Source organism: Capricornis sumatraensis, chromosome 3 (assembly GCF_032405125.1).
Source record: "Capricornis sumatraensis isolate serow.1 chromosome 3, serow.2, whole genome shotgun sequence".
Lineage (NCBI taxonomy): Eukaryota > Metazoa > Chordata > Mammalia > Artiodactyla > Bovidae > Capricornis > Capricornis sumatraensis.
The window spans coordinates 158,029,649-158,606,364 of NC_091071.1; the positions used below are offsets into that span (position 1 = coordinate 158,029,649).

At 38.8% G+C, this 576,716-nt stretch overlaps 1 protein-coding gene across 1 annotated transcript; it reads left to right on the forward strand.

Moving 5' to 3' along the window:
• Positions 1-125,069: 125,069 nt before the first annotated feature.
• On the forward strand, positions 125,070-421,184 carry NYAP2 (neuronal tyrosine-phosphorylated phosphoinositide-3-kinase adaptor 2). Its single transcript, XM_068966983.1, has 6 exons — positions 125,070-125,290; positions 244,016-244,317; positions 303,986-305,077; positions 345,383-345,592; positions 370,633-370,736; positions 420,957-421,184. Exons 1-6 carry the CDS (start codon positions 125,070-125,072, stop codon positions 421,182-421,184), a joined length of 2,157 nt encoding a protein of 718 aa, XP_068823084.1.
• Positions 421,185-576,716: the final 155,532 nt, after the last annotated feature.

The following is a 576,716-nucleotide window of genomic DNA, read 5'->3' on the forward strand; positions in this document are numbered from 1 at the left end:
TCACTGTGAAGACATGTTGAAAACAGGAAGCCAGACTCCAGAGGAAACTAATCTCTCTCCATTTCCTTTATTTCTCCTAAATGGCTTTTTGTTTTATTTTGCTTTGTTAGAGTGGCACTGTTATGTGAAGCCTAAATGAAGCTGGGTGCAATTCTTTTAAGATGTTTCGCTACAGAAAAGGAGAGAGAGTCGTTTGAGAGAAGTGAACAAATGATCGCCTGCCAACATTTTTCCATGAAGCCTAGTTGACATTTTGGTTAAGACTATTCTTTACTGAGACAGGCTGTGTCTCGCACTCCTAGGCATTTAGCATCTTTGTTTCCCACCTATTAAATACCAAGAGCATGCTATAGTTATCATAAGAGTCGGTTGCACACATTTTCAAAGAGTTTTTTGAGGAGACAGAATGGCCTCCAATCAAGAAAGGCCACTTGGTGAGTGAGACGAGCACTGACATACATATAATATCATGTGTAAAGTGTGAACAGCCCTTGGAAAAGACCTTGATGTGGAAAAGATTGAAGGCAAAAGGAGAAGGGGGTGGCAGAGGATGAGATGGTTAGATAGCATCCCTGACCTAATGGACTTGAATTTGAACAAACTCCAGGAGATAGGGAAAGACAGGGAAGTCTGGTGTGCTGCAGTCCATGGGGTTGCAGAGCTGGACACGACTTAGCAAATGAACAACAGCAGCAGCATTGTGTAAAATGCTTAGCCAGTGGGAGCTGCTATGCAGCATAGGGAGCTCAGTGTGATACTCTGTGATGACCTGCTGCTGCTGTGCCGCTTCAGTCGTGTCCGACTCTGTGCGGCCCCATAGACGGCAGCCCACCAGGCTCCCCCGTCCCTGGGATTCTCCAGGCAAGAACACTGGAGTGGGTTGCCATTTCCTTCTCCAATGCATGAAAGGGAAAAGTGAAAGGGAAGTTGCTCAGTTGTGTCCGACTCTTAGCGATCCCATGGACTGCAGCCTACCAGGCTAGACGGGTGGAATGGGAGGTTGGGAGGGAGGCTCAAGAGGAAACACACACACACGCACACATAGCTAATTTATTCCATTGTACAGCAGAAACGAACACAACATTGTAAAGCAATTTTACTCCAGTTAAAAAATAAATAAATAAAAGAAAAGCCAGTTGGGAGTGCCTCAAACTATGTGAGGTCATCTCGAAACTTTGTTTTATCAGAAGGTTTTAATTAATATCACTGACAAACACGGGGATTTGCAGGCATGGGAGGGCTTGAAGTAACACATGCAAAGAGGCTAGACACCACTTAGTAGGTACTTTATAAACGCAGCACATTATTGTGAGGAAATATAGAAGATATAATGATTAATGAAGACTCACTCTTGTGCTCAAAGAAAAAATAACTGGAGAAAACTTATATGTAAGCATGCACCTTAGTGACAAAACCCGTGAGCCCAATGGTCAGGGATATGGGGGCTGGGAAAGAACTGAATTTAAATTGCGTGAGGGCTATCAAGCTTCCCTGGTAGCTCAGCTGGTAAATCCGCCTGCAATGCGGGAGACCTGGATTCAATCCCTGGGTTGGGAAGATCCCCCAGAAAAGGGAATGGCTACCCATTACAGTATTCTGGCCTAGAGAATCCCATAAACTGTATAGTCCATGGGGTCCCGAAGAGTCGGACATGACTGAGCGACCTTTACTTTCACTTGTCTAGCTTCTAGATCTTAAATGAGCACTCATGCTACCGTGGAGTGAAAGTGTGGTTCTAATCCGGTAAAGTGTGAGAAGTGTTAGTTGCTGAGTCGTGTCCAAGTCTTTGCAGCCCTGTGAACTGTAGCCCGCCAGGCTCCTCTCTCCGTGGGATTGTCTGGCAAGAATACTGGCATGGGTGGCCACTTCCTCTTCCAGGGGCTTTTCCCAACTCAGAGATTGAACTGAGTTTCCTGCATTATAGGTGGATTCTTTACGGTGTGAACCACCCAGGAAGCTCTCCTGGTACCAACTACATACTGGGTTGGCCAAAAAGTTCATTTGTAACATTTTACAGAAAACCTCAAGTGAACTTTTTGGCCAACCTAATAATTTCCATCCAAAATTTGAGGTGAAAACAGAGATGAACGGATTAGTTTATCGTAAACATCAGCCTAGGATTCAGCTAATACTTAAGTATAGCCAGAGAGGAAAATTCAAAATTGCCTTAGGAAATTAATGTTAAATCTTTTTAAATCTCCATTAACAGGAAAAGTTTTTGCCTTTGAATAAAATAGACAATGACTTTATTGCACTTCACATTCTTATGAATATTTTCTTTCAATACCTACTTAATCCCTAATGTTTCACGTGCTAGTGTTTTTAATACAATTTTTATTCCCAGACTCATATGTACCCTTGGCTTATCTAATAACATTTCACATTCTTTCTGTTATTTTTTTCTCTGTATGTTTTACTTATGATTGTGACTCCTACTTCTATTGCTATTTGCAAGATATTTTAGTGTTTACTTTTATTCTTTTACATAAACCCACCCATTTAGTGCTTAACCATATTAACTGAATGCATACTACGAGAAGCTATAATATTTATTTATTGCTTTGAGGAACTAGGATGTCTAATAAAAGGTTATTTCAGTATAAGTTATAAATGTAACATAAAAAGAAATAAGAAAGTACAGGTTGGTGAAATTCTCAAATTATTGTAAATATACCCTGTTCTAGAGTCAATTGAGTCTCTGGGCATTTTAAAAACTGAAGTTTGCCATTTTAATTGCTTTCAATTGGGGAATATTCAATCCCATAGCATGTTTGATAAAGTAAGTTGAAACAATTCCCTGAGATAGTCTGGTTTTTCTTCTACTCTTGTTACCAGAAGAAAAAAGGCAACAACAACAACAACAAAAAGACAGCAAATAATCCAGTTTTAAATTATATGTAATATGTAACACTTCAACCTTATCTTAGACTTAGTAACCTAGAATATTTCAAGTTTATAAACTATACAATGAAAAAAAATGGATGGAGGTTTCAAAGAAATCTGACTTAATGATGTAGCTGGCAGCGAGCTGTTCCCTGCAGTTCCTTTTCAGAATAAAGTACTGATTTGACAGTGGTTGGTTACCCAGAGTATCTTGGCATCCAAGAAATACAGAATCTCATTGCAGTGAAATCTGATCTCTCAGGACCCAATTCTCTTTGCAAATCCAAGGGAACCATATGGCCATTAACATCTGGGGTTGTGGAATCTGCTGGCACTGGGTTCAGATCCCTATGAGTACCAAGTACTTGTCTGAAGGCCAAGTTCTTTGTCTTCTTCAGTAGCATATTTTGACATCCAAGAATGATCGTCTTCTCACTGAGCTTAGTGCATCCTCAGATTCCTTTTAACATAGCACTCCAGCAGAATTAGATGGCTGAATATTACTGCCAAAATATAGTAAATAGGTATATTATCTGTTAGTCACCAAAACATTTCCTCTACCCTATCTTCCATTCCTATATTAACAGCCACTACAATATCAGGATAACACATGCCCATCTCTCTCCCACCATGTGCCAGACATGATCTGAGTCTTTCAGGTGTATAAGTGTGTGTGCTCAGTTATGTCCAGGCTCCTCTATCCATGGGATTTTCCAGGGAAGAATGTTGGAGTGGGTTGCCATTTCCTCCTTCAGGGGATTTTCCCGACCCAGAGATTGAACCTGTGCCTCCTGCATTCCAGGCAGATTCTTTACCACGGATCCATTGGGAAAGTCTAGTTCTTCTGGCATAATATGCCAATTCATTAACTCCTTTGGGGAAAGTTGAATGCTTGGTTCTGAGATCTGATAACCATAAAATCTAAATTATTCACAAATAACGATTAGTTAGACAGTATGAGTGAATAACTTAAAATGAACAACTAAAGCATAGCAAAAAATTCTCTTATTAGAGTGGAGTTAAAAGAGAAAAAAGAAATATAGTTGTAAATAGCAGGCATCTTTTATAACTTTACGTACTCAGCTGGTGCAGTGAACCCCACCTACTCTCCCACACACATTTTGGATAAAATGCGATAACAACAATAAACCTGCATCTATATGTGATACCATCACATTTACTATCACTTTATCTCTAATATCATGTTATATCTCTTATCCCTTATATGCATGCTCAGTCACTCAGTCATGTCTGACTCTTTTCAACCCCATGGTCTGTAGCCTACAGGGCTCCTCCATCCATAGAATTTTCCAGGCAAGAATACTGGAGTGGGTTGCCATTTCCTACTCCAGGGGATCTTCCCGACATAGGGATTGAACCCTAGTCTCCTGCATCTCCTGCATTGGCAGGCAGGTTCTTTATATATCTCATGTGATCTATCTTAGTTTTTGTCTCTATCTATATCTATGGCTAAGCATTTGCCTATATTTTTAGCCTTAATCCATATCTGAATCTGGAGCTATAATTTGTAGTAGAAAACTGTCCTCTCTACTAGATGATTGTACTCCCCTGGTTAGAAAAATTATCTTCAAGCAGAGTCAAGGACATTTGCAGTAAGCAGTCTTTGAACATGTAGATACAAGTTTCAGAAGATGTGGGAAGTCTCTACTTTAGCGACCATACTCAGCAATCAAGTGAGAAAAATCTCATGGTTGTTGGTCTAAGAGATCATATTGATTTTTCAATGATTTGAACGTTACTAGTTAATCTAGTTGTGCTCATACATGGCCAAAGGCAACAATGAAATGGAAAACAATAATAATCACATTACAGCTGCACTAATGGCTAACACAGATTTCTCTTAAGAGTGTTTTCTTAACAACTATAACAGACGTGTATAATTCCAACTGGATTAGCCAATGGAATTCTGCCAGTTTTTAAGAATTAGAAAGTCATGCCCAGAAAGAAGGTATTTTATTTTATTTTGGGGAAGGATTTCCTCAACAAGAACACATGGAAAACTAGCAGAGTTTGTGCATGACCCTCACTCATCAGCCCAGGTCTGACAGTATTATGCCACTTCCGTGCCTCCCTACCTTCTGACTTTTGTGTGTTTTCCAAGTGGAAAAACCCCATTTCTGACAACTCTTTGGAAGCAGAGTTATCGTAAAACCAACAGAACAACTTCATGATCTGCTGTGGTCCATTGACTAATTGTGCTGAAACTGGGACACAGCTTTTGGGCCAGGCGTCACAAAGACATGGAGATATAGAAAGAGCTACCTACAATCTTGAAAATCTCTTAAGTGATGTGCCTGAGGCCCTTCTCCTAACTGAGTACTGAAAGTTGTCAAATCTGACTTGTAGTTCCTATGATTCATCCTGGGGAAAGCCATCATTCATGTTTCATTTTTTTCAGCAGATGAGAAGTTCAAAACTGTTGATTTAACATGTGGATGTTCACATCAGCTGAATTATCCTCTAATGGCACTTTTCATAAAATATTTTTTAAATCTTTATCAGTCATGATTTTTTTAACATTTAATATAAAACTCATTTTTAATATTACTCCTGTGATCTGTATTAACATTTGCTGTGAACATTGGGTAAAAATTTATTGGGGCTTGACACTGACATTTTTTAGTGAAATATTTGTCAGGAGGGAGAGTTTTAGCAGTTGATTAGTGAATGAACCTGAAAACATTTTGCATTTGTTTCCACTTGCCCACAGGATAAAGTCACCCCAACCCCTTCCTACATGTCAGGGCGTTCACAATCTGGACTCAAGTTCTCTCTGCTTCTTGCCTCCCACCACTCCCTGCCTCTCCTTCTGTTAAATTTCAAACTGAACTTGTAATTTATGGCTCCAAAACCTGCCTATACTTGCCCAGGCTAATCCCTGTGCCTGAAGTTTCTTTCTTATCTGTGTTTTAAACTTTATTTTCTATTGGAGTAAAATTGATTTACAGTGTTGTGCTAGTTTCAAGTGTATAGTATACTGATTAGTTAAATACATACATCTGTAAAGACACTTGCCCCTTGGAAGGAAAGCTATGACAAAGCTTGTTGTTCAGTTGCTCAGTTGTATCTGACTCTTTGCGATCCCATGGACTACAGTACTCTGGGTTTCCTGTCCTTTGCTGTCTCCTGGAGTTTGCTGAAACTCATGTCCATTGAGCCAAGAGAATGCACTTGTCACAGCAAGCACCCTCTTCCAACAACACAAGAGGCAACCCTACACATGGACATCACTGGATGGTCAATACCAAAATTAGATTGATTATATTCTTTCCAGTTGAAGATGGAGAAGTTCTATACAGTCAGCAAAAACAAGACCAGGAGCTGACTGTGGCTCAGATCATGAGCTCCTTACTGTAAAATTCAGATTTAAATTGAATATAGTAGGGAATGCAACTAGGCCATTCAAGTATGACAAACTAGGTAGCATATTAGAAAGCAGAGTTCTCACTTTGCTAACAAAGTTCCATGTAGTCAAAGCTATGGTTTTTCCAGTAGTCATGTATAGATATAAAAGTTGGACCATAAAGAAGGCTGACTACTGAAGAATTGATACTTTCAAATTGTAATGTTGGAGAAGACTCTAGAGAGTCCCTTGGACTGCACAGAGATCAAATCACTCAATCCTGAAGGAAATCAGTCCTGAATATTCATTGGAAGGACTGATGCTGAAGCTGAAGCTCCAGTACTTTGGCCACCTGATGCGAAGAGCTGACTCGTTGGAAAAGACCCTGATTCTGGAAAAGATTGAAGGCAAAAGGAGAAGGGGCAGAGGATGAGATATTTAGATAGCATCACTGGCTCAATGGACATGAATTTGAGCCAACTCCAGGAGGCACTGAAGGACAGGGAAGCCTGGTGTACTGTAGTCTGTGGAGTTGCAAAGAGTCAGACAAGACTTAGCAAATAAACAGCAACAAAAGTTCTTTCTCAGATTCTTTTCTCATATAGTTTATTACAGAATATTAACTAGAGTTCCCTGTGCTACACAGCAGGTGCTTGTTGGTTATCTATTTTACATATAGTAGTGTATATACTGAGAAGGCGACAGCACCCCACTCTAGTACTCTTGCCTGGAAAATCCCATGGATGGAGGAGACTGGTGGGCTGCAGTCCATGGGGTCGTGAACAGTCGGACACGACTGAGCAACTTCACTTTCACTTTTCACTTTCATGCATTGGAGAAAGAAATGGCAATCCACTCCAGTATTCTTGCCTGGAGAATCCCAGGGATGGGGGAGCCTGGTGGGCTGCTGTCTATGGGGTCACACAGAGTTGGACACGACTGAAGCGACTTAGCAGCAGCAGCAGTGTATGTATATGTTAATCCCAAACTCCTAATTTAAGTCTCTCCCTTTGGCCAAGCACAATTTTGTTTTCTAAGTCTGTGAGTCTGTTTCTGTTTTGTAAATAAGTTCATTTGTATCATTTTTAGAGTTCATGTGTAAGTGATTTCATATGATATTTGTCTTTCTCTGACTTCACTTAGCATGATTAGAAAACATAGCTCTCCTAAAGCTATGCTCAAACATCACCTCCTCCGAAAAATCTGACATCTTCCATCTTTCATCATCCTCTTTCCTCTCCTCAACTTCCTAAAAACTCTTACTACTCCTTTCTAGTATGTTCTTTTAAACACTCTATTAACCTGACTGTCTCTGCCACTAAATTATGACCTTGTGAAAGATGGGTCCTTAAGACATATCTTAATATCTCCAAACAACAAGCATAGTATCTGACACATGTGGCCATTCTTAGTAGATAACCAAATGTGTGTCAATTATGTAAGGAACCATAAAGATGTGCAAAAAGCTTTATCAGACTCACATTGGCTGCAACAGAGCTAAGAGAAATAGGACCAGGTGTTTATTAAATTTTTAATATGTGGCTGACATTGCATTAAGTGCTTCACATATGAAGCAAAATAACATTCTGAAATATTAATCTTTGCACTTTGCTTTTTAATGTTTCTTGTACTTGACTCTTCCTCTAGTTGGGTCAGTGGCATCCATTTTGCTTTACAGAGACTTAGAATCATTTCACAAGGGAAAAATGAAGGAGGAAACTATATTTGAATGTTAAAACTTTGTAAACAGACTCTTGGGTTCCATAACAGGGATAACATCTTGAAAGCCAAAATTTTCCATTTGAAATAAAATGATTTTTTTAAGGGAAGGAAAAGCTATTGGGATAGCACCAAAGGAAGCAGGGCATTGTGTTTATGTCACAATAGATTTAGAAAGAGAAGGTGAGAAGGCCCAGCCTAGTCCGCTGTCAGAGAGATAAGATGGGAATTAACTTGACTGGTGCCAGAGATGACAAGAAAAGCAAGAAAGGTTTTGACCTTGGTGGATGTCAATGAATTAGAATCTGAGGGACCCACAAAAGGAGGTTTAGGCCAGCACTGTTGTCTTTTGAGCTTTTCTCTCCCCTGGGAGGGTTACATCACTGCATCTTAGGATTGGACCATCCCATTAGGGTTCAGGTAAACGCTTCCCTTAGTCTATCTTTTCCTCATTGCCATCCGATGAGTCCTCCCCCCATTCACAATTCTCTAAATACAGCTATCTCTTATGGATCCCCAGCAGAAGTGATTTTCTTCTGCCATGTGGAAAGAAGTCTGTGACCTGGACTTTTCCAAAGTACTCATCCAAACTTTTTAGCAAAGAGGTGCCCATTTTTAAAGTCTTGACTCTAGTCCTAAAATGGAGGATGAGGTCTCTGAAATCTAGAAAGGCACTTGTAATGTGACCAGGAAATCTAGACATATGTGCTTGTGTAGGACTAGACAGTGGTTAAGACATATCCAAGAAGAGTTTTATTTAATTGGCACAATAGTAATATGTTATAGAAATTACCATCTGAATTTTAAAGGTAAGTAAACTGAGGCCTTATGGCAGAAAGTGAAGAAGAACTAAAGAGCCTCTTGATGAAAGGTGAAAGAGAAGAGTGAAAAAGTTGGTTTAAAACTCAACATTCAGAAAACTAAGATCATGGCATACAGTCCCATCACTTCATGACAAATAGATGGGGAACCAGTGGAAACAGTGGCTGACTTAATTTTTTTAGGCTCCAAAATCACTGCAGATGGTGATTGCAGCCATGAAATTAAAAGATACTTACTCCTTGGAAGGAAAGTTATGACCAACTTAGATAGCATATTAAAAAGCAGAGACATTACTTTGTCAACAAAGATCTGGCTAGTCAAGGCTATGATTTTTCCAGTAGTCATATATGGATATAAGAGTTGGACTATAAAGAAAGCTGAGTGCCAAAGAATTGATGCTTTTGAACTGTGGTGTTGGAGAAGACTCTTGAGGGTCCCTTGGACTGCAAGGAGATCCAACCAGTCCATTCTAAAGGAAATCAGTCCTGGGTGTTCATTGGAAGGACTGATGTTGAGGCTGAAGCTCCAATAATTTGGCCACCTGATGCAAAGAGCTGACTCATTGGAAAAGACCCTGATGGTGGGAATGATTGAAGGCAGGAGGAGAAGGGGACGACAAAGAATGAGATGGTTAGATGGCATCACTGACTCAATGGACATGAGCTTGGGTATACTCCAGGAGCTGGTGATGGACAGGGAGGCTTGGCATGCTATGGTTCATGGGGTCGCAAAGAGTTGGACACGACTGAGTGATTCAACTGAACTGAACTGAAACCGAGGCCTAAAGAGTTTAATAATTTGTCCAAGATCATACCATTTGAAGTGTCAAAATAAGACCACAAACTTAAGCAGACATGACTCCACTATACTGTGTTGTTTGATCTTTATTTTTTAAAAAAAGCTAGAGTGTGAATATGTTTGTGTGTGTGTGAGTGTATGCTTGTGTATGTATGTATGCTAGTGTGAGGCTGATGTTCATTCCAACTGTGGGCATTGACATATTTCTTCATGCCTGTCTTTTCCACACTGAGAACTTTTTAAAAAATACAGTGAGTCCACAGCCAACCTTCCTTCATTTATTCCCTCTCTTTTCTCTTCATTTCTCTCTTTCTCTTTTCTCTCCCCATTTTCTAGGGTCACAGTTCATTGCTAAGCCAAGGAGAAGAGTGTATTTAGAGCAATACTAATGATTCTGGCCACTAACAGGGAATCTGATCTTCTGGGCTCTTTTCCCGGATCTCCTACTGTGTGATTTTAAACTTGATGAAGCTCCTGTTTATCCAACTGTAAAATACAGGTAATACATTCCTACCTCATGAGGGCTGAGGAACAATACTGTCATGTAGAGTGCTTTATGATCCATAGACAAAAGGTAGAATCAATGGCAACTTATATGGAAAGTGTTTTAAAACTCACCTTGCCCCTTCTTTCTCTTGGCATCACTACTATGCTAGAGGTGAAGCTGTAAAATGACTCCTTCTTTGGAGACGCACAGAATATTCAAGAAGCTTATCATTATTATGTAAAATGTTTTTCTTCAATGCAAGGAGACAATATATTCTAATAAAAATGTATATGTGATATTAAGAACAGAAATTCTGAAGGCTTAAGTTACCTCTGAGTGTCCACAAATTAATATTTTTAATTAGTTTTGGCTACAAAAGACACAAATCCAATCTCAACCAATTTAGTGACCCTTAAGAAATCCTGGGCCATGCCACTTAATCTCTCAAAGTCAAAATAAAATATGGATCAAATAAATATGTCTGTTCTTTTTAGATGTACTTGAGTTGTTTCCTTCATTTGAATAATAAGCTAGAAAAAAAGAATCAAGATAAAAAGGGTATTTTTCTAGATGGAGGATGAATGGATGACAGCTTTCCCAAAGTGCTGACTTCTGTCATTCTCATGTTAAGTGACAAGCACCATATGAATGATTCCACTTGGTTGATTCTGGAGAGTTCCACAGTGAACAGATTGTCAGAGCTGTAGTTGGGCTAGCCTGCCACTGCAGCGCACCACAGTGTCGGCATGAAGAAGAGTGCACTTGTTTATTCCTAAAAATGCAACTGGCTTGCCAGAAATTTCCTTTTAGCAATTTTAAAGCTAGCACACTTGAACATTAATGAAAACCATTGCTTTTCATTCTGTCTTGGTCAAAGAAGGCTGCAGGGTATGAATACATATTTTTGAAATCTAATTTGGGGCAGAGAGAAGGAAAACATTATAGAAGAATTTCCCATTCATGAAAAAAAAATAAAATAAATATGACTAATAAACTATTCTTCAAACTATTTATGCCCCTGAATCAACTCATCATCATCATATCAGACTCAGAACTCCTGGTAACAGAGGCTTGAAGCTTGGTACTTGTTATGGGTCATTCTTTTGTTACACATAAATGCCAACTTGTGTACCATGGGTTTTACACATACTGAAGTCATCAAATTCATCTCTTACTATCCACATCCTCTACCCTATCACAAAATCTACTAATATCACAGACTTTTAACTGGTTCCCAGATTCTATTCTTTCTCTGTGCTGAAGCATTCTATGCATGCTACTAGACTAAACTTTATAAAAATTGCTCTCATTCCTAACAGTCAAGTTCCCATTTTTCTCCCAAATAAAGATTACTATCCTTAGTGTAGAACCCCAATCCCTCCTCAATCTAATACCACCTAATTTCCAGCAGTCTTTAGTTCAGGAACGTTCTACTGCCACAAAGTGAGGTTAACTCCTCCATGCAACCCTGTGCTTTAGTCACTTTCTTCTATCCTTCTGTTACCATCTTTTGGAATGTTAGTGTATCTGCTCTTTGTGTCTAGATCCTACTTTGTCCTTAAAACCTAAGCCCTAGGGCATTCTATTCAACAGTGACTTGATGAATGTCTCCTGTTTTCCAGGTTCTGTTCCAAGTGCTCCAACATGGTCCTTTAATTATTTTTCCAGGTGGAAATAATACTTCTTTAAAATCTCATGTCATGCTTTCTGTACTTCTCTTTGCTTTGTGATGCAGTTAAGAGAAGAGACGTTACACTGTCCTGAAAGGGTTGGCACCTTTCTAATGATGGTCTGTGAGGGTTTAAAGTCTCCATAAGGCCCAAGTCCAACTCTTTGTGACCCATTGGACTATATCCCGCCATGCTTTTCTGTCCATGGAATTTCTCAGGCAAGTATGCTGGAGTGGGTTGATATTTCTCTCCCCAGGGGATCTTCTCAACCCAGGGATCCAACCCACATCTCCTGTGTCTCCTGCATTGCAGGCAGATTCCTTATCTGCTGAGCCATCAGTGAAGCCCCAAAGAGAATCTAGCACATAGTAATCAAAGGCTTCATAAAGATTTTTTAATTAAAAAAAAAAAAGACACAATATTGTCTGTGAGACATGGGAAAATCTAGAACAAATATTTGAAGTAGTAAGGTGTAAAATTATGAATGCAGCTGATTTTTATTTTAAAAATAAACTTCAACTTCAATGAAGACTCCTAAATTGTTGGATTTGTTTTAAATTTATATGTTGAAAATAAGGCAAGTTTCTTCAATCTTCTGAAAACCAAAGTGAATTTGGCATGTCTGTGTGTGAATACCTTTATCTTAATACACATACACAACATAAATCAGACTTATATTTCAGAAAACTTATATGCAAATTTATACTTCAGTAGATAAGAAATGAGTAGTTTTTCATCCTGTTTTTATCCATTTAACTTTTACATAAAGCATATTTAAATGAATATGTGTTTTCAGTGAAATTAATATACTAATGTTATACTTGGGGTATAGTAAGACTTTGTATCTCTATGAGGAAATTGAAGATTTTCTTCAGATGATGTGGACTTGAATTTTATAAGAGCTGTAGGGTTTTGATACACAGAGTATAATCTTTGAGCAGGAAGCTTTGGCTTCAGTCTGTGTCTAACATCATTAGCAATTATTTATGACCCAGCAATCCCACTTCTGGGCATATAACCAGAGAAAATCATAATTCAAAAAGATACATGCACCCAAATGTTCATTGCAGCACTGTTTGCAATGGGCAAATATGTGAAAGTGACCTAAATATTCATCAACAGAGAAATGGATAAAGAAGATATGGTACATATATACAATGAAATATTTCTCAGCCATAGAAAAAGAATAGAATAATGCCATTTGCAGCAATGTCAATGGACCAAGAGATTGACATACAGAGTGAAGTAAATTAGAGAAAGACAAATATCATATGATATTTATAATGAATGGAATATAAAAAAATAGTACAAATGAACTTATTTGCACAACAGAAATAGAGTCACATGTGTAGAAAACAAATTTATGGTTACCAACAGGGGAAAGAGGGGGGATAAATTGGGAGATTGAGATTGACATATACACACTACTGTATATAAAATAGGTAAGTAATAACTACTAATTAGTAAGTAAATAAATAAAAACTACTGTAGAGCACAGGCAACTCTTACTTAGTAGTCTTTAGTGACCTATATGAAAAAAGAATCTAAAAAAGAGTGGATATATGTATACATATAACTGATTTACTTTGCTGCACAGCAGAAACTAACAAAACTTTGTAAATTAACTAGGTTCCAATAAAAATTCATTGAAAAGAAAAGAAATGCAATTGCATAAATGCCACCCCTGCCACATGGAATTTATCTCTCTGAGGATGGAACCCAGAGACCTGGATTTTAAACAACCTTCCAAGTGATTCTGATACTTGCTAAAACTTGAAAAGGAGGGAGAATTAATTCAGAAGTCCTTTGCATGACTGAAATTAAACATGTAGATTAAAGGAGGTGACAATGTGCATTAAACCAGGAATTATCAGAGTTTTAGGAAAAGAGAACCAAGTGTTATTTTATACAAATAGGATTCAGTTACAATTGCATACATTGCTCAGGACTTGGTCTCATAAAGCCACCTGATGTCATTTTGCCGAGAGAAAAGATGAAAGCTGTGTCGGAAAGGAATTTTAAAGAACTAGTGTGTTTGTTATTTCTCATTTGAAGAAGATTAAAAAAAAATTCTACATTTCTCCTTAGCAACTTTTTGCTCACCCTATGCATATGTCAACAGAACCAAGCCAAGTTAAAAGCATGGCATCCTAAGCCACTCCATTAGCTGCATAGAGAAGATTAAAAAGTAACTAGAAACACAGGCTGGCTTATTTTCCTAACCCTTGAAGTAATTCAGCTGTCCTGAAGACATTTTTTCTCATTGCTCATCTTGAACTAGCTTTCTGTTGTAACCTTCTCTGTTTAAGATATTTGGAGAAAGTCTTATTGTTGATAATATTTTAATTAGATGTTCCATTTGGGGAGGGGATTAGTTATGTATTCAGAGGTATGAAAGTTCCTTATGGAGAAACTTCTTTACACATGAAAGCAGATCCCGTTGAGCTTGTGACATGTTTGGGTGGGTGAAATTAAAAACTCTCTTGATGCCTTTTCTTTACATTTTTTTTCTCAAGTTCACACTGATCCACTTGCTCAGAGAGTTGAATAACTAAAGAAAAAGATGTAGTAATATTTCAGAGTTCCAGGCTAAATTCCAGTACAAAATAGAGAAGGGCAACAGGCAACACAGAAAATGAATCCACAAAATATAATAAAACAAAAAATAGAAAAACAAAACCAATAAAACATCCAAATTTAATTTCTTCCCTCCCTCTTTCCTTCCTTCCATAATTCTCCCTCTCTCCTTCCTTTCTTTGTTTCCTTCCTTCCTCTCTCCCTCTCTTCGTTCTTATCTTATAGCTCTTTCTCTTTCTTTTTTTTCTTTCTGTCTTGGTGAGATTGTATAAGCAATCATTTTGAAAAGAATTTAAAACAGAATAAAAGCAAACTGGGTGTAAATAAAAAGAAACATTAATAAATTAGTGTTTCTGTCCTGCCTGGATTTTGATTTTTATCATGCAGATGGAAAAGATCCGTATAATATCACCCTGAGATTATTCTTAAAAGTGGCCATAAAATTACTATCAGAAAAGGCAGTTAATACCCTTTTATTCTTACCAATCTTTGGTTGGGTTCAGTTTTTGTCTAGATTTTGAGTCTTAATTTTCTGTTGGTCAGTTTTGTATTTTGCTGTATTTATGTCTTAGTCTCAAATGCATGTGAATTTCTATTACAAATTTAATCAACCATGGAAGAAAAAAAACAAGAGAAGTTAGTGGCTTGGTGTATTGCAGCACTGGAAAATGCCCTGGGGCTCAGGCAATGAGCATGTTTTCATAATTCTCAAGAAATGAACAAAATCCTCTACTAATAGTACACAATATTTCTTTCTATAATAGGTTAGTAATGACGAAGTGATTTGCACAGTATCTTACTCAGCTACTAAAATGTTTATATTTTTCAGATCATTGGGTATAATGGCAAGAGCAGTTTGAGTTCTTTGGATGGAAGAGTTACTAGTAATTTGAAAAAGGTAATGGATATTTTAATCACTTGGATTTCTACAGCAAATTGTGACAAGTTCATCTTCTTCTTTGCTGTACAAAGACCTTATAATCAGTGTTAAAGACGTATAAGTGCCTTTGCTTTTTATTTTGTATAACGTTTTACAGCAGTGTTTTTGCAAGGATTTTTTTTATCACTTGTGATAGAACATCCCATCATAATTTATTTTTCTCAGGGAAATAAAAGGTTTATCTTTAGTTCAAGCATTCACCATTGCACTCAAATCAGTGTTTTAATTCAGTCTATAGTTATCAAGCAAGAATTTTTAAAACCTTCACGTTAGGGTAGGTCCTTGACCCCTTTACTAAAATTGACAAAAAGATTCTTAGTAATCAAGCTAAGCACATTTAACCTTTAAAGAACATGCAAAATAACTTTCAAATGAAGGTTTTCCTTTCAATGTAAGAGCTGAAAGAGAAAATACATGATTTTTTAAAAAAAATCTCTTATATGATGAGCATGAAATTTTAATAACATCTCTATAGGATTATATCAGTAAAGGAGTCTAAAGATTATACAGTATTTTCAATGGAATGATACTGGTTAATGACTTTGCATTGAATTCGTTTGAACACATATAGACATAGTGTTTCCAAAATCAAATAATTAAAGGGATGTTGAAGTGAGTGTTGGAGTGGCAACTCTCAAAACCCTTCCAAATTTCCAACTTCCAATATTAAATGGCATAATTAAATACACATGTTAACTATTCATAAAGGAGGTGGAAACAGTGTAAAGAAAACTAGAGTGGGAGAAACGTCGGTGTTCTAGCACTGGGTCTGCTGCTAAATGCAATGTTACATGGACTGGGGCAGTTTTAAAATTCACACCAAGTCTTTACGTTCCTCCTATTGAGAAGTGGGGTTTATGTCCCCATACGTGGACTTGAGACTGGTCTTAGTGATTGTGTTTTAACAGAAAGATTGCAGTGGATGTAATACTATACAACATTCAAGGCTAGATCAGAAGAGCCCAGGCAGCTACTACTGATTCTTTTCAGGGAGTAGGAGGAAATAGTTGTTTTACAATGTTGTGCTGGTTTCTACTGCGCAGCAAAGTAAATCAGCTATGAAAGTGAAAGTCGCTCAATCGTGTCTAACTCTATGCGACTCCATGGACTATACAGTCCATGGAATTCTCCAGGCTAGAATACTGAAGCGGGTAGCCTTTCCCTTCTCAGGGGGATCTTCCCAACCCAGGGGTTGAACCCAGGTCTCCCACATTGCAGGCGGTTTCTTTACCGGCTGAGCCACAAGGGAAGCCCAAGAATACTGGAGTGGGTATCCTATCCTTTCTCCAACAGATCTTCCTGAGCCAGGAGTTAAACCGGGGTCTCCTGCATTGCAGGCAGATTCTTTACCAACTGAGCTACGAGGGAAGCATATATGTATACATCAGCTATAGGTATACATCAGCTATAGGTATACATATACCTCCTCCCTCTTAGACCTCTCTCCCAGACTTCCCTCCTGCTCCCCGATCTCAGCCATCTATGTCATTTCAGCAACAGCCTGAGCTCCCTGTGCTGAGCAGTAGATTCCCACTAGCGGTCTATTTACACATGGTAGTGTATATATGTCAATCCCAATCTCCCAATTCATCCCCTTCTTTCCCCTCCCCATGTCCATACATAGATTCTTTACCTCTGCATCTCTATTCCTGCCCTATAAACAGTTCATCCATACCATTTTTCTAGATTCCACATGTATATGTTAATAAATGCTATTTGTTTTCCTCTTTCTGACTTAGTTCATTCTGTATGACAGACTCTGCTGTGCTGTGCTTAGTCGTTCAGACATGTCTGACTCTGCGACCCCATGAACTGTAGCCCGCCAAGCTCCTCTGTACCTGGGGATTCTCCAGGCAAGAATATTGGAGTGGGTTGCTATGCCCTCCCCAGGGGATCTTCTCAACCCAGGGACTGAACCCAGGTACCTTGCGTTGCAGGTGGATTCTTTACAGTCTGAGTCACCAGGGAAACTGGAGTGGGTAGCCTATGCCTTCTCCAGGGGATCTTTCTGACCCAGGAACTGAACCAGGGTCTCCTGCACTGCAAGTAGATACTTTGCTAGGTGAGCTACCAGGGAAGCCCGTTACAGACTCTAGGTCTATCTGTATCTCTACAAAGCAGTTTCATTCCTTTTTATGGTTGAGTAACAGTCCACGGCATGTATGTACCACGTCTTTATCCATTCTGCCACTGATTCTTTAGCAGTCATGAAAGGGCTCAAACTTCTTGAGACTACCAGGCTCCAGGGGCTGAATATAGGTGCCTAGATGACAACTCCAGCTGAGCTCACAGGCAGTAGCTAACACTAGCTGCTCCTCATTTGATTATACCACCTTGGGTATTCCCCTCCATTGAGCCTGTGAATGACTGCAACTTCATAAGAGGTGCTAAACAAGGGCTGCCCAGCTATGCCTTTTCCAAGGTTGTGACCCGTAAAAGTCATGAACAGAGTAAAAGGATTAAGTTGCTACATTTTGAGTTTTTTTGGTATGTACATTTTATTTCTTTATTTAATTATTTTATGATTTTATTTATTTCTTAAAGACTTCATCTTTTAGAGCAGTTTTAGGTTTAAAACAACTTGAAAGGAAGGTCTAGAGATTTCCCATCTACCTCCTATCCTTGCCCATTACAGAGAATACCCTCCTACCCTTGGTGGTACAGGTGTGCCGGCAGTGACTGGCTGGCTCTCAGAAGAGATGTAACTTCTTTGAAATTTTCTCATGCATGAAACAAAGTGCTTAGGCTACTCTGAGCGAGGCAGACTCTGATCCTTATGGAGAGAAATAAGCAAAAACCAACTGCTCTCTAGGAGAAGGCCAGGAAACACTGAAGACCCTGCGTTGATGCAAAGCGAAGGTCGAATAGGACAAAGAGCTGGCAGGAGACTCTTCTGCTGGTGACCCCCCAGGGTTGCAAAGTAGAGTTTTGTGTCCATAGAATGCAAGGGTGAGAGAGCTGAGAAAGGCTCACCCTTCAGGCTCAGTCCAAGACTGAGGCTGGTTCAGGAAGACCAAGATTCTTTGTTGAACCCCCTACCCTCCATCATCTTTCCCCACTATCTCCATTAGAAGACTGGGATAGATAAAGAAGCAGAAGAAATCTACTGCTGATGAAGGACCAATGAGACAGAGAGAGGTGCATCCTATCTTTGACACAGGTGTGTGGGAAGTGTTGAAATCTGAGACTGAAGGAAGAACACTGAGAAAGCTATTGCACTGGTTCCATAGGAAACACGAGGAAAGAGCAGCCTACCACTGGAGGAACTGGAAGTTTCTGTTGCACTGATGATCAAAGCACAAAAACCAACCAACACAGTGCAATTCCTGAGTAGACTCAAATTCCATACTAACTTGCCCGACCGAAGCAGAAGCATGTGGATTTCTGGCCGTAAGTATGCCTTATTTAAGCCTCTACAAGTCATCTCTACCTTTCCACTACAAATCATAGGCAAATAATTGGAATAGATACAACTACTGAAGAGATATGGATAGCAGATATCCAGTCATGAAGATGTGCTCAACATTTAGGTCTATCAAAACCACATTCGCAACTACTACATATTTAGTATAATGACTAAAATGAAAAACAATACCAAGTGCTGATGGAAATGCAGAGCAACTGAAACTCGCAATGTTGCTGATAGGAATGCAAAAAGGTTCAGGTACTTTGGAAAATGATTTGGCCTTTTCTTATAAAGTTTAAAATACACTTACCTTCTAACCCAGAAATCTAACCCCTAGACTTTAAACTAAGCAAAATTAAAATGTATGTCTATACTGGTACTTGAAAGTGACTTTATAAACTTTATTTGTAACATTCTCCAAGTCAGAAACAACCCAAATATCCATCACCTGGTGAATTAATAAACAATAAAATGCTACTCACTGATAAAAAGCAATGAAGAACTTCTACATGAACCAATATAAATAAATCTGAAAAGTATAATGCTAGGTAGGTGTAAGAACCAGAAGTGACTCATCTTGTTTGAATCCATTTACACAATGTTTTAGAAAAATGAAAACTATGCGGGAAAGAAATAAAATAACAGGTTGCCTCCACCTGAGGTTGGGTAGTAAGGATTGAATGCCAAGGGCATGAGAAAATTCTTGGAGACAATGGGAATATTCTATGTTTTGATTATGGTATTTGCGAGTATATTTGTGTATATATTTATCAAAATACCTATTACCTTAAAAAGGGTAAATTGTAACATATGTATATTTTACCACAATACCTGAGTTTTAAAAAATTACAGAAAAGATAATTTAGAGTCTTTGGAGAACAGTAATAAGAAAGAATAATACAATGAATCCTATTCAAGATTTATTTACTGTTGAGGTTTTTAAGATGCATTACTTATAGCTTTTTCCCTTGCAGTTTGTGGTTTCTATTTTTCCACAATTACTAAACTATTGAGTTTGATTGCAGCACATTATTGTTTGGTTTTCTTGAATATTTTCTCCTTTTAGAGAGCCTAATTAATGTCACTGTATTCCACTGAAGAAGCTATGCTGATCAGAAATTGTTTTCACTTCTCTCCTTCCCTAGAGGAAAGCTTCTTATGTAAGCGGTTTTCTCCCTAAGCCTGAAGTTGTGTGAATCACTTCCTGTTTTACAGGCATTAATGAAGTGTGTAGGCTAGTGCTGATAAGAACAGTGTATTGAATTAATTTATACTTTGAATGTCAATTTTGTAAGATACCGCATTGTACCCTCGATCATCTATTTTATAGTTTGTAGTATTATTATTTCCTAAAAACAGAGTACTTCTGAATATGCTTATGATTCATCAAAATATCTATTTGTCAAGCTGCAGAAGCCCCTAAAGCAACATGAGCACTGGTCAACCTTCCTGTTTACATTACACAGACGTCAGGACAAATGGCTTTGCGGTGTTGTCTTTTTCCAAAATTCACTGTCACTGACATCCAAACCAATACTTTTCTCTTTATCTATGTAGTCCTCTGATTTCTTAACTCAGTATTAGGGTTTTCAATCTCTTATTTTAATCTCCATCTTTGATTTGGCCATGTATTCCAGCAACAATTTGAGGAGGCCTCACCTTGACCTGCTCCTAATGTTTATATATTTCTTAATGCTTATATATTATACTTTTGACTCTAGTGGCTTCCAAGCCTGGAGTAGAAATGTTTCTCCTCTCCTTCTGCCAAAACCTTGAACTCACTAGAGCACTTTCCCAGGTTGCTTCCCATCCTCAAAATACTGAAACAGAAGATCTGAGTGTGGTTTGTGGACACCTGCTGGTTGACAAGACACTTTCTGGGGTTCCTAGAGGTCAAAACAGTTTTCATAACAGTAGGATTCTACTTACCTTTCCCACTGTATTAATATTTGCAAGGATGGTGCAAAAGCAACAGTGGGCAAGACTACTGGTGACTTTGTACAAATTAAGGCAATGGTACCATACTCTATCAATAACAATACTTAAATTGTTCACCATCACACAAATACACACACACATACATACAAATTCCTGACTTTCTTCTTAAATTGAAGAAAGTATGGAAAACTACTAGGCCATTCAGATATGACCTAAATCAAATCCCTTATGATTATATAGTGGAAGTGACATAGATTCAAGGGATTAGATCTGATAGATGGAGTGCTTGAAGAACTATGAATGAAGGTTTGTAACATTGTACAGGAGGCAATCAAAACCATGCCCAAGAAAAAAGAAATCTAAAATGGTTATCTGAAAAGGCCTTACAAATAGTTGAGAAAAGAAGATATGTGAATGACAAAGGAGAAAAGGAAAGATATACCCATCTGAATGCAGAGTTTCAAAGAATAGCAAGGAGAGATAAGAAAGCCTTCCTAAGTGAATAATGCAAAGAAATAGAGGAAAATCATAGATTGGGAAAGACTAGAGATCTCGTCAAGAAAATTAGAGATACCAAGGGAACATTCCAGTGTGCAAAGATGGGCATAATAAAGTACAGAAATGGTATGGACCTAACAGAAGCAGATGATATTAAGAAGAGGTGGCAAGAATACACAGAGGAACTATACAAAAAACATCTTAGTGACCTGGATAACCACGATGGTGTGATCACTCACCTAGAGCCAGATATCCTGGAGTGAGAAGTCAGTGGGCCTTAGGAAGCATGACGACGAACAAAGCTAGTGGAGGTGATGGAATTCCAGCTAAGATATTTCAAATCCTAGGGATGATGCCATGAAAGTGCTTCACTCAATATGCCAGCAAATTTGGAAAACTCAGCAGTAGCCACAGGGCTGGAAAAGTCAGTCTTCATTCCAATAAGAAAGAGGGCAATACCAAAGAATGTTCAAGCTTCAGCACAATTGCACTCATACCACATGCTAGCAAAGTTGCACTCTAAATCCTTCAAGCTAGACTTCGAAAGCACATAAATTGAGAACTTACAGATGTCCAAGCTGGATTTAGAAAAGGCAGAGGAACGAGAGATCAAATTGTCACATCCATTGGACCATAGAAAAAGCAAGAGAATTCCAGAAAACTAATCTACTTCTGCTTCATTGACTAAGCCTTTGACTGTGTGGATCACAACATACTGTGAAAAATTCTTCAGGAGATGGGAATACCAGAATATCTTACCTGCCACCTGAGAAACGTGTATGCAGATCAAGAAGCAACAGTGAGAACTGGAAATGGAACAATGGACTGGCTCCAAATTGGGAAAGGAGTACATCAAGGCTGTATATAGTCACCCTGCTTATTCAACTTATATGCAAAGTACATCATTACAAATGCTGGGCTGGATGAAGCACAAGCTGGAATCAAGATTGTTGGAAGAAATATCAATAACTTCAAATATGGAGATGACATCACCCTTATGGCTGAAAGTGAAGAGGAACTAAAGAACTTCTTGATGAAGGTGAAAGAGGAGTGAAAATGTTGGCTTAAAATTCAACATTCAAAAAACGAAAATCAGAGCATCCAGTCCCATCACTTCATGGCAAATAAATGGGGAAACAATGGAAGCAGTGACAGTCTTCATTTTCTTTGGCTCCAAAATCACTGCAGATGGTGACTGCAGCCATGAAGTTAAAAGATGCTTGCCCCTTGGAAGTAAAACCATGACAGACAGCACATTAAAAAGCAGAGGCATTACTTTGCCGACAAAGGTCTGTTTAGTCAAAGCTATGGTTTTTCCAGTAGTCATGTATGAATGTGAGAATTGGACCATAAAGAAGGCTGAGCACTGAAGAATTGATGCCTTTGAACTGTGGTGTTGGAAAAGACTCTTGAGAGTCCCTTGGACTGCAAGGAGATCAAACCAGTCAGTCCTAAAGGAAAAAAACCCTACATATTCATTGGAAGGACTGATGCTAAAACTGAAGCTCCAATAATTTGGCCACCTGATGCAAAGTGTCAATTCACTGGAAAAGACTCTGATACTGCAAAAGGTAGAAAACAGGAGAAGGGGATGATAGAGGAAGAAATGGTTGGATGGATGTTTTCACCAACTCAATGGACATAAGTTTGAGCAAGCTCCTTGAAATAGTGAAGGTTAGGGAAGCCTGTCGTGCTGCAGTCCATGGGATTGCAAAGAGTTGGACATGACTGAGTGACTGAACAACATCACCAATACACACAAAAGGCCAATTTCATTTAAGAATGTACTTGATAAATCAGTATAAGGTATTAATTTCAATTTTTTTTTTAATTTTTGACATTTAATAAATATTTTTTAATATTCTAATCTCTACCACAAAACAGGAAATACATAAAGCATCCTTTCTTCATGTGAAGTTTGATGTTTTGAATAAAGGGATTAATATGATTGTATTAGTTGTGAACTGAGCTAATTTTATTTCTTTTTCCAATTTTACTTGGAAAACTGACAAACAGTGGTAATCAGACTTGGGTCTGTGGCAGACGTTTTCTCAAAAATGAATAAATTGAGCCCGCCTTCAGAGCAAATAACTGACAGTGTATGTCAGTGATAAAATCTGAGCTTTCTAGAAAAAATGGAAAATTTGTATCTGCCACTGTGAACTTGACCATTTACCAATATTTAAAAACTTGTGAAATCTTGTTGGTTATGATGTTAACAATTATGATATTTTTGACATTGTATATTAACATATGTGAGCATTTGAAGGATTTTCACAACTAAATGAACTAATATTTTCCAACTGACCTATGTATGTTGTTACAAAAATCATGTATGGATAAAACATCTATTCAAAATACAAAATATACTAGATTTGTATGGATTTCAGTGTAACAGAGCACAAGATCACTGATGTGACTTTAGAATCCATGTTGTGAAAAATATACTTTTAGAAATACCTCTTGTCAGGTTTGAACATAGTATAGTATAGAAGATGAACATCCATAGTTTTCTGAAAGCCATTGAAATATTTATTCTTTTCTCAACTACAGATTTAATATAGTACAGATATGAGAACAGAGCTGTCTTCTATGAAGCAAGATATTACAGAGATTTATAGGAATGTGAAACAATGTAATTTTTCTCAGTAGTTTTTGTTTTAGATATATTTTTTCTAAAAGTATATTACCTCCATTAGCATGAAATATGCTTACTATTATTTTAAGTGAATTGCCACCAAAATATTTTATAATAACTCAATTTTAATTTCTCATATAGCAAATATTAATATTGTTATGCTTTATCTCATCTCTTTGGTCAGTGAGCAGATCCCAAAGGTCTTGTGCTTCATCTGGACGGAGGAGCACAGAGCAACAGACAAGAGATTCAAGGCATGGGTGAGAAGAGAGATGTTCTCTGGTGGTACTCGTGCTAACCTGGTTTCTGCAGTTACTGGCAGAAAGGAAGTGGTCAAGGGTCCTGGTGACAGCTACACTGAAATCTGATACATTGCATAAGATGGGTCTGATACATTGGACCACACACAACTGGTAAAACTCCACAAAGAACCATTATACCTATAATGCATTTTGTGTGCCATCTCTTCGTGGTTGCATATACTCCATTCATACATAAATCCTGGATCCCACTGAAAAACCAAGCATGCCAAAGAAAGGGCTACTTCTCTATAGGGAAGGACCTCAGCTTGCAAATGTCAGGCATTTCAGGTATAATCACATGCATATTGGCTTCTATAAATAATCAGGTAAGTCTAGAGATGAGCTGGTTTCTCAAATTCTCCCGTTTTGTTGTTATTTTTATTGAACTTATTTCAACCAGGATGTTATGTTAAACTCCTGTCCTTCCTAAATAAAATTTACATTTTCACTTTTTTTAAGCATAAAGAAATGATCTTTCACTAATGAAATCAGTGTATGGAATGAATCCCTAAATGTGTAGCTTCCAACCGTGTTGGCCTAGTGTCCCCTTGAAGCATCTGACAGACTAAGCTGTTCTTCCCATCTGGCCTTTGCATCACTAACAGCACCTCCTTCTTTCCAAATTCTTCCCGCTAAATGTATATCCTTCCAGGGAAAACTAAAAATAAATCAGTAAATGTGATTCAATATGGTACGATACCTGTGAGTAACAGAATAATATTTAATTTAAGATGATTCATTTACATAAACAATACCGTCAAAAGGAAAAAAGTGTCAAAAAGAAATACCCAATGAGTTTCTACTCACTCTACTTTTCTAAGCCAAAGAATTGGCTTTTGAGAGAAGGTGAAGTGAAAGTGTTAGTTTCTCAGTCATATCTGACTCTTTGTGACCCCATGGACTGCAGCCTGCTGGATTTCTCTGTCCATGGAATTCTCCAGGCAAGAAAACTGGCATGGGTGGGCCATTCCCTTCTCCAGGGGATCTTCCTGAACCAGGGAGTGAACCTGGGTCTCCTGCATTGCAGGCAGATTCTTTACCATATAAGTCAGGGGGAATATATATATAGATATTATATCCTAAAGATACTACTGACAAGGATGGAATGAACTCTAAGAACGATTTTTCTCAATTTTTCTGCCTAACTTTAAAAGTGTTATTTAATTAACCATGCTGCCTTACTCAAAGATTTTAAGAAAGTATTTGGGACAATTTTCCACTATACTAGCACTCTCCATTGCCCTCAGGATCTTCTTGTTTCCTCTTTCCTGACCACTTTAATTAAAACCAACTCTTAAAATAATTTTATTCTCACCAAACCAAAGTCAGGAACCAGAGCTTCTCTCTTTCCACTAGTTTTCCTTCCAACCATTCCCCTGTTGGAGAAGGCAATGACAACCCATTCCAGGACTCTTGCCTGGAAAATCCCATGGACAGAGGAGCCTGGTAAGCTGCAGTCCATGGGGTCACGAAGAGTCAGACATGACTGGGCGACTTCACCTTCACTTTTCACTTTCATACATTGGAGAAGGAAATGGCAACCCACTCCAGTGTTCTTGCCTGGAGAATCCCAGGGACGGGGGAGCTGCTCTCTATGGGGTCGCACAGAGTCGGACACGACTGAAGTGACTTAGCAGCAGCAGCAGCAGCATTCCCCTGTATTTCACAGTATAATAATTGTCCATAAGAAATAAATTAACATCATAGGAGTCTGCGGAGATAGAAAGAACTTAGTGCGTAATTACAAGGAAATATGACTTGATATCAAAGGTATATTTGATTTTAGTTTTTTAAGGAACCTCTTTACTGTTCTCCATAGTGACTGTATCAATTTACATTCCTACCAACAGTGCAACAGGGCTTCTTTTTCTCCACACCTTCTTCATCATTTATTGTTTGCAGATTTTTTGAAGACAGCCATTCTGACAGGTGAGAGGTGATACCTCATTGTAGCTTTGATGTTTATTTCTCTAATAATGAGCAACGTTGAGCATCTTTTCACTGTTTGTTGGCCATTTGTAGATCTTCTTTGGAGAAATGTCGGTTTTGGTCTTCTGCCCATTTTATGATTTGTTGTTTTTTTTTTTTTTTTGGTTTTGAGCTGCATGAGGGAGGGGATATACGTATACATGTAAGCTAATTCACATTGTTGTAAAGCAGAAGCTAACACAACATTAGAAAGTAATTATACTCCAATTCAAAAAAAAGTTATATTTGAAGTTTCAGATTTCTATATCATTTTATGCTACATATATTAAATTGCCTTGTTACTAATAACAGTAATAATGATAATGATAAATGATGTCTTTAGACCATAAGCAGACTTTTAGGATTTTAATGTCTGTTTTATCATAAGTGATTTAAGTGCCTGAATGCTATGCATAAATAAAATAGGTAAAATGTTGAAGTTATAGTTAATTCACGAGTAATGACAATTTGGGTGAACAAAACAAAGTCACCTTTTTTGTTCCTATTTTCGTTGGCAACTGATGTTCTCAATGATTCTGTTCAAAGACTATTTCCAGCAGCTAAAAATAAGATCTTTGAATTAATCTGCTAAGCCAGACTGAGCTAAGACTAGGGATGTAGGACAGGGTATGCATTCTGAGGTAGAGTAGTCTTAGAGAGGAGCCTGGACAGCATTGTAAAAATGGAACCTGGGCCTGGCACGAGAGAATCAGTCCTATGTGTCAGTACAAAAAGTAGGTTCATAGTGGGATGGGATCCAGACCCTTAGGTAAGACTCAGAGGTGAAGTGGGTTTGCAACATTCAGGTAATATTACAATGTGAATATGATATTACAGAACATATTGGAAACTTAGAAAAAAATTAAATCCTAAAGAATATTCCTCCACCTTCAAAGTATTTTATTCTTGTTGGGTGAGATCATCTAGAGGACATGACTGCTGACTGACTTGGAAGTTGGATCCAGGCAACTGGAGGCTTCTCACCCACTTCCCCTATTCTTGGGGTGTAGGTTCTGCTTGCTATTCCCACACTAGCAGTTGTTTCTAGACATAATTAACCTTGAGAGGGTAGAGGCTGTTGAGACCATCCAGACTGAATACATGGCTGAGCCCTGTTAAGGGCTCTCTATGGACTTTTAAGATGCTGGTGATGGATGAGAAGATCTACTCATCTTGTGGCCATCCGAGACAAGCCTTATATATAAGTTCCCTTGCTTGTTAACTCTCTCACTTACCAATCTGAAGTCTGTCTCTTGTTTTCCAGTCTCTCCTTGCCCTCTATGATTGGAGGTTGGTTTTGAATTTTGTCTGGGGATTCCTGAGGTTGCAAATTAACAGTTATTAAGTTAGCATTTTACTGTATTGATGCTTTCAATTTGTGATGTTGGAGAAGAATCTTGAGAGTCCCGTGGACAACCAGTAGGCCAAACCAGTCAATCCTAAAGGAAATCAACCCTGAACATTCGTTGGAAGGACTGTTGTGGAAGCTGAAGCTCCAGTACTTTGGCCACCTGATGTGAAGAGCCAACTCATTGGAAAAGATCCTGAAGCTGGGAAAGACTGAAGGCAAAAGAATAAGGGGCAGCAGAGGATGAAATAGTTAGGTCACATCAGTGACTCAGTGGACATGAATCTGAATAAACTTGGGGAGATAGTGGAGGACAGAGGGGCCTGGCATGTTCAGTCCATGGGTCACAAAGAGTCGGACATAAACACTGTAGAGCACTTTGCTGGAAATTTATTTATAATATGTGCTTAATGATTTTTAAATAAATGGATAAAATAATAAATCTCCTCTTATGAAACAAGACTGATATGGTTAGCCAAATGATGGCTCCAAAAGATATCCATGTCCTTATGCCTAGAACCCATGAATGTATCTTATTTGGCCAAAGGGACTTTGCAGGCTTGATGAAGTTAAGGATCTACAAATGGGGAATTATTTAGAATTACACAAATGGGTCCAAGATATCATCACCAGAATTCTTATATGAGGAAGGCAGAGAGAGATCTGACTACAGAAGAGGCAGAGGAACTATGAAAGTGGTTGGATGATGCCAGGAAGTACATGTGGCCTCTAGAAGCTGGAAAAGAGAAGGATTCTCTCCTGAAGCCTCTTGAAGGAACCAGCCCTGGTGAAACTGATTTTGGACTTCTGGCAGAGAATTAAGTTTGTTATTTGGAGCCCTCAAGTTTGTGAGAAGCTATTATAGCAGCCATAGGAAACAAATACATCTGGTAAAATAATATGTTTATGAATAGAGAAATGAGATGGCTTTCTAAATCCTGTCAGTGGCATCTTATTTTAGGGCTTAGGGAAAGACTAAATCTGTGCATGTGTAAATAAGTGCATTGATATATAATAAAGCACATACTGAACTTTAACATTTTGTTTTCAGTTTCTAAGAACTCCTGACATTATTGCTTGGACATGTGATCTTTCCTCATCTTTTCTCTTCTGCTTTTAACCAAAGAGAGAGGTACGAGTCTTTTCTGTAAAAGAATGTGATTAAGAAAACTCAAAGATGTAATATCACTGTAGTAATTTTTAGAGAATTCAAAACACATCATGGACCAGGTCAAACATTAAAGGAGCAGATTGGTATTGAAAGAGCAATCCAAGAAGATTGAAAAAAGATGCTAGAGACATGTTAAAAGAGCATATCAGAATTTTGTGCATCATGGCTAGGACTAGAGATACTGTCCTAACAAGAGAATAAAATGTGGAAAGAATAGGGCAAATAGTACATGCATATGTGTGCTCAGCAGCTCAGTCATGTCTGATTCTCTGGGACCCTATGGACTGTAGACCACTAGGCTCTTCTGTCCATGGGATTTTCCAAGCAAGAATACTGGAGTAGGTTGCCATACCCTTCTCCAGGGAATCTTCCCGACCCTGGGATGGAATCTGCATTTCCCGCATCTCTTGCATTGGCAGGCAGATTCTTTATGAATGAGTTACAGGGAAGCCTGTAAATAGTACAGAACTTCCAATTTTAGAGGCACAACATTTTGCTTATGGTTGATTTCTGGCACTTAACTTACTTTCTTAGGAAAAGTCATTCAAACATGCTTGGGGCAAGGAAAATAAAAAATATTTTGCTTTGCCTTCTTCTACATTCAGAAAAGGACCTAGTCACTCTAATTTAGATTGTAAACCTTTTTGGATCATTCTTCCTCTCTCTCTGTACCACCAGCTCTGTGCTGTGCTTAGTCGCTCAGTTGTGTCTGACTCTTTGTGACCCCATGGACCATAGCTCACCAGGCTCCTCTGTCCATGGGGATTCTCCAGGCAAGAATACTGGAGTGGGTTGCCATGCCCCCCTCCAGGGGATCCTCCCAACCCAGGGATTGAACCCAGGTCTGCCGCGTTACAGGTAAACTCTTCACCATCTGAGCCATCAGGGAAGCCCAAGAATACTGGAGTGGGTAGCCTATCCCTTCTCCAGGGGATTTTCCCAACTCAGAAATCAAATAAGGGTCTCCTCCTTTGCAGGTGGATTCTTTACTAGCTGAGCTACCAGGGAAGCCTGCTACCATCCTACCCTTCTTTATTTCCAATATGCTATGTATTCACTCAGTCTGCCATTAACACCTTTGAGCTAGATTATGTGGTGGGTATGAATGTTATAATCCCTCTCTGAGCAGTATAAAAACCCAGCCAATCACACAAATAACCGTGATATAAACAGAAGAATATGAAGGGAACTCAGAGTGAGGCAGATATGAATAGAAACCTAGAGAAGTGTTTTTTTTTTTTTTTAAATCTAACTGAAGAAATCAGAAAAGAATTTGGGTTTTTAGAAGAAGTAGACTTGCACTGAGCTTTGAATCCAGTGGATGCTAAAGGAGGAGAAAGATGTTTCAAATACGGCAAAACCAATACGATATTGTAAAGTAATTAGCCTCCAATTAAAATAAATAAATTTATATTAAAAAAATAAAGGAGGGGAAAGATGTTTCAAATGAGAAAAAAGGAGATAAGAAGCAGAGTTGGGACAATGCCTAAAATGTGGAAGAGGAGCAGAAGAAGGTAAACCCAAGGGGATGTGTTTGCCCAGAGGTGTGTATTTCACTAAGGAGTTTCAACCTCATACTGAAGGCAAGAAGGATGTTAAGCAGGACTTTATGAAGAAGAAACAAATAAAGTCACGTAAGATGGATTGACAAGGGGAGTGTGGCAGAGGGCCCTGTTGAAAAGTCATTGTAAGAAATTAGATAAAAGAAAGAAATATTGGATTTGGATAATGTCTGAGAAATTAGGAAGAAAAGGGTATCAAATTATAATAATGATGTAAAATTATTAAAACAATGTTACTGCAGTCAAACTTGAAGTGGAGAAAGAAATTTAAGCTTAATAATACATAATTTGAATAAATAACACCTTATTTTAGATGAGTGTGCTGTAATAACAATAGCTAAACTTTAGGATTTGCTATTTTCTTGCTGTGCGTGTGTGTTCAGTTGCTCAGTCTTGTCTGACTCTGCAAACCTATGGACTGTAGTCTGCCAGGCTCCTCTGTCCATGGGATTTCCCTAGCAAGAATAATGGAGTGGGTTGCCAGTTCCCTTCTCCAGGGGGTCTTCCTGACCCAAGGATAGAACCCATGTCTCTTACATTGCAGGTGGATTCTTACATTGCAGGTGGCACACTGAGCCACCTGGAGAAGGGGAGGACAAAGGCAGGGAGGATCGATATGGTCTAAGCAATCAAAGTGGAATTAAGTGCTTAGGTAAGGAAAGCATTCTAAAGGAGATCAGCCCTCGGTGTTCCTTGGAAGGAATGATGCTAAAGCTGAAGCTTCAGTAATTTGGCCACCTCATGCAAAGAGTTGACTCATTGGAAAAGACTCTGATGCTGGGAGGGATTGGGGGCAGGAGGAGAAGGGGACGACAGGATGAGATGGCTGGATGGCATCACCGACTCGATGGACGTGAGTTTGAGTGAACTCCAGGAGTTGGTGATGGACAGGGAGGCCTGACATGCTGCGATTCATGGGGTTGCAAAGAGTCGGACACTACTGAGCGAGTGAACTGAATTGAACTGAACTGAAGGAAAGCAGAAATTTGATTCTGGAAAAAAATGAGGAATGAAGGAAGGGTAGAAAATACATACAGCTCATATTTATGTGACACTGTTTTAGATAGCTTTTACATAATTGAGTTCTTTGAGGGGAGCAATAGAAAATAAGTGATGAGATGGTTAGGGTCCTATTGAGAGGTTTGCTTGCCAACTTAGAGGGTTTCAAGCAGGCAGGAACTTTCCCAAAGAGTAGCATGGTGCATAGACACAGATGGTTCCCAACTGATGATGGTTCAACTGACTACATTACGATGGTGTGATACCCATTCAGTAGAAACCCGACTTCAAATTTGAAACTGTACTCTTTTCCTGAGGCTGGGATATGTGGTAGGTTCCCCTCTTGTGAGCAGCTGAAGCTCCTAGTCAGGCAAGTGATCATGAGAGTGAACAATGGATAAACTTACCACCATTCTGCACTCATCCAACCATTCTGTTTCTCACTTTCAGTGCAGCATTTCAAAAAATTGCAAGATTGGCAACACCTTATAAAATGGGGTTTGTGTTAGATGATTTTGCCCAAGCATAGGCTAGTGTTAGGTATTCTGAGCACATTTATCAAAGGCTAAGCAGAGCTACATTTGGTAGGTTAGGTGTATTTACTGCATTTTTGACTAAAGATATTTTCAACTGATGATGGATTTATCAGGATGCAACACCATCATAAATCGAGGAAGAGCTGTGTGTATTGCAGCGGCAATGATTCTCATGCTCAAATTTGTTGAAGACAAGAGCAAAGCAGCACTGGAGACGTATAACAGGACAGTGACATTTAGGATGACCACCCACTTCTCTCAGTTTAGCTCTTAAAAATCTGGCAAATCAACTCACTTCTCCCCATGTCCACTACTCTCTCCTTAGTCCCAGGTACCTTTAATGAAGTCCCTGCTATTTAAATAGCACCCCTCCCCCCAAATTACTAACCTGCTCTTCCCTTTCCTTGCCATCCTCATGCAGCCAGAGGGAATTTTCAAAATCATCCCCCATCCCGAGGTGCCATCATGCTGCTCTTAGGTTGAAGGCAAGAATTCTCCCCTTGAATGATAAGGTCAGGCACACCCAGCTCTCTGTCAGCCCTTCAGCCTCCCCGTGACCATGCTCCTGAGGACTGGCTGAGTAATCAGGGCACATCGGTCCTCTTTTTCCCTGCTGCTTTCTTCTACCAGATCTTTGCTTATCTGTACCCTCCGTCAGGGAGGTTCCCCTTCTCCTCACCAACATAACACCTTGTCTTCCTATTGCTCTCAACGCAAACAGTACTCATCAACAAGCGCTCCCTGACCTGCAGGCCCAGGTCAAATCTCCCTGGGCATCTCCATTGAGGCACCCCTTGCTTCCAACCTGACTCCCATAAAACTACAGAGCTTCTCTTGTCTGACACTAGTCAACTGGCAACGTTATAGTTTGTGTGTGTTCTCTGATTGATTCTTTTTTGTCAATTTGCTTTCAAGATTATTTAGGACAGAAATTCTATCTCATTTAGCTCTCTATTGTACTAAAGACCCTAACAGAGAGCATGCAGTGGGTGCCAGAAAATAGTGATAATAAATGAATCAAATAAATATAAATAAATGAATTAAATTTAAATAAATAAATCTAAATAAAAATTTCAAATGAATGAAAGACAAATAAATAAATGAACTAAATAAGTTTGACTAAATGAATTAAATTTAAATAAATGAATTAATTAGTGAAAATAAATAAGTGAATATGTAAATGTAAATAAATGATTTTAAAAATGACTTAGAAAAGAAGCAGATAGATTAGACTGTTATGCAATACTTCAGGTATAAGGTAGCTGCAGATGAGAGTAGGGTATGAAATACAGAGGTATTTTAACACATCTTGTATAACTTGTTGCAGACATTGAAAATAATCTGTGGACACTAATTGAAATATTTTGATTCCATATGTTGTCGTTCAGTCACTAAATCGTGTCCGACTGTTTGTGACCCCATGGACCACAGCACACCAGGCCTCCCTGTCCCTCACCACCTCCCAGAATTTGCTCAAACTCATGTCCACTGATCTGGTGGTGCCATCCAACTATCTCTTCCTCTGTTGCCCCCTACCCCTCCTGCCCTCAATCTCTCCCAGCAGCAAGGTCTTTCCCAATGAGTCAGCTCTTCACATCAGGTGACCAAAATATTGGATATTCAGCTTCAGCTCAGTCCTTCCAATGAATATTCAGGTTGATTCTACATTTCCACATAATAATAGCAATTTTAAGGTCAGTGACCTTTTCAAATATTTTTAGGCATAGCTTAAATTAAAAGAAAGAAGAGTGTAATATTATCATGGAGTACTTATGTGGCATCATTATTGTGAGAGGGAGAAACCTGATGCATTAACCTCAAAAAGCAGAAAGAGGGGATTTATACAGGCTGTGATTAGGGAAGGATGATGCAAGTCATTCTGACTTGCCTGTAACTGCTGTAGAGGACTTTACCTGGTTGAGTTTCTAGAAAAAAAAGACTCATCACAGGCAATTTAATCAGGTCTTAGGATGGTTATCAAATATATTATTTCAAGGATCTCTAGAGTGATAAAAAATCAGCACTGACAAGTCATTCCCTAAAGGACCATGGTGTGAAATGATAATAAATGGAAGGAGAAGTTACTATAATGACCAAAAATTAAGTCCTGAGCTTAATTGGTGAACAATTTGTTGAGAAATAGGTCAGTAGATCTTTGTCACAATCCAGGCTTCTTTGTAACTTAAAAGAAAAGGTCAAATTAATTTTAAAACCACCAAAATCAATCATGGCCTTAGATTTCCTACATCATAGAACCAAGGATTAGGTATATCAAACTAGACATTAACTTCAGTGGCTCAATCATATGCAGACTACTTAAAGACTAACGTCAGATAACGAAAAATGCAGACTTAAATCTGACAGTTATAGCCAGCAGCATATAATTTGCTTATTATTTTCAGAAAAGCAATTAGGTGAAGATGATATAATTATCTATATAGGGAGAAGAATGTGCCTAGAAAAAATTGTAATATAATGATCTCGTTATCCCATCTATGTTAAGGCCATCTGATGATCGATCACATAGGTTTAGAACCACTCAGTTTTCATATATAACACCAGGCAAACAAATTTAACGAGCACATATTTTGGTTCGGTGACAGGGAATTGATTTATAAGACGCTACCAGGCATGGCTGGTACAGGAAGGTCCTCCCATTTTCATTTATAAAGTGGTCATTTCATAGTGTTCTTCATAAGGGCTCACGTTTGGCCCATTTAATCATATTACATTAAGAGTGATAGAACATGCTTCCAAATCCAAAAAATTGCTTTAAAAGAGCATTTCATAAATGATCATCATAATTTCATTACTTTCCAAATGTAGAAAATGATACACTGAGTCTTTAAAAGCTTTGGTCAAGTTCGGGTAATAAAATAACCTCATTCCTACCAAAGGGAAGCTAATTCTCCTAAAACTTATGGGTACCTCATCATCTCTTCCGGTTAACATTATCTACTGCTGTGCTATGGGCCATATCTAGTTCTCTAGATTATTTCACTTTTATCTGGCCAAGCTGTTTTCATAAGTTTTGGGAAGAGATCATTTCATCAAAACTTCAGTTTTTAAATACACTGAAAACTAATACAATAAGATAAAGATTAACACTGACTTAATTCTCCATTCCCCAAAAGAAAAATGTACATTTCTACACAATTTGATTTATGCCATAATATGGTCAATTAAGAATCTAGCCCATGGCTAGTGAACAGAGTCCAAAATATACACTTGGATCAGGTTTCTTTTTCCTGCATTAATATGCTATTTATTGGGGAATTATAATGAATGATAATTAATATCTTATGTACAGCTGAGAAATATATGATATATAAATATATGTGTATATATACATATATAATTTTTGTAACTAAACTTACATGTTTCATAATTACCCTTATAATTTTTGCTCTGTAAATCTTACTTTCATTAGGAAGATGGAAGTTTTGGATTCATGCCCAAGTCTCCCTATTGTCATGCAAATTATGCCTCTTAATCTGAATTTAGTTGGGTCTGCCTTAGTTGTTATAATAGTTAAGATTTCCACATTGTGCTCAGTGCTTTAAATAATTAATAACATTTAATCCTTCAGAGAACTTGTCCAAGGTTTACAACTAGCAAATGGTGGAGATAGGGTTGGAACCCAGGTCTCCTTTACTCCACGGCCCATCTTCCAAATCTTTCTTTTGCTTCCATGTTGAGATGTGTTATAGCAGAGCTTCTCTAATGGGGTTATGAATCACTGGAAATCTTGTTAAAATTCAAATTCTGATTTGGCAAGTCTTGAGGAGAGCCCAAGAGCCTGCATCTCTAACCAGTTCCCAAGTGAAACATATGCTGCTGGTTTATGAAACCCACCTTTCACAAGTGGGTTTCTATCCCTTAACCTAGAGAAGATTGGGCTTCTTTGGTGGCTCGATGGCTCAGTGGTAAAGAATCTGCCTGCCAATGCTGAAGACTCGGGGTTTACCCCTGGGTCAGGAAGATCCCCCAGAGACGGAAATGGCAACCAACTCCAGTATTCTCGTCTGAGAAATTCCAGGGACAGAAGAACCTGGCAGGGCTACAGTCTATGGCGTTGCAAAAGGGTGCAACTTAATGACTAAACAACAAGAGAAGAGCGTCTTTGTTTACTTTTATCTGCATGCCAGGATATGCATGGTGGTTTCCCAGTAACGCATTATCAAGCAGTCTCTAGGTGAGCAGGCCTTACAGAGAGATGAGAATCAAGCTCTGCCATTTCTCTGTGGGTTCTTGGCATTTGATTTCTCAGAGCTGATTTCTTCATGAATCACTAAAAAATGGATAGGTAGGAATAAGTCATCACCATATAAATTTTACTGAGTGATTATTTCAAGCCTTGAACCAACCTGACTGCTTTTTGGTTCCACTATTTCGACCTCAAAAGAATTTTATGAAGTAAATTCAGGCATTGCAAGACTAAGTTCTATAAATGTTTATGGTTCTAAATGATACTGTGAACTTAAAGAGCTAATTTTGTCTGAAATAACTCAGCAGAATTTATGGATATAAGAGCAAGATGGCATCAGATAAGTTATAGAAGACACATGTCAAGTCATGGCCTCAAATCTTATTTCCTTACTTTAGGCAATTGTGTAAATTATCAGAACCTCAGTGTCCTTATCAGTAGAGATGGGAGAGCATTATCTACCTTAAAGTATATTTGCAATACTTAAATGGGATAGTTTATGCCGAGAATCTAGTGTTTTGCTTGACAGAAACTCAAATAGCAGTCACTGTGTTCACCATAACATCAGTGAGAGAATTAAAATATTATGATTATTTCCTGTCTTATTTCACTGAATGTATGAAAATGCAATGATGTGCATGTGATCTCTATCAACTTTCTCCCTCAAAATCTGAAATATCAGGATCTTAGGTCTTAGTTTTCCCATGAGAATTATAGTCCTATCCTTTTTTAAAAATAATTTTCCACTTCCAGGTGATTTGTTTTCTTAGAACTTTCACAATTGGCAAGAACTATTTTCATCCAACCTATGCAAGTTACAAGCTCAATTTTTTAAAATGCTTAATTTCAATTGAATTGTAGTAATAGAAATAGAAACATAGCTAGCTATTAAAAAGATTGAAGTGAATTAACTGTGAAGCTATCTCTTCAGAAGCAAATTATGGCACTTACTTGGATGAATGGATCATTGACTTTGGATATTAAAGTGACCTATTTGTTTAAATGTATTAAAACCTAATTACCAAAATAGCCATGCATAATGTTAACAGATAGTTGGAACTATAGTTCTCGGTAATTGAAAACACAAAATTTCCAAACTGGTTTCTGAGGAAGTGGAATAAAAATATTCCAGAGAGTTGTCATGACAGGAAATAACCATTCCATTCAGTCCTATTTTCATTCGTCCCATACCCACTGAGTACCTCCACAAAGCCAGGTTCCTGACAAGGGCATGGGATAGAAAAATGAATAAGATGTGCAAAATCTTAAGGAACTTACTATTTTAACCTGACAGATATATTAGCAGAAAATTTGAATATAACTTGCATCATGAGAGAGGACATATTGCAAGGCCAACAACTAGATTACCTGGGGACATTTGCAACCACATCATCTTCATGAGCATAAAACATAGACTAGAGACAGTGTACTCATTATGTAAACAAAACTTTAAGATAAATCTTCTTGCCTGTCCCCACTTTCCTTTCCTTTCAAATGTATTGCTCCCTGGAGCTCCCCATACAGAAACTCTGGGACCACTCCAACAGGTATTATGACACTATAAAAAGTCCATTCTTCTGCCTGAAGCCTTGGGAGAAAAGCTAAACTTAAAGTAAGATTTAAAGAAGTTTTCAGGCAAAAAAATTAGGAGTAGGGCATTCCACACAGGAAAAATTGACAGAGATTTTAAACCAGGCAACATCATCAATCACGGCCAGGTGTCTGGACAATTTTCTCCTCCTCTCTTTCTTTGCCTGCAAAATAACAACAATCATCCTTATATCTTTGAAATGGTGTGCAGATGACATGCTTGGCAAATTGAATGAGCTCAATAAATGCTAATTCTGATATTCTTGCCTGTCTGGAAGGATGTCAGATGCAAACTTATGTGAGTAAGAAAGTAAGTGGTGTGTTATTTGGCTGTGCCAAGTCTTGGTTGTTTCATGCGGAATCCAGTTCCCTGACGAGGAATTGAACCCAGGCCCCCTGAATTGGGAGTGTAGAGTCTTAGCCACTGGACTACCAGGGAAGTCCCAGGAAAGTTCTGAGTTGGTGGAAAACAGAGTAGGTATGGCAGAGGAGGGGATGAGGCATCTTTCCCTGAGACTGGAAGCAGGTCATGCAAACTTTGATGTCATGGTGAAATCTATCTATCCCTTCAGCACAAGGAAGCAATGGAAATTGTGCTTTTTTGCTTATTTTTTAAAAGCAGAACAATTAGATAATCAGATTTAAAAGCCTAGAAAAATCATCCTGGCAGCAGCATGGAGAATAAATAGAACCAGAAAGATGAAATCAGAGACAACAAAGGCTCCTGCAACAGTTCAATAAAGAGAGAACAACAATTAATTAAAATGGCAATGGACGTATGTCAGAGGCCATAACAATATTGTAATTATCCTCCAATTAAAATAAATAAATGTTTTAAAAAGGCAATGGTAAGGTAGAGGAAAGAAATGAGAGATCTGGAAATCTTATCTGGTGGATAAATTGATAGGGCTGTAGTCAATTGAAAATGGGAATGTCATGGAAGTAGGAGAAATCAAGAGTTTGAGAAAAACTAGTGGGTGGGGTTAGTAGTAGTGTTAGTGCCAAAACCTCCCTGTTTTTTAAGCAAAAGCACTTCGTTACTGAGTCCATTTTATTCTGGGGCATTTCTTGGCCTTTTCCATGGCCTGAAGTTTTCATGGATGGATTGGGAAGGGAAAAGGAAGGAGAGTGCATGGTTGAGCGGGTTTGGGGATGTCTCACTTCTGTTTCTCATCTCCTGTCCCATTTGCTGACTGATTTCCCTGGTGGTGCTGGCGGAGGTTGGGAGAGGCTGAGCTTCAGTAGTGCAGGGACACTGGCTCTGGGGCGGCTGACTGTTGGATGATAATCACTACTTCCTGCAGAGATGAAACAGTTCTTTAGTTCTTCCAGGAATGTATCAGAGATTGTGAAGAGGTGATGACCTCCAAAGAGGAGAACTATGCATATGATTCTTCTACTCAATTTTTCTGTCTTTAAATTTGGGAAAAATTGACTCCAAAAGAGCTTTTAAGTCAATGAACTGCTTATATGTTCACTTGAGGTGGATCTTAAGGTTAACTTAGAGTTCAGGATAATTTGTAAATACATTTTGAACATGATTTATCCTGAGGACAACTAAAAACTTTATTTAGAATCTATATTAATTGGTTTATATTATAAAATCTCCAACTGATTATAATTGTTTCTGACAGTTTTTGTCCAAAGTAAAATTCTCAATGCTACTTTTAGTCTGTAGTGATTTTTTAAAAAATGTTGCCTGATTCTTAAATATAAAATTTCAGAAAGAAAACTCTGACAAATGTCCAACTATCCAGCTAGTTAGCTAGCTAAAGAATTAACCTAAGAATAGGAATATAAGTTAGGATGTTTGAAACCTAGATCTTCTGGAGAGGTGCTTAGTGGCAGACTCACTAGAAAGTCATACTATCTAGCAAGAGCTTGACTTTTAATTTAATTTTAGAAACAGAATGATTTAGGTGAATCTAGCCAAAACTCTCGTGAGATGGATGTTGAGTCAACCAAGTATCTTGCACATTAGGTTTTTGAGATTTGCCAGATGTATGAAGGCCCAGGGAAAAAAAGACATAGATGAAGCTACTACATGTGAAAAAATATTTTTAAATTAGTCTTTGAACTCACAGAGAGTACAAAAATGACAAGAGGAAACTTATTGTAATTATGTTGAAAAGTTTATCCTTTTAAAATGTTGAGCAGAAGCAACTTAACACCAAAATTTCTGTACCATATTCCCTCCATAGGGTCAGCAGGATCAACTAATTTAATTTATTATTTGGGGGCATGTTTGTTGGTTATGTTGCAAATATAGCATAGCAAAAGTGGAGGTACAAACTAAAGTCAAGGTTTCTAAATTTTTGTCCTCTGTAAATAACTTGCTAAGACTTACAATGTCAGGAAGATAAAATCATTACACTGTAAATGTATTGCAGGTGTTTACATGGGACCAAATTCATCCTTTGATTGGCTGAAGGAGCTAGAAGTTTGCAATTGTCTATCTAAACTTTTCTAAATTAAATAATTTAGCCACCAAATCTATGCAATTTAGCCATCAAAATCTAACAAAGTCTTTCCATATATAAAATAAGCTAATGTGGAATTTTCCTAGGGAACCACCTTCCTTGTCTAACCAGATGCCTTCAGAGGCCTCAAATGCACTCATCTCTAATCCCAGACCTTACTGAAAACACTTTCTTACCACATCAAACCCAAGTGCCTTGAAATCAGGCTCTAACAAATCCTGCCAATGCAGATGTCTAACTGTATCCCATATAGCCTTCCAGGCTAGTTCTGCCTGTATTCATACTTACCAGTAAACTAGCATGTTCCTTCTCATCTCCTGTTTTTCTTCATGATATTACTCATATCTGAAATAATGTTCCATATCTGAGTCCTTCTGTGTAAAATCTATTCAGTTCTTAAAATTGCATTAAATCCTACCTCCTTATGGACACTTCCAGGACTTATTTATATCCTTGTGCTTTTAATCCTATTCTATTATTTATACTTATGATTATGTTCTGCCTATAATATTCACTGTTGTTTCATATGTATTTCTATTAGACGAGAAAACTCTTTGCATTTTTAGTGTGGAGTTTTTGTTTTACGTTTATGTTTCCTGTAAGGCTTTTGTGGTTATTGTTCAGTCACCCAGTCGTGTCTGACTCTTTGCAACCCCATGGACTGCAGCATGCCAGGCCTTTCTGTCTCTCACCATTCCCAGAATTTGTCCAAGTTCATGTCCATTGCATCAGTGATGCTATCCAGCCATCTCATCCTCTGATGCCCTCTTCTCCTTCTGCAATGCTTAAACTTGACAGGGCCTTGATAATGACTTAATTGAGTAATTAGAAGAAAATTGTTAAATTTTTCATATCTATTGGGTATGCTACTAAATATATTGATCATATTGGGATATTTATATTTTAATTATTTAATAGATTCTTACATAAGTATCTATTTATTTGTTATTCAGTCCAACTGACTTGCTATTTTTAAATCAAGTATTTTTTACATCAAACCATAATGCATTACTATCACAGGCAAATGATGTTTAATAAACATTTGGGGTGCTACACTTGGAATAAGTACACTGGTCTACTGCAAAATATCTTGAATTTTATATTAATAATACAGTGTCAATTCATTAATTATAAATGCACAGACATTTGGTGGTGAAAAGAAAACAAGATGTCAAGGGCAAATGAAGAATTCATTGGTGAAGTACTATCTCACACAGGAACTTCTATTTGTTTAATGCGCTGTGTAACTTTAATAGTACTCAACACGTCAGTGGTCTATAGAGGTTCTAGCAATGAGTGGATTGCTTTTTCTTTGTTTGCTTTACAACTGAAGGATGTTTGCAGTATTAAAAAGCACACACACACACATCCATACTCACCCACCATAACAAAAACCCTGCCCCAAGGATACCATATGGCAAGGGCCCTTCACCTGAAACCCAAACAAAGCCCATGGCAACAGATTCCATGTTTGTTTTTGGCAGAGAATTTGGGTTGACATCAATTATACTTTTGAACCTGGACTGAATTCAATGTAAGTTTGTCATCTGGCACTTTAGGAAAATGAATTAAACTAAACCTATGTTTCATTATCATTGACTTTACCAGTCAAAGGACTTTGTGCATACCTTTGACATTTTAATTGGAGAACTAGGAGGGATTTTTCAAAGCTCCTCTTGGACAGGTAAGCAAAATGCATATAGTTTGCCAAGTATATGATTTGAATAGCTCAAACAGTTTTGCCAAGAGATCAATGCCACATAATGGAAGATCAGCAAACAAAAAACATAGCAGTAAAAGCTTCAGTTAATTATTTTGAATTATAGATATTTTTGTTGCTGTTTTTTATTTTGTTTTGCTTTAAATCAGATCCAAAAATATTTTAGGAAACAGTTGGAGAAGTTAAGCCACAGGCTATTTTAAAACAGAAATTAAATTTTAGAATATTATGGTAAATCGGTTCTCAACTAAGTATCAACTTTCAGCTTAAAAGATGATTTTAGCTACATTTTTAAGTGTTACATAACTCTTCATATGTTTATATTACTCTGCTGTGCTGTGTCATGCTTAGTCACTCAGTCGTGTCTGACTGTGACCCCATGGACTGTAGCCCGCCAGGCCCCTCTGTCCATGGAATTCTCCTGGCAAAAATACTGGAATGTATTCATTCCCTTCTCCAGGGGATCTTCCCAACCCAGGGATCGAACACAGGTCTCCTGCATTGCAGGCAGATTCTTTACCAGCTGAGCTACCAGGGAAGCCCTATATTAACAGCATACATTTTTAAACTAATGATAGAAAAACAAAGGTGTTTTTATGAATCCTAAACAGATAAGATTTCTTTCAAATATTTACTTATTTGCCACAATTGCACTCAATTTTCCTATTTACTCTCTCTTCCTCTAGCTAAATTTTCATCTATATTTTAAATTCCTATTGTGAAAGGAAATAAAAGTCTTTGAAAAGTTATATCCTGAAAAATATATGCATTTCCTACCTCAAAAATACAGTGAACATACATTTAGAAATTGGATTTTAATAAACACTATAGAATCACATCAGCCATTAAAACATACATTGTGGGTTTCAAACAATTTATTTGCTAACACAATGTATTTTCTTCTCCCACCCTAACTAAACTTTCTAGAATAGATTTTTCTAGAAATGAATATTTTCTAAGAAAGCTTTATTTTGAATTTTGGTTTTGGGGAGTTTTAGGACTGAAAATGTTTTAAATAAGATGGAAGATGATACTGAAAATTGTGAATTGATCAGGTTCTTGTGAAAGCATATACAATTTCTAGTGTAGTCATTAGTAGCAAAAAACATAGTGTTAAAGATGTATAGAACAGATTTTATTTCCAAAATGCCATGTTTGTCACTACATGGCACAGAATTTTTGGCTGATTGTTAATTTTGCTGATGAAGAAGGAATAAGCATTGGTTGTTCAACTTCTAGATCTATGCTTCCAAAATGGAGCCTCTAGTTTAAATGGCTATTTAAATTTAGATTTAATTTAATTTAATAAAGTGACAATTAAGCACTGGAAAGCTGAAAGTGAAAGTCGCTCAGTGGTGTCCGACTCTTTGCGACCTCATGGATTATACAGTCCATGGAATTCTCCAGGCCAGAATACTGGAGTGGGTAGCCTTTCCCTTCTCCAGGGGATCTTCCCAACCCAGGGACCAAACACAGGTCTCCTGCTTTGCAGGCAGATTCTTTACCAGCTGAGCCACAGGGAAGCCCAAGAATACTGGAGTGGGTAGCCTATCCCTTCTCCGGCAGATCTTCCTGACCCAGGAATCGAGCAAGACTCTCCTGCATTGCAGGCAGATTCTTGGTGGCTAGTTCAATTTTCAGCTGAACTATGTATATAGTACATTTCCATCAGTGTAGAATGTTTTATTTGTCGGTATTGTTCTATAGTCTGTGCTGGTATTAGTGACCACTCACTGCTCAAAACATACTTATCATTTACCTTAGTCAACATCTTCTAAGAAGAAGAGTGTAAAATAGTATCTGTGGTTGAGAAGTAAACTCTGCTGAATAAACTCTATGCTAAGTAGTTGAGTGATTTCCCACAAAGACTCATGGAAGATCAAGGGATAGAGTAAATTGATTCTATATTCACTAGAGCCATATTATACCCATATATCTACTCTATATTCTGTCTGTGCCTACCTGTTCTAGTCTATCTATCATCTTACATGATTACATAGAATAATGTGTGGGTGTGCTCAGTCGCTTCAGTTGTGCTTGACTCTTTGTGACCCCATAGATTGTAGCCCACCAGGCTCCGCTGTCCATGAGATTTGCCAGGCTAGAATACTGGAGTGGGTTCCCATACCCTCCTTCAGGGGATCTCTCTGACCCAGGGATTGAACCCATGTCTCTTATGTCTCCTGCAGTGACAAGTGGGTTCTTTTCCACTAGTGCCACCTGGGAAGCCCTTGTGCTAGCTTATGAGAGTCAATTTTTGGCGTCTCCTCCCACATCTGCATTTAGTGACATTGTGTTGATGGCTGGAAATCATTTGTGATGAGAATATTTACATTGTGGAAATTAGCAAATGCTACAAATCAAAGTGGCTCTGCTTTTGAGATCTGTGGGTTAAGCATATCACTGACTTTGAAACCGTTCCTACAAGCAATATCCCATTTTCCTGCAATGCTTCTCAACTCTATCTACTAAGGACTTGGAATCCAGCAGTTTTGGCAAAAATCCTGAGTGGAAAATAACATAAAGACCACAGGCAGGAAATACCGGGCCATAAAAATTACGATTAGGACTCTCTTAGCAAATGATTTGATGAATGAGGATATACAACTTCATTTCTTTTAATACAAGAATTGAAGTGTAAAGTTTCATGTTGACTTCCACGACAAAGATTTTATCAAAATATAGCATACAAGGACACCTGGTCACCTTCGTATTTATTTTTTACCTGTGCAGCCATTCTCTGTGTAAATACTTCAATATTGACACAAACTCACAGTAGCTGATTCTGTCTGCCAAACACTAACAAAATTCTTAAGACAGACTTCATCTTTATTCTTTCTTGAACCAGATCTGTGAGAGCAGGAGGCAAAACTGAGCTTGAGTTATGCATGCTGCTGTGCTGTGCTTAGTCGCTCAGGTGTTTCCAACTCTGTGACCCCATGGACTGTGGCCCTCCAGGCTCCTCTGTCCATGGGGATTCTCCAGGCAAGAATACTGGAGTGGATTGCCATGCCTTCCCAACCCAGGAACTGGACCCAGGTCTCCCGCATTGCAAGCAACCTTTACCATCTAAGCCACCAGGGAAGCCCTGAGGTATGCACATTTTCTCTGAACTGTCAACATACAGATATACTTCATTAAACAGAATACTTCTTTTTGCAATAAAGGAAAATATGTAAGCTATGTTTTCATAACCCCAGGCTTCCATTGTCTTCCGCATCTGTAGCTTATGTACTAGGGATGTCTAAAATGAATAAAGAAAAAACTACAACAAAGCCGAACTCCCAAAGTTTCTGTTTATTACAAAACTTGCACAGCTAATGATATTCATCAGCAAGAGAGCCACTACCATGTTGCTACATCAGGTCTCCTCTATGCTGAAGCACAGGGAAGTGTGACTTGTAGAGTCAGCAACTGATGTCATTAGATGTTCACACATTGCTGCTGATTGGAGTCATTAGAGGGAAGAGTCTTGTAACCTGGTGACTCTGAAGCTTTCGTGGGATGTTTGAAGTCTTGAATCTCCTTAAGATGACTTATTAATGCTGTCCAAGGAGGCCAGATCACATGCTGGTACGTCAGAGCCCACTGGCCCATGTTAACAGTAAAATTCAAAATAAATCACATTAACATGGGAAATAAAAAACAGACCTAAGTTTTACATTATATTGTTCTGAATAGAAATCATGTGTTTAGATTTATATTATTCTAACATTTTATGTATTTAAATGCTTGTTTCCCTATACCATCTCAATATAATGTTTTGCTTGTTCTGTCTTTGGACTCAAGGACAAATTTTTCGGTCAAAGAAATTATAGTAATAAGTAAGAGCTGTCCTAGATGTAGCACTCTTCATTTGCAAGAGGAACAGGGAGCAGGGAAATTTACTTACAAAACTATTCAAGCTAATAGATAGATGAAAACCTTCTAAATGATAGATTAGATTCAAAATTATCTGAATTAGGTGGGTTCAAAATTATCAGCAGTTGCTCCATGGACTGGTTGATTTCACACTGGTGAAAATCTTACCAAGTGTAAACATGAATTCCAATTACTCAGTTTGAGCCTTGACCTTGTTTTAAAACATTGCATATAATACTGAAATCGAAAGACAAGAACAAACTTTAGAGAATTTATTCTTTAGGAGTAAATGCAGCAGTATCTCATGATGTGTAGATAATGATCTCAATTAAAATATTGTTTGAAGTGACCAAACCTGAAAATACTCCGAATGCTCTTTAATAAAGGAAGTTTGACTGCATTTTTAACAACTCCACTTTATGAAATATCATTTAGCTATCAAAAAGAATGAATTAGACCTATGCTATTGTTCTGGACAGATAGCAATGGTGTCATTAAATGAGAAAAGCAAGCTGCTTATGAAAGTATATTGGACAACTTCAATTACATAAAAGAAAGACAACAAAATAAGCAAATGTTAGTTCTTTCAACCATCTTCCATCTAGAAGACGTATCTACTCATCTATGTTGTCCATTATCTATAAAATATTCATTAGGCACGTGGATTACTCCCTGAAAGTTGATTCCATGCACTTATCCATACAATTCTGTTCCTACCTTTACTTACTAAGGGTCAGCTATGTTTGTTACCAAATTCCTTTGTGCCACATGCTATTGTCAGTGCAATTTTGACATCTAATAAAGTGTTACAGAAAGTGATTATAAATAACTGTGATAAAAATAATTGTTGCTTCATCCAAAAAAAATTAACTTTGAAAAGACTCCATAAATGAAATTCACTGGAAACATATATTGATCATTCCAGCATGGGAAAGAACATTGAAAAGATCAGAGAAGAAAATTACAAAAATACAGGAAAGTTCTACACTAAATTGATTAGTAAATGTCTTCAAAATCTTGATCTACTTGAAAGAAACTGAAGCTGGAAATCTTGGTTTGATTTATACAGGAAACTTAAAAGTCAGCTGGCTTATACTCCAAGAAATACAGATGATGTGTTTAAATGTATTGTTGCTGTTTAGTTGCTAAGTCGTGTCTGATTCTTTCCCAAATTCCATGGACTGTAGCCAGTCAGGCCCCTCTGTCTGGGGGATTTCCTAGGCAAGAATTCTGGAGTGGGTTGCTATTTCCTTCTCCAGGAGATCTTCCTGACCCAGGGACGGAACCCAGGTATCCTTCATTGGCTGCATTGGCAGGCAGATTCTTTAACACTGAGCCACGAGGGAAGCCCATTTAAATTAAATGTATATGACTAAATTAATAGAACATTCAGATTATGGTGTATCAGTTTTATGCTCCATTTACTGAGCACTGAATTATGATTCAGATAGATCTTTGATCGTGTATATTGGTACACACTGTTAACCATCCAAAGATACAAAAGGATACAGTTGGTCCTTGTAATCCCTGGGGCATTGTTTCCAGGACCCCCAAATCTGCAGATGCTCAAAGGCCTTTCATAAAATGGCACAGTACAATCAGTTCTCCTTATCCAGGGTTGTGGAAACTGTGGATACAGAGGGCCAACTGTATATGTCAATTTGTTAACATTGGGCACCTTGAATAGGAACCTGGAGAGTGGGGGAAAAAAGGAGAGAAAAAGACAAGAAAAAGCGCTGTCTCAGAACAGCAGTGCATGCATAATATTATATGTATAGAATAACATTCTACCTGGAGTATTGCCATATGCACGTAAAAATAGGATTTGTATGCAGGCACGATTGAGGCACACCTTAAATAAAGACACTGATTTCATTAGGTGATAGAGCTATAGGTAGTTTTTGTTCTGGCTTTTAGTTATTTTGAGTTAGCATGGTAGCTTTGAAGGTAAAGAATCTGCCTGCAATGCAGGAGACCTGGGTTCAAACCTAGGATCAGAAAGATCTCCTGGGTAAGGGAATGGCAACCCACTCCGGTATTCTTGCCTGGAGAATTCCATGGATGAGAAGACTGGTGGGGTATAGTACACACGGTCACAAAGAGCTGGACGTGACTGAGTGACTAACACTTTCACTTCACTTCAGTTATTCTAATGTGGTCTTTGCACTAAAGTAAAAGAAGTTAATATTTTTTCAAAAAATGAAAATGAGAAAATGTGAACTTTTGTGGGTTTACTTCATTAGTTACTTTGGAGAGTCTATAGTTTTCTATATGTTACTAATTGTAGTTTGAGAAAAATTGCATCACCACTTTTAAGACACATAACCTAGGGACCTGGAAAGAGAGAGCTTATTTTAAAATTTCTTAAAGGAAGACATTAAATGGCATGGCAATTAAAAAATGCTACTGAACAGAGAATATAAACTATTTCTACTATTTCTAACTTCTTACTTTAGTACCAATGAATCAGTGGCCCCTCAAAGGGACAGTGTCAAATTCCGCAGTGATAATTGAGAGCTGAATTAAGTAAATGAGTCAGTATATATGCTTTTTACCCTTCATTCAAAACTAAAGGGAGGAAATGAATAATTTAGCTTCCAAAACCTAAAACTTGAGAGTAGATTTTAAGGCTGAAAAGTTTTCCCTGTGACACATGTTTACTAAATTTGTTTCATGAATCCTGAAAGAATTTCAAATATAGTTTTGATCAAAACAAAAGTATGTTTGCTGTTAATCTATTAAAATGTATAAGGAATTATTCACATAGAAAAGCTTCTGTCATCTAATATTTCCTATTGAAAAATAACTTCCATATGGTTCTTAATTGAACCTTTGCTAGATATTAAGATAAATATTTCTATTTCTTTGCTCCTAACCCCTCTGACTCTTAAAAAACAAACAACAAAATTAGAACAACCCTCTACTCATTACTTTGTTAGGAGTCTTCATCCATTCACCATGAAAGTCAACAATTTTATAACTTTATAATATGACTTTCAGTCTTTCACAATTGAATGTGATACTAAGCTGAGGATTTATCAGAGATGCACTTAACCAGGTGAGGAAATTGTGCTTCTCATCTGTTGAGTAATTTTATCAAAGAAGGGTGTTGGATTTTGTCAAATACTCTTTCTGTGTCTATTGAGGCACAGAAGGGTGTTTGCCCTTTATTGTATTGATATGCTGTAATATATAAAAGATTTTCTGGTATTACTCCAATTTTGCTTTTCTGGATGAGCTCTATGTGGTAACAAAGTATAATCCTTTTTATATGTCACTGAATTCAGTTTGGGCTTCCCAGGCGGTGCTAGTGGAAAAGAACCGGTCTGCCAATGCAGGAGACTTAAGAGATGGGGGTTCAATCCTTGGGTCAGGAAGATCTCCTGGAGGAGGGCCTGACCACCCACTCCAGCATTCTTGCCTGGAGAATCCCATGGACAAACAAGCTTGGTGGGCTACAGTAGGGTTGCAAGCAGTCAGACACTACTCATGCAACTTAGAATGCATAACATGGATTCATTCAATTTGAAATTGATATTTTATTCAGGACATTTGAGCCTATAAGTTTGAAATTTTTTCTCCTTGTGATGCCTTAATCTGGTTTTGGTATCCATCGAATACTGGCACTCTGCCCCCCTTTCCTTCTTCTCTTCCTCCTCCTCCTCCTTGTGCTTCTGTTTCTTCTTGTTTTGCATGTGTGTGTGTGTTGGAGCGGAGAAGGCAATGGCACCCCACCCCAGTACTCTTGCCTGGAAAATCCCATGGATGGAGGAGCCTGGTGGGCTGCAGTCCATGGGGTCGCTAAGAGTCGGACACGACTGAGCAACTTCACTCTCACTTTTCACTTTCATGCGTTGGAGAAGGAAATGGCAACCCACTCCAGTGTTCTTTCCTGGAGAATCCCACGGATGGGGGGCCTGGCGGGCTGCTGTCTATGGGGTCACACAGAGTCAGACATGATTGAAGCGACTTAGCAGCAGCAGCAATGTGTTGGAGGGGGGATACAGTGGGAATGTTTCAATAAATCTTCTTGAAATGCTGGGTAAAACTCAGTAATGAAACCATCTGAATCTGGGCTTTTCTTTGTGGGAAGATTTTTGCATTAAAAAATGTAATTGCTTTGCTTGCTATAGACTTATTCAGAATTTAAATTCTTTTTTATTTAGTTTGGGTAGTCTGTATCTTTGGTCAGTTGTGATGCCCCCTCTTTTTTTCCTGATTTTAGTAATTTTCTCCTATCCCTTATTCAATCTAGCTAAAAGATTGCCAATTTTGTCAATCATTTTGAAGACACAACTGTGGCTTTGTTTTTCGACCATCCATTTTATAATACTTATATTTACTCTAGCCTTTGTCATTATTTCCCTCCTGCCACTTTATATTGAGTTTACTTCTCTTTTTCTAGTTATTTTCTTTTTCTGCTACTATGTTGCTTCAGTCGTGTCCAACTGTGTGACCCCATAGATGGCAGCCTACTAGGCTCCTCTGTCCACGGGTTTTCCAGGCAAGAGTACTAGAGTGCGGGTTAAAAGGCTAGTTTATTCATTTTACGTTGTTCTTTTTACATGTACGTTTCTATAGCTGCAAATTTCCCACACAGGACTGCTTTTGCTACATCCTAAAAGATTTTCTGTTTTGTCAATACTTTTGTTTTTATTCATCTCCATGTATTTTTCTCATTTCCCTTGGGCATTCTTCTTTCACCTATTAATGATTTAGGAGTGTGTCATGTAATTTCCACACGTTTTTGAGTTTCCTAAATTTCCCTTCTATTGCTGATTTCTAATTTCATTCTTTACAGTCAGAAGACATGCTTTGCATGGTTTAATTTTTTAACTTATTGATATGTATTTTATGGCCTAAAATAAGGTCTCTACCAGAGAATGCTCCATAAAAAAAAATGTATTTTCTGTATTATAGATATATGTTAGGTCTAGTTGGCTTATAGCATTGCTGAAGTCTTCTGTATCCTTGTTCATCTTTGGCCTCTTTTTTTGGTCTCTTTCTTCTGGAATCTCTGATGTGCTTTAAATCCAATCCAGTGAATTTTACAGTTCAGATATTTTATTTCTTTCAGTTCTGGAATTTTTATTTAGTTTGTTTTAGGGTCTATTTCTTTGCTAGGATTATCTATTTATTTATTATGACCATCTTTTACTTTAAAGCTAGGAACATATTTACAGTAGGTTCTTTTGAGTCCTTTTTGTAAATTAAGTTCAACATCTGAGTCATCCACACATCAGCTTCTATTGTCTTTTATTGTTTTTCCCAAGTCATATCTTTCTATTTCTTTTCATATATAATATTTTAAAATTTTGATTTAAGCATCATAGCTGATGTGTTATAGAAACTTAGTAATGTCTTCTCTTTGACAAGTGTTTTATTTTTGACCTAACGGGCAGTTCATTTACTTGACATAAGCTCTGTATTCTGGCTTCTCTGCCCTGGACAGAAGCTGAAATATCTATTTAAATTTTTTGAGCTGTATAACTGTGGCTTTTTTGAGCTTCCTTTTTCCCTGGCCACTTCTTTTGTTTCCTATACCTCCTGATAATGTAAATTGTGTATTTGAAGAATTTATCAGGTGCTCTTTGCTGTATACTGTTTGGTCTTTTGAGTACTCTACCGACACTTCAGGAAATGTTCTTCCTTTCACTATGACTATAGTTTTCAAAGGAGGCTGTGACCTTTTTATAAATTTAGACACATATTTCAATCACTATGTACTGCATAAGAAATGGATATCCGGGAGAAATGGAAAAATTGAAAAAAAAATCAGTAGTTTTTTTTAAGCTTGAAAAGCTGGACACCCAAGAACTGTAGGCAACTATGCTTTCACAGTATAAAGAAAGCAATCCTAATGAAACAAAGGTGGCCCACAGAGAGGAGCAGAAATGATAGACAAAGAGAGCTCAAACATGCTCCTGGCAATATTCAATTCCCTTGTCATTTCTTTAAGAGCAGGAACTTAGTCTGGTTTATCATTATATTCTCACTGCTTTGAACAGTGTCTGACAAAACATAAGATTTTGTGGAATGAATGAATATGGCTTTATCTTAAAAATAGCGTATGTAAGGTATCTTTCATGTTTCTAATGGCTTTATGCACTGCCTTCTTCAAAACATAGATATATCTTACAGGGAAAGTAAGCAATTTATATCTTAACCACACTTTATCTTGTATTAAAATATAATACAGCAGATAACCAGCCATTAGAAGACTTGCCTTTAAGTAATAACTATTTAGTCCCATTACTTCAAGTATTAGTAAATCTTCATTACATACAGAATAACACCCAAAATTTGTTCTTAGGTAAATGATAGAAGGCTTTTTTTTTGCTTCATTTTGCATTTTTTGGTGGCATTGGTATTGTTTCGATAAAATATGTCCAGGAAGATGCCATTCAGCATATCTCTTATTGCTAGGTAAAATATAACCAGGTTTCTTGACAAGGTTCCTCAAACCTATGGTTTGCTGACCACTGCAAAGCCTTAGCATACAGATCTAATTTCTATATTATCAGACTTATGTCAAGAATATGTCCAATCCTCCAGTTTCTATGAAGAAAATCTTCTTTCTCTGATTTGAGATAGTAAACTAATTTTGAACACTTTATCCTATCTTATCCAGGGACAGAAAAACCATCTCTGAACAGATGACAGGTATTTTTCTCCTACACAGTATGTTCTACACTCATTGTTGATGCTGCAGAAATTGGTTTGGTACAAGAATGAAATGAACTGTGACTTCTCTATATCCCCTTCCTCTGACACTCCCTCTCTGGTCCAGACATGTTTCATGGAACGGAGTCTTCAGCCTAGACACTTGCCCAGGTCACTGCCTGCTACTGTTCCAGGAAGAAGAAAGAAAAAAGATGCCACATTTCTGACACGTATGGATTTACTTTAGATTAGCTATTATCTTAACTGAAAAACATGAGCCAATGGGTTAGCACCCACCATCAGAATTTCTCACTTCATGCTTTGACCAAGAGGAAAGAACCTAGATACACGTATGGAAAATCTCTCTTCTTGGAAGCTTTCTCACAAAAAATGTCCTCTGTTGCTGTTGTTCAGTCGCTAAGTCTTGTCCAACTACTTGTGACCTCATGGACTGCAGCATGCCAGGCTCCTCTGTCCTCCACTACCTGCTGGAGTTTGCTCAAATTCATATCCGCTGAGTTGGTGATGCTATCTAACCATCCCATCCTCTGGAGAGGAAGAGTTTAGCCCACCAGGCTGTGACCCCCTTGTTTTACCTAAGGGATGGCACAGTCTCTTTGATTCATTTCCACTTTTAGTTGCTTGATCGCACTCCCCAGTCTACAAAACCACAATCCCAAACTCTGGTCTCATAGGCTATGAATGCTCATCTCTCATATGTAACTACCAACATTCCCATTTCTCAAGCATTTATTTTGCTTCTAGAATCTGCCAAATTGCTTGGAAGAAACTTCCTTGATCTTTGATTTGGACAGAATCCACTTCCCAGAAGCCCCTTTACTGCACTTCAGCCCTGCTCCCAAACATGGAACTTGCGAGTCTTATCTTTACAAATTTGGATCTTGTCAATTCTTTGGAAGAACTTCTTTCTCTTTTCTTCCAGGAGTGATCGGTTTATGTTCTAACATAATTGTGCTGTGTTACTGTGAGTGATCTGCGAAAATCAGTGTCATCCTCATCATTATCATTAAACTATGCAGGACTTAATTCCTACGTTCAAGAATCTCAACTAACACTCAACAAAAAATACTGACGAAATAAAGCTTTATGTAATCAATTGATAATTTATGTTATATAAAGCCTATGTTCTGAGTAATTCAGAAGAATGTGAGTTTATGAAAGTTTTAATCAAAGCAGAGTATATGAAGGAACTGAGCCTTTAAAATGACCTCCGGTAAAGATTTTTGACTTTTAAATATAGAATGGCATCAGACAAATGATCACATAACAGTGAGCCAGCAAAACTTTTGAACCTGGAGCTAACTTGCCTATGCAATAATTAAGGGAGATTATCCAGCAATGCTGCTGGACATTAATTTGAAGAGTCCAACTCTGAAATCAGGGAGGTCAGCCAGGGGCTTGTTATAGTAATCCAGAAAAAAATTTATTAGTGTTGCGCTTTGAAAATGACAATGTAAATATATAAAGGATTATGCAAATAATGAAGTAATTTAAAGGAAAATTAACTAAGTCTTAGTGACTGAATGGAGTATAGAAAATGAAGGAAAATGATGTTTCAAAACGACTCTTCTTTCCATGTCCTGGCTATTATAAAAAGTGCTGCGATGAACATTGGGGTACATGTGTTTCTTTCAATTCTGGTTTCCTCGGTGTGTATGCCCAGCAGTGGGATCGCTGGGTCATAAGGTAGTTCTATTTGCAATTTTTTAAGGAATCTCCACACTGTTCTCCATAGTGGCTGTACTAGTTTGCATTCCCACCAACAGTGTAGGAGGGTTCCCTTTTCTCCACACCCTCTCCAGCATTTATTGCTTGCAGATTTTTGGATCGCAGCCATTCTGACTGGTGTGAAGTGGTACCTCATTGTGGTTTTGATTTGCATTTCTCTGATAATGAGTGATGTTGAGCATCTTTTCATGTGTTTGTTAGCCATCCGTATGTCTTCTTTGGAGAAATGTCTATTTAGTTCTTTGGCCCATTTTTTGATTGGGTCGTTTATTTTTCTGGAATTGAGCTGCATAAGTTGCTTGTATATTTTTGAGATTAGTTGTTTGTCAGTTGCTTCATTTGCTATTATTTTCTCCCATTCAGATGTCCATCAGCAGAGGAATGGATAAGAAAGCTTTGGTACATGTACACAATGGAGTATTACTCAGCCGTTAAAAAGAATTCATTTGAATCAGTTCTGATGAGATGGATGAAACTGGAGCCAATTATACAGAGTGAAGTGAGCCAGAAAGAAAAGCACCAATACAGTATACTAACACATATACATGGAATTTAGAAAGATAGCAATGACGACCCTGTATGCAAGACAGGAAAAAAGACACAGCTGTGTATAACGGACTTTTGGACTCAGAGGGAGAGGGAGAGGGTGGGATGATTTGGGAGAATGGCATTCTATCATGTATACTATCATGTAAGAATTGAATCGCCAGTCTATGTCTGACGCAGGATACAGCACGCTTGGGGCTGGTGCATGGGGATGACCCACAGAGATGTTATGGGGAGAGAGGTGGGAGGGGGGTTCATTGTTTGGGAACACATGTAAGAATTAAAAATTTTAAAATTAAATAAAAAAAATTAATTTAAAAGTAAAAAAAAATGACTCTTCTTATAGCTCAGGAAATTGAGAAAATGGTGATAGCTTCTGACAAAACACAGATAGGATGGGAATTTCTTTGGGGGATGGGCATGTTTGGAGAGTTCAGTTGTGGACATAATGCTTTTATGAAATCTGAATACAAGTGTCTTACTGGCATTTGGAATCTTGGCACTTGAATAAGAGAACTTGATTGGGATAAGGATTTGATTGGTATTTATGAAATAATTAGGTAAATCCATGAGAAAGATGAGTGTTTCAATGATGAACTTTAGACTAGCAGAGACTAAATAATGAATCTTAAAGAATATCTATGCTAAGAGGGTAGGAGAGGAAAGACAAGTAAGAAAGAAAAGAGATTTGATGATTCAGGTAGTTACCACTAATGGGCCAATGTATTATCAATTGCCAAGACATAAATGATGAATAAAGTTTTCATAATTCTTAACAATTCCTGCCTACTGTAGTCCATAATACTATATTGCATATTTGAAAGTTGCTAAGAGAGAAGATCTTGAAAGTTCTTATCATAAGGAAAAAAAATTGTTATCTATGTATGGTGACAGGCATGGTGGTGATCATTTTGCAATATATGCAAATATTGAATTATTTATGTTATCCATCTGAAACTAATATAAAGTTATGTGTCAATTATACTCCAATTAAAAATAAATAAAGTGAAATGATCCCTGCTGCTTTCAGAAAAAGATTAATCTTAAGATTGAAAGTCTGGGCTTTCATGTGACCTAAGGAGCACTCTTTTCAATCATGAAGGTATAGACTGAGCTGTCTCTTTGATCACCCTGTTTTCTTTATTGAACATTTGAAGTATAATCTGGATTAATTTACAGCCTCGAATTGGACTTGAGTTGGCTTAACTTCAGAATTTCTTTCAAGCTGGAAATAACTACTACTTAAAATGAACTTCCTTATCCATGTATACACTATTGATACCATGTAGAAAATAGATAACTAATGGGAACCTACTCTATGGCTCAGGGACCTCTACTTGTGCTTTGGGATGACCTAAATGGGAAGGGAATCCAAAAAAAGAGAGGATATGTGTATATGTGGTCGCACAGAGTCGGACATGACTGACGCGACTTAGCAGCAGCAGCAGCAGCACCAAGTCACGTTCGACTCTTGTGACCCCATGGACTGTAGCCCACCAGGCTCCTCTGTCCTTAGGATTTCCCAGGCAAGAATACTAGAGTGTGTTGCAATTTCCTTCTCTAGGAGATCTTCCCAATCCAGATATCGAACTCATATCTCCTGCAATGCAGGCATATTCTTTACTGCTGAACCACCAGGGATGTCCCATGTATATGTATAGCTGATTCAGTTTGCTATACAATAGAAACTTTTCTGGTTGCTCAGGCAGTAAAGAATTTGCCTGCATGCAGGAGACTCGGGTTCAATTCCTGGGTCAGGAAGATCCCCTGAAGAAGGAAATGGTAACCCACTCAAGTATTCTTGCCTGGAGGGGAAGAATCCATGGACAGAGGAGCCTAGCAGTCTACAGTCCATGGGATCGCAAAGAGCTGGACAGAACTGATCGACTAACACTTTCATGGAAACTAATGCAACATTGTAAAGTAACTATACTCCAATAAAAATTAATTTTAAAAAAAATGTTTAAAAATGAACTTAAAGAATCAGTTTCCCTTGTTTAAAAAGTATCTTGGGGTTTGCCTTAGAACCAGACAAAGTCCAGAAGGGAATCTGGAGCAGGGAGCTGGTCTGGGTAAATGACAGCCATGATTTAGCTTCACAAAGTTCTGTCTTCAAGCTGTGGTAGCCAAGAGCCATATGAACCTGGCATCTTTTTATTTCTCTTCAAAATTACTGTATACTTTTAAGTTACTTCGGTTTGATTTTGCTTTGTTATTGATTTACATATACTCTTTTCACAACCTAGGATTTTTTCTTTTTTTTTTTTTTTTGCATTTGGGAAAGGATGAAAGCAAGTGAATGATAAAACACATGCATTTTCTCTGACTTACTTAGGAATAATATAATATGTTCGAAAGCATCTTTTATGTAGTTATAATGGGTTAAAAGAAAAAAGATTTGTGGCACAGTGATTCATTGAAAACAACTCAGTCACACTCTGCTAATGTAATGAGTTTCAGCACAGTCTGTTTGACAACTATTTTGGGGGAAGGATGAAGGAAAAAGAAACAACTTCAATAGCCCACATGCACAGACAGAGCTAAAGGGGTACCCATCCAAGGCAGAGAATGGTGAGAACAACTATGTGTTTGGTCTGCATTTTGGATAATTGAATGCAGCTGGATAATTAAAAAGGTTGTGTTTCATGAAAGCCTGTGTGTTAGGTAATATCTGACTCAGACTCTTAAAAGCTCAGCATTCAAAGCCCATTTTTTCCCTTTTATGTCAGCTAGGGGAAATGAGTAAACTGAATTTTGTAAACAGTCAAATGGAATCGATCAATAGAGGAGCAAGCATGCTGGTTGTGATTATTATTATTTGAAAATAAGACCTCAGATACAAACAATTTTAAAATTCACCTTTATTGAGATATAATTTACCTATAGTACACGTGTCTTCATCCATTGAAAGCTCATAGTTTAATGACTTTTAGTACATTCATAGAATTGTAGCACCACAATTAATTTGGGGTACATTTTCATCACCTCTAAAAGAAATCCCATGCTCTGTAGTCATAATCTCCTTTAAACCACATTTATCTCTGCACATGTGGGAATGCCACTCATACATAACACATACATAACAAATGAGAATGTAAACTGGTATAGCTACTATGAAGAACAGTATGGAGCTTTCTTAATAGTATGGAGCCTACTATATGACATAGTAACCCCACTCCTGGGCATTTACTTGAGTTCAATCACTTAGTCCTGTCTGACTATTTTCAACCCCATGGACTGCAGCAACCCAGGCTTCCCTGTCCATCACCAACTCCTGGAGATTGCTCAAACTCATATCCATTAAGTCAGTGATGCCATCCAACCATCTCATCCTCTGCCTTCCCCTTATCTTCCTGCCTGGAATCTTTCCCAGCATCAGGGTCTTTTCTAATGAGTCAATTCTTCACATCAGGTGGCCAAAGTATTAGAGCTTCAGCTTTATCATCAGTCCTTCCAATAAATACTCAGGACTTATTTCATTTAGGGTTGACTGTTTTGATTTCCTTGCAGTCCAAGGGACTCTCAAGAGTCTTCTTCAGTGCCACAGTTCAAAAGCATCAATTCTTTGGCACTCAGCCTTTGTTATGGTCCAACTCTCACATGCATACATGACTACTGGAGAAACCATAGCTTTGACTATAGGGATCTTTGTTGGCAAAGTAATGTCTCTGCTTTTTAATATGCTGTCTAGGCTGGTCATAGCTTTCCTTCCAAGGAACAAGCATCTTTTAATTTTATGGCTGCAGTCACCATCTGCAGTGACTTTGGAGCCCAAGAAAATAAAAACTATCTCACTGTTCCCATGTTTCCCCATCTATTTGCCAAGAAGTGATGGGACCAGATGTCATGATCTTCGTTTTCCAAACGTTGAGCTTTAAGCCAACATTTTCAGTCTCCTCTTTCACTTCATCAAGAGGCTCTTTAGTTCCTCTCGCTTTCTGCCATAAGGGTGGTGTCATCTGCTTATCTGAGGTTATTGATATTTCTCTCAGCAATCTTTATTCCAGCTAGTGCCTCATCTAACCTGGCATTTCACATGATGTACTCTGCATATAAGCTAAATAAGCAGGATGACAATATACAGCCTTGAGATACTCCTTTCCCAATTTGGAACCAGTCCATTGCTCCATCTCCAGTTCTGACTGTTGCTTCTTGACCTGTATACAGGTTTCTCAGGAGGCAAGTAATTTGGTATTACCATCCCTAAGAATTTTCCACAGTTTGTTGTGATCCACACAGTTAAAGGCTTTAGTGTAGTCAATGAAGCAGAAGTAGATGTTTTCTGGAATTCTTTTGCTTTTTCTGTGATTCAATGGATGTTGGCAATTTGATCTCTGGTTCCTCTACCTTTTCTAAATCCAACTTGAGCATTCAGAAGTTCTCAGTTCACATACTGTTGAAGCCTTGCTTCAAAAATTTTGAGCATTACTTTGCTAGCGGGTGAGATAAGTGCATGTATTCTTGGGCATTTACCTGAAGAAAGCCATAATTGAAAATGATACAAGCACTGCAGTGTTCATTGCAGCTGATTTACAATAGCCAGGCTATAGACACAGCCTAGATGTCCATCAGCTGATGAATGGAAATAAAAGATATGGCACATGTATACAATGAAATATTATTCAGCCATAAAAGTGGATTAAATTATGTCATTGCAGAGATGTGGATGGACCTAGAGACTGTCATACAGAGTGAAGTAAGTCAGAAACAGAATAACTAGTATCATATATTAGCATTTATATATATAATCTAGACAACTAGATATATAATCTAGAAATTGAATGGGGAAACAATGGAAACAATGACAGACTGTATTTACTTGGGCACCAAAATCACTGCAGATGGTGACTGCAGCCATGAAATTAAAAGATGCTTGCTCTTTGGAAGAAAATCTATGACCAACTTAGACAGCATATTAAAAAGCAGAGATGTTACTTTGCCAACAAAGATCCCTGTAGTAAAGCCATGGTTTTTCCAGTAGTCATGTATGGATGTGAAAGTTGGACTATAAAGAAGGCTGAGTACCAATAAATTGATGCTTTTGAACTGTGGTGTTGGAGAAGACTCTTGAGAGTCCCTTGACAGCAAGGAGATCAAAACAGTCAATCCTAAAGGAAATCAGTCCTGAATATTCTTTGGAAGGACTGATGCTGAAGCTGAAACCCCAATACTTTGGCCACCTGATATGAAGAACTGATTCATTAGAAAATACCTTGATGATGGGAAAGATTGAAGGCGGGAGGATAAGGGGATGACAGAGGATGAGATGGTTGGATGGCATCACTGACTCAATGGATGAGTTTAAGCAATCTCCAGGAGTTGGTGATGGACAGGGAAGCCTGAGTTGCTGCAGTCCATGGGGTTGCAAAGAGTCAGACGTGACTGAGTGACTGAACTGAACTGAGAAAATGAATAAAGTATAGGTGAACTTATTTGCAAAATAGAAATAGAGCCAGAGATGAATGAGAACAAACATATGGGCTTCTGTGGGATAAGGAGGCAGGTTGGGATGGATTGGGAAATTGTAATTGATATATGTGCACTACTATATATAAAATAGATAACTAATGAAAGATGACTGGATAGAACAGGGGACTCTGCTCAATGCTCTGTGGTAACCTAAATGGGAAGGAAATCCAAGGAAGAGGTGATATATGTATGCATGTGGCTGATTCAATTTGTTGCCTAGTAGAAATTAACACAACATTGTAAAGCAACTACATCCCCCCCAAAAAAAAACTCTAAAAAAATGTCTTCTTTAAAGCTCTCCAAATTAGGTAATGAAGTTAACTGCTAAATGGCACAAAAGTCTTAAGTGTGTTGCTAATTGAATGTCGTTGCCCATAATCAAAAGAATACTTTTTCTCTTGTGTACACAATGACACTTTTTCCTTTGAAGAGGAACTGTTTTCATTACTCTCTCCCTAGAATGATTAACTTCTCTGGGCAGGACTGAACCTGGGTTGCTGAATTATGAAATTATGTCATAGGCAATCTCATCAGTACCCTGGGGGAAGCTCAGAGGTTGAAGCCGAAAGATCACAGGAAAATTTTAGCAGAAACAGATCTCCTTTATACAGTCAAAGATTCATCCTGGAATTGATTGCTGTCTGTTACTCCAAGACCCCTGATGGTTAGGTCTTTTGCAGGTGCTTCAGTACCTTTTTAACATCCCACGGCTGCCTGAGCAGTGACCTGCACGCACACTGATGCTCAATAAAGCTTACCACCTGACTGACAAGTCTATCCCTGGATGCCCAGACTGAGAGACCTGCAAAGTGTTTTAGTTTGTAGCTGCCACAGTGATCAAAGCATAGCAGAAGGGAAGCTCTTTCTTTGAGGTCAGCTTTCAGATACTATAAATTAGTCATAGATTACAATAGGAAAGGGCTAGAAGAGAGTTGTGTAATGAGAAAGTGGGGAAGTTGCAGGGAACCTATATATTACTCATGACTGTATCTTCTTGATCATATATTTTATCCAACAGATTAAATGAGTGGAAAGTGCCAACAGGACATCCCTGGCAGTTCAATGGTTAAGACTCCACACTTCCACTGCAGGGAGCATGGGTGTCATCCCTCATCCTCATTGGGGAACTAAGATCTCACATGCTGGACACTGTGGCAAAAAAAAAAAAAAAAAAGAGGGGGAAAAAAATAAAGTGCTAACACACTGGAGTACATTATCACCCATGACCATAGATGTTGGACTAGACTTCTAATAATTAATAAAGGGATTTAGATGAAATTCATTTTGTGGCCAACACTAGGAAATTAAACATTCTTTGTAGTGTATAATCATTTTGTTCTTCATATTATTCTCGGTAACTGTAATTAAACCATTGTTAAGTATCAGAAGCACCCAAGGAAAGACGAACTGATAATGTGGTTGGGAAATGACATAAGACAGATGGAAAATGAAGCTTAGCAGATAAGAAGTAATAATTCCACCTTTATTTTTTATTACTATTTTATATGGGCAAAAAATTCACCTCATCTCTTGTATCATATCCTCTCTGAGTCCTAATGGTGATCAAAATTCTGATTGATAAAACAGCCAGCCAAGTGAACTTTGTTCCTTAGATTTCTATGAAAATAATAAAACATTATGCATTTCATTTTTAAACTGGTTTGATTGCCAGAATGCCATATATAAATTTAGGAGTGAAAAGTTCACATGAATAATACTTGGAAAATGTTGTACAAAAGAAAATAATTCAGATTTGATTTTTTTCTCTTTCCTTTTAGAAATGTATTTTCTATAATTTCTTGATGATAGAATTTTAATTAAAGATACCACATCATTCATTGTTTCTATGATTATGTTAACAGCAAAGCCAAGTTTAAGAAATTGCAATATTTTCTTAAGAATCAGACAACACTTTACATTGTTTCCTTTTATTTTTTCATATATTTTACTCGAATTTGTCAGTTCTAATATTTTTGAGCTTGCCTCCTATCTCTCTTTGTGGTAAACTTCATTGCATATTAAAGCTTGAAATTTGTAAGTCATAATTACAAGGTGTTTTCTGGAGGGCAGCAGTATATAAGCTCCTCAATTAAATCTGTCCCATATCATGGTCCTCTCAAAAATGGAATATTTCTGGATGACTTGGGTGAACATTCTGAGTTGCACACTGGTAGACTTGTCAAAATGAATTACTTGGGTATCATTAAAAAAAAAAAAGAGTGCCTGTATCTCAACAAAAAGCCCAAAAAATAAGTAACAAGGGCAAAACTTAAAAAAAAAAAAAACAACTGTAAGAAATAAGATATTTTTTACTTTCTAAATTTAATCTAGAGGTTGAATTATGAAAGTCCACAATACTTTTTTTTCCTAATTTTCTTAGCATTTATAGCATTTCTAATTATGTACTCCATGAAGACAGATACCACATTCATCCTAGTTATCAGTCCTTCACCCTTTCTCGATATGTATATGTAAAGCACCTAGAATAGTGCAGGGCACACAAATAACATCTAAGAATATGTGAATATGCAAATGAAACTGCCTTTATATCTTGCTGTGACATATTTAATGTATGGAAAGGCCAAATGATATCCTACCAGATGGTAAACTTCTAAGAATTAGGGAGACTTAATTCACTGGGTGTGTTCAGTGCTTAAATCATGTGAACGCTTAATAAATAAGTAAATATTGACAACAGCAGGTTGTAAGCCTCAGGGAAATGGTGAACGGTTGTCAGTAAAATAGATAATGGTCATATATTTAATCAGTTTACAAGTGGTTTAACTGAAGTGCTCCATTTATTCATTGAGCAGAAGTACCTCTAGAATTTAATACATGGATGGTATCCTGCTCAGCACTGTTAATATTAGTTTAAAGCCTTATTAAGCAACCTTTTGACTTTCTATTTAGGAATTGTGTTGTTGTGGTTTGGTCACTAAGTCGTGTTCACCTCTTTGTGACTACATGGACGGCAGCATGCCAGGCTTCCTTGTCCTTCACTATCTCTCCGAGTTTGCTCAGATTCATGTTCATTGAGTCTGTGATGCTATCTAACCATCTCATCCTCTGTCACCCTCTTTCCCTCCTGCCCTCCATCTTTCCCAGCATCAGAGTCTTTTCCATGAATCAACTCTTCGCATCAAATGGCCAAAGTAATAGAGCTTCAGCATCAGTCCTTCCAGTGAATCTTCAGGGTTGATTTCCTTTGGGATTGACTGGTTTGATCTCCTTGCAGTCCAAGGGACTCTAAAAAAGTCTTCAGCATCACAGTTCAAAAGCATCAATTCTTTAGTGCTCAGCCTTCTTTGTGATCCAGTTGTCACATCTGTGGGCTTCTTGGTGGCTCAGATGAACAGGTGTCCACCTGCAAACCAACAGACTCAGGTCTGATCTGTGGTTTTGGAAGATCCCCTGGAGAAGGCAACCCACTCCAGTATTCAGGCATGGAAAATCCCATGGAGATAGGAGCCAGGTGGGCTACAGTCCATGGGGTCACAAAGAGTTGGATGTGATTGAGTGACCAACACTTTCACTTTCACACATCTATACCTGACTACTGGAAAAGCCTTCACTTTAATTATATGGACCTTTGTCAGCTAAGTGATGGCTCTGCTTTTTAATAAGCTGTCTAGGTTTGTCATAGCTTTCCTTCCAAGGAGCAAATGTGTTTTAATTTCATGGCTGTGGTCACTGCCTGTAGTGATTTTGGAGCCCAAGAAAATAAAATAAAATCTGTCACTGCTTCCACTTTTTCCCCTTCTATTTAGCAATAAAGTAACCAAACATGTTGTTCATACAAATAAGCTTTTTGAAAAAGTTTGAAAGCTTTTTGTAATCTCTTGAGGAGAACATATCTCTTTTTTACACCAACGGTATTCAGAGTTTGCCAACATATAAAAAAGGAATTGTTACTCAAGAAATCTGTATGCAGGTTAGGAAGCAACAGTTAGAACTGGACATGGAACAACAGACTGGTTCCAAAGAGGAAAAGGAGTACATCAAGGCTGTGTATTGTCACCCTGCTTATTTAACTTCTATGCAGAGTACATCATGAGAAACGTTGGACTGGAAGAAACACAAGCTGGAATCAAGACTGATGGGAGAAATCTCAATCACCTCAGATATGCAGATGACACCACCCTTATGGCAGAAAGTGAAGAGAAGCTAAAGAGCCTCTTGATGAAAGTGAAAGAGGAGAGTGAAAAATTTGGCTTATAGCTCAACATTCAGAAAACGAAGATCATGGCATCCAGTCCCATCACTTCATGGCAAATAGATGGGGAAACAGTGTCAGCCTTTTTTTTTTTTTTGGCTCCAAAATCATTGCAGATGGTGACTGCAGCCATGAAATTAAAAGATACTTACTCCTTAGAAGAAAAGTTATGACCAACCTAGATAGTATATTCAAAAGCAGAGACATTACTTTGCCAACAAAGGTCCATCTAGTCAAGGCTATGGTTTTTCCAGTGATCATGTATGGATGTGAGAGTTGGACTGTGAAGAAGGCTGAGAGCTGAAGAATTGATGCTTTTGAACTGTGGTGTTGGAGAAGACTCTTGAGGGTCCCTTGGACTGCAAGGAGATCCAACCAGTCCATTTTGAAGGAGATCAGCCCTGGGATTTCTTTGGAAGGAATGATGCTAAAGCTGAAACTCCAGTATTTTGGCCACCTCATGCAAAGAGTTGACTCATTGGAAAAGACTCTGATGCTGGGAGGGATTGGGGGCAGGAGGAGAAGGGGCCGACAGAGGATGAGATGGCTGGATGGCATCACGGACTCGATGGATGTGAGTCTGAGTGAACTCCGGGAGCTGGTGATTGACAGGGAGACCTGGTGTGCTGCGATTCATGGGGTCGCAAAGAGTCGGACACGACTGAGCGACTGAACTGAACTGACTCAGGTTTTGACTCTGATTAACTGCAAAATTGTGTCGTTAGCACTAATATCATGTTAACTATATTTACTAAAGTAGAAAAGTGTATATCTAAAATAATTTAAGATATTTTTTAATCTCACGGTTCAAGTTCTAACATGGACTCTTGTTATTTATCGCTAAAAATAACTAGAAAATTAAGTAAATATATTAGATAAATATAATATATATTATAATCAAGCAAAACTTTAAAAAACATATTTGAAAAGAAGGGCTTAAAAAAGCCTGATTAATTAATTATAACATGACCAGAAACTTAGAGAAAATAGATAATGTTATTTTGAACATTAAAATTAATTCTATTTTCAGCATATAGTTCATTTTATGCGATATTATTTTGGGGGACTGTGAACTTTATTTTAATGATAACAAATTTCTTCTCAGAGATGATGGAGAAATCAACAGCAAAACTTATATATCCATTCATATTTTGTGGAATTTCTCCTTGCATACCTGTTTACTACAACAGAAAAATATAGCTTCTATTGAAATGATTTAAAAGACATAAATATTGAAATTGGATTGAGTTTTATTTAACACGTGAGTCCAGTTCTCAGTATTGACCTAAATTGATCATGCTAACGTCCAATTTAAAATTCTGTGTTGTCCCAACTGTACTCAGTTGCCTACAGAGTAAACTTCAAACCCTTTCCAAGGCATTCAAGATACATTGTTCTGTCTTCAAATATTATATTTTACCATTTCCACCTGTCATTACTACCAGTATATTTTATTCCAATCACACTAGTCAATTTGCAATTTCCCAGCATCAAAAATTGGAGAAGGAAATGGCAACCCACTCCAGTGTTCTTGCCTGGAGAATCCCAGGGACGGGGGAGCCTGGTGGGCTGCCGTCCATAGGTTGGACACGACTGAAGTGACTTAGCAGCAGCAGCAGCATCAGAAAACGACTCACTCTGAAACGCCTTTGCATACAAAATTTTCTCCCTTTGATAAACTTCCCATTCTCCAAGAATCAAATTCTTATTTAAAAACTGAATTTAAATATCATTTCTTCTTTGAGTTCTTTCATACCAGCCAGTTCACTCTCTTCTGTGCGCTATGGCCCATTTAACACTTCTCATTTTGGTTTAAAATAAATGATACTTTGTCCCTAACAAAGTGTGAGATCTCTAAAATCAAGAATTGTGTCAGAGTTTTAAAAAAAAATATTCTGATGCCAAGCACAATGGCCGAGTTCTTCATTCAATGCTAGATATTATAATTATCAACCATCTAGTGACCTTCTGGCAAAGAACTCAGACTTTTCTTGCCATTCCTAACACTGACCTCAAGGGGCCAATAAAATAAAAATAAAATGTTTGGTTATCCCGAACCAAACAGTTTTGATATTCTGACTAAATTTCTTAGTCTTCCTAAAATATAATGGTGATGGTGGTTGGTTTAGCAGCCAAGTCTATATTTTGGGAGCCCCAGAATATAATAGTAAGTATGTCTTGTCCTATTTTCTCCAATTTGTTTTATTCTACCCTCAGTTGTGCCTTTTGTGGTGGAAAACCCTCAGAACTGCTCTATCACCAGTTGTCACAAACAGGGGACTAACTTTAGCGTCATTATAGTAACACACAGGGTTTTTGTTTACCATCACAAGTAGCTGATGTCTGACAGAAACATATTAATTAAATTACTAATGATATTAAAGTTGAATGGTTTGAATTCATAAGTGAGGTTAAAAAAATAAAATGAAAAGGATTTGAAGAGAGAATTCCCTGGTTTCCCAGTGGTTAGAACACCAAGATCCCACTGCTGGGAGCCAAATTCAATCCCTGGTCAGGGAACTAACACTTTGCAAGCCATGTGGCTCACCTCCCACTGCTCCCAGATGATTTGAAGAGATTAGAAATATGGCCAGAAAAGGAAAGAAAGGCTCATATTGGAAACACACAAGATAATACTTGTGGAGAAATTGAGCAGAAACTCAGCTGCTCCTTATGGGTTAACTGGAGTGTAAGTTTCCAGCTCTTAGAGGTGCTATGTAAATACCAAGACACATTATTATTGTTCAGTCACTAAGTCACGTCTGACTCTTTGTGACCTCCATGGACTGTAGCATGCTAAGTTCCTCTGCCCTGCAATATCTCCAGGAGTTTGCTCAAATTCATGTCCATTAAGTCGATGATGTTATCTAACCATCTCACAATAAGACGTGAGTTATCAACAACGGAGTGTTTTCTCACATGCTGTTTTTTTTGTTTTTTTTAATATGGAAGTCTCAACATGTAATACATCCTCATGAGAGCTTTCTTTGTTTGAAGTCAGTGGTACTAAAATGGTACTAACTGTGGTTTACAGACTGGGAAAACTTTGAACTTAAAGAAGAGCTATCAATTTGTTCAAGGTCACTGGAAAAGCTATTGATTCCTATTCTTAACAGATAATTACTAAGACTGAGTTTAAATATATCCACTAATTGCAATTGCACATTTGCCTAGATTTCTTCTTCCACTTACTTAACATTCTGTTTAAATACTAGAGATATCTTTTTTCCTAAGATCTAATTAAATTTTAACATCACTTTAGCTTAATCTACTCCCTCCAACCTGTTGCTGCGCTTTCCCAAACTGGTAGTTTATCTCACATAGACTTGTAAACAAAGGAATTGAAAAGAACGCTGGGGTTGAAGTATTGGCCCAGAGGATGGATCCTGTTCTCATTCAGAAAAATGTGCTAATTATTCCTTGTTGGAAAACAGCACCCTGTCACCTCATACCAGTTAAGACCCTTAGACTATTTGTTTCTACTGTTGTTGTTAAGTTATTAAATCATATCTGACTCTTTGTGACCCCATGGACTGTAGCCGGCCAGGTTCCTCTCCATGGGATTTCCCAGACAAGAGTACTGGACTGGGTTGCCATTTCCGTCTCCAGGGGATCTTCCTGATCCAGGGATTGAAATTCCACGTTCTGCTTGGCAGGTGGGTTCTTTATCACTGAGCCATCTGAGAAGCCCCTTGGACTATTTGGAAATGCTTACATCCAATGGGTAATGTGTAGAAAGACACTGTGGGCCTGAGTGAACTCTCTCTCTCCCTCACACACACACCGACAGTAACTGGCATTCTTGGATAAAGATTGCCTCTGGGAAGAACATATAGAAATGAATCCCAGGGGCTGGGCCAAACTGAAAGGACACTGGGGAATGGTCCAGGAACAAACCAAGCCAGAGAGACAAGAACTTAGCTGTGAGCTTACCCCAAGGTTGGAAAGTAGGAAGCACAGGATTCTTCCTTAAGAGAAAGGGGCAAGCAATGAGTAGACCTCCGAGTCCTTGAAGCAGAGAGAACTACTGGGAACTGAGCAGAGCAGATGAAGCTGAGCCAAGCACGAAGCTTCACAATAAGCCAGAGCAGGGGCAGAGGGGAGGAGGGCACCTAGTGGAAAGAAGAGGACAAAATTCTCTCTGAAAATTCCCAGTTGGTATAATTTCCCAAAGGAAAATATCCTATGTGTTAGATATCATGAAGAAAGGGATTTGATTTCATCATGAGTAGTAATTTTTTTCTTTTCAGAACTTCCCACATCCCTCAGAGGTGCCACTTTGATCTTGCCTCATCTCTCAAGTTATAGCACACCACCATTCTCTCATTATTCTGTATCATATCTTTCATAGAACTTTATTTTCCTTATAGTACTTGCAAGTATTTGTATTGTTCATTTATTTATTTTTGCCTTCCCCAATTACAATAGAATATAATTCCTTCAAAAGTAGAAGACAGCCATTTTGTTCACTGCTGTATTACCGGTGACTAGCACAAGAGCTGGTGTGTTATATGCATTATAATTATAATTCATATGCATCATTATATTTTATATATGAAGATGCATAAAATATATCATCATTATTCCCCCTTCTGAGTATGTAGCATTCTAAGGGAAGAAAGCATCATCTTACCTATAATCAACTCACAAAATAGTTCAGTTCTTTTCTCTTTTCTTTGTTTTATCTCTGAGCGGCAGTATCATTTTTCACATGCAAGAATTTTTAAGACACCAGAGGAAGCATTTATATTTCCATATTTTTGTTTCTTTTGGTTCAAGAAAACATTACGGCAGCTTGATTGATGAGGCAAAAGCTAGAATCTGAGGCAGAATGAAACGATATGCCAGGTATCCATTTTGGCTGTTAAGTGTATTTAAAAATATTATAAAACTCCCACTGCCCTTATACAGTAGGACAGAAGGCAGAGTCTGGGAAAGTCTTCCTAAGATGCATGGGTTACTCAAGGTATATCGTCCCAAGCCAGCTTGCCTCATCTTTCTTCCCTCACAACACCAAGGAGGGAACTGTCAAAGCATAAATGATGGCCAACATACTCTGGCATATTTAGAGCAGAGGAAATCTCTCCACTGTTGATTATATTACTTCTTACCATTTTTCCCCCAGGTGTGTTTTTTTGTTTGTTTTGAAATTATAAAACATAGAATTCCAAGGTAACTATTTTAAAACATTGGCTGTAGACATCTTTTGTCTTGTACTGGTTTTTGAATCCATCTACGCTGTGGGGTTAATATAAGAGAATTTGACAAAAGACATTCACTCAGTCATTCAACATCTGTTACTTTCTGAGTACCAGGCACTGTTCTAGACATTGAGGATACAGTAAAGTCATGTTGCAAAAATAAAACAGAAATTCAAGAAAAAAGGGAGAACCGTTAAAAGTATGGAAGACCTCAATAGGTAGGATGAGGGGTGGAGAGGGAGGAAGGTCCAAGGCGGAGGGGATATATGTATATGTATGCTGATTCATTTTGTTGTCAAACAGAAACTAACAGAACACTGTAAGGCAACTATACCTCAAAAAAAAAAAAAAAAAAGTATGGGAATCTTCCCTGAAGGGTTAACACGTTGAATGTGATTGCCAGGTCAAAATCTGTAGGCAGGATTTTAAGCAGGTATGAGTGAAAACCAATAGTAGAATGAGGTACAAAATATAGGAAAAGCCACTGTACTTTATGTTATTGCTCAAATCTTTTCAGCTTTTTTTTTCAATTAAACCTTTCCCTTTACTTCTTGCTAACAGTTTGATGATATATTTATAAAATATATTTTTGCAGGAGTACTATTAACAAGTATTACAGTGTAGATTCAAAGGAAATAAAAACCTTAACAATAAAATAAGAGATTTTGAAAAATCATCAAGCCAAACTCCTTTTTACATCTTTCCAGCAATTAAATCAATACCTTTGAGTAAGTTAATTTTTAAGATCTCTCTAGGGATTCTCAAGGATATACCATTGTCTCTTGGTTGGATGAGAGATTTGTGAAAATGAAAGTAGCTCAGTTGTGTCTTGACTCTTTGCCACCCCATGGACTATACAGTTCATACAATTCTCCAGGCTAGAATACTGGAGTGTGTAGCCTTTCCCTTTTCCCAGGGGGATCTTCCCAACCCTGGTCTCCTGCATTGCAGGCAGATTCTTTACCAGCTGAGCCACAAGGGAAGCTCGAGAGTATTTACAAGGAACATTATTCCATTAGAAAATGTTTTTTTAATAATAGAAGGACATTAACTCATCTCTGCCTAAATTGCTTCCTTCCAAAAACAGCATAAGAAAAAGTTTGTTCATCTGAATGTGGTACAAATGGACACCCCACCAAAAGCTGGACTAAGGATTTGGGGCTTCTGAGCTCCCCACTTTGTCCACTTCAAATGAGGAAGTTTCATTATTTCTTTGAGTGTGTTTCACGTTTGGTTGATACTGTCAGGTGTGTGGCAGTGGATATGGTGGGTGGAAAACTAATGTTAACTCCTAACGATGCACTCAGTTACTTCATCCCGGTTTTACAAATGAGGAATCAAGGTTCAGAGTGCTATATCTCCGGTGTCACTCAGCTAGTAAGTGCTAGAGGCCAGACTGCAAGGGACCAGAATATATTATTCCGCAGTCTTTACTCCCAGACTATACTCCCTCTGTTAAGTTGCCATTTTTATTCTCGAGTGAGAAAGAACTTGCAAAATATTTTATGTGAAAATTGGAACATTTAAAAAGTACTTTAAAAATTCCTCTGAGCAGAGTTCAGGGCATTGACATCCCGAGGCTAGACTGGGAAACTTGAAGCTTTATCTCTCCTCACAAGCCTCCTCTTCCCCATTTCATATCTTGCTCGTTAGTCTTTCCTCTATCCAACTCTGAAAAGAGCTGATGTGGGCAGTTGGGATATATTCGCGTCACTTGATGTTCCTCATAACTATATTTGATGTCAGTCTTGTCTTAAAAAAGAATAAAAGTTCTACATCTTTCAAAGAAATTCCAGGTGACATTAGAATTGGTAGAGTAACTGCTAAGTTGGAGGACTTCTTTTAGTATAATGTCAAAATATAATGTATCCAAACAGATTATTATTATTATAATTACCAATATGACATTATATTAAGGTTACTTCCCTGGTGGCTCAGACGGTAAAGCGTCTTACTTATAACGCGGGAGACCTGGGTTCGATCCCTGGGTCGGGAAGATCCTCTGGAGAAGGAAATGGCAACCCACTCCAGTACTCTTGCCTGGAAAATCCAATGGACGGAGAAGCGTGATGGGCTACAGTCCATGGGGTCGCAAAGAGTCGGACACGACTGACTGAGCGACTTCACTTTCACTTTCATACAACAAAATAATTTTATAAACATTATTTCATTATCAAATGATTCTAGGATATTACAATCACTTGACTTTACTTATAATACTAAAGCATAGGGGAAATAATTTATTTAAATAAAAAGAAGCAAAACCAAAATCCTAAATCAATGTGACTTAAATCCAGGCTATGTTCTTAAATCTTCAGTCATCCAACATTAATTGTGCAGACGTGCTCTGAACATCCACCATGTCGAAAGTCCTGGGAAATTATAGTGAAATATGCTACTTCCACCCAGAGTTCACAATCTAGAGGGAGATGCTGTCATATAATCCCAAGGTTGGGAAGATCCCCTGGAGAAAGGAATGGCAACCCACTCCAGCATTCTTGCCTGGAGAATTCCATGGACAGTGGAATCTGCAAGGTACAGTCCATGGGGTTGCAAAGGGTTGGACACGTCTGAGCAACTAAACACACATACACACTGTCATATAAATATAATTATTCTATATGTGTATAATCATACAATATTATCCATATTACAGTGATAGCATATGGACACCATTGTCTTTCACATATAGACTTCCCAGATACTATATTTTGTCTGGGAAATTGAGAATTTAGACCTTGGATATTTTAGAAAAATGGAATCAAAGATTTCTCCAATTTCCAATATATTTTGTTAAATATTTTATCAATATTTGGACAGAACTAAAAAGATTGATAAAAAAGAAAGACTATTTCTCCTTAATTGCATGTGTGTGAGAGGTGATGCTAGTGGTAAAGAACCCACCTGCCAGTGCAGGAGATGTAAGAGACAGGTGTTCGACCCCTGGGTTAGGAAGATTCCCTGGAGAAGGTAATGGTAACCTACTCCAGTATTCCTATCTGGAGAATCTCATAGACAGAGGAGCATGGGGGTGCTACAGTCCATAGGGTCTCAAAGAATCAGACATGACTGAAGCGACTTAGCACGCACGCATGCACACTAGAAAGAGACAGGGAGAAAGACGCTGAAATTAGTATCCAAACAATATCACGGACTAAATCTGGCCTAGCTTGGGGAATGAGCCCTTTTGGAAGGATCTGTATTAGTAGATATTTCATTCTGTCTTCAATGGGCAACCAGTGAATTAAAGTTAATGTTTTTTTTTTTTTTTTTTTTTAATATACCATGTTTCTGGTTATTGGCAGTTTGCTAAGATAATTCAGGAAAATCTGAGGCTTGATTTTTTTCTGAGATTCAAAGTTTTGCTTTGGTAATTGCTGCACTACTAAAATTCCCTATATTAAGAATTTCAGGGTTACACAATATTTTCTTTATATCTGTCCTCACTGAAAAACAGTTGAAATGTAGTGATTTTAATATTCTTCACTGGTCACAGAATTCATATGTCCTAGCAATACCAAGGCTATTTAATTCATGATATTTCACAGACTTCTTTTTAAATTTCCAAAGAACTTAGAAAACATCACACTCAGCCTCTTTATTTTTCAGATCAGAGAACTGGACCCCAATGAATCAAAATGAATTGTCACAGACATTGGTGACAAATCCAGAAATATAGCTTTATCCTCTTCCAGTTTAATATTCTTTTCACTACAAATGCTGCCTCATTTGTAGCCTTTCAAGGATAATTTTGAATTATTTGCTTATGTTTTGAATTTTTGGATTCATTGTCAGGGTCTAAAATAATGTGCGAGATAAAAGCCTAACCAAACCTTCCATAATAAAGCAACTGAATTTATTTTGAAATGCCATTCAGGAAAGCCAAGTTCCAAAGAGGTTTCAAGACTATCGCATTCCAAGATATTTTTAGATGAGAAGAAAATAGAATCTTGGAAACATGGACCTTCTTTTTAAACAGCTTGGTACCAGTCTTCTAAGAAACCAATGTAGGTTGTTAAGCTGATTCTCCAAGGACATATTAAGAGGACAGGTTTTTCCTTTCTTCATGACCTTTAGAGTAATCTTTTCCCTCTACTTATGTCCCAGAAATGCTAGATTGGAGCTGTCTTCTACCTGACATTTTTTAAAATGAAAAATAAATAGGAAAACATGAGATTTCTAGACACTATGAAATTTTGTATCAAAGGGAAAAATTGCCAGTTTTATTTCCTTATAAAGTTATCAAAACATTATTATAAAATTTTATAAGAACTCGATTTAATGATCACTGAAATACGTATACTAGCTGCATCTATATTTTGTTGCTGTTGTTCAGTTGCTAAGTTATGTCTGACTCTTTGTGACTGCATGGACTGCAGCATACTGGTCTTCCCTGTCCTCCACTGTCTCCTGGAGTTTGCTCAAGTTCATGTCCATGGAGTGGGTGATGCTATCTAACCATCTCATCTTCTGCCACCCCCTTCTCTTTTTGCCTTCAGTTTTTCCCAGCACCTAATTCCCTACGAATGCCTTTATTTTATTTATTCTATTACTAAACATGTAGCACATGCTTGTACTGAGTCTGTTGGACGTGTCCGACTCTTTGCAACCCATGGACTGTAGCCTGTCAGACTCCTCTGTCCATGGTATTTTCCAGGCAAGAATACTGGAGTGGGTTACCATTTAGAAAATCACCTGTAAGCCTTTCACCCGGAGAGGGCTTCTTTTATTCTTTCGGTGTGATTTCAGAGCATCTGTCCAAGTTTCTCTGTTTCTCTCTCTCTCTTTCTTAACAAAGTCTCCATCTTATACAATTTCACATTGTTTTCTTGACCATTTATTTATTTATTTATTTTTGCTTCTTCTTAAATATCATTCAAATCCATTATTCTAATTTTGGTATATTCCTCCTATTTTAATCCCAATTTTGTATATATGTATTTCTCATCTTTGCAGTGTTATTGGAATTTCCACAAGTTTCTTTGGTTGATTGTTTACATTGTGTGTGTTTATAAAGTTCTCTCCTCCCTTGAAAAGAACCAGCACTTATTTGACCTAACATATTACTTTTTAATATATGTTCTATTTCTCCATTTTTCCTCATTTTAAATTTCTTTTCATAGGGCTTGCTTCTTGAAATTGTCAATATTTGGAGACATTTTTACAAAGGATCTGATTTATTTGACTCTTAGGGGGATGCAGCTGTAACTCACAGAGATTTATAAGATATGCTTTTAAGTAGTTTACACTGAGAATGATATTTTTACTTTATATCAAACCTGAAAAAAATCCAGTGGAAATTTAACACTGGTCTTTTTATTTGAATGTTGCTATTATTTATAGAATTACTACTATAACCTTATATATTTGATAGAAACTATATACCTTGTCTTTTCAAGATATAATTTCAGTAGGTAGCCTGTGTTTTCCACCATCTTAAAATAGTTTTATACCAAATAATTCATGCTTAAACACTTTGCATGCTAAAATGTATTAATTCTGCAAGACTTGCCTGGTATTTTACACTTCAAAATATTGCACCTAAAGCAGAAATTGATGCAGATAAAAAACTCAGAGTGAAGCAAAAAAAAATAGTTGGCCTGTTTCAGCTTATGTTAAAAAGATTATATTTGCTAATAAACAATGCCTCAGACTGAAAGAAATATTCTTTCTTCTTATTTTCTCACTATCATTTCTTTTTAACTTCATGTAAATAACTGTTACATGAAGTTAAAAAAAAATGATAGTGAGGAAAGCTGAGCACAGAAGGATTGATGCTTTTGAACTGTGGTGTTGGAGAAGACTCTTGAGAGTCCCCTGGACTGCAAAGAGATCCAACCAGTCCATCCTAAAGGAGATCAGTCCCGGGTGTTCATTGGAAGGACTGATGCTGAAGCTGAAATTCCAGTACTTTGGCCACCTGATGCAAACAGCTGACTCATTTGAAAAGACCTTGATGCTGGGAAAGATTGAAGGCAGGATGAGAAGGGGATTACAGAGGATGAGATGGTTGGATGGCATCACTGACTCAATGGATATGAGTTTGGGTAAACTCCAGGAGTTGGTGATGGACAGGGAGGCCTAGCATGCTGCAGTTCATGGGATTGCAAAGAGTCAGACACAACTGAGCGACTGAACTGAACTGAACAATTATTTTTGTTATTAGTCTTTAAATTTTACTTCTTTAGGCTACCAGGGAAATTAAGGGCAATAAGAAAACAATGTCTTTCTTAATGAGAGTGAGTAAATTTACAGGAAACTTTCATTATGAAGTCTATTTTCTGCCTTCCATTTGAAGCTAATAGCCATGTTCTAGCACTCAAGGAAAAGTAGTAGTTCTTAGGTTCAATTGCACTTATCCTCTGTTGTTTATTTTGTAATATTTTTTCTTTTTATTCAGACCATTTTTAAAGCCTTTATTGACTTTATTGCAATAGTGCTTCTGTTTTATGTTCTGAGTTTTTGGCCACCAGGCATGTGGGACCTTAGCTCCCCTACCAAGGACTGAACCAGCATTGGAAGGCAAAGTCCTAACCATTGGACCACCAGGGAAGTACTGACTCACCCCCAACTTAGTGGAACAAAATGTAACTGAAATCCCATGAGGGGCATAATATGTAACTTTTGAATCCTCGTCATTTGCTAAATTCATTTGATGTGGTTTAAGAGAACCTGTGCCACTCCAGTACTCTTGCCTAGAAAATCCCTCAGACAGAGGAGCCTGGTGGGCCGCAGTCCATGGGGTTGCTGAGGGTCGGACACAACTGAGCGACTTCACTTTCACTTTTCACTTTCATGCATTGGAGAAGGAAATAGCAACCCACTCCAGTGTTCTTGCCTGGAGAATCCCAGGGACGGGGGAGCCTGGTGGGCTGCCGTCTATGGGGTCGCACAGAGTTGAACACGACTGAAGCGGCTTAGCAGCAGCAGCAGGAGTGCTTCATATGTTATTCTCTTTTCTGATGTTTCCAAGTAAGGATGTTTCTACTGTCAAGTCATGTGAGTTTGAAGGAAATTTTTCTTATCAGTGTATCTGCTGTGTGAAAGAAGGATGTCCCTAACTTCCACAGTGCCTAATTGTGATTGAACTTCACTGAGAGCAAACCCACAATTACCTGGGAAGGTTTATTTCAGCACCTTGGAGGCTGTCTCAAGTTCTTGTTCTGGAACTACTCGAATGCTGTTAGTCTCCATATACCCCTCACATGAGGGACCCTTGATATGCTGCCTCTCCTTGCTTGGTAGAAAACTATATAAAACCATGAACCTTGGACGATCCCTCCTGTCTGCTACTTAAATAAAACACAATCTTGCATTAAAATTTACATCCCCAAAGAATCACTTCATACAATATTTCAGATTCATGGCATATTTAAACATACTCTGCAACCATTTGAAACTTTCAATACCAGACCACATTTTGTTTATATAAGTTTATAAGCAAAAGTGACCTTGGTGAAGTCACTCAACAGAGTTGTTTTTCAGCTTGTTGACAGTTTCAAGCCCATAATAATCTACATTATATTACTGACCTCTGCATTACAATATAGTACCTGTACTTCTATGCATTTAATATCTTAGTAAAAATTGACTGGTTTCTTTTACTTATATACATGTATATAAAATCATATTTTATGCACTTCTTTAAATCGAAACTACCATTATTTGACATATAGTTGTTAATGGTACAGCTAAAGACATTCGTGTGTGTACTCAGTCACTTCAGTCATGCCCAACTCTTTGAGACCCTATGGACTGCAGCCTGGCAGGCTCCTCTGTCCAGGGGATTTCCCAAGCAAGAATACTGGAGTGGGTTGTCATGCTCTCCTCCAGGGCATCTTCCTGACCCAGGGATTGAACCCACATCTCCTGTGTCTCCTGCATTGCAGATGGATTCTTTACCCACTGAGCTACCAAAGGCAAGGAAACCACAAAAATACTATGAAAATTTCACTCATATTTAGTGCCCACTAAAGACTCTGAGTGCAGAGTTCCAAAGAATAGCAAGAAGAGACAATAAAGCTTTCTTCAGAGATCAATGCAAAGAAATAGAGGAAAACAATGGAATGGGAAAGACTAGAGATCGCCTCAAGAAAATTGGAGATACCAAGGGAATATTTCATGCAAAGATGGGCTCAATAAAGGACAGAAATGGTATGAACCTATCAGAAGCAGAAGATATTAAGAAAAGGTGGCAAGAATACACAGAAGAATTATATGAAAAAGATCTTCATGTAAAGATAATCATGATGGTGTGATCACTCATCTAGAGCCAGACATCCTGGAATGTGAAGTCAAGTGGGCCTTAGAAAGCATCACTATGAACAAAGCTAGTGGAGGTGATGTGGAGGTGATGGAATCCCAGTTGAGTTATTTCAAATACTGAAAGATGACTCTGTGAAAGTGCTGCACTCAATATGCCAGCAAATTTGGAAAACTCAGCAGTGGCCACAGGACTGGAAAAGGTCAGTTTTCATTCCAATTCTAAACAAAGGCAATGCCAAAGAATGCTCAAACTACTGCACAATTGCACTTATCTCACACGCTAGTAAAGTAATGCTCAAAATTCTCCAAGCCAGGCTTCAGCAATATGTGAACCGTGAACTTCCAGATGTTCAAGCTGGTTTTAGAAAAGGCAGAGGAACCAGAGATCAAATTGCCAACATCCTCTGGATCATGGAAAAAGCAAGAGAGTTCCAGAAAGAACATCTATTTCTGCTTTATTGACTATGCCAAAGCCTTTGACTGTGTGGATCACAATAAACTATGGACAATTCTGAAAGAGATGGGAATACCAGACCACCTGACCTGCCTCTTGAGAAATCTGTATGCAGGTCAGGAAGCAATAGTCAGAACTGGACATGGAACAACAGACTGGGTCCAAATAGGAAAAGGAGTACGTCAAGGCTGTATATTGTCACCCTGCTTATTTAACTTCTATTGCAGAGTACATCATGAGAAACGCTGGACTGGAAGAAACAGAAGCTGGAATCAAGATTGCTGGGAGAAATATCAGTCACCTCAGATATGCAGATGACACCACCCTTATGGCAGAAAGTGAAGAGGAACTAAAAAGCCTCTTGATGAAAGTGAAAGAGGAGAGTGAAAAAGTTGGCTTAAAGCTCAACATTCAGAAAACGAAGATCATGGCATCTGGTCCCATCACTTTATGGGAAATAGATGGGGAAACAGTGGAAATAGTGTCAGACTTTATTTTTTGGGCTCCAAAATCACTGCAGATGTTGACTGCAACCATGAAATTAAAAGACACTTACTCCTTGGAAGAAAAGTTATGACCAACCTAGATAACATATTCAAAAGCAGAGATGTTACTTTGCCGACTAAGATCTGTCTAGTCAAGGCTATGGTTTTTCCAGTAGTCATGTATGGATGTGAGAGTTGGACTGTGAAGAAGGCTGAGAGCCTAAGAATTGATGCTTTTGAACTGTGGTGTTGGAGAAGACTCCTGAGAGTCCCTTGGACTGCAAGGAGATCCAACCAGTCCATCCTAAAGGAAACCAACTCTGAACAATTCATTGGAAGGACTGATGCTGAAGCTGAAGCTGCAATACTTGGATCACCTGATGCAAAGAACTAATTTGAAAAAATCCTGATGCTGGGCAAGATTGAAGGCAGGAGAAGAAAGGGACAACAGAGGATGAGATGGTTGGATAGCATCACTAACTCGATGGACATGAGTTTGAGCAAAGAGCTGGTGATGGACAGGGAAGCCTGGTGTGCTGCAGTCCATAGAGTCGCAAAGATTCAGACACACCTGAGTGACTGAACTGAACTGAACTGGTAATAATGACCCTTAGGAGGATTAAGAGAACGTGTCAACAAGTAGCACTTGCTTTCACTCTCTTATTTGGTGCAGCCACTTGTATATGTGGGGGAGAGAGCAGTGAAATAAGCCTTGACACCATAGTTTCTATCATAGAGAACATAAAGATGTGTAATGAACCACAGTTTCTTTGTGTTACAAGAAGAGAATGGCATTGAAAATAAATCTTCAGGGGCATATTTGTTTTGGTGTTCCCTTTGTTTCCCCTCTTCTAAATATCTTTTGGGATACCACACCTCAATTCCTAATCCATATAGAACAGAAGGGCTAAGCCCTCCTCCAGCTTCAGGAATGACCATCTGTCTTGGACAATCACAGTATCCCATACTCAGAGTCCACAGCATGCTCTCTGTGCTAGAGTAGTCTATGCTGGTCTAGAGACAGACTCACCTGGAATTTTCCTGTGGTAACAAGAAAAAGCAGGATCTTGGGACTTCCCTGGTGGTGCAGTGGATAAAAATCCGCCTGCCAATGCTGGGAACACAGGTTTGATGCCTAGTTGGGGAAGATCCCACATGCCACAGAGCTGCAAAGCCCACGGACCACGACTACTGCAGCCTGCACTCTAGAGCCTCTGCTCCACAACAAGAGAAGCCACCACCACGCGAAGATGGGGCAGTGTAAGGAAGAGAAGACTGGGCACCATAAGGAAGAGTAGACTGGGCACCGTAAGGAAGAGTAGACTGGGCACCGTGAGGAAGAGAAGACGGGACACCGTGAGGAAGAGAAGACGGGGCACAGTGAGGAAGAGAAGATGGGGCACCGTGAGGAGGAGAAGACTGGGCACCGTAAGGAACAGAAGATGGGGCACCGTGAGGAAGAGAAGACGGGGCACCGTGAGGAGGAGAAGACGGGGCACCGTGAGGAGGAGAAGACGGGGCACCGTGAGGAGGAGAAGACGGGGCACCGTGAGGAGGAGAAGACGGGGCACCGTGAGGAGGAGAAGACGGGGCACCGTGAGGAGGAGAAGACGGGGCACCGTGAGGAGGAGAAGACGGGGCACCGTGAGGAGGAGAAGACGGGGCACCGTGAGGAGGAGAAGACGGGGCACCGTGAGGAGGAGAAGACGGGGCACCGTGAGGAGGAGAAGACGGGGCACCGTGAGGAGGAGAAGACGGGGCAGCGTGAGGAAGAGAAGACGGGGCAGCGTGAGGAAGAGAAGACGGGGCACCGTGAGGAGGAGAAGACGGGGCACCGTGAGGAAGAGTAGACGGGGCACCGTGAGGAGGAGAAGATGGGGCACCATGAGGAAGAGTAGACTGGGCACCGTGAGGAAGAGTAGATCTTGCTCGCACAACGAGAGAAAGCCTGTGAGCATCGGTGAAGTGCAGCCAAAAATACAAATGGATAATTTTTCTTTAAAAAGGAGGACCTCTTTCCTTGAAGGCTGCCGGAACAGGAAGCAGTCATAGTCTTGTCACTGTGGCTCTCCCAGATCACCACGCTGAGAGGAGTGTCCGAAAACAAATCGAACATGGGAAACAGCGTGACTGAGAGCCGGAACAATTGATTCCCGATAAGTCCTTCTATCTCTGAGGCTTGTACCACTGTCCTCATCAGCTATGGAAACCCCAAATTCCTTCTTTTGCTTACACTGCTTTGAGTCGGATTTTTGTCACTTGCAAACCAAGTAATCCTAAGTAATTTAGAAACATTGATAAAAGTTGCAAAAGCTTCTTGTCTCCTTAGTAGCCCTTCCACTGTCTCCACACAGGCCTCAGTAATTCACTGGCTTGAGCTGTTCTGTCACCCTCTTCCTCATGCATCCATTATTCTTTTTTGTTTGTTTTTCATTTATTAATCCATCAGCTTATCTTTTTTAAAGCCATACTATGTTTTGGGCCCTGAGAATTTATGTTAGTAAGACACATGTATGGCACCCCGAAGTTCAAATTTTAATGGGAAAAGAGAAATATACATATGATGTGGCTGAGAAAGTGCTGAGGATAAACAGTGTACACAAAGAATGTGCAAGAGTGAGACTCAGACAAGGCTTTGTAGAGGTGGACATTACGGGGTGAGAGGGCAATAAGTCTCCTGGTGAAGAAGGAGCTTCAGGGTGGTTTAGAGGAAGCAGGCCGCAGATACAGTGGGAAGAAGAGAGACAGGATGTGCGAATGATGCTCTGAGAAGCAAGGAGTAGTTCAGGCGGACTGTACTCTGGGAGGTATGGTGGGTGATGCCTAGATAAGCAATTGGGCAGACCTGGTCTTTGCTTTCTCAGAACAAACTGTGCCAATGTCCACCTTTGTGCCTTAGATCTCTTCATTTTTTCCAAGTTTCTTTCTTTTTTTTTTTTTTCCCTTTTTTTTTTATTAAATTTTAAAATCTTTAATTCTTACATGTGTTCCCAAACATGAAACCCCCTCCCACCTCCCTCCCCATAACATCTCTGTGGGTGATCCCCATGCACCAGCCCCAAGCATGCTGTATCCTGCGTCAGACATAGACTGGCGATTCAATTCTTACATGATAGTATACATGATAGAATGCCATTCTCCCAAATCATCCCGCCCTCTCCCTCTCTCTCTGAGTCCAAAAGTCCGTTATACACAGCTGTGTCTTTTTTCCTGTCTTGCATACAGGGTCGTCATTGCCATCTTTCTAAATTCCATATATATGTGTTAGTATACTGTATTGGTGCTTTTCTTTCTGGCTTACTTCACTCTGTATAATCGGCTCCAGTTTCATCCATCTCATCAGAACTGATTCAAATGAATTCTTTTTAACGGCTGAGTAATACTCCATTGTGTACATGTACCAAAGCTTTCTTATCCATTCATCTGCTGATGGACATCTAGGTTGTTTCCATGTCCTGGCTATTATAAACAGTGCTGCGATGAACATTGGGGTACATGTGTCTCTTTCAATTCTGGTTTCCTAGGTGTGTATACCCAGCAGTGGGATTGCTGGGTCATAAGGTAGTTCTATTTGCAATTTTTTAAGGAATCTCCACACTGTTCTCCATAGTGGCTGTACTAGTTTGCATTCCCACCAACAGTGTAGGAGGGTTCCCTTTTCTCCACACCCTCTCCAGCATTTATTGCTTGCAGATTTTTGGATCGCAGCCATTCTGACTGGTGTGAAGTGGTACCTCATTGTGGTTTTGATTTGCATTTCTCTGATAATGAGTGATGTTGAGCATCTTTTCATGTGTTTGTTAGCCATCCGTATGTCTTCTTTGGAGAAATGTCTATTTAGTTCTTTGGCCCATTTTTTGATTGGGTCGTTTATTTTTCTGGAATTGAGCTGCATAAGTTGCTTGTATATTTTTGAGATTAGTTGTTTGTCAGTTGCTTCATTTGCTATTATTTTCTCCCATTCAGAAGGCTGTCTTTTCACCTTGCGTATATTTTCCTTTGTTGTGCAGAAGCTTTTAATTTTAATTAGATCCCATTTGTTTATTTTTGCTTTTATTTCCAGAATTCTGGGAGGTGGATCATAGAGGATCCTGCTGTGATTTATGTCTGAGAGTGTTTTGCCTATGTTCTCCTCTAGGAGTTTTATAGTTTCTGGTCTTACATTTAGATCTTTAATCCATTTTGAGTTTACTTTTGTGTGCGGTGTTAGAAAGTGATCTAGTTTCATTCTTTTACAAGTGGTTGACCAGTTTTCCCAGCACCACTTGTTAAAGAGATTGTCTTTACTCCATTGTATATTCTTGCCTCCTTTGTCAAAGATAAGGTGTCCATATGTGTGTGGATTTATCTCTGGGCTTTCTATTTTGTTCCATTGATCTATATGTCTGTCTTTGTGCCAGTACCATACTGTTTTGATGACTGTGGCTTTGTAGTAGAGCCTGAAGTCAGGCAAGTTGATTCCTCCAGTTCCATTCTTCTTTCTCAAGATTGCTTTGGCTATTCGAGGTTTTTTGTATTTCCATACAAATCTTGAAATTATTTGTTCTAGTTCTGTGAAAAATATGGCTGGTAGCTTGATAGGGATTGCGTTGAATTTGTAAATTGCTTTGGGTAGTATACTCATTTTCACTATATTGATTCTTCCAACCCATGAACATGGTATATTTCTCCATCTATTAGTGTCCTCTTTGATTTCTTTCATCAGTGTTTTATAGTTTTCTATATATAGGTCTTTAGTTTCTTTGGGTAGATATATTCCTAAGTATTTTATTCTTTTTGTTGCAATGGTGAATGGAATTGTTTCCTTAATTTCTTTTTCTACTTTCTCATTATTAGTGTATAGGAATGCAAGGGATTTCTGTGTGTTGATTTTATATCCTGCAACTTTACTATATTCATTGATGAGCTCTAGTAATTTTCTGGTGGAGTCTTTAGGGCTTTCCATGTAGAGGATCATGTCATCTGCAAACAGTGAGAGTTTTACTTCTTCTTTTCCAATTTGGATTCCTTTTATTTCTTTTTCTGCTCTGATTGCTGTGGCCAAAACTTCCAGAACTATGTTGAATAGTAGCGGTGAAAGTGGACACCCTTGTCTTGTTCCTGATTTTAGGGGAAATGCTTTCAATTTTTCACCATTAAGGATAATGTTTGCTGTGGGTTTGTCATATATAGCTTTTATTATGTTGAGGTATGTTCCTTCTATTCCTGCTTTCTGGAGAGTTTTTATCATAAATGGATGTTGAATTTTGTCAAAGGCCTTCTCTGCATCTATTGAGATAATCATATGGTTTTTATTTTTCAATTTGTTAATGTGGTGAATTACATTGATTGATTTGCGGATATTGAAGAATCCTTGCATCCCTGGGATAAAGCCCACTTGGTCATGGTGTATGATCTTTTTAATATGTTGTTGGATTCTGATTGCTAGAATTTTGTTGAGGATTTTTGCATCTATGTTCATCAGTGATATTGGCCTGTAGTTTTCTTTTTTTGTGACATCTTTGTCAGGTTTTGGTATTAGGGTGATGGTGGCCTCATAGAATGAGTTTGGAAGTTTACCTTCCTCTGCAATTTTCTGGAAGAGTTTGAGTAGGATAGGTGTTAGCTCTTCTCGAAATTTTTGGTAGAATTCAGCTGTGAAGCCGTCTGGACCTGGGCTTTTGTTTGCTGGAAGATTTCTGATTACAGTTTCAATTTCTTAACCTGTTCTTCACACGGCTACTTTATATTTTCTGTTCAAGATGTACCTTTGATACTGCTTAAACCAATCATGAGTTCTTTCATCATACCCTTTTCTCTCCCAGATGAATTCCTTCCTGGCTGCTCATCTAGGTTGAGGAAGGTGCCCACTTACCACCGGGGGGGAGGTACCTGCTAATAATCGATAAGTCAGTTTTTGCTACAGGTGCCTTCAGACCAGAAGTGAAATTGACACACTCAAAAATGGACTTCCTGCAGTCAGGCTTCGAAATAAACTGGCAACACGTAAGGGAGCCTTTGTAAACCTGGAAACCAGAAAGGAGCAGAAGAGTTTCACTTTTAAACTGACACAGATACAGAAATGTTCTTCTGTCGGAGAGGCAGTATTAGAGAATAATTGAAATGCTTAAGTATTATATTATAGTTACATGTACATGCGTTTTTCATATGCATGTATTTAAGCAATGCTTTATACATCCTTACATATCTGTGTAGCAGTATATACACAAACTATTCATGATTTAGTAGATTTCCAAGGGTTGTTTTTGGCTATATACATCTGTTACTTGTTTTTATTGTGTAGGCAACTGCCCAGTGTAATCAAGGGATACAAGATCATTCTATTGTTAAGTGTCAATGGGATAGGAATTTGTTATTGTATAACCCAGTGCTAATATAATATTCTTCAATTAAGGAATTATTTTACGTTTGTGATGTCCCATGTGATATCCATGTGACTGTTCATGTGTCTATCCATGTGACTATATCTATCCATGTGACTATATCTATGCATGTGACTACTCAATACTTAAGATATGACTAATGTGATTGAGGGACTGGATTTTCACTTTTCATTAATTTTAATGATTTCTTTATGAATCATAAAAGGGCTTCCTGGGTGGCTCAGACAGTAAAGAATCTGGCTGCAATGCAGGAGACATTAAGATTTCTTTCTTTCTTTCTTTTATTTTTTTGATCCCTCGGTTAGGAAGATCCCCTGAAGAAGGGAATGGACAGCAAGGAAGGGTAGGAGAAATAGGAGACTGGGACTGATATATATACACTATTGATACTATGTATAAAATAGATAACTGATGAGAACCTCCTGTATAGCACAGGGCACCCTACTCATTGCTCTGTGGTGACCTAAGTGGGAAGGAAATCCAAAAAAGAAGAGATATATGTGTATAGCTGATTCACTGTGCTGTAAATTGGAAACTAACACACCATTGTAAAGCAACTATTCCTCCAACAAGAATAAATAATAATAATAATAATGATGATAAAAGACTCAGGTTCCCTAAGCTCAGGGTTCCTCTTCTGGACACAACCCACTGTGAGAGTAGGTATCGCTTGACCCTCTTCACATCCTCTTGAGAGGATTGGGGGCCCAGGAATCCAGAGCACATGCTGATACTCTGATTGTCGCTATGGTTTTAAGAACTAAATCATCCTTTGTTACTTACTCAGGAATCTCATGCTACCTGCTAGCATCCATAAAACTGTGGCAGGCTAACTGACTGACTTGCAATCGTGTGATGTCTCACAGATCTTGACTGTCTTACAACAAGAAGATTAAAGATAGGGTTGAGTCCAGGTGTACATCCAGGCTCCAGAATTGCTTCTCTGGGATTCTTCTTGCTTATCCTCTTCTCTGCATTGGCTTCAAACTCAGTCCGGTAGTGAAATGACAGCAGAATTGTTGTAAATTGGTCCTATATGTGGGGGGCAAAAAAAGAGACCAGACCACTCCATCTTGGTAGGTAGCAGGATTACCAAGCAAGGAAAACTACATATGAGACTTCTCTTGGGTGATCACACGAGGCATAGATATCTGCACCCATCTGCCAGAATCTTAGAAGCTTACACAGAAGACATAAAAGGATCCGGTCACATTTTCAGTCCAGATCGTCTCAACAACACCTTTACCTCTCAAAGCCGCATTCTTGAAGGAGCTTCTTGTGTGGAAATGGTGGACAGAAGGTACATTCTGAGAGCAGGGAACAGCATGAGAAATCTCTAATTGCCTAGGTCCAGCTTGCAGGTCAGCCCACAGTCACATCTTTTTAATGACCTCCTCCAACAAGAAGTTCCAGAAGAAGCATCCAAACATGACATTGTTTAACAAAAAAAAAAAAAAGGGGGTGATGAATTTCAGTGTAATTTTCAAGAACAAGGAAACTTTCCCATAAGGCACTGCTCATAATCCGTTGACCAGTCCTGGGTTACATGCCCATTCATAAACAAATGAACAGAAAACAGTGATAAGACATCTCATCAGCCATCACTGAGGGCCGTATGGTCTCTCCTATAAACCATGGTAACGGCAGAGGGAAGACGAGGCAGTATGAACCGAGCTTGTCCCAAAAGGGGTCTGCATGGCTGGTTTGGGAACAGAGAAGACAGAATGCTGTATAAGAATCAATTGCTTCCACATGGATGTTTAGTGGTGTGTGTGTGTGTGTGTGTGTGTGTGTGTGTGTGTTTACTCAGTCATGTCCGACTCTTTGCAATCCTGTGGACTGTAGCCCACCTGGCTCCTCTGTCAGTGGGATTCTCCAGGCAAGAATACTGAAGGGGGTTGCCATTTCCTACTCCAGGGGTTGATAGTGGTAGAGATGGACAAAGAGGATTATTAAGATGGCATACCATGAATTACATGTATGGATGTGAGAGTTGGACTGTGAAGAAAGCTGAGCACAGAAGAATTGATGCTTTTAAACTGTGGTATTGGAGAAGACTCTTGAGAGTCCCTTGGACTGCAAGGAAATCCAACCAGTACATCCTAAAGGAGACCAGTCCTGGGTGTTCATTGGAAGGACTGATGCTGAAGCTGAAACTCCAATACTTTGGCCACTTCATGCGAAAGTTGACTCATTGGAAAAGACCCTGATGCTGGGAGGGATTGGGGGCAGGAGGAGAAGGGGACAACAGAGGATGAGATACTTGGATGGCATCATGGACTCTATGGACATGAGTATGGGTAAACTCCAGGAGTTGGTAAGGGACAGGGAGGCATGGCATGCTGCGATTCATGGGGTCGCAAAGAGTTGTACATGACTGAGCGACTGAACTGAACTGGACTGAACCATGACTTAAGTCTGACTCTCTCCCTCTCTTCACATTGGTGATGAGACAGTAAGTATAAATTGCTGTTGTCCTCAATTACTAGTACATAGTTTTTGAACTACCATTCCTCCCCACAGAGTATAGGCTATATAAAATATTAGAGGTGACACTGATGCTTTGTTGAAATGGTAAAGTAGATAAAAATAAATCTCCCCCCAAATTACATAATTGTGAAAAATAAAATCCCTGAGAAAACATTTTTTACCAAGTGAGACAAATGTGTAAGCACTTAGCTAATTTTTGCAGGTCAACAAAATAGGGAGTGAATGAATGAGGGGCTAAGAAAATAAGAGGTAAAAATTCTTAAAAAGTTTCTAGGTGATTAGAAAGCATAGTCTGACCTGCTCATAAGCTCCCTCTCCTTTCTGTTTACAAAACCAGGAAGCTGCAGATAGATTTTACCTTACTGTCCTGCTTCTTCCCTCAGATTTCCCAAAGAAATTTGTCTCCATAAGGTTTAAGTAGAGATACTCTGTGATGGATAAATGATACGTGTCAACATGACTGGGTTGCAGGGGCGCAGACAGTTGGTCAAATATCATTCTGTGGATGTCTGTGAGGATGCTTCCAGATGAGATTAACATTTGGATCCATAGACTGAGTAAAAAGCAAAGGGTCCTCCTTAGAGTGGGTGAGACTCGTCCAATCAGGCAATGACCTGAGTAGAAGAAAAATGTCAAATAATTCCCACTGCCTGACCATTGAGCTGGAACATAGGCCTTTGCCAGCCTTCAGAGTCCCATGGAATCATCAGCTCATATTGGCTCTCGAGCCAGCTGGCTTTGGGGCTGGATTTTACACCAGTTTTCCTGGTTCTCCAGCCTTGGACTTGGGCTGGAGCCATATGTCAGGTCTGCTGAGGCTCTAGCTGGCTGAGTGCAGATCTCGGGACTTCTCAGGCTCTGTAATCATGTGAACCAGTTTCTTGTAATAAATCTTTTCATGTGTGTGTATATGTGGATGGCTTCCCAGGTGGTGCTAGTGGTAAAGAACCCACTTAGCAATACAGGAGACGTGAGACACGGATTTGATCCCTGGGTGGATGGGTGCACATACTGTTGGTTCTGTTTCTCTGAAGAATCATAGTAGTCACTCCTCAGGCAGTTTTATTTGGTCACATGTGCCTGGGCACACACGTTCACTGTCATTTGGACAGCAGGATAATTTAGGCATCTATTATCATTCAGTGCCAATAACCAGATGTGGTTCTTTTGATTTATAAAGTGTTCATTTCTTAGTCATGTCTAATTCTTTGTGACCCCATGGACTGTAGCCTGCCAGGCTCCTCTGTCCATGGAACCCTCCAGGCAGGAATATTGGAGTGGGTAGCCATTCCCTTCTCCAGGGGATCTTCCTAACTCAGGGATCAAAAAAAAAAAAAAAAAACACTTAAGGTCTTTACGTCTGTGTCTCTGCTTCTGTTTTGCAAATAAGATCATCTATACCATTTTTTCTAGATTCCACATATATGTGTTAATAATTTGTTTCTTCTCTGACTTACTTCACTCTGCATGACAGCTTCTAGGTCCATCCATGTCTCTACAAATGACCCAGTTTCATTCCTTTTTTGTGGAAGCTGAGTCTTGATAATGGGCAGTAGCACTCTTATTCTTTGATCATGAAGGAGACATTATTGTTTATTATACTACACACTAAAGAAGCTTGCTATTGACTTTGGAAGGACACACTGTCTCTATCTTCCAAGGTTATGTAAACACCTTTGAAAAGATACTTATCATGCAAACAGCTTTGAAAAGCTAGACTGGAAGAAAGAAACACAATGCTTCTGCTCACAAGATGTACAGAAACATAAGAGATCTATCAGGAATTGTTCTCCCAAAGAAGACACAAAAGGTCTCAGTATTGCTTAGGCCAATTTTGGCTGGTGCTTTCTATTCCAGGCTAGCTACCAAAATCATCCTTATTGTTACATAGGAGATGGATACACACACTGGGAAAAATATATTCCCGAGTGTCTGGTCCAAAAGGACTGGGTGTGCTGTGTGAATGAGAACTCTGTACCTTACTGTTCAATAGCGAAGGCAAACATTTTCTTCCATGATGATTCTCAATATGTTTTGCCCACCAAGCTTACACTGACAGTTGGCTGAAATTCAGCATTTTTTTTTTTCTCAAATCAGATCTTAGGCTACTAATGAAAAGGGCATGAAGTAAGCTGAAAAAAGGCTGATTTTTTTTTTTCCAGTCCTCAGGGATATATCTATAATGATCAGAATTTAAGGGGTGGTGATGAACATGAAGACACCAGAGGAAAACAAGAGAGATTCTGTGTTTTCAATGTAATTGCTAGTTTGGGAGTGTTCATCTCCCAAAGTGTCTATAATCAATAATGTGTGTTTACATCCATGAAGTTGCCTTTTAAAAATGTTTTCCCTTGGAGTTGGACTTTTATTTTCCAGAGGAAATTAATGAAAGCTTTGAACAACTTAATTCCTGTGTAAAAGTTAAGTTCTCAGCCTCTGTGATTACTTGAGCCAGTTTCTTAAAATAAATCTCTCATTATAAGTACACACACAGGAAAAAGCTAGTCAAGAGACTGTAGCTATGAATGAAGACAAAATTATTAACTTTGGAAAATATTTTATGAAAACTCCAGCTACATTATTCAAAATAGTTCTGTATTTTTTTCTTGGTTAAGTTAAAAGGTCCTTGTGAGTTTTGTTACTGAAAATGGGTTACTTACTTTTAGGAATAAAAACTGTTAAATATGATCAACTTATTAATATTTAATGGTGCTTACACTTAAGTAAAATGAAAAGAATGTGGGGATTTGAATAACATAGAGCTAGACATATGTGTGATGTTTTAGATTTTTCTAGTAAGAAGAGCTTATACTTGAAGTGAAGTAGTCGCTCAGTTGTGTCTGACTCTTTGCCTCCCCATGGACTATACAGTCCATGGAATTCTCTAGGCCAGAATACTAGACTGGGTAGTCTTTCCCTTCTTCAGGGAATCTTCCCAACCCAGGGATCAAACCCAGGTCTCCCGCATCGCAGGCAGATTCTTTACTAGTTGAACCACAAGGCAAGTTCAAGAATACTGGAGTGGATAGCCTCTCCCTTCTCCAGCAGATCCTCCTGACCCAGGAATCAAACCAGGGTCTCCTGCATTGCAGGCTGATTCTTTACCAACTGAGCTATCAGGGAAGCCCAAGCTTGTACATGGCTAAACAAAAATTTGAAATAGGGAAAAATTAAATTAATATTCAGGCTATTTTTCTTAAGATGATCCCAACTTTTTCAGATGCTTCTAAGTCAAAGGCAAATGGGATGGGGTGGGAAAAGCTTTTTAGGCTAATTTTATCAGTTCATTCAACTAGCACTTTAAAAAAATAGTTGACTTTCTTTAATTCTCTGCAGTGAATGAAACAAAGAAGTCTGTGTTCTCATGGAACTTACATTCTATAGATGAATATCCAAGCATTCAAATCCAAACTTTTTTGTTATGCATTCACTTAAAAGAAAAATGACTTCAGTGACTTGGTATGAGAAACATGGTGGCAATAACTTGAAACATGAGATATTAGATTTCTGCTTTCTTTCCTCTACTTCTTTTAACTACCTGACATAAAAAACAGCCCAAGACATAAACAATTCTCTAATGAGCAACATTAAATTTTCTCTTCTCCACCCCTAAATTTGTACTTGTTAACTTTCGTCCCAGATTCATGTCAAGTTGTGAAAAAAGACACTTGATTTCTTGATCTTTGCCTTAGCAATGAGTAAACTAGTCATTCTGGCATTAACCAGCTGGAATCCTTCTTCTTTAAATGTCCCGCCTGTGATAGCAAAGAACACATGACTTTGGTAAACTTGGGAAATGTAGCAGAGTTGAGGTTGAGAATCCCATAAGGGCTCTCTCTGCTATTGTGAGCATGTGTGCTAAGTCGCTTCAGCTGTGTTCAACTCTTTGTGACTCTTCAGACCATAGCCTGCCAGACTCCTCTGTCTGTGGAATTTTCCTAGCAAGAATACTGGAGTGGGTTGCCATGTAATCCTCCAGGGAATCTTCTCTACCCAGGGATGGGACCTGTGTCTCCTGCATTTTGGGCAGATTCTTTACCACTGAACCACTGGGGAAGCCGCAACTCTAGTATTAGGGAAGGACAAACAGAGGTGTAAGTGGCATGCTTGTGCATGAAGAGAGTAAAGAGCGCTCTCCAGTTTCTGGAGGGATTTTCATGTTCCCCATGGGCTTTGAGGTTAGAACATCTGTGTCATTAAAAAGAGCTTTATATTTTGTCATCTCCCCAAAGAGGCTGATGAAGGGATTTCCAAGAGTGAGAGGGAGTTAGGAGAAGGAACCAGGTCTCCATAGTCTCATCCATCCATGAATGCTGTGCAGAAACCTATTTGGACACCAAAAGCCATCTCACTTCTCAAAATAGAGCATTAGGCAATATCAGATATGACCAGAGAGCCACTACCAAGACCTGAGTAGCTAGGCCAGACAACATCCGAGACCAAAGCTTAGCAATGGACCTAATGAGAACTCTACTAATGGACCCAGCCAATGAAGAGCAATATGGAGCCAAACAAGAACCCTCTCCACTCTGAGATACAGTCACATGGGCAGCCTAGTTCCTCCCTTACCTCTTGGGTAAGGGTCATATTTGGCTTACATGCAACTAGAAGCTGGATCAGAAGAATGGGAAGAGAAAATCTTTGCCAGTGAATAGGAACACTGAAGTGGGAATTGTATTCTGGCCAGAGACAGAGAGAAAACTTAATTTGACCCTCAAACTGCTTGATTTGATAGAGTTCATCTAGAGTAAATCGTCATTAGACATTCTCGTTGGTAAATCGAGGTAGAGTGTTATGCTACAGTAATTCTAATAAACCACACCCAATACAACAACATGCATCTATTTTTCTCACTCATGGTCCTGTTGGTCACCTAGAAGGGTTGCATGTCTGCTGGGATTTTTTGGATTGGTTCTGCCCCGTGTGAGAATAGGTAATGGGTCCCCCAGGTATGGTTTTCTCACAGCCATCCTAAGATTGCACAAGACAAGCCAAAACACATGTGCACATTTCAAGTTTCTGCCTGCATCACATCTGGTCACTATCCAAAGTTCAGAGTAGATGACATGGCCAAACCCAAAGCTTTTGAGATAAGGAAGTAGCCTGCTTCAAGGAAGAGTGAGGAGTGAGTACTTGCTGAACAATAACCCAATCTATGACAAGTGGAGATCATTCAAAACCAAGAAAGGCCTGTTTAATTATCAAATACAACTGTTTTATTTGTGACTGGCTTATAAACCTGCTTTGTTTTTAAAGTTTTGATATTTATAATCATTTGCTGCACTGTGCTTTACTTGGTAGGTTGGTGCTTCTCTATTTTCAACTTTCGGGGAAAGATGTTTTTGTATATTACAGATTCACTGGAGTGTTGCTTTATCTTAATTAGGAGGAATGTAGCTGTCAATGGTGCTGGGAAAAAGGCTAATGAAAATACTGACAGATCATTCACCATTGCCCTGCTGATGAGTGGCATAATACAGGCTTTTCTTCTAATTTTCTTTTTAATTTTAAGGGTACATCTGCACTTCAAATCTTTTTCATTGTTGTGATGGTTTGAGAATTGGATTGTTACACAAATAATATCTGAAGTGTCTTTAAAAGTCTCTCTCTTTTTTTTTTTTTTTTCTAATGCTCTTCCCCAGATAGTAGCCAAAACTTTAAGATACATTCTTCCTTTGGTTGTTTTGTTTCTTTCCCTTTTTATTTGAAAATCTCTCAGTTTACTCATAGTAAGAGGAATTTGACTGATGAGGACATACAGGTTAGAACTATTTGCTAACTGGATTTCTACTATCCAGGGCAGTGCAGGGACCATTCACACACAACGTTTAGAAAGCATTTCAGTAAAGCCTGGTGTTTAAAACCTCTGATGAAGGCACCATTGACATGCAGAGCTCTCAGTCACATCCACCATTGCTGGGTCAGATCCCAGAGGTCGTCAGAAAGCACTGTGAGAAGGATGCATCCATCTCTTCTCTCTCCACATGTGCTGGCAGTGGAGGCAAGGATCCAGGATGCTTGAAATGGAGCTTCACAAAGTTTCCCAGGGATCTGAAAGCAGGAATCTCTTGGTATCACGTCAGAAACCAAAGCACACATGTTTTTGGAAATGGTTTTGTTGCTAAATGTTTATTTTAAAAAAGAAACAGTGGGTAAGACTATGGATCTAGGCTTATTCATATTTTTATTCTCATTCTTCTCTGTTTACATAATGGTAATGGTATGATGCTTTACAATTGAGTTCCTTGTCTGTCGGGACTGCCGACAGCAATTCTTCAGGGTTGTTTGCAATTTCAACAGCTACACATGAAATATTTTACACAGGTCTTGGCACATTGAACATATTCAGTATATTATAACTATTATTGATAGGTGAACATTTCCCCCATTAATTTAGTGATAAATCTCTCTCCAAACTCTGATCTATTAGCATTGCGTTTGCAAGATCAGACACTTGGGGATTTTGATGGGCAAGACTTGTGAAAACGCATCATTAAGCATTTTTATGATATGTTTGAATTGTAACAGAGCCAATTCTATCCTTGAGTAGAGACAACCTTGCTCTCCCCTTGAAAGTGATTTTGCCATACATATTTATTTGAGCTCCATCCTGTCTACAGGGCTCTGTTTCTTTAATGGAATGTGTGACTGAAGGCAAGCAGGCTTCTGTCCAGTACATTAGACCAGAGATGCTCTGGCTGTGAACTCACAGTCATACCTCACCTTTCTGGCAGCTACTAGTATCCCTCATCTGTAAGGTATGGATGTGAGTCACCAGGATTAAAAACATAGTCCCTACATCTACCTATCATCTCTCCAAGTTCCCAAAAGGGAGAAACAGGAATCAATGCTAGCATGTGAATTTTCTCTGAGAGAAAACTAGATTGATCTGAAATTGTTGAAGGAAAGGTTATCAGTAAAGGTGCATAAATGAGAATTTAAAGCTCCCATTGCCTACAGCAGTGGCTCTTGCAGAGCAGAATATCCAAGGAAAATAAACACTGCATTAACCCAAAGCTTTCCTGTTCGTTTCTTCATTTAATCATCAGATATTCTCAAAGCTTTCAAAATGCTTATGTTCACTTTGAAACTCCAAGATGGGATCTCTAACATTCACATGATCCCTTTATTAAAAGGTATCTTTCCAACATCAGTGTCACTCTTAGGGAAACACTGAATATGATTACAGGTTATATTCCCAGAAAATGCTGATACTCTGACCCCTCCCTCCCTCTTTAACTATATACCTAGATATCACTGTTCTCAGCTCCGTAACTCCCTGTGCTGCCCTATTCCCAGGCAGGCTGAAAGTGAAATGTTAGCTCAGTTGTGTCCGAATTTTTGCGAGCCCATGGACTGTAGCCTGCCAGGCTCCTCTGTCCATGGAATCCTCTAGGCAGGAATGCTGTCATAGCTTTGTGCTTTCATGTACATGACTGCTTCTGCTGGAGAGGGCATTTTAGGAGCAGTTAACACGATGGCACCTTCTATCATCGAAGTTTCCCCTCCTGCTTTAGATTCTCTGTGAAGTTTCATGATCATCCCACGTGGTCTTGTACCCTGCAGTGCACCCTAAGATAACCCTATGATGGTCTCTTTACAAGCTTGGTCTGTCTTGGTCTCTGTCATTTATTCTGACTTTGATCTCACTCTGGATTCCCAGCCCTAAGCTTAGCAGTGAGCATAGTGTTAGCATTCATTAAATAGTCTGTGTATGATTGAATACATTAGTGGATGAAATTAACAAAATAATGTAATCCAAAATATTTTTATTCTAATGTAATCATTGGATAGTAGAGATTGATGGCAGAAATTGAGGATCCATCATTCAAATCCCTGTCTTCCTCTGTTCTAGCTGAAACTTTAAACCTAAAAATCTAGATTCTTCATCTTTAAAAGCTGATATAAGTCCCTCTGCTCATCAGACTACTGTAAGGATAATATGAGGCAAGATTTAGAAGGGGTTTAGCATCTTGGTTCCCCAAACTGTGCACCAAGGTACCCTGAGTATTGTCACAACCCATTGGAGAGATTTTGAGTTTTCAAGGGAATATAGACACTCTATAAACTCCTGGCTTTATAATTTCAACATGAAATTTCACTACATTCCATTTGATGGTGTCTTTTCATTGCAAAGCTGAGTTTGGGGGATGGTTATGACAGAAAGCAAGCCTCATGCAAAAATCAATGTGTAACAGAAAATGAGGGTGATGGTGCCCATATAGGTTTCAAATTTTGAGAAAGTATGTATTGCCCAATATTTTTTTATATACCTGTGGATATGTTAGAATTAAACAAAAATATAATTTTTTGTTCAGATGTAATAAATGTAATTCAGATGTAATAAATGGAAGTGTTAGGTATTTCTTTTGGCCTATAGGTGTCATGAAAAAGCTATTAAGGAGTCAATGAACTGAGAGAGTGTGGGCGCCTTTAGTTAGCTCAGTGGCAATGGTGACAACCCAATGAACGCTAGCTTTTTTGTAGGGGCAGTATATTGAAAAATTAATTTGTGTTTTGTACTTTCTGTACTTTTTTTCCTTTTATCTCATTTGCTCTTCCAACAGTGCGTCTCAGTACCTGGTTTTTTATTACTACAGGGAAGCTGCATGACAGAGCAAATGCTCTTACGCAGAGTAGTTACCTGCATGGCTTTGAAGGTCCAAGCTTATTATGCCAGTTTTCGAGAGAGGAGAGAGATGTGTGCTTTATGGGAAGAACACAGGAGGAGGGTTACTGCAATTAGAGAATAGAGATGACAATCTGCGGGTCCCTTGAGTTGTAATGGCCTACACTGCTCGCTTGCAGGATTCCAGTTAAGCTGGTATGAGAAGTATCTTTCTAAACCTATTAAAGGCCAACTGGTGTTTACCGAGTTAAACAAAACTCAACTACTGCCTCAGGAGAGTAAACTATGAGTGACTGAGCCACCCTAGAAAGTTATGTTCTCTGCATACCTGAATACTCATTTCCAACAGAGACCTTTGCAAATCTTTAACAAATAATAAATGCCATTTTTGTTTGTTGTTTTTAGTCACTAAGTCGTATCTGATTCTTTTGAGACCCTATGGATTGTAGTCCACCAGAACCCTCTGTCTATGAGATTTCCCAGGCAAGAATACTGGATGGGTTACCATTTCCTTCTCCAAGTGATCTTCCCAACCCAGGGATCGAACCCATGTTGCCTGCATTGGCAGGTGGATTATTTACCATTGAGCCACCTGGGAAGTCCTAAATACCATTTACTAAGCTCATTTTTTTTTTCTTTTTAATTCTAGACAGTTGAATAAGTTCTTCACATGCACTGTTTCATTTAACACTAACAAAACTATGAATTAAGGTAACATTATTAGGCTCATTTTAAGAACAATGAGACTAGAACTCAGAAAAGCTATGTGACTTGGCTCAAGTCAGCCAGTTCATTAGTGGCAGAGCATGGATGTAAATTCCAAAGCCCATTCTCATGCTGAACATGGGCAGGGAATCTTGTTGCGAGTGGTGGAAACCTAATTTGAACTGGTTCAAGTTTAACACATGCACACAACTTTGTGTTTCAACAAAGTCTGGAGATAGAATATATATTAAGGCTGGACCCAAGTAGTCTGGACCCAAGTTGGCAACCTGCGTGCCAGCTGTGGCTTTGTGCTCTGTATTTCTTTGTGCTGGCTTCACTCTGAGAAAGTTATGCTCACAGGAGGCAAGGTGGTCACAACCACCCTGAGAGGACTTCCACCAGACTAACACAGGCCAGGAATTCCAAAAGAAGCCTCAGAATGAGTCTTATTGTCCTTTGGGCTTTGTCATAAGCCCAACCCTGAGACTTCCTCTGGGAAATGAAATATTCCAATTGGTTGTTTCTGGATCACCTGCCCATCTCTGGAGGGGGGTTGGATTCTGGTTCACCTGAACCACATGGGCCAGAGTGAGAAAAAAGAGTAGTTTCTTAGAAGAAGATCTAATTTTATTGATTGCAAAATGAAAGTGATGCTGGCAGGCCAAATATTACATTTAAAAGTATCTACATTTTTTTTAAAACTAGAGAAGACTTTGAGATATTACGCCTATTTTAGAGGTTAGTAAAGTCTACTCGGATCTCTGTAATTCCCTGGATTTGGCAAAGCTGCAGCTGTGGGTTTCTCACTGTGGCTGACACTTTATGATGTGCATGCTTTTTCGTTCTCTCACAATGGAAAAACATGCTAGAAGTGTCACAAACGAAAAGCACCCTTTACTGGTGCTCAGGGTTTTCCCAGGGAAGCCAAAACCACACCTTCATCTTGGGTCCCAGTCAGTTCCCAGGATGGAGGTGAAGCATCCTTAGGCAACAGGTGGGTGTCTCCCTGCCTGTGGTCTGGGTGCTGTCTTGGCTGGGCTGCTTTGAAGCACTCATTATAACTCCTTTGCGTGGTAACTAACTCCACTAGGATTCAGTTGCCATGCAACTGCATGGTATTTCTCCATAATACTGCCTTTCCTATGATTACAGAGTGAGGAGCTTTTATAGTCATAATAATACCTTACACTTGTGCCAGGCCTTTTACATAAGAGGATCCCAATAGGGTGAATAAAGGCACTCTTTATGTAAGTCCTTTCACCAAGCACTAAAAATACCCATGCTTCCAATTTAGCTATGTGGCGGCCATCCTCTCCCAGTTAAAGTATACAATAGCTTATTTTGGCAGGAGGTGATACACATGATTATGCATCAGATTTAAAATGCTAAAGACGTTTAAATGGACATCATAGAAACATCTCCATTAGAGATTTGCGGCAGGACATCAGGGATGCTCATGGACTGGCAGGCACTTCGGAGGTGTCTCTATTTTGAGTTCCTGGAAGAGATTTGATTGTTTTTGACTTTTACAGAGAACAGGGGAGCTATTGAAAAACGCATGGGGTCAGGTTCTACTGAGTGACTCAGCTCCCAGAACTGAAATAGGTACTTAAGAGGAACTGTCAGTGCGGCCTCACTGAAGTGGTATTTACCATTTGCCTGAGAAAAATCACTTTGTGTTGCTGATGTCCTACTTTCACCCAGTGAGTAGTTACTCACCTGGCAGGACTCTGCACATTATTTTTAATCCTTTAATAAGAAGCTTTTAGAAGTTTAGGTGTTATTATCAAAGAAACAATATTCTCTCTGAAAAGAAACAAGTTGCAGCATTCCCTGAAAAACACACCTATTAACCTTTCATTTCCATGACATTGTTCACTTTTACTATGCTATTAATTAATTTTTAATTGGAGGATCATTGCTTTATAATACTGTGTTGGTTTCTGCCATACATCATCAGGAATCGGCCATACATATACATATGTCCCTTCCCTTGAACCTCCCTCCTACCTCCCACGTCATCTCACCACTCTAGGTTGTCACAGAGCACCAGAGCACCATACAGCAAATTCCCACTGGCTATCTGTTTTACACATAGTAATGAATACGTTTCAATGCTACTCTGTCAACTTGTCCCACCCTCTCCTTCCCATTGCTTCCGCAAGTCTGTCCTCTACATCTGTGTCTCCATTGCTGCTTTGCGAACGGTTCACCAATACCATTTTTCTAGATTCCATATATATGCATTAGTAAACGACATTTGTTTTTCTCTTTCTTATTTACTTCACTCTGTATAATAGGCCCTAGGTTCATCCACTTCCCTGCTGCTGCTGCTGCAGCTAAGTTGCTTCAGTTGTGTCCGACTCTGTGTGACCCCATAGACGGCAGCCCACCAGGCTCCCCCGTCCCTGGGATTTTCCAGGCAAGAACACTGGAGTGGGTTGCTATTTCCTTCTCCAATGCATGAAAGTAAAACGTGAAAGGGAAGTCGCTCAGTCGTGTCCGACTCTGTGCGACCCCATGGACTGCAGCCCACCAGGCTCCTCCGCCCATGGGATTTTCCAGGCAAGAGTACTGGGGTGGGATGCCATTGCCTTCTCCCCATCCACCTCCCTAGAACTGCTCAAATATGTTCCTAACGTTAATATGACCCTTCTCCTTTTAATAGATTCCTTCAAATATATGGGGACACATGGCTGCCCTGGTTAAAACATGTTTTCCAGTCTTCCTTCTTCTAGCTAAGTATGGCTATGAATCTAAATTCTGACTTGTGGGATGTGAGTGGAAGTGATTTATACAGCCTTCAGGTCATGCCCTTAAAGGGACTAGATATAGCCTCTGCTTCCCCCTTCTCCTTCCCTGGTACTTCAAAAATGGATAATCCTCTTAGGTCTTGAAGTCTTGTGAGCTATGAGTCTTAGGAGCTGTTGGCAGCCGTGTCTCCAGCTATGTAGAGAAATCCAGTCCATAGTGGAAGAAACTCATGCTAAGATGAAAGCCATAGTATTTTCCCAACAACTCTCCTCTTTTTCCCAGGTTAAGTCTGTTTTCTGTGTGTGTGTGTGTGTGTGTGTGTCACAAGCAAAAATTATGGTTCATAATTCAAGATAGACTCAAACAAAAATAGTTGACCTGGTAATTATATTCTCATGGAATTGCCCCATCATCCAAAAGCAGCACTTTTTAACAATGTGAAAAAATTATAAGTCCTCTGATATGACTTGAAATGAAAATGTGTGAGGAGACTCAATTAAATATTGAGAACCAAATGATTGCATTGATTGCATCCAAGTTCACTCATAGAAAAAGGCATAAATGAGTTCAGGAGATATACAGTGTTTATACTTACTAAAAACATTTTGTATATATGTATAATATTTTGAATTTATATAAAAAATCTCTCAATCAATAAAGTGCTTTTTTTAGGTACTGTAAATAATTGACTGCATGCTATTGTTTGTTACCAATTTCAATTTTAGGATCTGAGTTTAAAGTGAATACCACAGTTTATAATGGGTTTAAGACCCAGCATTCTTTGCAGTGTAATATCTCCATCAAAACACACAAATTTAAAAGGCTGAAAGACAAATTCAAGACAATCTGAGTAGCTTTAAGTAACTTTTTTAGATGATTTTAAATGATTCCACATCTATTTCTTTAAAAAAGTGCTAAGTGTGTGTTAGTCACTCAGTCATGTCTGACTCTGCAACCCCATGGACTGTAGCCTGCCAGGTTTCTCTGTCCATGGGATTCTCCAGCCAAGAATACTGGAATAGGTCTTCCTGACCCAAGGATCAAACTCAGGTCTCCTGCACTGCAGGCAGATTTTTTTTTTACCATCTGAACCACCAGGGAAGCCCTAAAAAGTGCTAAAGATCATTTAACTTTTCAATAAGGATCCAGATTAAAGTAGGCTGTTTGCATTCAGTGTCTTATATTGGGTTTTGCTCTCTATAGCATCCCTTCACTTCTGTGTTTTCTCTTAATGAGGATAAAAATTTAATGATTATAGACAATTAAAAAGTTAATGATTAAAGTTTCAGGTACTTTAAACAAGAATCTCTAAAATAAAATATGTTACTATTAATAAAAATAGCTTGTAATTATACTCGACATTCATTACCTTTCTGCTGCTGACCCAGTCATACTATTTTCCCTAATTCTACTAAAAAATTAAATTTAGAGCATGTGCTACAAACCAATTTATGTCAAATTTTGTCAGTAGTATAATTTTACATTAACATTCAAAGAATTTAAAATTATGGTGATACATTGACTTTAAGAATTATATATATATGTGTATACATATATATACATATATATTAGGAGATATTATATGTGTGAGTATATAGGTAATATTTACATAGTGTTTTTAAGATTTACTAAAATTGTATATTTTCAAGGTGTATGTTGATATTTTTATGACTTTTGTTTCCCTTCTATTGTCTTTAATAGGGCAGAAAGGATTTAAAAATCCATGATGCTATATCACTAAGTAGGAATTCAAGGAGTAAGAATTTCACAAAATGTATTTCTCCTTCATACAGGTTATATACATTTTGCAGTAAGCTGTTCAATTCATGATATTCCAGATGAATGAACCTAGGAACACACCTGAACACAAAATATTATTTCTTATATAAAGAGCTAGAAGTTTGGTCACATTTACTTCAGATTCTGTCCATGTAGGTCTTCTCCCTGGGGAAAAGAATACCAACTAGGTCTTAGAATATTAGATTCTTTTTATTAATTATTTTGATTATTTCCCAACTTTATTGATATACAATTGAGAAATAAAAATTGTGTATTTAGGCAGTACAACATGGTTTTTAAGGTATATAATGTAATGATTTAATATATATGTACACACACTGTGAAATGATCACCAAAGTAAAGGTAATTAACACATCCATCACCTCACATAGTTATTTTCGATTTACATGGTGAGAACACTTAAGATCCATTCTTAGAAAATTTCAAGTGTTTAACTATAGCCACCATGCTATTCATTAGATCCCTAGAATTTATTCATTTTATATTAATAACTGGAAGTTTGTGCCCTTTGACCAATATCTCCTCATCTCTCCCCCGTCCCCAGCCCCGGCTCCTGGCAATCACCATTCTACCTTCTGCTTCTATGAGTTTGAGGTTTTTAGATTCCCTGTGTCAGTGAAATAATATACAGTATCTATTTCTTTGTATCTGGTTTATTTTACTTAGTGCAATATCCTCTAGGTTCATCCATGCTGTTGCAAATGGCATGATTTTCTTTCTTGCAAATTATATTTTTTGTCCATTCATCCCTCAAACACTTGGTTATTGTGAATAATGCTTCAATGAACATGAAAGTACAGGTATCTCTTCTGGATATTGGTTTTATTTACTTTAGATAAATACTCAGAAGTGGAATTTCTGGGTCATGTGATAATTCTAATTTCAATTTTTGATGAAACTCCATGCTGTTTCCATAATGACTGTGCCAGAATATTGGATTCTAATGATGAACTTATCATTGATGAAATTTGAACAAATCTCAAAATTTGCTGGTTTCACATCCTTCATTTATAAAATAAATCCATTGGAAAAATTAATTTTATGGATCTATTTTATATTATGTGATTTTATTTAATGTTTTTATAATAGCATTCCTATAATTTTGATATGGTTGTATTTTGTTTGTGTAGACAAGGTAATTTCTATCTCATTTAATTATTGGAGAATAAAACACAGTTTATTGAACTGACTCTTGCAAACAAGTCATGTTCAACTCTTTGCAACCCCTTGAACTGCAGCATGCCAGGTCTCCCTGTCTCTCACCATCTCCCTGAAGTTTGCCCAAGTTCATGTTCATTGGTAATGCCATCCAGCCTTATCATCCTCTGATACCCTCTTCTTCTGCCCATTATCTTTCCCAGCATCAGGGACTTTTCTAACTTTTCTAATCAGTCAGCTGTTTGCATCAGATGACCAAAATACTGGAGCTTCAGCTTCAGCATCAGTCTTTCCAATGAGTATTCAGGGTTGATTTCCCTTAAAATTGACTGGTTTGTTTACTGGTTTGTTGCTGATAAGATTCAGTGTTTATTTTTTTGCCCCTACTGTTTGCAATTATGCTTGATAGCCATATGAAATAAAATAAAACAACAATAATAATTAATGATAGTAATAAAAAGACAACAAAGTAGAAGTTAGAAACTGTCCATTGCCTCTACTCTATAAAGCCATTTTTCAATACGTACTATTTATTGGATACCTGTTGAAGATAGCCCCTGGGCTCAGAGGCTGCTAGGTATCTATGTCATCAAAAGTTTTTACTTCCAAAATCAACTCTATCCATTTCCTGAGCTCTGGTATTTGCCCTGATTTTCTACATTTCCTTCAGATATTATTGCTAATCTCATAAACTTTAGATTAATTGTGACTTAAACTGGGAAAGTATCTGATTTACTTTAATTCTTGACTTTTTCCCCTAAAGCATGGTTTTCTATATACATTTTCATTATTTGAAATTCTACTTTACATGCATTTTCTCAGACACAAGAAATGAGAAAAAAAATTGAAATTTGAAGAAATTCATAAAACATGAAGTTTTGGTAGCTATAAAGTGGTGAACTGAGTCACCTTCATTTTTCATTTCTCTCTTTTTGTCAGGGTTATTTTCTGGGTACTTCCATGAGCACTAGTCAGAAAATTTAGAAGAATATAAATACAATTTTACTTTTCTTGCCACAGGTCAGTTTACAATGAGAAAATATTAAGTTAGTCAATACTCCAGGTTAGATTTCACCTGTATGTAAACACAAATTCCTCAGATAGATCTTTAGTAAAAGGTAGAGCTGAAGTGAAGAAAAGAATTTCAGAAACTGTTGTGATTTAGTTGGGAACATTGTTTGGAGAAGGGACACTTCTCAGGGCTCACAGATGACTCATGCAGACACAGATTTGGGCTCACCTGTCCCCATAGGCCAACAGTCGCCTTCCCTACTCTTGTTACCGAAGCTTGAAACAGCTCCAATCAGAATAGAACTTGATTCAGTGGTTAGAAACAAGACTGAAACTGAAGGGGCCTGAGAAGATACTTAAGTGCCCTGAAATGGGAATCACTAGACTACTTAACAAGTATTTATTAAGGCCCTTGTCTTTGCCAAGAAGCTTTCTGAACACTTGGGGTAGAAAATAAAAAAGAAACTCAGATTTCCTGCTCTCCTAGAATTTTATCATCACAGAAACTGAATCAATGGACATGAGTTTGGGTAAGCTCCGAGAGTTGGTGATGGACAGGGAAGACTGGCATGCTGCAGTCTATAGGGTCGCAAAGAGTCGGACACAACTGAGCAACTAAACGGAACTGAACTGAAAGACAAACAATAAACAAGCGAAGAAATAACTATACTGTCAAGATAGTAACATATAATAAAAATACACCAAAGAAAAGAAAACTGAGTAATAAGAGTTAACATTTTGTGTTTTACAAATAGTAACTCGCTTAATTATCACAATTCTGTCAGGTAGGTCCTATTACAATTATTCCGATGCTAAGTTGAACAACAGAGAAGTTAAATTATTGTTCAAACTCACATAGTTAACTAAGATTTAAACTGAGCTGTAAACCCAGGTGGATGTAGCTCCGAAATCAATGAGATAGTGTGATGATAACTGAGGACACTCAGGACAGAGGCTGGTGGGAGTATTAAAGGGCAGGAGGCATAGAGACAGGGGAAGAGCTTTTCCAGTGGAGGGAGGCATGAGGGCCGTTGTGCTGTGTGTGTGCTCATTTGCTCAGTCGTGTCCGACTCTTTGTGGCCCCAAAGGGATCTTTGTCTGCCAGGCTCCTCTGTCCATGAGATTCTCTAGGCAAGAATACTGGAGTGGGTTGCCATTTCCTCCTCCAGGGGGTCTTCCAGATACAAGGATTGAATCCGTGTCTCTTACATCTCCTGATTTCGCAGGAGGATTCTTTTCCAATGCACCACCTGTGAGGTCAGCACATGAGCAAACCTGAACTAGTAGCAGATCGTCTCTTGAGCACAGTTTCTAAGAATCATGTAGAGGGTGTTAGGCAGTTGTCTGAGAGTGTAGAATGATATTAGCTTGAGGAAAGGTGAAAGGGATTCCTGGGATCTCAGAAAAAGCCCTCACAGTTTTACCCAAGGCCTGCCCAATACATCTCAGATCCGAGTTAATAGTTCAGCATCTACTTCACCTATCCACAAAGGCTTTTTTATTCCTAGATTGTATTTAAAATATGCTATCTTATTCTTGCTAATTTTGAGAGAAAAGAGCTAAAGAAAAAAAGTCTTATCAATGAAAATAGAATATTGTGGGCTAGAAAGAGAACTACCTAGTCCTGGAAACCCAAAGAAGCAACTTTGTGTTTTGAGGCAAGCTGTTCACCAGTCTTTCTTCAATTTCCTAGGGCTTCTCAGGTGGCTCAGTCGTAAAGAATATGCCTGCCATTGTAGGAGACCCAAGAAGAGAAGTGGGTTCAATCCCTGAGTCCAGAAAATCCCCTGAAGTAGGAAATGGCAGCTGACTCCAGTACTCTTGCCCATAAAGTTCCATGGAGAGAGGAATCTGGAGGGCTTCAGTCCATGGGTCAGAGGCGACTGAGCGCACATGCCTGCTTTAGTTTCCTGATCAGTTTCATGAAGGGGTTAGATGGAGTCATTTCCAAGGTCCTCTTTTGTATTTAAATTTGCCCTTAGATTAATGGCCAGCCACCCAGAGAGAGAACTATATAGCTCAATTGCGTTGAAACCTCATCCACCAGCACCTCAGATTTAATTCATAGTTAATCTAGAGTTAGAAAAAGATCAGATGTTTAGAAATAATAATCTTGAATTTATTTTTTGTTACTATGTTTCAAGGGAGTGTTGGTACCTCATGTCTTACCTTGGTAATACATTTCCTGGAGCCTCAAATTTCATCTGCCATAGTGGAAGTCACTCAGTTGTGTCTGACTCTTTGTGATCCCGTGAACTATACAGTCCATGGAATTCTCCAGGCCAGAAGACTGGAGTGGGTAACCTTTACCTTCTCCAGGGGATCTTCGACCCCTGGAGATCCAGGATCCAGAGGACCCAGGGATCGAACCCAGGTCTCCCACATGGCAGGTGGATTCTTTACCAGCTGAACCACAAATACTCTCAAATAATTTTATTTGGATTAACTAAATGAAGCTGAGCACCGAAGAATTGATGCTTTTGAACTGTGGTGTTGGAGAAGACTCTTGAGAGTCACTTGGACTGCAAGGAGATCCAACCAGTCCATCCTAAAGGAGATCAGTCCTGGATGTTCTTTGGAAGGACTGATGCTAAAGCTGAAACTCCAGTACTTTGGCCATCTCATGTTAAGAGTTGCCTCATTGGAAAAGACTTTGATGCTGGGAGGAATTGGGGGCAGGAGGAGAAGGGGACAACAGAGGATGAGATGGCTGGATGGCATCACCGACTCAATGGACATGAGTTTTAGTAAACTTCGGGAGTTGGTGATGGACAGGGAGGCCTGGTGTGCTGCGATTCACGGGGTCGCAAAGAGTCGGACACGACTGAGTGACTGAACTGAAATGAAGTAAGGAAGTCGACTTGGGGGGAAATAACGTTGTACACTGCAGCTTGCACTTGTTTCTTCCTCTGTTCCAATTACTGATGGGTATTTTCAAGTACTTATTAACTCTGTGTGAGTTTAAATAAGACTAATATACCCCCATTCAGGAAGACAGGCTACAGCATTTTTTTTTTGGGGCAGAAGCTGAGAAAATGGGCAGGACCTGGTTTAGCTTTGATTAAGGTAGTCACAGAAACCAACCTGGCCATGGTCCCCAAAGGCACAATCTTCTAAACCCCATTTTAAAAATTTCCATTATACACGTTATGTTTCCACCTGCAGTTCCCTGTTTCTTTATAACTTTTCCCCAAATCTTATCTGGCCAATACATTACTCACACATACTTTTGAATTTTTATCTCTTTTTTGCAGATATTGCCAAACTCCATGATGCATTGGTGACATTTTCATTTCACAAATCCTCCTGATTCAGTCTTCTCATTTTAAAAATAAATGGAAACCCATGGATTCCAAAGGTTCTTCTTTCTGGGGGAATTTTGTGAAGACAAAATTTTATGTTTTTTCCCCAAATTACTATGTAAAATTATTATTAAAAATTATATGTGTTTATTTGAGAAAATAAAGCAACACATATAACTTTTTTTTTTTTTAAGAAACACACACACACACACACACACACTTTGCCAATTGGACATAAACACAATTGTGCAATTTTTTTTTTTCTGAACTAGGATTTCCGTCTTCATATAATAATTGTGCAACCTTAGACAAATCATTTAAATTCTGCCTTACTATTCTAGTTTGTAAAATGCATATTAGAGTACCTACCTTAGAAGATTCGTGTGATGATTGAATGAAAGAATTAAGCAGAACACATAACAAACATTATGCATGAGGAGGGCCTGGCAACCCACTCCAGTATTCTTGCCTGGAGAATCCCCCTGGACAGAGGAGCCTGGCAGGCTACAGTCCCTGGGGTCATAAAGAGTCGGATATGACTGAGGGACTAAACACAGCATAGCACATGTGTTTGCTGTTACTGTTACTACTGTGAGCATTATGTTTTTGTATGAGTCTTATTTTATGTATGCATATATCATCATACTATAGTATGTTATATCCTGTGTAATATATTCAATGAATTTTAGTTCAGCGCCTCCTATATGTAAGCCTTTGCTCAGATGCATAGATGAGCAAGCCCCTGAAGTTACCTGTTCTCATGAAACTTGTGTTCTAGTAAGGAGAAACTGATAATACTAAACCAGGGGTTAAAAATACTTGTGTGTGTGTGTGTGTGTGTGTGTGTGTGTGTGTGTGAATAAACAAGATAATATAAAATGGTGATAAGTATTTGCTGAGAAAGCAGTCTAGTTGGTGTAATAATGAGTGACAGTTGTTTTTCTATTTTTGATTGAAGAGATGAACAAGATGAGATAGAGGTCTGGTTCTGAGGCCTGGGGCATCCCAGCATTTAGAACTCCAGGAGAGAGCCAACAAAGAAGACGAACAAGTCATTGAAACAAGAGAGAAAACAGAATGACATGGACAATAAGATAAAACCGTACCTCGACAAGGATGATAAAGAAATGGCCACTGGATTTGAAACCATGAGCTAGTGGGCGCTAGACATGATACTGGTTGTCTTTGCAAGTACTGCTTGCTCTTGCTGTGACTATGTCCATTACCAAGAGCAGTAGGCATCTATTGGCGCTAGATACAGTTTTTTGCTGGGACTTTTACAGTCATTAATTAATTTAATCATCATCATAAATTTATGACTTTGCATTAATATTATTGTCATTTCTTTAGGTCAGGAAACTGAGGCAGGGTGAAGTTATGTAGCTTGATCTTGTCAGGCTGTTAGGATAAAGAGATGAGTGGTAGTCCAGCCCAGAAATTCCTTTCCAGAGCTAATGCTCTTGCCCTTCTTACTATGCCAATATTTACATAAGTGAATCTAGATCTATATAATAAATTTAATACTTTACATCATAATTTATTTTTTGATCTCCTATTGTTTCAATCCCCTATTTGAAGTTTTCAAATTTTTGCTCTTGCAAACCTTAAATGACAGAAACACAGTTTTGTACACTTCTCATATCATTAAAGTAAAATTATTGGTTCAAAGACTGTGCTCATTAAAAAAATATTGTAATCTATCAATTTTCCCTTCATTTGGTTGCATGCATTCATATAACTGTCCTTTCTCCATGTGTTTACCATCAAGATAAATTATGGAAAAAAAGACCCATTTCTTATTTTAATTTGAGTTTTATTATAACTGAGGCTAAACATCTTTTTCCATATTTATTTCCTATTTCAAATTTTTATTTTGTGAATGACCCATTCCTATCTTTCGCTCTTGTTTATTACTGTGGTGTTTATTTCTTTTTTAATGCATTTTTCTTTTTTTTTTTTTGCTTTTACTAATATAAAAGGATTATGTACCTGCCAAGCTTTCACTTGAATTGCCAAAAATTTCCTAATTTTTCACTTAAATGACAACTTTAAAATCTCTTTCCATTTATGTATCTTACATTTTTATGTGTTCAGGTTTCTTGACTGTCACTTAATTTCTTCCAGCTTTGATACTATCTTTAGATTATCATCTCCACTCCAAAATTATATTAAAATTTCAGTAAATAAATGCTTTCATATGTAAATATTTCAAAGGAAGTTCTATAGCTGCACTGTCTAACATGGTAGCCACTACCCATAAGTAGATTTTAAATTTAAATAAATTAAATTTAACATGTATTTTCTCAATGTCACTAACCACAGTTCAAGTTCTCAGTAGCCATGTGTAGCTAATGGCTATCATTTTTGGCAGTGTATCCTAAGAGTTTGTATTGGATAATGCTTTGCAACATTGATATGCCTACCAATCACCTAGCCTGTCTTAAAATGCAGCTCCTGACTCAGATGGGCTAGGAAGAGACCTGAGTTTTCCCATACTTAGTGAGCACCCACATGATGCTAACACTGCAGGTCCTTGGACCACACTTACATTAGCAAAAATCTAGATTTATTTCACAAGGAATTATAAAAATGCTTTGTGTGTGTATGTATGCATTCCTTTGCTTACTTAATTGTATTGCTTATGGATATGAAATGCCATATTTATCACATGCTAAATACAGATATATGCTTTTCCTGGACTTTCTAATCTCTTCTATTGATTCACAGTCAATTTCCATCCAATATTACAATAAAATGAATGTAGCTTTGCAGAATGTTTTAATATTTGGTCAAGCAAATATCTATCAAAATATGTATCGGCTTTCGAAATTCCACCATACATCACATTTCATTCAAATTGATACTGCATTTATTTTGAAGTCAATTTAGTAAGAAGTAATTATTGACAAAATCGATTCTTTCTGTTCCAGAAGGAATATCTTTATTTTCACATGTCTTCAATGTCTGTGTTATGTATTGAATGTCTGTGGTACCCCAGAATTCATGTTGAGACTAACCCTTAAAGTGATGGAATTTGAAAGTGGGAGGTTATTAGGTTTAGATGAAGTCAAGAGGGTGGGGACCCCATAACGAGATTAATGTCCTTTAAAGGAAGGGGAAGATAGATCAGAGCTCTCACTTTCTCTTTCGTATAAGGACACAGCAAGAAGGTGGCTCTCTTCAAGTCAGAGAAAGGATCCACACTATAAACCGAATCTACTAGCACCTTGATCTTGGACTTCTCAGCCTCTGAAATAGTGAGGTATAAATCGCTACGAGTCGGACACAACTGAGCAGCTTCACTTTGACTTTTCACTTTCATGCATTGGAGAAGGAAATGGTAACCCGCTCCAGTTTTCTTGCCTGGAGAATCCCAGGGACGGAAGAGCCTGGTGGGCTGCCGTCTACGGGGTCGCACAGAGTCAGACACGACTGAAGCAACTTAGCAGCAAGTGTCTATTGTGTAAACCAACCAATACTATGGAATCCATGTTATTTTGTTATAGCAACCTAAGTTGACTGAGAGACTCTCAGAAAAACTTTGTTTTCTCGAAATACTGTCGTTGTATTTGTATTTTTAGTTGCCCTTTCTATGATCCTATCTCATTATTTCCAGCCAGTTTCAAACTGGCTATATTTGATTTTTCAGGTAGAAAATATGAAGCCTCTTTGGAAAGATTTTTTTTTCCCTTCTTAAAAATTTGCATTTTAAACTAATTCTATTTTGAAATTTTGACTTAGAATTTTTTAAAAAGAGAATTTCATGTTCAGTACATGGGTGCTTTTGAATTTGCTATTTGTACAAGCCGTGTCATCAGGTAAGATCTGGAGCCATGCACTCTTTCAATAAATCCTTGCTACTGTCCAGACGCAATCCATGTCCTAGGGTCCTAAGAATAGAAGGAAGGGTTCCATTCATTCAGTAATCTCAGATTAGCACACATGGAGAATGAAATAGACATGTTTGGCAGAGTATGGAAAATCATATGGCTTTGCTTTTTATTGGTGGAATATTTATTGGTGGAGAATTTCCTAACAGAGAATAAGCATCAAGTTTGGATTATGGTAATTCAGGACAGGCTACCAGGGTATGATAAACCTGATTTTTGAAATGAATAAAAATTATCCATGCAAAGAAGGGAGGTGGTTGGAGTGGGAGTGTCTTTTTTGGTACAATATGTAGATTCATTCTTAACAATTAAAAAATAATAATAATTGAGTGACTCAGTGGTAAAAGAGTCCACCTGCAATGCAGGAGACTTGCAGGAGATGCAGGTTCAATCTCTAGACTGGGAAGGTCCCTTGGAGAAAGAAATGGCAACCCATTCTAGTATTCTTGGCTGGAAAATCCCATGGACAGAGAACCCTGGTGGGCTATAGTCCATGGGGTCTCAAAGAGTCAGTCACAATTAAGTAACTAAACAGCAACAACAAAGATAGATACATTTTTTATAGATGTAAAATCTTCTGAAATATTTACTGGAAAATATCTGCTGGACAAAAGTGAGGGAATGTCTGGATGAATTCATAAGTTCCCTGCCATGGAAACTCCCATTTATTGACAATGCCTTAACAGTACAAATGTAACGTGTTATTAGACAGTAAAATTTTTCTCCTAGTTGCTCAGTATTCTGGATCCCTGAGCACCATATTGTTATCCACTACCCCATTTTTCCCAGATCATATGCATGACTTCTGTTGACATCTATATTGCTGTATAGGCAAAAATCATGAGGAACATATGGTTCTCATTCTACCAAGACTTTCATTTCATGCTGTTACCAGAATGCTTAGAAATCCTGATTGGATGGGAAGGAGATTAGCTTTTTCCCTAGTGGAATAATTTCATTATAACAGAGGTGTCATCTCCTTAAGCTAAATGTGGAGAGAATAATAGAAAAATTACAGATCATGGAAAAAATAGAAAGGCTTTATTATAAATTATGACATGACTTCAGAGAGTGCCTCTTGATATATTTAAATAAGCCCCTTAAAATTTAGGTAGCTAGATCGCTCAGTTTCAATTCTCACTTTTCTCATTTGCATCACTTTTATACAAAAAGCTCTCTCCACCATCTGGCTGATTTATAGACTAAGAAAGCACTCTCAGGGCTCCGACTCTCCTGGTCTATCTGAGTGCATAGAAGGGGCCTATTTAACCCCAACAGCATCAACTCTGTTAGACAGCATAGCACAACAGAAAGAGCCAAGCCACCCTGACTTAAGAATTTTAAAAGAAATAAATCATAAGGCATTTCAGGGACTGGTTTCCTATTGACATCAGTACAATATATGCAGTTTATGAAGATGTTCAAGAAATAAACCAACACATAATTGCAGTTCAAGTTCTTTTGCCTCTATACTTATATTTTAAGGATTTTTAAATTTAATTTTGTCCAATGCATTTTTCTCCAGATATTATCAAAGTGAATAGAAATGAGTTTTACATTTGGTTCTATGATTGATTATTTGAAAGTAGAGACACTTTTCTGTTTCCTTTAATGAGACCTGAAGTAGTAGTTCTTGGGACCTTGTAGGTACCAACTCTCAAAAGTACCAAAAATGCCAATACATCAATATGTCTCCAGAGGAAAAAAGAAATGCCCAGTCAACAGACTCTGCAGCCTGAAGTGAGGAGAGAATGAGATTGGGAAGATGGGGTTGATATAATGTGTTGTTTCTCAAGCCCTATTCTATGAAATTGCGGGGGGTGGGGGGGGGAAGGAAGGAAGAAAGGAAAGATAAGAGGAAAGAAGGGAAACTGCAATAATCACAAATTTTCCTAAAGCTGAAAACATTAAATTTTAAGAACCACACATTATCATAAATATGTTCTCCTTATTCTGGGGGGATAAAAAATCCCTTTAGCTCTTGAAATTTTTGTAGTAAAAATGTCGCTTCTTTTTATAGTTCACTACCATATGTCAGTGTCTCCTTTATTTGAAATGATCCTGGTGCATGAAAGCAAGGTGACTGAGAACCACTCTGTGGCCAAAGATGCATAACTAGCCCAGTGATCTTAGTTCCCTGTCCCAGCAAGCCAATGTAGGTGAGGCCTAAAACAGGTCAGTGTAGTTATCCAGGGGGTAACTTTCTCATATGCAGAAATGGACTTTACACAAGTGCCTATTCAAGCTCTTTATAGTTGAAAAATATAACCTCCCAAATCTGATTAAAATTATCAGTCATAATAAAATATTTCCACTTCCCAAGATGTCTGTCATATAATTTCTTTATAAAGAATCTTTTCTACTTTCAGTCTTGTGCTGAAAGACAACTTCTTTAGAGACAGTTGACTATTATTAATGATACACAACTAAGCCTCTTGATCATAGTGTGCTGGTTGTTATTCAGTTCATAAGCAGTACTTGAGACAATGTGCTAAGTTTTTAGAATTTTAATGAGATGGGGGTAGGAGGGGGAGAGAGAGAGATAAGGAGAGAGATGACCTCTTCTCTTTCCCAATTATATTTCCCTTCCTGTTTTTCATCTGTCTAATCTTTCTTTCTTTTTTTTTTAAATTTATTTATTTATTTATTTATTTTTTATTTTTTTTTAATTTTAAAATCTTTAATTCTTACATGTGTTCCCAAACATGAACCCCCCTCCCACCTCCCTCCCCATAACATCTCAGCGGGTCATCCCCATGCACCAACCCCAAGCATGCTGTATCCTGCGTCAGACATGGACTGGCGATTCAATTCTTACATGATAGTATACATGATAGAATGCCATTCTCCAAAATCATCCCACCCTCTCCCTTTCCCTCTGAGTCCAAAAGTCCATTATACACAGCTGTGTCTTTTTTCCTGTCTTGCATACAGGGTCGTCATTGCCATCTTTCTAAATTCCATATATACGTGTTAGTATACTGTATTGGTGTTTTTCTTTCTGGCTTACTTCACTCTGTATAATCGGCTCCAGTTTCATCCCTCTCATCAGAAATTAAACATATGTGCTGTTCTGAACAAAAAGTAGATGCATGAAGACCGGAAAATAAATGACTGCTGAGATTCACTTTCGGAATGCACTTTAGGACATGTGAAAACTGAAAGTCTTATATAGAAATGTAGTGTGCTGATTTCATTTTCCAGCAGATACTCACAAGTTTAAAATTGTGAAATAATACCACAGTCCCTGATAGCATTTAAAAAGTAAGAAGGTGAACTTAAGTTTATTACTTTTTTGTGGCAAGTTGATATATGAAAAATTACATTCAAAACACATTTTTCTAAGAAATTAGTTATGAATTTAGATATTTAGGTTAACCCTTGGGAAAAATCAGCTCTTGAGTGAAGGTAATTTACAATAAGAATTATTAGAAAAGAACCTGAAGAGAAAAAAAATCTAGAAGTCACTATTGAATAATAAGCTCATTTTCTCCCTTAAAATTTATATTTTAGCTGGAATGAAGCAGAAACTTTTTGCCTACTGTTACTTTTACCGTAGTAGGAACTTATATGTTAAAGCATTTACATTTTACTTTGTTACAGTTTTTACTCTGAGGAAAAGCACGTTAGATAAAAATTTAGAACTTGATATATCTACATATATATATGTAGATATATGTGTGTTTGTGTGTGTATCTGTGTCTGTTTATATAGATTGTATTATATAACATGATATATATGTATATATTCAGTAAGATATTAAGACATGTGTTAGGGGAGTTGTCAGCATATGTAGAAAACAGGATTATTTTACATAATTTCCACAGTGATTCTATAGGAGTTAATGACACACATGCCATGGTTAATTCCCATCTTATTTTTGTTAAAAAGTAAATAAATAACGTGCACTCCAAGTGAGATCTTTATTCCACATAGCATGTGCTGTGCATGTTCTTTCTAACTGGGCTAGTTTTTTTTCTCATGCCATGGGAGCAGGTGGCATGAAGCTGTTTTGATGAGGTTAAAAGGCTCCTCCCCTCTTCCCCCAAGCAGCAGCCTGAAGAACGTCAGCAGTAATTGTGTGCCTGGCTCCGCTGTGCAGAGAGAGGGTGGAGGCAAAACTGATATCAAATAAGGGTATCAAACTGAGATCTGAATGTTCCGTTTAAGTTGTTGCTCATTTTCATTAGCCATGCCAGGGGTGCGAAGCTTATGACTTAAACATCCTTGGGAGTAAGAACATTTATTTTTGATGGATTTATATTTCTCTTCTCCATAAAGACTGAATTAGTGTTGTAGTGGCTATAAATGAAGGGGTTTCTTTATCCTCTTCTGATTTTATTATTTACTAATCAGACTTCAGCTCAGATAGATGAAAGAGAGAGGCTCTGTTGCCTAGATGTGAGGCCTTTAATGAGGATGAGAGACCCCAGGGAGCCGAAATCTGAAGTAGAACGATGCTGCTTTTGGGTTTCTTGTCATTTCTTCAGTTGCTTCGCCTCCCTTTTCCAATGGGCCTAGTGAGCAGGAACTATCCAAGGTGCTAGAACGCTGGCAGCTTTGCCGTTCAATGCAGACGGATTGCAGAAACAGAGAAGAAAGATTACTGCTTATTTCAGAAGGTAGGTTCTTTGTTTCAGAATCCCTGATTAATCAGCAGCAGCATCAACAGACTAAGGCAGCTGGAGAGGAGAGAGAGAGAAGCAGAAAGGGAGGGAGTCAGGGGCAGGGAGGGAGGGGAGAGAGAGAATGAGAGAGAGAGCTGGTTGTCACGGGGGAGGGACGATGCCACAAGCTAGGCTGCTCCAAACCTTCTGTATGTAAGTGGCAATGAGAAAGAGCATCTTTTTGGCTGAAAGGAGACATGTAGAAAGGATGTTTCTGATTTTTTGTTTTCATTTATTTTTGCCTTCACAGAATATAATCAAATGAGGCACCTTAGCCAGCCTGGGTGATTGCTTCGAGTCTTATAATCATCTGTGTAGCAAAGTGGGTAAAATTATTCAATTTCTTCCCTGCTGGACCTGGAAGGCGAGAGGCTGTGTGTTCATCCCCACCCATTAGCTATGCCCTCTTTTCTCTGAATGTCGATTTAAGGAAGCAAGCACCTGTCTTCTGCCACTGAATCTTCCCAGCAAACTTTAAAGGCCATTTTATCTGATAGAAAGAACATCAAGAATGCTCTGATCTCTAGTGATGAAGAATCTGGGAGTGGACACTTTTCCCATCCAGATACAATGCACTTTAATTGAAGAAAAACTGAGCTGAACTACAAGTCTATTTCTTATGGTGCTGGATGACTCCTACAGAACTGCCCTGAGATCAGCCACGAGAGAGGGCTCTGACAGATACAAGTCACCTTCTGAATATTGCACTTAGCTGTCCCTGGGGACTTAAAATTTTGGTATGTATCTCATTTTTCAGATTCTCTAAGCATGCTAATTGAATCCAGCACTAAATAGATCAAGCAATCTGGTTATAAGATGGAATGGATTTTAGCTGGGGATACTTAATGCTGAAGTTTGCATGTCTTATTAGCTGGAGCAGAAAGAAAACCACAGCAAAGGCATCCAAGGCTTTAATGAGCCTCAAGCTATTCTGTACCCTCTTAGCCACTTAGTCATATTACCGCAGAAATGGTTAAACCAGATCTTCATTGGTAAAATAAGCCATGTTGAATTATTAAAAGCATTGAAAATATTTTCCAGGGTATTAATTGGCATTCATGTGGTGCATGCTAGCTATTTATCTGCTATTCCATACCATAAATATTTTACAACAATGTCTTAGCACATTTGTTTCAGCCCAGTTTTGTGTTCTCAAGAAAGAAAAAAGAAAGAAAAGGCACAGTACCAAAACGTAAAAATCTGAACTATCAGATTAGAGCAAAGCTGAAACTGCTTTTTCCTAACTGATAAGACATAAATTTCTTTGAGAAATATATATTTTAGTATCAATCAATACCAGGAAGATTTCACTATTCTCATCACAATAAATATTTGAGAACTTTAGGTGGACCCGTTTTACTTGGGACACACACTTATTTTGTTGGGGTGTCCCCGTTCTAATTTTTCCAACTATTGGCAAATTTTAAATACAAGAAATGCAGGTACTCCCTATCTGGAAGAACTAGTACATGAAAGAATGTTGTTCATTGTCATTAAGAAATCTTAAAGTTGTTTCAGTACCAAGAACTGGAATGTTGTTCTAAAAATAGTCCAAAAATAAGATAACTCAACAGAAGAGCTTCCACTATGTAGTTCTCGTCATTTTAGCATGCAACAATTTATAACTGAGTAGTGTGGATTAATGACTGTAGAACATGAGGAAATTAACTTCTCTCTTAATATTTCAAACTTCAGACAATGCTTCAACTTATTTTGTAGATAGTCAAGTGGTAAACAAATTAACATGAGAAAATGTGAGCCACAAATGACAAAATTATTTCATTTTTCTGTGGAAAATGCAACATATGTTTGCCAACTCAGCAAAGGAGGGGACTCTGTGAAGGACAGTACCGATTTAGCAAATCAGTGAAAGCAGATCTGAGGGGGAAAAAAATACTACAACTTCACAAGGAACTGCAGAGAAGCCCAAGGACGTGGAGCATTCGTAAAGTTTAGAAAGAGAAGTGTAAAAATCCTGGAGACAGGAAGATTGGCTATTGTTTTTTTTTTTTTTTTTAATAAATCGTAGCCTTCCAACCCAATTAAATGATTTCTATTGTTGCTCCAGTCAGCAATTTATTATACTGACTATATCTAGTTTGCAAATACTGCCTTGTAAGCATCTGGAAACATCTGGCCAAAGGCTCCAAAAAGTACCTCAGCCATTGACATTTTGAGTGAGTCCCTAGTATTAGTGACATGTGCAGTCATTTCAGAACATAGGCAAATAGTCCCATGACAACCTGAAAGTTGGGGTGGGAGTGGATATCTGATTTATAATGCTTCTATGTTAACGTGATCAATGGCCATGTTAACCATTTTGGGAAGAGAGATAGTAGAGAAAAACTCACTACAAAGTAATCTGCTTTCTGAGGGAAAAAAAAAAAAAGCAATCACTGTCTGTATAGTCACTTCAGCAAGCTCTCTTGATTTTAACTCTAACATTTCCCATTTTGGGCAGAACAGCTGCATTTTGATGACAGTGGAATGAAAAATTAAGCATGACCATTCGTGGGGTGGGAGAGCAGGATTTCAAGCATAATCAAAGTGAAATTATAGGACGTATTTTTACACATTATAAGATTTGATCAAAAAAATAATTTTGATATGGTTTGCATGGGTTGTGGAGTGGAACCAGGCAATCTCGTCTGTTGATTTGGTCCTCTGTGAAGTCAGCAAATTTGATATTAATTTGCATATGTATTTTACATATGTATATGAAGCCTGATTATTTAAATACCTATTTTTTCAAATTGATGTGAGTACATGCAAAAAATGTAAAAGATCTTTTTCTCCTGATGAACAAAAAAATATAGTCAAAATTGCCATGAGAAACTTTATCTGGATGAATAGATACTACTGGACAAAATAAGATTCTCTGTCTCAGAGAAGATGCAGTGATTGGTGTGGGAGGGAAAAATCAAATTGTAATAAGCCAAAATCAAATAGCTTCCTCACAGTGCTGAGACAGGTATGGTTTGAAAACCTAAGAAATGAATAAGGGGTGGGGACTAGAAAAGTTTCCCATATGCATATAAAGTGAAAAACATTAACATGAAATCAGGGCAAAGTGTCTCACGTTTCCACCATGAAACTTACCCCCTTCTATGTATTTTGTTTTTCTCAAATAACATTATAATAATAGCACAAAATAAACTGTATCTTATTCTGGCTATAACATTATCATGTGGAGTTAACTGTGACCTCAAATTTAAGACATTTCTTACAGAACTTTAAGATTGGGGAGCAGCTGCCTCCCACATATATGTTTTTGATTCTACTACCCCTCAGTGTATGCGGAAAATATCTGGATAGGTAGAGTTTTCACAACTTTATACCTTGGAAAACCAAGGTTTTAGATGGAGCACAGCTCCGTTTCAGAAATTCTGAGTAAACACCACAAGAAAGGAAAAAAGAAGCAGTGCTCCTAAGGGCCAGAGGGCTAATTCACTGAGAGGATGCTGGTATGCTAGAACTCTGCTTTGGGTAAATGGTAATAAGTGGCTCATAGGAAGATTCTGCCAGAGAAGCCAGTGTACACGTCCACTGGAGCCATTTCTTATGGAGTCAGAGTGGTTGATGTCAAAATGCATGAAATTACAGTGCAAAAGGAATCTGTTCTGACTTTTAAGAAAAGAAAAATTATTTCACGTGTATGAGAAGATGGCATACCTGATATTTATCTGACTCTTTTGGTATATCTTTAAAAAAAAAGAAAAAACAGCCTATAGTTAATCAAAAGCCCTCTAGACTATGGGGAACCCAACCTTGACACCCTTTTTTAGAGCCACATTAAATATCCTGCAGCCATATAAGATTTGTTTCTTGATTTACAAAGGGAATAACCCATGTGAATGGATTAATATGATCTTAGCCAAAGTTTTTGCATGTACTTGCTTCTCAAAAATATGCTTCCATTTTTTTGGCTTGAACACTTAAATTCATATAGTGTCTCATCTTATTGGGTTCCTGGGATGCAAGCAGTGGCTACAGAAAGAGAAAGAAACATTTTAAAATGTTTCCATGTACTGTGTTTGAATAGCTGTATGTATATTTTCTGCTCTATATATGTATGTAATGGATAGTTTCATTTCAGTGAAGATATTTGTAAAGAAATGTAATGTCACTTTCAGTTCTAGGCTCAGCATTAGTAAAGTTCAGTGATGATGTTAAAAAAAATAAAGAAATGATTACTTTGATTAAAAGATAAAATTTTTAATGTCATAAATATGACCAGATTCCCACCTGGTGCCTCTTAGCTGAGTAAAGTGAAATTTCAAATTCTGATAAGTATCACAATATTTTACAAAGTAATCTTTACGAAGGGTGTGGTCAATAGGAAATAACAAAAGTTTAAGAATAAAATAAAAGAAAGCTGAGTAATTAACCATTCAGTTGTATTTGATCCAACTTCTGTAGCTCTTTATTAGAATAGGCTGATTCTAAATAGTGATTCAAAAATTGAATGAAAAGAGTGCCTTATAAATGCAGAATACAGCAGTACAAGAAAGGCATAAAGTGAATACTTGAAGTTATCTGTCATTTGTATGGGAATTCTGATCTCCATTATTTTAGATGCTTTCCCAGAAGAGTCCCTGACACAAATTTTAAATATTGACCACAACTTCCAAGAAAAAGAACATATACAAAAAAATCTTGAGCTATTCGAATCAATGTTCTGCATTCCAAAGAAAATGTATCTGCTTTGTGGGTGGAGACCATGGATGCCAGCTTTCAACCACTGCGGAGGGGGGTGGGATGCTAAAATTTCTAATTGGTTTTGAGCAAAAATGGCTGAAGACACATATCTCAAATAAAGGAGATGCCTGGAGAAATGCAAACTTTCCATTCAATTTCACAGGCTCTGTTAAAATATACTAGGCAATGATTTTGACCTACTGACTGACGTAGACTCCTTAATTAATTAATTGCAGTATGGCTAAAGATGCTACCTGAAGGAAGTTGCCTGTTTGCTTCTTAATTATTTTCTTTTATGATGCCAACTTTAGGAATTAGGTGCTCAAAACAAGCCTTCATAAAATGTTCACATATAGGATTGTCCTTCAAGGGCTAGAACTGAACTTGATTTAAATCCAACAATCAAAACACAGTCAAATTTTTAGTGATAGAAATATATTTGATTAAATATCTGTCTTAGCCATGAATACACATTTCTGAAAGGCTGATTTAAGTTCACACTTGTCTGTGGGTTCTCCCTGCATGGGCATGGTAGCAGTTATAAAGAGGTAGACACTTAATATGATTCACTTTTCTTAGGGGAGGCCATGAATCTGTTCATCCATAGTCCAGTTTTCTGAGAAATACCGTTGGGCTTGGATGGGTGGAGTCCAAGTGTTTGTGAGATGGGATACATGTCTTGGTTCATATTCCCCAAAGCCTTTATTTTCTAGATGTGAAAAATGGGTGTGCGTGCATGCTCAGCTGTGTCGGACTCTTTGTGAACCTATGGACTCTAGTCTGCCAAGCTCCTCAGTCCATGGAATTTTCCTGGCAATAACACTGGAGTGGGTTGTCATTTCCTTCTCCAGGGATTTTACCTGTGCTTCCAGTACCTCCGGCATTGCAGGTGGATTCTTTACCTGCTGAGCCATCAGGGAAGGGGCAGAAGGGATAAGTACTTTTAAATGCTTTTGGTTAGTGAGCAAATCTATTAACCCTTTTCATGGCCTCTATTTGCATACCTTTGATTAAGGAAGCTGAACATTAAGCATTCTATTCTGTTTCCAGTAAAACTATATTTATAGAGGAATTATTACAAAACCTTATCTTCACCACAGTTGAAAATTGTGAAAATCATCTAATGTTAATGACTAATAAATTTGGTCCCATATTGAGCATGCATTTTCTAACTGAATCCTCACAATAGCTTAAGGAGGTAAATAACGGTTTTTAAAATGTGGAGACTGAAACTTAAAGAGGTTAATTAACTTGCACAAAGTCATAGATCTAGGGGTGCTTTAGTTTAGGACTTTTAGGCTGTTGTGGTCAACTACTCCACTATATGTCCTTCAAGACTGCCACCGTTTCCCTCTACATTACAAACTACCTTTTACATGTGGACAAAAAGGCAAAAGGGCTTCCCAGGTGGCCCTACTGGCAAATAATTCACTTTCTAATACAGGAGACACAAGAGACATGGGTTCGATCCCTGAGTCAGCAAGATCCCCTGGAGAAGGAAATGGCAACTCATTCCAGTATTTTTGCTTGGAAAATTCCATGGGCAGAAGAGCCTGATGGGCTATAGTCCATGGAGCCTCAACGAGTCAGACATGATAGAATACTTAGCACTAAAAAGGGGAAAAAAAGTGTGATACTTAAATAGTGATACAGCCCGTCTATTTTTTTTTTTTTTACTTTTACTTTTGAAGACTACATATAACCATTGAAAAGTGTTCATCATCAAAAATGCTGACCATCACCGTGACAAACTCGGGAATGCCAACACTGCCCATGAATTAGTGCCCGTGTCACACTGCATTGCAATTATTTACTTATTGTGCTCTTTCACTGCTGAATGAATGTCTAGAGGGATACAATTTTGCCTTTATCACTGCCTAATGCATAATATCGGAGAAGGCGATGGCACCCCACTCCAGTACTCTTGCCTGGAGCATCCCAGGGACAGGGGAGCCTGGTGGGCTGCAGTCCATGGGGTCACAAAGAGTCGGACACGACTGAGCGACTTCACTTTGACTTTTCACTTTCATGCATTGGAGAAGGAAATGGCAACCCACTCCAGTGTTCTTGCCTGGAGAATCTGAGGGACAGGGGAGCCTGGTGGGCTGCCATCTATGGTGTCACACAGAGTCAGACATGAATGAAGTGACTTAGCAGCAGCAGCAGCAGCAGCAGCAGCAATGCATAATATGGAGTTTCCTAGGTGGCGCTGGTGGTAAAGAACTTGCCTGCCAATGCAGGAGATGCAAGAGATGTGGATTTGGGTCAAGAAGATCCCCTGGAGGAGGGCATGGCAACCCACTCTAGTATTCTCGCCTGGAGAATCCCATGGATAGGGGAGCCTGGTGGGCTACAGTCCATAGGGTCGCACAGAGTTGGGACACGGCTGAAGCAATGTAGCACGCAGCACAGCATATAACATGTGCTCAAGAAATACTTGAATAAATGAATGATTGTCGAAGCAAATATCCTCTAGAATTGGATGACTAAAGCATGTTCACCAACATCCAGTTCTCATTGCTCTGAAGTGTTACTAGATTTCACAGTTGATTTTCATCCCCCAAATTTTCATCTCAATTAAAAAAAAAACCTTAAAATAGAACTCTCCATAGTATACATATTTTATGATGCTATTATTTAATATTTTCTCAAAATAAACAAATTTGAACTCTAACCAAGTTGAAAGTCCACTTAGGGAGATAATTAATTTTCAGAGGTGCACAATTAATCTGGTTAATGTTTAGAATATACAAACTCCATAAAGAATCACAAGTGTCATCTGGATGGAGAGGAAAACTTAAGGGAAGAAATAAAAATCTTTGGATAATGCCTTACACAATGGGAAATGGACAATTTTGCTCCAGGGCAGAGTAGGAGTGATCATCTTCCACCCTGATCTTCCACCTTCCAACACATTCTCTCTAGAATCCTTGTAATACTGCCTTGGCTTGCTTAACTATGGTAGAAATAATTGCCATGAAGTTATGCAGATCTTTTTTTATCGAAGCACACCCGGTGCTGAAACCCTTGGTAGAAGTGAATTCCCAATAATACTAATGCTTTAGCTCTTTGAGTATCATGTGCATCCCCTCCCCCCCAAATTACAATCTTTCATAGCAGAATGTTTTTATTCCTGTGTATGTTCACCACTTCTGATAGGATGATAATGAAATACAATTTGTCACATTAGGTGGTTGCAATTAGAAGTCCATTTCATTTACCAACCCATTACGGCTTAAAACCAAATTAAACATAAGAAAACAACATAACGGAAAACCGTGAGTGAAAGAGCAATCCATCGACCCTCTGGTTTCAGCAATTTCTTACATGTTGAAGAATAAACACTTAAATTTAGAGTGGGCTTCAAGTAATGTATGGATTGACTGGCAGCTGAAATGCTAATAAACTCTGATAAGAAGTGAAGTTTCCATAGCTACGATCCAGGTTATGGAACATGATTATTCTTGTAAAAAAATCAGAATGGAAATAATTTGAAGTGGTAAAAATGAAGGTCTAGGACTTCTACCTTAAAAAGCTCAGCTGATATTAAAAAAATTTTTTTCTGAGACTGTTGAAGACAGTAAAAGATGTAAAGGTGATTTATAATTTTTAAATTTGCCAACATATTCTTTGCTAATTGATTTTGCTTTACCATGATGAATATGTGACTGAGGACAGTAAGCATTATTAAGCTATAAGTGTAAAATATTTATTCTGTGTGTAATTAATTAAAATTCAGTTCTATTTTGATGGATACAAACACAATTTCTCTGTCCTCTGGCTTCATTTATTTCTGTGATTCTTTGGATACTTCTACTTCAAGCCGTGCTGATTTCTATAGCCTGCTGGTTATCTGTCTACCCATTCATCTATATATATGTGTACTTTTTACATGATTGTTACTGTCAATAATATCAACAAGCTTTATTATGTATACACTTATTATTGTTGAACTCTATGTGAAATTCTCTATAGTCGTCACCTCCCATAATCTTCATGTCAGTAGGAGCTCAGCATTATTATTTCCATCATTTTATAGGTGAGCTTGTAAAGTCCTATGTTTTTGTTTTGATTTGATTTTGGCTTTCAGATTTCCTTTCTGTGGCTCAGGTTTTTTAATCCTTCAAGTAGTAAGGATAATCAAAATTGTCATTGCTTGAATGACCAGAGTGGTAAGTATTAACATGGTTCTGGTGATCTATGATTTTTGAGTTATAATATGAAGCCATTTTGGAGAACAAGGGAGGACCCCAAAGAGATTATTTCTAAGCCAACTTATATTAGAAAAGTGCATTTCCTTGATAACTGCTCTGTTTTGCGTGAATTGTTCAGATTCATAAATCTTAACTTTAAATTGCAAGGAAAACATACAATAAGAAAGTTCATTCCAAATTATTACATTATTTTATTTGAAACTGAACAGAAAAGTTGTTATGGTGTTCAAAAAAGAAATAGAGCTTGGCTCTAATGTATCTTATTAGCATATGAACACATTTTTGAGAAACAAAATCGTGGTTGTTTACACGGGGTGGTGTATGCGTGCTCAGTCGTGTCTGATGCTCTGCTACCCCATGGAATGTAGCTCACCAGGCTGTTCTGTCCATTGGATTTCCCTGGCAAGAATACCAGAGTAGGTTGCCGTTTCCTTCTCTAAGGGATCTTCCCAACCCATGGATCAAACCTGCATCTCCTGCATTGGCAGGAGGATTCTTCACCACTTGTGCTACCAGATAAGCCCATAACCTATGTTATTCCCCCTCCCCCCAAATGTTTACACCTTCACATCACCCTTCAGTGCAAGAGCTTTGACCATTGATTTGTTCATTTTGCCGCTTTGAGGAAGTGTTTGCTACCCAGGCAAAATTCATTTAACATTTACTTTTAACGTGCAACTGTGCTTTCTAATGAGACATTTTCTCCAAGTAGATTCTACCATAGACTCTGGAGTTTGGGGCTGATGAGATGTTAGGAGAATAAGCAACACCTTGCTTTTACCCGCATCTCTGATGAAGGTGAAATGTGCTCTCATCCCACAGGAAGTGTTCCTTTTCACATGAAATCCTCCAAGATGATGAGCTCCAATCCCGAGGAAGACTCTTTGGACACGTTTCTCCAGTACATTGAGGATATGGGGATGAAGGCCTATGATGGCTTGGTTATTCAGAACGCATCAGACATTGCTCGAGAGAACGATCGCTTGAGAAACGAGACAAACCTGGCCTACTTGAAAGAGAAGAACGAAAAACGCCGAAGACAGGAAGAAGCAATAAAACGGTAAGTATAAACGAAAGTGTCCTGAGTGTTGTTCACTCCAGGGAGTCTGTGAGTCCTGCGAAGACTGTGATGTTGTCACCTGCTTAAGAAGCGGTTTGCCAAAGTTAGACTTGAAAAGACAAAGTGAAAATGTCTCCTCAACAGAAAACAACCCACCTTAGGGACAGGACTCTTGCCCTAGTTAACAAAAGTTGTTTACTTCTGTATTATGATTATGGAGGTGCAGATGGGATGAAGAAAAAATTCAGTTTCCTTTAAGTAAAAGTTCGTTGTGGTCTCTATGCAGAGTTCTGTGGCTATTACATCTCTTGCCTGGTACTAAGTGCCCCAGGGTTGTTCAAAAGAAGTGACTTTCATGCTTCAAAACCTACCTGATACATGCAAATGAGCCTCAATTGCAGCCTCCAAACTGAGGCTATATTTTCCAGTGTATTGACATCAAAAGAAGGATACACAATTTTTGATTTTTCCAAAAAAATGTTCAGCATTTTCTGAGTGTATATATTGTAGGGGTACCGGTAGAAATGTGTGTTTGATGGAGTCCTATTTTTTCAATGAAGTACATTTATTAAGGGCAAAAAGACAGAATTCAGGAAATTAATCCATCAATTGCCTGGATAACTGAATGGTAATAGTAAGCTGTCTTGATAGTTGGTGGATTTTTCATCTAATCTGAAATTAATCCTTTTGCTTACTGTCTGTGAACACTATAATATGAAGGAAAAGAAAATATTCTTTTAAGGTGGACTATTCATTCTTATGGGCCTCCCTGGTGGCTTAGGTGGTAAAGAATCTGCCTGCAATGCAAGAAACAGGGTTCAATCCCAGGGTCAGGAAAATCCCCTGGAGAAGGAAATGTCTACCCGCTTCATTACTCTTGCCTGGAGAATTCCATGGACAGAGGAGCCTGGCAGGCTACAGTCCATGGTGTCACAAAGAGTTGGACATGACTGAGTGACAAACACATACACACACACACATTCATTCTTATAATGAAGCAAAGTAAGGATGCACTACTCCAATCATTTAATGATTGATGATGAAGAAGAGGGAGAGAAACAAGGAGAGAGATTTGGAATTAAAAGTATAGAAAGAACTTTTGTAGAGGATCATTGTGAAAGAGTGCAATCTTTTTTCTCTGGACTATTAAAATGGAAATCCATTGTATTACCAAACATACAAATATTTATAAAATTGCTTCATAAACATGTTAATAATTGCATACACTTTTTGTAAGATGTCATTTATTTCTACCCAGTTTTAGTTTGGAGAAGACAATGGCACCCTACTCTAGTACTCTTGCCTGGAAAATCGAATGGACGGAGGAGCCTGGTAGGCTGCGGTCCATGGGGTTGCTAAGAGTCGGACACGACTGAGCAATTTCACTTTGACTTTTCACTTTCATGCATTGGAGAAGGAAATGGCAACCCACTCCAGTGTTCTTGCCTGGAGAATCTGAGGGACGGGGGAGCCTGGTGGGCTGCCGTCTATGGGGTTGCATAGAGTTGGACACAACTGAAGTGACTCAGCAGCACCAGCAGCAGTTTTAGTTGACATCACAGTTTCCTTTCTTACAATAAATTTTTTTCTGTAAATTACCTCTGATAAACTTCTATATGTATATGAACATTTTAAATTATTTCTGTGAGTCTAACATTTCTGAAACTCAAACAAAAAAGAAAACTCATGATTTCTAAAATAACTTCATATATAAAATCTAAAGTTTCCCAATCTTGCCATTAAAACTCATAAATTCATTATTTTCTCTAAGCATAGGGACAAAATTATTTGTTAAATTGTTCTATTAGACTATACAGAGCACCCACAGTGTGCTTATCACAGTACTATTAGATTCTGTGTTTCATCAACAACCTTCAGAAAGTTTCTATCTAAAGATCTATCGATGTTAAGACAACAAAAATGACTCATTCTTAGGTGGTAAAGTGTTCAAAGAGGCATAATTCCAAGAAGTCTATAGTTCAGGGAACAGGGACAGGAATTTAGGTAAGTGACTGTGCAGTTCTTAGAACAGAATCTTAAGCCAAATTATTGCTCAATAATTACTGGGTCGAAAACTTCGTATGGGTTTTTCCATTATGTCTTACGGAAAAAAAAACCTGAATGCAGTTTTTGGGCCATCCCAATAACTTGCTGTCAAATATATTCATTTTTTGGTAAAATATTTATTGGAATTTTACTGAATGCCAGGAAATGTTCTAGGCTTTTATGTGTGTGTGCTAAGTCGCTTCAGTCATTTCTGACTCTTTGTGACCCCACCGACTATAGCCCACCAGGCTCCTCTGTCCATGGGATTCTCCAGGCAAAAATACTGGAGTGGGTTGCCGTGCCCTTCTCCAGGGGGTCTTCCCAACCCAGCAATCAAACCTGCATCTCTTACGTCTCCTGAATTGACAGGCAGATTCTTTACTACAGGCGCCACCTGGGAAGCCCTAAGCTTTTATGAAATATCAATAAACAGAACAAAGTTCCTGGTTATAAAGGACTGCATTCTGAAAGAAGGGTAAAGGAGAGGCAACATGAAAGATATGTTTAAATAAATGTATACGACAGGTAGTAACAGTTTTCACACTGTAAAACAAGCCACGATGAGGAAGATAAGAATAGACTCCAGGGAAGAACTCAGATCCTGCAACATCTGAGCAGGAGTATGAGACACTGGGAGCCTGTTGCTGGAGACATGAACCACGTACAGCTGTCTATGGGAAGAGGATTCTGGGCAGAGAAGACGAAGTTTGGTGTGTTCCAAGGGTAAGGTGTCCTGTTGTGACCGAGCAAATACTGAGGTTGGGGGGGGCAGTGGTATAAGTTAAGACTGGTAGTAGACCATCAGGTAATACAAAGCCTTATAAACACTCATGTTTTACTCTGATGGAAGAAAGATTACAGATTTTTGAGCATAGGTATGATGTGCGCTAACTGATCATCCCACAGTGATTACTATGGTTTCCTTTGGTTGAATAGATGGATGGGATATAACGATGCAGGGAATTCAGAGAGAAAGCTTTTGCTGTGATTCATGTTAGAGATGGTGGTAGTTTGGAGTAGGGTGATATTAGCAGAGGTGGTATCAAATACTAAGACTATGGGCTCTTCAAAATTTTCTAACTGATGAGATGTAGAAATAGAATAAAAGACAGGAGCTGAAGATGGTTCTCAAGTCTGTTTTGCTGTTGTTCTGGAGTCTGTTGTTCTGTGTTGGTTTTTTTATCTGAGACAACTAGAAGAATGATGCTTACACTTAATGAAATGCTAAAGATTTGAAGAGAAGTAAGTTTAGGTTGAATGGTGGGGGAATGGGAGTTCAGCTTTCATCGCCAGTGTTGGGAGTCCTTTTAGATATTCAAATGGAGAATTCTGGATGGGCAATTGGATCCAGGATTCATGGAGATCAAAGTTGGGGATGTTAATATGAGAGTCATAGATATTACTGTCAAGAGTCTAGTTAAGAATCCCTAGGACCTAAAATTAGATAGAATAAAAGCACCCAGGACAGTTCCTTGGGGCATATGATTGCTTACATAACAGGAACAGTAGAAGAATCCAGTAAGAAGAGGTAGTGAGATAAGAGAACCGCCAAAGTGGGTGTTGCATCAGAGTGAAATGACAAAAGGGATTAAAGAAGAGAGATTTTACTGGTGGGTCAAATATATTGAAGCCTGAGGATTGAATGATGCTTTTTACCACATTGGTGTTGACAAGAAAAGTTTTGCTGGTGGTCTGGGGACAAAACCCAGTGGTGTTAGGTTCATGAGAGGATGGAAAAAGAGGAATTGAAACAAGGAAGAAAATGTGTGTGTGTTAATCGCTCACCCATGTCCAACTTTGCAACCCCACGGACTATAGTCCTCCAGGCTCCTCTGTCCATGGGATTCTCCAAGCAAGAATACTGGAGTGGGTTGCCAGTTCCTTCTTCAGGGGATTTGCCTGACCCAGGGATCGAACCCAGGTCACCAACACTTAAGGAAGAAAATGATAGAAAATTACTGTAGGGATTTTTGAAGTTAAATAAAATTCACACATACAGAGTAGTTGAAGGAGGAAGAGAAGTTTATGGTGTTCTGTTTTCCTGGTTTTCTTCCTTTAAGAAGAGAGAAATTTGGCTTATTTGAAATGCTGATATAAATGATTACAATAGAAAGGGAAATGTTAATGACTTAGGAGAGGGATGAAAAAAATTACTGTGATTATGTCCTTGAGTAGGTGGGAAGGGATGGGATCTCAAGTGTTTCAGATTGGAGCACAGACTGCTCAGCCACAATGTATGGGTGACTGAACGATGAATGAACGGATGACTACTCCTGCGTGAAGCAGCCCCAAACCTGGCTCCTCAAACACCACTTTATTATTGTACCGTAGCTGTTACACGTGCTGGGAATAGAAAGATGTAGTATGTCTCTCGCTAGCAGTAACTCTTACCTATTCTCTCTTACACTCTTTAATCAAATATTTTTCTGGAATTCAAATTTAAAATGTAAATATTTTTGGAAGGAGCAAAACACTAGTAAAATCTCCTAAATTTGGAAACTTTTCAGATGATTTTCTTTTTTCGTTTGTTTTGTTTTTTGTTTGAGTACAGTTGATTTACAATGTTTCAGGTCCTCAGCAAAGTGATTAAGATATATATGCATGCATACTAAGTCCCTTCAGTCATGTCTGACCCTTTGAGACCCCATGGACTGTAGCCTGCTAGGCTCCTCTGTCAATGGGACTCTCCAGGCAAGAATACTGGAGTGGGTTGCGAGGGCATGAGAAGGCGTGCAAGGGTGTGCAAAGATCTTCCTGACCCAGGGATTGAACTTGCATCTCTCTTATGTCTCCTGCATTGGCAGGAAAGTTCTTTACCACTAGTGCCACATGTGAAGCCCCTTATATACCTATATTAGGGGTATAATATAATATTATATATAAATATATAATATTTGTATATTACATATATATGTATAATATTCAGGGTTTTTTTTCTATTTTAAGTTATCACAAGATATTGAGTGTATAGTGATATACTGTGATATATAGTAGGTCCTTGTTATTTATCTATTTTTGTTATATATATATGTGTTCAGATTCTCTTCTTTATAGGTTATCACAAGATATTGAGTATAGAGAATAATGATATGCTATGATATACAGTAGGTTCTTGTTGTTTATCTATTTTATATAAAATAGTGTATACATTTTAATCCCAAATTCCTAATCCAAAATCCCCTCCTTTCCCTTTTGATAACTATAAGTTTGTTTTATATGTATGTGAATTTATTTCTGTTTTAAAAATTAAGTTCATTGGTATCACATTTTATATTCCATATATAAGCATTGTCATATAACATCTGTCTTTTTCTGTCTGATTTACTTAGTATGATAGTCTCTAGGTCCATCTATGTTGCTCAGATGGCTTTGTTTTATAAAAGCAGGGCTCATGAGCAGTGTGCAGGAGATTTGGCTTCAGTCCCTGGGTCGGGAAGATTTCCTGGAGAAGGAAATGAGTACCCACTCCAGTATTCTTGCCTGGAGAATTCCATAGACAGAGGGGCCTGGCGGGCTACAGTCCATGGGGTAGCAAAGAGTTGGACACAACTGAGTGACGAACACACATACATGTGCAGTGTGAGGACATACGTAGAAGTTTCTGGATGATGTAAAGGGAGGAAGAATCAGGAAAGGAGCCAGGAAAGTCATGACCGGGCAGGAGGAGGAGGTTCAAGGCCTCCCTGTCTTTGGGATAGGGCTCTCAAATTATTCCATCTCAGTACCTGCTGAAATGTTAAAATTCAATTTATATTGTTCATATGGGGACCAGTGTTCTGGGATTCTGACAATTAAAGGATATAGTAAATTTTAAATATTATATAGAGTATTCTCATAGTGCATTTTTACAGTTGCTTCAACTTTGCTAATAGCAAATTCATTTTTAAAATTTTTGAAAACTCCTCAGCAAGATTCTGGCCACACAGGCACTTTGAGGTTGCAGAGATGGTGACCAAGGCAGAATATCCACATCTAAACTTCAGACATATTGTAATACTTTTAACATGCAATTTATGTCATTATACATAAAATTCAACATGATATTAATGAACACAGTCTAATCAATTAAAATTCTTTGTCATATCTGCTGAATGCTCGCTTTAATATATACTACTATTTAATGAAAATGCTGAAAATCTAAAGATGGGGCATGTTTGACCTTGAAAAGGCATTGATGATAATTCTCTGTGAAATATGCCAGTTGCAATTTCAGAAATGTGCAGACTGCCAGGGATTGCTTAAAAAATGGAAATAGGATTTCATGTGATTGACCTTCTAGATCACATATGTGCTGAAATGCCTTTTGTGTTGAAGCTGGGAAGCTTAAAACACTGAGCTCTTAGGAAAAAATCTTCTCATCACATTCTCAGTATTCCAAGTCACTTGGGCTTTCTGAGCCCAATTACTTATTTTTAAACTAAGTTGAGCCCATTTTTTGCTACTAACTTCCTTATATTTTCACTTCCATTTCCCAAATGGGATTTCACTGAAAAGTCTTATTGGATAGAAAATTTTAAATAAATAAAAAGTGATACTCAGTACTTAATAGCTCCAAATAACATTTGGTGGGAAAAAGAGAGAAAGACTCAAAAGGCGAAAAGTTAATGGATAATGAAAAAATATTTCAGTAGCTCATCATTTCTGCTATGATAAAATTCTAATGGTTTTCTGCAGGCATTGTTAAATGAGATTTCTTTTTTATTAAAAAAAAAAACTATCAGAAAACAAACATGCACAACCTATCATTTTAAACTAGTAAGATCACTTGAGATAGGTTAGAAAACCCTAGTTTGCTACACGTGTGGATAAAGAAGGATGTTTAAGACACAAGGATAATAGATATATTGAACCACTGACACACATAGGCACTAGTTACTAAGGGGAGGCAACTGACAAATGAGAACAAGCTGGTTACAGACAACATGTAAGGCAGTACTTATGTGTACCTATTAATGTAAGATCTCCTTTGAAGATTCACTCTTTATCAGTAACATCAAGAAGAGCAATCAAAAGATCATCTGGTAAACCCAGTGATGCATGCTTAGGCTTGAGGCTTCTCTCTTCATGTGAATTTTTTCTATCTGGATTCTGGAATTCATTCTTGCATTGTCTCATTTTACTATTAGTAAAATGATTAGTATTTTGAAAACAATATAAGACATATCCTTTATTTTAAAAAAGCTACTGGAAAAATGTGTTCCCAGTACATATCTTTCTGAGTACGTTTTCTATTAAAGAAAAGGGTCGAATATTTTTTTCTAATAAAACAAATGCTACATTAGTGAAATTCCCTCTAACATTGCAAGTCTGGAAGACAGCTCTCGATTTTAGCAAAGTGGTTCTGACACAAAGGACTACTTAGGCTGATTAGGAATGTCTCTATTCCCTATGGATGCCCTCAAGGGATCTATATGAGGTTATATTTCCTCTTTAAAAGTGACAGTCAAAAACAGAATTAGATTAATTACAGCTCCTTTAAAAAAATACATGCAATTGTATATTAAGATATATACTTGGAAGCCATTTATATTTGAAGATTTCAGTATCTCTGTTAGTCAAAAGAAACAAAGGGCCAGGACAGTTCATCCTTTAGACAATAGAGAAAAAAATAACTAAAAATAAAATTAAAGAAAATATTTGCTTCCTATTTATTAAAGCATTTCTACTTAGAAAGCAAATGACTGTGATACCAAAATTTAGAATTGGTTGCTGTTTGAAATGATTACCCAAAGACATAATTACATTGAGAGCTCTTATTAGAGAAATGTTAGCAGTTACATAAATCCTCTTTAGATTGTTATGGCTTCTGGAATCATACTCATGATTTGTGGCAGAAGACTTTATGGAAATAGGGAGCATTTACTGAAGAGCATTTGAGTGAAAGAAATATCCCTTCAGTGCAATGTGAATAGTCATGGATAGGTAATCCTATTAGATTTGACTTAATTGCAGGTATGTGGAAAAATGAAATGCCCCATTTATGCATGAAAATGGATGTTCACTTTGTTCAGGTGAAGTGGGGACAGTTAAATGAACCAGAGTTCAGAAACCCTACCATCTCAACTTTTAGGAATACTCTACTGCTAGCCTTAGAAATGACTCTACAGCCAGCTCTACCTCCAATGCTTAGAGCGTAGGAAACAAACCCCCAAAACCTTCAGCCATATTCATCTATCTAGAACAAAACCCAAATCTGCAGCATGTCAGGGTTGTGCTGGAATGAATCAGCTGATCTGATGTGATGTGAATTTCTGACCTAATTTTGCTGTAGGACTCAGGGCTTAGGCAGAGAAAACAAGGTTAATGTGTTGATAAGGGGGTGAGATTAAACAGCAGACAGTATCTTAATAACCCTCTCTAATTTCAGCTTCCTCTTGTGTTTGTGATTAATTCCAATCACTTTTCTATTAATCATTTCAGAGGACCACAAGCTGCTTTACTTTTTTTTTTTAATTGTTGTTAAAATTGTGCATCCAGATTTCTTTCTTCAAAGTTTAAACAAGATATCTAGACACTGGAGTAATTTTTTATTATACAAATTTATGTGGATATTTTTAATTCATAGGACCCTACGATTAGAAGAGAGAATTTAGTAATTTGCCTTGTCCATCCCTCACTGCTCTTTATTGAGCCAGAAGCCAAATCTACAAGGGTGATCCTAAATAAATTGATTTATTAAAAATGTTCTATATTTCCAGTGCTGGAAGGGAAAGTTAATATTAATAAGCATGTATTTAAGGACACCACTTATGCTCATTAATATTAACTTTCCCCATTTACCCTAAGGACTACATTTGTCCATTTTGTTTGTTGTATTGGTTCACTTTATAAGTAAGAATGGTGTCTGACTGCTGGCCTCCTGTTTTCAGTAAGGGTCATCGCAGTCCTAAGAGGATTTATACTAACATCAGTATTCATCTTTTTAGAATTCATATTACATCTATATATTTGTAATAGAGTTGATTGTAGGTTTTTATTTCTATCACCTGTGGGGGCACTTAGAGGTCACATTAAGAGGGACCTTTAATGGCTCAGGTTAAGGTAAGACTTTATTCTTCTTATGTACCTTTTGGAGAGTATTTATCCCTCTGGTTGTTGCAATTTTAATTACATCTGGGATCTAGCATTGACTTTACATTTTAAGAAGCTCTGTTCTATATCTGAAATAAATAGACAGATGTTGGCAAGAGGAGGGGCTTTTTAGAACACAATCCCATATGCGACTGTCAGTCAGCCTGAGAATTAAGCTCTTATGCGGAGGATACCACGGCAAAGAATGGACCTTTCAAATATCCAAACCTACGGCTACCTGAATCATTGAAAAGAAACCCATTGGAAAGTATAAGGTAATTTTTTTTTTTTCAAAAGCAGTGTTAAATATTTAGAGATGGTTATAGATTAATGGGGCAATAGTTTTTAGTTTAAGCCTGTTTATTTATACTCTTTAGGCTATCAGAGGATATTCTCAGTCTTTAGGTAAACATAGCCTTTGGAAAAGGTTCAAAAATCCAGACAAGGAAAAGAAATTATTATGGAGCTAGGGTATGAGTCAGGGGACTTTCATAACTACTAAAAATGCAATATAGCTTAGAGAACATGTCTAATGTAACAAATGAAACAGCTAGAGCATAGGCTGAGAATGTTAATAAAATAGCTCCAAGGCTTCTGTCCAACTTTGACATAGCCTGAAAGAAAACATCTTCATTATAAATGTATGGGTCACCTTGAAATTAATTTTAATCATGCACTGATAGAAGGAAAATCAAGCTCCTCTCCCAAAATGAATCTCTGCTTGAAACACATGCCTCTGGAGAAAAGTTATTCTGAATAACAGTCATATTTGGAAGTACAGGACAGAATATTCATAGCCATGCTACAATATGAATAGAACTAGCCTGCCAGGAAGCAGAGGGAACAATATTTTTTAAGAAAAGCACTTTCATTAAGAGGCACAAGGAAGCTGTTTTAAAAATAAAAACACCAGCATTTAAAATCCATTATTTTAATTAGTAAATTGCATTTTAGTCTCTGATTCGGGACTAAGTATACCACTCAGCATATCCTGATGTTTGAATAAAAAATGAAGTGGCTCAGCAGCGAAGAAGAGCTTTACCAAGAAGACTTGATAATTTTCTATCAGGGTGGCATTTATATGTGTTGTGCAGTATTTTGTTTCTATATAAAGTTTTTTATTAAGCATTTACTGAATGTCTATCACAACTCAGGTATAGTTCTAGGTGCTTGGGATAAAGCAATGAACAAATAGTTTAAAAAAAAAAAAAAAAAAGCTTGTCCTCATAGGATTTACAGTCTGGTATGTGCTGGGTGAGGTAGACTGACAATAAACAAGTAGAGAGTAAGCTAAAATTTGATGAGTTATGTGGAAAAAAATGAAATAAGGACATTGAAGCCAAGAATGTGGATGAAGAGTGCAGTGGTACATAAATGGGTCAGGAAAAGGCTCACTATGGATGTCACACTATGGATGTCACACTCTGGATGTCACTGTCCATGAAGGTCACTGTCACTCAGTTGAGATGAGAGGAGGATTTGTTGCAGGGTTTGGGAAGAAAGAATGCCATAATCTGACTCCCAAATAGAGAGGAGGATCATTCTGGCTGCTCTATGGGGCAGGAGCATCAGTTGGGAGGCTGTAAAAACCATCATGAGGAGGACAGATGGTGGCGTGGACCAGAGCAGCAGCGCTGGACAGGGGGAAGAAGTAGTGGAACTGGAGGTGCATTTTGAGGGAAGAGTTGATGAAATTTGGCGACGTCGATTGGCTGGGGGGTGTGAAAGCAAAATAAAGGATGACATTCCCATTAGCTGGCATGGCGAAGACAGCAGAAAAGGGGTTTTGGTGAGAAAGGTTTGGGGCATATTGAGATTTCTCAGGCTTGTAATGGTTTGTTGGTATCTATGAGAATTTCATGTTTCCTTTTTCATGTTTTGTGGGTACGGGATTAAAAAATTGCATAGAAATTTGAAATACTTTTATAAAACTCAAAGTTGTACACACACATATTTAGGAAAGATTTGAAGAAAGGTATTTTTTTAGTGTTTATTCAGCAAAGGGCAATTAACCAGAGCAAATGAACAATTGCCTGAAGGTTTCTGCCTTTGTGCAGATTTAGTGGAGTAAGTGATCTCGATTCCTAGAGCTACGTGAGCCACACTCTTGGATGCTTTCCAGTTAAGACAGAAAGAAAGACCCTCATCCTGTAATCTTAGAAGCAGAATGAAAGGCAGGTGTAGACAGGCAGAATGCTTGACTTTGTTAAAAAGTAAGAATGCTCTAACAATGGGTAGCTTTGGCTGTTTATTTACGGCCTTTTTGTGATGATGGAGATATAGATAAGTAGTTTGTTAACTGATACACATGGGACCTTTTCCCTGTCCTGAGGTATTTCAATAAACCAGGGTTATCATCCTGTTGTAAAATGTAAATTCAGAGTAAAGTTTTATGTGTGTTGGTGGACAGGAAGTAACGGTGTGTGTCTTGGGCTACAGGAGAGGATAACTAAGTAGTGGGAAAATCCTGGTGCCCAGACAGAAGGTAGAATTGGTTTCTTCTGCTTTCTAACTAAGGTGAGACCCATAAAGGGGTCCTTAATCCTTAAAGTGACACTAATTCACTTGTTAATTAGAAATAATAATATTCCTTTTCTTGTATTGTTAAGAGAAATAAAGGTATAACTCACATGGATCAACCAATGAAGTAGTCAATGTATCATAACTGCTTAGAATTGGTAGCTGCCACTATTGTTAGTATTATTATTAGCATCACTATTATTGCTTTCACAGTCAACATTATGACTTCATCTTCATCATATAATATAGCTACATTAATAATGACATACTGCACCAATTAAAAAAAAAATCTGTCTCCATTTAGGTAGAAAGCAACACAAGGAAAGGAATTGGATTGTTTGCTTTGAGTGATTGCAAATGACACCAACACCCAGCCTCAAACGTGAATTTCTTTCTTTTGTTTCATCTTCTCCATGTACACATATTTTTGTTCCTTCTCCTAAAATAGTTAAAATTATATGAGGGCTGAAAGATTTTAGCACATAAATAGATTCAAAAGGATACACTAATTGGTAGTTTTAGTCTTAATTATTAAACTCGTTTTCAAGAGCAGAGAAGCTGTCTCTTGTGTGTAGTAAGTTTTGAAATATTTGTCATATAAGATTGTATCAAACTCAGTCCATTCACTGATGATCTATTTCCTATAGGAATAGTAAATAAACTAGCATAGTATGTGATATTTGAAATGTAAATCATTAATGAATTTCCAGATATTTACAGGGAACTACCCTGAAAGGTTTCCCTCTTGGCATATGAGCTGCTAAATTTTGACTTTTTTCATGGAAATACATGCTTTCTGTGAAGAAACTGCTTATAACACTTGGGCTAAAGCTAAACAGAGAAAGGAATAATGACTCATGAAGATAAAATAGCAACTTAATGTCTACAAGAGATACAAGCTAAAATATTTTTTAAAAAATACTTTGTTATTTGCTTTCTCTTCTGGAGAGCAACATGCTTTCAACATGGCAGTGTAAATACTGCTAAAAGATTTCAGCTTCCTATTATTTTGAGACTTACTTGGGAGACTAATCACATGAAAGCCTCCACCTGCCCTTCACACCAGGAAAGAACTCTTCTTCCTTTTAAACCCCTTGATGCAGTAATTGTAACTCTGACCTTCCCAGCTCTTTTTTAAAGAGAGCCAGAATTGCATGCAGACGCTTGAGCCTTTGAGAACTTTCCTAGAGGGATTCTTAACCTCCTAGGATGCTTGTTTTTAGATTGTTGCACCCTGGAGGCTCAGACAGTAAAGAATCTGCCAGCTATGCGAAAGACCTGGGTTCGACCCCTGGGCTGGGAAGACCCCCTGGAGGAGGGCATGGCAACCCACTCCAGTATTCTTGCCTAAAGAATCCCATGGACACAGGAGCCTGGTGGGCTACAGTCCATGGGGTTGCAAAGAATCAGACATGACGGAGCAACTAAGCACACACACACACATATAATTGAAACAAACTTTAAAAATGCTCTGAAGCCGGTTACAATACACAATTGAAATAGTATTTGTTTTGGAGATAAATGACAAAACAGGACTACATATCATTTGTTGAGCAAGTTATTTTATAGATCATTTTTAAGGAAACATTGTTCTTTCGGCAGCTGGCATTTTATTTTGTTTAGGGAGAGATGGCATTTTGTGATTTACACACAAAAAATGAAAAGAGTAATGGAGAATTTTTTTGAAAAGACAATGCGGAGACATGTTTGTAGCAATGAGAGGATGAACAGACTCTTCTCTCAAGAGAAGGGGGATGACTTCCTCTTTACCCTCCTCCCCTACCAAGTATGAAATTATATTGTAGGGAATGTTTGATCACAGTGAAACTAGAATCTGAAATAATTTACTTTTCTGTTATCTTTAAAGCATTTTAGAAAAAACTCACTATAATTGATAAACATTATTCCCTTCTGCCTTCTGGCCTCTGGATAATGAAGCAAAAGGTTAAGAGGTGGGTAATTTATGCCTTTTCTCATGATTTTTACAGAGCTCTTTTTGAAGGCGCAAAACCTCAGAAAATTCCAACTCTTAGCAGATCAGTACAAATAATATCATTTTAGAAAGAAATCTCATGCACTTTGCAACTCTTGTTAGTACAGACATATTCATTTCTAGAAATTAGTTCTTTCAAATGTCAAATTTCACTTAGAGTATGTCTTTTTGATAGAGTTTTATTTTTATTTTACCTTAATGTCTTTTTAGGATTTTAATTGCTTTCCTTAGTTCCTGTGTTTTATAATACACTTCAGTTCCAATCTGGTGTGTGTGTGTGTGTGTGTGTGTGTGTGTGTGTGTGTGTGTGTGTGTGTGCTTTGTTCAGTTTGTGCATAATTGTTTTTAAAAAGCCTAGGTATTTCAAATAAAAATAGAGGAGAGAAATACATTTTCAAAACATGGTACATGGTTCAACAGATTAAATGGAATAAAGAGTGATGGGGGAGGGGGATAGAAAATGACTGCCTAGTAAAAGGCTTTTTAGCAAATCATACTGAATCTCATTAATAAAGAATACGTCCACTAGAACCGTACAATCAATCTGCCGTGTGCATTAGTGATGTCTAGCCCAATTCAGGTAGATAAATTGTTCCCTAAGTGTTGGTCGCCTGCCACTCAAATCACAATACCGATAATACATGCCATGCTGAATTTCCCCTGACTCATGATGAATTTTTTCACAGGTTAGACTGGGCTAAACAGGTGAAAGAGAAGAATGATATGTGTCTGTATGAACACCACCATCAGCAGCCAAAACGATAGATAACTGGACCGTGGAATAAGAGAATAGGACACTCAACCAATCTACCAAAAATAAACTGACAGGGAGAAATCCAATGCAACATCATTGCCAAAAATGTCAGCTAAAAATATAACCGGAAAAGTGTACAGTCAATACAGAGCTTGCAAAGCCAGATGAGAGCATTATTGTAAAAAGACCCATCATGGAAAAACAGGCATAATACAAGGAAGATAAAAGGGAATAGGAAACACAGTAACTAGACACTTCCATGAAATTTTTTTAATGAATACTTTAATTACAGCATCTAGTCTAGTTTCTACCCATGAACAATTCTATTTACTGATGAATACCATAACTAACCTACTTCCCCATAGCTAGGTGTCAGAGCATTCATTATTATAAACAGATACTTTTAAAACATCTTTTAAAATTTTATATGGGGATATAGTTAATTTACAATGTTGTATTAATTTCAAGTAGCAAAGTGATTCAGTTATATAGATACATACATCTATTCTTTTTCACCTTCTTACCCCATATAAGTTATTATAGAATATTTAGTAGAGTTCCCTGTGCTATACAGTAGGACTTTGCTGATTATCTGTTTTACACATGGTAGTGTGTCTATCAAACAGATACATTTTGAAGACATGGTATATGTCTTTGTGAGACTCTGGTTTGAATTGATAACATGTAATTTTTCTGAAGAAGTCCATCGGTTTTACATACAACCTGCAAACAAAAGCATCCGCTTTCTCACCTATAGTGGAAGGGAAAGTCTTCTATCACTCCTTACAAGATTAAAAAATCTCTAAGGAGATATCGTGCATGTAAGAGAGCATTTTAAAATGAGGAGGGAACACTAAGCCTGTGCTGTCCCATGATTGCATTAAAGTGGAAGAATGAAAGATTAGGCTGGTATTGGGTTTAAGAAGAATGCTGCTTGTGGATTTGTCATTAATGCCATGACCCTATCTGCCCAAGCCTTCCATTTCAATGTGACTTGGAGTTCTAAAAAGAAGTCAGCTTAAAGGTGTCAACACAATCCCCTGTGTAACTTGCCTTCAGCAAAGAACCTCTATCTTTAATTTAACACAGTTGGCAATCTTGGTTTGAGACAGACTGTGATTTAGTTAACATGAAAACAGGATCATCTCTGTCACCCCGGGGTTGAATAAGGAGCTCAGCCCAGGCTTGATGGCATGTATGAACTATTGTAGAAATGATAACCTGGGAACAAAATGAAATGGGCTCAATGAACGTGTGAAAGAATGGATGTAGCCACCCTCTTCTGGCCTGATCTCTTCTAAAGATGTGCTTTAATAATGTGTGTGTGTGTTATGTTACCTCGGTCACACAGATAAAACTCATCTTAATGAACCAGCTCAGAATAATCAATCTGATGCACTAAAAATTATCTCCATGTGCCAACTAGCAGCTCTTGTTCGGTCCTGATAAAGTGAAAGTCTTAGTTGCTCAGTCATGTCTGATTCTTTGCAACCCCATGGACTGTAGCCAGGCGCCTCTGTCCTTGGGATTCTCCAGGTAAGAATACTGGAGCGGGTAGCCATTCCCTCCTCCAGGGGATCTTCCCACCCCAGGGGCTGAATCCAGATCTCCTGGACTGAGGGTGAATTCTTTACTGTCTGAGCCCCTTGTTCTATTAGGTCCTGATCACGATGCAGCATATCCTGGGAGTCAAGAATGAGCATGTAATGGAAACACGTTCAACTCCTGGAGTAGTCAAGTTAGTCAATGAAAATCTTATCCTTTAACTAATCATGAAGGCCAGGGAAGCCTGGCGTGCTGCAGTCCATGGGGTCACAAACAGTCAGACCTGACAGGGCAACTGAACAGCAACAAAAATCTTCACTTTAGAAAATTTTCTAAAAAAGATAATTTATTTTCTTCATTCATGATCCATGTAGTTAAAGGATAATATTTTTATTGATTTGGAGACATTTTATTCCTCACGTGGACCATGAGATTCCCAAGATACTTGATGAAATGCAATTTCATATATTTAAGATCAGACCTGAAAATAAACTTTTCATTATTTTTTTATATTTGTGTCTGAACTTTGGAAGAAAAAAAGCATTTCCCTTACTCCTTCTAAATTCAATCAGATAGATTTTTAAAAATGAATGAAGAAAATGTTACTTTATATTCAAAATGATAGTGGGACAATGAAATAAAGTTTCATCAAGTTATTTTTTTTCCTCAGGTACAAGGATGTCAAATTTATCAAAAGCCCTATTTATATACTTTCTATATATGATCTCCAGCCTCAATTTCTATTATTTAGCCCTAATTATCATCTCTAAGCAAAATAAATAGCCACATAAATAATACAACCCCCACATATAAAATGTATGAAGAATGCTTTATTGTCCGTGGCTTATATGTCCTCCTAAAATCAAAGCATCAGATGGAAATAAATTGCATTAAAAATAAGGAGAAAAATGAAATTCCCGAAGAGATCAGGGTAATCTTAGCCTGGTCACTAGAATGCCAGACCATATTTCTTTCTTCTCTAGTCTCTAAATTTATAGGTAAGTTTGCAAAATACTTGTTAAGAGTAGTCATTAAAAGAGTCCTTGTAGTTTTGCAAAATAACCCAAAAATAATTTGAAGACTCAAAGTTGTATGCCTAAACTGGCACTTAATCACTACAGTAACTGTGTTTTTCTAGAAACCAAATTTTTAGCAACCTTGACTATAGACATTGATTTTTTTAAGGGATAGAGCTTTAATAAAAAGGAGACAGAAACACATCAGGTGCCTGGCAAATGTGTGTCTTTGGAGTGACCATGTCCTTTCCTACTGTGGAGTCAGTCAGACACGGCTCTGACACAGCTATAAGACAAGGAAGTTCGTGCATTCATACAAAAAGTCACCTATATGGTTTATTTCAAACTAGTTAACTTGGCATATCAGAATTTCTATTTTTATTTTCATTTTCTGTGTGGGCGTGTGTGTTTGAGCCATTGATGTTTTGATGGATTATACACAAAGCATTTCTCACCAGGAATTTATCCAACAAGTCAAGGCACTTTGGTTATTAAATTGAGGTCTTATGTTAGAGGCCATTAAGCAAATTATTTAGTGCACTCTGCTTTCGCAGGCAAGGGCACAAGTACAGTATTTTATAACTGGTTAATTTCCTGCTGCAATTAAATTCTTGACACACACTTGGAATGAGAAACAATAGAAAAGGGAAATTTAAAGATGGCTTTCTATTGTCAAGTTTCTGTTGGAAAATGGGCCTTTAAAAACAGGTTGATCTAATACATTTAAGCATTCACATCTTTTGTCCTATGGCAGATTGGAAAGTTCCAGTGGTATACAAGCAGAGATAAATGTTTGGGGTTTTAGATTTATTTTATTTTTAGATTTTATACAAGCAGTATGAGTTGCATTCTAATAGATTTTAACAGCTATTGTAACAAACTAGACAAATACGTTTTAATAATGAAATTGGACTAATGCAATATCCATGTTATATAAATGTCTAATTTTCAGTTTGATGGTGGATTAAGAGACAATGAAACTATTAGTGTGTGTGGAGTATGTGAGAGAACACTAACATTTAAATTCAAGCTTAAATTCATTATAGTGAGAAAATCCAAATGAAGAAAAATGAGGTAGCTTTTCAGACATAAATTCTTAAAAACTGAAATCAAAATAAAATAACTGAAATCAATAAAATTTTAGTTTTGAAATAAAATTAGTTTCATGTTATCTCTATCTCTTTTTTCTTTTCTTTTTTTACTTCTTCAGTATTTTCATCTGAACCCACAGTATAGTATAGCAGGTGATTTACAGCATCAGATTTCTTTTCAGGCTATACTTTGTTCCTAACTCCTTCTGGATGTGTGATCATGTGCAAAGTACTCAAACTCTCTGGGCTGCAGATTTTTCTATGATAAAGTAGTGATGATGATAGCATCTACAACTCATGTTGTTATAAGAAACCAATGACATCAGGCATGCAAAAGGCTAAAAACAGGACTTGTAACACTAAATGAACATTAGCTCTTATAAATGAAATGTTCCCAGCATGAAGACAGGCCCTTGGCTTCATTTTACTGTATCTTCAACATCTGGAAAAGTATATGCTTAATAAATATATTTTAATGATTTATTGAATATTAATTTGTATTATGAAAACTTGTTCATGACTTAGCAGCAGCAGCAGCAGCATTCATGATTTAATAGGAAGTTAGTGATATGGTGGCTCAGACAGTAAAGCGTCTGCCCGGAGACCCGGGTTCGATCCCTGGGTGGGAGAGATCCCCTGGAGAAGGAAATGGCAACCCACTCCAGTACTCTTGCCTGGAAAATTCCATGGACAGAGGAGCCTTGTAGGCTACAGTCCATGGGGTCGCAAGCAGTCGGACATGACTGAGCAATTCACTTCACTTAGTGATATGGTGTAATTTGAGGGGAGGCTAATGTAACTCTCAGCATTTGTGAAAATCTCTTTTTCAATATATCCAGTGCTACACATCATAGCACTTGAGAGTCCCTTGGACTGCAAGGAGATCAATACATGACTTGAGAGTCCCTTCACTTCAAGGAGATCAAACCAGTCAATTCTAAGGGAAATCAATCCTGAATATTCCTGGAAGGACTTAAGGTGATGCTCCAATACTTTGGCCACTTGATGTGAAGAGCCAGCTCATTAGAAAAGACCCTGATGCTGGGAAAGATTGAAGGCAGGAGGAGATGGGGATGACAGAGGATGAGATGGTTGGATGGCATCACCAACTCAATGGATCTAAGTTTGAGCAAGCTCTGGAAGATGTTGAAGGACAGGGTAGCCTGGTGTACTGCAGTCCACAGGGTTGCAAAGAGTCAGACAAGACTGAGTGACTGGACAAAACAACAAAAATATAATATAACCAGGCTTTCCTGATGGCTCAGATGGTAACTAATCTGCCTGCAATGCAGGAAACCAAGGTTTGATCCCTGGACTAAGAAGATCCCCTGGAGAGGAAATGGCTACTCATTCCAGTGTTCTTGCTTAGAGAATCCCATGGAGAGAGGAACCTGGTGGGCTACAGTTCGTGGGGTTACAATGAGTCAGATAATGAACTAAGCCATTAATATACACACAAAAATACACATCTCAAAGTATAAGATTATTCATTTGGCTTGCATTGGTTCAGTCTTTATATTGTGAATGAAGAGACTACATATTAGTAAAATTATATCTATTCAGGCAATTCATTCTCTCAGTAGTGTCTGACTCTTTGTGACCCCATGAATTGCAGCACGCCAGGCCTCCTGTCCATCACCAACTCCCAGAGTCCACTCAAACAAATGTCCATCGAGTTGGTGATGCCATCCAACCATCTCATCCTCTGTCATCCCCTTCGCCTCCTGCCCTCAATCTTTCCCAGCATCAGGGTCTTTTCCAATGAGTCAGTTCTTCCCATCAGGTGGCCAAAGTATTGGAGTTTCAGCTTCAAAATCAGTCTTTCCAATGAACACCCAGGACTGATGTCCTTTAGGATGGACTGATTGGATCGCCTTGCAGTCCAAGGGACTCTCAAGAGTCTTCTCCAACACCACAGTTCAAAAGCATCAATCCTTCAGTGCTCAGATTTCTTTATAGTCCAACTCTCACAACCATACATGGCCACTGGAAAAATCATAGCCTTGACTAGATGGATCTTTGTTGACAAAGTAGTCTCTGTTTTTTAATATGCTGTCTAGGTTGGTCATAACACTCCTTCCAAGGAGTAAGCGTCTTTTAATTTCATGGCTGCAATCACCATCTGCAGTGATTTTGGAGCCCCCCAAAAATAAAGTCTGACACTGTTTCCACTGTTTCCCCATCTATTTCCCATGAAGTGATGGGACAAGATGCCATGATCTTCATTTTCTGAATGTTGAGCTTTAAGCCAACTTTTTCACTCTCCTCTTTCATTTTCATCAAGAGGCTCTTTAGTTCTTCACTTTCTGCCATAAGGGTGGTGTCATCTGCATATCTGAGGTTATTGATATTTCCCCCGACAATCTTGATTCCAGCTTGTACTTCCTCCAGCCCAGAGTTTCTCATGATATACTCTGCATATAAGTTCAATAAGCAGGGTGACAATACACAGCCTCGACGTACTCCTTTTCCTATTTGGAACCAGTCTGTTGTTCCATGTCCAGTTCTAACTGTTGCTTCCTGGCCTGCATACAGGTTTCTCAAGAGGCAGGTCAGGTGGTCTGGTGTTCCCATCTCTTTCAGAATTTTCCACAGTTAATTGTGATCCACACAGTTAAAGGCTTTGGCATAGTCAATAAAGCAGAAATAGATGTTTTTCTGGAATTCTCTTGCTTTTCCCATGGTCCAGCGGATGTTGGCAATTTGATCTCTGGTTCTTCTGCCTTTTCAAAAACCAGCTTGAACATCTGGAAGTTCATGATTCACATATTGTTGAAGCCTGGCTTGGAGAATTTTGAACATTACTTTACTAGCATGTGAGATGAGTGCAATTGTGTGGTAGTTTGAGCATTCTTTGGCATTGCCTTTTTTTGGGATTGGAATGAAAACTGACCTTTTCAAGTCCTGTGGCCACTGCTGAGTTTTCCAAATTTGCTGGCATATTGAGTGCAGCACTTTCACAGCATCATCTTTCAGGATTTGAAATAGCTCTACTGGAATTCCATCACCACCACTAGCTTTGTTCATAGTGATGCTTCCTAAGGCCCACTTGACTTCACATTCCAGGATATCTGGCTCTAAATGAGTGATCACACCATCGTGATTAACTGGGTTGTGAAGATCTTTTTTGTACAGTTCTTCTGTGTATTCTTGCCACCTCTTCTTAATATCTTCTGTTTCTGTTAAGTCCCTACCATTTCTGTCCTTTATTGAGCCCATCAGCATTAGTCAATTTTGCTTTACTGTGAATGATTTGTCACACCCATTCCTAATAATAAATAGGTTATAAATCAGTATTCTTTTAAGGGAACATATAAGAGACAAAGAGATTATTAATTAAAGGGAATGGCAATGGGCTGCTAAGAGACCAGTTTTGCACTTTTTTTCTCAGGTGTAGATCACTATGTAATGTCAACCAGCAGAAAAGTGGGTTTCCTGAAGTCATGCAGCATATAATTGCTGAATTTAGAAAGAGTAGCCAAACTAGTTTCCTGCTATAACTGATCTAATTATCTCTCTTAGTTTAAATTTTGGTGGATAATAGAAAACAGAAGACAATTGGGCAATAAAATATGGAATCTTTAGATATGAGAAATGGAAAATTAAAAAACCTACTAAGATCTCTGAACAAATAAAATGCTTCTCATCCTACAATTCTCCCTACAAAACTCCAAATAGATGGATGAATATTAAGGAATATCCAGATTAGCTAAATTTTCAGTGTTACTAATATAATCCCCATTCAGTATTTAACACCTGGGAAAATGTCACCATCATTTATACAATATTAAGTGAAAATGCAGATAATGGTACTCTATATTGTGTAATTTTAGTCAAATTTATTTATCCTCAAATTATCGGTTTCCTCCTTGATGAAAATCAGTCATAATGTCCTCTTTGCCAGACAGTAGTGAGCATTAAATGGAATATAAATACTGCTAGAAGGACCACTACTCTCCAGCCATAGAGGATGAGTGTTCCCCCAAAAGTTCAGCCTCTTGTACTTTGAGCCATTCATGATCCTGTGTCTTAGGTTCCTATGATTCCTTCAAGACAGCTCAAGCAGTATCTCTGACAACTTCTCTGATTTTCACAGACACTATTGTTTATTCTTATTTCCTTTCATTATACTTTATGATTCTAACATTTAATGCACCTTCTGGAATGATTTCTATATATCAAATTAAAAACAGCCAAATAATGGCCAGATCCTGGCACAGAGTCCCATTCAAACAAATGAGAATTTAGCCACTTGGAATATCTGTTAAGGGCTATAGATCTTTGCTGGAAACTCTCAAAGAATAGCCTAAGGGCCATTTCATTCAGAAAACCTGACATAATGACTCTCCTTCCCATTACCAGACAACCCAGGCTCTCCTCTCTCTACTCCTCTGCTGTCTGGATAAACTCTTTATTGTGTAGATCAAGATAAGTGAATCCTGGGGTTTTATGGGGAGGAAGAGGCTTGTTTTTGGCCTTCATTCTTTGTATAGTACCTGAACTTTGCACAAGAGAGCAGGTCCCTGGACTAGCTGTGCAACACAGCATTCTTCCACCTTGGGAAGTGAAGAAGAGAAGTTTATAATCACTTATAATGCAAAATTTTCATTTTTATCCTAGTCACATAGTTGACTCTTCCCCTCCACTGCTAGTTTGGGTTCTTGCTTAATATAGGTATAAGGTAGAGTTCGGAAAAAAATGACAGATTGCCATTCCAAACATCATTTTGCTGCTCTGCCTTTTAAAAACCTCCACTTTACCTGTTTTTCCCTACTCAGGTATCCCAGTTATCTTTTGGCTCATGGGTCCCCAACTCCTGGGCTACAGGCCAGGTCTGTGTTCTGTTAGGAACTGGGAGGCGAGTGGTAGGTGGGCAAGCAAAACTTCATCTGTACTTATGACCACTCCCATCACTCACATTACCTCCTGAGCTCCACCTCCTGTCGGATCAGCGGCAGCGTTAGATTCTCATAGAAGCATGAACCCTACTGTGAACTGTGCATGTGAGAGATCTAGGTTGTGCGCTCCTTATGGGAATCATCCCCAAACCATCCCCCGTCCCAATTCATGGAAAAAACTGTCTTCCACAAAACCAGTCCCTGATGCTAAAAATGTTGGGGACTGCTGCTTTGCTTCCATGGGTCAGCAAACATTCTCAGATGTTCCTTATTTTAGACTTTGAGGACCATAAAGTCTCTATTTATGCTACTCAACTTTGCTGCTAAAGTGTGAAAGTAACTTCAAAAAAACTTAAACCAATGACTATGACAGTATTCCAATGAAACTTTAGTTAGAAAAACAGGTAGAGGGCCAAATTTGACCTGTGAGTCACAGTTTTCCAAACCCTATTAGTGTATCCATTGGTTCTGGTTGGCCTCATTGGTACCATCCAGGCCAATTCTTCTGAAAGGAATTTTGCTGGTATTCTGTCCTCCCCAAACATGTGATTCAGAAGCATCAAGAAACTGGGCTTTAGAAAGACACTTGCTGTCAAGTTACCTAGCCAGATTATTGATCCTGATGAAAAATAAAGCTTCAACAGCTCTTTGGGGAAAGTTTTGAAATTCTAGGATAGCTGGTTTTTAAGAATGTGCACAATGTAAGGAAGATAGATGTAAATAATCATAAAGAGATCACAATAGCAACTGACATTAATTTAATGCTTATATCATGCAAGATCCTATACAATTTTACATGCCGTCTGTTTAATCCAAATGATAATCTGAGGTAGATTCTATCATTTTCTCCATTTCACATATAGAGAAGCTGAGTCTTGAAGAATTTAAGAAATTTGCCAAGATCACACAGTGAGGGGTAGAACTGGTCTAGAGCTCAGGTATATTTGACTTCTAAAAACAATTCTGTAAAGAAGAGAAGAAATGAATGAGAAATAATGCATTATTTTGGCAGTGGGATTTAGGGATGGGCAATGACTCAGCCATCAGTTGCTTCCATGTGAGCCAATCTGGCAGGTCATCTGGGCAATTTCAGGATTCCAAGTTCATGAACTGAATGCTAAGCTTGCCTTTTACAGAGTGACACTGCAGAGAGCAGAGAGGAACTTCTGAGCTCTCAGACAGAGCCTGAGGTTTCAAACCCATGATCTAGTTTTCAGAGCAGCTTTTACATCAAATTCAGGATGCTGTCTTTAGATTGCACAAAGTTCAGCACATCTGGAATTTTTTTTACCATGCATGTGATATTTTGAATATCGAAAACAACAAGAATCATTTTCTTGTGAAATAAAAACTATTCAGGTAGCTAAGAAGTCCTCTGTAATATAAGCCTCAGTATAGCAAAAGAGGAAACAATGAAACTGGTTAGTATATTTTAAAAAATTGTGTGTTGATAATCCACTGACCACTTTAAGATAAACTCTTTATACTTGAGAAAAAATAATAAATGATGTAGCACCTTTGCTTATAGATTCTAACACTTATGCTAAGTGTTTAACCAAAGCCCCTTAAAACTTCCCCTTCCAGTGAATTCCTTATAGTATTAATTTGAATTCTGGTGCATCTATGCTAAAGCTGCATATCAGCGGGGGGAAAAAAAAAAACAACCCCTTCAGTTGCACACTATATACTTACCATGGCAACCTGATATCACATGGTGCAGATGCTGGTCTGGAGGCAAAGAGCTTCACGGGCAGACACACACCAGACTCTCGGCCACGTGACTTTGCCTACAGTCAGCAGCCTTTGCCAAGGAAATGTGTCAGCGTAAACTGATAAACTCCGGGTTATTCTGACTCCTGCAATTCTCTGCTTTCTTTAGATCTGCTCACTCATCTTCTCTCTCTTCTCTCTTTCTTTCCCTCCCTCCCTATCTACCTCTCTCTCTCTCAGTTACATATCTTATTGTAGATATGAAATGCAATAGTTAAAGTTTCATTTACCATCTCTGCTGCTGCTGCTGCTGCTAAGTCGCTTCAGTCGTGTCCGACTCTGTGCAACCCCATAGACGGCAGCCTACCAGATTGTCTCAAAATAATCCTTTCCAGAGACATATCAATGACTTTGGCAAAAAAATGTTTTGCAATGTGGTTCATGCATGCATGCTCAGACGTGTCTTACTCTTTGTGGCCTTATGGACTGTAGCCCACCAGGCTCCTCTGTCCATGGGATTCTCCAGGCAAGAATACTGAAGTGGGTTGCCATTTCCTCCTTCAGGGAGTCTTCCCAACCCAAGGATTGAACTTGCATCTCCCGTGTCTCCTTCATTGCAGGAGGATTCATTATTGCTGAACTACCAGGACTTTATTAATTTCTGTATCAGTGTCTTAGAATTTGCATAACATGCAAGCTTTCCGAAGACTGACAAATATCAGAAATGTCTATAGCATAAATGGTTTAATTTGCACAAATGATTCGGATTCTCTTCTTCAGTTTTATGTGGGGTTATTATTTGTTTGGTCATTATTTTAACAGAATCAAAATTGCTTATTAAGTAAAAAGTATTTATTAATTTTATTAAAACTAAAACCAAAGATAAGTCCAGGCACAAATGGGAAAACAAAGCAAACAAAACAAAATAAAATTTTCAGACCATGTAATGAATATAAATTCTATCTATTGAAAGAGTGATGAAAAATGCAGTGGCTCCATCTTTTGCAAAAGTTATTTCAAATCACAGACTAGTATTTTAACCCATTTGGCTTAAACACATCACAGTTACATGCTTTCCATATGCTACAGAGGAATCAAACCACATCCACAAGCGGTATACTCTTGGCATTCTTTTCAGAGTTTCAGTTTACAGATTGGTTTTATTGATGAAATTCTATACTTTAATGCCTTGCTGGGACTCTCCCTCTCTAGTTTAGTTTCGAGAATATAAGGGCAGCAGGTTTTATGAACAGGCAACTCCCAAGATCCTATATAGGGTAATTAATCTTGTGATTTGTGGTAAAGCTTTTGAACTTCAAGTGAGTCCATTTCCAATTTCCAATGCCCGTCCATCAGACTCCAATGTTATTTCACAAGTAATCACATTTCTGTGCAAATGTTTTTAGTTAATAGCCATTGAGTAATTGCCTGCCCCTAAACTAACTCTCTCTTTCTCTCCTTTCCCTCACCTCTCTGTCTCTCTCCCTCTTTCTCTCTGTCTCTTCTCCCCTCACCTCTCTGGTCTGTTTCTCTTTGTCTCTGGCTCAAGTGAACTTGTTTGCTTACAACCATTTTGGAAATGATCCAGAACAAAATATCATTAACATGTTCTGGGAACTCATTTGCAAATGGATTCATCCATTAAGAGGCCCACTTATAAGAAAAGTGGGGCCCTGTTGCCTGTACTGTTAAAGCAGCAGAAAGATTGAAGAGCAGAGCGTTGGAAAGGTTGACTAAAGTTCCCATCAGTGAATGAAGTCTGAGTCTGATGTTCACAAAAAATAGAATGAAATGCAAGATAATAATAAACAATGTTTCTAAGACATATACTGCAAGTGTATAATTGTTTAATTCAGTGTTAACAAAAGCCATTTCTTTTGAAAATAATGTTGACGTATATTCCCTCTTTGCCAAAACCCTAGAATAGGAACAATTACTGAAAAATTATAGTCAGCTCAAAATTAAACAAGAAATGTATAGCCAAATATTTTCAAAGAACAAATGTTAGAATATTTTAAAACAATTTTACGGTGGATACTATAATCAGTATGGTATTGGTGTGCATACAAATGTTAGTTTGTCCCTGGAAAGGTGAGTAGGAACATCCTAAAACTGACTAAATGGTCTTCAATTTTTTTTTTTTTTCAAATGAAACTGAGTAAATGGCTTTCAAAAAATGTTACAGTCAAGCAGTATGAATCTTAAAATGTCAGCTGTTTCATTAAGCTGTATTTTGCAAAGATCAGTATTTATGGAATGTAGAACTGACTGTGAATAGAATGAGTGGGAAAAACATGTATCTCTATAAGGATCAAACCATGAGCCAATATATTTTAATAAAATGATGACTGCCATTTGGCTGCTGCCTGTGCGTTTCTCCCATTCAGTGATAAGACAGGGTCTGCGTGACTACTGAAGATAGGTGCTCTTTGTGTTCCTTTCAGCAGAGTTAGGGAGGAGAACTTGGCAAAGGCTTTCTTCTGTGTTGTATAGGATGCTACATAAAGACAATTGAGTACCCAAATGAGGACTCTGCAAAGGATGGGATGGGGAAGATCAGCATTGCACAAGTGGCCTTGGGGACAGCTGCCACTCTGTCCTCTGCTACAGCAGCTTCCTAAGGGGGGCTTAAAAGCTGCTTAGGAATTTCTAGCAGTCAACAGCCTCGGTAGGACTAGTCTTTCCACACATAAATTAGGGGAAATAAACCTATTGCTTTCTTAAAATTCTAGCAGAACTTAGAGTGTTTTAGGGCAAGAAGGGGCTGTTCTTTGAGTTAGGAAGTGTGATCATGTGTTAAAAGGAAATACTTTTAAAATATAATGCTTTACGCTTCCATAATAGGAAAAGCAATTCTTTTATTTTGAAAATATTTATGCACTCACTTGATATGGATGGATTGTCCATTAGGTCCCTCTATCAACAGCAGACACTGGAGTGTACAGCATGAATTTGAGGTGCTGCATGAAGCCAGCTGGCATTTCCTGATAATGCATTTTTGTTGTGAACTCTTTCTTCTGAACACTATGCACCCAGTTATTTCATAATAGATAAATGTACTGATGATGCCATTGTTGTAGACAGTACAAGGCTATATATTATAAATTAACATGTTTACTGTGCTTCTATAAATACATCAACACACACATATATACATCTATACATATGGAAAACGAATGTTGGTATGATTAAAAAGCCCCTTGAGAACTTGAGAATTTTCAGATATGATCAGACTTGCCCATCTGTGCCAGACATCAACTCTGAATCCATCCTTTGTTGGGTGAAACACTACTGTTCTCACGAGCTATTGAACAACCAGCTGAAAGTGCTCTCTGGGACAAGTCCAAAAAGTGTCCTGGGATATGAGAAGGTTATTGTATTTCACATTACTGCTCTTCCTGCATCCTGACCCACAGTTTGTCATTCTTTACTAGCTATATATATATATATATAATTTTGTTTTGCCTTTTTAAGAGACATTTCTCCTCTGAATTTGCAGCCCTGATAGTTATTTACCCTCAAAGATCTTCTGTAATTAAACGAACATTGAAAGTAAACTAAGCAGAGATAATTTAAGTATCATTTTATATTATTCAGTATATACAGCAGCAAAGGATTAGGCAAGAAAAGGAAAGTGATCTACGTAAAGAGATAAAGAATAAAAGTCTCTTAAACTCAGTTGTCCTTGCATTATAAACATAAATGAAAAGTGAAAGTATTAGTCACTCAGTCATGTCTGACTCTATGTGACCCCATGGACTGTAGCTCCCTAGGCTCCTCTGTCCATGGAATTCTCCAGGCAAGAATAGTGGAGTGGGTTGCCATTTTCTTCTCCAGAGGATCTTCCCGATCCAGGGATTGAACCTGGGTCCCCCACATCGTGGGCAGATTCTGTACTGGCTGAGCCACCCAGGGAAGCCCCCAAACGTTTAGAGTGCCGAAACCTGGGATATAAATGACGATGAATTAAAACAAAGGACCCTGATGGTCAAATGATGTGTTACACATCAGTTAAAATCTTCAAAGATAGTAGTCAGAGTGGAGACTAAATGAGTTTAATTTTTTAATTTAATTTGACTGGCTAAATACTCAAATCTCCTTATGCCCATAGCTACAATCTGCTTATTGATTCAGTTTTCTTTTAGCAGAATAAATTGTTTATCATTCCTAGTTATTAAAATGCTTATGAATTTTCAACACATTGATATTCCTTTTACTAATTAATTTCTCTGTAAACTATCCACTTTAGTAACCCAAAGGGATGAATTTATATTATAGCAATTGCCCTTTTTGGCTTTATTTCGCAATCATAGTTATGCTCATGCATACAAACACAAGCACATAACTTGCATTCATTCAGCTATGACATGTAAATTTATTTCAGGATCACATGTCATAGTGGTAAAGAACTTGGACCCTATAAACAGACAGATCTGGATTTAATATTTGACTCCACCACTCACACCTTTGGAGCATGACTTTACTCATTTGTAAAAGGGAGATATTTGATATTACCTCCTTCATGGGATGGTTGTAAGAGTTCAGTGAGGTGATGCATATAATGTGCCGGGTATTAAGTACTAGTAAATGTAAAATTACTGATCACTTCCTCGGTGCCAGGCACTGGGACTTTCAGTTGTGCTGCGGACTTCTTACCAGGCTCACTGTCTCTAGTTCTTATATCCCACATTTAGTCAAATTAACATGTGCCTGCTCAGTCACTCACCCAGTTGTGTCTGACTCTTTGCAACCCCATGGACTGTAGCCCACCAGAGTCCTCTGTTCATGGAATATTCCAGGCAAGAATATTGGAGTGGGTTGCCATTTCCCACTCCAGGGGATCTTCCTAACCAAGGGATCGAACCTGCTTCTCCTGCATTGGCAGGCAGATTCTTTACCACTGTGCCACCTGGGAAGCATGAAATTGACATCCAGCAGCCAAATTAATTGATCAGAGGAAGTCTCTTCCCTGGGCAATTTTGTGCTTTCCTTTGACCTGCAAAATGAAGGCCAAGCAATCCTTAGCCCAACATTCAACATAAATTCGTTCACTAAGGCTGCTGTAACAAAGTTCAGTAAAGCTGGATGACTTAAAAAATAGAAAGTTATCTCACTGTTCAATATCAAGATATTGGTGCTGGCTCTTCCCGAGGGCTCTGAAGTAGACTCTGTTTCGTGTTGCTCTCCTGGCTGCCAGTGGCTTGCAGGCAATTGGCATTTGTTGACTTGCAGATTCATTACTTCCATCACTGCCTTCATCTTCACATGGTGCTTTCCCTTCATGCATCTATGCCCAGGTTTCACCTTTTTATAAGGACCCCAGTCATATTGGTTTAGGCGGCCACCCTTCTCCAATAGGAACTCATCTTAACATCTTCAGTGATCGTATTTTCAAATAAAGTCACAGTATGAAGTACTGTGGGGCTTCCCTGGTAGTTCAGCTGGTAAAGAATCCACTTGCAGTGTGGGAGACCTGGATTTGATTTCTGGGTTGAGAAGATTCCTTGGAGGAGGGCATGGCAACCCACTCCAGTATTCTTGCCTGGAGAATCCCAATGGACAGAGGAGCCTGGCGAGCTGCAGTCCATTGGGTCACAAAGAGTTGGAGAGGACTGAGCAACTAAGCACAGCACAGCAGCACGTGAGGTACTGAAAGCCAGGATTTCAACACATGAGTTTGGAGGTAGCACAGTTTAGTTCATAATGGAAAGCGTGCCATAACCTGGCCACATAGCAAAAAAACGCTGACTGACCTCCATAACACTATATTTGCCTGCCTTTTATATAAGCATAAAAGATATCAAAGTGCCCTTTTCCATATTTACAGTTCTCAGGTCATATTCTGCCTTCTTCATATGCATTCTTTTTCTCTTTCTCCATGACCCCTGCTATTCTGCCATCCCATTCCTGCTTAAAAGACTCTCTTTCTCTGAACTTCTGTCATGTCAGACCTTCATGCCCTTATTTGGGGTCTGCTAATGGGGTTTAGGGAGCAGATACCCACAGGGGAAACAGATGGCATGAGTAGCCACATGATTTACCTCAATAAATTATCAGAATGAAATAGGCTATGTGAAGGAAAAGATGAAGTGAGCTGTGAAATGAAAAATAGAATTTAGCAAACTATACTGCACCTTAAAACTATAAGAACAATTGTGTTATCTTGTGTCTAGCACCTAAAATGAAGCATCTGGGACTTAGGTTCTGTGTTAGGTTGGAACATGGGCTGGAACATTGGCACTTCACATGTGCTCCTCCAAAGCCACTTGGAAAGGCTTAGTGGTAGCAGTAAATGCTTTATATTTATGGAGGAATCAGTATATGACAAAGAATTTCCTGCTTTTCCATGTTCTAATTATCTAAAGATAAAAGCCGGTATGAAATATCAGTATTACCATATTTGGGAGTAAATTTGTGTTAGAACGAGCTAAAAGACAGCTAGGTTGTCCCTTTTCACAAATAAAACCCAACATCACTTCAGTTCAGTCACTCAGTCGTGTCCAACTCTTTGCGACTCCATGAATCGCAGCATGCCAGGCCTCCCTGTCCATCACCATCTCCCAGAGTTCAATCAGACTCACGTCCATCGAGTCAGTGATGCCATCCAGCCATCTCATCCTCGGTCATCCCCTTCTCCTCCTGCCCCTAATCCCTCCCAGCATCAGAGTCTTTTCCAATGAGTCAACTCTTCACATGAGGTGGCCAAAGTACTGGAGCTTCAGTTTTAACATCATTCCTGCCAAAGAAATCCCAGGGTTGATCTCCTTCAGAATGGACTGATTGGATCTCCTTTCAGTCCAAGGGACTCTCAAGAGTCTTCTCCAACACCACAATTCAAAAGCACCAATTCTTCGGTGCTCAGCCTTCTTCACAGTCCAACTCTCACATCCGTACATGACCACTGGAAAAACCATAGCCTTGACTAGACAGACCTTAGTTGGCAAAGTAATGTCTCTGCTTTTGAATATACTATCTAGGTTCGTCATAACTTTTCTTCCAAGGTGTAAGCGTCTTTTAATTTCATGGCTGCAGTCACCATCTGCAGTGATTTAGGAGCCCAAAAAATAAAGTCTGACACTGTTTCCACTGTTTCCCCATCTATTTCCCATGAAGTGATGGGACCGGATGCCATGATCTTCGTTTTCTGAATGTTGAGCTTTAAGCCAACTTTTTCACTCTCCTCTTTCACTTTCAGCAAGAAGCTTTTTAGCTCCTCTTCACTTTCTGCCATAAGGGTGGTGTCATCTGCATATCTGAGGTTATTGATATTTCTCCTGGCAATCTTGATTCCAGCTTGTGTTTCTTCCAGTCCAGCATTTCTCATGATGTACTCTGCATATAAGTTAAATAAGCAGGGTGACAATATACAGCCTTGACGTACTCCTTTTCCTATTTAGAACCAGTCTGTTGTTCCATGTCCAGTTCTAACTGTTGCTTCCTGACCTGCATACAGATTTCTCAAGAGGCAGGTCAGGTGGTCTGGTATTCCCATCTCTTTCAGAATTTTCCACTTGGATGCAATCTCAAAAACGACAGAATGATCTCTGTCCGTCTCGAAGGCAAACCATTCAATATGACAGTTATCCAAGTCTATGCCCCAACCAGTAATGCTGAAGAAACTGAAGTTGAATGGTTTTATGAAGACCTACAACACCTTTTAGAACTAACACCCAAAAAAGATGTCCTTTTCATTATAAGGGACTGGAATGCAAAAGTAGGAAGTCAAGAAACACCTGGAGTAACAGGCAAATTTGGCCTTGGAATGCGGAATGAAGCAGGGCAAAGACTAATAGAGTTTTGCCAAGAAAATGCACTGGTCATAGCAAACACCCTCTTCCAACAACACAAAAGAAGACTCTACAAATGGACATTACCAGATGGTCAACACCGAAATCAGATTGATTATATTCTTTGCAGCCAAAGATGGAGAAGCTCTATACATTCAACAAAAACGAGACCAGGAGCTGACTGTGGCTCAGATCATGAACTCCTTATTGCCAGATTCAGACTCAAATTGAAGAAAGTAGGGAAAACCTCTAGACCATTCAGGTATGACCTAAATCAAATCCCTTATGATTATACAGTGGAAGTGAGAAATAGATTTAAGGGCCTAGATCTGATAGATAGAGTGCCTGATGAACTATGGAATGAGGTTCCTGACGTTGTACAGGAGACAGGGATCAAGACCATCCCCATGGAAAAGAAATGCAAAAAAGCAAAATGGCTGTCTGGGGAGGCCTTACAAATAGCTGTGAAAAGAAGAGAGATGAAAAGCAAAGGAGAAAAGGAAAGATATAAGCATCTGAATGCAGAGTTCCAGAGAATAGCAAGAAGAGATAAGAAAGCCTTCTTCAGCAATCAATGCAAAGAAATAGAGGAAAACAACAGAATGGGAAAGACTAGAGATCTCTTCAAGAAAATTAGAGATGCCAAGGGAACATTTCATGCAAAGATGGGCTCGATAAAGGACAGAAATGGTATGGACCTAACAGAAGTAGAAGATATTAAGAAGAGATGGCAAGAATACGTGGAAGAACTGTACAAAAGAGATCTTCACAACTCAGATAATCATGATGATGTGATCACTAGAGCCAGAAGTCAAGTGGGCCTTAGAAAGCATCACTACGAACAAAGCTAGTGGTGGTGATGGAATTCCAGTGGAGCTGTTTCAAATCCTGAAAGATGATGCTGTGAAAGTGCTGCACTCAATATGCCAGCAAATTTGGAAAACTCAACAGTGGCCACAGGCCTGGAAAAGGTCAGTTTTCATTCCAATCCCAAAGAAAGGCAATGCCAAAGAATGCTCAAACTACCACACAATTGCACTCATCTCACACGCTAGTAAAGTAATGCTCAAAATTCTCCAAGGCAGGCTTCAGCAATACATGAACCATTAACTCCCTGATGTTCAAGCTGGTTTTATAAAAGGCAGAGGAACCAGAGATCAAATTGCCAATATCTGCTGGATCATGGAAAAAGCAAGAGAGTTCCAGAAAAACATCTATTTCTGCTTTATTGACTATGCCAAAGCCTTTGACTGTGTGGATCACATTAAACTGTGGAAAAAACCCAACATAGCTAGCTGTAATATTTGAGGATGTTGAGTTCTGTATTCTCAGAACACACTGCTTGCAGATCATAATTGTTCCATTTTCTTCCCCCTTCATATCACTAAACAGAATAAAAGTAATACTACGGGATAATTCTTTGAACTTCTCTCAGAAAAGAAGGGCATTTCATCACCATTTTAAATAAACTTAAACCAGCATGTCTGCAAGTCAAAATGAGGTTTCCTTCTAGACACAGACACTGGGCTATGTGCTTCATATACATCACCAGCTTTAGCCCACCTTCCAGATGAGGCTAAAGAGGTGAAAGTAAGGAACCAATGCCAAAGAACTAGTAAGTGTCAGAAAGCATATCAAACCTAGACCTGTCTGTTTTTAAGCATTGTTTCATGTCAGCTCTCTTTTTTTACGTAGGGTGAGAATTTCAATCCAGATGACCACAGATGAAATAATGGTTAACTGTCTCTTTCTTCTTCTCTCTGAACTTATGTAGAACATACATATGCTGAAGTAACCAGCTAAAAACATGATTGGTTTCTTGTGATTTCATGCCACCTTTTTATTTAGATCCTGAGTATGTTCCTAAACAGCAAGTTTCCCATCATATCTTAGTTTGTGTCTCCTCTTGGACCCTTTACAATGCCAAGTGCAGGACTGAGTGACTAGAAGGTGTGTTCAAACTATGAGTGAGTTTTGAATTTTCAATTTTACTGGGAACAGATGAGTTTTATTACATATGGATGAATTTCATCTGGAAACTACCACATTAAATAATGCCATGAATAAATTTGAGTATATATTCAGTGCTATTACGTTGATGTTAAGAACCTACCATAGAATAAAAAATTCTGGCAAGTGTGTTTGCTTCATCAAAGATAGACCCAGGCTCCCCTTTTCACAGAACACTGCCTTTACTACGGCACTATAGTGGCAGGCTCATACCTGAACTCTAAACTGGGAATTCCAAGACAGTATTTGGCAAGAATTATAAAATAATTGACAAATGACTGATGGTTTTATACAGGTCTTTCAGTTGATTTCATTCCTAAAGATAAAAATATCAAAATGTTTCAGTAGATAATAACTCACATTTCACATAATATCTTTCTTTGTTTCTAAATGAAAGAATTAAAGCTGGTAGGTATTTCTAAAATATTATCATCATACATCCAAGGGTGAAATAAGAAGGCAATCTAAATGGTTTGTTCATTCATTTACTCATACACTCAAATCATTTGTTGAACACTGACCATTTTTTGGCATCAAGAATTTTGATAGAGGACTTCCCTGGCAGTCCAATGGTTAAGATTCTGTTTCCAGTGCAGGGAGCTCGGGTTCAATACCTGGTTGGGGAACTAAGATGCAGCATGCTGCAGGGCATGGCCAAGAAACAAACAAAAATAAAATAAAAGCAAACTTTCTTATTAAAAAAAAAAAGAAAAAGAATTATGATAGGGTATGCACATATGCTTTGGAAGGACATTTGGTTGTGCAACCAGGCCAGAATTAGAGTGTCAAGTAAGTCTTCCTGGGAAAAGTAATAAATGAATTAAGATTGATATGATGAATAGAAGTTACCTAGGATAAGATTCACTTCATTTCAACATTTTGGGTTTCCCTTATAGCTCAGCTGGCAAAGAATCCACCTGCAATGCAGGAGATCTGGGTTCAATCCCTGGGTTGGGAAGATCCCCTGGAGAAAGGAAACACTACCCACTTCAGTATTCTGGCCTAGAGAATTCCATGAACTGTATAGTCCAAGGGATCACAAAGAGTCGGACACGACTGAGCAACTTTCGCTTTCACTTCAAGTTTACCAAAAGATTTACATCTTCTAGATCAGCGAAGGCAAGTTTGCCCAGACTTCTAAGAATCCTACTCAGCTTGGGTAAATCTTACTTCTGATGGGAGATGCCTTGTGTAAATTGTAAAGTAATTAACCTCCAATTAAAATAAATATATATTTAAAAAAAGGAAAAATAGGAGAGCCCATTTCCCATTGCATTATATAAGAGTATGGAAATTTAGTTAACCTGAGGCCATCACTGAGGGACCATCCATTCCTTGCATACAAACAGATGAGGTTCGGAGCCTGGAAGAGGAGCAAAACCTCTCACCAGGGACAGGTTCACACCTATGTGTAGGGAATGACATGACCAGGACTTAAGTGCCATTTGCAGACCACACTTCAACTGAAAATCTGCATTTGCTTATTGAGAAGTATCACATGGAAAGGATTCTTGCACATGACTGCGGGGAATTCACCCAACATTACCATGCCCCACAATGAGGGTATGTCTGGGCTACCGCCAAGTTTTTCTGGGATGATATCCTTCTGGATTGCCATGTGTTCATTAGGAATTTTCAGCTTTGACGTGCCTACAGAATTAATCTGTATGAATTCCAAGGCTTGTCTTGGGTTTGTGCAGTGATTTTTAGATTAAAAATATAAGTCACTGATGCTTAGGATGTGATGTGCCGTGAGATGCCTCTCCCTAAAGTCTCCTTTGCTCATGACCCACTTCCTGCCTCTGTTCAAACTGGCACATAAATGGGTTGTTCCTGCCAAGTGAGGCAGTTAAAAGAGGAACAATAATTAATTTAAGTGGACTTAAGTCGATGTCATTTCGGAAAAGGTGACAGTGTGCCACATGGGTGCTTGGCATCATGCACAATCCTGGGTTTGCAGTTAAGAGGCAATCCTTGTAGAAGCTGAATAATTCTTAAAATCAGATCTTCAGTTCCAGGAACTACAATGCTACTTTCCAATGATCACTTGGAGTGATTCACAGTTGATGAATAACTGATTTTTTTCAGACACAATTATTTTTAAAAGTTAAAGCTTTTACAATGCATATTAATTTTCTTAAAGTTATTAAGCTAGTTACTGATAAAATATTAAATTCTAGTGAAGATAATCCATTCAGTGAAAGATATAAAAAAGGACATGCGTAATGTTTGCATAAGAACTTCATGACCTGATGGATTAGAAACAGAAGGCAGGGAACTAGGATTGGAGAATGAAGCTAAGACTAAACAAAGGGTAGAAAATGAATTAAGAAAGGGGAATAGTGAAGTGAAGTGAAGTCGCTCAGTCGTGTCCTACTCTTTGCGACCCCATGGACGGTAGCCTACCAGGCTCCTCCATACATGGGATTTTCCAGGCAAAGAGTACTGGAGTGGGTTGCCATAGTTAGACTCAAACAAGGATCTAGAGTATGTCAGATGTCATCTCGGTTCCAGAGATTGAAAAGGAATCCTAGATACCCAAGATCAAAGAAGGTAGCTGGTTAAAGATAGGGAGGTATAGTAGAATCCAAAAGATACAAATATTGACAGGTATCAAAGTAAACAGTAAAAAAAAATAGTCAGGGGCCCATAAATCAACAGGAATCTGAGGGCAAGATGGAATAAGAAGACTTGAAGAGCAATAAGTTAAGTGAGATTAGGACTGAGATTTCCATGAGAAAGGCTAGTTTCACCCAAGTACAGAGCTTCCATAAATCAAAGAATAAATACAGACTTGTTCAGCCAAAGAATGAATGATTGTATGAGTGCAGGAACTCAGAACCCAAGAGGTAAGGGAACAAGCTTCCACAATATGGCAGATGAGCTTCTAGGCTGGAGAATCTAGGCTAAGCGGCTGAGTAACAGGTAGGGAGAGGGACAACAGAGTTTGTACTAGTACAAGAGCTGTATATGCCTAAGCTGGTGCCTGCAGTTTCCTCTCTATAACAGAATAACCTTAGAGTGTGCATAAGTTTAGTCTCTCAAGGAGATTCACCTGCCTGATGTGACAGTAATAAGTGTGTTCTGTAGGGTATGAGTCCTTTGGAACTGCTCTTTGTTTATAAACACTCTCTGATTTTTACCATCAGGGGATGACACTGATAGTGCCCTGTCTTTAGTATATACGATCCACTTTCTCATATTAGAAGGTCTGAGAAGTTGTGTAGTGGGGGAAAGAAAACACATTAGTTTTTATCCTGTATTTCTAAAATTCCTCATACTTACTTGTCAGAGCCTTTGTTGATCAACCAGAATGCCTACAAAGGAAACTGCTTTTTGGAAATGTATTTGGATGGGAAAAGCCTGACTTTGAATTGTATCCCTGCCACTGCTTCTTGGCAAATTATTAATTTTCTGAGATTTAGTTTCTTCACCTATGATACTGAGGTAATTACTAATTTGATAGAGTTGTAGTAAGGCTTAATGAGATTTTGCAAATGAAAGCATCCACCAAAGGTACTTAAATATCATTCCCTCTCCTTCCTAATGCATGCTCATGCAGCATTTTAAAATGTGGTACATATATGCAATGGAATATTACTCAACCATAAAAGGAAATAAAGCTGGGTCATTTGTAGAGATGTGGATAGACCTAGAGTCTGTCATACAGAATAAAGTAAATACAGAAAGAGAAAAACAAATAATGTATATTAATGTATATATGTGGAATCTAGAAAAAGGTACAGATGAAACTATCTGGAGGGCAGCAATAAACATTTAGAAAATGAATGTGGGGACGAGGGAGTGGGGAAAGGGACAGGATGAATTGGAAAACTGAGACTGTCATGCGGGCACTGCCATGTATAAAAGAGATAGCTAGAGGGAAGCTGGTGTATAATGCAGGGTGCTCAGCTTGTGCTCTATGGTGACCTAGAGGGGTGGGATGGGGGAGGTTGGAGGGAGGTCTAAGAGGAAGGGGATATATGTACACATATGTCTGATTCACTTCATCGTATAACAGAATATAACACAACTTGTAAAGCAATGTATCCACTCCCTCCTATAGAAAAAGAAAAAAAAAAAGACTCCAGGCACATAACTCTGGGAGCAGACATAATGTCCCAAGCAAGGGACCTCTCTGATGCTCTACAAGCAGAAATTCCTTTACACATCAATACTTGTGGCAGGAGCAGAACTAATTCCTGGGTTTGGGGCAAAATGATGGTCTGATTCCCATTTGGTACCATATTCTTGCCTGGAGAATCCCAGGGACAGAGAAGCCTAGTGGTTGAGGTCTATGGGGTCGCACAGAGTCGGATACGACTGAAGCGACTTAGCAGCATAATCTCATTAAAAATAGACCTAGACCTTCAAGAAATTATCTTTAAAATAATAACTTCCTGTTTATCATTGTGCCATCTACGTTTGCTTAGAACTACATACAAATATTATACATAGAGTTTTGAATTTTCTTTTAAGGAGCAGCTGCATATTCATTTTTTCACACAATTTAGACCTTTTCCCCTTTGGACTGGTGAAATACTTTTATGAAATACTTCCTCAGACTTAAAAGCAATAATCATTAGCCATATAGATATGGGAATTACCTGGTGGCTCAGACCATAAAGAATCTTCCTGCAATGCAAAATATTCAGGTTTGATGCCAGGGTCAGGAAGATTCCCTAGAGAAGGGAATAGTTACCCACTCCAGTATTCTAGCTGGGAGAACTCCATGGACAGAGGAGCCTGGAAAGCTACAGTTCATAGGGTCACAAAGAATTAGACATGACTGAGAGACATCCTAGAAAGTGAGGTCAAGGGGCCTTAGGAAGCATCACTATGAACAAAGCTATGGAATTCCAGTTGAGCTATTTCAAGTCCTAAAAGACGTTATGAAAGTGCTATACTCAATATACCAGCAAATTTGGAAAACTCAGCGTGGCCACAATCCTGGAAAAGGTCAGTTTTCATTCCAGTCCCAAAGAAAGACAACGCCAAAGAATGTTCAAAGTGCCGCACAATTGCACTCATCTCACATGCTAGCGAAGTAATACTCAAAATCCTCTAAGCCAGGCTTCACCAGTACGTGAACCGTGAACTTCCAGATGTGCAAGCTGGATTTAGAAAAGGCAGAGGAACCAGAGATCACATTTCCAGCATCCATTGGATCATAGAAAAAGCAAAAGAGTTCCAGAAAAACATCTACTTCTGCTTTATTGACTACATGGAAACCTTTGACTGTGTGGATCACAACAAACTGCAGAAAATTTTTCAAGAGACAGGAATACCAGACTGCCTTATCTGCTCCATGAGAAATCTCTACGCAGGTCAAGAAGCAGTAGTTAGAACTGGACATGGAACAACAGACTGGTTCCAAATCAGGAAAGGAGTACGTCAAAGATGTATATTGTTACCCTGCTTATTTAACTTATATGCAGAGTACATCATGAGAAATGCCAGGCCAGATGAAGCACAAGCTGGAATCAAGATTGCTGTGAGAAATATCAATAACCTCAGACATGCAGATGACACCACCTTTATGGCAGAAAGTGAAGAAGAACTAAAGAGATTCTTGATGAAGATGAGAGGAGAGTGAAAAAGCTGGCTTAAAACTCAACATTCAGAAAACTAAGATCATGGCATCCGGTCTCATCACTTCATGGCAAATAGATGGGGAAATCATGGAAACAGTGAGAGATTTTATTTTGGAGGGCTCCAAAATCACTGCAGATGGTGACTGCAGCCATGATATTAAAAGATGCTTGCTCCTTGGAAGAAAAGTTATGACCAACCTAGAGAGCATATTAAAAAGCAGAGACATTACTTTCCCAACAAAGGTCCATCTAGTCAAAGCTACGGTTTTTCCAGTAGTCATGTATGGAAGTGAGAGTTGGACTATAAAGAAAGCTGAGCACCAAAGAATTGATGGTTTTGAACTGTGGTGTTGGAGAAGACTCTTAAGAGTCCCTTCGACTGCAAGGAGCTCGAACCAGTCCATCCTAAAGGAAATCAGTCCTGAATAGTCACTGGAAAGACTGATGCTGAAGCTGAAACTCCAATACTTTGGCCACCTGATGAGAAGAACTGACTCATTGGAAAATACCCTGATTCTGAGAAAGGTTGAAGTTGGGAGGAGAAGGGGACAACAGGGGATGAGATGGTTGGATGGCATAACCAACCGAGTCCAATTCAACTCAATGGACACGAATCTGAGTAGGCTTTGGGAGTTGGTGATGGACAGGGAAGCCTGGTGTGCTACAGTCTATGGTGTCACAGAGTCGGATGTGATTGAGTAACTGAAATGAACTGAACTGATCTGAGAGACAAACACTATCACTCTCACTTTCATAGAAAGATATGTAAGAGAATTAAACACTTGCAGAAATCACATTCTTGGTTTTGTGTGATCTGCTGGCTCCCAGGAAGTTTAATACATTTCTTTGCACTGTCTTGTGCCAAAGCAAGATGGCAAATGCTAGTTGGATTCAAGTGATTTCAATGGGCAGTTCATATTGGATAAGTTAAAATTAGTGGTAATCATCTTCTCATGTTATACTTTTTTCAGATGACCTTGGAATTATTTTAAAAGACTCAAACTCTGTGTACTCAAAAGGCAGTTAACTACTCAGAATTATCTTTCAATCCATTGATTCTCAGGGAAATTTGTTTCTTCTCTCAGTTATGGCATTATCGACACCTCCCACAGAAACTCCACAAATGTGCTTTCATGCCAACCTAGCCAGAATCAATATGAGTTAAATTATGTGCACTGGCAACTACGCCCACCCTGAGTTCAGTGTTTTTCTCTCTTAGCACACATGCTGTCTGTGTCCCATGCCATCTGTGGTATTTTTAAATGATATGAACATATATGACTATTAAAATGGGATACAGACTGAAGTGCTTCTAAAATGTAAAGTCTTGCTGTAAAGATTTTCATAAAAGCCTATATACATACCTCAATTATGTCATTTATTATTTTTATACACACACATAAAAGTGACACTGTAATATAAAATGTAGGAGTCAAGATGAAGAGAATAATACATGTTCAATAAATTTACTTGGAGTAAACTTTTTGAGGAATGTGGATCTCTAGAATCTTTACATGCTTCCCTGGTGGTTCAGTGGTAAAGAATCTGCCTGCCAATGCAAGAGACCCATATTCAATCCCTGGGTCAGGAAGATCCCCTGGTATAGGAAATGGCAACCCACTTCAATATTCTTGCCTAGGAAATTCCATGGACAGAGGAACCTGGAGTGCTACAGTCCATGGGGTTACAAGAGTTGGACATGACTTAGAGACTAAAAAAAACAACAGCAAGAATTTTGTGGTGGTGAGGAAGGGAAAGTGGATTTCTGAGTTTATTTCAGTCATCATGGGCCAAGTGTTACTGAAACAATATCACCTTCCTATCAGTTTGGTTGCCAAGTTAAAATGCCAAGGTGAAACAACACAAAACCTTAGCAACACAGATAATTTGTCAATCTAGTTTGGTAATATACGTTAAAAACTGATACCACTTATTTGTGTTATTCATCAGCTTCTTCCATCAAGTTCCAAAAAGTAATTTTAAAAACCTGCAGCATCTTCCTCCTCTATCCCTATAATGGCACAAACCATGTAGATTGAAAAATAGTCATTCCACGTTTTATGTTTTGACGTAGCTATGAGCTATGCTAATTTATGAAAAAAATATATATGTTTTGCTAAAAAAATATAGAGGTATGTCACTGATATGTTCTGTAGCAAAACATTAAAAACATGTTTGAGTTATTCATAACATCTGCAGATGTTTTAACCACTCTTACTAGAAAATGCTGATGTCTTTACTATACACAATTTTTCCAAAATACTACCTATACCAGACTGCTAATGTGTATCAAAATTTTGTTCAATATTTTAGAGAGCAACAAAAATTGTACCAAATGAACATAAAAATGGCTCTCATTCATTGATATTTCTGGTGCTTCCTTTGAGTTTGAATTTATATCAAAACAGCAAAAAGATCTTAGAATTAGGGACTAAGTTTCAGGGGTACCATCTGGAAAAGACTGTGCTTCTCTCTTACTCCACTTTTTGACACTGGATGTGATATATTTATATATTTTAATTCAGAGTCATGTGCATATTGGGATTTGAATTAACTGAATTCTGATGTGAATGGCTAACCTGTGGTTTATGTGATCTGTGGTACCTCTTAAAATGAGACTATAGAGGATGAGATGGTTGAATAGCATCACTGACTCAATGGACATGCATTTGAGCAAACTCCAGGAGATGGTGAAGGACAGGGAAGCATGGTGTGCTGCAGTCAGTGAGGTGGCAAAGAGTCAGATATGACTGAGCAACTGAACAACAAAATATATATACACATACATATATACAACACACACATATATATACATGTATATATATGTGTGTGTATAACTTAAAATCTAAGTATCCCAATTTAATACTAGGCTAAAACAAAAATGAGTTAGAATATCTTATAAAACATAGAAAAGAAGACATCAAGAATAAAACATTTTAGTTAAAGAGATCTATAGACATATATATACAAGTTAGCTTTTTCCAAATATTTTTACATAAAATATTTAATTTATTTACTTACTTATTAGTAAAAATATCCAGTCTTACCTTAACCTATAACTTTTTTGGTCTAAATTTCCTAATCTATAAAATTAGTACCAAATTTACAGAATTATTATTATAATTGCAAATGACTTAGAAAGTATATAAGACTAAGAAAGCATTAAAGGATATTAGCTCCCACAATTTTCCATTTGCTCATTTATTTACTAACTCATTCATTCACTGAATCAATTATCCTCTACTGAATCTGGAGCTCAGAATCAAATTATTCTCTCCAGTGTGAATAACTAATTTTACCAGGTAGACAGAGATGTGAAAAACAATCACTGGTTCACTTGAAAGTGAGAAACTATAAAGTTACCTAGAACCACAGAGGAAGAAAGTACTAGCTGGAAAAGATCCAGAATGAGAAGACCCAATACCACGGTGTTCACAGATATTAACCATTTTTAGTAGTGTTTCATTGTAAGATCCAATTACATAATATTGATTTATTAAAAAGGGCATACATGCTCAGTCATCAAATCATGTCTGATTGTTTGTAACCCCATGGACTGTAGCCCTCCAGGCTTCTCTCTCCATAGGATGTGCCAGGCAAGAATACTGAAGAGGGTTGCCATTTCCTCCTCCAGGAGATCTTCCTGACCCAGGGATTGAACCCACGCCTCCTGCATTGGCAGGGGGATTCTTTACATACTTCAAGGCAATCAAAATTTCCCTGTTAAGTTGTGAAGCAGTCAGTACACAGGAGCAGGGTTTTTAACAGAGCCACAAGGATTACTCCTGCAGCCGTTACCTTTGGCTGGTAAGAAGACAATGAACCCAAATGGATTCAGACAGTTTAGTACATGTACAGACCATGAAAGCAAGATCAGAATGGTGTTTGCTCCCCATGGTCCTAGTCCCAGAGAAAGCTTTGAACCAAAGAAGCCATGTGAGAGACAGTGCAAGCTGGATCTTTTCCCTTGAGAAAACAACACCAAGCTACAGTGAATTTTTTAGACCTATATAGAATCTGACAGCTATAGCCTAGGATCAGTGAAGATGTAGCAAGATTGATGAGAAACTGCCTCATGGCAGCTTCTCATCAGACTGCATACCTCCACTGACTGCAGCAGAAATTGACAGATGCTGGGCCAAGACTCTGGGAAGACTGTGGTCCAGCCTTGACCACATAGCCCCAGTGGAGACATGCAAGGTCATCAGGACACCTCCTGCTGTGGATGTGCCCTTTCACCCCTGGATTGACCCCATTGTTCCTTGGTTCCCATAACAGATAGCCCAGCCTCCCTCGGGTTTGTTTAAAAACCTTTTTACTATAAAGACCATTTATAAATTATTTATATGTAAACCTGTTAGTCTTAAAAATATTATAACATTTGATACCAATATCAAATAAATGTGAACTTCATTACCCAGGGAGTTCAATATTGAGACAATAAAAATTGTCTAAAAATGAAGTAATTTGAGTTGCAGTCTCCAAACCTGCTGTGAAATGTTAGTACTGAAGAAGAACTCTAATACGAGAACATAAATAAGGATAATGTTGAGTACATTCCAAACATGAGGACTAGAATCTTAAATCTACTGTCAATTCTTTAAATTATACAGAATGGATGAAAAAAATGAGGCAAAATGATTAGATAAAAGGGGTCAAAAGATCAAATACAGTAAATCTATGCTGCTCAGAGCCCTAATCGAGAAGAAACTTGGCAATGGCCAGGGAATGGTAAAATCGATGTTTTCTACGATCCACCGCATCACTTATGCTTCATTCAATATGAACAATTTGAACTTGTCATTCCCTAACCAAGAGATTATAAACAAAGATTGTGCATACAGTGAGAGCAGTCCCAAACAGCTGTTCAAACAAATGCAATTTCTGAGAATGTTCTTGATATTCTTTGGTCTGCTGTTTAGTTTAAAAGGAACTCAGGTGGGGATTCCATTTGAACTGGAATTTAGGAAGATTGAACTTGTGATGAAAAAGCAAATGAACCTGGGCAGCTGTCCCACTTTGTTGCCACCTGAGATTGGCCTTTTCAGCTTTGCTGGCAAAATACAAGCACACGGCCATGGCTGGTTAGTGATGGATTCAGCTCTATAGAAAAAAATATAGAGTAAGAAAGAATTTTGGCAGGAAAAAAAGAAACAAGGGTGACTAAGAAAGTAGGCCAAGTGGAGGAATTGGCATCTCTTCAGCCAGTTAACACACCACCTCCTGCTTTTGAGGACACGCACTGTAATCCAGTGACAGTCATCAATAATTATTAAAGATCTGGAAAAGTGATGCCACTGTGGTGGTGGAGGGTCATGCTGGAAAGAGAGAGGAGGAATTATAGACAACAGAGGATGATTGATTTAAATAAAAATATTCAGGGGATGGGGAGCAGGGAAGGATGCTAGATTGCTTAAAGTGTTAGTCATTCAGTCAAGTCTGACTCTTTGTGACCCCATGGACTATAGCCCACCACGCTCCAATGTCCATGGAATTTTCCAGGCAAGAATAACAGAGTGGGTTGCCATTTCCTTCTCCAGGGGATATTCCTGACCCAGGGATCAAACATGGGTCTCTTGCATTGCAGGGAGATTCTTTACCATCTTAGTTACCAGGGAAGCCCTAGATTATTTGAACAGATATCTTTTTTTTAATAAATAATTTATGTGCTCATTCCTTCCTTATTGACTTTAAAAAGGTACATGAGTAAATTTGTCCTTAAAAAAAATCTCTCAGGGATTTCCCTGGTATTCAAGTATCAAAGACTCCATGCTTACAATGCAGGGGCCTCAGGTTTGATCCCTGGTGAGGGAACTAGATCCTACACACTGCAACTGAGAGCTTGCATGCAACAAATAAAACTCAATGCAGCCAAATGAATAAATGTTTTTTTTTTTTTAAAGAAGCTCTTAAACTAAAATTATAGGAAATGAATTCTTCTGCTCTATTGATTTTTAGAATTCAAATAATATATGTGTTCACATTTCTGGTAAATGGGCATAGGTGCATCCAGGTTTAAATATTTCCAATCATGATGGTTCTCATTTCCTCCAAGAAGGCTCACACATTAAGCTACACCTTTCAAGCTATCAAATTATCATCACTGTTTAGAAGCACTGAGTGGTGACAAGCTATCATCTTTGTCATGCTTCAGACTCAAAATTGTCCAGCAGAGATTCAGTGAGCAAGTTCTAAGTTTAGGTTGTTAATTTTCAAATTGGTTTGCAAACTCTGAGCTTTGTTTCTGCTCATTGCCCTTGTGGTTGGTATACATTCAGATCTCCATCAATTCTGGTGAGTGAAAAGGACACACGTATTTATGATGGAGCACTTCTACACAAATTGCATGGTGAATCCCTTGGGGACAGTGTCTGTTACAGCATTTCATCGCATCTTGTAGTATTCAACATAACATGCTGAATATATACATTTAATAATGAAGAAAGAGAAGAGCCAAACAGATACATATTTGTTGAACATCTGCTATGTGACATATACTCTGCAGGTCATAAAACGGCAAAATGGAAGAGTGGAAAGCTTTATATTGTGATAGTAGGTGTCCATGCACTAGCAGTTATTTATCTTTGGGTCTAATTACCTTGACTGAATAAAAGAAGTAATAGTACTGACCTCACAAGTAACGGTCAAATGAAAACAGTACATATTCTATATAGTATAAACTCTAACATGCTATGCAAATAAGGAGAGTTCTTATAATACTATAGAGATGAGATGTGGTCCACTGGGAAGAAAATTTTACCATATATTTGAAGACATGAGAGCTGATTCTTGATATAGCAAGAAATATGCAGTGATAAGTCATATAAGGTGATCATTTAATGCATATTAGTAAAGCAAAAGCAAATTACAACCTAGACTAGTTTCTTTACAAATGCATTTTCATTTTGCAACATTCTTTTCTACCTTGTACCCAAGGAAAGGAGATATCTCTCAATTCATAGCACTTAAGCCAGACCTCACATTTCTCTATGTACCATAACCAGTTCTTAATCTGAAGCTTAATAAGTATTTGTTAGGTGCCAGTTTTGTAGGACACACTGTGTGGAATCAGAGAAAGATAATATGTAGTCTTGTTCCTTACCTTAAGGACGTTTTTGGGGAGAGATGGAAAAAAAGGTGACACAGACATTAGAAATAAAGAATGCAACACCATTAAGGAAAATGCTTGGTGTAGGCACAGACTGGAGGGTATGAGGAGAGTTATGTGCTGGAAATGTGACTTCAGTAGGAATTACTCAGCTAGGAAAATAGATTTAGTGAAATACTTCTAATGTCAGTAAATATAAGCTGTGAAACACAGGAGATGTGCTTTTGTTTCTGAGGAGACTGGTCTGGATTTTAGCAGTGATGGCAAACTCAATTCAAAATGTCCTCGTGGGATTCTTTTTTTGCTCAGTAAAATGAAATTCACAAAATAGAACTGGCTTCAGCTCAAAGGATGGTGCTTGAAGAAGCAGATGACAGTGATTAAGGCTGTCTTCCTGGAATCGCATTTCTAAGGTTCTAACCCCTAGTTCTGTCTCTTGATGACTGTATGACTCTTCAGTTCAGTTCAGTTCAGTTAAGTCACTCAGTCATGTCCAACTCTTTGCAACCCCATGGACTGCAGCACACCAGGCTTCCCTGTCCATACCAACTCCTGGAGTTTGCTCAAACTCATGTCCATTGAGTTGGTGATACCGTCTAGCAATATCATCCTCTGTCATCCCCTTCTCCTCCTGCCTTCAATCTTTCCCAGCATCACGGTCTTTTCAAATGAGTCAGTTCTTCACATCACATGGCCAAAGTATTGGAGTTTCAGCTTCAGCATCAGTCCTTCCAATGAATATTCAGGACTGATTTCCTTTAGGATGGACTGGTTGGATCTCCTTACAGTCCAAAGGACTCTCAAGAGTCTTCTCCAAAACTACAGTTCAAAAGCATCAATTCTTTGGCACTCAGCTCTCTTTATAGTCCAACTCTCACATCCATACATGACTACTGGAAAAACCATAGCCTTGACTAGATGGATCTTTGCTGATAAAGTAATGTCTCTGCTCTTTAATATGCTGTCTAAGTTGGTCAAAACACTTTTTCAAAGGAGGAGCAAGGGTCTTTTAATTTAATGCCAAGTGTGTCTCTTGGCACCCTTTAAAAATTGTGCACCTCAGTTTCCTCAGCTGTAAAACAGGAATAGGATTGTTGCAACCAACACAAAGTATTCCCCCATGTCTAGCAATTCCTGATTCAGGAAGATCCCTTGCAGGAGGGCATGGCAACCCACTCTAGTATTCTTGACGGGAGAATTCCATGGACAGAGGAGCCTGGCACGCTGCAGTCCATGGGGTCACAGAGAGTCAGACACCACTGAAGCAACTTAGCAAGAGCATGAATGCTTAGAACAATGCCCATGGCACCATAAATGCTCCATGAGTGTTAACTTTAGTTGTTAGGATCCAGTTTCTCAAGATTTTTTCCATGTCTCAATAACAACGAGGTGTCTAAAAGCTCCCAGATGAGGACCAATGGAAAGAGAGTGTCCTTTTCCAGGTCATGGCTCTGGTTGGTCATCCTTAAACCAATCATTATGGCCAGAAAAATACCATGTTCTAAACAAGCCTGAATGCTTTGCATGGAATATCCTTGCAATAATGTGAGAAAATAAGCCTTACAGGAAGGGGTTGAGAGGTTTTCAAAAAGCAAAATAGGAGTGCCGTGGACACATAAATGATGACTAAATCAGTTTAGTTCAGTTCAGTCGCCCAGTCATGTCCATCTCTTTGTGACCCCATGGACTGCAGCAGGCCAGGCCTCCCTGTCTGTCATCAACTCCCAGAGCTTGCTCAAACTCATGTCCATAGAGTTGGTGATACCATCCCACCGTTTTATCCTCTGTCGTTCCTTCTCCTCCCGCCTTCGGTCTTACCCAGCATCAGAGTCTTTTCCAATGAGTCAGCTCGTCGCATCAGGTGGCCAAAGTATTGGAGTTTCAGCTTCAGCTTTCAGCTTCAGTATCAGTCCTTCCAATGAATATTCAGGATTTATTTCCTTTAGGATGGACTGATTTGATCTCCTTGCAGCCCAAGGGACTCTCAAGACTCTTCTCCAACATCACAGTTCAAAAGCATCAATTCTTCAGTTCTCTTCTTTATGGTGTAGCTCTCGCATCCATACACGACTACTGGAAAAACCATAGCTTTGACTAAATGGACTTTTGTCAGCAAAGTTTCTCTTTTTTAATATACTGTCTATGTTGGTCATAATTTTTCTTCCAAGGAGCAAGGGTCTTTTCATTTCATGGCTGCACTCACCATCTGCAGTGATTTTGGAACCCAAGAAAAAAAAGTCTCTCATTCTTTCCTTGGTTTACCCCTCTATTTGCCATGCCCTAATGGGATCACATGCCATGATCTTTGTTTTTTGAATGTTAAACTTTAAGCCAGCTTTTTCACTCTCTTCTTTCACTTTCATCATGAAGCTCTTTAGTTCTTCCTCACTTTCTAGCATAAGGGTGGTGTCATCTGCATATTTGAGATTATTGATGTTTCTCCTGGCAATCTTGATTCTATCTTGTGTTTCATCCAGCCCGGTATTTCTCATGATGTACTCTGCATATAAGTAAAATAAGCAGGGTACCAATATACAGCCTTGACATATTCCTTTCACTATTTAGAACCAGTCTGTTGTTCCATGTCCAGTTCTAACTGCTGCTTCTTGACCTGCATACAAATTTCTCAAGAGGCAGGTCAGGTGGTCTGGTTTTCCCATCTCTTTCAGAATTTTCCACAGCTTGTTGTGATCTACGCAGTCAAAGGCTTTTGCGTAATTAATAAAGCTGTAGATGATTTTCTGGAACTCTCTTGCTTTTTCTATAATCCAATGGATGCTGGCAATTTGATCCCTGGTTCCTCTGCTTTTTTAAAATCCAGCTTGAATATGTGGAAGTTCACGGTTCATGTACTGTTTAATCCTGGCTTGGAGAATTTTTTGAGTATTACTTTGCTAGCATGTGAGATGAGTGCAATTGTGCAGTAATTTGAATATTCTTTGGCATTGCGTTTCTTTGGGATTGGAATGAAAACTGACCTTTTCCAGTCCTGTGGCCACTACTGAGTTTTCCAGATTTGCTGGCATATTGAGTGCAGCACTTTCACAGCATCATCTTTTAGGATGACTAAAAACTAGGTAACAAATGCAATGAGTTACTTTTGCAAGCTTTAAAGGGGATAGTAAAAATAAATTAATTAAATTAAACAGGAAAATTGGAATCAGGTTGTGAAAGTATTTGATTTTTGGCATTGGAGAGAATAGCTGAACAACAGGAGAAGACACTGAAGACAGAAGATCCGACTACAGCTGGCAGGCACCAGAAAGATAAGGAATTTCTGGGATCAATTTGAAACTGTCCCCATGATCTGTTCTTGTCCACAGTGAATGACAAGAGCTTTATCTGATTTATCTGATCAGATGCCCTTGATCTTTCAATATTAATATTTGCCTTATTTATATAGTATGTATATATATGTATGTGTGCATGTGTGTATATATATATCTTGGAACCCAAAATATATCTGTTTTTATGCAGAGCATAATTTCATTGCAGTCAAGTGAAATCAAAGAGGTTTTATTCTTACACTGTGAAGATTTAGATGTGGCCAAGCTCTGTCACTGTGTGTAAGAATAACTTAGAGAGTGGAAACTATTGCTCTTCCTTTAAAATAAAATTGGATACAGGATTAATGCATTTACCAGATCAAGCAGATGATATACACGTTATGAAAACCATTATGAAGACTTTAATTTGAAGTACCAGGTGGACCACTTTAATGTCAATAGAAACCTCTGGCTAATTCTAGTTCAAATGATCATGGAACCTCACATGGCTCACATTTCTCATTTTACTCAAGTACACATTTCTGTGGCATTGAATAAAAATGAGAAAAAAAATAATGGACCAAGTAATGTTTTTCTTAGCTTCAAAACTCTGTTACATGATGTGTTAACATGAATGGAAAGTTGGTTCTTTTGTACTTTTATTCAACAAACATTTTTCAAATTTCTTCCAAACCATATGCTCCTGCATTGTTTTATTAATCCATTAACTTGTATAATCATCACAACTGTGCAGTAAGTACACTAACCTCACTTTCTCCTCTCTCCATATATGTATCCATACATAACTTGTAGTAAGAAATATTAAATGATCTGCTGCTTCTGCTGCGTGCTTCAGTCATGCCCAACTCTTTCTGACCGTAGGGACTGTAGCTCTCCAGCTCCTCTGTCTTCCATTATCTCCTGGAGTTTGTTCAAATTCATGTCCATAGAGTTGGTGATGCTATCTAACCATTTCATCGTTTTCTGACCCCTTCTCCTTTTGCCTTTAGTCTTTCTCAACATCAGGATCTTTTCCAATGAGTCAGCTCTTGGCATCAGGTGGCCAAAGTATTGGAGCTTCAGCTTCAGCAATAATCCTTCCAATGAAAATTAAGACTTTTTTTTATCTCTTGCAGCCCAAGGGACTCTCAAGGGTCTTCTCTAGTTTGAAAGCATTAATTACCAGGAAGCAATGTTCCCATTGAGGGGATGATGAGGTTCTGAATCCATCTACTTCATTTGAAGTGTCTTGTAGCTCAGTAATCTGAGGGACTTGGATACAAATTTTGTCCCAATGACTCATTACTTCACTTCTCTTAGCCTTTGTTTAAAATGATGAAAACATTAGTATCCATCTTATAGAATGGGGATTTAAGGAGTCAGAGTTGTAAGTTGCAACAGAACCTCACCAGCCTCTTAGGAAGGACTCAGTAAGTGATATCTGTTGTTAGTTATTAATCTTCCAAGGGAAACCTGAGTTCCCTCTGCAGTGCTCATTTCAAATGGCCATTCTGCCTAAAGTTATACACTTAAGGCAGAAGAGAATTCATTAGCTCCCAATCCAGCCCATTTCATCTTTAAATAGCTCTCCTGAATGTTTGGAAAACTATTTCTTGTAAAGAATAAAATCTTTCTCCGTGTACCTTCTTCACATTGATTTTTGTTTTGTCCCTTAGACTTCATTGTACGTTCCGCATTCTTCTTTCATTTGATAGCCTCCTAAATATGTGAAGACAACTTTCAAGTTTCCCATTGAATTTGTTTTGCTCTAAGGTAATAAGCAGCCGAAGAATGCTTGGGGTTTTTAGGTTGATTAGTCTTTTGTTATTGTTTATTTTGATTTGTTTCCTTTCCAAGTCCATGTTAAAAGGTAATAAAATGTACTAACACACATGAATACACACACAGAAAATTCAGCTTCAGCCTTAATGTTACTGTAAAATCTTCTCTGGTTTTGGCTTTATCCTGGGCCTTTGGAAGGCAGAGCAGCAAGATGCCTGTTTCAATGTAATCCCTAGAATTCCTAAATTTCTGTGTAATCAACCATTATGAGATAGTTTATGATACTCTCAAATCCAATCAGCATACTCAGTTCAGAAACTAAACAAGGCATGCCATTCAGCTCTTCTGTGTATTTACCTCTGAATATTCACTTTCAGATATAGGTAAGCATTCTGAATGTAACTCAGATCATAAGTCTTTTTCTTTCTTTATGGGCTGAAAATTTTATCAATGATGTGCAGCGTTTATTTATTATTGTGCAAATAAAACTATGATTATGAAAGATGTTAATTTTATGCACAAAACATTAATAAGAGTCTTTTTTTGAAGGCATTTTAAATAGTTAAGCAGAAAACATATTGATAGCTAAATATAAATGTTTACTATAAGTAAGAGACTCTGCTGTATCAGTGTTTCTCATGCTTTAATCTGCTGACAAATCAGTTGGGAATCTTATAAAAATTCAGATTCTGGTTCAGTGGGTGGACCCTAAGATTCTGTTACTTCTATTAAGTTTCCAAGCAATGCCTATTTTGAAGAATATTAAATCCTGTTTGGGACAATGAATGCTTATAAAAATAAATATATATACATAGCAGAAAAACAAGATGAAATATCATAATTTTAAGAGCATTCTTTTAATATTACAGCCAATGAGATCACTTTTGTTTGAAATTTTCAAGTTTATGATGATCACATAGGCATGTTCCAGACAAAGTACTAGGCTATTACCTTTTTAAACAAATACATTAGTGGTTTTGAGTTACAGTGCAAGACTTTTGAAACTTGACTAATAGATTTTTCACAGTAAATCACAATAAAAATTTGTCATGTGTGCATACTCAGTCGTGTCTGACTCTTTGTGACACTATGGACTGTATGTAGCCTACCAGACTCCTCTGTCTATGAGATTTTCCAGGCAAGAATACTGGAGTGGGTTGCCATTTCCTCCTCCAGGGGATCTTCCCAACCCAGGGATCAAACCTGTGTCTCCTGCACTGGCTGACAGATTCTTTACCACTGAGCCACCTGGGAAGTCCCACTAATAATTATTTTTTGATAAAATTACATATTTATTCTAGTGTCTCAGGTGTTCCATTTCGATGGTGATAATGGCTTGAACTTTATAGCATAGCCAGCAGAATGATGACTGCAGAAATATCCGTGTCCTAATCCCTAGAGTTCATGCATATAGTGTATTATATAGCTAAGTGGAATTGACTGACTGTAAAACAAGATTATTCTGCGTTATTCAGGTGAACAGAATGTAATTACAGGAGTCCTTAAATGGAGAAGAAAAGGCAGAAGTGTCAGAGTGATAGGACTTAGGAGAAGCTTCAACTCATTATTCACTTTGAAGATGAAGAGGCCATGAGCCAAGGACTACGAGCAGCCTTTAGGGGAAGGAAAAAAAGGAAAACAGATTCCGCCCGAGAGTCTCTAAAAAGACCTGCAGATGCCTTGGTATTAACCAGCAAGACCTATTTCAAATTTTTGAACTCCAGAAGTACAAGAAAATGAATCCAGGTTGTTAGCCACTTCATTTGCTGTCATTTATTCCAGTAACAATAGCAAACTAATATGCTTATCTTTGACATTCCTAGTCTCAATACATTCTCTGTGCAAGGTACCACTCAATGCCCCAAAGCTTGGGAAACAATGAGTGGCATACACCCTTGAAAATATAGTCCAGTGAAGTTATCCTCACAATTAGTCATAAATTTTATCAGCAGTGAAGTGGATAGAAAATGGCCATGACTTGGTCTGAAACTAAGGTATAAATGTCCTTCATTTTACCCACAAGTGTGAATAGGGTATGTCAAGTGAGAAAAAACATGATGCATCTTCCCAAAGCATTTTATTGCATTTATATGTTCAAGTGACTATGTGATGAAGATGAAACAGGACCATAGATTTGAAGGGGAAATAAAGGAAACATTGGCAGGCTCTAGGGTCTCCTCACATACCTCTTCCCTTCTCTAGGATGGTCATTTCACACTTCCCAACTCTTAAGGTTACTGGTGTAAACACTTAAGCAACTTACTTCTTTTGAAGGAGTTCAGAGATTGTCATTCCAAAATATGCCATGTTGGCACACTGGTTATTTGGAATTAAAGGCACTTGAGAAACAGCAGGTGGAAGAAGAGTACTCTGATCTTCCTTTTCCTTCTTAGCAACAGGAGATGCAACTCCTGTGTGCAAGATGCTCTCCTGGACTGGGAGGTAGAGTGACTTTTTTATCTTTAAGGACAAGCAGTTGAAAGAATTCTGTACCAACAGACCTTGTTAAAACAATTCTCATCTTCTCTTAGCCTCCACACATAGTTTGGTCATTTCTTCACAGTCGCCTCTCTTTTTGCATCCTATTGTGAAAACAACTAGGTTTTCTCATTTCTTTAGGTTATTTCCTTATGCTATTGTTCAGTTTCTCAGTCATGTCCAACTCTTTATGACCCCCTGGACTGCAGCACGTCAGGCTTCCCTGTCCTTCACCATCTCCTGGAGTTTGCTCAAACTCATGTCCATTGAGTTGGTGATGCCATCCAACCGTCTCATCCGTCGTCCCCTTCTCCTCCTGCCCTCAATCCTTCCCAGCATCAGGGTCTTTTCAAATGAGTCAGCTCTTCACATCACATGGCCAAGTACTGGAGTTTCAGCTTCAACATCAGTCCTTCCACTGAACACTCAGGGTTGATCTCCTTTAGGATGGACTGGTTGGAACTCCTTGCAGTCCAAGGGACTCTCAAGAGTCTTCTCCAACACCACAGTTCAAAAGCATCAATTCTTCAGCACTCAGCCTTTTTTTACAGTCCAGCTGTCAGTAAGGTCACTCAAATCATGTAAAACTTATATTAAATGAATTTGTATGCTATTCTCTTGCTAGTTCATCTTTGTCAGTTTAATTTTCAGACACAGTCAGGGTCCCTAAGAAGACCGAAGGAAACTTTTCTTGTCTTCACTTTGGTTAGAGGCTCAGCTTTCACTAAGCTTATTAAAGATTATCAACAAATTCTTAAAATTTCAGTTTGATTAGGTAATACATAGACTTATCTTTAGAAAATAATGTTTAAAAAGTCTTATGATGATCCACTCTCTTAATCAGGAATTGCATGAGCAGTCCTGGGATTTTCAGAAGCACTGGTCCATATGAGATTTAACATATTTACCAGACAGGTTGGGGTTTCCCAGGTGGCTCAGTGGCAAAGAATTTGCCTGTCAATGTAGGAGATGAGGATTCTATCCCTGGGTAGGGGAGATACTCTGGATGAGGAAATGGAAACCCATTCCAGTATTCTTGCCTAGAAAATCCCTTGGACAGAGAAGCCTGGGGGCTACAGTCCATGGAATGGCAAAAGAGTCTGACATAACTGACCATGTACACACCCACAAAGCAGGTTAGTCTCCAAGAATCCAAACATTAAAAACATCATTTTCATAACTTTTTTGGAAGAGTTCTCAGATGAAAGCCTTTTGTCAAATATTTGCCAATGGGTTCAATTTGCCTCTCAAAAAAAAAAAAAAAATGTAGGCCAACCTGATCAGTCAGTCAGTTCAGTCACTCAGTCGTGTCTGACTCTTTGAAACCCCACGGACTGTAGCACACCAGGCCTCCCTGTCCATCACCAACTCCCAGAGTTTACTCAAACTCATGTCCATTGAGTTGGTGATGCCATCCAATCATCTCATCCTCTGTCATCCCCTTCTCCCCCCACCTTCAATCTTTTCCAGCTTCAGGGTCTTTTCAAATAAGTCAGCTCTGCATCAGGTATTGGAGTTTCAGCTTCAACATCAGTTCTTGCAATGAATATTCAGGACTGATTTCCTTTAGGATGAACTGGTTGGATCTCCTTGCAGTCCAAGGGACTCTCAAAAGTCTTCTCCAACGCCACAGTTTGAAAGCATCAATTCTTCGGTGGTCAGTTTTCTTTATAGTCCAACTCTCACATCCATAACATGACTACTGGAAAAACCATAGTCTTGACTAGATGGACCTTTGTTGGCAAAGTGATGTCTTTGCTTTTTAATATGCTGTCTCGATGAATTTGAGTCGCTCTCGGTCTGACCTTCCTCATGAGACCTCATTTCCTGGTGACCCATTTTGTCCCCAGTAGTAGTTCCTCACACTGGCTTCATTTCATAGCCCATGATCAAGTACCTGTCTGACTTGCATTGTGACACTTTCTCCTCTGAGACTGTGATTTGGCTTTGATTTCTGCCTTTGTCTTTCCTTCCAACCTATCCTTCTTCCTTCATTGATTCGGCATCTATCAAAACTATCCTGCAACCAGGCACTGGCCCATCACTGTTCCAGAGTGAATGCAGTGCACGTCCTTTAAGTTTCCTAAGCTGTCTTTTGCCTCATGTGGATCTCTATTCCGCGAGGGACAGTCTTTTATCATATAGATTTAATGACAATTGTTAACATTCTTTTAAAGAGGCTCTCAGGCTTATTGCTGGATGGCTTGCAAATGTTTGTTGGTAAAGTATGGAAGAGTCCATCAGGCCTTCTGTAACAGTCTTGTATTGATAAAAGAAAAAAAAAATCACTTTGAACTAATCTCACTTTAACTCCTATTGTGGTTACCTTTGTGACTCAAACAAAGGAACAAAAACTCTAATGCTATATTATAGAAACACCTGATGTAAATGCTACACGGAAAATAGGAAAAACTGAATGTAATTAAACCTAAAACAAGGACCAGAACAACATCTTAACCCTTGAATCTGAAGAACAAGATGGGCTCTCGTGAACTTCCACCAGGCGGAATGTGTTTAGCTAATAATAATTATGATTGAACAGATGACTCAATTATGCCATATGCCATTTTATTGGTCCCTAGAGTGTATTTGTGAATACACAGAGATAAATGTAATTCATTATTATGTTAATCAAGACCGAATGTCTTGTGGCAGGCAGGTAGGAAAATGATAGTGCCTAACGAAACGTTTGCTTTTCTGTGTTCAACATCATGAGAGGATAACATTCTTAATGCCCAAATGAGTCACTAGTGACAAACAACAGTGCTAATATATGAGGTTTTCTAGAACAAAAGTGTTTGATCAGGCAGAAATAATGTGGTATCATTTTTAGGGTTCTTTGGTGACTGATTTGTTGGACTTTAGTTCTCTCTTCTTTTACTTCAGTTATCTGATTAAGTGTTATAATAGGAATAATCTCCACTAATATTTAGAAAAAAAAGCAATATGCAGAGTACACAGGAGATTTACTTAATGTATCTCTTAAGGAAATTCTTCTAGATTAAGGCATTCTCTTTAACTTTGTTTAACATTTCAAAATACAAATCAGTCTATAGGTAAGATTTGATTGTAAGGTTTTGACCAAATTAAGGTGCGTATACCTTGAATCTTTTCATTTAGAAAAGAAAATCATTTAAAGTTTAAAAAAAGTTTTTTTTTAAATTTTAACAGAATATAACAAAGACTTCGATTTATCTGAATGCCAGAGTAATACTGCTTTGTGCAGGAAACAATTCTGAGCTCTGGTTCATACTAAAGAAGAAACTTCTGCTACATTCTGTGTTCCACTGGAGCAGAAGATTCTGCTTTGTTTTACAATTTTTCACATATTTACACTAAAACTCTTATACGTGGGTGCTCAGTTAAGTGTTTCCACTGAATGTGTCCCACCATTAGCAACTACAAATTTAAATTTATGGCTATATGGTTTATTAGAAATATAAATGTTTACTTTGTTCTTACCAATTAGTCAAGAATTTACAAGCTGGTTCTAAACTAGCTCTTTATTGATAAATTTAAATCCATTTGTTCTTTATCTTCAGACACATGTGAAGATAATGAAGAACAGTCCCCTTTTTAGAAATAAGTAACACATTTTGCTTGAATTTCATTATTGGATCTTTTATTGGTCATTTCTACTTCCAGTTTTAGAAGCTCATATCTAGTGTCTTTCCAGTTTCTCTTTAATCCTTTAAGAAACATAAAGATGAAATTCACTCAAATTTTCAGGAAGTGGGGAGAGTAAGTGAGGGGGAGAGATATTTACAGTTACTCCTGTTCTATTGTATTATACCCCCTAAAAAAAGAAAGATTCATCTCCTATAGCTGAACAATTTAAGTTGTTGATAGAAATGGTTTTAAATTATGTGCACTTAAAAAAATGATATTGGAGTATAGTTGCTTTACAGTATTGTGTTAGTTTCTGCTGTAGAGCAGGGTATATCAGTTATATATATACATATATCCCCTGTTTTGGATTTTCCTCCCATTTAGGTCCCCATACAGCACTGAGTTAGAGTTCCTTGTGCTATATAGTAGGTTCTCATTAGTTATCTATTTTACACATAGTAGTGTATATATGCCAATCCCATTTCATCCACCCCCTTCCTCTGTTGGTATCCATAAGCTTGTTCTCTATATCCAAGTCTCTATTTCTTCTTTGCAAATAAGTTCATCTGTACCCTTGAACTGCAAGGAGATCCAACCAGTCCATTCTGAAGGAGATCAGCCCTGGGATTTCTTTGGAAGGAAGGATGCTAAAGCTGAAACTCCAGTACTTGGGCCACCTCATGTGAAGAGTTGACTCATTGGAAAAGACTCTGATGCTGGGAAGGATTGGGGGCAGGAGGAGAAGGGGATGACCGAGGATGAGATGGCTGGATGGCATCACTGACTCAATGGACGTGAGTCTGAGTGAACTCCGGGAGTTGGTGATGGACAGGGAGGCCTGTCGTGCTGCGATTCATGGGGTCTCAGACACGACTGAGCGACTGAACTGAACTGAACTGTACCATTTTTTTCTAGATTCCACATATAAACAATATTATATGATACTTTGTTCTCTCTCTGATTTGCTTCACTCTATATGACATTTACTAGGTCTATCCATGCCTCTGCAAATGGCATTATTTTTATTCCTCTTGATGGCTGAGTAATAAGCAAATAGGACTTAATTAAACTTAAAAAGCTTTTGCATGGCAAAGAAAGCCATAAACAAAACAAAACAAAAACCAGCCCTTAGAATGGGAGAAAATATTTGCAAATGAAGAAATTGACAAAGTATTAATCTCCCAAATATACAAGCAGCTCACTCAGCTCAATATAAAAGTAAATGAATAAATAAACAACCCAATGAAAATATGGGCAGATCTAATAGGCATTTCCTAAGAAGATTTACAGATGGCCAAGAAATACATAAATTGCATATACTTTACTGTTTATTTTTTTATTGAGCTATTCTACATTGTGCTATTGTTTTTGTTTTGGCCATATCATGGGGCATGTGAGGATTTTAGTTTCACAATCAGAGATCCAAACCCATGTGTGTTCTATCTTAACCACTGGACCACCAGGGAAGTCCATACTTTATGCTATTATTCATATATGTCATCTTTCTTACCAGAATTTGGCCCCTGGTGCCTCAAATGGTAAAGAATCTGCCTGCAATGCAGGAGACCCTGGTTCCACCCTTGGGTCGGGAAGATCCCCTGGAGAAGGGGATGGCTACCCACTCCTGTATTCTTGCCTGGAGAATTCCATGGAATGAGGAACCTGGTGGGCTACAGTTCATGGGGTTGCAAAGAGTCGAACACGACTGAAGTGACTTTGCACGCACGCACACAAGGTTGTCCTGTCCATCTTTGTATCACCCAATGACTAATGTAAAATCCATCCCGCCTCACCTGAATCTCACAGAATCTTATTTTCTCTCGAGAGTAAGATGGCCAGAGGAGAAGATATCCTCATATCCTGGACCTTCACTTTTGAATTTAAAACAGGCATTTAGAAAACACGGGATGGGTACTGTGGAATGGATTCATTGTGCCAGGATAACTGGGATGACTGAAAGAAAAAGGAACTTATCCATTAAGTGAATAATGCTTCTTTTAAAAGAGAACATTAGTGATCATTTGCACATAGGCATGGTGAAAGTTGCTCATATACTATTTCAAAATTGTTTTATCAATGCAAACATTTCTTAAAGCTGAAAGATGACTCACCCTAAATAAATGTCGGATGTACCTTATCTGTTTTTTCTATGTAAGGAGCCTCACTAGGTTATCCTAGATTCTGTCCTTAAGAAGTCTGTGTCTAACCTTTCCAGGGACTTGAGAACATATCACATTTTTTCCTGTTCAGTGGGTAGCTCTGAAATTGCCACTCTGGCTATTGTATACAATTCTCCATTCATCTATTCTCATTGTCAACCATCCTTGTAAAGTGGCATTTGAACACTTCACTGAACATGAGAACTGTTTTATGGAGGAAATGATTAATTGCCAGATATGATAAGAATGGAGACCAGTAGAGAAAAATCTGTTCCTGGAATAGACTTTGGGGAGTGGAATTTGACAGATAAGTTAGTTTTTCTGTGCTTTAAGAGATGGAAGTCCTTGCAGCTTCCACCTTCACCTTTCATCACTGGGACCTGTATGTCCCTGTCTTGCTTTTAGCTTCATAGCTTCAACCATGTTTAATTTAGGGACCATCACAGGGCAGTAAGGAAATACAAGAATGCTTCTAAAAATTCCCGTTTATCTTAATGGATTGAAGATGGGAGAAAGTTCATTGACAGTGATAACAAGGACTATAGACTTAAAAAAAAATAAGCTTAGTGTTTACAGTTAACTGAAGAAAGATGATAATTTATGTACCTTTGTTGTATTATTTATTTGAGTTAAAACATGTATCTTCTTCTGCCACAGATTGCAGTATAATTAATGTGGGTCTCTCAACATCAACACTAATTAGTGAGAAATGTAAATTTCAAGATCACTTGATCCTAGTTAGAAAGTGATTCTCCCCCTAAAGTTTGTATGTAAATCATGTAAAAAATACTAATTAAATAACTTGAACATGTAAATGCATATGATTCATATATATGCTGTATCTTTGCACAAGTTACTTATTAATATACTGTTTTAGTTCATTAGATTTGCTATTCTACATATGTTTCTGTAGAGATTTCAAATAAATGCACAGGGCCCTGAATTATCAAACTTGAAAAAAGTCTGAAGGTTTAAGCCATGACAATGATTAAAAATTGGATTTAAAGAATGAAATGAAAGGTACATTTCTCTCTTCTCTTTTCATTTTTCACTCTCTTGCCGTGAACTCTTTCCCTGGCCTCTCTGTTACTCCCATCATCTTTCTACCAGGATCTGACTTCACCTCTCCTTTATGTCTTGTTACATTTCACCTGTTTTCCTGACCACTGCACCCACTCAGACTAGAAGACTCCAGTTTCCAATTCTTCCATCGCAATGAATGGCTTTGTAACTTGGATGATGTTATATAGGGGTCAGAGGATAAACACATCTGCTATTCATCTTCTTGATCTTATTAGATCATCTTTTTCCTGGCCAGCTCCAAAGAAATTTAATTCCCCTTAAGTTCAGTTCAGTCACTCAGTCGTGTCCGACTCTTTGCGACCCCATGGACTGCAGCACGCCAGGTTTCCCGATCCGTCACCAACTCGCAGAGCTTGCTCAAACTCATGTCCATTGAGTCAGTGATGCCACTCAACACTGAAATCTCTGTTTTTGTAAATGCAGATGACCTGAATCAGAATTAAAAACAATTAAAGTATTTTTAGAAATTCTGAGCTCTAGTCAGATCAGAATATTATTTAGAGTTCCTTCAAATAGCTTCAGTTGGTGCCTTAAAAAAATCCACTTTATGCTCTAGTGGCCTGTGATTGTATACAGCAAGAGCATTTTAAAATGTTGATTGAGGTGATTTAATTTGAGCCATCTTAGTGACTGATGTGTTTTTAAGTGGTAGTGATCAATTGGTTCCTATTTAAAAATGATCCATAGCAGGAGGTTCAAACTTCCACCTACTGGGTCCTGATGTGTAAACTTACCTAATGAAGCATTCCAGGTTAGAAATGAATAGATGAAGACTAGTGATCCAGTGAAGGGTGCCCCGTATATGTCTGTCAGTTGCCTCTCAGCCCTCTCTGAATAACATACAATAAGTCCCCTACATTCAAACCTTTGAGTTAAGAACTTTCAAAGATGTGAATGTGCGTTTGCACGTCCGTTCATGTAGGTTACTTCAAGTGTCTGGTGGACACCATCACACGAGAGCATCCTTTACAAGTGTTTGTGCTTTTGTGTACTTTATTGTACAGCACTGTATATAGCACAGTAGTACAGTATCTTTATGTCAAGTCCAGGATGTCCAGAAACAAGTGTAAAAGAAGCAGTGATATAGCTAGTACTAGTAGATTTTTCACGGTACTGTACTGTAAGAGGATGAGATGATTAGATAGCATCATGGACTCAATGGACAGAATTTGAACAAACTCCAAGAGATAGTGAAGGACAGGGAAGCCTGGCATGCTGCAGTCCACGGAGTCGCAAAAAGTCAGACACAACTTAGAGACTGAACAATCATTGTAAGATTAAAAATGCTTTCTTTATCTTTTGTGTTTGTTTTGTATGTGTTATTTGTGTGAAAAGTATTATAAACCTATAATACTAAATAGCTGATTGTGTTAGTTGGGTAACTAGGCTAACTGTTGGACTTATAAAATTGGACTTCTGAGCACACTCTCAGAACAGAACTCGTTCATACATAGGGGACTTACTGCATGCATAGAATGCATTTCAGCACCATAAATTCCAAATAAATATTGCTGAGAACAGGATTAAACTTGAAACTTGAACGCCTTAGGCTTGAATTTAGCTGCCATGATAAGGCAAAATCCTTTGGGTGGTCCTGCTGTTGGTGCTGGGGTGTGGGATGGAGTGTGGGTTAAGGACAGGCCCAGTTCCATCTTTGGCATTTGGAATGATTTTGCAGCAGATTCTTGAGTGGCAAACAAGTCTGCAGAAATAATTTTGTCAAACTGAATAGGTCACCAGTCAATCAATCACACTTTAAATAATATATTTGTAGTTTTGATTAGCATGTCATTTGTGAATAATAATTTTGTCTATTGTTCAGAATTTTGCCTACTTAAAAAAAAAAATGCATTGCTTAGCTTTATTTGTGACAGTCAACACTTCAGGGCAGCGGAACCTGCCCCTAGTGGTACTCTAAAGTTACCAGAAAAATCATTAAACCAATGTTTAATTGTGCCATTTGGACAAATTGCATTTAGCCAAATCATTTGGAATCGTTTTCCTGCACATCATTGTGCCCTTTCCTTTACACCCAGACCCCAAATCCCTCTCCAGGTCCTTTCCAGGAGACTCAGAAAGCACTCAGATGATAGAGTGGCAGGCAGAAGCAGGGTAAGCAGAGCAGTCTATCTGGGTCTGGATTCTAAGCCTGTATACTCCAGCAATGCTGGAGGACTCTGCTTATGTGGAAAGACAGCTAGATAGACCATCCTGGTGACTCTTCTGGGCTAACAAGGCTTGAGTCTGCCTAGCAGTTGTCCTAATATAGCTAGTGCACAGCAAGGACCCATCGGTGTCTCCTTAAATATTAAATCAGGTGGGAGGGGCTGAGGGATCAGGCAGGTCGACTTGTTAAGGAAAGCCTTGTCTTCCCAGCTGAGGGGAGTACAGTCAGTAGGACACAGTCCACATTCAGCAACTGTGAAAAGCAGGGGACTAGGCCAAACTTAGGACCATTCTGACAGCCATCTGCACTCCGGAATTCCTTGTGGGGTCAGCCAAGAAATCTTCAGAACCATGTTGCAACTGGAACTTCATGACGAAGCCTTGGGGAAAAGCAGAGTGACAGGGCCTGTTGGAGAAGGTGCTCATCCGTAGGAACGTATTTGTTGCATCAGAAACAACACAGAATCAAAAAACCTTGAGGGTCCAGGAAAGTAGCATGAGTAATGGAAGTGTTGCAGGAAAGGAGGTCCCTCCCAGGGCCTGGGAGGGGGCTGTTGTCTGACACACAGAAATGAATCCTCTGAGGAGAAACACGTGCTGACAAAGAGACTTTATTGGGAAGGGGCGCCCAGGCAGAGAACAGCAGGGTAATGGAAACCAGAAGGATTGCTCTGCCATGTGCCCCCGGTCTCATGTTTTATGATGATAGGGTTAGTTTCAGGGTTGTTTTTGGCCAATCATTCTGATTCAGGGGCCTTTCTGATGGTGTGTGCATTGCTCAGCCAAGGTGGATTCCAGCAAGGATTCTGGGAGGTTGATAGGACATATGGACTGGCATTTCCTCTCTCCTTTTGACATTTTCTGTATGGTTCAGATGGTAAAGAAACTGCCTGCAATGCAGGAAACGTGGGCTTGATCCCTGAGTTGGGGACATCCTCTGGAGAAGGGAACTGCTACCCACTCCAGTATTCTGGCCTGGAGAATTCCATGGACAGAAGAGCCTGGCTGGTTACAGTCTATGGGGTCGCAGAGTCGGACATGACTGAATGACTTTTGTTTTCACTTTTCATATCATTCTGGTAGGTGGAATCTTTGTCAGTTCTGCATTCTTTACCAGGACCTCCTGTTGTAAGACAACTCATGCAAGTGGTTGCTCTCATGCCTGACCAGGATGGGTGGTTTAGGTCAGTGGCTTCCCAAACAGAGGCATCCTAATTCTAAAATTCTAATCCAACAGAGAAGGGTGCTGTCTGCAGTCAACTGGAGGCTCATATACCCTACAAAGTTCTCACCAAACTCAACTCTATCCTACTGCTGCATCAGGACCATGTGATTTTTTTGTAGACACACCTTCTTTACTAAAGGAAATGTCACAAGCTTATTAATGTGAACTTTTAAAAATTCTTATAAGTATAAATTATGAGAAAGTGATCAACTTGTAGTCTTCTAACATTTTCCATCCTATAGGTGGTTTGGGGGAATGGTAAGCGCATGGACTATGAAGCACAGATGTCCCCTTATTTTGCACAGGGAAAGAGATGATCATTGGTTGAGCAGGTTCAAGAAACCAAGCAGTCTGATCTGTAACACTTGCTTCTTTCCCTTTTTGCTGCTTGTTCACTGCAGTGCTCTAGATCACTTTGGGAAAGCATTTGTGCACCAAAGTCAGCATGGGATGAGTTATTTAAAGACTTTTAATCCGATTACTGGCAAAAGTTGTATTTCCATCTCGCCTTTAGATAGGGTATAAATTTAGAAATCCAATATGTCGAAGGCAATTAAATACCATTTTAAGTACAGAAAAGAGCTGTTCCAAGGGGAATAGTGAATTTCCTTAGGTTGCCCATAAAATCAAGAGTAAAGGAATGAGCAATGGGGAATGGACTTTCTTCACCAGTGAAAGCCAGAAGTCTGTTTACCTGAACAATGGGAAGGTTTCCTAAAAGTGGATTTTCTACCTATGTAAGAACCTGGTCCTGGCACAGGTAGGCCAATTTGTATCTTTTATCAACCTCTAAGCCTCTATGTTTCTGCCAGAGTTATACCTCTGAAAGAGACTTGTGAAGGAATTTATACTGTTGGGTCTTTCCTAGACCGGCATACATTCTAAACCTACTCTCTGTGCACTTGTGCTTTGTATAAAAACATGTCTGACATCCCATGAATGCATTTCAGTGGACAAAAATCTGAACTCTTTTCTCAACCACAAGAACCATACCTACTCTCCCACGTGCGATCAGTTCTGTCCAGTGTGAGGGTTCTTGTGAAATGCTCAGTTTCTCAACCATTCAGGCATTCCTTAAGCACAAAATAACTGCACTCTTAAGAAGCAATCATCAGGCTTATTAAGGCTCACCTGCAATTGAAGGCACCATGTTGTTTGTTAATTTGCATTGCAAATAAGGTGGCCTGAACCAGACCCTTTAATGGCTTGAGGGCTTTGTGATACAGGAAAGAGTGCCCTATATGTGTGCTATCACACAATACTCAACTGAAAAAGCAAAAAGAAGAGCACATACATAAATTTCCCAACAATACCATTTCCCCAAAACACTTTCACATGTGCAGAAGATTTATGCCCACTTGACAAATCCTGTTTTCCCTTTCTCCATCTGTGATTTATGGGAATTTGTGCAGTTTCTTTTATTTCCTTTATTTTCTGTGGGTGGCATGGATGTCTGTTAAATTTTGCAGGTATTTAATCAGCAGGGTTAAGAAAATGAGCATTTGGGCTTACTTTTGGGATAAAGAGACTACTTAAGTAAAAGCATTAATAGAAAGATGGAAATTGTTTAATTCTCTTATTTCAAGTATTCTTTGTCATGTTTATGACCCCAGGTGTGAGGCTTCTTCTGTTCCCCATTGTGAAGCTGATGAGGAGTTATGAAAAGTTAATAGTCGAGGCTGCGGGAGTTGTTCTTATGATTTTCTAGTTAAAATGCTATTTAGCAGTAAATTGGGTATATAAACAGATATGTGTTTTTTTTCCTAATAAAACATACAAATGAAGAGAAAAACATATCATCAAAAGAATCAAAACTTGAAATCTGAAAGATATGTCCAGATGGTATCTAAACAATTCTAATCAGCTAGATATCTGGAATTTTCTATAATATTGAAAGACTTTGCATTTGGTTTAAGCAAAACATTAATCACCAATCTATTTGGCTTCGCTTTAATCTCAATAGGCCTTTTCCTGCCTGAAATAGCCTTCCACTTTTTCTAAATGTCTCTAAACAGGCAATTGAAGTCTCTGTGCCTTTCAGTCAGATTTTTCTAGACCAATCAATTAGCAAAGCATTTATCAGATTATCATCCACGTGGGAATCCTATGCTGGACTCTGTGACTCTGAAATTGAAAACAGGGATAAAACAGTGTCCTTCACATTCTTTTAGAGGAGCAATTAATTTAAATAAAACAAATAACCCTAAGCCACTGAGTCCAAAAATAACTGAATTATATAGTATAAATTCATTTGCTTGTTGAATACAGTCTTTTGTTCAACAAATACTGATTGAGTTCTTACTATTAATATGTAGCAGCCACTTCTCCAGCCTTCTCGAGTACAGGGATGAACAAACCTGTCATAGTTAATGCCCCCAGTGAATCATTCAATGAAAATTCGGAAAAGTATGAGCTTAAGAAATGAGAAGTGTCTCCTTGATGGAGTTGGGGTGTATTTTGAGCAGTGAGAGATGGTATTTTCTGAGTTGAATTGTGTCCTCCAAAAGATGGATTGAAGTCCCAACCTCCTGTTACCTGTGAATGTGAGCTTATTTAGAAAAAGGATCTTTGCACACACAGGCAAGCTAAGGTGAGGTCGTCCTGAATTGAGATCTTAATTCAATAGAAATGATGTTCTTGTAAGAAGACATGAAATCCAGACTCAGATACAGAGAGAAAACAGCCATGTGAAGGCAGAGGCAGAGTTTGAATTGATGGGTCTACAAGCCAGCAAAAGCCAAGGAGAATTGCTGGTAACACCAGGAGCTAAGAGACAGCCATGGGACAGGTTCTACTTGAGAGACTTCAGAGAGAGTCTGGCCCGGCCAACATGCCTGGATTTCTGACTCCTGGCCTCCAGAACTGCAAGAGAATTTCTGTTATTTAAAGCCATCTAATTTGAGCTGTTTTGTTATGGCACCACCAGGAAATTTATACAAGAAACAAAGGCAGGACAGTGAAAAAGGGAGGTTCAACAAACAAACAGAACAGAAACAGCAAGAAGGGAAATAAATAAGATCGCAGGAACTACAGGTTCAATTCAAGTGGGCAATATATTCTAGAGACTATTGGCATTTAGATTAAGAAAATGATTGAATGACAAACGGAAAAATTTAGACCTAGACAGTAAAAAAATCACTGAGGAACTGGGAGATTGGGTTTGACATAAGCACACTACTGTATATAAAATAGATAACTACCCTATAGCACAGGGAATTCTACTCAGTACTCTGTAATGGCCTATGTGGGAAAAAACTCTAAAAAAGAGTAGATATATGGATATGTATAACTGATTCACTTTGCTGTACACCTGAAACCAAGACAATATTGCAAATCAATTATACTAGTCATTTTGACAAATACCTGAACAACATCCACCATCCTAATGAGAAAGAAAGAGTAAGCCACTGAAGACATGAAGAAGACATAATGGAAAAAAGAGGAGGTTCTGGCTGACTTTGGTAATGAGTGATTTCATGTAACCTATAAATTTAACAGTTTTGAGTATATATTTAAATTCTAGCCTTGATATTTAGAATTTCTCTGTCAGGTGGGTAGGTGGTACTTCAAAACTCTGATTTCAGACTGACAAAATAAAGGGGGGAAAATGCTAATTAATAGCTACTAGGTTATTTAGAATTAAAAAAAAAAAAAAGGATCACCGCGCAAGGTGACTGCAGCCACTAAATTAAAAGCTGCTTGCTCCTTAGAAGAAGAGCTATCACAAAACTACACAGCATATTAAAAAGCAGAGACATCACTTTGCTGACAAAGGTCCATATAGTCAAAGCTCTGGTTTTCCTACTTCAGATGTGACAGTTGGACCATAAAGAAGGCTGAACACTGAAAAATTGATACTTTTGAACTATGGTGTTTTAGAAGACTCTTGAAAGTCTCTTGGACAGCAAGGAGATCAAATCAGTCAATCCTAAAGGAAATCAACCCTGAATATTCATTGGAAGGTCTGATGCTAAAGCTGAAGCTCCAATACTCTGGCTACCTGGTACAAAGAGCCAACTCATTTGAAAAAGACCATGATGCTAGGAAAGATTGAGGGCAGGAGGAGAAGGGGATGACAGAGGATGAGATGGTTGGATGGCACCACTGATTCAATGGACATGAATTTGAGCAAGCTCTGGGACATGGTGAAGGACAGGGAAGCCTGGTGTGCTGCAGTCAAGGGGTGGCAAAGAGTTAGACACAATTTAACGACTGAACAAGATTATTCCGAAGATTTCACAAAGATTTCTGCTTTATCTATTAGGCACTGCATAAATGGTAAATAATAGCATTGTGTGCTTCCCTTTTGGAGCCCACACAGTTTTAAAAGTTGGTGTGTTTTCCTAATGTTGCTTGTGACCTAGTTTTTCTGTGCCTGAAGTAATATGTCTGGTAAAACTCTTCTCTTGAAATATTACCACAGAAAAATCCTGCCCTTCTTTATTGTCTAAACATCTCTTTATTTTTATATTATATGCAAACACATAAACGTCCATTCTCCTAGTTGTTAGAAATAAAATTAAAGCCCATTAAGTTTACTTGGACTTATTCATTAGCATCAATTGAAACTGCAAATTTCAGGACAGAAGTGAAGTCTGGCATACATAGTATAGGCTCTTTTGAGTTTCTGTTGAGTCTTGCTAAAATTTGTGTCATGATTGAGAAAAAGTGCACTCAGCATTTCTCTTGGGTAAAAAACAATCAGACTAAAAACATCTTGGGTGGGAGAGGAGCTTGTTTAGAAATTCTCCTTTCCCATAGAATGCAGGGCATTGTATCCTCTGTTTCACATGCATTCTAAAATAATGCAACTTCTAAAATAATAGCCAACCCTTTACTAGGACTGTAGTGAAAAACAAAAGCTTAGTACATGTGGTAGCCTTGGCCTGTAAGGCCTATACAAATATAAGTAAAATCTTACATGTATCTGTATATATGTATATATACACATATGTGTAGAATCTTACATGAATCTTACAAGAAACATAATTTTTATATGACAATGCAAAACATGTTGCTGATTTTTATTATTTCACATTCACACCTTTGAAAATTTGACCACAGTATATGTTAAAGCAATATGGAAGATCAACTTTCAATCCAGTGTAGAGAAATTTAAACAAATCTCCATTGGCCATGAAAATTAAACAGGCCCTCTAACCATTCTGCTATGAATGTCTGCCAGAAACCATATCTGTATTGTTGAGTTTGCTATACACATGGTTGTTCCCAAACAAAGATGCAGGAATCAGTTTAAAAACCAAGGCTGAACAACTATTCAAGTCCTGAAGTGTGCATAACCATCTGTGTAAATGAATATGTGGGAAGCAGAGAAGTTTGGATGAATCTTAACGTGTGAGCAGTGAGTGCTGTCATGTCCGACTTTTGCAAATCCACAGACTGTAGCCCCCAGGCACTTCTGTCCATGGAAATTTCCAGGCAAGAATACTGGAGTGGGCTGCCATTCCCTTCTCCATGGGATCTTCTCCACCCAGGGATCAAACCCATGTCTCTTGTGAGTGAAAGTTGCTAAATTGTGTCCAAGTCTTTGCAACTCCATGGACTATACAGTCCAGGGAATTCTCCAGGCCAGAATACTGGAGTGGATAGCCTTTCCCTTCTCCAAGGGATCTCTCCGAGCCAGAGATCGAACCCAGGTCTCCCAAATTGCAGGCAGATTCTTTACTAGCTGAGCCACAAGGGAAGACCAAGAATACTGGAGTGGGTAGCCTATCCCTTCTCCATTGGATCTTCCCAACTGAGGAATCGACCTGGGGTCTCCTGCATTGCATATGATTCTTACCAACTGAGCTATCAGGGAAGCCCACATCTCTTATGTCTCCAGTATTGCAGGCGCTAGCGCCATCTGGGAAACCTCGAATTTTAATAAGGAAGCTGCTCTAGAAAAGCCTCTGTGGCCTTGATCCTTGAATATTGCTGTGGTGATAGATTAAGAAAAATATATCTGAAAGTTTTTGAAAGTAATGCTTTTTTTTTCCTTAAAGATTTTTTTCATCCTCATGCACAAGAAGATGTTGAGGCAGAGTAGTACTTAGATATATTTTTTATTAACTTCATTTACTCAAATTTGGAGTGGATCTCTGAACTAGATGTATAGTAATAACACGAATTAAATATGAATAGAAATAACCTGGAAAGCCACCCTATGGAAACACTGCATGTCTACGGTTGATTTTGATGAACACAGAGCCAGTTTTCACAAGGTTCCAGGTTTTGGGTGAAGGTGCTATACATGCATTATCTTATTTAATCTCCATGTAGCCTCTGTGAAATGTTGCCTCATCTGACACAGGAGAAAAGAAACTGAGGGCAAGTGCTCACAATCATGGATGGTGAATGGGAAAACCAGGACTGAATTGTCTCTGTTAGTCTTTAAAGCCAGCCTCAACTCTCTTCTGTGTAACAGTGAAAATGCTTTCATGGAATGCATTAAAATGCAGCATAGAAACAGGGACACCGCTTAAGTTGCTAATATTTTAACATACAGAGCTTAACGAAGAGGTCAAAATTAATGACAAGAAACACCACTTAATGAGTGTTTATTATATTTCCTGCCAAATGTGTATTATCTCATTTAATCTCCCTACAGTCCTTTAAGGGAGCTACTAGTATCTTATTTTAAGAATGGATTAACTAAGGATTAAGGAGGTGAAATAATTTGCCTAAAGTCATACATCTAGGAAGGAACAGAGCCAGGATTTGAATCTTGAAAAACTGACTTCTAAGAACATACTGCCTCCTGAGAAGAAGAAAAGTGGTCAAAGTCAGCCAAATTCAGTGTTCTAGCTCTGAGATTCATGCAGGTCTACTCAGACCCTCAGGTTCAGACTCTCACCTTGTTGTTCTTGACTTTCATTTGAATTTATCCATGCTTATGGTAAAAATTTTTGAAAGTATATAAAACATAGCAAAAGCATAAGAAAAATGATCAATGAACTGAATCAATGTATTCACTATATGTCTTTTGGAATATGTCACTCTGAGGAAACATAAGTTTCCCTTGTGGACAGCTTTTCAAGTTTTTGTAACAGCCAAGTTTTAGACTATTACAAGACTAAAGCAAACTAAGCCATTTGTGGTATAGTGAACTGACTAGCTTCATTCACTTTTCTCAAACAGCATCGTCTTCTCTTTGCTCCCATAATACTTGCTAAGTTGCTTCAGTCCTGTCTGACTCTTTGCGACACTATGGATGGTAGCCCACCTGGCTCCTCTGTCCATGGGATTCTCCAGGCAAGAATACTAGAGTAGGTTGCCGTACCCTCCTCCAGGGGATCTTCCTGACCTGGGGGTTGAACCTGTGTCTCATATCTCCTGCATTGGCAGGTGGGTTCTTTTCCACTAGGGCCACCTTGGAATTGCATGATCCTGTAATGCCTAAATTTCTCCTTATTCTGTTAAGGATAATGCTGAGGTTGAAAACAAATTAAACTGACAGAAATAAGTAAAACCACTGTGAGAGTTGGACCATAAAGAAAGCTGAGCAATGAAGAATTTATGCTTTTGAACTGTGGTGTTGCAGAAGACTCTTGAGAGTCCCTTGGACTGCAAGGAGATCCAACCAGTCCATCCTAAAGGAATTCAGTCCTGAATATTCATTGAAAGGACTGATGCTGAAGCTGAAACTCCAATACTTTGGCCACCTGATATGAAGAACTGACTCATTGGAAAAGACCCTGATGTCAGGAAAGATTGAAGACAAGAGGAGAAGGGGACAACAGAGGATGAGACGTTTGGATGGCATCACTGATTCAATGGACATAAGTTTGAGCAAGCTCCGGAAGTTGGTGATGGACATGGAAGCCTGGCATATTGCAGTCCATGGGGTCGCAAAGAATCAAACGTGACTGAGAGACTGAACTGAATTTTTATTTGATTTATACATTATGGGTATAGATTCCAAATGTGGTAAGGATAAAACAGTTCTACCTGAATTTGTAAAGCTAGATTGATGTTTTGGCATTTTCCTGTGTTTATGTTACACCCAGAAATCTAGACTAAGAAATCAGTTAGACATTCAGATGTGAGACTTGCTGTTTGAATAGGTAAGTTGTATATGTTAGTAATGGATCTTTTCAGATGTCATTCAGCTATTTTGTCTTTGAGTAGATAGTGCTAGAGAGTTAATCAATATTTCATTTATAATTCAAATCTCTTAGTTCATTTTTTTGGATATATTTAAATAACAATGAGCTGATTTCCCAATGAGAAACTGAAAAACACACTTATTCCAGTCTCTAATGAAGTACATGTTTAGAATTTTGAGTATATTATGCATGAATTGATGAAAACCTATAGGGTGGATTGGCCTGCTGCAATTCATAGGGTCACAAAGAGTCAGACACGACTGAGCGACTGAACTAACTAACTAACTATAGGGTGGATTACTGTAGTTTCTATAGATGTCTGAAAATGTTTTTTTACATCCAAAACACGCCAGGTTTTTGCTCATTGTAGGAACTTTCTAGTTCTAGTGTCTTCGCCCAGCCATGTGCTAGCCAATGTTCAACAGTCTTCTTCAGAAAAAGAAAACACATGTTAGTGTATGTTTTGTGATGTACCTAAAAGGTAATTTTTAAACTAAATCTTTTTTGTTTGGTTTCTTAAATTTTGTACAAAATTTAAATCTTGCACTCCATTTAGTTATTACAAAATATTGGCTATATTCCCTGTGTTGTACAATATATCCTTGTAGCCTATATTATACTCAAACCTTGGTGCCTTTCCCGCCCCTTCCACTATATCACCCCCACCCCCACCCCCCCCCCACACACACACATGCACTGGTGACTTTAATTTGTTCTCTGTATCTGTGAGTCTGCCTCTATTTTTGTTACATTCACTAATTTGTTGTGGTTTTTAGATTCACATTTAAGTGATGTCATACAGTATTTTCTTCTGTCTGACCTATTTCACTTGGCATAATACCCTCCAAATCCATTCATGTTGTTTCAAATGGCAAAATTTTATTCTTTTATGGCTATGTAATATATCATTTTGTGTTTATGTCTGTGTGTGTATAAAAAATACACACATATATATATGATGTGCATATAAAATGTATATATACATACACAGCATATATATATATATATATACACACCACATCTTCTTTATTCATTCATCTGTTTATGGATAAGACATACCTTGAAGTCTAATCTGCATTATTATCATTTTCTCCATCACTTTTCCAAATCCAGACAATCAACAGAATAAACCAAGCTCTGATTTGTAATATTTGTGAATTTCCATGGCATAGATACTATTTTAGTGACTGATACAAAGCAACTAACCAAAGGTCACTCAGTTGCAAAGAGGCATACACATCATTATAAAGTATTACACCGAACAGGCATAATAGTTCTAAGTCACTTCAGCATACATTAATAGGAGAATGAGTAAAATAACTAGGAAATTATGAGCTTTTAGCATGCCATTTTTGTCCCCAGTATGATTTCCTCTTAAGTTTGCATCATTTAATGTTAAGAATGGATGCATTTAGCGACTATTTCAGAAACTTACTATAATTTTAATAATTGGATTTTGCTAGCTTGTATAAGCCAGCTTTAGCCATCACTGCTTATCCCTTTGGAGGAAAGGAACTGTAAAAAATTACACAATGCATTATGTATCATCTTATATATTATAATCAACATGAGAGGTATATATATGTGTGTATGTCTGTGTCTATGGGTATGTGCTTTTAAAAGTATAACTCTAGAGCAGCACTTCTCAAAATTTAATGTGCATAAAATTCTTGGGGATTTTGTTAAAATGCTGTTTCTGATCTAGTAGGTCTGAGATTCTATATTCTAACAAGTTCCCAGATGTTAGTGATGCTTCAGGTCCACAGACCATACTTTGGTCTCACTCTATGTATAAATATACAGAGAGACTGATAGATAAAGAATACATGCGCACATGTGATATGAAACGGTCTACTCTATCTGCCCCAAATAGAACAGTGTGTAATTAATTGTTACTCTGTAGAGAAAACAGATGAAAATGAGAACTGGAAAAGTTAGGGATGGCCTAGTGGAAGAGGAGGAACTGCCACTGAGGACAAGTAGGATAAAAAAATGCAAGCAAGAATTAGAAAATCAGATTTAAGGCCTGAAGTCACAGCTTATCAATCCTAGTATTAAAGAAAATGTTTAAGGAAAAACCAAATCAGTTCAAGCTTTGTGAGATTTTAGGACCTAGGAGAGATAAGAAAACCTTGAATTGCAGCCAAGATCACTTGAAATTAATGCTGTAGGCATTTATAAGAACATAAGTGATTGATGAAAATATATTTATTATGCTCTAGGAAGTTTAATCTTGTGCCAAAGTAAACTTGGTACAGAGAGGTTGTTTGTCATAAATTAGGGGTAAGTGGTAAATGTCTGTGCTAGAGGGTGAAAAAAATACAGGAAGAATCTGAGTCCTGGGAATGGAGGATGAAGTGTATCAGATACTAAACCACTGTGACTGGGAACATGATAGGGTAGCTGATTAAATGGTAGCCCTGGGAAGAGAAGAAGCCAGTCTTTATTTTCTCTTTTCTTTTTAAGCTGAGATTAAGGCAGAAGGCATTAACTTTGGTTGTTAATCCATGTTTTCTCAAGGTTGAAGTAATTCTAAGGTGTACCTCATGGCAGGTTTAGAAACATGATCCTTAGGAAATTCATGATTATAAACCTCATGAGTTTGTGAAAAATTCGGAATCTTGTATTACTAGTTTGCCTTTAGAAAAAAACATTTTCTGAAAGGAAATCAAACATTGAGTTACAGTTTTAACCTGGAGGTGGGGATATATATTTCTAATCATTTCATTGTTTATATTGTTTTTTTCCTAAGCAGTATAACTTTAAGTCTTTTTCAGGAATAACCTGGGTATTAAAATAGATAATCATAAACTTTTATGAAAAGCTGTGATTTTGAAAGATTCAGAAAGGAGACATTAGAATATTTCAGGAAAAGGCAACCATGGGCTTTACTGAACGGTAGAGGAGAAAAGCATATTATAAACCCTTATGTGGGCTTCCCTGGTGGCTCAGCATAAAGCAAGAGACCTGGGTTCGATCCCTGGGTTGGGAAGATCCCCTGGAGAAGGAAATGGCTGTGAACTTCCAGATGTTCAAGCTGGTTTTAGAAAAGGCAGAGGGACCAGAGATGAAATTGCCAACATCCGCTGGGTCATGGAAAAAGCAAGAGAATTCCAGAAAAACATCTATTTCTGCTTTATTGACTATGCCAAAGCCTTTGACTGTGTGGATCACAATAAACTGTGGAAAATTCTGAAAGAGATGGGAATATCAGACCACCTGACCTGCCTCTTCAGAAACCTGTATGCAGGGCAGGAAGCAACAGTTAGAACTGGACATGGAACAACAGATTGGTTCCAAATAGGAAAAGGAGTACATCAAGGCTGTATATTTTCACCCTACTTATTTAACTTATATGCAGGATACATAATGAGAAACGCTGGGCTGGAGGAAGCATAAGTTGGAATCAAGATTGCGATGAGAAATATCAATAACCTCAGATATGCAGATGACACCACCCTTATGGCAGAAAGTGAAGAACTAAAGAGCCTCTTGATGAAAGTGAAAGAGGAGAGTGAAAAAGTTGGCTTAAAGGTCAATATTCAGAAAACTAAGATCATGGCATCTGGTCCCATCACTTCATGGGAAATAGATGGGGAAACAGTGGAAACAGTGGCTGATTTTATTTTTCTGGGCTCCAAGATTGCTTCAGATGGTGATTGCAGCCATGAAATTAAAAGACACTTACTTCTTGAAAGGAAAATTATGACCAACAGGACAGCATATTAAAAAGCAGAGACATTACTTTGTCAACAAACGTATGTCTAGTCAAGGCTGTGGTTTTTCCATTGGTCATGTATGGATGTGAGAGTTAGACTATAAGGAAAGCTGAGCACCAAAGAATTGATGCTTTTGAACTCTGGCATTGAAGAAGACTCTTGAGAGTCCCTTGGACTGGATCCAACCAGTCCATCCTAAAGGAGATCAGTCCTGGTTGTTGTTCATTGGAAGGACTGATGTTGAAGCTGAAATGTCAATACTTTGGCCACCTGATGGGAAGAGCTGACTCATTTGAAAAGACCGTGATGTTGGGAAAGATTGAGGGCAGGAGAAGGGCATGAAAGAGGATGAGATGGTTGGATGGCATCACCGACTCAATGGACATGGGTTTGGGTGAACGCCGGGAGTTGATGATGGATGGGGAGGCCTGGTGTGGTGTGGTTCGTGGGGTTGCAAAGAGTCAGACACGACTGAGCGATTGAACTGAACTGAACTGAACTGAAACCCTTATGTAGAATGGGTTTTTCCAAACAGTATTACAAAGAATTTCAAAATAGCTATTTCACCTTTTTTATAGTATAGAAATTGGTCTGGAAGTAGTGGAAGGAATGGAAGGTGACTTTTCACAGATAGTTTATAAGAAACATGTTTCAATAGTGAAAAAAAGAGTAAAGAAGTTTGACTTGTTGAATTCAAGATGCCATCAGGGAATCCAGTTGTTGTAAAGACACTAGGGATTCAGCATTCAGTACCAATTTGTTTTAATATTATGATAATAGGTTGACTATTGATGGAGCCACAGATGATTCAGGGAACAATGGATGAGTGGGAACCAAAGGAGAAAACAATACAGAAAGGTGAGAACATTAATGAGAGATATGTTGTAAAGGAGTGGGTCTTCCCACAGTCAGAAGAGGAATTCAGGTAAATAAGTTCACTGTTATCAAATCCTTCCCTTAGAATTCAGTATTATTTGCACAGGAATTTCTAATTCTTGCAAAATCAGGTCAGTTACTCTTAATTTAAAATGCAAGTTGTCCTAAATTAATACTACACCTCAGTGCATTAGAGTCTCTTGATGTAATTCACTTATTAAGTGAATCTCAGAAAGAATACTTAATGTAAAAAAAAAAAAATCCAGACAATTTTTTGATCCATTGGGCTTCTCTGATAGCTCAGTTGGTAAAGAATCCGCCTGCAATGCAGGAGACCCTGGTTTGATTTCTGGGTCAGGAAGATCCCCTGGAGAAGGGAAAGGTTACCACTCCAGTATTCTGGCCTGGAGAATTCGATGGACTGTATAGTCCATGGGGTCGCAAAGAGTTGGACACGACTGAGCAACTTTCACTTTCAAATGACCCATGAGGATAGTTAAAAGACACTGTTAACATATGCATAGCAAAAATCCCTTAATAAAGTAGTGTGGCATGCCAAAGCTTCAACTTTCCACAGGTTTTGGTGGTCCAGACAAAATAATAACTTTAATAGCTTTTTTGGATCTGTTACAATGCATTATGAAAACACTTAGATTTCCAAAGTACAATTATTTTCTTTTCCTTTTTTAATCAGCAGAAATGAATAAAGGTTACTTGCTTATGCAATCACCTTATATATCTTATAGTATAATCAGTATTTCTTTAAGGGCAAACTTTCGAAGATCTAAGGGTTAAATTTAGCTAGGCTGTTAGAATTTGAGAAGCGTCTCAATTTTTCAGAGTACAAAATCGAATTTCACTGAATGATTCCCTAAGTGACTTCCTTTCCCCAGTCCTGTTTTCTACAGAGAAATCTTTCTTAATGCAAAGCATTATTCCATCTCTATGTTCCTCTCTTCAATTTCTAACCAATCCCAAAGGTGAACATATATTAAGAAATTCTAGTTCTTCACCTGTCTACTGACAGTGTCAGACTTCACCAACCATGCAACCTTGGTTGAAGTTAAAGCAGTCAAAATATGCATGACTTTCTAAGGACATTTGAATCACTCTCATGTAAATTCCTAGCAGCCATTCTGATAGTCTGAGATAACCTTAAATTTTAGAAAATTATTTTCTAAAATCTACGTTCTTTTTAAGAAAAACTTTTAGTTCATCAGACAATATTGAATGTCTACTATGTATGGCTATCATATCAGGGGAGTTGTTATTGGGGTTGTCTGTGCAGAGAAATTCTAGAAATTAAGAAAATATGATATCTTCCCCCCTCAAATGCTTAAATATACAACATGGAAGATAAAAATTTATATGGAAGTTCTAATACAAAACAAAATATACTGCTAGGAATTGGAGGCCTGATGGAAACATGAAAGGGAGGAAGGTGGCGATCAACTAGGTGAGTTTAAATATTATTTCTTAGATGTAAAAGCATTTGAGCTAGCCCTTGAAGAAATGTATGTTTTCAGTAGGATGGGTGAACTTTATTCGGGATGGACTTGGAGGGGAAAGGAAATAGGTGTGAAGGAATATTGAAACCCAAGAATACAGGTTTTACAGCACAACTAGTTTGTGTAATTGACTCATAGGATATATTGTGAAGTTTTGCACGGCAAAGGTGGCCCAGGATATTGAATACAAAACTAAAAAGAATGGCAAAAGAGATCCATTGAAGATATTCAAGCAGGAGAATTGCATACCCATGGCTGTGCTTGAGAAGAGGACTTAAAACTTGTTTGATATAAGAGTAGTGACAAGACAATCTGACTTTCTTATACAATTTAATTTTTTAAGTTAAAAACTTGTTTAAAAAAAGAGTTGCTATATTTTTGCTCAATAATCCAGTCCAGGTAATGTGTCTGCATTAATTATTTTAAATTTAAAGTAAACAACCCTTCTGCTTATTTATAATCACTTTGTTTGATGTACGGGCTATCTTACACTTCGACAAGAGATCTAAAATGGAGATTTATTTTTTCTTCCTATTTCTTCTCTTAAGTTGACATCCCTTTGAAATTCGGAATCATTCTTAATTTATGTACCATGAAATCAAAGGGAGAAATCAGGGGAAAATTGGATGATGGCTATTGATCTCAATTTTTTTCTTTATAACAAGAAATATTTTCTACAGAAATATTTGTCAATTAAAAGTATTACCTTATTTATAATTCATCATCTCTTGGGAAACAATCAGGTTATCTATATACTTCTTGTCACTTTGCTTTATCTAGGTTTCTATCAATGGTCAAACTTTCTGCACTAAATGGGAAAATTACGATGATTATTTATTTTCTCCAATTAGTTACTGTCAATTCATTGAAGGCCCACTATATTCTAGCTAATGCTTTAGAATGTAAATGTTGTCTTAATATAGTGAATACATTTTATTCCGTTTATATTTTTTTTCCAAACGTTAATGCTAATTTTTGAATGAAAAACTTTGTGATGTCCTAATACACAATTATTAGGTCACAATAATAATAATGTAATAATAATGATGATGATGATGATGATGTCACGATAAAGAATTGTGTTGTTGGAAGAGGGTGTTTGCTATGAAATATTTGTCAATTAAAAGAATTACCTTATTTATAATTCATCATCTCTTGGCAAAACTCTGTTAGCCTTTGCTCTGCTTCATTTTGTATTCCAAGGCCAAACTTGTCTGTTACTCCAGGTATCTCTTGACTTCCTACTTTTGCATTCCAGTCCCTATAATGAAAAGAACGTCCTTTTTTTGGTGTTAGTTCTAGAAGATCTTGTAGGTCATCAAAGAATCATTCAAATTCAACTTCTCCACCATTAATGGTTTGGGCATAGACTTGGATTATTGTGATGTTGAACGGTTTGCTTTGGAAATGAACAGAGATCATTCTGTGGTTTTTGAGATTGCACCCAAGTGCTGCATTTCAGACTCTTTTGTTGACTATCATGGCTACTCCATTTCTTCTAAGGGATTCTTGCCCACAGTAGTAGATATAATGATCATCTGAATTAAATTCACCCATTCCAGTCCATTTTTGTTCATTGGTTCCTAAAATGTTGATGTTCCCTCTTGCCATCTCCTGTTTGACTGCTTCCAATTTACCTTGATTCATGGACCTAAAATTCCAGGTTCTTATTCAGTATTGTTCTTTACAACATCGGATTTTACTTTCATCACCAGTCACATCCACAACTGGGCATTGTTTTCACTTTGGCTCGGCCTCTTAAGTCTTTCTAGAACTATTTTCCCACTCATTTCCAGTAGCATCTTGGGCTTCTATGGACCTGGGGAGTTCATCTTTCATTGTCATATCTTTTTGCCTTTGCATACTGTAATGGTATTCTCAAGGCAAGAATACTGAAGTGGTTTGGCATTCCCTTCTCCAGTAGACCATATTTTGTCAGAACTCTCCATGATGGGCCTGTCTTGGGTGGCCCTACACAGCATGGCTCATAGTTTCACTGTGATACATTCATTGGTTAGTTTTCTGTGATTGTGCCTTTCATTCTGTTTGCCCTCTGATAGATAAGGATAAGAGGCTTGTGGAAGCTTCCTGATGGGAGGGGCTGGCTGTGGGGGAATCTGGGTTTTGTTTGTTTAGGCAGGGTCACACTCAGTAAATCTTTAATCCAATTTTCTATTGATGGGTATGTAGGCTTGTGTTCCCTCCCTGTTTTATGGCCTGAGGGAAATCTATGTTAGGGGTAATGGTGGTAATGGTAACCTCCTTCGAAAGGATTTATGCCGGGGCTCTTGTATTCAGTGCCACTGACCCCGTGGCAGGCCATTGTCAACCCATACCTCTGCCAGAGATTCCTGGACACTCACAGGCAAGTCTGGGTCAGTCTCTTGTGGGGGTCACTGCTCCTTTCTTCTGAGTCCTGGTGTGCACCAGGTTTTGTTTGTGCCCTCCAAGAGTCTACTTCCCCAGCCAGTCCTGTAGAAGTTCTGTAATCAAATCCCACTGGCCTCCAAAGTCAAATTCCCTGGGGGCTCTCAGTCCCTTTGCCAGATCCCCAGGTTGGGAAATCTGTTGTGGGTCCTAGAACTTTTGTTAACAGTGCAAGAACTTCTTTGGTATAATTGTTCTCCAGTCTGTGGGTCATCTGCTCAGTGGCTCAATGACAGGGCTAATAGCCACCTCCTCCATATGCCATATGCCTTGCCTCTCAGGTCTGCTGCAGTCAGAACCCCTGTCCCTGCGGCAGGCCACTGCTGACCCATGCCTCCACAGGAGACACTCACACACTCAAAGGCCGGTCTGGCTTATTCTCTGTGGGGTTCCAGGGTCCTAGGGCACACAAAGATTTGTTTGAGCCCTCTGAGTGTCTCTGGCAGGTAGGGAGTTTGATTCTAAATGTGATTTTGCCTCTCCTACCATCTTGTTGGGGCTTTTCCTTTGCCCCTGCACGTATCACCAGATGGTCAATACTGAAATCAGGTTGATTATATTCTTTGCAGCCAAAGATGGAGAAGGTCTATACAGTCAGCGAAAACAAGACCGGGAGCTGACTGTGGCTCATATCAAGAACTATTTATTGAAAAAAAATCACACTTAAATTGAAGAAGGTAGGGAAAACCACTAGACCATTCAGGTATGACCTAAATCAAATCCCTTATGATTATACAGTAGAAGTGACAAAAAGATTCAAGGGATTAGATCTGATAGACAGGGACCCTGAAGTGTTATGGACGGAGGTTCATGACATTGTACAAGAAGTAGTGATGGAAACCGTCCCCAAGGAAAAGAAATGCAAAAAGGCAAAATGGTTGTCTCAGGAGTTCTTAAAAATAGCTGAGAAAAGAAGAGAAGCTAAAGGCAAAGAAGAAAAGGAAAGATATACTTGTCTGAATGCAGAGTTCCAAAGAATAGCAAGGGGAAATAAGAAAGCCCTCCTAAGTGAGCAGTGCAAAGACATAGAGGAAAACACTGGAATGGGAAAGACTAGAGATCTCTTCAAGAAAATTAGAGATAGCAAAGGAACAGTTCATGCAAAGATGGGCTCAATAAAGGACAGAAATGATGTGAACCTAACAGAAGCAGAAAATATTAAGACGAGGTGGCAAGAATACACAGAAGGACTATATGAAAAAGAACTTCATGACCCAGACAACCACGATGGTGTGATCACTCACCTACAGCCAGACATCTTGGAATGGGAAGTCAACTGGGCCTTAGGAAGTATCTCTATGAACAAACCTAGTGGAGGTGATGGAATTCCAGATGAGCTATTTCAAATCCTAAAAGATGATGCTGTGAAAGTGCTGCACTCAATATGCTAGAAAAATGGAAAACTCAGCAGTGGCCACAGGACTGGAAAAGGTCAGTTTTCATTCCAATCCCAAAGAAAGGCAATGCCAAAGAATGTTCTAACTACTGCATAATTGCACTCGTCAGGAAGAGAAGGGTATGACAGAGGATGAGATGCTTGGATGACATCACTGACTCTATGGACACAAGTTTGGGCAAACTCCAGGATCTGGCAATGGATAGAGAGGCCTGCTGTGCTACAGTCCATGGGGTTGCAGAGTCAGATATGACTGAGGGACTGAACTGAACTGAATGAAGAACTGAATGAGTTAAGAATAAAAATGGGGAGAACAGAGTTTTGAGACCTATGGTATTGTTTGTTTGGTCAGTATTAGGTCTGACTCTTTTGTGACCCCAAGTACTGTGTAGCCTGCCAGGTTCCTCTGTCCATGGAATTCTCCAGGCAATAATACTGGAGTGGGTTGTCATTTCCTTCTCCAAGGGATCCTTCCCACCCAGGAATGAAACCTGCATTGGCAGGTGAATTCTTTACCACTGAGACATCAGGGAAGCCCAGTTGGGACTTGTTACTAATTTTTAAGTTTTCAACCTCAGCTGACTGATTTAAATGGATAGTATTTACTTGTGAACCAGGTCTCTCCTAAAACAATGTTGTAAATTAAGTGTGTGTGTGTGTGTGTGTGTGTGTGTGTGTGTGTGTGTGTGTGTGTGCTCAGTTGTGTCCAACTCTTTGATACCCCATGAACTGTAGCCTGCCAGGCTCCTCGGTCCATGGGATTTCCCAGGCAAGAATATTGGAGTGGGTTGCCATTTCCTCCTCCTGAGGATCTCCTGACCCAGCGATCGAACTCCTGTCTCTCGTTCTTCTGCATTGGCAGATGGATACTTTACCACTGCAGCACCTGAGAAGCCCTGATGTAAAGCAATATGTCTTAAAACTTGGTCACAGAATATTTTCTATACTGGAAACCAAATATGTGAAATAAAGTTTGTGATGTTCTGGTTCAGAATGGGCCTTCAAGAAGCAAAGTTTCTCTCTTAGGCATTTGTTATCATGTACTCAATACATGGTTTTGATTCCTGATTTGGCCAAACATTATGTTAAGTGCTGGAGATCAAAGCGAGGCAGACTCAGAGCCCCTGCAGTTTGTGATTCAAATTGAAAGAGAGAGACGTCAAAATAGTAACAACAAATACACACACACACATACGCATTCAATGGCAACTATGTGATAACTGGTAAAAAGCAACAATACATAGAGAGTTTCCCTGGTGGCTCAGCGGTAAAGAATTCGCCTATAATGTAGGAGACGCAGGAGCTATGGGTTTGATCCCTGGGTCGAGAAGATCCCCTGGAGAAGAAAATGATATCTCACTCCAGTAATCAACCCCATGGACAGAGGAATCTGGTGGCTTACATTCCATGGGGTCACAAGGAGTGAGACAAGACTGAAGAACTGAGTATGCATGCAATGATACATAGAATTCGAAAAAGTGTAATAAGAACAAAAATAAAACAGCAGTATATAAGCATCTTATCCTTATATGGGATACATGATCATTTCTTTTCCATTTTCTATTTTTTAAAATAGAATCCTTGTCATGAAACCCTTTAACCATCTCTGTCTACAATTTGGCAGAAAAAGTTTCATTCAAGATGATTTCATTACAAAACATCTTTCTATCTGTTTTTTTCAAATAAAGGTTGGGAGCAATTTTGTTGGGCCGCTCTTAAACTTTGCTTCTATGTATATGGTGACTGATGTGAGAAAGGAAAAAGACTGAAAACAGAACGCTACATGCTGGGGTAGTAGACCCTTGTCCATCCCCAAAGTGTGCGGCTCTTCTACTGTTTCTCCCCTTCTTGGCCTTCCTTGCTGTCATTATGCAACATACCAACTAAGAGGCCATCTAATATTTTTCTTCTTCACTAGGTCAGCAACAGCTTAAAAGAATATTAAAGGAAAATGTAGCTCCTCACAATGGATAAATAAGTCATTTCAGTGGAAAGGTGGAGATTGCTGAGCAGTTGGGGAAATTCGTATACACAGCCCTTCTTCACTTCTTTATTCAGAGGCAACAGAAAACCAGACCTCCCAGAATGTAATTTTATGTACTTGCTGCTTCATCTACACCATGCCTATTTGGTCTATTGCCAACCCCCACCCCCCCTTCCCTTCTAGGGTCATCAGTTCTTTACACTTCAAGTTCCCTCCTCCAGGTCTCTTAGCTGGAATCCCTAAGGTGGTTTCTTTTCCCCAGCTGGCCCTACCCAAGCAAATGACTTAGGTAAACAAATGTGCAGTCTTGCTGCAAATGGGAAAAACAACAGGGTGAGAGAAATGGAAGAAATGGTGTTTAGAGGAAGGCAGAAGCCTGTGTACTCACTATTTCAGGGATGCCACGGACTGTTCAGGACTTCTTCAGATAGCTGGTAAATAGTTCATCTCTTTTATTGAGAAGAGATTGGCTTATGTTTACCTTAAAGAATATGTTGCTATGGTCCACCTGCGTGACTCTTCCATGTTGGTAACTTGTATGTAGGTATGAGTACTGTGAAATTCTTTCATTTATTTTTAACTGTTTAAACATAAAGTTAATCCACCATTATGCAACTTTCCTGCCCTGGTGGGAGGAGAGACTTTAAAAAGGAAAAGTGTTGGTTTCATGTTTACTTATGTTTTTTTTCTAGAACTGGGAAATGCTGGGTAAAACACTGGTTAGAATTCTCCTTTTAATAATTATTTGTAATTTTGACAAAAGGTACTCATAGAAATGTTATGAAGTACACACACACATATACAACATGTATACACTATTAAAATATATTATGAGTAAAACTATGCCTAGGAAGAATATTGATTCTAAGTAAATATTTAACTTAATGCTCAAAATACCTGTTACTTTTACATGAAGAATGGGAATAATTTTATTCATGTTTGAGTCCCTCCAAGTTTTATATGGAACTAATTTGATAACAATTGGTAAATGAATAAAAATGTTATAGCCATTTCTCTATTTCATGCTCAGGAAAATAACTCTTGAAAAGTGTGCTTTAAGCCTTTTAAAATTCTATCAAGGAGCAAACCTGTTTGCTTAAGGTATCAAATGCAGGATAAATACATGTAAGGAATTTAATGTCAAATTTTAAAATAAATGCAGCTTTTAAAATCAAAGGACTCACATCTGCTAAGATGTATTTTGGAATTGTGGTTTGCAGGGGAAATTTGAGGGTCAGCATTGCTGAGGATCTTGAGAGAGTACAATCCTCCATCATAGAAGTTTTCCAGCTTATAAATCCCACATTAGCAACAGTACTGGGCTGGGAACACAGCCCTTTCTTAGGGCTCACCCACTGTTCAGGCTAGTTGCAGAATACTAAGTTTTCTTACAACTATTTGCATCTAGTGTCATTATTTATCATTTTAAATAATCTCATTTTGTAGTCTCCATGACTCTGTGAAGTAGATAAGGCAAGTATTTTCTCTCTATTGAAGAGAGGAGGTTGAGGATCAGAAATTAAATGACTTCCCTAAGACTAAGTTCAACTAACTTATAGGTTAAGGCACCCTCCTGTCTAGAATTCAGGTGCTATGATGTGACCTCCTTTACTCTTTCTACCTGACATTAAGCCTCTTGCTTATTGTTGAGTAGCTTAATGCTAAGTTTCTTCAGAGTTATCACTAAGGTTAATTACTGCTTTAAAATGTTATTTGTGAATCTTAATGTTTGATCATGAGCTTGGGAATCAAACTTGGCACATCTAGTCCAGTGGATCTCAATGTGTGGTCCCCAACGAGCTGAGCCTTAGCGCCACTTGGGTGCTGGCTATTAATGCAAATGACAATTCTTGGGCTTCACAATAGATCTACCAAACCAGAAGCTCTAAGGGTAGAGCCCATTCACTAGGGGCTCAACAAGCCCTCCAGGTGATTTTGAGGTCCTCTGAATGAAGTTTAGGATCACTAGCCTGGCCTATTCAGACTTATGTTGATGTACTCGCCTTCGTGGGTCACTGACTCTGAAACCTTAGTAACATCTCTCCTGAGTTAGGTTTGTACTTGCTTTAACCCAAAAGTTTTTTTTTAAGAAAGATTACTGGAGACGGAAGCAGAGTGAGATGTCTATAAGATAATGTACTCTATTCATGATATTTTCCAGAGGACTGTTTGAAAGCAGCAGAGCAGTAGGGAAGAAGTAGATGGTACAGAGGTACTCACTTGGCCAGCAAAGGTCCATAGAGTACACATAGACTTAACTCCCTCTCATTGAATTCCATAGCCCCACACTTAGGGCCATACTAGGAAGGAGAAGATGAATATTTTCCAAATTTCTGAAATGACTAAATGATGGGCATGAGAGGAGAGTACTACGTCATCACCTTGAAAATTTTCAGAACACTGAGGTTACATTATCTCAGCAGTGGCGCAATTGCTACTTTTTCTTTAATTAATTTTTATTGGAGTATAATTGCTTTACAATGTTGTCTTAGATTTTACTGTACAAGAAAATGAGTCAGCTCTAAGTATAGATATATCCCTTCTTCCTTGGATTTCCTTCCCATTTAGGTCACCATAGAGAATTGAGTAGAGTTCCTTGTGCTATACAGTAGGTTCTTATTAGTTTTATTGACATATATATTGACATATATATGCTACTGATTTGTTGTTGTTTTTGTTTAGTTGCTCAGTCATGTAAAACTCCTTTGCGACCCATGGACTGTAGCCTGACAGACTCCTCTGTACGTGGGATTTCCCAGGCAAGAATAGTGGAGCGGGTTGCCATTTCCTTCTCTAGGGGATCTTCCAGATCTAGGGATCAAACCCACGTCTCGAAGCCACACTGTTGGTGCTGTGTATAAAGTAGACAATTGCTATTTTGGACTAGATAACTCTTTGCTGTGGCAGCTGTCCTAGGTAATGACAATCTTTAACAGCATCTCTGGCTTCTACTCACTAGGTGGCAGGAGCTAACCCTGCTAGAGTCATGGTAGACAAAAGCGTCATTGGGCGTTGTTGCTAGGCCCTCGGGGAGCACACTTGCCTCCACTTTGCTTGAGAACTAGTGTTGCATGGCATCGCCCTCTCACTTTCCCCGTCTCACAGTGCCAGCTCTGAGCTAAGTGCATGGTACCCTGATTGAAATAGCCATCGCCTCTGAGACTTCCTTCTCCTAGCCATTATTTCAGGACCAGTGTAAAAAGAGAAGAACCAGTTTCTTGAGAAGCTCTGTGGCTGTGAATGGAAAATAAATGTGAAGTAGGAGGGCGATGGTGAAGCCAAGATGGTATTCACTGATCTGATACTCCTGTTGACAGCCCACTTTGAAAGAATAGCCAAGGGTGGGAGCTAAGGAAGAAGAGGAGCTTGAGAACTGCAGCTATTAGCACTTCTGTAGGAAGTAAATGTTCCAGGCTTTGATGCTACAGAGAATTCTCTCAAGAGTTGTGAGCCCGAGGAGCAAACAGACACAGGCACTGAGCCTTGCCTGCTGCTGAGCTGCGCTTGTGGTATTAGGTAGACATGATCTCCACTTTCAAACGCCATGCATTTCCTCCACAGAGACATTTGCTTCTCATCAATAACCTTTCGAAGTAACCTTTGGGTTTATTTCCTGGCACTGTTCACATACATTCATTGCCCCCAGACAAAAGCATGTGTGGCTATTTTAAAATACAGAAGAAGAACCCCCATCAGAGGCCACGTGGGAGGTAGGTGTGTTGGCTGGAGATGGCACCCTCCTTCAGGCTCTGAGAGAATATTTTCTCGTACTCTATCCTGTTCCCCTCTTCACCTGCACAGTCCAATCTCTCTGGCCCTTCCCCTTTGAGGAAATGGTCTGACAGCTCCTCCTCCATGTACATTTAAGTTCCAGTTCTTCCTCAGAACCCCCACATTTAAAAATATTCCAAAAGGAAAGGCCTTTCCAGATAAGGGAACTATAGCCAGCTGGAACTAGTTAAGTCCACACAGCAGAAACTTTAGGCAGCAGTGTGGGAGACTGGAGAAAGTAATAGCACCCCACTCCAGTACTCTTGCCTGGAAAATCCCATGGATGGAGGAGCCGGGAAGGCTGCAGTCCATGGGGTCGCGAAGAGTCGGACACGACTGAAGCGACTTAGCAGCAGCAGCAGTGGGAGACAATGGCGCTGGGTGCAGGGTACACATGACCAGCACTTCAGAAATCACACAGAGACAAAAGCATCAACTGCATCTGGTACCCAAGGCCAGCCTCTGGCTTCTCCCTTTTCTGGCTTCTGTCCTCTTGGAGCCTTTCTGGGGCTGACGTCCCTTTCTCTCTGGGAAGGAGCATCTCGGCACGTTCTCTGCTTTGGCTCTGGGAATGATGGGAGCGGACAAGACACATACCTGGGTGTGACCTTCAAATCTGGGAGAATCCTCAACTTCCCCTCGACCTCTAACTCAGCCTCAAGCTCCTTTCCTGCTTTCTCATAGGTAACTTTCGACTGGACACAATACAATTTTTTAAAGTTAGTTTTCATAGACCAGTTTTACCCCATTCTATAAGACAACATGCAGTATTTCTGGTGGTACTGTTTATTTATTTGTTTAGTATTTTCAGATCGTTCAACAGTCCCTTTTCCATCAGTCTCACAAAGGCCTCCCCCTCCCCCCACACACTTATATTTACACCCACAGGAAAAATTGCATAGACAGCATTTTAAACTAATCCTCTTTCTCTGTGTATGGTAACACATCTTTGGCAGTTCTGGCAGAAGCTTGGCTGACATTCTCAGGGTGCTTGGGAGAAGAGGAGAGAAAAGGTCCCAGCGGGGACTGGAAAGGAAAATTTGTCCACAGCATTCACAAAGCTCTTTTTGTTCACTTAAGATGTCTCTTCTGATCCGTACTGATTGACCATCATTGGACTTAAAATGCTATGTTATTCCTATTTCTTAATCCTGCTGCTGCTTGGTAAAAGGAATAACAGAGAAAAAAATAAAATCTTCATTGTTCTCCCGACAGAGTTTGAAGGAGAACAAACATGCTTGGCAGCATATGCCTAATGAAGTCATGAGTGCCAGGAAAAGAATGATAATCCTTGGCCTTTAGAAATAGAACAAGCAGCTTCTGTGTATTTAATTTAAGAAAGAAAATCAGACTGCTCATTTTGCCAATCGTGGAAACTTAATGGAATTGTTATTTCATCTCTTTGATATGACTTTTATTTCCCAAACTTTCTGAGTAGGCAGATTGCATTTCATTCTTCTCATTAGGAACATTCTTTAAGGGTGGATTTTAGCCTTTTTCTGTGAGGGTCTACAGAGCCCAGCGGAACAATTGTCATGAAATGAATTCCACTGTGATGGTTGCTAAGTGTGAATGTGTCAGTAGCTTTGAAACAAGCACTTCCCTTAAAGAACCATCTAACTCAAAACTGCTTGGCAAGAGAGAAACGAGCGTATTTCCAGGTAAGGAAATGGAGGCTTTCTAGCATAAGTTTGCTAAGAACCCAGGGAGGAGAGGGGTTCCAACTTCATCTACAAAACTATTCAATGACTGAGAATATCACCTCCCAACTGAAATAAATTTTCACTCAGCTGCACGCCCACTCCAAAGTCTGCATCATACTCATGTTTTTCTAGCTGCTTCCTCATAGACTAGAAGTTCCCCTTTTTCTTTCAAATATGTGTTGTCCTATTTGCCCATAGCTGGCAATTAATCATAACAAAAGCCAATACATTCCTGTTTTACTTTCTTATTAAAAGTCTAATAAAATTTTTATTATCCTTTATAGAGATGAAACAAGTACCTATGTTCACCATGTTCTGAGATTCCCAACAATGACGATGGTCATAAAATCAATATGGGCTCATGAAGCTAGAATCTAGGTGTGTAAGTAAGCAGCCTTTCCTCACCTCTAAAGTATAGAGGTTAAACTTACACAGTGCAAGGCTCCTCAACCCTAACTTGACCACTAAAAGACTCTGGGAACTTCTTAAATAGCAGAGCCAGGGACCTTGACCCAGATAACATAGTTCAGTTCAGTTCAGTTGCTCAGTCGTGTCCGACTCTTTGCGACCCCATGAATCGCAGCATGCCAGGCTTCCCTGTCCATCACCAACTCCCGGAGTTCACTCAGATTCATGTCCATCGAGTCAGTGATGCCATCCAGCCATCTCATCCTCTGTCGTCCCCTTCTCCTTCTGCCCCCAATCCCTCCCAGCATCAGAGTCTTTTCCAATGTGTCAACTCTTTGCATGAGGTGGCCAGAGTACTGGTGTTCCAGCTTTAGCATCATTCCTTCCAAAGAAATCCTAGGGCTGATCTCCTTCAGAATGGACTGGTTGGATCTCCTTGCAGCTTAAGAGACTCTCAAGAGTCTTCTCCAATACCACAGTAGTTCCTTCCAGAGACTGATCCCGACCCTAAATATCCCCAAATGGACCCCATGCAGGTTGAAAATCACTAACCACAAGTCCATTCTTCAAAGGATGCTCATAGCTCTATGAGATTCTCAGAAAACCAGATTGGGAAACACTGAAAACTGTTAAAGTTTCTGAGATGGTCACAGTACACATTCACTTGTTGTTTATCCTCATGACCTGCAGGTAAGAAAATTACTGAACCGTCTTTAGCTTGGTTGCTTTTAATAACTTGATTGTGAAGCTCTTTTAACTCACTGTCACCCATTAGAGTAGCTTCTAGTTTGTCAAAGAACTTCAATAAGCACCAGGTTCTAAGGACTCAGGGAAGCTTCTAGCTCTGAGATTCATTTTCCATTCAATCCTGTTCTGTTCTATACTATCCAACATGCAGTGTTGTCTCAAAGGTATCCCTTTGATTACTTACAACATAAAACTCTTGTTCGACTCGCTTAGCAACAACACGTGAGACCCATAAACATTATCCTTTGAAGAGAAATTTTCAAGGCATCTCCATGAGCAAAGCTTTAGAGCAGTGACTTTGAATGCTTGTTGCTCAATAAAGGGGAAGATTAGTTTTGAGGAAGATTGGGGATTTTCCTTGTAGATGCAAACACCTCTCCCTGACCTGCTTTGTAAGTTAAACATTGTGAGTAACATCTTATGTTCCTACAGTGAAGTCTCCTGGGTAACAGAAATTTCAAGGAGACTGGGAAAGGCATAATGCTTGAGAGCATTAAGTAGCCACAAACCAAGATTACCAATCCACAGCCCCAAAGAGGAGTTTCTGCAAGGTTGAGTCTGAGAGGAGTGTTAGACAGTATGGTTCCTGAGAAGACAGAGAGAACTAATTATGTAAATTAAAATTTTGATAGACCTTTGTTTTCTCTCAAACGTGGACTTCATAAATTTGTCCAACAGTTTGCTGTTAGCCAAGGAACCTCAAACACGTCTGGGTACTTGTGTGGTGAGAGGGATTGAGATTCATATTCACCCACCTGAGCTTTACACTCTTGACTGCCCTTATGAGATTGCTTGTTTGGTTTGTATTTAACCAGAGCTTCTTGAAGGCGTTCCAAGTAATATACTTGATGCTGGATTCAGATTTAGAGTCAAGATGAACAAAGCTTGGGGTCTTCTGAATACCATCTGGCCCATCCAATATCCCTTCCTAATGGTGCCTGAAGAGTTTTTAAATCAGGATTTTAAAAGTGGGGGAAAAAGATTAAATAAAATTACCATATTACAGAATAATTATGATTTATTAACAGTAGTGGAGAAGGCAATGGCATCCCACTCCAGTACTCTTGCTTGGAAAATCTCATGGACAGAGGAGCCTGGTAGGCTGCAGTCCATGGGGTCACTAAGAGTCAGACACAACTGGGCAACTTCCCTCTCACTTTTCACTTTCATGCATTGGAGAAGGAAATGGCAACCCACTCCAGTGATCTTGCCTGGAGAATCCCAGGGACGGGGGAGCCTGGTGGGCTGCTGTCTATGGGGTCGCACAGAGTTGGACACGACTGAAGTGACTTAGCAGCATTAACAGTAGCATGATTATGTAAAGTGAAAGTGAAGTTGCTCATTCGTGTCCAACTCTTTGTGACACCATGGACTGTAGCCTATCAGGCTTCTCCATCCATGGGATTTTCCAGGCAAGAGTACCAGAGTGGGTTGCCATTTCCTTCTCCAGCGGATCTTCCTGACCCAGGGATCAAACCCTGGTCTCCTACATTGCAGGCAGACGCTTTACCCTCTCAGCCACCAGAGAAGCCCCTGGTATTGTTCAGTCACTAAGTTGTTTCCAACTCTTGGTGACCCCATGGACTATAGACTGCCAGGCTCTTCTGTCTATACACTCCATGAAAGATTATGCAAGGAATAAATTGCAATCAACTTACTTTCTAAGGAGGTAGTGATAGTGAATCCTTTGGCTGGACTGTGGTTAAAGGGAAGGTCCCATTGCTGATTCAACCCATCTCTACGTCCTCAGGTACTGTGGTCCTAACATTCTTATTATGCACGCATGACATCTCCTGTGGAACACTATCACCCCACCTGTCTGAAATGTCTTCTTCTTTCATTATAGGTATTATATCAGAGAATTTATGTGTCTCTGATTTTATTTTATATCAGAATTCATTTTATATATTTATTTTATATCAGAGAATTTATATTTGTACATTTACAAATATCTCTCAGCAGCTCCTTGAAATTCATACTTAACTCTAGAAACTTCATCAACTGTAATTCTATAATTTTTACTATAGTTTGTCTTTAGAAAGAACTTCGTAAAATTTCCTCCTCCTTTAATGCGTGTGCTGCAAGGCCATCTGCTATTGATGAGTTCTTCCCAGTGGGTTGAGCAAGGGTCTTTTCTTTGTAGTTAGTGATGTTTCAAGCCATGAGAGATGTTTGTATCACTGCTGAATTTTGCAGGAGACATTTCCAGATTGGGTATGATCTATGGAAGGCTCATCTTCACTGTAAAATTCACTGATTCTGTGACACTTCCTTCAATGCAATAAAAGATTCCCTACCCTGTGGAAGCTCATTACTTAACCTTGTATTTTTATTATGTATTGTCTGCATATTCTCAGGTAGTAAAAGATTAGATACCTATATCCTGTCTGGCTGTGGAACAGGAAATGATGAACAGATTTAATGGAGGAGGTGGTGGTAAGGATCAAAAGGATGTGGGTTGAGTCCAGGAACCGAGTGGAGCAGATCAAGGGCAAAAATGTGTCCCCCTCACATATTGACTATCCCATGGCCCATGGGACTGGTGTGTGACAGGAAGAGCAAAGTTCACAGGTCATACCGGCAACCCCTTTACCTGTTGTTTGTTAGAAGCATCTGTATGAGGGCCATCAGAGGCCACACTATTTTAACCACTCATTATATTTTTATCTATGAGTCTATACTTAGAATTTTTCTTTTGAAAATCCCCATGATCCATGAGTCATAAGCCTATGCACGAATTCTGGGGACAGGCAGGCCTAGTTAAAAAACAACTTAGTTGCAAGCTCTAAGACCTCATACAAATTATTAAGCTCCTTAAAGGTCATATTCCATCTGTAAAGCATTGACAATTAATAGTCCCTAATTCTTAGGGCTGTTTGGAGATAAGGCATATATAGGATCAATAAGTCATGTGTAAGTCATGTATAGGAGGGTACCTTATACATAGATGTTTATGATTTCAATATCACTACCATTATTGTTACAGGTAATTTAATCCATGCACTCATTTAACACACATCTTCATTAAATGAAGTACCTGGGATCATTAATCTTCAATTCAAATGTGAGCCATGTGACTCCACACAGGACACAGAGTGTTGTAGAAGGGGCCTGTTTCAGAATTGACTCTACCAGTCCATGTCCCAGTTGGGGTGTGTTTCTTTATTCATAAAGCAGGTATAATCATACTATATGGCATATTCACAAGGACACTGTGACAAGCATATCACTTGAAGGATAAATGTATCTTGTATAAATGTAAAATACTCATAATTTGGATGCTATTTCCACAATGTACTCTGTTAGTATGGTGCAAAGTATAAAGTAGGGTCTGCTAAAATAAGAATATTTTTAAAAATTTATTTCATTGACATATACTTTATTTACAATGTTGTATTAATTTCTGCTGTATGGTAGAGTGATAGTTATATATATATACATTCTTTTGCATATTTTTCCATTATAGTTTATCACAGAATATTGAGTATAGTTCCCTGTGTTATACAGTAGGATTTTGTTTACGCAATTTATATATGCTACTTTGTATCTGCTAGACTTGCCTGACGACACTGAGAGCAGAGGTGTTATTATCCACATTTTGCAGTTGACAAAACTGAGGATCAGAGAGATTCAATGCCTGACAGAGCCAAGACCAGAAGTCAAGAGTTCTTGATCTTTAATTCAGAGCTCTTTCTTCTACCATGATTTAGGATAGGATAATGTAGGAAGGCTGCCTTTTATGAGAGATTTTTTTTTACATTGAGGCTTAGGGGGAAAATAGCATTTTTTATAACAACTTTTATGTTTTTTAAAAAGAGTATTTAAAATGCATTTCCAAAGCATATATTAGTAAAGAGTGATGTCATAATACTCTGTCTCAGTAAGAAGATGGATTGGTTCAGGGCGGTGAACTGAAAGCTGAAGAGTAACAACTGCTCACCGCCGTGTTTACATAAACATGGTGTACAGAAAGACCAACATAAAAATAATGGGAGATTTTACACAAAAGTATTTTTATACTTTCCCAACATGACTAGTAGAGTTGTTTTCTTAACAGCAGATTTGCAAGAAAACTTTTCTTTCTGTATCCACGGTCACCACCCTATCTCGAGTCACTTGGGGTCTCTCCAAGATTAGCACAATGGCCTGACCATTTGATCAATCTCACTTTATTCTTGCTCTGGGGCTTCTCAGGTGGCAAAGTGGTAAAGAATCCACCTGCCAACGCAAGAAACACGAGAGATGCTGGTTTGATCCCTGGGTCAGAAAGATCCCTTAGAAATGGCAACCCGCTCCAGAATTATTGCCTGGAAAATGTCCTGGACAGAGGAGCCTGGCGGGCTACAGTCCATGGGGTTGCAAGGAGTCAGACATGACTGAGCACGTACACACACACACACACACACACACACATTCTTACCCTTCAACTCCCATTATTAACATGGAACTTTACACCATCTCACTCTTCTGTTTAAATCACCAAAACTTTAACAATCACTTTTACCTGGACAATAAAAAAAAAGAGCCTTGATGGGTGACATTTGCTAAGTTCCCACCTGTATAAATATTTCTGTTGTGACTAATTTCAAACCAGCAATGTGAAGTCATCTTGGAGTTGGGACGATAAGTGCAGATGTTCTGCCTAGCCAGGATAATCAGCTCCACGTATAACTGGAAACCTCCCCAGTGACATCCCAAGCCACTCAAAGTGGAATTCAGTAGCTGTGAATTATGCCCATGTTTCCAGTTACCTCTTTAATCTCACTTCCAATCCAAGTCTCTCCTTGCTAGTTTCATTCTTTATTACTCAGTTATTTAATTGGTAAAATGGGGATGTGCTCGTGAGGACACATCAGATGAAAAGTATGATGTGAAAAGCATTCAGTACTCCCAGGAAGGCAAATATTGTATAAATCCAAATCGGTGGGAGCACTGGCAGTTCCCTGAACACGAGGGAAGTGACATACACATCACTGACATTCACCGAGCCAGACAAATTACTCAATGAGTGTGTCTCCCCGCAAAACTGGATGTGAACCAAAGTTTCCGTCACCTGATTTTCTGTGAATAGTCTCTAGATCTCTGGGTAAAAAAGGGAAGTATTAGTTTGCTTGATTTTGAGGATGATTTCAAAAGGCAGAAATGAGTCATTTGCAGTGATGCATGCAGTCACATCAAACCCTCTCAATTTCCTAGGTTCACTCACTAGTACTTTACTTTGAAGTGACCAGTTTGGCTGGATTCACCTTATTGTCTCAATTAGCCATTCATTTCTGCTCCAGAACCTGCTTGTGGTTTTTGAAGGGAAGATACCAGAAGTCAAGACATAAAATTTCATTCCTTCCAAGAAACTGTGTCTCAGAAAGGGTAAAAGGAGGTTTGAAAGAAATGGTTTGAAAATAGACCTTCCACATGTATTTGTCAAGGTATGAGTTTTGTTTTTTGTTTTTTTGTATCATCTGAACTTGGTCATATTGTGTAGGGGAAAAGTTATTTTCTATTTATGTTAATGATGCCTTGGGAATTGAGGTACAGTGGGGAAAAAGGTGAGGAGATATATCCCCCGGAGGAGGGCATGGCAACCTACTTCAGTATTCTTGTCTGGATAATCCCATGAACAGAAGCGCCTGGTGGGCTACAGTCAGTAGGGTGCAAACAGTCAGACATGGTTGAAGTGACTTAGCACAGCACAGATTGCTTTCTGCTCTTTGAGCTTGTATACACAAGGTAATCACTTCTTTACTTACATACTTATGCAGGGTTGGGGAGAGCAGATCTTGTTAGCCTGGATTCACAAGAATGTTAAATATATGCAGCTTGTTTATATCTATATTTCTTATACCACTATCATTAAAGCTAGTAATAGCAACCCAAAACAATGCATCTTTATCTAAACTCTTTAAATTTGGCTGGGAAAAAAATTGAAAGTATTTACTTATCACATAGAATTAAATTAATACTGCTCATGTAACTTCTTCATTGTAAAAATTCTACACTTGTACTTATTTTGATAATTTATAAAGAAATATTGGTAGATCAATTTTTCTGTCTATATAGTCTTCTAAAATTTCAGGACTGTGCTAGGACCTATGTGAGCTAAAAATAAGCATAAGAGACAACACTGATTCTCTCTTTCTCACTTTAGGAACTTCTAATTTATTTAGGAACAAAAACTCAAAACTATGAAATTAATTGGGAAAAACTCTATTATATTTGCCCTTCTGAGGGCTAAGAAAGTGGAGAAGCTTAGAGAAATAGCTATTCGTGAGAGTGAATTGAAGGATGAATAGATGGCATATTTTAAATGACATGTAGAATTTGAAGAAGTGGAAAGGATATCTTCTGTGAAGAATGAATTATCCCTTCATCCCTCTATCTAAAGCAGGTCCCCTCCACTTTCTTTCATCACATCTTTCACTTTCACTCTATTTTCTTCCTTGCTTGCTGAGTTGCTTTAGTCACGTCCAACTCTGTGACATCATGGACTGTAGCCTGCCAGGTTCCTTTGTCCATGGGATTCTCCAGGCAAGAATATTGGAGTGGATTGCTATGCCCTCCTCCAAGGCATCTTCCCGACCCAGGGGTCGAACCTGCACTTCCTCTGTCTCCTGCACTGGCAGGCAGGTTCTTTATCACCTGGCATTAGTCTTGATCACCGGGTTCTGCTAGTCTCTTAAGTTTGGGAAAGATAAACAATCTTGGTCTCTGTTGAAAGACTGGGACCTAATACACTAGCTGGCACAGACAGGTCTTCAATAATTATGAGTTTAAATAGCAAGTTGTTAATTAATCAGGTATCTGTGTTTTTGAAGGGAAATATCAGCAAAGAAAGGATATTGAGAGCATAGTATCAGAAAATAAGTTTGAATGTGTATGGTGTTGTCACATTAGAAAATATTTTAAGATCAAATACTATTAGGGGCACTTGAGCAAGGGAGTGTTCCGTTTAATGGATCTTCAGTAGACTGACCTAGCAATGCTCTGGGAGAACCATGAGAGGAGAAGGCTGCTGAGTAAATCTTGTTCTTTGCTTGCGGTCATCTGCATGTGATGATGACGGCCTTGCTGCTATTACCCAGGACTGACTGATCATGACTTCTGCATTTGATACACCCATGTTCACCATATTAATATCACAGCACAAGGACAAGGGTGTTGAGGCTAGGTGCCAAGCAGTGATAATAACAATTGTTCATAAAACTTAAGCTGCTCACAGAAACACGTTTTACAGCAATTGAGGAGGAACATGGAGATGATTGCAAGACTAGTAGACAAGAGGTTTCAAAAAAGTGTCAAAGGAGGTTTGAGATCAAGCAAACAGAGGTAGTGAGAAAAAAAAAAAAAACCTAAAACAAAAACTGGTGTTGGTAGTCAATGATACAGATGCTTAAAATTAAGGTTATGGAGGGAGTGAAGTTACTGGTTATTGAAAGGATAGGTTCTGACTATGAGAGAGGGGGCTGAGATAGGAAGAAAAAATGAAATATTTGAGGAAAAGATTTCAAAAAACTGAGTGGCCAGGGAATGTGCATATATTTAACACTGTGTCTTACATATTCCTAAGTTAGCCTAAAATTTACCAATTTTTCCATTTTTTAAACTAACTGAGTTGCAATGAAAATCTCGGTGATTCTAATCTGGAATCCAAAGTTTGCAAATGCTTAAAAAAACTTAAAACAGATGCTCACAAATGACAGTTATAAATGCAGTAAAAATCAACCTTTGCCAAAGAATCATTACGTTAATTGTCCTCCTTAAGTTGAACCATTCCTCAGAAAACAAGAAACTTCCTTTTCAATAAGACAGCCACAAAGTCATATGTCCTTGCTCCCCTTAGATGTGCATAAGAAGGGTTTATTTCAATAGGGTAGATCTTAAATTCATATGTGCTTTCCATTAAACCGTAAACCCTGGGGGCTGTGTATTTTTCACTATTGTGTAACACATGCAACAAATAACAGATGATAAATATTGTAATGAGGCCAGCTAAGATACTGCATCCATTATAATGGAGAAATTGTTTCTTTTTATTTTAAGATGCACTGTGGGCATTAAAACTGTTGCTAAACTGTTGTGATGATAGCTTCTAATTTGTTATGAATAAGGATGTGTAGGAGAGGATGAGGTTTGATCAAAAGCAAACTTTTAACACTGGACCCTGAAGCCCTTAAGGGTTGCACTTTAAAGTGAATAATCTAAGTGCATGCATTGACAGGGAGCATTCGGTTCAATCATCTTGTCTGAAGGAAACCAATCTGGGAAATTGTTCCCGGAAAGTCATTCTAGAAGAGCAGAGCCAAGCTTCCGACCTCTGCATAAGCGGTCTACGGCACCTATATTTCAGTCTGTTATATTATTACGTTTGGGTGCATTAAGCAGATGTAAACCCGATGTGTATAAAGACAGCACACCAGCGACTCCCTAGAGTAACTGATGCATCTATGAATGAATGTTTTGTTCTTAAGCAGTATCTCTAGCGATTCCATTTACAAGTCACTCATTATATGGATGAGAGATAGAAGGTTGGATTTTAAAATGGCAGGCAATTTTTTTAAATGAACTTTAAAAATGCCAAGGAATATAGTTCTCAGACTTACCAGTTTGCCAAGATAGTGTGTTCAATAGAAAAAAAAAAAAAGTTTTCTGTTTTTAAATAAGAAAAACACTTCATGAATATAACCTGACTTTGTTTTATGCTCACATTTTAATGCCACAAATATCATGACTGATTGCTGGGTAAGGTATTATAATACTACCCTAGTGGTAGGTGGAAGAATCTATTTGGACATGATTTCTCCAGTGGCCTAATGGTCATATGGTGATGTACAAGCAGAGCTAGAAACAGAAATCTCCCAACTAGGGTGGAAAAAGCATGCATACAGTGTGTGTGTGTGTGTGTGTGTGCGTCTGTGTATGTGTCTGTCTGTCTGTGTGAGATTTATAGCGTCTTTTTCTGTAAATGCAACAATTATGGATTTTTTTTCACTTTATCAGTACTTCCTAGAAAAACAATGGCTTGATTATTTATTCAGTTGTAGACCTTGAGCTCAGTCTTCTTTAGAGGCTGGGAATTTCTAAAGAGGCACAATTCTCTAAACTTCACTTTACCTCTTCACTTTCTTCCAAACCAAACTTCTATTTTTTTTAAAAAAAAGGTCTTCCAGACTTATTTATTGAAGAAATTTCTAGACAGTTTTAATCCTTTAATTTAATATACATTTGGAAATACTGAGCTAAAATAATTTACTCTATATTCATTTTCATTATTGTCTAAATTAACTTTAAATTCCTAAACATTTACATGTTACTTTGTATGTGCAAAGAAGCATACCTGATACTATGGGAGATAAAGAAATGTACAAAATTTGATCCCCATTCTCAAAAAAATTCTAGAATCTCATGTTTATGTATGATAGCTGTATGGCAGAAAGTGTCAAAAAACACACAAGAAATTCAAGATAGAGGAGAGAGAGTATTGATAAACGGTTCAGGGAGAATGTGGAACATGAAATTTATTTTTATTTTTTTTCAAATGGAGATATAGTTTGAAGAGGAAGTGGTCCCAGAGAGACAGAATTATGGAGTGGGTAGAAATAAGGTTGGGCCATATGGACAAAGTCTGAATTGCCTTACAGATAAACTAGACTCTATCTTGGGTAGTACTGAAGGCTCTATAGAAGAAAGAGGTCATCTTATTTCTTTCTCTTGTTTTTAGGATTGTTGTTGAGGTGGGATTCAAATAGAGGATCAGCTTAGTAGCCAAGAAAAAAGTTAATTAAAGCCTCATTGACGGTTTGAAAACAGGAAACCAATGTGAGAGCCAAAGAGAAGAGGAAGGATTTACTGACCAGAATGTGCATAGGAAGATTTTAGGTGTGAAATTGCTTAGGAATTTCTGTTCTGTGACTGGTAGCATGAAGATACTGTTGAACACCAAGTTTCAATAGAAGGAAGTGAGAGGTGATGCTGAATTGGTTTTGGAACATACTGACCTTGTGTATCAAAGGGACATCAGTTTGAAAATACCCAGCATTTGTGGAGAGTGCAAGTATATGTCTCAGAATTTAAGAAACAATAGAATATTGGATTTAGACATCATGTGAATAGAATAGAATGTTGAACTCTTGAAAATTGATAGCTGTCAAGGACATGTACAGAGAAAGGACAATAACAGAAACAGAACCTTGGTTTATACTGAAGCCTGAGGGCAAGAAGAGAAATCAGTAAAGATAACAAGCAGGAGCAACCAGAAAGATGAAAAAATAACAGAGGACATTTTCAGGGAAGCCAAGAAAAATGGGACATTTTAGAAGGCAGCTGTGGTCTAAAAGAGTGAAAACAGCTCTAAAGAGACCAACAAGAATCTGGACAAAGAAAAAAGAAAATCTCCTAGATTATAGACTTTGCAAGGAAAAAGTGTTCTTTAAGGAAACCATTTTGTAGACTTCGGTGGCAGAAGTCAGATAACAATAGACACAGAGAGGGTGTAGTCTGTGGATCAGTCACGAAGGAGGCCAGACTTTTGAGAATTTTATGTCCTGTTTCAAGGTGCATCTTCAGCAGCTAACAATGTTTTGGATGCAAAAGAGATGCTCAGTAAATATTTGCAAATTAAATATAAATGAATGACTTAATAAATGTGAGAGAAAGAAGGAAGGCAGGAAGGTAGAGTAAAAGGGAAAAGAAGAAGGGAGGGAGAGAGGAAGAGTGAAAGGGAAAAAGAGAAAGAATGAGAGAGATGGTCAGGAACTCACACAGGTTTGAAGGAAAGTGTTTCTAAAGAAAGGAGAGCCTGGAATCTTCTGGATTGTCAATGAGAATAAGCCAATGGAGAATGCAGAAGAAGGATGAATGTATGTCAGAAAATCCTATGAGAGAGATTGAGTCAGAAAACCAGAGGAAGAGTATATAGCTAATGATGTGGAGAGAATCACAGATGAAGAAGCAAGGGTCTCCTCATTAGAGGGTAACAATCTTCTTAGTGAAAGAGACTTTGAGGTGAGCTCTACTGAGGGCCTGGGCTTGGATTTACCAAAATCGAGGTATCATAATGACACAGTCATTATGCTGTGTACCATTTGTCAATATAATATTATCTTAACCTTTAGGGAAGTGGGGAAGGGAATGGCAATCCACTCCAGTATTCTTGCCTGGAGAATTCCATGGATAGAGAGACCTGGCAGGCTACAGTCTGTGGTGTCGCAAAGAGCTGGACACAGCTGAGCGACTAACACACATAACATAACACACACAAGGTGTCCTAAACAGTCATTATGCCAAGAACCATTTGTCAGTATAATATTATCTAAACATTTAGGGGAGATAAACTTAGTTGTATTTAAATAATTTGAAAATACTATTTAGAAAGACATGATGATTATTGGTTTGATATGGAAGATGAAAGAGCGATTTCTTTTTATTCATTGGCAGCTCATTTTTCACAATTATTCTGGAACTTAAACTTTCTGAAGTGTATTATTCCCTTTCAGCCTCATTCAGTTCAGTTCAGTCGCTCAGTCGTGTCCGACTCTTTGCGACACCTTGAATCGTAGCATGCCAGGCTTCCCTGTCCATCACCAACTCCCGGAGTTCACTCAGACTCACGTCCATCGAGTCAGTGATGCCATCCAGCCATCTCATCCTCTGTCGTCCCCTTCTCCTCCTGCCCCCAATCCCTCCCAGCACCAGAGTCTTTTCCAATGAATCAACTCTTCACATGAGGTGGCCAAAGTACTGGAGTTTCAGCTTTAGCATCCTTCCTTCCAAAGAAATCCCAGGGCTGATCTCCTTCAGAATGGACAGGTTGGATCTCCTTGCAGTCCAAGGAACTCTCAAGAGTTTTCTCCAACACCACAGTTCAAAAGTATCAATTCTTCGGTTCTCAACTTTCTTCACAATCCAACTCTCACATCCATACATGACTACTGGAAAAACCATAGCCTTGACTAGATGGAAGTTTGTTGGAAAGTAATGTCTCTGCTTTTGAATATGCTATCTAGGTTGGTCATAACTTTTCTTCCAAGGAGTGTCTTTTAATTTCACGGCTGCAGTCACCATTTCAGCCTCATAGCCCTATTTAAACTGCACAATATTTCTGAGACTTGAGCAAAATAGTTTGCAAGTAATATTTCACTGTGTTCAAATACTCTGCATTTGTAGGTACTTTCTATAATACTTTTGAAGTTTCCTTTTGCTCAAAACATTTAGAGCATCATTCCATTAAATTTTAAGATGCCATTACTGACAGAAGAGTGTAGTTCAAGTGGTTGGAAAGGGTGAATGCCTTATGTTTAAGACAGAGCTGACACTACAGCTTTTTTATTCTGATTTTTGTTGGCAAATTGTCTCACATCACTTATAGAAGGTCGGTGAATAGGTAGATGGTTTTGTACTTGGGAACTTTACAAATTCAAGGAAAAATTATTTTGGGGGTATAAAATCACGTGAAAAATAACTTTGGGCTATCCAAATTTCTTTTTGCCAATATGGATAATACAGACTTGCCAAAATGTGATACATGTTTTGCTAGATCTGAACAAAAAACAATAGCAGAAACTTTCAGTGGTGATGTCAGCATCTAATGTGATGTCATGAATAATGGTTTTGGCTGGGAAAGTCATTAGGTACCCAAATGCTGATTTGTACCTTCTCAGAAGAGAAAATATCTTGAAATGGTAGAGTTTAACATCTGCTGCTTTCTTGAATTGTCCAGTTCTTGGGCTTCCCTGGTAGCTCAGCTGATAAAGAATCCACCTGCAATGCAGGAGACTCCGGTTGGTTCGATTTCTTGGTCAGGAAGATATCCTAGAGAAGGGATAGGCTACCCACTCTAGTAGTCTTGGACTTCCCTGGTAGCTCAGCTGGTAAAGAATCCGCCTGCAATGTGGGGGACCTGGGTTCGACCCCTGGGTTGGGAAAGTCCCCTGAAGAAGGGTACGGCTACCCACTCCAGTATTCTGGCTTGGAGAAAAGTCACTCGGTCATGTCCGGCTTTTTGTGACCCCATGCACTGTAGTCCATGGGGTCACAAAAAGCCAGACACGACCGAACAACTTTTCACTTTCCCGAATTCAGGGCATTGCTTTGTATGTCATCACCATTAGGAAAATATGTTCTACCTCCAGAGCCATTTCCAAAGTACCTTCAAGAATGTAATTGTTCAAATAATTTTCTATGAATAAATTAACCTTTTACATTATTTTATTGACTATATCATCGACTGTACACAATTCTACCTGAATAAAAGTTTGACTTCCTGTAGGTCAATGGCTATCTCCAAAACAACTTACTTTGAATCAATTATCTTTGAGTCTTTAGTGGATAATTTTGTGGGATTTTTTTTGGTAGGGAGGAAGGAAATTAGCATTTTTTGAGGCTTATCGAAACTACTGTGTGCCAGACTCTTTGCTTGATGATTTTTTAATAGAATATAAATATAGAAGATCTGATTAAATAAAATATTGAAAAATTGGAGCAATATTTTTTTAAAGGAACACATGCACCCATATAAAACTCTTTAAAATGTAAAGTAAATATACACTGTTTACCAAATTTTGAAATACAGTCTTTGATTTATGTGTGCTTTCCCTAATTGGATTTCCATATAATCTTTGTAGACAAAATGCATCTATTAGTTTTCACTTTTTAATTTAGTTTCGGTTTCTTTAAAGCTGAGTCCAGATTTAAAGATCTTTGGAAAAACAAACAAATAAACATAGTTCAGACTCCTTTTAGATTTAACAAATTTACCCTAATCTCACCACATCCAATAACACCATTTTTTTTTTTTCAGTAAAACTCCTTATACTGAGTATCTTAAAAACCATTGACATAGTTTCTCAACAAAGTTTTTGGAGAAACTCTCACTAATTGTTCAAACTCACATTTCCTTGGTTTATATACTATTTGATAATATAGTTACAGGAACAAGTACAATTGACATAAGCAGTTTTGAGGGCAAACTTAACTGATTCTACATACAATTCAGTCTTCACAGCATAAAGTCCAGGGGCATTCAGAATGCTGTGGCTGTTAGTCAAAATGTTTTACAAAGTATAAGAATTCTATCTAATCCAGGGATTTGTTAAATAAAAATTAGTTCTCTAAACTTTCACTGTGTCATTTCAGGCATCCAGACGGTCTATACACAGTATGACAGGTGACTATTAGAAGCTTCTGTTTTCTTTGAACAGTGAAAATAATTAGTGGATACTTGAGTTCCACAATGTCCTGGAAAACTTTTCTTTCTAATGATAGTGTGAAAATGCTCAAGTCAAAAGAGTTTTTAAAAAGAAAGGCTCTGAAAATATCAAGCAATTTTTCATGGATCATGTCTTTCTCTCCCTTCCATTATCTCCACTTAACTTCCACTTGCTGCAAATAATTCATGGTCTGTCCCTCACATAGCCCACAGACGAGAAGAAATCAACTCACAGATGACAACTATAGAGTATCTTGAAGGAGGCCCTCTGATATGGAGAAGGACAGAGCCGTCTGTCAGCCATAGAGAAGCATGGCGATCAAACTTCAAAAGACTGGCTCTTAATACAAAGGACCCTGGCAGACTACAGTCCATGGAGTCACAAAGAGCCGGACATGACTGAGTAACAGAGCGCTCTTATAGTATAAATCTTCCTCAAAAAACCACGTCTAGATTGCTTTTTTTTTTTTTTTCCTTTTTGGCTACGTGGCGTATGGGATCTTAGTTCCCTGACCAGGGATCAAAACTGCGCCCCTTGCACTGGAATCACTGAGTCCTAACCATTGGACAGCCCGAGAAGTTCTTGAATTACGTCTTTAAACATGATTTAGCCAAAGGAAGAAGCTCAAGCAGACAGAGCAGTGTGACTGCTGGCTGAGGTCACAATTTAACCTGCCTGTGTCCTCAAAAGTCATTGCCACCCTTCCTCCCATAGTCACTCTTGAATTCTATCCCTGGATCAACCATCTGGAACAAAGTTAAGGTGGGAACACCTTGTATTTGGGTGATTTTAAGGTCAAGGGGAGAAAACATGGCAGATGAGATTTGGTATAGGATCGAAATCTGAAAAAAAACCTTGAGTGTCACATAAAAGTTTGGATTTTTAGTCTGAATAAATGGAAAAGCTATCTCAGGGTTTTAATTTAGGGAGTGACATGAGCAAATCTGCATTTACAAGGATAAATCTGGCGGCACCGTGGAGAAAGATCCGCTAAGAGGCAATTGCATTAATTTAGCCCAGAATTGATGAGCACCTAAAACCTAGCAGCCCAGGGGAAATGGAGAGGAAGGAATTAAACTGATCCCTGCCTTCAGATTACTCTTATAACAAGGATAAGAATTAACAGCATGTGAATATTCACAGATTTTTCCTTTCTCCTTCATCATAAACTAAGAAAATGGCAACTAAAGCAAAGGAAGAAATAGAGCAAAATGTGTGTGCTAAGTCACTTCAGTTGTGTCTCTGAGACCTCATGGACTGTAGCCTGCCTGCCAGGCTCCTCTGTCCATGGGATTCTCCAGGCAAGAATACTGGAGTGGGTTGCCATGCCCTCCTCCAGGGGATCTTCCCAACCCAGGAATCGAACCCACATCTCTTATGTCTCCTGCATTGGTGGCAGGTTCTTTACCACTAGTAATACCTGGGAAACACATAGAGCACAATATCATTAAGTGTGCTTAAGAAATCTGGGAGTTATTCTTGAACTATGCCCAATCGTACACACCTTGCTCCATTCATTTCGCTAATAAATACTTACTGGATTTCCTATTTGAGCCAAGCACAGTTCCTGGACTAACAGGTCCAGTGAAGTTCTGCCCAAATACCTCTGTAATTTTTCACTTTCTCTTGATTTCAGCTGTTAGTACACACATTCTCTTCTCTCCACTGCTATCCCTTGTCTGTGTCTTACTAATGCTCTGCATGACCTGGAGAGTCACTTCTTCCCAAGGGACTTCCCAGACCTTCAGCCAGGGTTGGGGCCCCAGGACTTGTGCTTCCATTGCACCTGCCTTGTACTTCCCCTGAAAGAACATCTGATCACATGGGGCTGAAATCATGCTGGTTCAATAGCCTGTGATGCCCTGAGAACAGGGACCTCTCTGCTCTGGTCACTACCCAGCCAAAGGTAGGCACTCAGATACTTCATGAATAAATAGTGTGTCAATGAATTAAGTGGCTCAACACATAGAGTTTTTTCTTCCTCAATAAAAACGATACCTTTAGGAAGCCAAACTTATCTTTATACTTTAAACTGGCGTTATGTTAGCCTTATGCCCAGGAAGCTCAAGGCCATTATATGTTAACAGTCTACATTTCTAGCCTCTACTTCTAGATTGAGAAATGAGCCACACATGGTTAGCTAAACTCATTTGTAAAAACTTGGCATGTTCTCAAACCATATTCAAAGCTTATGTTAGTTTTGAAGATACAAATAAAACATATTTTCCAGAACTTCCCCTTCTTCAGTTGAATTTTTGGAAAAGATCTCCCACATTGTGAATTTCTGTAAACTATATTCTTAGTTGAATTGGAATATCATGATTTGATTTGAATTTTCCATACACTCTTATTCAAGCCATGACACTTTAAAGAGTAGAGAAGTCTTATTTGTGTATAGGAATAAGGACTGTTTTAATTTTAGATTTCAAAGTAGCATAGATAATAGCATATGTTAATCTTAAAAGCACTTGTCATATTTCAAGTAAAAATAAGTCTCTTAAAGATGTTCCATAGAATTTGTTATGCCTTTAATAAGCATTAGATTTCAGTTACATCTTTTTAGAACCTCAGAAGTGAATAATAAGAATGTTGATTAAGTTTTAAAAAAATCTCTCTACTTCCCATTCTAAGTTCTTCACTTAAGGACCAATCAATGGGCCACAATATCACCGTCAAACTCTTGACAAGAAGCACATATGATAAATAATGACATATTTGTTTTGCAAGCATAACTCACTTGCCATGACTACCTTAAGCCCTAACTTTCAGAAAAATCTTGAGTTATCATATTTTTTACAGAAATAACCATAAAATCCATTCAAAAGATCTGCTTAACTCTGTATGATACCTAACATAATTATGACAGAAAATATAGATTATTTATTTTTATTACTTTTCCATTTTCAAGCAGGATCTTCCCTTTCCCCTTGCCCCAAATTTGGTCTTGGGAGTATATTGCCTGATGATTATTGCCAAAGCCCCCTTAGAGAAATAAGCAACATGTATTTTTATTCTTAAAGTATTTTTTTCTTTTATGGTGCCAAATAGTGGAAATGTACTCAACTTACACAGGGTACCTTGCTAGGTGTCTTTGACTTATTTGATCTTTTTTAACTTATAATAACTCTGGAAAGTATTTCATACCTCCCTAAAGATAAAGGTAATGGAGGTTCAGAAAGTATGCATCACCCATCTAAAATTAGATAGCTAGTCAATGGTTGATTACACATTTAGTATTCTTTCCAAGATATCAAATTTTCAGCTGAGTTAAAATATCTTTTAGTAAGGAGAAATAATACAATTGTTGCTTAAGTATATCAGTTTTAAATATAATATCTGAAGTTAATAGAAACTTCATCCCTTCTTTTTGGGACAGGTTTCTTTGTTTCTCATTGTTTTGTATTGCTATTATAAGTCACCACAGCAGGTAATAAAAAGATATGTAATGATCCCATTTTTAACCCTTGACCTTAAGACCCGAGAAGCATCAATAAACAGCCAGACACAGGAAATTGATGTCTGGAAAAAAATGTGAGAGAGTTAAGATATTAGTAGCACAAAAGTAGGAAACAGATATCACTGAGGATATGAAGTGGTGAAAATGACTGTTTGAGCCTAAGGCAAGAAATCCACATATTATGGCTCTGAATAAGCAACTTGGGCTCAGGGAACACAATGGTAATGGTGAGTGAACAATTTGGAAGAAAATATGAACACAATTTGATGTTACTGGAGCCCAGTTTCCACATCAAAGTGTACTGCATGAGTAAAAACATACATTTGGGCCAAACATATTCAGTAGTTAACTACTTCCACTTATATTGTTAAATAGAAAGGGTATTTTCAAGCAATAAATAAAAATGACACATTAATTTCCTGCCTTGTGTCCTTCCTGGTCCTTTCCTGATAGCAACTACATTTCTGAGATGTTAGCCCTCACTAACATTTATTTAGTAACTGCTGCATTGTGATGGTTCATTTAGAACTGCATTACAATGTAAGCGCCAGAAAACCCAACTATACTGGGCTTTAACAAAAGGGAATTTAGTATTTGACAAAACTGATGAGTCCTAGGATTGATCTACGTGGTCAGATGTATCTGATTCTTTGCGACCCCATGAACTATAGACCTCAAACTAGCAGTTCTACAGGAGAGAGGGTCATCATCAGGGTGAATGTAACAGAGAAGATACTAGAAGGACACTGAGACTCATTCTAACACCATTTTGTCCAAAATGGGTCTTACATCTGACCTCTGTGTGTGCGTATGCTCAGTCATGTCTGACTCTTTGCGACCCCATGAACTGTAGCCCACCAGTTCCTCTGTCCATGGGATTTTCCAGACAAGAAAACAGAAGTGGGTTGCCATTTCTTCCTCCAAGGGATCTTCCCAACCCCAGGGTCATCCTGTGTCTCCTGCATTGGCAGGGAGACTCTTTACCACTTAGGCACCTGATCTAGCTGCAGATATGTCTGGATCTACAGCGCCATAGACCTGATTCCACTGGTCTCCCTTTGTACTGGCAAGAGGGTTAAGGCACATTTGAGCTGCTACATAGTACCTGGGTTTACTGTAGTTCAACCACCTTGAGGAATTGTCCAGTCTCCACAATAGTCATAGGGGCCACAGGGATCTAGTGGTTGATTGGCTGAGTAACATGTTAGACTGAGAGGAAGAAGACTGATCTCCACATAGGAGTTACCATTGCCAGGAGTAGAGAGAATGAATCCCAGAGAGGCACAGATGACAAATGAGCAGGAAATCCTCTAAGCCATTCCTCTCTCTCCCCAGAGTGGACTTACTTCCTTTCTTCATGCTGTCCTTCATAAAACATGAATGTTTGAGCACTTGTAATATGATGGTGTTTATAGCAGTGAGCAAGAAGACAAGACTCTTGCCTGCATGAAGCTTGAGATGAGTGAATGTAAAGAGCCACTTGTACTCATCAAGGATTAATGGGACTGTGAAGATGAATTGAATGACAATTTCCATCCTTCAAAAATTGTAGAAAATGTAATGAATCATGCTCTCTCTTAAAAGTCTAACTATGGGCTGGGGCATATTGCTGTCAAAAGAGAGAAAAGTATGACATACCAATCTCTTGGTTCTTTCTATATCTAATTTTTCATAAGCTCATGTTGTTTTAGTAGGAAGCGATGCCTACAAGAGGCCATTGTTGAGGGGGCGAATGACAAGTTCTAGAGCAGGAGCCCCCTGGCGAGTGGGATAGTGGGGACTCATGGGGCAGCAGAGGGCCATTAGCTTTTGGCCCCATGTAGCTGTGGAGAAAGTAAAAGGAAGACAGCATGACATACAAACTTTTTAATTACGTATTTGATTGAATAAAACATTAATTTCCTTCTATTCATTCACTGTAAAATGCCTAACATGAGAGATTTGAATAGTTAGCAGATAACAGTGGTCAACTTGCCCACAGGCAAGTTTTATTATCTCCTTTAAAGATACAGTCTTCATTTCCCTTTCAGACTTTCGCCATTTATTTTATGATTTAATTTTCCTTCTCCCTAATATGATCAAATCATCTTAAAAAATCAACAGAAAAAATTCCAGGTGGTTCAGAATTTTGCAGATGTATAAATACACTCAATTTTGCATCAGGGTCAGAGATGGATTTTTGAGCTTAGCTTCACAGACTGTTTGACTCTTTGTGACCCTATGGACTGTAGCCACCCACCCCGCCACCCAGGCTCCTCTGTCCATAGAATTCTCTAGGCAAGAATACTGGAGTGGGTAGGCATTCTCTTTTCTTGGGGATCTTCCCAACTTCCCAACCCAGGGATCAAACCCGTGTCTCCTGCATTGGTGGCATATTTCTTACCGTCTGAGCCACCAGCACCCTGGGTCAGGAAGATCCCCTGGAGAAGGGAATGGCTATCCATGCCAGGATTCCTGCCAGGAGAATTCCATGAACAGAGGAGTCTGGCGGGCTATAGTCCATAGGATCACAAAGGGTCAGACGCGGCTGAGCAACTAACTCTTTACTACAAAACTTTTCACAGAACTGTTACTCCCTCCCAAAAAATAAAATCCACGCAAGCAAACTCTTAGGTAACCCCTGAGTTTGCATCCCAATTTCCTAGATTTGCTTGAAAGAGGGTAACCATATGAAGTAGGGTTTTATTTTTTTCCAGTGGTTCCCAGGAAGACTCGACTATGAGCTATTGGCATGTTTGCTTCAAAACTACACAGAGAAGCAATATCTCTGTCACTCTTAGAGTTGACATCTCACCTTGGCAGCTCACCCTTCTCAGAGGTTGTGTTTTCATCTCTGAAAAGAGGCATTTCTCAGAAGGAGATATAAAACATTAATGCTGATGAATTTTCAAGAAAACAGCAAGACAAGTAACAATCTTTGTTGAACAGTGTTGTCAAAGCAGTTTTAAAGTTCCCGTTTTGTACCTTTCTTTGTCAGTCTTGATCAACAGGTACTTTAAAAAAATCGAAGCAAAGTGTTGAAGAAAAAGGCCAGATTGTTTTGAGTTAAATGTAAGATTCTGTTTTGACTTTGTGTGAAGTTCTGTTGAGGATATGTGGTACCATACACTTTTTAGAGATGTAGGCTAACACTGTAAATGATGATCCCATAAATAAAATTCTGGAGGATTGGACTTAAAAGAAGGAATCGCAAAGGTAAAATTATTGACTGCATATTATATGACAGTGCTGTGCTTAGTCGCTCATCTGTGTCTGACGCTATACAACCCCATAGACTATATCCTGCCAGGCTGTCTATCCACGGGGATTCTCCAGGCAAGAATACTGGAATGGGTAGCCATGCCCTCCTCCAGGGGATCTTCCAACACAAGGATTGTACCCAGGTCTCCCGCATTGCAGAAGGATTCTTTACTGTCTGAACCATGAGGGAAGCCCAAGAATTTTGGAGTGGATAGCCTATCCCTTCTCCAGGGGACCTTCTTGATCCAGGAATCAAACTGGAGTTTCCTGCATTGCAGGCAGATGTTTTACCAGCTGAGCTCCCAGGGAAGCTTAATATATGTCAGATTCTGTGGTAAATGCTTCAGTGTAGCATTTCAGGTTAACTTGATAATAATTCCATGGGGCTAGTACTACTATTTATCTCTTAAGGAGATAGTCTGGGATCAGTAGCCTAAGGAGAGGTGCTAAATGATGGAGCTGAGGATAGAAACCACAACTCAGTGATTCCAGAGCCTATGTCCAGCCTGTTCATAAGCCAATAACTTGTTTGGAGAAGTTTACAAATATTTTATACATACTTCTAGGAAAACAACCTCCATTGATTTAAGCAGTGCTTTATTTCTTTAACTATTTTATAATAGAAAAACTAACCAACAGACAATTAGATCTCACAACATCACCTTCATTGTGTGAGAAAAGTGTACTTGTTTAAATTCAGTGTTATGAAACTTATTTGTATTTTTATAACATGAGATGAGCCAGGCCTAGTCTATCTTGAGCGCTAGAGTCTCACTGCAAAAAGACTCTGGCTTCTTCAGCCCACGTAACTTTCACTTCAAGCCAAGTATTCCTGTACTGGAGTTGGTTCTTACTTCCCTAACCAGCATTTAAATGCTCAGTCTGAGGCAAGAGTCTACCCTATTTTCACGTGCATTTCTTATTTCTGGGGTCTCACTTCTGTTTTTAGGCTTTCTCTTTCCTCCTCCTTTGGTTTCCAAATGTCAGAGATTATATGATTGTTCCCAAGTATGTCAGTTCATGCCCTCCAGAATGCAAACACCAAGATAGATGGAATTTAGAATAAGAGAGTTATTGAGGAGGATGCCTGGGATAAGGAGGGAACAGGAAAACCAGGAAGGCCTCCGGCCACAGTGCAGCATCACACCTGTAAAAGGAGAGGGTCAAGGAAAGATAATTGGATAGGAAGAGCCTCAGATCATGGTGCACCTATGGGGCAGGTTCAGCCAGCCCTACGGGAGAACTCAGACACAAGGACTCCCACACTAGGTGGAAATAGCCAAGTCCCATACCTCATCATCCTCAACCATTAGCCAGGAGCTTTCCATGGGCAGAGTGGCCTTGATCTAAATGCCACAGCCGATTTGAATACTCTGTGGCTGGTGTCTGGCAGCGAACTGCTGTCCATGAGAAATTTTATGGCTGCCACAACTGAGCTCTTATGCTCAGCAGATGCTCTTCTGCAGATCTGTGGATGAGCTCTTTCATGGCTCCCACTGGACTCTTTCTTAGGGGAAACTTACAAGGGAACAGTTGGTATGATCAGCTATAGGTTCTTTCCCTCCAGTTCAAATGCATGCCAAGTCACTTCAGTCGTGTCCAACTCTTTGCAACCCTATGGACTGTAGCCTGCCAGGCTCCTCTGTTTATGGGTATTTCTAGGCAAGAATACTGGAATAGGTTGCCATGCCTTCCAGGGGATCTTCCCAACCCAGGGATCAAACCTGTGTCTCTTACGTCTCCTCCTCCAGCAGGTTCTTTACTACTAGTGCCACCTGGGAACCACATTCAGTTCATATAGGGGTTGCAATTAATTCTCATTATCTCCCTCCTCCCACACTTATTCTAAATTCACCTCACTCTCACACTCAGCTAATACCTCTGCTGTTCTCTGTCACTCACTTAGTAGTGAGATAAATTTAATGTGAGGTTGGGATGTCTGGTAAACAAAACCTTCTCTTGCTAGGTTGCTGCATGTGATCTTTCAAAGCCATACTGAGCAAGGGAGTATCCAAGGATGTCCCACACTTTTTTCTCTCTGCCCCATCTTGTAAGAGTAGGTGCACCTTCTCCTATTGATTAGGGTCCATGATCTCTTCCGTAATGGATACTTTGGTTTTTTGCCTGCTGGCTAGTATATAAAGAGAGCTCAAATTACTTACTTGATGTTCTATGAGATCCTTCTGTGTCATCTAGAGAGAGTGTGCCTTCTTTGAAGACCAGGACTTCTAACTCAGTAGAGACCAGAATTATGGGGATAAGAAACACAAAATCCCTCAATGCGTTGCTGGTTGTCAGCTACCTTAATTCCTAATGTCAAGTCTCCTCTTGAAGACAGATCTCAGAGTCATATACGACAGGTGCTGTACTGGTGCTTGGCCCTCTACCTCGGAGAGGATTATACATCCCCACGTATGGTCATGTAATTTGCAGTGTTTTCCTGTTGGGGAGATTCAGTCCTCACCCCATCAACATCAAGCTTGTCCATAAGACTGGTTTTAGCCAATGAATGTGAGTTCATGATATATATACCCCATCTGAGCAGAAGCTTTGAGAGTCACTGTGTGGTTCAGTTCCAGTTCAGCTGCACAGTCATGTCTGACTCTTTGTGACCCCATGGACTGCAGCATGCCAGGCCTCCCTGTCCATCACCAACTCCTGGAGTTGACTCAAACTCATGTCCATTGAGTCAGTGATGCCATCCAACCATCTCATCCTCTGTCTTCCCCTTCTCCTCCTGCCTTCACTCTTTGCCAGCATCAGGGTCTTTTCAAATGAGTCAGTTCTTCATATCAAGTGGCCAAAGTATTGGAGGTTCTGCTTCAGCAACAGTCCTTCCAATGAATATTCAGGACTCATTTCCTTTAGGATGGACTGGTTTGATCTCCTTGTAGTCCAAGGGACTCTCAAGAAGTCTTCTCCAACACCACAGTTCAAAAAACATCAATTTTTTGGCACTTAGTGTTCTTTAGAGTCCAACTCTCACATCCATACGTGACTACTGGAAAAACCATAGCTTTGACTAGATAGACCTTTGTTGCCAAGGTAAAGTCTCCGTTTTGCAATATGATGCCTAGATTGGTCATAACTTTTCTTCCAAGGAGCAAGTATCTTAATTTCATGGCAGCAGTCACCATCTGCAGTGATTTTGGAGCCCAGCTATGTGGTTCAGTGAGTGTTTTTCCCTTTCTGCCATGAGAACATATCCCAGTGGGGGTTAGTTTCTAGAATGAAGAAGACACGTGGAGCAGAGGCACAGCTGATGCACAGCAAACCCAATGAATACAAGCAAAAAATAAACCTGTGTTGTTAAAAATAATTTAGTTAAAAATGACTAAGAATGGGGGATTATTTGTTACTTCAGGATAACCTAACGAGATCTTACTAATGCATGGTAGCTTGTCTTATCTGCGATATTTTCCCTGGTCTCTGGCAAGTCATTTTTGCTTGATTTCTGATACCTGTGTCTCTCTCCCTGTTTCTAACTAACAGACATCTGTCGTAAATATCTTTAAGTATTGTTCTTAATATTGCTGGGGGTCTCTGGATTGACTACATCAGAGACATCTGGGTATAGTTTTAAAGAAATTATTGGCTACAGAATTTGGTTCATTGGCTACAGAGATACTGATTAAACAAATATGATTCAGTAGTTGTCAGTATGGGTCCAGAGATTTGCATATCTTAAAAACTACACATAGTCCTCTCATACATTCAGGAGTTATATTCCATAGTCTTCAATTTGCTTTAGACTAATTATCTTTGCTGGTCTCTTGAACCTAAATGTCCCATAACTTTAATTGCTCAATTTTAGCCTTGGATAGTGGCCTTTCTATCAGACTTATCTTAGCCTCATATCTTCATTCTGCATTTATAGCCTGGTCAAATGAAATTTCATCTGAGACCTACCATTGGTTAAAGCACACACTGAATCTCTCTTCGGAAAAGTTGTTAGTGTGTATGTGTATTTGTGTGTATGCATATGTGTCTATGTGTGTATATATGACATATACGAACAAAAGGATAGAGAGAGAAAATTGTGTTATGCTGAAAAGGTTTTGAAAATTTTGAAATGAAGCAGCAGAGCTAATTATCTGTCTGGGAAAGGTGCGTATTTAGGTTTTGAGCTATTTAGGTCAAAAGTAACAGAGAAATTGCTGAATACAATTATTCCTAATAACACTCTCATAAATGCCTGTGTGCATTAACACATGCATAAATCCCCTCACGTGGATATGTTTCTGGGAATGACTGTTTAAATAAATCCTCAAAGTACCTTTTGTTCAGTGATATGGCAGTGGAAGTAAGGAAAGGACACATAGAATGACTGAGCCAAAGTTAGATGAGATCAAATGTTTCATCTTCCATGAGAAAGATTAAGGTCACAATCATCACAAATCAATGATAAACCTTCCCATTCTATCACATCCTGATCCACCCTCTACCACTTCTGCCTTAAATTCTTACTGATTTTTCACAAACTGTTCCATTTGAATTTATTCTCACTTATTTTTTGACTGATGTTCTAGAAGAAAGCACAGAACGTGAAATGCATGAGGACACTGAATGGATTTAGGAGACTGACTACTATAACATGAAAACTTCCACCTAATCATTTGCTTGATTTCATTCATGTTTCTAGATATCAACTTCTCTGGACAGTACACTGAAGTTCCTTTATTTTGTTTTGCAAAGACAGTATGTCCAGAGTTTATCAACTCAAAGTACTCAGAAAAATATGAAATAAATATAAAAAACATTTTTGATTGAATAGCAAATTGTGATCAGACTTAAATGCCAGAATCAGAGTTACATGCACTAGTTGAATCCGTTCTGGCTCTGTTCTCGGGGGTCATGTAACTGTCATAACTGCTTCACTGAAGATGGAAAAAAGGCTCATTTACCATTATTGTTTCTACTGGAATTAAAATGTATGACAAACCTTAGAGTCATGAGAGATACAATGAAGAGATAACTAAAATTAAAATTAGGACTTCCCTGGTGGTCCAGTGGGTAAGACTTCAACTTCCACTGCGAGGGACAGGAGCTTGGTTCCTGGTGAGAGAAATAAGATTCTGCATGCCACATGGCACAGCCAGGATAAGTGAATAAATAAATGAAATTTAAAGAAATAAATTTTTAAAAGGCATAAGTAAACTTATATTTGGAAAGGTAGATTCAGAAGGCTTCCAAAATTCATATGCTCAAAGATACTTTTTATACTTCATACATGTCTAAGAAAATCAAATATTTCTAACAATGCTTCATTTTATTCCCTCTATTGATGAATGATCATAAACGGGAAAAACTCTAGAAAAACATCTTTTAAAAATTCACATTGACATTCATGTCCTTTTTGTTCATAAAAGGGTCAACATTACTTAATAGCATAGAAAAAGGTCTAAGGGTCATTTTCTCTATGATGAGTTGAGCTTCAAACAGAGATTTCTTATGAATTTTAATTTTTTTGTTCAAACATTCCTATGTGAAACTTAGGAAACTTATATTTGGATACCTTTCATACTTCAGATATTTATGAAGTATTTAGAGCTATTCCAGAACTGGATGAAATTTCAATTTCATCCCTTTACTTTATTCAGTGTGGCTAATTTATTAGTTCAGTTCATTTCAGTTCAGTCACTCAGTCGTGTCTGACTCTTTGCAACCCCATGAACCACAGCACACCAGGCCTCCCTGTCCATCAGAAACTCCCAGAGCCCACCTAAACCCATGTCCATTGAGTCGGTGATGCCATCCAACCATCTCATCCTCTGTTGTCCCCTTCTCCACCTGCCCTCAATCTTTCCCAGCATCAAGGTCTTCTCAAATGAGTCAGCTCTTCGCATCAGGTGGCCAAAGTACTGGAGTTTCAGCTTCAGCATCATTCCCTCCAAAGAAATCCCAGGACTGATCTCCTTCAGAATGGACTGGTTGGATCTCCTTGCAGTCCAAGGGACTCTCAAGAGTCTTCTCCAACACCACAGTTCAAAAGCATCAATTCTTATATGTGGTAGTTTGGGGCTTTTTTTTTTTTAATACTAATTTTTGAGTATCTGAATACCAGTATAGCAGAATTTCTGATTACAGTCAAATCATATTGCTTTAATATCATATTGAATGCAAAAGTATAGAATATATCCATGCTGCTGGAAACGTTTCTTTACCAGTTTCAAGTTAAAATGTGAACTGTCATCAGTTACAGATATACTTGTGCCCATGACGTTCCCCACCTTGGCTCACCTGGCACTGGTTTCCTCTTTCTCTTACAGCATAGGTGGAGAAGTGGGGCGAGGCCACGAAGGAACTTATGTGGGCAAACATTTCCGCATGGGATTCATGACAATGCCCGCGCCCCAGGACCGGCTGCCCCACCCTTGCTCCAGTGGCTTCTCCGTCAGGTCGCAGTCGCTGCATTCGGTCGGGGGAACAGACGACGACAGCAGCTGTGGCTCCCGGAGACAACCACCCCCCAAGCCCAAGCGGGACCCCAGTACCAAGCTGAGCACGTCATCTGAGACGGTCAACAGTACGGCGGCCAGTAAGAGCGGGAAAGGCCCCGAGCGGACCGAAGGTAAAACCGGCCAGGCCCATTTCACCTAGAAAGAGGCTTTCACACCAACTGTCCGGGTCCGCATACCCACCAGCATTTGCCTTCATCCCTGGGTCACATGATCTTGTCTCCTCCACCTTAAGTCTTAGAAAAGAAGAATCCAGGGGCGATGGCTGTTCATTGGAGTGTGGCCAAATGACACCCCCCACAATATATTTAATTTATATCACCCGAAAAGGACGTGAGTTTTCTAGTCCCCTTTAAGGGGCTTTGAATCATTAGGAAATTATTTTGCCTAGCAGTATATCTAAAATCTATATTTTCTTGCTTTTATTCCTATTACTTGTATAATTATAGAAGTATCATGAAATTCCCAGGTGGTGCTAGCGGTAAAGAACTCGCCTGCCGTTGCAGGAGAGGTGAGAGGCAGGTTGGATCCCTGGGTGGGGAAGATCCCCTGGAGGAGGGAATGGCAACTCACTCCAGTATTCTTGCCTGGAGACTCCATCCCCTGGACAGAGGAGCCTGGCAGACTGCAGTCCATAGGGTTGTAAAAGTGTGGGACACGACTGAGCAACTTAGCACAATTGCACGCATCACGAAATCATAACGGGGGGCTTTATAATGCCAGAAAATATAAAAAAGAAAAATCGTAATTATCTTTAGAAATAATCATTTCTTAATTATTTTGGTGTACTTCCAGTGAATTTGAATTTATGCATGTATGTGTGTACATTTGTAGCCTCTACTTCAATCCCTGTCTCCTGTTTTTACCATATCTACATTTTTTTCTCAGCCATGAAGTACATAAATCAAACATATCTTAGACTTTTTGTTGGTCTATAATTATAAATTAGGTCAGATTAACCCCAGATCTCACTGATACTTTAGCCTTGCTTGAATAAACCAGTTTCAGCTTTCCTGAAATTTTCCCGAGATTCCCTTGGAGGGCGAGTAGTCCCAAGTGAGTTTTGATACAGGTGCATTCAGATCCTTGTGTGTCAGTTGTGGAAGATGTTTCAGGGCATCCAGTGCTGACAGTGACTGGCTTGAGAGCATGTCTCCTCCAGGGGCCATGGTCTTTCTCTTATCCTGTCTGTCCCTGACATTCTTCCCCAATGGCTCATGTGAGCACTTGGTATTCCAGGTTTCCCAGTAGCTTGCAACAAAGAGTGGACACCAGCCTGTCCTTTCCTTAACTGGGCAGGTTTCTTTGTCACTTAGGCTCCCCAGTCCTTCACAAAAGCTCCCTCATCTGTGGTCTGATCCTCCCACAGAAACATAAACCTAGCCTACAGCATGCTTACCCATGAAGCATATTCCATCTCTTCTAATATCTTCATCTCTCCTTTCACCTGTATCAGTGTCCAAGGGCATATTTAGCCAAAAAGCAAAAGCTTCAGAAAATATTGAAGAATACAAATAAATGCCTGGAGATTGAGCTAATCCATACTTTCTTCAGGGAAAATCTCCACTTAGGCTCAGTTTCTTCTACTTCATATACAGTCAGAAATACATCACAATTACGGGTATGTGTGTGAGATTATATGTGTGAATAATATGCATTTGTGCATATTTACAAAATTGAAATCTCAGTGCATAGTTTTGTGCTTTATATTTTCACTTCTTTTCTTGCAATTATTTTCCATGTCATTCAGTTTGTTGGGAAACGCCATTTTTAAGGAAGAGCATGTACATCATGGTTCTTTATGCAATTGTTATCTCTTTGATGAAGTCTTAGTGGGGCTTCCCTGGTGGCTCAGATGGTAAAGAATCTGCCTGCAATGCAGGAGACCCAGGTTCAATCCCTGCGTCAGAAAGATCCCCTGGAGAAGGGAATGAAAACCCACTCCAGTATTCTTGCCTGAAGAATTCCATGGACATAGGAGCCTGGCAGGCTACAGCCCATGGGGCCTCAGAGTCAGACACGACTGAGTGACTAATACTCAACACACCAGATTGGTTCCAGACTGTTCTGCTGTAATCAGTCACACTGCAGTGAAGGTGTGTGTGTGTGTGTGTGTGTGTGTGTGTGTGTGTGAGGGGGTCTATTTGTTTGTGTAACTCTTTTGTTCCTCTACCTTGAAACAGATTTGAATTCAGAGTCTTTTTTTCTCATGATTCAAGGTCATCAGTATGACATCAACTTGTAACACACTGATGTTTTGGGGATAGTGTTTAATTTACTTGTTAATAAACTAAAAGGCTCTAGAGATCTGCGTTTTGTAAATTTTAAATATTGCTCTCAAGTTTCCCTGCCTTTCGTTTCTCTTTATAGCCTATGAGGTTATTTCCAGAAGTCACCTCTTCTTACTTGTACTGCCAGAAAACTGCATAATCAACTACACTGCATTGTTTTCAAAAGCAGATTATGATTTAGAACAATGGTCTCTGAATGATGAGGGCCTGAATGTAATCTAAAATGATTCAAGAATAAAGGGGGATAAAAGAACCATTAGAAGGGGAGGCGAAAAGGAATCAGACAAGGTGAGCAGCCAGTAAAGGGTGTATCAGGCTAGGTAATGCTGCTGGAAACACCCATGGAAGCAATGTAACATACACATCTCAAAATAATCTCCTCCCTGGGGAGGGGAGCTTGGGGTCTTCAGAATGGTGGTGTGGAAAATTATGATTGTCCCACAGAAGAAACATTTGAGTGGTGATTCAATTGTCTTAAAGACAGAACTGATTATCATTCATTTGAGATGCTTCAGGTAGCTAAATCCTGAGATAGAGAAACTCATAAGTCTCTCAGATCCCTTCACCATCTCAAGATCTAAGGCTCTAAATAGCTCGTTATCCAAGAGAAGACAGGAAGTCTGTTATCTTTATTACTTCTGAGGCAAAAGAGAAGACGGTGAGTAAATTAGAGCAGTAGCAAAGGCTTATCTCAGACTTGAAAAACTACCTTATGGTTGGTAAGGCTTATTAAACACGAAGCTCAAGTTCAACGTCTCTCCTCAAAAGGACTTCTAGGGTGGTTAAAGAGCCTTCAGCTGTAGTACTTCTTTGAGGATGGTCAATGGACCAGAAGGACTATTAAGATTCAGTGCAGAAATGGTCAACTTTTATAGAAGAGTGATTTTTCAATGCAAATTTCAGCTTCTCTTTGGAGCACTTAATCAAAAGGCAACTGCAGAACTGGATATATTCAAATCTCTTTTACCAAGGTATGACTTCAATAACAGGAGAGAATCAGAGCTCAGTTCAAAGATGGGAGAAAAATCTTGAGTCCAAATGCATGCATTCATATGTGTGTACTCAAAGCCAAAATTATATAACTATGTAGATTGTTCTTTTATGAATCCTCAATTCTTTATAATTGTGAGTTAACTGGACTTCATTATGGAGCATATGTTTCCTTTACACTTTTTCTAGCTTTCAGAATTATAACAAAGATGAAGAGTGACTTTTATAAATCTTAGTTTGTCTTTTCTTTTTACATTAAATGTCAGCAAAATCAAAATATTGATTCTGGGGCATTAGAATGATTTCCATGGTAACCAGCTTCTATTTAAGTCAAGGATTATGACTTCCCTGAGGATGAAAGTAAAAAGGAAATGGCCTTGTAGCAAAACAGCTTTCAGGGTAGGAGAGAAATAGTTTAATGATGAACACAAACAAAAAAATCACATACCAGGAAAAGTATAATTTAGCTTTTAAAAATTGTAATTGTGTCATACTGAAAATATATATTTGCAATTCTATTTTAAGATCTTTCATAATGACACATTTCAAAATGTACACAGTAGAGAAGATAAATTGACCATAAATATGCAATAGATATTTTAATTGCTCTTTCTATTGCTTCAGTGTAATACCTGCTGAGTTTGAGGAAAGATTAGATGAAGTAAAAGCAGCTAACTAGAAAGGATGAGAGACCTGACAACTACATCTGTAGTATGCAGGAAAGAGCAGTAACTGTGCAAACTCACATTGTCCATTCCCATTGTTCAGGTCAACACGTATTTCATTTCTTAACCGAGTCATTCGCAGAGATGCTCTGTGGTGCAGGCCAAAGAGATTGTGCTTAGAATCTACAAGCAAACATTGACTTTGAGACAGTGATCTAATGAGACTGTTTCTTCACCTTTATTTATTTATTTATTTATTTATTTTTCTCTTCTATTCCTTTTTCTTCTTTTCTTTTTTTAATTTTTTTTTTAAATTTTAAAATCTTTAATTCTTACATGTGTTCCCAAACATGAACCCCCCACCCACCTCCCTCCCCATAACATCTCAGTGGGTCATCCCCATGCACCAACCCCAAGCATGCTGTATCCTGTGTCAGACATAGACTGGCAATTCAATTCTTACATGATAGTATACATGATAGAATGCCATTCTCCAAAATCATCCCACCCTCTCCCTCTCCCTCTGAGTCCAAAAGTCTGTTATACACAGCTGTGTCTTTTTTCCTGTCTTGCATACAGGGTCATCATTGCCATCTTTCTAAATTCCATATATATGTGTTAGTATACTGTATTGGTGTTTTTCTTTCTGGCTTACTTCACTCTGTATAATCGGCTCCAGTTTCATCCATCTCATCAGAACTGATTCAAATGAATTCTTTTTAACGGCTGAGTAATACTCCACTGTGTATATGTACCACAGCTTTCTTATCCATTCATCTGCTGATGGACATCTAGGTTGTTTCCATGTCCTGGCTATTATAAACAGTGCTGCGATGGACATTGGGGTACATGTGTCTCTTTCAATTCTGGTTTCCTCGGTGTGTATGCCCAGCAGTGGGATTGCTGGGTCATAAGGTAGTTCTATTTGCAATTTTTTAAGGAATCTCCACACTGTTCTCCATATTGGCTGTACTAGTTTGCATTCCCACCAACAGTGTAGGAGGGTTCCCTTTTCTCCACACCCTCTCCAGCATTTATTGCTTGCAGATTTTTGGATCGCAGCCATTCTGACTGGTGTGAAGTGGTACCTCATTGTGGTTTTGATTTGCATTTCTCTGATAATGAGTGATGTTGAGCATCTTTTCATGTGTTTGTTAGCCATCTGTATGTCTTCTTTGGAGAAATGTCTATTTAGTTCTTTGGCCCATTTTTTGATTGGGTCATTTATTTTTCTGGAATTGAGCTGCATAAGTTGCTTGTATATTTTTGAGATTAGTTGTTTGTCAGTTGCTTCATTTGCTATTATTTTCTCCCATTCAGAAGGCTGTCTTTTCACCTTGCTTATAGTTTCCTTTGTTGTGCAGAAGCTTTTAATTTTAATTAGATCCCATTTGTTTATTTTTGCTTTTATTTCCAGAATTCTGGGAGGTGTATTTCCAGAATTCTGGGAGGTGTCTTCACCTTTAAAATGATGATGAAGCACCGAAAACTAATTGTACCCTGCCCCCTCACAGTCTTATGACCATACAGTTGGCTAATGCCCACAACTGTGCATGATAAAAAGAAAATGCTATACAAATGTAAGTTCATATGATTTTAAAGGGGTACTTACACTTATTAACTGAACTGAACTGAATTGACTTATCAATGGCCAGAATAACACGAAATTTTGGTTTCCTGTGCATGGATGCTGTTTCTTCGGGGGCATCTGACTCTTTGCGACCTTGTGAACTGTAGCCTGCCAGGCTCCTCTGTCCATGGGATTCTCCAGGCAAGAATACTGAAGTGGGTTGCCATTCCCTTCTGCAGGGCATCTTCCCATAGCACATATATTAAAAATAAATAGGAGAAATACAGAGGTTGGTTCCCTCTTTGCTCACTTTCTGAAGGGATTTTATTATTAATGGGTGTTGAATTTTATCAAAAACTTTTTTTGCATCTATTGAGATGATCATATGGTTTTTATTTTTCAGTTTGTTAATGTGCTGTCTCGCACTGATTTGCAGGTATTGAACAATCCTCGTATTCCTTGGATAAGTCCCACTTGATCACGCTGTATGATCCTTTTAATGTTTTGTTGGATTCAGTTTGCTAGTATTTTCCAGAGAATTTTGCATCTATGTTCATCAGTGATAAAAATGTTAGTCACTCAGTTATGTCCAACTCTTTGTGACCCCATGGATTATAGCCTGCCAGGCTCCTCTGTCCATGGAATTCTCCAAGCAAGAATACTGGAGTGGGTAGCCATTCCCTTCTCCAGGGGATCTTCCTGATCCAGGGCTTGAACCCCCAGCTCTTGCATTGCACACAGACTCTACCATCTGAGCCATTAGGGAACCCCTCATCTTGGTCTGTAATTTTCTTTTTTTGTGATATCTTCTTCTGGTTTTGGCATCAGAGTGATAGTGTCCTCGCAGAATGACCTTGGGAGTGTTCCTTCTTCTGAAATTTTTTGGGGAAAATTTTAGAAAGGCAGGTGTTAAGTCTTCTCTAAATGTTTGAGAGAATTCACCTGTAAAGCCATCTGGACCTGGATTTCTGTTAGTTGGAAGTTTTCAAATCGCCGTTTCAATTTCAGGACCTGTTATTTGTCTGTTCATATTTTCTATTTCTTCCTGTTTCAATCTTGGAAGGTTGTACCTTTCTAAGAATTTGTCCATCTTTTCATTTTTATTGACATACAGTTTACAAACAGAAATAGACTTAAAGACATCAGAAACAAACCATGGTTAATGAAGGGGAAATATATGTGGGGGGAGGGATAACATGAGTTTGGGATGAACATATACACACTACTATATGTATGATAGATAACCAACAAGGACCTCTATATAGCACAGGGAACTCTACTCAATATTCTGTGATAACTTACATGAGACAAGAATCTGAAAAAGAATGAATATATGTATGTGCATCACTGAATCACTTTACTGTACACCTGAAATTAACACAACATGGTAAATCAACTACACTCCAGTAAAATCGAATAAATTAATAACTATGTAAGACAGGAAAAGAAAAGCCATACACACATACCTTATATGTTAGGCTTAAAACTTTTGCACAATGACCCAAATAAACAGAGGAATATTCTCTAGTTGTAATAAACTCTTCATAATAGCATGTCATTAATATGTTTAGTATAATGAATAAAACATATTTTTATTAAGTCAAGTATTTCTATATTTTAAACTCCATTAAAAAACATAAGTATTCTTTTTTTGAAGTATAATTAAAGTATACCATTATGTTAGTTGGTGCTTCCCAGATGGAGCTAGTGGAAAAGAATCGGACTGACAATGCAGGAGATGTTAAGAGACCTGGGTTCGATCCCTGGGTCAGGAAGATTCTTTGGAGGAGGGAATGGCCACCTATTCCAGTATTCTTACCTGGAGAATTCCATGCACAGAGGAACCTGGTGGCCTACAGTCCATAAGGTCACAAAGAATCAGATACAACTGAAGCGACTGAGCATGCACGCATTATGTTAGTTTCATCTGTACAACATAATGATTGAATATTTGGATATGTTGCGTAATGATCACCATGACAAATTTAGTTAGCATCCATCACCATACATATTACCTACTTTTTGGTGATGAGAACTTTCAGAATTTATTCTATTAGCAGCTTTTCAGTATGCAATACAGTATTATTAACTGTAGTCACCATGCTGTACACTCCATCCCCAGGAATTACTGGAAGTTTGTTCTTTTTAACCCTCTTCACCATTTCTCACACACCTCCAAACTAAGTATTCTTAACTTTCTTTTTTTTTAAACTCTTCTTTCAAGTAATTATCAACACTCAGCTTATTATATTAATTCATGATTATCTTCAGAAGACAAGAATTAGGATGGTTCTCCTAGTTTCTGATATTACCTTCTAGATATATTTGTTAGAGTCATGTCTATGAATCAAAATTTGGAATACATGCAGAAACATTTGGAATCACAACGTGTCCTCAGAAACTTGAACTGTCAGGTTGAGCCAGAACCAAAGGAAGACTAAGTTCATTATAGAGTCACTGCCTTAAAAAACAAAAAATGCAAATCCCTCTTTCAAGATTACCAAAGTAGATGACAGTCTTCAGCAATGTTGCTTTTCTTTTCTTTATTTATTCTGCCAATTCTTTGAGTGTTTACTTGGTTGTAGGGAAATCCAGCAGTGAGCAAAATAGAAATGGTCCTTTCCTTCTTGTTCTTTGTATGTGCTCAGTCACTTCAGTTGTGTTTGACTCTGAAACCCCATGGACTGTAAGCCCATGGGGCTTACATGGGACTCCTCTGTCCATGGGATTCTCCAGGCAAGAACACTGGAATGGGATGCCATGCCCTCTTCCAGGGGATCTTCCCGACCCAGGGATTGAACCTGTGTCTGTTATGTCTCCTGCATTGGCAGGCAGGTTCTTTACCACTATCGCCACATGGGGAGCTCTTCCTTCATGTTACTTACAACCAATTTTGTTTCCAATTCTCTAGCTCAGCCTATTTCCCTCTGTTTACGCCATGAGGCAAGCACTGATTTGTTGTTGTTGTTGTTCACTTGCTCAGTTGTGTCCAACTCTTTGTAACCCCCCTGTCCTGCACCATCTCCTGAAGCTTGCTCAAACTCTTGTGTCTGGTTCTAACTGTTGCTTCTTGACTTGCACACATGTTTCTCAGCACTGATTTACAGGAATATTTTCTGGAAAACAGAAAATCTGGCATGACAGCCACGTGAGCATCATCTGTGTAATTAGTTGTTGAACTCTGGAAGAAACAGTTTAGCACATTTTAATAATGTGTTTTTGTCCTACAAAAAATATTTGCTGTTCTTTCATTGTTCAGTGCTAACAATTTAAAGATGCCTGTATCTGATTTTGTACCAATGTACAGCTTTGCAGGCAACCTATAGGCATTTGAGGAGAGAGGACAAACAATGGACTTTTTATGTTGGGGAATTTACAAATTTCCCAGGTCAGAATTCCAGTTTGGGAACTTGAATAAGCCCCAGTCAGAGCCAGCCATAAACTTGGTTTTGCTTTTTCTCAGTGACTAGTCCAGATTTCTAATCCTTACAAGACATTTATAAAAATTAGACTGTGCCTTTTCTGACTCAGCATGAAATATTAGAAAAATAACGGGCTTCAGAGGGAAATAGACATTGGTTTCATATCAGTGCTGCCAACATGTAATACACTGTCTCTCACAGACACAGTTTTCTCATCTGTACAATGGGAATAGCAATATTAGTCTTAGGCGGTGAATAGAATCTTGTTGAAGATATTTATCCAGGATTCTTCACTCCCTGGTATACTCACCTTGGATATTCCCTGGAACTCTTATATCATTGGTGGCCTTAAGATTAAGGGGGCCATGTGGCAAGGAATGTGTTGTTGTTTGTTATAGTTCAGTCACCTAGTCATTTCTGAGTCTTTGCGATCCCATGGACTGCAGCATGCCAGGCTTCCCTGTCCTTCACCATCTCCCAGAGTTTGCTCAAACTCATGTCCATTGAGTCAGTGATGCCATCCAATCATCTCAACCTCTGTCATCCTCTTCTCCTCCTGCCCTCAATCTTTCCCAGCATCAGGGTCTTTAAAGTCAAGGAATGCTGGTAGTCTCTAACAACTGAGCGTAGTCTCTGGCTAAAAGCCAGCAAGGAAACAGGGATTTCAGTTCTATAACTACAGGATCTGAATTCCGCCAACAACAATACTCAGCTTAGAAGTAGAGTTCCTTCTAGAATCTCCAAAAATGTAGCCTGGCTGCCACTTCAGTTTCAGCCAGTGGGACCCTGAGCAGAGATCCCAGTCTTCTGGGTTCTGGCCATGCCCAGTGAAAGTGAAAGTCACTCAGTCATGTCCGACTCTTTGTGACCCCATGGACTATACAGTCCATGGAATTCTCCAGGCCAGAAGACGGGAGTGGGTAGCCTTTCCCTTCTCCAGGGAATCTTCCCAACCCAGGGATCAAACCCAGGTCTTCTGCATTGAAGGCAGATTCTTTACCAGCTGAACCACAAAGGAAGCCCAAGAATACTGGAGTGGGTAGCCTATCCCTTCTCCAGCGGATCTTCCCAACCCAGGAATCAACCCGGGGTCTCCTGCATTGCATGTGGATTCTTTACCAACTGAGCTATGAAAGAAGCCCAGCCATGTCCAGACTTCTGATGTATAGAACCAAGAGTTAATAGAGGGGTACTGATTTTTAAGCTGCTATATTTGTGATAACTTGTTATTGTAGCAATAGAAAAAGAATCCATTTTACTAAATTATTGGGCAGAAAAAGTGGGGTAAAATTCATCGGCAAAGCACATAGCTTAGAGCGTGGAGAAGAGCAGATCCTCAGCAACCTTGCAGTCCTTCTCAGTGTATGTGTGCATGCTGTCTCTTCAGTCATGTCTGACTCTTTATGATCCTATAAACTGTAGCCCACTATGCTCCTCTGTCCCTGGAATTTCCCAGGCAAGAATACTGGAGTAGGTTATCATGCCCTCCTCCAGGAGATCTTTCCGACCCAGAGATCAAACCTATGACTTTTGTGTCTCCTGCACTGCAGATAGATTGTTTACAACTAAGACAGTGCTGGTGATTTTCCAGATTTCCCAGGTCAGACTTTGAAAGTACATGAGATGATAGAAGCCCAGAAAATGCTGACATTTTAGGTCTCTTGAATATCTGCTTAACTCTTTCTGAGTTTGTGTGGATCTTTTCCTGAGAGGATCTGTCCTTTCTTGCCAGCAGTTTTTGTTCTTTCAAAGGACTCACTGATGGCTTTTCAGTGATGTTTTCAATGACTCATTTAAATGACTGCAACTTGCAGGCTTAGTGCCTTTTTTTCATGTAACAAGTGGCACTTGTAGTTCACAGCAGGCTTTCTAGACGCCTTCAAAGCTCCATTTAGCACCACACTAATGAAACACAAGGAAAGTGGAAAACAAGCTCTTGAAATCTTCATCGTTTTGGCACTGGGTAGTGTTCTAGTGTATGTTCTTGTTGGTTTGATGGGATGAGACGTGGGGAATTGTCACTGAAGTCCCACATTCCTAGGCTTCACTTTCCAGGTTGACAGAATCAGAATTTGCTAGGCTTCCTGGTGTAAAAGCCATCTGTCAAACCAGGCTGCTCAGACAGAGGCAGAGTTGTATGACTACAGCATGTGATCTTCTTCTAAACATACCCCGAGGCCCATGAATGAAACTATTTGTAAGTGAAATCATCTTTCTCTTGGTCCTGGCTATTGATTCTAGTCTGGAGAACTACCCTGCCTCTTTCTCGTCTCATCCAACACCCTTTCAGTAACACTCTGGATTTGGTCTGATTTGTCTCAGTGTCTGAAATTCATAAGACGATTTTTATCCATTTTGTTGCTACTGATGGCATCTTCCACAAGAGACCAATAAGCTCAAACTTCCCAAGTATCTGTTCTGATCATGGCATTGATTGTGGAGTATTCTATTCCTATACTGAGCTTAGTCACTGAGTCATGTCTGACTCTTTGCAACCCCATGGACTGTAGCATGACAGGCTCCTCTTTCCATGGAATTCTCCAGGCAAGAATACTGGAGTGGGTAGTCATTCCCTTCTCCAGGGAATTTCCCAACCCAGAGCTTAAACCTAGTTTTCCTGCATTGCAGGGAGATTCCTTGCTGTGTAAGTCACTAGACAGTAGGTTGTACTCAGTTCAGTTGCTGTACTCAGTTCAGTTCAGTCATTCAGTCATGTCCGACTCTTTGCAATCCCATGGACTGCAGCACATCAGGATTCCCTGTCCATCACCAACTCCCAGAGCTTACTCAAACTCATGTCCAATGAATCAGTGTTGCCATCAAACCATCTCATCCTCTGTTGTCCCCTTCTCCTCCTGCCTTCAATTTTTCCCAGCATCAGGGTCTTTTCAAATGAGTCAGTTCTACAAAGCAGGTGGCCAAAGTATTGGAGTTTCAGCTTCTGTATCAGTCCTTCCAATAAATATTCAGGACTGATTTCCTTTAGGATGAATTGGTTGGATCTCCTTGCTGTCCAAGGGACTCTCAAGAGTCTTCTCCAACATCACAGTTCAAAAGAATCAATTTTTCCTCTCTCAGCTTTCTTTATAGTCCAACTCTCATATCCATACATATCTACTGAAAAAACCATAGCTTTGACTAGACATATCTTTGTTGGCAAAGTAATGTCTCTGCTTTTTAAATGCTGTCTGGGTTGGTCATAACTTTTCTTCCAAGGAGCAAGTGTCTTTTAATTTCATGGCTGCAATCACCATCTGCAGTGATTTTGGGGCACCCCAAAATAAAGTCTGTCATGATTTCCATTGTTTCCCCATCTATTTCCCATGAAGTGATGGGACCAGATGATTTTTCTTTTATGGATGGTGAGTTTTAAGTCAACTTCTTCACTCTCCTCTTTCACTTTCATCAAGAGGCTCTTTAGTTCTTCTCCACTTTTTGCCATAAGGGTGGTGTCTTCTGTCTATCTGTGGTTATTGATATTTCTTCAAGCAATCTTGATTCCCTTGTGGTTCATCCATCCTGGCATGTCACATGATGTACTCTGCATATAAGTGAAATAAACAGGGTGAAAATATACAGCCTTGACATACTCCTTTCCTGATTTGGAACCAATCTGTTGTTCCATGTCCAGTTCTACCTGTTGCTTCTTGACCTGCATACATATTTTTCAGGAGGCAGGTCAGGCGGTCTGGGAATCCCATCTCTTGAAGAATGTTGTAATCCACACAGTCAAAGGCTTTGGCATAGTCAATAAAGCAGATGTAGATGTGTTTCTGGAACTCTCTTTCTTTTTCGATGATCCAGCGGATATTGGCAATTTGATCTCTGGTTCCTCTGCCTTTTCTAAATCCAGTTTGAACATCCGGAAGTTCACAGTTCACGTACTGTTGAAGACTGGCTTGGAAAATTTTGAGCATTACTTTGCTAGTGTGTAAGATGAGTGTAATTGTGTCATAGTTTGAGCACTCTTTGGCATTGCCTTTCTTTGGGACTGGAATGAAAACTGACATTTTCCAGTCCTGTGGCCACTGCTGAGTTTTCCAAATTTGCTGGCATAATGAGTGCAGCACTTTCACAGCATCATCTTTCAGGATTTGAAACAGCTCAACTGGAATTCCATCACCCCCACTAGCTTTGTTCTTGTGTTGCTTCCTAAGGCCCACTTGACTTCACCTTCCAGGATGTCTGGCTCTAGGTGAGTGATCACACCATTGTGATTATCTGGGTCATGAAGATCTTTTTTGTGTAGTTCTTCTGTGTATTCTTGCCACCTCTTCTTAATATCCTCTGCTTCTGTTAGGTCCATACCATTTCTGTCCTTTATTGCACCCGTCTTTGCATGAAATGTTCCCTTGATATCTCTAATTTTCTTGAAGAGATCTCTAGTCTTTCCCATTCTATTGTTTTCCTCTATTTCTTTGCACTGATCACTGTGGAAGGCTTTCTAATCTCTCCTTGCTATTCTTTGGAACTCTGCATTCAAATGGGTATATCTTTCCTTTTCTCCTTTGACTTTTGCTTTTCTTCTTTTCGCAGCTATTTGTAAGCCCTCCTCAGACAACCGTTTTGCCTTTTTGCATTTCTTTTTCTTGATAATAGTCTTGATCACTGCCTCCTATACAATGTCACAAACCTCTGTACATAGTTGTTTAGACACTCTGTCTATCAGATCTAAGCCATTGAGTCTATTTGTCACTTCCACTATGTAATCATAAGGGATTTGATTTAGGTCATACCTGAATGGTCTAGTGGTTTTCCTTACTTTCTTCAATTTAAATCTGAATTTGGCAATAAGGAGTTCATGATCTGAGCCACAGTCAGCTCCTGGTCTTGTTTTTGCTGACTGTATAGAGCTTCTCCATCTTTTGTTGCAGAGACTATAATCAATCTGATTTTGGTATTCACCATCTGGTGATGGATGTCCATGTGTAGAGTCTTCTCTTGTGTTGTTGGAAGACAGTGTTTGCTATGACCAGTGTGTTCTCTTGGCAAAACTCTGTTAGCCTTTGCCCTGCTTCATTCTGTACTCCAAGGCCACATTTGCCTGTTACTCCAGGTATCTCTTGACTTCCTAATTTTCATTCCAGTCCCCTATGATGAAAAACACATCTTTTCTGGGTATTAATTCCAGAAGGTCTTGTAGGTCTTCATAGAACCATTCAACTTGAGCTTCTTCAGCAGTACTGGTCAGGGCCTACACTTGCATTACCGTGATATTTAATGGTTTGGCTTGGAAATGAACAGAGATAATTCTGTCGTTTTTGAGATTGCATCCAAGTATTGCATTTTGGACTCTTTTGTTGGCTATGATGGCTACTCCATTTCTTCTAAGGGATTCTTGTCCACAGTAGTAGATATAATGGTCATCTGAGTTAAATTCACCATTCCAGTCCATTTTAGTTCACTGATTCCTAAAATGTCGATGTTCCCTCTTGCCATCTCCTGTTTGACCACTTCCAATTTGCCTTGATTCATGGACCTAACATTCCAGGTTTCTATGCAATATTGCTCTTATAGCATCGGACCTTGCTTCCATCACCAGTCACATCCACAACTGGGTGTTGTTTTTGCTTTGGCTCCGTCCCTTCATTCTTTCTGGAGTTATTTCTCCACTGACCTCCAGTAGCATATTGGGCAGGGACCAACCTGGAGACTTCATTTTCCAATGTTGTATCTTTTTGCCTTTTCATACTGTTCATGGGGTTCTCAAGGCAAGAATACTGAAGTGGTTTGCCATTCCCTTCTCCCACAGATCGCGGTAGGAATTCAGTTCAGTTTAGTAGCTCAGTCCTGTCCGACCCTTTGCGACCCCGTGAATCGCAGCACGCCAGGCCTCCCTGTCCATCACCAACTCCCGGAGTTAACTCAGACTCACATCCATCGAGTCAGTGATGCCATCCAGTCATCTCATCCTCTGTTGTCCCCTTCTTCTCCTGCCCCCAATCCCTCCCAGCATCAGAGTCTTTTCCAATGAGTCCACTCTTCACATGAGGTGGCCAAAATACTGGAGTTTCAGCTTTAGCGTCATTCCTTCCAAAGAAATCCCAGGGTTGATCTCCTTCAGAATGAACAAGTTGGATCTCCTTGCAGTCCAAGGGACCCTCAAGAGTCTTCTCCAACACCACATTTCAAAAGCACCAATTCTTCAGTGCTCAGCTTTCTTCACAGTCCAACTCTCACATCCATACATGACTACTGGAAAAACCATAGCCTTGACTAGACTGACCTTAGTCGGCAAAGTAATGTCTCTGCTTTTGAATATGCTGTCTAGGTTGGTCATAACTTTTCTTCCAAGCAGTAAGCGTCTTTTAATTTCATGGCTGCAGTCACCATCTGCAGTGATTTTGGAGCCCAAAAAATAGTTGTAATTTATGCAAAGTGATTTCCTGTCTTCTGTCTACTTGTTGAGTAGTATTTTGATGACAAGTAAAGATGAGACTGCATGTTTCTAAATTATACAACTTCTCAAAATTTTTATCTCTCAAAAATTTTATCAATTTTCAGTTATAGGAAAACAGACTTCAGAAAGCATGTATCCTCAATGAAGAAGATACTAAATGTAACCCTCAGTGCAACTTTCTGCTGAAATTTAATAGACTAATGTAAATACCACAGACATCTAGATAATTGGTAAATAAATCTCTGTTTTCGTCAGGCCTCAAACTTGAATAGGGTTTTATTTCTTCTATGCATTTATACTGAAAGATTAGGAAGTCGTGTGGTAAATTCTTAAATTACTAAGATTTTAAAAGGAAAATGAAGGACAAGAGTTGATGGCCTGCCTTCCTTAAATGGTTCCTACTTCCTTAGCTCTCTTCTCTATAAAACTCTCAACTCTCACATCTCTATATCTCTGGGCTTCAGTCTGGCCCCTAAATTCTGAAGCTAACTGAGAACATCATCCTTAGAAGGGAATTCAGAACGTCCTTGCACTTACATAAATATGTTTCCTGCAAGTAACCCAGCCCCTTCTCCATCTTTCCAACCTTGGTCAGTGTATGTCTCAGGGTATTTCTGATAAAAACATTTTCTTCCATTTGGTTACATAAAGCATTTGACACAATTAAAATGTAATTTTTATTTCTAAAAAAATGGCATAATCTCCTTTATACTTGTACAGACCACCTCATAGATCCTCATAGATTTAACAGTCATGGGAAGGAGTCTTTCTAACCGGCGAACTTCCCTCAAGGTATGATGGAAATGAGATTAGCTCCTTTCAGGAGAATCTGACCTTGACTACTAGTCTTACCTACTTCTAACCTTGGCTTAGTGGCCTCTTCAAATCACAGTCTTGTGTTTCTCCTTCCTTGTTTAGCTGGTTTCTAAAAGGCCTTCTGCATGCCCATGCTCCATGGCCTCAATGTTCATTTGAGGCCTTCACTGTCACTGAATCCCATCTTGGTGCCCAGCTCAGTGACTTCCTTTTATGCCTGTCCTTTGGTATTTCTCTTCAGCATTTTAGACTGTTGATCATTCCCATATTTCCTAAATCCGCCATTCCTTTGTTATTCATGCATGGCTCCCTACTGGTTTTCTTCCTCTGCTTTCTAAGTCTTCTTTGAGGGTATCTCTTGTTCTGCTTGATTTTTCAGTGATGATGTTTCTAGAGGCTTTTTCTGGAAATGTCTAGATGCATCTAGATGATGTTTCTAGATTAATAAGATCGCTGGATCTTATTAATATTTTCTTCTCTTATATGCTACTATACATTTGTTGAATAACAAGTAATGAATTTCACACACTCTCTGCATCTCTGGACCCACATATGTCTGTAGATGTCAGAGTTTTCAAACTCATCATATCCACATTGACCTGGCAGTTTCCTCCATGTTTCCTAACCTGATACTTGGTTTAGAAAAGTGAGAGCCTTATCAGATTTCTCTCCTTCACTTAGCCCTGACATCGAATCAGTTAACAAGTGTAGCCAATTCTGCTCCTCACACTTCTGCTGCCTGACCCTCTCCATCATCTGCACTCTTTCTCTCCTATCTCAGACCATCGTCATTTCTCACTTGGACAACTGCTCAGGCACCTCATTGGTCTCCTTTCCTGCACCATCACCTTTTCAAGTCTATCATTTTTACTACATCCAGAGAAGATTTTTCTCACATACATACCAGATCACATCATTACTCAGCTCCTGATTTCATTGAATCATGTCCTGTTCTTCATTTACCTGATAAAATGACAACACTTTAGCATAACCCTCATCATCTGACCCCTGCCAGTCCCCAGAACCACATCTCCTAACAGTCACGCTTCTCACAGCATTCCCAAACCATATAATTTTCTCTGAACAAAGGCAGCAAGCTTGTTCCTGCCTCTGTACCCTTGAGAGTGAAATCCCTTCTTTCTGTAACATCTTCTCCTCATTAACTTCTATGGCCAATTTCCACTCATATATCAAGACCCCAATGTAACTGCTACCTTCTCTGTGATAATGTATGTAGGCACATTCTTCTGTGTAATTTGTACATAACTCCAGTATATCTATTTTTATGTACTCAGTCAATTCAGTCATGTCTGACTCTTTGTGACCCCATGGACTGTAGTCTACCAGGCTCCTCTGTCCGTGGAATCTCCCAGGCCAGAATACTGGAATGGGTTACTATTTCCTTCTCCAGGGAATCTTCCTGACTCAAACCTGTGTCTCCTGCATCTCCTACCTTGGAGGCAAATTCTTTACCACTGAGCCATCCAGGAAGCCCGTCTATTGTTATGTGCTGTGCTAAGTCACTCTAGTCATGTCCCACTTTTTGCAGACTGTAACCCACCAGGTTCCTCTGTCCATGGGATTCTCCAAGCAAGGATACTGGAGTGGGTTGCCATGCCTTCCTCTAGGGAATCTTCCCAACCCAGAGATCGAACCCATGTCTCCTGCATTGGCAGTCAGGGTCTCTTACCACTAACACCACCTGGGAAGTCCCTATTTTATATAGTATGCTAAATATTTGCCTAATTTTTGTATCCTAATGAGTCTAAACATGCCTTAGAAATGTGGACCTGTTCTTTTTGTCTTTGTGTCTTCAATGCCTACCACAGAGTAGGACTTAATAGGTAATGTTGAAGGAGCATATTTTTAATAACACGCTCTTTCATTAATGAGTCTTCCAACAGGCTAATTGCTATGAAGAGTTATTGCACTTTCAAGCATCTTTACAGTAAAAAGAAGTTAAGCATTTGGAGAGCTTAGAGGAAAAGCAGGGTGATTCATGATACTCAGGGAGCAAGTATCTTGGCCATCCATCTATCCTTCAGTCCCAGCTTTGTTTACGATACAGTAACCACTCTGAATGATTTAAAAGATAAAATGGTTCTGCTTGTTCTTAGGTTAGGTTTGTAAAACCTTACAATAGACTTCCTCCATTGTTTTACATTTCTGAATCTTGGTAGGTATGCAAATTAATTATACAGGGTGGTGAAAAATACTGTTGACAGGCTGTAATGTATTATTGGCACCATGTACTTATTGATTTATCTTCATGTTATAAATAAAACATATTCTGCTTGTGCCCTTCAGATAAGGTTTTTTAAAAAGTTTTTCAATTAATATGCAAGAGAGAACTGAGGTTGCTTTCTCTTAAATGACTTTTGAAAGTTGTTTTAGTCTTTCCTATCATATATTATGGGGTTTCCCTTGGTTGCTTATGTCATCTTCTTAGGAGGCCAGATATGTTCTTCCAGATTAATTGTATTTTTCCATTCTATAGGCATGCAGCTTCTGAACAGTTCTTCACTCTGCCATGAAGAAGCATGTGTAAAGCCATTTTTTAAGGCAGAGTGACTGCGTGTGTGCATAAATCTTGCCTTTAATTGACCTCGACAAAGCATATACTTATTGCAGAATGAGTGCCTTGATTTAATGGCCCTGTGTCTTTCCTGAGAGTTTCTAGAATATGTATTGCTTTCTACACTTTTTCTTGTTAAGTGGAAGGGCAGTGATTTAAGACAAGCTCTTTTTATTTTTTGTATTAATATGTATTAAATTAAGTTGATTATATGGAGCAGAACGTGGGAACACATTGCCCTTTGGAAATCCCTGCTTTCTGACAGCTCCATCTAATGAGAACAGCTGAAAACTAACAAGAATTTAAATTTAAAAAAAGAGTTAAGGGGAGAAAGACTTCTTCTTGCACTAAGGCTTGTGAATTTTTACAGAATATAAACTGCACGTTTTTTTTCAACTGGTATAAATTTATTACGAGCAATGAATGAGCATGGGAAAAGGAAAAGTAAGGATTGTTTTACTGATATTAAAGGAAGAGAAGCATTTAAAGAATCTATATATTTAGTATCAAATTAAAGAGTATCAAAAGGTCTTGATTATAATTAACCTCCTTTTCTGTTCAGGGTTAATGTGATGGCCTGAGGATGTCATTTGTTGACAGTTATTTATTAAGTATCTATCATGTGCCAGCTACAATGTTAGGTAACAGAGAAACAGGGAAGATGTGTTATCTCCCCTAAAAGACTTGACAACCCAAGGAGGCCCACTGATAATCAAACAGGCAGTCAGGTAAAGTGGGATCAGTTCCTGGGTGGGGAAGGGCAGAGTATAGGGCTCACTGTGTGAGCATAAATCAAGGGCACCTACCCCAACTTAAAGAGTCAGAGATGGGTTCTTAGAGGTAGTGTCATGAATGCTGAAAATAAGGATGCAAGATATTTTAGAAATATTCTGTTAAAAATAATTAAAATGGCAAAGTATATTGCAACTGAATGAGAAAGCTCTTCTTCCTTCAGAAAATATGCCAAAGCAAACTGATTTACATCCTTGTATCTCTAAATAACCAAAACTCTACTGTCCATATATAATTTTATTTGGGGAATTCAGATGTTTATTTTATCTTGTTTAATCTTCCATCTCTAGGAGATGTGAACGGCTGGGCTATTTTAAGAGAAAAGTAAGTGTTCACAGAGATGAAATTCAAGTTGAGATACTCACTTCCACAAAATATTAAATAGACTTTGTACCCATATGTAGAATATAAATAAGAAATATGAAAATTAGAACTGTCCCGTTTTTATACATTTTATTTTCTTTCTCCAAACTGTGGGTAATATGGCCATGATTGTTTACATGATGGGTCTTCCCTGGTAGCTCAGCTGGTAAAGAATCTGCCTGCAATGATATGGGGCTTCCCAATGGCTCAACAGTAAAGAATATGCCTGTAATGCAAGAGACACAGGGGATGTGGGTTTGATCCCTGGGTTGAGAAGTTCCCCTGGAGGAGGAAATGGCATCCTGCTCTGTATTCTTGCCTGAAAAATCCCCTGAACAGAGGAGCCTGATGGGCTACAGTCCATGGGGTTGCAAAGGGTCAGACACAACTGAGCACAAGGCACAAGGTTTACGTGTATATAAGTTTGAGGGAGAAAAGGAATGCATGTTCTGTCTATGCTCCCTTAGATCAAAGAAGCCAGAGCCTTGTAGATCTGTCCCTTAGCTGAGATGCTTTCTCCTATTCCTATCCAACATTTAGACTTCCGTGGCTGTGAAAATATTTGTTTTAGCAACATGTGCACATCAGCTTAGGGCTTCCTACATAGTGCTAGTGGTAAAGAATCCACCTGCCACTGCAGGGGACATGAGCCCTTCATTCGTCCCTAGTTTGGGAAGATCCCCTTGAGGATGGCATGGAAACCCGCTCCAATATTCTTGCCTTGACAATCCCATGGATGGAGGAGTCTGGCAGTCTATAGTCCAGAGAGTCACAAAGAGTCAGACATGACTGAAGCGACCGAGCGTACGTGCATGCGCACCAGCTTGACAGTGGGTCCTGGATTAAATATAAAATTGATTGTCGCATTAAAAATAGTTGAGTAAAACGTTGTTGATTTGGTTGTAGTGGCAAAATCAGCGTTGAAACAACTTTCTCACATGGTGATAGAGAAAGAGCTATGTCTTACAAGTGGAACAGAGGATGAAGAAGAGCTTCTGTACTTGTGATCTGGGATGTATGTAATGGAAGGATTGCTGTCTTTCTCAGTCCCCAAACAATGTGGAAATGCCGACTATAGCCACTGAAAGCAAGTTAAATTCTCCCATTATGGGCCAATATGTCCAGAGAGGCAACTTCTTGTGATCTATGAGATTGTTCTTTTAACAAATATTTATTGAGTACCTACTATATGCCAGTCACTGTTCTAGAAGTTTTAGATACATCGATGAACAAATGTTTGCAAAAGGTGCATGACCTTTGAAGTATTTATATTCTAGCAGGAGTAAGAAATTGATATATAATAGACATACTAAACCCACACATTGGCTAGTATGTTATGTGTGTGTGTTAGTCGCTCAGTCATGTCTGACTCTTTGCAATCCCATGTACTGTAGCCTGCCAGGCTCCATGGGGTTCTCCAGGCAAGAATACTAGAGTGGATTACCACTTCCTCCTCCATGGGATCATCCCAACCCAGGGATTGAACACAAGTCACCTGCATTGCAGGCAGATTCTTTACCATCTGAGCCACCAGGGAAGCCTGACTAGCATGTTAGAATGTTATAAATGCTATGGGAGAAAGAAAAATCTAGACCAAGGCAAAGAGAACCAAGAAGCTGGGGCACCTTTAAAAAGAGAGGGCAGGAAAGACTTCATCCTGATTTTTGAGTTAAGGTATGCACTCAGCCTCATCAGAGGATGAGATGGTTAGATAGCATCACCAACTCAATAGCATGAATCTGAGCAAACTCTGGGAGATAGTGGAGGACAGGGAAGCCAGGCATGTTACAGCCCATGGGGTCACAAACAGTCAGACACAACTTAGTGATTGAACAACAACAACATTGGATCAGTCTAGATCTGATCAGGAGAGAAAAACCATGTGGCTACTTGAAAAGGGAGGCTCACTGTAAAGAATCACTAATTATAACCAAGGATTAGAGTAATGGGAACAGTCAGAAAGAAGTAAAGAAAACTGCAAAACTGCAATGACTACAGGATTGAAGATGCAAGGAACAGTCACTGGTTCCAAGGCTGAGATAGGGTGCCCCCTTCACCCTGGGTGAGACCCATGCCTTGTTGGAAGGCATAGCTGTGGATTATTGAATGGCAGAGACATCACTGTGGTGCAATGGTACTCTTACTGGAAATTCATCTTCGGCAACTTCCTGAAAAACCACCTTTTAGGGTGCTGGTGCTCATAGGAGTTTCTCATCAGTGGTGGGATTTGGCTTGCTGCAAGCAGCTGATGTTTTGGGAGCCAGATGCTAGTGAAGCTATCTGCTCTGTGGGGTGGGAATTAGATGTGAGAAAGCCACTTTGTGAAGCAGAAGGTTGGCTAGTGAGCCCGGGAACCAGGAAGTAAAACCCTTTTCTGCTGTAATGTTCCTCCAGCATTCTCTGTAGGCAAAGCTTAACATTGTGCCAGCTGGCCCAGGAGAAAATATTTAAAGGGCCTAAATTCCTTGTCACAAACAGGAAAAGAGGATGCATTTGGAAGTGAGAGTCACTTAGTTGATAACTCATGTGGACAGAAAGGAGATAAGGACTCCCACTTAGGTAGGTGTCTTGAGGGAGTGCATTCCCAGTGGAGAAAATAGTTACCTGGAAGGCCCCAAAATTGGAATTGCATAAGAGAAAAGTCAGTGTAAGGGGAGCGTTGTGGGTAAAAATGACAAGACCAGGAAGTGAGGTCAGAGAGGAAAAGGTGAGACCCTGTAGAATCTTCCTTGTAGTTCTTCCGAGGGCTTGGTGTTCAAGGGAGCCGTTGCAGGGGGTGGAGCAGAGGAGTGGCAGGATGTGTTTGTAAAAAATCTTTGTGGTGACTGTGGTGAGGATAAGTTTATAGGGGTCAGATATAGAATCAGGAAGACCAGCCAGGATTCTTCTGCAGTCATACAGATGAGTGCTTAAACCAAGGTTGCTTCCCAGTGGTCCTCAACTTTTTGGCACCAGGGACCGGTTTGTGGAGGACAGTTCTTCCATGGACCGGGAGTGATGTGAGGGGAGATGGTTTCAGGATGAATCAAGCACATTACATTTATTGTGTCCTTTATTCCTATTATTGTTACATCAGCTCCACCTTCGGTCATCAGGCATTAGATCCTAGAGATGGGAGACCCCCGGCTTAGACCGAAGTAGAAGTGGAATTGGTGACAACTAGAAAAGTATTACCTTTTCTGTTGGGGCACTTACTCAAAGCCCTATCTCCATTCCTTCCTTATTAGTGCTATAGATATAAACGTAGGTTCAGGCATAGATTTGGATGTAGATATAGATTCCTAGATATACTTAGGGTATACTTGCCCTAGCTGTGAAAACCTTTTCCTTGAGAAAAGGATCCCAGTGCTCCATATCCATGAAAACTCACTAAATGTGTGCTGTTGATTGCTTTTTTTTTTTTTTTCTGGCAATCTGAAATGTTGTAAGTCAAGAATGGGTTTTAGTAAAAGATCTATAGATGCTTAAATTATGAATATAGCAGACATGGCTAGTTCATCAAAGAAATAAATGCAAAATGTTGTATTTATTGTTTGTGCTTTCAAAACAAACATATAAAAGATGTTTTAAGGGCCGCCCTCTAGGGAGCCTTCAAACCCTCTCCAGCTGCCCCAGCCTTGCTTTTCTGCTGCTCGGCCTAGGTTGTGCCCACACGTGAAGCTCGGGTTTCCCTCCAGCTCTCCAAACACATCCCTCCCTTGCCTTGGCCATTGCTCTTAGCCTTGCCTGCACTGAAATGCCAGTCTACTCTCCCCTGACCCTGGGGAAATCCTCATGTCCACCACTCTCCTGCCCCAAGCCTCTTGGAGTGAAGACTTACCCAGTTCCTTGCAGGACTGTGTTTTTTTCCAGAAAAATTTTTTTTTTGTAGTTTAATCTCTAAGTTGTGTCTGACTCTTTGCAACCTTATGGACAGTAGCCCCCCAGGCTCCTCTGTCCATGGGATTTTCCAGCTAAGAATACTGGAGTGGGTTGCCACTTCTTCCCAGACCCAGGGATTGAACCTGCATCTCCTGCTAAGTTGTGTTTTCTTAAAGATCTTACTCTTCTTTGTATCCCTACTAAATTCCCCAAAGCCTGCTGTATTTAATAAATACATATTGAAGTTGAGTATTTATTTGGAAAGAAAGTTGTAGAGATGAATACTAAACCTACTAATTAGAGATACACTATCTAGGAAGAGTTGAGATCATTCTAACAAACTATTTTCCACCATTATATGCCAGCTTAGGTCTGTGACCAGTAATTACTCCCCTGGAGTATTGAACTGAGAAGTAATTCCTTGCAACAGTATTATCCGTGGAATTTCCCACCCCTCCAGGTACAATAAAATACACAGTTTATTAATAGTTTGAATACTTTTTCCTAAGAACCACCATTAGTTTCTGTTAATTCTTACTCTTTCAGGGACTATCACACTAGACAGATGAAATTATCTGTGATCCTTAATCTTTTAGCACTTCCTGAGTGAACTATTATACATGAAATATTCAAATACCTTTATTAATACTCAAACTGGTACCAAATGTAAGTACTTAATGTCTGTGTATTAAGTGATGTACCTCACTACTTAATTATATAATGCTCATATGTCTCTGGAGAGTAGGAGGTTTACTGGGGATGTCAAATTTCCTGCAACTCTGAAATTATACTAGTTTGGAGCAAAACACAAATGCAGAGGGAAAGAAATGATGTGGGTTTTATTGCCATATTCTCTAAGAACACTAAAGGAAAAATAACTTGAAGACATCTGATGAGGACAGGAATAATCAAATTCTATGCAACAGTGAAAATCCACAGCTTGACAAAAGTTGCTATGCTGGAAAATACTTCTGAAAACATATACTTCAAAACGAAGAACTTTCCATCCTAAGGGATAATTAATTGTGAGCTAAATTGTTTAGTTACTTTCAAATAATAAGCCAAGCAAGATACTGAATGGTTCTTGTAATGAGAGCAAAATTTTTCAGAACTTGGCTACTTGAAATAGTTTTCTCCATTCCTAGAATAGTACTGAAATCTTATTTTTTTCTGCTTATACACGTATTTTATCTGGTCTCTTCTATCAGTTTCCCGGTTGCATTATAAGTATCCCTTCACATCTGTTTTCAACTCTAAGCAGTGAACTCCTGTAGGATAAGAATCATGTTAATCTAACACATGTTTGGTGCTAGTAAGCGCTCAATTAAATACATGTTGGAAGAATAAGAGAATCAAATACAACTCTTGTGACTCTAGATTGAGCAAATGAATATCGTATGGAGTCATTACCACAATGGGAAAGATCAGGAAAGAACTGAGTTTCAGGTTGATATGCTTGTAAGATGTCAATTGGAAAGAAAAGTGAATAATTGGATATAGTTATCTTGGGAGTTGAGGTAGCGCTATAGATTTGGTGATCATTAGAATAAAGACAGCATTTAGCCACAGGATCAGATAGAGTCACCTTGGGAGAGAAAGATGAGGGTCAGAGGGTCTAGAAATATCCCATGTGTAACTCAGACTCAAGTAGGTAAGAAAGAGGTCAAGAAAGAAAACAGAAAAAGTAGCCAGTAAGTCAGGAGGGAAACAGGAGGGTGAATTAAAAGCCAAGGGGAATTAAGTTATAAAGATATAGTGATGAATGGCAACAAGCCATAGAGAGCTTAGCTAGGTGGAGGGCAGAAGTGTGCCTATTAGATCTGGCCATAGAGAGTCTGTTGGTGATCAGGACAAAACTAATTTGGGGACTGGAGGAGGTAGAAATTGATATTGAAAGGGGGTTGCAGGGAAAATGGACTAGGAGGAAGTGGAGAGAGGGCAAATGTAATTTTGGGGGGAAGGCAGGCCATGAAAAGGAATCGAGAAAAGGGATTGAAGCTGGGAGGAAATGAGAGATATGGGTAAGATACGTGTGTACATGCTTGTGTAAACTACAGGAGGAGAAAGAATGTGTTAGGAATGGTCAGTTAGGATCCAGAGAAGAGGGAAAGACTAACAGTCATGAGAAAGGAGGCAACCAACGGAGGAAACGCCCCTCCAACTGAAACAGACCATGGATATGCTTAGGGCTTTTACCTCTGTACCCAAAGAAAATGAAGATGGGTATAAATTCTGGTTTGTGTCTTAATTTGATCCTGAGACTAAAGAAATTTCTCTCTGGTGGTGTTCCAGTAATCTTTGGCTACGTAGCAAACCACCCCACAGTGCTGTGGCTTGACAGTGATTTATTGTTGCTCATTCTGGGGTTTGACCAGACTCAGCTGAGTAGTTCTGCCCCATATAGTGTCACTGAGATCACTCATGGTACTGTATTCAGCTGAGAGCTTGGCAAGAAGATGGCCTTCCAGCCTCCAGGGTTTTTTTTCATGTGGATTCTTATACGTAAGTAGTCTATCATTATAGCATGGCAGCTGTCTTCCAAGGGCAATTATTTCTACGAGGACACATTTGATATTCAAGTATTCATACTGACATTCCAGTATTTATCTTCTTGCATCATGCATTGGCCAAGCAAGTCTCATGGTTAAAATGAGAGTCAATATGGGAGATGCTTTACAAAGCCATTCATGCCAGGAGGTGAATTCATCAGGAGCCACTCATTTCTCATTGTTATGAACATAACCATTCCATTAAAGGGTCTGATATCATAAAGTGTCTATGCCTCCCATTTTGGCTTTAAAATGGGGTGAAAATTGATCAGGTTTTATCAATAATTTTGAAAGTGTTTTCTAAAAAAGAAGAAAATAGGCATATAACTAACTAGCCTATGATAATCTGAGAGTGAAAAAGTTCGCTGAAAACTCAACATTCAGAAAACTAATATCATGGCATCTGGTCCATGACTTCATGGCAAATAGATGGGGAAACAATGGAAACAGTGACAGACTTTAATTTGGAGGGGCTCCAAAATCACTGCAGATGGTAACTGCAGCCATGAGATTAAAGGACACTTGCTCCTTGGAAGAAAAGTTATGACCAAACTAGACAGCACATTAAAAAGCAGAGATATTACTCTGCCAACAAAGGTCCATCTAGTCAAGGCTACGGTTTTTCCAGTAGTCATGTATGCGTGTGAGAGTTGGACCGTAAAGAACGCGAAGTGCTAAAGAATTCATGCTTTTGAACTGTGGTGTTGGAGAAGACTCTTGAGAGTCCCTTGGACAGCAAGGAGATCCAACCAGTCTATCCTAAAGGAAACCAGTCCTTAATATTCCTTGGAAAGACCGATGCTTAAGCTGAAGCTCCAAAACTTTGGTCACCTGATGCGAAGAATTGACTCTGGAAAACACTCTGATGCTGGGAAAGATTGAAGGCAGGAGGAGATGGGATGACAGAGGATGAGATGGTTGGATGGCATCACCAACTCAATGGACATGAGTTTGAGTAAGCTCCAGGACTTGGTGATGGACAGGGAAGCCTGATGTGCTGCAGTCCATGGGGTCACAAAGAGTCGGACACGACTGAGCGACTGAACTGAACTAACTGAATCTGATCCTTGTCTCTTAGCCCTCACTGCTACTCCTTTTTTTTTTTTTTTTTTGGTACTAGAATTTTCATGTTTCAGTGTTAATCAAACAATAAGCAGAGGAATACATATTTTAAAGTAGCCCACGTTTTTCTTCCTGGTGTGGTCCTATGGCCTTAACAGAAACTATTTGTAGTATAAAAATATTCCCCAATCCAAAAACAGCTGTAAAACTGTCATCTGAAAACACTGATCCTGGTAACAACTAATGCACAGATGATGGGAATTTTGAACACCACTTGTGAAATAATTACAGTTTCCTAAATGCAATATTATAACAGCTTATAGAAACTGGGAGCATTTTCCAGTTTTCCTTTTCAATTTTTTGTCTTTATGTATTTTCTACACAAAATATGTTAGTGCCTTTGGGATAGTTTTTGTACACAAAAATAATCATGCTTGAGCTTTATTCCAGAAGGATGTATGTTTTGACCAGCTATTCGGAAAGAGGTGTGAGCAAACAAAGTAAATATAGGCTAGGGTGGGAGGAAAAAAAAACAAGAATTTTGTTTCTTATGTTTTAAAAATATATTTTATGCACTTCAGCTGGGTTTTTACTTGATTTCCTGTTCCTTCCTATTTTCAAATTATAGACAGAACAAGGTCAGATCAAATCTGGGCTAATCAGTAAACAATTCTCTTTTCCTTTTCCTGGATCTGATCTATTTACTATTGCCCTTACAATAAAAAAATTCTTTGCTGTTAAAATCTTTTAGTCTTACATTAATAATAAGGTTTTAGGGGTCACCAAACCCTCCAGACTTAAGGTCTATCCATTCAGTTAACAATGGTAGATAGTGTAACAAATAGTTCTGGCCCATACATCACTGGATGCCATAGCAGGCTTTCCTGAGGACATGGAAGAATGCCTTCATCCTATCCACGGAGGACCACTTCCATACAAATCAGCCTAATCCTGATTAGTCCCTTTTTCTGCCTTTGTTGGTAATAATAGTCAAAATCATTTAGAGCTGATACGAGGACAACAGAAGCCTCAAGAGTTTCTAGAGTCGTTCTAACAGCTGGTGAAGGATACAGATGGAAACCTTGTTTGGAGATGTTCCTCTTGCCCCTCCATTTCTGCTCACTCTAGGTAGGGATCATCTAAATATTAGTTAAGCATTTACTCTTCCTGTCTTCCCTGGTGACTCAGTGGTAGAAAGTCTGCCTATAATCTAGGAGAATCAGGAGACTTGGTTTCGATCCCCTGGCTGGGAAGATCCCCTGGAGGAGGAAATGGCAACCCACTCCAGTATTCTTGCCTGAGAAATCCCACAGACAGAGGAGCCTGATAGGCTACAGTCCAAAAGGTCACAAAGAGTTGGACATATGTGACCGAGTGACTGATCCTAAATGATATACCCCTCTACACACACAATCACACAAATCCTTGTACCACAGTCCAACAGTCCTTACCCTGCTCTCTGTTTCTATTAGCAGCCATTGCCTTCTAATATACCATATAATTTATTCTTGGCTATATATTGTCTGAGTGCTATTAGTATAAAAACTCCCTGAGAGCAGGAATCTTCTCACTGATGGATTCTTACCAGTTAGAACATCTAAAGATTTGTTAAATTTCTTCATAAGTAAAGAAATGAAAATGAAAATGTGATAATACTGGAAATCTGGCTTTTATAAAATGAATATTCTCTTTTGAGGAACATTCTCCTAAGCAAACAAAAAACTTTTTCTCATTCTGAAATAATAATTCTGTGTATATGCTTTCATAATTATGCAATGCATATAATTTTGGTATATGCAAAACATATTACAGAGGCCAATATCAGTGGCTATAAGCTAAATTTTAGTAGCTGAACAAAATGGAAATCTTGCTCTTGATTATGTCATAGTCAAATGTGGGTGCTTATGGTCTATTCCTCATATTTGGTAATTCAGACACACAAACTTTTTCAATGTGTGACTCTCCTGTTTGTGGAACACCTCAATCATCAATGTCCAGCTAGGTTGAGGGGAAATAGATGGATTTGTAATCATCTTGGATTTGAGGAGACACACCTCACTTCTGTTGATTTCATTTCTTTAATCAGAATTGTCACATGATTCCACCTGGGTGCAATAGGACATGTAGCCTCTGGACAGCTCCTTCCTAGGCTCTACACTATGGTTTGTGTATATGTGTGTGTGTGTGTGTGTGTGTGTGTGTGTGTGTGTGTGCACATGTGTCTGTGTACATGTGCATGCTCAGACATGTCCAACACTTTGTGACCCCATGGACTGCTGCCCTCCATGTTCCTTTGTCCATGGAATTCTCCAGACAAGATTACTGGAGTGAGCTGCCATTTCCTTCTCCAGTGAATCTTCCCAATCCAGGGATTGAACCTGTGGCTCTTGAGTATCCTGCATTGGCAGGCAAATTCTCTACTACTAGTGCCACCTGGGAAGCCCCTATACTATGGAAGGTGAGAATGAATTTTGATGAACTGCTTATTATCTCTGTTGCAGTTCCTGACCAAGCTCTTCTGCAGCTTTGCTTCCCATTAACAGGTTTACTATCATAACATTGCATGGTAACTTGAAGAATATGATGGTTGACAATATTGTCCCTGGCTCCGTCCAACTTCAGGCTACAGGTCAGGTTCAAGCATGCACCAGATATCTTTGATGCCAGGACACAAGCTAAGCTCTTAGCATTGGTACTGGGGGCAGATTTTCTCATAAGCATGATTGAAAGAGTCCAACTCAAATCACCCATATCCAAATCCTCTTCTGAGCTATAGAATAGATTGTGTGCATGCTCAGTCACTCAGTCTTGTCTGACTGTTTGCGATCCCATGGACTACAGCCCTCCAGGATCCTCTGTCTGTGCAATTTCCCAGGCAGGAATACTGGAGTGTGTTTCTGTTTCCTACTCCAGAGGATCTTCCTGACCCAGGGGTCGAATCCACATCTCCTGCATTGGCAGACAGATTATTTACCACTGTGCCATCTGGGAATCTCCATAGAATAGACTAGGTATACACTAATTTTGGAAAAGGCAATGGCACCCCACTCCAGTACTCTTGCCTGGAAAATCCCATGGACAGAGGAGCCTGGTAGGCTGCAGTCCATGGGGTCGCTAGGAGTCAGACATGATTGAGCAACTTCACTTTGACTTTTCACTTTCATGCATTGGAGAAGGAAATGGTAACCCACTTCAGTAATCTTGCCTAGAGAATCCCAGGGACGGGGGAGCCTGGTGGGCTGCCGTCTATGGGGTCACACAGAGTCAGACACGACTGAAGTGACGCAGCAGCAGCAGCAGCAGCAGCAGCAGCACTAATTTCATTGACCAGTGCAACTCACATAGCTAAGCTCAACAAATAAGGAAGACTGTTGCACCTGTGGCATGAAGAGTATGATAGGGAAGTAAATATCTGATGACAGATTACGTCCTCCACAGGCTTATGTTGAGCAGGTTCAAACATAGAACTCGAGGTTACTATGGCATCTCAAATGGTTTCACCTAAGAATAGAGGACGCACTGAAGTGAGGGATTCTTAATATTCAGAGATCACAGGTTAGTAGAGGCTCTTTTGAATTAACAGTTCCCAGAGATAACTTCCCATTTTCTTATGATCCTTATATATACAATAATCCCAGCTTTCCTTCAGTCCAACACTGTCTTTATGTTCCAGTCTTTTCAGGCTAGTTCCTGTGCTCATCATACACCAAAGACATTCTCTTCTGGTTTTGGCTATTATTATTATTTGCATGACAACTGTCACCTGGAATTCTTGCTTCTCTCCATCTCTTTTAATAGCCATCCATTGAAGACTTAAGAGATCTTATCATTTCTTTGAAAATTCCTTTACCTTCTGGGTACTGACTGATTTCTTTCCTCTCTGCTCCATGTATCCATCCATTCTTTTAACAGTATTTAATGCTGCCTAAATGGAGAAGGCAATGGCACCCCACTCCAGTACTCTTGCCTGGAAAATCCCATGGATGGAGGAGCCTGGTAGGCTGCAGTCCATGGGGTCGCTAAGAGTCGGACACGACTGAGCAACTTCACTTTCACTTTTCACTTTCATGCATTGGAGAAGGAAATGGCAACCCACCCCAGTATTCTTGCCTAGAGAATTCCAGGGACAGGGGAGCCCGGTGGGCTGCCGTCTATGGGGTAGCACAGAGTCGGACACGACTGAAGCGACTTAGCAGCAGTAGCAGCAATATATATCAAGCATTCTTTTACAAAATGTGGATGTAATAAGATAAAGAAAAACTTCAATTTTGTGAAGTCTATATTTTAGTGGGGAACATAGAAGCAAGACACAAATATAGTTTTAAATCTATGAAAATGAATCTCTGAATCTATGGAAACGGGAAAATATGACTTTATAGGGGGAATCAGCAACATTATATAGGTGATCAGGAATGACCTTCTCAATATTTGAGCTGAAAACAAATAGTCCATGTAGCCATAGTCAAATATATAATTCTAATCAGAGTCAGCATACCAAAAGTATTTGTAAAGTATCTCCTTTATCCCCACCCTGGCATCCATTTCACATATCTTACTTGTTGGGTGAATACAAAAAGGGCCAAGTAGAATAGGCTAGGCTGTTTGCCAGGGTCTATAATTTGCTGTTATTTTAGAATTAGGTTAAATTACCTTGTTTTAAGGGTCTTTTTTTTTTTTTTTAACAAAGCCACAGTTGAACAAATATGGTAGAATAATATTCCTACTGTATTATGACTCTACTTTAAAAGACACAGAAAAATTAACAAAGGTCCTCGTTCATATTATTTTCTTACCCTGGTTTTCTTGTCCTCAGTTTGTATTGTTTTTGGTGTTGACTGGTTTAATCCCAATTTTCCAAGGAAGTGATCTGACTGTGGAGGGAGGACAAACTTGTCCCCATCAACACCGAAGGTATTTTGGATTCTGATTAAGAACTAAGTGGTGATGTAGATAGTAAAATGGGATTTGAAATTTCCACTGTTTGCTTCAAATTAGTTTCCTACTGCTACTATAACAACATACCACAGACCTAGTAGTTGAAACAACATAAATTCATTATCTGATAATTCCATCTGACATGAGCCTCACTGGGCTAAAATCAAGATCTTAGCAGGGCCTCATTCCTTTCTGGAGGCTGTAAGGAATTCTCTCTTTCCTTGACTTTTCCAGCTTCTGTGTGTTAGTCGGTTAGTCGTGTCCAATTCTTTGCAACCCCGTGGACTGTAGCCTGTCAGGTTCCTCGGCATGGAATTCTCCAAGCAAGAATACTGGAGTGGGTTGTCATTTCCCTTTCCAGGGGATCTTCCCAACCCAGGGACTGAACCTGGGTCTCCCACATTGCATGCAAATTCTTTGCAGTCTGGACCACCGAAGCCGTTTCCAGCTTCTAGAGGACACATAAAGTTTTTGGTTTATGACCCTCTTCCTCTATCTCCAAAGCAAGCAATACCTGGTCGAGTCCTCATGACACATCCCTCTGACCAACTTCCATCATCACATCATTTCCACTGACCACAACCAGGTAACAGATCCTCTGTTTTAAAGGTTCATGAGATTCAATGCACTCACTGGCTAATCTCTGCATCCCAGAGTCCTTAGCTTAACCATATCTGCAGAGTTCCCTTTGTTGTATAGGATCATGAATTCTAATTTCCAGATTTTTTAGGATTTGGGCATCTTGGAGTCTGCCACAATTCTCTCTACCCAGCTTTCTTGAAATTAATGAGTGATGTCCATAAATGTGGACAGCCTTCCCAGAGAAAGCCATTCTTTACTGATTCCTGGGAATGCATAAGGTTAATGAAAGTGTTTTCTTAACACTGTGACACCACTCAGCTTCTGACCAAGAACTCTTTGTGACATGTTACAGTAAAACTCCCTCCTGTTTGGCTTCTGTAGCTGGAATTTGAATCACGCTGTGCAACTGTTCTATGACAGCCTGGAGAAATTCTTTCTATTACATTGGGAGATTGAGGCAGTCTTCCCATCCCCTCCCCCACTGTTTGTGTTTTAGCATCATCCCCTTCTTTCCTTTTGATGGATTCCAAATTGTTCCTGGGAGGAAACTCTGGTGATAATTCTAATTTCAGCAGCTTTTGCTCTGGGGACTGATCTGGGCCTTGTCTTTAATATTGTGCTGCTCTAATCATAATCCTGACTTTCTGAAATATGAGTGTCAGTAGAGAAAAGGCTTGCCAACCCCATTGCTCATTTATCACTGAGATGATGCTTTTAAGGAAGGTCTTAAATGAAGGCATTGTACAAATGCCAAAAAAAAAAAAAAGGCACTATGTCTAGGGATTAGTGAAAGCTTCCCTTTGTCTGACCTCAATTAGAAAAAGCAGAACCATTTCTAAGGATTGCTTTCGAGAGGCCTAAAGTGGCTGGCTGGATTGGAGTTAACTCTCTCCTAAGTCGAAGCTCTTTGCCATTAGTGATCTAGTAACCTCATTCCTTTACTTCTTTTCAGAAACTCCTCATGAATTGATGTAGGGCCCTCTCCTCAGTGACTGAGACTGGATTTAAACTTGTGCATACTGGAATTGATGAGGGGTAATCATGTGCAAAATAATGGAATAAATTTAAATATTTCTGAAAAGATACATAAACATACAATTAAAAATTGGGGGTTGGAATGAAGTGAAATTCCTCAAGCATTTTCTCATTACTCTCTCTATAAGGAGTCTTCCTGCTAGTGGTAAAGAACCTGCCTGCCAATGCAGGATACTTGAGATGCAGTTCAGTCCCTGGATTGGGAAGAACCCCTGGAGGAGGGCATGGGAACCCACTGCAGTATTCTTACCTGGAGAATCCCATGGACAGAGGAGCTTGGTGGACTACAGTTCATGGGGTCACACAGAGACAGACACAACTGAAGTGACTTAGCACACATGATCACAAGGAGTCTTCTAGGTACATTCTTCCTCACTGTCCGCCCTCCCATGATATTTTAATACCACAGATAACACTGTATATCTGATGATGTGTGATATGTCTAGTCATGCTTTATATGTGAAAAGAGTAAGATATTTCCCTCCTGCCCCCCAAACCAATGTTTGTCTCCTTGAGGAAGATGTTGCCCTGTTGTAAACGCTTGATATAAATTGAAAGTGTATGCTTAAAAAAATATCTCACCATTTTTATAATATTACAATTATTTTAAAAGTGAAACTTGATTTGACATAAATGTATACATATGGAAAAACATATATATGTACATATGTTTTTCCATAGATGTACAGGTATAGTCATACTACCCTAAGTCATGCAAATATAAATATATAATACTTATAAAATATAATTTTGTAAACATGGTTATCTTTCCATATCAGTTTCTATATTTGCAGAGTACTGCATTATATATTATAGCTATAATGTCTTTTAATTTAGTACACAGTAGTTTTGCTGGATATTATGTTGTTTCTTGGGATCATGTATGGATGTGAGAGTTGGACTGTGAAGAAGGCTGAGCACCGAAGAATTGATGCTTTTGAACTGTGGTGTTGGAGAAGACTCTTGAGAGTTCCTTGGACTGCAAGGAGATCCAACCAGTCCATTCTGAAGGAGATAAGCCCTGGGATTTCTTTGGAAGGAATGATGCTAAAGCTGAAACTCCAATACTTTGGCCACCTCATGTGAAGAGTTGACTCACTGGAAAAGACTCAGATGCTGGGAGGGACTGGGGGCAGGAGGAGAAGGGGACAACAGAGGATGAGATGGTTGGATGGCATCACTGACTCAATGGACGTGAATCTGAGTGAACTCCGAAGTTGGTGATGGACAGGGAGGCCTGGCGTGCTGCAATTCATGGGGTTGCAAAGAGTCGGACACCACTGAGCGACTGAACTGAACTGATGCTGCTTCTAACTTATTTTGACAAAAATAATATCATGATATATGCATATTCTTGTATATATCTTTTCATATGTGACAGGATATTTCCTTGGAATCCATACCTATAAAGACAATCTTCCAGCAAATGTACTTCCCAAGGCATTTGATACAGGATGCTGAATTACTCACAAAACTGCATGGTTCCCTTCAAAAGGCCATATTCATAGCAAAATTTGTCTGGGATCTGGGTAATTAAGTGGTATATTTCCTCCCAATAAAATATTACATTCACAGCCAGATGATTGGGCATATTTTTAGAGGGTATAATTGTTCAATTGGAGCAGAAATTCTCTTGCAAGCAGGCACTGGCAGGAGATTTGTGACGTGTACAGAATTTTCCATGTGTAACTCAACTGTGCAAAACTATAGGGGATTTTGTGAGAAAGGGCCAGGAAAAATGATGATTATCCATGTTGCTTTTTGTTTGATTCCTTCTAATATACTTTCTTTTAAAAAAACTTTCTATTTTGCATTGGGATATTGCCAATTAACAATGTTATGATAGTTTCAGGTGAACAGTGAAGGGACTCAGTCATACATATACATCCCTTCTCCTTATTATTATTTTTTTTATTATTTTAGAACTAGCTACTCCTTTCAGCTTAGCTTCTGTGAACAGATTTTCTGCTGAAGTTTTACATGGCAAAGATGCAGATTACAAAGGAAGTATCTTCCCCAAACTGTTTTTTGTTGCTTCTCATGACTTTATCAATTCAATATATATTTCTTGTGCAACTGATAGATGACAAGCACTTCTACAGGCCTAGAGGAGAGAGCCATGCCTACAAACATTTATAGGTATATGTTTTAGAGGAGGTAGACAATTCTACTTATTCCAAGCAGATATAAATATATAATATAATGGTAGTTAATGATAAGTACTATGAAGATATAAAGTGAGCAGTTGTGAGGGGGGTGAAGAGGCAAGGGGATGACTATTTCAGATATCTAAAACAGATAACTCATAAGAACCTACTCTATGGCAGAGAGAACTCAACTCCATAATCTGTAATGATTTAAATGGGATTAGAATCTGAAAAAGAGTGTTGTGCACACACATATATAATGGAAACTCTCTCCAGTGTTCTTGCCTGGAAAATTCCATGGGCAGAGGAGCCTGATGGACTACAGTCCATGGGGTTGCAAAGAGATGCTCAGTCATATAAGTGACTGAGCATAGCACATATGCATACATATATATGTGTAATTGATTCACTTTACTGTACAGCACAAAACAAACATAATTTTGTAAATCAACTATGCTCCAACACAGAATATTATTCCAGGGAAATTATATAATCAACTAATTAAAAAGAAGGACAGATAAAACCTTTTGAGCAGAATTAAAATGAAATGATGGAACAAGCCTTGCAGATATCTGGAGGAAGATCATCAGAGATAGAAGGAAGAACAAGTACAAAAGTCCTAAGATCAGAAGATGCTTGGCAATTAGGGAGAGGAAGGAGGTCAGTGTGGCAGGCGCAGGGTGAGCGAGAAGGACACAGGTAGGAAAAGAAGTTGGGGAGATAGACAAATATTTCAGGTAATATATGGCATTATGAGATACAGTGAGAACTACACAGCATCTCCAGTTTTGAATCATTACAGCCACTTATTCAGCAAATAGCTTTAAACTTCTGCTTCCTCCCAGAGCCCTGGCTAGACACTGGGTATGTAAGATGAAGGCAGGCAGGGCTCTCACTGAGGGAACATTCCAGGGTGGAGTGACCTCCCTGCTTGCACACCCCTGGCCCTGAGCTCCTTTGTAGTTGTCTTTGTTGTGGTGGTTGTTCTGTCACCCATTCATGTCCAACTCTGTGTGATCCCCTGGACTGCAGCACACCAGGCCTCCCTGTCTCTCACCATCTCACAGAGTTTGCCCAAGTTCATGTTCATTGCATCAGTGACATTGTCCAGCTGTCTCATCCTCTGACACCCTCTTCTCCTTCTGCTCTCAATCTTTCCCAGCATCAATGAATCGTCTGTGCACATCAGATGACCAAAATACTAGAGCTTCAGCATCAATCCTTCCAGTGAAAAGTCAGTGTTGATCTCCCTTAATATTGACTGGTTTAATCTTCTTGCTGTCCAAGGAACTTTCAGGAGTCTTCTCCAGCATCACAATTCAAAGGCATCAATTCTTTTTAACATTCTGCCTTCTTTACAGTCCAGCTCTTACAACCATGCATGACTACTGGGAAGATCATAGCCTTAACTATATGGACCTTTGTCTTACCTCCTCCTAAACTACCTTCTTAGTTTGGATAAACTTGGACCACATCTCTTGTCCTGTTCTAATGGTGACTTTTTTTTGCTGCTCTTCATACTATTAGTTCCTTCTACATGGGTCACAGATAAGATGTTTGATGATGAGACAAGGTCACTGCTTGTCTACTTCATTGCCAAATATCTTTGAATTGAAATTAATTCAAGTATTTAGAATGAATGAGAACTATGAACATTTACATCTTTTTCTCTGCAGTCATAGAGGCAATTGTGGTTTATTATGATAGGGCTGTCACGGGTGAGGGAGACAGCATTAGAACTCAGGAAGAGTTCACCTTGTAGTTGTTTATATACCCTAAGTTGTGTCCGACTGTGTTGTAACCCCATGGACTGCAAACCACCAGGGTCCTCTGCGCATGGAATTTTCCAGACAAGAATACTGCAGTGGGTTGCCATTTCCTTCTCCAAGGGATCTTCCTGACCCAGGGATCAAACCTGTATCTCCTGCATTGGCAGGTGGATTCTTCACTGCTGAGCCACTGGGAATAACCATCAGGGAATAATTCACCCATACAGCTGCAATATAGAAATCAGTTTATTTTTCATAAAACAATATTTTTCATTGAGTAGCCTTCACACATCATTTTACTGTTGCACGTATTAAGTTACTGTGCCGTGTGCTCAGTCATGGCTGACTCTACGACCCTATGGACTCTGTCCATGGAATTCTCCAGGCAAGAATACTGGAGTGAGTTGCTATTTCCTACTCCAGGGGATCTTCTGGACACAAGGATCTATTGAACCAGAGTCTCTTGCGTTTCCTGCATTGGAAGGCAGATTCTTTACCACTGAGCCACCTTGCAAGCATATTTAGAAATTAAATGTTAAGTCATCTGCTCATCCACCCCCAAAGGACTGGGGACCCCATTTTTTCATCTGTTTCTTTTCATTCAGCTCTCTGTCGGAACAGGCTTTCACCACATTCATGGCAGTGAACATAATACCGCAAAAGGAATAATTAATGTCTGGCTTCCTGCTTTTGAAATGTTCTGGGCCTAACTGGACTGTAGTGAAAAGATTAGAATGTTATGAAAAGCTCACTAGAAATTCACAAGACCTGGGAGACAGGGTGGGGCAGGAAAGAGTGGGCACAGCAATTTGGATTACGGGTGCTTTTGCTACTTCTTTTGTCAGTTGTGAGTCTCACTTGCTGGTAAATACTTAGAAATTATATGTGTTTTTGTTTCCCCTTTAAATGGTACATTCACTGGGGGAAAGAACAGTTTCTGCTATGGCTTTGTGTGGGTGGGTGACAAACGATACATAAAGGAGGAAAATGATTCTTCTTTGAATCTGTTCACAGAAACACAGAGAACAATCTGAGGAATCCAGGGCATGTGGCTTCCTGCTCATTCTAAGGGCATTTGCCATATGTGTCCAATATCTCAATTATCTCCGTGACTCTGGAATTTCAGTTATTGTTTCAAGTGGCTTGCCAACATACCCCGCTGGAAAACTCTTATGCTCCTGTCTAAGTGCTGTGTGCTTTAGGGTGATTGTCAGAGGTTTTTGGGACATGGGTTTGATTGCAAAGGATCCTCATCTCCAAGGTAACACTGACATTCCTATTGGCTGGGAACAGTTTGTCTTCCCTGTTTGGGTCTTTGTGCTATTTGAAAAGCATCATAGGAGCACATTTACTTGAGAACGTTCAGAGTCCAGGAAATGGAAGAGGCGGCACTGTTCTCAACTACCCTGTGTGCATGTTCTGTATAGCCTGTACCTGCTGAGTGACCCAGGACATGATCCCAAACCTTGTTCCTGTTAAGACTAACTTCTCCTCATTTGATCTCACCAGTTGCACATCCCCAGCACCGAGCTCCTGTGTAATTTGTCTTATCTCTACCTAAACCACCATCTTAGTTTGGATAAATGTGCACCACATCGCTTCTCCTGTTTTAATTGTAACAGTTTTTGCTGTTTCTCATACTACGATTGGCTTCCCAGGTGGCTCAGTGGTAAATAATCCACCTGCCAATGCAGGAGATGCAAGATATGTGGGTTCAATCTCTGGGTCAAGAAGATCCGCTGGAATAGGAAATGGCAACCTGCTCCAGTATTCTTGGCTGGAGAATCCCATAGATAGAGGGGCCTGGTGGGCTACAGTCTGTGGAGTCGCAGAGTCAGACACGACTGAGCACACACAGGCAGCATACTGTGATTAGTTCTTTCTACATGGATCATGGATATCTGATGATGAAACAAGGTCTACCCATTTATCTACTTCATTGCAAAGTATTTTTGAAGTGAAATAAATGTAAAATAGTATTTTGTTCTTTAATTAAAGATTTTTATGTATAAAGTTACAAGGACATACAAGAAAAAGTAAAGTGAAATGGACATAATAGCCTGGGGTGGGGAGAGTAGCATCTTTTTCTTAGGAGTTGGGAGAGGGTGAGGGTAAAGCCTAGATTATTTTTTTTAATTTATTTTTAATTGGAGGATAATTGCTTTATAATGTTGTATTGGTTTCTGCTGTGCAACATCGTGAATCAGCCATAAGTATAAACATATCCCATCCTTCTTGAGCCTCCCACCCATCCCCCATCTCACCCCTCTGGGTCGTTACAGAGCACCAGGCTGAGGTCTCTGTGTTATACAGCAGCTTCCTGTTTTACACATGGTTGTGTGTATATGTCAATTCTACTATTCTACTCTCTCAGTGTGTCCCACCCTCTCCTCTGCACACTGTGTTCACAAGTACATTCTCTATGTCTGCATCTCTATGAGCACTATGAAATTTTACCTCTATCTCTTTGTAAACTTTGCAAAAAATTTAATTGTGTTCTAAAACTCGCACTGTGCTTTGTGCTTGGATCTGGGGCTTCAGAGGTGAGAAAGACAAACATAATTTCCCTACCTAGGGGAGAAGGGAGATATGAAACAATCAATTAGGTAATACAAATAGGCATGCACCTAGAAATGAGGACACAAAAAAGAGAAGAGTTCCAGAGGAGGTTATTTTTAGATTGAATTTCCTGGAAAGAGGTCCCTGAGTGAAAATTAAACTAAGATTTGAAGTAAGGGGTGGGGAGGTGGGGAAGGGTGCTGGGAAGGGCATTCTGACTATAGGAAGTCCTTGATGGAAACTCATTTTCCTGATCTGAATCGCTGAAAGAGAAACCTCTGGCTGAAGCAAGTTCTCAAAGGGATGGGCATTGCAAGATGTGGTTGGAGCAAGAGATTTGAGCCACATGGTGGAAGATTTTATTTATTACAATGATTATGAGGAGTCATTGCCAGATTTTGAGCAGGGGTTGGGGAACAGGCTCATAGCATAGTCAGAGCTAATTGATTATTGTAGTTACAACTGTATATGTAAAGGATCTGATCAGGCATTTTCATTATCACAAAGCAGGGCATTTCTGGGTGTACAGGGAATAGATAGACTCATAAATGTATATATGATAATATGCTATATCACATATGTATGCATGTATATATGTGCACACACATATACATGTGAATATGTGTACATGCACACATAGAAATTCAGTTTTGAGTTTGAAAGTACACTTTGAGACTGAGAACATTTCTTTAGATTCCCATTATTATCGTGCAAAACAACTCTGAGTTGAAGTTTAATTTGTAGATTAAAATGACAGGCTGATGTTTAAGTTAGATGTCTAAGTTGTGACTTGAATATAGGAAAGACTCTCATGGAAAAACCTGAGGACTGTAATCTAAGAATAATACAGACTGGGCAAACCATCATGTCTCTCTTTTTTTTTTTTTTGCTCACATTGTAGGTTCAGAATTCATATCAACTTGATGACTTTATTGTAAAGAAAAAAAGCAAATCTAAGTCTAAAACTGAATCAGCAATTGTCATACTGTTTGAAAAATAAAAGGCTAGATTCATGTGTAGTCCATGAATTCATTCAAGGTGAGACAGATTGTGGTCTCCTCTGCAATGTTACTTCCCATGGCCCACTGTTGGCCTGCCTATGGAGCCCCAGCTCTGAAGTTACTGTGGGTTAAACAGAACTGCCAAATCAAAGGAGAAATAAGAGGCAAAACTGAGCTGGGGCCTCAGGTCCAAAAGTCAAGGCTTACATTCTCCCATTGACCAATGCTGCTTCAGTTTGTGCTGTGTTTTCAGTGATCCTTAAGAATTCAGAACCAAAAAAAGACCAGTATCTGTTCCTCCTGGTCAATGTGCATGTGGCCTGGGTCATGCCACTGAGTCCCCAGTGGAACCATTTTCCTCATTTGAATTTCTAGAAAGATAAATATGGACCTTAGTCAAAGGACTTGCTAAAGAAGAATTATAGAATCATCAGGATCAAATAAATGTTGAGCACAAACAAAAAGAAATCATTTCACTTTTCCAATCTTCATCTGCAAAAATGGAGAGTAGACTACACAGGGATAAGTGAAAGTCGCTCAGTTGTGTCCGACCCTTTGTGGCCCCATGGACTATACAGTCCATGGGATTCTCCAGGCCAGAATACTGGAGTGGGTAGCTTTTCCCTTCTCCAGAGGATCTGCCCAACCCAGGGATCGAACCCAGATCTCCCACATTGCAGGAGGATTCTTTACCAGCCGAGCCACCAGGGAACCCTGTACAGGGATAAAGAAGTACTTATAATATCCCAAACTTAATTACATAAATATTAAGCAAACTACATGCTCATTAAATGCATAGAGCATAAAGCAATAAGATGTTCTTGAGATGAGCCACTTCATCTTTTAGAAATATTCTTTTTCTTTTTTAGAATCTAGTCCACACTCTTCCTAATTTGAAGAACAGAAAGCTGCTCCCAATGTCATTTTGCAGAACCTACAGAGTATCTCTGTGGTTTGGAAAAAGGAGAGTTTGATTAAAAAGTATTAATCTGTTGAATTTTCTGCATTGCTGCATGTATGCTGTGACTTCCATCCACTATTTCTCTCCTGTTTTGATTTTTAATTGCATTTTTAAATTAAAACCCACTCAAGAAAAATCATAATTTTTTAAAAAATTAAGTTGTTAAGCTGGAAAGAAACTAAGAGTGCCAACATTGAAATGATAATATACAAAAAATTCCAAAGACTGTATATCTCTAAAGGAAGGATTACAACTTCTCAAATAAATTCACTTCTATTATGTGGCTACATGTAAGATATAAATCTAATACTGAAGGAAACTGTAATATTGATCTCATAGTTCAATGAACATAAAATCTATATTTATTTAGGCAATCACTCATTTTACAGTTTCCCAGAACTGGTAGGCTTGCTGGCATTGGTGCCATTAATTTTTATAGCTCAGTGCTAAATAAATGTGAAATATGCATGAAAGCATACAGTCTCATTACATATCTTCCAACATAGAGACACTTTTTACGAATACTGAAAATAATGGATAATGATATTGGCTTTACTTTTTAAGCCCTTTCTGTGTCCTGGGCAGTATGCTAAACACTTCAGTATAGTGTCTTTTTAAACTCTCACAACATCCTGCAAACAAACATCATTATAGTCACTTAACAGTTGAGTTCAATGAGGCTTAAAGAAATTAGAGTTAACTTTCCCAAGGTTACACAACTACTAAACTGGATTTGTAGTTTAGGCTAATCTGACTCATGAAAGAGTATTGTTAATGTTTTTTTAAAAATTGTTTAAAGCTCCTTAACTATATATTTGTAAAAAAAAAAAAAAAAAAGCATCATCATATATAAAGGCAAATTATTCTCTGACAGTATGGCACCTAGAGTCAGATCACTGGGTTCAAAGCAAGTTTCTACCACTTGGTCAAGTAATTTATTTTCTCTGTAATGTAATTTCAGTGCCCATAAAATGGGTTTTATAATAGCATTACCTCCTAGCGATGTTGTGGGGATTAAATAAACTTGTCTCCCAAAAGCACATTGCCTATTACCAAAAAAATACATTTGATACATGGTAGCCTCCTCCTCCTCTTCTTCCCCTTTCTCTTTCTCCTTCTTTATATTATTCCTATACTTTCATTACAGATGTTAGCACACATCAACACAACAACTTCAGTGAAATTGAATGAAATGTTTTATGGTTCTGTAATTTCATGCTGCTTCCTCTGTGATCTCAGATACTTTAAAAGATCACAAACATTTCTATCTTTATATCTCAACCAGGACAGATTTACAAAGGATAATCCTAGTAGACTGTATCTATGGAACTGCAGGGAATCAGCTTCTACAAAGTTGGCTGCCCAAGGGACAGGGGAGAATGTTCTGTTAATCGGATTTTTCTCCCATCTTACTTTTCTTTAACATAGTATCCTCCTGGGTTGAATCTAAATTAACTGAGCTTCTGTTGGATCTTCAGCATCATGCATTTTCCATGGCTCATTTTTTGTTGTCACTTTTTTTTTTTTTTTTTTTTTGCTCAAGACTCAGGAAATTAACTTATTTGCTTGCTTCCTTACTCCACAGGTAGTGATGTTACAACTGATAGCTACTGTGAACTTGTAAAGATTGCTAAAATATTTGGGCAAAAGGATAAAGAGCTATAACAAGTGGTTTAATAACTCAGCTATAAAGTTTTAAATATATGTGTTACTTTCCATGACTTGGACTTCCTAAGTATCATTTGGTTGAGCACAGGGTGGAAGTGATATGTATGCACAGATAAAACCAAGAGAGATTTTGGTTTGGGGAACCTGCAGTAATATAGGCACAGAGTTTTGTTCAGGTTCTTTTTTAAAAAAAATAAAACTAGTCTTTAAGATTAAGTATACCTAAAATCTCTAAGGAGGTCAACTTTTATTTAAAAAAAAGGATTAAAAATGGAAGAAAGAATGATAAATACCTGAAGGAATATATGAGAAAGAGAATTGAAAATTTTAAATCATTATGTTTACATAATAAAATAACTGAGACGCAAACAAGAGAAATATCCAGTGTGATAAGTACTGATTGGATGGTTATAGAAGACTTCTCTGAAGAAGTGGGTTTTTTTTTTTTTGCTGAGTGCTAGGAAGAAGCTAGGCTTCCCGGATGGTGCTAATGATAAAGAATTTGCCTGTCAATGCAGGAGGCATGAAACTTGTGTTCAATTCCTGGGTCAGGAAGATCTCCTGGAGGAGGGTATGGCAAACCCACTCCAGTATTCTTGCCTAGAGAATCCCATGGACAGAGGAGCCTGGAGGGCCACAGTCCATAGGATTGCAAAGAGTTGAACATGTCTGAAGCCACTTAGCATGCATGCACAGGAAGGAGCCAGCTGTGTATAGTTCAAGGATATCAAATAGAAAACAGAACTGGACAGTAAATGGTAAAAACAGATTTTATTTAGGACTATTACAATAGGTAATGGAAATATCAAACCAGATATTTGTGATAAATATTATAAATAGAGGAAATAGCAACCCACTCCAGTATTCTTGCCAGGAGAATGCCAGGTACAGAGGAGCCTGGTGGGCTACAGTCCATAGATGGCAGTGTCAGACATGACCGAATGACTTTCACTTTCACTTTTATTATAAATAGAAGGTTGTGTCTCCTTAGGAATGTTGGCTGGCTCTCTGAACAAATTCCCATGCAATGATGTTGCTGCTACTGCTAAGTCACTTCAGTCATGTCCGACTCTGTGCAACCCCATAGACGGCAGCCCACCAGGTTCCCCCGTCCCTGGGATTCTCCAGGCAAGAACACTGGTGTGGGTTGCCATTTCCTTCTCCAATGCATGAAAGTGAAAAGTGAAAGTGAAGTCGCTCAGTCATGTCCGACTCCTAGCGACCCCATAGACTGCAGCCTACCAGGCTCCTCTGTCCATGGGATCTTCCAGGCAAGACTGCTGGAGCAGGGTACCATTGCCTTCTCCATGCAGTGATGTTATTGTGATGAATTTCTTGTTAAAGTGTGTACATGTGTGCTGAGTCTCTTCAGTCATGTCCAACTTTTTATGACTCTAAGGACTCTAGTCCCCCAGGCTCCTCTGTCCGTGGGATTCTCCTGGCAAGAATACTGAAGTGGGTTGCCATGCCCTCCTCCAGCGGATCTTCCTAGCCCAGGGATCGAACCCGAGTCTCTTACATCTCCTGCATTGGCGGATGGCTTCTTTACCACTAGTGCCACCTAGGAAGCTCTCTCTGGTAAAGTGCTGCCCTTTAATCTATAAACTCAGAAAATCCATCATTAAAGGTCTAAAAACCAAGAAGTCAAAGTTCAGTTCAGTTCAGTTCAGTTGCTCAATCGTGTCTGACTCTTTGCGACCCCATGAACCACAGCTTGCCACATCTCCCTGTCCATCACCAACTCCCGAGTTTACCCAAACTCATGTCCATTGAGTCTGTGATGCCATCCAACCGTCTCATCCGTTGTCCTCCCCTTCTCCTCCTGCCCTCAATCTTTCCCAGCATCAAGGTTTTTTCCAGTGAGTCAACTCTTTGCGTCAGGTGGTCAACGTATTGGAGTTTTAGCTTCAACATCAGTTCTTCCAATGAACACCCAGGACTGATCTCCTTTAGGATGGACTGGTTGGATCTCCTTGCAGTCCAAGGGACTCTCAAGAGTCTTCTCCAACACCACAGTTCAAAAGCATCAATTCTTTGCCGCTCAGCTTTCTTTATAGTCCAACTCTCACATTCATACCTGACTACTGGAAAACACATAGCCTTGAATAGATGGACCTTTATTAACAAAGTAAAGTCTCTGCTTTTTAATAGTAGCCAAGCTCAAAAGTGTTGGTAGATGTCTCTCTTTAGGCTACTATAACAAAATATCGCAGACTTATGAACAACAGAAAGTGGTTTTCACAGTTTGTGCTTTGTCTTCATGTCTCATTAAATGGTGTTTTCCCCCCATAGCAGTAAGTTGAATTGGTGTATCACTATGCAGTTACAGGAGAAGGCAATGGCAACCCACTCCAGTACTCTTGCCTGGAAAATCCCATGGACGGAGGAGCCTAGGAGGCTGCAGTCCATGGGGTCTCACAGAGTCGGACACAACTGAAGTGACTTAGCAGCAGCAGCAGCAGAGGCTGTAAGTGCATGATCAGGTTCCAGGCTGCAGACTGCTGACCTATTCAGCACCCTCACATAGCAAAAGAGGCCAGCGAGCTCTGTGGGGTCACTTTCCTATGATCTTTAATCTCCTTCACGAGGGTGCCACACTAATGAATAAAAGGCCCATCTTCTAAAACCGTAACATGAAATGTTAAGATTCTGTCTTGTGAATTTGTTGGGTGGGGAGTGGGGGGACACAAATATTCAGACCACAGCAGTGTAGGACACCAGTATTCCACCTTGCTGGTTTCTTTTTTTTTTTTTTTTTCCATTCATTCATTTTGCTTGCACTAGGGTTTTGTTGCTGTGCTCAGGCTTGCTCTAGTTGTGGTGAGTGGGGACTAGCTTTTGCTGTGGGGTGTGAGCTTCTCATGTCAGTGGCCTCTTTGCTGTGGAGAATGGGCTAATTTAGGCATGCAGGCTTCAGTAGTTGAGGCACAAAGTCTTAGTTGCTTCAAGGCATGTGGAATCTTCCCAGACCATGGGTAGAACCCATGTCTCTTGCATTCCTATCCACTGCCACCACCAGGGAAGTCCCCTCCTTGCTGGTTTCTAACAAGAAATACTGGCATAGTATTTTGGATATTCAGTTCAGTTCAGTCACTCAGTCGTCTCCAACTCTTTGCAACCCCGTGAACCACAGCACGCCAGGCCTCCCTGTCCACCACCACCTTGCAGAGTCCACTCAAACCCATATCCATCGAGTCGGTGATGCCATCCAGCCATCTCATCCTCTGTCATCCCCTTCTCCTTCTGCCCTCAATCATTCCCAGCATCAGGGTCTCTTTAAATGAGTCAGCTCTTCACATCAGGTGGCCAAAATATTGGAGTTTCAGCTTCAGCATCAGTCCTTCCAGTGAACACCCAGGACTGATCTCCTTTAGGATGGACTGGTTGGATCTCCCTGCAGTCCAAGGGACTCTCAAGAGTCTTCTCCAACACCATAGTTCAAAAACATCAATTCTTCAGCACTCAGCCTTCTTTATAGTCCAACTCTCACATCCATACATGACTACTGGAAAAAACATAGCCTTGACTAGATGGATCTTTGTTGACAAAGTAATGCATCTGCTTTTCAATATGCTATCTAGGTTGGTCATAACTTTCCTTCCAAGGAGTAAGTGTCTTTTAATTTCATGACTGCAATCACCATCTGCAGTGTTTTTGGAGCCCAGAAAAATAAAGTCAGCCACTGTTTCCATTGTTTCCCCATCTATTTGCCATGAAGTGATGGGACTGGATGCCATGATCTTCGTTTTCTGAATGTTGAGCTTTAAGCCAACTTTTTCATTCTCCTCTTTTGGATATTACTCTTATTAAACTGTTTCTTGATGAAACAGAAGTCAGAGAAGGAATGACTCACAAGAATCATATTGTAGTAGCTTTAGACTCTTACCAGTGTACTGGGCCTATCCCCACAACAGGGAAATAACAGAGTACCAGGTTCCCCAGACATTGGTGCAGAGGCCACCATCTTTTGCTCTGTGGCTTCCCATGTTTGATAATCCCTGTGGCTCAAAAGAGCCCCGCTAGTTGTTTTTCCTTTATATATGTGGATACCTACACTCTGATTTCAGTCCAGTCTTTATGACCAGAAAGTATGTAATCTCTTTTTATATCTCTTCCCTGAATCATCCCATGGTGACTTTGTAAGACTCAGAATGCAATCTTCTTTAATTTCCCTATTCTTCAAGGATACTTTCTATTTCCTCAGGGTGCACACTGTACCCTACTTCTACGAAAATAACAATAGCATTTTCTGTGAGATAGCTACACAAGCAGGAAATTAATCTTAGGATTTTTTTTCCAGTTATTTATGGTGTGCAATAAACCAACCCAAAATGCTGTGGCTGAAAACACTAACAATTTATTACTTATTCTATGAGTTGACTTGGCTTCTGTGGGTAGTTCTATTCTGTGTTTCATTGTTTGGGGTCTCTCATTTAGCCAACCAGGAGTCAGGATGAGTTGAAGGATCCAACAAGGCTTCACTCACACTCCTGGGTGGTCTTTCTCTTCCAGGTGGTCTCTTCATGTATTTGCATTGAGTTTCTTCATAGCATGTTGGTCTAAGAGATTTTACATGGCAATTTACAATGGCTTTTGAGATACACGCAGTGAAAGCTGTCAGCTCTCTTATATACAAGACACATTATCACTTCTGCCACATTATATTGGTCAAGGTAAGTGAAGGCTTGCCTTGATTTGAGAAGTATGTAGATTAGTTACTAAAAAGTGGAAAGCATACAAGAAGGGGAGGAATTGAGGGTGGCTTTCTTAGAAGTCTATCTATCACAACTTGCCTTCTAGTCTCCCATTGTTTTTAATAATCAATTATTGACCAAAAGTTTCACTGAATTATACTAAAAGCTTGAAATCCAGGATTTCATCATCTAGATCATGGCCTTATGGTTCCTTGGGTATAATTCGTCATATGCAGAGGTCTTTGAATTAGAAGTACAGTTTATCTGCCCTACAAAACTTGACACAGACTGGCAGTTCAGGAGCAGGAAAACCACAGTGTACAGTCCTGTTCAGAACAGTAGGGATTGGAGGCATAGAAATCACTGCAATTAAGTGACTAGTGCTATAACATAGAAGTCATAGTGATTTGGGAATCCACTTTTGTACATATGTACTGGTTCCAAATAGGAAAAGGTGTACGTCAAGGCTGTATATTGTCACCCTGCTTATTTAACTTATATGCAGAGTACATCATGAGAAATGTTGGACTGGAAGAAACACAAGCTGGAATCAAGATTGCCAGGAGAAATATCAATAACCTCACCACCCTTATGGCAGAAAGTGAAGAGGAACTAAAAAGCCTCTTGATGAAAGTAAAAGAGGAGAGTGAAAAAGTTGGCTTAAAGCTCAACATTCAGAAAACGAAGATCATGGCATCCAATCCCATCAGTTCTGTTCAGTTCAGTTCAGTCACTCAGTCGTGTCCGACTCTTTGCAACCCCGTGAATCACAGCACGCCAGGCCTCCCTGTCCATCACCAACTCCCGGAATTCACTCAGAGTCACGTCCATCGAGTCAGTGATGCCATCCAGCCATCTCATCCTCGGTTGTCCCCTTCTCCTCCTGCTCCCAATCCTTCCCAGCATCAAAGTCTTCTCCAATGAGTCAACTCTTCACATGAGGTGGCCAAAGTACTGGAGCTTCCACTTTAGCATCATTCCTTCCAAAGAAATCCCAGGGTTGATTTCCTTCAGAAGGGACTTGTTGGATCTCCTTGCAGTCCAAGGGACTCTCAAGGGTCTTCTCCAACACCACAGTTCAAACGCATCAATTCTTCACCGCTCAGCCTTCTTCACAGTCCAACTCTCACATCCATACATGACCATAGGAAAAACCATAGCCTTGACTAGACAGACCTTAGTTGGCAAAGTAATGTCTCTGTTTTTGAATATGTTATCTAGGTTGCTCATAACTTTTCTTCCAAGGAGTAAGCGTCTTTTAATTTCATGACTGCAATCACCATCTGCAGTGATTTTGGAGCCCCCAAAAATAAAGTCTGACAGTTTCCACTGTTTCTCCATCTATTTCCCATGGAGTGATGGGACCGGATGCCATGATCTTCGTTTTCTGAATGCTGAGCTTTAAGCCAACTTTTTCACTCTCCTCTTTTACTTTCATCAAGAGGCTTTTTAGCTCCTCTTCACTTTCTGCCATAAGGGTGGTGTCATCTGCATATCTGAGGTTATTGATATTTCTCCCAGCAGTCCTGATTCCAGCTTGTGTTTCTTCCAGTCCAGCATTTCTCATGATGTACTCTGCATATAAGTTAAATAAGCAGGGTGACAATATACAGCCTTGACGTACTCCTTTTCCTCTTTGGAACCAGTCTGTTGTTCCATGTCCAGTTCTAACTGTTGCTTCCTGGCCTGCATACAGATTTCTCAAGAGGCAGGTTAGGTGGTCTGGTATTCCCATGGTCCCATCACTTCATGGGAAATAGATGGGGAAATAGTGGAAACAGTGTCAGACTTTATTCTTTGGGGCTCCAAAATCACTGCAGATGGTGATTGCAGCCATGAAGTAAAAAGATGCTTACTCCTTGGAAGAAAAGTTATGAGCAGCCTAGATAGTATATTCAAAAGCAGAGACATTATTTTGCCGACTAAGGTCCGTCTAGTCAAGGCTATGTTTATTCCAGTGGTCATGTATGGATGTGAGAGTTGGACTGTGAAGAAGGCTGAGCGGTGAAGAATTGATGCGTTTGAAATGTGGTGTTGGAGAAGACTCTTGAGAGTCCCTTGGACTGCAAGGAGATCCAGCCAGTCCATTCTGAAGGAGATCAACCCTGGGATTTCTTTGGAAGGAATGATGCTAAAGTGGAAACTCCAGTACTTTGGCCACCTCATGTGAAGAGTTGACTCATTGGAAAAGACTCTGATGCTGGAAGGGATTGGGGGCAGGAGAAGAAGGGGACGACAGAGGATGAGATGGCTGGATGGCATCACTGACTCAATGGATGCGAGTCTGAGTGAACTGCAGGAGTTGGTGATGGACAAGCAGGCCTGGCGTGCTGCAATTCATGGGGTCGCAAAGAGTCGGACACGACTGAGCGACTGAACTGAACTAAACAGTTCTTCCTATTCTTGTTATTCAGTCACTAAGTTGTATCCTACTCTTTGACTCTGTGGACTGCAGCATGCTAAGCTCCTCTCTCCTTCACTGTCTCTCAGAGTTTGCTCAAATTCATGTCCATAGCATCAGTGATACTCTCATCCTTTGCTGTCCTCCTTCTCCTTTTGCCTTTAGTCTCCCCGAGCATCAGGATCATTTCCAATGAGTGGGTTCTTCACATCAGGTAGAGAAAGTATTGGAGCTTCAGCTTCAATATCAGTCCTTCCAATGAATATTCATGGTTGATTTCCTTTATGATTGACTGGTTTGATATCCTTGCAGTCCGGGGGTTTCTAAGAGTCTTCTCCAGCTCCACAATTTGAAAGCATCAGTTCTTTGGCACTCAGCCTTCATATGGTCAAACTCTCACATCCATATATGACTACTGGAAAAACCATAGCTTTGTCTAGATGGACCTTTGTCAGCAAAGTGATGTCTCCAGGAGAATTTATTGATTAGAGATCAGTTCTGCTCCCCAGTTTGGGTTCTGTAATTTTTCTCTCTAAGCTCTTAACTCTTCCCTCTGAGTCATCTTTCTTTGTTCTCAAGAAATGCCCTGTATCTAATTTAAGCCAAGACTCTCAGTCACACTCAACTTTAAGACCATAATGGTGAGCCAGTTCCACATCTTACACTGTTTCAATCCAAACTTTGATCTGAGTCTTGTGTTTTCATTGTTGGCAGATTTAGGATGGTACAAATAGCACAAATACTACAATTCTAAATCTGATCCTTTTTGTATACTTTCACACTTTCTTGGTCCTACTGTAAACAAAACAAGAGTATTTGTAACTCCCATCCCTTTATAAACACCTTCATTTAAAAAAATAAAACAAAATAAGAAAGAACAATTTTGTGGATGCTATTATGGGGGTTGTGACTGTGAACACAAAAATATTCTTAAAACTTCTGAAATTCTGAGTTGTGAAAAGAGAGTTATTGTGAGCAGAATTCTGCTGAAAGTGGGAAATGTGTCTCTCACCATCTAGAATCAGCCAGTTCAGTATTTTGTAATTTGGCCATAACTTCTGTTCACTGGACACTCATTTCCCAGTTTGAATGACCCATTTAAATATAATTCTGTAGCCAGAGCTATTTAAGTATACCTCTATAACCAAACCACATAATAGTGCCATTATAGCATGGGTGAGGACGACCTTTCTAAGTAATACTTTTTATCATAGACAAAATAATGAATTTTAGAGTTTTTTTCCCTTTTTCTTTTCCTTTGTTTTAAAAGGTATAAAATATTGTATTGAGTTTGAGATTTTTTTAAGTAGTTGATAAGGAATTTATATTTCTTCATCAGTAGTATATGAAGTTTGGGTTGGATAATCTCTAAGACCCTTTCAAATTCTGGGAATCTGTGATCAAAGGGACTTTTCATCAGGGGAGATACTCACCTGTGTTGTCTCTTTTCTCACTTCTTGCATCAAGAACATGCATAGACACTGAAGTCTGGTTATTCATTACTCTTTCTTTAATAAGGGAAAATATTTCAGAAGGATAGTTTGACAAGGGACATGGTGAATTTCCAAAATTAACTGTGAAAGACAGATCATTTGGGCATGACTGAAAGCCATACATAATCTTTGTGCTCAGATATTTCATTTCAAAAATGTCACTTTCTGCTTATTCAATGCTACTGTCATTATACTATTTTAAGCATAAAGTTTGTGTTCTGGAGCTGAACAGGGATTACTGCTTCTATCTTTGGTCTTATTAGAAATAATTTACAATTCATTCAAGTGCAATAAAAGTCACCTTTTTATTATGGTTGAATTAGGTTAAATGTTGGAATCTTCAATGCAATTTTTATGAACAATTATTAGTAGAATTTCATCATCTATGTATGTAGAGTAAGACTATTTTTAAACCCCTTCTAAAGAAATAATTTTTAAACATGAATTTTTAGTTAATTTTTAGTTCTCTAGAGTGATGTTAAACTAGAATGAATCGTAGGACAATGCTGCTAAAAATTTCAGTCTTTTCCTTCTTTGGGTAAGCAAACAAACAAAGCATATATGACAGCTGAAACAAAATTCATTGCTCAATGAATTATTTACTCAATACTTGGAATAAGGTGAAACCAAATGATAAGTTGCAAATGCAGAGAAAAATCAGTTCATTAGAGATGAAATCATTCCCTCTTCTGACTTTTCAGAGAGAATCATGATGTGTAAGGGGTGGGGGGGTGCGGTGTGCAATGGGAACCAGACATTGCCTGGAATAAAAGTCTCCTGAAATTGAAGCAATGAATCTATTTGTTCATCCTCATTGGCTGTAGTTTACTTATTGCTTTACTCACTAAATAATCCTCAATACTCTCATCTTGATTTGAATCAAACAAAGGAAGAGGAGCAGGAAATAAAGCGTGCTTGAATTATATGAATCTGCTTGCCTTAGGCTCTTTCACCACACAAGGAAAGGGGGAGGGAAGAAGCTTGTCCAGATAATGAAGGATTATCTGGGCAAGGATGGCTGGAGAATTGCTTTCGATGACGGGCAGGAGAACACACCCAACCCAGTGGAGCAGAGCGTCTATAAGCCACAGGAAGCAACAACAGAAAACAAAGAATATCTAGAAAGTGGGTCTCATTAAATAGCATGACATGTGCCTTGGCATAAATCAGAGGTTGGATTATCAGATAGAGAAGAACCAGAATAACAGGCAGTGGGCAGGGAAGGATGCTCCTGGGTAGGTACCTTAGATCAGCATCTCTGTATTCAGCTATAATATGCTCTCTAATGTGGCTTCAGTGGTTGAGGAGTATCGGGCAAGGGAAGGTCCAAATTGCATCCAAAAGAATTCTCCAGGCAAGAATACTGGAGTGGGTGGCCATATCCTTCTCCAGAGGATCTTCCTGACCTAGGTATTGAATTCGGGTCTCCTGGATTGCAGGCAAATTGGTAAAGAATACCAACTGAGGTACGAAGGAAGCCCAAAAGACTGGGAAAGAGTTATAGTAATTCTTAAAGTAACAAAGCTTGTTAAAGTATTACAATGCCAGAAGATGAAAGAGTGGGTGCTTGACTTTATAGGGTGTTTCATTCAATCAATCAATTCAGTTGCTCAGTCATGTCCAACTCTTTGCGACCCTGTGAACTGCAGCACACCAGGCCTCCCTGTCCATCACCAACACCAGGAGTCCACCCAAACCCATGTCCATTGAATTGGTGATGCCATCCAAACATCTCATCCTCTGTCGTCCCCTTCTCCTCTTGCCCTCAATCTTTCCCAGAGTCAGGGTCTTCTCAAATGAGTCAGCTCTTCGCATCAGGTGGCCAAAGTATTGGAGTTTCAGCTTCAACATCAGTCCTTCTAATGAACACCCAGGACTGATCTCCTTAAGGATAGACTGGTTGGATCTCCTTGCAGTCCAAGGGACTCTCAAGAGTCTTCTCCAACACCACAGTTCCAAAAGCATCAATTCTGCTGCGCACAGCTTTCTTCACAGTCCAACTCTCACATCCATACATGACCACTGGAAAAACCATAGCCTTGACTAGATGGACCTTTGTTGACAAAGTAATGTCTCTGCTTTTCAATATGCTGTCTAGGTTGGTCATAACACTCCTTCCAAGGAGTAAGTGTCTGTTAATTTCACGGCTGCAATCACCATCTGCAGTGATTTTGGAGCCCAGGAAAATAAAGTCAGCCACTGTTTCCACTGTTTCCCCATCTATTTGCCATGAAGTGATTGGACCGGATGCCATGATCTTCGTTTTCTGAATGTTGAGCTTTAAGCCAACTTTTTCACTCTCCTCTTTCACTTTCATCAACAGGCTTTTTAGTTCTTCTTCACTTTTTGCCATAAAGGTGGTGTCATCTACATACCTGAAGTTATTGATATTTTTCCCGGCAACCTTGATTCCAGCTTGGGCTTCTTCCAGCCCAGCGTTTCTCATGATGTACTCTGCATAGAAGTTAAATAAGCTGGGTGACAATATACAGCCTTGACATACTCCTTTTCCTATTTGGAACCAGTCTGTTGTTCTATGTGCAGTTCTAACTGTTGCTTCCTGACCTGCATCCAGGTTTCTCAAGAGGCAGGTCAGGTGGTCTGGTATTCCCATCTCTTTCAGAATTTTCCACAGTTTGTTGTGATCCACACAGTCAAAGGCTTTGGAATAGTCAATAAAGCAGAAATAGATGTTTTTTGGAACTCTCTTGCTTTTTCCATGATCCAGCAGATGTCGGCAATTTGATACTGGTTCCTCTGCCTTTTCTAAAACCAGCTTGAACATCTGGAAGTTCACGGTTCACGTATTGCTGAAGCCTGGCTTGGAGAATTTTAAGCATCACTTTACTAGCGTGTGAGATGAGTGCAATTGTGCAGTAGTCTGAGCATTCTTTGGCATTGCCTTTCTTTGGGATTGGAATGAAAACTGACCTTTTCAAGTCCTGTGGCCACTGCTGAGTTTTCCAAATTTGCTCAGGTATTGAGTGCAGCACTTTCACAGCATCCTCTTTCAGGATTTGAAATAGCTCCACTGGAATTCCATTACCTCCACTAGCTTTGTTCGTAGTGATGCTTCCTAAGGCCCACTTGACTTCACCTTCCAGGATGTCTGGCTCTAGGTGAGTGATCACACCACCGTGATTATCTGGGTCGTGAAGATCTTTTTTGTACAGTTCTTCCGTGTATTCTTGCCACCTCTTCTTAATATCTTCTGCTTCTGTTAGGTCCCTATCATCTGTCCTTTATCGAGCCCATATTTGCATGAAATGTGCCCTTGGTGTCTCTAATTTTCTTGAAGAGATCTCTAGTCTTTCCCATTCTATTGTTTTCCTCTATTTCTTTGCATTGATTGCTGAGGAAGGCTTTCTTGTGTCTCCTTGCTATTCTTTGGAACTCTGCATTCAAATGGGTATACCTTTGCTTTTCTACTTTGCTTTTTACTTCCCTTCTTTTCACAGCTATTTGTAAGCCCTCCTCAGACAACCATTTTGCTTTTTTGCATTTCTTTTTCTTGGGGATGGTCTTGCTTCCTGTCTCCTGTACAATGTCACGAACTTCCATCCATAGTTCATCAGGCACTCTGTCTATCAGATCTAGGTTTAATCAGTATTCTGTCGTCTAAGTCATCTCAAGTTGACATAACAAAATTCCATGGACTAGGTGACTTAAACAGCAGATATTTATTTTCTCATAGTTCTTGAGGGCAGATGTCCAAGATCAAGGTACTAACATTGTTTCTGCTGAGAATACTCTTTCTGCCTGCTGCTGCTGCTGCTAAGTCACTTCAGTCGTGTCCAACTCTGTGCGACCCCATAGACGGCAGCCCACCAGGCTCCCTCGTCCCTGGGATTCTCCAGGCAAGAACACTGGAGTGGGTTGCCATGTCCCTCTTCCTTCCTAGCAGCTGGCAATCTTTTCACTGTGTCCTCACATGGTGAAGAGAATGAGACAATGAAAATGCTCTCTGATGATGCTTCTTATAAGGTCACTAATCTCTTCCATCAGGAGGACCCAGCCCTCACGACTTCATGACCTAATTATCACTAAAGGATCTCCCTCCAAGTAACATCACATTGGACGTTAGGATTTCAAGGAAATAATTTGTCGGGGACAGAATTCAGTCCATAGCAACTGTCAATTTTGATTACCTTAGATTCATCACGAGTCTCATATATAATTCCCCTTGTCAGATAATATCTGTACTTGGTTTGGTATTAAAGTTGTCCTCACAGTACAAATAAATTATCTAAATTCCTTCGTAATGAACTTTTTTAGTCGCTAAGTCATGTCTGACTCTTTTGAGACCCCATGAAGTGCAGTCCTCCAGGCTCTTCTGTCCATGGGACTTCCCAGGCAAGAATACTGGAGTGAGTTGCCATTTCCTTCTCCAGAGCATCTTTTGACCCAGGGATCAACCCACATTTCCTGCATTAGTAGGTGGATCATTTATCACTGAGCCACCTGGGAAGCCCTCATAATGAACAGTTATCTTTATTCTAACTATGTGTGTTATAGAATAGAATCTTTTTCTTTCTTCCATTATTTCATAGATATGGTGGGTCTTTATTTTATTTCATTTTTTTCTGTTTATTTTGGCAAACAAAACTAGTGTCATTTGCTTATATTTTGAGTGCAACCCAAGCATTGATCTTGCCTGTTCCAAAGGCCACATTCTACTCTATATGGGAAGAGGGATGCTGGTTCCAGGGAAGAGACTGATGCTTCCACTTCCCGGAATATCATGTCACTTTCAGCTCTACCCTGACCTCTAGGTTCCTGGGAATCCTGGGCTGTAGTCTTCCCTCAATGCAGTGTTTCTACTTAGGTCTGGGCTCAGTAGATGCTTGTGTTCTGCTTGTCCTGTTAATTCTCTCCATACAACTACCCAGGTCTATGCTGGTATTACAATTTACAGGAAGGTAAAAAAAAAAAAAAACAAACAAATCAGCAGTGAATTATAATTTAGGAATCAGAAAAATGAAAGTCTTATTCTAAGTATGATAATTCTCAAATCATGAAGTTACCCATCTCATGGACACACATTCATTCCTAACTTTAGATTAACCCTCAATTTACAGAATGACTTGCTACTTCCCATGTCATTCAATTCCTATAACTCCATACTCAGTGGCAAGTATTCCTAGAGGGTGAGTTACGCAGTCTAGGATGACAAGCTGAGGTGGAAAGAAACAAGCTACAGAAGATAGCCTGGGTGGACTTTTAATTCTTGGCTCTTTCAAAGTCCCTTCCAATTCAAAGTCAATCTTACTCATTAATTTATGGTTTTACTTTATTTGGGCCCAGATTTTTTTATATGACTTGATGATTTATTCAAATCATATAAAGTGGACATGCATGGTAGATTTCAAAACCAATAAAAATGTATTACCAGTAGGAGATACAGAGAGGAACTATTAGTCACTCTGAGTCCTGCCTAAAGAATCTTCTGGGTCGTTTTCATCCCATTATGTCCCTAGACTTTTCTTATTTGACATGAAAAGGCTCTACTGCTGTATCACCCCCCTGGAAATGGCATCTAGTTTTTTCCTACTGTAAGTTAAAGGAAAAGTCTACGTAATAGTAAGAAACTTCCCTTCAACAAGCTGTTTGATTGTAGTGAGTGAAAAAAAATCATCATGGGAACAATGGAGCAGAATGTTTGAAAGCAGGAATGACCTAGAAAAGAAGTGATCAATATAGCCACTGCTAGAGTATTTGATGGGTTCTCTTTCTCAGAAGGTATGATTGATGTTTCTGGAAGCCACATAAATAAACTTCAAGCACTTGATTCTCCTACAGTAAGTTTTAGAAGACTTTCTGTGTCATAAGTTATACTAATTGAAAAACAAAACTAAGGAAATCTGGGGTATTTCCTGCTTTGTGCCTTGAGACCTCCTCTTCCTTCAAGCTGCAAATTATAGAGAAGTCTGCTCTTTTCTCATAGTTTTATACCTATAAACTACACTGTCAACTTACATTGTATGCTATCACTTACCACAATGAACTACATTCTGCCACACTGGGTAAAAATGATAATCATTGTAATTATGTATCAGCACAATGCAATAATGAGATAATAACAAGACTTCAGTACCTTCCCTGCATGGGACACAATTGATTGCAGTCATAGACACATTGCCTGTTTGGCCCTCCTGGATGGAGCCAAAAGTTTATGCTCCATTACAAGGAGGACTTCCAGCAGGCTGTGGAATGTATTTATGTACGTCTATTGTGAGTTTCCAGAACTTCTTCTTGAAGCTTGCACATCATTCTCTGGATTATTTTCTTGTAAAACTCTCTAGGGGCTTCTGATGTGTCAGGGCAATAAATTCATTCTAAGACAGCATTTAGGATATCATGAGAGACCTTCTGAACAAAAACAGAATACCCCATAATCAACACTACCTGGAGATTTGGAGATTAACTTGTCTAGCCTCATAAGATGTTCACATCAATTTTCCCTGATGTATCAGCCCCATCTGTATAAAAGTTATTTGTCTGAACCAAGACAGAGATTAAGTCTAGCAGGCTGGAACATTTTTATCCCAAATGAAAGCAAGATGTGATCATGTGTAATAGCCATATCATTAAAAGGGCACAGTCCCCATGGTGTTATTATAACCATTTGTTCTAACAGAAACTCTGTTTGTTGGTTTTTTTCCTTAAGTTTCTTTGTTGCTTAATTGGTGGAGGTTGATTTTTATCAAATATGTGATTGTTTTTATCCAATTTGTGTCATCTGAAAGTTTTTATTTAGAAATTCTAAGACAGTGGTGAAGAGTTCTGGCCTTAATGCATTTATCAGTGTTGGATTATTAATATTAATTTGAAGATAAATATTACTACGGTTTTCACAACATGTTTTTCTAAATATTGAAATGTTTGATTTCTGTTGGAGTTTTAGTCTATGCCTCCATCTAGAAATGATTCACGTTACCCCTTCCCTCAAACCTTTAGAGTAGTAAAGTGTTAGCAGCTCAGTGGTGTCTGACTTTTTGTGACCCCATGGACTGTAGCCCGCCAGGCTCCTCCATCCATGGGATTCTCCAGGCAAGAATACTGGAGTGGGTTGCCATTTCCTTCTCAATAGAGTAGGAAAGCCACCTTCAAGTCATATCTGAAAGTTTTACTATTGTAATCATCTGTTTCACTGCTTTTTTTCTTCTTCTTCTTCTTTTAGTGTCAACCAAACCAAGACCCCACAGTGATGAATATTCAAAGAAGATTCCTCCTCCCAAACCAAAACGGAACCCAAACACTCAGCTCAGCACATCTTTTGACGAAACGTATATCAAAAAGCACGGACCCAGGAGGACCTCGCTCCCGCGGGACTCCTCGCTCTGCCAGGTCAGCAGTCCCACAGGGGACCCCGAGGAGGAAGAGCCCGTGTACATTGAGATGGTGGGGAACATTCTCAGAGACTTCCGGAAGGACGATGAGGACCAGAGTGAGGCCGTCTACGAAGAAATGAAATACCCCATTTTTGACGATCTAGGCCAAGACTCAAAATGTGACCTCGACCATCACAGCTGTTCTTCGCAGTGTGCTACTCCCACGGTGCCTGACCTGGACTTGGCCAAGTCCTCAGTGCCATGTACTCCAAAGGGTTTGCTCTGTGACATCCCCCCGCCCTTTCCCAACCTGCTGTCTCATAGACCCCCGCTGCTGGTGTTCCCCCCGGCCCCGGTGCAGTGCTCGCCCAACTCGGATGAGTCTCCGCTTACCCCTCTGGAGGTCACCAAGCTTCCAGTGTTGGAAAACGTGTCTTATATGAAACAGCAGGCCGGGGCCTCTCCATCCTCCTTGCCATCGCATGCCTCCGGCCACGCCAAACTGGAGAAAGACCAGGCTGGAGCCCTGGGGCCGGTTCCCGCCGCCTCCGTGCTCTCCTCGTCCCCTCCCCCGCCCTCCACTCTGTACCGAACGCAGTCTCCGCACGGCTACCCCAAAAGTCACTCCGCTTCCCCATCGCCTGTCAGCATGGGCAGGTCCCTGACCCCGCTCAGCCTCAAAAGGCCCCCGCCCTACGACGCCGTGCATTCGGGCAGCCTCTCCAGGAGCTCGCCATCAGTGCCTCACTCCACCCCCAGACCGGTGTCAGACGGAAGCAAGATGGTCAACGCCGCGGTCAATACCTACGGCTCGGCTCCGAGCGGCTCCCGGTCCAGAACCCCCACGAGTCCTTTGGAAGAGTTAACCAGCCTCTTTACCTCGGGGCGCAGCCTGCTGAGGAAGTCGTCCAGCGGCCGCCGCTCTAAAGAACCTGCAGAGAGTAAGTGCACAGACACTGTCCTTTGTGACTTGAGTGCAAGGAAGCCCTTGATGTACAGATAAGGCACGTGGTATGTGAACTTGTGGCGGCTTCCCAGGTGGCTCAGTGGTAAAGAATCCGACTGCAAATGCAGGAGACTTGGGTTTGATCCCTGGGTCGGGAAGAGCCCCTGGAGAAGGAAATGGCAACCCACTCCAGTATTCATGCCCGGGAAAGCCCATGAACAGAGTCTGATGGGCTACAGTCCAGGGGGGTCGCAGAGGACGGGACTTAGCGACACAGCAACATAGTGAGCTTTGGTCTTTTTAGTTGAAAGCTCAAGATGCGTGATTTTATTTTCACCATATCAAAGGAAATACTGCCTTCTTACAGGTCCTTAAAAGTGAAAGACAGAGGCAGGGCCGTCTGAGTCAGAGAGATGAACATGCGGGTTTTGAGGATGGGGGAGGGGGCTGTGAGCCAAGAAATCAGGAAACCTCTAGAACGTTGAAGAGTCCAGGGAACCCGTTCTCTCCTAGACTTTCAGAAAGAACGGGAGCCCAGCCGACAGGCTTGATTTCAATCATGTGAAACGCGTTTCAGACTTCTGTCTTCTAGAATTTCGAAGTAGTAAATTTGTGTCATTTTTTTAAGCCGCCAAAACAAAAAAGGACCTAGTGTGTTCTGAAAGAACTGAACGTGGCGGTCTGCACGACATGACAGATTAAAAAGAGGAATCGGTTTTAAATTTAAAATAAAGTGTAAGATCTCAATTCTTAAGTGACCCCTGGAAATCTAACAAAGAAAACATATTAGTATAAAAATTTTTAGGTATGTCTTGATTTGGCAGGAAATTATACATTCAAACATGGCATTGGTAAGTGTTAAAATTACCTTATATTAAAAACCTGCTTAACCAAATCTGTATTAGAAAGCCTTTACTGGAAAGAGAGCAGTTTGAATAGAATTATTACTTTTTTAAAAAACAACAAGTTATTCTCTCCGCATACTCCATGTTGCTACATACCTACCTTCCTGCTAAACTGGACTAGGCTTGCTGTTTCCCTTTTAAAGCCCTTGGTAATTAGCATCTTATTCCTATGGTACTTTTCCTAGATCTATCAACACATAAATTACAGAAAGATTGTTAATGATAAATAGGTGGGGAACATGATATTTACCACTGAATTTCAAAGACTGGGGATTGTCTCTATCTGAATGACTAATCCTTTTGTGAGATCCAAATCGCTACCTAAAGATATTGTAAAGTCAAAACAGATCCCAGTTTTCTCAATGTTCATTTCATTAAATTACACTGTTTTCCTTTATTTAAAAATGTCTTAGGGCACCTAAGCTGAAAATTAATCATTTACATCTCAATTGATTCCATCACAGGATTCCTAAAGAATCCACCAGCCAACGTAGGAGACATAGTTTTGATCGGGAAGATCCCCTGGAGTAGGAAATGGCAACCCACTCCACTGCTCTCACCTGGAAAATTCCTTGGATAGAGGAGTCTGGCAGGCTGCAGTTCCTGGGGTCAGGACTGAGTGACTGAGCACACAGGCATTCATGCAGTTACACTGAGAAACTTCTTTAAAGGAAAAGAACTCTTCAGCATGTCTGATGAAGATGGTGATACAATTCCATAGATAATTAATATTCATTAGTGGTTATAAGCAACTTTTATCTGTTTCCTCTTTAATCAGAAAGATTTATGAAAACATTAACTTCTTACTACCAGACACATTCACTGAGGGTTGTTTCCACTTTGGCCCAGCCTCTTCATTCTTTCTGGAGCTATTTCTCTGCTCTTCCCAGTAGCATTTTGGACACCTGTTGACCTGTGGGGCTCAACTTTGGTATCTTGTCTTTTTGTCATGTCTTCAACTCCAAATGATTGATTTGGTTTAAACATAGATCTAGTAAGCTTTTTGCAAAAAGGTGGAAAAAATTATGAAGAAGATTTTACTTTTAAAGTACATACTGGTTAGTATGAAATTAGTAGAAGTTTAATCCTAGAATTGGTGAAATTAGCCAGTGTTCTCCTTACCTACCAGTTTCTTTGGAGGTTTCTTAACAGCTCCAGCTGGCAGTTATACCAATTAGCTAGAAAAAGTATATGTAAAAAAAGTGATTAACTAATGAAGTTATTTCAAGAAAAATCCATCTGTTAGAATCAGACTCTGTGCTATATGTCACAGACTTTCCTATTCAACTCCAAAATGAGCTTTGTATGCTTCTAAAACCAAGCTTGTACATGGAAAAGTGATCTAGGCTCTTTATAGCTTTTTAGAGATCTGAGGATTAAATTCCTTTCCATATGTTATTAACTATGCATCAGGTCTTCAGAGAAAGGCCATGCCCCGAGTTATATCAATTCCAATGTTTTACTTTATCATACGGAAGGGAGGAAAAATGCACATAGTATTTCTAATGAGTAACCCAATGTCTTTTTTTTTCACTCAGGAAGAAAATAGAAAAACACTGTCTGATGTTAACACAATCACAGGGGCTCTCAGAATCGTCCTGTGATTCAAAATATAGATCCAAAAGTGTTGATAGCTGAGAGTTTACCTACAGTTACTGCTGCCCTCAGTGATACAATTATCTGCTTCCCTCTTGACAGATAGGATTTGTAAACACTTGCCCATAACCCAGGGAGAGGATAAGTGATATGAAGTAGTATACCATTCATAACCCCTGAGTCACATTCTTTTTTTTTTTTTTTTTTTTGCATTTCAGAAATAAAAGTAAGACTTGTATCTCTGTGCTCCATACCCCACGAAGTTTCACTAGAAATGTTCATTTTGCTAATATTCTGATATTCAGTTCAATGAAAATATAATCTTTTGGCTTTAAAAATCTATGTCAAATAATTTATCCCTTCAACTCTTATTTCTAATAATCTCTAAAAGATACACCTCTTTAACAATTTCATATCTTAAAGGCTTATAATTATTGATGGGGTTTGGGAAATAGGAAAGAGTTAAAATAAGACAGTAGTGTTAGACTATGAATCAATTTTATTTTGCTTCACAGTTTTCTAAATACAGCCTTCACATTAATTGAAGCATATTTTTCTAGGAAGCATTTTTTTTTAACTCAGAAGCATGCTTTTCCTAGTTAATCTGGCATTATTTTGTCATTTAACTGTGCCTGAGCATAGTAATGATAAATTTATGTAAACTGGTTCCTATTAGTATTTTTTAAATTTGTATAGTGCTGTGTGCTTAGTGGCTCAGTTGTGTCCGACTCTTTGTGACCCCATGGATTGCAGCCCACCAGGCCCCTCTGTTCATGGAGATCCTCCAGGCAAGAGTACTGGAGTGGATTGTCATGCCCTTCTCCCGGGGATCTTCCCAACCCAGGGATTTAACTCAGGTCTCCCGCATTGCAGACGGATTCTTTACCATCTGAGCCACTATGTATCACCCGTATAGTGATAAAGAAGATAGCAAACCTGTTAGAAGTGATTAACTTGTATTTTATTTTTGCACATTTCTTTGTCTATATGAGAAGTAGGTGAAGTATTGCATTGGCCAAAAAATTTGAACAAACTTTTGGTCAACCCAATACAAATATGCTTTGTGGTGAATTTTCAACTTATCATTTTTATCTTCCTTTTACACATTCTTTTTCTATATATCCTTTGATTGGAATCTAGAACACTTAGGTCATGAATAGGCCATTTTGTTTTAATAAATCAAAAGCCCTGAATCATAAAAACTATTAGCCAGAATCAAGTGAGAAAAAAAGAAAACTCTTTTTATCCCCTCAAATAAATCTTTTAAAAATAAAGTTCAGCCTATTTTTAATATAAATGCATGAATGTATGTTCCTATGAAAATGTATGAGGCATAATGAAGGATATAATTAAATTTATGGTATACTTGAGGGACAAAATGCAATAGAAAAGTTAAAAGTGGAAAAGTGTAAAGAGAAACATTAAAGAAAAAAATAGAAACATGAAACAGCAAAGAGAAGCAATAAATTAAAAATACTGAGGCACCAAGAAACATACACAGAAAATGCACACATCAAGTCGTCATATAAACAAATATAAGTGTCAACCAACGAAGCACATACAAAGGTACACAGAAAACCAGAGAAGAAACACCAAAACACAGTAGGATCAACAAAAGATCAAAGAAAAAGAAAGATGCAAGCTCATTCTTCTGGTATTGTTGCATGAGTGCTAAGTTGCTTCAGTCTCGTTCAACTCTTTGTGACCTTACAGATGTTAGCTCATCAGGCTCCTCTGTCCATAGGATTCTCTAGGCAAGAATACTGAACTGGGTTGCCATACCCTCCCCCAAGGAATCTTCCTGACACAGGGATTGAACCCACGTCTCTCATGTCTCCTGCATTTGCAAGCGGGTTCTTTGCCACTATCACCACCAGGGGAGCCTATGAAAGCAAAAGTCACTCAGTCATGTCCGACCCTTTGTGATGCTATGGATATACAGTCCATGGAATTCTCCAGGCCAGAATACTGGAGTGGGTAGCTTTTCCCTTCTCCAGGCTATCTTCCCAACCCAAGGATCGCACCCAGGTCTCCAGCATTGCAAGTGGATTCTTTACCAGCTGAGCCACAAGGGAAGCCCAAGAATATTGGAGTGGGTAGCCTATCCCTTCTCCAGTGGTTCTTCCTGAGCTAGGAGTCAAACCAGGTAATCAATCCAATAACAATCAATTCATATATATTTTTTCCCACCTCTTTAATAAGACTCCCTTATAAGACTTTTGGATGTTATGTTACATATTTACAGTTATAGATATACATATGTCCTTTGGGTCTGATGACACACAGTTGGGAATCAGATGTAACTTTTGCCTTTCCACTCACTTTCTTAAACAACAACAACCCCAAACCATCAAACAAGCAAAATAAAACCAAGAAAGTACCCCATGCCCTCCACCTCCCATACACATGCCTTTTTCATTGTTTAAGTAGCTCGAGGTCAAGTGATTCCCAAAATATTAGGCATTGCAGGTAGAGCAACTGATCCAATTGACTCTTACTTATTTAATTAAAAAATAATTTTAAAGTAGAAAAACAATGATTCTGGAAGGTTGTATGTCTATAGGATCCCATTTTGAAGAAAAAGGGAGGTATATGAATATCAGGGGGTTTATGTTTCAGGGTCACTGTTGTGATCATCACTGTGTGTGATGTGCTAACACTTGAGACGTGTCCAGCAAGATGCCTTGAACAAGGGAGGCCTCACACAGGGGTGGCCATCATTGTCCTGTCATTTGTAGCAGCAGTGACAGTACTGATAGATTAACTGTGATACTGAGGTCTCCTCCAGTGGGGCTATTTGAGGTTGTAGACCTCACCAGTCCTCTATAGCTCTACTATTTAAATTCACTTCACTTAAATTCTTCTGTATATCTCTTGTGGTTTTCCTGCCTCCTCTGGCCTGCAGGTAGTTTTATTGATGCATCTGGCCTCTCCTCCCCTCCCCTTCTTCCTTCTTTTCCTTTTGCACTTTTTCTCATTGTATTATCACATCATTAATCAGTTTTGGACCAAGAAACCAGATATCCAGACTTGTCTGTGGAGCCTCTCATCGAACTTAAGTGTTTGACCTGCAGTGTAGGGACTTTGTGACCTTTACTTTCAAAGGCCACATGAATCCATTTGCTTAGTCTTGGATGAAGTTCTCAGATTCATGTCTGAGACGGTCTGGGGTGTCCACTTTCTGAGAACTCAGCTGTCCTGGGAAACATGAAACTAAAGTTAACTTACACATTTTGTTTAGCCCATTGGAAAGATTTTTTCCTAGTAAAATCTGGCAAGCACACTAGCTAAGGACTTTATTTTTCCCTCCTGTTTATTCCTATGAAAGTAGAGACTGACAAAGAATGGGTGGGACAGAGAAGCTGAGGGGAAGGGTGGGGAAGAGAACCCAGGAGCCTGAATCTTGCATTTACTGTGCAGAATGGGTGAGCCTTCAGCCTGTTGCTGCCCACTGCCCAGCATACTGACTGTGAGCAGAACTTCCACTTGCATGGTTGTTAGAAGCCACCTGGCCGGTGTTGAAGGGTGAAACCTGGAACCTCTGGAACATACGGATCCTCCAAAGGCATTTAGGAGTGGTAAAGAACCCACCGGCCAATACAGGAAACATAAGGGAAGCGGGTTCAATCCCTGGGTCAGGAAGAACCCCCTGGAGGAGGGCATAGCAACCCACTCTGTATTCTTGCCTGGAGAATCCCATGGACAGAGGAGCCTGGTGGGCTACAGTCCATGGGGTTGCAAAGAGTTGGACCCAGCTGAAGCAGCTGAGCCGGGATGCAGAACAGCTGAAGAGATATCTGAGGATATAACAAGGAGGATTCCAGAAGATCTGGCAAGATCAGAGCCTATAGGTTCTGCTAAACTTCTTAATCTAAACTTTACAATCCTTGTCAGGTTCTTTTCCTGCTGTTTATTGATTGCCCTCCTGCTCAGAGTCCCACACTGTGGTCTCAAACTGGTTTCTGCATTAGCAAGACTCCTTCCAGTAGCTCAGAAGGAAAATTGAGCCCTCCTCTGGGTTATGATGATGTCCTCAGGCCAGGACTGTGGAGACAGTGCTCCCAGGAATATCCTTAGGTAGTTCAAAGTACAGTGGGCAAAGGACCTCCTGCATTATTTTCACCTGCTTGTAACTAAAAATACAGATTCCTGGGCTTTATCATAAATAGACCTGTTCAGTGAAAAATTCTGGAGCTTGGGCCTGTGATCTTGATGTTTTGGTAATCCTCAGTAATGTTTATGGCTGTACATGAGTGCTGTGTTTCTTCTTCTGCTGCTGCTGCTAAGTTGCTTCAGTGTCTGACTCTGTGTGACCCCACAGACAGCAGCTCACCAGGCTCCACCATCCCTGGGATTCTCCAGGCAGGAACACTGGAGTGGGTTGCCATTTCCTTCTCCAATGCATGAAAGTGAAAAGTGAAAGTGAAAGTGAAGTCGTGTCCTACTCTTGGCGACCCCATGGACTGCAGCCTACCAGGCTCCTCCATCCATGGGATTTTCCAGGCAAGAGTACTGGAGTAGGGTGCCATTGCCTTCTCCAGCTAAGTCACTTCAGTCATTGTCTAACTATTTGCAACCTCATAGACTCTAGCCCTCCAGGCTCCCTGTCCATGGGATTCTCCAGACAAGAATACTGGAATGGGTTGCTATTCCCTTCTCTGGGAATATTTATGGCTAATATCCAACAATAACTCAGGGATATATGGCTAAATATTAGCAACACTGTTTACTTGTGTGCACGAGAAACCTGTAATACATTAATACTTTGAGTTCACTTTCTAATAAACACAGGAGGGGAAAAGGAAAGGAGGGAGGGAGAAGTAAAATTCAGATAACATGAAATGAGTGAATATTGTTTTTCTTTCCTTAAGTGAGTTACTGATTAGTTGACAGCTTGCCAAAAAAGGCAGTCATTTGATTGAATCATCAGGGAAAACAATTTCACTACCTCCAGTTTCTTCTGGAGACCTTGATAGTTGAACATTGTATCAGGTAGTGCACGATGTGTGAAAAATATCCATTCTTGTTCTTAAAACCTTCTTAGTCATGCCAGGTATGTGTCATTTCTTTTTCTTTTTTAAATTTTTATTGCAGTATAGTTGCTTTGCAATGTTGTGTTAATTTCTGTGTACAGCAAAGTGAACAAGCTGTATGTATACATACATTCCCTCTTTTTAAGATTTCCTTTGCATTTAAATCACCATAGAGCATTGAGTAGAGTTCCCTGTGCTATATGGTATGTTTCCATTAGATATCTGCTTTATCGTAGTGTATATATGTCAATCCCAATCTCTCAATTCACCCCATCCCTTTCTTCCTCTTCTTGGTATTCATAAGTTTGTTCTCTACATCTGTATCTCTATTTCTGCTTTCATCTCTTTGTGTCATTTCCTTCCTCCGAATTTCTTGACGTTTAAATTTGAGAACCACTGTTAAGAACTGCTTCAGGAAGGAGTTGTTTCTGGTTAGACAGTCAAGAGAATTTGAGACTCAGGCCAACAGCAGTCTTCACCCCAGAGGTCTGTTTAGATGGGTCTAGACCATTCAATGGCATCCCACTCCAGTACGCTTGCCTGGAAAATCCCATGGGCGGAGGAGCCTGGTGGGCTGCAGTCCATGGGGTCGCCAAGAGTCGGACACGACTGAGCGACTTCACTTTCACCTTTCACTTTCATGCATTGGAGAAGAAAATGGCAACCCACTCCAGTGTTCCTGCCTGGAGAATCTCAGGGACGGGGGAGCCTGGTGGGCTGCCTTCTATGGGGTCACACAGAGTCGGACACGACTGAAGAGATTTAGCAGCAGCAGCAGCAACAGCAGTCACTCTGAAGGGATTTTCTGGACGCCGGGCCTCTGAGCTGTCCCTGAAGGACTGTGGTCTGCCCAGTGCACCTCACAGTCACCTAAATGGCCTGGCAGAGAGACCATGAGCACTCATCTCAATGCCTTTAAGCATAACTTAGGGATGTTTGGGCATGTTTCCTTGGGCTGAGAGGTTTATAGTACTGAGCTACCAACTAGATTCATCTTCCAGGAATATAGGGCTTTTGCCCACACTTCCTTGTATCTTGCCCATAACTAAGCAGTATCTTGGTGGCTCAAGGCTGCCCCAAGAGGAAAAACACTCCATGGATTCAAAAAAAAAAAAAAAAAAATCAGCCAATGCTCAAAGGCAATGAGAGCCTTAGCATCACTCACCTAGAAAATGATCCAGTGAAACAAACAAACAAAATCTCCTGAAGAGGCCCTTGTAAAATGCTTCTTGGCTTGACTTCTTTTCTCTTCAGATTTATGTTAATGTGTACTTGGCAGAATCAGACACCAGTCTTTAAACACACACACATGCAGTTCTTCAAAAACACACTGGCCTATTTAATTATTGTTATTTTTTAAAGCTAAACATTTTTTTCCAAGATGATGAGGTTAAATAATATATAAGTAAAATCCCTTGATTTTGAAAATGCATGTGACTCCTTGGCTAATTGGGACCATGACACTATCTGTTTTCCTCATTCAGTTTCTCTTAGGATTGCAACATAGAATCACTGAAGAAAACATAATTTCATAAATAATTGCTCACCTTTCTGGGAGTAGACTGCAGCTGTCTTTGATTGATGCAGGCAGACATGTTTATTCCCTGTGTTTATGTTCTCTGGCTGCTGAATCTTAAGTGCAATTTCTTGTCAGCAATTTAATCAGCAATTCTCTCCATTAAGAAGAACCCTCCCTGCTTTAGGCTTAAAAAATGCAGAAACATTTTCAATTCAGACATAAAGCTAATCTAGTCTATTTTTTTTAACCAGGATTTCCTTAGTTTGTATTCAGTATACTAGGACTGATTTCCTTTTCTTCTGTTGAGTTATCTCAAACAGAAAATTCAGTTTCTGATTTGTATTTGATATCATGTGTTTTCGACAGTTTGACATCTATGAGAAATTAAATGGTAGGTAAAAGTAGAGTGAATATTCATTGGGAGGACTGTTGCTGAAGCACCAATAGTTTGACCACCTGATGTGAAGAGCTTGGAAAAGATCCTGATATTGGAAAAGATTGAGGGCAAAAGGAGAAGTAGGCAACAGATGGTTCGATAGCATCACCAACTCAGTGAACATGAATTCAGGGAAACTCCAGGAGATAATGGACAGAGGAGCTGTAGCCCATGGGGTCACAAAGAGTTGGACATGATTTAGCAACTAAACAACAGCAGCAATAAATAAGGGTTTCTTATCAGTCACATAGTTCCTCACATGTGTCCTGCATTTTCATATGATCTAGAGGGCTCAGCAGGGCCTGGACATCATGAGAGATGGTTTTCTTCTTTTCTGAACCATTTAAGATGCTTTGACACTTTGGATCAATCAGTTCATCTCTTAATGCCTTAGTTTTCTCACTTTTCAGATGAGACTATTAAGTGCTCAAACTGTGAATCTCTTTGGGCTCTGCTGTTTGATACATCTGTGGATTATTGAATGAGCTGTGTAGATCCCCAAACAAATGACCACTTCCTGCCTCTGAAGCTTTCTTTCTGATGCTATTTTCTCTTGAGGAAAGGATTCCTCCAGTAACTCCATAAAACAAAGTCTAATGCTTAGATCTTGGCTTGCATCTTCACTGACTTTTTCTTATGCTATTGTCTAGAAATAATCTCTCTTTCAATTCTGGGAGTGCTGGCTCTATACATCTGTAATGGTATGTGTCTTATTCTGACCTATTGTAAAGTTACTTTTTTTTTTTTTTTTTCTGTTTTGTTCCCCGTTAAAACATATGGCTAGGGAGATCAAGGGCCATACCTTTTCTTCATTTTGTTTCATGTAGCACTTGGCTCAATGCAATGTTTCCCAAAGTTGATACAGGATAAGTATTTATTGAACTTGTTGAAATAATAGGCATAGTGAGTTGAGAGAGCTATTGAAGAAACAAAAGCCATAAGAGAAATGTTCGACTATTAAGTAAAAAAAAAAGAGAAAAAATCAGATCCTATGACTTAGAAAATTCCACATTGAAATCAATATAGTCATTCAGCCAAAAAGGAACTACGCTAAATGCTAAATTCATTGCTTCTGCACTTAAATATCCTATTTAAAAGAATGCTCATTTCATTCTAGGCAGATTTATTAGGGGAAAGATATAAAGATTATAGCCATAAAGCATTTAAATGTGGGTCATTTTGTAGATGTCAGATCATCACCAGTTCCTGTATAAATAGCTGAGAAAAATTGATCATGTCTCAACATTTGAAGATAGAGAGATGCATTTTTCATGAAGAAATAACAGAGACTAACATCTTAAAGAAGGAATTCGAATATGCTTAACATTATGCATTATTGAACTCAAATAGTAAAGAGAGTAAGAACACGTTCAGCTAAGTCATTTTACCTTCTCGGTGAAAAAGCACTGCATAAACCCAGGGAGTTATTATTATGGGACCACTGGTCTTAAATGGGTGTGTTTCCAGGTAAGAATTTGTTTAAATTATAAAATATTTTAAAAGCTTTTTTTCTTTTAATTTTCAGAAAGATCGATTTTCAGAATTCAATGAATGGATGGCAATTCTGAATTTAATGAAGTGTCTGTAGTAGCGCATGGTGTTTCTCAACTGAAGCAAACATTATTGTTGTTAGTTGATGGGAGCTGGGTTAATTAAATGTTCCACTCATGGTAGAATAACCAATCAACTGAAGAATCTGGGCTACTGCTATTCCCAAATGAAAGGAGTAAAAATGCCATAAAGAATCTAAGAGGGGAGGAGGGAGGATTAGTAACATGGATTTGGAAGCAGAATATCCTGTCTAGCCAGATATACCCTGAACATATGAACTAAAAGGAAAAAATTCAAATACAGAAGTCTGGAATAGTCTTGTAACAATTGAAGGTAGAAAGAATACTTTCCCCAGATTTTCTTCTGGTCAAATTTCAGTTACATTCAAAAATATATCATTTTTAAAATATTTTGCATCTGTGCCCTTGTTACAGATGGAACTGATATAATTAAATCGAGAAAGAAAAAGGATAGTAAAACTATAGAATCATAAAGTAAAGATTCGGGGTATCCGTGTATTGTCCAATCCTAAGATCCACCCATGTCGCTATGGGTGAGTAATTCTAAAGTGGTCTCTGTTCTCATGACACAAATATGAAATCAGTATTTCTAGGAAGTTGGAAACTGGGAAAAGTTTTAGATGTTAGGAACCCCCAACAGAAGGGTCAAAGCTGAAACAAAGCATTATTCTCTTTACATTATCAGATTCTGAATCTCAAAGTTACCTCTTTCATTTTTTGATTGATAAGTTAACTACTTATGATTAAGGACAAGAGAACTCTGTCAAAATGATGAAAGCCTTTTGTCAAAGAAACTTGGCCAAGCTTTTGCACAAAAGAACTTTCAAATCTAAGAAATTAAAACAGATTGCCTGAGAGTCATCCGTCTTTGTGATTACTAATCTCACTCGAAGCCTGCAAAACTCACTTTGACTTCTAGACCATGCTTTGTTTGTGACCATTGAATATAAATGACAATAAAAATTGTCCATCTATGTTTCAGAAAAAGCAGCTAGATTCTACACCCAGCCATGATACTCCTTTTCCTTTTCATGGCCAAGACATTCAAGTGAATGTTTACTTGCTGCCTTCATTTCCTGTCTCCCATCCCATCTTTCATTTCCTACAAGCTGGCTTCCTCTTCTGCTCACTCCAGAGTCACTAAGGGCTTCCTCACTGGCCCCTGGCTCTGGACCTTTCCTCTTTTGGACGAGGAAACATCACAGAACACTTGATATTCTTAATTCCTCCATCTGAGGGCATTCTTGGATCTCATGCAATATGGTGTCCATATTAACAATTAATTTTGAACTCTATCCATTCAGCTTCCTTTTTGCCATTTCAACAAAATGGTCAGGACATAGTGGTAAGTCTTTTTTTTTTTTTTTCCCAGCACCTGAACAATTAGCACATTTTCTGGCACAGAGGACATTTTTGTCAATATACGTTCCTTGAATGATCAAATGACTGGCTAAACTGAATGAATGTGTGTCCAGTCTCTACAATTGAATGATTCATTTTTGAGCAGAAAGACTATGTGTGTGCTGTGTGCTAAGTTGCATCCTACTCTTTGCAACCCCATGGGCTATATCCCGCCAGGCTTCTCTGTCCATTGGATTCTCCAAGCAAGAATACTCTAGTGGGTTGCCATTCCCTTCTGCAGGGGATCTTCCTGACCCAGGGATGAAACCTGGGTTTCTTGCACTGCAGGCAGATTGTTTACCATCTGAACCACCAGGGAAGTGAAGCACATTTATCATGTAATTTTCAGAAGATGATAAGGAGTTTTAGAATGAATCTTCATTTCTATACTTTCGTTTGTTCTTAAAAATCCTTTTGTTTGACCAACTTAAACAGCCATCTTGGTATAATGCAAGGTAGATGGGAGGGGGATCACTTAATGTATATAAATGGAAAAGAGACAGGAATCAGATATCATGGGATCAAAAGATGAATTTATCACTGAACAGTTGTTCTTTCAGGGCAAGTCAAATCCTTCCAGTATTCACCCAGAATTTTTCATATTCACTTCAGAGGATCATTGTGTAAAATGAAGGAAAAATTGTGTTCTAGAAAAGACTTCGTAAAATATAAATAGCTGCAGAGCTCTAAGGGCTGATTGTTTGATTTTTAAATATCTGGGGAAAAATAAATATTTTATACAAAAAAAATGCAGCAAGGTCAAAACGAATTAAATTTTTAGGCAGTCCACTCTGTTCCCACAACTCTCTTCAGTTCGGTTTGGGTAAAGGATCTGACATCTTAAGTGGATCCCACACCTGATATAAAGGAGCATATAGCAGTCGGCAGAATGTTCCCTCTGGAGGCAAGTTGTTTCAGGGTTGCCAGATGATATCTAAGCCTGGAGGGTGGAGAGACATCACACCTGAGAGAGCACAGTTACCCTGACCCGAGAAAGAACAGTGCTGAGAACAAAGAGCTCTTCCTCATTGAAAAAGGGCAGAGAAACATGGCAACATGGTTGTGAAAGATGATTTCTTCACAAAGGCAAAAAATTCAGTATAACTGGGTTGTGGATGTGTTTTTCGAATGTAATGAATATTTTTATCTTCCTGGTTATAAATTTAAAATAAAAATCTTGCTTCCAAAAAAGTATAAGTATGAATATTAACCAATAAATGAGTAGAAGCCAAAGACTCAAAGTGTTTAATATAAAAAAAATTTTTAGTATGTGGATGGAGGACTGTTTGCAGGGTAATATGTGAAGTGTTGTTTCTAAGCAGATTCAGAAAGAATCTCTTTTCCTTCTAAAGTGATTGGTCAACATGCAAACGGATTTGAAGGTTAGCATTTGGAAAAAAAAAATCAGAATAAAAGCAATAAGAAGTAAAAATTTTGCATAAAAACATGTGTGCAACCACAGTTAGAGGAATAATGCCAACCTCCTAAATACAGATTAACTAGCATCAGTAGGCAGAGCATGAGGTGACCATCCCTATACTTCTCATAAATGAAAGGCAACAGACACAAAAATAGCTGTCGAAAGACTTCATTGTCGATTTTCTCATTTTATATTAGCTTGCGTGGCTTCCCTAGTAAAGTCTTTATCCAGATGCTAATTAAGCAGAGGTTTGCTTTTCACATCAACTTTTAATATTCCCTCCACATAGCTAAATGAAACCTGCAGCGTGAGGCTCCTCTAGTTAAAAGCAGTCCTGACCTACTTCCATGTGAAATCAATGGATGACTTAGAGAGACTCATGAGTAGCTGACATTTAAGGAGGCCAGGCGCTCATCGTCCGGGTTGGTGTAAAATGTACGTTTCCTTGGGCTTCAGCATTCTCTCCTTTTTTATTCATTTTAAAAGTCCTTCTAAGAATAGAGAGGACCGTGGAAGCTATTGAGTCAGAGAAGTGGAGCCAGACCTGCATTTTGTGCCCCTGGGAGATTTTGAGCTCCTGTGTCAGATACGTCTATAGTGGCTTCAAATTAGCAGAAACCCCTAGATCTGGGACTGAGGAAGGGAAAGAAGGGTCTAAAAGGCCCCCACTTGCACTCAAATATAATCCGCAGAAAAGCAAAATCGAATCCACCAGAATAAGGTCTTCAGACACCTATGTTTCAACTTTGAAAGTAAGAATCCAGGGTATATGATAAACCTTTTTGAAGACTAGTATGTTAAGGATCTGAATTGTAGGGCATGAAATAGGAACAGGAATGAAAACCAGCTCGGCAGAGGATCAATAGTCCCTTGGGGTATGGAAGAGCACAGTGGGTCTCCATCTGGAGAGGGACTTCTATGAAAGATCAGATAAGTTCCTGCCAAGTGTTAACATGAAACCATAGAAGGGGTCACTGTGCAACCTGATGGAAGTGGAGGGTTGGCTGGCTTCACATAAATTTCAGAGTTCTAAGCTAGAATACTAAGCTAAAGTGGAGTGAGCTAGTAAAATTAATGGGAGAAGTAGTGTTCAGTGTACATATCTTTTACTTCCTTGGTTAATTTTTTTTCCTAAGTATTTAATTCTTTTCAGTGCTATTAATACATAGTGTTTTAACCATGTATACACATTCACTCAGTCTTTCATTCATTCAGTTAATGCTTATGAAAGAGCTACTCTGTGCCAGGCATTATTCCAGGTGCTGGCATGTCTATTTTGAAGTGTCAAACAATGCCTGCGTGCTCATCACTTCAGTCATGTCCGACCCTTTGTGACCTTATGAACTGTAGCCCGCCAGGTTCCTTAGCCCTGGGATTCTCCAGGCAAGAATACTGGAGTCGGTTGCTATGCCCTTCCCCAACTGTTGAACAATAAAACCTAATAATTCAGATGAAGATGAGGGACTCCTTTATTAAGGGAGAGGGTTCTTTTTGAGCGGAGCCTTGGCAATCAAAAACACATTTTGGGGACTTCCTTGGTGGTTCAGTGGTTAAACTTCCCGCTTCCAGTGCAGGGGGCCTGGATTCAATCGCTGGTTGGAGAACTAGATCCCACATACTGCAACTAAGACCCGGCACAGTCAAATACATAAACAACATATTGTTACAAAGACATAAATAGTAGAACTAAGCATTTAGAACTGAACATTTTAGAAAAAGGCTCTGTTTCTCTTTCTCCCTTGCCCCTGCATTGTGCATTCTGACCCTGCTGGCTTATGTCACAACAGTTCTTTAGGTTCTGAAGGTCATAAAGGCCTGGACACTCTGGATTCACTGCAATGGACTGGCTCTGGTGACCCTCAGGAGATAAGTGGGTTTTGTTTGAGGCATAATCATGGCCTCATCTAAAGAATCTAGTATTGCAAATATTGCTCTCTCCTTATCCTCCTCCTAATCTCCCCCTGCCTTTTTTTTTTGGTTTTTTTTTTTTTTTTTTTTTTTGACTTATGAGTCTAACCCAGAACAATGGATATTGAAATTCCCTGAGGCCTTATTAATCATTCAGATTGGTTTTGGCTCAAAACTTCTGCTACTAAATAATTTAGACAACTAGTATCACAGTAATGAAGAGTACTGGTAACATCAGAAATAAGGAATGACATCCAGGTTTAAGAATTTTTTAATTTAATTCACAAAAATAAGAAAGGTACCTCTATTCCTGAGGTACTTTGTGATTAAGGAGTTCATACATGATTCATATGTATGTTTATGTGGAAGTATGTGAAGATGTTGACCAGAGTTGAGAAAAGGGGACAGGTGATTGACTGAAGCATTGATGGCATAGGTACCCAACTCAAAGATGTCTATCTTGAATAAATGTATTGCTGGCCACAGGACTGAAGAGCCAGACACTCCCACTGCCTCCAAGTTCTTTGTTTTAGAGATCTTGGTTGATTTCATAACTGACTGTTTAGACCCACTTGTTTTCTCTCTCCCTGGGCTTCAAATTCCTGCAGCTGCTATGTTTTAAATTCACCAATAAAGAGTGAGCTCATAAAGCCCTAGGCTCCACTCTCAACCCTAAACTGGTGATCTTTCTTTCTTGCGTGTGTGGAACCATAGGGCTTCCCAGATGGCTCAGTGGATAAAGAACCCACCTGCCAAAGGAGACATAAAAGATGAGGATCCGATTTTAGGTCAGAAGATCCCCGGGAGGAGGGCACGACAACCCACCCCAGTATTCTTACCCGGAGAATTCCATGGACAGAGGAGCCTGGTGGGCTACGGTCCATAGGGTAGAGTCAGACATGACCATAGCAATTTAGCCCCCACTCTCTGCCATGCACTTTTAGGGACCTGTGAGCAATAATTTTTTTTTTTTTTCTTCAAGGTTTCATGATGGTTTTGGCTGAAGGTGTCTTGCAATCATAGAGCCACAAGGGCTGGTCCTGTGAGGGACTGGTTACTATCAGTTCAGTTCAGTTCAGTCACTCAGTCGTGTCTGACTCTTTGCGACCCCATGAATCGCAGCACGCCAGGCCTCCCTGTCCCTCACCAACTCCCGGAGATCACTCAGACTCACGTCCATCGAGTCAGTGATGCCATCCAGCCATCTCATCCTCTGGCGTCCCCTTCTCCTCCTGCCCCCAATCCCTCCCAGCATCAGAGTCTTTTCCAATGAGTCAACTCTTCGCATGAGATGGCCAAAGTACTGGAGTTTCAGCTTTAGCATCATTCCTTCAAGAAATCCCAGGGCTAATCTCCTTCAGAATGGATTGGTGGGATCTCCTTGCAGTCCAAGGGACTCAGGTTGGTACAAAAGTAACTGCAGTTTCAGATTGTGAATTATAAACCATTATAACTAGGCTCAAACACATCTTAATTGATCAAAGTAGGAACCATTACAATCAACACATTTTTGCCAAAGAGAAATAAGTTTGTTTACTCTTACAGCATAAATATCCATGCTTTGGGATTCGACAAAGTCTTGGAAATCATTTTATGCTTCCTGCTGGTTGTGGACGCAGTTTTTCCTACAAAAAGTCATGATGCTCAAAGAAGTACTAAGTCAGCTGGTGAGAGGTTAAGTGAATATGGCAGATGAAGCAAAACTTTGTAGCCCAATTCGTTCAACTTTTGAAGTGTTGGTTGTGCTATGTGTTGTCAGGTGTTGTCCTGGAGAAGAATGGGGCCCATTTTGTTGACCAGTGCCAGCTGCCGGCATTGCAGTTTTCAGTGAATCTCACTGATTTGCTGAACATACTTCTCAAGGTGTTAATGTTTCACTGGGATTCAGAAAGCTGTAGTGCATCAGACCAGCAGAAGACCACCAAACAGTGATCATAATCATTTTTTTCTTGTAAATTTGACTTTGGGAAGGGCTTTGGAGAGTCTTCTTGGTCCAGACACTGAGCCGTTTGTCGTATAGAGTCCACTTTCCGTTGCAAGTCACAATCCAGTTGAGAAATGTTTTGTCCTTGTTGCACAGAATAAGAGAAGATGATGCTTCAAAACAACACTTTTTTTGATTTGCAGTCAGCTCATGAGGCACCCATTTATCGAACTTTTTCACCTTTCCAACTTGCTTCAAATGCCAAATGACCACAGAATGGTCAACATTGAGCTCTCTAGCAACTTTTCATGTAGCTGTAAGAGGATCAGCTTCGATCATTGCTCTCAGTTAGTCATTGTCAACTTCTAATGGCCAGCCAATATGCTTCTCATCTTCAAGACTCTTGTCTCCTAGGCAAAACTTCTTGAACCACCACTGCACTGTGTGTTCATTAGTAGTTCCTGGGCCAAATGTGTTGTTAATGTTGCAAATTGTCTTTGCTGCTTTAAAACCCATTTTGAACCTGAATAAGAAAACCACTTGAGTTTGCTTTTTGTCTAACATCATTTCTACAGTCTAAAATAAATATAAAATAAATAACAAGTATTAAGTCATTAGCAAAAAATAAAAATAAAGCAAGAAATATGCATTAAATTGATATAAAATAACCACATTTATTTAAGCATAGTATCAGACTGCAAGGTACAACAATGCAAAACCACAATTTGCACCAACCGATTAGATTGGCTGAAACTGGAACAAAATAGAAAGAAAGAGAGTTAGAGAAGGAAGGAAGGAAAGAAGGAAGGAAGGAATGGAGGGAGCGAGAGAGAAAGGAAGAGGGAAAGAGAGAAACTGAGAGATGCAATGATGTTGCCACAGGAAAATTCCAGAGAAAAATTTTTATATCTTACTTTTCTTGGCTTCAAAAAGAACAAGTGGAGAAGAAAATCATTGATTTTCTACTCTTGTCGTTAGACCATGAATCACACAGTAGATACTCAATGAAAAATTTGCTGGGTCTTAGAAATAATCTTATATAATTGCATATAACAGACAAACTAAAATACAGAGAGGTTCAATTCAGTTCAGTTCAATCACTCAGTCGTGTCCAACTCTTTGCAACCCCATGGACTGAAGCACGCCAAGCTTCCCCATCCATCACCAACTTCCAGAGCTTGCTCAAACTCATGTCCTTCGAGTCAGTGATGCCATCCAACCATCTCATTCTCTGTCATCCCTTTCTCCTCCTGGCTTCAATCTTCCCTGGCATCAGGGTCTTTTCCAGTGAGTCAGTTCTTCACATCAGGTGGCCAAACTATTGGAGCTTCAGCTTCAGCTTCACCATCCAATTAATATTCAGGACTGATTTCCTTTGGGATTGACTGGTTGGATCAACTTGCAGTCCAAGAAACTCTCAAGAGTCTTCTCCAACACCACAGTTCAAAAGCATTAATTACTTGAGCAAAGATTAAATGTTGTGTAGAAAAATAATCTGAAAAGAATTTCAGCTTTTTTCTGTGTTCTCTATTAAGAAAGCAACATTTACATATATTTCTACTAGTTCACTTCTAGCATTCTTCATCTTCTTGACTAACTACATTAAAAATAACGTTTTGGGGGGGAGGGGAAATCAAACCTAGATAACCGATAATATCCCCAAACAAGTGTTTATTTCTCTTTTCAAATTTATATGTTTATTTTCCCCAAGAATATGATGCAAGATTATTCAACATTTCCCAAACACAATTTCTCTCTGTGTGTTTATCTAAAGACTCTGTGATTTAAAATCAAGAATGTACAATATACCTTCATTTCTGTATCCATCTTATATTATCCTTAAAAAGATTGTTATTCCTACCATGCTCTTCTTATGAAACTTTAAGAGCTAACTCCTTTAATCCCCCAAATATGGCTGTTAGTAGCTGTGGTTTCAACAATACTCTTTTGCATTTATTTTGATAGAAATTAATTATTATGTTTTTTGATGAAGAGATTATTCTTCATACCATCTAATGTTTGCTTCAGAAATATTTATGAATGTATTTTCAGAATTATACCTTGTAGGAAGAATAGAAATTATATTTTTCTCTTCCCATGCATTAATATTTTTAGTGCCTGAATGCCTCTGTTACTTTAAAAGAAGACTGAAGCATTTTTCCATCTGCCTGTTAAAATGATTTGAGTCTTAATTAAAGTCATTTGCACCTGTGCATATATTCAGCTACCCACACATCTCCCACCTACTAGTGAAAAAGCTTGTATCTCCTTCAAAAATAAAAAAGGGAACTCTGATCTTTAAAAAAATCATAGAAAACAGACAACACTGAGAAGTAAGTTATGATGGTTTTGGATATCTTTGATTGATCACTTTTTAATCTTTTAATATTTTTGGGCAGGTGATATAAAAAAGTTGGTTGCATTCCTTAAATTGCTGGTTTCTGTGTCATTTATAAGGCAGCCTAGCTGAAAAAGTCAAGTAAAGGAATAAAAATTCAGCAACAAATTCTCACCCACTTGCTGGTTGCTTGTATGTGTTGTTAGCTTTGGCAATTCAATCTTTCCTTATTTATAAAGATAGGAAATAATCATAACTGAAAGGGAGAAAGAGAGAAAGAAAAGGAAATAAAGGACAGAAGAAAGATATTTAAAAAAATAATAAACATTAGGAATCATCTAAAAACTTGATGTAATCAAATATTTTTCTCCACCTACAAATTTTTTCCAAAGAATTCTAATAAATATAAAACAGATGTGTCTTTTTTCCAGCTCTTTTTCATTTCTCTTGGGTAAAGAAGGATAATGAAAATGCTTTCAGTGAAAATAGGTGAAACTGGGGAAATAAAGGACCAAACTAGTCTACAAAAAGAATGCTACTGCTGCCGTTTAGTCCCTTAGTCATGTCTGACCTTTTGCAATCCCATGGACTGTAGCCCACCAGGTTTCTTTGTCCCTGGGATGATCCAGGGAAGAATACTGGAGTTGGTTGCCATTTCCTTCTCCAGGGGATCTTTCCTACCCAGGGACCGAACCTGCATCTCCTGTATCAGCAGGCCAATTCTTTACCACTGAGTCACCTGGGAAGCTCACAAAAAGAATAATGGAAAGTATATTAAATGTTACTAAAAACAAACAAACATTCAGTTAAGTATAGAATAGTGATTTTTAACCCCAGCTTTACTTTCAAAACTCTTGGGGAGCTTTTAAAAATGATTACATTCTTAGCCCCACACTCAGTGATGATTTAATTGTGGCCCAGGCATGGATACTTTTTGAAGTCTCTCCAAGAGTGTCCAACAGGCAATCAGGATTGAAACCTGCAGTATAGAGATTATTCTGTATTTATCAATAGACTGCTAAACCTGAGTTCAGATGCCTCATTTAAAGACAAGCAAATAGGCTCAGAGGGGAAAGTGATCTGCTCAAGGCCTCACAGTTAATTAGGGACTTAGTTTGAACTGGTCCCCAGGGTCTCATAATCCCAAAGACAACTCGGTTTATACCGTAAAAGGCTGTGGCTGAGACTTCCCAGATCATGACATTAAGAGCTATGAACCCTCTGTACTTGGTTTCCAAATTGCTGGTACGAATCCAGGCACTGCATTATTAGTACAGATTTTATATCTTCCAACAACATTCAAGCCATTTCTCTAAAAATGTGATAATAACCCATGTAACAGGAACTTCCCAAATGTCTAATAGTAATTTCCTGTGCACATTAACTCAGTCTTGAGGACACATAAAAATGTTCTATATTACGAAAGTCCTCCCAGTCTTCCTATGTCTGGTAACAGAGTATGGCTTGGATCTTTCTAGTCATTCATTTTTTCTATTGTTCAAAGGGTTATTCTGACCTAACCACTTAAAAAACAGAAACAAAAATGGTAGATGCATGAATAGAATTCCACATTTTTCTTTCTTGTACCAGAAAAATTAATGTGGTAGGTATTGCATCCAGTAGGTAACTGGTCTACTTTCTCCCAGTGGCCTTAATGAGCAGCGGTTCTGCTCATAAGGCCACATCCTCTTGAATATCTCATAAAGGGCAATTCAAATTACAGCCATGGTTTCTTTATTCTACTCTTCCCATTGTTACTTCTGATTGGACTTGGCATCATTTCTTCCACATTTTGGCTGTGCGATTCTTCATGCTGTCAGCAGCATCTAAGGATATTTTGTATGTAAGACCACCCCTTTTGTTGTATACTAAGGTATCATTAATTAATTTGAAACATCTCTTTAAAACAAGCCCAGATCATATTTTAAGAATATTATTCTTCAGTAGTGGGTCATTATCATCAAATAGCACTTTTGTAATGTGTTTCAGTGCACATGAACCCTATTTCACTTTAAACTGAGGAAACAAGTGCATAATTTTGGACTCTTTTTTTTTCCATTGACTTTCGGATTCAGAAGGCATCTTAGAAATGCTGCGGTCTAAATCCTTTATTTGAGACATGAGTTCATAGAAGCAGGGAAAGTAAAATAGCGTACCTAGTGTCACCTTGATGATGGCAGAACCATTGCCTAGGTCAAGCTTCCCAAATAGTTAAATCCACAAATCTCTGTTCTATGCCAGCCTCTATTCAGCATGACTGTGACTAGGACGGTAGGAGGAGAAAAATGTAAAGCTAACATATGTTCGTGTCCCTGTGGCCTCCTTTCTGCAAAAAGATTCTTTTTTGGATTGTTGGCTCTATGGTAATTTGCCGCCTTGTGTCCTACTTAAGCTGACACTACTCAGGTCTTCTCTAACTGCATATGATTTGGGAATTTGTCAAAGGATATAGATAGCTTAAAACATCCCCAAAAAAGCCAAAATCTGTGACTGATCCAGGTTTAAAGATCGTATAACCCTAGAACTCTGTATTTTAGAATTGTCAAGTATTTTCGTATTCCCTTTGTCCTCTAAGAGATTTTATTGGTAGCTCTTCTATCCAATGTGTGAAGAACTGGTTGTAGAGGGGACTCAGCTGAGCTGCAGTCCTGTCAGATTTTAAATGGGAAAGAAGAACGGAAAGACCTCCATTGACATTATGGGTGCTGTAGAGAGCTGTGGGCATAAATATTTAATGTAGTAAATTATACAGAGACATCTGCATTTTATGCACTATTCTGAAGTAAAAAGGATTGTTGAACAATAAGGACACTTTCTGTAGTTATGTTTCATTTTTAATATGCAGAGAATTGACTCTGGGTTCAGAGTAGTTATTTAATGAAATCTCAAAGTAACCTTGTCTGGTATTTCTCTCTTTATATCTTGACATCAGATTAAGAGCAGACAATGAGGTTGATTTAAAAAAATGATTATCTTGTAATTGAAGAGATAATATATTTTGAATTAAAAAAATGATCTTTATCAGGTAGATAGTCGCAAATTCATCTACACTGGATGCAAACTCTAAAAATTGTTTATAAAAAAATGGCAACAAAATAGTTTATGTTTCTGCATCTTTGTATCTATGTCTGTACAATTCAATGAAAAAGATGTTTAAGAAGTTGGTGACATCAGAATGCTAAGATAGTGATCTCTCGAGTTCTGGGGATTTCCTATACCCAGAGATAAGATGGTGCTGATTATAAGCCACTGCCCTGCAGGAACTTCTTACACATTGCTCTTCGGGTTCTTGCACACTTCTCCTGGAGAATCTTTCTTTAATACTGATGGCATCACCATTACTCTTCTCCTCAAAAATAAATACAAACTCTGAAGACTGTCACTCAAAACCCTCCTTACTTCTTCTTTTCTATGTAAATTCAGGTCCCATTCTTTCCTAATATAAGGCCTCTCTAGACAGATTAAACTTATTATAGAACCCAAAACATTGTTCCTGTTTACGCTTTGTTGAAAGTATTTGCTTGGGCTATTTTGTCAGACTGAAAGTTTGTTGTTAGACAGAATCAGTTTTGGGGAGGATAGCCCCAAGGTAAAAGCCTGGAAGCCAGCTTGGGGCTATTAACACAAGAAGTTCAGGGGTTCAATGTGTGTGAGGAAAGTTCTAGAAGGAGAGGATGGAGGTTCAGGATGGACATAGGCTCTTGGCCTCCTGGACCCCTTGCCCTATGGTGAGAGTGCAACAGGAGGAGAATCAGAATGAGATCCTCCCAGGAGTAGTGCCCAGGATAGGGGCCCTGGTTGCCCAGGGCTAAGGGTGGCACTGTATTTATTTAAATCTGCTCCAAATAAAAGACATAGGATGCAATGATATTAAAATGTTAATAACATGATGGTATTTGAGATTTGGAAATGTCCTGAAAAGTGAACTTATATTGCTTAATGCGTGCACGCTCAGTTGCTCAGTCATGTACAACTCTTTGCAACCCTATTACTATCGTCCACCGGGCTCTTCTGTCCATGGGATATCCCAAGCAAGAATACTGGAGTGGGCTGCCATTTCCTCCTCCAGGGGATCTTTCCAACCTTGGGATCAAACTCACGTCTTCTGCATTGGCAGGTGGATTTTTTTTTTTTTTTCTTTTAACCACTGAGCTCCCTGGGAAGCCTATTATTGTACTGACCAGGGCTTTATGGTTGAGTGATAAATACGGGCTTCTACTGATCATATTCACAGCCTACACTTCCTCTGTGGCAGATAAGAAACAGAGTGATTGCCTTTGTGAATAATTCTCATTGAACAAAGCAGGCCACAGCATTGGCTGAAGAGAAATGCTAAAGCAGTCATTTCTGAGGGCAGGCCTATGCACATCATTTCTCTTCTCTGGCCCAGAGTAAGTGAACAGCATGATACTCACATTTTAAAAATAAAGATTTCAGAAAGAGAATGTGCCACACTGGGAGTCAAGACACTATTCAGAGTCAGACAGACTGGGAATCACATCTCAGCTTTATTATTTACCAGTGTGTACTGGTTTCTTCATCAGTAAAATAAGAATTATGTAATCACAGAGCAGTTACTCAACAAACATCTGTTTTCTTCCACTCATTTCTTCAAATCTCTCCCTACCCTAAGAAAAATCCAGAGAGTGATGGAACTAGATCAAGATTTCATGTACAGTCTGTGTGTTAGTCTTCTGGGGTTACCATAACAAAATATTAAAGGGAGGGTGACTTGTAAACAACAGAAGCTTGTTTCTCAGAGTTCTAGAGGTTAGAAGTCCAAGCTCAAAGTATCAACAGGTTTGGTTTCTCCTGAGGCCTCTCTCCTAGGCTTGCAGATGGCCGCCTTCTGACTGTGCCCTCTTGTGGCTTTTTCCCTGTAGGTATGCTAAGAGTCGGACACGACTGAGCAACTTTACTTTCACTTTTCACTTGCATGCATTGGAGAAGGAAATGGCAAACCACTCCAGTGTTCTTGCCTGGAGAATCCCAGGAATGGGGGAGCCTGGTGGGCTGCCGTCTATGGGGTTGCACAGAGTCAGACATGACTGAAGTGACTTAGCAGCAGCATGCATGCATCCCTGGTGTCTCTTCCTCTTCTTACGAAGAAGATCCCAGTCATATTGGATTGGGATCCCACCCTTATGACCTCATTACCTTAATTATCTATTTAAAGACTGAATCTCCAAAGATAGTCACATTCAGTGTTAAGCTTCAACAAATGAATTGAGGTCAGGAGAGGGCATTGGAGAAGCTTTCCCTGATGCTAGGAAAGATTGAAGGTAGGAGGAAAAGGGGATGACAGAGGATGAGATGGTTGGATGGCATCACCAACTCAATGGACATGGTCTGAACAAACTCCATGAGTTGGTGATGGACAGGAGGGCTGGCGTGCTACAGTCCGTGGGGTTGCAAAGAGTCAGACAACACTTAGCAACTGAACAACAACAACGGGAGGGCACAGTCTGGGTTCATAGCTGTGGGAGTAGAAAAGAGATGGAAAAAAGTAAATAACTGGAAATTTCAATTACATACCAGAGTTTAAGTTTTTCTTTAAAAATGTGTTATAGGATGAGATTGAATCTGAATTTCTACTTCATCTTTACCAACAACAGACTGTCTGGGGACCACCCATAAATTTTCCCGAATGCCTTCTGTGAGGCTGAAGAAGCCATGAAATTTTTTCCTGGAATAGGGGAAAACAAGCAAGCAGCAAACAAATGCTCTAAAAAATAAGTTCAAGAAATTTTGCAGATTATACCATCCTCCTAGACAGGGACAGTGTACAAAATTTTGTTAAAAGACTTGAAGAAATCTTAAGAGAGCAAAGCTATTCAACACTGTTTAGCCCAACATTTTCCCAACATATTTAACTGTTGAAGCATTTTGTTAATAATACCTAGAGTATATTAAGAGTTGTAGGTGTTTGTGGAATGCAGAATTTGTGTCTCACCTGTGTGAACACATTTGTTGACAGAGTCTGAGGTTTCAGCAAGCTGGTTGGTGTTGGGATACAGAGAGAGGAGGAGCTGAGCTAGAAGCAAATTGTTAGAACATGTAGTAGATGGAAATGAAATCTTGGCTGGGGTAACATTATATCACTCCAGTAGGAAAAATCTGGCAAGAACCACTCAAAACCTTAATTTCCATGAAATTTCCCTCCTCAGATTTTTTTTTCAATCAAAGACAAAGAATTAATTAGAAGACTAGGCATCAGTCCCTCCTCTAAGCTGCAACTAGCATAATATTTTATGTCTTTATATATATAGAGAGAGAGAGAGAAAGAGAGAGAGAGTCTATCCCTATAAAAAAGAATGTTCAGTTGTTTTCCTTTGCTCTCAGAATTTGCAATGAAGCCCTTTCCCCCAGGAGATCTTGCATATCTGATCCAAGGTTCTCTCTCCACCTCACTTAGTATTGGGTTGGTCAAAGACTTTGTTCAAGTTTCCCATACTATCTATGGAAAAACCTAAGCAAACCTTTTGGCCAACCCAACAGCGCTCACGTCTTCTCCTCTCTGCTCTAGCTATGCAGACCTTCCTTCCCTCTTTCAATTTGCAATGGATACTGGACAGTTAGTTTACCCTGGGCTACAAAACTCATCTAGCCCATCCTCATCCGTTCTTTACCACTTGTTGAATCACTATTCAATCAAGATTTCTTGATCACTCTACTAAGAAAACGTGGTGTCAGGCCCTTTCATTAGACCCCACCATCTCTCCTTGTTCATACCCGAGTTCAAATACCACCTGTATTAGTCCATGTAATTTCTCTCTCTCTCTCTTAGAGTTGGAGACCCATATGGGTAGAGGTCATGGTGTTTTAGTTCGCTGTCCTTTTCTCTCACTGTCACAGTGCCTGGCATGAAAATGTCTACACAGACGGAGCAAGACATGTACATTTCATCATTGATTGAACAAAAGAAGGAAAAATAGGTACTTTACTTGCCACTTTTTTCAAAGCAATCCAAAAAATATTTCAGAGTGAAATGGTCAAACCAGTCTTAGAAAATCGCACTTTCTTTAACTTTCTGACTTGTTTCAGTGTAACTGATAAATATCTCTTTATAGCTATGCTTTACTAATACAATCTACATTCCATCTGAAAACTACTGTTACCTTCTTTATTACTTGAATGTTGATATCAGAAGCTGAGTTGTTTGTGCATGCTTCCTCTCTGACTTCTTGACACCCTATATGGATGATAGCCTGCCAGACTCCTCTGTCCATGGTATTTTCCCGACAAGAATACTGGGATGGGTTGCCATGCCCTCCTCCAGGGGATTTTTCCAACCCAGGGGTCGAACCTGGATCTCTTGTGTCTCCTGCGCAGGTGGATTCTTTACTACTAGCACCACCTGGAAAGCCCTGAGTTGTTTGTAATCTATACTATTTAGATTGACAACTGATTTCTCCCAAATATTGTCAGTGGATTTTCTATTTATACAATCTCCAAATTTCTGAAAAGAAAATTATTGATTCTTTTTAAATAAGGTAAATAACACTCCTTATAGGAATCCAAGCGAAAGAAAACTAAACAAAGCCGCACTGGTGGACTGTTTGTTCAGAGGAACCTGAGTTCAAATCCATAGTATTTAAAACATTTACTGTGTACTCAGTAAAAATGTAATTATCAGTTTTGTAAAGTGGTTTTATTATAGCTAGAGCTCAGAGAGAAGCATTGCTTGCTGATTTCCTATACCACATTTGGTAATTTAACTCACCTTTTTGTCCTCCTTTTTTCTATCAGTATGGCAATAAAAATATTTCCCTCATTAGAAACTCAACGACCTTTTGTTTATTTATTTTTGGCCACGTCATGTGGCTTGTAGGGTGATCTTAGTTCCACAACCAGAAACTGAACTGGGGCCCCAGCATTGAAAGCACTGAGTCCTAACTACTGTGCCCTAGAGGAATCCCCAAGAACTTTATACTTAGAATATAGTTTACAGGAGACAAAATGAGAAATAGTCTATTGAAATCTGTGTTAGAGTAATCCACCTGCTACAGCAAGCAACTCCACAACCTCAGTGGCTTAGTAGAGTAGGACTTATATCTTGTTCACAGCACAGACCACAACATATCTCACAGACACGTGATAATGAATTAATGGGTTCAGTGGGAAATGGGCTATTTTCCCCCTAGTTATTGGGAATTTTCCTTCTGGTGGCTCTTCCAGCACTCAGGACCTCAAAAAAAAAAAAAAAAAATCCCAATCTGCAGGAGAGGGATACAAGAGAATGCAGATTCTGTGGGAGTTTTAGAACTAGCCCTGGAGCTGACATCCGTCACTTCCACCCACATTCTAATGACCAAATCTCAGTTGTTTGGCTCTCCTTTACTGCAAGGTATTCTGGGAAGTGTGATTTTTCTAGGTGCTCAGAAAGAACATGGACGGAGGAGCCTGGTGGGCTGCAGTCCATGGGGTTGCGAAGAGTCGGACACGACTGAGTGACTTCACTTTCACTTTTCACTTTCATGCATTGGAGAAGGAAATGGCAACCCACTCCAGTGTTCTTGGCTGGAGAATCCCAGGGACCGTGGAGCCTGGTGGGCTGCTGTCTATGGGGTCGCACAGAGTCAGACACAACTGAAGCGACTTGTAGCAGCAGCAGCAGCAGCAGAAAGAACAGTTTGGTCAGCATCTAGCTACTCTGCCCACAGGTCCATTTGGCTTCTGCACTATAAGAATAAACAAAAGCATAGATTACGTTATTTGAGGGGCTGTTCTGGAGGCTTAGTAGTAAAGAATCTGCCTGCCAATACAGGAGTCACGGGTTCAGTCCCTGGTCTGAGAAGATCCCTCATGCCTCGGAGCAACCAAACCCTGTTATGCAACTACTGAGTCTGTATTCTAGAGCCCAGGAGCTGCAACGAGAGAAGCCACCACAATGAGAAGGCCATGCACCACTACTAAAGAGTACTCCCCACTTATCACAACTAGAGAAAAGCCTGAGCAGCCTTGAAGACCCAGCAGAGCCGTAAATAAATAAGTAAATCTCAGGTTACCTACGTTGAGAAAATGGTCTCTCGGCCTGCAATGCTAGAATTTTTTAAAGAAAGTGTTACTAAAATCTGTCAACATTTGCGTTATGACTGATGACTTCAGTGAAGGTTTTTTTAGGTAGAGAAAATATCTTGATGAAAAGAGAGTAATTAAATCATGTGGACATTTGTTTGAAAGTTTTTAAAGACCAAACACAGACTTTAAAACTCTGTTTATTGTGAATAAGTATCATTCTTTGCAACCATAAAATAATAACTTTTGAATATAAGTCAGTATGTGAGTTTCTGTGTCTTAGGGTGAGAGTTACCTGCTGGGCAGTGGTCAGGAAACCTGTCGCTTTATCAGGTCTTTACTAATTGCCATTTGTGTGACCTTGAGCAAGCGATGTAAAAGCTCTGAGCTGTCTTTAAATGTGTAAAATAATTAGGATTCTTTGCATAGTCTCTCTTAGTTCAGTACATCTCATCCGTTTTATTACTTTATTAAATGGTGTGTGTGTGCGTGTGTGTGTGTGTGTGCATGCTCAGTCCTGCCTGACTCTGTGACCACAGGGACTGTAGCCTGCCAGGCTCCTCTGTCCATGGAATCTGCTAGGCAAGAACACTAGAGTGGGTTGCCATTTCCTCCTCCAGGGGAATCTTCGCAACCAAGGATTAAACCCTTCTCTCTTGTGCTCCCGCGCTGGCAGGCAGATTGTTCACTACTAGTGCCACCTGGGAAGCCTACTTATTAAATGACCTGCCTCATCTGTTTTATTAAAACTAAGCTTTTACTTTACTACTCTTCTTAACACAAATCTAGGTTTTGTTTCTGATTTTATTTAAAACCGTGGAATCTCTAGCTGCTTGAGCTATTATCATTCTTTCTCTCTATATACATTTGAAGAGAAGGCATCCCTTAAATGTTAGAATTGACATAACTGACCCCCAAATGACAGAGTTCACACGAGAGAGAAGCAATCATAAAAAATTTAAAACTCACCTCTGCTCCTCGGTGCCCTTTCATTGTGCAGACAGAGGAGCCTTTGCTTTGTTTTCCTTGGAGACTTGGGAGGTGGAATCATCGAAGGGCAAGGGGAGGATCCCAGAGCCCACCTGGACTCTTAGGTAAACCGTGCCAGTCCGTCTGGCTCTGATCAGTTCCAGACGCCACAGGTTTAAAAGACACAATGACATGCAATTACTGTCCAGGACAGAGAGAATGGGAGAGCGAGAGTTCTGGATTTGTATTCTGAATATGATGTGACTAAGAGGAGACAGACTCCCTGCTCTAGTTCTAAAGGATGTCTACTTAAGAACAGAACTAGACTAGCTCTCTGAGCTGTTGCAGAAACAGGGTACCAACAACCAACTAATGATGGTGCTTGGAGAGAGGCCAACTTGAGCTCCGTATAGAAGCTTTCTAGTACTTAAATATGATTTCTGTTGAGTCAAGCTTTCCCATGAGATGGGAACACTACCGTCCTGGGAAACCTCCCCACTAGGTAAGATGGCCATCAGCAATTCCATACACTTACACCCTCCTTTTGATGAGTTGTTGTGTTTAGGGTTTCTGAGATCTCTTTCAGCTCTCAGATCTGATGCCTGAATCTAATACACATCTGATAATGCAATGTAGTGAAGAGCTTCCTTTAGAGTCCAAATGTGTTGTCTTTTCTGCCTAATTAAGTTGCCTTTATCACCTTTCATTATTTCCATGGTCCAGTAGTGGGACCAGAATGGAGAGACTTCAATCTTGAGAATTATACTAATATAAGGGGATAATTCTAAAGCATTCTTGATGCCCATAGCAAACCTGAATTCTTATCAGCAACATGAGCTTTGGTCCCTATATTTCCAAGCACTATTAAGTAGATATTTTGTATCTGAGGGATCCCTGTGTGAAAGTGTGAAATTTTGAGTACAATAGCAGTCACAAACCACAAATTTAAAAGTCTCTTGTCTAAGTCATCTGAATCTTGTAGATGTTCATAGAAGCAGTTAAGTGACAAGATAAATTAATCTTTTTAAATATTGCAAAAAAAAAATCAAAATAAAGTAATCTTATGTCTCCCCAAGAAAACAGTGTTTACTGGTCATACTTACAAATAAATATTTGTTTACTCAGACAGATTGCTTATTTTCTGGTCTACCATTAGCAAGTCAATAAAAAACATGTATGGGTTAACAAAAAATAATAATTTTGGCTATAGGAATTAACTTTTGTTTGTCAGTGAGGGTTATTGGTTCCTGCCATGGTCCATGTGCTGGCTGAGGTTGGAAAGGTTGGTGGGGAGGCTGAGTCATGGTCTAAGATAGGGTTACATCTGGGACTTAACACTAAAAAGCTCACTGTCCTGAGTTAAGAAACAGGGATGCATTCATTCATCCCCTTGATTTTCACTGATGTCTGTTCGACATTGGGTACCAACATGAAAGATGTAGTCTTTAGTCTTAAGAAGTTTATGGTCTGGTGGGAAGATCATATGTGTAAGTTAGTAATTACATGACCTTTCCAACCTAAAAAGACAACTTTGGAGAGATGACAAAACTGTCCATTTTAATCCATCATGGTTCCCTAGACAGCCATAGGTCATGGTCCATCAGAACAAATTGTTTTCTTTGTCTCTAGAGCTTGAAAGGGATTTTTAGGTGGTGCAAATCTGTAAGAATCTTTAGTGCTATGTCACTGTAGAGAGTTTGAATGTTGATGAGAAAGAGTGAACAAAGATTCAGGGAAACCTCAGTGTCTGGTGGGTAGCAGATCTGGGGGAAAGCCTTGACACCCATACAGGGGGCCGTGTGGCTCCAAGGCAGAAAAGAGGGAAGAATGAATTAGAAGCTGGAGAGACAAAGATAGGCTCAGAGACAACATAAGTAAAAGTGAAAGTGAAGTCACTCAGTCCTGTCCGACTCTTTGCAACCCCATGGACTGTAGCCTACCAGGCTCCTCCATCCATGGAATTTTCCAGACAAAAGTACTGGAGTGGGTTGCCATTAGACAACATAAGCAGCAGAGAAATGGGAAAACTTTGAGAAAGGACTTCAGAGTTAGCAGCGTGAAGAGTGATGGACTGACATCCTATAGAGAATATGTTGGTCATGAAATGATGATTCCTGATCTTTTAACCATATTTATCAGTCTTCAACCAAAACACTGTAAAACGTTTAAGACAATATGTAAAACACACAGTCTGAAAGATCAATGCAATGCATTAATATGTGCTTTTATATAGCAAGATGAGATTTCACTCTAAGAATCAGATGTTTAGATCAATAGTGAACACCCCATGATAGAGGATGAGCAATTTCTCTGTGGTTGACTTCTTGCTACATGCTGGAGTTTAACTGTGATCACTGAAAGAACTTAGTTTCCACATAAAAATGTACGACGGTACCTAAGATTCATTTTGTTTAGGCAAGTTTGTAACTAAAATCAATTTTGTTCTCAATAGGTGTTAAGAAAACACTGAGAGATATGGATATGGATAAACACATCCTTATTCCTCTGAATAGATTTCTTTGGGTTTCAGTGTTTCTTAGTCTAATTGTCTACTTTCCATTTGTCTCTGCTCAACAGCTATTTTAAAGATTTGTTTTTATTTTATGTAGGAAATGAATTTTGTAGGGAGCTGTTCTTGAACATCTATGGCAAACCTGGTTTCAGTTCAGTTCAGTCACTCAGTCGTGTCTGACTCTTTGCAACCCCATCGCAGCACGCCAGGCCTCCCTGTCCATCACCAACTCCCGGAGTTCACTCAAACTCATGTCCATCGAGTCAGTGATGCCATCCAGCCATCTCATCCTCTGTCGTCCCCTTCTCCTCCTGCCTCCAATCCCTCCCAGCATCAGAGTCTTTTCCAATGAGTCAACTCTTTACATGAGGTGGCTAAAGTACTGGAGTTTCAGCTTTAGCATCATTCCTTCCAAAGAAATCCCAGGGCTGATCTCCTTCAGAATGGACTGGTTGGATCTTCTTGCAGTCCAAGGGACTCTCAAGAGTCTTTTCCAGCACCACAGTTCAAAAGCATCAATGCTTCGGCGCTCAGCTTTCTTCACAGTCCAACTCTCACATCCATACATGACCACTGGAAAAACCATAGCCTTGACTAGACGGACCTTTGTTGGCAAAGTAATGTCTCTGCTTTTTAATATGCTATCTAGGTTGGTCATAAGTTTCCTTCCAAGGAGTAAGCGTCTTTTAATTTCATGGCTGCAGTCACCACCTGGTTTACTCCCCAATAAAATGCTCAATAGTACATTTATGATTTTCCTACTGATTTTTCAAATTTGCCTTCTACTTAGATGTGAAGGTACAGGGGCACAAGGCTCAGTAGTATGATTTCTGCAAGTTTTTTGTTCAGGTTCCCCTAAATATACCTGCCAAAGTTCACTAAAGTCTAAACTCTGGGACTTGAAAACAAAGAAAGGAGAAAAGGAAAAAAAAGAACCCTTTTTGTTCCCAAAGCTGTATTGGGCTTTTATTTAGTTGAGGCTTGAGACCAAAGTGACACTTCCCTGGTGCCTGTAAGCGAGTAATTTGAATGAGAACAAAGAAACTGAGACTGGTATAGGGGGAGAAGCTAGACATACATCCTCAGCCTTTCATATTTAAAATAGTGTCCAAACCTGTAGGAACAGTATTGAACCCAATGATAAATTAGAGCATTTTTTTTTTTTAAGTTGGTCAGTTTCAATTCCAGGGGTAGAAGACTCTGTGTGTGTGTGTGTGTGCCCAGGAGGAAGAAAGAGAGGGAGAGAGAGAACAAAAAAATTTAACTGCTTAATCATGGCAGGGGAATAAAACCTAGAAAGTGATAATAAGGCAAACATCCCAACATTAAGTTTGAAATCTGGAAGAGAAAGTGAGGTGAAACAGATGGGTCATTAGGTTCTGAGGCTGTGACATTTGGAAGCCAGTCACATTTTCTTTGAAACTGTGAATAAACAGCTTGGAAATAGTCTAGGATGTTCTTTTCTGATTCTTGTTTTATTCCATTTGACTCAGGGCACAGAAAAGCAATTGTTGGTTAAATTGTCTTGCTGTAATTAATTGCTGGGATGTATTAGTTTGAAAATATTTTTTCTTATATTTGCTTTCAGTATAACTGGGACTTAAGCTTATATATGGGTCCAGGGATCTTTATGGAACTGCCCTCCTGATTTATGTTCTGTCTCATAGAATTATATTTTTGACGAATGTGTATACAACCTCATAGCATCTTGATGCTGGAAGGGACCTCAGTAATGTGGAAATTAGTGAAGACCAAACAAATGAGAACACACAGGGCTATTTATTCAGACTTTGCTGTAGCAAGGCAGTCAGCCACCAGGATTGGCAGAAACTCAATGCAGGGAGAAAGTGAAAAGCTTTATATTGGGAAAAACGGACTGCTTCAGGTATGCCCCCAGTGGAGGCAGTTGGCATAGGCGAGTTGCCGGCAACCTAGCCTAGAAACAGGGTTGTTGTTTCGTTGCTAAGTCCTGTCCTACTTTTTGTGACCCCATGGACTGTAGCCCGCCAGGCTCCTCTCTCCATGGGATTTCCCAGGCAAGAACACTGGAATGGGTTGCCATTTCCTTCTGCAGGGGCTCTTCCTGACCCAGGGATCGAACCCATGTCTTCTGCATTAGCAGGTGGATATTTACCACTGAGCCATCTGGGAAGCCCAGAAGTAGGGTATCTTATGTTATTGTTAGGGGAACATATTTGACTTTCTCTGTTTGGTCCTATGTTAAAAGCAGGGATAAAAACTGGGGAAGCTGACAGTTTGTAATCAAATCCTGTCTGTTTTGGGCCAATTCTTACACAGGTTGCAGTTTGCTAGAGACAGCAGTCCAAAGTCTCTACAAGTCTGACTTATGCATTGCAGGTTAGCTTTCTAGACTGATTACTATAGATGCTTAGCTAGAATTCTATTTTTATATGTGGTCTGGCAAGTTTACATCTGTATCTTCAGTCTTTCAGTGATTATCCAAAACAAACGTAGAAAGAATAAATAAATTCATGAAGGACAAATTGCCACAGGTTTTTTTTTTTTTTTAATGAATGCTATTTTTTATATGTGTGGCCCTGTTTCATTTTAAAAATATTAAAAATGTAGGATATGATTAGATCCTTCAAATTAAGGCAGGGCTGGTCTTATGTTCATTTTGTAGTTAAGCAAAGCAGAGCTCCAAGAGAAAAAAAAACAAGGGCTCAGGGTCATGGGTCACCAGCCATGTGGCCACAGTGGCTAAGGATTCCAGCTAGGCCTCTCAGATCCCTCTCCCAGCTGCTTACTGTATTACAAACTGTTCTATCTCTGCCCCACAGATTCGAATAACAGGGAACCAAAGTATGACATTTGTCTTATCACACTGCTGGAAGATGATGAGTGTTTGAACTTACATGCAAAGAAAACAAAATACTGATTCTCTGAACCTATTCTGTCTCTGTTCATTATACTCTTTCTAAAAGATTCTTTATTTGAATTAAACTTTCAACCTGGCAAATTTTACAGCTTGTGATTGTCAGGTAATTAGATTTTTGAAAATACCGTTAGCTCTGTGCCACTCGAATACGTTTGTATCGCTCACCAGATCCCCTTGTTCCATTAGGAATGTTGTATTTCCTACACACATTGGAAAGATGCCAGAGGATTTAGGAAAACTGCTCCATAAATGAGTTAGTTATATACCCACTGAGCAATATGTTAAGAGCTAGAGTCACCAGTGGAAAAAAAAAGCAAAACTCAACACTCAGATCCTGCCTTTAAAGAACTCGGGGCCTTTTAAGAACAAGTACACAGAAAAAAATGATACAAGACAATGTCAGTACAGAGATGTTATCCACCATGGGCTATATACGGAGTAGGGTGGCTTCAAAGGATGCTTAAACTGGATAAAGATGACTGAGGAAAGAGCTCTCCGATGAAAGGAAAGGATATAAGTGCTTTTCAATGCAGGTGAGGTAGGAGATAGTAGCTATAGAAACCAGCATTGTTTTTGTTAGAGAGGGAGTAGAGAGGAAGAAGCTACAGCTAATTTATTGATGTTTCTTGAATTCAGTGTTTAAGTAGGAAGTGAAAAAGATAAAGAGGCAAACAGTGAGATGGAAAATCATGTGGGTCATAGGGAGCTTAGACATACTTCTGTACCAGGAAGCTTCTGGAAGGATTTTAGCCAGGGATACATTATGAATAGATAGGCATTTTTTTTTTGTTTTTGTATTTTGTCTTTAAATGCTTATCTATATGCACTCCAGAATGACTATCACATCAGCTCTCTGAAATAACATTATTCTGAATGTAGCAAGCTGGTATCACTCTTAAACCATATTTATTTACTACATATGCTCTTTTAAAAATTAGGAAGTGATTATATTTTTTTAAAAATTCCCCATAGGCTATTTTTTTAAAAATTGAAGAGTAGTTTATTTACAATGCTGTGTTAGTTTTAGATGCGCAGCAAAGTCATTCAGTTTTATATATGTATATACATTCTATACATAGAAATTTATATCAGTTCAGCTCAGTCGCTCAGTCGTGTCCGACTCTTTGCAACCCCATGAGTCACAGCACACCAGGCCTCCCTGTCCATCACCAACTCCCAGAGTTCACTCAGACTCACGTCCATCGAGTCAGTGGTGCCATCCAGCTGTCTCATCCTCTGTCGTCCCCTTCTTCTCGTGCCCCCAGTCCCTCCCAGCATCAAAGTCTTTTCCAGTGAGTCAACTCTTCGCATGAGGTGGCCAAAGTATTGGAGTTTCAGCTTTAGCATCATTCCTTCCAAAGAAATCCCAGGGTTGATCTCCTTCAAAATGGACTGGTTGGATCTCCTTGCAGTCCAAGGGACTCTCAAGTCTTCTCCAACACCACAGTTCAAAAGCATCTATTCTTCGGCACTCAACCTTCTTCACAGTCCAGCTCTCACATCCATACATGACCACTGGAAAAACCATAGCCTTGACTAGACGGACCTTAGTCGGCAAAGTAATGTCTCTGCTTTTGAATATGCTATCTAGGTTGGTCATAACTTTCCTTCCAAGGAGTAAGCGTCTTTTAATTTCATGGCTGCAGTCACAATGTGCAGTGATTTTGGAGACCCTCAAAATAAAGTCTGACACTGTTTCCACTGTTTCCCCGTCTATTTCCCATGAAGTGATGGGACAGGATGCCATGATCTTAGTTTTCTGAATGTTGTGCTTTAAGCCAACTTTTTCACTCTCTTCTTTGACTTTCATCAACAGGCTTTTTAGTTCTTCTTCACTTTCTGCCATAAGGGTGGTGTCATCTGCATATCTGAGGTGATTGATGTTTCTCCCCATAATCTTGATTCCAGCTTGTGTTTCTTCCAGCCCAGCGTTTCTCATGATGTACCCTGCATAGAAGTTGAATAAGCAGGGTGACAATATACAGCCTTGACGTACTCCTTTTCCTATTTGGAACCAGTCTGTTGTTCCATGTCCAGTTCTAACTGTTGCTTCCTGACCTGCATACAGATTTCTCAAGAGGCGGGTCAGGTGGTCTGGTATTCCCATCTCTTTCAGAATTGTCCGCAGTTTATTGCGATCCACACAGTCAAAGGCTTTGGAATAGTCAATAAAGCAGAAATAGATGTTTTTCTGGAACTCTCTTGCTTTTTTCATGATCCAGCAGATGTTGGCGATTTAATCTCTGGTTCCTCTGCCTTTTCTAAAACCAGCTTGAACATCAGGAAGTTCATGGTTCACGTGTTGCTGAAGCCTGGCTTGGAGAATTTTGAGCATCACTTTACTAGCATGTGAGATGAGTGCAATTGTGCGGTAGTTTGAGCATTCTTTGGCATTGCCTTTCTTTGGGATTGGAATGAAAACTGACCTTTTCTAGTCCTGTGTCCACTGGTGAGTTTTCCAAATTTGCTGGCATATTGAGTGCAGCTCTTTCACAGCATCATCTTTCAGGATTTGAAATAGCTCTACTGGAATTCCATCACCTCCAGTAGCTTTGTTCACAGTGATGCTTTCTAAGGCCCACTTGACTTCACCTTCCAGGATGTCTGGCTCTAGATGAGTGATCACACCATCGTGATTATCCAGGCCATGAAGATCTTTTTTGTACAGTTCTTCTGTATATTCTTGCCATCTCTTTTTAATATCTTCTGCTTCTGTTAGGTCCATACCATTTCTGTCCTTTATCGAGCCCATCTTTGCATGAAATGTTCCCTTTGTATCTCTAATTTTCTTGAAGACATCTCTACTCTTTCCCATTCTGTTCTTCTCCTCTATTTCTTTGCATTGATCACTGAAGAAGGCTTTCTTATCTCTTCTTGCTATTCTTTGGAACTCTGCATTCAGATGCTTCTATCTTTCCTTTTCTTCATGGCTTTTCACTTCTCTTCTTTTCACAGCTATTTGTAAGGCTTCCCCAGACAGCCATTTTGCTTTTTTGCATTTCTTTTCCATGTATAACTTATATACATATATACATTTATATATGTATATACATTTCTATATATAGAAATACATATGTATAGAAATGTGTATATATATACATATAGAAATATATATGTATAGAAATGTTTATATACATTTTTATGTATAGAAATATCTATATATTATATAGAGATGTATTTCTATATTTGTTGTTGTTTAGTCGTAAAGTCGTGTCTGACTCTTTTGTGACCCCTTGGTGGACTGTAGCTCACCAAGCTCCTCTGCCCATAGGCTTTCCCAGGCAAGAATACTCGAGTGGGTTTCCATGTCCTTCTCCAGGGGAATCTTCCCAACCCAGGGATCAAACCCACGTCTCCTGTATTGGCAGGTTTTTTACCAGTGGACCATCAAGGAAGCCATACATATGTAATATCTATCTATCTATATATTCATATGTATATTCTTTTCAGATTCACTTCCTTTATAGATTATTACAAAATATTGATATTCCCCCTGTGCTATCTGGTACATCCTTGTTGGTATCTATATAATGTATATAATATGTATAATATTATAGTACTATATAGTGTGCATCTGTTAATTCCAAACTATATGTGCTTTTAAATACTAACGTATATGACTTACAGAATGGCTATCACATCTAGTCCCTGAAAAAACACTTGATCAAACTTGCATTTTACACAGATCACTTTGGCAGTATATGGAGCTTATTTTTTGGGAAGTCAAAGACAGAGTCAAGGAGGTAAGTTTGGCAATGATTAGAGATTGAACCAGAACAGCTGAGATAGACATGATAGGAAGAGCAACAGAGGGTAAAACAAGACCTTCACAAATAAAATCTGTAGAATTTGCAGACTGATGGACTGGAGAGTAGCAGTTGAAAAAGAGATCGATAAGTTTCTAACTTGGGTGGCTGGCAGAACAGAAGGAATCATTGGTTTAGTTAGAAATGGTGTCAGCACAGTATGTGAAATGTTAAATTTGTTTTATCTAAGGGACATCCAGATGGAGTCATCCAGTAAGCAGTTGGATGAATACATCTACAGCTCAGGAGAATGGTCCAGCCTTCCCATAAACTATTTAGAAACCACCAGCCTCAAACAATTGCTAGTAGAATCCTGGAAGATGAAATCATAGAAAGAATATATTCTTTCAAGTTGTGACTGTAGTTGTTAGTCAACACAACCCAAATGGAAGGGACACCTGGAGGAAGAGAAGGAAGGAATGACACAGAGAAGCTGTTAGACAACACACCACAGAAAAATGGCCATCAGTGATGCCAGGAGAATTGAAAATATCAGTAAGAGCGTAATACACAGATTAATCTCATTATTGTCTTATTGTAATGATGTAAAGAGAGTGGCTTAAAAGTGTCTTCTAAATTTGCCAACTAAAAGGCACTAGGTGATTTTAGCAAAAGCACTTTGTAGTAGAGCGGCTGGGCTAAATTTATGTCACAGGTGGGTAGCAGAATGAATGGAAGATGAGAATGTAAAGAGAAGGACTGTAAAAGTGCTTTTTATGAAGTTTCCTTGAAGATTTGCACCAGGGAGGAGTTACTGAAGAAAACTCAAGGTTCATTGAGGTTCTCCATTCCAAAGCTATAACTGTTTCTCACTGATGATAACCTGCAAAGCTCGGAAAAATGGGCCCAATGCAATGTGGCCCTGATTTATTTAAATGCTATCATCTCCAACACACCTCAGTTTCCAAAAATACATTAAAATATTTTATAAAGTATGAAATATTTTCTAGAAATTAGAAACACATTAAATATTCTTTAATTTTTAAAGGAATCTGGGGAGGATGTGACTTTTGTTTAAGATACTATAATTCTGGTTAATACGCAGAATCCACAGAGGAGCTGAAGGTTCGGAGCCACAGCACGGAGCCAATACCAAAGTTGGACAGCAAAGAGAGAGGCCATCATGGGGCATCGTCCTCCAGAGAGCCTATCAAAGCTCAGGAATGGGATGGGACCCCTGGACCACCTGTGGTCACCAGCAGACTGGGAAGATGCTCCGTGAGCCCCACATTACTAGCAGGAAACCACAGCTCAGGTAAGAAAGAGAGTAATCCCCCAAATGGTAAGTCCTCATGGCTCTAGAAACTGTTTTTATGCAATTACCCCTTAGAAAATCATAGCCACAGGTATCTCTGTCTCTACTCATAGAGACAGTGTAAGTAGCCCTTCGCACAGAAGGAGGGAACAGTATGTGGTACACTCCAGGGAACATTCTTCACATGGATGATGGAGAAGTGAATGGTGCTTTTCAGAGCTGTACAATGCAGCAACCCTGACAGTTCCAACCATCTGTACTAAATTTCTTAACAAAACAAAACAGAAAAACCCTAAGGGCTCATCTAAAGCAGTTTTCATTTTATAAAGTTGAAGTAAGTTAGAGTTTATGCCTCCTTTGCTTTAAAAAAAGATTTTAGACTATTGGGGAAAATAAATAGGAAGTAACATGGAGAATAAAAATGTAGCAAAGATGATTGGAAGGCAATAGAGAGAGTGTATATTATAAGGCATCTGATGTCATAAGATGAAGACAGTAACTGGTCATTGGGCAAGGTACTATGTTTCCATATAAGTTGAAAGAGTTACAAAATTATAATCTAATACATCTTAAATTCACAAGTTGAAATTAAAATCTGAAATGCAGTTTTGCAATGTTAATTGTTGTTGTTTAGTCGCTAAGTCCTATCTGACTCTCTGCAACCTTGTGGATTGCAGCAATATTAATAAATAAATATTATTAAACAACATTTTAAAAAATACAGCATATATGTGCTTTGAATTGATCGATCGACATGGTGGATTCACAGAGAACTGTCAACTGAAATAAACAACAATCAGGCAGATGCCTGTAGTTTTCAGGTTTCTATTCTTTAAAAGTGTTAGGACTCTGAAAGAAAAGACCAATCCTTTAATGTTCTTTTCAACTCTGATAGTCATCTTAGAAAGCAATTAGCGTGAATTTAGCCTGGGGTCTCTAACTGTCATGCACAAGTTAAAATTGGAACAGGATGAATGATATATGTATTGGGAAAAGGATGCTTCCAGAACATTAGCCTGGCGAGGCAGAACAATAGCTTCCTCTGACTTAAATGTAACTAAAAGCTTTGGTGATATTGCCATATCACATATCATATGGGTCATCAACTTAATAGTATGAGTTCAAATTTCAGAGAAGGAACATGTGAATTTAGTAGAAATCTAAAAATAGATTTTTGATCATAAAATATAAATATCTATAGGTATATGAGAAGATATCTATTCATTTTGTCATGAAGAAGAAAAACATAGGACACAAATGGAATTTTGTAGGATAAAAGCCACTCCCAAAGAAGGTTGACATCACTATTCTATTGGGAATTGTGATTCATTTTAGTTTATTTATTAGTGTATTATTAAGGTATATTTTTGGTTATTTTGTTATTAATATATTATTAGTTGTATTGTTTTTCATTATTTGGTTATTAATATATTAGTGTCAGTAATGTTTTTAATTATTAGTATATTTTTAGTGATTAAGTTTGTGCCACTATCCAAAAAATAAAAAGTATTTGCTCCTGTTGTGACCACAGATATTTTATAAAATCCAGAAGCATTAGCTGAATGTTTATTATGTAACAGCCACTGTTTGAGGATCTGTGAGTACAGTAATGAGTAAGACATCTTCATATTTGGGGCCTCAAAGGCAAGTGCAGGACAGATGAGTGGATCATTCCAATAGAATGTATTGTATACAAATAATATGCAAACCTAGTAGGGAGAAATAAGTTACTTTTTCTTGGGAGGGTATGATTTCAGGGAAAACAATGAGAAGCTTTTGGTGTATAGATGAAATCATCATTGCTTAAAAAGGTAACACTTTGAGCTAGGCTTGAACTATCAGAAACCTGCTCACCAGGAGGACACAGAAGAAATGTCTGCCTTCTAAATGAAAATCTGAAATACTGTAGGATGGACTCTAGCACATTTGCTGTGACGATTTACAGATGGTTTACTGAAGAAACCGCAAAGTAGGTTGGGACCAGGTATCAAGAATCGTGAAGGGCCTTGTGCATTAAGCAGAAATTCTTTCAGTCACAGAGTACCAATTAACAGTGGCTAAAATAACCCTGGCTTCTGTTAAGACCCCATAGCCTGGAGCAGGAGGTAGGTGGTTTCAAGATTCTTCTAACTGTTTAGTGATATCATCGAGGACTGAGAAGCCTCCTGTCCTATAACTCTTCTCTTTTGCTACCCTGGATGGTACGTTTGTGATTACAAGCTGAGGAGATGGTTCTGAGTATCATGTTCCAGCAGACTCTCTTTCTGATCTACTTGGGCAAATCTGGGAAGCATCCTCTAGATCAATCACTGAGTGAAGAGGAAGGGACTTCCATGAGCTTATAGAGGGCCTTTGTTTACCTTACATAAAGAGACCTCTGCTTTATACCTGAAGATGAAATCAATAGTCTGTTTGCAGGGAGGGTAGCATAAGCAGTGGACAGTTATCTGTCCCATTGTGGTTAGGTTTGGCACATTATGTGGTGGACTTTTGTAGTCATTTGTATATTTTTAAGATAAATAAAATATAAATTTAGTTTTCATCATGAAAAGCCCAGTGATAACACCAAGCCTTCAAGTATAGTCAGCATTGTTGCTGAGTCCAAGCTTGTACTGCTCACTGCAGGACAGGTCAATAAATTGAGAGATGAGTTGTTGGGGCAAGGAACAGTAACTTTATGCGTAAAATCATCAGACTCAGAAGATGGTGGACTAGTGTCCCAAAGAATCATCTTCCCCAAGTTAGAATTCTGGCTTTTCTTATTCTGAAAAGAGAGGGAGTGTGGCTGAATGCTGCCAGCTTCCTGGTGCCAGAATCCTTTGTACTTGCAGCTGTCCAGATAGGCCTGGTAATGTATTCCTGCAAACCTCCAGTAAGACAGGTGTTATTTTCTGTTCTGTTACTTTTTACCTTTGTATGAATGGGAAGCTATTATCAGAAACTTGAATATATATTTCAGGCTATAGGCAAACCTGGCTCCCTGGGTGGTGCTAGTTGTAAAGAACCTGCCTGCCAAAGCAAGAGACATAAGAGACCTGGGTCGGATCCCTGGATCAGGAAGATCTCCTGGAGAAGGGAATGGCAACCCACTCCAGTATTCTTGCCTGGAGAATTCCATGGACAGAGGAACCTGGCGGGCTCAGTCCATAGAGTCACAAAGAGTCGGACTTGACTGAAGTGACTTAGCACCGAATATGTTTGCCTCATAGGCAAAATTAGTTTACAAAAGGCACAGAGTTAGCACGACCGAGCACAGACGGCAGAACAGAGCATAGAGCTAAAGGAGTAGGTCCAATAAGGAGCCAGGTTTGCTCTTCTGTGTTACAACATGAGATGTGGAGCAAGGCTAAGGTGGGAAAGCCAGTATCTACATTTTGATGTTGTTAATTTGGAAATGCTCTGAGTGGTCTAACTGAGAAGTTAGCATACAGCTGGAATTGTATGTCTAGAGCTAAAGAGATTTAGTGATGTTAGAGAATGAGACTAGGGCTTTTTGACATGGCTGGTACCGTGAAACTGGATAATTCTAATCTAGGAGGGCAAGAAACTCAGATGAGAAGAGGACTGAAACTGTACCCCGGGGAGTCCAAACGTTTCTAAGTGTGAGCAGAGAAGGAGGAACCTGTGAAACAAATGGAAACAAAACCATCAAATAATACACAAATGAATTTTTACTGAACACAGCATGTTGCATAAAAATGGGTAAACTGTAATGTGTCTTTGACACTCTGACATCATTATTCTACAAGATTCAGAGTGTAAACTGAATTTATAATGTACTTTCACTTCCTTCAACTGAAAACTCCTGAAGCATGTCTTTCAGTTGATGGCACCTAAAAGTCTCCTCTTCTAGGTCCTTAAGCTCTGTTTGTAGAGTGATAAATTGACTACTGACCAGAAGAAATAGCACAAATAGCTTTCGTTTCGCCCACTCTCCATCTTAGATTATGAAGGAAGTAAATAAGGTGGAAGAAAAGATTTTTGTTACAATTTTGATAAAGACATTTTTGTATCCATTTTACAAGAAATGTGAAGTGCAGGGGCAAATATAGAGTTACGTATACAGTGTCTGTGCCAATTAGGGCTTCTTCAGTGATAGTGAAACATATTAGCATGATATAGTGCTTGAAAGGACATTACAAGTATTGAACTTTTAGAAGTCCGTGCATCCCAAATAGTGGGTTAGCCCAAAAGTTCATTTGAGTTTCCATAAGCTGGGAGATCCAACCAGCGCATTCTAAAGGAGCTCAGCCCTGGGTGTTCCTTGGAAGGAATGATGCTGAACCTGAAACTCCAGTACTTTGGCCACCTCATGCGAAGAGTTGACTCATTGGAAAGACTCTGATGCTGGGAGGGATTGGGGGCAGGAGGAGAAGGGAACAACAGAGGATAAGATAGATGGATGGCATCACTGACTCGATGGATGTGAGTTTGAGTGAACTCCAGGAGATGGTGATGGACAAGGGAGGCCTGCGTGCTACAATTCATGGGGTCACAAAGAGTTGGACACGACTGAGTGACTGAACTGAACTGAACTGAACTGAAGCTGTTACAGAACAAACGTTTTGGCCAACCCCATAGATCATTGAAATCCTATCTGTTGAGCCTACTCATATTTCAGTTTTGAGAGAAAAAGTGAAAGTTGCTCAGTCATGTCCAACTCTTTGCTACCCCATAGACTATACAGTCCATGGAATTCTCCAGGCCAGAATACTAAGGAGAATAGGAAAATATTTGTTATGTTGGTAGCTCTAATTTTTCTAAAAAGGAAGGACCTAAAATGTGCCAATTCTATATTAGAAAAGGGTATAGTTCCACTAGAAGGAGAGATTTAGTATTTGAATTATAAAGTTCACTCACCTTTGGGGTTTTAAACGAATGGGACACTTTTTAAAGAATCACCTCCATCAGTGAGATGGCCTTCTGGATGACTGACTAGGTAAATAGCTATGTGAACAGAACATGTTGGACTTGGTATTTTGGAACAGAAGAGAGTGACTCAGTACTTACGCTTTATCCCTCTTCTCCTCACACTTCCTCTTCATTATTGTATCCTTGACCCGGGGCCGCTGGATGAGGAATATTCCTGCACTACGCTAGAACTGCAAGTGATAACCCTCCTCCCTACACAAGGAATCACACAGCTCCACACCTGACACTCGAAAGGAGTGGAAATGCCACCAGTTCCAACTTTAAATCCCCCTTCTCTGTGTCAGTCGACTTTCTGCCTCTGGTTCTTTCTCTCTCTCTCTCACTGACACACACACGTAGATACACACAGACACAGACACACACACACACACACATATGCACACAAAGACACAAACTGCTACTAGTCACAGACTATTTGCTTGAAATGGTTGGTCTTAACAGCTCTTCTGAGGAATAAAGGAAATGCTGAAGTAAAGCAGATGAGAGTGTCAGGAGATCTCAGTTCTAATTATTGGTGCCACTGTTTGCTGTGGCATTCTTTTCAAGTCACTGTTGTTTAGTAAATCAGAAATGCCCCAGAGGGGAGAGTCTTGCAGGTAGTGGAGAACTGGGACCCCAGTGCTCATGAACACAATGAGAACAAGTAGAAATTATACCAATATATATTGTATTAATAGCAATTTTGATTTCAAAAACTAAATCAATCAACAAGTAGTTTCTAAGCTTGTATCCATCTCTGTTATGTTTTTTGGGGGACAAACACATATACTCGTTATAGGGTATATAAAACATAAACATGGTCTCTGCCACTCTAAAACACTACTATGCTTCTTTTTGACACAAAACTATTGAACATAAATTAATTAGATTATAATTGAACATATTATTTTTCTTATTATCTCTACTTTTAAATTCATTCAGAGAACAAAAAATGAGGGCAAGCTAGAAAAAGGATGGAGGGATTATTGGGAGACATTGAGTCTTTAAACAGGATTGTATCGGGTCTTTTGAAAAAGTCATTTATTACTAGCATTAATTGAGTATAAATCTAGAATGAGGACTTTCTACATGGGATGAAGAAGATAAGTAGCACATTGGATTTCCTTGTCCATCACCGTCTCTCAGAACTGGCTCAAACTCATATCTATGGAGTCAATGATGCCATCCAACCATCTCATCCTCTGTTGTCCCCTTCTCCTCCTGCCTTCCATCTTTCCCAGCGTCAGAGTCTCTTCCAGTGAGTCAGCTCGTCTCATTAGGTGGCCAATGAATTGGAATTTCAGCTTCAGCATCAGTCCTTCCCATGAATATTCAGGGTTGATTTCCTTTAGGATTGAATGGTTTGATCTCCATACAGTCCAAGGGACTTTCAAGAGTCTGCGCCAGCATCACAATTCAAAAGCATCAGTTACTTGGTGCTCAGTCTTCTTTATAGTCCAACTCTCACATGCGTATTTTACTAATGGAAAAACTATAGCTTGGATTGGATTAGACGGACCTTTGTCGGCAAAGTGATGTCTCTTCCTTTTTAATATGCTTGTCATAGCGTTCCTTCCTAGGATCAAGTGTCCTTTTCTACTCTACTTCATATTCTAATCGTGTCTTTGAAGACTGGAAAGATCACAAAGATGTGAGTGTTTTAGCCAAAGGCCTAAGAGTATATAGGATATTTGAGAGGATTTGGCAGAATGGGAACCATTTAATATAAGCAACTGAAAACTAGGATTCAAGAAAGGGAACTATATACAATTGAACCCAAGAGTGTAGTCTTTGAAAATTGATGATTATAAGAAAGTTGATTTATAAGAAAGATGCTTTCCTCTTGAAGTTCTGAAACATACTTTACTTGATAACCTGGGATAACTGGTAACTTTGCTAATAAACCTCCAGACAACCATAACTGAAAAATATTTCAGTTATGTGAAAGTCTCATGTGCACAAGTTTCAGTTATTCAGAAAGTCTCATGCGCACAAGTTCAGAGAATGAAAAACACGTGAGAAGCATGCATTGGGCTGCAGGACTGAGGACAGTGGAATAGTATTTATGACAATAATTCCTGGCAAACTATAATAAATCAATGTGGTCTTCCCTCTTTGTTTATGTAAGCCATGCTTTACAGTGATGTTAATAAATTAATATTTTGGTGTTAATAACATGTAACACTGCTATGCTCCAGTTTATCTTTATAGAACAGATAAAGAGAATCTCACCATGTTGATTGTTATGTGGACTAAATTCAGAAATGTATAAGCAGGTCTGGTACAAATCTGACTTGTAATAGCTAAGAGACCATGGTTTATTCTGTTCCTGTTCAATTTTATTAGAAAGATCTCCAATTCTTTTTTTCTAGGACAAAACCTGAGTCTTTCCTTCGGAAAGCTCAGCTCATTGCAAACATAATGTTATCTTGAGTCACACAGAATATAGTTGACTCTAGGACTGCTACTAATACGACCACTACAGTAGGAACACTACCACAACAGCCTGTCTTTCATTTATCTGTGCATTTCTGACGAAGATTATAAGCCAATGCAAAGGCCATTTTTGGATTCTCTTGAGTCTGAATTTCTGAAATTTGGAGAAAGTATCAGGTACAGGCTTTAAAATTCGCTTGCTGTATCAAAAAGTCATCTTAAACTCTCACGGTGTTTCTTTTCTGCTTTGTAGCAATGAATGAAATTTAAATACACAGATTAGCAAGGACATGGGAATCACAAGAAAACCCTGATATACACAAAGCTACACAATTCTTTAATAAATGCTCAACTTGACATTCATTCATCTATTAATTCAGTCATTCATTCCCTTTGTGTATAGTTAACAAACGTTTATTCAGCATCTATTCTGTGATATTCAGGGACTGGGTGCTGCGGGTGCAGGGTGAGTGGGGTAGATCTGATCTCCCCCTTCCAGAGCTCGTGTTCTAACAGGAAAGATGGAGGGTAAAGTTTAACAGATTCTTATAAGTGATATGAGGGGGTAATTCTGGGCACAGTTCAGTTCAGTTCAGACACTCAGTCGTGTCCGACTGTGACCCCACAGACTGCAGCATGCCAGGCTTCCCTGTCCATCACCAACTCCCAGAGCTTGCTCAAACTCATGTCCATTGAGTCAGTGATGCCATCCAACCACCTCATCCTCTGTCATCCCCTTCTCCTCCTGCCTTCAATCTTTCCTAGAATCTGAGTCTTTTCTAGGGTCTTTTCTGGGCACAGTCACATGATTTATTCATCTAAAAAGGAATGTAATTCAGACAGGATTCCTTGAGAAAGTGATATTAAATTTGGTACTAGCATGATGAGTAAGAACTAGGCACATAAGAGGGGATAAAGTGCTCTGTGCAGCTCACTTACTGATGGTTGGATGAAAAAGATTTATTGTTAGAAGCTGATTAGGAATAAACTGTTTAATATGTCTGTGTAATTCCCAAACCTTATACTCTTCTCCATAGTTTTTTATGGCTTGATTCAGCCTTGTAGTTGCAATAACGGTCCCCATCATTCCCCTCTGCCTGAATGCACACTCTTTGCAATGTGCTTTAATAACTCCTTATCAAGTAGTCAGGTCTATTTCTTACCCCTTAAATCTGGGTTATCCTTGTTTCTTGTATTGACCAATAGAGTGAGATAGAGGTGACTTTGTGTCAGTCATGAGCCTCAGCCTCAGGAGGCCATGAATGCTTCCAATCCTACCTCCACCACGAAAACAAGCCTGACTAGCCCATTGGAAAATGGGCTACATATGGAAGAAAGCCAAGAGTCTTCAGCCTTCCACCAGCAAACCCCCAGGGATATGAGAAAGCACAGCATGAAACAGCAGAAACGCTTACCTGACCCAGAGCTGACCAGGGATGCATGAGTGAGCCCAGCCCAGACCAGAAAAACCATCCAACTGATCCATAGCCTCAAGAACAAAACTCAGTGAGTGTCATTTTAAGTCACTGAGTTTATGTACAGTGTGAAATCATGAACTAACTGCAGCTGCCATGGTCTGTTTCAGTTTTGCTGGTTTTCCATCAAATGGAAATATTTAATTACTATTATTTGATTGTAGTATGCTTCTTGAAAACCCAAAAGTCACAGAAAAAAATGAAAACCCACCCACCTTTTGCTTTACCATTCCACTTTTCAAAGCATCATTTTTCATAAGTATATTTATTTATTTTAATTGATTGATGATTGCTTTACAATATTGGTTTGATTTGTCATGCATCAACATGAATTAACCATAGGTATACCTATATCCCCTACTTCTTAAATTTCTCTCCCACCTCCCACCTTTTCCCACCCCTCTAGGTTGTCACAGAGCCCCAGTTTGAGTTCCCTGAGTCACACAGCAGATTCCCATTGGCTATCTATTTTACATATGGTAGTGCATATGCTTACATGCTACTCTCTCCATTCATCTCACCCTCTCCTTGCTGTCTCTAGCCCTTTCAAAGCATGATTTTTAACTGTCAAGGTTGCATCACTGTTTGGGGCCTGTCTATAGATAGAAACTGTCATTTCTATTATTTTCATTGTTATTATGCAACAGGAACCACAAACCAATCGGGTAGCATTCAACCCTCATGGTGATTCGGGCTTCGCTGTAGGATATTGACTAACTTCCTGTTTGGCTCTGTATGAGCCGCAGGCAGCTGTAGGCTTCAGCGTCTATGACCCTCAAGGCTGCCATTCTGTACTGTCAGCTCAGGCAGCAGAGCTCCGTTCCCCACATCTGCTCTTCTTCCCAGTTCTAATTGGATGCCGGGTTATTTCCTCAGGGAACACTGGCCAAATCTGGTTGCTAGGCTCTGCTGGCTAATTTCACACTCCAGAGTTTAACGCTCCCTCTCTGAATTCTAATAGTAAACACATAACAGAATTCTCACGCGGAGAGTCTTTGGAGAGTATAAGTCATATTCCCAGTCGTCCCACTTTCACTTCTCTGTGGAAAACTGTGACTTCTGGCTGCTAGAATTTGTGTTTTCCAGAGTAATGGTTTTATTTGTCTTTCTCCTGATACTGGTGATACAGCTTTGAGAAATAACCTGGACAGGAGAAGTTGGTCTTAACTATTGTAAACAACTCAAAAGTGTCTTTTTGGGGTTCGAATGTGCAGTGGGCTAATTACAAAATGATAGAAGGTGATTACACTCACATTCCAAGGCCAAAAGCTAAACCACAGAAGCAGAATTTGCAAAGGAGGTGATGGAAGTGAGTGTCCTTAACTGAACTCCTTTCTCTAACCTAGGAAAAGGGCTAGAGGCTGGGAGGCTAGAAACCAGCTGTTAGAGACTTTGAGATAGAGTGTGTGTGTGTGTGTGTGTGTGTGTGTGTGTGTGTGTGTGTGTGTGTGTGTGTGAGAGAGAGAGAGAGAGAGAGAGAGAGAGAAAGAAAGAGAGAGAGAGAGAGGCAGAGACATAGAGGGAGAGAGAGAGAGATGAATCTCCATTTCTTATAGATGAGGGATGATAAAATTGTCTCCTCCAGTGAAAAATCAAGTGACTTTCATGGGACCACCTGGAAAACTTGTTATTTTTTTCCAGTCATTGAAGGGATGCCATTAAAGAAAAAAAAAGTACAAGAGGTTAGCTGAATAGCCTATGACCACAGAGCAGACAGCTTCCTAGCAAGTAACTCTTCAGCTACTGCTGATGGGTTAAAGATGCATGCAAAGTGTGTTTTCTGTGGACCAGATTAAGCCATGGAGAGAAACCCATAGAGGTTGTTTAGGTCATGTGACTAGCCAGAGTGGCAAGGCCTCTGCAGGTCATGGCTCAAGGCCCATACATAGGATGCCCACTGGGCAAACAGATCTCAGGTGAGAGATGGCCAGTCATGTGGGCCTTTCAGGGTGCACTTGAAAGCACCCCATGAAGAGTATTCTCCTCTCTTTCCTTCCCTGCTACACCACAGTGTGAGGCACACCAGCTCATGCTAACACCAGGCAAGAAGGCTTTTCTTATCATTTCACCTCCCCTCTTTCCTCCTACCTCAATCCTTGTGAAGGCAGACATAATGAGGATGAAGTTGGGGGCACTGGGGTTAGAACATTGTCAGGCAAAATGACAGTGTGTGCCTGAGCTGACCAGAATGGACCAGGAGAGAAGCATCTACTTGAAACAAAGTTCAAACTGTAATTAATGTAAGGATCTAGGCATTTAAATGATTATTTCAATAAGACTTTTGTGACTTGAAGAAACCAAAGGATTTTAAGGTTCTTTATGTTAACAGCTAAATGAAAAAGTTAAAAAAAGAAAAACAGAATCAGATGTAATTACAGAATTTTCTCTAAGATTATTGCAGATTCCATTTAGCCAAAGTTATGAAATTTCAGTTTATCACCTTTGTTGATTATCTGTGACCCATTTAAAACAATGGATTTCTCTGGTGGTTCAGATGATAAAGAATCTGCCGGTAATGCAGGAGACGTGGGTTTGATCCCTGAGTCAAGAAGATACCCCGGAGTAGGAAATGGCAACCCGCTCGACTATTCTTGCTGGAGAATTCCATGGAAAGAGGAGCCTGTCAGGCTACAGTCCATGGGGTCAGAAAGAGTCAGACACAGTTCAGTTCAGTTCAGTCGCTCAGTTGTGTCCGACTCTTTGTGACCCCATGAACTGCAGCACGCCAGGCCACCCTGTCCATCACCAACTCCCGAGTTTACCCAAACTCATGTCCATTGAGTCCGTGATGCCATCCAACCATCTCATCCATTGTCCTCCCCTTCTCCTCCTGCCCTCAATCTTTCCCAGCATCAGGTTCTTTGCAAATGAGTCATTTCTTCACATCAGGTGGCCAAAGTACTGGAGTTTCAGCTTCAACATCAGTCCTTCCACTGAACACCCAGAACTGATCACCTTTAGGATGGACTGGTTGGATCTCCTTGCAGTCGAAGGGACTCTCAAGAGTCTTCTTCAACACCACAGTTCAAAAGCATCAATTCTTCGGTGCTCAGCCTTCTTTATAGTCTGACTCTCACATCCATACATGACCACTGGAAAAACCATAGCCTTGACTAGACAGACTTTTGTTGGCAAAGTTGTGTCTCTGCTTTTTAATATGCTGTCTAGGTAGGTCATAACTTTCCTTCCAAGGAGTAAGCGTCTTTTAATTTCATGGCTGCAATCACCATCTGCAGTGATTTTGGAGCCCAGAAAAATAATGTCAGCCACTGTTTCCACTGTTTCCCCATCTATTTGCCATGAAGTGATTGGACCGGATGCCATGGTCTTCATTTTCTGAATGTTGAGCTTTAAGCCAGCTTTTTCACTCTCCTCTTTCACTTTCATCAAGAGGCTCTGTAGTTCTTCTTCACCACTTTCTGCCATAAGGGTGGTATCATCTGCATATCTGAGGTTATTGATATTTCTCATCGCAATCTTGATTCCAGCTTGTACTTCCTCCAGTCCAGCATTTTGCACGATGTACTCTGCTATAAGTTAAATAAGCAGAGTGACAATATACAGCCTTGACATACTCCTTTTCCTATTTGGAACCAGTCTGTTGTTCCATGTCCAGTTCTAACTGTTGCTTCCTGACCTGCATCCAGGTTTCTCAAGAGGCAGGTCAGGTGGTCTTGTATTCCCATCTCTTTCAGAATTGTCCACAGTTTATTGTAATCCACACAGTCAAAGGCTTTGGAATAGTCAATAAAGCAGAAATAGATGTTTTTCTGGAACTCTCTTACTTTTTCCATGATCCAGTGGATGTTGGCAATTTGATCTCTGGTTCCTCTGCCTTTTCTAAAACCAGCTTGAACATCTGGAAGGTTACAGTTCACATGTTGCTGAAGCCTGGCTTGGAGAATTTTAAGCATTACTTTACTAACATATGAGATAAGTGCAATTGTGCGGTAGTTTGAGCATTCTTTGACATTGCTTTCTTTGGGATTGGAATGAAAACTGACCTTTTCCAGTCCTGTGTCCACTGGTGAGTTGTCCAAATTTGCTGGCATATTGAGTGCAGCACTTTCACAGCATCATCTTTCAGGATTTGAAGTAGCTCAACTGGAATGCCATCACCTCCACTAGCTTTGTTCTCAGTGATGCTTTCTAAGGCCCACTTGACTTCACCTTCCTGGATATCTGGCTCTAGGTGAGTGATCACACCATTGTGATTATCTGGGTCATGAAGATCTTTTTTGTACAGTTCTTCTGTGTATTCTTGCCACCTCTTCTTAATATCTTCTGCTTCTGTCAGGTCCCTACCATTTCTGTCAGGTCCCTACCATTTCTGTCCTTTATCGAGCCCATCTTTTCATGAAATGTTCCCTTGGTATCTCTAATTTTTTTAAAGAGGTCTCTAGTCTTTCCCATTCTATTGTTTTCCTCTATTTCTTTGCATTGATCACAACTGAATGATTAACACACATTTAAAATAGTGTTTTTATTTATATACCATGTGTTAACTTCTAAAATAAATGCTATTTCATTTGATCTTCACAAACACCCATACATCTACAGATTAGTGTTATGATCCAAGTTATTTAGGTGACCAAACTGCAGCTCAGGAGAAATCAATTAAATAGCCCAGACTCATCGGTAAGTAGTAGATTCAAATCAAGAATGGGATTTCAAGTTTCTGAATCATAGTACAGCTCCATTCCCATGACTGAATTAGGTTGTTTCCCCATATCCACCTCCATGTTCATAAATTCATTTATTTATCTATGCATTCATTTATTCTTCTATTTTTCCAATATAAAGTTCCCAGGCACTGAGCATGAGCCAGTGAGGGAGACCGCTATTAATCACAAAAGTTAAATATGTAATTACGATCTGTGACAGAAGTCACCAAGGAAAGTGACACCACACTCCCTCTGAAGTCACAGGGCCTCCTAGTCCCTGGGGAGCTGAGATCTAGCATAATTTAGGAGAAAAACTAATCCAGGGAGAGGACCCAGGAGGTGTAACAACTCTGGAACTTGGGGGCATGTGTGAGAGAGTGGCCAAGGGCAGCTGCCTGACGGTGTGAGGCTGAGCTGACCACGTCAGTGATTCAAGTCTTACCGAAAAGTTCCAGGAAGCCGTTTATGGATTTTAAACTCCTGGGATTACAAACTCAGGGATCAGGGTTACAAAGTCAGCTAATATATTTTCATCCTAAACCAAGGGGAACCAAATTATGAAGATAAATACGATGCCCCAAACAACCTACCTTATCGATTCAAGTAAGTGTTTTCTCTTCTCTCTAGCCCGTGAAATCTCTTGTTATTCTGACTAACTCGGAGTTGTTCATAACTGTTTGTTTTGCTATATCTAAACACTAACTCTCAAGCACCTGCGCCACTGTGTCATGGGGCTCAAAAACATTTTTTTTTTTGCTAATAAAATAGCAGCATGATCTGTCCTTGTCTTTCTTTGGTTCAGCCATTTACTCACCCAGCCGGCTTGTGAGAATACCTGTTTTTGAACAGTACCCTATAAGGTGGGGTTAAGTGACCTCTGCCTTCAAGGAGCCTATGCTAGCCTATGATGGTGCTTGAGTTTTTACGAGAGGGCATCACTGTCCCAGATTTAGAATGAAAGGACCCTGGACTTTGTTTTTCAGTGGTTTGTAAAGATTTCCCTAAAGTACTTACATTCTTTTTCTCATTTTTTTCCTAGCAAGATGACTTGTTAAAGCTATAAGGCAATGGCACCCCCACTTCAGTACTCTTGCCTGGAAAATCCCATGGACGGAGGAGCTTGGTAGGCTGCAGTCCATGGGGTTGCTACGAGTCGGACACGACTGAGCGACTTCACTTCACTTCACTTATATTCTTTTTCTAATTTTTTTTCTAGCAAGATGACTTGTTAAAGCTATGGGAACAGTTCTGGAGTCAAGTAATTTGATGATATTAACTGGTGTGTGTGTGTGTGTGTGTGTGTGTGTGTGTGTCTATCTATAGCTACTTATAGATTTTAAACGAGTTTTATGTGGTCTGATTTGCAGTCAGCTAGCTTATTATTATATTTTGTACATAACCGTGTGACTACACACACATATACACACATAAAGTTCCCTTAAACCTGATTTCTAATAAACGCCATGCATAGACCGTGGCAATGCATATCATAGAGATACCTAGGGAGCTGCTAGAAAAAATCCCATTTGATAGTAGTTCACTCTTGTTAGAGAAATTCTGAATTTCTACCTACTCTCTGTTTGATTCTCTTGGGGAAAAAATGTCATTTATCTGGCATAATTCAGAGAATGCAGAAGGTACCTTCACCTTACTCGCCCCTCAGCAGGTTAACCCTGTTTGAGCATCATGATGACACTATGCTTGAGTTCTGACTGCAGCGCCAGCTCCTGGGGTCTTTCACTGCAGGAAACCTGCCCCACCCTGTGCCCCCTTGGGGAGAAATGGCTCTGACATCGCTCCTGGTTGACAGTTGGCTTTCTCTGGAAAAGCGCTGTGGGCACAGCACACCACCAGTTTTCACAAAGCATGTTCTTTCTGCATCTGTGAAATGCCTTAAGAGACGTGACAGAAAAGAAGGTTCTGTCTGACTTATGCTGGTAGTGTGCAGAAACTAGTTCGGGGAGCTTGTAGGCACACCGGAATACGTAGCAAACTGCGTTTGCACTGCCATCTCCTGTCCAAGTCAGGCATTGCAGTTTTCCCCATCATGAGTTTTTTTTCAAGTTACATTCAACTATAATATGGCCAATACAATTTTTTGCCTCTTTCTTTAGAGTCTTGGGAAAGATGAAGCAATGGAAGAACACGTTTTCTCAGAACTTGGATAGATACACAAAGAAGTCATCTTTCTTTAAAATATGGTTTAATGCTTCCTTTAATAAATACTGCATGAGTCCTTATCAGGGATTAGTTTTCCTGTTGCTCAGGTGGAAAATGAGATGGGCATGGCTCCTGTCCTCACAAAGCATTCAGTTTAGTAGAAAAGGAGATGGAAGGAGCGAGAAGGAACAAGTGTGCAGGCAGAGTGAGCAGCATGATTAAAATTCGAGAGTAAGGGGACACATGGCCTTTAGGAGAATTTAATGCAATGTGATAGTGCAAGGTTGCAGGTGAGGCTGGCTATGTAAGCTGAGCCATGTGTACCATTCAGAGGAAGCAGTTTAGACTTCTTTATATTATAAGCAGAGGAACTGAAAGATCATATGTGCTTTAAACAATAAAATAAAAACAGCTAACATTTACTGAGACTTTATGACATGTTGGCCACTATGGTGAAATCTGCAATTGTTATATTATTTAATTCCTAAAATAATGTTCTGAAGCAGCTACCTTTATTTCTCCCATTTTACCTGTGAACAAATGGAAGCTTAGCGATGTCAAGCAAATTGTCCATAGTCATTCAGCTAGTCAGTGATGAGAGCTTAGCGTCACTGGTAATACATCTTTCCCAAGAGCTCCAGCAGAAGTATGAAGGCAACTCTCATTGGCTGCCTTGGGTCACATGTTCAATCCTGAGCCAGTCAGTGAAGCAAGGTGATAGAATGATTGATTGGACAGGGAAGAATCAGGTGGCCACTTCTGGAGCTGAAGTTGAGGTCAGCCCCTAATAGGGAACCATGAAATTTGAGATTACTGATGGTTGTATTCTGCAAAGGGAATTCATACTATTCCAGAAGAAAGAATAAGTTGATTCTAGATAGGTGAAAATGACAGATGACCTTCATACCTCCTCAATTTTATTTTTAAATACTTATTTTTTTTTAATGTTTAACCATTTACTGCCAAAGCTTTCACCAACAATTTTACAAATGTTAGCACATAGCACACTTGAATTATGCATAATCCTACCAACACTGATACAGAAATTAAGCACAGAAGTTTTTCAGTTCTTCTGGATCTCTCCATGTATAGGTGTTATTAAACTTTGTTTTACAGTAACTATCTAAATAAATAAGTAATAAAGCATGAAAAGCAAACCAAAAGGAGGAGTAAAAGAAGTGACTTTAGTAAACTAACTCGCCATCAATCAAGAGTATTTTTGAGGTCATTTCAATGATTCCAACAGATTTAATTTATGAACATCCAAGAATCAGTGAACCTTGGCAAGTGCTTCTTATTATAAGTGATGAAAAAGCACCCTGAGAATTTAGATGACTTCCCTCAGGTCTCACAGGATGGTAATAGCATTTCTTAGACATTGCTGTCGAGATTTTTCTAGGGCAGCATTTTACAACTAGTGATTCCCAAATCCTCTGGAGTTTTCAAAGGTTTTCCCATGTTTCTTGTGCTTCAACATGATATTTTCCACTGTTTCAAATTTTTGTTTTTCAAATACTCAAATGAATGATTAATTGGGTAAAAAATGACCCTTTTAAGAGAACTCTTTGAGGGTTCAGAGTCCATAGGAAACAACAGTGCTTAAAGTCTTCATTCTCAGAACCCTTTACATTCTTCAAAGTTATTGAGAACCCCAAGGAGCTTTTCTTTATCTGGGTTAGGTCTACTATTTCTCATGCTAGAAATTAAAATTGAGAATTAAAAATTATCTGTTCATTCAAATAGTAAACCCATTACACATTAACATAAACTTTTTTTCTCATGAAAAGTGATACTGTTTTCCAAAATTGTAACAGATGTTTAGAAGATTGGCAGTTTTTACATTTTTACAAATCTCTCTGGTGTCTGACTCAGTAGAACATAGGATTTCATCTGTGTTGGATTCAGTCTGTTGTGATATGTTGCTTTCGTTAGAAGGTATCCAGGGAATCTAGACTTAAACGTATGTGAAAGAGGAGGGATATTTTAATAGCATTTTCATATAATTGTGGCTATTCTTCTTTAATGATTTCCCCAAATTCACAAACAACAGTTTGGTTAAGGTTATCTACATATCAATAAACGTATTATGCTGTTACATTAAAATACCTTGGTCTATCTTAGACTTGAGTGTATCTTTATTGGTGAGTGATTTATAACATAGGGCTTTTAGAAAATGTGTCATGCAAATCTTCCATAGGTTGACACATTTTGTTATAAAAAATCAAAAGCGACACGTTCATTAATATAGCCACTGATCTCCTAAGAAAAGCCTTTAAGTATAAGGGTTCTGTCAAGCTCAGAGTGAGAAATACAAGTGTTTGAAAAGTTTACTTTTTGCTTGAAAGCTCAAATACTTCATTGTCAACACATACTGCCAGTTGTCTTCCTTAAAGCAATGAGCTAACTTCATTCATTTTTTTGAGAAGATGTCTGCCAAATACGAAAGTGTGTGTGGCAGTGGAAAAAATGCATAATTACTAGTACAATTTGGTGCTATTGTTTAACGTTCTCCTGTGTCAGCAGACTTATCTAACCTTGTTTTTGTACTTTCAGTGTGTTTGTCAACACAGTAGAGAAGACCAAATAATGTCTTAGTATTTTTATGAAAGGAGTTTTTACCTTATGTCGTCCACCTCCTTAAAGGGCATTAGAACCCTTCAAAAGTTCTGCTATAGAGTGAATAAACATAACCACTGCTGGAGATCAGATTGAAGTCCCTGCCATGGGGATGTCTATGTAGAGTCTTATAGTCATCTTTTTTTTTTTTTTTTTAATGGGGGTAGAGGTAATGTTGAGTTAGTTTCTACTGTACAAAGAAGTGAATTAGCTATTTGTCCACGTATATCCCCTCCCTCTTGGTCCTCCCTACCATCAGCCCCCTATCCTGCCCCTCTAGGTCATCACAGGGCACCAAACTGAGCTCCCTGTGTTTTATAGCAGGTTCTCACAAGCTAGCTATTTTACACACGGTAGTGTGTATATGCCAGTCCCAATTTCCCAAATCACCCCATGTTCTAAGACACATATTGTTTAGTTTATGTCTGTAACAGACTGTATTTATGGTGGAATCATAAGAACATTGTATTTATATATAAAAATAGCATTGCATTTATATGTATAAATATAAGAACATTGTATTTATATGTATAAAGAGCATTGTATTTAAAATAAAACATGCTACAAGATCACGCACAATTTCAGTATCTGGTCACCCACTGTTGCAGGATATTTGCTCTTTCAGTTCAGTTCAGTCACTCAGTCATGTCCGACTCTTTGCAACCCCATGAATTGCAGCACTCCAGGCCTCCCTGTCCATCACCAACTCCCGGAGTTCACCCAAACTCATGTGCATTGAGTCAGTGATGCCATCCAGCCATCTCATCTTCTGTCATCCCCTTCTCCTCCTGCCCCTAATCCCTCCCAACATCAGAGTCTTTTCCAATGAGTCAACTCTTCGCATGAGGTGGCCAAAGTACTGGAATTTCAGCTTTAGCATCAGTCCTTCCAAAGAACACCCAGGACTGATCTCCTTTAGAATGGACTGGTTGGATCTCTTTGCAGTCCAAGGGACTCTCAAGAGTCTTCTCCAACACCACAGTTCAAAAGCATCAATTCTTCAGCCCTCAGCTTTCTTCACAGTCCAACTTTCACATCCATACATGACCACTGGAAAAACCATAGCATTAACTGGATGGATGTATAAAGAAGAATCACTAGTATGATGTCCAATTTTGACTGTCATTTATATTAATAAGGTGAGTGATACACAAAAATTTAAGCCTGGAATTTCTTTCTTTTTGTTATTTAGAAGTAATATATATCACATATTATATAAATACATGAAGTTATTTATACCATGCATTCATTCCTAATATCAGAGGATGAAAGAGTTTTGTTCTATTTTTTGTTTGTTTATTCTATTTTTGACCTCATAACATGAAGTTAAATTTTCATTCCCATGGAAATAGTTGATCCTATATATCAAATGCCTTTTCTTCTATTTCTTGGCAGATGAACTTTTATGTAATAATTTTTAAGATAATGAATTAGCATATATTACTTGTTAAATAGATAAAATATGTTCCTTTATAAACATATACTTTAATTCTCTTTTATGTGGAATCAAGTATCTTTTTTCTTAAAGCACACTCTCATATTCAGCTAAGGTGATGAAGATCTTAAGGGCGTTTCAGAAACCATGTGTTTTAATAAAAGAGGCTTTCAAATTTAAAAAGCTGTTAATGCTACAGTATGCCATGTTGCCATGTAAGAAACTAACCATACATTACAGCATTGGGGGCATCCCTGTGTATGAGCAGTGTGATTTAAATTATCTCTGCATAAGAAAGTGGAAGCAAGGGAAAGCCCAACCCTCAGATACTCAGAAGGAATTCAACGGGTATTCTAACCCCAAGTACATGGATTTTCTTTCTCCTATATGCAATGGATTCTTTAGTTTTCTACTTTTGACGTTGGATCATATATTTTATCTGTCAGGTTGCCACCTCACGTTTATCTATGTTTTAGATCTTTACCAAAATTCCAGTATTCCCAAGGAGAATCACCAGTTACTCCAGCATCAATAGTTTTACTGTCTGACCCTTCAGATAACACTAGAATTTGGTCCATAACTAGAGGATGCTAGGAGTCATTCAATATTATATGAATGCTTGCTTAGAGGAATGCCCCTAATGGAGATGGAGAGAGAGAAGCATGTCTACTCCCAGGATAGAGTTTTACATTTGATTTTCTTTCTCCACAGTCACAAAATGATCACATAATCGATCATATTTGTTTCATCTTTCAGCATCATAGTGACAGTGCCTGGGTCTGTGGGCCCATGGGTTCTCACGGATCTACACAAATGCTGTTGTTCAGTCACTAAGTCAAGACTTACCCTTTGTGATTGCATGGACTGCAGCATGCCAGGCTCCTCTGTCCTTCACTGTCTCCCAGAGTTTACTCAAATTCACATCCATTGAATCAGTAATACTATCTAACCATCTCATCCTCTGCCACCCACTGCTTTTGCTTTCAGTCTTTCCCAGAATCAGGGTCTTTTCCAGTGAGTTGGCTCTTTGCATTAGGTGGCCAAAGTAGTGGAGTTTCAGCTTTAGCATCAACACTTCCAATGAATATTCAGGGTTGATTTCCCTTAGGATTGGCTGGTTTGATCTCCTTCCTGTCCAAGGGACTCTCAAGAGTCTTCTCCAGCACCACAGTTCAAAAGCATCAATTCTTCAGCTCTCAGCTTTCTTTATGGTCCAACTCTCACATCCATACATGAGTACTGGAAAAACCATAGCTTTGACTATACAGACCTTTGTCATCAAAGTGATGTCTCTGCTTTTTAATATGTTAAGTTTGCCATAGCTTTCCTTTCAAGAAGCAAGTCTCTTTTAACTTTATGGCTGCAAATATTTGATACTTAAAAAAAATAGTAGCATTCGAATTCCAAATGAAACTGCCACATTAACATGAATGAATATCTAACTAAATCAATACAAAATGTAACATTAGGTCAGTTTAATTAATCGTTAAGTTTAACATTAAAACAGTTGCATTACACCTGAAAATAAATTCCAGATTAGATTGTCTAATTCTATAAGGATTCCTGAGTGTGCATGATTACCATCTAGAAATCATAGCCAATCATGAATTAATTGGATTATTCACAGTCCAGTAATTTCAAAGCAAAATTATAAAAAGTATTCCAATTTTATATAATAAAATTTACATTTAATGTAGGACATGAGAGCATCAGATATGTTTGCTATGATGTGTGATGGAAGCTTGAAAACAAAACATTTGAAATCTGTGAAGGTTTTAGCATAGTCCTGGCAAAACTGTGCCTTTATTACTCAGGCATCAGTTTATCTCAAATAGCAAATGTGTTATTTAAAAAAAAAAAAAAAGCCTTCCCCAGAAATGAAAGTAGAGTTTGCAATCAGCATACCTTGGTGTATTAAATAAAAGGCCTTTCTGTGACCTCCATGTAGCACAAAGTCATCGATTAGAAACTTTCAGCAGTGTGATTGACTAGGGAAAATCATGATAGGCCTCTGCCAGTAGAGAAAAAATATTGTGTACTGAAAAAATAAAACAAGATGGAGAAAAAATATGTCTCCCCAGAATTTGGCTGATCTTATTTCTTTGACGCTAGATGAAAGTGTTTTCTTTAGTGAAAATGCACTAATCTCTTATTGCTGTGTAGATCCAGAGGCTGAGAACAGTCATTTGTCTTTTCTTTCTGAAAGCAAAGAGAACTTCAGTGTTCATACTCGTAGCTGTGGATGCCTTGGGGATTCTCCTGTAACAACACCAAGGAACATAATCCTGAACAGAAATTAAATTCAGCCTAAAGGGAAGATGAAAAATGATGGAGAAATTACCATCCTTTAAAACTGCAATGAAAGATTGTATCCAATAAGAATAAAAAGAAAGATACTAGTTCTTTCTTCTTAAGTAACAAAGTCCAGTTGGCACTTCCTTAATAAAATCATAAGGTGATGATGAATTACTAGCCTGGAAACATCACAGAATAATATCTTGATGATAGTTTATTTTAAGGAGTTAAAGTTAATGTCTTCTTTCTCCTTCCTTCCTCCATCTCTCCCGCTTTCTCACCCTCACCTTCCTTCCTTCTTCCCATTTTCCTCCTCCATTCTTTCTGTCTCTGTGTATCTCCCCCTCCTCATTCTTTCTTGCTTTTTTCATACTTGACCTTCACTAAAATTGCACAAATAACATCAACTTTTACCTCTAGGTTTTTGGTAGCTTATTACACAAAGACAGATTTTTCCTTAGGTGTACAAAGAATAAGTAATTTCTAGCTCATAATGAATCTCTTAATGAAATGAGGTTTTTTTTTTTTTTTTTTTTAAGGGGAGGAAAGCCACATCTTAGGTCTCTTTTGAGGCATATCTCCACTGTTTGTGGTCCTCTAAAGCCTTGGCAATTTTTTACATTAACAAAGTTTAGGATGAAAACATACTGTTTTCAGTACTGTAGATCCTAAGCCCCACTGTTTAACACTTAAAGCACAGTGTATTTCCAAAGGCGAGTGCACTGGACAATTTAACTTCTATATCATAGCTCTGCTGCTGCTGCTAAGGTGCTTCAGTCGTGTCCGACTCTGCGAGACCCCATAGACGGCAGCCCACCAGGCTCCCCCATCCCCGGGATTCTCCAGGCAAGAACACTGGAGTGGGTTGCCATTTCCTTCTCCAATGCATGAAAGTGAAAAGTGAAAGTGAAGTCGCTCAGTTGTGTCTGACTCTTTGCAGCCTCATGGACTGCAGCCTACCAGGCTCCTCGGTCCATGGAATTTTCCAGGCAAGAATCTCTAAGAGACTCAGTTATAAAAACAGTATCTTTTCTAGGATTTTCAAGACTTTTTCAGAACTTTCTTTGGCAAAAAAAGAAAAAACCTTGGTGGGTCCAAGATCATAATGGTTTGTTTTACCAACCTGGTCTCACAAACAACATAATAGATTGCAGATGCATTTAAGTGAAGGACCAGGTGAAATGGAAAACAAGAGTGAAACGAGTACACTAAAGATAAACCCAAAACTCACAGTAAACAAAATTGTCCCTATGACATGATACCATTAAGCAACAATGGAGTATGTATGTGTGTGTGTGTGTGAACACAGAAATGTGTTCATTGTCCGTATATGCATGTATGCATAATGAATTTATAAGTAGTCGTCTCAGCCTGTCACTGCCACTGCAGGTGAAGTCATAACCCATATGAACCATGTTGGGAATGGACTTTAAAGCCACAGAATGGCTGGCCGGTAAGGGAAGCCGCCATGTGTGATGACTGGTTTATGGCTAAATTGCAGTCCCTAAAGGGGTGGGGGATGAACCAAGACATGATCTGGACCACTGTCCAATAAGGGTATGGCAAGGCCTTTCTGGGTCATGATGAAATTGGGAGTTTGCTTGGATTTTGGTAAGTCTCAGTCTGTGCATTAGAGATATCAGCGTCTATGCTTGAAAGATGCTGATTAAGTCGGAGTCTGACTGGAAACCTAGCAGGGGAAATTAATCCGTAGGTACGTCAGGTAATATGAAAGGCATGGGATTGTGTCACTCATCGGATAATCTCTTCAACATACACTTTAAAGGAAACTCATAGTAAAAAATATTATTTGCTATCCTTTTCAAGGAAAAAAAATTGTTTAATTTTCTTCATGTACCTAAATGTGTTAATGCCATAAATGGATATATGGAAATATTGGCTCATTATAAAAACATGCCAACCAGGATTCCAATAGATGCTTTACCTTTATCTTTATTTTATATGATAAAAGATGATTCCTTAAGACATGCAAGGACTAATGCCTCCTGGGAAGTTAAGTTCATTTATAAGTTAGAGAGATAGTTTATGTCAACGTGTGGTACACTTAGATTTGAATACTCATATTTTTAAGAGTGGGTGTGTAGGTACTAGAATCACTTGCATAATACCCTCAAATATGTCTGAAAATTAGTGTCCTCTGTAGACTATACATTCTGCATTTCTTGGATGAAGGGAACTCTTTCCATCCCCTAAACTAATCTCCAGAGTATCCTGACAGTGACCTAGGTGGCCAATCTAGGTTCCTTAAATAAAGGAAGAGTTAGGAGAAGGCTTTTTAATTTTGAACAACAATATATTATGAAAGATTGCAAAGATCTTAGAAGTATCTATAAACTTAAAAGTAAATGAATTTAAATTAGGGAAATGATACGCTGAAAACATTGTATCATGAAAATAACCAGAACAAGACAACTTGAAAATCAGAAAGCTAGAAAATAGAAAAAGAAGGAAAGAATAATAGAAAGAGGAAAAGATAAAATGAAAAGAGGGTGGGAAAGAAGAAAAATTTGGAGAGGGTAGAAAGACATTTTAGGACATAGGAGAACCATGGACCAAAGCTGAAAATGAAGCACCAAATATTGGCTTTTTTACCAACAGGATGTTGTGTTGGTCACTTAGTCATGTTCAGTTCTTTGCAGCCCCATGGACTGTAGCCCGCCAGGGTTCTCTGTCCATGGAATTCTCCATGCAAGAAAACTGGAGGGGGTTGCTGTTCCCTTCTCCAGGGGATCTTCCCAGCCTAATCACTCTGTAGAAACTCATTGTAAATAGGGTAAAGTGCACAAGGGAACAAGGCCTTGAACTTAAATGATTTGTTCTTTATTCCCAGGAGCTGATCCTCAGGAACAAAGTTCGTTTTAGTCTGTTGTTATGAAATTGTTTCATCGCTTGCCAATGATTAGCATACATCAGAAGAATTCAGTACATTAAAAGAACCTGCTGCAAAACCAAAAAGAAAGTCTGAGAGCCGGTTCATCGCTGCAGACTTTGCTCAGCTAATGCTTTGTCTTTCCTCCTTGTTCACAGAACCGAAAGTAAGCTGCAAACTAGGGCGGTCGGCGTCCACATCAGGTGTGCCCCCTCCATCTGTTACTCCTCTCAGGCAAGCCAGTGACCTGCACCAGAGCCAGGTACCATCATCGTTAGCCAGTCGTGATTGACTTCCTGTGATGCGACATGCCAAACGCTTTCCACCCCTGTCTGTCGTGTGTTGCTGTAACGACTTTCGCATCTGCTTTTATTTTTCTATGTGTGTATGGGTGGGGGTCGGGATAAGCTGTGGCCGTCTGTGTTTTCATCTAAAAAGGAGATTCCTTCTTCCCTGTGATTGGTGCAACTTTCTTTGCTGTTTGTTATCAAATCGTTTTTGTCTCTGGTTCCCATCGTTCTGTAATATAAATGTAAACTTGTAGTATATGTACTGGCTTAGTGGTTGTTTTTTTAAAATTCTTTCTCTCTTCCATGTTTTGTGTACTTTTATACCGTCTCTGAAAATTTATCAACATTTGATAAATTTATCAACTTTGTTTTATGTAGATTTCTTTTTAAATGTTTTGTCCACAACACTTGCACAGATGTTGTCAATGAATTTGTACATATTGTTTAGTTCTTATCCTATGATACTGTAATATTTGTGGCCGTTTAATATTTATTTTTATTTCGCTTGGAGCATGATTGTAAGATACAATGAATATTGATGTCCTTATAAATATTCCTATAACAAGTCATTTGGATTAAACATGGCAGCTAGTCTTTTTTTCTTAGGTCATAAGGACAAACTGACCAACCACATAATCTAGATATTACCAAAAACTGTAGACAAACAAGGCAATCTTTAAATAAATTACTTTCTCTCTTATACCAACAGTATCAGAAATGTTCTCAGTAAGGGAATTTAAGTGTTTATGCATGGTAACTGAGATCTCTATTATCATTGGAGAAAAGAGACAAGAAATAAAGACATAGCTACGGTATCATTTAACCCTTTATAGTATAATATGTTGCTCTGATGTTCACTTGGTTACATGACTCTGTATGGGAAATTTAGTATGGGGAAAAAATCACTACACATAAATTCTCTACCTATAACTCATCCAATAGGAATTCAATACAATGACTTAATTTGTGAAGCTTAATTGTGGTTACTGTTAAATATTATGGGTGTTAAATAGGATAATGCTATCCTGTAGTGGGTTTTCTCTGCTTCTTAGCTTTAATCTTCACTTTCATAAAGCTCTCTGAAATTGTAAATTAAAAGACTAATAATGATACCTCCATGGGAACTGTCCATTACTGATTAGAAAATTACATATTCATCAATTATGTAAAATGTCAAGCTATTTTAGAAACATAACCAAGCAAACTAATTGCGTTGTTTTTCTAATGGAATACAGGGTGCTTTTTTAGTATTTTGGCCTCACTTAAGTAGTCACAGGATTTGATTTATGAATATATGTGATATCTACAAACCCAAGAGATGAGAGGTTTCTCTCAAGGGGGTGTCTCAAGTGCCACTTAGAATCTTTTGTGTCTTATTTAAAAGTTTAAATGCCTTTACAACTAAATGAATCCACCTCAAATGTTTTTTCAGTATAAAAGAAGTAGAAACAAGAAGACAATGAATAAATAAATAAGTAAATAACACAATTAACCTCATTAAGATAAACTGCCATCTTAGTTGATTAAAACTATTGCAGAATATTACATTTGTTGATTTTTAAAGCTTACAATATTGGATACGGAAAGGAGAGAGCTTTAGTTAACTGGCAGAGGATTGCATTAATACAATCAATTTCCAGGTGCTTATACCTTAGCATTAGATGACTTTGGTAACATAGAAAGGCTTTGTGGTCTTTGTTTCCTTTGCTTTTTTCCCCTTATTAACTTTATAGCTGTTTCATCCTGAGCCCCTTCAGTTCTCAATGAAAGGGTTCTTGGGGGTAACTTCAAGAACAGAAACAAGGTACAGTCTTTGTGCCTTTGCATTATCAGCTCTTCATTTATCTGATGGGATGTTCTTCATTCTTCAAAATACAGCAACACGAGAAAGGCCCTCTTGATACTTCTTTGCTGCGCTTTTTTTTTTCCAACCAGGAGAAATTCTGGCACACAGCCATGTCATAGATAGGTTGTCGGGACTGCAAATTAGAAGGCTGACCTCTGTGACTCTCTCCTGTGTCTCTCTCCTGTGTCTTGTGACCAGATGTAGCATTCACCTCTTCCATATTCTGAGCTAATGAGGTGAACATGGCTTAGAAGAACCCTGCTCTGCATTCCTACAAATTGGAACTGAACTGAAGTTGAGTACTTTTTGAAGTCCCTCTTCTCACCTCATTCCCGTGCTCTTGACTGAGATGTCGCCTTAAGTTACAACAAAGATGACCCTGTCCTTTGCTTAGTCACCCAAGTCCACCCTTTGCCAGTTTCACCCATGGTGAAAGACATTTAAGCACACTGGATATTCATACACAAATTAGGAGATGGAACACCTAACACTGTCACACAAATAGTTACCCTGGTCACTTTTAAAAAAGTGTTTGTCCAACACCAGAATTCCTGATAGTTATGAAAACACAGAAAGCTTGATAGAAGATGGATAAACTTCTTACTAGGAAATCTTTGGAAGACCATGTAATCTTGTACTTTCATCTTGTACTTTCAAGCAAACAACAATAATCAGTGAGCCCTGAAATAATTCCAGTAGTGCTTATCTACTGATGAACCTGGCTTTAAGAAGAGATGGGACTTTTCTGCTCATAGAGAAGGAACTGCGTGTGGTATGTTTCAGACTGTTAATACCTTACTTCTTTTCAGTTTCCTCAGTACTGGTTTCTCACTTACCACTTCAGATCATGGTTAGAGCTTTCTGAGAAGGATTGCAGGAGGAAACAGAAGGGCCTAAAGTTAACCTCAGCAGAGATGGGCAGAGGTGACCAAAACGGACTGACCCTTAGCCCTAGGAGCCTAGACCAAATGCGATGGACCACCCTAAAGAATCTAGAGATAACAGTGATTGACTGACCCACAGGGGAGTATAGGGCCCTTGGTGATTGCCCTCCAAGGCCGTTTATATAAAAAGCGGAGGTAGTGTTTGCTTGGTTTTGCAGTCTGTTTTGGCTTCAGGTGGTAAAACAGGCACAAGATTTGTAGAAATGTACGGAACTTTAAAAAAATTTTAAAAGAGGAAATGGGAAACTCAGGAAAGAAACATGAGTTCCAAAGCACTCACAATTTTTATGCAACAGATACTCTTCTCTGAAACTCAGAGAGATGAAAAATAGATCTTTTCTTTCTTAATTCACTCCTGAATAAATAGAGCAGTCATGAGACAATTAGGGAAAAGTGGCATTTCCTTGGAATTTCGTAGCAAGGCAGCCACATATTTTGGCATTGGTCATAATGCAGATCTTTGGAAATTGGATGGGATTTCTGCAAATGAAATGACAAAGCTATCTCTTTTCTTATTGATAAGAGCGAAGCTGTATAGAAGTCATGTTTCAAACTTGGATATTATCACTTTCTCGTTTTCTTTCTTCTGTGGTGAAGTAGAAAGCCTGTGCTCAGAGGGAAGAAGTGTGAGTGCTATTAGAGACAGCAGATTATGTTCACGTTATCCCTCCATCTCTGACCTGTGTCATCAGTGACCCCCATTTCATTGGAAATGGGTCACCTCCAGTCTTACTGCCGCCGGTGAAGGAATAGAAAATAAGGGGCAGGGCCATGAGAAAATCAGACTGTCTTTCAAGAAAGGAACAGCTAGAGTGTGTCTTCAGACAAAAGCACCCACTGTCTTTGGAAAATTGTTCCTAAGAAATGTCTGTACTTATTTTTCTGGGAACGAAGGAGTTGAGAACCACATTCTCCATCTCACACGCACACACACACACAGACACACTTGCAACACATTTATGCACACACATCCACACAAACTCTCACATACTCACACAGTCACACACACCCCCACACACATACCCACTCACAAGCAGATGCACTTTTTAATTAACAACTCCCCACGTCAAACCAGGGAGGCACAGAGCCAACAGCAACCTAAGTGTTGAACCGAGAACTCACTTTCTCTCTAAGGTCTATTGTTCTAAACTAGATCATATCTGATTTTCCTTGATGTTGGGGAGGGGTGACAAAAGGCCATCTGTCATTTCCTTTGGACATACAGTTTGAAATCTGGAGGTCCCAAATTTCCATGGGAATTTAAAACTCACCCCCCAAAGCCATTATCTCTTGTTCTCTGGGCCCGTGTGGGATGAGAGCTGCCTTCTCACCCTCCAGTCGAGCCATTGCCCAGGCTGGGTCCTGCTGTGCGCTTACAAGCTGTTATCCAGGCAGACAAGCCCAGTCCCTTTCAACTTGCCCCTTCAGGATCATTTCTCAAATGATTATTTCTTTTGATTCAGTCCTCTGGACTCCCCCCAAGCTCCTAACATCCTCCTTGAGCTTGATGACTCTGCTGAGGCCTAATGAGAGCCTGCCCGGGTTGCCTGCTGAGCAGAATTCCTTTTCAATTCCCATGGGCTCCATGGCTGTGTCTGTATGCTGGCGTCTGGCTTGGTTTCTGAGATAATGGAAGATGAATGTGTTAGCATCTACAGCAAGACGCATGCCCAGGTGTGTTTCTAGGTGTCGCTCATGTCACAGTTGTTTTCTAGATACGTTGAAAAAGACCTAATCACCCAAAGATAGAGATCAGGAATCAGTACCTATTAAAGACTAGGATTTAGGATTTAAGTAGATTCTGTAACAAGGACTTTGCCCAACTTTGTGTGTGATACTCAGTGGCTTTTGTTGACCTACTAAATACCTCTCTTGATAAATGTCTCTTTCAATATTTCCTTGAAAAAATGTGTTTCTCACGCAATCCAATGTAATCTTTTCGCTTGGCCTTGAATACCTTCAAAGTCGTGGGATCTTTCTGCTGGTCCCACAACCTCAGTGATGCTTTGCCTTAAAGCTTTGAGAAGACCCATGCTCTTTCTCAGACTGTGTGTGAGTTCTAGGCTTTCATTTAACTCTCAGACAATCAACACATTTGCACACAGAACCTGCAGGAGCCTGGAGAGCATGAGAAAGACTAAGGACAAAGGAAAACTGAATGTAGTAACGTAAACACACAAGTAAGGGGATAGCAAGGAATTCTAGTTTCATCTACTCGGTGCCCACCCACGTTTCTCAATGATGTAAACTTAAAGGATATGTTCTTAGTTAATGTCACCTTGTGTGCGTTGTATCAGGTAGAAAAATGAAAACAAAGTTCTCGATTAACTGAAGTTAAATTAGCCCACAATGTGAGAGCTGTGAGTTTTAGTTTTATTCGGGGACTTACTGAGAACTATATCCTGCGAGTTATAGCTACTCCGATGATTCTGAGGAACTGCTCCACAGAAGAAAACGGAGGGGCCATAACACATGTGATTCTAGTAGAGGGCGAAATGCCACCTAGGAAACATCTCAGAAGAACGTTACTGCTAGTCCCGAAGAACAGATATCTCAGTTAATGATTTTAGTGCTTTGCTAAGAAAGTGAAGATGCAAGAATCGAGGTTCAAAAAAGGTTCTCTTTAAGTATTTATTTCTACGGGGCTGATTTGCCTGTTTTCCCAGGACACGGAGTGTCTCATTCTGATCTTCACCCTGAAAGCAATTCGGGGTGTGCTGCAGGTCAGTGATGACAGTGGCTAATGACTTCATCATTGCATGGCAATACCCGAGGACGGGTGACATTCCTTGCTTCACAAGTGCTAAGAGTAGAATATTTTCTATCCTCTTTAGAATTTATGCATTGCCATTAGTATAGATGTGACTTGTTTTGCCAAGACCAAAATTCCTGCCCTGGGTTCTGGAACATGTATGCCGTGAGATTTTGCCTGATCAGTTTCATATACACTGTTAAGTGCCCCTATCGAGTAGTTAAGGTTTTGTGTGAGATAGGAGAAAGCAGTATTAGTAGAGAAAGGGACAGAATATGTGGGTGGAGAGCACGTGGCACCCCAACTTAACCTGATGAAGGGGCCCTTTTTCTACCATCCCTTGCTCAGGTGTTGAACAAACTTTTCTTCTGTTTTTGAGACCCTATAATTTTCCAGGTCCTATTAGACCTGAACTAAGAGAATGTTTACATTGCATTTGTACCTGTACACAGCTGGTTTGATTGTATGCTCAGGGATAACATCATAGTATAGAGATGGTAAAAAACAAGCAAAACAGAAAGAGAACATACAATCAGGGGAAGCTGAACTCACTTCATTCTTTGCATATAGCTCCCCTACTGCAGAACCTCCTTCAGGCTATGCAGTCGAGTTTTAAATGACTCCTATTGTTTGTTTCATTCTGCATATGAGTTAACCTGACATTTATTTCCAAATATGTTAAAGCCTGATGGGAGGTGCTTGGAAAACCCTACTAAGTTTACTGTGCAATGTTAGCATCTTATTGGAGAAGGGTTTATCTGTACAAAGTTCAAACTGTAAAATAAAATGCCATCTTCACAAAGATTATGTTACAAAGAATTTATCGTTATTTGTGATAACAATATAATTCACCAAAGATTGGATCTAGGCTTGTGAAAAGTGAAATAAATTCATGTGACCAATAGGAGTGTCAGTGGTTGTATGCATCTATTGCTGCATATTATAGCATCCTTGTATTAAAATAATGTAAGTGCCAAAAAGTAAACAAAAGCTATTGTGTGCCCTCTGCAGTCTTGCCTGGTTGATTTATAAAAATGGTAGCCTTTAGTGCTTTGTGGACCCCCCCTAAATTAGTGTCATATTTAAAGAAGATTTTGTCACTACCTTTCAATAACAGACAAATCCAGTAATCTGTATCATGAAATGTTGGCATGATTTAGCTTCCATTTTCATACAAAGAATTCAGAGGGCAGAAACTCAGATTGCTTTCTGCGGTGGACCACCATCTGAATAGAGAAATTTCGACATATTATGAAGGAATTGTGCGCTTGTGTATATTTCACATGGCAGAATATTTGGGATCACTTTTTAAAGACCAGTTGTCTCAAGACCAGTCTCTCAATAACCCCAATATTGAGTACTATAAAACTAAAGAAACCCATCCTTTTGCCCCTATTCCAATCCGCCCACTCAGTAATCTTGCATTTACTCCCTTGCCACAGGAGGCAGAGTGTAACAAAACAAGAGAATGTTCTCTGAGAAATCTTGAACAAATTGACAAGTTAGAGTGAGGATACGGAAAAATGAACTCTGAGAGTGCCTGCTACCTGACTTTGCTTGCCCTTATCTGTGTATGCCCTGCTCAGCACCAAAGTTGTTGCCATACACCACCAGGGCTACAGGAAGAGGCGTAAAGTTGCTTAGGTATATAATCTAGCATTCTTTAACACATGGGAAAGATACAAGGATTCCTAGGGTTCTTAGATGAAGTCTGCATGGTAAAAAATATGCACCACTCATTGTCATTCCCGACGAGCTTCTTGTATGCCAGGACAGTGATGAGAGCCTTCTTCTATTGCTGAAGGTGGGCTTCCTGCAGCCCCATCCTGTGATCATCCCATTAATTTCAAATAAGGATACTAAAGTGAGGTGACATACCTTGTCCAGATTTTGTACCTATTAAGTGTCAGTCTGTGATCCCAACTGGTTCACAGTTGGTTAAAATGTGAGTGGGAGAGGATGTAAAACTTCCATTGGAATCCTGGCTCTACCCCTCAGTCACTGTGTGTGTCCTTGAATACACTGCTCAACTTTGCAGAGTCTGTTTTCTCATCTGTAAAATGAGGGCAGTATTATCTGCCTGTGGCACTAGTGGTAAAGAACCCACCCGCCAACACAGGAGATGGAAGAGATGCGGGTTGGATTCCTGAGTGGGGAAGATCCCCTGGAGGAAGGCAGAGCAACCCACTCCAGTATTCTTGCCTGGAGAATCCTATGAACAGAGGAGTCTGGTGGACTATAGTCCATGGGATCACAAAGACTTGGACACCACTGAAGCAGCTTAGCACACAGCACATGGTTGTGGTTGAGGATTAATAAGATAACATACGTATGTAAAGTCCTGGACAGAAATTACCTGTTAGAAATATAAGAATTCTTTCCCTTATAGCTTTCTCCTTCTTCCAAAATGCAAATTTCCTGCTTGTTGACAAGCCCTAAGGAGAAGAGTCATTGTAGTCGGCGGAATTCCGAAAACGATGGGCACGGAGACATGCTTTTGTCCACCATGCATTGCTGACCATGCATAGAACAGCTAGCATGTGACAATAATAAAAAAGCACACGGATTTTTTAGCGAGTTTTATTACTGACTTTAAGTTCTTTAGAGGGTGCATCTCTTTACTACAGCATCTGAGACAGATTGGTTTCTCCACCCCATCTAGGTACACTTGATAGGATTATCTTTCTCATTCCTTCTTCTCCAAATAGGGAATTAGATATTCAGTTGTTTACCATATAATAAGGATGCATGTTATTAGATGGTAAACATCAAACAAGATGTCTTACGGTTTAGTTGCTAAGTCATAGCCAACTCTTGGGACCCCATCGACTGTAGCCTGACAGGCTCCTCTGTCCATGGGATTCTCCAGGCAAGAATACTGGAGTGGGTTGCCATTTCCTTCTCCAGGGGATTTAATCTAATAAGATGGTAAACAACTAATAAGGATGCATCTTATTAGATGATTGTAGTTGGCATCTCTTCTTACCTTGTAGGTGCCACATGTAATTTGGAAGCAAAGCAAGTAGAAGTCAGCTAATGGTATCAATTCAGAAATATCAGCAGTCCTCTGACACTGCTTTTCTCTGCAGCTTGGGTTCAGATGTGAATGATCTAATGAAAATGCTAGAGCTGCAGAGAAGTTGTCATCTGCAAAGACGTAGGATACATTTGTTGTCAACTTCGGCTTTCCTTAAAGCTTCCCGCGACCTCAGTTTGAGATGCTTTGTTTTCCTAGCTGCACGTATATTTGCCCACAAGCTCGCCCATTATGATATTTCATCCTATTATATCAATTTAACTTTTATATGCCCACTATATCGATGCCACTTGCTTTTGTTTTTCATTTTTTGTTTTTTTCCTTTTCAATGAAGAAAGCATTAAGGCTATTGCATTATAAATGTTATGGAAACAAGGCAGCCTGAATTTTAACAACATTCAGCCTTGCCAAGTGAATGTGTGCCAAGTCTAGTCCCAATATATAGAGATCAGTTACCACTGTTTAGTATTTCTTAGGTAAAATCAGAGGCAATGGGATTTATTTATTTATTTATTTTTACTTATTGTCATTTTTTGGAATTCCCGTTTGTTCCTCTTCAAATGCCAAGGGTGGTGTCGTTAACTAAGCTAACAATAATATGAACGTATCTGGGGAAGTGAAGCTGAAGGTTTTAAATCCATTTACAGTCACACTAGTTTATGCCAGGTGTTTTCAAGCCGATCTTTAAAGTTTCCACGTCATTTTTTTTCTTTTTTAGAAAATAGAGGCTTTGGGAGGCAGTTGAAAATATTTAACTGCTAAATTTCTTCAAAATGTCAGTAGAGCTGAATGTGAAGCTTTAGCTCCAAGTCTAGAGGACAAATCAAGAACTCCTAGCTGTAGGTCTGGTTTGAGTTGTACACAGAGAACTACTGAAAGAGGATTAAAGTTTTACAGAGTGAGAACTCCACTTGAGAATAAATGCTATGCTGGTACTCTGCTGTCAGTTTTACCAGCAGACGTCACATCTTAGGAACCTTCTCCAGAACAAACTCAAACTATTAGCATGCCTATCAGGCTCTAGATGGGCGCAGACACACTAGTTTGGGGAAAATAAAGTAATATTGAGTGGACACTTGGCGCCACCTAGTGTCTAACGTGCACTTTGCAATCTGTATTTACATAGGAAGAACTGACCAGCAAAATCGCCTTCTGTCAGAGATGTTTTGCAGTTTGGGATAATGAACATAATGCTTACAGAAATCCAGGGATAACTTTTGGGCCTTGTTTTGGACCTTTTTCATTACTTCAGCTTTGTAATTTGAAGCTAACTTTTAAATGCACCTTTCTCTACTTTTGTGTGGATCAGTGATGAACCACAGATAGTAATCTTTGAGGGTTATATATTATTTATGAATCAGTTCAGTTCAGTTGGAGAAGGAAATGGAAACCCACTCCAGTATTCTTGCCTGGAGAATCCCATGGATGGAAGAGCTTGGTGGGCTACAGTCCACGGGTCACAAAGAGTCAGACACGACTGAGCGACTGAGCAACTTCACTTTCACTTCAGTTTCAGTTCAGTTGCTCAGTCGTGTTCGACTCTTTGCAACGCCATGAACCGCAGCACACCAGGCCTCCCTGTCCATCACCAACTCCCGGAGTCCACAGAAATCCATGTCCATTGTGTCGGTGATGCCATCCAACCATCTCATCCTCTGTCGTCCCCTTCTCCTCCTGTCCTCAACCTTTCCCAGCATCAGGGTCTTTTCCAATGAGTCAGCTCTTCACATCAGGTGGCCAAAGTATTGGAGTTTCAGCTTCAACATCAGACCCTCCAATGAACACCCAGGGCTGATCTCCTTTAGGACGGACTGGTTGGATCTCCTTGCAGTCCAAGAGACTCTCAAAGAGTTTTCTCCAACACCACAGTTCAAAAGCATCAATTCTTCAGCACTCAGCTTTATTCATAGTGCAACTCTCACATCCATACAGGACCACTGCAAAAACCATAGCCTTGACTAGATGGACCTTTGTTGGAAAAGTAATGTCTCTGCTTTTGAATATGCTCTCTAGGTTGGTCATAACTTTCCTTCCAGGGAGCAAGCCTCTTTTTATTTCATGGCTGCAGTCACCATCTGCAGTGATTTTGGAGCCCAGAAAAATAAAGTCAGCCACTGTTTTCACTGTTTCCCCATCTATTTGCCATGAAGGGATCGGACCAGATGCCATGATCTTTGTTTTCTGAAGGCTGAGCTTTAAGCCAACTTTTTCACTCTCCTCTTTCACTTTCTTCAAGTGGCTCTGTAGTTCTTCCTCACTTTCTGCCATAAGGGTGGTATAATCTGCATATCTGAGGTTATTGATATTTCTCCCAGCAATCTTGATTCCAACTTGTGCTTCATCCAGCCCAGCATTTCTCATGATGTACTCTGCATATAAGTTAAATAAGCAGGGTAACCATATACAGCCTTGACGTAATCCTTTTCTTATTTGGAAATCCAAATATTTCTGCTTTATTGACTATGCCAAAGCCTTTGACTACATGGATCACAATAAACTGTGGAAAATTCTGAAAGAGATGGGAATACCAGACCATCTGACCTGCCTCTTGAGAAACCTGTATAGAGGTCAGGAAGCAACAGTTAGAACTGGACATGGAACAACAGACTGGTTCCAAATTGTTTATGAATAGATGAGGCTATTTTCATTGGGATTTATGACATTTTCTGTACATTGTGATTCCCTAAATGCAGGCTGAGCCTTGAAGAAGGGGGGTCATTACCCCTGTTTGCAGACTGAAAAGTCAAGGACCAGAGAAAGCCTGACTGACTGGAAGAATTCTGTCTTGATTTTGACATTAACGTGTTTAACCCTGGAGAAAGAAATGACAAACCACTCCAGTATCCTTGCCTGGAAAATCCCATGGACCAAGAAGCCTGGTGGGCTGCAGTCCATGGAGTCTCAAAGAGCTGGGCAGGACTGACTAACACACAACAACGTGTTTAGCGCACCTGACTTAAGGTTCTTTCATGAAAAGAGCAACCTCTCTTGACCAGTAGACATGTTTACTTCTCACTTAAGTTATATGTGAATTAGCAAGAAATGTTTACATCAGGGCTCCCCAGCCTCTGGGTTTTAATGCCTAACGATCTGCAGTGGTGCTCAAGGAGATCCAACCAGTCCATGCTAAAGGAGATTAGTCCTGGGTGTTCATTGGTAGGACTGATTTTGAAGCTGAAACTCTAATACTTTGGCCACCTGATGTCAAGAGCTGACTCACTTGAAAAGACCCTGATGTGGGGAAAGATTGAGGGCAAGAGGAGAAGGGACAACAGAGGATGAGATAGTTGGATGGCATCACCGACTCAGTGGCAATGGGTTTGGGTGGATTCCGGGAGTTGGTGATGAACAGGAAGGCCTGGCGTGCTGTGGTTCATGGGGTCACGAAGAGTCAGACACGACTCAGTGACTGAACTGAACTGAACTGATCTATGGTGGAGCTGATGTCATAATAATATAAATAAAGTGCACAATAACTGTCATGTGCTTGAATCATCTCAAAACCATCGCTCCAACCCTTGGTCTGTAGAAAAAAAAAATGTCTTCGATGAAACTGGTCCCTGGTGCCAAAAAGTTTGGGGACCATTGGTTTACATGATATTAATATTAGTTCAGAGTTAGACTACACCTGACTCAGAATAACAAATATTATACATCCACATCATGAGTGCCTTACTCTGGAAGTTCTAGTGTTAGTCACTAAGTCATGCCCGACTTTTTACAACCCCATGGACTGTAGCCCATCAGGCTCCTCTGTCCATGGGATTTTCCAAGCAAGAATACTGCAGTGGGTTGCCGTTTCCTTCTCCAGGGGACCTTCCTGACCCCGGGGTTGACCCTGGGTCTCTGTCATTGCAGGCAAGTTCTTTACCAGCTTCAGTTTCTCCACCCAGATCACCTGCTGGACAAATCTTTGTTCTTTGTTCTGTGTTTCAAGTATGCCTTAGACTTCAGGTTGAAACCTCCTTACCCCAATAAAGCAGATTACTAAAATTGTTTTTGTTGAAGGCTGATTATGTGCTTGGCACAGTGTTCAGAATGTTATATCCTACAATTTCATTCTCACAACATTCTTAAAAAGTAGGTAATATACTCTCATTTCACTCAAGAAAATTGAGGCTGGAGAATCTTACCTGTTAAAGGTTTTGAGCTCAAAAGTGACTGTAAGTCCAGGAGGGTCTAGCTATTTATCTTCTGCTTTATTTTCTACTAGAAATAGCTGTCTCTCTGAATTTAATCTCTATAAAACTCACCATCCTTCATTTTCTTTCACCCATTTGTTTTATCATTCTTTGATTTTCTTGATATTGCCTTATAACTTTTCTAGATTAAAGCTACTTAGTAGAGGGATGAATTCAATTAAGACTTCAGCTGAACAAGGCATCACCAGCGCAGTGGATCCTGCAAGAGTGAGATGGGGTTGGGACTGTAACTTCTGGAAGGAACTTGATGTCACTTGTGGCATCCTTCTCTTGAGGACCACAGGCTGGTGTTGTGAGAGCTCACCACACTGGTGTGTGTGCCAGTGTGCACAGGCATGCACACTTGAGAATATCAACACTTGAACACTCCACATTCTGGAAAGAAAATGCACCCCTCTCACAAACATGCACACCCAAACACCAGTATCTAGAATATTCTTGTAGATTTAACCAACAACACACAAAAGATAAATAACACATTCAACAAGATTTCTCTGGGCTTCCACAGCCATCTAATGAGCAGACACTTTAAAGTGGGTGTGGGGGGAGAAAAAGCCACGCTGTCACTCCACAGCCTCTGGTTTCTAAAGTAAATGCTGCAATTGGTTCAGTTCAGTTCAGTGGCTCAGTCGTGTCCGACTCTTTGTGACCCCATGGGCTGCAGCACGCCAGGCTGCAATTGAGTTAGTTAATAATCCCTGGTTGTCATCTATTTTGGCATGGGTGGCGTGTGGAATGCTGCATAGAATGACTTTCTTTCCAGAAAATGAGGAAGTTAATTGAAGGACCCAAAGGTATCAGAAGTCATCTTACCCAAACCAGTCAACTTTGAAAGTTAAGTTAAGTCAACCTTGAGTTAGACAAGTTAGCAGAGGGTTTTTGGGAGAAACCAGCAGAGCCAAAGCCACATCATTTAGGATACAGCCCAGGAAGAGACCCACTCTGTGCTGTCACTTGTCTGATACAAATCTCAACAATGGAGCAGGAACCCTTGAAGAAGCCTTCCATGGGAAGCATTTACATCCAATGGTAGCTTTCCTGGGTTTCATGGAATTTCTAGGTATTTTGACTTCAATATCCATGTGACATGAGATGATTCATATGAAAGCACATTTTAAGCTAGAATGTCTAAATGTAAATGCCTATTTTTAGTCATATAGCTATTCAACATGTTTTTGTTGTTGTGAAGTCTTTAAATTGTGTCCGACTCTTTGCAACCCCATGGACTACAGCAGACCAGACTCTGTCCTTCACTGTCTCCCAGAGTTTGCTCAAATTCATGTGCATTGAGTTGGTGATATCTACATTTATAGATGTGCATTGGAAAGTGCAAAGAGGAGGACTTCACAAGTCATGCTTCTCAAGTATATTTGACCAGAGAACCCCTCTTTTTAAAAAATTTTTCCAAGGCATAGCTCTTTGGTTATAAAGATGCAGACTGCAATGGTTTTCATGAAGGTGTAGGCTCTTTGAGGGCTGGAATGCATATTTTGACTCGGACATCTCTAGTTGTCAGTCTGTGAAAGTGAAAGTTGCTCAGTCGTGTCCGACTCTCTGTGACCCCATTGATCCCTGGAATTCTCCAGGTCAGAACACTGAACTGGGTAGCTGTTCCCTTCTCTAGGGGATCTTCCCAACCCAGGGATCGAACCCAAGTCTCCTGCATTGCAGGTGGAATTTTTTTTTTTTTTTTTTTTTTACCAACTGAGCTATCAGGGAAGCCCTGTCAGTCTATACATTTTTTTAAATTTATCTTATTGAAGTATAGTTGATTTATAATACTGTGCTAATTTCTGGTCTACAGCAAAGTGATTCAGGTATATATGCATATTCATGTATATCTGCTTTCTCATGTTCTTTTCCATTACATTTATCGCAGGATACTGAGTAGAGTTCCCTGTGCTCTGTAGGACCTCGATGTTTATCCATTCTATGCGTAACACTTTGCATCTGCTAACCCCAGGCTCCTAGTCCCTCCCTTCCCCACTCCCCTTCCCCCTGCCTCTTAGCAACCACAAGTCTGTTCTCTGTGTCTGCTGTCTTGCTCTGTATTGAATGAATAAATTAATGGTAAGGGTGGAAACAGATGTCTTCTCACTGTAATACTGTTAAAACAATTTCCAGAAGCGTTTGGGCTCCTGACAGGGAACTCTATGCACAGTCATCCCGTGTGCTCACCTCAGCTAGTTAATGAACTAGTTTTACCTTCTGGTGGAGGGTGAGGCACAAATGTTAGAGAACCAAAATGCAAGTGCTCCTGGGAGAAGTAACGCCACGACTGCCATTTACGCTGAAAGAGAAACCTCTGTTAAACTCATTCCTAAACGTTGATTTTTTTTCTTTAAATCAGCTTTTATTAATAGAAGGTGAAAGAGCATACCATGGAGATTACTTTAGAAAGATAAACTCTAATGATGAAAGGGTATATTTAGGACAGAACATAAACTGGGACTGGAGCAGACTAAGACCTTTCAAAGCTGTAACAGAAGTGATTATGAAAACCTTCCTCCTGTGAATAGTTCAATATGAATTTTATCTTTTAAATAATGTAAAGTTTATCTCACATCTGTACTTCTGGCACCAACCACAATGTGTATTCTCCAGTTCACAATTTGATGTGTGGGAGTTTTTCCCCTCACCACCTAGCAATTCTCCACCAGCAGCTGGGCGTCCTACAATTTAACTCAGTTCTGATGCTGTCTACCCAGAGAGAGTCCTAGATCCCACCATTCCAGGTCTCCATCCTACAAGAGTGCTCCCACTTCAGACATCAAAGTCCAGGGACCAACCAGCTATAAATCAGAGGTTCCCACAACTCTCCTTGAATTGAATTCATTTGCTAGAACAGCTCACAGAACTCAGAGAAACATTTACTAGCTCAACCTGTTCATTATAAAAGATTATAGCTCAGGAGCAGCCAGATGAGAGAGATGCACAGAGCAAGTTAGGGGAAAAGGGCGTGAAGCTTCTCTGCCCTCTGAGCTTCACATCCTCTATTAATCTCCATGAATTTACCAACTGGCTGTTCTCCAAACTCCACTCTTTTTGGTTGTAATGGAAGCTTTATTACTTTCAGTTCAGTTCAGTTCAGTTCAGTTGCTCTGTCCGACTCTTTGTGACCCCATGGACTGCAGCACACCAGGCCTCCCTGTCCAACACCAACTCCTGGAATTGACTCAAACTCATGTCCATTGAGTCAGTGATGCCATCCAACCATCTCATCCTCTGTCTTCCCCTTCTTCTCCTGCCTTCAATCTTTCCCAGCATCAGGGTCTTTTCAAAAGAGTCAGTTCTTTGCATCAGGTGGCCAAAGCATTGGAGTTTCAGCTTCAGCATCAATCCTTCCAAAGAATATCCAGGACTGATTTCCTTTTTGACTTAGGTGTGATTGATTAGATCATTAGCCATTGGTGATATAATTCAATCTTCATCCACTGTCCCCTCCCCGGAAATTCAGGGGAATAGGACTGGAAATTCCAAGCCTGTAATCAAAGGACTGGCAGCCAGCCCCCATCTTCAGCACTGCCCAGAGGCAACCGCCTCAAGTTAACAAACAGCGCCTTTATTGCTCTCATCACAGGAAAGTCTAAAGGTTTTAGTAGCTCTGTGCCAGGGACAGGGATGAAGACTGAATATATGTTTCTTTTCATAAATCACAGTATTTTCAGGGAAGAGGTAATTTTCCTCTACCCTTTTAGGTTATTCTGGCTGATTTAAGAATCAAGTGCACATGAGAGAGATTAACAGGAGAAAATCAAGCAGAAGTTTAATAACTCGTAAAGGTGGGAGACACCGAGGGGAATTGAGTAACATACCTAACTGGCCAAAATCTTCGTCTTAAATGTCAGCATTGGCTAAAGACAGAAGAGGGTGTTGGGATAGTGATTTGGGACTTCAAAGGGGATGGACGCAATTCATGTGGATATGGAAAAGCAACTTTTGGTAAATAAATGTTTTCTGGGTCAGGCAGAGACGATGGGACACAGAGAGAATTTTAACAGACTTTCCTGGGTTCTTCTATGTTTACGCAGGTAATTCATTTACGGCAGTAGCTTACTTCCTGAAAAGGTCCTCTGTTTATATTCTTTAAGGCAGTTAGGGGAAATGTCAAAAGTTCTTCCTGAGTGTTTTAAAACTTGATTTTCTTCCTAGCTTGAAATAATCCGCATGCCAAAGAAACACTTTGGGGTGGCAAATTTTGTTTCCCTACATGTCACAGTCTCTATATGTTCTACTGTATTTTTCTTAACTTCATTTAGATTTTCTCTGTACAAAATTTTATTTAAGGTTATTGAAGCTGAATTCTTATTTTGCCTCTTCTCTTTCTTTCCTATTGTTTTACTTCATATTTGCTGGTTGGTTGCCCTAAGCATAGGGTTCCCCTGGTAGCTCAGCTGGTAAAGAATCCTCCTGCAATGCAGGAGACCCCAGGTTGATTCCTGGGTTGGAAAGGTCCCTTGGAGAAGAGATAGGCTACCCGCTCCAATATTCATGGGCTTCCCTGCTCGGCTCAGATGATGGTAAAGAATCTGCCTGCAATGTGGGAGACCTGGGTTCGATTGCTGGGTTGGGAAGATCCCCTGGAGGAGGGCACGGCAACCCACTCCAGTATCTTGCCTGGAGAATCCCATGGACAGAGGAGCTGGCAGGCTACAGTCCATGGGGTCACAAAGAGTCAGACACAACTGAGCGACTAAGCATAGCACAGCACAGCACAGCCCTAAACATATGAGAACATGGCCTTTGGGTGATTCCATACTCTTCCCATGCCCAGAGAATTTCTACAACTAATCCTGCAGCCAAATTTATTAATAAATACAGAGGCAAATAGTTAAAAACAACTTTTAAAAGATGTGCAAACCAAAGAGCTATTTGCTGTTAAGGTATGCTGAATTTAAAGAAAGTCTGCCTTTTTGTTGCACTGTCTTCGCAAAATGAGTTGCAAGAAGGGGGCTGTTTTAACACAACCGCTTGATGAACTGAATGTGAGGATTTGCCGATGCTACCAGTAGAGGGCAGCACTTCATCTTTCTTGACCTGCTTTAAAAGTGGGTCCTACCAGAAGTGATCCATCTCAGTATTGATCATGGAGATGGAAAGAAACGAGGTGCAGTAATGAGGCCAAAAGTCCCATCTGGAGAAGAACACGTCATGTCTTTTTTCCCCTCCTCGTCTTTGTCCATCATCTTTGCTCTCCCTCCTCCCTGATGCAGGGGCTTTGGGCAGAGGGGCTGGACCCAATGAAACAGAATTCACTGAAAGGTATTTCTAATAGAGATTTGACAACCTTACATTTCCCAGCTCTGCTAACAGTCACCTGGAGTCTGGGGGAAAAAAAGAAAGTGTGGATAAAATTAATATTTAGCCATTTCCCCTTTTCCTTCTCTTTCCAAGGCTCCTGTGCTCTAAATATCCTATAATGCTGTGTTGTGTGCTTAGTCACTCAGTCATGTCTGACTCCTTGTGACCCAGGACTTTAGCCCACCAGGTTCCTCTGTCTATGAGGAGTCTCCAGGCAAGATTACTGGAGTGGGTTGCTATGCCCTCCCCCTGGGGGTCTTCCCAACCCAGGGATCGAGCCCAGGTCTCCCACATTGCAGGTGGATTCTTTACCATCTGAGCCACCAGGGAAAATATCCTTTAATACTTCACACAAGATTCTCCAGCTCCTGAGGCCCATGGTCCCTATGCACCCTGCCATCTCTGCCCCAGCAACTGAATTCTAATGGCTAGGCTGGGCAGCTGCCAGTGCTGCTGCCTGATCCACGTGTGACCACCACTGACACCTTGCAGCAGTCAGCATTAGCGCTTTGGTGTGGTGTTTAGTTGCTAAGTCGTGTATGATTGTTTGTGACCCCGTGGACTGTAGCCTGCCAAGCTCCTCTGCCCATGGGGTTCTCCAGGCCAGAGTGCTGGAGTGGGTTGTCATTTCCTTCTTCAGGGATATGGTAATTGTTTTCATACCTTCCCTCAACAAATGCTCATTGCCCAGTTGATCAACAGCAGATGTTCTTACTGATGTTCAATAGTTGATGCAAATGCCTTGTGTTCAAGGGAACTTCAGCCCAGTAAAGGATACACACACACACACAAGCATGCACACACACACACACACACACACACACACACTTGCAATTGGTATAATTAAGAGGAGAGTGCACAGAAGACATGGGGACTAACTGAGTTTTGAGAGATGGCATTGAAGGTGATCGAGCATGATTTTACAGAGGAGGAAATGGCCACAATTTCTCTGTTGGCTCAGGTGGTTAAGGATCTGCCTGCAACGCAGGAGGCCCAGGTTCCATCCTTGGGTCAGAAAGACCCCCTGGAGAAGGGAATGGCAGTCCGCTCCAGTATTCTTGCCTGGAGAATCCACAGACAAAAGAGCCATGGCAGACTGCAGTCCATGGGGTCAAACAGAGTTGGACATGACTGAGTGACTAAGACTTTCACTTTCCCAATATTTTAATAGAAGAAGGTAGAAAGCCATTACAGACAGGGAAAAAAGATTTGCAGAAGAATAAGGTGTCTGAAACCACACAATGTGGACAAAAAAATGCAAGCAATTTAGCACTATAGTAGTTACAAAAGTTTGGGGTCTGAAAATTTGAAGGAAGAATGATAAAAGGATGAATAACAAGTAGTAAACTTCCTGGAGAATTCAGTACCAGAAACATAATTATTCTTATAATTCCCATTTTACAAATAGGGAAAGTGATCCACGCAGGGCAGAAATTTGCAGAGGAGCTATTTCTTTAAAATTCATAATTGGATTACCTGAGATCACGTCACAGAAGCCTCAGATGAAGGTGGACATGGTTGTAGAGGAAAGCCTTTCCCTGGACAATTAGAAATGCAAAGAAGAAATTGTTAACCCCAATAAATCTTCAGTTGGAAGGCTAGCACACTTCTATACTTTTCAACACACAAATATATTTTAATCATGGCACTTCATCTCTAAGTAGTTAAGCCTGTATGTCCTAAGATCAAGGACATTCTTCTCAACAATCACATGCAAAAAAAAAAAAGTCAACAAATTCTAAAGATTCAATATCATGTTTTCAAATAAAGTACCTTTTCAAATATCTACATGTGCACCAATTTTATGCGCCTTCCCTATTCAGGAAGGACTCAGTCAAGGATCATATGTTATACTTGTTTCTCACAGTTTTTCAAAACAATCCCTTTAATTATGATTTTTTTTCTTAGCCTCATTGATTTTTCAAGATACTGAAGTTTTCAGACATAAGAACAGGTTTTTTGTTTTTTCCCCAGAAAAACCCTGTTTTGATGTGTCTGAATGTTCCTTTGTGATTAAATGTGAATTAAACATTCTGAGCAAGAAGATGACATCCAGAAGCCTTCTCAGAGGGTCACCTGACCCATGATGTTAGTTTTATTTCCGTATTGCGAGATCGATGTTTGATCACCTGTTAAAGGCTGTTTCTCCACTCAATGCTCTAAGTACAGTACCAGGAGGGAGGGGCCATGGAAGCTGCTGCGATTGTTCACTGTAGGATCAAATCCATCCATTAAATATATTATGTCCTTTGCATTTTCTTTAAATTAAAAAACAAATTAATTTTATTTGATCAGCTTCTAAATGCTTTTGACAACATTTTCCATTGTGACTGTCACAACGATTTTGCAAATCATCATCATTACTCTGTTTGATGAGACAACTGAAAAACAAAAGGCCACGTGGAGTCTCAAGTTCATAGTTGTCAGTGGCAGATACGGGACTTGAATCCTCTGCAGTCACTCTTCCAGCAGTCTTCTTACTTGCAATCCCCTGCGTATTTCAGGGCAAACCCAGCCATTCAAGTGTCTGTACTGCTTTTCACCACTAGAGGGCGAGAGAGGCCCTTCAAAGTTAATATATGCTATGCTAAGTCGCTTCAGTCGTGTCCGACTCTATGCGACCTCATAGACCGAAGCCCACCAGGGTCCTCCGTCCATGGGATTTTCCAGGCAAGAGTACTGCAGTGAGGTGCCATTGCCTTCTCCGAAGTTAATATAACTGCATTTATTTAGACTAGAAATCTTTTGACAGTTATCGAATTGAATGCTGGGCAACACTTGAAAGAATAAAGGGAAAAAAAATTATTCTGTCCTAACTTAAATTTTTTGTTTGCTTATTTTAAATTAAAATAGATTAAATAAGTACAGACATTATTGAATAAGATTAAGAACAAGTATATGATTATTAACAAAGTACAAGATGAATATATGGCCCATGTATAATTTATAGTGAGAGTTTAAAAAAAATATGAAATTAGTTGTTCTTTATATATATATATATATATATATATGTACCTGGAAGAATAAACATACTGCCTGCACCTATCACGAGTCTGTCCCTTCCTTTATAGACAAGATCAAAAATCATTATGAAATATGAATTTGGCATTTACTATACTGAGTTTTTGAAAAGTTAAAGGCTCCCAAATGAGTCTCAACACATTACAACTTTCCTTATCACACATTTAATTCATTGTTTAAAAACTCACTCCCATAGAAAAATATGGATAAAAGCTATCTGATTAGATTATAAAAACAAATCTTCTCTAGAGATCTAAGAGAAGGCTATTTTCTTAATCACCTGGAGTAACAATAATAATACAATAGTAATTATTCAGTGGGGGGAAAAGCAGAAAAAAAACAAAGTCTTATGACAATTCTATAAAAACAAAATGCTCTGGGCAGACATAAGCTTGGTCTATGCTTTGAAAACCCCTGGGAAGTGCTAAAATGAATAACAAAAAATCAAAGTTTATTAATAAAGTGTTAAATGAGGAAAATATAAAATAGCCTTCAGTTCAGTGATAGAAAAAATAAAATGCTAGACTTTTAAAAAAAACCTTTAATTTCAGTTTTGTCTCATAGTTGACTTGCAAAGAGTAAAAACATTAATAGACAGTATTATTCAAAAATCTCTTAATAAAATCCATTTGAGTATCACCTGTGAGAAGAGTGGGAGTTGGTATGATCACGTGCAGAGGTCGGGGGCATAGTGATTCACCTTCTATGAGGCACCTTTGAAGCAGTCCTCAGATGGAGAGCTTTGCTTTGAACATCCTGGCCTTTTCAACCACACCCTCTGCTTTGAATGGTGAGCCTAGTATCCGCAGGTTTTCCTCTGGGCAGATACAGGTGGACCCCGATGCGGTCCTCTGATTAAATGTTTCATAACATTTTGATGTGGCTCCTTCATATAGTCACCTAGGAATAAAGAGCAGAGACCATCTGTTTCTGATCTCAACCGCAGAGGCGGGTTTGAGGCAGGTTAGAGGAAATGGGTGCATGCTGCAGTGCAAAGCATTTTAATAGACCTGAGAGTAATATCCTGGAATGTTTTACAGGGAGAGGTCATGAAATCGCCCCTTTGAAGACATTTAAAACCACCGCAGATTCCCAAGCAGATGAGTGTCTATTGCCACCAGGAGGTGCTATTGACTAGTTTATCTCTTCCAAACTGCTGCAGTCTTCTCACTAAAAATCCTATGTAATACTTAAGATTTTCGGCAATCACTTTGGGAGCATCAAATAATAATTGAAAAAAAAAATTTGTCTTAGGATGACAAAGATTTGAATTAAAGTAAATTTTCCTAAAATATATTTGGTCTTGATATAACCTTTCTTTCTTTTTCTTTTTTAGAAAAATAAATGTGATTCTTGGGTTGTTACTAAGAATCAATAGAAAACTTCACTTTTTCCAGGCACTGATAGGAGATACAGGCACTTGTGAATCAAATTCCTGTCATATGCTGAGGGCATATAATGATGTTGGTAATAGATGTCTGGTACCAATGGATGAGCAATTATTAGACATGCAGGATAACCAGAAAGCTCAGTCTCCTTGAGAACTAATTGTCAGTGAAACAAGAACAACTTGGGACACCAGCAATCTTTGCCTGACCATTCTTTCTTGGCAAGGAGGGTGACAATGCCAGAGGGATCTTCAGCCATCTCTGTACGCACTACCAACACTCCTTTCCCGCTTCATCTTGGGCATAATGACAAAACGAGGTTAAGGCTGAGGAAGTCGGGGGAAGCCACAAAACTTAGGGTCTTCCATTGAGTTTCAGTAACTGGTTTTCTTGCTGTGAGAGCTGCTGGGCAGAGAGAAGAAGCAAAAGTGAATGAAAACCGTCTGCTTCTCCCAGCAAGACTGGTGAGGGAGCTAGTCTCTTGAAGAGAGTGTAACTTGCATAGAGTTCTGGGCTTTGACTATATATTAGGTTGTGGTGTGTGGATTCAGAGATTTGAAAAGCATTCTGACATGCGTGTTAAGAAGGGCTGTATTTTCTGGTGTTTGCTTATGCAACATTTTGTGAACCTAACATATAAATAATCTGAGAGTTTATGAATCCCTCTTAGGAGAATTTACTCTTCCTTTAGAAGTTTTGGTGAGGAGTGGGGAAGGTTAGTGCTTTTGGAATAATTGACAAGAAATGTTTGAGACCACATTTGCCCCCGGGGCTATTCCAGGTGAGTGTGCAGAGGGCAGCCATGAATAATGGTGCTATAGTGATTCCTGGAAAAACCAGAGATGTGCAAGTCAATCAGTTCACAGTGCAGGGTGGACAGCTGCCCTCAGTCTAGAAGGCTCATCTATGACGATGACCCCTGACCTGTTATTGCTTTATCGCTGTGTCTCGGTTTGCTACTTGAGACCGGGAAGGAAGCCCCTGCCTATTTGCCATTAGTCAGTTGAGAAGTGGAACATATGTTCCATCCCATATCCTGAATCTGATCTCTTTGCAGGTTCTCGTGGGAACAATCTGTTGATAGAAAACCAGAGGTTATATTTGGTCCCAGTGGGTGTGTCCTGGAGATTAGTTGTTTGCCAAGTGCACAGAGGTCACTGAGGTTCAGAGAACTTGAACACGGGGTATAACCTGGAAGTTATATTTCTAGTAACATAATGATTTTAGAGTAGATCACATGTTAGTAAAGTGAGGGACAAAACTTCAGTCTTTTGGGAGAGAAATTCAGGATTGTTAATTTCTATAGTAAATTAAATGATTAATCATTACTACTTTTTCAAACCATCTGACAAGATTTTTTTTTTTCACAATCTACCTAGGTTCCATTAATGTCATTAGTCGCTGTTTACAATGGATGAAAGAATTTTCAGTTGCTCTTCTGAAAATTTAAAACAAACTAAGGGCTTTCATCTTCACAGGTCAAAGTCTTTCAGAAATTTTTCCAACATTTTATGGGAAAGAGGCAATATTTTCTTCAGCTTGCAGTAATTTATGAAGAGGAACTATAAAGACCATTTGTTTCTTTCATGATTCCAGTATATTTTTGAATTGCATGAAAAGATGTAGGACATAAGCATGGGGGGTTCAGAGAAATCTCAATCAGAATAGTCTCATTTGTGGAATGCATGGCTTGTGAGCGTGGTGAGATTGGGTATAAATGTGCAGATGTGTGGAATCTTTGATTTAATCCTGGCTCAGTTATCCCTTGGCTGAATTTCATGGACACATTATTTAACTTCTCTGACTCAGGTGCCTCATATGAAAAATGGTAGCAATTAAAATAAGCTATAATTATATTTCTAAAGGGTATACGATAATTGTAATATATGATAAAGTGGACAGCATCATTGGTTTTGTAATCGTTACACAATCCTCTAAGGACAATGAATAAATTATTCTATTTCTATCCCAGCTAACAGAAATATATTAAATATATTGTATGAGAAACTTGGCAAGTATGTTCAGGGAAAAATGTAGCTTAACAAGTATGGACACCACTACAACGGCATGTTCTCATTTTTGAGGAATGTTTTAGAAAAGCAAGTAATTTATTTCTGTGGAGGAGAAGGTAGAAGAGAAACCATTAAAAAACATTGTCTAAGTTGAAATCTTGGTCGTAGGGAAAAACATACTAATGAGTGAGATATTTTGCATTATTTACCACATATGATACAGAGAGTGCATTGGTATTTTAAAACATTTTCTACAATGTTTATGGAAGTTTTAATAGTTATATTTGCAGGGGAGCAAAAGTTGCCACCCCTAATTGTGTCTTTTTGGCAGAAGTATTAATTTAAGTTGATTATTTTTAAGGCCCGAAAGACTCAGGAATCACCTTTGACCTTCCTCTTAACTGCCTAAAAGATTGCAGATTGAGGACTTGTTCCAGGAAGGGAGCTATCACCACAGATAAATGTAATATGAAGTAGGTGTGCAAACGGAGTGAAGTGAAGTCGCTCAGTCGTGTCTGACTCTTTGCGACCCCATGGACTGTAGCCTATCAGGCTTCTCCGTCCATGGGATTTTCCAGGCAAGAGTGCTGGAGTGGATTGCCATTTCCTTCTTCAGGGATCTTCCCGACCCAGGGATCGAACCTGGGTCTCCCGCATTGCAGGCAGATGCTTTACAGTCTGAGCCACCAGGGGAACAGGGAGGAGCCCAACCAATTCTGTTTACACTCTTCTGTTGCCCCATTGTCTCTGCCTGGCCCAGCAGGCATTCGCTGGACACACTCCTGCCTTTTCATCTCCATGTGAACTGCCTCCACAGGGTGCATGTTAGAAGTCCCAACAAACTGCTCCCATTATACTCTTGTTATACTCTTTTGTCTTTAGCTGAAGATGGTATTTCAGGTGAGGGTTTGTGTCATTTTGGTGAGTTACTCAGTTTTCCTAGGTGTCTCCTATGTATACATGTTATTAAACTTACTGTTTGACTTTATCCTCTGCCTCCTGTCAATTTGATTCTTCAACCAACCAAAAGAACCTAGAGGGGTGAAAGAAAATGTATTCATCCTCAACATCTTGAATTAAGGAATTCTGTTTATTAACTATGGCTTCTCTTGTGGCTCAGCAGGTAAAGAATCTGCCTGCCATACGGGAGACCTAGGTTCGATCCCTAGGTTGGGAAGATCCCCTGGAGAAGGAAAAAGGCACCCATTCCAGTATTCTGGCTTGGAAAATTCCATGGACTGTATAGTCCATGGGGTTGCAAAGAGTTGGACACAACTTATGTAACTTAGAATAATATTTAAATTTTGAAGACAGATTGGTAATCAATTTTCCTTTGAAGAGTGAAGTTTCTACTTTTTAATTTCCTTTTCAAAACTGTTTTTCTATTGATTTTTTTTTCTAATTTGAGAGAATACTTTGATAGGTAGAAACAGGTTGTAGAATCAATCACCCCTGACTTAAAGCTTCTGTCCTTCATCACCTGGCTCTGGGACCTCGGTTTCCTCAATTGCAATATAGAGAAATTTACAACTATTTTTGTTGTTGTTGTTCAGTTGCTAAGTTGTGTCTGACTCTTTGAGACCCTGTGGACTGCAGCATGCCATGCTTCCCTGAGCTTCAGTAACTCCCAGAATTTGCTCAAACTCATGTCCATTGAGTTGGTGATGCCATCCAACCATCACATCTTCTGTCTCCCCCTTCTCTTTCTGCCATCAATCTTTCCCAGCATCAAGGTCTTTTCCAATGAGATTACTTTTCCCATCAGTTGGCCTAAGTATTGGAGCTTCAGCTTCAGCATCAGTCCTTCCAATGAATATTCAATGTTGATTTCCTTTAAGATTGACTGGTTTGGTCTCCTTTCTGTCCAAGAGACTCTCAAGAGTCTTCTCTAGCATCACAGTTTGAAAGCATCATTTCTTCTGCATTCAGCCTTCTCTATGGTCCAGCTCTAACATCTAGATGTACATGACTACTGGAAAACCCTTAGCTTTGACTAGACGGACCTTTGTCAGCATAGTGATGTCTCTGCTTTTTAATATACTATCTTTGTCATAGCTTTTCTTCCAAGGAACAAGCATCTTTAATTTCATGGCTGCAGTCACCATCCACAATGTTTTTGGAGCCCAAGAAAATAAAGCCTGTCACTGTTCCCATTGTTTCCTCATCATCTATTCACCATGAAGTGATGGGCCTGGATGCCATGATACTCATTTTTGGAATGCAGAATTTTAAGCCAGGTTTTTCACTCTCTTCTTTCACCTTATCAAGAGGCTCTTTAGTTTCTCTTTTCTTTCTGCCATTAGATACCATTAGAGTGGTATCATCTACACATCAAGGTTATTGATATTTCTCACAACAATCTTGATTCCAGCTTGTGATTCATCCAGCCTGGTATTTCTCATGATGTACTCTGCCTATTAGTTAAATAAGCATGGTGACAATATTCAGCCTTGATGTCCTCCCCCAATTTTGAACCAGTCCATTGTTCCATGTCCATTTCTAACTGTTGCTTCTTGACCTGAGTACCAATTTCTCAAGGGGCAAGTAAGGTGATCTGATATTCCCATATCTTTAAGAATTTTTGGCAGTTTGTTTTGATCCACAGAGTCAATCCCTAGGTCAGGAAGATCCCCTGGAAAAGGGAATGGCTACCCACTGCAGTATTCTTGCCTGGAGAATTTCATGGACAGAGGAGCCTTGTGGCAATAGTCCGTGGAGTTGCACAGAGTCAGACATAACTGAGCAACTAACACAGACAGAGAGGACACAGTCAAAGACTTTAGCATAATCAGTGAAGCAGAATTCTATTTTTTTCTGGAATTCACTTCCTTTATCTATGATCCAGTGCATGCTTGCAATTTGATCTCTCGTTCCTCTGCCTTTTCTGAATCCAGCTTGTACATCTTCTCAGATATAGCCTGTTGAAGCCTAGCTTGAAGGATTTTGAACATTGCCTTGCTAACATGTGAAATGAGTGCAATTGTACGGTAGTTTGAGCATTCTTTGGCATTGCCTGTCTTTGGGATTGAAATGAAAACTGACCTTTTCCAGTCTTGTGGCCATTGCTGAGTTTTCCAAATTTGCTGGCATATTGAATGTGGCAATTTAACAGCATCATCTTCTAGGATTTGAAATAGCTCAACTGGAATTCTGTCATCTCTGCTAAACTTGTTTGTAGTAGTGGTTCCTAAGGCCTTTTCCTAAGCAAGTGCAATTTGAATTATATTATGTTGGCAAGTATGAGGAGCCACGGGAAGAGTAGTTAAAGAGGGAAGAAGAGATGTAAGCTAACAGCAGTATTTTTTTGGCCACTTTGATTCCATTTGAATTCTTCTGATGTCTGCAAATTATTACAAAACACCAATATCCTCTTGCTTGTCCTTTGTCTTTCTGATTTTCACCACCCGCCCAGCCCCTTATTATTTCTGAGTGGCTTATTGGTTACGTTTGAGTAAGAACTGGTAGGGATGGGATGTTTCACATAGCTTTTATGAAAGCATGGACTTGTAAAGTTGTATCAATTATTTCCAAAGGCTCTTAGAAATGGAGCTCAGAGCAGCATACTAAAAGTGATTCCTCATATTTAATTAAAAAAATTTTTTTTAAATTATTTGGTTTTGGCTACACTGGGTCTTCCTTGCTTTGCAGTGGTTTTCTCTAGTTGTTATGAGTAGGGGCTACTCTTCATTGCAATGCAAAGTTTTCTCATTGTGGTGGCTTGTTGTGTGGAGCACAGGCTCTAGGGTGCATGGGCTTCAGAAGTTGCAGAACTCAGGCCTGGAAGCTGTGGCTCGAGGGCTCTAGCTGTGTGGCCTCAGTAGTTGTGGTGCACAGGCTTAGTTGCTCCTCAGCACGTGGGATCTTCCTGGACCAGGGTTTGAGTCCATGTTCCCTGTGTTGGCAGGAGGATTCTTATCCACTGTGCGACCAGGAAAGCCCTCATGTTTTCAGAAGTAGCAGGTATGTCATCTTCTTGGCCATCTAGAAATCTGAATTGAGAGCAGTCTTGACTGAGAGAAATATAATATTCCAATTCGAATCAGAAATGGTGTTCACTGCCACAAGCTGGAGAGAACCCGGGATTCTATTCATAATAAGGGAGTTGTAGGCGATGAGATCATGAAAGTACATGTGGCCATCAGGTCCACAGGTTTCAGTGCATCCTTGAGTTATGTAGACATAATTCTGTTCACAGTGGAAGCCCTTTGAGATTCTGGGAAGATAAAAGACATGATTAAAGCAATTGTCTATGAGCAAAAGTATTAGAACAGTAGTACTGATAATTCCCTCCCCATTCTGGTCTTCCTTGTTGCTGTCTCCAGTATTATCCCTGTTGCCTTGCTTTCCTTTCTCTGAAACCCCCAACTGAAGAACATTATGATAACAGATGCTACAGAGACTTGTCAATGAGGGCAGCATGATATGGCAGAGATGCAGGGACAATCCTGGAACCATTTCCTATATGAACAAAATTAAAATATTCACAACCTGAAAGTTGAGAGTTATCTTTTATTTGATGGGAATTTTTAAAACTTCAAGCCCAGGAAGCAGCATCTTAAGTAATCTTGGGAGAACTGCTCTGAGGAGGTGATGGGGGGAGACAGGTTATATGGAAGTTTTGCAACAAAGGGCAGGTAGTCAAAGGATTATTATTAATTTAGGAAAAAACCAGATATCTCATGTTAAGAACTTTAGTGCTTTGCTTTGTATGGGAAGATACAAGAATCTGGGCTCGCTAAAATCCTTCCTTTGCTATGCACCTCAGTTATCTGGGACTGATACCCTATTTTTCACATTCTGAGTTTTCTCAGGGCTCACTTTAGGGAGTGGCTGTAATCTGATGGCTGCTAGATGGCAGGTATTCTTGCCTCCCTGAGACTCCTCAGGGTTCTTCAGCTCACCATCCATGATGGCTTCAACCATTGATGATTGTGACATTCTTTGTTTACTAATACGGCAGGAAATATTCCATTTCTCACCCACAAGGGTTTTATTGCTTTATGTTTTAACTTTGATTCTACCTCTGAGCATAAGTTGTTCCTTATGCACAGTGGAGAATGATACTACAGCCCATTCATGATTCTTTGAAAGACAGAAGCTGAGAATATCTGGGATGGCAGAGCCATTTTCTAGGTAATAAGTTTCAGGTTGAAAGAGTGTATGTTTTTCACAATTAGAGAACCTTTTGAATATTCCTTTCGAAAAGGAACTTTTAAATGAGCTGATTTCCTCAATTGTTATAACATAAATTACCACTGAATAAAAGAAATTTCTTCTAGTTTTCAAATGAGCAAAAATGATCATATTGCCCTCCTGAGAAGTGAGTTAACAGCACTAAGAGACTTTAATTCTGGAAATCATATTTCATGAGTTTCAACTTGAGCCTCCGCTGGAAGTCCTTGTTTGTTGTCTTTGTAGAGCAGGGGTTCCCAAACTCCATGATATAATGCCTGATGTTCTGAAGTGGAGTTGATGCAATATAATGGAAATAAAGTGCACAATAAATATAATGTACTCAAATCAGCCAGAAACTGCCTCTCACCCACCCCACCTCCCATCCTGCCCCATCCTGCTCCAGTCCCTGGAAAAATTCTCTTCCGGGGAATCAGTCCCTGGTGCCAAAACCTTTGGGCACCACTGCTTTAGAGCACATCTTACAGTCCATTCCTCTTCCAGAATTCAGTTAGGTGATTCCATGACACCTTGTTTTTAGCTGCCCTGAAGGATGTTTTCTTGGGCAGTCAGTAAGCAGCATGGGAAGCAGGACAAAAGAAATTGAAATGGAGGACATGAATCAGGCAGCAAAGAAGGAAACTCTCTACTGAACTGTTGGCTTTGCAAGGGAGCTGCTTGCTCTTAAGCTGATTTTGGGTTTCTTATACAAGGTGCTCCTTCTTTCCTGCTTTTCCATACTGACTCCATGAAGATTTGGATGAATTTTGTTAAAAGGAAAATGGCCAAATTCTTTTGAGGAAATCCAATTATAATTGGATTAGAGTCCAATTATAAATCCTTGTAATGTTGACCACAAAGTAATTGGAGTCTAATTACAAGGGTTATTTTGATTACTTGGGCATAAGTGATGATTTTGTATGAAGATGAGAGGCCTCAGACTTTAGGTCCATGTGGCTCAGACTTGAAATCATAGAATGAAAAGAAATTCATTTAGATGGTGAAGTTACAGAGTCATAGACCCCAGTGCCCACAGCTGCCTAGGAGGCATTGGAAATGGGTACTTTCTCACTTTGATAGAATCAACAGAACAGGAAACATTTTTCTCTCAGATGAAAAGTATTATTCCTAGTGAAACGAAAAATGGCAACTGGTGCTTTGTCTCAGCTTTGAATGACATGGGACCAAATTAAACTGGAGGCTTCCCTAGTGACTCAGTGGGTGAAGAATCTGCCTGCAATGCGGGAGACAGAGGAGACACAGTTTCAATCACTGGGTTGGGAAGATCCCCTGGAAAAGGAAAAGGTAACCTGCCCCAGTATACTTGCCTGGAAAATCCCATGGCCAGATGAGCCTAGGGGACTACAGTCCATGGGGTTGCAAAGAGTTGGACATGACGAAGCACGCATGCAAGCTGAACTGGACAAACAAGCCTATTTAAAGAGAGGAAAGAAAACAGCCCCAGCCAATTAGAAGCCACATTCCAGGTGAATTTTCCCCAGCCCTTTCCTTTCCTCTTCTGTTCTCTGTCTCATTCTTTTTCTATATAATCTAATGATTTTTATTCACATACTTTCAAAACTTTAAAATATTGTGCACTTTATACAAAATACACCTGTGACCCTGATGCAACCTTGCATTCACATTTTGTACCTCCCAGTCCTTTCTAATCTGAGGCCAAGAGAAGTGAAGTGACTTACCAGAGCGAGTAAACAGCCAAGTGGACTTCAGGATGGAATTAATAGGATCTGCAACTTGTTTCTCGTTACGCTTCTATTGGGTAATGTGTTCTACAGAAGAAAAATATATTTTACATACTTTCTCAGGTCTAGTCAAAGTTACAAGATATGAAAATGATTGTTAGCTCTGCCAAAGATGTTTAAAACTGTTCTTTGAGGATTAGTTTATTCTGGTTGTCTCTGAACTTCCCTTTCTTTTGCTAGATAAAAGAAATGTCTATTGAGATGTGAAACTCCTTAATTTATCTGTGGTCAAGTCCCTATGAACAATTAAAAACCAATATTTTCTAATGGAATTAAACTCAAAATTAACTTAATGCTAACGTAAGTGATTAAGAGAATATACTTTGTGAAAAACATCAATACACTTGTTGTAATTGAATTTTATCTTATAATACTGTTTGCTCCTTCAGGGAATGTCTTTTTAAGGCGTTCTACTTAGAAAGTTCTTGCTCATTTAGAAACATAAATTAATTCTGAAACCTACTCAGAGGTTTCCTTATTACAAACAATTCATTTAATCAATTAGCAGCTAAAATTGTAGTCATTTTTAGATTTAATTGCTGAAGAATATGCTGTGCCTTTTTTTGTTGAGAAAAATGTATCACAATTTTTCTATAGTCTTTTTACTTTCTAAGGGTAAAGAATTCATAATCATAAAATAGTAAAAGTCAAATCAAGTTATATATACATATATATGTATATATATCTGTGTCTATATCTGCATTTTAAGATAATACCTGGTCCTGCTTGCAGACACAGACATAATATTTTTGATATCTTGACATAAATCAACTTTCCTCTGTAAAGCCTCTTCTTGCATTTTGATATAGGAATGTCATATATCAAATCATATATCATTTATTCTTATATTACATGTCCCTTACAACTGTATACAGATTTTAATGTAGCAACACTTTAAGACAATTTCAGATATTTGAGAACTATATCATAAATCAACTCTTTCTCATGCAGTAGTATGAACATTTCTCAAGTTACTGCATTTTTCTATACCCTACACAAATGAATGCACTTATTATACCTGCACCTATGCTCTTTACATATGTATAGAGACACACATATGACGTCATGCACACCTGAATGGACGATAGGCAGTTTTCCATTGTATATTTGACCATATAGTCTTTGACCGTAGTTCTGGCACATAGAACATGTGTGTGCCAAATCACATTCAGTTACCACTGTGCATTTTGTATGTGTTCGTAAGAGATACAACGTTAGCACCCAGTTTTGACAATTTGCTTTGCACATAGCTGTCGTCTTGTTATACAAAAATGTGATGCATTTTAAATGTTTAAGGCTTCATTTTTCTAGATGTTGAAATTTTTCTCTTCTCAAATTTCTGCTACAGTGAAAGATTTATTAAATGATGGTTTGATGCAGTTAGCATCTTCTTTCATGGTGTTTTGAAAAACCACCTTTGGTCTTTTCCCTTTTTGCAGTGTTTCTTGGACTTTTCCTCCTAATGCCACTCATTGAATCAGCTAACCCTTTTATGTAACTCAATAAGGAGACACTAACTATACTTGTGAATATACTTGGAGAGGCATATATATTTGTATAGGAGGACTACTATACTGTTTGTAGGAACTTAGGGTAAAGGTGCTTACTGAAATGAACCTGAGTTGTGGTTGACGAATAAAAAAGAAAATACCTTCAGAGGGCTTCCCTTGATGAAGTACACAGAGCAGGTAATATATTCTCAAAACACAAACAGAAATGCAACCAGTGAGTAATCAGTTTGAAAGTGAGATGAGATGGGGGTATTTTTATATAATGAGAAAGGAGCACTTCTTTTTTTGTGGGGTGAGGGGCATGCTACTTGGCTTTTGGAACTTAGTTCCCTGACCAGGAATTGAACCTGCACTCTTGGCAGTGAAAACGTGGTAACCACAGAACTAACCACAGAACCACCAGGGAATTCACCCATTGTTCTTAATTGTTAATGAAATTGTTACTATTCATCACTTGGACACATCTCCAGTCAGAATGCTCCATCCATTAGATGTTTGAGTAATAACTTCTTTAAGAAGGAAGCCAGGAGGGAGGAAGTGAAGACAGAGAATTATCTTTGCAGTTTATCTCTGTGATATTAAATTTAACCAAGTGAAAATATTCTGAGGATGAATGAATGCATTCTTATGGATTAGAGGCAAGGAACCTGAGCTGTGGATAGAGGATCCCACCCAGGATGAAGATATTTCTATTAATATATATAATGGGTTTTCTTTCACACCCATTATGGAATCTGTCTCTATAATGGGTTTTCTTTCACACCCATTATGGAATCTGTCTCTAGAGATGGCTAAGTGAAAGTGAAATCGCTCAGTCCTGTCGGACTCTTTGCGACCCCGTGGACTGTAGCCCACCAGGCTCTTCCGTCCATGGGATTCTCCAGGCAAGAATACTGGAGTGGGTTGCCATTTCTTTCTCCAGGGGATCTTCCCAACCCAGGGATTGAACTTGTGTCTCCCGCACTGCAAGCAGACGCTTTAACCTCTAACCTCTTCTGAACTTGATCTTCTGGTCTAGAATATAATGATCACAGGGCTATTGTGAGGCTAAAGTGAAGTGAAGGAAGCTGAATGTTCACACAGTGCTTTGCTCACGGAGAAGCAATGCTATGGCTATTGTGCCCATGATCTTGATAATAATATAGATGAGAGGATGGTATGATGATAATTATGACACGTATAGCAAGTAATAAGATCAGAGTTTCACCCCTCCCCCAATGTTTTGATAGTTTATAAATCCTCTAATATTTCAGTTGCAAATTTTACCACCTTTATTTAATACAGCACACTTTCACATGTTACTGGCTATGTGAAGTGAGAGTACCCTGACGATTGTTTGTGTGTGTGTGCGCACACGCATGTATGTGTTTCCAGTGTGGGCCACTTTAATCAGAATTAGCTGTGAGACAATCCAGTGTACTAATAAGGGCACAGACTTAAGCATTTGGTATATTTGGCTTTGAATTCCAATTCTAGTTCTGCGTTCTCTTAGGAATATGATACTATACAAATTATTCAACCTCTTTAAGCCTCAACTTATCATCTAACAAATAACAAGCTTATATAGTTATTAAGCTCTATAGGAATTGATATATGTGAAGTGCCAGTCTGGTGTCTGGAACATAGTTTATGTATAATAAGTAATGTTTGCTGCTATAATTACACTGTTGATGTTCTTATGATTAATACTTAGATTGTGACAATCCTTCATTCCAAAGTCACTTGATCAAAGGTTAATATAACTTGCTAATTTATTTTTGAACGTTCGTAAACTCATTCAAGGGGTTTTTGAGATCATTACTTAGGATCAATCAAGACCCTTAAGATAAGAGATTTTATTAACTTTAGCATACTATTTTTTTCTTCGATAACGTTATTGTTTAGTTGCTAAGTCATGTTGGACTCTTTTGCAACCCCATGGACTGTAGCTCGCCAGGCTCCTCTGTCCATGGGATTTCTCAGGCAAGAATACCAGAGTGGGTTGCCATTTCCTCCTCCAGGGGATCTCCCTAACCCAGGGATCGAACCTGAGTCTCATGCATTGGAAGAGGCGAGTTCTTTACTACTGAGTCACCAGGGAAGCCTTTTAGTGACATTAAAGACACATATATTCTTTCAGCAATATTTTATTATTTTGTTTTTTGAAACCCATAGGCTTCAATGATTTAATCATACTTGTCTGTTATATACACACATGCACAAATACACACATACATACTTATACACAAAAAGGTATGACCTATACTTTTATGCATATGTACATACTTATGTTTATGACTATATAAAATGTTTGTGTGCATATATACTCATGTGTGCATATGTTTGATCATATGGTCAGGTGCCAGACAGCTTCAAAACAGATTTTTATTTTCTTTTAATGAAATGTAATGATTCTTCTGGAGAATGAAATGGCAGCCCGCTCCAGTTGTCTTGCCTGGACAGAGGAGCCTGGTTGTCTATAGTCCAAGGGGTCGCAAGAGTAGGACACAACTTAGTGACTAAACGATGACAAACAATGATTTTTTTAAACATAATTGCTAAATATTTTCCAAAGTGAAACACTTCTGAAGACTTTGGTATAATACATTGCAACCTGAAAAACTATATTTTTCCATTATATGAATCATTTAAAGCCAGAAAGTGAAACAGAGTATTTTTTGCAAAAGATGGATTGTGTATATATATGTGCATTCATATACATTTATGTATCAAGAAGATAATGATTATACCAGGGTAATTTGAAGAGGCGAAGTATTTTTTTTTCCCTTAGATATTATTTTCCTTAAGGTAGAACTGATATACAGATTGTAGTGATTGAAAGTTTTATATCAGCTGCTGCTGCTGCTAAGTCGCTTCAGTCGTGTCTGACTCTGTGCCACCCCATAGACGGCAGCCCACCAGGCTCCCCTGTCCCTGGGATTCTCCAGGCAAGAACACTGGAGTGGGTTGCCATTTCCTTCTCCAATGCATGAAAGGGAAAAGTGAAAGTGAAGTTGCTCAGTCCTATCCGACTCTTAGCGACCCCATGGACTGCAGCCTACCAGGCTCCTCTGTTCATGGGATTTGCCAGACAAGAGTACTGGAGTGGGGTGCCATTGCTAGTACCTTATAAAATGAAATTATAGTACAGAATTTTAAAAATTGAAATATGGATTAACCACTATGATTATATATATATATGCTTGAACAATTGATTAGATATATGAAATAAATAAAAGTAAATTCTCACCTCATGAAAAATTAAAATGCAAAATTTGCCCTTTTATTGTTTTACCTTTTGTATCATTTTTCTTATTAAATATATTTTCTCTTCATAAGCAATGTACTTTTGGTAACAAAGAAGAACATAAACAAATGAAGTAAAAGTGAATTCAAGAATACAATAAAACCATAAACTCTGAAAAAAGTAAGAGTCATATTTATATGTTATCAAACAGTCAGGAAATTTGAATAAGAAAAACTGGAGAACTTTTGAAAAAATTAACTGATTTTACTACTTAAAATTAGAAGCATCTGTTAGCAATAACATAAATGACTAAAAGTGTTAAACATTGGATATTACTAATAGAAATAGTATATAAATACCTAAATTAAAATATAAAAATTAGTAAGTAAAACTATCTTATAGAAAAAAACAGAAAATAAGGCTATGGATCAACTCTTCTGTTATCAAGCATTTGAGAAATATCCATATCCATTCAACTCAATATTAGTGAAAGTAAATATTAAAATCAAAGCATTATTTCAGACAGCTAAAATGCAGAAAAGAATACTTTTGTTTGTTTCCTTGCTTTTTATTTTGGCAGCACATCTCAATGCAAATAAAGAAGTAGTATGAGTACCATCCTGCTACGGGAATGGAAAATAGTTCAGCTTTCCTGGAAGACAAATAAGCTATGTCTATTTCCAGAGCCTTAAAATGTTTTGACCCTTTGACTTGAGAATTACTGTTTTGAGTGGCTTCATGGTAGAAAAAAATCATATAGCATTGAAACATTATTTATTGCATTTAAGAAAGGAAAGTCAATCAAATGTGAGCAATTATCAAATGACTAAATAAAGATATTCACAGTGAATAATTTGCCTTTATTAACATGTCTTGAAAAAAGTATTTAAGACTAATAATGGGAAAAGTGCAAGGATATAGTAATACTATATAATCCCAAGTTTAAAAAAATATATTTTATACATACATAAATATCCCTATTTTTAAAAAACTGAAAGTTAGTTACACAGTTGTGTCCAACTCTTTGCAACCCCATAGACTGTAGCCCTCCAGTTTCCTCTGTCCATGGAATTCTCTAGGCAAGAATACTGGAGTGGGTCACCATTTCTTTTTCCAGGGGATCTTCACGACCCAGGGATTGAACCCAGATCTCCTGCATTGCAGACAGATTTTTTTAAACAACTGAGCTACTAGAGAAGCTTATCACATCAAATATCATTATATGTATATATAATTTATGTGAAGAAATATGCTACTTTTTTGTATGGTGGTGTCAGATAATTTTCCTTGTTAAATTATTATTACCCTCTTTTGTAGAATAGTCCTATATTACTTATAATCAGAAAAATGTAGTGAAAAAATGTACCTCTCAAACTAGTCACTTTGAAATATTATTTCAGTGAAGTTTAACTATTCAAAATATTTTGGGATTTCTTTTCAGGAGTACTAACTCAGGATTCTAGGGTTACAAAAATAGTGTAAACAAGATCTCTGATTTTCAGAAGTTCAGAATCTTGTGCAAAACTTGTAATAAACACATATTCATAGCATGGTGTAAGAGGGCTGCTGATTTCACTAAGTGATGAATGAATGAGTAGACGTACTCCAGCAATAAGCCAGCCTGGCAGTGAGTCACAGAGGATCTCTCAATGGATTCTTGCTACATTTAGCTCTACTTTAAAAGCATCACTGGAATTTTCACATAAAAGATGAGGCTGCAGGGAGAATGAGAGTTCCAGAATGAGGAAACAGCTTGAGCTAAAAATATGATCAAGTAGTGTGCCTATGGTGTTGGGTGTTTTGAGCAGTTGCTCATGACTGGAGTATGAAGCGAATGGTTGGAGCGTCCCTGGGGCTCTGCGGTAGAGAATCTGCCTGCAATGCAGTGGACATGGGTAGGACACATGGGTTCGTTCCTGGGCTTGCGAAGATCCCTGGGAGAAGGAAATGGCAACTCACTCCAGGATTCTTACCTGGAAAATCCCAATCCATGGGGTCGCAAAGAGTAGGACATGATTGGGCAACTAAAAAGGACAACAACAAAATAAATTAACTGGTGAAGACAACACTGAAGCTCATTGTGATGGATGTGGGGCACTTACTATTTTCTGTAGGTAAAGGGGGAATCACTGAGTTGATATAACACTGTGGAGTGTGGATGGTGGATGAGAAGTAGCCAAGAAATGGAACATTAGAGACAATCTTATTAGTCTAGAAATTGAACTGAGTCCAGGAAATGACCTGAAAATGTAAAAGATGATGGCAAATTTGAGAAAAATTTATGGAACAGAATTAACTGCATTTGGGGCCATTTGAATGCAGTTTCCTGAAACCTGCCTTATCTAGAACTTAGATTCAGGATCTCTAGGTATAATGCCTAAGAATTTGATTTTAATGAATTCCTAAGGGGAGCTGAAAGCATATTAAGGTTTAGGGAGCATCAGCTCATCATTAATCTGAGCCAAAGTGTCAAGGATTCTGAGACCCCAGAACTCAAATCCTTGAGACCCCAAGGATTCAAACACCCCAGAGTGATTTCAACTATAGAACACCCAGACTATGACTTACATGACATCAAGGGCTGAATTTAACATTAGATGATTTCTGTGGCTGAAAAATCCCAGGAAATATATTCTTTTAACCTTGTAAAATTTGAGATATTTATTGGATTCAGTTGAGCCAAAGTGAAATCAAATCATTCAATAAATCAAAGAGTTCCAAAACTCCTGTCCTGAAATAGGGCTTCCCTGATAGCTCAGTAGATAAAGAATCCGCCTGCAATGCAGGAGACTCCGGTTCAATTCCTGGGTAGGGAAGATCCTCTGGAGAAGGGATAGACTACTGATTCTAGAATTCTTGGGCTTCACTTGTGGCTCAGCTGGTAAAGAATCCACTTGCAATGCGAAAGACCTGGGTGCGATCCCTGGGCTGGGAGGATCCCCTGGAGAAGGGAAAAGCTGCTCACTCCAGTATTCTGGCCTGGAGAACCCCATGAGCTGCACAGCTCATGGGGCATAAAGAGCTGGACACGACTGGAGCATTAGTCTTCTAGCCATCCTCTTGCTTATTCATCCGTTCCTTGCATGAGTTTTTACGACAGACTTCCTTGTGCTAAAGGCTAAGGGTGTGGTGATTTACTACAGAACCCTTCCCGGCCTTCAAAGAGCTCACTAGCGGTGTCTGTACACAGTCGACTAGGGGTGTGTGTGCTCAGTTGCTCAGTTGTGTCTGACTCTGGCCATGGGATTCTCCTGCCAAGAATACTGGAGCACGTTGCCATTTCCTATTCCAGGGGGTCTTCCTGACCGAGGAATCGAACCTGCATTCTTTACCACTGAGCCACCTTGTAGAGGAGCTTATGTTTTTGTGTCCACCTTGAGGTAGATGTTAACTTATTACATGTGCTTCTCCCAACAAAACTAACGTTTAATTATTTTTATTTCAAAGTGGAAGAACCAAGGTCTCAGGAAGATTATATGACTTGTCCCAGATCTCACAAGTAATAAGTGGTAAAACCAGGCCATGATATTCACTTTACCCACTTATGCTGTCCCCTAAGAAAGAAGGAAATCAAACATGCACACAAAAATTGTATTGGTGTATTACAGAAGGATGCACAGTGTATTGGCGGAGCTTGGGGACAGCTGTGATTGCCATTGTTTAACAGAATAGTTCAGACCAACCTCTGTCCTTAAAAGTGACCTGTGGGTCTTATTTAGAGGACATCATAATAAAACTGAAGAGTTAGATGTTTCCCTCGTTCTGTGGGCAGAGAACATTAACAATCTATGTTGACTTGAAACTCTATTTATAGACTTGCAATTGTAAGGCTTGTTAACTTACAATTTAAAAATCTTTATGATGAGTGAGTTTTACATAATTGGTCAAGAAAACCAGCACAGATATGTAAAATAGCATATATAGTTTAAAATACCAACATGTGATGTTTCTTAGAGCTTATCAGAGATTGTATACTGAGGCAGATCTTCAGATCTAGAAAAAGAAGGGTGAAGATTATTCTAATTTTATCAATAGATATCTCGAAGCTAAATCTAGACCATTTTAAATAAAACCTGAAATTTTTGCATATACCTTAGGTGTACACTTTTTAAATAACTCTTTCATATACCATAGGTTCTAAATCAAACAGTGCTGATAAATGAGGGAAGAGTACAAAGGAACAATTAAAAAAATAATATATCAGAGTTAAAGATGAATAAAAGCATAGGCGTAAACTATGGAAAATGCTTCAGTTATCCCAAGGGTGCTATCATTTCAAATACTGTCATAGAATTTTAAAAGCTAGGAATGTTTCAAATATAGTCTTTAATTGTCATAATATCTCAAGCAAGAGAACCAGATAAATAACTTGCACATCACCAAGTGAGATTAAAAGTCAAGATAAAATCCAGGTCTATGGAACTAACAAGTACCTGCTTTTTTGGTTTTGTAAAATTACATTATCTGCTTTAAAAAAAAAAATATTGCACATCTATGTTATCTCTTGTTTTGCACACTTATATTGTATATTTTTTTATTTTTGATATTTCATACTTTCCTGTTCAGGTCACTTCATTCCAGCCTTCATGAAAAAAAGAGAAACAAATTCATTTAGGGTAGAATCATCTTCCTGACCTTGAATTTGTAATTTTTGAAGTAGAACTAATAGTATTTTAAAGTAATTATGAGCTTCCCTAATGGCTCAGTGGTAAAGAATCTGCAATGCAGGAGCTGCAGGAGATGCAAGTTTGATCCCTGGGTAAGGAAGATCCCTTGGAGGAGGGCATGGAAACCCACTCCAGTATTCTTGCCTGGAGAAGCCCATGGATACAGGAGCCTGGCTGCAGTCCACAGAGTCGTAAAGAGCTGGACACGACTGGAGCAATTCAGTGTGCAGCACATAAGTAATTATAAAGTCACATGGATTAATTTTAAAACATTTTTAATTGGAGGACAACTGTTTTACAATATTGTGTTGGCTTCTGCCATACAACATGAATCAGCTACATATTTACACATGTCCCCTACCTCTTGAACCTTCTCCCACTCCTCCACCCCATCCTACCCTTGTAGGCTGCCACAGAGCACTGCATTGAGCTCCCTGTGTTACAGACCTCTATACGCTTGTGGTAGTAACCTCCTGATAGGTAGCTATTTTACTTACAGTAATGTATATATTTCAGTGCTACTCTCTCAATCCACCACCCACCTCTCTTCTTTCCCTGCTGTGTCCAAAGTCTGCTTCTCTATTTCTGCCCAGCAAATAGTTCATCAGTACCATCCTTCTAGATTCCACATAAATGCATTAATATAGGAATAGAACTACCATATGACCCCACAATCCCACTACTGGGCATATACTCTGAGAAAACCATAACTGAAAAAGTCACATGTATCCTGGTGTTCATTGTAGCACCATTTACAATAGTTAGCACGTGAAGGCAACGTGGATGTCCTTTGACAGATAAATGGATTGGGAGGTTTCAATGCACGCGTGCCATGGAATATCACTGAGCCATAAAAAGGAACACATTTGAGTCAGTTCTAGTGAGGTGAATGAACCTAGAGCTTGTTATACAGAGTGAGGTGAGTCGCATTATTTGATGGTACCATTTAATATTTACCAGAGAAAATGCTGTGATGTTGGGTCACCTCTATGTGCTTTCAATTATTTTTCACAAATATATAGACAGAGATAGGTAGATGCATACATACATACATACATGAGTAAGCCTTACTAAATCAAAGAAAAATACATTTTTTCCATTCTGTATAATGATCAAAGAACATGGATTTGATAACTTGTTACTCAGTAAGTAATAAAACAATTATTGAATTTGCTGACAAGTGCAGATAATTATAACCTTTCCAATTTTTGTGTTATATCAATTTCAAAAGATTTATTTAGGGTCTATGTTGCTGCCTATGCTATGGAAAGTGATCCCTTCTTTCTAAAAAATGTTTGGAAAAAGAAATACAATTCACCAAAATATTATTTTAAAAGTTCTCTAAGCAATTTTTATATTGAAGTTGAATCACCACCGTGGCATATCATAGACAAACAAATAACCACTTCAGGGTTATTAAAAGAAAAGTTTGACCTTACAGTAAATCTCTTATTGAGAGGATTTAAACCAGATTATCCACTGTATTTCTTTTATTCCAACATTCCTCTTCTTTCTTATAATGATGAAACTGTAAAATGTGTAGTCAGTAGGCCCAAATAATTTCTTTAAACTAGTTGTCAGAGCTGATTTTAAATCTGTCTCATCCTTTATGATTCACCTAATGGGCCATATTTGATATGAAAAATATTGTAAGTGTATATGATTCAATGCCTTGATTTTGTATTAGCCCTTTTATAGTACTAACATTGATTTTATCTTTTTTCGTCTCTTATCAGGCATTTCTTAGGGTTAATATTAGGCATTTTAGGCATTGTAAGGGTTATTGGACACTTACTTAGTAGCCCAAAGAACTTTTTCTTTAAAGAGTCAAACAATAAACATTTTAGCCTTTATGGGTCATGTGGTATGAGTCCCAACATGTTGTTCAGTTGCAAAGTCATGTCTGACTCTTTGTGACCTTCTGGACTGCAGCACATCAGGCTTCCCTGTCCTTCCCTATCTCCCAGAGTTTGCTCGAATTCATGTCCATTGAGTCAGTGATGCCATCCAAACATCTCATCCTCTGTCACCCTCTTCTCCTCTTGCCCTCTATCTTTCCCAGCATCAGAGTCTTTCCCAATGAGTCGGCTCTTCACATCAGGTGGCCAAACTATTGGAGCTTCAGCTTCAGCATCAGTCCCTCCAGTGAATATTCAGGGTTGATTTCCTTTAGGATTGACTGGTTTGATCTCCTTGCTGTCCATGGGACTCTCAAGAGTCTTCTTCAGCACCGCAATTTGAAATCATCAATTCTTCAGTGTTTAGCCTTCTTTATGGTGCCAACATGTCCTGTACTAAAAAAGGCAATGGGCTTTACTTGGGAAATGTGCTATAGTTGGCCAATCTCTGTCTGTTATCCTGAAGAAAGATGAAAAAAATCCGTGGTACTTGCACGTTTATTCTATGTACATGTGTTAAATAAAGAATCAATCTCTTTGCCCACTAAATGGGAGAGGAAGAATGTTTTCAGTGAGAGCACTATTACCTCTGGCTGACCTGTGACTCTGAAGGACAGAAACAGCAGAGGTGAAAGTGTCTTCCTCCCTTCTGTAATTCCTGAAGAAGTTGCTTCCCCTTCTCAAATCATACCAGCTGACCTCATGCCTGCTCTTCTTTGATGCCCCACTAATGTTAACCCTGCTCTCCTGGAGAAGTTTTTCTCTAAGGTAAATAGAAAATTCAGAGAAATTTGATAATCTAGCTTCCCTTTCAGCTAGACTAAAGCTTATACTCTTCATACTGGAAACAATTATTTCTTTTTTTAAATTAATTTTTTTTGGAGTATAGTACTACTACAATGCTGTGTTAGCTTCTGTTGTACAGAAATGTGAATCAGTTATACATGTGCATATATCTACTCTTTTTTAGATTCTCTTACCATCTAGGTCATTACAGAGCTGGGAACAATGATTTCTTAGAAAATGAGCTACCCGGGTAGCTCTACCCAAGTAGAAATTTGGACAAAGAGAGCAACATGGAACTGATAAATCCCCCTCGCCCCCTGCACCAGAGCTTTTGGAAATTAGTATTGATGTTCTGTCTATTGTTTAAGGAATTAAATTTAATTCTCAAATCTTCAGGCTTAAAGCCGAACTTTATTTCAAAGCAAACATCACACTTGCTCAAAAATCTTCAATGATTTTTTTTAACGTGTTTAACATGTTTATTTTATGAAGCATAAAAATCAAAATCAGTACAGATAGACATGCTTGCATCAGCTTAATTCTTGTATCATTTTTAGTATTGAAATGCTCCATGTGTTTACTCAGAGTATTATTTTCTCTTATGATTTACATGTTTTGAAAAATTGAATAGTTTAGTTAAACATTATAAAGATTTTTTTATTGGATAGTCTCACTATTTCTTTGCTTTTGGGATAAAATGTACTCAATATCAGAAAGTACTTGATTTATTTTTTTAGAGAAAGTAATTATTGAATTGAATTAAAATTCCTCACTTACGTTATTCTCGATGCATTGAAGAATCAGTAGATAAGATCGTGAGTGATGTATGGGACTTTACTGTTTTTCAATCTCTTGCATGTGTTAGTTAACTGCTTCCTGTAACCTTGTGCAATGTGGTGCATAAATATGCATAATATATATATAAAGTATATTCAAGTGTACATACTGTGTATATATGAATTATGCACATATATACATATATAATGTATAGAGGAAGAACATACAACTTCAGAAAGACACATGACTTTTCAAGGTCACACAACAATCAAGATCCCAGTCATGTCATTTAACTCTTCTATTATACCACAGTGCTTCCCTCTAAAGAATGAAAGATACAGTTACTTATTCCTTAGAAAGAATGTGATCCTATCATGTCATTTCTTAAAATATATATTTTTTGAATTTTAGAATAGTTTTGAATTTACCAAAAAGTGGCAAAGAACACACAGAAGATTCCTGAATACCCCACACTCAGATTTCCCTTTTATTATTCACTTACACTATTATGGTGTTTTTGTCACAACTAAAGACTCAATATTGATACATTGTTGTTAAAACCATACTGTGATCGTTTCTCAGATATTCCTTAGTTTATGTGATCTTGACAGTTTTGAGGATTACTGGGCTGGTATTTTGTAGAATGTCTCTCAATTTGGGTTTGTCTGGTGTTTTTCTCATGATTCTATTGGAGTTATGGTTTAGAGGAGGAAGACCACAGAGATTAAGTGCACTTCTCATCACATGATATCAAGGATGCATTCTCTCAACATTACTGATCAGTGTGGATGACTTGGTGTGGTGTAGGTAGTGTTTACAGGTTTCTTCATGTAAACTTCATCTTCTCCTCCTTTCCACACTGTACCCTTTGGAAGGAAGTCATGTGTATAGCCTACACCTCAGGGGTGTCTATTTATGATTCATCTTCTTGAGGAGGAGCTTCATTTGATTTGATCTCCATGAAATTAGGCAAGAATATTGTCTCCATTGAATCTTTGCTAATAGGAAAATCTTCTTCAGGATATATAAGTGTGTTCATACTAAGTGAATAATTGTCTCCCAGAGCATGCTTACTTGCTTGTGTATTTTTTTCCTTTCCTTCATGGTTCATACAATAAATGCATTTGGATTAAAGATAAGAAACAGACCACTTGATTAAATAACTAAGGAAGGGTTAGTCACTCAGTTGTGTCTGACTGTTTGTGACCCCATAGACTGTAGCCTGCCAAGCTCTTCTGTTCATGGAATTTTCTTGGCCAGAATACTGGAGTGGGTAGCCATTCCCTTCTCCAGGGGATCTTCCTGACCCAGGGGTTTAACCCAGGCCCCCTGCATTGCAGGCATATTCTATACCATCTCAGCCACCAGGGAAGCCCCTAAAGAACTAAACTGCTAGAGTTTATTTACTAAGTTTACTTTTAAATATTAATATTTATAAATTGGCATGGAAGTCTTTCAAATATAGTATGAAGTGGAATGGAATTTTACAGCTAAATTTGAATTAAATATGAAGAATTCGATGACAAAAAAAGGAAAGACTCAATACCTTTTACAGAGAAGGCAATAGCACCCCACTCCAGTATTCTTGTCTGGAAAATCCCATGGATGGAGGAGCCTGGTAGGCTGCAGTCCATGGGGTCGCTAAGAGTTGGACACGACTGAGCGACTTCACTTTCACTTTTCACTTTCCACTTTCATGCATTGGAGAAGGAAATGGCAACCCACTCCAGTGTTCTTGCCTGGAGAATCCCAGGGACGGGGGAGCCTGGTGGGCTGCCGTCTATAGGGTCACACAGAGTTGGACACGACTGAAGCAACTTAGCAGCAGCAGCAGCAATACCTTTTATGGTTAGTAGTCTTAACACATTTCATATAATGCCTAAACATGCTATTTGTTATGCCTAAAGTAATGAATTAACACATATTGTCAGAATGAAATATAATTTTTGGACACATTTTAGGGGGAAGGGATTTGGCCATGTCAACAGGCATAGAAGTAACGCTGAGTTTAACTTGGGGATTTAAAAACAATGTGTACTCTTCAGGAAGAAATTTTCAAAAACATGTGTTCTGTAAAAATAAATATGAGAAGCAGATTTATCTCCCCCAAACTGAATCTCATTCTTCATTTAATCATATTATTGCAACATAATAATAATTTGGGGGTGGTATTTTAAATTAGGAAAAAGTTTGGTAGCAAATTTAACATGAGAAGATTCTGTACCAGACTTGTTAGATTTGTTAAACTTTAAAATTAAAAAATGAATTTTACTATCTTCTAAGAACCTGAATTCTCTTAGAATACCTCTCCCTCTCTCATACATTGGGCGATGCTTTGTCATGGAATTTTTATTGACTATGTAATGGACCCCAAAAGAAAATAGTTTAATATTGCAGAGTCAGTCTGGAAAACTAGTGATTGTCTACTAGAACTATTCTGAACCATTATATATCAATCAAGTGATATATAAGTATTCTAAAATAAAAATGCAATGAGTATAAAACTCAATTTATAACTCAATTTTTAAATTCTTATTCTTTAGATTTTTAAAGAATGGGTTATTCTTGATAAATTGACATACCTGTTTAGCATAAACTACTAATTGACTGAAAACACTTATTCTCAATAATATAATGCATTTATGAACTATAATGAAAACTATGAAGTGAAATGAAATATAACGAAATATATTGGTGGCACTGTTGTCAGAGGAATACAGAAAAAATTATTTTTCAGTTACATGTACTGATTCACACCCTAAAAATTTTAAAGGAAATTAATAAGTGATTTAATGTTTGTATGGACAAGTAAATACCATGCAAATATTGAAGTGATGCTATAAATATCTTACCTTAAAGAAGATGGGTGGTTTTGTGATTTCATTGGGATCTGTGAAATCCAGTGAGAATTTACTAAAAAGGAAATTATCTTGAGAGTTTTCTGAGAATAGCAAATACTGTACAGTGATGGTGGCTTCACTCCATTTCTAAAACTTTTATTGAGAGCTAAATGATTCTGTTCTGCATGTTGGGGCTACTGTGTTGGATGCTATTTGGGGCTAGCCCTCTGAGAATTCTGTATTATAAATTCCATTTATAACAGTTTATAGTCACTCAATAAATTTTGCTTGTATTTCCACCCAAATAGAGTTATTGTATTTTTATTGCTTAGATCATCATGTTATAAAATATTACAAATCTTTTGAAAAATTATGAGCTACTCTGAAATTCTCATGTTGGGACAAAAACATGTTGGTCGTTGTCCCAGAAATTCACTTAAAAAGTGAACAGCCACGGCCACGGCCCTCTGTGCTTGGGGCCAGAGGACACCAAAAGGTGTCAAATACAGCCCATCCTTCAAGAAACGTTGTCGAGTTAAGCTTATTACATACAAGACATTTACCCAAGAGAGTCACCCTCTGGAATCTAAGCCATTGGCTAATCAATTCAAGCCATTGATTTTATTGATTTGACAAGCAGTTTTTATTCACTCACAAAGCTATAAATATATCTGAGTTTTTGAATAGCATCTGGAAATGGTAGTACATACGATAACAACTATTATTATAATCTCTAAATAATATTCAGGAGATGGAGCTTGCTGTAGTAGAAAGATGATTTACTGTGGAGTCAAACAGATCTGAATTTGATACAGACTTCTATCACAGCCAGTAACCTATGACCTTCCTTTGAACTAGTTCCTTAAGCTTTCTGAGACTTGTCTTTCTCACTTGTGATGTGTAACTAAACCCTAACTTTCAGTGTGGCTGGGAGGCTTTAATATTAATATAACATATGTAGAGCTCTTTCCACATGAATGGCAGAGAGCATGTATGGGAAACTGTTGCTACGTATTTGTCAGTATTAGGATAATAATTCTAGGGCAATGTTTCACTGTTTTTTTTCTTTTAATTACTTCACCTTCATTACCCAATCTAATTTTTAAACTAACTTCTGAAATGAAGATGTTATCAATTCAGTTATTCAGATAAAGAAACCGAGAAAAGGAGTGACCAATGGAAACTCATCAAGTTTCAGAATTTGAATCTTTGACTTCTAGCTCAAGATCTTGTCCTTTCCATAAAGACTTAAGAATTGTGAGAATTCAATTTTGCCTTGTTCACATAAAAGCCTACCTGCCTGGTTTGGACAAAATATATAAATTCTTGAAAGCTTAGCTTCCTCACCCATCCTTGGAGGGTGTTGTGCTGAGTTGTCTCAGTCCTTTCCAGTTTCACAGGCACTGGAACCAGTAGCATGCGGTTCTGAAGGGCACAGGTGCTGAGATAAACTCCTGGGTTCAATTTGACACTGTCATTTGTTGGTTCTGTAAGCTTAGGCACATTACTAAATCTCTCCAAGTCTCATTTTACTCATTATGGGATAACAGGGGCTTCCTTGGTAGCTCAGACGGTAAAGAATCTGCCTGCAATGCAGGAGACCTGGGTTCAGTCTCTGGGTCAGGAAGATCACCTAGAGAAGGGAATGGCAACACATTCCAGTATTCTTGCCTGGAGAATTCCATAGACAGAGGAACCTGGTGAGCTACAGTCTATGGGATCACAAATAGTTGGACATGACTGCACAACTAACATACACCTGGGGTAATTAATAGTACTTAATTCAGAGCATTGTCATTGTGAGGAATAAATGCATTAAACTATGCAAAGTAGTAAGAATGGGTTTTGGTATAGAGCATTATATTGTTATTTAGTGGCTAAATCATGTCTGACTCTTTTGCAACCCCATGGGCTATAGCCCGCCAGGCTCTTCAGTTCATGTTTCCCAGGCAAGAATACTGGAGTGGGTTGCCATTTCCTTCTCCAGGGGATCTTCTCAATCCAGGGATCAAACCCATGTCTCCTGTATTGGCAGGCGGATTCTTTACCACTGAGCCACCAGGGAAGCCCCAGAAAAAGTGTTATAAATATTTGTCAATTATTTCCTAAAGTTGTATCATTAAATTTAGTGCCTCCAAGTGAGCTATTTAAACTCTCAAGTCATACAATAGATTTGCTCAAATGATTAATTGTAAGCATCTCCATCCTGGATTTCTGTCTCAATCACACTGCTATTCTCTGACAGATCCAACCTGATAGCTCTGTGCTAAAGAACAGCTACTGGCGGACATAGTCACATGCACCTGGGAGCAGTGTTTGCCTGTCCAGTAGTAGATGTGTGTGTATCAATATACAGTCATCACTGAATCTTCTCCTGATTTCCAGTTGACCTGATGAATCTGATTCTTTGAAGTTCTAGAAATATGCAGGATCTGGATCACTATGCTTGTGAAACCAATGATTCTAATTAAACATTTTCTGTAGCATCAAGATGTATAGTGAAACTTCTTTGCAGAATAATTATTTAACTGTTTATATTCCAAGCATTGGATGTACCTTGATATTCATTTTGGTAGAAGAATGATTAAAAGTCTAAATTCCATGCTATTTATAAACAAATGTTAAGCCTTAATTCACTTATAAAAACATTCATGAAAGCATATCACATTCATATAAGATCTCTCTTGAAAGTAATGCTAATAATTGAACTTAGAATATTGAGACCCATAGGAAAATGGAGTCAACATAAAAATAATAGGCAAATATTTGGCAAATGGCTTAAAAATTTTATATATTTTATTTCCATAGCATGGACTTTTAGAACATATTGGTAAAATATTCACTCCTAAATTATTGTTTCATAATATCTCAATGTTTAATAATATAAGTACAAATTTTTTGGCACTTCTATGCCTTAATTTTGCTTTGTAAGAATTTCAAAAATATAGAAATGGCTGACATTTTTCAAAACAACTACTAGCACAGTGCAAAACAAATCTGCTTTCTTTCCATTTTTTTTTTTCTGTATTCACTCTTTCTTTTTTGCTAGGTGGCATGCATGCAGTGGTTTCATGGAGACCATACAATGCTTGAGATGATTGAGAAAAAGCGTTGCTTGTGCAAGGAAATAAAAGCTAGACAGAAAACGGAAAAGGGGCTTTGCAAACAGGATAGCATGCCTATCCTACCCAGCTGGAAGAAGAATGCAGGTGCAAAGAAGTACAGCCCTCCACCCTATTCTAAACAGCAAACGGTGTTCTGGGATACTGCCATATGACTGTGTGCAGGATGGCGTGAGCTCCACGTTACTTAACATGAAGAGGGAGGTCGACTTGGTCATGTGATAAGTAACTGTTACATATCTTCTCAGTCAGAATGGAATGCCAGTGGTTCCCTGGAAAGCCCATGGGAAGCTGTGCCTATTCATGGCGAGTTCAAGATAAAATGCGTATTTCCTTGCATTTAAGGCACACTTATTTATCATGGATTATTTTGAATCCAGAAGATATTGAGATGTAAATATTTTATTAGTTTATGGGTGGCACCTGAAATAATACACATTATACGTATATAAATGATAGAAATACCAAGAGTTTTACTATATGATACAATTTCGGTATTAACTGGTTTGTTATCTCTTTTATATGTCCCTTGATGCCTTTGATTATTAATTTTTGCATTTAAAATGTTTTTCTTTCTTCCTACATTTGGTTTCTGTACACTAGCTCATGTATGCATTATGTTCAATCACATAATATATGATCTGGTGCTAGTAATGTAGAAGTTGAATATCACATCGTTAAGAACATCTGTTTGTTGCTTTGTACCTTTTTAAGGGTTTGATGGGAAATGAATGCCAATGTGATGCTGAATTTGGACATCCACATTGCATCAATACCGATATTTTTGCCGCATTGGCTTTATAAGAATTTCTCTTCAAATGTCATCTTGTTTATACTAAGCAATGGTGAGTCAGACTCCAGAGAAAGTTATTAGGGTATATTTGGACATCCCAGCAGAAAACATTTCTTTCAGAAATGACTTTAGGGACACATGTCCTTGCATCATTGATCTGATTGGAGGAGACCAGGGTTCACTGTGACAATGGAAAGGACGAGGAATAGAAGGTGAAACAGCATGACTGCTTTCAAGGTGAGACCCGTGGCTTTAGAGCTGCTGCAGTCGCTACTTTTGAGTAACTTTTCACGTGTATGTTTGTTTCCCCTAGAAAATGATCAACTAACATTCAATCAGATGAGTTTGCATATTTCAGTACACTAAATGCCAAGCTTTCTCAAAATCTAGATGCCTGAATGGAGTAGTATTTCATGTTAACTTTTCGACGAGTTTATCACCCTATTTGTGGGGTTAATCTCCTGTGCATGTTCATCACATTCTTACCGATGATGACACCATAACCAAAGAATTATGACCAATTGTTTATTTTATTTTATTTCAAGGAAGAAACAGGAAATGCAGGGGATGGGAGATGGGGTGGATTCAATTTTTGTGGTGGTAAAGTTTAAGTTAAATAAATCATATATATCTTTTAAGAGTAACTTGTTAGTTGAATATAAATAACCCCATGGAGGAATAAAATGGAAACTATCATATATATTTTGTATATTTAAATTACTATTTATGCTTCCAAAAAATGGACAGTATGTGATTCTTCTTTAACAATCAATTTAGTATTATATTTCTGAGAGAAAAGGTATGTGTTTGAAGTTGTTGTCATAGTGGTTTTCCTTGTAAGGGTTTTGAGAGCAATAGTACAGTGCTGCTCAATATAACCAAATATAACAGGAAGTAGGGGAATTTTGTAATCTATATTGCTAAAGACCTAGTAATGCTTTATCAGTAATAGTTTCTTTCAAGCCTTTGAAATGTTATAAAATAATTTTTTAATATTTTATAATTAATGTATATTTTGATGCCCAACTAGAATTCTGAAAGAATAAGGGAAATAAGGTGAGTGGGAGCATGTGTATCTGTTATGTGTGCGTGTGTACACTACACGTGAATGAGTACTCAGTGGGGGAACTGTACACATAGAATGCTTACTGATGTTTTAAATTTTGCTTGTATCATTGAGGTGGAAAAAAACAAAAGTAGAGTCACAAGTTAGTACATGAAATCATGGAACGATCTTAAGTAGCTTAAATAGATCCTGCTGTCATATTTCACCAGTTATAGATTATGTTTCAAACCCCAAAATCAATGGAGTACAAATCTAAAAGTGGTGAAAATGTGTTAAGGTAAAACTCAGAATTGACATTAAATGTGTTTATGACCCAAGTTATTATCCTGATTTAAGTTATTATGACCACATATACTCAAGCCCATGAATTAGATATATGTAAGCCATCAATGATTAGCATCTTTATATTGACCTTGTTACACATACATACATATATGTCATATGAATATGTCAAGCTTGATCTAATTGCAGTTGGATAATTCCCCTGAAATTTTCATTTAGGTAGAACACACAGGTGTGTTTTTCAAATGCCCATCATTACCATATCTCTCTGAATTAGGCAGAAGATATTTATTAATGCTGGCCACTTGTCAAGAAGGAAATAGTTAACAAAATGATTTGTGTTGGGTTCAGCCATTTCCATTTGTTCTGCCAAACGAATGCTGTTGCCAGGTTTCATACATTCCCTTTTCAAGCAAGTTATTTTCTGAGAAGGTAGCTTGTTTGAAAATCTGACCTTAGGCAACCATTTCCATTTACTGTCTCCAAATCTTGCCTTCAGTGGGAAGTAACTGAAAGATCTGGAAAAGCAGCTTCACTGATATTTAACTTAAGAAATGATATTCTGTAACTATAAAACTCTTCACTGTAGTTTAGCCTATGTGGCAATAGCTATTATATTATATAATTAATTTCCTTTTTGTGCAGCATTTCTTTATGTGGAAAAAAAGAGGTCATTAGGATAAAAAAGAAAAATAAACTTACTCGCTGATGGTAGCCATTTAAGGCACTTATACCTATGAATTTAGTTAAATGATAAAAAATTCCACCTACAGCCAGAACACTATGGAGTGATAAAACTCCATATGCTATTTTTTTTTTTTTAGCAGTGCCAAAGAACAAATTATATCATTGTATGGTTACCAGTTGAAAGCTTAGCCCTATAAAAAATGATCGTTTCAGAGCAAATTTTATAGAAACAGAACTTTATTGGCTGTTAGCAAGATGCTTTTGTATGTGAAAAATTTCTTAGAAGACACACATTTCTTTAGAATTGATTGCAGGGAAATATCAAATCCTGCTTTTCTATCCAATCTCAGAAGCCAGCATTTTCTGAAGTATAACAGTAGAGTAGTTCTGTTTTAGGTAAACACTGCCAACATTTCCCTAGTGTTGATACTATGGAAGCAAGTTTGGAGTGAAAACTGATTGATTTGTGGAAAAGGTAATGCCCACTCCCCAAAAATAGATGTTAAAATAAAACAATGGAAAATATTAAGAAATTAAAATGTGTAGTTTTAAAGACTGTACGTATTCAGACACACGGTAATTGAATGGATATAGTCAGATACAACTTCGCTTTTCAAAGCAGTGACACTGGGACTTCAGAGACCCCAAGGTCCCAAATGGGTTTCTTTCAATTTTTCTGGAGAGAAACATTTTTCTTATTACATTTTGGCTTAGGCTGTATCCTTATATCCACAGTGGTTTGACTCTTATGAGCAAGTTTGGTGATCAAATTAATAAAACTAAACAACTCTATTGTTTTAATTAAGTGAGACATCAGAACAATGCACATAGAATGCAATTTCAATATTACTTCTATGTTAAGTTGACTTACTCACCTAAAATTGAAAAGTAATTGTAAGCTAATTATGGCTACCTATAAAATTAAGGAAAAATTTCTATGATATTAACAGCAAATTATCTAAGATGAGAGGGAATTCAAACTTGCAAAGAAGTACAAGTAGAATAGAAAAGCAATTCACCATTCATTGCATGCCAAACTTAAATGGAAGTGAAAAAAAAATGATACTTATGTACTTAAGCTTAACTCACTGAATCTTCCTTGTAAGGAAAAAATGTGAACAATTAGCTATTAATCCATTATTCATTTAACAGTTCATTATTGAGCAACTTATATATCAGCTATTTTAAAGCATTTCTAAAGCACTTGACATTAAGCATTCAGAAAAATGTGGTCCCTGCCTTCAAGGAGTTTCATTATACAATCATTAGTAGTTTCAAATGGAGTTTTAAAGAAGATATACAATATCATATGTGTTTGACATCTCTTATGTGTTTATATATGTGTTTATATGTTTTTCCTGGATCAAGTGTATAGTCAAATAAAATGCTAAACATACTAAAGTTAATGTCTAAATATAAAATATGTTTATGTGTAAACCTCTATGTGTACACATAGGATATGTACTGCTGTCTATATAAATCAGTAAAAGAAAATCCATTTTGCCATGTTGGACTTTGAACATTATAGCTGGGGGTTTGGATTTATTTAAAACCCTTTGATATTTGGGTCAGTGACATTGTAGCAAGATGTGTGTTACCTGGGTAAAAATATCTGAGTATATTTCCCTTTAAATATCATAAAGTTTTAAATTTAAGGGAAAACATCTTTACGGTAATATTGTTGGATTTATCTCAACCAAACCCATGTGAAAATCTTCTTGAAGTTTTCAATTATTCCCAAATATGACTGGGTTTGCCCACCCTAAAAGCATTTACATTTTCACATGTATACACCCACATACAGTATACATACTGTATATAATATATATGAAAATGTTTAGTATGCACTTCTTCTGTTTGGAACTCCTTCAGTTAACATTTATAGTGTAGCAATTTGTGTGAAGTGCACTGTGATTATAAAAGACAAAGCACAGTAAAGTCACAGGTCTTGTTATCTTGCACTAAAAATGTGTTTACGTATTTAGCAGTTGTATGTTTACTTTCTTGCTCTTTTCAAGAAATTGAAACAAATAGCTATTGAGAAAAATGATAAAATGATGTTTTTTAGTGGATAATGACACTATGCTTTTAAAAGACAGGGTTTTTAAAAGAAACCATTTAACATCGATTCCAACATCACATGTTTACCGTATTTAAAAATCTGAATGTCATATTGCATTTTTCATAACTCATTAAAAATGTCAGGTATGTGCCTGAAAAGTTGTGCAAATAAGCATTAGATAACAGATTTCTCTACTCATGTGTTGTTAGCCATTTCTATATACATATTAATATAAACACTGATGTTTTAATTTCTTTTAATTTTTGTACTTGATTTTTTAGGTAATATGTAATTATAAATGTACTTTGATACTACTGAAGTAATCAGATGTTGTTTGAAAACAAATTGTTTTCTTTAGTGCATTGGCAATATTTTGCAATACTTTTGTGGTTATTTATTTGTGCTCCCGTGTAATTATAATAAAAGCAATAGTTTAAATTAGTTGACTTTGTTGTTGCTGGTATTTATTCATCAAGAGACAAGATTAGTAAGAAATCTTTCAAAGAAAAATGCACGCATTTTTTCCATGTTTCCAGTTGCCTGTGAGATTGTATGGTAAACGACTCTTGCCTGTGAGTCACTGAAGACTGAGGCTTTCACCCTAGTTATGTGACCCTCAATTGTCCTTAGTCACCCTCTGGCTTCTGCTTCAAATGGTCAATCCAGTAAATAAGAGGAAACTACATTTTTTCTTTCATATGCACCTAATTCCAATTAAATGATTCAGTGTGTATCTAAAGTGTTCTGGAGGCACTAAAGGAAAAAAAAAATCCAACAATCCTAGACTGGTATTCATAGAAAAGATGTTCATTTATTTAAAAGCTTGTTTAACACACTCATTTGTTCAGCCATACTTCTAGAATTAATCTGGCTTAAACAGGGGGCAAGAAATCAATCCTGAATAGTCATTAAAAGGACTGATGCTGAAGCTGATGCTCCAATACTTTGGCCACTTGATGTGAAGAGCTGACTCACTGGAAAAGACCTGCCTCATTGGAAAAGACCTTGATGCTGGAAAAGATTAAAGGCAAGAGGAGAAGGGAGCAACAGAGAATGAGATGGTTGGATAGCATCACCGGCCCAGTGAACATGAGTTTGAGCAAACTCAGGGAGATAGGGAAGGACGGGGAAGCCTGGTATGCTGCAGTCCATGGGGTCACAAAGAGTCAGACATGACTTAGTGAGTAAACAACAATAACAACAAAATGGGGAGCAAGTCAGTATGTTTAATGTTACTGGAGTGTTGGTAACTAAAGTGCCACTGAGTGTCTGAAATACATATAAAACAAGGTTCTGGAGTTCAACAAACTTATAAAAAATGTGCATTTGTCATACAGCAGCCTCCTTTAATAGTTTCTAATGGTTACTTAATCAACTACTCACATCTTCTCTTATACATCGAATTTCAGAGTAATGTATTATAATTTCAAAGTTTCTCACAAATTATTTCCATGTTCATTCTTAAAAGGAATCTAATTTATTCTCACTCTTCATTTCCACTTCTCTAGCTACTCAAAGGCTCTCTATCACCCTACCTCTTGGTTGAACAAGAAATAACTAACCATACTTTTCATTGTCAGCACTTCCAACTTCCATTCATCTCAGCTCATGACAAGTGCCCCATATTCTGAATTCTCTTCTATTCTCCCTGCTCTCGCTCAGACTCATTGTTTCCAGTGATCTCAGAGTAGAAAAATGGACACTTTCAAATTGTGGTGCTGGAGAAGACTTTTGAGAATCCTTTGAGCAGCAAGGAGATCAAACCAGTCAATCCTAAAGGAAATCACTCATTGAATATTGAATATTCATTGGAAGAAATGATTCTTAAGCTGACACTCTAATACTATGGTCACCTGATGTGAAGAGCCACCTCACTGGAAAAGACCCTAATGCTGGGAAAGAGTGAAGGCAAAAGAAGAAGAGGGTCACAGAAGATTAGATGGTTGGATGGCATCACAACTCAATGGAAATGAGTTTGACCAAACTCTAATAGTTAGTGAAGGACAGGGAAGACTGGTGTGCTGCACTCTGTGGGGTTGCAAAGAGTTGGACATGACTTAGAGACTGAACAATCCACCTACACATTTATTGAAACCCCGCATTGTTATTATATAAATTAAAGAAGTTCCTATTAAAGTATAAAACACAGCAAGATATATGGTGGAACTGTGTGACAACTATAAGAGGAAAATTAAAAGATTAAGGCATGATATTAAAAGTATCCAGAAATGATTTTAGTTCACAAACTGAAGACAATGATACCCTAAGTTCATAATTAATCATAATAGCAACACAATTATTACATACTTCATGGTAGAAACTGAACTGTTGATGAATTTGTTTTGCTTAATTCCTACCTCAGCTCTATGATTATATTTATTTTCTAGGTAAACTTGTCGAAATTCATAGAACTTGCCCCAACTTGTACAGATAGTATTTATAGATTCTGAAAATTCAAGCTAAGCTTATCTGAGTCTAAAACAAAGCCATGGCAACAGAGCCTCTCATTTAAATTAGTGTCAGCTTGCTATTCACTGTTTGCAGAAATTCAAACATATTTTGAACATCACACAAAAGCTATACACTAGCTGCCTGCTAAGTCACTTCAGTTGTGTCTGGCTCTTTGAGACCCTATTGACAACAACCCACCAGGCTCCTCTGTCTATGGCATTCTCCAGGCAAGAATACTGGAGTGGGTTGCCATTTCTTACTCCAGGGACCCTTCCTGACCCAGGGATGGAACCCTCGTCTCTTATGTCTCTTACAGTGGCAGGCAGGTCCTTTACCACTAGCGCCACCTGGAAAGTGTGACAACATGGTACTAACTCATCTAAGTTAGATATACTTACTTATTTTAACACCAAAGAGGCCATCTTTTCCCCACAGTGGAATAAAGTTCACAGTTATGGCTCAGTGAAGAGGACTATAGCGTTGTTGTTTTGTTTTTTGTTTTTTTTTTTTTGCCATTATTGATAATTTCATATCAATCTTTTAACTGGCTGCAAGGAGAGTCAAATGAGTTCACTAAGGTCAAATAGTAAATTGGCTCTTAAATTGATTTTTCCTGTACATTTTCCTTAGGGTATCTATGGCCACACTATGTTAAGTTTCTTGATATGTTTCAAAGTGTCTTCTCAGCTCCATTCAGCAAAAGGTTTATTGGCTTAAGGATGTACTTTGTTTTAGGGAATGCATCCATAAAAATTTTCTTATTCTTTCTTTAGGGAAGACACTGGGTCATGTCATTTAAAATGAAGGGGATGGGGGAAAAGAATAACAGAGTCACACCTGGTTTTGAAAGAACTGGGCACTGATACCTCCAGATTTTTCAGCCATTTTTCCTCACAAAGATCCATGAAATATGCTACTCATGACACTAAGATAGAAAAAAAAAAAAACCTTTGTTATTATTTTAGTTATATAGTTAAGAAGTTTTAGTACATTTAAAGTGTAATGCTAGCATATTAAAATATTTGACTTCTTTCACTGAATTTTGGCACACCACTTAGGATGAGGGGGATCTTAATTCCCTTATCAGGGATGGAACCCATGCACCCTACAGTGGAAGCTTGGAGTCTTAACCACTGGAGGGCCAGGGAAGACCTGAAGGAATTATTCTTGAGTGCTCCTGTGCAAATTGAAGCAATGATGGGAATTTGGTACTGAATAAAGGACAACTCTACTTCTCTTAGAGTTTACACAATGGATACGATTACTAGTCTTACTAAATCGGTGGCTTCCTGGCTGGCTCAGCCATAAAGAATACACTTGCAATGCAGGAGACCCACGTTTGATCCCTAGTCAGGAAGATCCCCTGGAGAAGGAAATGGCAACTCACTCAAGGATTCTTGCTGGAAAAATTCCATGGACAGAGGAGCCTGACGGGCTATAATCTAGGGAGTCGCAAGAGTCAGACAGGACTAGTGACTAAATCACCAAGTTAGCCCCCTTGTTCAGACCTTAAGAATTACAAGGTGTGGTGTTGAGATGATATTCAGATGTGGCAACATTCAGAAGTATTTGAAAGGCGGAAAGGCGGCCATGGGATTATACTGTCTCTGCCAGGGAAGGCTTTTTTTTGCCTCACCCTCCTCATTGCCTTGGGGTTTGACACCTCTGTATTAGAGACCACACATATACACATATTGCTTCCTTGCTAAATGCACACTTTGCTTTTTACAATGGAAAGTTTCTGAAGAGAAAAAGACTACTGAGACCACTCGGAGATGATTACACATCTCTGAAGATAATTATGTCAAAATGGGCTGCTGGCTTGAGGATCCTCCAGACTTTATCTAAGACTAGCATCCAAATGTTTGTCATACCCCAGAAAATTCTTGGCTTCTCTTAGTTTACAATGCTAATCACTTTGTCCAGGTTCCAAAGAGTTCCACTTGTTTCCAGAAACCTTCCAGCTTCAGTATCAAACTATAAGGCCCTTTTGCTTCCCAGACCCCAGCATCATCCATCAACAATCTCAAATTCAAAAGACTACATGCATTGGGTAAGAAAAAGGCAAGTCTCTATTGTCAAGTATTGAAACAGTCAATAATAAGGTTGAGCTTGAAAAAAATGGAAACTGAAAGAGATGGTAGACTGCAATATAAATTTAGACATGAGGATAAGTAGTCTGTAAGGGAAAAACACAAGAGTAGGAATACAGTAAATTTTTAAAATAACATTTGTAGTGTTATTTAGTTTTGGAAAAAGTACAATTTATCCCAAAGATGGCTAGGAAGGAATTTTTAAGGAAATTTACCTCTTTTTTTTTTTTCCTGAATGTGCGGCTTTCTTTCACATTTATATCAGGAGTCTACAAAAGAGTCCTTTGGGAAACTTGATCAAAACTGTTTAGGAAGGGAAACAAGACAGTGAATCAAGGCATAGAAATGAATAAAGTGAGCACAGAGAAGCAAGGAAAGGGTAAGGCCAAAAATTATTGACAGTATTTTCTGATGACTCCTTATAGCTTTTTCTTCCTGCTTTGTAGATGTATTATTAATTAAATCTGAAGAGGTGAGGTAAGGTATAAACAATGAATAGTGTTTGTGGGATTGTCAAACCTCTGAAATAAAAAGATTTTGATGTGTTGAGGAACGCTTCCAGCCACAAATACAGTGAACAGGAGGTTAGGGAGGGGAAGGGCCAGATATGCTGAGGAATTTATACACCAGGCAAGATGTAAAACATATCACTTGCAATATCTAAGAATCAAGGCATAGGTGGAATTTAGGAATACATGGGTCTAGTAAAAAAGGTATGCATGACACCTTCTTAAATTGACTGGCCCACTTCTCATTAGCCAATGCGTGTGCAGAAAAGCAAGACTCATCAAACATTTGAAAATATGCAGCAAATAAAAGAAAATCCAACAGAAGAGGTAAGTAAACATGCTGCTGCTGCTGCTGCTAAGTCGCTTCAGTCGTGTCCGACTCTGTGCGACCCCACAGACATCGGCCCACTAGGCTCCTCTCTCTCTGGGATTCTCCAGGCAAGAATACTGGAGTGGGTTGCCATTTCCTTCTCCAATGCATGAAAGTGAAAAGCAAAAGTGAAGTTGCTCAGTTGTGCCCAACTCTTAGCGACCCCATGGACTGCAGCCTACCAGGCTCCTCCGTCCATGGGATTTTCCAGGCAAGAGTACTGGAGCGGGGTGCCATTGCCTTCTCTGTAAGTAAACACAAATAGATTTTAATAAATTATAGTTAGGTTGATCACCAAAGATAGGTTTAATGTGAAACTAATGATGTCAATTTTATGGCCACACATACTTATATAAAAACCATTCTAAGATGCTGGGAGAAGCCCAGCAATGGTTTCATATGATCATACAATTGTGTAACGTCTGCAAAAGCAGGCCTTTTGGATTATAATTAATCAGTTCAGAGTGATGTCTTTTTCTACTTTAGTTTACCTTCCATCCTACTTCTCCTTGATTTGGGAACATTGGAGTGTTTCTGGGAATTTTTCAGATTTGGCTAAGAGATTAGGTTGGATGAACAATCACCTTAGGCTCAGTGGGATATTATTATAGAAATCACAGAATTAATTTTTTTTTTCTTAAAGAACACCCCTCCACAATTTGTATAAGCTTCAGTTATTATAAAATTTGGAGTAGCACTGATTTTCACAGATATTTACAGATATAAAAAGGAGTATCATTTCCATTACAGAAAAACAGCTATGCCAATGATAATAATCTGGAAATCAGAAAAAAATAACAGCTATAAAGTATGAAATACTTCAGCTCCCTGACCGTCCCTTACCTTTTCAAACGAAAAAATAAGTAGAATAAATATTAAGCAACAGTCTATGGATAAGAGATGTTGCTGCTGCTGCTAAGTCGCTTCAGTCCTGTCCGACTCTGTGCGACCCCATAGACATCGGCCCACTAGGCTCCTCTCTCTCTGGGATTCTCCAGGCAAGAACACTGGAGTGGGTTGCCATTTCCCTCTCCAATGCGTGAAAGTGAAAAGTGAAAGTGAAGTAGCTCAGTCGTGTCCGACTCTTAGCGACCCCATGGACTGCAACCTACCAGGATCCTCCGTCCATGGGATTTTCCAGGCAAGAGTACTGGAGTGGGGTGCCATTGCCTTCTCCAGGATAAGAGATGAGAGACACTTTATGAAACATTTTAGCAAATGCTAATTTAGCAAATTTAGCATTTATCAAATGCTGATATAGATTTATAGGAAACACTTAGGTTCACAGGCTGCATGTTATATTTACTACCCATACCTTAGATATGCTCATATCTTTTAGAATATGATTATTATAATATTTGGGGCTCAATGGTAATGAATTTGCCAGCCAATGTAAGAGATGCGAGTTCAATCCCTGGGTTAGGAAGATCCCCTGGAAGAGGGCATGGCAATCCACTCCAGTATTTCTGCCTAGAGAATCCTCAGAACAGAGGAGCATGGCAGGCTACAGCCCATAATGTCACAGAGTTCGACACTACTGAAGTGACTGAGTATAATGAGTATATATATTTAAAGAGTCTATAATGGAAAGGAATCTAAAAAGAATGTATATAATATCTAATGTTTTCATATTCTTTTCTATTATAGGCTATTACAAGATACTGAATAGAATCCCCTGTGTTATACATAAGATTCTTTTTATTTATAAACTACTTAAAATCTTAAGGACATATGTCCACACAGAAATGACTAGATAATAGAAAGTTCAATACAACTGTGAAAGCGATCAATTCGTATCATCTCAGCTCCAAATATAAAAGTGATGCTCACCTTCATAGAGTTTTAATGGCACCTTAGAGGGATATTTCCAGCTTACCCAGGGTCTGTGGACCATCTCCGGCCCAAGACAACTCAGTAAACTACTCTGCTATCCACTGAGCCACAACCATACTCTAATGAGTTCTGAATCCCAGCATTGATGAAGGAAATCCCATCGTCCACATCCGTTCCTTCCTTAGGTTATATCTCTCAGCCCCAAGGTAATTTTTAGAATTCTCTTGAGTGCTGTATATCTTTTCCTCTGTTACAGTTAATGCTTCTTTACATCAAAACTTGCCGATTCAAATTATTATGTGTTGCTATCTCCTGAGTGGGCTTCCCTTGTGATTGGATCTCCTCATTGGAACAATGATTTTCTATTCTTCTTTACTATTGTTATGTTGCTCATTTTTCATAAACACTTCTCTGAACTATTACCTAGAATGCCAATAAAATAAATATGTATTTCATAAAACTTATAGCATCTTGTTAATATTGATGACAACAAAACATGTGAAACTGGTGGTGGGCTTTTTGAGCCAATTTAATTGGTCAGTTTTGGTGCCACTTATTTGTTATAAGTAGCTTGATAAATTCTGAATATATTTTATTAGAATACTCTTGTTAAAAGCAAACACTTATTTGAGTTTCATTAAGCAATCTGATTTCATTCCTGTTTTATTATTTTTTGTTAATATTAACTGAAATTAAATTTAACACATTTGATGTTTAAAAAAACTGAACACATAGAAGAACTGACCTTTAGCTGGGATGAAAAATATTCTGTTCATTGCAACCATTCTAACTCTCACTAACAAATGTAACTGGTTTGGGAGTTAAAGCTTCCATAGGAGACAGTAAAAATGATGAGGGGACTGCATCTGTATTTTCTCTGTCTTTCTACAGAAAAACAAAGTTGGCTTCTTTCACTATACATTGTAAATTGTTATGGAAGATAAAAATGAATGAACAAATAGATAATAAATTCCAGTACAGCTTCTATCCTGGAGAAAACAAAACTCCATGATGGTACCAAAAACTTCAAATTACTGTCTAATTTTATAAAATAAATGAATGCAAACATTTTATAACTTATAATTTTTAAATACAGGAATGAACATTTCCTTTTGTGACACTTTATAAATTTTAAGACATCACGATTTTCTGAAATATCATGGTGGTGGTGGTGGTTTAGTCACTAAGTTGTGTTCTATGTATCATAGCCTGCTAGGCTCCTCTGTCCATGGGATTTCTTAGGCAAGAATACTGGAGTGGTTGTCATTTCCTTAATGGCACAAATATAGCACACACAATTTATTCTCCATTGTAATATTTCTTTCTTTTGGCGGAATCTCCAAAAGCTTCTTGGTCTCTCTCTCATTGGCTTCACTTACTCCCTCCCTAGGGATGGAGAAATGACATATGATTTTTATGTTGGGACCAACACCTGTCTCACAGGCCTTTCACATGAAGGCAAGCATTCTCATCTACTACTATTTGAAGTTCATTGAATCTGAAAGGAGACTTTTGGCTTTAAAGATAATTGCCATCTCATGTCTCACGACTATGAAAACTTGCACATGGTTAAAGGTAAGTTAAAGTTTAATTCATATTTGATATAATAAATCTTTTCTTCTTGACTTCACAAACCTTATTTTTTCTTGAAAAAGATCTTTGGTTGGAAACATACTTGTGCATTTTCTAGATCAGGAAGCAGGACATTTTATGTAATACATGTATTTAAGGGTTCTCTTGGAAAAAAATAAAACTGGAAATGCGGGCACATTGGGTCCATGTTCTACTGAGCAGGAGTGAGCTGGTGCTGAGCAGCTCATCTTGTATACAAGGCTGATCTACTCCCACTTATCCCATGGTCTTTCCCTCCCTGTTGCCTTACTCCAGCCCCTTCATTCAGAGATGTTAATAGCCTGACACCTGCTTGAACTTTCTGTTTCAGGCACTTTGTTGGTTTTCCTTCAGAATGGTGTGTATTCTTAGAATGAATAAACACCATGGCCATCGACTCATTTCATGAAACTTGTTTTTATGAGGATAATGACTGACCATTCTCAAGAAGAAAATTCACTCATTAGGAAGCAGAGTGCCAATCATGTAAATATGTCACTTCTTTCCAAAGTTTCACAGATTCAGGTCTTCCAGAAGCAGATGCTGAAATAGAATTTAAGGTGCAAGATGTGTGTTAGAGATCCACAGATGGGAAGAGGATAGAAGCAGAACTTGGTAGAGAACAAAACTGAACAATTATGGGCAACCTGGCAAGGCAATCTGGAGGGAGCTCTGAAGCCACGGACAATCCCACCTGGGCCAAAATGGCTTGACCTTGACACCCCTCTGGCTTCCCAGGTGGCACTAGTGGGAAAGAATCAGCCTGCGCATGCAGCAGATGCAAGAGACTGGGGTTCAATCCCTGGGTCAGAAATATCGTCTGGAGAAGGAAATGGCAACCCACTCCAGTATTCTTGCCTGGAGAATCCCATGGACAGAGGAGCCTGGCATGAACACCCCTCAGTTCACACAGCAGTAGCAGTGGAAGCAGGTCCTCTGTAGCTGGAGATGTCTGCTGCCTGTAGCCCCTGCAGAAAGGCTGAAGTCTTTCCTAATGGCTGCCCAACAGCATATCACAGGCTCTATCACACAAATTAATCTGCAATTCAGTACTCTTGAGACTTCCCTGGTGGTCCAGTGGTTAACCCTCTGAACTTTCACTGCAGGGGGCATGGGCCAGTTCCTGGTCAGGCACTATGATCTTGCATGCTGTGCAGCCAAATAAATAAGCAAGTAAATAAAATAAAATTCAACACCCAAACACATTTTGTGTCACATTTGAAGAGCTGACTCTAAATTCATCTAGGTTAAAGGAAAAATGTGTGAGGATAAGGCAATATGATGTTTAAAATGAACAATAGAGGAGAATTTGCTCTTTCAGATTTAAAAATATACTATGAAACTACAGTAATGAAATAGATTCATATTGGAAGAAAGGCTATAATAGAGGAAAAAAGGAACAGAGTGCAGTGCATACTGGAAATAAACCTAAAATGAGTGTGGCATGTGGGGAAAAAAATAGGTTATCCAACAAATCACTTGGGAGTAATTGTTCATTCTTTTGAACAAAAACATATGTTCATTCATTAAAATTCACCCTGTAAGTCACTAAAGTAAATTCTATTTCCATTTAAAAGTTAAAAATGAAACAACTTCCAAAACTTAAAATGGCATTTTATAAATAATTTAAGTTACACTAAAACATAGTTCATTTTGTAATGCTTTGCTGAGTAGAGAAAAGCATCTTAAGCCCAAATTCCATATCTTCCAAGAAGACAAAATTTACTATATATAGTGAAAGCTCTGTGTATAAAAGATACCAAAAATAAAATTAAAGGCAGTGATAGACTAGGAGAAAAATATTTGCACCATATACGACACACTCACTATAAGGGTGTGTAGCACATGAGTCCCTGTAACTCTATATGTAAAAGAAAAAGAGTTGAAATATTGATAAAGCTTATTGACAGGTTTTTTCGGTAGATAAAAAATAGCTAATATACATAAAGCCAAATCAATAATCAGAAAAAGAAACTTAAACAACACTGGTAGATATTTTTAACTCATCAGATTCTGTGAAAATTAAATTATTGATAGATCATATCCAATATTGGCTACAACATGGGTCAATGTGTTCTCATGACTATTTCTACTAGTATCTATTCTGACAACTTTTTTATGGGACACTTTTGGCAAAATCTACCAAAACTGACTTTGCATAAAATCTGCCTTGGGTATAAAAATGTAAGACACAAATGTTAAGAGTGTTTCTTGTCACTGTTTTATATACAGGGACAATTGGAAGCAACTATATCGATTTCATTATGAGAGGTGATTGAATTAAAAATCATATTAATACATAGATACCCTTTCAATGAGTCAAGAAATGCTGGAGTCTGCAGGAGTAACACATCACTCCAGAAACCCAGTGGCTCAAAGCACAAGGTTATTTCTTACTCACACACGGGAGCTCTGTCTTGAGCGCTCATCACCTAGGACCCAGTCAGAGGGTTCAGATGTCCGTTTGGAGAATTAGACTGTTGCCTGGCTTCCTCTTAAAATTGATCCAGTTCTCTCTCACTCACATTTTATTCATAGGGCCACATCCAACCCCAAGGACACCCCAAACTATATAATGCCTGTAAAGACTATTAGAAACTACCAAGTTACCATACAATGGAATAAAATATTTACAACTAGGATGAATGGGGCAGATAAGTACATTCATATGTTAATTAAAAAGCCATTCACTTCTCCACTATATTTAAATTCCTTTGCCATTTTGAAAACCCATATTTCTATATGTGTATATATATTGGTGTAAATAGACAAAGATTTGAAATCATAACATATTAAAAAGAAGAAATGGTACATTTGCTGATCAAGAACAAGGAGGGATACTTTTATTTTGACTTTACATATGGCAATATACTTTCCAACATGTAATTGTAGGAATGAATCTATATATTATTTGCTTGATTTAAAAATAAAAGTACCACAGATTCTTGAACCTTCTCACACCTCTTCAGATGGGAAAAATATGTCAAGAAGCAAACTGGAACAATGAACAATTACTATCTACATTTTGTATGTCCCAAGAAATATTTATGTAGATTGCTGAAGATGCCAAGCTTTTATTAGCTATTCCCAGATGAAAGAGTCATTAATCATTTTTTTTTATCAGACCAAAGTATATCTGAGAGTAAACTATAGTCTCTTCCTGGTGGCCCACCACTTCTTAAAACAAGAGTTATTTAGGAAAAAAATTGTGACCCATTTAACTTAATAATCATCATTTTCTACATACATATACAGAGCGGTTAATTGTCCTAAGCTAATTTGGTGGGCTTCCTCAATTATTAGGTTGCTTCAACAGGCATAGTAACTTCTGTATTTAAAGGCAGGTGAGAAATCCTTGACCACACCTTGCTGCTAAGTGACCTGTTAAACAAGTCTTTAGAATCTGCCACACTTGCAAATAGCAATAAACAAGTGGACCCAAATAAGGTCATGTACTTGGTTTGCAATCAGTTTCACAAGCTCCCTGAAGTCTCAGCTCTGAAGAGCATCTTGTAGGAAAGGTTGGCGAGAGTGAGATGAGAAGGTATTCAAGGGTAGGTGTCAGCTACTTCCAGTCAGCTCAGGTGACACAAACCTATGAAAACAATTAGACACAGGGCTACAGTCTGAAGTTGCCCTTAAGCCTAGTGCCTTCTGAAAGCTTAGTCTCCTGGTCTTGCTGGATTTTGAGACTGAGGTTATACAAGGGTGCAGTTGCTGGTCATGACTGCACCTTAAACATGACTCCTTTCACCAATGGAAGAGCGTTCCTGAAACCCATTCTGCTAAATTAACAGCCTTCTGATGGGAGTGGAAATAAAGCTGATTGGTGTGCTCTTGCGGCTACCTCTGGAATGTGGCTTCTGATTAGAGTCTGTGTGATCCCCTTCTTGTGGACTGTGCACTCTCTATTAAGGAAAATAAAATATTTATTATTCATTATGAGGATACAGATTTAAACAAACACAAAGATACCACTGCCTATGCTGAAGTGCTTGAAAGTAAGTTACATTCACTACAACTCCTGGTATGTCCAGGGTGCGGTGGCAGAGATGACCAAAGTCAGCGATTAGGAAGTGGTGTGTATTACTGTAGCCAATTTACGTACAATAATTTACTCAAGTAATCGACCTGCTTTTTATTATTACCATGTGTTTGAGGTGATAGGGGCTGGTCAATGTCAGTGATAAACTACTTATTTCCTGAAAACTATATTTTATCAGTCTAAGTTCTAAACCACCCTTGTAGTTATTTTTGAATATTAGCAGTATATATGTAAACATCAAATTAGCCATCGTTACTTTTAAAAAACACTGTATTTTATATGGAAGTTGATTCAGAGAACCTCCAATTATACAGCTCCCAACACACATAGACACAACTATAGATGACTCTCTGGAGAAAAAGTTTACAGTGGTTCATTATTACTAGAGTTTATTTTGAGCACAGTTGGTGCCTCCAGCCCCATGGTACTCCCTATTTGTGCATTTAAACAGTTTAGTTGATCCAAAATAAATAATTTGCATAGTAATTGTAAAGATACAGAAATAGAAATAGAGTTATTTGAGTTTGTCATTCAAGGTCATATGGCAAATGGAATTGATACTGTGTTTGGAAGGTAAAACAGTAAAACAGCCTGGACTGTGACACATAATTTGTACAGTATTTGGTTTAAAAGGGAAAATTTTAAGTAGCACATAAAGCATTTTAATGAATGTAAATAATACATTGCATTCATAGAAATAAAATGTATATGAATTTTACATATGTAAAAATAAAATTAACCTTCTAATAACCTACAATGAGAAAGAATAAAAATATAAATATATACATATACATGTATAACTGAATCACTGTGCTGTACATCTGAAATTAACACAATGTGGTAAATCCACATATTTCAATAAATATATATATAATTAAAATTTTACTCTTTTTCTTTAATAGTTATATCTTTTTGTTCCTAAAGACAAATACAATGTTACAAGAGCAGTATGATTTAGTAGTTGCCTAAATTGTAATTTTTGCTTATATTGCTGCGGCTGTTGCTAAGTCGCTTCAGTCGTGTCCGACTCTGTGCGACCCCATGGATGGCAGCCCACCAGGCTCCTCCATCCCTGGGATCCTCCAGACAAGAATACTGAAGTGGGTTGCCATTTCCTTCTCTTATCTTAGCAGATGTTTAACATACACTTCTACTGTAAATAGCTTATATTTCACTAATATTAACTAATAAAGTTAATGAACAATTATTTATATAGCTTACATAGAACTGTCCTCTGAAGATCAGTGTTCAAACTGTTAGACATAAAAACTACTGAATAAATAATTGTGCTTTTGTACTGAAAAAATAACTTTATCCTGTTTTATTTTACTTTTAGCAGCATAATTAATTATGCAAATTTCAATAAAAGAAATATTTTACTGTCTACACTGCTTTTCTGGATATTATTTTATTAGGTTAACTCCATAATTATTACTGAAAGCAATGCTTTCCTGTAGAGGAGGGAGCATTAAACAGGAAAAAGCTGATGCTTTAGTTGGAAAGCCTTCAGGTGTGAGGAATTCTCTCTTAAAAGTGTATGCATGTGTGTGTGTCTGTGTCTGTGTGTAAACTCAATCATGTCCGACTGTTCGTGACTCCTTGGACTGTAGACTGCCAGGCTTCTCGGTCCATGAAATTTTCCAGGTAAGAATACTGGAGTGGGTTGCCAGGCTCTCCTCCAGAGGATCTTCCCAACCCAGGGATCCAACCAGCATCTTCTGCATCTCCTGCATAGGCAGGTGGATTCTTTAACGCTGCACCAGTGGGAGGCCCACTTAACCACGGTGGGGGATCAGACTTTTGTTTGATTCAGGACTTTAATAGATTGAATGAGACCCACCGTCTTGGTGAGGGCAATCTGCTTTACTCAGTCTGTATATTCAGATGTTAATTTCATCCAGAAACACCTTCATAGACACACTCAGAGAAATGTTTGATCAAATATCTGGGCATCCCATGGCCCAGTCAAACTGATACATAAAATTAACCTTCATGCTGCTGCTGCTGCTAAGTTGCTTCAGTCGTGTCCAACTCTGTGCGACCCCAGAGAAGGCAGCCCACCAGACTCCCCCGTCCCTGGGATCCTCCAGGCAAGAATACTGGAGTGGGTTGCCATTTCCTTCTCCAATGCATGAAAGTGAAAAGTGAAAGTGAAGTCGCTCAGTCATGTATGATTCCTAGCGACCCCATGGACTGCAGCCTACCAGGCTCCTCCGTCCATGGGATTTGCCAGGCAAGAGTACTGGAGTGGGTTGCCATCGCCTTCTCCATTAACCTTCATGATGCTGCTAAGTCACTTCAGTCGTGTCCGACTCTGTGTGACCGCATAGATGGCAGCCCACCAGGCTCCCCCGTCCCTGGGATTCTCCAAACAAGAACACTGGAGTGGGGTGCCATTTCCTTCTCCAATGCACGAAAGGGAAAAGTGAAAGGGAAGTTGCTCAGTCGTGTCCGACTCTTAGCGATCCCATGGACTGCAGCCTACCAGGCTCCTCCGTCCATGGGATTTGCCAGGCAAGAGTACTGGAGTGGGTTGCCATCGCCTTCTCCATTAACCTTCATGATGCTGCTAAGTCACTTCAGTCGTGTCCGACTCTGTGTGACCGCATAGATGGTAGCCCACCAGGCTCCCCCGTCCCTGGGATTCTCCAAACAAGAACACTGGAGTGGGGTGCCATTTCCTTCTCCAATGCACGAAAGGGAAAAGTGAAAGGGAAGTTGCTCAGTCGTGTCCGACTCTTAGCGATCCCATGGACTGCAGCCTACCAGGCTCCTCTGTCCATGGGATTTTCCGGGCAAGAGTACTGGAGTGGGGTGCCATTGCCTCTTAATACAACAAACTTGCTTCTGGAACTGTTAATTTTCCTAGATGTTAACTTTCTAAAATTATATTGTGGAACATGATAGTAAGTTAGTCTTATCTTCTCCAAAATGTATTACAAGTGTATTTTTTAGGAACTATTTTTATGTTATGACAAATCTATAAGCTCTGAGCTTCATTTCTATTGTTCTTTGTGTGATAATTAATCTGATTCTTAAATAAATTATGAAAAGTTTTGAGAACTTTTATTTGAAATTCCTATAGGTGACATTAAGCACTAAAGCTGTTGAATCTCTAAATTTTCATTTAAGTCAGGATCATTTACTCTATAGGCTATCTAGTTATCAAATGCATATTTATAAAAATAGATCTGACTTCTTACTTTTTAAATTTTATCGTCACTTTTAAAGAATAAGTGATCTTTAAGTTAAGTAAATGAACAAGTATATGCAAGCTTCTATTTCATATGTCATACTAAGAAACTTTGCTCATTGCTTAGTTAATTTTTCATTCTGAATTATAGCTGGAATGGGAAAATCTCTCAAAATATAATATTTTGGAATTAAATGGAATATTTCATACTGTATCCAGAAAAGTTTTGCTCAATAAACAAGGGTTGTATAACAACTGTCAGAAGTTTTCACAGATACACTAAGATAAAAATCATCATGGTAATAATTTTATGGTACTCAATATTTTCAAGTGAAATTACATTTATTAAACTTGGTTATTAGTTAATGAACCCATGAAGTTTGAAACAAAGGAATATCAGATTATCAGTCAAAACCTAAAACATCAGAGGGCTTGCAAGAGTATGTAGTCAGTGTGTGTGTGAGTGCTCAGTTGTGGCAGACCCTTTGTGACCCCATGGATTGCAGCCCACCAGGTTCCTCTGTCTACAGAATTTCCCAGAAAGGAATACTGGGGTGCGTTGCCATTTCTTTCTCCAGGGGATCTCCCAGACATAGGGATCAAACCTGTGTCTCTTGTATTAGCAGGCAGATTTTTTGTGACTATACCACCTGGGAAGCCCTATTTAGTCAGTAAACATCCTGTATTTAGATCTTAATGATCCCAAATTGTAAGGCTCTTTCATTTTTAAATCCCTCAGGATTTCTTAAGGATTTATTATGAAAACGTTATTGTATGGCAGCACATAACCATAATAAAATATGTTCTTGATATTTTTAAGTGTAAAGCTGAGGTGCTTTAAAGATTCATCTGTCTTCACTTTAAAATTTATGAAATACCTGCTAATAGGTACTTTATTTCTAGAAGATTTTTTAAATTTTAATGAGAACTATTAGAAATCAATTTAAATATAACCACAACTCATATTTAACCCATTTAAATGCTCTTTCAATGAGAGGAGAAAACAAATGGGGGAAAATATCTGATAAATGCAGGCCCCTGAGGATTAAACATTAATTTGAATGGCCTTTAAGGGCCATTAGAGAACAGATGTTCGAAACTCATGGGAAGCAACTTCCTTGGTGGCAAAATGCTGCTTCCTTAGAATCTTTTAGAAGCTATTTTCTTTGGCATATCACTGTAGATCTGAAGTAAAAATCATGGCTTAAACCCAATGGGACTTCAGATAAATGCCCCAGAATTTGTGGGAGATGTGAAGTTAGTTTAATAGACATGAGTGCCTTTAACTTTTTTGTCTCCAAATATCTTGAGATGAGGCTGAAATTCAAAATAATTTTATTTCTGCAGCTGAGCCTTCAAGATGTATCAGTTCACATCATATACAATTTTGAAAATATCTTTGATCATCCAGTTTTGCTTTAGGAAATGTGTAGGTCTAGTATGTGGTAAAATACCAAGGTAAAGAGTAGCCCATATCACCATCTTCCAGCTTGAGTTTGAAGTAAAATTCAGACATCCTTGGAGTGCGGCATCTGGATAACCAGGAATCCATTTGAAGAATCAGTGTTCAGAGAAGTTTGGTCTAAAGAATATTCTACACACAGGATAAGATTAAAAGGGAAACACAAAGGGAAATATAAGAAGGTATTTATCAAAATGCTGGCCTGAAAGAAAGACTAGGAAGAATCATTGAGAATGGGTCTTTCTAACTGTAATGGAGATAAAAATGGTTTGGGCTAGGGAAAAAGGGTTATTGTTCAGAAAAAAAAAAAAAAATGGCAGGACAGTAAATCACTCATATTGATCCCTGATAAAAGGGCTCCTGCTTTCCACTTTTCTCTGAAGTCAAATTCCTGAGTGGCAGCGAGAGGCAGATATAAGGATAGATTTTCCAATAGAGTTTGGAGAGCTCAAAAACAGAAAAGGGTTTTATATCATTTCTACCTGAATCCCTTAGAATCTAGCAAGCTTTATGGAAATCCTCATGCCTGACCAAACAGAAGAGTCGGATGGAGGTGTGTAGTTATTTCAAGACAGATCTCTACAGCACTGCCAAGTTTTCCCCACCTTAGAGTGAAGCAGGGGAAGGGCTGAATGTTGTCAAAATCCAAGATGGGAGATGAGTTGATGAAAAACGAGGAAGAGGGCCGGGTAGGGTCATGCTTTCTCAGCTGATGACAATATAGACAGATGCTAATAGAGGACCAGTGTACCTCCTTCCCTCTCATGCTTTGATCATCCTGGAGCCACCAGAATCTTAGTGTTCCAAAAGAGTGAGAGGGAAACTCAGATTGCTAGTGACGATCATGAAGCAACAGCTGTTTCTCTGAATGAGAGGTTTGAAAGATCACAGGATGGTATCAAGGCACATAGTTTGAAAAGAGAGGGCTAGGGAAGAGGAAGGAAGGGAGGGAGGGAGGGAGAAAAGAGAGGAGCAAAAGAAGGAAGGAAAAGGGAAAGAAAACACATAAAGAGGCAATTGGAAATGATAAAACTCAACTGTTCAAAAAGTCATAGTTTGACTTGTTGTTCAACCACTAAATCATGTCTTTGTGACCCCATGGACTGCAGCATACCAGTTTCCTCTGTCCTTCACTATCTCCCAGAGTTACCGCAGATTCACGTCCACTGAGTCAGCTGGTGACACTATCTAAACCTCTCCCACTCTACTGTCCCCTTCTCCTCCTGCCTTTAATCTTTTCCAAGATCAAAGTCTTTTCCATTGAGTAAGCTCTTTGCATCAGGTGGCCAAAGTATTGGAGCTTTAGTGTCAGCATCAGTTCTTCCAATGAATATTCAGGGTTGATTTTCTTAAGGATTGACCATTTTTTTTCCTGAATTTATTTTTAATGAAGGATAATTGCTTTACAGTATTGTGTTGATTTCTACCAAACATCAACATGAATTAACCAAGACTGACTGACTTGATCTTGCAGTCCAGTGGAATTTTACAGAGAAGCAAATTAAAATGTGGTATGATTTGGAATAGTAAAATAAAATCAACTTGACCTCTATATGAGGATCATTTCTTCCAGCTTTAAAAGAGGTCTCAACATTAAATTCCTGAGATAAGAATGAAATTCTAATGCAGTAATTGAGGCAGTAACATTACCTGCACCATCATAATAATATAGCTACTTATATGCCCTAAACTTCTAAAGTCAGTCTATGGACAAATCATGACCAACTTGGTTGTGAGTGCAGAATAGAGTGTAAAAGATGGTAAAGTCAATTACATGAAAAGGAAAAATTTAACTGCCAAGGTGGGAGATGAAAGAGCAAGGGAAGTAAGAGAGGGTAAGGGTAGGGAAAACGTCATCTTAAGAAATGTGGATAGGTCAATGTATACCATAAAAATCCTATAGAATAAGAAATAGGGGCTTATATATATTAGTGATGTCAAAAAGTGTCCCTATAAAAACTAAGAGCAACCATATCACTATCAAACACTGACATTAGCGATGGAGAATGAGAGTTAAGTTCATTTTATTTAAATGATCATCTTTTACAGTGAGGCCAAAATGGGTATTGTTTTTATTAAGGAGTATTAATAAGCATTGGAGAAGGCAATGGCAACCCACTCCAGTACTTTTGCCTGGAAGATTCCATGGACAGAGGAGCCTGGTAGGCTGCAGTCCATAGGGTCGCTGGGAGTTGGACACGACTGAGTGACTTCACTTTCACTTTTCACTTTCATGCATTGGAGAAGGAAATGGCAACCCACCCCAGTGTTCTTGCCTGGAGAATCCCAAGAATAGGGGAGCCTGGTGGGCTGCCGTCTCTGGGATCACACAGAGTTGGACATGACTGAAGTGACTTAGCAGCAGCAGCATTAATAAGCATACTATCTAAAATGATGAGGAGAACCACTGTAAGAGTAGAAACAATCAAAATTAAAAGGTATTTACAGAGGTGAGATTATGGAATAAAGAAGGAGAATTCCCAAACATCAGCATGATTCTTCTGTGCCGTTGGATGTCATATATTGTAGTCAGGAATTACTACAATAAAGATTCAATGATACTAACAGTAAAACCACTTATGGTTAAGTCCAAGAGCTTTGGTATACCTGGATTTTAAATCTAGCAGTTATTATTAGTAGCTCAGAGATTTGAAATATTTTCTTTAACCTTTCTTCACTTATTCATCTGTAAAATGGGGAAGAAATTGTAGCTTCTTCCTGCTGCTGCTGCTGCTACGTCGCTTCAGTCATGTCCGACTCTGTGCGACCCCATAGACGGCAGCCCACAAGGCTCCCCCATCCATGGGATTCTCTAGGTAAGAACACTGGAGTGGGTTGCCATTTCCTTCTCCAATAGCTTCTTCCTAAGATTACTGAAATGATTTAACCTGTAAATTTAATCTTGGAAAATTAAACTGTGCATAGTATTTAGACACATAGCAAATACTATGGAAATACTGGGTTTTACTGCCTAGTACCTCTGACCCTTAACAAACTTATGTTTGCCTATATCATGGTAACACCTAAATTTACATAGTTAAGTTGTATTTAGGCTTTTAATTTACATGTTGATGGAGACATACACTCTCTTTCAATTGGGTTACTTCCTTGTTATCTCATGGCCTTGGTACGTGCATGGCTGAGACTGTCATCTCTCATATGGCCCATTAAAGAAGTCTCCTTGGCTTCTCCTCCCTTAACTCCCTCCCCACACAAGATAAAATCCAGTCCTCTATCTCATTCTTCATACTGCTTCAGAAGATCTTTATAATCCAACTAGACCCTTCTTCTCCATAAAGTCTTCAGCAAGTCCCAACTGACTAAAGACAGTGTTTCTACTTTGCAAAGTGACCAGTTGACCAATCTGTTGTGTCCATCCATTGACATCTTGTGAGCAACCATGCTAAACTTTTGTACTTACTGAAAGTGAAATTTGCTCAATCATGATCCACTCTTTGCAACCCCATGGACTGTCTAGTCCTGGAATTCTGCAAGCCAGAATACTAGAGTGGGAAGCTGTTCCCTTCTCCAAGGGATCTTGGTATACCTGGATTTTAAATCTAGCAGTTATTATTAGTAGCTCAGAGATTTGAAATATTTTCTTTAACCTTTCTTCAACCTAGGGATCGAACCCAGGTCTCCCACATTGTAGGCACATTCTTTACCAGCTGAGCCACCAAGGAAGCCCACTTACTAAAATAATCTATTCAAATAATTAGTCCTTTCTGTAGGAATTGGGCCTTATCCAATATAGATAGCAAGATTTTGACACACATTTATTGAATGAATGAATGAATGAGATTATAAAGCCACGAAACTCTACAGTTTGATTCAAGAAATAGATAGTATTTATTCTATTCCTAAGCATCTAAAATTTATATAATCTTTTTCTATGACTTATTCATCCAATCTGATAAGAAAATAAAAACGACTTTTTCCCAGCATGTTTGAGACTCTGATTAGAATAGAGTCATACTGTTGATTCTAAATGTATATATTTTTTGAGTGAGTTAATACTTGGATGGCTAAATAGATGAATGGATTAGTATCTGTTCATTCTGAGCTCAAGAACTCCTATTAAACACAGTTAATTAAATTTAACTGCTGCTGTATTTGAGTTTTCTCATTTTAGAATTAAAAACTTCAATTTCTAGAATAGTTTAAATGTCTAGGTATTCTTAAAATAAGTGGTATTTAAATGCAAAATGGAAGCCAAAACTCAGGTATTCAACATTTTATCTACTGTAATTCACAGTGTGAAAGCTTTTTGTCTGTTAAAAGCATTCACCCCCAAACATTAGTCTCCTTTTCAACCTTTGTTTGTTCTTGCTATGGTAATGATACAGACGATCCTAGCTCACCAGGAGTTGTAAAGAGTCTCAGTCACATCATCCAGGAGCATGGATGCTGTGGAGGTTTTCTAAAGAAGCAAGGACTGAGGACCAGGCAGCCTGAAGTGTGTGGGATTAATGCAGGATGGTAAATGGTAATGGCTAGGATACAACTGTAGCAAGACAACTAGGAGAGAAATTCTGTGGGAAGATCTGACTGTATGTGTAAAGCAAATAAGAAAAGGCCTCAGTAAATTGTTTGGGCTCTAATTACGGCAGCTTGCAAATGTTTTTAATGCTGGGGCCAACTAGGAGAATTGGACCAGAGGTTGGTGGATATGAACCAGCTTCCAGCTTCTAGGTTTCTTTTATTTATCTTCACCCTTTCCACATTAATACATCTTGGTTGTAATTCACTGAAGATAGGAGGTGCACATCTGCTCCTTTCTGTTTGAGTGTAAGGGTGTTGGGAGCCTCTGGGTGGAGGTGGCATGAAGAAAAATGGCTTGGTCTTCAGGTAAGCAAATGAGCTCATCTCATTTCAGTTATAGAATTTATGTTTCCCATTTAGTTCTAAGAAGATGCTATAAAAATCTTGATAATTGCCTAGAGGCAGAATGCTGTAACAAACCTTATTCTTCTCTTTTATGCCACTGCTTGGATTTTGACAGTAGAGGCTCAGATATAATTATTAAGTCAAATAAACAAAATGCAGCAAAGGAAGTGATTCAATTAATGGTAACCAATAGGAGCAATTAATGAATGAGTCAGATCATGAAGTCAGGAAAGAACTTAAATTTTATTTCTTGTTTCCAGATGGAGATGACAGTTAAAATAATAGGTCTATGCCTGGACAAGACCATGGTTTCTGTGCACTTTAAGGCAGGCCTCTGAGTTGGTTTGGACCTTAGCGATTGTATCACTGGTTTGGTAAGATAAAGTAGCCTAAGATTTCCATAGGTCACTCTGGGGTTCTTTTGTCTGGGCTGATTTTGACCTTAGGCTTGATAACCAAGTCACAGCTGTACGTTGCACTCATTGCAGAAATGACATTAAAAATTACATATTTTAGCTTGTGATCCTCTATTTTCTTTCCTCTCTAAGAGACTTTCAGCTTCCCAAGGAAAGGGCCATGTATGTTCTCTCTGCTGTAATCCACCTGTGCTAGACACGAATGGTGCTTCTTTAATGGATGTATAAAAGAGGGATGATGTGAATTTGAAGACTCAGTGTTTGAAAAAACAAGTCATTTAGAGACAGAATAAATGTTAATCATTGGAAGTGAAAGTCGCCAATCCTGTAGGACTCTGCGACTGGAATTCTCGAGGACAAAATACTGGAGTGGGTGGGTAGCCTTTCCCTTCTCCAGGGTATCTTCCCAACCCAGGGATTGAACCTAGGCCTCCCACATTGCAGGCAAATTCTTTACTAGCTGAGCCACAAGGGAAGCCCAAGAATATTGGAATTGGTAGCCTATTCTTTCTCCAGTGGATCTTCCCAACCCAGGAATTGAACCAGGGTCTCCTGCAGTGCAGGCGGATTCTTTACCAACTGAGCTATCATTGGTGGCAACAAAAAAAAAAAAAAGGTTTTGGCAAAACTCAAGCAAAAATTAGGTAAAGTTTTCTGAAAATGGAATGATTCTTTGTGCGCTGGGGAGTTGCCTTTTATTCAGACAAAACTGTTGGCTTGCGGTAACAAACAAAGAGCAATGCTCACTGCACACAGTCTCTTATGACATAACCTCCCATGGTCACTTGGGCTTTTCCCAATCACTAGGTCTTCTCTTGGGCTTCCCCAGTTGCTCAGCAGTAAAGGGTCTGCATCCCAATACAGGAGAGATGGGTTTGGTCTCTGGTTCTGGAAGACACCTTGGAGAAAGAAATGACAACCCACACCAGTATTCTTGCCTGGGAAATCCCGTGGACAGAGGAGCATGGTGGGCTACAGTCCACGGGGTCACAAAGAGTTGGACTTGACTTAGCAAGTGAATAACAACAGCAACAAGGGTCTCCTCTTGGTTCCCCAGCCCACTTATACTCCCCACTGTGTCCTTTCTGATTCTATATATTTCTTTAGACAGGACATTCCCTCTTTCTGGGATCCTTATGCCCTTTTCGCAGATAATTTCATTACTATTCTCTAAATTTTAATTTATTTTTTTCATCTAAGAATATTGTTCCCAACATGGTCTTGTTTCTTTTTTAAAAAAATTTTGATCAGAGCATAGTAGTGTTACAATGTTGTGTTAGTTTCTAGTATATGGCAAAGTGAATCAGCAATATGTACACATATATCCCCTCTTTTTTAGTTTCCATCCCATTCAGTCACCACAGAGCAGTGATTAAAGTTCCCTGTGCTAACAGTCAGTTCTCAATAGTTATCTATTTTCGACATAGTGTCAGTAGCATATATATGTCAATCTGAATCACCCAATTGATCCCAATCCCTAAATTTTAAAGTTAAATCTCTTGAACACCCATTTAGTACTTATTGACCCCACCCTCTCTTTCTAACCCCATCCCTTTGGCAACTATCTCACTGATTTTGCATTTTCTTATTTCCCAAAGGCCACTGAAGTCAAAGATAATTTTTTTTTTTCATCTCATTAGATCCCTAGAATCTAGGGTAGACCTGATGCTTATCAGGGTACCTATAAATATTGGTAGGATGAATAGATACTTGAATCCTGGCCTAAGCTTTAAAATTCACCTGTGATGGATAATTTTATGTGTTAACTGAACTGGATCACAAAATGCACAGATATCTGAACATTAATCTTGGTGTTTCAGAAAGTGTGCTTTGAGATGAGCTTAACATTTCAGGTAAAGACCTGAATAAAATTAAAGGGCTAACCTTCCCTCAAGTAAGAAACAATCTTTATCTAACACATCTGCTTTTCCTATCCTTAGATTCGAACTAGAAATTTTCAGCTCACCAACTGCAGGTCCCGGGACTTGTCAGCCTCCATTGTCACATGAGTCAATTCCTATTGATTCCATTTCTTTCGAGAATGCAGATTAATATGCCACTCATTAGTCAAAACAAATAACCTGGGATCTTCCTCTCTTTAATTTTTTAAGTCTCTTGATATTTTCTTTTCTATTATAGAAAATAGTGATCTAGGTGACTGAAGTTTTAAGTTAAGTATCTTTGATGCACTGCTGCTGCTGCTGCTGCTGCTGCTGCTAACTCGCTTCAGTCGTGTCCGACTCTGTGCGACCCCATAGACGGCAGCCCACTAGGCTCCCCTGTCCCTGGGATTCTCCAGGCAAGAACACTGGAGTGGGTTGCCATTTCCTTCTCCAATGCATGAAAGTGAAAAGTGAAAGTGAAGTCACTCATACCTGTCCAACTCTTGGCAACCCCATGGACTGCAGCCTACCAGGCTCCTCTGTCCATGAGATTTTCCAGGCAAGAGTACTGGAGTGGGGTGCCATTGCTTTCTCCCCTTTAATGTACTAGTATTAGTTTTTTCCTTCCTTACCTGGATCATTTTCTAGTTTTTCCTTATTTCTAATAACAAGTATGAAATATTTTTTAAACTAAAAACAAGCAAATGCAGAGAAAGAGAAAAACCTTTTACTTCAGAGCTTGACACGTATTTCTTCTAATAAATATACTTAATATTTCTTCACATAAGTATATAACCTATTGCTCTGTCAATTATTTTTCATTGAATCAGATTTATTGCTCAGTATGAGTTTTGGAGATTTCAGAGATTATCTCTATATTTCCAGTGGTCAATCATTATTAAAAAATTTTGTAAAATTTCAAATAATTTACATTAGCTCAAAAACAGGTTTGCGTTTGTATAAAAAAAATTAACATCCATTGAAATGCTAAAAGGGAAACTGTTATATATAGAATTAAAATATTAAGGATATTAAGGCCAATATTTGGGGAATGAAAGTACAGTAAAGCTGGAGTTATTTAGAATTAGGTTTGTGGCAACATAGAAGGAATTCCCTAATAATTATACATGGCACTAATGATTATGATGATGACTAAAATTAAAAATAAGAAACAAAATAGCCTTTAAAAACTAAGCCACAGTTAAAGCTGCTAATTGCCTGTGATGTGCTATGGATTAGCAAATTAGCCAGCCAGAAACGAGTAATTAAGTAAAATGTTATTGCTATGGATATTCTGTTTGGAGCTTAACATTAGCACAACAGCAGTCTTTCAAAAATACTTAGTAAGAGTATGCCATTCTATGGTTTAAAACTTGCCAATAGTTTCTTGCCTTTTCATACAATCCAGTTTCCTTTTTTAATCCATAAATCCCTGTGTGCCCTGGTCAATGCCCATCTGTTCCTGATCACTAAGATTCATTCTTAGTGAATTTATTTCTGCTAAGTTTAACTCTTCTTTAGTCCGTTTGTGTTTGCTGTTTCCTCTTCTTCAAATGCATTTTAGCGACTGTTGCTTGTCACCTTCTTGGTCTTTTCAGAATCTTGTTTGATGTGCGGTCCTTTCTTTCTGCTCTGAGTAATATTCTATGTATCACTGTGTTTGTTTTCTTAAATGCACTTGCCAGAAGTCTTTATTTATTTCTCTGATACTCCATAATAGAATTCAGACTCCATGGGTACCTGTCTGTTTTGTTCACGGTTGCATTCTCAGCTCCTGGGAAACTACCTGCTACACAGTACGAATGAGCTTGAGTGAACACGTGAGTCATGCAAATTATAATGTTGTAAACATGTAAGTTGTAATGTTGTCAAGGCCTTTCAGAAAAATCCTCAAAGTTGGTATTTGAGAATCAAAGCAGAGTGAGTTTGTGATCAACTTTGTTTTTCCTTTTACCCTAATGTGTGTGCTGAGTTGCTCAGTATGTCTGACTCTTTGTGGCCCCATGGTTGGTGGCCTGCCAGATTCCTTTGTCCATGGAATTTTCCATGCAAGAATACTGGAGTGGGTGGTCACTTACTACTCCAGGAGATCTTCCACATCTTGATCCCAGGGATCAAACCCACATATCTTGAATCTCCTGCATTGGCAGACAGATTCTTTACTAGCCCCACCTGGGAAGCCCTAATGTCATGACTGAATTTCAGTTGGGAAATTCTCATTTTGATCTCCCTTCCAATGTTTTAAACTAGATTTCTATTTATTAAGTTATAAATTTTCAAATGATATGAGGGTGGATTATATAGATTGCTTGCTCTGTTCATGGATTCATGATTTCTTCCACAAAAACCTTCAACCTACAATAAGGCAGCTGATGAATAGGACTGGATTAACTTTATTATAATAGCTGATATTCACCAGTGTATAAAAAAACATAATCCAATATATCCCATAGTTAAATATTTAAGTGGAATTTGATAACTGGCCTTCAAGGGCTCATGATAAATTAGGGGAAAAAGTAGTGTCAGGGCTAAGTTGTTAGAAAGTTTACAAATAAATTTCTCATACAAAGAAACAGAAAAAAAGTCACTGTTACTATGGACTAGAAGTTATATTTTTCACATAAATAACTTAGTTCTGCTGAGGTTTGTAGTTTGTCAGAACAAAGACATTGGGAACAAATGCTTCCGTGAAGTCATCCACATTTCATGTTATTTACACTTGACTCACCCTTAGTATATCAAAGATTTAAATCATACCCAAGAAACCACATGATGCAATTGTGGCAAAAATCCAGTTTCAGGTATACTTTTGGAAGATGTTCCAGGGAATCATGAGCGTCTCAGGATGACCTGGCTTCAGCTAGAGAGTCAGTGTCTCTTGAAGAACACTTGAAGTTTCCAGAACTCTACTTTCCAACCATAGATCTGTATCATGGTGACACTTTAGGGGTGCCAGAAAAGCTTTCCCTGCTATAACACCAAAAAGTTAAACTTAGTTGATAAAGAAAATAAACTATCATTTATTTATATTAAGAAAAGCAACCAAAATGCATATTAGGAGTATTTTTTTTCAATAAATACTGAATGACTAGTGGGTCCTGGAGAAGTTAGCACCTTCCCAGGTTGCTCAGTGGTAAAAGATCCGCCTGCTGATGCAAGTTCGATCCCTGGGTCGGGAATATGCCCTGGAGGAGGAAATGGCAACCCACTCCAGTATTCTTGCCTGGGAAATTCAAGGGACAAAGGACCCTGAGGGCTATATTCCATGGGGTCACAAAGAGTGGGTCACAACTGAGCACACAGGCCAGGAGGAGATGGCTGAAAAATTAATAGTATTCAGTTATTTGATCTATTTGTAACTTAGTGGATGGAATAAATATATCCACTTGCAATTATATTACAATGTGTGTCTTTATTGAGGTATGAATAATGTAGAATACTGAATTGAACCTGAGACAAGATGTGAGATAACTTCATGTCAGCAGAGTCTTAAAAGATGAGTAGGGTTTAGCAGTATAGATTAGAGCAGTGAAACACAGGACATTTCATACAAGTGGATACACAAGCAAAAGCACAGATAATGGCCTGGAATGAGGGAGTTCAGGATATATTGACAGTCACGGAAGTGTTGAGCAGCAGGAGTCAGAACTAAAGACTATGACCATTTTAAAAATCTTTAATGGCTTTGTTACAATATTGCTTCTGTTTAATGGTTTGATTGTTTGGCTGCAAGGCATGTGGAATCTAATTCCCCAACTGGTCATCAAACTCCCAGCCCCTGCACTGCAAGGTGAAGTCTTAACCACTGGGCCCCAAGGGAAGTCCCTAAAAAGCTTTTCAAATGCATCTTACAATTCTTAAATATTTTTAAAACTGTGTCATCCTTTTCTTTATCCTTGACAGTGTAGAATGACATATCTCACCATTCCCCCTCCCTCAAAAGATACTCTGTGTGACTTTCACACATAGAGTACCATTGACAACAGAGTATGGATTTTCAGCCATGGACTAGATTGAATGTTCTGTGGGAGGGAGTCAGAATATCTCAGGGATCTTCTTGAGATCCACTGCTTGGATCTTGAAGCAGGCCCTAATTTTCTACCCTCCAGTAATTCCTGCAAAAGGGTCCTTCTCTTCTATGGGCTCCTCTAATCACCATTTCCATCTTTGCTCTGACCTGAGATGTTCCACACCCTGTAGCTATGAATCTGTTCAAGGAGAAGAGTTAAAGAAATACCCAGTTTACGCATTTCCCTCCATTTCCAGCATCTTTTATCTGGCCAAGAGTGACTGATTCTTAGAAAAAGTGTGAAACGTCTTGTTAAAAGAGTATTTCTCCTTCCCCTTTTATACTGTTAGAGGCAGCATAACTTGGCCTCTTGCGTTAGCTCTGCACTGCTATGGTTAAGCCAAGAAGAGAAGTGTGTTATGTCCAACTTGCCCACACAGCATATGACTGGCTATGGGAGAAACAAGCCTATCAAGTCATGCACAAGTCATTGAAGGGTTGCAGGAAAGGAAAGATATATTTTTATTTTTTGTTCACTGTTTGGCAGTGTGTGGATGGTGGATTAAGGAAGACAACTTTGGAGTGTGGGAAAAACAGTTGTAGCAATTTGCACCACAGCAAAAAGCCTCCTGTGGGAAAGGGGTGAACTGTGAGAATATCCAGAGGATGAGAGGGGCTCAGCTGGCTTACTTATTGATTTCATTACATAAACTATGTAAAATTCATCTTGACAAGCTTTCACTGATGTTTGGTGATGTGCATTATGGGATGGAAGCAGTAGAAGATATATGGTTAGAAAGTTCTTCAAAGAGTTAATTTTGGAGGCTATAGGGCATGCAGATGGGGAGATACTGAAGACTTCTGGATGTACCATTCCCAAGTTTGAGGACAGGAAGCTCTGGCTTAAAGGTAAATGGCCAAGGACTTGTGGCTAAGTCTCTGTGCTCCCAATGCAGGGGGCCCAGGTTTGACCCCTGGTAGAGGCACTAGATTCCACATGCTGCAAATAAAAAGATTTCATATGCCCCAACTAAAAGAATCTGCATGCCACAACAAAGGTTGAAAATCCTGTGCACCACAACCAAGACTTGGTGCAGCCAAGTAAATAAATAAGAATATTAAAAAAGGTAAATACCCAGTAGTTAATCTTCCTGTATTCTTGTAAGATCCTGCAGGTGGAGAGGATGGAGACACTGGGAGTAAAAGGGGAAGGCAGGCTTGACTTCTCACATAAAGATAAAGAAGGGAGACCCACAGCAGAAAAATAGGAGGAGAAGCACCAAAGACTTCAGTACTTAACAAGTTGCCTAAAATCACCCCACTCAGTGCAATTCTAAAGATTCATTCTTGACTCCACTGCTAGAAACTGCATGAAGACTTGGGTTCTTTTCTTGAACCTTGAGGATTCTGGATTATTTCCATGAGGAATATATACCCTATGGGATATTTATTGGTGTAGTTTTTTCTGACTTGAAGTCATTCAGACAACAGATTGTTCCATGTCACTCAAGAGCAAAGGTGTAGCTGTCATGAAGTATACATGCAAAAATATTATTAGTTCTATGAAATTGTATATACTTACATATTCATATATACCTTGGGTGTGTGAATGCTCAATAGCTCAGTTGTGTCAGTTGTGTTTGTGGGTCTTTGAGGTTCCATGGAATGTAGTCTGCCAGGCTCTTCTCTCCATGGGATTATCCAGGCAAAATTACTGGAGTGGATTGCCATTTCCTGCCCTAGGGAGTCTTCCTGACCCAGGGACTGAAACTGTGTGGTCTGTGGATTCTGCATTGGCAGGCAGATTCTTTATACTGAGCCACCTGAGAAGCCCCATATATAACACATGTGATATAATTTGTGTGTGTATATATATATATACACACACATATATGTATCTATATGTATATATGGGCTTCCCTGATGGCTCAGATGATAAAGAATCTGCCTGCAACGTGGGAGACCTGGGTTTGATCCCTAGGTGGGGAAGATCCCCTCAGAAGGGAACAGCTACCCACTCCAGTATTCTGGTTTGGAGAATTCCATGGACAGCAGAGCCTGGCAGGCTGTGGTCCATGGGGCTGCAAAGAGTCGGACACAACTGAGTAACTTTCACTGGTCACTGATATGTATATGTATATACATATGCCTATATTTTTTGACTGAATTGTGAGTTTATCTGAGATAAAGCTTTTTTGTGACTTTACTCCAAATATGCAATTTAGACCCCAATGAAGCATCAATAAGGGAACATTTGGGACTTCAAAATTCTAAAATATAGAATCCCAGTGTGATAACCTTAGTTCACTAAATAGAAAAGTAAAATAACCGTAAGACACAAGCACAATTCTGAAAGCAATCTGGAGCTGTATTGACTAATTCATACTTACTGGTAAGAAGCAAAGTTGGGAGCAACTTACCAGTTGGATCAGGAGACAAGAGTGAGCCAGAGAAGGACTATCAGGAGAGAAGAGGAAGCTCAAACCACAGCAGGAGAAAGCTTGTGAGTCATACAGTTGGTCAATGTATTTAATTGCATTTAAGTTAAAGTTGATATTGAGTATTCAATATTAATTTGCTTCCTGTTTTGTGTTGAGATGTAGCAATAGCTTGCCCTGCATCGACCTTGTAGTAAAGAGTTTTCATCTTTAATACAGTGTGAAGAGGACACTGGCTGGAGCCCCAGAGGATTGAAAACTGAACTGACAGTGATGAATCAGAGCAGTTACCCCTTGTGGGGGGATATGGCCTGGGTAGAGACTGGGTAACACCTCGCACATGGAGGGTGACCCATGTAAAAGACCTGGTCCAGTTTGTCCAGTGGTTCTCTGGAGAAGGAAATGGCAACTGACTCCACTATTCTTGCCTGGAAAATCCCATGGATGGAGAAGCCTGGCAGGCTACCGTCCATGGGTTCGCCAAGAGTTGGCCATGCCTAAGTGACTTCACTTTCTGATGCAAAGAGCCAACTCATTGGAAAAGATGCTGATGCTGGAAAAGAGTGAAGGCAGGAGAAGTGGGTGACAGAGGATGAGATGGTTGGATGGCATCACTGACTCAATGGAAATGAGTTTGAGCAAACTCCAGGAGATGACGAAGGACAGGGAAGCCTGGCATGCTGTAGTCCATGGATCACAGAGTCGGACAAGACTGAGTGACTGAAATCAATGAAAGAATGGGTAGCACAGGAAAAGATGCAGGAAAATGATACGTGTCACAAGGATAAAGGATATGGGGTTGCAACGATTTGGACATGACAGCGACTGAACCACAAAAACAAGGGGACTTTTGGAAATATCTGGACACCTTTTTTTCTTGTCACAAAGAGGGAGAGTTGCTGGGATTTAATGAGTGGAGATCAGAGATGCTACTTAACATCCCACATTATACAGGACAGCCTTCTGCAACTAAGAATTACTTGACTTCAATGTCAAAAGCAAGGTTCAGAAGCCTTAGATTACATATACTTGCTTTCAGCTATAGCAGGATACAGTGTAAATTTCTGGCATTTAACATAGAACTTTAGAAAGTGTTCCTTTTCCTTCCCCTAAAAGATTCTGCAACCTGTGGGTTGGGAAACTCCTTTTGTATTTCCTTTTCCAGCCCTTTCTTCTAAACTTGCCTCCCACCTCAAACAGTGAAAAGGCTGGTTGATGTTTAACTAGGACTCTGACATGGAAAAGAGGCCATATTTCATATTGCATAAAATACCCTTAGGATTACTTATATTACCAAACAATTGTTAAACGGTCTGGTACTTCTGTCTCAGATTGACTGGAAGAACCTGGCATTTTTACATTCTTAGTGAGCTCTTTCTGGGTGGTGGGGAATGTGGTATGCAGGATTTTAGTTCTCTGACCAGGGATCAACACAGTGGCCCCTGAATTGAATGTGGAGTCTTAACCACTGGATTACCAGGGAAATTCCACTTACTGAGTTCTTTGCCCAAGTTCTTCTTACTTTGTTTTCCCTACATGGAACTTGAAGGTCTCATACCCGGTGGAAATGGATCCCTGGTTTCCAGGATTCACAGGTCAGAGAATCACAAGCTTAACAATGAAAGCGTTCCTTGTCTTCCCTTCTTGATGTACACAGAATTTTGTCACTCTGAATCTCTGTCAATACTTGTTCCTGAACCACTTATTTCTATGGTGGTTGTAAAGGTTAAAATTGATATTAAAGAATATGAAGTCTTGGGTTCTGATTCTAAATTTAAGATGTTGAGAAAATTAGGTCATCTTGAGAGGTCTGTAAAAGAGCAGAGTTTAGACATTTGTATCTGCTCATCTTGAAATAGACATACACAGAATCTAATACCTGCCCCATGACATGCGATGTTCCAAACTAGCAGCAATTCTGCCAACCAATTGATGGGATAGCGCATGAGATGAGTCATTAAAACATAAGCACAAACTTTAGTCAGACAAACTGATGGGATTGCTGCCAAAGAAAAAAGAGTCTCACAGTTGGGCCACCCTCATAGATTTATCTAGCAAACACAGCCAAGTATTCCTGTACTTAGCAACCTGATTCTGTGATTTTGAATTATCAGTCCCTACCATTTTCATTGCTTAGGAGAAAGATTACTTGAGGGAAAATGTTATTTCAAAGCTAATAACTGAGAGAGAAAGTGATACTCATTTCTCTGGCAGTATTTAGCTTGTTTCCTCAAAATAAGAAAAGTTTCAATTCAAGTTATCTGAGAATCTGAGTCAAGATTTGTAAACCAGGATTTTCCAAGCTTTACCATCCAGAATACATGTTACCTAGAATATGTGTGAAGTGCATACTCTCTACCCACTACCCCCATGGCTTCTGACTCAACAGGCTTTTTTTTTTTTTTTTTTTTACAGGCTTCAAGGGTATTTCTGAGCAAATGGTCTGTGGACTTGACTTTACAAAAAGTCTGTCAAAGATGTCAGCTCAAGACTGGTGGGCAATGAAAAAATATCTAGACACACAAAACTGGCTTAATAAATATTTGTTAAATGAATTATCTCCAGCTCTTTCCCTAGAAACAGAATTTTTTTTTGCTTTCCTTATGAGTGAATTGCTGGTCTGACTTATTCTCTGCTATTTTAGAGAAACTCAACTCTCCACATTCTGTTAGATGAATTTTAGTCTCTGGAGTCAGAAAACTCAGGTTATGTTAACCCTTTCCTTTCCTAATTAATGTGATCTGGGGCCCTTGCTTTCATATAACATGGCTTTAGTTTAAAAATTTCTAACTTGGGAAACTTAATGATTACTTCTCAAAATATCATATAGCTCTGACAAGAAAGAAGGACTGACACATGTGAAAGGTGTAAAGTCTGCTAACTAATGTTATTCATTTTATGATTCCTAGAAACATAGTGAACTGAATTCAGAAGTAAATAACAGAGGGAATGGCAATGAGATACTTCTAATAAATCCTATCTTTAAGGGAAAAATTTAAGTTTTCCTCAATAGCTGGGAGAAAGCCAGGTGGAAAGTGAATGCAAGTTAAATATCAGTTGATGAGTTAAAGTTGTATCTGCCATACATCATTTTGCTTTGTAGTTTTTACAGTCAACATTACTGAGGCATTAGTTACTTGCTTCTAAAGATGGTGGTTGCCCAGGTTCCATAGGGATCAATTAATCTCAAGGAGGAAAATGGATGGTCTTTTGGGTGGTGAAGGCTTGTTAAGACAACCAGTTCACTTCCAATCCTCCCCACCCTGAAAATCCCCAATCACTGTTCATACATTTAGCTCACACACACACAGGTAGACACTTGCCCCATTCTCCTTCATTCTCATCCTGTGCAAGATGAGTCAGTTGAGTTCTTCTTGCCTCCCCCTTGGCTGTGCTCATGAAGGATAGCTCTTTAAGTAAGGGTGTTGGTGAGCAATTACAGGCTGGGAGTGGAGAAGAAAGTGAGTGTCTCAAAGTAATTCCAAAGCATTTTTCTGCATCTCTTTTTCTTTCTGATAAAAGAGGTATAAACGCATCTGGGAAATGAATCACCCTGTCACCTGCAGCAGAAATGCAGGCACTTTCCTGTTTAAGCCTAGCATATTAAAATTAAATAAAAAGAAGAAAGCAAGCATGGGGGTAGGTAAAATGCGGTAGGGCTTAATTATATTGGCACAAGTCAGACAGACATAACAAAAACAAAGATAAATTTCAGGGCAGGTGCTGCCTAACCTGAAGGGCACAGTGACCCACTAGTATCTAGCTTAGTTTAGCCTTGGTTATCATCTGAATGAGTCAGAGCTCCTTGCCTTCCCAGCATCAGGGCCACTATTTGAATTGGGTGAGGGAAAGAAGAAAACACATGGGAAGTTTCCTGTCAATATGGGAAGGGAGCTGGCCTTAATAGACAGCCAGAACATGAGAACTCAAACACTTTCAGGTCACTCATTGAGACCCTGCTTCTCTCAGAACTTAGGATTCATTATCGTGGATGACTCTCCCTTAAGAAAAGAGAAAAAGGAAAATAAATCCCTAAATCTTGTATTTTCCATCTTCTGAATTCAAGAGAATAAAAGCATGGTAGGGTGGGTCAGATTTGAGGTAGAGACAAAAAGTAAAGTCACAAGAACTTGTTGTGTGTGTGTGTATGTGTTTGTGTGTGTGTATGTGTGTATGTGTGTGTGTCTGTGCATCAGGGTGCAATATGAGGCAAACACAATGATGTGACACATGGTTCAGATCCTTCTTCATAAATAAAAAGTCCAAGATCTAACCTCTAGGAGGGCTACTGGCACCCTCTTCTGTAGCCTTTTTTAGAGATTTCTTCCAATGGAGAGATCCACCTCTCGTAAGATCATATTCTCTCCCAGAATAGCTGGCCTCAGCCTCTGATGACAGACTGACCAGAGGATATAAAAGCCTGTCTCTCCCACTCCTCAGGAATTCTTCAAAGTCCTTTGTGCCCATTCCTGCTCCCTTCCCCTCCACCAGTGTTGAGACCAAGAACATACCCTAATAAAGCCCCTGCACCCTCAACTCCAACTCAGAGTTGGCTCCCCAGGAAAGCCTTCCAGGGATAACCGAGAAGAAAGAAGAGAGAGGAGAACAGAACTCTGGGTACTATCAACCTTTAAAATGCAGAAGAAGGAGGAGAATCTGTATAATAAAGTAAGAGGAAATTAAGGAGGAGATGGGTCCTGGAAGAGCAGATGGCATGGCTCCCACCTGATATGCTCCATTCTTTCATTTTGGTGAGTAGATGGGCTTAGAGGGAGAGATACTTGAGGTTGACGGTAAATTTTTAATAGCTATGGGGGTACTAGTCCTTGCAACAGGGCACAAGATTGACAAATTGTGTTGAGGCTCCAGATGAGACTGATAACCATGACGTCAACACCAAACTGTACGTCAAGTGCCATTTACTCTTGCATCACTCAGTTTTCAAAATGTGGGAGAGAACACAATGGACTGAAGGATTGCTTCAGTTTATGTGGAGTAGAGTGGTTACCTTAAAAACAGAGGCCATGAGAGTTGAAGCAATAATTAAAAATTGAACACATGTGCACTCTCTCTCCCTCACACACACTCACGGTCATCCCTCTGAATCCATGGGGGACTGGTTTTGAGACACCATGAATATAAAAATCCACAGAGGGTTAAGTCCCTTATATAAAATGGCATGTGAAAGTGGATGTGTGGTTGGTTGAGTTTGTGGACGTGGGATCTCCCAATCAGAGGGAGTACAACAATCTGTACATGATTGTTGATTCTTCTATAGCAATGATGATACTCTTATTTTCACATTTTATTTCCAAGGAATTGTTACAACGTGCCATTCCATTTTCTCTTGATGATTTTACATGGTATTCATTTGCAGTTAAGTTTTATATTATGTATTAATGAAGTTATCATTCCATTTGTTTTTCCTAGGTCTTGTGATGAATTTTAAAAGAAACAACATGGGTATACAATCAGATAATCAATTAAAATAGAAGGTAGGATTTCAGGCTTTAGTCATTGGCTAGCCAGAAATTTTACAGCCCATAAAATATGAGAAGGATGCTTTAAATTTACTTTCTGTTGGCATGACTTCACTTCCTTTTCAAATAGTGGGTATCGTCCTTGGAGCTGGGGTGATAGAGGATGAGAAGATTAATGGAGTCATATCTTGAACTTTCCTATAAAATCAGTGAGAAAGGGTCTCCTTACCTCCATGGATTTTGGCTATTCATGTGGTATACAAGAAGTATACAGGCTGAGTGACTCAAAAGGTAAATTTGGCAGTTATTGTATACATATTAAACTAAAATGTCCCAAAGCTCAATCATACTATAGCAAGTTTTCTGTTGAAACCATCAGCATCTTTAGTAATTTATCCTGGAAAGGCTTCTGCATAATCCAGAGGAAGGAAGGAGCTGCATCCTTCTTGCCAAGCCTGATGGTTGACATCTCAGCTAGCAGAAAGCTATCTTATTTTACCTTGTTTCTGTATGTTGGGATAGCTCCAAGTAGCTTATTAGGGAGGGTGGGAGTGGATCAACTCCAGTGTTTGGATTCTCAAACTGTTTTCAATTAGGAAATGACTTCTGTGTTTCTCCCACTCAGGTGCCTTTGATTAGTGAGAAGCACAAATATACAGTCACACAGAAATGCATGGTCTTATTCAGAATATGAAGGTGACCAAGTGCTCAGGTGGCTGACATTGCTATATGTTCCATGACACACACAGATGCTTTTTGAGCCTGGCTGGCCTATCCTTGTACATGGCTGCCAGACTCCACATGGCTAACTAAGAACACCCAGAGTTGTTTTTGTTTCTTATACAAGGGCCTTGCCCTGTAGGATAGAGACATTCCACTGAACAGCTGCATGACTTTACAGAGCCCTGGCTCTGCTGTCCTTGGATATGAATATTTTTCACTGCCAGCAAAGGGTTGTGGATTAATTCTAGGTCATCAAAAGAGAATGTTGAATAATTAATACTATGTGTGGCATGTTTTAAACTTCTTATTTTATATTGGAATATAGTTGACTAACAATGTTGTGTTAATTTAAGATATACAACAAAGAGATTCAAATATCCATATATCCATTATTTTTTCAAATTCTTTTCCTATTTATGTTGTTACAGAATACTGAGCAGAGTTCTCTGTGCTATTCAATAGGTCCTTGTTGGTTATCCATTTTAAATACAGCAGAGTGTACATGTCCATCCCAAACTCCCTAACTACCCCTCCCCACGCTTTTCTTCCCTGATGAACATAAATTCATTCTCTAAGTCTGTGAGTCTGTTTTGTAAATAAGGTCATTCGTATCATATTTTTAAGGTTCCCAATATAAGTGATAGCATATTATATAGCATATTCTATATTCATATTAGATAGCATATTCTAGTACTAGCCCTTTCACAGTCCATTCCATTTGGATTCTGGGTTAAGATGAGCGCCACTGAGAAAAACAAGGATTGATGGAGAGACTCTTGTTTTCTTTTCTCCAATCCCCCGATCTCCAATCAATCCCATAGCCAGATAGTTTATCAAGTCTGATCAGCTTACTCTGTTGCTAAATTGCAAGGGCTTCCCATGACTTTTTATGTAAAGACAAAAATTCTTTGTCTTCTACAGGCCCCTGCCTCCTTATTCAAGGAATATCTCTAGTCTGACCCTTAAACCTGTTCTTTGTACATGTTTTTCTTTTTATCTGATTCCCTCACCCAGATTTCCCAATTATATCAGCTCCTCTTGAAGCATGTTTCCACTTCATCATATGACTCTTCTTCATAGTATTTTTCCAGGTGCATTTTTACATAGAATTTTATGATTGCTTAATATAAATCTAGACACTCACAGACAAGAAATATGTCTGTTTCATTCTATGCCATATGCCAGTGCCCAGCACTGTACCTGCTGTGGCACACAGTTAAGTTAAAAGATATGCTGGTTTAGATAATGTCCAAGAAGATTCCCTCCTACTCACCGATTGTTGGCACATATCCTTTGCCTGTGTGTTTCCTGTGCTACCCATTCTTTACACTGAGCCAGAAACTCCCTCTTAAAAGACAATTTGATTACTATATTTCAAGAAAATCCAGTCATGATGAGACAGTATTAAGGACAATTAGAGATCTAGCTGGTTTATGCCTAAATAATTAACAAATTTCAAATTTGTGCCCAAATGTGTCTGGTTTCCTTAACCCACAAAACACTCTATATATTATCTTGGCTTGAAATTTATATTCTAATTCATGAAAGATTGGAGAAGGCAATGGCAACCCACTCCAGTCTTCTTGCCTGGAAAATCCCATGAATGGAGGAGCCTGGTGGGCTGCAGTCCACAGGGTCGCCAAGAGTCGGACATGACTGAGTGACTTCACTTTCACGCGTTGGAGAAGGAAATGGCAACCCACTCCAGTGTTCTTGCCTGCAGAGTCCCAGGGATGAGGGAGCCTGGTGGGCTGCCATCTCTGGGGTCGCACAGAGTTGGACATGACTGAAGTGACTTCTCAGCAAGATGCTCAATAAAATGTATCATCTCTATTAATACCCATATATTTCTTTTTGGGGGCTTCTCAGGTGGTGCTAGTGGTAAAGGAAACACCTGGCAATGCAGCAGATAAAAGAGATGCCAGTTGGACTGCTGGGTCAGAAAGATCCCCTAGAAGAGGGCATGGCAGCCCACTCTAGTATTATTGCCTGGAGAATCCCATGGACAGAGGAGCCTGGAAGGCTATAGTCTGTAGGGTTGCAAAGATTCAGACACAACTGAAGCAACTTAGAGTGAATGTATGCACGCCTTCTTCAGTTTTGTTTAACCCAATATCAATAATTATTCCCTGTTTTATATCAATACAGTGTAATATCAATGTGCTTTTATAAACCTATTTCAGTTGTTTTATATTTCCCAGGCAATATGATCTCAATTACATCATTCACAGCCAACTCTAAAATAAGCATCTTCTATCAGTAAGTCTGGTAGATGCAAAGTCCTAGGAAAATTTAAACAAATATTTTGATTTTGTTTACATACATGCCACCAGTTGCTTTAGAAAATCTACTTGGGAAAAAACAAAAATTACAGAAGAACCCCAAATTGTAAACACCTGGATTTAAATACTCAACAAAAAGCCAGAAAGTAAACACTGCAATATTAAACTCAATCATCTGGGAAAATACCTACTCCCAAGTGTATGTGAAACATTGTTTAATTTCACGTAAAATAGACTAAGTGGAAAATGAAGAGAAGAAAACAGATAAAAAGGCTCATTGTTACAGAACCAGCTGTGTCTCATCTTTGTAGGTACTGGTGGCCTGTTGGAAAGTTTAGAAACCCCAGATATACTGAGATTCCCTTCTGCCTATAACCTTCCCAGCTGACAAGAGGATCTTTTAGCCATGGATTCTCTGTCCGTAACCACAAAGCCCATTTGCTAAAAAAAAAGTACAAGTGGTTAAACGCTGAGAGTCATTGATATCTGAGCTCTGTGCTAAGTGTCAAGAATACAGATAGTAAAAGCCATTCTTTCCTTTAGAATCTACAATTTAATGAGGGTAAAATGACCTGTGAATAATCGTGTGATATTCCTGATACATGCTGGAGTAGAGGTTAATGCTAGGACTTGCTGTTTAGCTGCTAAGTTATATCTGACTCTTTACAACCCCATGGATTGTAGCCTGTCAGGGTCCTCTGTCTGTGGGATTTACCAGGCAAGAATACTGGAATGGGTTGCCATTTCATTCTCCAGAGGATCTTTCTGACCCAGGGATAGAACCTGCATCTCCTGCATTGGCAGGAGGATTTTTTTTTTACGATTGCATCACTAGGGAAGCCAAGTACCAGGACTAATGGTGTTTCAAGGAAGGAAATGATGGAATTCTTGCAGGATTTAAGAAAGCTTTCCTATCAAAAATAATCATTTAGTTAAGTCTTAGAATATGCATAGAATTGTCTCCAATATTTAGGCAAAGGAAGGTGAGTTGACAAATGTGAAAGGGGTTACAAGTGTGCACTCCAGGCAGAGAAAATGTCATCCCAAAGCGAAAGAATGGTGTCCAGGACTGCCTGAGGCAGCACAAGTACAAGGGATCAAATAACAAGGGATCAAATGCTCTATGTGTCTGCCCGTGTGCCCAGGGCTCCTGGACCCCAACTCTATGAAAACACTGCCATCCCAGTTATGTCCTCTACTCAGGTGGCACATGCTCCACTCTCCAGTGGGATGTCATTTCTAAAACACAAGGTCAAAGATGAAATTATTAGAAATTTCAAGTAGGCAACAGGAGATTATTAAACCAGGCATGGGAGTCTTTCTCAGTACAAGACCTTGTGTTAATACATATGTCTTCTGCCCATGAGGTCAGTTCCACATTAGCACAGTTCTCAGTATAGAAGGAAACGGCAACCCACTCCAGTGTTCTTGCCTGGAGGATCCCAGGGATGGGGGAGCCTGATGGGCTGCCGTCTATGGGGTCGCACAGAGTCGGACACGACTGAAGCAACTTAGCAGCAGTAGAAGCAGCAGCAATATAGAAGACAGTGATGTATGATCAAAAACACTCCGTTTTCCTGTCTATTCTACCCAATTTTATAAAAATTTTCTTAATTATTTTTATAGTAGGTCCTTCTTGTTATCTTTATTATTTTAATATTTTTTGCTGTCCATTTTAAACACAGCAGTGTGTACACACCGATCTGAAACCCCCAATCTTCTCCTCCTCAGCCCCAACCCTACCCTCCCTCTGCAAGCTTAAGTTCACGCTCCATGAGTCTGTCCTGGAAACAAGTTCATTTTTATTATCTGTTTTAGATCCCACATATATGTGATAGCATATGATACTCACCCCAATTTAATATTTTTCCTTGTTCTTTATTTTTTAATTAATTTACTTTTTTATTGAAAGATAATTGCTCTACAGAATTTTGCTGTTTTCTGTCAAACCTCAACATGAATCAGCCACAGGTATACATATATCCCCTCCCTTTTGAACCTCCCTCCCACCTCTCTCCCCATCACACCCCTCTAGGTTGATACAGAGCCCTTGTTTGAGTTTCCTGAGCCATACAGCAAATTCCTGTTGGCTATCTATGTTACATATGGTAATGTAAGTTTTCAAGTTACTCTTTCTATACATCTCAACCTCTTCTCTCCTCTCCCTGAGTCCATAAGTCTGTTATCTATGTCTGTTTCTCCATTGCTGCCCTATAAATAAATTCTTCTGTACCATTTTTCTAGATTCTGTATATGAGCTTTAGAATACAATATTTATCTTTCTCTTTCTGACTCACTTCACTCTATAAATAGGTTCTAGGTTCATCCACCTCATCAGAACTGACTTAAATGCATTCCTTTTTATGGCTGAGTAATATTCCATTATGTATATGTACCACAACTTCTTTATCCATTCATCTGTCGATGGGCATCTATGTTGCTTCCATGTTCTAGCTATGGTAAATAGTGCTTAAATGAACAATGGGATACATGTGTGTTTTTCAGTTTTGGTTTCCTCAGGGTATATGCCTAGGAGTGGGATTGCTGGGTCATATGGTGGTTTTATTCCCAATTTTTTAAGGAATCTCCATGCTGTCTTCCATAGTAGCTGTATCAATTTACATTCCCACCAACAGTGCAAGAGCATTCCCTTTTCTCCACATCCTCTCCAGCATTTATTGTTTGTAGACTTTTTGACGATGGCCATTCTGACCTGTGTGAGGTGATATCTCATTGTGGTTTTGATTTGCATTTCTCTAATAATGAGAGATGTTGAGCCTCTTTTCACGTGTTTGTTAGCCATCTGTATGTCTTCTTTGGAGAAATATCTGTTTAGGTCTTTTCCCCACTTTTTGATTGGGTTGCTTGTTTTTCTGGCATTGAGTTGTATGAGCTGCTTGTTTATTTTGGAAATTAACCCTTTGTCAGTTGTTTCATTTGCTATTATTTTCTCCCATTCTGAGGGTTGTCCTTTCACCTTGCTTATAGTTTCCTTTGCTGTGCAAAAGCTTTTATGTTTAATCAGGTTCCACTTTTTCACTTTTGTTTTTATTTGTTACTCTAGGGGTTGGGTCATAGAGGATCTTGCTTTGATTTATGTCTTCGAGTGTTCTGCCTATGTTTTCCTTGAAGAGTTTTATAGTTCTGGTCTTACATGTAGGTCTTTAATCCATTTTGAGTTTATCTTTTTGTATGGTGTTAGGAAGTATTCTAATTTCATTCTTTTACATGTAGTTGTCCAGTTTTTCCAGCACCATTTATTGAAGAGGCTGTCTTTGCCCCATTGTATATTCTTGCCTCCTTTGTCAAAAATAAGGTACCGATGGGTGCATGGGTTTATTTCTGTCACCCCAATTTAATATTAATTGAACTTGAAACATAAACAAATTGGAGAAGAGGGGAAAGGAATGTGGGCAGCGCTGGAATGAAACCAAGACCAGACACAGGGCCTAGATTGGGGAAGACTTTATACAACATTTGATATTTGATGTTTATCCTATGGGGGAAGAAGCACTGTTGAATGATTTCAGGAGTGATGTCACATAACCAGATTTGTAGATTAGGAGATTCACTCTGGTGTTAATTTAGTGGGTGAATGTGATGTGGGGGAAACAGGGTGCGAAACTAATTCTGAGAATTACAGAATTAATGCTTATGGAAGGATGTTTCATCTCCCTCCCTAGACTACAGAGATCATGATTCTGGTGCTGGTAGATACCTGCTCTGTGTTTTGGTTCTCAGTGTGCATGTCCTGTCTCTCACACTAGAGTGAAAATCCCTAGATGCCTTTTAAAGAATTCAGTTCAGTTCAGTCACTCAGACGTGTCCTACGCTTTGCAACCCCATTAACCGCAGCACACCAGGCCTCCCTGTCCATCACCAACTCCCGGAGTCCATCCAAACCCATGTCCATCGAGTTGGTGATGCCATCCAACCGTCTCATCCTCTGTCATCCCCTTCTCTTCCTGCCCTCGATCTTTCCCAGAATCGGGGTCTTTTCAAATGAGTCAGCTCTTCACATCAGGTGGCCAAGGTATTGGAGTTTCAGCTTCAACATCAGTCCTTCCAATGAACAACCAGGACTGATTTTTAGTATGGACTGGTTGGATCTCCTTGCAGTCCAAGGGACTCTCAAGAGTCTTCTCCAACACCACAGTTCAAAAGCATCAATTCTTTGGCACTCAGCTTTCTTCATAGTCCAACTCTCACATCCATACATGACCACTGGAAAAACCATAGCCTTGACTAGATGGACCTGTGTTGACAAAGTAATGTCTCTGCTTTTTAATATGCTATCTAGGTTGGTCACAACTTTCCCACCAAGGAGTAAGTGTCTTTTAATTTCATGGCTGCAATCACCATCTGCAGTGATTTTGAAGCCCAGAAAAATAAAGTCAGCCACTGTTCCCACTGTTTCCCCATCTATTTGCCATGAAGTGATGGGACCAGATGCCATGATCTTTGTTTTCTGAATGTTGTGCTTTAAGCCAACTTTTTCACTCTCCTCTTTTACTTTCATCAAGAGGCTTTTTAGCTCTTCTTCACTTTCTGCCATAAGGGTGGTGTCATCTGCATAGCTGAGGTGATTGATATTTCTCCCAGCAATCTTGATTCCAGCTTGTGCTTCTTCCAGCCCAGCGTTTCTCATGATGTACTCTGCACAGAAGTTAAATAAGCAGGGTGACAATATACAGCCTTGATGTACTCTTTTTCCTATTTGGAACCAGTCTGTTGTTCCATGTCCAGTTCAAATTGTTGCTTCTTGACCTGCATACAGGTTTCTCAAGAGACAGATCAGGTGATCTGGTATGCAGATCTCTTTCAGAATTTTCCAAAGTTTATTGTGATCCAAACAATCAAAGGCTTTGGCATAGTCAATAAAGCAGAAATAGATGTTTTTCTGGAACTCTCTTGCTTTTTCCATGATCCAGTGGATATTGGCAATTGTCCTCTGGTTCTTCTGCCTTTTCTAAAACCAACTTGAACATCTGGAAGTTCACTGTTCACGTACTGCTGAAGCCTGGCTTGGGGAATTTTAAGCATTGCTTTACTGGTGTGTGAGATGAGTGCACTTGTGCGGTTGTTTGAACTTTCTTTGGCATTGCCTTTCTTTGGGATTGGAATGAAAACTGACCTTTTCCAGTCCTGAGGCCACTGCGGAGTTTTCCAAATTTGCTGGCATATTGAGTGCAGCACTTTCATAGTGTCATCTTTCAAGATTTGAAGTAGTTCAACTGGAATTCCATCACCTCCACTAGCTTTGTTCATAGTGATGTTTCCTAAGGTCCACTTGACTTCACATTCCAGGATGTCTGGCTCTAGGTGAATGATCACACCATTGTGGTTATCTGGGTCATGAAGATCATTTTTGTACAGTTCTTCTGTGTATTATTGCTACCTCTTCTTAATATCTTCTGTATCTGTTAGGTCCCTACCATTTCTGTCCTTTATTGAGCCCATCTTTGCATAAAATGTTCCCTTGGTATCTCTAATTTTCTTGAAGAGATCTCTATTCTTTCCCATTCTATTGTTTTCCTCTATTTCTTTGCATTTTAAAGAGTAGATGCTTAATATCTATTTCTTGTCAAGCTGAGGTTGCCTTAGCTATTTGAGTAATCACATCAAAATCTTGACTCATGTAGGTCTCAATCTGAATCCAACCAAAATTATGGGCTTCTCAGATAACTTAGCAGTAAAGAATCCACCTGTTGGTGTAGGAGACCCAGGTTAAATCGCTGAGTTGGGAAGATCCTCTGGAGAAGGAAATGACAACCCACTTACTATTCTTGCCTGGGAAATCCCATGGACAGAGGAGCTTGGCAGGCAAAGGCCATGGGGTAGCAAAAGAGTCAAACATGACTAAGTGACTAAGCAACAATGTGCTATCATAAGTAAATCAGTTTATTAAGGAAAGAAGGGCTACCCATGTTCACCAATGCTCTGGAAAGAAGTTAAATACCTGCATGTGATCTTCACAAACAAAAAGTAAAAACAAACCATTATGTTGAGTAATAAATGCATCAACTAAAGTGAAAGTGAAGGTGTTAGTCATGTCTGACTCCTTGCGACCCCATGGACTATAGCCCACCAGGCTCCTCTGTTCATGGGATTTCCCAGGCAAGAATATTGGACTGAGAAGCCATTCCCTTCCCCAGGGATCTTCCCGAAACAGGGATCAATCCTGGGCCTCCACATTGCAGGCAGATTCTTCACCGTCTGAGCCACAAGGAAAGACCATTAAACCAAATCAAGTAGTAAATCAATATACAGGTCTCCACTGATAAAGGAAATTGTATTGTAGTTCTATTTATAGAGAAGAAGTTGATGCCTGTAGCTTTGATACTTTGGGTAGATATCTGTTATTGCATAGGTTTGCAATGTCATAGTCAAGAGGGATTGGGGCTTCTAATATGAACATGATGGAGTTTTGTTTTCAGTTCCCACATTAGACTCACCTGGGAAAGTTTAAAAATTACCTTCACCTGAATTCTAGCACAACTGAATTTAATTTCTTGGAGTGGGACTTGGATATCTAAATTTTCCCAAGCTTTGTTAAGTTGTGTCACTCATTTTAAAGTGATTTGTATCGTAACAGTTGTACCTTTTTCAGAATGTCATACAAATGGAACCAGAATCGTTAGCCTTTTGCGCCAGGTTTGTTTCATATCACATTGTATTTTTGAGATTCATCATACTGTTGAAAGTAACAGTAGTCCATTTCTTTATGCTCTATCGGAAATGCTGAGAAGTAGTCGATGGAATGATTATCTACACCACAATTCGTTTGTCTACTCACTAGTTTCTCCATTCACTAAACTTTAAAAATCTTGCCAGTTGATTGTAGAGCCCAACAAGGGTTGGGAAACACAGAAAACCTTAATTATGAATATTCCTTTGCATTATCAAATCCCTTCACATGCCTCAGTTATCACACTTGTGCTCAATGACTGAACATGATATATGTGGGGGGAGTTAGGTTTACCAGAGACTAGTCTATAGACCATGCTATCTGACGTGCATGGAAACTTTGAGTCATGTCTGCTTAACCATAATTTTATATTTGATGTTATGTAAAAAATATATGTACTTTCAATTGCCTAACAAATTAGTACCACACACATCCAAATATCCCTGTTATCAATAGGCTTGGATATGTTGGTGGAAGATTTATGAATAAAGACATTATTCATGTTCCAAATCATCTTCTCTTATCCATAAATGGAAAGTGTGTGTCTGTAAAGAGAGATCAGTTTTTGGACCCATACTTATTAAACTATCTAACACGTACATATATCTGACGACTTGGAAAGCATTATGAGAGTGTTTCAGTATCCAAATCTGTAAATTATGATTAAGAACAATTTACAAGGTCACAGACATTTCCTACATAAATGCTTGGTTGTGACAGTTCATCTATGCCTTTCCAATCCTTTAAAGGCAACACTTAAAAGCAGTAGGATCAGAAATATCCTAGAAACTTCAACATCAAAATGAAAGATGTTATTTACCAGTTTTTTTGTATTTTTTTTAAAGTAAGTTTCAGGTGCAGTTTTTAAATTGCTGTGATTTAATAGTTTAAGGTGATACTACATTTAGAGCAACTGAGAGTTATAATGTTATATCTGGGGGCCATGAAGGCTCGCGAATTTAAAAAGAAATATGCTATTTGAGAACAAAGAATTGAATTTGGCCTACAGAAAATAAAATACCATTTGAGGGAATTTCTCTGAGTTAAATGAAACTTGAACTTTATTCTTTAAAAAGAATGAAGTGCACATGGTTATGTGATAATGAGGCACCATCAAGGACAATCTGAATTACAAGTAATTCTTACTGATATTCTTATACCTTATGACCTTTCTCCATCCTGAAAATGAGAACCAAACTCTCGATCCATCACCATCTATGGATTTTGTAATCTCTTGACCTCAGGAAACAAAAAAGTTTACCTAAAATTTCTAATTTCTCTTGTCTGTCCCTTCAGGAAAAATCCCTTTACAGGATTGTTATGAATATTGTTTAGTCTCTAAGTCGTGTCTAAGGCTTTTGCAATCCCATGGACTGTAGCCTGCCAAGCTTCTCTGTCCATGGGATTTTCCAGGCAGGAATACTGGAATGGGTTGTCATTTCCTGCTCCATGGAATCTTTCTGACCTAGGGATTAAACTGAGTCTCCTGTATTGCAGGCAGATTCTTTAACACTAAGCCACCCAGGCAGCCCATTGTTATAAATAGACTTTGCTTTTCAGTCTTTTAAAGTTAATGGGTGATATCAGATTTGAACAGTTAAGAAACTTAATGAGACTTATTTTTCATCCCTTTGCAGGTCATTTCGTTTATCTTGCTGCAAAATTTTTCTTTTGGCAACCAAAGGAGAATGAAACATTGTTTTCCAGGAGTTCTGAATTCTGTTCCCTCCACATACATGCACACACAGACATATTATTGAAGGAATCCCTGATTTCTAAGGCCATGCCAAACCTTGCAAAGATAACAATGATGTAATTCTAAAATGAATGAAATTTACATTCTATGAAAGGGGGGGAAAGGTTAAAAAGAATTACTACAGGAATTAAAAATAATCTTTAAAAAGTGAAATTAACTTGGAAAGGGTCAGTTCTTCTTTGTTTATGAGAAGCTTATTATTTCAAGTTAATATCTAATTAAGTTGCTTAAGGCTTGTGTACTGGGTTGAATAGTGTCTCCCCACTTTTTTTAGAACCTTAAAATCAGGCCTTATTTGGAAATACGTTCATTATGCATGTAATTGGTTAAGATAATGTCATACTGAAGTAGAATGAGCCCTCGATTCAATATGACTAGTGTCCTTGCAAGAGAGGGTAAGAGACATAGAAACACAGCGTGGAGGGAAGACAGACAAGTGAAGACCAAAGCAGAACTTGAAGTTACACTGACGCGAGTCGAGGAACACCAAGGGCTTCTAGAAACTGGAAGAGGCAAGGAAGGAACTTCCTGTAGAGGCTGAGATGGGAAAATGATCCTGCCAACATGTTGATATTGGACTTTTAATCTACAGCACAGTCAGATAACAAATTTCCTTTGTTCTAAGTCATCCAATTTGGGGCACTTTGCTTATAGTATCCCTAGGAAATGAATACGGCTTGCCTCTGATTTTCAGCCAAAGTGAGCATTAGCAGCTTACCATTCTATAGGCTCAGATATGCAGATGACACCACCCTTATGGCAGAAAACAAAGAGGAACTAAAGATCCTCTTGATGAAATTGAAAGAGGAGAGTGAAAAATCTGGCTTAAAACTCAAGATTTAAAAAACTAAGATCAAGGCATCTGGTCCCATCACTCCATAACAAATAGATGGGGAAACAATGGAAACAGCGACAGCCTTTATTTTCTTGGGCTCCAAAATCACAGCAGATGGTGACTGCTCCTTGGAAGGAAAGGTATGACAAACCTAGACAGCATATTAAAAAGCAGAGACTTTACTTTGCCAACAAACATCCATCTAGTCAAAGCTATGGTTTTTCCAGTTGCCATGTATGGATGTGAGAGTCGGACTATAAGGAAAGCTAAGGGCTGAAGAATTGATGCTTTTGAACTGTGGTGTTGGAGAAACTCTTGAGAGTCCCTTGGACTGCAGGGAGATCTAACCCATCCATCCTAAAGGAAATCAGTCCTGATTATTCATTGGAAGGAGTGATGCTGAAGCTGAAGCTCCAATCCTTTGGCCAACTGATGTGAAGAACTGACTCACTGGAAAAGACCTTGATGCTGGGAAAGATTGAAGGCAGGAGAAGGGGACGACAGAGGATGAGATAGTTGGATGGCATCATGGACTTGATGGAGTTGAGTTTGAGCAAGCTCTAGGAGTTGGTGATGGACAGGGAAGCCTGGCATGCTGTAGTCCATGGGGTGGCAAAGAATAGGACACAACTGAAAGTCCGTCTAGTCAAGGCTATGGTTTTTCCAGTGGTCATGTATGGATGTGAGAATTGGACTGTGAAGAAAGCTGAGTGCCGAAGAATTGATGCATTTGAACTGTGGTGTTGGAGAAGACTCTTGAGAGTCCCTTGGACTGCAAGGAGATCCAACCAGTCCATTCTGAAGGAGATCAGCCCTGGGTGTTCATTGGAAGGACTGATGTTGAAGCTGAAACTCCAATATCTTGGCCACCTGATGTGAAGAGCTGACTCATTGGAAAAGACTCTGATGCTGGGAAGGATTGGGGGCAGGAGGAGAAGGGGACGACAGAGGATGAGATGGCTGGATGGCATCACTGACTCGATGGACGGGAGTCTGAGTGAACTCCAGGAGTTGGTGATGGACAGGGAGGCCTGGCGTGCTGCAATTCATGGGGTCACAAAGAGTCGGACACGACTGAGCGACTGAACTGAACTGAACTGAACTGAACTGAAACAAAGATCCATCAATCCCTTAATGGTAAACAAAAGACTCAATCTTGCCCTCAAGTGAAATCCAAACATTAAACAGCATCAGTGAGCCACCCAAGGCCACAAGTTCTCCCACCAAGACACAGAATTAACCAACAGTGTGTTCCAGTGACCCCTAATTTTCTTTCTGCTTGCTAACTCTTACATCAAGTAATGTCAACAAGTAATTGCTTCTCTTTAGTTCAGTTCAGTTCAGTTGCTCAGTCGTGTCCTCTTACCTTATGTCAAAACCACAAAAGCTGGTGAAACTGTTTATCTCAGTTTTGGACTCGATCCCAGCCAAAATCCAGCTTGAAACTTGAACCCACATGGCTGGGACTCAAACCCGGCCAAAACCCATGCATGGTACCTGTTTTCAGGGCCTATTAAGCTCAGGTTCTTGATGTCTCATTGCAGAAAGAATTCAGTGAGAGACAAAGTGATAGGTAAGAAATGGATTTATTCAGATTCAGAGAGAAGCACACTCCACAGACGAGTGTGGGCCATCGCCGAGTGGCCTTGAAATGTGGTGTGGTTAGTTTTTATAGGCTGGGTAATTTCATATGCTAATGAATGGGAGGATTATTCCGACTATTTTTGGGAAGGGGTAGACATTTCCAGAATTTGGGCCACTACCCACTCCTTGGTCTTTTGACGATGCCTTGGAACTGTCATGGCACAGCTGGGTGTGTCATTTCACTTGCTGATCCAGGATCAAGGTCTAGTCTTGTCTGCCATCTTAATCCCTCTTGGTTCTAAGCGGTTTATGTTGTGCCCTCAGGCTATGTCATTCTTTTCAAAAGTTGTGTCCTCCCCCTTCCCTCCTGTTACATCCCCCCTCAGAGATTTTACTCCAATATTCTTATAGGAAGCAGAAGGGCGAAGGTCCATCTTCTGTAATTGCTTCAAGGCTGAGTTAGAGGCATTGACCCTACCTATCAGGGAGTCAAAATCTCTGGATAAAATCAGGGAGTAAAAATCTAGGGGCCCACGAGCAGGGAAGCTCCTTGTTTTAGTCCTCAAGTCCTACATAGCCATCATCTTGATGTATAACTATTGTAACTGGTTCCTTAGCCTTCCCATGTATCTTCTTGATGATGAAGCATTTTTTGTATCAGTGCCAGTATCCAGAAATATCTATAAATGACAAAATACTCAAAAGGCATGGTCAAACATGTGACTATAGTGTATGATAAAGCTTGGTTACAATAACCAGAATTACACATGATCACAATTAGCATAACATACCAAATAACCCTGGTTAAATATTTCTCTTTGAGATACCTTAGGAGCCCTCTAACTAACATCTCAAAGTTAGTTTTTAGCCACATAAGATCATAAGTCACTGTGAGACAATACTTAATCCCGTGAGTCTGAGTGAACTCTGGGAGTTGGTGATGGACAGGGAGGCCTGGCGTGCTGCGATTCATGGGGTCACAAAGAGTCGAACATGACTGAGCGACTGAACTGAACTGAACTGAACTGAACCTAAAGGGTTTTTTTTCCCTAAAGATTTCAAAAGCAAATACAAAACATTTACAGGCAAAAAAACTCATCTCAATCTGTTTGTCAAAAGCAGCATTTCAAGAATACTTTGGAGGGAGAAATCAAATCCAGTCTTGTCCTAGTCCATTCCTAACAAAACCCATTTACCCAACTAATCCTGATAATGTGTAACTCTTTGCCTAATTTAACCACATCAAAAAGCTTAAACCACTTTCAATATCAGATATCAGTTTTGCCCTGAATATTTTCCAGGTAACATGAGCCTGAAATTCATTCCGGCCTGATTATGTATTTTTGAGTATTTGTATGAGTATTTAATTTCTCTTAAGTCAATTAGAACTGCTTTATGAATTAATTTTTGGCAATATCATACATCTATAACACACATATAGACACATATGAATGCACAGAGGCCTCATAGCTCTTGTTACAGAATTTCAGCCATGATCTTGAGAACCCAAACCATTTCCCCAGAATAGCTTTTAAATCTGGGAGAGTTTCATTATCATTTTGTATATACTGAGGTAATCTGAAAGGTGGTATTATCTTTTAAAGCAAGTTCTTTGTTACTCCTAAGGCCTTTTCTAGCCATGTGGGAAAACTCTCTACCCATCCAGTGAATGTGCTTATCTTTAAGACTTGAGCATCTGAGTAAAATCAATTGGCCAGTTCTTCATTTTGTTTCCTTGGTGTTGAATGGGTCTACATCATGGAGGAGGGGTGGTATTGTTCTTGGATTATTTTGTAACCATGTGTCACATAATTTGGTAATCAGAAAGTGAAAGTGAAGTCGCTCAGTCATGTCCGACTTTTTGCGACCCCATGGACTGTAGCCTACCAGGATCCTCCCTTCATGGGATTCTCCGGACAAGAGTACTGGAGTGGGTTGCCATCTCCTTCTCCAGGGAATCTTCCCGACCCAGGGATCGAACCCTGGTCTCCTGCATTCCAGGCAGATGCTTTAACCTCTGAGCCACCAGGGAAGTCCTCGGTAATCAGGGCCACCATCATTTTATTCCTTTAAAGATCAGCTGGAGAAGGGATAGGCTACCCATGACAGCATTCTTGGGCCTGTGGCTCAGCTGGTAAAAATCCACCTGCAATGCAGGAGACCTGGGTTTGATCCCTGGGTTGGGAAGATCCCCTGGAGAAGGGAAGAGTTACCCACTCCAGTATTCGGGCCTGGAGAATTCCACAGATTGTATAGTCCACGGGTTTGCAAAGAGTCAGACATGGCTCAGTGACTTTCACTTTCACCCAGAAACAACCTTTGTAGTAAATTCCAAAGAGCTTTCCAAAGAATTTCACATCTGTAGTGAGCAGTTGCACTAGAACTTGAAAAGTTGAGGAGAAATATGAAATCTACTAAATGCATAATTTGCTCCCTGCATGTTATTCTTCTTTAACTCTTTAATAAAAATTAAAATTACATGCTTTCAAGATAAATGAAAAATCATTACTAAGATTAAATTTACAGAAGAAAAACCAAAACTCTTTTGAAGAGAAATTCTGTTTATCAAGAGCTTTTCAATCACATAAATCTGAAATTGCATTTATATTAAGTAAATGAGACAGTTAATTGGTTGAAGGATTTGAAATGGAAATTCTAAATCACTCCTTTTATATTTCAGACTATCAGGATCTTTATATTTGCACAGTGCATATACAATTTATGCAAACGAGATAACTCATGCATGCTTCATATAAATACAGAAGTTTGTGATTATAATTACAGGTTTTTCTTTTACTTTCTTTACAAATCGTTTTGGAGCTTGAAAAAGGTAAGAAGCACACAAAAGATTAGAGAATAATGTAACAATTACTTGCACAGCTACTCCCTAACATTAAAAAACTTTGTAATATTTCTGTGTAATATTATTATGAAAAAAATACCTAAAGCATTACTGACCAAACTGTAGGCTTTCTTTATTTGCTTCTTGAGCCCTTAGAGGCCATCAGCAGCATGTCTCCCTTTAGTCTTTTTCTCCCTGTTATTTATAGTTCCTTGGTTCTGTATTTGTAAATACATATGTGTTTGATTTTATTCGATTTTACTACTAAATGGAGCTTCCTATGTGGCTCAGTTGGTAAAGAATACATTGGCCAATGAAGGAGACTCAAGAGATATGGGTTCAATCTGTGGGTTTGGGAAGATCCCCTGGAGAAGGAAATGGCAATTCACTCCAGTATTCTTACCTGGAAAATCCCGTGGAGAAAGGAACTTGCTGGGCTACAGTCCATGGGATTGCAGAGACTTGGACATGACTGAGCACAAATAAGGACCGATTTTACTACTAAAGTAGGATTCTATCATTTGAATATAAAATAGTTTCTTTTAGATATTTCCCAAATCATAAATTATTTACTTATTCCTCAGTATTGATAATATTGAGGGTATTATAATATTTTAAATATTATACATGATGTATGTTTTTCCTTTCATATTTGATAAATGGTATTGTTGGGATGAGGAAATTACAATTTTTATATGTCAGCCTTCCTTATAATAATTCTGTTCTTATTAGTTTTAACTTTTTTTCTGAAGAATATTGTAAGCTTTCTATTTAGGCAATAATATCATTTGCATTAAAAAAGAGTTTTTCTCATTCTTTCTTTGTACTGCTTATTGAATGACTTGATATCTCTATGGAGGAGACATAATGTCATGTTTCCAGTAGGGTGGAGTGTTCCTGACATTAACAGGAATGTTTCTGATGCTACAAAAATAAGCATAATGGTCTTTAGGAGCACAACATTCTAGTAAGTTACTATTATATATTTCTTCAGAGCCAGGCCAATAGGAGAAAGATACTGAGAGATTCTAAAGTCTTGGTAGGAAAAAAAAATTTCCACACTTTATGACCTGAGAAAGATATAACTTGGAGCTATTTTTCATAGAAAAATGTGTAATATATATGCTAGTTAATGACATGAAGAATCTTTTCATACAGTTCATCTTGGACATAACTAACACAGAGAGAAGATTTTTTAAACAATCCTCTTCAATATATTTATAATTTATCTACTAATTATAAAGTTCAATGAATGATAATTTTGATAGCAAAATAACACAATGTTTTATTTTCCTTAACTTCCTATAATAATCCTATAAATACAAATAAATAAATCATAATTTTATCTGTTGATCTTAATTTATTTTGAGATAATTTATTACATTTACTTTTAGCCTTTTTAAGAATGTTTGTTTAAGACCATCACATATTTTTCTGTTTTAAGCACTGCTTAAGCATATCCCACAAGTTTTAACATGAAAATGAAAATTTTAGTCACTCGGTCATGTCTGGCTCTTTGTTATCCCATGGACTGTAGCTCTCCAGGCTTCTCTGTCCATGGATTTCTGCAGGCAAGAATACTGGAGTTGGTTGCCGCTTCCTCCTCCAGTGATGCTTTTATTATATTTTATTTTTAAATATTAAAATTTAAAGATATGTGCCTTATCTATCATGTCATTGTAGTCCATTATTCCTGACCCCCACAATGAATGACATAATCACTAAGCTAAATTCATATTGATCACTCTCTTGTGCTTATTTATACTTTTAGTATGTACATATACATTGTTCCCTTAACCTGCAGCTGCTTGCCCTTCAATCATAACACTTATAAAACACAATTATTAATTTAGTTTTTTGAGGAGCACTAGGTGATATGCAAAATATTTCTATTGTAAGTGAGCTTTTGCATTTTTGTCATTTTTATATAAATGTTCTATATACATGCTGAGAGGTCTCCTATTAAGTTGGTATAGAAGTAACTTGTTTTGCATTGTTGAACTTTGCCATTTGACACTGGAATACATTCTTAAATAAATGGCATTATAGTTCATTTTAATGTGCATTTCTTGTTTTAAGCTTTTTGTTAATAAATTTTTACTTGCTGTTTATTTTATATGTATTTTTTGACTATGGAATCTTTTGGATAATAGAAAAAGAAAGAGAAATCCAGAAAAAAACATCTACTTCTGCTTTATTGATTATGCCAAAGCCTTAGACTGTTTAGATCACAACAAAAGGCTCAATGCTCAAAATTCTCCAAGCCAGGCTTCAACAGTACATGAACCGTGAACTTCCAGATGTTCAAAGTGGATTTAGAAAAGGCAGAGAAACTAGAGATAAAGTTGCCAATATCCATTGGATCATCAAGAAAGCAAGAGAGTTCCAGAAAAACATCTGCTTTATTGACTACACCAAAGCCTTTGACTGTGTGGATCACAACAAACTGTGGAAAATGCTTAAAGAGATGGGAATACCAGATCACAGTACCTGCCTCCTGAGAAATCTGTACATGGGTCAAGAAGCAACAGGTAGAACCAAACATGGAACAACACACTGGTTCCAAATAAGGAAAGGAGTACATCAAGGCTGTATATTGTCACCTTGCTTATATAACTTATATGGAGAGTACATCATGAGAACTGCTGGACTGGATGAAGCACAAGCTGTAATCAAGATTGCCAGGAGAATTATCAATAACTTCAGATATGCAAATGGCACCACCCTTATGGCAAGATGCGAAGAAGAACTAGAGAGCCTCTTGATGAAAGTGAAAGAGGATAGTGAAAAGTTGGCTTAAAACTCAATATTCAGAAAACTAAGATCATGGCATTCAGTTCCATCACTTCATGGCAAATAGATGGGGAAACAATGGAAACAGTGACAGACTTTATTTTGGGGGGACTCCACAATCACTGCAGATGGTGACTGCAGCCATGAAATTAAAAGACACTTGCTCCTTGGAAGAAAAGCTATGTCCAACCTAGACAGCATATTAAAAAGCAGAGACATTACTTTGTCAACAAATGTCTGGCTAGTCAAAGCTATGGTTTTTCCAGTAGTCATGTATCAATGTGAAAGCTGGACTATAAAGAAAGCTGAGGGCTGAAGAATTGATGCTTTTGAACTATGGTTTTGGAGAAGACTCTTGAGAGTTCCTTGAATTGCAGGGAGATCCAACCAGTCCATCCTAAAGGAAATCAGTTCTGAATATTCATTGGAAGGACTGATGTTGAAGCTGAAGCTCCAATACTTTGGCACCTCATGCGAAGAGTTGACTTATTGGAAAAGACCGTGATGCTGGGAAAGATAGAAGGCAGCAGGAGAAGGGGATGAGAGAGGATGAGATGGTTGGATGGCATCAACAACTCAATGGACATGAGTTTGGGTAAACTCCGGGAGTTGGTGATGGACAGGGAGGCCTGGTGTGCTACAGTCCATGGGATCACAATGAGTCAGACACGATTGAGCAACTGAACTGAACTGAACTGAACTGAGCGACTGAACTGAACTGAACTGAGCCTTTGGAAATGGTGTTAGACCAAAAACAAATTTATGCAATTTTCTTATTTGAGTTGAAAATGGGTCATAAAGCAACAGAGACAACTGGCAACATGTACAATGCATTTGACTCGGGAATTGCTAATGAACACACAGTGCAATGGTAGTTCAAGAAGTTTTGCAAAGGAGACTAGAACCTTGAAAATGAGGAGTGCAGTGCCTGCTTATTGGCAGTTAACAATGACCAACTGAAAGGATCAGCTTTACTGACAGCCCCATCTAAGTTAATCTTCTTACAGCTACACAGGAAACTGCCTAAGAATTCAGTGTCCACCATTTCAGTGTCTTTTGGGAATTGAAGCAAATTGGAATGGTGAAAAAGCTCAGTAAGTGGGTGCATCATAAGCTCAACACAAATTTTAAAAATCATAGTTTTGAAGTGTTTTATCTTATTATACACAAAAAGAAACCATCTCTCAATTTGATTGTGATGTACGATGAAAAGTGGGTTTTCTATGACAACCAGCAGCAAACAATTCAGTGACTGGACTGAGAAGAAACTCCAAAGCATTTCTCAAAGCAAAACTTGCACCAAAAAAGGGTCATGCTCACTGTTTCGTGGTCTGCTGCTGGTCTGATTCATTACAGCTTTTTTTAATCCTGGTGAAACCATTACATCTGAGAAGTATCCTCAAGAAATCGATGTGATGCACCCACACTACAATGCCTGTAGCCAGCATTGTTCAACAGAAAGTACGCAATTCTTCTCCGTGATACCACCTGACTGCACATCAGACAACCAATGCTTCTAAAGTTAAACGAATTGGGCCACAAAGTTTTGTTTCATCTGCCGTATTCACCTGACCTGTCACCAACTGATGACCACTTCTTCAATCATCTCAACAACGTTTTGCAAAGAAAAGGCTTCTCCAACCAGCAGGACACAGAAGATGCTTTCCAAGAGGTCCTCAAATCCCAAAGCAGAGATTTTTATGCTACAGGAATAAATAAACCTACTTCTTGTTGGCAAAAAAAAGATGTGCTTGAGCCTAGTTATAAAGATTTATGATTCAGGGTCTGAAACCATAGTTACTTTTTTTGTTTTGTTTTGTTTTGCTTTGTTCAGTCATTAAGTTGAGTCCGACTCTTTGTGACCCCATGGACTATAGCACGTCAGACTTCTCTGTCCTTCACTATTTCCTGGAGTTTGCTCAAACTCATGTCCATTGAGTCAGTAATGCTACCCAACCATTTCATCCTCTACCACGCCCTTCTCCACTTGTCCTCAGTCTTTCCTAGCATTAGGGTCTTTTCCAGTAAGCCAGCTCTTTCCATCAGGAGTCAAAGTACTGGAGCTTCAGCTTCAGCATTAGTTCTTCTAATGAATATTCAGGGTTGATTTTCTTTAGGATTGATAGGTTTGATCTCCTTGCAGTCCAAGGGACCCTCCAGAGTCTTCTCCAGCATCACAATTCAAAAGCATCAATTCTTCAGTGCTCAGACTTTTTTATAGTCCAACTCTCACATCTGTACATGATTACTGGAAAATCCATAGCTTTGACTAGACAGAGCTTTCTTGGCACAGTGGCATCTCTGCTTTTTAATATGCAGTTTTAATATAGGTTTGTTATAGCTTTGCTTCTGAGGAGCAAATGCCTTTTAATTTAGTGGCTGTAGTCACTGCCTGTAGTGATTTTGGAGCCCAGGAAAATAAAATCTGCCACTGTTTCCACTTTTCCCCCATCTATCTGCCATGAAGTGATGGGACCTGATGCCAAGATCTTCCATTTTTGAATGTTGAGTTTTAAGCCAGCTTTTTTCAGTCTCCTCTTTCACCCTCATAAGAGGCTCTTTAGTTAATCCTTTCTGCCATTCAAATAGCATCTGCATATCTGAGATTGTACATATTTCTGCAGGCAATCTTGATTCCAGCTTGTGATTCATCCAGTCTGGCATTTCACATGATGTACTTTTCAAAGAATTTAAATAATTACTTTTGTAACAACCCAATAGAAGATAAGAGAGCTTAGTTTCTGAATCATGGGGATCTTCAACTTCACTAGAGATTTTCAGGCTTTTCTCTGATCAGTATTTCAGTCGAGAAGAAGAGAGTAGATACCACGGAGAGGAGAAAATTTCATAATTTTTTTGTCTGAAATTGAGTCACAAAACTACATGGTGCTACAAGGTCAATTGCGAAATGCATCTCTAGGGCAAAACCATATTCATAACCAAAACTAAAGGAGATACAATCTCTATTGCAAAGAAAATGTGGAGGGAGGTAGAATGTAGTCTAGGGCATAATTACAGATCCTGTGAAAATCATGCCTTCATATGCCCAAGATTCTGTGTGCCCTTACTGCATTAACACTCACCTACTCCAGGATGATGACCTTTCCTTGCCCAAGGGGCAAAATCTGCTGAATCTGTACCTCTTCATGCCCAGTTCACAACAGGATTGAAAAAGGAGCACACATGTTTAAAGAAACCCAACTTACTGTCAAGTGCTTAATATCACCCATTACCTGGGGGCAGAGTTTTTCTAGTCCTTACTGTTCTGAGAGAAGTCTTCGTAACTTCTAGGCATCCTGGGTACCTCTGTGCAAAGATCTATGGTTCATAACGAATATGAGAAACATCCTTTGTGCACATCAGCATATTGCTTCAAATATTATCTTGACACTCATGACTCATCATTTTAATTGTTATGGGCATTAATCCAAAACTCTTGCCCTTTCTTGTTTTGGAAGGTTGAAAGACAAGTTCACTGAAAATATATTGGGGTTTTGTGTATTTTCCCAGAAAATGCTCCATGAAATTGTGGTCTTGTGTTATATGTATTGACATTGCTTGGTATTTCTACCTCCAGTTTTATAGAAAATGACAATAGTTTAGTAAAACATTATGACTTTCTTCAAGGCTATATTGTTTTCTTCAAAAAATCAAATATGACTTTCTTCTTCTATTGTAGTTCAAGAGACCTGATAGATTTTAGCCATACTTTATGAGAATAAAACAGTTATATAAGTTAACATGTTTTGCTAGGTTTTAGAACTTTTGATTGGATGTAACCATTGCCCTAGGTGGATGTTTGGAAAATGAATTTATTGGTATATATCTCAGATAAAAATTTAGTCTTTTAATTTCAACTTTAAAATGCATTGACATCTTAGTATTAAAAAAAGAAAAATTGTAAAATTTTATGAATATTTTGGAAAATGGAAACAATAGCAGCAAAATACAGGTGAGGAGAATGGATGACTCATACATTGCTAGTGTTCAGTCATGTCTGACTCTTTGTCATCCTGTGGAATGTAGCCCACCAGGCTACTCTGCAATTTTCTAGCCAAGTATACCAGAGTAGAGTGCCATTTCCTATGCCAGGGCATCTTCCTGACCCAGGGATCAAACCTGCATCTCTTGCATCTCCTACATTGGTAGGCAGATTCTTTACCAATGACTCCACCTTGGATATTGCTAGAGAAAACATAAAATGATATATTTCTGTATAGAATGTACTGGTAATATCAATGAAATTATTAAACATATATTTAATGTAGAATCTTACTAGTGAGAATTAACTTTACAAATATATCTATTTCTATGTGCAAAGAGGCACAAACTATAAACATCAATCAATGTGAAAAATTTAAGGATTCCTATGTGGCTCAGTGGGTAAGGAATCTGTCTGCAATGCAAGAGACTGTCTGCAACCCAAGAGATGCGGCTTCTATCGCTGGATCAGGAACATCCTCCAGAGAAGGGAAAGACAGCTCACTCCAGTATTATTGCCTTTGGAAATACCATGGACGGGGGAGTCTGGTGGGCTACAATCCATGAAGTCACAAAAGTCGAATACAACTTATAGACTAAACCACCATACGGTATATGAATAAAGGCAACATTATGTAGGAGAAAAAAATAAGGCAGATATTTATATTAGCTTTCTATGTTGTATAATAAATTACCACAAACTTGTAGCTTACAACAATTCACATTTATTACTTCACAGTGTCTATGGGTTGGGAGTTCAGGCACTGTTTATTTAGGGATTCTGCTCAAGTGTCATGCTACAGTGAATGTTTGGTTGGGTTGTATTCTCATCCAGAAGGTCATTTGGGGAAGAATCTGCATCCATAGTTTTTCTGGTTGTTGGCAGAATTCATTTCCTGGTGGCTGTAGAACTGAAGGCCCAGCATATGCTGACTATTGGCTGAAGGTCACCCTCAGCACCCAGAGGCCATAATTCCCAGAGGCTGTCAGCCTATTCCTTTCCACACGGTTGCTTATTTCATCAAGCCAGTGAGAAGATTCTCTGGAGAGTATCTGCTAGCAAGGCAAAATTTTATGTCTTATTTTACAGATTAGAAATATGACGTGTTGTTGTTGTTTAGTCTCCAAGTCATGTCTGACTCCTTTGCAGCCCCATGGACTATAGCCCATCAGGTTCCTCTGTCCATGGGATTCTCCAGGAAAGAATACTAGAGTGGGTTGCCATTTCCTACTCCAGGGAATCGACCTACCTCTCAAGCAGATTCTTTATCACTGAGCCACCAGGGGGGTCCATAGAAGCAAGGCATAATTCTGGCCTATACTCAGAAGTGAGAGGATTATACATGGGCATGATACCAAGAGTCAGGGATCATGGAGGGAACATCCTCAGATCTGTCCATCACAGCCTTTGTGTGCTGATAGGGAATCATTTCTGAGATAGAGGGGCTCAGCTGCTCAGTAGCGTCCAGCTCTTTGTGACCCCATGTAGCCTGACAGGCTCTTCTGTCCATGGAATTTTGCAGGCAAGAATACTGGAGTGGGTTGCCATTTCCTACTCCAATTTCTGAAATATGTTACTGAGAAAAGAAAAAAATGTTTATATTGCACCTTTATGTTTGTGAACATGTATGTACCTGTGTTCAGTTTTGCCTCTGAAGAAAAGCAGTGGAAGAAAGGATATTTGGAGTGAAGAGGATTAACAAGTTATTTTCTATGATATTTTTCAGTATTGTAGATTTCAAGGACTGTGTATATTATCTGTGTTAATAGAAGAGTTAATGATATTAAATTTATGGCCATTTGTGGCTATTTTCGAAGCCTAAACTAAGAATAATCACAGCCTCCGCCCCAAGAGAAAGCCCATTTATTTGGTGAAGAACTGTCCATCTAGATTCTGATAGTTTTACTTTGCCTGAGCAATTTGTAACATTACTTACACATTCTGAGCCTTTATTATGGTAAAGTTGGAATAAATAATGTCTAAAGTCTCTTTCAAATACAAATCAGTCAAATGTTGGATAGCTGCTCAAATGCTGAGTCATATCTGATTCTTTGTGACTCAATTGACTGTAGCCTGCCAGGCTCCTCTGTCCATGGGATTCTCCAGGCAAGAATGTTGAAGTGGGGTGCCATTTCCTCCTCTAGGCAATCTTCCCAACCCACGGATCAAACCTGTGTCTCTTAAGTCTCATGAGTTGGTAGGTGGATTCTTTACCACTGGCACCACCTGGGAAGCTCAAATGTTGGATAGATAGTCATCTAAATAACACGTCTTAAAATGTAGCAATTTTGTTTATAAAGAAAGATCTGAAAAGCATGGAATGAAATTAGGCTTGGAGCCTGGAAGAAGCTACTTTGCACACAAAGCCCTGATGCAGTAGAGGAAGGACAGAAAAGGGAGAAAAGTTTGAATGAGAATTAAATGACATCAAGTCATAGGAGCAGAGCTTTGGGATTAGGGAAAAATGTGTGTTGAAATGGTTTTGAATTCATTCAAAGAAGATAGATATCATCTGTATAACATTTATGTGCAGCCAGATTATTTTATTATTTAGTAAACTTTTTATTTTGATATTTTTGCAGAGTTACATCAGGTAAAACAATAACTCATTAACAATTATCACCTCTATTAGAGTTAACTCTGGTGTGTACAGGTCCTACTCTTTACTGGTAACCTTTTTTCAAAACATGGGATTGACTTTTCATAACTTTTATGCCTACTTAAAAATCAGCTACATACGCAGTTGAATTCTCCCAAAGATTTTTGAAGAGTTAATGCTTAAGTTTTCAGCCTAATTTTGCTAGAAGTTTCCTTTCATTCTTTGCAGAGGAAGAAACTAAGGATTCCAAATCACCCCCAGAAGAAGTATAATAAAAGAGCCTAGAACTTAGGTATAAGAGGTCTTTTGGGGTGGAGCCTGCGTGGTGGTTGTATGCTTTAATCTTGACCTTCACTTCCACTTCCTTCTAAAAATAAACTCTAAGCATTGTTTCTTGGATGTAATTGTAAGTGATCTTTCCAGAAAAAGAACAACTCCATTTTGAAAGAATCTAGTAAGTACCACTGAAACTTGTGTGATGGAAGGTTTGGTTAGATTCTGACTGGCTAAAACTGGAAATTCCACAAGACCATAACATTCCTTAATTGTATCCAAGCAGCATACACTGAGGGAGGAATCCTTTCTAGTTCTAAATCGTTTAGACTAAGATATTTCATAGAATTGAGGTTTTCTTTGAAATGACTTTAGTAAGACTCTTATTTTAAGAATCAGCATGCAAGTTAGTGCCATTGTAAACACAGGGCTTGTTTTGTTTTTCTCCAAAAAATGGTGTATTCATTTGAGCATAGCTGGAAAATTCAGAACCAGCCAATATTAATTTTGCGGCTTTCAGCTAACCTAAATAGGCAAATGTTGGCATATCCCCTTTAGATATAATATCTTAGTCCATCATCTTTTACATAGAAGGAATGTTCTGGAAATGAAAGAGCCTTTGTTTATAAGAGGAAAATAATGGTCTCAGTGCCCTGTAATTGATTTTCAGGGCCCAATACCGAAACAGGTAGTACAGTTTTTCATTACAGCAGTCAGTTTCATGAATCAATCTAAATAAATGTGTTTTCTTTGCAGACTTTAATCAATACAAACAAATTTGCAGAGTTCTTACCTGGTGGGGAGAAAAATGACAACAACTGTATGAGTTTGAGAAGGCTTTTGGGTACTCTGAAATATCATTTAAAAATACTTTCAGATCTTGAATTTTTTCAATAAGGTTTACTGAAACCTTTAGAGGTCCTAATACTGCATCCTTTACCAAATAACATTATTTGCAGGATGCTTGGATCATAAAAAATATATAGTTTATCCAAAGTGTCTTTCATTACTATAATTCAAAGTTGTCCTACTTTTACAAAATACAATGTTTTAATTTAAAACATGAAGAAGACATGCATATATTTAGGTTTAACAAATACAAAGATTTTGATGACAGTATTAAGAAGAATCTTGCTTCCAGTTACCCTTGTTTATGTTTATGGACCAAGAAACATGTTCAGAGATTTCTTAACATACGTACCAGGCCGTTTGTTTGTGCCAGCCCGCCTGCTCTTCTTTCATATGTTTTTATTGAAAGCCTATTCTAGACTTGGCAATTTGCTGAAAGCTGATGATATAAAGATGAATAATACAAGGCTTCTGTTAGAGCACATGAGGAAGTATGAATGTTTCGTTCAAACTGTTATCACAGAATATCATAGACAGAGAGCTTATAAACAAGAGTGTTACTGAATTCAAGCTCACTCTGCTTGGACAAGCCAATACATTCAAGAGACAAGGTGTTGAGGTAAGGAATATGACTTTATTCATAGAGCCAGCTGACTGAGAAGATGGCAGACTAATATCTCAAATTAGCCTTCTTATCTGGGTCTGGATGCCAGGTTGTTTTATGGATCAGAGATGGCAGGGAAGGTGAGGAAACAAAGAAAAAAAGGCCATTAATCTTACAAATATCTCCCAGAATGGCAAGCTTTAGGAAGGAGAATGTGTTAATTTCTTCCTTCCTGCCATCCACAGGTGGGCAGAGTCCTGAACAAAGGCATTTTAGTTTAATAGGCAGGCAAGGGGCAGGATTCTCTGAGACAGGCCATTATGTATGCTTATAATAACAAAAACAATGAAAAGCAAGTCAAAGAAACAGTTCCAACATGGAGTCAGAAACAGATTTTCCCTGCAACAATTGAGCAATTTCTCATAATTCTTGAGTCTAGAAAATCCAGTGCCAAAGTGCCAGTAGATTTGATGTCTGATAAAGTTCTTTTTCTTGGTTCATAGATGGCTTCTTCTCGTTATGTCCTTCTATAAAGGAAGGTCAAGGGAATGAATACTCTGGAACCTCTTTTATAAGAGCAAAGCTCACATGATGTGACCTAATCACCTCCTAAAGAGCCCACATCCAAATACCACTATATCTGGGATTAAGTTTAAGCATATGAATTTTGGGGATGCATGCATTTAGTCTACTAGCAATATGGAAACAAACATTTTCAATATAGATTATGTTTTATAGTATAAATCAAAGAGTGGCAGAGCATGAGTGGATGGAATAATTTCAGAAGTGAGGATCAGAAATGACTTCATAAGTGAGGTATTTAAGACAGATTAGACAAACAAAAATATTTCCTGTAAATACTAAGAGCACATGGTAAATCTTAGTTCAGAAAAATAAGCCAAGTACAAATTTAATGGACATCAAAATCAACTGTGAGTTTCTTACAAATGGCATTTACCCCTCTTCCTTGTCATTCCAGGATTATCTTAGTTCTGACAATTCCTGTTCAAGATTGAACAAGAAAGGAGTCATGGTAAGGGACGTGACAGGATTAACTCCTTCAGGTATACATGGGAGACAGAAGAGTTTAGAACCACTGATTGTATAAAGGTTCCATTGATACATGAATGAACTGCTTAAATGGTTTAAAAAGTCAGCTGGTTCAGGAGGAGGATTCCATATGCAATGACTCATGGCAAGCAAGTGCACCTGCTCATAGCACCTGCTATGAAGATAGCCACATGGGTGTTTCTCTAATAGTGTGTGGGCGAATTTTCACTGCAGATGTATATAATACGGGGTTTTATTTGACTTAACATACGCTTGTGGCTCAGGTGGTAAAGAATACTCCTGCAACGTGGGAAACCTGGGTTCGATCCCTGGGTTGGGAAGATCTCCTGCAGAAGGGAAAGGCTACCCGCTCCAGTATTCTGACCTGGAGAATTCCATGGGTTGTACAGTCCATGGGGTCACAAAGAGTCAGACATGACTGAATAACTTTCACTTTTCACATGCACCTCTGACAGTTATTCAGAGTATGCTCCAAGACCACATGCATCAGAATCACCAGAAATGTTAAATAAACACTGATTTCTGGGCTACTTACAAAATTCACTGAATCAGACCCACTGCTCTTTGTGAAGCTGAACTTTAAGTAGCTTGTCAGCTGATCCTTTTGCTGACTAAAGTTGGAGATGGAATGAGCTAAGTTCTAAACATGATGAATTCATTGTGGCTTCACCACTGAAATATTTGTCCTTCATTTGAAGCAGACTGAGATAAAAACAAGTCTGATATGACATTCTCAATTTTACCACCAAATTCCCTGAACCTTACTGTCTTCATTTTTAAATCTAGATCATTAACCATTGAAGTAGATGATTTTTAATTCACTCAATTTTTGACGTTTCCATCAAGACAATATATATTTTTCTTGTACCTACCATCTTAAGGATTGCTGTATGGGGACCATAGACACATATTTTCAGTGAGAATCTGTTTCAAACACTGCTCTTATTGGATGAAAGATACTAAAACGTGGGTGCTTTACATTGGGCCAGAACTCTCAGAAAGACTATTTTTCTCAGTAAGGCTATTTTTCATTCCTGAGTAAGCTTTGAGAAGTAAATTTTCTCTATGGTGAAAGGTCTGTCTAGGCAGATTTACAATAATTGCCCTTTGGTGCTTTGGGGGAACTCTACACTCAGAGAGCCTTAATGGATACAAGAGGGTTTATTACTCAATTCTTGAGGGCAAAGTGGTCAGTTCCTTGAATTAATTTTTAGTATAGTGCAGACAGTTAAAAAACAAAACTCTCTTTTGGGACTTAGAATGAGAAACTCTGGGACAAATTGTAAACCTTTAGGGAATCAAGGAAAATATGTCATAATAGAAGCCCGTGGAATTCTGAAGGTAAGGTAGAAAATTGCACTTTGGAATTTTTCAGTGATCTTGTAAGCATTTTTTTTAAAATTCCATAAATAAATATTTATAGGGTTGACTGCTCACAATGACATTTTGGAGGATGGTAGAATATCATGAAGGGGGTTTTGTTGGTAGATATTAAGATGACTTATCAAAGGATTGAAATATTAGGAACTCTTATTGCTCAGACCTAAACTTTTAACCCTTATGAAAGCAGAAGAGGGCCTGAGAAAGGTGAGGAACTAGAATTGAGGATTATTCCGAAAATAGGGATCTTGGAATGACTCCTTCTACTGAAAAACCAAGCCTGCACTGTGAGTTGTCATGGAAATAAAATTTAGAGTGAAGGCTTGTTTTAATTCCTTACCTTAGGAATTGTCAAATATGCCTCTGGATTGCTGAAATCTGTGAATGTTCACAAACACACACATACCATTTGTTAGGGATCATTGCAAAGGCCTATGGTAGTGGAGCTGCTGCTGCTGCTGCTGTCACTTCAGTCATGTCCAACCGGTGTGACCCCAGAGACGACAGCCCACCAGGCTCCCCCGTCCCTGGGATTCTCCAGGCAAGAACACTGGTAGTGGAACACCAATAGGTAAATCAATTGCTTCTAAAATAGTCTCACTGACAAAGGTCATAAGGCAACTATACACCATAAGGAAAAGCTAGTAGACCAAATAGGTGGAAGGACTATAAAGAGTGAAGTTAATGGAATCATGTAAACTATTATAAAGCAAAATGTTTATAATTACTGAAGATAATAAATAGCAGAGAACATTAAAAAAGAAAAAAATATTTTTAAAAGAACCAAATAAGTCTTAAAGATACATATAAGGAAATATTAATAATTAAATTGAAATTTCAAAGAACAATTTTGACAAGTTCAGACTTTGCTGATGTAAGTATCTGTGACTTTGAGGAAGGAGTGGGGAAAGTGCCCAGATATAGAACAGAGAAATAAACAATGATTTAAAGACTTGAAGATTAAAAGACTTGGCAGTCCAGTGGTTAAGATTACACTTCCAATGCAGGGGCTGTGTGTTCAATCCCTGGTTGGATTGCACATGCTGGGAGGTGTGGTAAACAAAACAAAACAAAATACAAATAAGTGACATCTGTGAGAGGGTGAAAGAAAAATAAAAGTCAGAAAACAATAGCCTGTAAAAATATTCCTCAAAAAATAAAAGTGAATAAAAACAATAAAAAGATAAAGCTTCAAAACATAAAAAAAAAATCAAAAGACTTAAAGCTAGCACCTAAAAGAATATCCCAAGGAAGAGAGCATGAAAGGAAAACCAAATTTAAATCTATATTAATAAGAATGTTTCGAATCAATGAAAGATTTTTTTCTTTAGAATGGAGAAGATAGCAAGACTTGGGCATAGTAATGCCATTCAATAATGTCACAGAAAGGACTAATGCAGATATATATTTATATCTTTAAAACTACCAAAGAGAAAGAATGATTAGCCATTAAAAAAAAACTAACTAACACACAGACCTACAGTGCTCATCCTTTTTAGATAAGTCTATAAAATGATTGAATAAAGAAGTCTGAAAGCAAAAATCTTAAGGGTGCCTGTAAGGAAGAGGGAAGTTACACCAGGCAAATCCTAATCACAAAGCAAGTTGTTACAGCAATGTTACTATTAGAAGCAAAGAGGTCAAATAAAAATTAAGTGAACAATTTGCCAGAAAGTTATAGCAATCCTAAATTCTATTCTAGCAATGCAGACCAAAATATGTAAAATGATCACTAACTGGAAGATAGGATTTGCAAATTCATCATTACATTGTATATTAAGGGCTTCCCTTTGGCTCAGATGGTTAAGCATCTTCCTGCAATGCATGAGACCCAGGTTCAATCCCTGGGTCAAGAAGATCCGCTGGAGTAGGAAATAACAACCACTGTAGTATTTTTGTTGGAGAAGGAAATGGCACCCCACTCCAGTACTCTTGCCTGGAAAATCCCATGGACTGAGGAGCCTGGTAGTCTGCAGTCCACCGGGTCGCTAAGAGTCAGACACGACTGAAAGACTTCACTTTCACGCATTGGAGAAGGAAATGGCAACCCAGTCCAGTGTTCTTGCTTGGAGAATCCCAGGAACGGGGGAGCCTTGGTGAGCTGCTGTCTAGGGGGTCGTACAGAGTTGGACATGACTGAAGCGATTTAGCAGCAGCAGCAGTAGTATTTTTGCCTGGAGAATTCCATAGACAGAGGAACCTGGAGGACTACAGTCCATGGGGTCAGAAAGTTAAACACAACTGAGCGACACCAAAAAAGGATTTAAAAACATATTTTTCAGAACTGATAGATCAATCAGACAAGGATTTAAGAAAGACAAGAAAGATTTGAGAAAAACCTTAATAAGCTTAGCTTAATGGGCACACATACACACATTGAGCTCATTAGAACATTAGGGAAAATTAAGTAATGCATATTATTTTCAAGGAAGCATAGCACATTTCTGAAATTGATTGTATTCTATCCTACAAAGGAAGTATTAAATAATGATGACCACAGTTTCTATAAGAAAATGTACTAACATCAGATATCAGTAAGAAAATAATCCCCCAAATACATTTAAAAATTAAAAAGAAAAGCAACAGGAAAAGTCAGATAAAATAATTATAACATAGTTAGAAGTGAGTGACAGAAGTGAGTGACATTGAACTACCTTTTCAGAATGCAAAACAGCAAATAGCAGAACTTACAGGGAAATATATCAATTAAATCCATACGCTTGAAAAATAGGTTGAAGATTATCTTTAAGAAGTTAAAAAATGTACACAGCTAAGCTCAAACAAAGTAGGAAAAAGGAAAGAATAAAAAGAATACACTTAAACAATGAAGTGGGAGACAAGGAACTCATATCAGAGACTAATAAAATAACCAACATCTTACCCACACGGACTCATTGCAGCAAAAAGAAGGTATAGAAACAACAGCAGGAATGATAGACATTGTATAGATACATAACACTATGGATATATTCAATAAATTAGAAACTTTAGACGATGTGGAAAATTTTGAGAGAAAAAAATTTATACTAAGTGACTAAAAAAATAAACGAAAACTTAATTAGCCTATTATCTTAGGCTGTCCTCAAAAACAAATTAATAACACCATAAACTGAATGGCTTATAAATAACATAAAACTTATGACATAATCACCTCCCAAATATTCCACCTCTAAATACCATCACTTTTGGAATAAAACTTAGTACATGAATTGGGGGTGGTGGTGCATAAACACTTAGTTTGTGGAATCTATCAACTCTGTTTTCATTGGAAATAAAGTATGATTCCCATCTCACACGGAGACATAATAAGATGGATTAATGACCATGGAAAGCCACATTTAAATGATAGAAGAAAATACAGAGAATATTTTTAAGATAATGGTTGTTAAATTAATTGAACAAGTAAGCCATTAGACTGAGATGGCTCTAACACTCTGGTAGCCTATGTAGGCAAACTAAAACCTAAGCTAGAGTCAGTTCACTGGAATCTGAGACAGTGAAATTTAAGAACAATTACAAACAGCCAATAAGTCTCTCCTAAATAAACAACTGCTTCAGCTATAGTCAGTGAAATAATTTCCTGCTTTGTTCCTTGCTTTCTCTATAAAAACTTCTTCCCTAGCTTTTATTGGTTCAGTTCAGTTCAGTCGCTCAGTTGTGTCCGACTCTTTGTGACCTTGTGAACCGCAGCACACCAGGCCTCCCTGTCCGTCACCAAACCCATGTGCATCAATTTGGAGATGCCATCCAACTGTCTCATCCTCTGTCGTCCCCTACTCCTCCTGCTCTCAATCTTTCCCAGCATCAGGGTCTTTTCAAATGAGTCAGCTCTTCGTATCAGGTGGCCAAAGTATTGGAGTCTCAGCTTCAACATCAGTCCTTCCAGGACTGATCTCCTTTAGGATGGACTGGTTGAATCTCCTTGCAATTTTATTGGTTGCTGCTGCTGCTACTGCTGCTAAGTCGCTTCAGCTGTGTTCGACTCTGTGACCCCATAGACGGCAGCCCACCAGACTCCCCCGTCCCTGGGATTCTCCAGGCAAGAATACTGAAGTGGGTTGCCATTGCCTTTTCCAATGGATGAAAGTGAAAAGTGAAAGTGAAGGTGCTCAGTCGTGTCTGACTCAGCGACCCCATGGACTGCAGCCCACCAGGCTCCTCCGTCCATGGGATTTTCCAGGCAAGAGTACTGGAGTGGGGTGCCATTTTAGCACTTCTAATCAACTCCTTAGAGGAGGGCAAGGCAACCCACACCAATATTCTTGACTGGAGAATTCCCATGGACAGAGGAGCCTGGTGGTGTGTTCAGGATATAAGTCTGATAATGCTGGATTTCAAAGTGACTATCTTTTAGGGAAGCGTATGAGTTTGGCGTTGGCTTAGAAAAATTAATGTTACAGCAATAGACCAGGGAGGAAGTGAGGGGAGTCCTCTGTGTGCCAGAAATTGTTCTACGTGTTTTGTATCATCTCATCTCCAGCTCCAGAAGGTAGGTAAGAAAATGAGGCTCAGAGAAGCTATTGAAGAAATTAACATCTGGGAGTTTAGATAACATCAATAAATGCCTGACATCTAACCTAGGACTTTCTTTTTATATTTCAAATAGTCTCAAAACTATGGTGTTTAATATTTACTTTTATTTAGAGAAACAGTGAGAGGGAGAGAGAAAGAGAGGGGAGGAGGGAAGGAGGGAGAGAAGAGAGAAGGAAAAAGGATATTTGCATCTTCTGATTTTGAATTTTTATAACATCTAGTAAATTAACATTTTTTTGTTAGAAGAGTTACTAAAATATTACCCTTTTTTTCCTACACACAAAATTTTAGCTGGGAAATGCAAATTAAAATCCCAAGATATCACCTCTTGCCAGTCAGAATGGCTACTATCAAAAAACCAAGGAATAACACATCAACATTTGGATGTGATTTGTTAGAGAATGTGGAAAAGAGAATACTTGTGCACTGTTGGCATAAATGCAAATCAATGCTGTCATTATGTAAAACAGTATGGAAATTCCTCAAAAAATTAAGAATAGAATTACCTATGATTCAGCTATTCCAGTTCTAGATATTTATCTGAAGAACCCCAAACCACAACTTTGAAAAGATGTATACTTCTGCTGGATCATCGAAAAAGCAAGAGAATTCCAGAAAAACCATCTATTTCTGCTTTATTGACTATGCCAAAGCCTTTGACTGTGTGGATCACAATAAACTGTGGAAAATTCTTCAAGAAATGAGAATACCAGACCACCTGCCCTGCCTCTTGAGAAACCTGTGTGCAGGTCAGGAAGCAACAGTTAGAACTGGACATAGAACAACAGACTGGTTCCAAATAGGAAAAGGAGTACGTCAAGGCTGTATATTGTCACCCTGCTTATTAAGAAACGCTTGGCTGGAAGAAGCACAAATTGGAATCAAGATTGCCGGGAGAAATATCAATAACCTCAGATATGCAGATGACACCACCCTTATGGCAGAAAGTGAAGAACTAAAGAGCCTCTTGATGAAAGTGAAAGAGGAGAGTGAAAAAGTTGGCTTAAAGCTCAACATTCACAAAACTAAGATCATGGCATCCTGTCCCATCACTTCATGGCATATAGATGGGGAAACAGTGGAAACAGTGTCAGACTTTATTTTTTTTTTGGCTCCAAAATCACTGCAGATGGTGATTGCAGCCATGAAATTAAAGGACACTTACTCCTTGGTAGGAAAGTTATGACCAACCTAGACAGCATATTAAAAAGCAGAGACATTACTTTGCTGACAAATGTCCATCTAGTCAAGGCTATGGTTTTTCCAGTGGTCATGTATGGATGGGAGAGTTGGACTATAAAGAAAGCTGAGCACCGGAGAGTTGATGCTTTTGAACTGTGGTGTTGGAGAATACTCTTGAGAGTCCCTTGGACTGCAAGGAGATCCAACCAATCCATCCTAAAGGAAATCAGTCCTGAGTGTTCATTGGAAGGACTGATGTTGAAGCTGAGACTCCAATACTTTGGCTACCTGATGCGAAGAGCTGACTCATTTGAAAAGACCCTGATGCTGGGGAAGATTGAGGGCAGGAGGAGAAGGGGATGACAGAGGATGAGATGGTTAGATGGCATCACTGACTCAATGGACATGTTGGATACACTCTGGGAGTTGGTGATGGACGGGGAGGCCTGGCATGCTGTGGTTCATGGGGTTGCAGAGAGTCGGACACGACTGAGCGACTGAATTGAACTGGACAGTGCAGCCCTATGTTCATTGCAGCATTATTTACAATAGCTGATATGAAAGCAACCTAAATGTCCATCAACGGATGAATGGATAAAGATAATATGATATATAATACAATGAAATACAATTCAGCCATAAAAAGATGAAATTTTGCCTTTTGTGACAACATGAATGGAATTTGAAGGTATTATGCTAAGTGAAATTAAGTCAAATGAAGAAGGATAAATACTATATTTCACTCATATGCCAAATATTAAAAAAGTAAACAAATTGAACTGAGAGAAAACAAACACAGAGATATAGAGAATAGAGTAGTGATTACAAGAGGAGAAGCGGGTAAGGGGAGGGTGATTGGGTAAAGAGCCTCAATAACATAGTGGTGGATGGAACCCAGACTTTTGGTGACGAGCACGCTGTACTGTCTAATGAAGTTGAAATATAATGCCATACACCTGAAACTTCTGTTATCAATGTGATCTTCATAATAAAACACACACACACACAGCAGTTAGGGGTACTACACTATGTCTCATTGTTTGGGCCTCTTCATCAGATAATCAGTTATGTGTTATTTTCATTTTACTGAAGAATCAAGGCCCACAGCTCCTCGGAGAATCAGTTGCTCATATTTTTTCTTCTAGATTTGTATTTTTTCAATTTGAAAAGTCTGCAACTGTGGTTCAGGATGATTTCTTGCCTCAAACTATTTTCTTTGGATAGCAAACAGATGAACCAGAATGCCTTTGGATAGTTTGCTGAATCTGTAGTTCCTAAATGCCACTCCTGTCCACAACAGAGCCTGTTCAACAATAGACCAGCTCATCTGGCTGTTTTTCTATTAGCTAATTCTTATCTTTAATGAGATAATACATCGAGAACAACATTTCTCCGGGTTTGTAGTGTAGCTGAGAATCATGTTCCTGCAATTTTATATTTTGACTGGCTGGCTCAGGGTGAAGTTGAATTAAAAAACTATGGAAAACTGGGTGGTTTCTATCTAACGCAATCTTAGGAGAAAAATATTCAATTTCTCCCAAGACTCTAACATGTTTCTTTTTATGTGGTGATTTCTTCCTTGTTATAAATTCTGAGTTTGATTTGAATGCCTCTGCACATTGTTTTACTGTTGCTTAAAATCTTTGCACTTTGAAATACATGCATTTAGGAGAGAGAGAGTAAACTGTGTCAAGTAGGAGTTTTTTAATCACAAATTTCCTAAATGATTTCAAAATCATTTTTCCTTTTTCATTGTACACAATGAGAATGTTGCTAACAATGACTTGTCTCTTGATCTCTTCATACTTGACACCATAAGGCCTAGTCTTGATATTCAAAGGTTCTACTTATCTAGTTTCCACGTGATCAGTTTCCAATGAACTTTACCACAATGTATTTATATAACAAACTTAAATGTCTTAAGCTTTGGATTTCCTTTAACCAATATTCATTTTCCTTGCTTTATGTTTTATTTATGACACCTGCAAGCATTAGCATGGGCTACTGTTTTCTACTTTATGATTTTACATTTCTTACTGCAAACTTCCCTGTGCAAATTAAAATCGTTAGAAACATAACTGCTTACAAAAATGAGCTAAAATGTTTAGGATAAGAATGAAAAATCTCAGATTTTAAATGAACTGACATGGCATATTTGCAATACCTAAAATAATAATTTGTGTGTTACTATGAATGTAACCAGAAAAACATCACGACTTATTCTTGAGCGGACGACTTGAGGAATCACTCACTGTGGTGAAGATGGCTTTGTGCCTTGTGGCATGGAGCCGTGCTTGTTTGTTTTTACCTCTGTTGCAAAATCCTGATTTTAGTTGACATGTCACTATCTGAAATGAAAGTCATCTTATTCCAGCTTCACATGCATGCTAGATGTAGCATATAAACCAATTATTCCACAAAATGTAGGGTGATATTTTTGGTGGGACACTCTCCAAAGGAGGACATATTCCCCTTCTTTGCTCCCTTTTCCCTACTATAGCTTGGAATGCAAATGTGACAGCTGGAGCTTTGGCAGGCATCATGGACCATGAGGCAAGAATAAGTTGGTTTATCACCATATTGAAATGTACGCAGACTATGCCAGCATTGGATTATCCAGAAATATGAAGTTCACCTTCTTTAAGCTAGTCATTTAAGTTTTCAAGCTGTATGAACACAAACTTAGTCCTAAATAAAAAATCTCCCTACAATAATAATTAATAATAATTATAATATTATGTATAGATGGAAACCCACTCCAGTATTCCTGCCTAGGAAGTCCCATGGACAGAGGAGACTCAGTCCATGGGGTTGCAAAAGAGTTGGATACCACTTAGCACCTAAACAATGATAATAATGAGTAACCCTAATTCAATTTGTAACTGTCAGACTATGTGTCTGACAGTTGACTTTACACCAATTAATTTGAGCCTCTAAGAAACCTTGTAAGATAGATAATTTTATCATTTCCTTTTTAATAGATGAGAAAACTGAAGTTCAGTAGATTGAAGTAGCAGGCAGAGGAGCCAGGCTCCTTGTATAGGCAATCTGACTCTGGAACAGAGGTTCCACCCACTAGGCCATGTATCACCCTTAGAAAATCAGTACTTGTCACTTAGTAGCCAGCAACAATGTTTCTGATGCACATCACCTCACCCTATGGTCTCCTGCCAGCCTCATGACCCCTGAGATACCTAGACATACATACAAATTAAAGAAGATGGACACTTATTGATTAGCTATTTTCCAGCACTGTGATAGACATACATTCTCATTTAATTTGAATTATTGTTCTGTGAGGTAACCTTGTAAAGCAGTAAAGTTTGGTACAGTGTGTAGAGACAGTGACTGAGCCTAGGACACCCACTTACTAGGTTTGTGACCTTTTTCCAAATTAGAAGATTTCTGGACCTCAGTTTCTTAATATGTATAAATGGGGAGATATTAATGCCTGTATCATAGGTTCTACAAATTAAAATAGTTAATTGTAAAGAGCTTAGAATAAAGCCTGGCATAAAGTAGTCACTCAATGCAATTTAGCTATTAGAATATTTCTTATATGATAGATAGTGAGCTTGAGGCCTGAATTAGACAATGAACCACCTATGGTGGACCCTTTTCTTATAAACAGATTCTGAGATAATGGTTCAGGTGCAAAAAGGATATTGGAGAACTCTCACAGCGATAGCACCATGGAGGAGTAAGGAGGGCAGGTGTGGGCTGACAGAGGTGTTAACTTGTGATGCTAATACAATTCTGCCATAGGCCTCAGCTGATGCCATAAGGAGCTCTGATCTGGGCGGGCCCTTCAGAGTTGCTGCTAACTGAGATGGTGTCTAGGCCTTCATACCTGTGCTACGACCCATCGTTGGATGTGAAAGACTCCAATCATAGAGGATGTAGAGGATGAAATAGCTTCTTCTGGTCAAGGGTGATTTCCAGGGAACTCTCATTTGAGAACCTGCAGGAGACCACCATTTGTGCCAACAGTGTCCTGCTCATTGGTAGGGGAAGTGATTGCATCCGGGCAAACAACACTGTGCCAAATATAGCAGCACAAAGTCCCAAAGTCATAAATGATAGATCTGGGTACAAGATCAGATCTGCGTAGCTTGTGCAATGCCTCTCTATTGCTGTCATTGTTTAGTCACTAAGTTGTGTGCAACTCTTTGCGATCCCATGGATTGTAGCCTGCCAGGCTCCTCTATCCATGGAATTCTCCAGGCAAGAATACTAGAGTGGGTTGCCATTTCCTTGTCCAGGGGATCTACCTGACACAGGGCTCAAACCAGAGTCTCCTGCCTTGCAGGCGGATTCTACTGAGCCACCTGGGAAGCTCCTCTGTATTGAGTCACAAACCCTCTCATACAGTTTACAAAGAACATTGAGAAGTAAACAGAATGAGCCTGCTGGGAACCTGTACAAAATAGCCCTCTGAGAATATAACCAAACAGCAGAAGAAATTGATAGGATTTATGTCATTGAGTGGCATTAATCATCATTTTCTCTTTTTTTCCAGATAGAGATTCAGTTTTACACTGTGCTCCCTTGAGGCAGAGGTGTAAAGAAAGGACTATAGGAAAAGCTACTGAGATGAATAGGAAATTAGTTAATTATTTATGTAACTTCTGACATTGTTTTACATTTTGCTATTTTCTAAGCCAGTGCTTAATTATCTGCACTATAAATTGAGTATAGGAAGACATCCTCATTAGTATAGTGGTGAGTATCCCTGCCTGTCATGCAGGAGACCTGCGTTCTTTTCCCTGATGGGGAGGCAACACGCCCTTGAGGCTTCCCTTGTAGCTCAGTAGTAAAGAATCCACCTGCCAGTGCAGCAGATGTGGGTTCGATCCCTGGGTCTGGAAGATACCTTGAGAAAGGAAGTGGCAACCCACTCCAGTATTCTTGCCTGGGACATCCCATGGACAGAGGAGACTGGTGGGCTACAGTCCATGGGGTCACAAAGAGCTGGACACGGCTTAGCAACTAAACAACAACACGGCAAATAAACCATCATGTTTACGTAGGTATTGCCAACAGTTTTATCAAATAAATCACAGAGGATGTGTAATGACATGAACAGCATTGAGCCAGAGTGGAGGAAGCTGCGACACGTGTGTCAGCGCTCTGCTTGCTATCATTCCAGTAGTTCCATTTTGCCTAAGGAAGAACTTCTACATAGGCTCTAAAGGAAAAAAATATTTGAGCATTTCACTGAATAAGAGTCATGTCTGGAAATGACAATGCCCATGCCAGTATTTGGTAAAGAATCCTGTTAACTTGGTTTATCCCAGATTTTCTGGAACTTCTCATTTCATAAAGATCAACAGCTTTATGTCAGCATCCTAGAGTGCATATAGGGAGAGACTTTGTGCTCATCTTCTATCTGTGGCCTTCTCCACTTCTGTTTTATTTTGTCTCTTAATGCCTTTTACTTGGGGTTTCCCAGGTGGCTCAGTGGTAAATAATACACCTGCTAGGCAGGAGATGCAGGTTCAATCCCTGGGTCAGGAAGATCCCCTGGAGAAGGAAATGGCAATCCACTCTAGTATTCTTGCCTGGGAAATACCATGGGGAGAGGAGCCTGGAGGTCTCTCTTAGCTGAGAATATTGACAGGCCATGTATCATGTACAGATTTCTGGATCCTGGACCATCCTGATTCTGATACCTACTGTCACAGTTTCAGAAGAGCCCAGTATCTCCAGCTGCATGATAGTGTAGACTCATCAGTTCAGTTCAGTTCAGTCACTCAGTCATGTCCAACTCTTTGTGAAACCATGGACTGCAGCACGCCAGGCTTCCTTGTCCATCACCAACTCCCAGAGCTTGCTCAAACTCATGTCCATGGAGTCGGTGATAGCATCCAACCATCTCATACTCCCCTTCTCCTTCTGCCTTCAGTCTTTCCCAGCATCCAGTGAGTCAGTTCTTCACATCAGGTAGCCAAAGGATTGGGGTTTCAGCTTCAGCATCAGTCCTTCCAAAGAATATTCAGGACTGATTTCCTTAAGATTGACTGGTTTGATCTTGCAGTCCAAGGGACTCTCAAGGGTCTTCTCTAACACCACAGTTCAAAAGCATCAATTCTTTGGTGCTCAGCTTTCTTTATGGGTCCAACTCTCACATCCATACATGACTATTGGAAAAACCATAGCTTTGACTAGACAGACATTTGTCAGCAAAGTAATGTCTCCACTTTTTAATATGCTGTCTAGGTTGGTCATAGCTTTTCTTCCAAAGAGAAAGCATCTTTTAATTTCATGGCTGCAGTTACCATCTGCCTATGCTCCTTCCTATCTCCATCCTTGGGAAACCAGAACCAGCACCTTTTCTCATATACTTCAGTCCTTCCTTGGTGTCTCAGACAGTAAAAGTGTCTGCCTGCAATGCGGGAGACCCAGGTTCGATCCCTGAGTGGAGAAGATCCCCTGGAGAAGGTAATGGCAACCCACTCCAGTACTCTTGCCTGGAAAATTCCGTGGACAGAGGAGCCTTGTAGGCTACAGTCCATGGGGTCGCAAAGAGTCGGACACGACTGAGCGACTTCACTTCACTTCAGTCCATGCAGTTGTCTTCCTCCTGGTCCCACATGGAGTTTCACCTTGATCATCATCCAGCACCCTCTCATACTGCTCTTGCTGAGCCACGCTGGAGCTTGTTCCAAACCACCTGGATCCCCTCTTCAGGATCAAACTAGACAGCTATAGGCATTTCCCTTAGCCCTATGCTGAAGCAAGGTGGGGAATTTAAAAGGAATGACTGTTCTTTGGATCTACTTCTAGCTTCCTCTTGTCATTTTCAGCCCTACTTCATGCTCTCCCCATCATGCCTCAGATCAGAGTATCTCCCTTTTACTACAGAAGCTAGATGTATGACTCAAGATGAGATCACTTCTAAGATACCTGGGCCATTTTTATTTCATCTCAGCTGTGGTACTGTGGCATTGTGAACTATATAAAGGTGGAAAGTGGTAAGACACTAAGATGTTGGTGGGGGGGGGGTCCAATATTAAACCATATTTTACTAACACTGCTAGATGTTAATATAGTGCTGGACAAAGGATTCCTGTACTGTGAAGCTGACAACAGCTAGCCACACCCCCACCCTTTTTAGTATAAAAGAAGCCTGAATTCTAACTGAGAAAATTTTACTTTGGGACACTAATCTACCATTGCCTCAGGTGACTGTTTTAGTGAATAAAGTTCCTATTCCTTGCCCCAGCAACTCATCTCTCAATGTGTTGTCCTGTCATGAAGCAAGCTGTACAATCTTGGACTTCGTAACAACATGTCTTGGTTATTGGGTAAGTATAACTTATTATGGCTAGAATCAACTTTCACTCTCCAGTGTATCTCAGTTTGAATGATAAGTGGTCACTGACTTTTGAGGGACTTTTCAATAATCCCATTCAATGAACATTTCATGAATATATCTACTATATAGCTCTCTCTGAAGATGCCTCCTTTTTCCTGGGTTCTGTTTTAGACATTTTAAAAGTTTGCTCATTTTGTGGTGTTTCTAATACAACTTTTCAAGTGAAACTGAGATATAGAGCACACACTATTTGTCTCTGACCTGCAAGTCTTCATTACACATATTATATTATAGATAACTTCCTTCCTTTGGAGGATGAGAGAGAGAAGGAAGTTGATTTCTGTGGTTCTGATTTCACTCTATTTCCCCCTATGGATTCATTACATTGCATGACAACTCCATTTCCACTACTTGACGTTCCAAACTGCAAAATTATGCCTGACTAAAAAGGAAATGGCAACCCACTCCAGTATTCTTGCCTGGAGAATCCCATGGATGGAGGAGCTTGGTGGGCTACCGTCCATGGGTTGCAAAGAGTCGGACACGACTGAGCGACTTCACTTTCACTTCACTAAAAAGGTATTCATTAGAAAAAGGTAAAAGTGGCTTCAAAAGATGTTTTTTCCTTGCAAAATATGTTTATTAGTTGTGTAGCAAACATGTTAAGCATAGCATAGATATATAATTTGTATATCTACTAAAACATGATAAATATTAATAAGTGCTAACAGGTTGATGTTCATACCCCTTTGGTGAGTTGAAGCTTTTTATAATATATAGCTTTTATTCTTACAGGAAATCCATATATTTAATTTCCATTCCTGTTTCAGGGGTACAATAAACAGGTAATGATACTTAAGAAAGTTTGTGTTAGTTGCTCAGTTGTGTCCAACTATCTGCGACACCATGGACTGGGGCCTGCCAGGCTCTTCTGTCCATGGGATTCTCCAGGCAAGAATACTGGGGTGGGTTGCCATTTCCTTCTCCAAGTTAAGAAAATAGACATTTTGAAATCCATGGAATTCAGTGTGGAATAGAATGTGCTATATGCCAAATCTTATGACTTACAGGAAACTAAAATAACAGTGAGGTCTGCTGGGAGGGGGAAAAAAAAAAAAGACAAGTCTTTCCAGATCTTTGAATATCTTTTAACTTCTTATTTATTCTGCACACAAATTCCCCACTCCAAAACTCCAAAAATACCTATTTTCTATATGGTGATATTAGTGCCTAGTTTGAACCTTAGAACAATATAAAAAATAATTTTTCAGAGCTAACTAAACAGAATTTTATTAGTATTATTCTGTCTGATTCTGTTTCTCTTTCTGTCTTCATTCTCATCTGGTAAATTTGGCTGTGGATCTCATGAGTGCTGGCTATTTCTTGAGTTATCTGGCTCTCACAGCATCATTATTTCCACACCCAGCTGAGAATCCTGAGAAATCAGCCTCACTTTGACCCTCTGGGCTCTAAACTCAGCCAAACTTTTAGAGTGAAAGTTTAAAGAGAATAGTTTGGATAAACTTAGGTAGGAAATATCATTTGATTTGTAACTTGGGGGAAGACCATCTAGTCCTCAAGCCAGATAAACTCCAGAAATACTGAGAACTGCCACTGTACTCGGTCCTCTGAAATGTAGCCATTTGAAAGTTTGGGGAAGGAAAGCAGGGAAAGTATTTCAGATGCATAACTTACATCTGTGCTTTTCAATATGGTAGCCAACTACCACATGTGTCTATTTAAATTTAAATTAATAAAATTAAAAAGTAATCTCCTTAGTTGGATGAGCTGCATTTCAAGGTTCAGTAACCGCATGTGATTAGCAGCCAAAGCATCTTTGTTATCGCAGGAAGTTCTGTGGGTAGTACTGATTTTTATGATGTCCACCTAAAATGTGTGGTAAAGTTTGCATTATATTTAGCATGACTCTAACATGTTTACTTGGAAAAGAGAATAACACACAGGGGTGTGACTAACGAGGTGGTAATCTGAGAAAAGAACAGTCTTTGGTGTGAAAAAAGGAAAGTGAAACTACATGGGAAGAAGAGAAGTTTTGTGGCTACTACTACCTCGGTTCATACTAGGAAAACTTTACCTCACTTCTTCCTATAAATTCGACACTTATCTAATCCCAAGATTCAGGAGAAGTCATACATTTTCAATTTATTTCAGAAAAATTTAAAATTACAAATTTTTTAAAATTACAAATTTTAAATTTAAATTGTAAATTTTAAAATTTTAAATTACAAAAGTTTAAAATTACAAAATTACTAAAACTTCATGACTTAGAGAAGTTTTCATTTATATAGTCTACCTGGGAAGCCTGTGGACTAAATAATTATTACAGTTAAATAAAAATATATTACTTAAAGTTACTAGCCTATTTTTTTACACCAAAATGGACAAATCCTTAAAAAGCCAATAGTTTATATGCCTGATTTCTGTCTCCTTTTTTTTTTTTTTAATGTGTAACTCTGGCAATTTATTTTTCTTCAGTTTATTATCACCACACCAAAACTTTCAGTAACTCCTACTTAAAGGAATTTTATGAGAGTAAGTATTAAGACAAATGTGGCTGACAGTTTATTCTAGATATTACTATTCTAAAACTAATTCCTATGATGCTAGGAACGTAATCCATGTGAAAGTGTTAGTTGCTCAGTTGTGCTTGACTTTTTGTGACCCCATGACTGTAGCCCACCAGGCTCCTCTGTCCATAGCATTCTACAGGCAAGGATACAGGAGTGGGTAGCCATTCCCTTCTCCAGGATAATGCATTAACAAATCTCTATTAATTAAAAACAAACTGGAAGTAAAAATCACATAGGCTGGTTGAGATAAAGTCAATGTTTCATTTATATTCTTAATAACCCATATACCTTAAATAATAGTGATTGAAACCATGTGGATATGACTAAAATATCTTTTCAAAAATGTGTCAAAAAGTTTAAAAAATGAATTCTAAATTATACTGAATTTAAACACTTTTTTAAATTAAATAATTGACTTTAAACAGATACCTAATAAGCTCCTATATGTTAGGTATCGGGGATAGAGTAGGGAGGCCAGAACTCTGCCTGCATAGACCTTGAGACTTATATTCTAAAGATGGAAATAGCTGATAAACATATAAATTAAATAGTAATATGTGTGATAAGATATGAAAATAATATGATAGAAAATAAGTTGAGGGCATGAACACAGCAGTGGATAGAATAGTTACAGAAATCTTGTTGGTTGATAAGATTTCAGGATGGAGAAAGCTAGTGTGAGATACTTTAGGAATTTTAGGCTTGCTGATTTTAAAGTATGCCTATTAACAACTTTGCCCAAATGTCATTATGTCTAGAAGATGGAAAGGAAACAAACAGCAAAGAAAGATAGGTGACACTAGAGGACAAAAACCTGTTGGCTTTTATTTTGTTCATTCAACAACTGTATATTGAGTGCTTATTCTTGCCTGGAGAATCCCCTGGACAGAGGAGCCTGGCAGGGTCCATGGGCTCGCAAAGAGTCAGACATGACTGAAGCAACTTAGCATCAATAGCATCAGTGTTTTATACTATAAGACAGCAGCTAGAAACACAATTCTAGATAAAACAATCTTTTCAGTTGCCTCTGAGAGCAGCTTTTGAGCAGGATCAGAGAGTGTGGTTCAGTGATGAATATCATCTTTGGAGAAAAAGTCAGATCTTAAAAACAAACAAACACAAAAATAGTAAAAGTGAGAGAAGAGAGGTCTTAAAATTATATGACACTCAAAAACCTTCATTTTGGTTAGAAATTCCAGCTTTATCACCTGCTCCCCCCCTAAATCTCTGTGATTGATAGTGTTATATTTACAGCTTGAGGATAAAAAATGTAAAGTCTTCTCTTTAATTAGGTGTTTGCAAAAGTTATGAATGGTCAGTGAAACATGAGATAGGGTCAGAGCCTGATTTTGTTTTTGTTCATCATTCCTCCACCTGCTTTTTAAAGGCTACAGTTTGTTCCCCACTAATTGTCTCTGGCATGGAGTTGGCAAGCTTATCTGCCAGACTTTCTCTATTGTGGTCTAGGTCAGCTTCACCCCATGGGAGAAAAGCAGGATCTGGTTCATTGAATCAAAGACCTAAGAAAATCACTGAGAAAGTTCTCCTATAATCTTGGAGTTTATTTTGTAAACACATTCTCTTTAATCACAGCTTCCAAGCTATTCTGTCTTGCTTCAAAGTACTTCCACTGGCCCCAAGACACATTTTTGGTGCATAGAGAAGGACTGGCCTGTCAAATGCAACCATCATTACCATTCACCACTTTCGTTAGTCTTTTTTAAAAGCCCAGAAACCTACAGCAAATTCTCTGAATAGTAACTAGAAATATCTTTCAAGCTGAATTAATCTAATCAATAAATTGATTTCAAGATTTATCTTTAAAAAGCAGTTGGGGTCAGGACTCAGTACTCTAAAGAGTGATGGAGAATGAAGAGGCTATCTTCCTTCTTACAGAATCTTCAATTTTTCAACTTAAATGTAAAAGCCAAGGAGATCAGAGATTGAGTGATGACTCAGTGTGTGCCTGCTAAGTCGCTTCAGATGTGTCTGACTCTTTGTGACACTATGGACTGTAGCCCGCCAGGCTCCTCTGTCTATGAAATTCTCCAGACAAGATTACTGGAGTGGGTTACTATGCCCTATGGGATTTTTCCAACCTAAGAATCAAACCTGTGTATCATGTTTCCTGTATTGGCAGGTGCGTTCTTTTCCTCTAGTGCCATTTGGGAAGCCCAATAACTCAGTACTCATAGCCAAATGAGGTGTTTCCATCCTTGGAAGATGCAGCACCAGATGATTTTATATCTATTGGACTGATTCAGTAGAAATGTCTTTTAATTAAAATCACAAACAATGTGAAATAAAATGTCCATAGTGATAGCAGCAACCTATTCCAATATATACTATTTTGAGTGCCAAATATTTTTCTAAGCTCTTCACGTATGCTAATATATGTATGTGTGTATATATATATATATATATATATATATATATATATATATATATATATATATACATATAATCCTCATATACAGGACTGGAGAAGGAAATGGCAACGCAATCCAGTACTCTTGCCTGGAAAATCCCATGGATGGAGGAGCCTGGTAGGCTACAGTTCATGGGGTCGCGAAGAGTCGGACACAACTGAACGACTTCACTTTCACTTTTCACTTTCATGCATTGGAGAAAGAAATGGCAACCCACTCCAGTGTACTTGCCTGGAGAATCCCAGGGACAGAGGAGCCTGGTGGGCTGCCGTCTATGGGGTCGCACAGTGTCGGACACGACTGAAGCAGCTTAGCAGCAGCAGCAGCATATATAGGATATATATTAATATCTAATAATGATATAATAACATTTATAATTATATAAATATATTAATAATATATATTAATATATATAATCCTCATATAACCCTTATTATAGATACTCTTACCATGACTCCTCGTTTCCTTGAAGGAGAAACTAAGGCAAAACCAACTTAAGTAACACATGAAAGATTGACACTGGATGGATGAGTGGTGGAGTACAAATTTAATTCTGCTTTTTGGGCACTGGCAACCACACTCTTAGTATTAAGCATAGCTGTTTTTCATAAAGGAGTATTGAAAAATTATGGAACAATCACTACTTGTTTAAATATGTGTTCTTTTATTATGCCGTGCCGTTTGTCCTGTCAGTATTGGCTAAATGTCTAATATTTCTTTAGAGGTTTCCACAGTATACACCCCTTGACTAAATGAAACAAAAACTATGGCAAAGACCTATTTAGGTGAAAGTTGCAATGATTGTCACAATTTTCTGCATGATGTAGTTAACAAGTAGAAATTACTAGTCAGTCAGTCAGTCAGTTCAGTTGCTCAGTCGTGTCCGACTCTTTGTAACCCCATGAATCACAGCACACCAGGCCTCCCTGTCCATCACCAACTCCCGGAGTTTACTCAGACTCACATCCATCGATTCCGTGATGCCATCCAGCCATCTCATCCTCTGTCGTCCCCTTCTCCTCCTGCCCCCAATCCCTCCCAGCATCAGAGTCTTTTCCAATGAGTCACCTCTTCGCATGAGGTGGCCAAAGTACTGGTTTTTCCGCTTCAGCATCATTCCTTCCAAAGAAATCCCAGGGCTGATCTCCTTCAGAATGGACTGGTTGGATCTCCTTGCAGTCCAAGGGACTCTCAAGAGTCTTCTCCAACACCACAGTTCAAAAGCATCAATTTTTTGGTGCTCAGCTTTCTTCACAGTCCAACTCTCACATCCATACATGACCACAGGAAAAACCATAGTCTTGACTAGACAGACATTTGTTGGCAAAGTAATGTCTCTGCTTTTCAATATACTATCTAGGTTGGTCATAAATTTTCTTCCAAGGAGTAAGCGTCTTTTAATTTCATGGTTGCAGTCACCATCTGCAGTGATTTTGGAGCCCAAAAAATAATAAGCAGACAGCAAGGGCTTTGCTTTCCATAGTGGTTATCTCCTGAGCACTTAGCAATGTTCTTGTAAGGTAAATATACATTTCCTAATGAAAGATACAATGCCGATTTGAAACACCCTGATAATTAATGATCTTGGTAAAAGTAGTACATATATATATGGACTGTAGCCTACCAGGCTCCTCTGTCCATGGGATTTTCCAGGCAATAGTCCTAGAGTGGATTGCCATTTCCTTCTCCAGGGGATCTTCCCAACCCAGGGATCAAACCCGGGTCTCCTGCATTGTAGACAGACGCTTTACCATCTGAGCCACCAGGGAAGTCCTATATATATATATATATATATACATGAAAAGTGAAAGTGAAATTGTTAGTTGCTCAGTTGTGTCCAACTTTTTGTGACCCCAAGGACTGTAGCCTGCCAGGCTCCTGTGTCCATAGGATTCTTCAGCAAAAATACTGGAGTGGATTGCCATTTTCTTCTCCAGGGGATCTTCCTGAACCAGGGATTGAACTCGGGTTTACTGCATTGCAGGCAGATTCTTTACTACCCCACCAAGGAAGCCCATATATATGGTTGGAATTTGAGACTTTTTATGGACTAAATGTTTGTGCCCTTCTCCAATTCTATATGTTGAAGACCTAACCCCTAGCATGCTGGTATTAGGAGGTGGGGCCTTTGGGAAGTGATTAAATTGAAATGAGGTCATGAGGATGGAGCCCCTGTCATGGCATTACTGACTTTATAAGAAGAGGAAGAGGTACCAGCACTCCCTCTGTGCTATGTAAGGACACAGTGAGAAGGTGGCTGTCTCCAAGCCGGGAGGAGGCTTTGCTGGGAGCCTAACTGGACAGCACCTTGATCTTGGACATCTTTGCCTCCAAAACTATGAGAAATATATAACTGCTGCATAAACCATCCAGTCTATGGTATTTTGTTATGGCAGCCCTAGCAGACCAAGAATTCAGGGACTCTAGGGAGTCATTCATCTGTAAGGACAGAAATGCATTGGCATCATCATGATGGGGTGAAACTAGAGAATAAAGCCAAGTGTATGAGCTTATTGTGGCTGTTCTAACAAGGGACCACAAGTAGGTGGTTTAGAACAAGAGAACTTTATTCTCATGGTTCTGGAGACTAGAAGTACACTGTCACAGTGCTGGCAGGCCCACATCCCCCTGGGGTCTCTAAGGGAGAATTCATTCCTTGCCTCTTCCAATTTCTGGTGGTTGTTGGCATTCCTTGACTTGTGACCGCATTGCTCAAATCTCTCGTTTGTGGTCACATTGCCTCCTCCCTTTCTGTCTGTGTCTTCTTTTATGTCTGACTTAAATTTCCCTATGCCTTTTTTTCTTTTAAGGATATTGTAATTTGATTTAGGACCACCCAGATAAACCAAAATGACCTCTTTATCTCGAGATCTTTGATGCAGAGACCCTTTTTCTTTTTCCAAATGAGATCACATTCACTGGGGTTCCAGGAATTAGGATATAGATATATCTTTTTATGGGACCACAATTCAACTGACTACACCAAATAATGTCAAGAATAACCAGGGGAGATCTTCTTTGGGCTTGTTCTCTTTGTGAAGCTGTTGGCATTATAAACCCCCTTCGCCTTAATCACAAGCTCAAGAAAAATGTTAAAACTGTGAATAAGTATTTGTTTTATCTGAACATGTATGCATAGCACTGGAATGAGTATATCTGATTTGTTGGAGTTAGTAAATTCTTAAATTGCAAAACTATATGCTTAATTTTGCATACAGATAGGTCAACTTTCTCTGTTAGTCTTACAATAATTCCATTCTAGGCTTGGTGAATAAATAAATTAAAGTCATAGCCCTTGAATTAATTACCGCATCAAGTGAGAATGTGGTAACAGATCAATTCAGGTGAATGTGTTCAGGATTTGACATTCTACAGCATTTTCTATTCCTGCCCATCTAAGTAATTGTTGACTTAGATTGAGTTCTTGTCTTCATCACTTTTGCATCATCAATGTCTATCCTAGACTTGGAAGTATTTGGTGGTGTGAGCTGTGGAGGCAAATTAGTTGTGTGAATGATTGGATGCTTGCCATGGTGATGATGTTTTTTTAAACCTTTTTTTTGGTTATTATATTGGGGTAGCTGATTAATAATGTTGCGACAGTTTCAGGTGGACAGCAGTGGGACTCAGCCATGCATATATATGTATCTATTCTCCCACAATGATCCTTTTATCTGGAGTCAATAACTGGTTAATCCACCTATTCGGAACACAACTTAGAATAAAGATTTAATTTTAAAATAGTCTCCCAGCATTCAAGTTAGTTACTATATCTGAGTATATATATTCTTATGTGCCTAATTCCCCATAAATAGACAAGCCTTAACTTCCATTAATTCCTACCTTCAGCATGTCTTTTATCCATTCATCCTTTGACAAATGCTTAGACTGTAAAAAGAATAAAAAAGATTGGATTTAAATATTTTGCCTGTTGTGAATAAAGCTGAAATTAACATGAAAATACAGCCACCACTTTGCTATCCTACTTTAATTTCCTGTGGATATATATATCCAGAGTGGAGTTGCTGAATCATTAGTATTCTTGTCTGAAGAATTCCTTGGACAGAAGAGACTGGCAGGCTATGGTCATAGGGTTCAAAGTGTTGGACACAACTGAAGCAATTTAGCATGTATGCATGGTAATTTTATTCTTACTTTTCATTTCCCACAATAGTTGTACCCATTTTCATTCCCATCCGCAGTGCTCAAAGATTACTTTTTTCCACATCCTTGCCAACGCTTGTTAATTTTTTTTTTTTTTTTTTGATGATGGCCGTTCTAACAGGTGTGAGATAATCTCATGGATTTGATTTGCATTTCTTTGATGATTAGTAATGTAAGCACCTTTTCATGTAGCTGTTGGCTATCTTATGTCTTCTAGTTATTTTTGTTTGCATGTGATTCTAATAATTCTGACTTTACAGTTTTCTGAATAAATTTGAGAGCATATTATAAGGAGACCCATGGAGAGCAAAACAAGCTTGACATAAAAATTATTAAAATGGAGATTTAGACTTTACATAATGTTCACTGATTTGGTTGTTTCATGAGGATCACATTTTTTAAATGTTTTACTTGCCTGTCTGTATGCCTAACTATTTGATAAATTCCTCTCATGAAAGTTTGGCAGACAGACCCTGAAAAGTACATGTGGACTGACCATTGAAATCACAGATGTATTTTTTTTTATCTAAAATAGTGTGAGGTAACTAGTATTATACATATCCATCAGTGACAGAAGCTAACATTTACTGAACAACATTTAATAGTTCATTCTTGCTGGAGTCATGTTTTAAGTGAATCGGATGTTGTCAGCACTTCTATTATACAGAGGGTAAGAGAGACTCAGGGAAGGTACACAGTTTTTGTGAGGTCACACAGCTAGGGAATGATGGAGAAGGGATTCTACAGAGTTTCAGGAAAGACACATTTTTGCTGTTATTCACCTCTTTGTATACAACATTTGTTCCCCCATTGTTGCAGGTACTAAGATGTCTTTGCTCCTCATCTTAATGTCAATATATAAGAATTCTTGTCTGCTCTGATCATCTACTGCCCCATTCATTTTGTCATTTCTTTGCCTTGCACTTCTTCATTTATTTTTACTTTGGACAATTTGCACTTCTTCTTGTCAGGAACATACCTCTCCCCTTTCTCATCATGGTAGCTGGTGAGCTTACACAGCAGTTATGTTGATTCCTGTGTGTTGTAGGAAAAAGATGTTGCAGGGATAAAAATGACAAGGCATTGGAAACTTTGGGAAACCACAGTCAGAAGCAGAGATGGTTGTATTATCTCAGTTTTTGGACAGACGTATTTGGGAAGTTGAAGGGCATCAAATTTGAAGGTGGCAAGCCCAGATTCCAGATCTGACTCCCTCCAATGTAATCTCTGTTGTTGTGGACATACCCTTTTAGCTCTCTAAGCCTCAGATCTTTAGTAACAGGTATCAACAATAATATCAACTCAAGTAACTATTTAGGTAGTGTAAGTGAAAAGCATTAAGATATTATAAAATTACAAAGGAGCATCGGTCATTTTTTCTACATCCCAAGCATGACTTTGAATAAATAAATCCTGTCTCTGAAGTTTTATCTTGGAGCAGAGTCAGCTCTTGACTGAAGCTGATGAGTCATAGAGGAAAGCTGACACTAGCATCAGAGAGTGAGCTGATCATATCCAGGTAAGGCAGATTTCCATCAGCTAAAGTACCCAAATCCAATTAACATACCAAGGAGTGGTGCTGGCCTCTATATTGCACTGTGCTGTTATTACTTCAACCTTTAGTTGCTTAATTCCACATATTCACGGATGCTCTTGAAGGAAAGATGTTACCCAGACTGTTTTAATTCTTAGCTTCGAAAAGAAACATCAATTCTCTTTGCTCTTTCAAAACAGTTGATTGACTTGTATCCCTAAGAATCCTCCCTGAATGTATGCCATTTACAAATTGATGCTATTGATTTAACTATTTATTGGATCACATCTACTCCACCTATTTTTTGAAATAGATTTGAGGCAGCCAATATATACTTTGGGAGAAACAGAAGCAAAACAATTTCTAATAAGAACCACCTCTGAGCATTAGGCTGTTATAACCCCAGCTTATTAATCTTTAGAACAGAAAACAAAACCCACCTTATTAATTGCACTGCCAAGATGAAAAGGTGGAATGAAATACACTGTATGACATTGCTGTCAGCTTGACTAAATATTTTGATGAATGAACTTATTGTGTTTTCACCCAGAGGCTTTTTAAAGTTAAGGGCATATTGAAAAAAAAAAAAAATGAAGGAAAAAAGTACTCTTGTGAATGCAGTTACCTCCCCATGGGTGGTGGAAGCAGACTCTCACAAAGGTCACCCTTACTGAAAGATGTGGGTCAGCCCTAGCTTGGGTATAGCCAGTCTGTGTCCTGAGGCTAAGTGATCTGCAATTCTGGGACCATCTTGCTGCTTATTCTTCTAGAGAAATTTGTTACATACAATCACATCAAAGGACCTCTTGCTTCTGAATACCTTTGAGAGCTTTCAAAAGATTAACATCCTCTGTCATAGGGACCCTTCTTTCTTCCCTCTCTCTATGTCCCCTTCCTTTTCTTCTTTCCTAAAAGGAAAAATAAGAAAATGACATCTAGCATTCCTACTCTATTTAGGGTAGCCAAGCTTTATAATCTCAACTTTCTAGAATGACAGAAAATAATTTATATGAAAAGAAACTGTTTTATTTATATGACAGCAAAATAATTTTCCTTGAGGAGGTTGGACACAATAAACAAGAACAAAGTGAACTTAATTATTGCAAATATTTAGCATGGAGTTAGAATGACAGATTCTGGAAAACTTGAGCTGAAGACATATTTTATTTGAGTTTAGGGGGTTTTATTAATGTGAACCAGAAACTGAAAGTTTAGAGATTGAATGTTTTAAACAGATATTTCAGCTTCTCATGAAAATATTAAAAAAGGTAGCCCAAGGCCCACATTCTTGCATGAATACTAATTGCTCCATACCCCAATTGTAATTATAGTCTGTGATACTCACAGTACATAAACATAAGACCTTAGTAACAGTCATTTATTGATTGATGATATATGCATCAGCATTTTTGATCCTTGTATAGTCTGTTCTGCAGACAACAAATACGTTTCCATATTGCTGGAGTTTTTTCCTAAGGGACTTTTATCTCTCGTATTTAGCCATAAGAAAACGAAAGGCAGAAATTTCCTTTCCCAGTACTTGGCACAGGTGACTAACTTACCATCATCATTAATTAAGCAGGGTGGTTGGATTGCTAGAAACCAAAATTGATTTCATAATCAATGGACTTATTTGGTTTTCCTTGGTAATGCTTAGAGAATAACGTACACATTAAACTATGATGTCGATTGGTGGTTTGTGTCTCACATCTCTTGGAGATGTTCACTTGAGAGTTCTGTGACTTCAACATTAATAAATCTTCATGTTGAAATCTTAAAAAACATCTAGAGCTTTGACCTGATATTGTCAAATGCAAAGGATTTTTACAGTTCAGTTCAATTGGCCACCAAAGCAAATTCTAAGGTACAAAACAGTTTTTAAATGACTAGGGTAGAGGATGGACTCCTGGCCATGCAGGACATGTTACATATTCTCTCTATAAATGCATTTCAGTTTTGTTTTGTTTTGTTTTGTTTTTTTATATTCATCATTGCTCTATGGTTCTCTTCAGACTCTCAGAGGTCATAACATGTCTTGTCCATAGTTTCTTCTAACTAAATTCCCTGAAATTTGTCCTCAATGATCCCAAGTTACCATGATACTTCTGGAACCCATAATAATGCCCTTTCTATCAATCCTAAATTTTCTAATGATCACTGCATTCTTTTGTTTTTGTATAATTGTTATTTAGGCTTTACTCCAATCTTAGGTGTATTGGGTAATGAGTTTTGTTGTTTGTTGTTTTAGTTGCTGAGTCATCTCTGATTCTTTGTGACCCCATGGACTGTAGCCCACCAGGCTTCTCTGTCCTTGGGATTTCCCAAGCAAGAATACCTGAGTGGGTTGCCATTTCCTTCTCCAGAGAATCTTCCCAATCCAGGGATTGAACCTACCTCTCCTGCTTTGACAGGCAAGTTCTTTACCACTGAGCTACCAGGGAAGCCCAGTGAGTTTTGTAACTACCACTTAAACCAATATAACAAGAATTTCCTTCAGCACGGAAATTTCCCTTTTCCTGCTGCCCACCCACCAAAATGCACATGCAATCACTTGTGTTTAAGCTTTAAAAAGTTGGATTGAGAGGCTTCTTTGGTGGTCCAATGGTTAAGAATCTGCCCTGTAATTCAGGGGACACTGGTTTGATCCCTGACCCAAGATGATCTCACATGCCATGGGGCAACAGGCCCATGTGCCACAATTGCCAAGCCTATGTGCTGCAACTGCTGAAGCCTGCATGCACTAGAACCCAGTCTGCAACAAGAGAAGCTGCTGCAATGAGAAACTCATGCACTGCCACTAGAGAGTACCCTCCCCCACTTGCTGCAACTAGAGAAAGCTCACCTGTGTCAACAAAGACCCACCACAGCCAGAAATAAATAAATTTAAAAAGCACTTTGGTTGACATACATTAAATCACATATACTTAGCATGCAAAATTTGATTATTTTTAACATATGTATGTTAACAAAAAATATGTATAAAAATTGTATGGTCACCACAATCAAGAGTAGATAGTAGAAGAGAACTCATTAGCTCAGAGCATGTGTGGTTTTGTAACACTCATTGGCCAAAAAAGCATAATACAAATATTAAAATATAACAATATGAATAAAAATATTTAATATATATGGACCTGAGAACTTTCAATGACTGAAAACGTTGACAGTACACATACATATAAGCATGAACATATGTATGAACACATGTAGATACATAAACACACACATAAACACATACATACGTGTATGTATAAACGTATAGTATGATGGGATACATACATTTTTTACGAAAGAGTTTTCAAAGACATAACAAAGCAAAGTAGCTTACAACAGCATTAAAACGGTATAGATCAGTTCAGCTCAATTCAGTCCCTGAGTCCTGTCCAACACATTGCAACCCCATGGTCTGCAGCACGCCGGGCCTCCCTGTCCATCACCAGCTCCTGGAGTTAACCGAAAGCCATGTCCATTGAGTAGGTGATGCCATCCAGCCATCTCATCCTCTGTCGTCCCCTCCTCCTCCTGCCCCCAATCCCTCCCAGCATCAGAGTCTTTTCAAATAAGTCAGCTCTTTGCATCAGGTGGCCAAAGTATTGGAGTTTCAGCTTCAATATTGGTCCTTTCAATGAACACTCAGGACTGGTCTCCTTTAGGATAGACTGGTTGGACTTCCTTGCAGTCCAATGGACTCTTAAGAGTCTTCTCCAACACCACAGTTCAAAAACTGTGTTCATCAACTCTGCAGCACTCAGCTCTCTTTACAGACCAACTCTCACATCCGTACATGACTACTGGAAAAACCATAGCCTTGACTAGACCGACCTTTGATGATAAAGTAATGTCTCTGCTTTTCAATATGCTGTCTAGGTTGGTCATAACTTTCCTTCCAAGGAGTAAGGGTCTTTTAATTTCATGGCTTCAGTCACCATCTGCAGTGATTTTGGAGACTCTCAAAATAAAGTCTGCCACTGTTTCCACTTTTCCCCCATCTATTTGCCATGAAGTGATGGGGCCTGATGCCATGATCTTAGTTTTCTGAATGTTGAGTTTTAAGCCAACTTTTTCACTCTCCTCTTTCATGTTCCTCAAGAGGCTCTTTAGTTCTTCTTCACTTTCTGCCATAAGAGCGGTGTCATCTGCATTTCTGAGGTTATTGATATTTCTCCCAGCAATCTTGATTCCAGCTTGTGTTTCATCCAGCCCAGCGTTTCTCATAGTGAACTCTGCATATAAGTTAAACAAGCAGGGTGACAATATACAGCCTTGACATACTCCATTCCCAATTTGGACCCAGTCTATTGTTCCATGTCCAGTTCTAACTGTTGCTTCCTGACCTGCATATAGGTTTCTCATGAAGCATGTCAGGTGGTCTGGTATTCCCATCTCTTTCAGAATTTTCCACAGTTTATTGTGATCCACACAGTCAAAGGCTTTGGCATAGTCAATAAAGCAGAAATAGAAATGATTTCTGGAACTCTCTTGCATTTTCAATGATCCAGAGGATGTTAGCAATTTGATCTCTGGTTCCTCTGCCTTTTCTAAAGCCAGCTTGAACATCTGGAAGTTCAGGGTTCACGTATTGTTGAAGCCTGGCTTGGAGAATTTTGAGCATTACTTTACTAGTGTGTGAGATGAATGCAATTGTGTGGTAGTTTGAGCATTCTTTGGCATTGCCTTTCTTTGGAATTGGAATGAAAACTGACCTTTTCCAGTCCTGTGGCCACTGCTGAGTTTTCCAAATTTGCTGGCATATTGAGTGCAGCACTTTCATAGCATCATCTTTCAGGATTTGAAATAGCTCCACTGAAATTCCATCACCTCCACTAGCTTTGTTCGTAGTGATGCTTCCTAAGGCCCACTTGACTTCACATTCCAGGATGTCTGGCTCTAGGTGAATGATCACACCATCGTGATTATCTTGAAGATGATGATCTTTTTTGTACAGTTCTTCTGTGTATTCTTGCCACCACTTCTTAATATCTTCTGCTTCTGTTAGGTCCATACCATTTCTGTCCCTTATTGAGCCCATCTTCACATGAAATGTTCCCTTGGTATCTCTAATCATCTTGAAAAAATCTCTAGTCTTTCCCATTCTAATATTTTCCTCTATTTCTTTGCATTGATCACTGAGGAAAGCTTTCTTATCTCTCCTTGCTATTCTTTGGGACTCTGCATTCAAATGGGTATATCTTTCCTTCTCTCCTTTGCTTTTTGCTTCTCTTCTTTTCACAGCTAATTGTAAGGCCTCCTCAGACAGCCATTTTGCTTTTTTGCATTTCTTTTTCTTGGGGATGGTCTTAATCCCTGTCTTCTGTACAGTGTCACGAACCTCATTCCATAGTTCATCACGCACTCTATCTATCAGATTTAGTCCCTTAAATCTATTTCTCACTTCCACTGTATAATCATATGGGATTTGATTTAGGTCATACCTGAATGGTCTAGTAGTGGTTTTCCCTACTTTCTTCAATTTAAGTCTGAATTTCGCAATAAGGAGTTCATGATCTGAGCCACAGTCAGATCCTGGTCTTATTTTTTCTGACTGTATAGAGCTTCTCCACCTTTGGCTGCAAAGAATACAATCAATCTGATTTTGGTGTTGACCATCTGGTGATGTCCATGTGTAAAGTCTTCTCTTGTGTTTTTGGACGAGAGTGTTTGCTATGACCAGTGCATTCTCTTGGCAAAACTCTATTAGCCAATATTCAGTTCAGTTCAGTTCCTCAGTCATGTCCGACTCTTTGCAACCCCATGAACTTCAACACATCAGACCTCCCTGTTCTTCACCAACTCCCAGAGCCTACCCAAACTCATGACTATTGAGTTGGTGATGCCTTCCAACCATCTCATCCTCTGTCATCCCCTTCTCCCTCCTGCCCTCAATCTTTCCCAGAATCAGGGTCTTTTCAAATTCGTCAGTTCTTCACGTCAGGTGACCAAAGTATTGGAGTTTCAGCTATGCCAATATTACGTCTCCTAAAAAAAAAATTAAAGAATTATAAGTACTCTGCTCAAGTTAACTTGAAAGTGTATGGATAATGAATAAGGAGACACTTCTAAGATAAAAGTCAGTGAGATGTTAGGGATACCATGGGTTTAAAAAAGGACCAACTAAAATAAAAAGAACAGCTTGCTGGGAAAAGAAATAGTGAAGGACCTGGTTTTATTTTTCAAATTAATGTTTAAGATTCAACCAATATGATCTAAAAAGGGCAGTGACTTGTCAATTCTAATTTGTGAAGCCAATTTTGCTCAACTCTTAGAAAGGAAACTACATTTCATTATATTAGAAGTGAATCTCAGTTGCTTTAACTATTTTAATGTTGATCATCAAAATGATTGGAACATCTCTTTTCATTGTTGACACTTCCCAGAAAAGACTTTGTTTGCATTTAAAAATAGTAGGGAAAATGTTATTTCAATCTTTCAAAATACTTTGTTTTAGCTTCCAAAACTATTCCAGTACCTTATCTTTTTGCTAATAATATAAAATAACTTTTTTGTTTTTGCCATCAGTTGTAAAACTTACTTTAAGTGTGTCCAGTGTGAAGATTTTACAATGATTCATTTTAAGTAACTTTCTTAGTTAGCATATAATAGGCTAGCACTTTTTTAATAGGTTAAAATGTCTCATTTTAATATCCATCTTGTTAGTAATTATAGATATGAGCTTTTTAGCAATTAGATGTTTAAGAAAAAAATGATTGCCTCTTTAAAATTCAAATCCTTTTCATATGTATCTGAGTTCTAAGTCACTTCAGTTCAGTTCAGTCACTCAGTAGTGTCCGACTCTTTGCGACCCCATGAATCGCAGCACGCCAGGCCTCCCTGTCCATCACCAACTCCCAGAGTTCACTCAGATTCACATCCATCAAGTCCGTGATGCCATCCAGCCATCTCATCTTCGGTCGGCTCCTTCTCCTCCTGCCCCCAATCCCTCCCAGCATCAGAGTCTTTTCCAATGAGTCAACTCTTCACATGGGGTGGCCAAAGTACTGGAGTTTCAGCTTTAGCATCATTCCTTCCAAAGAAATCCCAGGGCTGATCTCCTTCAGAATGGACTGGTTGGATCTCCTTGCAGTCCAAGGGACTCTCAAGAGTCTTCTCCAACACCACAGTTCAAAAGCAGCAATTCTTCGGCGCTCAGCCTTCTTCACATCCATACATGACCTCTTCAAACCAACGCCTTGACTAGACGGACCTTAGTCGGCAAAGTGTCTCTGCTTTTGAATAGTGACTTCAGTCATGTCCAGTTATTTGTGAGGTATTTAACGTCCATTAATTAAAAGGACTCTGCTGCTCTTTTATAAAATGAAGAACTACACCTAAATGTTTTGCTTTATAAATAAATTTTTAACTATTTATCTTAAAATCTCTAAGCTTTAAATAAAATGAGTCTTTATATGCATTACAGACAAGTCCTGAGTTTCTGAATGTAGAATTTTATAGTTTGAATATTGAATTTTTTATTTACCTGATCTACTATATGTTTGGGGCTTTCCCAGTAGCTCAGTCAGTAAAGAATCTACCAACAGTGAAGGAGACTGCCTGCAATGAAGGAGACCCAGTTTCAATTCCTGGGTTGGGAAGATCCCGGGAGAAGGAAATGGCAATCCACTCCAGTATTCTTGCCTGGGAAATCCCATGAACAGAGGAGCCGGGTGGGTTACAGTCCATGGTGTCGCAAAGAGTCAGACATGACTGAACAACTGAGCACACAGCATTAAATGTTTGCCCCTCTCTTTATCAAAGTACCTCCCAAACCCACTTCATTTCCCCCTTCTTTTGTTGTCCTTGAATCTGTCATGTGTGTGTGTGTGTTCAATTGTGTTCAACTCTTTACAATCCCATGGACTGTAGACCGCTAGGCTTCTCTGTCCATGGAAATTTCCAAGCAAGAATACTAGAGTGTGTTGCCATTTTCTTCTCTAGGGGATCTTCCTGATCCAGAGATTAAACCCACAGCTCTTGCATCTCCTGCGTTGGCAGGTGGATTCTTTAATATGTGCTAGCGGGAAGCCCTTAAACCAGTACATTTACTAAAATAGGGGTTAGTAGATGTTATGGGCTTCCCTGGTAGCTCATCTGATAAAGAATCTGCCTACAATGCAAGAGATCCCAGTTCAATTCCTGGGTCAGGAAGATCCCCTGGAGAAGGGATAGGCTACCCATTCCTGTATTCTTGGGCTTCCTTGGTGGCTCACACAGTAAAGAATCTACCTGCAATGCAGGAGACCTAGGTTCGATCCCTGGGTTGGGAAGACCTCCTGAAGTAGAGCATGGCAACCCACTCCAGTAATCTTGCCTGGAGAATCCCCATGGACAGAGAGAGGAGCCTGGTAAGCTACAGTCCATGGGTTGGCAAAGACTTGGAAATGACTGAGTGACTAAGTATATATATATATATATGTTTTAACATGAAGTTAAAGTAAAAAATAACATGTACTTATGTCTTTCTCCTAAAATATTCCTAACAGAAAGAACTATAAAGAGAATCATAAATACCATCTCTTCTCAGATGACTTAGTGTTAAAGAATCCACCTCCCAAAGCAGGAAATGCAGTTTTGATCCCTGGATCAGGAAGATTCCCTGGAGAAGGAATTGGCAACTCCAGTATTATTTTCCGGGAAATCCCATGGACAGAGGAACCTCATGGGTTACAGTCCAAGGGGTTACAAAAGAGTCAGACACAACTTAGCAACTAAACAACAACAACAAAACACTCATTAACATCAGACTGAAGGGATGGCCTACTTGAAGACTTATCTACTTAAGCAGCAGATCATCGGAGCTTTGTTTATCTTACAAGGGGACAATTGTTAGTACTATTTCAGTATACGGCAAAGTAGATATAATCATTTCATTTAAAGCTCTATTCTTGATTTTTCAAAAATAAACTTTCAAATTTAGAGCAGTTTTATATTTACGGAAAGTTGAGAAGATAATGTAGAGAGCTACTATATTCCTGACATTAGTTCCCCATTTCCCTGACATCTTGGGACTTCCCTGTAGCTCAGGTGGTAAAGAATCTGCCTGCAAGGCAGGAGTCCCAGTTCCATCCCTAGGTCAGGAAAATCCTCTGGAGAAGGGAATGGCAACCTACTTCAGTATTCTTGCCTGGAGAATTCCATGGACAGAGGAGCCTGGCAGGATACAGGCCATGGGTTCACAGAGTTGGACATGACTGAGCAACGAACACTCCACTTCTGACATCTTACATATTATGGTACATTCATCACAACTAATGAACCTAAATTGTTATTATCTCAAGTCTATAGTTTATCCAAATTTCTTTGTTTTTTTATCTTATATCTTTTTTGTTTCTAGGATTCCATCCAAGATACTATTTTGCATATAGTAATTCTTTAGGCCTTTCTTGGCTGAGATTATTTCTAAGATTTTTCTTGTTTTGATAACCAAAATCAAAATCATATATATTTTCTCATATGTGTTCTTCCAGAAGCTTTATATTTTTTGCATCTTACATTTAGACTCATGATCCATTTTGAATTAATTTCCTGTATTGTGTATGTCTAGGTTTTTTTGTTGTTGTTGTTATTGTTGTTTGGTTTGCTTGTTTGTTTTGCATATGGATGTCCAGAATTTCAGCTCAATTTGTAGAAAAGATTATTCTTTCTCAATCGAATCAAATCAAATGGGCTTCCCTAGTGGCTCAGATGGAAAATTCCATGGACGGAAGAGCCTGGTAGGCTGTAGTCCATGGGGTGACAAAGAGTTGGACAAGACTGAGAAACTTCACTTTTCTCAATCAAATTGTCTTTGCTTCTTTGTCAAAATCAGTTGACTATATAACTATGAGCCTATTTCTGGGTTGTCTATTCTGCTTCATTGATCTGTATTTCTATTTTACCACCAGTACCATTGAGGTAACTTAATAGAAATGAGGGAAGAAGGGAGAGAGAGATTACAAACAAGTATTTTATACAAACATAGAGGCTGTCTAGTCCCAGAATCTATAGGGTGAGTAGATAAGCTGGAAGCCCAAGAAAGCCAATGGTCTAGTTCCAATTTAAGTCTGAAGACTTGAGAATTAGAACATCAAGCAGTGTAGTTCCCATCTAGAAGCCAGCTCAAGACTCAGAAAGAGCCAATATTTCAGTTTAAATCTGAAGACAAGAAAACGCCAATGTCCCAACAACATATCAGGCATGAAGAATTCTTCCCTACTCAGGATAGGGTCAACTTTTGTCTTCTATTTGGGCCTTCAACTATTTGAATGAAGCTCACTCACATAGTTGGCCTTCCCTGGTGGGTCAGACAGGAAAGAATCCACCTGCAATGGGGAAAACTTGGGTTAGATCCCTGGGTTGGGAATATTCCCTGGAGGAGAGCACTGCAATCCACTAAAGTATTCTGGAGAATTCCCATGGTCAGAGGAGCCTGGCAGGCTACAGTTCATGGGGTGGCAAAGAGTCAGACATAACTGAGTGACTAAGCATGCACACACACACACACACACACACACACACACACACACACACATTATAAAGGGTAATTTGGTGAACTGAGTCTACCAATTGAAATGTTCAGTTCAGTTCAGTCACTCAGTTGTGTTTGACTCTTTGTGACTCCATGGACTGTAGCACGCCAGGCTTCCCTGTCCATCACCAGCTTCCAGAGCTTACTCAAACTCATGTCCATCGAATCAGTGATGTCATCCAACTATCTCATCCTCTGATGTCCCCTTCTCCTCATGCCTTCAATCTTTCCCAGCATCAGGGTCTTTTCTAGTGAGTCAGTTCTTCTCATCAGGTGGCTAAGGTATTGGAGTTTCAGCTTCAGCATCAGTCCTTCCAATGACTATTCAGGACTGATTTAAATGTTAGCCTCATCTGAAAACCCCCCTCACAGAATGTTTGATCAAATATCTGGGCATCTTGTGGCCCAGTCAAGTTGACACATAAAATTAAACACTGCACTTTTCTTTCTTTCTTTTGTCATATTGCCGGAATCCCAGTACAATGTTGAATCATTGTGGTGAGAAAGGACAACCTTGCCCTGTTTCCCTATCTTAGGGAGAAAGTGGCCAATTGCTAACCACTAAGTATGTTGTCAGCTGCAGGGTTTTTGTGGGTGCTCTTTATCATTTAAGATAGTTCTTTAATATTCCTCATTTGCTGAGAGGATTTTTATTGTTGTATTTGGTCATGAATTGGTGTTTGCTTTTGTCAAAATACTTTTTCTGCACTTGATGGTATAATCACATGATTCTTGTTTGATGTGATAGATTACACTGATAAATTTTTTGAATGTTGAGCCGGTCTTATTCATCTACCATAAATCCCATTGACTTTTGGTGTATAACTTTCTTAGCTATATTTCCTGATAGTTTGTTAAGGATATACTTTGCGTATACTTTCATAAGAGTTATTGGTCTTTGGTTTTTAATTTTTATTTCTTGTAATGTTTCTGGCTTCTATATTACAAATTCTGTAAGTTTTTAACCTCATGTATTTTGATCCTCTTTTGTTAGGCATATACACATTTAGGATTATGTGTCTTATTGGAGAAATGGACCTTTTATTATTATGAAATGTTTCTCTTTATTCTTGATAATCTTTATCATTCAGAACTTTATCAAGTGACATAGCTATTTTAGATTTCATTAGTTTTATTATGATAGATCTTTGTTCTTTTATTTTTAACCTATCTGAATCTTTACAATTATATTGGATTTCTTATAAATAACATAAGTCTGTTTTGTTAATTATTTTCAGAACATTTTTTCTATTTTAAAACAGTTTAACATTATTTAAACTATGGCACCCCACTCCAGTACTCTTGCCTGGAAAATCCCATGGACGGAGAAGCCTGGTGGGCTGCAGTCCATGGGGTCGCACAGAGTCGGACACGATTGAGTGGCTTTACTTTCACTTTTCACTTTCACGCATTGGAGAAGGAAATGGCAACCCACTCCAGTGTTCTTGCCTGGAGAATCCAGGGACGGAGGAGCCTGGTTGGCTGCCATCTATGGGGTTGCACAGAGTCGGACACGACTGAAGTAACAGCAGCAGCAGCAGTAGCAAACTAGTAGTATTCTTAACCTACAAAATAATACTTAAATAGAAAGTAGTAGTAGCCAAAAATAAAGTAAGAATTACTTAGGCTATAAGAATACATTTAGAAGGGCTGTAATACTTCTTTGATCTTTTAAAATTCAAATTTACTCTGCTGTTCATTTTAATTACTCTCATGGCATTTGATTTTTTATAATTAGTTTTTAATATGCTTCCAAAGATATCTGGGGTAAAATCAGGATTATAATTGCTTCTAGATGACATCAAATTAAAAGAATTTATTGAAATAATTTCCTTTATGGTTATATTAGAAATGTAGCTAGAACTATAGTGAATAATTTTATTAATTGTCTTCTATTGTAGATTGATGATGAGATGTCTTTATAGTTGATCAGATGTTAGTAAAACTTAATGGGTACTTACAACAGGTTTGTAATCAGATAGGCAAAGTTTCAAATTCTTATTATGTCAGGTGCCTGTTAGATGACTATGAACACATTATTTAAAATGTCTAAATTGCAAATATCAACTAATATAGGACTCAAAAAAATAAGGTATAGACTCAGAGGGATGTAGGTTCTTGACCATGCTCTACCATTTATTAGCTATATAAATTAAATCCACTTACTTAATTTTCCTGAGTTTATTTTCTCATCTGTTAAGTGATATATAACAACTGAATGACAGTGATTTTTAATTAAATGCATTTTATATTATACTACCAATTAAATATAAATTAGAAGGTGCCTAAGAATGCTTAATACAAGATAGCTCCTAAATAAAAATTAAACTTGTTTTTAATTCTTGTATTAGAAATAATTAAGATTACATGATTTTTGAGTTTTTCTCAGCCCTTTACGGTTTTTTGCTTCTTTCTCTACATAGGACTTTTCTCACTAACATCTCTCTGAAAATCTCATTTTCCCTTGCCAGGAGATCAAAAAACAGAAAAATAAATATGTTACATTTAGCGGAAAAAGAAGACTCTGAATGAAGGATAAAATGCTCCAATTAAGGGCCAAATATATGAACTATCACATATGAATTTTGTGACTTCTGCTACAAATGATCTGCTATTCAGAGATAAACTTTTTTCTTTTTGGCCATGTACTATACAATGGTATTTGTTAATAGCTCTGAGTTTCTTGTAGATGAGCTATTATTGTGAATGATGACATGGAAATAAGCATCTGCAGTGGTAGAAACGTGATTTCTAAGTCTGCTCTGCTAATTTTTGTCTCTGTATCTATGTCAAATTTCCTATTTTTGTTTTAATTTATTAAAAATAGGAAAATTTTAATTTGCTATTAAAATTAGAAACTTTATTGCTAATTTATTACACTTTCCCTCTTGGATTTATATTACACTTTCCATCTTGGATTTCAGAAATCTATATTTTAAAGGGTTATATGTTCTACTTCTGCTCATGAAAGAAGACCTGCTGAGGGACATGTTCTTCTACAATAAGCAAATGCACAACTAAACAAAATCCATAAAATGACAGTCTTCAGATATTATTTAAAGAAGCAGTGTAAGACTGTGATAACTAAGAGAAGGGAAGTTAATAAGAATTAGCCTTTAAGATACTTTTGAACTGTGGTGTTGAAGAAGCCTCTTGAGAGTCCCTTGGACTGCAAGGAGATCCAACCAGTCCATTCTGAAGGAGATCAGCCCTGGGATTTCTTTGGAAGGAATGATGCTAAAGCTGAAACTCCAGTACTTTGGCCACCTCATGCGAAGAGTTGACTCTCTGGAAAAGACTCTGATGCTGGGAGGGATTGGAGGCAGGAGGAGAAGGGGAAGACCGAGGATGAGATGGCTGGATGGCATCATTGACTCGATGGACGTGAGTCTGAGTAAACTCCGGGAGTTGGTGATGGACAGGGAGGCCTGGCATGCTGCGATTCGTGGGGTCGCAAAGAGTCGGACAAGACTGAGCGACTGAACTGAACTGAACTGAACTGAATTTCAACTAACAACCTGATGACAGTTTCTGTATCACAGTGTTTGGAGGGCTAACTAAACAGGGCCTACTGATCCTAGTGTGTTGAAAAGTCAGAAAGCATAATTTACAAGGAAAAAGGTAGCTAGCTTGTATGATGCTGAGTATGTAAAAGGAAAGAACTGCCCACAGAAGGATAGCAAGCTCTGGCTCTTTGCCTGAGAAATGATCTGCCTATGTGTGAAAAGAACACTTCCGAAGTCAGGGAAAGTACCAACCAAGAGAAGCAGTCCCCAAACTGTCCCAGAGCTCACACAGACCTGGGAATATTTGGTGTTCCTTTGAGAAAAAGTGGAGATTACTCATAACGTACAGAACATTTGATAGAATACTCAAAAATACCTTGCCCTAGTAGTTGAGCTAAGTTAGACTACTCTGGGATTGTAACAAAAGCTTGCTTCAAAAGGATCTGACTGATCCACTGTTATTTAATGAACCAGAACAAAATCCAACATTCTTTAAAGAAAGTAAAAAAAAAAAAGAACCAGCAATCAACACTGTAATTAAAAGGTATGTAAGAAACAAAAAAATAAAATTTATAGCTAGGGAAAATTTGAAAAAAAGGAAACATACTAAAATGAAGGCTAAAGAAAAGCATATCTACCATAGGAACATTAAAAAGATTCCTTGTATATTTTAGATCTACAAAGGGGATACAGTGTAATAATGGCAAATGTGTAAATAAATATATTTTGCTTTTCATTTTTTTCAGTTTCATCTCTTGGAAAGATAATTGTTTAAAGCTGATGTAATAACAATATGTTATGAACTTTATAATACATCAAAGGAGAATAAGCAAATGGAAGTATACTGTTGTAAGGTGTTATACATTAAGTGGCATTATGTTATCTAAGAATAGACTAATAGATTAAAGAGGTATGCTGTAAAGCTTGAGAAACTACAGAATAATAAAACAAAGAAGTATAGCTGATAAAGCTAAAGCAGAGATAAATCATGAATATCTATTTATATAAAAGACATAGAAGAAAAAATGGCAATGAATAAATTGAACAAATAAAAAGCAGAAAAATCATGTTGGTAAATATAATAAATGTAAATAGTCTGAACACTCCAGTGAAAAGGCAGAGAGCATTCACATTGGGTAAAGTGGCAAGATCCAATTTGATGTTAAGTAAAAGAAGCCAGACACAAAATATTATACAATCTATGATTTAGTTTATATAAACATACAAATGGCAAAATTTTAGTGACAGAAAAAAACAGTCGTGTTTGCTGGAAGATGGAAGTGAGGAGATAAGATTGATTTCTGTTGAATTTGACTGCAGTTTAGAAGGGAATGGCAACCCACTGCAGTATTCTTGCCTGGATAATCCCATGGACAGAAAAGCCTGGCAGGCTACAGTCCATGGCATGACAAAGAGTTGGACACGACTGAGCAACTAACACACACATGCGCGCACACACACACACACACACACACACACACAGAAGATTATGTAAATCTTCTATATCTTAATTGTAAAACTATTTGTATTTGGTAAAATTTATCAAATTGAGCACTTAAAGTGAGCAAATTTTATTATATGACATTTATAATTCAATAAAAATGAACTGAAAAGAGTTTATGAATATTCACATTTAGAAATCGAGAATGGTTTCTAAGGGGACTTTCTTTCTGATAGATTCTTTTAGTTTTCAGATTTTTATATTTAGTTGTAGATTTGAAGAGGATGAAGAGATGATCAAAGTATTCAATTCATTTAGGTATTCAGTAAATTTTCTTAATAATTTCTAAAGTTGAATACTGAAAATGGGCAAATTTGAGGTAAAGAATCAAGTCAGTATTAGCACAATGTATTTTTAAAATCTAAAATGCCTTGAACATATTGCCTTTGTGATTTCTCATTTCAGCATTCCAAAATTATGCTCCCTCCTGGTTAGCTGGCAGAATAAAACCAATGGCAGCGCCATTGGTCACAGTGAGATTTTTGGAAGAAGCTTCTTTATATTGTGTGTGTTAGTCACTCAGTCGTGTCAGACTCTTTGCAACCCCATGAACTGTGGTCTGCCAGGCTCCTCTCTCCATGGAATTCTCCAGGGAAGAATACTGGAGTGGGTAGCCTTTCCCTTCTCCAGGAGATCTTCCCGACCCAGATATCGAACCCAAGTCTCCTGTATTGCAGGCAGATTCTTTACTGTCTAAACCACCAGGGAAGCCTACTTTTTATTATGCAAGCCAATAAATGTATTCTTTCCAGAGTTGTTTTCCTATTGCCAGAAAAATTTCACAAGGATTGTTTTTAATCATTAGATTCTATTCTGATGCCAATAGGTTAGCATACATTTGTTGTTAGTTGATATTGTGTGTTAACATCCTTATTATGTAAGTAATATAATTTTTTAAAAGGAGATGAAACTTGTGAAACATTAAAAGTGGCTTGAGCTGGTGTTTGAGTAAGCAATAAGAGTATTTTAAGAACTTGAACCAAAGATTTACACATGTGTATAGATGGTAAAAATTAGACCCTTTGGCAAATGGGCTTTAATTGTAGGTGGAGATGTTTTATGATATTTCTTTTAGCTATTTGCTGCTTATCTTGAAACTAGTAATGATGAGAAATTTGAATTTTATCCATAAAGAAATCAGAAACAGGAAATGCAAGCTTATGTCACAAGTGACTGGGTTCTCTCTGGTAATTTAAGGTCCTGGAATTCACTTAAACTAAGATAAATTGTCAGAAGTGTCCCCCTGGGTGCCCATTAGAGCTTTATGGCAGATTTAAGGACTTGGAATAGCTTCATTCTGGACCCAGGAGACCTGAGTGTCTCTTTGATCAATTATTGTACTTCCATTAAAATATTTTTACATTACTGTGGGGGCATCTTGATCACTCTGCATCTTGCTTCAGCTGTCAGATCATCTAAGTCTTTTATTTGAAAGGTTATATCACTCCTCTCTGCTAATGTGTTCAGTGTTTAAGGAGTCCAGCTCACAGCTGATACAAATTTTTCCTGCTGGACTAAGAATCGACTTCACTTTACAGTGAAAGATGTTCATCAAAAAATATCCTAGTGAGATTCATGGGCTAGCCTCTTACACAGTTTGGATGATAGAGTAACATAAACAGCAGCCTTGATACCTCAGCTATGTTAACAAAATTCTATGATGATGAAAGTGCTTGATATATAACATAATAGTATATTGTAACTTTGTAGTATTTCTTTGCTTTTCAATTTTGAATAGAAGAGTCTTCACTGAAAATGGTTAATCACCACCCAAAAGATTGTTAACTATAGGTAGCAAATCTTTTGTTCCTTGAGTATATATTGAACTGGTTATTTAAAAAACATATCATACAATGAAATGAATGCTCATACCTCTCTATATTAAAGACATGAAAATTAATTAGAAATCTGAAAGATACTTTGATTTCTTGAAATATGCTATATGTGTGTGTGTGTGTGTGTGTGTGTGTGTGTAGTATTACTTTAATAGTGTTAATAATATATTTCCTTATCCTTTTAAAAATTTACTTATTTTAATTGAAGGCTAATTACTTTATACTACTTTACACTATTACTTTAATAGTGTTAATAATATATTTCCTTATCCTTTTTAAAAATTTATTTATTTTAATTGAAGGTTAATTACTTTACACTATTGTATGGTTTTTGCCATACATTGACATGAATCAGCCATGGGTTTACATGTATTCCCCATCCTGAACCCCCCTCCCTCATCCCTCCCCATCCCATCCCTCTGGGTCATCCCAGTGCACCAGCCCTGAGCACCCTGTCTCATGCATCGAACCTGGACTGGTGATCTGTTTCACATATGATAATATACATGTTTCAATGCTATTCTCTCAGATCATCCCACCCTTGCCTTCTCCCACAGAGTCCAAAAGACTGTTCTATACAACTGTGTCTCTTTTGCTGTCTCGTATATTTCCTTATCCTTAAATTGAAGTTCTTCTTTGTTACTTGGCATAGTCACTTTTATTTATAATTTCTAGTTCTTTCATTTGTTTTGGCTTTAATAGCAATTATATACAGGTTTTAGTGTTCAATTAAAAAATAGATTCTTACTGATTTGTATTAATTGGTTCTGGCTCTAATATTTATATATATATTTTAATTGGATTCCCATTGGTTTATATTAATTGAGTCATAAGCCAAGCTAGTGGAATATACTCTAATATAGAAAAGAAAGATCAGGTTAACATCTTTGTCTTGCAAATTAGTGGCATATAAACATCCCAGCCTTAGAGAAAATTTCTTTTGTCACTTAGTGTGTAGTTAGTTGGCACAGATTCATGTCAAGCAATCAAAGAAGTCAAGTTTCATATATACTTGTATTTCATTATTTTCAATAGCATCAAATATACTCAAAAAGTTACAATCATTATAATGCGATATGTGAGAGTTGGACTATAAAGAAAGCTGAGCACCGAAGAATTGATGCTTTTGAACTGTGGTGTTGAAGAAGACTCTTGAGAGTCCCTTCGACTGCAAGGAGATCCAACCAGTCCATCATAAAGGAGATCAGCCCTGGGTATTCATTGGAAGGACTGATTTTGAAGCTGAAACTCCAATACTTTGGCCACCTGATGCAAAGAACTGACTCATTTGAAAAGACCCTGATGCTGGGAAAGACTGAGGGCAGGAGGAGAAGGGGATGAAATTGAGAGGATGAGATGGTTGGATGGCATCACTGACTCGATGGACATGGGTTTGGGTGGACTCCGGGAGTTGGTGATGGACACGGAGTCCTGGTGTGCTGCGGTTCATGGGGTCTCAAAGAGTCAGACATGACTGAGTGACTGAACTGAACTGAATGCTATATAGTATAAGATAATAGTAATGGTAAGAAATGAGATATTTGTAAATATTATGATAGTAAAATCAGAGGAGGAAGCATTAGGCTTTCAACTTAAACTAACCACCACTACAAGTTACTAACAGGACAGAGCAATGCTTAAATGTTGAATGACAATCAACCTGATGCATAAGTATCATAATAGTATTAATTATAATTTAAGATTTGTATTCATAACAGTTTGCTTTTCTATGTACCTTGAGCTCTATGTATGTTTTTGAATAATTGTTTAACTTGAACAATTTGTGAATGCTGTATATGGGCTTCCCTGTTGGAGCTAGTGGTAAGGAACTTGTTTGCCTGTGCAGGAGACATAAGAGACGTGGGTTCAATCCCTGGGCTGTGAAGATCTCCTGGAAGGGGGCATGACCGCACACTCCAGTATTCTTGCCTGAAGAATACCGTGGACTGAGGAGCTTGACCGGCTACCATCTATGGTGTCACAGAGTCGGACAGGACTGAAGCTGACTTAGTGTGCATGCATGCACAACTCATATCTATTTCTAAAATTCTCTAATTTTCTTTTTTACTGTATTTTCTCTTTGCTCTCTCTTGTGTTTATATAGATAAATATTGGGTTATGTGTTTAGGTTTTGTATCAGTGTTCTGGGGTGGTCATAACAAAGTACCACAAATTACATGGATTAAATTTTTAGAAACATACTCTCTCATACTTATGGAGGCTAGAAGTCCACAATCTAGATAGGTGTTGGCAGGACTGTTTCCTGCTGGAGGTTCTGAGAGAGCATTTATTCGCTGTATCTCTTGCAGAGTCTGATGATTGCCAGAGATCCTTGGCCTTTCTTGGCTATAGACACATCACTTCATTCTCAGGCTCCATCTTCACTTAACATTCTCATCTCTGTGTGTCTGTGCCTCTTTTCTTACAAGGACACCAGTCATGTTGAATTCAGGGTCTACTTTAATCACATATGATCTCATATTAACTTGATTACATTAAAGTCCCTATTTCCAAATAACTCCACATTTAAGGGTACCAGGAGTTGGGACTTCAATATCTTTTTTGTGGGACACAATTCAAACCACAACAAGTGTTTGCAGAACATGGATATAACCCAGATGCAGAGGGTTTCTGCATCTTACTTTCTTCATGGAAAACTTTTGACAGCAATTGTTATAGCTTTAATACATTTTAAAATGTTTGTATAATTTTAGTTATCTTAAAATTTTATTATATTAATTATCATAGTTACTTAAAAGAAAATAATTTTTATTCTTTTTAGTAATAATTATTATTTAGTTCATGGTGTAGAAGCTAGCAAATTTATTCATCTATTCATCACTGCTAGACATTCTTTTTTTTTTTCCAGGTTTTCGTCACTACAAACCAACTTCATAAATACCTTAGTACCTATGGTCTTACCAGTTTGTTCTTCTGTATCTGTGTACTAGATCGCTGGATTGGGGATCAAAAGGGAGATATTTTAAAACTTTCTAGTGTTACCAGGTTAGTTTCCAAAGGCATAATAATTTATCTTTCCTTCAACAATTAACAAACATAGGCCTTCTGTTGCATCTCCACTGGAATGTTCTGTTCAGTCGTTCAGTCACGTTCGACTCTTTGCAAGCCCATGAATCCCAGCACGCCAGGCCTCTTTGTCCATCACCATCTCCCGGAGTTCACTCAGACTTACATCCATCGAATCTGTGATGCCATCCAGCCATTTCATCCCCTGTCGTCCCCTTCTCCTCCTGCCCCCAATCCCTCCCAGCATCAGAGTCTTTTCCAATGAGTCAACTCTTCACATGAGGCGGCCAAAGTACTGGAGCTTCAGCTTTAGCATCATTCCTTCCAAAGAAATCCCAGGGCTGATCTCCTTCAGAATGGACTGGTTGGATCTCCTTGCAGTCCAAGGGACTCTCAAGAGTCTTCAACACCGCAGTTCAGAAGCATCAATTTTTCGGCGCTCATGCCTCTTCACAGTCCAACTCTCACATCCATACATGACCACAGGAAAAACCATAGCCTTGACTAGATGGACCTTAGTCAGCAAAGTAATGTCTCTGCTTTTGAATATACTATCAATGTTGTTCATAACTTTTCTTCCAAGGAGTAAGCGTCTTTTAATTTCATGGCTGCAGTCACCATCTGCAGTGATTTTGGAGCCCCAAAAAATAAACTCTGACACTGTTTCTACTGTTTCCCCATCTATTTCCCATGAAGTGATGGGACCGGATGCCATGATCTTCGTTTTCTGAATGTTGAGCTTTAAGTCAACTTTTCCACTCTCCTCTTTCACTTTCATCAAGAGGCTTTTTAGCTCCTCTTCACTTTCTGCCATAAGGGTGGTGTCATCTGCATATCTGAGGTTATTGATATTTCTCCCAGTAATCTTGATTCCAGCTTGTGTTTCTCATGATGTACTCTGCATAGAAGTTAAATAAGCAGGGTGACAATATACAGCCTTGACATACTCCGTTTCCTATTTGGAACCAGTCTGTCGTTCCATGTCCAGTTCTAACTGTTGCTTCCGGACATGCATACAGATTTCTCAAGAGGCAGGTCAGGTGGTCTGGTATTCCCATCTCTTGAAGAATTTTCCACAGTTTATTGTGATCCACACAGTCAAAGGCTTTGGGATACTCAATAAAGCAGAAATAGATGTTTTTCTGGAACTGTCTTGATTTTTTGATGATCCAAAGGATGTTGCCGATTTAATCTCTGATTCCTCTGCCTTTTCTAAACCAGTGTGAACATCAGGGAGTTCACGGTTCATGTATTGCTGAAGCCTGGCTTGGAGAATTTTGAGCATTACTTTACTAGCCTGTGAGATGAGTGCAATTGTTCGGTAGTTTGAGCATTCTTTGGCATTGCTTTTCTTTGGGATTGGAATGAAAACTGACCTTTTCCAGTCCTGTGGCCACTGCTGAGTTTTCCAAATTTGCTGGCATATTGAGTGCAGCACTTTCACAGCATCATCTTTCAGGATTTGAAACAGCTCCACTGGAATTTCATCACCTCCACTAGCTTTGTTCGTAGTGATGCTTTCTAAGGCCCACTTGACCTCACATTCTAGGATTTCTGGCTCTAGATTAGTGATCACATCATCATGATTATCTGGGTTGTGAGATCTTTTTTGTATAGTTCTTCCATGTATTCTTGCCACCTCTTCTTAATATCTTCTGCTTCTGTTAGGTCCATACCATTTCTGTCCTTTATCGAGCCCATCTTTGCATGAAATGTTCCCTTGGCATCTCTAATTTTCTTGAAGAAATCTCTAGTCTTTCCCATTCTGTTCTTTTCCTCTATTTCTTTGCGTTGATCACTGAAGAAGGCTTTATTATCTCTTCTTGTTATTCTTTGGAACTCTGCATTCAGATGCTTATATCTTTCCTTTTCTCCTTTGCTTTGTGCCTCTGTTCTTTTCACAGCTATTTGTAAGGCCTCCCCAGATAGCCATTTTGCTTTTTGCATTTCTTTTCCATGGGGATGGTCTTGATCCCTGTCTCCTGTACGATGTCACGAACCTCCATCCATAGTTCATCAGGCACTCTATCTATCAGATCTAGGCCCTTAAATCTATTTCTCACTTCCACTGTATAATCATAAGGGATTTGATTTAGGTCATACCTGAATGGTCTAGCGGTTTTCCCTACTTTCTTCAATTTGAGTCTGAATTTGGTAATAAGGAGTTCATGATCTGAGCCACAGTCAGCTCCTGGTCTCGTTTTTGTTGACTGTATAGAGCTTCTCCATCTTTAGCTGCAAAGAATATAATCAATCTGATTTTGGTGTTGACCATCTGGTGATGTCCATGTGTAGAGTCTTCTCTTGTGTTGTTGGAAGAGGGTGTTTTCTATGACCAGTGCATTTTCTTGGCAAAACTCTATTAGTCTTTGCCCTGCTTCATTCCACATTCCAAGGCCAAATTTGCCTGTTACTTCAGATGTTTCTTGACTTCCTACTTTTGCATTCCAGTCCCCTATAATGAAAAGGACATCTTTTTTGGGTGTTAGTTCCAAAACGTCTTGTAGGTCTTCATAAAACCGTTCAACTTCAGTTTCTTCAGCGTTATGGGTTGGGGCATAGACTTGGATAACTGTGATATTGAATGGTTTGCCTTGGAGACGAACAAAGACCATTCTGTCATTTTTGAGATTGCATCCAAGTACTGCATTTCAGACTCTTTTGTTGACCATGATGGCTACTCCATTTCTTCTGAGGGATTCCTGCCCACAGTAGTAGATATAATGGTCATCTGAGTTAAATTTACCCATTCCAGTCCATTTTAGTTTTCTCATTCCTAGAATGTTGACATTCACCCTTGCCATCTCTTGTTTGACCACTTTCAATTTGCCTTGATTCATGGACCTGACATTCCAGGTTCCTATGCAATATTGCTCTTTATAGCATCAGATCTTGCTTCTATCACCAGTCACATCCACATCTGGGTATTGTTTTTGCTTTGGCTCCATCCCTTCATTCTTTCTGGAATTATTTCTCCACTGATCTCCAGTAGCATATTGGGCACCTAATGACCAGGGGAGTTCCTCTTTTGGTATCCTCTCATTTTGCCTTTTCATACTGTTCATGGGGTTCTCAAGGCAAGAATACTGAAGCGGCTTGCCATTCCCTTCTGCAGTGGACCAGGCTCTGTCAGACCTCTCTATCATGACCCGCCCGTCTTGGGTTGCCCCGTAGGCATGGCTTGGTTTCATTGAGTTAGACAAGGCTGTGGTCCTAGTGTAATTAGATTGACTAGTTTTCTGTGAGTATGGTTTCAGTGTATCTGCCCTCTGATACCCTCTTGCAACACCTACCATCTTATTTGGGTTTCTCTTACCGTGGGCGTGGAATAGGTGTTGATATTATAAAAAACAACAACAACAACAACAAATTAGGATGATGAGTATAAAGTGATATTTTATTGCTTTAAAATACATTTCCTCCGTAGTGGGTTTAACCCTATTTTCATATCTTTTGAGAGCATTTGATGAATGCCTCTTCCCTATCAATTCACATGAACCTGGATATGTTATCTCTAGCATCTGCCTTATAAAGATTTTTATCAAAAATCTTTCTTTGCTGACTTGCCATGAAAAATGTTTTTATAACTTTTATGACCAAGTGTAAACTATCAAAATATAGGTTCTGGATTAATGGTTTTGGCTGAGCAACTTTTCCCAGGAGAAGCTGATCCGTCATCTCTTAGGTCAGTTTTTCGTGGACCCTAATACTTGTCTTCCATATTCTTTCAGTATTTATTTCTCATACTAATAGAACCCTTGGATTTTCATTGTGCCAATTACTACTTTGACAAAAGTGAGCTTGACAAGTTTCCTTGTAGCCTTGGTGTGTCCTTGTTACTCAACTCTGTTAAAATATATGAAATGTGAGCAGAATGATGTCATGACTCTTCCCTTGCTTTCTCTACACTGACAGGAATGTTTCTGAGTCATGTTGGACCATAAGGATGTGACCGATACCCAAGAATTTTAAAGTAGCTAGGTGGAAGGAAGGTTGACTCTTGATATTGTGGAGCCATCATATGGGCCTCAGAAATAAGCTTCATGAAAATCTTCATGGAAATTGTATTTAAACCACTGATATTTTAGGATTCAGTTATAGAGGACACATGTGTGCTAAGTCACGTCAGTCATGTCCTACTCTGTGAAACCCTATGGACTGCACCGTGCCAGACTCCTCTGTCCTTGGGATTCTCGAGGAAAGGATACTGGAGTGGGTTGTCATGCCCTCTTCCAGAAGGATCTTCCCAACCCAGGGATTAAACTTGTGTCTCTTAGGTTTCCTGCACTGGCTTTGCCACTGGCGCCATCTGGCAAGCTCTATAGAGGCCACAACTACACTCAGAATAATATAGCCACCTAAGAAGCACATGTGTTCCATATTGAGAAACTACGTTAACTATCTGTCAGAGGATCTTTGGAGAAAGTAGCATTATTTGGGATTCCATTCACACAAAAAGATTGATTTGCCTACATAATGGTCTGTTTGCAAAAATAAAATATTATTCCCATTATTTTCCAGCATATAGTTTAATGTCCCATTTATATTTCTGTATTTATTCAGATACCTAGTGATTATTTTTCTGAGGCAACACTAACAGCAGGTTAAAGAAGTTCAAATAATGATTTTACAAGAATAAATTGTAGGCTCAGAGTTAAGTTTGATGTTTTCAGTGGTGGATGTGAGGTTTCCTGAGGCAGCAGGACAAATGAGCATTTAATATCTGTTTGCTTTATTGAACAGCAGCCACTCTCTCTCCAAACTCTCTCCGCAATCCTATCTTCACACATTCTAAAAGTACTGTTTGATCTAAAAAAATATTTTTATTCTCTTAAGTACCAATTCTTATATATGCCATTTTTAATCAATATCAATCTTTTATACTGAAGCACTGAACTTTAATAAAAGCTTAATAGGAAAAATAATATTAAATGTGATGTTATCCTTTTCTCCCTCCGCTGCTTTCACTAATGTATCTTTTTTATTTTAACCTTGCAGTGTTGTCTTTTTTCAGATTGCAACTTCAATCACCTTCTCACCTCCCTCCACATTTCCCCAGCTATTTTCCTCACTTTTTCTAAGATCCCGAATTGAACTTGTTTTTTCCCCATGCAAGTGTAAATTCTTTTTCTGTTCTCTTCAAATTTCAGTTTGATGCATGCTTAGTCACGCAGTTGTGTCTAAGTCTTTGCAACTCCATGGACTGTAGCCAACTAGGCTCCTCTGTCCATAAGATTCTCCAGGCAAGAATATTGGAGTGGGTTGCAATTTCCTCCTCCAGGGGATCTTCCCAACCCAGGGATCGGACCCACATCTCTTGCATTTCCTGCATTGGCAGATTGATTCTTTACAGCTGAAGCCACTTGTGAAGCCTATAAAACAGAAGCACTCTGTCACTGCCTTGATTTTCTCAGAAATTCTGAAGAGGAGCATTTCCCCTTTACTTACTCAGAGTGGGTAGAAGAGCTTATTCATGAACACCTCCAAGGTGAGACTGGGTCAACCTCTATTCCTTTCTCTGTTTCAGGGCTGGATTGAAAAGGCCAGTGGTTCCCTGCTCCCTGATGGTGAGGAGGAGTGAAGGCTGAGGATCTGGTTTTCAAGGGCAGATGGGTTGAGAGAGGCACATTCTATGATGCTTTCTGTCTATTTGCAGCTGAGTTTGTGCACCAAATTGTCATCCTTCTTGGAGCTGGCAAAGTGTTTGCGAAATAGTTGAATGTGTAGAACTGTTAGGCAGGTAATAGAAAGCCTCAACTTAATATCAGATCAAAGCCACACTCAAGCCCACCAAATACATCAAAATTCATGCATTTTTTGAGTTATTAAACTCCACATATCTAGTGAGAAAGCTTATGCTCTCCTGAATTCCTGTATCCTTATCTTCAATTGCTTAAACTAATGAGAGAGGAAAAAGGTGGCAAATTAGAACTTCTCTGATGTGTTACAGGGTCCACTGACATCAGGTCCTGTATTTCTCTTCATCTTTTGGGACAACACTCTACCTTTCCATTTGCCCTAAGCTGAATTAAAAAATTATTCATAACATAAGGTTGAGAGTTATGTTTATTTGGCAGAAATTTTTAAGACTTCAAGTCCAGGAGGCAACATCTCAAGTAACCCTGAAAGAACTCCTCCAAGGAGTAGTGAATAAAAGTCAGTTTACACAAAAGTTTTACAACAAAGGGCAGGTAGTCTTAAAGTCAAAAGACTATTGTTAATTAAAGAAAATCAGATATCCCAAGTAAAAGAATTTAGTACTTTTCTATGCATGGAAATCATTCTTTTGATATGTACCTCCCTTGGTGGTTCAGACAGTAAAGAAATGCGTGCAATGCAGGAAACCTGGGTTTGATCCCTGGGTCAGGAAGATCCCCTGGAGGAGGAAATGGCAACCCATTCCAATATTCTTGTCTGGAGAATTCCATGGATAGAGGAGCCTGGCAGGCTAAAGTCCATGGGGTTGCAAAGATTCAGACATGACTGAGCGACTAACACGCTTTTCAGCTATCTGGGGCATGTATTCTGTGTTTTCATATCCTGAGTTCCCTTAGGGCTTACCAGCTCACTATCCAGTGGTGGCTGCAATCGCTGATGACTGTGACATCCTATGTTTCCTGATATAGTAGGCAATGCTCCATTTCTCACCTGTGATGCAAGAGAGATAAAAGTGTAGATGAATCTTCCAAGAAATGAAGGAAAATGGAATAAAGGGAGAGCAAAAGGAGGGAAAATAAAAAAACAGAGCAGAAAAAAACAGCAAAAAAGTGAGAATGATAACTTGAACATATATTTTTCTAACGATTCTTGACAAGACTCTCCGGATCTGGAAATTAGAAACCACTTTTATTTCTGATGCTAAAAATTCAGCTTCTCTATGCCCTGGTGCAGAACTGAATCTTGGAGACAGAGTTTTGAGTGAAGTAGAAAAAGATAGTTTTATTGCTTTGCCAGGAAAAGGAGAACACAGTGGCTTCCTTCCTTGAGAAATTATGTGTTCCAACCCAGAAGGATATGATAAGGAGTCTTAATACCTTAAGGATGGGGTTGTGGATGACATTAGGGTGTGTGTAGTATGGTGAATTAGTTAATATTAATGTAGTGTGTACTTGAAATTTACATTGAGAGTAAATCTCATAAGGTAAGGTGAGGTAAGGTGAAGTCGCTCAGTCCTGTCCGACTCTTTGCGACCCCATGGACTGTAACCTACTAGGTTTCTCCGTCCATGGGATTCTCCAAGCAAGAATACTGGAGTGGATTGCCATTTCCTTCTCCAGGGGAACTTTCCGACCCAGGGATCGAACCCTGATCTCCCGCATTGGAGGCAGATGCTTTTAACTTCGGGGCCTCCAGGGAAGCCCCAACACACATTAAATAAATGAAGTGATAGATATGTTAATTAACTTGATTATGGTAATAATTTTACAATGCATATATGTCAAAATATCATGTTGCATAAATTAAACATAATGAATTTTTATTTGTCAATAATACCTCAGTAAAACTGGACAAAGAATACACACATTTATTCATTCCATTTATATTTATTTAATGCTTCAGTTCAGTTCAGTTGCTCAGTCATGTTTGACTCTTTGCGACCCCATGAATCGCAGTATGCCAGGGCTCCCTGTCCATCACCAACTCCCAGAGTTCACTCAGACTCACATCCATCGAGTCAATGATGCCATCCAGCCATCTCATCCTATGTTGTCCCCTTCTCCTCCCGTCCCCAATCCCTCCCAGCACCAGAGTCTTTTCCAATGAGTCAACTCTTCGCATGAGGTGGCCAAAGTACTGGAGCTTCAGATTTAGCATCATTCCTTCCAAAGAAATCCCAGGGCTGATCTCCTTCAGAATGGACTGGTTGGATCTCCTTGCAGTTCAAGAGACTCTCAAGAGTCTTCTCCAACACCACAGTTCAAAAGCATCAATTCTTCGGTGCTCAGTCCTCTTCACAGTCCAACTCTCACATCCATACAACCACTGGAAAAACCATAGCCTTGACTAGACGGACCTTTGTTTGCAAAGTAATGTCTCTGCTTTTCAATATGCTGTTTAGGATGGTCATAACTTTTCTTCCAAGGAGTAAGCATCTTTTAATTTCATGGCATCAATCACCATCTGCAGTGATTTTGGAGCCCCAAAACATAAAGTCTGACACTGTTTCTACTGTTTCCCCATCTATTTCCCATGAAGCAATGTGACAGGATCCCATGATCTTCGTTTTCTGAATGTTGAGCTTTAAGCCAACTTTTTCACTCTCCTCTTTCACTTTCATCAAGAGGCTTTTTAGTTCCTCTTCACTTTCTGCCACAAGGGTGGTGTCATCTGCATATCTGAGGTTATTGATATTTCTCCCAGCAATCTTGATTCCAGCTTGTGTTTCTTCCAGCCCAGCGTTTCTCATGATGTACTCTGCGTAGAAGTTAAATAAGCAGGGTGACAATATACAGCCTTGACGTACTCCGTTTCCTATTTGGAACCAGTCTGTTGTTCCATGTCCAGTTCTAACTGTTGCTTCCTGACCTGCATATAGGTTTCTCAAGAGACATGTCAGGTGGTCTGGTATTCCATCTCTTTCAGAATTTTCCACAGTTTCTTGTGATCCACACAGTCAAAGGCTTTGGCATAGTCAATAAAGCAGAAATAGATGTTTTTCTGGAACTCTCTTGCTTTTTCCATGATCCAGTGGATGTTGGCAATTTGATCTCTGGTTCCTCTGCCTTTTCTAAAACCAGCTTGACCATCTGGAAGTTCATGGTTCACACATTGCTGAAGCCTGGCTTGGAGAATTTTGAGCATTACTTTACTAGCATGTGAGATGAGTGCAATTGTGTGGTAGTTTGAGCATTCTTTGGCATTGCCTTTCTTTGGGATTGGAATGAAAACGGACCTTTTCCAGTCCTGTGGCCACTGCTGAGTTTTCCAAATTTGCTGGCATATTGAGTGCAGCACTTTCACAGCATCATCTTTCAGGATTTGAAATAGCTCCACTGGAATTCCATCACCTCCACTAGCTTTGTTCATAGTGATGCTTTCTAAGGCCCACTTGACTTCACATTCTAGGATGTCTGGCTCTAGGTGGGTGATCACACCATCGTGATTATCTGGGTCATGAAGAACTTTTTTGTACAGTTCTTCTGTGTATTCTTGCCACCTCTTCTTAACATCTTCTGCTTCTGTTAGTTCCATACCATTTCTGTCCTTTTTTGAGCCCATCTTTGCATGAAATATTCCCTTGGACATTTAAATTCTATTTAATGCCTGCATTATACTATTCATTATTTTGCAAACTAAACCAAGTGCTACATTTCTCAAATTCTCACTAGTAGAGTTTCCCTGCCTCTGCCATCTGTTTCAGGCTGATAATTTTGTGAAATACATGGGTATAAGTGAAAAAGCTGACTCAACATTCAAAAAACTAAGATCATGGCATCTGATCCCATCACTTCATGGCAAATAGATGGGAAAACAATGGAAACAGTGAGAGACATGTTTTGGCGGGGCTCCAAAATTACTGCAGATGGTGAGTGCAGCCATGAAATTAAAAGACACTTGTTCCTTGGAAGAAAAGCTATGAACAATGTAGAAAACATATTAAAAAGCAGAGACATTACTTTGTTGACAAAGGTCCATCTAGTTAAAGCTTTGGTTTTTCTAGCAGTCATGTATGGATGTGAGAGATGGACCATAAAGAAAGCTGAGTGCTGAAGAATTGATGTTTTTGGAGTTGAGAGTGTTGTGGTGTTGGAGAAGACTCTTGAGAGTCCCTTGGACTGCAAGGAAATCAAACCAGTCAATCCTAAAGGATACCAGTCCTGAATATTCATTTGAAGGACTGATACTGAAGCAGAAACTCCAATACTTTGGCCACCTGATGTGAAGAGCTGACTCCTTGAAAAAGACCCTGATGCTGGGAAAGATTGCAGGCAGGAGGAGAAGGGAACGACAGAGGATGAGATGGTCGGATGGCATCACTGACTCGATGGACATGAGTTTGAGCAAGCTCCAGGAGTTGATGATGGACAGGAAGGCCTGGTGTGCTGCAGTCCTGGTGTGCTGCAGTCCATGGGGCAAAGAGCTCGACTTGACTGAACAACTAAACTGAACTGATTCTTAGTTACTGCAACATTATCAATTTGCTATTAAAGTTTCTAAATATTGATGTTCAACTTCCATACTTTTATAGATCAGTAATAATTTACAGAAGGTCAAAACATCAGTCTATACTTTGAGTTGCACTGTAGAAGGAGATATGAAATAATAATGCAGAAGCTCTGAACTTCATTCCAGTATCTGCTGCTACTCTTGCTGTTTAATCATGTCTGAATCTTTTGCTACTCCATGAAAGGTAGCCACCAGGCTCCTCTGACTTTAGGATTTCCCAGGCAAGAATACTGGAGTGAGTTGCCATTTCCTTCTCCAGGGGATCTTTTTGACCCAAGGATTTTGAACCCGCATCTCGTGTACTTCAGGCAGATTCTTTACTGCTGGGCTGCTGGGAAGCCCCTCATTCCAGTAGAGAATTTATCAAAAAAAAAAAAAAATTGAAATGTAACACCAATATCATGAAATATTACAAAAGTCTTAAACAGTATAAAATAGATTGGTCTCTAGTGTACTAACAGAAACCGATTTTAAGCAAGAAGAAAAATCACTGCAAGTTGAAGTCCAAAATTGCTACTAATGGTTTCTTCCAAGGATCGAGATTAATTAGGTGCGGAGGGATTGAGAGGATGTTGGTAATGGTTCTCTTCACTTTTGACTTTTTACAGCCTTTAATTTGTTAAAACTTCTGTGTTCTATTACCTACTCAAATTCCTTAATTTTAAAATTATAACTTAATAATATAATGAGAGTATATATATTTTTAATATCTAAGATGATGCTGTGACAGTGCTGCACTCAATATGCCAGCAAATTTGGAAAACTCAGCAGTGGCCACAGGACCGGAAAAGGTCCGTTTTCATTCCAATCCCAAAGAAAGGCAATGCCAAAGAATGCTCAAACTACCACACAATTGCACTCATCTCACATGCTAGTAAAGTAATGCTCAAAATTCTCCAAGCCAGGCTTCAGCAATGTGTGAACCGTGAACTTCCAGATGGTCAAGCTGGTTTTAGAAAAGGCAGAGGAACCAGAGATCAAATTGCCAACATCCACTGGATCATGGAAAAAGCAAGAGAGTTCCAGAAAAACATCTATTTCTGCTTTATTGACTATGCCAAAGCCTTTGACTGTGTGGATCACAAGAAACTGTGGAAAATTCTGAAAGAGATGGAATACCAGACCACCTGACATGTCTCTTGAGAAACCTATATGCAGGTCAGGAAGCAACAGTTAGAACTGGACATGGAACAACAGACTGGTTCCAAATAGGAAAAGGAATATGTCAAGGCTGTATATTGTCACCCTGCTTATTTAACTTCTACGCAGAGTACATCATGAGAAACGCTGGGCGGAAAGAAGCACAAGCCGAAATCAAGATTGCTGGGAGAAATATCAATAACCTCAGATATGCAGATGACACCACCTTTTTGACAGAAAGTGAAGAAGACCTAAAGAGCCTCTTGATGAAAGTGAAAGAGGAGAGTGAAAAAGTTGGCTTAAAGCTCAACATTCAGAAAACGAAGATCATGGGATCCTGTCCCATCACTTCATGGGAAGTAGATGGGGAAACAGTGGAAACAGTGGCTGACATTATTTTTCTGAGCTCCAAAATCACTGCAGATGGTGATTGATGCCATGAAATTAAAAGATGCTTACTCCTTGGAAGGAAAGTCATGACCATCCTAAACAGCATATTAAAAAGCAGAGATATTACTTTGCCAACTAAGGTCCATCATAGTCAAGGCTATGGTTTCTCCAGGGGTCATGTATAGATGTGAGAGTTGGACTGTGAAGAAAGCTGAGCACGAAAGAATTGATGCTTTTGAACTGTGGTGTTGAAGAAGACTCTTGAGAATCCCTTAGACTGCAAGGAAATCCAACCAGTCCATCCTAAAGGAGATCAGTCCCGGGTGTTCATTGGCAGGACTGATGTCGAAGCTGAAACTCCAATACTTTGGCCACCTGATGCGAAGAGCTGACTCCTTTGAAAAGACCCCGATGCTGGGAAAGATTGAGGTCAGGAGGAGAAGGGGACAACAGAGGATGAGATGGTTGGATGGCATCACCAACTTGATGTACATGGGTTTGGGTGGACTCTGGGAGTTGGTGATGGACAGGGAGGCCTGGCGTGCTGGGGTTCATGGGGTCGCAAAGAGTCAGACATGACTGATCGACTGAACTGACTGACTGATTGACCTCTTAGTACAAATATATTTTTGATTCTCTTTTAAAATATTAATGATTTTAATGACAAAGGGCTTCCCTGATAGCGCAGCTGGTAAAGAAGCCACCTGCAATGCGGGAGATCTCTGTTCGATCCCTGGGTCTAAATCCCACTGGGGAAGGGATAGGCTGCCCACTCCAGTATTCTTGGGCTTCCCTAGTGGCTCAGATGGTAAAGAATCTGCTTGCAATGCAGGAGACCTGGGTTCAATCCCTGGGTTGAGAAGATCCCCTGGAAAAAGGAATGGCTACCCACTCCAGTATTTTGGCCTAGAGAATTTCATGGACTTTATGGGGTCACAAACAGTCAGATGTGACTGAACCACTTTCACTGTCCACTTTCACTTTAATGACAAAACTATGATCCTGAATGCATTTAATCTTTGCTCATATATGTTATACCTCCTGCTATTCTTTCACCATAGTGCACCTGCAGGCTCACACACATATACACACAATGTATGTGATATATATTTATTGCAGTTGTTCTGCCATTGATTTTATTTATTCAGCGTCAAAGAAGGTAGTTTAAGTTAGATGTTGTAAGCATTTGTGGGAAAACATTTTTCTTAACTGAGGAAAACACAGCCATCCAAGTGAAAGTTCAAATGATTTAAATATGGTGAGATTCATGCATGCTGTTTCTCTTTTTTCATTCTGGCAAAGCCTAGCCCTGTGTGTACCACATGAAAAGGTCAACTTGAACATGGACATGACAGGTTTTCAAGGGAAAATTCCAAAACTTACTCTTCAACTTTTCCAATTAGGAAGATTTTCAGAGATCTAAGCATACGTTTCAAGAAAGTTAAGTCTGAGAATCCAAGTAACATGAAAAATACAGAAATCATAAAAATACTTTCTGTGTTGTACTTTGGGTCCTTTACTTTGAAGATTCACAAGGGTACACTTCACCTCATGATATACTGATGTCATTTTGTGGACACTTTGAAAGCAGATACAAATCTGAAGGGTATTAAAATAAATAAAGGCACTGGTCATTGTTGCAGTTTTTTGCCTTTCATTAGAAACTAAGTGAATAAACTGACTCATTGAACAGATATTTCGGAACTGATCTTCTATCTGGGAGGTGTGTCATGCAAAATGCCACACGTAGGAAGCATAATCACGCAGGTGATAAAGACTATGGTTCTGCCTGTAAGTGTTGGAGGAGAGGTATATCGGGTGAATAAGTCTATCTCACAAGGTGGAATATGTTATGAGCTGCAAAGGATGTACCAAGAAATCTAAGAAAAATGCAAATTAAAAATACATCACTGAGTTTAGGGCTTGAGGGTGTGTTTCACTAAAAACTCATCCCAACAGCAAGGTCAGATTATCAAAGAAATATGCCCATCCCCATGTCTTCAGACACACTGTGAATACATTGTGTTAAATTCTTTCCACCAAGAGTCAAGCTTCTTAACAGGAACAGATTGTTCTCAATTAGAGTGGCTGTGATTATATGATCTTAGCACCATTACATGGAGAAGGCAACGGCAACCCACTCCAGTACGCTTGCCTGGGAAATCCCATGGACAGAGGAGCTTGGTAGGCTACAGTCCATGGGGTCGGGAAGAGTTGGACAGGACTGAGCAACTTCACTTTCACTTTTCACTTTCATGCACTGGAGAAGGAAATGGCAACACACTCCAGTATGTCTGCCTGGAGAATCTCAGGGACGGGGGCCTGGTGGGTTGCCTTCTATGGGGTCACACGGAGTCGAACACGACTGACGTGACTTAGCAGCAGCAGCAGCACCATTACAGGGGTAGTAGGTGTTGAGGTGTTAAGCAGTCTTGTCTGGTTAGAAGCTTTTCAATCTAGTTCACATCCTGTAATGTAATCTCTCCTGATTCCTGGGCACATACCCAGGAAACAGCTTTGTATTGAAGCTGAGTGAGAAGACTGTGATGTGCCTCTTTCTCTGACTGCCATCTTTTCAAAATCAGCAGATAAAAAGCTCTTAACTCTTTTGTTTCTAATTGTCCATCAGTTCATTTCAGTTCAGTTCAGTTGCTCAGTTGTGTCTGACTCTTTGCAACCCCATGAACTGCAGCATGCCAGGCCTCCCTTTCCATCACCAACTCCTGGGGTTTACCCAAACTCATGTCCATCGAGTCAGTTTTGCCATCCAACCGTCTCATCCTCTGTCATCCCCTCTCCTCCTTCCCTCAATCTTTTCCAAAATCAGGGTCTTTTTAAATGAGTCAGCTCTTCATATCATGTGGCCAAAGTATTGGAGTTTCAGCTTCAACATCAGTCCTTCCAATGAACACCCAGGACTGATCTCCTTTAGAATGGATTGATTGGATCTCATTACAGTCCAAAGGACTCTCAAGAGTCTTCTCCAACACCACAGTTCAAAAGCACCAGTTTTTCAGTGCTCAGCTATTTTTGTAGTCCAACTCTTTCATCCATACATAGCTACTGGAAAACCATAGCCTTGACGAGACAGACCTTTGTTGACAAAGTAATGTCTCTGCTTTTTAATGTGCTGTCTAGGTTGGTCATAACTTTCCTTCCAAGGAGTAAGTGTCTTTTAATTTCATGGCTGCAGTCACCATCTGTAGTGATTTTGGAGCCCAGAAAATTAAAGTCAGCCACTGTTTCCACGGTTTCCCCATCTATTTGCCATGAAGTGATGGGACTAGATGCCGTGATCTTCATTTTCTGAATGTTGAGCTTTAAGCCAATTTTTTCATGCTCCTCTTTCACTTTCATCAAGAGGCTTTTTAGTTCCTCTTCACTTTCTGCCATAAGGGTGGTATCATCTGCATATCTGATGTTACTGATATTTCTCCCATAGTTTTGCAAGAGCTTGGCAGGATCAAGTTTGGAATTAGACATGAGTAGACTCAAGCCATTGCTCTGAAATTTGCCAGCTATGTGTCTTTGATAAATCACACCTTTATGTTCTTGATAGTTCACTTATAAGATGAACTTTAAGTAATGATATAACATATATATGTATATATATATAATGTCTGGCACAAAGTAAGCCTCCAATAACATATACCTATTGCAATGGTAATAGCATCACTTTTATTTAACTGCCAACCATAAATAAATCTTCCATATATAAAGCCAGATGTTCAGCACCCTTTGTCCAAAAATCTCTCTATTGGTTTTCCACTTATCCAGATCCACTTCATTTTTACAATCGTAAATCCAACCTTACATTTCCTACAACAAATAGCCATGGCCTTAAAATTAAATGTTTACTTGGTCAAATGAAATTTAGTGATAGCCAAGTGAGAAGTTAGAAAGTAGTTAAAAATATGATAAGATTAATGCATATATATGTACGGACACAGTTATGGGCTTCTGTGGTGGCTCAGATGATAAAGAATCCTCTTGTAATGCAGGAGAACTGGGTTGGATGCCTGGGTTGGGAAGGCCCGCTGGAGAAGTAAATGGCAACCCACTCCAGTATTCTTGCCTGGGAAGTCCCATGGTCAGAGGAGTCTGGCGGGCTATAGTCCATGGTGTTTCAAAGAGTCAGACATGACTGACAGACCAAAACAAATAGACACAATTACTATGATTGGAAAATAGTTAGGTTGCCTAAGTCAAATTACAACTCCATTGATTACAAGGTGTGTGACATTGGGCAATTTATCTCACCTCCTCAAACCTCAGTTTCATCACATGGGGAAAAAAAAAGAAGTAAGGCATAATATTTCATAGAGTTGTACTTTTTCCTCTGAGATCAATTTTTCAATTTAACTGAACACCAGAGTCTATAGCACCACCAGTACCCATTTCAAGAATTGTATTGTAAAAAATATACAAAGACTGGTTACTTCTGGAGCAAGATTAGATTACAGTAGATTCTCACTGAATATTTTAAGCTTTATCTAATTTGAAGAATACTTAAGTATTACTTAATATTTCCTGGCCCTGGAGCCAAATGTCTTGTATTCAAATTTTGGCTCTGCCATTAACCATCTTCTAATTCCCAGAATTTTATTCAAATGATCAGTGATTTCAGAGAGATATCTGATGATGTGTTTCCTCATGAGATTCTGAAAAGCATTTCTGGCACTGTCATGTACATTAAATTTTGCCATTTCTGTGTTGCAGAGATTAAAAATTGAATATGTTAAGAAGGGAAGAGTGATGGTAATAGATAAACAGCAACTTTAGTCTAACAGTGAGCCAGGAATTTGAACACTTAGATATATAAAACTGAGTTTTATCTAACTAAGCATGAGTGGCTGCATAACTAAGCAGAATTTCTAATCACTAATATCACTTTCATGATAATAACAATTTCAAAGAATTTAATGAAAATAAATTGAATCTATTATTCTGAATAGTGTTATGATCATATGGATTAAAATAATACATTTTGACTTTATATTGATTTTTTGTGTTAGTAATTCAGTTGTGTCCTACTCTTTTTGTGAGCCCATGGACTGTAGTTCACTAGGCTCCTCTGTCCATGGAATTTTTCAGGCAAGAATAACTGGAGTGGGTAGCCATTTCCTTCTTCAGTGGATCAAACCTGGGTCTCCTGCATTGCAAGCAGATTCTTTACTATCTGAGCTACCAGGGAAGCCCATATTTATTATTTAACTCAATGCAAATATATTTTGTATTACATTGTATGTTGTGTGATCATTTTCTGCTAGATATGGATTTATTAGTGTTGTTTCTTGCAGCTATTTTCTTCCAGTTTTATTGAGATAATAAGTGCCATACAATGCTATAAGTTTAAAGTCTAAAGCATAATGATTTGACTTGCATATATCACATACATCATGAGATGATTATCACAATAAGTTTAGTAAACATCCATCTGGATGAAAACAACACTAATATTTAAAATTTAAAAAATGCTTCTGTAAAATCAACTCATCTCTCCAACTTCTATTGACTACACACTATTCTATGACCATTTCCAGTCATAACAACAACCCTAGAAAAGTACTGCTAGCAATTAAATAGAAAGTAACAGTGAGTTTCTAGGAACCTCATTCAAGCTGTTTATTTTCAGCTTTCAGATTGTATTGGATTTTATGTCACTGAACAACTATAATGACAATAGGTCCACTTTAGAGACTGGAGCTTTAGAGACAATAATTGGTCAATCATTTATTTACTTGCTCCTTAATATACTCAATTAACATTTTTGGAATGTTTATCATGGCCCAAACACCATACTATTGTTTCATAGCAAAAAATACTGCCTTTTGTTTGTTTCCACATTAAAATATTTTCTGTAAAATTTTGCATAAGTTCCATATATAAAATAGGAATGAGAAATATTAATGTGTGATCTATTTATTACACAAAAAATACATGAGTAGGTACTCTTACTATCATGAGGATAGAAGTTGGGAAAGTACATAGCATAAAATGTGAAATCTACTTCAGTGTTTCACCCACAAATTCATATGCATCTTTCAGAATTTTTGCAGTATATTTACATATTCTCTCATATTTCCATATATAAAATACATATTTAGGTATGTATATGCATATACATATGTACAGTTTTAAAGTCATTTGGGTTTGTTTTAAACATACATCAGTCTGTACTATCGTATGGTACATATGATGCATATGATGTATGTGTATATATCTGCCATATACATATATGTATATGCACCATATACATACATGTATACACATATGCATACATATATATATGGCACATATACATGTGGTACATATGATATGATGCATATGGTACATATATCAAAAAACATATAATTTTCTTTCTCTATATCCATATTTTGGAGTTTTTTTCCATGTTAGTATATTAACCATATAAAGTAGTTAGCCACAATTTTTTTTTCTTTTAACTGAAGCATGAAAGGCTAGTGTAGGGAGGTATGCTTTACAGCTGACCACTAAAATTAACCTGTAAGATGTATATTACAATTACCAATTTAGTAAGTCTGGAGAGGTGAAGAATGATTTTCCCATTTTGAAAAGTAGTAAATGCTAAAGCCTAGATATGAATTTAAGTCCTTGTGTGACTTACATTTCTTTTTTTCTTAAATCTTATTCAATATCTCATTTGTAAGAGTTAGAAAGAGATAAACATGATTTTTGTATGTATAAAATGAGATAAAGTGAAAGTTGTTCAGTCATGTCTTTGTGACCCCATGGACAAATTTCTCCAGGCCAGAATACTGAAGTGGGTAGCTGTTCCCTTCTCCAGGAGATCTTCCCAACCCAGGGGTTGAATCCAGGTCTCCCGCATTTCAGGAGGATTCTTCAACAGCTGAGCCATTAGGGAAGCCCATAAAATGGGATGGCCTAGGTCAAAAGAAGCAATATTACTTAGATAAGAATGCTGAAACCTTTGGATGCAAAGTTTTAAAATAGACTAGCTTTTTCTCCAGCTATTTTTATTTTACTTTAGGCATTTTCTGAATTTATTACACAGCAATAATACAGAACTGTGACAAAGGTTCTTGTGAAGAGGATGGATGGGGTACAGATTAAATAAAAGGGGAAAAAAATTAATGGATTTTACCTATTTGGGGGTCTCCCAAAAGTAGTTGTGGGAAATAAAGCAGACTCGGGTTCAATTTCTGGGTCAGGAAGATCCTTTGGAGAAGGGAATGGCAAGCCCACTCCAGTATTCTTGCCTGGGATATCCCATAGACTAAGGAGGCTGGTGGGATACAGTCCACAGGGTTGCAAAGAGTCAGAGATGCTTGAAATGACTTAGCACACACACATGCAAAAGTAGTTGCTAAGAGAAATATTTGAATCCAGGTGGCTTATTTTGGAGGATAATTCTACAACTCACTAGAGAGGTAGAGGGGAGAGTGAGACCAGGAAAAACAAACCCAATACCAAGTGCAACAATGGCTTCTAGGTAACTAACCATGAGTACTAACCAATGTAGAAACTGCTTCAGATATGTCCCAGGAAAGAGAGTGGGACTAGGACATTTAGTCACAAAACCTCACCCCTCCATAGTTGGAAATAGTTCCCAAGGGTATTAATTCCCCTGTCCTTTCCTCCACTGGTGGGTTGTTCCTACGCTTGGCTGAATGGCCTTTCAAGATATCAGAAAGCAAAGCGAAGACCTCTTATCAGAAAGCTGCAAAGTGCAGGGAACTATCCACCATCACTGCACTGAAATCAGCTGGGAAGAAGTGATGTAGTTGAGGGCATGATGAGTGTCCCTTTCAGTCTCATTACCCATTCAGCAGTGAAGAGCCAGGCAGGCTTGGTTAGAATTACAAAGTAGATAGAAAATCGCTGTGGGGCTTTTCGATTGCTCCATCAATAAACTCTCTTCTGCTTCCTCCCTCACTGACAATTCTAGACCAACCTCCATGCAAGTTTCACTTGCACCTTGCTATCATCAAACATATTTGCACATCAACAAAAATGTTAAAGCAATGTTAGTTGATAAGTTATATTTTACAAGCACAATTAAATTTTAATCAAACACCTTCAAAGAAAAGATATATTCATGAAACACAAGAAATGATGTATTCCACAACAGATGGATGGCAAGATCATTATTTGGAGACTGGTTTTTATTCCATCTAATTGTAATGAGAAATAAAAATGAATATATTCAAGGAAATTGTATTCACTAGATAATTCCTTTTTTTTTCTTTATTCAACACTGATTTATAAAGGGCCTTGTATGTGCCAAGCATAGTTAAAGATGTAACAGGTATTACACAATACAACCTAGACCAAGGCATAGGAGATCACAAAACTCAAGAAAGTTTATTCTAGAGAATAGATATTATTAATACACAATACATAAACACGTAGAACAATTACTGATTCCCATAAGTGCTATGAAAGAAATCGACAGGGTGAGATGAAGAGTTACCAGATTGAGTGGGATAGGTAGAGGGACTTTAGATATGATCGTGAGAAAAGGCCTATTTAAAGATATATAAGCTGAGTTTCTTAGGGTAGAAATCAGACCACCATGTTGCAAAACTGGGGAAATCAGTCACATAATAGCTTAATGAGTGCTACCCTGGGAATTGTGCGATACACAGTATATAGCTATATATGATTGCTTTGATGGGAAAGAGAGAAAATGGGGAAAGAGCATTCTAGGCCAGACAAACAGCAAATGTGAGGTCTGTGAATTGAAAATGATAAGCTTAAGCCTGGAGACTAATATGTGTAGGAAAAGATAGGGTGGGGGATGAGATCAAAAGACATAAATTAGCCACTTATCTATGCAGAATCTATGCAGAAGAAAGGAAAAATGAAGATGAGAAGAGAGGGGGAAAAAGACAGAAGGAAAAAGAGAGTGAAAAGAGGAGGAGGGATAGGAAATAATAAAGGAGGAAAATTTTAAACAAATTTAAAATTGCTAAAACAATATAGATAAGTGAAGAGTCATAATGTTGCTTAAAGGATAAAATTGAAGACCACAGTGAGTTAGAAGAAATTATTAAGACTCAGAAAACAAACATGGTAATACTTGCCAGTATCTCAGGAAAAAAAACAACCTAAAGACACTTAGAGGTGTAATGACATATAAAGAACTATAATCTAGGAGGAATGACTAATATAGAAATCAGTTCAGTTCAGTTCAGTTGCTCAGTCGTGTCCGACTCTTTGCGACCCCAAGAATCGCAGCACGCCAGGCCTCCCTGTCCATCACCAACTCCCAGAGTTCACTCAGACTCACATCCATTGATTTCGTGATGCCATCCAGCCATCTCATCCTCTGTGGTCCCCTTCTCCTCCTGCCCCCAATCCCTCCCAGCATCAGAATCTTTTCCAATGAGTCAACTCTTCGCATGAGGTGGCCAGAGTACTGGAGTTTCAGCTTTAGCATCATTCCTTCCAAAGAAATCCCAGGGCTGATCTCCTTCAGAATAGACTGGTTGGATCTCCTTGCAGTCCAAGGGACTCTCAAGAGTCTTATCCAACACCACACTTCAAAAGCATCAATTCTTTGGCGCTCAGCCTTCTTCACAGTCCAACTCTCACATCCATACATGACCACTGGAAAAATCATAACCTTGACTAGACGGACCTTAGTCGGCAAAGTAATGTCTCTGCTTTTGAATATGCTATCTAGGTTGGTCATAACTTTTCTCCCAAGGAGTAACCATCTTTTAATTTCATGGCTGCAGTCACCATCTGCAGTGATTTTGGAGCCCCACCCAAATAAACTCTGACACTGTTTCTGCTGTTTCCCCATCTATTTCCTGTGAAGTGATGGGGCCGGATGCCATGATCTTCGTTTTCTGAATGTTGAGCTTTAAGCCAACTTTTTCACTCTCGTCTTTCACTTTCATCAAGAGGCTTTTTAGCTCTTCTTCATTTTCTGCCATAAGGGTGGTGTCATCTGCATATCTGAGGTTATTGATATTTCTCCTGGCAATCTTGATTCCAGCTTGTGTTTCTTCCAGCCCAGCGTTTCTCATGATGTACTCTGCACAGAAGTTAAATAAGCAGGGTGACAATATACAGCCTTGAGGTACTCCGTTTCCTATTTGGAACTAGTCTGTTGTTCCATGTCCAGTTCTAACTGTTGCTTCCTAACCTGCATATAGGTTTCTCAAGGGGCAGGTTAGGTGGTTTGGTATTCCTATCTGTTTCAGAATTTCCCACAGTTTATTGTGATCCACACAGTCAAAGGCTATGGCATAGTCAATGAAGTGGAAATAGATGTTTTTCTGGAACTCTCTTGCTTTTTCCATGATCCAGCGGATGTTGGCAATTTGATCTCTGGTTCCTCTGCCTTTTCTAAAACCAGCTTGAACATCAGGGAGTTCACAGTTCACGTATTGCTGAAGCCTGGCTTGGAGAATTTTGAGCATTACTTTACTAGCCTGTGAGATGAATGCAATTGTTTGGTAGTTTGAACATTCTTTGGCATTGCCTTTCTTTGGGATTGAAATGAAAACTGACCTTTTCCAGTCCTGTGGCCACTGCTGAGTTTTCCAAATTTGCTGGCATATTGAGTGCAGCACTTTCACAGCATCATCTTTCAGGATTTGAAACAGCTCCACTGGAATTCCATCACCTCCACTAGCTTTGTTCATAGTGATGCTTTCTGAGGCCCACTTGACTTCACTTTCCACGATGCCTGGCTCTATATTAGTGATTACATCATCATGATTATCTGGGTCTTGAAGATCTTTTTTATACAATTCTTCTGTGTATTCTTGCCACCTCTTCTTAATGTCTTCTGCTTCTGTTAGGTCCATACCATTTCTGTCCTTAATTATTTATTGTGCCCATCTTTGCATGAAATGTTCCCTTGGCATCTCTAATTTTCTTGAAGAGATCTCTAGTCTTTCCCATTCTGTTCTTTTCCTCTATTTCTTTGGATTCATTGCTGAAGAAGGCTTTTTTATCCCTTCTTGCTATTCTTTGGAACTCTGCATTCAGATGCTTATATCTTTCCTTTTCTCCTTTGCTTTTCGGCTCTCTTCTTTTCACAGCTATTTGTAAGGCCTCCCCAGACAGCCATTTTGCTTTTCTTTTCTTTTTTTTAATATAGAAATAGGAAATGTAAATCTTGCTTTCCTGATATTTTAAAACCAAGTTTGTCCAGTAATGATTATGGAGACAAGTTGGATAGACAGTCTTATAGGATCAGTAAAAATGATTCCTATGTCCTGTGTTACATCTTATTTTCTATATTTATACTTTAGTAAACCAGACAGTGCTAGTGGTAAAGAACTCACCTGCCAGTACAGGAGGCATAACAGATGTGAGTTTGATCCTGACATCAGGAAATTCACTGGAGGAGAGCATGGCAACCCACTCCATTATTCTTGCCTGGAAAATCCCATGGACAGAGGAACCTGGTGGGCTACAGTCCATGAGGTCGCAAAGAGTCAGACACAACTGAAGCAACTTAGCACACAAACCATGCAACAGATTCTTATGTGGACTTAGATTCAAATATGTCTAAAAGAAAAAAAGTTGAAGCAGTTACACACTTTGAAAGGCACAAACACATTTTGCTCTGCTATCCACATTATCTGTAGGATTGTCATTCTTTTTTTCTTTCTACTTCGCATTCAAAATGTACAGCACCAATTATTTCAGTTTAGTTCAGTCACTCAGTCATGCCCGACTCTTTACAACCCGATGGACTGCAGCACACCAGGCCTCACTGTCCATCACCAACTCCTGGAGTTTACTCAAACTTATGTCCATTGAGTCAGTGATGCCATCCAGCCATCTCATCCTCGGTCGTCCCCTTCTCCTCCTGCCTTCAATCTTTCCCAGCATCAGGGTCTTTTCCAATGAGTCAGTTCTTTGCATCAGGTGGCCAGAGTATTGGAATTTCAGCTTCAGCATCAGTCCTTCCAATGAATATTCACGACTGATTTCCGTTAGGGTTGACTGTTTAGATCTCCTTGCACTCCAAGGGACTCTCAAGAGTCTTCTCCAACATCACAGTTCAAAAGCATCAATTCCTCATCACTCAGCTTTATTTATAGCCCAACTCTCACACCTTACATGACTACTGGAAAAATCACAGCTTTGACTAGACGGACTTTTGTTGGCAAAGTAATGTCTCTGCTGTCTACGTTGGTCGTAACTTTTCTTCCAAGGACCAAACATCTTTTAATTTCATGGCTGCAGTCACATCTTTTAGTTGTGGATAAATTTCTGTGTTGTTTTGAAATGAGTTATAATCAGTTACAATATCTGACATGCATGTAATTTAATGTCTACAAACATTAGAACTCTTAGATATGTTTTCTGTTTCTTATAGGGATCAGGACAAGATGAGGATTTGATTTAGTCCTCACTTTTCTGCTTTATTGACTATGCCAAAGCCTTTGACTGTGTGGATCACAATAAACTGTGGAAAATTCTGAGAGAGATGGGAATACCAGACCACCTGACCTGCCTCTTGAGAAATCCGTATGCAGGTCAGGAAGCAACAGTTAGAACTGGACATGGAACAACAGACTGGTTCCAAATAAGAAACGGAGTACGTCAAGGCTGTATATTGTCACCCTGCTTATTTAACTTCTGTGCAGAGTACATCATGAGAAACGCTGGGCTGGAAGAAACACAAGCTGGAATCAAGATTGCCGGGAGAAATATCAATAACCTCAGATATGCAGATGACACCACCCTTATGGCAGAAAGTGAAGAGGAACTAAAAAGCCTCTTGATGAAAGTGAAAGACAAGAGTGAAAAAGTTGGCTTAAAGCTCAACATTCAGAAAACGAAGATCATGGCATCTGGTCCCATCACTTCATGGGAAATAGATGGGGAAACAGTAGAAACAGTGTCAGAGTTTATTTGGGTGGGGCTCCAAAATCACTGCAGATGGTGACTGCAGCCATGAAATTAAACAACGCTTACTCCTTGGAAGAAAAGTTATGACAAATCTAGATAGCATTTTGAAAAGCAGAGACATTACTTTGCCGACTAAGGTCCATCTAGCCAAGGCTATGGTTTTTCCTGTGGTCATGTATGGATGTGAGAGTTGGACTGTGAAGAAGGCTGAGCACCAAAGAATTGATGCTTTTGAAGTGTGATGTTGGAGAAGACTCTTGAGAGTCCCTTGGACTGCAAGGAGATCCAACCAGTCTATTCTGAAGGAGATCAGCCCTGGGATTTCTTTGGAAGGAATGATGCTAAAGCTGAAGCTCCAGTACTTTGGCCACCTCATGCAAAGAGTTGACTCATTGGAAAAGACTCTGATGCTGGGAGGGATTGGGGGCAGGAGGAGAAGGGGACGACAGAGGATGAGATGGCTGGATGGCATCACTGACTCGATGGACGTGAGTCTGAATGAACTCCGGGAGCTGGTGATGGACAGGGAGGCCTGGTGTGCTGCAATTCATGTGGTCGCAAAGAGTCATACACGACTGAGCGACTGAACTGAACTGAACTGAACTGAACTCACCCATGGAAAGAGGTAAACCTTTGATCATCTCTGTTAAATTTCTCCATGGGTTAGTATTAAGAAAAAATATCTTTGCTTGAAGTTTGCCTATTATTACATTGTGCATTTCAGATTTTGTTTAATGGACAAAATACTAGATAGATGTAACACTCACCACCGATGTATGCATGAAAGCATAGCATTATGAAAACTGATCATGGTGAGACTTGTTGAGTTTGACAGTGCTTCTGTCTGTTAAAAAAAATTTTAACATCAAGATCTATATCAAAAGTCTAGAATGTGAAGAATTGCAATATATAATAAACGGTTGACTAAGCCCATGTATTGAATATGTGTGCCATCTGAGCAGACAGAATGGTTAGTGTGTTTCCATGCCTTGTACATATTTGGTGCTCATGGTCAGTGCTAGCAATCTAATTCTGTTTTTTGGAGGAGCACTGCATAGCGTGAAAATGAAAAAGCACTTTGGTGTTAAATTCTATTATTGTTTGGCCCCACCACAAAGTAAAGTCCCAAATTCTAGAGAATCACATAGCCATAATATTATAATGTGGTTTTATTTTCATTCATCCCATTCAATCATTTATTCAAAAAATAAATCATTTACTCAACAAATAAATGCAAATGCATTTGTCATGCATATGCTTTGTTTTGGGCACTGTGACAGTAAATGGACAAGAAATGGAATTCTCTAAGATTGGGCTTCCCTGTTAGCACAGTTGGTAAAGAACCCACCTGCAATGTAGGAAAAACCATTGAATTCCTGAATTGGAAAGATCCACTGGCGAAGTGATAGGATATCCACTCCAGTATTCTTGTGCTTCCCTTGTGGCTCAGCTGGTAAAGAATTCGCCTGCAATGCAGGAGGCCTGGGTTTGATCCCTGGGTTGGGAAGATCCCCTGGCGAAGAGAAAGGCTACCCACTCCAGTATTCTGGCCTGGAGAATTCAATGGACCACTTGTTTAGTCCATGGGTTTGCACTGAGTGACTTTGACTTAAGGTCATCTCTGAATAATGTGGTTTTCCATAACCTCTACTTGTTCCACAGATGGCCTAACAGTCCTTTCAAATCTTTAAAAAAGTTTTAGAGTCCTATGGATCCTGTGAGACAGTTAAGTGGAATTTCTAACTCTTCATAATATCTGGACGTAAAATATACAAAAACCCATGAGATCATGTTGCCCATGAAGACTGAACACCTGCAGGTAGATAGTGTGAGTCTTTACTTTGTGAACAAGAGAAATTTAATCCTGAATTGTAGAAATGTTCTTGGCAAGGTGCTTTGTGCTCAGTCACTCAGTTGTGTCTGCCTCTTTGAGGTTTCATGAACTGTAGCCCACCAGGCTCCTCTGTCCATGGGATTTTCCAGGCAAGAATACTGGAGTGGGTTGCCATGCCCTTCTTCAGGGATGGTGCTTTGGGTCTTAAGATAACTTTGATTTGTTAACTGTCTGATATAAGCTTCCTACTTTGAAATATTGGTCTTTGAATAAAAATCATCTCTATGATATATCTTGGTAAAATCATGGGTGATCTGGTCCTTTGTTTTCACATGTAAAATGTAGTTCTCCAGATAGAAATAAGCTTTGTGGAGATGTTGCTTTATCCAATGTGCCAATGTCAGAATTCTATCTCATATCAGATTTGAACCTTCTTGTAGAGACACTGATATACCCATAAGTGTAGTTAAACCGATACACATTAATTTTAATAAATTTGCATATATATAAACTATCATGAATTATATAACAGGACTCCACATAAAAATAAAGATAATTATTGAAAAATATACATCTATATATCTGTCCATTGTTCAGCTGCTAAGTCATATCTGCCTCTTTGCGACCCAATGAACTGCAGCACACCAGGCTTCCCTGTCCTTCATTGTCTCCTAGAGTTTTTGCTCAAACTCATGTCCATTGAGTGGGTGATGCTATCCAACTGTCTCATCCTCTGTCACTCCCTTCTCCTTCTCTGTCTATACATGCATATAAACCTACTTAAACACACAAACACACACACACACAGTGAGATTTAGGTTTCTAGCCACATCAGTCCATTGGGTGATGAGTCAATGACTCTTTTCTCTTTGTTTGTTTGTTTTTAACTTCTTCCCATATTTGTGTAAGGTCTAATCTTTAAAATAGGCCAATTATTCCTTTAATACCCAAGATGTCTGGGCTTCCATGTCAAATCCTGATTGATGAGGATTTAGGGTATATAAAGAGATGATAGCCTTTATTTTTAAATGAATCACTCTGACTATTTGGAGGGGGGATAAGAAAGGGATAGCACTGGAATCTGGAAGATCATTTAGGAGGCTATTGCAGAGAGATGGAAGGAAGTCGACAAGTTCAATATGTATTTTGGAGGTAGACTTGATAGGACTTGATTAAAATGTGAAAATGCTTTTTAAATTCTGTGTACACTTTAGATGATGAATCTCTTAAAAAGTAGAAAATTCTCATAATATCTACCAATAATGAGCTGAGTGGTAGCTTCTCCTTACCTGGAGCAGGTGACCTTAGGTTGCTCAGAGTGCTCTCGCTCTATCTTACACATTTCACATTTTTTTCCTTGACAGTGTATGTCAGGTTCCTATATGTCAGCCCTTTATGAAATGTTTAATACACAATAGCCTTTTATCTACAATGTTGTTATTATCTTTAAGAAATTTCATGGAAGAATGAAAAGAACATTGGGCTATGAGCCAAAATCACTGAGCACAATTAATGTAGAACTAATTACCCCAGTCACACTGGACCTTTCAGAATCTTCTAATCTGTAACAATGAGGATAAAAACATCTGTTCAGTCTCCCCTGCAGAGCTGTTGTGAGTATCTAATGGGGGCAGTAACTCTGGTCTCTGGCTCTGATGCTTTGTTGAACATGTGTCTCGTTTAGTTTCACCTCCTATTTTAATTTCTCATGTAGTTTATATGTTGCTCTTCTCCACAAGGTCCTTAAGTCCTTGAAGTCTAGGAATGTGCTTGATTCATTTCTGCATCTCCCCCAGCTTGAGCTCAGTGCTTTGAACACAGTGCTTTGAACACAGTGGCATTAAGTACAAAGTGAAGTTTATTGAGCAAGGTATATGAGATATTTTATAATTTATAAATGGATCTCAACCTATAAAATTATAGTAAATTGATGAGACACTGCACTCTGATTCTCTAACTGGACACCTGAGTGATACAGGTAGGTCAGCTTTCAACTTGACTCTACAGGCAGATATCAGTTGCAGTAACTAGTTTACATTGTTGGTGAAATTTAAGAAATCTAACTCAAAGTGACTTAAGCTCTAAAGGACTGAGAAGCTCACAGGTAGGAAACATGAGATGCATGGCTGGCTTAAGGCATTCTTTGTCCTCTGGCTCTTGTGGCTTGACTCTCCTATCACTTCTTTTACCTCGAACTGGATTGCCTCATCATGGAATGATGTTTGTAAAATTTTGTAGAAGTTTTAGGCTTTACATCTGTTCACTGGTCTCTGTAGGAAAGGGATGATATTCATAAGTGGTGATGCTGAGTTTTGGGGTGTGGTTTTTTTTGTTTAATTTTATATATATATATATATAAATATATATATATTAGGCTTCCCAGGTGGTGCTAGTGATAAAGAACCCATCTGCCAATGTGGTAGATGTAAGAGATGTGGGTTCAATTGCTGGGTCAGGAAAATCCCCTGGAGGAGGAAGTAGCAATGCACTCTAGTATTCTTGCCTTGAGAGTCCCATGGACAGAGGAGCCTGGTGGGCTCCAGTCCATAGGGTCTCAAAGAGTCAGACACAACTAAAGCAACTTAGCGGGCGTACACACACACACATACGCATTTGCCGTCAGTCAGTCAACGCAATGACACTTTATAGTCACTGAGATAAATAAAAAGTCCCTCTCTTATTAACAAAAGGGCCCCACTGGTTAAGACTAACAGGGATTCTTTCCTAAAGCTGATATTGAATTGAACACTGCTACACAGTGAAAAAACAGCAGAACAGCTGCCAGAGATTCAATATCTGTTTTGGACTTAGTGTCCCCCACCCCAAATTCATATGTTGAAATCCTAATCCCCAAAGTGATGGTATTTGGAGGTGGAATTTTTGAGAGGTAAGTAGGTTTAGATGAGCTAATGATGATGAAGCCCCATGATGGGATAATTTCCCTCACATGAAGAAGAAACACCAGAGTCTTCTCATTCTCTGCCTTTCTTTCTTTACCACGTGAGAATACAATGAGTAAAGAAGAAGCCAAGAAGAGAGGTTTCCTTAGAACCTGCAAGCCAAGAAGAGAGATTGCCTTAGAACCTGACCATGTGGGGTCCAAACCACTGGGCTTCCTGGTCAGCAGAACTGTGAGAAATGCATTTCTGTTTTTAAGCCACCTGCATGCTAAGTCACTCAGTTGTGTCCCACTCTGCAACCCCGTGGACAATAGCCCACCAAGCTCCTCTTTTCATGACATTGACCTGTCAAGAATACTGGTGATGGTTGTCATTTCCTACTCCAGGGGATATTGAACCCACATCTCCTGCATTTTCTGCATTGGCAGGAGGATTCTTTACCACTGGGCCACCTGGGAAGCCCTTTTAAGTCATTAGTCTATGGAATTTTGCTATGGAATGGATCCCTGCCTGAGAAAACATCCAATATACTCTCAAACAGCCTGTAATTGTAGGGAGACTGGTGGCCTCTCACATTATTCAGAATCATAACATAGAGACCAGGAAATAAAATATTTATTATCTTTCTTATTATATTATGAATAAAAATAGTAACCATTTACTGCCTTTATGTTAGGTACTTTATCACACCCTATCTCATGTAATATGCCCAAGAACCCTGATATGAATATTAATATCCCCTTACAGCTGAGCAAACTGAGGCTCAGAGTTACCGATTATCACAACTTGTAAGAGGCTATACCAATAACAAATGCCATATATTATATGTTTATTGGCAACCATTTTGGTAAAAAGCCAAATAGCAAGCAATTTATACTCAGTGACTGATACAGTCTATGTCACAAAAGTAGCCATATATAATATGTAAACAAATGGCTGTGTGGCTGTGTTCCAATAAAACTTTATTTTCAGCTACTGCAATTTGAAATTCATAATTTTTTTACAGGTCATTAAATAGCCTTCTAGATTCCTTTAAATACAAAATGCAAACATAAAATCCAGCTTACTGCTTATTTTGATTCAATGCTTATTTAATCAAATAAGCAGTAGGCTGGATTTACAATTCAGGGCATAATTCGTTGGTATGCTCTATTATCACCCAGAAAAGTCTTACTGGATTCTAGGATGGACTTGAGAGCATTTCTGTGCCCATTTGGTTGTAGAAGTACCTCTGTTAGCTTCATATACTTATGGAAAGTGCATTCCATGCCTACACTGTCAGTTAGTGGCCCACAGACCATGGTCTAGAGGCTGACAGTGAGATCTTGCAGTTGTCTTGACCATTGGGTCAAACCCATCCACCTGGATTCAAGGCTTTAGTGATCATCAGAGCATGCCCTGTGGATAACGGACTTTGTAAAAGTATCCTAAATCTTATGAGCGATGTCACCTCTTTGTTGTGCTACCAGTGTGCATTCATTAAGAAAAAGTTTTCTGTAAGCCTGGTTATTAACTTATTTCTTTTGCTAGTCTATGCCTTTCATTAAACATTAAACATTGATTTGGACAAACATTAAAACATTGAACTGGAAGAGCAAGTGTTTGATGTCTCCTCTCTTTCCCCTGTTAAGAAATATCTCCCACCATGCCACTGAAGGCAATCAGGAGCCAACACCTGTCATTTAGCACCAGCTGAACTTGCTCATCAATGCTACATCCTGGACCATGTTCAGGTCCAGCCTGAAGCAGAGGCAAGTAAGCAGCTGCCTGGAGAGAATCAGCACAAACTTGAACAGGTGCCTGGAGGCCTGAATACTTCAAATATTTAAGATGGGAGCCTTGCCCACAAGTAATTTTAAACATACACATTTATCTTTCATTTTTGTCCTCAGGCCCATTTTGTAAAAGCATATCAGCTTCCTTCTGTAGTTTGACTCTTCATTTTAGAAACATTTCATGTATTTTTCTTTTCTTTTTTTTAAATGATGAGTCATTATACTGTCAAACAGCTCAGTGATTTGTTTTATATATGCCCAGCTTGCTAATGAAATCCCTAAACTAAGGTATAAGAAAACCAATCTGCTTCATATAAAATCTCTCAGCATAAAATTTAAGGTCTATGACAATTTTGCCTATAAGTTTTAATTTTAATATAGTTCTGGGTTTGAGTTTTAGAAATCAGAGTCATAGGCAAGAATCAAGAAGCCCACTGGTTGCAGATATGGCCAGATGAAGCCGTTGTGAGTATTTGTGAGCAGTGGCTGTACTGGGCCACTCTATCTTCTGAATACAATTTAAGTTGGACCTTGGTATCTAAGATAATTGGTAACCACATATAGAAATTTCCTTCAGCTTCAGCTACCTAAAGTGGGGTCACCCTCCAAGGCTTGTGACTCTGGTAGTTAGCTCTCATGGTCGTTTGACAGGACCAGGCTGCCGGAAAAATGCCATTTAAACACCTTGGTTTGTGAGTCCAGTTACATTTTTTGGTTTATTTTTGCTTTATTGATTGGTGTTTCTCATTTTAACCATGGCCTTAATGCTCTTGGTTTAATTCACACTTTTATCTCAAAGGGAAAAGATATCCATTTGGTACATCAATAATTTAAAGATTTGTCAACTGCTTTTGTGCTTTCATTTTGATTCCCATTTGCACAATCTTGATTTTATTTAATATTTCCTAGGAAATGCTACTTTTATTATAGCATGCCTATTGATGAAGATGCATTTGCTAACATGTTGTTGATGAATAGTCTATGGATAGTAGGAAAATTGTATATTCATTCTCACAAAATTATATTGATTAAATTCCTCCTACATTTCAGGTCCTCTGTGGGTGCTGGGACACAACGTAGAGTAGATTAGACACATTAGCACACCCTGATGCTACTACAAGTCTAATAAGATGAGTACAAAATAGGATATATTTTAGAATATAATGTGTTATTGGATAGAACCAATACCAACTCTAGGAGGTTGCTGGGAAGATCTATGCTGGGGAGGTATACACAGGAATGAAAGCACCAAAATTGGTATGTACAGACTCACAGAAGTCATTGATTGTAGATACTGTTCTCGTTTTTCAACTGAAAAGACTAACCTCAGAGAGGTTAAGTGCTCAGGAGGATCTAGCCACCAAATCGTTTGACCAAGATCTGAAGCGATAGCCTCATATACTGGTGATGATGATCAAATATTCTATCCACAGCACTTAGGTCCAGCTTCCACCACTTGCTTGCTTTGTGATTTTAGGAATGTTGGTTAAAGTTTGTGCACCTAAGTTTCTTTATCTTTAAAATGAGTATATAAAGAGTATCACCTTCTTCTGAGTTGCCATAAGGATAAAATTAGTAAACATTAGCCAAGAGCTTGGAACTATGCCTACTGTATAGTAGACCCATCAAAGTGTTTGATAAATAAAATAAATCTTAAAATAAGAGTACCTGGTCTGGGCTCCAGAACCTGTTGGCATGGGCTGACTACTGGTGTACAGCTAGGTACTTCAGGGACTTCAGGGAAAGGAAAAAACAAACAGCAACAAAAGCTGTCTCCTCTGGTTTGTTAATGTTTGGCATTTCATTTAAAGATAAGTTTTTTTTTTTCATCCTCCAATTGATGTTTTTAGTTAAAACAGTTGAACTCATATAAACAAGGCTGAGCCTCCTTCCCAGAGGATGAATTAATCAAGGTATCACTGCTGGGAAAAAGTTGAATCATTTAGCATCTTTGAATCAAGAATTAAATAAAGTCATGCTTATTTATTTTATCTTAAATATGTTAAAACAAATACCACATTTCTAACCATTGTGCGTATGTATTTTTGTGTGCTCAGTTGTGACTGACTCTTTGTGATCCCCTGGACTGTGGCCTGCCAGTCACCTCTGTCTGTGGGATTTTCCTGTCAAGAAGACTGGAGCTAGTTGCCATTTCCTTTTCCAGAAGATCTTCTCAATCCAGGGATCAAAACCTGTCTCCTGAATTGCAGGAGAATTCTTTACCATCTGAGTCACCAGCAAAGCCCCAGTGATGGTTTTGGATATATCTATAATTATGTTACACCACAGGGCACAATTATATATTTAGCTATAGAAATTCTGTTGAGAAATAGGTTCATTTTATCAACTAAATAGAAGAAATGTCAAATATATACCACTTTGATCTACTTAGTTATTTATAACTTCTAATAAAATAGATAAATCAACTTATCCAGTATCTCTTTAAAGTATAGAAATGTTATTTTCTAGATTTTTTAAAAAAAATGTTTGCTTATCGATACTCCAGAGAACAAATAAATCTTAGGATTGATTCTCCATAAATAAGCTGATTCATATCAGTCCCAAGTGCAATTTAAATCAAGCTGTAAAACTGTCTGATCCACAATAAGCAAGTGATGTTTTATCAAGTAGCATAACGCATTTAAGAACTGGAAAGATAACTTAGATTTTATACATTTTACTTTATCCTCATGAAGGATGTAACCCTTCATTAAGTTAGAGTAACTTCTTTAAATCCAACTATTTCACAATTTATAACTAATTATTTTCTGAAATCTATATGCTGGCCTCAATGAAATCATCAGTTTACTGACAATATTTAAAATACATATATCTGTTTCTCAGGGAAAAACTGAAGTGTCCAGTTCCACCTTTATAAATTAATTAAATTCATATTAAATTTCACTATTTCATCTTTGCTACCTTGGTTTAATTCTGTCTGTGATGGAGAATAATTGCTTACCTTGGCATTGTCGGAATGGAACATGATGTTATAAGTAAAGCTCTTGCAAAGTGCTTGGCACATATTAAACACTCACAAAATTAAGCATTATTGTTTATATTAAAATAAAGAATGTATATTAAAATGTGCTAATGCACATAGTGAGCCTTTGAGAAATGTGTTTCTTCCTTCCTTGAATTATTTATGGTTTTGGTAAGATGTTATTTTCTTGGGCTCCAAAATCACTGTGGATGGTGACTGCAGTCATGAAATTAAAAGACACTTGCTCCTTGGAAGAAAGGTTATGACCAACCTAGACAGCATATTAAAAAGTAGAGACATTACTTTGTTGACAAAGGTCTGTATAACCAAAGCTATGGTTGTTCTAGTTGTCATGTATGTATGTGAGTATTAGACCATAAAGAAGGCTGAGCATGGAAGAATTGATGCTTTTGAATTGTAGTTCTGGAAAAGACTCTCGAAAATCCCTTGGACTGCAAGGAGATCAAACCAGCCAATCCTAAAGGAAAGCAACCCTGAATATTCATTGAAGGGACTGATCCTGTAGCTGAAACTCCAATACTTGGGTCACCTGATGTGAAGAGCTGACTCACTAGAGAAGACCCTGATGCTGGGAAAGACTCAGGGCAGGAGAAGAAGGCGACAGATGATAAAATGGTTGGTTGGCATCATTGACTCAATGGTCATGAGTTTGAACAAACTCAGGGAAATAGTGAAGAACAGGGAAAACTGGCATGCTACAGTCCACGGGGTCACAAAGAGTTGGACATGACTGAGCGACTGAACTGAACTGAACTGAAAGAAGTTGAAGTTGTCACATTGAGGGGAAATGCCTAAAAGCTACATTCATAGAAAACCAAGAGGATCAGAAGATTTGCATAAAGAGAATGTGCGTATTATGGAAAGTGACAGTGGGCTGTCTTCTCCCCTACATATTTGTACTTTCCATATAGTAGATATTCAGTAAATAAATAAAATAAACACAAATTGCATTTTAAAAATGGAGCATACTGAAGTAGGGACCCAGTTAGGAATTTAAGTAATATTATAATCCAACTGGAAATAAGAAATAAAGTACTTCATGTGTATGCAGTTAAAAAATCATATTTACTAGTCTGATCTTTTTAAAATTGTATCATTGTTTTTGGCTGTGCTGGATCTTCACTGTTACACATGGGCTTTCTTTACTTGCAGTGAGTGGGGCTACTCTCTAGTTGGAATGCACAGGCTTCTCATTGTGGCGGTTCTTCTGTTGCAGAGTGCGGGCTATTAGGGAGTTTGAGCTTCAGTAGTGCAGCATGTGGGCTCAGTACTTGCAGCTTATGGGCTCCAGAGCATGGGCTCAGCTTGTTTACTTGCTTAGTTGCCATGTGGCATGGGGAATCTTCTAGGACCAGGGATTGAACCCGTTTCTCCTGCATTAGAAAGCAGCTTCTTCACCACTGGACCGTGAGGGATGTTGTAACGTGATCTTAATAAAGTGCAGTGACTCAAAACGATTCAACTATTGAGGGTATGTTTAAAATTGTTAGTATAAAGAATAACACAGATAACCACTGTTCCTATCTCTGATCTTTAATACATGAGACTTACTAGCACAAATTCTTTTCTGATTTTTAGTTATTATATATAGTTTGATCAGAGTATTAAAATACGTCAACAGAAAACTGGTTTCAATCTGAAGCCAACTTTTAAAAAATACTACTGTTTTCACTTTCTTTTAGTTTCTTTAAAATCTTTTTGTTGTTCTTCAGTCACTAAGTTGTGTCCGACTCTGCAACCCCATGCACTGCAGTACACCAGTCTCCTCTGTCCTCCTTAAAATCTTTATCCAAATGTAAATCTCTTTTTAAAAAAACTTAATCCTTAAATACCTGCAATTTTGTACTCTTTGTTTTCATTAACTCCATTGCATATATTTTTCATGTTTCTTCAGCATTCACAATTACAATTGTAGTGGCTATCTGATATTTTTTACAATTTAATGTTCTGTAATTTACTATCCTTCTATTGTTTGATATTTAGGTTGTTTCCATATTTTCCAATGGCTGAGTTAATGCTTTAATTAGTAATTGTATGCATATAGTTGCATTCCTCTTTTGAATTATTTCCTTAGAGTAAATTCTCCGGGGAGATATTACTGGGTCAAAAGGTATAAAGGTTTTTATAGCTTTTCAGACAGATTGCCAAATTGCTTTCCAAAAAGATTTTACTACATCAATTTATAATACCCAGGTGACTCTCCTGATAATAACGCATACATTTCCACTCACTTACTATCCCATACTATCCATTATAGAGTCTTCTTTGAGTAGCCAAGCTGTGGATCAGGTGATTATTCTTATATCATCACTATTCTCCCAAAGATGAAGATGTCTTATTTTGTTGCTGTAATACCATCAAGAAACTCCTGTTTCCACTTATAGCACCCTGCAGAATCGTGTCTAGGATTTCCTTATAAAGAACTGTGGATAATTAGAATTTGTGTCTCATTGAGAGAAATTTTTAAAAGACTGAGCAGAGGGAAGACTAAGACAGAATCAATGACATAGAATATTTGTTGACCTAACTAGGCTTTCCCAGAGAAGGCAACGTCAACCCACTCCAGTCCTCTTGCCTGGAAAATCCCATGGATGGAGGAACCTGGTAGGCTGCAGTCCATGGGGTCTCAAAAGAGTCAGACACGACTGAGTGACTTCACTTTCACTTTTCACTTTCATGCATTGGAGAAGGAAATGGCAACCCACTCCAGTGTTCTCGCCTGGAGAATCCCAGGGACGGGGGAGCCTGGTGGGCTGCCGTCTATGGGGTCGCACAGAGTTGGACATGACTGAAGCGACTTAACAGCAGCAGCAACTAGGCTTTCCTGGCCTCCCAATGATATTAGAGTCTAATACTTTATCTTTTCAACAAATTATTAAAATCCATGATTACTTATGATTTGTCCAGCCCTCCTAGTTCAAATAGGCATTATTGTTGTAGCCCATCTTCCTCATACACATTAGGCACAAGGATCCTAAGAACCTTCCTTTGGTGAAAGATGGCCTCAGACTCTGATGTCACAGTGTATAAACCACGTGACCATAGAAAGTAATGTGAATTCTCTGATCCATGAGTCCTTTATTCATTAGATGAGGTTGGTATTAGCTCCTACTTTATTTCACTATGAAAACTGCACAAAATAGAGTAAGTAGAGTGTTCAGTAGAGTACATAAAACATGGCACATTCCCAATAAATATCTCTTTGAATACAGTAGCACACAGTGTTTTCTTTATTAAAACCAGTGCAAATATACCAACAGGCCAGTGATAGAATCATTTCATCATATTACTGTTTCAAATACATCGATAGTATTTTGAAATATTTTTCAGCCATGGCATGTTTGAATACTAGTTGAAAGCTATCAGTTGTCTCTCCTTAGAAAAATACAAACTATGCATCCTAGTTTTCCAAACTCTCTCAGCTGAGTCCATGAATTTCACATTAAGTCCTTGTTCCTATATATCGAACTTCAAATATGATGAAACTAATGCTCCAGTAACTTACATAGTGTATTCAATATTGTATAATTATCTGAAAACATAAAACAGATCAAGGTAATAATGCCTGCCATTTTTCCTACAAATGTATGTTTGGAAATGGTCAGTGGGAGCTGAGGTTTTTACCTGTTGTCTTCTCTAAGATGACAATTTTCTTTTTGTAGAAACAAAATAAAAACAATAAGAAAGTTATTTTTACGAGAACATAATTTTTAGTCTTGTTGATTGCTTCCTTTCTGCCAATGCCAAGGCTTACATAGAAATGTTACCTCTTTATATTTTCTAATTCACATTTTCTAGTGCGTTATTCGTACCTGGCTTGTGTTACAGACCAAGGATTGTCAGTGTGTTTAGTTGTGTGGAACTGATTTTCAGAATTCTGACTCAGAGGCAAGCCATAAAGAGAAATATTTTCACTGGGGTGTAATTTCTCTTGTGCCTAATTATGTGAAAATTTCTCTCTCTATATATAAATATTTTTAAAACTCAAAGAAAAAATACAACTACCTTTTTAAAATCAGAGAGAGATATATACACAGGTAAATAAAAATTCTTGATCCACAAGTGTCTATGAGATGCTACCTAAAGAAATCTTGCCAGACAAGCAAACAAATGATGCATGCTCAGTTACTCAGTCTGGTCTGACTCCTTGCAACCCCATGGACTGTAGCCTTCTAAGCTCCTCTGCCTAAAGATTCAGTCCGAGTCTCCTGTGTCTCCTGCATTGGCAGGCAGATTCTTTACCACTGAACCCCCTGGAATCCCTAAAGGAGCAGTATATCATTCAGATAAATTTGGAAACTTGCACGTGTACGGTGGAGAAGGTGGTATGTTAAAGTAGATTTTTTTACACAAGTTTTTAAAGACATAAAAGGAAACCAGAATAATATAAGCTCCAACCACATCAGTGAAACCTACAATAACAGTAACAACAAAATGACTTCCATTTACAAGGCTAGATATCCAGTTAGAATATAGAGATTGTAACAGACACTCTGACATATAAGGATAAGAAGCTTATGGAAGCTTTCTGATGGGAGATACCGACTATGGGGGAAACTGGGTCTTGTTCTGATGGGTGGGCGGGGCCATGCTCAGTAAATCTTTAATCCAGTTTTTGGTTGATGAATAGGGCTATGTTCCCTCCCTGTTGTTTGACCTGAGACCAAACTATGGTGTAGGTAATGAACATAATATAGTCAAAGCTATGGTTTATCCAGTAGTTGTGTACAGATGTGAGAGTTGGACCAAAAAGAAGGCTGAATGCTCAAGAACTGATGCTTTTGAACTGAAAAGCTATGTCCAACCTAGACAGCATATTGAAAAGCAGAGACATCATTCTGCCAGCAAAAGGTCCATCAGGTCAAAGCTATGGTTTTTCCAGTAGTCACATATGGATGTGAGAATTGGACTGTAAAGAAATCTGAAAGCCTAAAAGTTGATGCTTTTGAACTGTGGTGTTGGAGAAGACTCTTGAGAGTCCCTTGGACAGCAAGGAGATCCAACTAGTCAATCCTGAAGGAAATCAGCCCTGAATATTCAATGGAAGGACTGATGCTGAAGCTGAAACTCCAATACTTCAGCCACCTGATGTGAAGAGCCTATTCATTGGAAAAGACTCTGATGCTGGGAAAGATTGGAGGCAGGAAGAGAAGGGGACAACAGAGGATGAGATGGTTTGATGTTATCACCAACTCGATGGACATGACTTTGAGCAGGCTCTGGGAGTTAGTGATGGACAGGGAAGCCTGGTGTGCTGGTAATCTTCCCGAACCAAGGGTTGAACTTGCGTCTCGTGCATTGGCAGGCAGGTTCTTTATCACTAAGCCACCAAGGAAGCCCAGTGAGGAAGTCTTTACCATTTGCTTAAATTGCAAGCTGAGAGAACTGACTCATTTAGTATAATATGAATGCATAAATGTAATAGTCACCCATCATTCCAGTGCAAATTAGCATTGAGAATGATGAATAACTTTTAAGGTACTTTCTTTAGAATGAACATAATCAAATAGCTAGCAGAGAGCTCCAATAATTTTGACTATATAATTTCCTGTTTGTTTTCTTGTTTGTTTAGTTATCCAGAAAATTGGGACACAAGGCTTAAATTTTTTTATTATGAGCTTTACAAACACAAAAACTAAACCTCATCTAGTCTTAAAA

What these genes read in the sequence shown, in the direction of transcription:
- NYAP2 (XM_068966983.1), top strand. Translation starts at nt 125,070, where the DNA reads ATGAAATCCTCCAAGATGATGAGCTCCAATCCCGAGGAAGACTCTTTG. An exon ending in AGGCCCCGAGCGGACCGAAG is followed by an intron (nt 244,318 to 303,985) that starts GTAAAACCGGCC and finishes TTCTTCTTTTAG; the next exon opens with TGTCAACCAAACCAAGACCC. An exon ending in GTGACCTGCACCAGAGCCAG is followed by an intron (nt 370,737 to 420,956) that starts GTACCATCATCG and finishes CTTTTTTGCTAG; the next exon opens with GTGGCATGCATGCAGTGGTT.